This window comes from Hemitrygon akajei, chromosome 29 (assembly GCF_048418815.1).
Source record: "Hemitrygon akajei chromosome 29, sHemAka1.3, whole genome shotgun sequence".
NCBI classification, from domain to species: Eukaryota; Metazoa; Chordata; class Chondrichthyes; order Myliobatiformes; family Dasyatidae; genus Hemitrygon; species Hemitrygon akajei.
The window spans coordinates 21259359-21834501 of NC_133152.1; the positions used below are offsets into that span (position 1 = coordinate 21259359).

Here is a 575143-nt window from a genome sequence, read left to right on the forward strand (position 1 = left end):
TTTTTAAAAAAATGTTACTAATTTATCTTTGCCTTTTTCCATAACTATGCTAAACCTAATTGAATGGTGCTACTACAAAGACCTGTCCCATTGATACTCCACCAAGTACACTCAAACCAGTGAGTTTGTGCTTTATCCTTACACTAACCATATAGTCCTTTGACATATTACCCCTTCTTATAGCCTTGAATGCTTCTTGAACCTACCAACACCAGCTTTCATTTCTTCTACTGTCAGAAAAGTAACCACAACCATTCCTGTCCCTTTCAGCTGAGTATCCATAATGACTATGGTACATTTCCATGTTGACCTTTACCTTCAGCTCACTGACCTGGTGCCTTCCTTGCATTAAGCACAGGCTGAATTTTTTTAAAGAATATTTTCCAATGTTGGCTTTCTTTACCTTCCAAGCTTCCACTAGATTTTTGTCTTCCATTTACAGGTCAGTTTTCTCTCTCTGAATCTATGCTCAGTTTTCCATTCTTCTGCCAAACTATCTTGAAGCCTCTACAACAGCATCAGCAAGTCTGCCTGCAGAGATATTGGCCTTGGTTGTACTTAAAGTGCAAATTAATCATGCTGTACCCAATATCCTGTGTATAAGTCTGACAGGGATCAATTTGGTTCTAAATGTCAATCATTGGACTATCAGTTCCAATCTGCATCATGATTATAACTTTCTGTAACTGCTTTAAGATTAGAAATTTAACAAGAGAAAGTTAAAATCTTCCTGTCCACCCCCCTCAGCTCATGGATGGCGTTATGCATGTTTAGATGGGAAGGCATTTTATAGTCTGATGAGCAAGTCCAGAGAGCTCTTATTAACCTTTGACTTTTGTACAACCAAATCCAATCAATCTGAACGCTGGACTAATGTCCAATTTTAAACTGCTATTTATTCATTTCAGAATTTAAATGAGAACACATTTATTATAATTCACAAAATACAGCAATTTTCAATATGCTTCAAACAGAAGTAAAATTATAAAAATACCAAATAAAGTCAATTCACCAAAACAGCCAAGAGTTTTGACAGAAAAGCACTAGATTCCTTCAAGCAACATTGTTAAGAACAAATTGACAAAAGACTCCATTTCATGCACACTGATAATAGAAATAGCATTTGGAACCCACAATCTTCTTAAAGCCATTTGCTGAATATGCCAATAGTACAGGTGAGTTAATAAGGTAACAGAGGCAAACCACATATACCAGAATACCTGAGATTTAATTGCTCGTGTTGAGGTAACTAATCCTATATCAGGCAAGCAAGTTACTGCAATTGGTTTTGGCAGATCCCAATTGTGAACTGGAAAGAAATAACCAAGTTCCCACACATTGCTTTTCAACCACGCTTATCAAATAAAGCACTTATGAACACATCTTTGGACAAATCCTAAGCTTGTCTAACACCAGCCTTCAAAGACCTATGAAGGAGGGGCTGCGGGAGAAGGACACAATGCATTCTGAGAAGTAATTTCCAAAGCCAATTAACGGAATTCCCCAGCAGCATATCTCATCAACAAGCACTAAGATTTCACTTAGGTGGAAATGAAAGGAATAGGAGTCTCACTTTCAACATATGCTGATCTTGAAATGGATGTGATGTGGATGGCTGATTGTTCACCTCTTGTAGTGTTTTTACCATGAAACCCTGAAAACAAAATTCAAGCTTCCTTGCAAAGGTTTGACCCAGACAGTTACTCGATAGAGTACAACTGATCTACAGGCTGTTCCCTGGGGCACATACTAGTGGGAACATCAACTGTTGCTGCAAGTGAAAGATACACTGCAATTCATCTACTGCTAGAACTGGCCTAAAGTGGTCTTTAAGACACAGGAGCAGAATTAGACCATTTGGCACATCAAGTCTGCTCTACCATTCACTATTTGCCTGATTTATTTTCCTGCCTTCACCCCATAACCTTTGATGCCTTTACTAAGCAAGAATCTATCAACCTCCACTTTAAACATACCCAATCACTTAAACTCCATAACTGTGGCAATGAATTCCACAGATTAACCACCCTCTGGCTAAAGAAATGTTTCCACATCTCTGTTCTAAAGCAACATCCTTCTATTCTGTAGCTGTACCTTCTGGTCCTATGCTCTCCTACATTTGGGAACATCCTCTCCACGTCCTTCCTATTCAGGCCTTTCAACTTTCAATAGCATTCAATGAAATCCCCCCTCCCACTCTTATAAACTCCAACAGGTAAAGGCCCAGAGCCATCAAACACTACTCATCCATTAACACCATCAATCCCACGATCATTCTCATAAACCTCCACTGGATCCTCTCATCTGCCATCCTTCCTTCAACATGGGACCCAAAATTGTCACACAAATTGATCAAACATCTCATAACATTACATCCCTGCTTTTCTATTCTATTCCTCTCAAAATAAATGCTAACATTGCATTGCCTTCCTTAACACTGACTCAATCTGCAAGTTAACCTTTTGGGAATCCTGCACAAGGACTCCCAATTCCCTTTGCACCTCTGATTTCTGAATTCACTCTTTGTTTTGTAAATAGTCTATGCATTTATTCCTTCTATCGAAATGCATTACCATAAACTTCCCTACACTATATTCCATCTGCCACTTTTTTGCTCATTCTCTTAATCTGCTTAAGTCCTTCTGCAGAACCCCTGCTCGTAACACTACCTACTCCACCTATCTCTGTATCATCCACAAATTTGGCCACAACTCCATTAATTCCATTATCCACATCGTTAATGTGCTTTGTGAAAAGTAGCAAACCGCACCCCAATCCCTGCAGAACACCAGAGGTCACCAGCAGCCAACAAGAAAAGGCCCTCTTTATTCTCACTCTTTGCCTCTGCCACTCAGCCAAACTTCTATCCATGCTGGTCTCTTTCCAGTAATACTATGGGTTCCAATCTTGTTTAGCAGCCTCACAAATACAGTAACTTGACAAAGGCCTTCTAAAAATCCAAATAAACAACATCCACTGACCCAACTTAGTTGTCCTACTTCCTGTTATTTCCTCAAAGAATTCCAACGTATTTGTCAAGCAAGATCTCCCCTTTAACAAAGCCACGCTGACTTGGCCTATATATTGTGTGCCTCCAAGTACCCTGAAATCTCTTCCTTAATAATGACTCCAACATCTAACCAACCACTGAAGTCAAGCTAACAGGCCTATCATTTCCTGTCTTTTGCTTCCCTATCTTTTTAAATAGTGGAGTGACGTTTAAGATCTCCAGTCCTCTGGAATCATTCCAGAGTCTCGTGATTCTTGGAAGATCAATACTAATGTCTCTATAATCTCTTCAGCTATCCCCTTCAGAACCCTGGGGTGTAGTCCCTCTGGTCTGGGTATCTACCTTCAAACCCTTCAGCTTCCTACTCCATGGCCTTACACTTATCGCTGGAGCATCTGGGCAGTAAAGATACTTACATTACACTATTAGACTATTTATTGACGACAGCTTTACCTTCAATACTATAATTCCAAGAAAACAGATCTCCAAACTCTGAGACAAGGGACTCAACACCTCCCTCCGAAACTGGACCTTCAATTTTTTGGCCAACAGACTGCTATCAGTAAGGATAGATAACAACAATGGTACTTCACAGGTTGAGTCCACAGCCTTTCACTCAAATCTTTGTTCACTCACAACTGTGTGGCCAGATCCTGCTTTAACTATCTACAAGTTTGCCAATTATACCACCATAGTGGACCATGTCTCATATAACAATGAGTCAAAGTACAGGAAAGAGAGCTTAGTAACATGTGAGGACAACCTCCCCCACAATGTCAGGAAAATAAATGAGCTAGTCATTGACTTTGGGGAGGGGTGAGCGAGGTAAAACACATGCTCCTGTCTTCATCAACAGTGCTGAAATTGAGGTGTCAAGTTCTTCTGGGTAAATATCACCAATATCCTGGTCCAACCACATAGATGCCTGGGCAAAGAAAAATTATCAATGGCTTTTATCCTCAGGAGGCTGAAGAAATTTGATCTGTCTCCATTGACTATGACCAATTTTTATGAATGCACAACAGAAAGCATTCCATCTGGATATATCATGGCTTGGTACTGTAACTACTCTACCCATGACTGAAAGAAACTACAGAGAGTTCAGCACATCTTGGAAAGCAACCTCCCCTCCATGGACTATCTATACTATTATCCTTCCAGGTAAGGTGACGCTTGAGACCCAATGAAGACTGGGAGACCATTTTGCCGAGCACCTGCACTCCATTTGTCAGAAAAAGCGGGATTTCCCCGTGGCCACCCATTTCAATTCTACTTCCCATTCCTATTCGGACATGTCAATCCATGATCTCCTCTACTGCCCCAATGAGGCCACACTCAGGATGGAGTGTCAACACCTTATATTCTGCTTGGGTAGCATCCAGCCCAATGGCACGAACATCGATTTGACAAACTTCTGGTAATTGCCACCCCCTCACCATTCCCCCTTTCCCTCTATCATCGTATCTCTTTAACTGCTCATCACCTCTCTCTGGTGCCCCTCCTCCTTCCATTTCTTCCAAGGTCTTCCACCCGCTCCAATCAGTTGCCCCCTTCTATAGCCCTTTATCTCTTTCACCAATCAACTTCCCAGCTCTTTACTTCTCCCCCCCAACCTGGTTTCACCTATTACCTTGTACTACTTTCTCCCCTCCCCCCGACTTTCTTACTTGACCTCATCTTTTTTTTCCCAGTCCCAGGAAGAATCTCAGCCTGAAACATCAACTTTTTACTCTTTTCTGGCTTGCTGAGTTCCTTCAACATTTTGGGTGTGTTGCTTGGATCTCCAGCATCTGTAAGTTTTCTCATGTTTATCTCTACTTCTTGTTGCCTCAATAAAGCAGCCAACAGAATCAAAGGCCCCAACAACCCCAACCACTCTCTCTTCTTTTTGCCCCATCAAGCAGAGCATACAAAAGTCTGAAAGGACGTACCACAGGTTCAAGGACAACCTCTATCCAATTTGACTATTGAATGGTTCCCTAGTATGATAAAATGGACTTTTAACCTCACAATCTACCTTGTTATGATCTTGCCACTTCCTGTCTACTTTGCACTGCACTTTCTCTGTAGCTGTTGCACTTTATTCTACATTGTTATTGTTTCACCTTGTATCAGAACAATTCACTATGCAATGATGTGATCTGTAAGAATGCAGATGCAAAACAAGCTTTTCACTCCACATGGTACATGTGACGATAATAATTTTAGTTCCAAAAATTTACTGGCCTTTACAGCGTTGGGATGTCTGTAAGTGAATGCTGCTGACTGACTCACTGCAGGCTCCAGGGACACATCAAAGCTCAGAGCTGCCAATGATAAGGCTTTACAGGGAAGGACTACAATCTTGAGGTCCTGCTACCACTAGATACCGAGACTGGGGCCTGACTGTCAAACATTTGATAAGTGCACTGTTCAAAGAATCCACTTGAGTGGCATTGGTGCTTTGAACATAGAGTATACTGGTTTCACACCAAAATCATTGCATTGATTTGATGTCATGCCGAACTTAAAAATAAAGTCTGGAGAAACAAGAAAGAATGCAGATACTGGAAGTCTGGAGCAATACACAAAAATATGCTAGAGGAATTCAGCAGGTTAGGCAAAATCTATGAAGTCGATTTTTCAGGCTGAGACCCTTCAACAGGACTGGAAACAGAGCAAAAGACAGAATAAAACAGGCAGTGGGGTGGGGGGTTGTGGAGGGGAGCATGAGCTGGTAGGTGATAGGCGAATCCAAGTGACAAGGGGAAAGTAGGTAGATGGGCAAGGCGGGAAAGTGGCAATGATGTGAGGGGCTGGGGGTGGGGGGAGCAGAAACAGAGGAGAGCGGTTGAGAAGTTAAGAGAAATAAACTGCCCTAAAGTTCCGCACAAATAGCAGAACAAAACCAAATCCAAAACCTTGGAAAGAAAGATCAAAAATAAAGGGGAAACCTTAGCTTTTTTCCCACTTGAAGTACTTGGGCAAAGAAATACTTGCCAAACCAAAGGCCGTCCTGAGGCTAACACTCATTTGTAAAAGGTCGTGGTACTGCTTGGGAATATACTGACAGAGGTATTTGAAAAATGAATTTAAAAACCTGAAATGTTCCTTAAAAGGCAGCACACCAAGGATACTGTATTGTGACGAAAGGAATACATTCACCAAACTGTTAAACAAGCTCTGACCATAGATAAGTCAAAGGCACAGTAGCCTTCATCAAAGTAGATTGTACTGTATGCTAATAACCAACTAAGTGTCTGATTGTCCTCTCAGTCTTTCCTGTAGGAAAGAGAAACATCAAAGCTTGGTTCTTAAGTCACCATTAGGGTACATTAAATGTTACTTCTGTGATTATAGGGTTAATTATTTCATTTTTGAAAAATCTTAATGACTACTGCATACTTCAAGTTACACACAAAATTCTCTTTCTCTGTCCTTCAGTTTTTTTTAAATTACCAACCATATTCCACACAAAACAGTCCAGTTAATTTTACAGAACATTTAAGCCATCTGGGTTCAAGTCTAATGTTTAAGAGAAAATGCTGAAGAAGCAAGTATATATGATTTAAAGTGCTTCTTTAAAGCTATCTAAATGTCTAGATAAAAGCAAAGGCCAGGGCAGTACTTATCAAAAGGCTGTACTTTCAGTTATCAGGCTCTGAACATTAACTGATTCAACACGGAATGAATGAAAATAAATAGTAGAGGGTTGCAACCCTTGATAACCACCTGGTGAAGTCCTCAGGCATCCACGTACTTGTACATCATGCCAAGGCTGGTTTCAGTCAAACAGACTAATTTTGGATCGAAAATAATTCCTAAAGAGCCACTAATATATTTTACAAAAAAATTAATGAAAATGGACAAAGAATGAGCAAAAACAAATAAAACATAAATTATATTTTAAATAGTAATAAAATTGTACTAAATGCGTACCTCAAATTTTCTCTTGGAATTTTACAAATTAAAAGTTTGCTGGCAACTGGTTCTCAGGACTGTCTCAGTGACACGGAGACAGCTGCCAAAGAGCCTGAAAACGGAACAAGCTGAACAAATCTGTTTACTGCCTTCATAAAAATCAACAGCTATGTGCATGAGGAAATTATGTCAGAGAATAACCAAAATCACATTGAGCTTATTTCTGTAATCATTCACAAATTGCAAATTATTCAGACCAGCTGTAAGATTCTGTTCTCCCAAAGTCAAGATAACCACAACTACTAGCAGAGCGAAAATGTCTGCTATTAAATTATTACAGAATTCACACTACCTTGATGTAACATCACAACCTAATTTATCTAATGCTACCATTCCTTCAAAACAGTAGTAAAGTGAAAAGATTGTCTATAGAGAGCCTTCCCTCGTCTAAAGTAGCAAAGAGATACCATTAATTCATTGACAGTGGGCAAATGAAGTTTGACATGTACTGTCAAAGATGATGCAAATCACTGATAGAAAAATACTAGGCTTAATTAAGGTATCGGCAAAGAAAAGATAGACATGTGCATTTAATACAAACGATTTCACGTACTGCAATACTTTAGTTCATCTCAATCTGATCTTTCATGCCGCTCCAAATGACAATCTTTGTACTTCACCTCAGAGCTCAACATTCAATCCTAAACTGTAAAGGGCAAAATGCAGGATCGTACTACTCGGTATTTTCAACAACCCAAGAGGGCAGTGTGAATATTTTATTAACAAAATCCAAGAAAATGCGCTGGATTATCCACGATCAGAGCTTTCCAAAAAAACCCCCCACTAAGTGCATATATTTTGCACATGCAAAAACAAAAGCAGGATTTTTTAAAAGATCCAATGAAACTCCACCATTTCAAGTGTTGAAATCAAGCAGAGTGCACAAAATGTCTCGAATATTTTCCCTCTCCTCTGTGTAGTACATTACGATGACCAATAATTAAAATAATCTTGGCGGCCCATGCACTGCAGCCCCAGTGTCACTCATGCCCAGTCTATCCCAGGCCTGCGATACCCGCTTCACGACCAGGCCCGGGATGCTGCCTCCATTCCAGGCCACAACAATAAGTCTTCTCCCCTAACGTGGGCCTCAGGGTCTATTTTCGGCTCCGGTATCGATAATTGGTGAGAGCCAGGGCCGAGATGAGCTGGCTCGGACTCTGCTCCCCACCCCCTTCCCTCCTCTACACCCCCCCCCTCTCCCCACCCCCAACCCCTGGCGGGTGCACCCCCCGCCCCCAAAGAAGCTTGACTTGGACGCCACTCCAGACTGTCCCCAGCCGGACTCACCCTCTGCGACTCGCTTCCCTGAGAATGGCACCCCGCTGCCAGAGCTGGGGTGTTGGCCGCTGGCAGTCTTACTCCCGCTCCCACACCCGTTCCCAGTCCCGGTCCGTGTCAGCTCCAGGCTCGGCCTACACCCGGAACTATTTCGCAGGGACTTGCCACTCAATGTAGCGCTCCGCCGGCCGGGCCGCAGCACCAGCCCAGGCACTCCGAATCCCGGAAAGAGAGAGCGGACCTCGATGGATGGTCTGGTCCCCCGTCCCCCGTCCCCCCTGTAAAATCATCTGGCGCTGGTCAGAAGTTCTGTACGATCAGTGAGGAGATCATTTTCAAAACTGGTCTGGAAGGGGAAAAAAGGCAAATCGTTCTCCTGAAACTGTGATTTGATTAAAAAAAATGTAAAATCAAGGGTTAATGTTTTAAAACATCCTATTCCCCATGAACAAAATTACTTACATAACATTCCATTTTCACTACTTAAATATTCCATTTTCCCCTTGTTCACTGAATAGCAGTCATTCTAGTTCGGTGGTACTCCGTTGTCGTAAAATCCATGGGCTTTGTGCGTTAGAGAAGAGAATGGATGTAAATATTTAACGTATGCAGTTTGATCATCTGTAATTCAAAAAGTAGATTTTCAGTAGATAATTCAATAAGTAGATTTCCAGTATTTTGATGACTGCATCCTCATTATATTGAGAGTGACAGGGGTGGGGGAAGCAGTTGGTCAGGTGTACAAATGAAACACTGGTGTATTTGAAAGAATTCAGAAAGGTTACCTATAATGTGCTCAGAAAGAGGAGCACAAATTAATTTTTAATGTATACAATCCATTAAATGAACTTTCCATGCCTGTTCCAGATTGATAAAGTGCCTTGGTTAGATTCCTTTCTATTACAATCTCATTCTTGAGAGTCTTTTCCATTGCGGGAAAAGCAATCCATCTACAGAGGTTGGGAGCATGCATGCAAGTGAATGTCCACTCTTACTATCCACCAGAGAACTTTGCAATTCTCTGCAGCTCCAGTATAGACTTGGGCTTATAGTACTATATTGTATTGTAATGCACAGATTTCACATGAACAGGAAATGGCATGTGCATTGGGTCATGAAACCTCTGCCGTTCAACCAAGCCCCAACTCAATTTGCACCATGATATCCAACAAAACGTTCATGCAGTTAAGTGAAAATCTTCTCAAGGAAATACGATTTTGATGGAAAACACGTTGGTAGAGATCCACTTCAAAATAAACAAATACACTTTACTTTTAAATATTGTATTTTGTTACCCATTATCAGCTAAAGCAAGTGTTAAATCTTCAACTCATTGAGTGAACAAGATGACAGCTTCAAAATTTCCCCAAAACACTTGCAAAATGATAATAACTTTTATTTCCCTTTTTCAATAGTTGATGGTTTGGGGTAATTTGTTGGTTCCATTTTGTTCTTGTCTCTTTTCCTCAAACGTTGCTATATAAAAATAATGATCCAATTAGGTTAATGGTGATTTCTGGATTCTAGTCAGAAGGAAGCTGTGTGGATTAGAATATACTGAACATTTAGATTTTATTGTCTGTACTTTTGTCCTTGTGGGCTGCTTGAATATGTATTGCAGAGCTCATGGACCACAAATGAAAAAACACATGAAGTAATGAACTTAGAAATTGTACCTGGGGAACATCGTATTTAATTAATAATTTGGCTCCCATCTTGCAACAGTTCTAAAAGTAATCTTTTCCAAGTTGCTACTCATGTAAAATGACAAGATGTCTATTCTTAGATCCTACAGGACAAGACTGGGCTGCAGTTTTAGAATCATATTTAAGAGATTTTAATTTGCTTATAAAAAGGAATTGAAACTGGTATATGAACTACCAGTCCTCAGAACAGCTGGTATTCGTTCTCCATTCACACCCCAATAGGCCAATCGCAACATTCAATAAATAATGAATAATCAAATAATTTGAACACTTACTGGCAAATTAATCAGGGGAATAGCTGGCACCAAAGAACCTTTCTGAATGAACTGGTACCCAGTGATTTCAAGCTTTCTATCATTGCTCACATTGGTTCTGTCCAACAGACATACATTTCAATATTAAATGAGATGGTTGAAATTTGATAAGATTAGTGATAAAATCTAAAAAAAGACTAATACAATTTGTTTTGAATGTATTTAAGGGATATGCACTACAACTCCTGTACCTAATAAAGTGGCCACTGAGTGTACGTTTGTAGTCTTCTGCTGCTGTAGCCCTTCTATTTCAATTTTCAACACTTTGTTTAGTCAGAAATGCTCTTCTGCACACCACTGTTCTAATACATTGTTATTTGTGTCACGCTGCAGGATCACAGAGACTTGGAAGGGTTAACCAAAACGAGGAATTGTATTAACAAAAGAGCCAAAGTTAAACAATTAAAAAAACTTGCAAGGTCTTAGATAACTCGGCTAGAACTTCACTAGGCAGGGATCGAGACAACTGAGCAAAGGGGGGTTAGCACAGTCCTTTATTTATGTTCCAGGGTATAAAATAATCTGTGCCCAGCTATAAAACCCCAGACTAATTACAAACCAACAAGTAACTGTTCAAATAGGAAACAAAACTCCAAGGATGCATAATGGGCCACCTGCGGAGTTTCAGAATTAGTTGGAAGAAATCAAGGACAATTGCAAATTAAATGTAAACTGGAGAAGACCTAACAATAACACAAAAACCCAACAGTAGTAATACAGATAATTATAATAAAACAAAGAATACAAAGAAACCCAACAGCAAAAAAAAACTCAGTGCCCTCAGAATACCCCACTGATGACTCGAGGTTGTGACAATTTGAGTTACAGTCAGCTTGAACCAGTTGGGCCATTCTCCTCTGATCTCTCTCATCAACAAAGCATTTTTGGTGCTATTCAGTTTGTTTTATATTTTGCATCATTCTCCGTAAACCCTAGATACTGCTGTGTCTGAGAACCCCAGGAGTTCAGCAGTTTCGGAGATATCCAAACCAACCTGTTTGGCACCAACAGTCAAAGTCACTTAGATCTTATTTCTTCCCCCATTCTGATATTCAGTCTGAACAACAAATGAACTCCTTGACCACGTCTGCATGCTTTTATGCATTGAGTTGCTGCCACATGATTGGCTGATCAGATATTTGCATTAACGAGCAGGTATACCGGTGTATCTAATAAAGTGACTACTGAATGTATGTTCTTGTGGTGATTATTTTAGATTATTGATTGAAAAATGTAATCAATGCACTTCCGTTACTAATTTTTCTACCATCTGATAAAGCCACAAGGATTTTGAAGTTCACTTTTAGAAGCTGATGACATAGTAATAGAAAGATATCATTCAATTAAAAGCTGTATGGTATTGCATGCTCTGAACACAGATGAATTATTTCATTATGAATTCCAGATAACTATTCCAACACTAAAGAGAATTCTGCTGTAAAGTCCAGTGATGTAACCACTCATTAAACTCAACTCAATCTTTATTTCATTATCAACAAAGCTTGAATACTGAGCGAACCTCTCATTGATCATCCAAACTGGGATAAAAAGAATAATAATGAAAAATACTAAAATTATGAGTACAATAATACAAAATAAAACCTGCTGAAACAAAAAGAAGAGATGTGACCCCTGTAAAGGAATTTTATAAATTAATATTTTGGTGTGGACTATATTCCAGAATATATTTTTATTGGATAATGTACCCTTGAACTGTTACTTTTTTCCAAATTTCATTAAACAGTAAGGGCATTTCCACCATTTTGATCATTCTAGTTGTACAAGGAGAAGTTGGGGAAAAAAATAAGTGATAGTTGAACGTTCACATCAATATAATTGTGTTTGGTATATACTAGAACTTGATCAAAGCTGTCCGCTAATTTCAGACACCCTCATTGACAAAGATTACCGTGCATATTTTCAGCCTATGTAGTACTGTAAAGCAATTTCTCTGGATTTCCGGAATCAGGCGATTGTGTTTTAAGTTGAGCCATTTTGTGACAGTTTCTGTGGCTGCATTAATAATCATATTGGTTCTCTGCTCTGTCACTGAAATGTAAAGCAATGTCACTATAGATAATTTATATCATTCTAAGAATTCATCATTTTTCTGTTTTAAAGTCAAAGCTTATTGGTCTGCTTTAACAATGTGACTGTTGCCATGGAAATCAATGTTCACTGGTTTTTGAACAGTGTAATAATGACTCTAATGTACAGAACCATTTACACATCTGGGTAGTGGAGTAAATTTCTAAAGGTAATCTATTTATTACAAGAGTTTAACACTTAATCCAGAGAAATATTCTAGGATCTTCATGGTAGGAGTTGGCCAGCCAGTCCTTTGTCCTGTTCCACCACTCACCTGGTTCTGCCACTCAACCATTTTCTTGCCTTTTTTTTCATGTATTGGTCAAACTTTGTAATGATAATATTTTTTGTGAAAAATGCTGGAGCAATTGAGAATCCTAAAAGTCTATAAATAAAAATCCTCAATACTGCACACTCCAATGGTCCTTTGATTCACAGCTTTTTGAAGGGCTATTAAAAACTTCCACAACCCTTTGTGCATTAAAAATAGCTTTCTGGTTCATTTTCTGAATTGCCTATCTCTCCTTGGAAGATTATATCTGATCAAATTTGATTTCTCTACCATGGTGTAGTTCACAAAATGCATACTGTCTGTGCACATACCTTTAAGAATTACATGACATGACGTCTAATATGTAGTTTTAACCTTTGACGCTAGCAGAATGTTGACTGTCTCCACTGAAGGATGTTTGTTTGGTAACTCTATCTATAACTTCTCTTACCAAATAGCAACATAAAACAGCCTTCCTACACAAGGTTACACATTTTCTTGTATCAAACTTATCAAATTTTAAACTTCAAGATCAGATTATGCCTCAGTCGTCCATAGCTCCAAGGAATATCAATTCTGTAATTGTTCTTGAAATTTAACCTTTCCAGTCCCAATATCACCGCAGGACTGAGTAAAGACAATTAAAGACTTGACCTCTACAAGACTATGTTTTTTTGGTAATCTCACCAGCATCATCAAAAAATGCCTTTGCTATGAACATATGGTCAGTGTGATTCTACTTCAAAAATAGTCCATTGCAACCATATTTGCTGTCTAATATGACACATCTTTAAACTGTTTTAAATTGTTGGATGTTCCGTAATATTTAGTCACATATATTTTTGTCACTATAGACCCATACCAAATGAGAGAAGTGTTTCAAATGTAGTTCATTGAGAAGTTTAAGAACAAGAAATGTTGGACAGGTGCATGTAAATGTCTTGCAACCCATATGTTCAGTTCTTATTTTTATAACTTTCTATTTTAGTTTCCTATTTCTATTTCCTTGAAGGTAACCTTCTGGTCACATTCAGTGTAGTGAAACCAAAGCCTCCAGTTGATTGTGATAACTCAGCATCTCTGTTGTGGGAGAATGTAATAACAGACATACCAATTGGTGGGTTAATTGGTCTTTGTAAATTGTCCCATTATTGGGCTAGGATTAAATTGAGAGATTGCTGGATGGTGTGGCTTGAAGGACCTTCTCTGCACTGTATGCCAATAAATAAATAAATAAATAAATAAACAAAAGAGGCAATTTCCAAAAAATGTACAAATGGGAATATTGCAATCATTGCAAAGATGAAACCTTGTCTCCATTGTGATCTTGTAATATGAAGCGATAACTTAAAAATCTCAGAATGCCTATCTATGAAATACTGTGGGCCAAGTGCATCATCACAATCTGTAATACACAATTTGTACTTTCATCAGGATAAAAGTTCAAACCTGTTTCAGTGTGACACAGAAAGACCACATCAAGTGAAGCTATCATAAAGGACTTAATGCAAAAATCCAGAAAGGGTAACATGGTTGTTCAGCAACTAGCACTCCGTTGCCACAGATCCCAAAATCTCGGGTCCACCCTGATCTCAGATGCTGTCTGAAGAAAGTGGGTGCATCCCTGGGTAAGATGCTTTGCAAAAGTCTCCTTACAGTGAGTTCCCTATCACATACACACCAATTATAGGGCAAGCACTCGCCAGGTTTTTCAAAATGTATCTGTGACAAATTTCTAGCACATTGACTAATGCAAAAATTACCCTTGATGAAAATCCTGAGATACGTGGAGATCTAGCTGTAATTATTTTGTTCACCTTCCGTGATGGTGAGATTGAAAGTGGGAGGAATACTCTAATGACTAATGTGAAGAGCAGATAGTTTGCAGCTTCCTTTCCTTAACAACATTGTCAGAAACATTCTCAACTCATTCAGCACATTGAGCTTACACAAACTTAAAAGCAATCATTAGATGATGCATTGACCAAAACATTTTACTATCTTTAACTATGTTAACCAACCAAATGAGCACCACTAAACTGAGGAGGAAAAAATCTGAAAAGCTCATGTGCCCATGTATTTTTAGAACTTGCCTCCTTTTATCTTGGCAGTGTTTTCTTCTCCCTTCTCACCATTCCGTGTGCAGGGTCAAAAGAGGCTGCAGAGGGCTGTGGACTCATTGAAGCTCAATTATGGGCACAGCCACCCCTTGCCCCACCGTTGAGGACATCTTGTGTCTCAAGAAGGCAGCATCCATCATTAAGGACCCTCACCACGCGGGTCTTGTTACCACCCTCAGGGAAGAGGTAAACAAGCTTGAAGACCCACACTCAACATTTTAGGTACAGTTTCTTCACCTCCTCTGTCAGATTTCTGAAAGGTCCAGGAGCACCATCTCTTTATTCCTCTTTAGCATTATTTATTTACGCTTGTAACAGGGTGGTTTTTCTGCCTCGCGCCTTCCTGCAGCCACAAAACAACAAAGATCACAGCACATGTCAGAGATAATACACCTGATTCCAGTTTTGATTCTGATCATAGGCAGGTCTTCATGGCCGTCTTGGGTAGAGAATTCAAAAGATTTCATCACTCTTCTTGATGAATACATTGCTCCTCATCTCTGCTCTGGGACAGCTTTACATTGAGACCGACTCCTGATTCTGGACACTCCAGCTGGGGTAAACATCAGCCCCTAATAGGAAAGGGGAGAGTATCAAGGACAGGATGCTTAACAAATGAAAAGGAAATGAGAGAGCAGTGGCACAGGATGATGAAGAGGGGATTGAGGAGCAAAGTGTGACAGGCCAGGTGGAAAATGTAAACAGAAGTACAAAGAAAATACAGAGTTGGTAAAAACGATCAAATAAAATCTAAACTTAATGGACTTTATTTGAAGGCACATAGCATTTGCATGAGTTGACAGCACAGATGGTCTCATACGAGTATGATCTAATTGCTATTATGGAGATGTGATTGCAGGATGACTAGCAATGGGTGCTCAATATTCCAGGTTGTATAGTGTTCCAAAAGAGCAGGCCAATGGAAGAGGCAGCATGATAGCACTGTTTATCAAGAGAGATATCAGAGTGGTGTTGAATTGTGATGTAGAGATAGCTGATACTCATATAAAATGAGTTTAGGTTGAAATCACAAATAGCAGAGCAATGAACTTATGGGTGGGAGTAGTCTATGGGCCCTCAAATGGTGAGCTCTTGAAAGGGCTGAGCGTAAATAGGGAAATGTCCAGGTGCTGTTTGAAGAGAACTGCAATTGTTGTGAGAGATTTTAATCTACATATTGATCGAATGAACCAGAGTAGTAACGGTACTGTACAAGGGAGAGTGTTACAGAACCTCTGATTTTAGATGTGCTCCTGATAAATGAGGAGGGATTAATAAAAGATCTTGTGATTAAAGATACCTAGCAGGAAGTGACCATAATATGGTAGAATTATGGAAACATCACAGGATCAAAACCATAGCCTTCAACTTAAATAAGAGCAATTATAATGGTATGAAAGTAAATTTATCTAACCTGCACTGGAGAAAAAAGCTAAAGAGACAGGTCAGTAGATCAACAGTGGGAAATATTCAAACAGCTGGTGCATAACACTGAGTGGGAATTTATCACATTTAGAATGAGGGATTCCATGAGAAAGAAGCACAGTCTTTGGTTAAGAAAGGTCAAGGATAATATTATAAAATAGGGCATCTGGTAGGCCAGAGGACTGGAAAGCTTTTACGATCCAACAGTGAAGGGATAAAAAAGCTCGTAAGAAGGGAGGAAACTGATCTTGAGAGAAAACTTGTGAGTAATTTTATAGTTTTTTTTGTATCTTGTGCTGTATCGCTGCCACAAAAAAAGTCACGACATAGGTCAGTAATAATGAACCTGAGTCTGATTCTAATATCAAGACAAACAATAAGATGAATGGGAAAAAGATGGCTAAGGGAGTCAAGAGACCAATGGTGAACATGAATGGTGAATTAATAACAAGAAATAAAAAAGTGTTGAAACAATTTATCTGCATCATTCTTTATCAAGGTAGACACTTTAAGTACCTCTAAGGTACTTAAAGGAAGGAAGTACATCAAAAGGGTGACAATCATGCCAGTGGTCAAGAAGATCAGGGTGAGCTGCCTCAATGATTATCGCACAGTTGCACTCACATCTACAGGGATGAAGTGCTTTGAAAGGTTGGTCATGGCCAGATTCAGCTTTTGCCCAAGAAAGGAACTATACCCACTGCAACTTGCCCATCACCACAATAGTTCTACGATGGATGCCAGTCACTGACTCTCCACTCCGTCTTGGATCACCTGGACAACAGCAATACCTACGTCAGGCTGCTGTTCATTGACTACAGCTCAGCGTTCAACACCATCATACCCTCAGTTCGAATCAACAAACTCCAAAACCTGCGTCTCTGTATCTCTCTCTGCAACTGGATCCTTGATTTCCTCACCGGCAGACCACAGCCAGTGCGGATCAGAAATAACGTCTTCGTCTCACTAACACACCTCAAGTATGTGTGCTTAGCCACTGCTCTACTGTCACATACCCATGATTGTGTGGCTAGGCCCAGCTCAAACAACATCTACAAATTTGCTTATGACACAACTATTGTTGGCAAAATTTCAGATGGTGATGAGGAGGAGTACAGGAGCGAGATAGATCACAAACACAAGGAAGTCTGCAGATGCTGGAAATTCAAGCAACACACACAAAATGCTGGTGGAACGCAGCAGGCAGCGTCTATGGAAAAGAGTACAGTCAACGCTTCAAGTCGAGACCCTTCGTCAGGACTAACGGAAAAAAGAGATAGTAAGAGATTTGAAAGTGGGAGGGGGAGGGGGAGACTCAAAATGATAGGAGAAGACAGGAGGGGGAGGGATGAAGCTAAGAGCTGGGAAGTTGATTGGCAAAAGGGATACAAGGCTGGAGAAGGGGGAAGTATCATAGGACGGAAGGCCTTGGAAGAAAGAAAGGGGGAGGGGAGCACCAGAGGAAGATGGAGAACAGGCAAGGAGTTATTGTGAGAGGGAAAGAGAGAGAGAAAGTAGAAAAATATATATGTTATAAATAAATAGGGATGGGATAAGAAGGGGAGGAGGGGCATTAACAGAAGTTGGAGAAATCAATGTTCATGCCATCAGGTTGGAGGCTACCCAGACAGAATGTAAGGTGTTGTTCCTCCAACCTGAGTGTGGCTTCATCTCGACAGTAGAGGAGGCCATGGACTGACATATTGGAATGGGAATAAATGCCTCTTCCCATTCCCATTCCGATATGTCAATTCACGGCCTCCTTTAATGTCGAGATGAAGCCACACTCAGGTTGGAGGAACAACACCTTATATTCTGTCTGGGTAGCCTCCAACCTGATGAAATGAACATTGATTTCTCTAACTTCCGTTAATGCCCCTCTTCCCCTTCTTACCCCATCCCTATTTATATATTTGTGTGTGTGTGTGTGTGTGTGTGTGTGTGTGTGTGTGTGTGTGTGTGTGTGTGTGTGTGTGTGTGTGTGTTTCCCTCTCACAATAACTCCTTGCCTGTTCTCCATCTTACTCTGGTGCTCCCCTCCCCCTTTCTTTCTTCCAAGGCCTTCTGTCCTATGATACTCCCCCTTCTCTAGCCTTGTATCCCTTTTGCCAATCAACTTCCCTCTCCTGTCTTCTCCTATCATTTCGGGTCTCCTCCCACCCCACTTTCAAATCTCTTACTATCTCTTTTTTCCGTTAGTCCTGACGAAGGGTCTTGGCCCGAAACGTCGACTGTACTTATCCCTATAGATGCTGCCTGGCCCGCTGCGTTCCACCAGCATTTTGTGTGTGTTGCGAGATAGATTAGTTGTTTGAGTTGTATTGTAACAATAACCTTGCTCTCAACGTCAGTTAGACCAAGGAGTTGATTGTGGACTTCAGGAAAGGGAAATCGAGGGGAACACTCACCAGTCCTCAATGAGGGATCAGCAGTGGAAATGGTGAGCCGTTTCAACTTCATGGATGTCAACATCTCTGAAGATCTATCCTAGTCCCAATATATAGATACAATTACAAAGAAGGCAAGATAGCAGCTATATTTTATTAGGAATTTGAGAAGACTTGATATCTCACCAATGACACTCAAAAATTTCTGAAGGTGTTCTGTAGAGAGCATTAAGACCATAAGACATAGGAGCAGATTTAGGCCATTCAGCCCATCGAGTCTGCTCCACCATTCCATCATGGCTGATCCCAGATCCCACTCAACCCCATACACCTGTCTTCTCATCATATCCTTTGACGCCCCCCCCCCTGACCGATCAAGAAACTGTTAACTTCTGCCTTAAATATACCCATACTCTGGGATGTAGTCCATCAGGCTAGATGACTTACCCACCTTAAGACCTTTGAGTTTGCCTAGGACTTTTTCCTTTGCAATAGCAATGACACTCACTCCTGCTCCCAGATACTCACAGAGCCCTGGCACACAGCTAGTGTCTTCCACAGTGAAGACTGATGCAAAGTACTTGTTAAGTTCATCTGCCATTTCTTTGTCCTCCATTATTACCCCACCAGCATCATTTTCCATTGGGCTAACATCAACTCTCACCTATCTTTTACTCTTGATATAAACTGAAAAAACTTTTAGCATCCTGCTTTATATTGTTGGTGAGTTTGCCCTCATTTTTCATCTTTTCCTTTCTTATAGTTTTTTTTAGTTGCCTTTTGTTGGGTTTTAAAAGCTCCCCAATCATCAAACTTCCCACTCACTTTTGCCATCTTATATGCCCTTTATGCAGTCCTTAACTTCCTTTTTCAGCCACGGTTGCCTACCCCTACCATTTGAGAACTTCTTCCTCTGTGGGACATATCTATCCTGCACCTAGTGAACTATTCCCAGAAACTTCAGCCGTCTCTGCTGTGCTGTCACCCCTACCAATATCCTCCTCCAATTCACCTGGCAAGCTCCTCTCTCATGCCTCTGTAATTCCCTTTATTCCATTGTGATACTGATACACGTGACTTATGCTTCTCCCTCTCAAATTGCAGTATAAATTCAATCATATTATGATCACTGCCTTCCAAGGGCTCCTTTATATTATGCTCCCTGATAAGATCTGGGCTATTACACAACACCCAATGTAAGATAGCCTTTCCCCGAGTAGGCTCAAGCACAAGCTGCTCTAAAAAGCCATCTCAGAGGCATTCAACAAGCTCTCTCTCTTGCAATCCGATACCAACCTAATTTTCCCTATCCTCTTCCATGCTGAAGTCCTCCATTACCATTGTGACATCACCCTTATTCCATGCCTTTTCTTCACCTCCCTTTGCAATTTCAACCCCACATCTTGGCTACTATTTCAATAGATTTCAACAGGTACATTTAATATCAGAGAAATGCATACAATATACAGCCTGAAATTCTTTTTCTTCACAAACTTCCACGAAAACAGAGGAGTGCCCCAAAGAATGAACGACAGTTAAGTGTTAGAATCCCAAAGCCCCCCCAACTCCCCCCCACGCATAAGCAACAGCAAGGCAATGACCCCCCCCCCAACCAGCAAAAAAAAGCATCAGCACCCCCGAACGAGCACGCAAATGTGCAACAGATTTGCAGCATCCGAAAGACTACTTGTTCACCTGGTAATTCAACATATCACAGGCTCTCCCTCTCCCTAATGAGGGAAAAAGAGCTGCCATAATTTTTTTTTAAAAACTCTTGCAGTTTCGTAACTCCACCCACAAAGATTTAACTTTCTCTAACCCCGGTGACACCTCTTTCTAAGGATGTAATTCCTCTCTTACCAACAGAGCCACACCACCGCCTGTGCCTTCACGCCTGCCCTTGCGATACAAAGTATATCCTTTGATGTTAATCTTCTAACTGTGGCCTTCCTTCAGCCATGATTCAGTGATGCCTGCAATGTCATATCAATCAATCAGTAATTGCACTACGATTTTGTCCACCTTATTCCAAATGCTACGCACATTTAAATACAGCACCTTCAATCCTGCATTCTTTGCCCTTTTGAATTTTGCCTCTGTGGTACAATTCAACTCTTTGCTCTGTCTCCATTTGTACCCAACCATTGGCTTGTCCTTCCTTACATTCATGTTACACCCATCATCTGCTTGTAGACCTGCTGGCTCATCCTCAGCTCTATCATACTGGTTCCAATCCCACTGCCATATTAGTTTAAACCACTCCCAACAGCTCTAGTAAACCTGCCCGCAAGAACATTGGTTCCCCTCGAATCAAATGCAACCCATGCCTTTTGTACAGGCCACACCTGCCGAGAAGAGGTCGCAATTATCCAGAAATCTAAATCCCTGCCCCCTGCTCCAATTCTTCAGCCACACATTTATTTGCCACCTCATTCTATTGCTATCCTCACTGTTGCGTGGCACAGGCAATAATCCCAAGATTACTACACTTGAGGTTCTGCTTCTCGGCTGCCTTCATAATTCCTTCTATTCTTTTTTCAAGGCCTCCTCCCTTCCTCTTCCTATGTCATTGGTACCAATATGCACCACGACTTCCGGCTGCTCACCCTCCATTTTCAGGATATTGTGGATGTGTTCAGAAACTTTGCAGACGCTGGCACCTGGGAGGCAAACTACCATTCGTGTTTCCTTTTCGCACCCACTGAATCACCTATCTGTCCCCTGACTCTAGAGTACCCTATCACTGCTCCCATTCTCTTCAGTTCCTTCCGAGCCGCAGGGCCAGACTCTGTGCCAGAGGCACGGCCGCTGTTGCTTCCTCCAGGCAGGTCGTCGTCCCCCAGCAGTACTCAAAATGGAGTACTTATTGTTGAGGGGAATGGCCACAAGGGTGCTCTCCACTATCTGATATTCTCCCTTCATTCTCCTGGCATTCTAACTGGTCGCATCACCATCTGGTATGGAGGGGCCACTACACAGGAACAGAAAAGGCTAGAGAAAGTTGTAAACTCAGCCAGCTCCATCATGGACACTAGCCTCTCCAGCATTGAGGACACCTTCAGAAGCCAAAGCCTCAAGGTAGCGTCATTCATCATTAAGGACTCCCATCACCCAGAACATGCTCTCTTTTCATTGATACCATCAAGAAGGAGGTGCAGGAGTCTGAAAGCACGCACTCAACACTTCAGCTTCTTTTCCTCTGCCATGAGATTTCCGAATGGATATTCAGCCCATGAATACTACCCCACTACTTTATTGCTTTGCTCTCTTTTTGCACTGCTACCTTAATTTAATATTTACATGCATTTCTTATTATAATTTGTAGTTTAAAAATATTATGGATTGCAATGCACTGCTACCGCAAAGGAACACAATTCATGACATATACCAGCGATATTGAACCAGATTCTGAAGTTGCTACTGAGATAGTGGACACATAGGAAGAAAATTTTCAAAACTTGGTAAATTCCTGGAGGATATCAGATGATAGGAAAACAATCAATGTGACACCTGTGTTCAAAAATCGAGAAAGACCAAAGGCAGGGAATTGAACGAAAGAGCAGTTAGTTTTACATCTATTGTTGGCAAGATACTAAATTAACTAACTGAAAGGAAATAACTGATCAGTTTGGAAAGATGAATATTATCAAAGCTAGACAACGTGGTTTGATGAGAGGTAAACCAGCATCTGCAGATTTTCTCTTGTTTGTTAATGAGAGGTAAATCACGTTTGACAAATTTACTCTAATTCTTTGAGGATGCGACAAAGAGTGTTGATAGAGGGGAACCCATAGATGTAGTATACTTAGATTTGCAAGTGATTCAAAGATTGACAGATTCAAAGCACATTTATTATCAAAGAATGTTTAAATTATACACCTTGAAACTTGTCTGCTTATAGGCAGCCTCAAAGCAAGGAACTCGAAAAACCCAATTTTTAAAAAAAAACAAAATCTACTGTGCAGAGAAAAACAGAGAGGGAAAAAAATCACACTGTGCAAGCAATAGAAGCAAGCCAACTGGATCCCGAACTAGACCGAGTGCCATCTCCGCTCCCAGAGCAGACGGAGTAGGCCCAAGCCATGCCTCAGTTCCCAGTTTCCACACCAGTAAGGCAGGATCGCACAGCAGCCGGCTCAGTTGCCAGCCTCGGCACTGCGGAGAAAGGAATGGACATTCGCTGGAGAGCAAGTGAAAATAAGCCCGACCTTTGCCTCTATACCCGACATTTGGGCTCCCAGTCTGTCTGGACTGGCGTTTCAATTGTCCAAGCATCAAGTTGTGCCACATTCTAGGTCCCAAATTCAGGCACCCCAATACTCCTGGGCTGCACAGCCCGAAGCTGATACTTGACAAACGGCTACTTAAGAGGATAGCGCATAAATTAAGAGTATGTGTTAGCATAGATTGAAAACTAGCTCTCATGTGGAACACAGAAAGTTGGAATAAATGAGACCTTTTTAGGCTGGTGACATGTGGAGAACCCCGGTGATCAGTCCTAGGCACTCAGTAGTGTTGTTTTATATTAATAACCTGGAAGAGGGAATGAAATGTTAAGCTTCGAGATTTGCCAATGAAAGGGAAATAGGTGAAGGGAAAGCAGTCATGAGGATATTGTGATTTGGAAGTTAACGTGGGGAAGAATGAAGTCATACACTTTGGTAATAGGAATCAAAAGGTGGACTATTATTGAATAGCACAGAGGCAGCAAATGAGTAAAGTTCAGAGGGATCCAGATGTTCTAATAAATGTACCGGGCAAAAAAAAAAGTTACCAGGCAAGTCCAACAAGTTAAGAAGGCATGCAAAACTTTAGGATCAGAATCAGAGTCAGGTTCATTATCACCGGCGTGTGTCGTGAGATTTGTTAACCTAGCAGCAGCAGTTCAATGCAACACATAATATAGAAGAAAAAGAGTAAATAAATAAATATATTACTGTACATGTATGATGAATAGATTAAAATTCATGCAAAAACAGAAATAACTATATTAAAAATGTGAGGTAGTGTTCACGGGTTCAATGTCCATTTAGGAATCGGATGGCAGAGGGGAAGAAGCTGTTCCTGAATCGCTGAGTGTGGGCCTTCAGGCTTCTGTACCTCCTACCTGATGGTAACAGTGAGAAAAGGGCATGCCCTGGGTGCTGGGGGTCCTTAATAATGGATGCTGCCTTTCTGAGAAATTGCCCCTTGCAGATGTCCTGGGTACTTTGTAGGTTAGTACCCAAGATGGAGCTGACTAGATTTACAACCTTCTGCAGCTTCTTTCAGTTCATACCAGACAGTGATACAGCCTGTCAGAATGCTCTCCACGGTACATCAATAGAAGTTTTTAAGTGTTTTTGTTGACATACCAAATCTCTTCAAACTCCTAATGCAGTATAGTCACAGTCTTGCCTTCTTTATAACTACATCAATATATTGGGACCAGATTAGGTCCTCAGAGATCTTGACACCTAGGAACTTGAAGCTGCTCACTCTCTCCACTTCTGATCCCTCTATGAGGATTGGTTTGTGTTTCTTCGTCTTACTCTTGAAGTCCACCACCAGCTCTTTCATCTTACTGACATTGAGTGCCAGGTTGTTGCTGCGACACCACTCCACTAGTTGGAATATCTCGCTCCTGTACGCCCTCTTGTATCCATCTGGGATTCTACCAACGTTGGTTGTATCATCAGCAAATTTATAGATGGTATTTGAGCTACACCTAGCCACACAGTCATGGGTATAGTCATTTTAACCTTCATTGTGAAAAGCTTGGCATTTAATATCAGGGTGGTTCTGTTGCAGTTGTGTACGGTATTGACGAGGCCTCACCTGGAATACTGTGCATATGCTTTGGAGGCAGTCCAAAGGAGATTCCTTAGAGCTATTACTAGGATGAGGGGTTTGAAAAATCAAGGGAGGCTGGACAGTGTGGATTCCTTGTAGTTTCAAAGAACAAGGAATACCTTATTCAAACATATAAGATTGTAAAGGGTTTAACAAGATAGATGATGAGATGTTTCCACAAATGGTAAAGTCATGAACAAGGGTCATAGCTACCAAAGTTAGTGGTTGGTCGTTTAGAACTAAGGTATTTAGAAATTTATTTTCTCAAAGGGTAGAAGAAGAAGAAGAAGAAGAAGAAGAAGAAGAAGAAGAAGAAGAAGAAGAAGAAGAAGAAGAAGAAGAAGAAGAAGAAGAAGAAGAAGAAGAAGAAAGTGCTTAATTCCGAGTGGAGTCATCGGGACACCTTCATGACAGCGTTTTATTAGCAGGCTTCCTTGTTTTTACAAGGCTGCGTTGCTAGCTTAACGTTCAACCCAGCACAGGTGGAAAGCCTTCAAGGGAGCAGGCTGGATTCGAACTCGAGAGCTTTCGCTCTGAAGGCCGGTGCTGATGCCACTAAGCCACCAGCCTCAAAGGGTAGAGAATCTCTGGAACTTTCTGCCCCAAAAGTGGTAGAGGCCAAATGATTACATATATTTAAGGTGGAGATAGGTATATGCATGTGAGAGTTAAGGTGAGCTGGCAGAGTGGAAGAAATGAAACCACCTTAGTTCAGCCTTGAGCACATTGAACAGTGGGGCAGGCCCGAGAGGCACAGTGGCCACCTCCTGCTCCTTTTTTCTTGTGTTCTGCATGCACCTTGTCAATCCCTGAAGAACATTATACATTTCAATGAGGTCAGCTCTCAGTTTTCTAAAATCAGGAGGTGCACTGACCCAGCCTGTTTAATTGCTTTTCATACAACAAACCTGTCATCCAAGCATTCAATCCAGTGACTCGTCATATATCTATCCTTAGACAGAGCCGAGTGCTCAATATTCCAGACGCAGTCTCACTAAGACACTATATAACTGAACCAGGGTATCTCTGTTGTACCCCCACAAAGGCCAACATGTTTCCTTTTATAATTGCTTGCTGTACCTATATGTTAATTTTCAAGTAAGCCAGATTCCTCTGAAAGCCAACACCCCTCAATTACTCACCATTGCTATTTTTTTCAACCAAAGTGATGACCTCACACTTTCCATATTATATTTCATCTGCCATGTATCATCAATTATTACCAAGGCCCTTAGTATTATCAAGGATCCCACCCATCCATCCAGAATCCTCTTTGACTTTCTACCATCAGGCAGGAGACTCCGCTGCATAGAAACAAGAACAATCAGGATGGGAAGCAGTTTCTCCCGTCAGGCCATTAGGCTTCTGAACTCCCTGCCACATCACATTCCAAGTGTCACTAGTTAATCTGTTCTGCACCTGACAATACTTAATCTATAACACTTTACTTTGTTTATTTATGTATAATTCGTCTGTAGATTTTATCCTAACATTCTTAAGTTATTGTGTGTTGTGCGTAGTACTGTTCTTTACATCCTGGTTCAGAGAAACACCGTCTCATTTGATGGCATACATGTACATAGTTAAATGAAAATTAACTTGACTTACGGTAACTTGATTAACCTATCTAGATCTCCTTGAAGGTTCTTTGTTTACCCCTCTTAATTACATTGTTATCTAATTTTATATTGCCTCAAACTTGGAAGCATTATCTTTGATTCCCCTCAGATGAACAGATGATCCAGATTATAATATTTGGGGCTGCTGCATTTACCCCTATTCACAGTTTCCCTTGGGATCAATAAAGTAGGCCTGTCTGTCTGTCAACCCAAATGTTACATGTTTATTCTCATCTTCTGTTTTCTATTCATGAGCCAATGCTCAATCTGCACCAGCACATTTCTCCCAATAGTAAGCACGCTAATCTTATTCGATAATCTCTTCTGAGGCACTTTATTAACAGGCATATGGAAGTCCAAATACACCGCACTCACTGGTTCCTCTGATATACAGTATTCTGCTAGTTATAACAGGGTTGGCTTTCATAACTTCATGTTAACTGTGTGCAATCTTACAGTTATTTTTCTGTGCACTATTACCATTTGCAAAATGATATATCCCACAGCTAGCACAGTAGTGTAATGTACTGCACCAGCAATCACCAATCGCGGTTCAGTTCCTGCTGCTGTCTGTAAGGAGCTTGTACGTACGTTCTCCCCGTGACCACGTGGATTTACACCAAGTGCTCCAGCTTCCTCCCTCGTTCCAAAGACATATGAGTAAGGGTTGGGGTTAGTAAATTGGGGGCATCCTATGTTGGCGCTAGTAACTTGCAGCTAATTCCAGGACGTCCTCAAACTATGTTGGTCATTGATGCAAAGGTATGCAATTGATGCAATTTCACTGTATGTTTCAATGTTTCTTGTGCAAAATAAAGCTAATCTTCTTCATCTATGAGCTCCACTATTACTGATAGTTGGCAAACTGGTTTACTCCCTGTTTGCTCTCTCCCTCCTTTTATAGATAAAGTGTGGGAGCAGTTCCAGCTTTCCAATCTATAGGAGTTTTTCTAAAATCTAAGGATACAACTTTAAATTCACTGCATTTGAACTAGAAGATGTAGGTCACATGATCACAGGGATTTTAGTGTCTTTCAAACCCACTAATTTCTCCGATACTAATTCTAACACTAAAGCTCCAAAACTAATACTAACTCCACTGTCTTTGATCTTCCAGTTCATCCCAGACTGTTGGATCTCAGAGTTTTCTTGCATGATTACAAGCTCAAAGTACTTCGTTAATTTTTCTGCCATTTCCTTCATCTCCAATATAATGCCTCAAGTTTTAGTCTGCAACAGTCTCACATAGCTAAATTTTTGCATATCAAAAGAAGTTCTTACCATCCGAATTTTGTGCTTCATATTAGATTACTTTTTGCATTCTACCTACCCTTTCCTTATCAGCTTCTGTTTTCTCTTTCTTCATAGAGTCCATTAATCTCCAGCTGACATCATTAAACTTTACAGCTCTCTGACCTAACACTGAATGGGGCAGGAGTCCCTCCAAACATTAAGACTGAACCGCGAGGAAAAAGCAGCACAAGTCAATGGACGGATGACATACTAAAACCAATTTTCCCGTTTTGCCACTAAGTTGCAAAGGAATTATTCAAGACCTTGAAGCAGATGCTTGTATTAGAAGATTACGTCATATTGAAACAACTAAGAAAGCCCTACCTCAAATGGTAAGAACAGAAGGTGGTGTAGATCACAAAGTGGGTAAATTTGAGAATGATACCAGGTCTTCCTCACACAAAGCATAATTAACACATGGAATGGATTTTGCCTTTTGTCTTCATTGTTTCAAACTGCAGCTTGCAATATTCTCCTTGATGTTAAAATATCCCATTATGCTTTAAGGCCAGTGATTGAATGAACTCTGCGCTGTAATGTGAGGATACATGGAGCCCCGTTTGCAATGAGCCAAAAGTCAGAAAATCTGTTTCGAGTTCGTTGATGAATAGATGTTGGATAAGGTACTGGAAAAAAACTCCTTTGCTTCTTCTTTTGAAGAGTATAATTGGGTCTTTTATGTACACTTGGAGTTTCTCAGAGCCTTGGAATATTGCCCTCACTGAAATATTTCATCTTTGACTCTGCAGTATTTCCTCAGTATTATATCAAAGTATAGAACCAGATTACATTGTTTAGAACCTATATCCTCTTGATTCTGAAACAAAAATGGTATAAATGAACTAAAGATGAAATTAAAAGGCAGCTGGTTGTAATAATGAAGAGCAATAGGGATGTTTGTGTAATATTGTGTATTTGATATTTTCAGTTAGTCCTGACGAAGGGTCTCGGCCTGAAACGTCGACAGCGCTTCTCCCCATAGATGCTGCCTGGCCTGCTGCGTTCCACCAGCATTTTGTGTGTGTTGTTTTCAGTATCTATCTTGAATTCAAGTTCAACGAATTCAAAGCACCTTTCTGGTAATAAATGCAAAAAGATTCTGCAGATGCTGGGAATCCGGAGTAAAACACACACACACACACAAAATTCTGGAGGAGATCAGCAGGTCAGGCAGCATCTATGGAGAGGAATAAGCAGTCGACGTTTTGAGCTGAGACCCTTCGTCAGAACAGGAAAGGAAAGGGGAAGGAGCCACAATAAGAAGATGGGAGAGGGGAAGGAGTACAAACTGGCAGGTGACAGGTGAAGCCATGTGAGGAGGAAGGGGGAAGGTGGGTGGGTACGGGAGGGGAGATGGGGTGAAAAGCTGGGAAATGATAGGTGGAAAAGGCTGAAGAAGAAGGAATTTTAAAGGAGATGATGGTGTACAATGGGAGAAAAGGAACGAGAATGGTCACCAGAGGGAGATGACAGGCAGTTGAGGAGAAGAGAAGGGGTGAGAATGTGGAATGGAAAAAGACAGAAGGGGAGAGGTCTGAGAATTGATTTTTAATCTCTTCTTGCTACAATCAGAAGTTCCCACTTGCTTCAAAAGGGCAACAATCATACCAGTGCTCGAGAAGAGCAGGGTGAGCTGCCTTAATAACTATCATCCAGCAGCACTCACATCTACGGTGATGAAGTGCTTTAAGAGGTTGGTTATGGCAAGGATCAACTCCTGCCTCAGCAAGAACCTGGACCCACTTCAATTTTCCTATCGCCACAATAGGTCTCTAGTGATCTCATTGGTTCTTCATGTGGTTTTGGATCACCTGGACAATACCAATACTTACACCAGACTGCTGCTTATTGGCTATAGCTCAGTGTTTAGCATAATCATTCCTTCAGTTCTGACCAAAAGGCTCTAAAACTTGGACCTCTGTACCTGCCTCTGTAACTGGATCCTTGACATCCTCACCGGAAGACCATTGTCTGTGTGGATCTCAAGGATGTGTGCTTAGCCCACTGCTCTACTCTCTCTACACCCATGACTGTGTGGTTAGGCACAGCTCAAATGCTGTCTATAAATTTGCTGACAATACAACCATTGTGATCTGTATGAGAGGGTGTACAGGTGCAAGATACATCAGCTAGTTGAGAGGTGTTGCAACAATAACCTTGCACTCAGCATCAGCAAGGCCAAAGGGTAAGATGAGGGAACACACCGTAGCCCTCATCGACGGATCAGAAGTGGAAAGAGTGAGCAATTTCAAGTTCCTAGGTGTCAACATTTCTGAGGATCTATTCTGGACCCAATACATTGATGCAGTTTCAAAGAAGCCACAATAGTGGCTATATTTCATTAGGAGTTTGAGCAGATTTGGTATGCCACCAAAGACAATCGCAAATTTCTACATATGTACTATGGAGAGCGTTCTAACTGGCTGCATCACTGTGCGGTATGGGTGGCGGGGGGGGGGGGGGGAATCACTGCACAGGATCGAAGTAAGTTGCAGAAAGTTGTAAACTCAACCAGCTCTATTATGGGAACTAGCCTCCACAGTATCCAGGATATCTTCAAGGAGCGATGCCCCAGAAAGGCAGCATCCATCGCTAATACCCCCACCACTCAGGACATGCCCTCTTCTCATAGTTACCATCAGGGAGGGGGCTCCCAAAGCCTCAAGGTGCACACTCAGTGTTTCAGGAATAGCTCCCTCTCCTCTACCATCAGATTTCTGAATGGACATTGAGCCCATGAACGTGGCTTCGCTCCGTTTTTTTTTCTCTTTTTGCATTACTTATTTAATTTAACTTTGCAAATAAACACATTTTACTATTATATACTGTTTTATCAATTATGTATTGCAATGTATTGGAGCCACGAAACAACAAATTTCATGACATATGCCAGTGATATTAAACCAGATTCTGATTCTAGTAAATTCTTCCTTGCAATTCAGGGCCACAAGATGGCAGCATTAATCCAGCAGCGACAAAGTCCATGTACTCAGTGGTTGTCAATTGATAGTTCCAGTGTGACGTGTACTGTATCAGGAAATTGCCAAGGAACAACTGATCCCCATTCCTTCAGACTTCTTTGCAGTAGGATGCTGCTGGAAGCGCCTACTTCTTTTCGCAGAATAGCATTCCATTGGACAGACATGTTTTAAGTTTGTCATTCATCAAGTGTTATTTTAATACTGGTCTGAAATTGCTTTCCACTGATCTAGGCTGAAACTGAACAAGCTGGTAGATGTTAGGTGAGACCAGGTGAGGGCGGTGGGTGAATGGGTAGGGGAGCGAGGCATGAAATAAGAAGCTGGGAATGAATAGGTGGAAGAGCTGAAGAACACTTTTTCATTCTGGCTTCTGACCCCTTCCTTTCCATTTATGACAAAGCATCCCAGCCTGAATCATCGACTGCTTACTCCGCTCCATTGATGTCACTGTTCTATTTTGTATTATTTAACTCTTTGAATTTTATGACCATTGGGTTTCTCACCAGTTATATAGTAGAAGAAGAAGGAGAAAGCCCTTGACTCTGAGTGGAGTCATCGGGACGCCGTCGTGACTGTGTTTTTTTTAGCAGGCTTTCTTGTTTTTATGAGGCCGAGTTGCTAGTAACCCAGCACGGATGGAAAGCGTGCAAGGGAGCCGGCTGGATTCGAACTCGGGAGCCTTCGCTCCAAAGTCTGGCGCTGATGCCACCACGCCGCCAGCTGGCCAGTTATATTTTCCCAACAAAATGCAAATCTCACATCTTCCATGTTATATTCCATCTGCCATGTCATCACCTTAGCATGCCTTTATTTCCTTGTGGCCTCTCCAAGCCTCAAAGCTTGGGTATGTTATACTTGATGCCTGCTTCTAAACCACTGATAAAGATTATGGACTGCTAGTGTTCCAGCACCAATCCTGAAATCATCCAGAAATTGCACTTCTGCTTAATAACCTCTTGTGTGGCATCTTCTTAAAGTTCGAATTCTCTGCTTCCACTGGTTCCCTTATTCTACCAGTTGCAAACTCAAAAATCTTTAACATATTTGACGAACACGATTTTCATTTCCTAAATCCACTTCGACTCTGGCCATTCCTCTGCTACCACTTCCTTCGGAGCAGATTCTTCCATTTTGCCTGTTTCTGATCTGTGGTCAGGTCAGTGTCTTATTGAAGAAACCTCGGCTTTCACAGTCAAGAGCAGGGCAGTGAAACAAATCCCCTCAGTTTGTAAATACTATTAAGCACCCTTATTCGACAAATAGACAAAGAGTTGCAGTTTTAACTAACAAAATAAGTACATTTATGAAAAAGAGAGAGTTGAGATGATGAAACATTTTTTATGCAGTAAGTTTTGATGAGAATGCAGTGCTTTAAAAGTGATGGAGGGACATTCAGTACTAATTTCCAAAAGCTAATTGGATAAATACTTGATAGATAAAAATTACAAGGTGATGGAGAACGAAGTTCATAATTGGCACAAATTTGATAAATCTTTCAAAGAGCTGACACAAGCTCAATGGACCGAATGTCTGCTTTCAGACTTATTCCATGATTCCGTGTACGATCATTCCCTCAACACTAAAAGGTCAAAATAAATTTATTGTCAAAGTATGTACTGTACATGTAATCATAAATTACTTTGAGATTCATTTTCTTGCTGGAAAAAGAAGGAAATGCAGCAGTTTTTTTTTTGGAAAACTACATATAAACAAACAAAAACTGACAAGCACCAATATGCAAAGAAGACAAACTGTGCAAGTAAATATAATTCTGAGAGCCTGAGTTTAAAGAGTCTGTAAGTTTTAGAATCAGTTCAGTGTAGTGGTGATTGAAGTTATCTGCATTGATTCAGGAGCCTGATAGTTGTAGGGTAACTGCTGTTCCTGAACCTGGTGGTGTGGCACCTAAGGCTTCTATTCCTCCTTCTAGTAATGAGTCTTTGATGATGGATGCTGAATTCTTGTAGCAGTGTTTCATGTAGATGTACTCACTGTTGAGGAGGGCTTCGCCTGTGGTGGACTGGCCTGTATCTACCACGTTCCCATTTCCCATTCCTGGACCTTGGTGCTTCAGTACCAGACTATGATGAAACCAGTTAGGATACCCTCCACAGTGCATCTATATAAGTTTCTTAGAGTTTTTAGTGACTTGCTGAATCTACATAAACTTCTAAGAAACTAGAGATGCTGTGGCACCTTCTTTGTGATGACACTTACGATCTGGTCCCAGGACAGATCCTCGGATATGTTAATGCCAAGGAATTTAAAGCTATTGATCCTCTCCACCTCTGCTAAGGACTGTTTCACGGACTTCCAGCTTCTTCCTCTTGTAGTCGATAATCAGCTCTTTGGTTTTGCTGACATTGAGTGAGAGGTTGTTGTTGAGGCACCACTCAAAACAGATTTTCAAACCCCCTTCTAAATACCAATTCTTCATTAAAAACGGCATTGGAACTGTACTTAGCCACACAATTATAAGTAGAAAGTGAGCAGAGCAGGGGACTAAGCGCACAGTCTGTGGTAAACCTGTGCTGATCGTGTGTGTGGAGGAGATGCTGTTGCCAATCCGTACTAACTGGGCTCTGCAAGTGAGGAAATCGAGGATCCAGTTGCACAGGAGGTACCGAGGCTTAGTGATTAATTTCAGGGGGAGAGTAGCGTTGAATGCTGAGCTGTAGTCAATGAGGAGCATCCTGATGTATGCACCTTCATTATGTGGGTGTTTCAGAGCTGAGTGAACAGATAATGAAATGGCATCTGCTGTTGACACGTTATTGTGATAGGTGAATTGGAGCAGATCCAAGTCACTCCTCAGCCAGTTGATATGCTTATTGACTAACCTCTTGAAGACATTCACAGTGAATATCAGTCTTACTGGTCAATAATCATTGAGGTAAGCTACCACATTCTTCTTGGACCCCACAACTCTCACAATATTTGCCCGAGTGTATCATTATGCAAATATACTTAACATAGTTACCACCGTTCTGTAGACCCAGGAGTAAATAAAACAGTTTTTTTCTTGCTCTCAAAGATATTGGAGGACTTAAGCTAACAAGACAAAGGTACTTCTTATAAAACAATAACGTTGTGCAAAGGAGCATCTCTTACAGCGGCTTTAAGAGGCAAACAAGTTCTCAGAAACACAAAGGAAAAGCAGACTTTCAATAGTTCAATAGTTCCATTTAAAATCAGAGAAATGTATACAACATACATCCTGAAATTCTTTTTCTGGCAGCCTTTATTCTGAAATAATCTACCGTATGTCTTAGAGAGTAACCGATCTCATGCCAGAATTTTTAATCAGCTCTCAAACCATCATACTGATGTTACAGTGTCCATTACTGATTTTTAGCTTACTAATCAAAAATGCAATTAAAACATCTGGGTTTTCAATTAAAATGTGGCTAATGTATTGGGGAATATTTGTTCTGCTCACATCTGGGAACAATTTAACTCAGGCTTGGAGACTTTGGACCTCTTTGCTCAGTAAAACCCTATTTGTAATGTGTATTGTATGTGTATTAACTCACAGATCCAGTGACTATTTAAATCTGTGACAAATGCAATGCACAGGAATCAGTGCTTGGGTCCCTGATTGGCCAAGGAACAAAATACCATGATCAAACGGATAATAGGAAGAACAATAAAAGAGGGGTTCAAGGGGTATTGTGGAAAAATATTAAGTTATTCATCTTGGTACACAAAAGAAGAGTAATGGTGGAATATTGGAACATGTTAATACTCAAAAGCAACCGTCAGCCTTCTCCCTCAGTGCACTGGATTCTGGTTCGAAGGATCCCTGCTGTAGTGCATCTTGCACTTCAAGCTGCAGCTATCTCTGCATTCTACGGATCAAGCCAAGATTGCCTTCATCATCTCTCTCTTCACTGGGTCAGTTCTGACTTGGGCCACCAATTGGGACAATAAGGGCACCATCTGCGGTGAATATGAGGAGTTCATCGCCGAGTTGTACCAGGTTTTCGACCATCCGGGATGCGGAGAGGAGGTGGAGGCCTGCGTCAAGGCTCGCACTTGGCGCTGGATTACACCGTGGAATTCAGGACCCTCACGCCTGGGATGCGGAAGCACTGCTGGCCCATTACTATCGTGGCCTCTTGGGAGCATTTTAAAGATGAGATGCCCACCGACCTTGAAAGCCTCACCATTCTGTCCCTCCACGTTGACCAGTGTCGTATGGTCCTACCCTGCAGATCTCCAGCCGGAACCCCAGTTCCGTTCCCAGAAACATTTCAGGCTGCAGGACTCTCATCAGCAATGCGTCCAAACCCATGCAGTGAGGGAGAGCTCCCTTAAACCCCTGAGAGTGTGAGCACTGGGGGAGAAGCAACTTGTGCACCTACTGAGGAGCAGCCAATCACCCACCCAGCCAATCAAACATCCAGGTAAACAGCACCACCAGGTAGAGAGGAGGGGCCTTCTATCTGGTAAGCTCCCCACCCCAGTCCCTCATTCCAGCATCATAGCCTGACTCACTCTCTCTGTCTTCTCCACACCCTGACAGCTCTACACACACACACACACACACACGGGAGGCTTTGGTGGATTCCAGCACAGCAAGCAACTTTCTGGACCAGACTCTGAGTATGATACCTGGACTCCCTGTCGAGCCTATCTCACACCCCTTCTGCATCATGGCCATTGATGGATGTACCTTGGGGTCTGGGATGGTCAGGGCGTGGACATGAACATCGGAGAGCACCACAAGCCCATTCAACTCACCCAACCTCTCTCATCTTGGGTTACCTCGGCTCTGCAGTCACAACCCTCGCTTCGCCTGGTCATCTAGTTCACTGCTGAGTTGAGGACTCACCTGCCTGCAACCTCAGGTGACCCCACCCTGTAAATGTGTGGAAATGGAGGAAGCCCTTGACATCACCAAATTCCTGCAGGAATACCTCAACTGAGCCATCACCTTCAGTAAAAGGAGGAGGGGTCCTGTCAGACCTGCACATACAAGCAACTCCAGTCTCCACCCAGCTAACAGGAGTCACCTGCCGCTTGTTTCCAACTCATCACCTGCAGCCTATTTAAACCCAGCTCTTATCCACTGTCCTTATTCACCCATCAAACCAGCCAGCCTCATCCAGTTGCTCCTAGCCTTCAGTTACCTTGTCGTGTTAAGTATCTGTTCTCTCTTGTTGCGTGTCCCCTTGTGGCTTGTTATTTTGCAGTTTATTGTTAAAGTGATCAGTGACTGCTAAATTGTCTCCACTGCTCTTGGACCAAGCCTCCTCTGTATTTCATCTAACTGTTATAAAATGTGCATTCATATTACTAGGAATGATGACGTTATGGGGATTGCCAAATGTTATGTGGATTTTCTGGTGTAGTCTGTTTTGTCATGTGCTTTTGTGATATCATTCTGGAGGAACGTTGTCTCATTTTTTAACTGCATTGCATTTGTGGTTTCTAAATGACAATAAACTGAGTCTGAATCTGAAATAACTAAAAGCAAAAAATGTATTGATTCCGCTGCCAGGACAGCATATGCAAATTCTTACGGCCACGTGGTACCCCAGTGTGATCAGGCTGCCAATACTTCTTCAAGTTCTTTTGATGAACCAGTACAATTACAGCGAGCTGCATCAGAGTCTGAAAGGACTTCATGGGCTGAAGCGCACTCTGTGCAGGACTTAAAGGACGATGAGTTTAATTGAAAACGAGTGGCATGCATCAGGATTCTCAAGCATAGCAAGAAAAGTAACAGCAAACTTTATCATTGGCCGGAGGCATAATCCTGAAAGACACTGTCATTATCTGCTGCTTCTGGGCCCTACCCTTGGAGGGCATTTGTACATCTTTAATCAATTACCCAAATGTAAGGGTTACAATTATGTACTTATTGTATACTTGTTTTCTCAGTTGGTCGAGACTTATCAAACTCACAGAAATGATGCTTTAAATGCTACTAAATTTTTATTCTGGGAATTTATTCCCAGTTTGGAATCCATGAGATAATCTTTACAACTATATACTCACTTTACAAATATATACACGAGTTGACAAAAGCCTCACAGTGTAAGCATCAATTTGCTTACCCCTACCAGCTACAATCTACTGAGGCAACTGAAAGACAAAATGGAGTCCTGAAAAGCAGGATAGCTCAACTGTAAATGGAAGCTGGGCTAAAGTGGCCGGAGGTGCTTCCACTGGCTCTCGTGGCAATGTGTGGCACTCCAAACTGTGTAATGGGTCTATCTCCACATGAGATAGTACTTGGACGTCTCATGCACTTTCCCTCTTTTTGGTTAAACAGATGGCCATCCGTACTGTGAGTAAAAGCACGTAACAGTCACAGTCATAATTAGGTATTGTTACTGATTCAGGCAACAATAAATATATGAGTTAGGCAGGGGTTTTTACAACAAATAACATGTTTATTAAACACTGAAAAAGTAAACAAAAGTAAACAAAACACTAACGTAACCGGAAATCAGCTGCTGTGCGGCAGCTTAAACAGTTCTTAAAGTAATGAAGCTTAAACAGTTCTTAAAGCGATGTTGCAAAAACAGTTCTTCAAAGTAGTATTGCCAAAAGTTCAGAATGCTCACAGTCCATTTAAGGGAGAGACTTTTTAAGATGATTTAAATTCTCTTTCACATCGTGTTGCTTCGGTTCCCAAGATCGAACTTTTCCCACGATGAATTTACGTACCGAAACGAAACGGCTTAAAGGCACTGACCTTTCCTTTACAGAACTATTCCCAATCCTTTCTGCTATTTCTCAGGGATTAACATGAGAACAGTCAACGAATTCCTTCCGAATAAGGATCAAACGAGGTCGAACCTGTTTCACCGTCGAAATCGATTCTCCTCGATCTTTAACTCCCAAACTCCGATCTTCACTCTCCACTGAATCTCAACTAGCAGTGTTATAAAGAAACTGCTGGCAATGACCTTTTAAACTTTAGGCATTAGATAAAACTTCATCTTTCAACTAAACTGCGTCATAACATTAAATCACGCAGCGGCATGAAGTCAACATGGCAAATCCAGCCACGAACTGCCCCTCCTCATAGGGAGGGGTCCTCCTTTTATACCCTGTAAAAAAAAACCTGTCACATGACCTCTACTAGCTGGAAAATGATGTCACTCCACCATCACAAGACCATTACCTCAAGTCCAGTATAGCTTCAACCCCAGTCACGGGACAAGGGTACCACTGTCACATGTCACAGGTACGTAACAGTATGGTATAGTAAGGGGAATAGACATGGCTCTCTGCCGCAGGGATCGAGAGGCCCAAAGGCTGTGTTATTTGCCTGATGTCTGGGTTTGCAACATCTCACCTGAACTGCGGAGGAATCTGGAGTGGGAGAGGAGGGGAGGGGAGGGATCCAGTTGTCATTGTCCATGTGGGTATCAATGATGTAGAAATAATATAGAAAGTGGTTCTACTCAAGTCAAGTCAAGTCACTTTTTATTGTCATTTCAACCATAACTGCTGGTACAGTACTCAGTAAAAATGAGACAACGTTTTTCAGGACCATGGTGCTACATGAAACAGTACAAAAACTAGACTGAACTATGTGAAAACAACACAGAAAAAAAACTACACTAGATTACAGACCTACCCAGGACTGCAGAAAGTACACAAGAAAGTTCAGGCATTACAATAAATAATAAACAAGACAATAGGCACAGTAGAGGGCAGGAAGTTGCTGTCAGTCCAGGCTCTGGGTATTGAGGAGTCTGATAGCTTGGGGGAAGAAACTGTTACATAGTCTGGTCGTGAGAGCCTGAATGCTCTGGTGCTTTTTCCCAGATGGCAAGAGGGAGAAGAGTTTGTATGAGGGGTGCGTGGGGTCCTTCATTATGCTGTTTGCTTTGCGGATGCAGTGTGTAGTGTAAATGTCCATAATGGTGGGAAGAGAGACCCGGTTGATCTTCTCAGCTGATCTCACTATCCGCTGCAGGGTCTGAGTGAATTTGAGCAGCTAGGGATTAAATTACAATGCAGAACCACAAAGGTAATAATCACTGGATTGTTACCTGAGCCACATGCAAATTGGCACAGGTTTAGTAAGACCAGAGAGCTAAATATGTGGGAGAAGTGGGCTTGAATTTGTGGGACATTGGCACTAGTACTGGGGAAGAGGGTGTGGATATAATGGGATGGGCTCCACCTGAACCATGCTGGGACCAAGATCCTGGCAAATCACACAACGAGGGCTGTGGACGGGGCTTTAAACTAAATAGAAGGGAGTGGTTTGAACAGCTTGGAAAAGTATGGTTAAAAGAAAAGGGATGGATAGTGCAGGATTCGCCAGAATTAAAAATTAAGACAGAAGTTTAGAAATGAGTAAGAATTTAACTTCAAACAACATGGAGAGAAATTTAGGAAGGGGGTGGTGAAGCACTGAAGGTGTCATATTCGAATGAACGCAGTATAGGTGGTAATGTAGGTGGTTTTGGTGTAGTTAGGAATTGATAGGTTTGATCTTGCATGCATCACTGAATTGTGGCTGAAAGAAAATCATGGCTGGGAGCTTAATATCCAACAATAAACATCACATTGAAAGCACAAGCACGTAGGCAAACGGGGTGGGAAGGTTCCATTAGTAAAAAATGAAATCAAAACCTTGGAAAGAAGTGACATGGCCCAGAAGATGTAGAATTCATGAGTGTAGAGTTAAGAAACTTCGAGGGTAAAAAGACCTTGATGAGAGTTATACGGAAGCCTCCAAATAAATAGCCAGGTAAAAGTTACAATAAAGGGGGGGATGTAAGGGGAGCCCTTAACCCCTCCTGGTGGGGGTCATCAGGGTGCCATCATGACAAGCTTTTTGCACCAATCACTTTTGGTGATTGCTCATTATACGGCATTTCTTTAGCATTTTTTTTAATGAGGTCGAGTTGCTAGCTTGACACTCAACCCAGCACAGATGGAAAGTGTGCAATTGCAAAGGAGCCGGCTGGTTTCGAACTCAGGACCTCTCGCCCCGAAGTCCGGTGCTGACGCCACTACACCACCAGCCGGCCAAAGTTACATTGGGAGATAGAAAAGGCATGGAAAACGGGCAATGTTATGATGGCCATGGGGAATTTGAATATGCAGGTAGATTGGGAAAATCAGATTGGCGCTGGACATCAAGAGAAGGAATTTGTAGAATCTCTATTAGATGGTTTTTTAGAGCAGTCTGTGGTCAAGCCCACTACTGAAAAGGCAATTCTGGATTGGTTGTTATGTAATAAACCCGATTTGATTGTGTCGCTGTTACAGTAGAGTAAAGGGAACTTAAGAGGCATGATAGAGGAGCTGGCCTGCGTTGATTGGAAGTGGATGATGGTAACGAAGTAAATTTTCTGAGAGTAATTCGGAAGATGCAGGATCAATTCATCCCAATTCAGTATTAGAAAGATAGTATAGTACATTATTAAGGATAAGGTTTCAGGTACCTAGAGGCACATGATAAAATATGCCAAAGTCAGTATGGTTTCCTTACTGGAAAAACTTGTCTGACAAATCTGAAATTCTTTGAGGAAGTAACAGACAAGATACTCTTCAGAGAGTCAGTGGATTTTGTTCACTTGCTTTTTTAAATAGCTTTTGACAAGATACTGTACACGAGGCTACTGAACAAGCCCCTGGTATTACAGGAAAGGTACTAACATGGACAGAAGCGAAAAGTTAGAGTGATGCGGGGCCTATTCTGGTTGGCTGCTGGTGACTAGTGGTGTTCCGCAGGCGTCAGGATTGGGACCACTTCATTTCATGTCAATGATCTGGATGATGGAATTGATGGCATTGTGCCAAGTTTGAGTATGATATGAAGATGGGTGGAGGGGCAGGCGGTGTTGAGGAAGCAGGGAATCTACGGAAGGACCTGGACAGATTGCAAGAATGGTCAAAGAAGTGGCAGGTGCAATACAATGTAGGGAAGTGTGTGGTCATGAACTTTGGCAGAAGGAATAAAGACTGAGACTCTTTTCTAAAAGGGGAGAAAATTCAGAAATCAGAGGTGCATAGGGATTTGGGAGTCCTCATCCATAATTCCCTAAATGTTAGCTTGTGGGTTGATTTGGTAGTAAGGAAGACAAAGGCAATGTTTTCATTTATACCTGGTTAGTTACTGCCTGCCATGCTGCTGGCATTTAGGGCAGTAATGAAGGTCCTCCATCTCTGTCTGTCCTTGGCCATCTTCTCTAGTTGTGGTTCAGGGTCCTCATTTCGGCCTCTACAGTATGGCGCCAAGTTGCCTTTGGTTTCTACATTTCCTCTGCCTTTCAGGGGTCCATTGAAATGCTGTCTTGATGATGGAGTTGGCCTGTCTTCTCATCAGGTGCCCAATCCATCTCCAGTATTTCTTCATGATGATCGTGGCCATGTCTTCTTGGTGACACTGCAGGTATAGGGCATGGTTGGAGATCTTTCTTGGCCAGAGGATCTTCCGGAGTCTCATGGCGTTGAGTGATGATGGCTTGACAAGATCACTCTCTGTCATGTGCCAGCATTGTCCTGTGCAAGAGTGTGGACAGATCATGGCTCTGATGGAGCTTCACCTTGGTCTGGACTGGACTTGGTTGATCCCCATATGTTGCTCATTGATCTGAAGATGCTTCTAGCTTTGCTGGGTCCACACTGGATGTTGTCCTTGGTCCCACCATCCTGCCACATGATGCTGCCCAGGTTGGTGAATCTGCCGGTGCAGGGCAAGTGAGCACCATATGCCTTGAAGGGAGGTGGAGACTCGATACTGAAGGTTACGATCTCAGTCTTTCGCTGGTTGACTCTGAGTCCAACCTGTCCACCAAAGGTACAAATGTGCTGAGTTTTCTCTGGTATGTGTGCCGGTGTGTATGTGATAGTAATGTGAGGTCATCCTCAAAGTCAAGGTCTTCTAAAGTAGAGAATTGAGCCCACCTTATGCCCCTCTGCTTACCTTTCTTTGTTTGTCTCATAACCCAGTCAATCACCGGGTTAAACAATATTTCTGACAACACACAGCCTTGCCTGACTCCTGTCTTGACTTCAAAGATCAGATTGTAGTTCCCAGCTGTGCAGGTGAAATTAGCATAATCTCTGGACAAGTTCAACAATTTTGGAAGGGGTTCCATATGATCTGAGAATTTCCCAGAGGCTCTCCCTGTGGATGCTATCAAAAGCCTTTTCAAAGTCGACGAAATTCACATACAGTTGTCTGCCACTCTGTGCACTGTTCAATGATGCTACGTAGCATGATGACCTGGTCAACAGAGCCTGTGTTTCTCCTGATGCCAGCTTTCTCTTTCCTCAAGCACACATCGACAGTATGTGTAATCCATTGGACAGTGGCTTTGACCTGAATCTTGCTGGGCACTGACAGAAGTGTGATGTCACGCCAGTTGCTGCAATCACTTTGCACTCCTTTCTTGGTGACCCTAACAATAACCCCCTTTGTCCAGTTTTTGGGTACTCACTCCCATTCCCAAATTATAGTAACCAGTGGCTGCTGCAACTTTTGGTTCAGCTTTGAACAGTACGGTTCTGGACCTTTGCTGTTCTTTAATGATTTAATCGCACCTTTTTTTTTCGGGTGGATCTGTGTTGATGTTTAGGTCCTCTGCTGCCTCTTGTATGTCAGGTTTTTCATTTCCTGGTGGTGCATTCAGTAATTCTCTGAAATACTCTCTCCATCATGCTTCTTGCTGTTTCTCAGCTGTCAAAAGCAGACCATTCTTATCTCTCACAGGGCCACTGGATATGGTCTGGAACTTGCCACATAACAATTTTGAAATCTTCTATACATTTCCCTGATCATCTTGCTTGGCTGTTGCTTCGGCCTCCTCTGCAAGGCTTTCCGTGTAGACTCTTATCCTTTCTTACAAGTCTCCTCACTTTTTTGTTAGCTTCAGTGTATGCTAGTTGAAGTTTCACTTTAATTCATGTTGACTTTGCATCAAACACTTTCTTCTTAATTTTCCATCTTTCTTCTAAGGCTGCCCATGTTTCCTGCTGTACTCATTTTTTGTTCTTCTTTCCAACTTTCCAGGTGTCTGACCAGCAAAGACAGAAGAATCCGTTGCAGTCTGGTGGTACTATATTCAAAAGTGTTTATTAGTAAAATAAGCAAAACAATACCAATAATGCAAATATATATATATCAAGAGTTAGCAATAATAAACCTAAAAGTGTAGGAATAATAATAAGCAATAATAAACAAGCTCTATCGCTGTCTAGGGGTAAATGAATTGTCATAGAAAAGTATAAAGTTCAGTTCAGTTCATGCATGCTGAGGTAGTTATGGTTGTTGCGTTGTAATCGTAGGAGAGAGAGAGAGAGAGTGAGAGAGATGTAACAGCAACTGTTGAGGCAGGCAAACCTTTTACTCCTTTCTTAATCCGTCGTGTCGTTGTGGCCATTCAGTTATGACCCCTCTGTCATTCAGCTAGACCGTTCTTCTGTGGTGGACTCGTCACTCTGGCATGAGTGGACACACACACAAGTCCCCACCGGCCCTGCTGTAACACTGTGAGTTTAACTGACCGATCTCCTGGTTCGGTCTCTGAAGCTCCCACCTTTCCTGTGGGTTTCCAACACTCAATCAGTGTCCACTGGTGTGTCTCCTGGTGTGTCTGAAGGGTGTCTCTCCAGACCTGTCTTTTATCCCCACTCATGGGGTCTCAGCTATCCATCAACTCTGAATGACTGCGTCCATCAAATCAGGCCACTCCTGCTGTCTCCTGAGGAATGTTAACGAGCAAAATAGTAGAAGATAAATAACCCTTGTAGAAGTCATAATACAGTAAATCAACAGTCTCTCTCCCCTCTCTTATCTGTAGATAAGATGTTCTTGCATGTTTTCCATCTCTCTCTCTCATGAGCAGCATAGCAACAGTAATGGTTCGTGATTCTCGGGGGGGGATGGGTAACTCTGCACCCCATTGTCCATCAGATCTGTTCATCACTCATAACAGTATCCTACACAAGACTTGCTGCACGCCTTGAAGACTGAAGCAATCCATTTCTATAATATGCTGATCCTGTCTACTGACACATCCTCATCAAGGTCTTGCAAGGCCTGGAATCTGCTCTTAAGCTGAATGGTGAAGGCAGATCTCACACTGGTGTCCTTGAGCTTTTCAACGAGAAAACTTCTTTGTACACGTGCTCTGGTCCCAGTGCTTCCCAGCTTGAGCTTCATCACTGCTACAACAAGGTGGTGATCACTTCTTGTACCCGTTCCTCTCTTCACCTTTACATCCTGCAAGGATCGTCTCCACGTGCCATTGGTCATCAAATGGTCAAACTGTTTCTTTTCACGTCCATTGGGTGAGCATCATGTCAGTTTGTGGATTTCATGGTGTGGAAAGAAAGTCCCTCCTATAACCAGATTGTCATGGCACAGAGTTCCACCAGTCTTTCACCATTGTTATTCATTGTTCCACATCCATGTTGCCCGTGATCCTAGTGAAGTGTGTGTTGTTATTTCCCTCTTTGGCATTTAGATCTCCCGTGGCTATGATTAGGTCATGGCATGGTGTTATTTCTACCTCTGATTGCAGCTGTTCATAGCAGACATCCTTTTCTTCAATGTCACTATCGTTAGTTGGAGCAAAATACTGGATCAGACATATTCATTTGCTTCCCTTTCTGCCTGACTCTCACCAGCCTAGTGTTGAATGATTTCCACTCAAGCAAGCACTTCTCAATGCCTTTCTTCAAAATGATGCTGACCTTCTTCCCTTCCTTAGTATAAAACCGTTTAACCAGTTCCTGCCTTTAGTCTGCCAAACCCTGTCCATCTGCTTTCACTGACGCCCAATATATGTAGGTTGTAATGACACATTTCTGCAATCATCTGTGCTAGCTTGCTGGTGTTGCACATGGCTCATTTATTCCAAAAAACAACTTTGGTCTAGGTCTTAGTGGTGTTCAGGATTTCATTCATCGTGCCTGTAGCTTCCTCTCGGTTTTCACCATTGTCAGTTGTGCAAGTCCTGGGTGGAGACTCAGGAATACTCAGATGTCGAAGTGTCCTTCTGTAACAATTTTTTTTCACTAGTCAAGGTTGTTAGCCCTGAGCTGGACCCCTAAACCTGGAGGACAGGTGATTTATGTAAGAGGATTAGAAAATAAAAGTAGGAACGTAGTGCTGAGGCTTTATAGGGCATTGGTCAGACTGCACTTGGAGTATTGTGAGCTGTTTTGTGCCCCTTATCTAAGAGGAAGGTGTGCTGGCATTGGAGAGGGTCCTGAGGAGTTTCATGAGAATGATAGCGGGAATGAAAGGGTTAACATGATGTGTTTGATGGCTCGGGGCCTGTACTCATTGAAGATTAAAAGAATGAGAGGCAATTACATTGACAGGCCTAGGTGGAGTGGACATGGAGAGGATGTTTCCAACAGTGGGAGAGTCTAGGACCGGGGGTACAGCCTCACATTAGAAGGACATCTAGAATGGGGGGGGGGGCACAGCCTCACATTCAGAATAGAGATGAGGAGGAATTTCTTTAGCCAGCTTGTGGCCAATCTGTGGAATTCATTGCCAGAGGTGGCTGTGAAGGCAAGCCATTGGGTATATTTTAGATGGACGTTGATAGGTTCTTGCATGTCAAAGGTTATGGGGAGTAGGCATGAGAATGGTGTTGAGAGGGAAAATAAATCAGCCATGACTGAATGGGGCAGCAACTAACTGGCCCGAATGGCCTAATTCTGCTCCTGTGTCTAATGATTATATGGTAATTCTGGAGAACCAATCGTCCAACATGGGTGAGGAAATACAAGCAAGAAGCATTAGCAAAGACAGACCAAGTTGTTTACCTGAGCCTGGTATCATTTGTTTGCATTTGACCCATAGCCCCCTAAATGTTTTTATCCATTTGCCTGTCAAAATATATTTTAAATGTTGTAATTGTACCCATCCTCTGGCAGCTCATTCCATAACCCACCACCACCCTGCATGTGATAAGGAGGCTAAGAGACTTCAGGGAAATAAAGGCAGTCTTACTGAAGCATCAAAATTTGGCAAATGGAATACATTGTAGAAAAAAAAGTGACGTTAATCTCTGGAAGAGAATACAGAAATGCTAGGTACTTTTAAAACAAGAAAAGTTGATATTTAAACAAACTAGGCTGTCCATGTGTGCAAGTCACTGAAAACAAACAGACAGGTGCAGAAGATATTGGGGAAGGCAGATGCAACAGGATCTGAGAACAAAAATACAGATGATTTATCACCTTTATGTAAGACCTTGGTGAGTTTCACCTGGAGTATTGAGCACAATTTTGGATTTCTTACCTGACAAAATATGTACTTGTTTTAGAGGGAGTGCAGTATATACTTATCAGACTAATTCCTGAATAGCAGGTCTGTCATAAGAGATTGAGTATGTTCAGGTTTAGTAATATGAGAGATGACGTCTTTGAAATGTTTAAAATTTATAAAGGGCTTGGCAATGCGGATACAAGGAAGATGCTTCCTCTGGTCAAGGAGCCAAGAATTGTTCTCATAATAAGGGCTCAATCATTTAGAACTGAAATGCGGATAAATTCTCTTACCCAGAAGGTTGCTGCGACACTATTATTGGTTGCATTCAAAACACGGGATGATGGATTGATAGATTTCTGACTGTTAAAATAATTAAGGGTTGTGGAAATAGGGCTGGAAAATGAATTGGGTTTAATACCACTGGCATCTATCATGAAATTTGTTAACTTTACAGCAGCAGTACAATGCAATATATGATATATAGAAAAAACTGAATTACAGTAAGTATATGTATATTAAATAGTTAAGTGTAAATAAGTGGTGCAAAAACAATTTTTTTTTTAAAAAAAGTAGTGAGGTAGTGTACATGGGTTCAATGTCCATTTAGAAATTGGATGGTAAAAGGGAAGAAGCTGTTCCTGAATCGTTGAGTGTGACTTCAGACTTCTGTACCTCCTTTCTAAGCTTAACAATAAGAAGAGGGAATGACCTGGGTGGTGAGGATCTTTAATAATGGACAACACCTTCCTGAGGCACTGTTCCTTGAAGATATCTTGGATACTACGGAGACTAGTACCCATGATGGAGCTGACTAATTTTACAATTTCCTGCAACTTACTTCGATCCCGTGCAGTAGCTCCCCCAAACCAGATGGTGATGCAGCCAGTCAGAATGCTCTCCACGGTACATCTGTAAAGGTTTTTGAGTGATTTAGGTGACAAACCAAATCTCCACAAACAATGAAATATAGCTGCTGTCTTGCCTTCTTTATAGCTACATCAATGTGATGCGACCAGGTTAGGTCCTCAGAGACATTGACACCCAGGAACTTGAAATTACTCTCTCCATCTCTGATCCCTCTGAGGATTGGTTTGTGTTCCCTTGTTCTACCTTTTCTGAAGTCCACAATCAGCTCTTTGATCTTACTAACACTGAGTGCAAGGCTGTTGCTATGACACCACTCAACCAGCTGGTATATGGTGTGTAAAGTAGAAAGATCCACTAATATCTTGTGAAATGGTGTAGCAGGTATGAAGAGTCAAATTCCCCGTTACATCTTCTATGTCTTGTGTTTGTAATGAAATGAAAGATAGCAGAAAATGAATGAGGATAGAAAAGATAGTACAAGGCCAAAGTCAATGCTAATGGGATTTGAAAAAGGATTGGTTTAGAAGAGATGTAAATGCAATGTTAAATGATTACGTGGAATTGGGGAAGTCTGATTCCAGAGGATGAAGTCTTGCTCCTTAAGTATGAGAAGATCAATTGAACCAGTGTGATGCACCATCAATAACTCTGGGAGACGTGAGTCAAGGTAGGCTTTTATTAGCTGGAAGAAAGCACCGTCAGCAGCAGGAGACCATCACACAACATCCTGGAGACTGAGGGAGGAGCAGTGCCTCCAATCGCCTTTATACAGGGGTCTGTGGGAGGAGCCACAGGAGCAGTCAGCGGGGGGGAGGGGGGGGGGCATGTCCGGGCAGGTATATGTAGTTCACCACACAGTGTAAACAGCTGACATCTGAGCAAGCCATACAGTATATCCACACAGAAGCTGAATCTGAGCAAGACATTTGGCATCTCCACAGCTGTATGAAAATATAGTAAAAGCTAAAATGGACATATGACAAACGACCTACTGTTGGAACTCAGTAGATCAAGCAGTTTCTGTGGGGGCGGCAGGGTGAATGTATAGCTTGGCAGTGATTTATTTATTTATTTTGTCACTGATTTCAGGCTTCCTGCTCAGTCTGCCCTGATGCAGACATTTGGAGGTGTGCCTGAACTGCGAGGGTCATCTCAAAGACGAAACAAGCAATTGCATGGCATGTCGTATTCACAGAATCATTTCTTACAGGCAACATATTAGACTCCTCCATCACTGGGTCTGTAAATGTAGGAGATTCAATGCCCTGTATAAATTTACTTTACATGCAGTTCATCTCACCGCCTACTGCACCTATCCATGAAAACATTAGTAAGGGTAACCTTCTGAACGGGAGATCAGAATCCCGAGAGGAAGAATTTTCACTTGGGCTCACTGACAGAGTAGAAAAGGCAGCAACGTGGCAGATTTTTTGATGGAGCTCTGACCGGGGACCAATCGGGAGATCTGAAGCTTGACGGGAGGGACCTTCACTCAGGCTCGCTAACAGAGTAGAAAAAGGCAGCAACTCACGGATGATTTGACCAGCGACTGATTGGGAGGTCAGGAGCTTAAGAGGAGGGAATTTCGCTCAGGCTCGCTAACGGAGTAGAAAAAGGCAACCATATGCAGCAGTATTTTTTTGGAGCTCTGACCAACGACCTATCAGCGTTTGGGATTGATTAGCAGGAACAAATTAAAGGAAGGCGGGACAAGCGCAGCAGCCATCATTGGAGTGGGCAAAATGAAAAGCTGTAGGAGGTGTTTTCTTTCCCCTCCCTTCTTTACTTTTGCTCCGTTAGGACAGTAGAGGTGCCAGGCAGGATGGTTGACTGCTCATCTTGCAGAGTGTGGGAAGGCAGGGAGACCTCCAGCATCCCTGATGACTACAACTGAGAAATGCATCCAGCTGCAGCTTCTACAATCCGTGTTAAGGAGTTGGAGCTGGAACCGGGTGAACTCTGGATCATTCGGGAAACTGAAGGGATGATAGAGAGGACTTGTAGAGAGGTGATTATACCCAGGGTGCAGGACACAGGAAACTGGGTGACAAGCAGGAAGGGGAAAGGGGTTAAGAAGCCAGTGCAGAGTACCCCTGTGGCCATTCCCCTCAACAACAGGTATATCACTTTAGATACTTTTGGGGGTGGGGGTGGGTTGACCTAACAGAGTGGTTGGGTAGCTGGCACTGAGTCTAGCTCTGTGACTCAGAAGTGAAGTGGGGAGGAGAGGCGCGTTGTGGTGATCGGGGATTCATTAGTTAGGGAAACAGAAAGGAGGTTTGGTGGGTGAGAATGAGATTACCAGATGGCATGTTGCCTTCCAAGTGCCAGGGTTCGGGACATCTCAGATCGAGCCCTCAGCATTTTCAAGTGGCAGGGTGAGCAGCCAGAGGTCATGGTCAATGTAAGTACCAATGCCATGGTTAGGACAAGTGACGGGGTTCTGCATAGGGAGTTCGAGGAGTTGGGTGCTAAGTTAAAGGGCAGGACATCTCAGGATTGTTACCTGTGCCATGTGCTAGTGAAGCCAGAAATAGGAAGGTTATACAGTTTAGCACTAAGGAGTTGCTGTAGGAGGGAGGGCATAAGATTTTTGGATCATTGGGCTCTCTTCCAGGGAAGGTGGGACCTGTACAGGACGGTTTGCACGTGAACTGGAAATGGGCCTAATATTCTAGCTGGAAGGGTTGCTAATGCTGTACAGTGGGGTGTAAACTAGAGCTGCAGGGGGGTGGAAACCAGAGTGCCGGAACAGCTAGTGGAGAGGTTGTGGAGGCAGATGCTTGTAAGGCCTCAGACAAAGTCAAGAATCAAAAGGTTGAGCATACTGCGACTAGTGTCCTGATCTACATATACTTCAATGCAAGAAGTATCATAGGAAAGGCAGGTGAGCTCAGGGCACGGATCAACACATGGAATTATGATGTTGTAGCTGTTAGTGAGCTTGGTTGCTGAAGGGACAAGAGTAGCAGCTCAATATTCTGGGGTTCCGTTGTTTTAGACATAGCAGAGAGGGAAGGATTAAAGGAGGAGGGGTGGCGTTACTAACCAGGGAAAATGTCACGGCTGTGCTCCATCAGGACAGACTGGAGAATTCATCTGATGAGGTGCTATTGGTGAAACTGGGAAATAAGAAAGGTATGATCATGTTAGTGGGGCTATATTACAGGCCACCCAACTGTCCTAGGGATTTAGATGAACAAAGAGATCAGACTGTTGCTAGAAACACAAGGCTTTTATAACACACAAACACCAGGAAATCTGCAGATGCTGGAAACTCAAGCAACACTCGCAAAATGCTGGTGGAACGCAGCAGGCCGGGCAGCGTCTATAGGAAGAAGTACAGACGACGTTTCGGGCCGAGACCCTGCGTCAGGACTGTTCGTCAGGTTCGACAGGTTGTTATAGTAGGTGATTCTAAGTTTCCACATGTTGACTGGGGATTCCATTCTGTAAATTGACTAAATTGGTTAGATTTTGTCAGATGTGTTCAGGGAAGTTTCCTTCATCAGTGCATAGAAATCCCAACGAGAGACCGTGTGATACCAGAACTGCTGTTGGGAAATGAGACCGGGCAGGTGGCAAAAGTTTGTGTAGGGGAACACTTTGCATCTAGTAACCACAATGCCATTAGTTTCAAAGTAAATATGCAAAAATATAGGTCTGGCCTGCGGGTTGATTCTCTAAATTGGAGAAAGGCCAGTTTCGATAGTATCAGAAATTATCTGGCAAGTGTGGATTGGAACAGATTGTTTTCTGGCAAAGGTGTACTTGGTAAGTGCGAGGCCTTCAAAAGTGAAATTTTGAGAGCACAAAGCTCATACGTGCCCGTCGGAATTAAAGGTAAATGTAGCAAGTGTATGGAACCTTGGTTTTCAAGAGATATTGAGGTCCCGTTTACAAGAAAAAAGGAGAAAAAAGCAGGTAGGAACAAATGAGGTGCTTATGGACTATAAGAAATGCAAGAGAACACCTGAAAAAGAAACCAAGAGGGCTAAAAGTAGGCATGAGGTTGCCCTAGCAGACAAGGTGAAGGAGGATCCTAACGGATTCTCCAGATAGGTTCTGGTATCAGTACTACAAGGGACAAAATTGGTCCTGTGCATGACCAGAATGGTAATCCCTGTGTGGAGTCAAAACAGATGGGGGAGATCTTAAATAATATTTTTGTTTCTGTATTTACTTAGGAAATGGACATAGTCTATAGAAGTGAGACGAATTGGCATCAACATCATGGACCCTGTACAGATTACGGAGTAGGAGGGGTTTGTTATCCTGAGGCAAATCAGGGTGCATAAATCCCTCGGGCCTGACAAGGTGTTCCCTCTGACCCTACTGGAGGCAAATGCAGAAATTGCAGGGGTCCTAGCTGATGCACCATCAATAACTCTTGGAGATGTGAGGCGAGATATAGGCTTTTATTGGCTGGAAGAAAGAACAAGCAGCAATTGACCACCACACTGCATCTTGGAGACTGAGGCCGGGGCGGAGTCCCCAATCGCCTTTATACCGGGGTCCGTGGGAGGAGCCATAGGAGCAGTCAGCGGGGGGGGGGGGGGGGGGCGTGTCCAGACAGGTATATAGATAGATAGATAGATAGATAGATACTTTATTCATCCCCATGGGGAAATTCAACTTTTTTTTCAATGTCCCATACACTTGTTGTAGCAAAACTAATTACATACAATACTTAACTCAGTAAAAAATATGATATGCATCTAAATCACTATCTCAAAAAGCATTAATAATAGCTTTTAAAAAGTTCTTAAGTCCTGGCGGTAGAATTGTAAAGCCTAATGGCATTGGGGAGTATTGACCTCTTCATCCTGTCTGAGGAGCATTGCATCGATAGTAACCTGTCGCTGAAACTGCTTCTCTGTCTCTGGATGGTGCTATGTAGAGGATGTTCAGATTTATCCATAATTGACCGTAGCCTACTCAGCGCCCTTCGCTCAGCTACCGATGTTAAACTCTCCAGTACTTTGCCCACGACAGAGCCCGCCTTCCTTACCAGCTTATTAAGACGTGAGGCGTCCCTCTTCTTAATGCTTCCTCCCCAACACGCCACCACAAAGAAGAGGGCGCTCTCCACAACTGACCTATAGAACATCTTCAGCATCTCACTACAGACATTGAATGACGCCAACCTTCTTAGGAAGTACAGTCGACTCTGTGCCTTCCTGCACAAGGCATCTGTGTTGGCAGTCCAGTCTAGCTTCTCGTCTAACTGTACTCCCAGATACTTGTAGGTCTTAACCTGCTCCACACATTCTCCATTAATGATCACTGGCTCCATATGAGGCCTAGATCTCCTAAAGTCCACCACCATCTCCTTGGTCTTGGTGATATTGAGACGCAGGTAGTTTGAGTTGCACCATATCACAAAGTCCTGTATCAGTTTCCTATACTCCTCCTCCTGTCCATTCCTGACACACCCCACTATGGCCCTGTCATCAGCAAACTTCTGCACATGGCAGGACTCCGAGTTATATTGGAAGTCTGATGTGTACAGGGTGAACAGGACCGGAGAGAGTACGGTTCCCTGCGGCGCCCCTGTGCTGCTGACCACCGTGTCAGACCTACAGTCTCCCAACCGCACATACTGAGGTCTATCTGTCAAGTAGTCCACTATCCAATCCACCATGTGAGAGTCTACTCCCATCTCCGTTAGTATATATATGTAGTTCACCACACTAGCAGAGGTATTTAAATCATCCTTAGCAACAGGAGGGGTACCAAAGGATTGTAGGATAGCCAATGTTGTTCCACTGTTTAAAAATTTTGAAACATAAACCAGGAAATCAAAGTTTGGTGAGTCTGACATCAGCTGTGGGAAAGTTATTGGAAGGTATTCTAAGGGACCAGATCTGTAAGTATTTGGATAGACAGGGACTGATTAATGATAGTCAACATGGCTTTGTGCATGGTAGGTCATGTCAAACCAGTCTTATTTTTTTTTTGAGGAAGTTACCTGGAAAGTGGATGAAAACAGGGCAGTGGATATCGTCTATCTAGACTTTAGCAAGGCATTTGACAAGGTCCCGTATTGGAGGTTGGTCCGAAAGGTTCAGTCGCTCGGCATTCAAGTTGAAATGGCAAATTGTATTTGACGTTGGCTTTGTGGGAGAAGCCAGAGAGTATTAGAAGATGGTTGCCTCTCTGACTGAAGGCCTGGGATTAGTGGTGTGCCACAGGGATTGGTGCTGAGCCCTTTTTTTCCCATCATCTACAGTATATCGATGATCTGGATGATGTGGTCAGCTAGATCAGCAAATTTGCGGTTGACACCAAGATTGGGAGTGTAATGGGCACTGAGGAAGGCTATTGTGGCTTGCAGACGGATCTGCATCAGGTGGAAAAATGGGCTGAAAAATGGCAGATGAAACAATGCAGACAAATGCAAGGTTTTGCACTTCAGTAAGTGGTAGGACACTGAGGAGTGTGGTAGATCAAAGGGATTTGGGGATACAGCTCCATAATTCATTGAAAGTGGTGTCACAGGTAGATAGGGTCGTAAAGAAAGCCTTTGGCACATTTTCCTGTTTCCATCCAAGGGGTCAGTGTGGACATGGTGGAGGATTACAAATACCTGGGGATACGAATGGACAATAAACTGGACTGGTCAAAGAACACGGAGGCCGTCTACAAGAAGGGTCAGAGCCGTCTCTATTTCCTGAGGAGAATGAGGTCCTTTAACATCTGCTGCATGATGCTGAGGATGTTCTACGAGGCTGTGGTGGCCAGTGCTATCATGTTTGCTGTTGTGTGCTGGGGCAGCAGGCTGAGAGTAGCAGACACCAACAGAATCAACAAACTCATTCATAAGGCCAGTGATGTTGTGGGGGTGGAACTGGACTCTCTGACGGTGGTGTCTGAAAAGAGGATGCTGTCCAAGTTGCATGCCATCTTGGACAATGACTCTCATCCACTCCATAATGTACTGGTTAGGCACAGGAGTACATTCAGCCAGAGACTCATTCCACCGAGATGTAACACTGAGCGTCATAGGAAGTCATTCCTGCCTGTGGCCATCAAACTTTACAACTCCTCCCTCGGAGTGTCAGACACCCTGAGCCAATAGGCTGGTCCTGGACTTATTTCCACTTGGCATGAGTAACTTATTATTTAATCATTTATGGTTTTGTATTGCTATATTTCTTCACTATTCTTGGTTGGTGCAGTTGTAATGAAACCCAATTTCCCTCGGGATCAATAAAGTACATCTGTCTGTCTGTCATGAGAGTGTGGAATGAGCTGCCACACAAGTGTTGCATAGAACTCGCTCAACATTTCAGAGAAGGCCGGATAGGTACATGGATGGTAGGGGTATGGAGGTTCTGTGGTCTCTGTGCAGGTCATTGGGAATAAGCAGTTTAAACGGTTTTGGCATGGACTAGATGGGCCAAAGGGCGTTTCTGTGCTGTACTTTTCTATGACCACTATGCAGTGTGGGGAGCCAAGCTGTCCTGTAAAAAAAAACCTAAACTCAGCAATGCTGAGCAGGGTGTAACCGAGTTATTACTTGACCCACAGTCAACAGCACTTTCTATTTAAAAACACAAAGTGCTGGCAGAACTCAGCAGGGTTTCGGCCCGAAACGTCGTCACTACCTCCTCCCATAGATGCTGTCTGGCCTGCTGAGTTCTGCCAGCATTTTGTAATGTTATTCATTTCCAGCATCTGCAGATTCACTCGTGTAGCACTTTCTATTTCTTTGCTGATGACTTGAAATTGACTCTGTGTTATTTAGTTAGATTGGATTTGCTGTTTATCAACAGAAAATAATTGAGTGTCTTTTTTTTGCTAATTGGCAATTAATTTTTTATTGTTACACACGCCAAGGTTTTGTTTGCATGCCTTCTAGACAGGTCATTCCATACACGAGACCATTGAGATAAATAATACAGAACAAAAAGCAGAATGTGAAATATAATGTTACAGTTGCAGAGGAAATGCAATGCAGATAGACAAGTAAAGAGCAAGGGCCTGAAGAGGCAGACTGAGAGAGAGTTCATCTTTATCATTTAGAGATCTGTTCAAGCGTCTTATAACAGCAGGAACTGATAACTGTTTTATAACAGTCATAATAGTTTTGGACAGAAGCCAGTGTTGTACTAGAACAGCTCGGCTCGAGGGGGAGCTCTGGAGTACGTCTTCAATACTAAAGCTGGGCGTTATCTGGTGCCACGGTTTTTGTTGCAATCAACGCTCTCAGCGCTTTGTCATGTGAGTGAATCAAACTGGCCTCTGGAGGGAACAGACGGATGATGCACTGCATTTCTGCTGATAGATGATTGCAAATGGCACAGTCTTGTCATTGAGGCCTAAATCTGGTTTAAGCCGTGCCCGAACTCCATGAGGACGAGATTTCCTTGGACCTCCTTGCTTACAGTTTTTTTTAAATTGTCTGCCACAAATTCACAACTGGATATAACAGGACTGCAGAGATCTGATCTTTCTTTTATAGATTGCTTAACTTTGGCTTAAGCCGTTTATGCTGTGGAGCAAGCATCATGTCCTGCATTGTAACTTCACAATGTTGGTGCCACACATACAGTACCTGCACTTCTTATGGAACTAGCATTAGTCCCTGGATTGATAATAGTGATAGAGCAAGAACTTGTCTGCCATAGGATGATTATGTTTTGCTGAAAGTCACAGTGCCTGATGATGCCCAAATTTTGAACTACAGATCTGCCTGTGTCTATCCCAATTAGTATGAGGTTTGAGCCACACACTATGGAAGGCATCCTGGATGTAAAGTTGGGACTTCTCATGTGGGTTATGAGGTGCTCATTCCTATTAGTGTTTTGACAGACAGGTGTGCCTAATACAGGTAGTTTAAAGAGGTTAAGGTTACAGCTGTCTATTGAGATACTCTTGGTTGTGATCATTGCACCTAGAATCCATTATATTTCCTTTCTACTTTCAATGCTTCTTTTGAGTGTTCCTCAACTGGAGGAGTACAGCTTCATCAGTTGGGAGGACAGAGGGCATAATCAGGAGAGGATACTGACCCATGCTAGGTCTCATGTCATGAAATTTCGTGGAGTTTGAAAACAATGTTGATTACTTCCAGAGTCATTCTCCAAGCTGAATATCATTGCTGGATTGGTCCTGATTGTGATACAGGAATACAGCTCATTGGCTGTAGAAGCATGATTCGGTAAGTATAACTACATCAGGTTTGTCTTGCCTGTGCTACAGTTCTCCTAATTTTGACTCCAGTCTCAGGAAATTAGTGGCAATTGTTTTTCAATATCTGGAACGGACTTTACCATGTCCAAATGTGGTGCTTAGATGACGCTGGGGAAATTTGTCCAGGCTCATCTTTTTGTAGCAGATGGTTTACTAGAACAATTCAGGGAACAGTAAAGAGTCAATAATATGGGCCTAAGTCATATATAGGTCAGATGGGATAAAGGGAGGCAAATTTCCCTTCCTAAGGCATATTAGTGAACAAAAACTGTTAGATCAATTCAAATTCTCTGGTTGAAATGGGATTTGAATTTGCATTATTGGCCCAAATCTGACTGATGCTTGGTGATCTCTCCAATTACACTATTATGTTTTTTTGAGGTTGAATGGTTTCCACTGAGGATACAATTGAATAGTTTGCTAGGCCTTTTCAGACAGCAATTAAGGTTCAACCATGTGGATGTGAAATCATTTTCTTTGTTCTCTCCACATATGGTATATTTGACATACTGAGTTATTTCCAGTATTGCAAAATGTTATGATTTACAGTTTGTTAAGAATATAAGTGGAACGCAGAATTGAATTAACAAAGCGCCGACAGTTCAGGGTCACATTTTGGAGTGAATCTGCAAAATAGTCAAACAACCTTCATTTTATTTCTTCACGATAGTGTGGCCACTGAACTCCATGCCCTAAATTGGAAGAAGTCAATTGCTGCTTCGCCTGTGTCTGTTCCTGAATAGTGGGACGGGAAATGGTTAAAGTCCATTTGTCATAACTCCTGTTGTTGCATGGGAAGTGCCAAAGGGATTGTTGGTGGTTGAAGAATGAATCCAGCAGTCAATGGAACAGTCCTTTTGGAATGCTGGAAGAGGGAAGGGAAGGTTTATGGAGTGAGAGCAAGGTGGAGATTGGCAGCAAAGGTGACGACACTTCACAGTTCTTTTCAAGAATAAGAAGTAGCACTAATACACTGGTATCAAAGAACCAGAAAAAGGGACAGGGAGAGCATGAATAATAACGATACAAGAACTTTTCTATGCATCCCACAAAGTCACAGGCATAGGTTGAACCCTTGATTTGGCGGAAGTGTTTGGTTTCTTCCTATTCCAGTGACGTACAATGAAAGGTCAAGAAGCAGCCTCTCATCTTCCTCCTTGGCATGTTGCATGGCTTAGAATTCATCATCAAATTCAACAACTTCACATGGCTAGAAATGGGCAATTCTGGATGAAATATAGCACAGGGACAGGCCTTCTGTCCATCATGTACATGCTGATTTTCTATGTGAAACACCCTGGTTTCCTCGGCTGCGTAAGTCTCGGGAAGACAATCTCCGGCCCCACCAAACTTGTGAGATTGAGGCGTGAGCCCCCCCCAAACCCCCTGCTTGTGTGGATTCTGTGTAATTCGCTACCTTGTTACAAATTAGTGCCACGAAATAAGACAGTGACACCGCATAGGATTAAAAGATTATAATTTGACTAAAGGGTTAGTAAAGTAAAGAATGAAAAAGAAGGCCCGTTTTAATGACAGTCTAATGTGCACAAGTTGGAGCTCAGTTTCCCCAAGTCACTGATCCTTAATCGATTTCACCCCGGAATCACCGAATCACGATCCCACTCCGGGTCGAATCCTCTTCTCAACGGCATCTTCCCTCATCCTCTCCTCTCGAACCGAAAAACCCCAAACCCAACCTTGGTGTCCCTCATCAGAGAAAGCTCCCCTTCAACTTAACCTTCCTAATTGGATGGCACACATTTCTCCTCATCTCTCATCTTCAACGATAACCCAAACAAGCTGAAAATAAGCAGCTCTCACAGAACTGCCAAAGTGAAATACATACAGCAAAACAGTAAAGATATGACCCAGGCCATTACATATACTTATCCCATCTACCAGCACTTGATCTGTAGCTGTTTATGCCTTGATTATTTAAGAACTTGCCTAAATAACAAATATGAGAGAACCTGCACACTCTGGCAGTGTGTTCCAGATTCCAACCAACCTCTGGTTGACACAATTCTTCTTCCTCTTACCCCTTATCCTAATCCAGTGCTCTACAGCTTTATATATTCCTGCTATCTTCCCACATGTGGCACCTTTTATTTTGTATACCTCTATTAGGTCCTTTCTGAGCTTCAAGGAGAATGAGCCTGGTCTGTCCAGTCTCCTCATTAGTGAGACTTTCCATTCCAGCCAACATCCTGTTGAATCTCCACTGCACCACCTCGAAAGCAATCATATCCTTCTTCTACTGTGGTGACAAATTGTACATGGTGCTCTAGTTTAACCAGTTTTAGGTGCTGCACCATTACCTTGCTTTTATATTCTCTGCCCTGGCTAATGACATCTGATATCCTGCATACTTTCACCATCTATAAAAATCCTTGGATTTGTACACCAAGGTCCTTCTGTTCCATAATATTCCTTGTGACCTCTGCAAACTTACTAATCATAACTCCTACATTCATATCTGAATTATTAATATATATATATAGTAGCAAACAGTAAGGTTCCCAGCACCTCTCGTCACGAACAAAACTTTCACCATCACCATGTGTCTGCTATTACCTTGTCAATTTTGGATCCAATCTGTTAATTGTCTTGGATCACATGCACTCTAAATGCATGATGTCAGACATATCAAAGTCCATGTCGAATATATCAACCACTTTGCCTCTTTGAAAGTTTCAAACAATTTGGTCAAAACTAGGATGACTAACATTGATTAATCTTGTCCTTCATATTTTTTTCACCAACTATTTCCATGTCATGAATGTTAAATTCAAAGGCCTATAATTACTTGGTTTACCCTCACTGCCTATCATGAATAAAGGTTTCACATTTGCTATTCTGAATCAGGTAAATTATCGCCGGCATGTGTCGTGAAATTTGTTAACTCAACAGCAGCAGTTCAATGCAATACATGATTTAGAAGAAATAAAATAATAATAAATCAATTACAGTATAATGACAACATATAGAATTTTATTGTTCCCTTCCATAAATTCACCTGCTATAAAATTCTCTGGCTACTTGAAGAGATGTCTGATTCATTTATCAGAATCAGGTTTGGTGTCACTGACATATGCTGTGAAATTTGTTAACTTTACAACAGCAGTACAATGCAATGCCTGATAAATATATTAAAAAACTAAGTTACATTATGCATACATGTCTATTATCAAAATAGGCTGCGCAAAAAAATAGTAGTGAGGTAGTGCTCACGGGTTTGATGTTCATTCAGAAATTGGATGGCAGAGGGGAAGAAGCTGTTCCTAAATTGCTGAGTGTGCGCCTCCTTTCTAACAGTAACAGCGTGAAGAGTTTCACATATACATCAAAACAGTGAAATGCGCCATTTGCAATAACAACCAAAACAGTCTAAAGATTAATATTCATTTAAATATTTATTTTCACTTGAAAATGGCTTCATGCACAGACTACTGCTTTGGCATATAATGGGCCTCAATCATTCAGTGATTACCCTCTTATCCTTAACATACATAAAATGATCTTGTTTTCCACTAATGTTTAATGCTCTCCTCCCACTATTGTAAGTATCCTCCTACATTTTTATACTCCTGAGGGGTGTATACAAGGTCATGTTTTCAATGCCTGCAACGTGCTTGTTTTTAAATCAAACACTCAATATCTTCTGGTATCCAAGATTCTTGGAATTCACTGCACTTGCCTCTCAACTCTCAATTTTCATTTTTGAACGTTTTCCATACATTGGATGTAGACCCACCTGCTTGTACGCCTTTCCCCAATTCAGGACCTTATTTCTGGTCCACCTTCATTCCTTTCCACTCATCTTTAAAAATTATAGTGTTATGTTTTGTAACTCCAAAACTAATATATTGGGAAAAAAAACCCAGGAGCCTGGGGATAAACATGTCTACTTGGTTTTTACTTTCAGCAAGACACACACATATGATGTGGTGCAATAACATATGCTATTCAAGTATTTTTACATATAACCTGTAATGAATTATGTAAACAAAGCTTAAATATATTTGCGATACCTCTCAAATATAACTGAATTAAATTCACAACACTCCACTCTGCTTAGTTATAAACTCCAATCCTCAAGGCATCCACACGCACAATACTTATGTAATGCAATTACTATAGACATCCACAGCATAGTAAATTTTAAATTGTCCCATACACGCCTAAACATTTAAATGCTGTGGTGGCTTTGTTACTCTTGTGGGATAATGTCTTTCCTGACAAGGAGAGTCACTCTGCTTGGCAAATGAGACTTGTGGCTGTGAAACAATCTCAGGTTCTGGGGCCTCCTCCGTGGTGTTTGTAGGAGTTGACTCTGGGACCGCAGGAAGTGGTTCTGACAGCTCTGGGCACCTTCCTTAAACAAGCGACTCTGCACTTCTAATGATCAAAGTGTCATTTCCAGATGACATCAGAGCCAATCCCCACCCCCTAGAAAATTGGTCAAGTTCTGTCCTTTCGATCACCTTTAGTCCCTCACCAAGATTATTTGTTCAGGAGCGAAACAATGAACCTGCACAACACGCTGGAGGAACTCAGCAGGTCGGGCAGCATCTGTGGACACGACAGTCAATGTTTCAGGCTGAGACCCTTCGTCAGCACTGAAGTGTGAGGGGGCAGGGGCCCTATAAAGAAGGTGGAGGGAGGGTGGAAGGTGCCAGGTGAAAAACCAATAAGAGGAAAGATCAAGGGGTGGGGGAAGGGAAGCAGGGAGGGGATAGGCAGCAAAGGCGAAGAAGGAATGTAGGTGGAAAGCACTATGGGTAGTAGAAGGAGGTGGAACCAGGAGGCAGCTGGAGGAGGAGGCAGAAGGAAACTGGGATGGGGGAAGGGAGGGGAAGGGAATTACTGGAAGTTGGAGAATTCAATGTTCATGCCAAGGGGCTGGAGGCTACCCAGACGGTATATGAGGTGTTGCTCCTCCAACCCAAGTTTGGCCTCATCATGGCAGTAGAGGAGGCTATGTATGGACATATCCGAATGGGAATGCGAAGCAGAGTTGAAGTGGGTGGCAACCGGGAGATCCTGTCTGTTGTGGCGGACGGAGCGGAGGTGTTCGACGAAGCGGTTCCCCAATCTGCGTCGGGTCTCACCGATGCGGCCTCCTCTACATCGGTGAGACCCGACACAGATTGTGGGACTGCTTTGTCAAGCTTGAAACGTTGACTGTTCGTTTCCACGGATGCTGCCCGACCTGCTGAGTTCCTCCAGTGTGTTGTGCGTGTTGCTTTGACCCCAGCATCTGCAGTGTATTTTGTGAAAACAATGAACCTACTTCCTTGAGGAGCCCTTAATTTGTCTCAGCTGTTTGTCCGGCATACCCCTGGGATCAGGGTTGAGAAGATCCAAGTGTGTGTGCAAGGGTTGACCCGGTAACAGGATAGCTGGTGAGTTGTTGGTTGTGGAGCGTGCTTCATTGCGATATGCAATGAGGAAATTGGTGAGCTTCTGATTCAGTGTCAGTCTAATGTGTTTTGTTGACATCACTCACAGTGCATTCTTTAGACGCTAGACAAATTTTTTCCACCAAGCCATTTGTAGCTGCGTAGCACAATTCAGATGCAATACATCCTATTCCATTCATTACCAGGAATGACTCACTGTTCGGCAATAAACTGCTTCACTGTCACTGACAGAGTGTTGTCGGGTACCAATCCTTGAGAAGAGGATTCTCAACACAGTTTGCAAGGCAGCAAGCGATGTTTGGTGTGATAAAGAATTCACATTTGTTGCATCATGCTCTGAACCCATAATCTTAGCCTTTTAAAACAGCCTTGAGATTTTGTACAGTAGATGTTCCTTTTCATCCTTACAATACCAGATAATACTGGACTCCTGGGTAACAATACCAGATAATACTGAGCACCTGGGTAACAATACCAGATAATACTGGACACCTGCGTAACAAAACCAGATAATACTGGACACCTGCGTAACAAAACCAGATAATACTGGACACCTGGGTAACAAAACCAGATAATACTGAGCACCTGGGTAACAAAACCAGATAATACTGAGCACCTGCGCAGCCTTGCAATACCTGATCCACAGCTTTCTGCCAGAGTGCAGGTGCTATTCCAAAAACAAGCTGTTATAGTGATAAAGCCCTTTGTGAGTGTGTGTGTGTGGTGAGAAACTTTAGATTCTTCTTTCATCTCTATCTGCAGACTCACTTGACTGAGTGTTTTCCTCCAGAAAGGTTTGCAAAGAAGTCCTCTATCCCGGGCAGAGGATATTGATCTATTTTCAGTACTAGGTTGATGGTGACCTTAAAAATCACCCCAGGTCCTGACAGGCCCATTCTTCTTGGCTACTGGGACCACAGGTGTTGCCCATGGGCTCCACTCAACCTTGGAAAGAATTCCTTCAGCCTCCATGCGATCCAGCTCACCGGCTACGTTATCACGGATGGTATAAGGAACCGGATGTTTGATGCACCATCAATAACTCACTCTGAGAGGTAAGAAGTGAGATATCGGCTTTTATTGACTGGAAGAATGAACAACACTACATCCTGGAGAATGAGGCCGGGCTCAGGCCTCGATCGCCTTTATACAGGGGTCAGTGGGAGGAGCCACAGGAGCTGTCAGTGGGGGTCTGTGGGAGGAGCCACAGGAGCAGTCAGCGGGGGTCTGTGGGAGGAGCCACAGGAGCAGTCAGCAGGGGGTCTGTGGGAGGAGCCACAGGAGCAGTCAGCAGGGGTCTGTGGGAGGAGCCACAGGAGCAGTCAGCAGGGTCTGTGGGAGGAGCCACAGGAGCAGTCAGCGGGGGTCTGTGGGAGGAGCCACAGGAGCAGTCAGCAGGGGGTCTGTGGGAGGAGCCACAGGAGCAGTCAGCAGGGTCTGTGGGAGGAGCCACAGGAGCAGTCAGCGGGGGTCTGTGGGAGGAGCCACAGGAGCAGTCAGCAGGGGGTCTGTGGGAGGAGCCACAGGAGCAGTCAGCAGGGGTCAGTGGGAGGAGCCACAGGAGCAGTCAGCAGGGGTCTGTGGGAGGAGCCACAGGAGCAGTCAGCAGGGGGTCTGTGGGAGGAGCCACAGGAGCAGTCAGCAGGGGTCTGTGGGAGGAGCCACAGGAGCAGTCAGCGGGGGTCTGTGGGAGGAGCCACAGGAGCAGTCAGCAGGGTCTGTGGGAGGAGCCACAGGAGCAGTCAGCAGGGGTCTGTGGGAGGAGCCACAGGAGCAGTCAGCGGGGTTCTGTGGGAGGAGCCACAGGAGCAGTCAGCAGGGGGTCTGTGGGAGGAGCCACAGGAGCAGTCAGCAGGGGGTCTGTGGGAGGAGCCACAGGAACAGTCAGCAGGGGGTCAGTGGGAGGAGCCACAGGAGCAGTCAGCAGGGGGTCAGTGGGAGGAGCCACAGGAGCAGTCAGCAGGGGTCTGTGGGAGGAGCCACAGGAGCAGTCAGCAGGGGGTCTGTGGGAGGAGCCACAGGAGCAGTCAGCAGGGGGTCTGTGGGAGGAGCCACAGGAGCAGTCAGCAGGGGGTCTGTGGGAGGAGCCACAGGAGCAGTCAGCAGGGGGTCTGTGGGAGGAGCCACAGGAGCAGTCAGCAGGGGGTCTGTGGGAGGAGCCACAGGAGCAGTCAGCAGGGGGTCTGTGGGAGGAGCCACAGGAGCAGTCAGCAGGGGTCTGTGGGAGGAGCCACAGGAGCAGTCAGCGGGGTTCTGTGGGAGGAGCCACAGGAGCAGTCAGCAGGGGGTCTGTGGGAGGAGCCACAGGAGCAGTCAGCAGGGGGTCTGTGGGAGGAGCCACAGGAACAGTCAGCAGGGGGTCAGTGGGAGGAGCCACAGGAGCAGTCAGCAGGGGGTCAGTGGGAGGAGCCACAGGAGCAGTCAGCAGGGGTCTGTGGGAGGAGCCACAGGAGCAGTCAGCAGGGGGTCTGTGGGAGGAGCCACAGGAGCAGTCAGCAGGGGGTCTGTGGGAGGAGCCACAGGAGCAGTCAGCAGGGGGTCTGTGGGAGGAGCCACAGGAGCAGTCAGCAGGGGGTCTGTGGGAGGAGCCACAGGAGCAGTCAGCAGGGGGTCTGTGGGAGGAGCCACAGGAGCAGTCAGCAGGGGGTCTGTGGGAGGAGCCACAGGAGCAGTCAGCAGGGGTCTGTGGGAGGAGCCACAGGAGCAGTCAGCAGGGGTCTGTGGGAGGAGCCACAGGAGCAGTCAGCGGGGGGTCTGTGGGAGGAGCCACAGGAGCTGTCCAGACAGGTATATGTAGTTCACCACAATGTTCTTTGCAAAACTTTGTGGCATTTTCATTTAACGCCATTTTACCTTCGATACGTTTGAGTTTCCCAATGGCCGCAGTAAAGGATCTTCAGCGGAGCAGACCCAGGTGCTAAACTCAGAACTCGATCGTAGAAGTTAGCGGCGAGGATTTAATCGGAGAATAATACACGGAATAATCAAATTAAGAGCTCACTTACTCGGGACTTGATAACACAGAACTCGAATCCGGGACTCAGTGATGAGTACTGGTCCAGCAAGCCTTCAAGGGAAAATAAAACACAGGAAGCCCGTGGGCGTCAAAAACCAAAAACTAATCATTTTAAGTACGAGAAACATTGGGAAACTGTAGTCACATAACGAGCGTCACGAAAAAACAGTGATGGCTTAATTATTAAAGTAGTCATTAAACCACTCTGGGCCTTGACGAAACGAGAGCGAGAGAGACGGACTTGAGATAGTTGGATTTCCTCGCTCACTGCACAGTCCTGGGAGATTTCCCCAATAACCCGGGGCAGGTGACTTGGAAACGGCCGGCCTTGCACAATATAAGCCAAGCCTCTGCCTCCTGCGTCTCTCTCCAGTTCCGCTGAAACCCGGCAAGATAAAAGAGAAGACACTTTATTATTCTTAGAAATAAATTTCTATCATTAACACGCGGGAGCGCCCTTCTCCCATAAAGCCGTTGCTGATTAGGACCCTACCCGAGAGGAGGGAAATTATACAGGGCACCTCACCCACGTCCGGGGGAACGCGGGTTGTAATTCAAAGTCAAGGAGCATTGGTTTAAGAACACGCAGCGAGACTCGGGATTCTTATTGTACCGTTCCAGGCCGGCAGGCTAATACACTCTCCACGGTAGTACTGGGAACCACACTCCATCCCCGAGGAACGTGAATCTCCCGTGTCGGTTAAGTATCTCCTGGAGAAATTACTTTTGCCGTCCAAACGACCTGTCCTCGGCAGGCCAATGTCGGGCGAAGTTGTTCAATTCTCCGCTGGGTCCAGGGCTGTCTGAGTCCTACTGTAACAATCTTGAGGCGAGCCGACCTCAGTACAAAGTAAACTCAGGGCTCCATAGCAGAAACTAACGACGACGATTTATTCGGAGAATAATAGAAGGAATAATTAAACTAAGAGTTCGCTTACTCGGGACTCGAGAACACAGAACTGGAATCCAGCACTCAGCGAAGAGCGCCGGTCCAGAATAACCTTGAATAGAAAATAAAACACAGGAAACTCGTGCGGGTCAAAATCAAAACCTAATCACTTAAGAACAGGAAGCATAGATAAACCGTATTTGCATAACGAAAACAGTGGCAACTTAATGATAACAGTAATCATTAAAGAACTCTAATAAATGTTCAAGTTCGTCGAGACCTGCCGCTAACCGGTGTCCTTCGCCGGTCCGAAGGGTTCATGACAGCCGTCCCTGAACACTGCTGCAGCATTATTCAATCTTCTTCTTCTTCTTCTTCTGTTGTTTTATGGCGGTTGGCAAACCAGCTTTAAGGTGCATTACTGCCACTTACTAGACTGGCGTGTGGATCGTTTGATAAACAGGAGGAATGAAAAGAATTACATTCCCTAAATTCTATATAATAAACCAGAGTCTTTCAGATACTTCATGATATGTCTGCATTTCTCTTGAACTCCCACCTAAAATGCCTTCTATACTCACAGCAATTTTTTTGTTTATCTTAAGCGCTCCTATCATCTTCACTCTTTCTCTTTCATACTTACATTTTATCAATGCATGTTCAACTGTTTCTGGTTGATTACAGTACTCACACAACCCAGTTGGATGTTTCCCTAATTTTGTATAATGTGTAATTAAAACTTCTGTGACCAATTCTTAAACGACTGACGACCACTTCTATCTTTCTATGCCCACCTGAGATTCTTTGGTATCTGACTTGCCTTTGTATTTTGTACAGTTGTCTCCCTGTTTCACTCTCATCCCAGTGCTTCTGCCACGTCTCCTCAATACGTGTTTTTATAATGCTTTTGACTTCCGCTTTGCTTAGAGGGATCTGGACCTCCATTGTAGACGATTTGAGTGATTGTTTAGCTATAATGTCCACGTTTTCATTACCCTCCACACCACAATGAGCAGAAACCCAAAGGAAGCTTACTTCCACCCCATTTTCAGTCAGTATATACAATTTGCATAGAATCTCCAATAAAATAACCTGTTTTCTTTCTGATTTTCTTGATTTGATAGAGATTAATGCAGACAAACTGTCTGAACAAATTACAGCCTTTTTGACATTATTTTCTTCTATCCAAGATAACGCACTCAGTATTGCCATTAATTCTGTTGTATACACTGATGAATGGTTTGATGTTCTTTTCCTAATGCTAGTTTTGCACTGAGGAATGTAGACTGCAATACCTGTGTGGCCAGACCTAGGGTCTTTTGATCCATCCGTAAATAATTACTAATTTGTTTCTAAAATGCAGGTCTATATATTCTTGTTCTATCAGTTTGATTCCACATTTAGACTTTTTAAAAAGTTGTTGCAGGTTTACATCCACTGTAGGTATTGTAAAGAGCCATGGAGGAACATCAGATAATGGAACTGTGGGGCTATATTCCAGCTCGTGTAGACCATATTTTTGTGCTACTGCATCCCCCGATCCATAATATAATCTATTATAATTTGAATTATTATGTTCCCAGCAGTCTTTTGGTATAGCTTTAGCTGGATATGAATTGTTATGCCCCATGATGTCAACCAGCATTATCCAATATCTTTCTAAATTCGCTTTCAATTGATTCTGTTGCAAGGGGTGTGGCATGCAAATGGCGGACGGATCGCCAGTCAAGTTGTATTAGTCTAAGTCAATACTGGCCTCCCTGTTTTTACAACATACAAGTCTAATGTGGCTTGGTTGTTGCAGTTCACTGTTAGGAATGTCATGCCCACGGGAGTTATCTTTTCTGCAGTATAAATTCTTAGCTGGATATCTGCAGGCTTCCGTTCTGTATCTTTGATATCCCATTCAAAACTCATTTTGGGGAATGACTGAAAGAGCGGAGCCAGAATGCAATTCCATTTTAATTAATTTGCTGTTCACATGTTGCTTATCTATTGTTAGTTTTCACATTGTAAATCTCACTGCTATGCAGTCAGGTGTCGCACTCCTCATTATTAAATTAGTCACCAACAGCATGCAGATTAGTGCTCTATTTGAAACTGCAACTTGACTTTTTATCTTTTCTGTGCAGTCCATTTATTTCAGTCTGCCTGACGTGCTCTTTGTATGTGTCCTACTTTGTTGCATTTTCTGCCAGTTTCACCTTTAAACCTGCATTGTGTAGGTTTGCTCCTTTCACAATGGTAGCACAATTTGTTCCGGTTTCTGTTTAGATGTTGCAATTTTGTACACATTCATTCCTGACTGCAACTCAACTGTGCCCCTGGCTGCTGTTTTAAATGTGAGTTGTGCTTCAGTTAGGAGCCATTTTGGAATGCTTTCTTGGAAGATCCCAAAAACTAAATGATCTACCAGTGCATCGTTAAGCCCATTACTGAAATGGCAATGTTCATATGATTTCTTCAATTCAGCCACATACTCTGAAATGGACTCCCCTTCCAATGGGCAGACAAAAATAAATGGACTGCACAGAAAAGAGACAAAGATAAAAAGTGAAGTTGCAGCTTCAAATAGAACACCAATCTGCATGCTGTTGATGATTCCAATTATGAGACCTAAAATGTTTTGCAATCAGCAATGGTTTCAGTTCTCAACGTTCCTACATTACTTGCACAATATCAGCAAAGCTCATTGTGGCTGGTTTGGCTGGAGCAGTCAAGCTTCTACGCAAACTGTATGTTTTTCTACCTATTACACTCAGTAAAACTGGCATTCACTTTTCACTGGATATTTCATTTGCTTCAAAATACTACTCAATTTGCTCAGTTTACATATTCCAGTTATCTCTTTTGCAATTGTACATGTCTATCTTTCTGATGTAGCCAACCATTTCTGCTTTGTTTTTAAAAAAATTATGATTATTATCACCAGTATTCACAGTTGATGAACCTATGAATTTCATCTATTTTCTGCCTTTTAAAAACTCGACTGTGTTCCTCAGCCCCTTGCAAAGAAACAGCATGTTCTGTTTTTTTACAAACTCAAACATCATTCTGCACTTTTTTTATAAAAAAACTCTATCGTCTCGCTGCACTTCAATAGGTAGGTAGCCATCTCAGGTCAATTTTTAAACTTACTTGTCACCACTGTTATGTTTTATAATTCCAAAACTAATGGAAAGAAAAACACAGGGAGCTCAGGGATAAATGTGTCTCAATCATTTTTATTTTTTGCGAGATATGCACACATGATGTGGTGCCATAATGACATATGCCATTCATGTACTTTTGTGTCCAATCTGCAAGTAATTATGTAAACAAAGAATGTTTAATCAAGGCATTTACAATGTTACTTAAAATTACTGAAACATTAAATATAAAACATATAGCATTAGTATCTTATCTCCCAAATGCCCTCTCACTATCACTTCAACTACTACAAAAATTGTAGTGCTGCCATTTCCAATAAAGAGGAATATAATCTTGAAGAATAACATGTCATCTTCCAACTAGACACATTACAAGCTGCAGGAGTCAACAATGAATTGAACAATTTTAGATAAACTGCCTTTCCAGTTTGTGTCAGAATAGGTCCACACTTCTCTCTCCTCTGTCGTCATTTATTTCACTTGCACCTACTTCAGAAGTATTCCATACAGTCACAAGCCACCAGCCTTCTCAGCCAGCAACAAGAGTTACAGAGTCCATGTTGAACAAGACTGCCGTCTGAGCTAGTCCCATCTGCACGTGTTTGGCTCATACCTAAACCTTTTCTATCCATGTACCTATCCAAGTTCATATACGTGCCTCAGCCACTTCCTCTGGCAGCTCATTCCACTATGTGAGAAAGTTGCCCCCTCAGGTTCCCATTTCACATCTCCCCCCTCACATTAAACTTCTGCTCTTGTGAATCCCCAACCCTGGGAAAAACACTGCCTGCACTGCCCCTATCTATATCCCTCATGATTTCATACACCTTTATAAAAAGTGTATAAATTCTCCTGTGGTCCATTGGAAAAGGCCTCAACTTGCACAGTGGGTCTCAGCAGCTCTTAAATCTTCCCCTGTACTCTTCCCAACTGCATCTTTTCTATAGGATAGGGACTACACAATATCCCAAATGTGGCCTACTGATGTCCTGCATAGCTGCAACATAACATCCTAAACTCTATGCTCAGTGCCTTGACTGATGAAGGGCAGTGTGCAGAAAGCCTTCTTCACACCCCCCCCCCCCCTATCTGTGATAATACTTCCCGGGAACCATGTACTTGGATCACCATTGGTCTCCATCCTATCACAGATAGCTAATTTGTTTTTTTACCCCATTACTTACATTCTCTATTACTTAAAATATGCCTGTTTTCTTACTTCTCCAAGTTATCCTGGACCTGAAACATGAACTGTGTACAGATGCCACCTAATTTCCAACATTCCTGTTTGCACTTAAAACTCTTATTTTAAGTTCCTCCTCCTTTTCTGTAACACCCTCCAGCCTTGCAACATCTCCTTTAATCAGTCTTGACAAAGAACCCCAAACGTTAACTGTTTTTCTTTACACTCTATCGATCTCCTGTATGCTTCTTAAAAAATTCAGTGTTCCTGGGGTCATCTGCTTCTGGACTGGCTTTGCACACATCTCCTATTCCGTATTTGCAATGATTTGTTCACTTGTCCTTGTTTTAATGTCTAGAATTTATACTTGACTCCTCTCCTGAAACACTTAAAGGTCCGAGATGAAAACAGAAAACGCAGGGGATCCTCAGCAGGTCGATATCCCTTCATCAGAACGCTTCTGGTTTTAAGTTTTTAAAAAGCTACCTTTTATTGTTACTGGTGCTAATATCGTTGCTTTATTAAAAAAAACTAAAGGCAATACTTGTTTCGATGGAAGGCCAGCTAGAACAATTTTTTTTTGAAGAGGAATTGAGTTCAATTTAACGATACCTCTGCATATCTCGCACAGGTAAGTGGCGATAATTACCCCGCGTTGCCATGTTTTAACGATCCAAATCGTATGAAACACAATGACACCAACCATCAGAACAATGTCACATTTAAAAATTTGATTTAAGGTTTCTATCGGGAGAATTCGCATGCAACAAAAATAACGTTTCTACAGTGTATGTATTTAATATGCGTATCGTAAATTGTCTGAGGCTACGTCGTTATTCTGGCATATTCTACCGAATACCACATCCTTTCGTGTATCTGGTTACAGCGAGTTCTGCCCGGTTCTCAGGACTAGACGCTACATTCACTGTCTCCATACCAAACACACGCAAAATCCCTACGATCGAGCAAGGACTATTTTTCTCGTTCCAGAGAAGCGCACACCCGAGACGTCCCCGCCCACAGAGGAAGCTGCAAACACGCGAATTGTCACCCAGACGTGTCAGCGCTGATCGGAAGCCAGCAGTGAGTTGCAGACCCAGTTTAATTTTTTAAGCAGGTAGATGCATCAAAATGCGCTGTTCTTTTTTGTCGAGATCGCTAGCGCACTAAGTGACGGGTAAGACGTCGACATTCCAGTACCCTGGGTACGCATACATAGTCGCCAGTGAATGGAGGAGGGGCGCACGCTCACGAAGTGCCCAGAAACGTGAGGGTCAGTTTCTCTTTAAAGTGGTGAGGTGTGGAGGGGGGAGAGAGAAGGAAATGAAGGGAGGCTTTGATTGACATGCGCACCCCCCCCCCCCCCGGGAGGGCGCGTGCGTGAATTCTCAGGTGCCTGCACCCGTTCACGCGTGGGAGAGCGGCCGGGCGGGGGGGGGGACACGAGCGCGAGCGCCCGGCGCGTGGGGGACGATTCTACATCGCGCTTTCCAGCCGGGGGGGTGGGGGGGTGTGGAAATTCCACAGGGATGCTGGGCGCCTGCGCACTGGACGGCTGCTTCGCCCGCTGACCCACTTTCCCGCCCCCTCCCCGGCCCGGCCCGGCCGCGCCGCGCTGTCGCGCCCCGCCTCCCTCCACGGGTCGCCCAACTCACAACAAAACCGGGGCTGGAGGGAGGCAGGAGCCCGGCGCGGTCCGCGGTAACCGAGCGACCGAGGAGGCACTCGCACCACCGGAGAGAGAAAGTCGCCTAAACATTGTCGAACAAAGGAAATAACCGTTATCCGTCCCATTAAAGGGCATCGAAGGAGGGAGGGGACGACCCTTCACTTGAGGCGGTTCGAAATTTTTCTCTTTAATGTAATTGAGGGGAGAGAGTGAATAGAAACCGTTTCCTTTACTCCACCCCCATCCCCATAACCTCCACCTTTCCCTCCCCCTCCCCCTCGTCAGTTACTGCGGGTCGGGACTGACACCTACTCCCGGTTTAACGATTGCGTGTTTTTTCCCCCCTCCTCTCTCTCTCTCTCTTTCCTCCTCCCTCCCATCCCTCACTTTCACAGGCTGTCTTTTTCGCCCTGGGCGACTGAGGAGGACCGGAGCCCGCGGGCGGAGAAGTGGCGCCCGCCCCTCCGTCGCTCCATCCCAGACCGTTGCCTCAGGCTGGCTCCGCTCCTCATCAATCACCGCCTCCCACTCCCCGAACACCGTCCTCTGTTAATCTTCCCCCCTCTTCGCTCGCTCTTGGGCTGACCGTTTTGTTGTGCGAGTCATGTCCGCCCGCGTCTGGTTCGTGACAGATCGCAGGATCCTGCAGGATTACCCTCAGCAGGAGATCGAACGCGCTCTCCGCCAAAAATGCGCCGAGGAGGAGGTAGAGTTTCGCATGGTCTTGATGGACGAGATAGTCATCACCATCGAGCAAGGAGCTTTGGGTATGTGAAATCCGTGTGTACCCATTCCAAAGTAATTGATCACTAGCGTTCTTATTGTACATTCTCCGAAATTTTTATCTTTATACTTTATCTGTATCCGCAGTACACACTACAGGCGCATTTCCCCATTTCAGTTCATTGCTTTCCAACCAGACTGACACCTTTTGGCGGATCAGCTTTCTCCTTTCTGTCATTGCTGGTCTCCTGTAATTTGCACAGTTCAAACCTGATTGAAGCAAAACCAGAAAGTGCTGAAAATTCCTGCCAGGCAGCAACTGGGGTGGAATAAAGAAAGATCATTAACATTCCAGGCTTGTGACTTTAGTCAAAACTGGAAAGATAATTACATTTAGGAGTCTTTAAAAATTGGATGAAAATAGGATGGAAGAAGAGATTAAATGATAAAGAGTAATAAAACATTGAAAATTAGCCCAATATTAGGCAAATAAAGAGTAAAAGAAGTGTGCCAAAAGTCAAGTTTGCCATTTTCATCCAAAATTGTTGAATTTAGCATTGAGCATGAGATGCTCAGAAGTATCTGATTAGAAGATGAGGTGCTGATTTTTTTTAATGCTTGCTTAATTAGACAAATGTTGGTGGTCCCTGGGAGTCAGGCATAAAGTATCAGTAGTGAATCAGAATCTTTAGGTTCCATTTAAAATAGCCTATGAAAAGTGGGTGTCCAATCTCCACTTAATCATCCTCAATATAGAGTCTGCATCATGACAACAGTAATTTGACCCGTAGTGCAATGCCCAGACTTTTCCACAGATCACTTCAACAGTTATGGGGGGGGGGGGGGGAACTACTTTCAGGGAGTAGGCAAGTTACAAAAATATATTGCCAAATAGGAAGACTTTTTTGCTTTGTGTGAATATTGAAACTTTTTTGAATCTCCATGTTTTATACTGTTATAAAGATAGTTTTTGTTCATTCCTGATGGTGCTAGCTATTTACCATATTACTCTAATAAAGCACATTGCTTCCTCTGTGACACAAAATCGGGATGGAACACCCTGAAATTTTTTTGTAAAATATCAAATCTGATGAAATTACTCCATGCTATTAAAATGATTGAAAAGACTTGCAGATAATGGATTTAGTGTTTTTATTTTACAGAAATGAATTTACACCTTTTTTCAAATAGTGAATGCATATGGTTCAAAATAGAAGTTAATACAACTATTAGGTGTAATGAGGTACAGATTTTGTGAACTATGTATCGTTATTATTTTGCATAATTTTACAAATATACAAATATTTAAATTTATGTCACTACAGGTTTCAATAAATGATAAAATGAGTTTGAATTTCTTAACAAACTAGTATTAAAATGGAAAGTTGATACACATATTGTATTTCACACACAGTGCAATCTTTACGGCCTTGACTGATGCAATGACAGTAATAGGACACCTGTTGTTAGTGAGGATTTTTTTGGGGCAGAAGTTGTACAGTTTGTACACTTTGCCACTTTTCATTCTGTCTGGATTGGCCAGATGATGTAAATATCAATATAATGTCCAAACTTTAATATTGTGCCATGTGAATAGAATTATGATACTAGGGTTGGTTCTTTTTTGGGGGAAAAATAACAGCTTTTAATGGTTCTGAAGGATCAAACTGAACATTATTTAAATGATCAAGTCCATCTTCCCTGTGCTCATGGGACAGAATATTGTGCAAGTCACAAGTAGATTGATCCAGACTGGGATCCCAGCCACCTTTCCATTGGATGGTTTCGGCAGAATCCTCTTTGGAGTTAATAAGCCTTGTGTGAACAGCAATTATGCATAAAATAGCTTCACATTAATCTAGTCAGAAACTACCAAGAATAAAGGAAATGTCATCTCGTAAAAGAGGGGGTACAAAACTTGCATGTCTGACTTCAAGAAGCAATCCTTAAAAAGGTACAACATTCAGTTTAACATTCTCCTGGCTCACTTCTTACCAAAACTTTCTGGGAGCCTATGCTTAATTGATGGCGAAATAGGTAGGGATAGTAACCTACATGACCCTTGAAGGGCAGAATGCAGATGAAGCAGCCTCTTTGTAAAGCCACTCAATAGGACTGTCTGAGCTGAGCTTTATTCATAATTCTTGATGCTTTTACTGATTTGAAATCTATCTGTTTTAAACGTAATGAGGAGTTCCAAGTATGCACAGATCGCTGAGCAGATTCACCAGGATCAATTTGTGCATTAAGATGGCAGTTAGGACAGGGGTATGCTTGTCCTGCAGGGAGAACTTATGACTGTGAGGACTACTCTTGTGGTAAGTGACTAGCTGTAGCTCCTAGTAACTGTGCTATGGAGCTAGAGCTTGATACGTTAATGATTATCCAGGATGTTGAGAACATCATGTGTAAGTGTTTCAGTGAGGTGGTTGTACCTGGCTGCAGGTAGTAGTCTTTCCACTAGGAAAGGCAGAAGGGGTAGACGGAGTGCAAGATTCTCCTGTGGCCATTGCCCTTAAACGTCAGGAGAAAGCAGCAGCCAGGACTGACTCTGAGGATTAACAGAGAAGGCTGAAGGCAGAAAGGACTATAGTGATATGAGACTTAATAGAGAGACCGACAGGAGATTCTCTGACTGCAAGAGGAGCTCTAGAATGGTGTATTACTCACCTGCAAGGATGCCTGAGTGATTGCAGAACATTTTTCACGAAACAGGAGAACAGCCTGTTTGTTCTCAGCCTGTTGTAATTTGTGTTACAAATTACATAGGTTGAAAAGGGATGAGGTCCTGTGGAGTGAATGTAACATGTTAAGAAAGAAGTTATAAAGCAAGATCTCAAGGATAGTAATAATCTCCTAGTGCTAAGTGTTTGTAAGGGTAGGAATATGAGGATATTGCAGATGAATGCACAGTTGAAAAGTTGGTGCAGGGGTCAGGGATTTAAATTTGTGGACCGTTGGGATCTCATCTGGGATAGAAATGACCTGTGCAAGAGGGATGTGATGCACTTGAACAGTATATTGGCAGGCAGATTTACTAGTGCTGCTAAGGATGGCTTAAACTAGATTGGTAGGTGGGTGGGATCCAAAGCAGAAGTGAGGCTGATGGAAGGCCAGAAATGAGAAAGAATTTAATGACAGTTAGATCAGTAGACATGCCAAGCAGTAACATGGCAGGGAGTGAGGAAAGACTCTGATAAAATTATTTATTTCAATGCAAGAAGCTTGACAACTAAGATGGATGAACTCAAGGCATGCATAGCTCTATTGGTCTGCCATATTATAACATTTACAGAAACATGGATAAAGTAGAGACTGGACTGGCAGCTAAATTTATGTGGATATGAGTCCTTTAGGTGGAGTATATTTAAAGAACAGGTTGATAGGTTCTTGATTAGTAAGAGTGTTAAAGGTAATGGGGGGAGAAAGTAGGAGAATGGGGTTGAGAAGGATAATAAATCAGCAATGAAGAAATGGTGGAGCAGACTCAATGGGTCAAATAGCTTAATTCTGCTCCTAGTCTTGCATTTTATAGTGGAATAGAGGAGGAAAAAAGAGAGGAGAGGGAGTTGCATTTCTGATTGAGAACATGATAGTCCAATATAAAATTACTGAGAGATCATCAAGTGGCTTTGTGTGGAGCTGAGAAGGGGGAGACCACCTTGTTAGGGTTGTACTAGAGGCCCCTAAATAGAGATGAGAATTAGAGGAACTCACAAGAATAACACGGTTGTCAGAGTAGGGGATTTTAACTTACTTGATTATAGACTGGGACTGCCATCATGTTAAGGGCTAAGTTGGGGTGAAATTTATTAAATGAGTTTGGGAAGTTTCCTCATACAAGACTTTGACGGCCCCATGTGGGAGAGGGTAAAATTTTACCTACTTTTGGGAAATGGGGCAGGACAGGTCACTGAGGTGTCAGTGGGAAGGGACTTTAAGACCAGTGTCCATAGTTTTATTAATTTTAAATTAGTTATGGAAAGTGACAGATCTGGTCCATAACTTAAAGGTCTAAATTTGGGCAAGGCAAATATTGACAATTAGGAGTTTCAAAAATTGATTGCAGTAAGTTGTTCTGAGGCAAAGGGGCATCTGGCATTGGGAGGCTTTTAAAAGTTAAGAGTTTGAGAATTGAAAATATGGATGTTTGTTAGTGCAAGGCAAGCCTGGCAGAAGTTGGGTACTTGATAACAAGTGATATTGAGGCTTTGATCAGTTAAGGAGGAGCCATGGGTCAGGTATAAGCAGCTGAAATCAAGTGAATTTCCTATAAATCAAGTATAGGGTTACAATATTCTTAAAGCATCAGACCACAAGACCCTACAGAGGATAGCAAAAACCACCAAGAGGATCATTGGGGTTTCCCTATCCCTATTTGAGACATTTACAAGGAGCCTGAAGCATTAAGGAACCCTGCCACCCATCCCACAATCTCTTTGACCCACAACTTCCAAGAAGGAAGTACAGGAGCATCAGGACTGGACTGCCAGACTGGTAACAGTTGTGAGACTAATGAAATATCCTGCCACCATTGAGGTCTTGTCACTAGGACACTGAGCTGTTTACTGTCACCTGTGCTATGCACAACCTGCACTTTGAATTAAATTTTATTAACTTATTTGTGGTACTATTTTCCTGTGTGATATGTTTTGTGGATGTACTTGGTCTGGAGAGTACAGTCAGATGACAAACTTGAACAAAATCAGAAAGGCTAAAGGGGGCATGATAAAGCTTTAACAGACAAAATTGAGAAATCAATTAGATTTTGTGTATAAAGATAAAAAGAGAGACTATGGAGACAATAGAGCCCCATCAAAGACCAAAGTGGACATCTTTGTTAGAATCACAGGAGATGGGCAAGGACTTTACTGTGGATAGGGACATAAGGACATAACTTGATGGTTAATGGAAGTCTTGGCTGGTAATCTGCATTAAAGTAGAGAAGGTGTTGGATGTCTTAAAACTTAAAGGTAGATAAATCTCCAAAGCCTGATTAGTTACTTCCAAAAACCCTGTGAAACTACAGTGCAAATTGTGGTAGCTCTAGTTGAATGTATCATCATTAGTGATGGGAGAAATGCTGGAAGACTTGGTTAATGTGCACAGACTTTTTCACAGGCTTGGGGAATTGATAGCTGGAGGACCTAGATTTAAGGTGAGAGGAACAAGATTTAATAGGAACCTCAGGCAACTTTTTCACCTAGACTGAGCAGTCATTATATGGACTGAGATACCAGAGAAAGTGGTTCCTGCCAGTTCATTAACAACAATTAAAAGGTACTTGGACAGGTACATGGATTGGAAAGGTTTAGAAGATATGGGCCCTTACCAGTGTTATCTTTCTGCTTCAGCCTCCATCCTGGTAAACTTAATAGCTTCTGAGTAGCAGCTGTGCTAATTCAGCTGTTAAAAACTGTACTTCCTTGTTACCTTTTTCTTCACTTTGATCCCCTTGCACGCATGTCTTCAAAACATCTTTCAGATCTGACCAGAAATTTTCCAAAATTTTCTTACCACAACTCACTGGCCTGTAATAACTCAGCTATCCTTGCTGCCCTTCTCCGATACATAAACAACATAATCTATTCTGCAGTTTTGTACCTCAATGAAGATGAAAAAAATCTTCATCAGGGTACCAGCTATCCCTTCCCTTGCTTCCTGTAGCTAGTATCCTGGGATAGATCTCAACCAACCCTGGGGGTTTGTCTACACTCATGCATTCATGACATTTGATACCTCCCTTTCTTAATACTGACTTGCTACCAACCATTAACATACACTTCTTTGAAATCACTATCATCTGTGCTTTTCTCCTTTGTGAATACTGATGAGAAATATTCACTTAGGACGTTGCCCATATTACCTGGCTCTACAAATAGATTATCCATTTGGTCTCTATTGGTACCCACATTTCCTGGTTATCCACTTGCTCCGAGTATACTTATAAATATCTTGGGATTTTCCTTTTTTTTGCCAAGGTTATTTCATGGTCCTGTTGGCCTGGGGTCAACAATCTCTAAATTTTCTTGAAAACTCCAGTTTGTCAGTTCTCATTTTACCTGTAAGTATCTGCTTCTAGTCTGTTTTTTGTCAGGTTCAGGTTTGGAGCATGCCTTAGGAGAATAGGTTGAGTGAACTTGACCTTTCTCCTTGGAGCAACAGAAGATGAGAGGTGACCTGTTAGGTGTTTAAGATGATGGGAGGCATTGATCGTGTGGATAGCCAGAGTCTTTTTCCCAGGGCTGAAATGGCTAACACGAAGGGGCATAGTTTTACGGTGCTTGGAAGTAGGTACAAAGGGAATGTCAGAGAAGTTTTTCCACACAGTAGTGGGTGTGTGGAATACACTGTTAGCAATGGTGGTAGAGGCAGAATCATAGTGTTTTTAAGAGATTCTTAGATAGGTACATGGAGCTTGAAAAAATAGAGGGCTATGTGGTAGGGAAATTCTAGGCAGTTTCTAGAGTAGGTTGCATGGTTGGCACAACATTATGGGCTGAAGTGCCTGTAATGTGCTTTAGATTTCTATGTTCTCCGTCCACCCTTGCGCTATTGAAATCATCCTTCCCAGCTACCACCCCTCACCAAACTTCAAGACCTTGACTTGTAGACCAATCTTATCACTTTTCATAACAGACTGGAAATCTGCAGAATTATTGTCACTGTTCCAAAGTTCTCCTTTGTTGACACTTCCAGTACCTGCCAGTTTCATTTCTTAAGGTAGTTGAGTACTGGCCCATCTCTATTTACAAGCTATCCAGCTTGTGCATACTCCAGCTTCCCCACAACAGGTTTCCAGTGACTTAAGACATTTCCTCCACGCCATTTCTTCAGTCATATAATCATCTGCTCTTTCTTGTTGAATGCAGTAGTATGAATGCCTGGTAGTTTTGGGAACTCTATAATAAAGCCAAATACCTGTTGCAAGTGTGAATGTATATTTGTGTTTGGTTGATACTTCAGATTCGTGTAGCAGCAAAACTTGTGTGCCTGCATTCTTTAAAGTAGGAGACAATCTATTTCAGAAGCTTTCCTTCAGGGATCTTTGCAGCCTCATGACATTTCACTTCTTACTGTGTATTTACAAAAATAAAGTATGACTCAACTGGTAAAAGTGAGGAACTTTCATATATGATAAAATGTAACTTTTGCATTCACGTGGAAAGGGCATTTGGCTAGACTGGATTATAAAAAAAAAGTTAGTAGAGTGATTTCCAGTTAATTGGGACCAGTACATTTTGGCCCAATTAAGCGGCTGCCCCAGTTAGTCAGAGTTTCATGGAAATAGTTAAAAAGGTGTTTTTAAAAAAAGACAAATGGAGTAACATTATGTATTTAACTGAAATACAGAACAAATTAGAACACTACCAATACTGCTATTATACTATAAAACTGTTCAGATTAAGCACCCCTTACCCAAAAATTCAAAAGCATTTGTAATTCTTTTGAGCACTGACATGACGTCACAAATGGAAAATTCTACAAGGCATTGGGAAGATTTCCAGGTGATGCACAAGTCTCTTGCACACCACAGACAGTTCTGAGAATTGACATTGCATGCCCTGAGTGTGACCCTGTTTTCAATGTAGCTAGGCCTTCATTCATTACTCACGGTGATTGCCATGTGTTATGTGCTTATTCTCTGCTCTGTGCTATGAAGGTGTTGAGCATGTCAAAAAGGCCTGCAGTTCTCCCCAAGGGTAATAGTGAAAAGGAAGAGGAAAAACTTTGGAAAAATTTGACAGTGGTGTAAGTGTGAAGCATCTGATAAGAGTATGCTGTTGGAGCGACCACCATCTACAACCTTAAGAAACGAGAAATTCTTAAAATGCTATGTTAAAAGTAATGAGGAGTTAATGAGAGCACTGCATAAAGTGAAAAATGAAGATCTTATTGTGTATTGAAAGAGTGGATTTGTCAGTGTCAGAGTGAATGTATGCTGCTTAATGGTAAGCTGATCATGAAACAAGCACAAATCTATCATAACAAACTGAAGATTGAAGTTAATTGTGACTGCAGCAGACTAGTTGCAGAAATTTAAGAAAAGGCATGGCATTAAATTTTCAAGGATTTGTGATGATAAAGTGCTGATCACAAAGCTGCAGAGAAATTAAAGGGCTATGGTGATGTACATTCATAACAGAACAAGAAATCATATCAGTTTATAAAATCAAAGAAAGATTGCTTTGACGAAATCCCTTGTTAATGAGGCAGACGACACTGGAAGAAGCATTTTAAAAAGTTGTCCAGCACAATGCCTCATCCCAAGAGCATTCGCTTCCAGATCCTTCAACTGCTTCTGATGTTCCATCTCACAATGTCAATGATGGTGTACCTTCTCCCTTATGTTTCTCAGTCCTGATGTTCTAGTGTTTGGTGCTGCATTTAGGGTATATGTACATGCTTCAGGGTGTATGTATAAGATGTGTGTATACACACATACGTATACGAAACACTTGCAGCCCCAAACCTTTTGGATAAGGCTTGCTCAACCTGTATTAGTTCCTAAGTTATTGATGGAGTTCATGCAGTGTACGCTGCCATGTTCTTTTGACTATAAATGAACAAAATGAGCTCAGACACCTGGTGTAGATAAGGGACTGGTTTCATACAAAGCTTTCAACAATTGCATCCTCCAAATCTTCATTTTCAATGTAACATTAAAGATGATTCTCAATAGCTCGATTCTTCATAATTTCTTAATTGCTGAAGTATGAAATAGTTTGATTTTCACTCCCGGCAGTTTCTGGCATCTCCAAGCCTTAATGTTTGAAACCGCAGTGAGTAAAACAATTCTGATATTTCTCACCAACTATCAGTGACAAAAATCACTTCTTTGAACAAACACAAGCACGATGGTGTAGTGGCTAATAGCCACACAAGTGCACACGAAAGACAGTAGTTAGAAACAGTTTAACAACATTCTCCTGTCCACATAAACTAAAGGAATTCCAGCCATTTTTCATGATCAGTTTTTATTCTTTAAGAGCTGTTCCAAATAAGTGGTTGCCTCGATTAACTGATGGCCCAATTAACTGGAATCCACTATTTCCTGAAGAAAAATGCGAATGTAGAAAATGTTCATTTCTGAAACAAAATAGCATTATGTAAGGCATATATGTCAAACTCAAGGCCAGCGGGCCAAATCCGGCCCGCGGTGGAATTATCTTTGGCCCACGAGATAATATCTAATTACTATTAAAGCTGGCCCCAGTAATCGAAGCGCCTATGGCGTATGATATGGCTAATGCTGAGTTTATTCAGGTGCCAGGTTTTCAGGGTTTTTAGAGTTTATTCGGCAGTCTTGCTCGGCAGTCTTCTTCATAAGAAACGGAATTTGTAAAGTGAAACACTTTGTAGTTATAGCAGAGACTGAGACACATGAGAGTAGGCTGAAAAAACAGAGGCAACGAAAGCTGCGTTCGCACGTGTCCGACTGATCTGGCCCGCATGAAGCTGCATTTTGCTCAATCCGGCCCGTGACCTAAAATGAGTTTGACACCCCTGATGTAAGGGATTAATGAGCAATGTTTTGAACTGGCTGCAACAAATAAACTTTATTTCAGTACGTAGTTTCTGAAATAGGGCAAGGAAATTACTAACATTGTATTAATACTGGAAAAAACATACTGTAAGAATTTCCAGGTCACTAATCTTCATGGCAATACAGTGCTTTGAAATGAAAGCAGGTGGATTGAATATGTGGAACAGCAGATGCATTGGAAGTTTGTTAGCAATCAAAAGGTTCTAATTGTATATTATACTGACCTCAAATCTGAGTTCAGTCATGAAATGATGTTTCACTGGAGAAGGCAATTTGATCTGAGCGAAGGGCGCTGAGTAGGCTACGGTCAATTATGGAAAACCCTGAACATCCTCTACATAGCACCATCCAGAGACAGAGAAGCAGTTTCAGCGACAGGTTACTGTCGATGCAATGCTCCTCAGACAGGATGAAGAGGTCAATACTCCCCAATGCCATTAGGCTTTACAATTCAACTGCCAGGACTTAAGAACTTTTTTTTAAAGCTATTATTAATGCTTTTTGAGTTAGTGATTTAGATGCATATCATATTATTACTGAGTTAAGTATTGTATGTAATGAGTTTTTGCTACAACAAGTGTATGGGACATTGGAAAAAAATGTTGAATTTCCCCATGGGGATGAATAAAGTATCTATCTATCTATCTATCTATCTATCTATTTTTACCTGTGCTGGATCATTGAAGGAACCACATAGTTGATCCTGTTTCCCAATTATCTCATTTTTTTCCCCCACTGTCAAGTGCTTTGAAACACTCGAGTGGAAATCTTGTCATGACTGTCAGTATTTCAAAGTTTTTATTGAATTGTGTTTTGACAATGTAGTTGAATCTACTTTTGTTACCCTTTGAGGCAATGAATTCCAGGTCATTACCTAGTGTATAAAACATTTTCCCACGTGTTGCCACTGGTTCTTTGCCGACCATCTTTAATTCTGTGTCAACTGATTATTAAGACTCCTGTCATTGGAAGCTTGCTTCCTGCCTATTTAGACAGACCTATTACTTGCTATACTCCCATAGAAATAGAAGTACAGAATACAAACTCCAGTAAGTTGTGCTAAACCAGTGAACATTATTCCCTAAAAAGCATGCAAAATTAAAAGGAATAGGTTTGTATCAATAGATTAAGTTTCATAATTAAATGGATAGACTGGGGAAACTAGGGTTGTTCTCTTTGGAGACTAGCAAGATCTGTGTGTGTTTTTTGTTGTAAAGATTATCTAGATTAAGTAAAATAATCTGTTTGCCATAGTTAAAAGGTGATAACCAGAGAGCACAAAATTAATATGATAGGCAAAAAAATGACCAAAGGGAACATTCACAAACTACTTGGGCAGTTGGTGCTTAGGATTTGGACTGATTAAATAATTTATTTTAATGCAATTATTACTAACATGGAATTGACCCCTGGAAGGTGCAGAGGAATGTTCCCTTTGCAGCTGAATCATTGATTTCCTCACTGGCAGAGCCTAGTTAGAACAGATTGGCAAAAATATCTCCACACTCTCTCTCTGCACAGGTACAGCATAGGGCTGTGTGAACCCAGCTTTATTCACTTTATTCTTAGCATTGTGCAATTAAGTACAGCTCCAATGTTGTATTTGTTTGCTGATAACATAAAAGTAGGATTGAAAGTCTGGTTGAGTACTGCCACAACCTCCACCCAAAGTCAGCTAAACCAAAGGAAGACCAAGCTGTAGGTCCAAGCACCAGTCCAAATTAGAGAAACTTGGGTGAAGAGGGTTAGTGGTTTTAAATACCTTGGCATCAAGATATCAGTTCAAGCTTATTGTCATTCAACATGTACAGCTAAACAAAACGTTTCTCTGGGACCAAGGTGCAAAACAACTGTGCATGTATCAAATACGGCATATAAAACAATATTAATGTTAACCCAATAATATTAACAGGTAATATTCTGTACATGTAAAAGTAGATAAAGTGCATATATGACATATAGTTAAATATACAACATGTAAATATGTGACTGTGCTGTCATAATGTGTACTGGGTGGCAGCAGGGTGTTCCGCAATCTCTCACCCTGGGGGGGGGGAAGCTGTTACCAGCAGAACTGTCCTTGTTCTTGTACTGCAGTGCTTCCTTCCTGACAGTAGGAGGTCGAAGAAATTGTGGGATGGATGGGTGTGGTCCTTCACAATGCTGAGGGCTCTGCAAACTCTGCACTTCTGGTATGTGTCCTGTATGGGGGTGGTGAGAGAGACCCCAGTGATTCAGCAGTCCTCACAATTCATTGCAGGGTCTTGCGATCAGATGCCTTGGAATTTCCACATCAAACAATGATAACAGCAGGTCAGGACACTCAATGGTGCTTTGGTAGAATGGGGGTGGAGAGCTTCACTTGCCTCAATCCCCTCAGGAAGTGGAGACGCTGCAGATTTTTTCGTGACTAAAGAGGAGGTGTTGAGGGACTATGTGAGATTGTCCGTGATGTGCACTCCAATGAATTTGGTGCTTCTGACTCTCCATGGAGGAAGTGTTGATGTGCAGTAGGGAGTGGCCAGATTCCACCTTCCTGAAGTTCTCGATCATCACCTTGAGACTGAAGTCTGTTGTGTTCACACCAGCCGACAAGCCGTTCCACCTCCTTTCTGTGTGCCAACTCATCATTGTTGCTGATCTCTAACCACAGCTGTGTCATCAGTGAACTTAATGATGTTTTTAGAGCTGACTCTAGTAGTGCAGGTGTGCATCAGCAGTGTGAGCAGCAATGGCCTGGGGGTATCAGTGTGATGGAGCTAAAGATGTCAGATGTCTCTCTGGAGGATCTGTCCTTTGACCAGCTCGTAAGTATCACAAAGAAGCTTCTACTTTCTTGGAAGTTTGTGTAGATTCAACATTTCACCAAGAATGTTAATAGCTGCACATGGCAGAGTACCCTTAACTGGTTGCACCATGACTTGGATGGAAATTACCATGCTCAGGAATGGAAAAGGCCACAGAAATTGGTGGATTCAGCCCAGTCTTTCACAGACAAAGCCCTCCTCACCATTGAGTATATTTACATAGAATGCTGTCACAAAAAAGCAGCATCTATCATTAAAGACTCCCACCATCCAGGCCATGCCCTCCTCTTGCTACTACCATTAGGCAGGAGTTTCAGTAGCTTTAGGTCCCACAACATCAGGTTCAGGAACTCTTATTATTCTATAACCATTAGGCTCATGAACCAGCATGGATAACATTCACCACTGTGAACTGGTTCTGTGACCTACAGACTCTCACTTTTAAGAACTCTACAACTCATGTTCTCAATATTGGTTTCATTTGCACAGTTTTCTTCTTTTGCACATTGATTGTTTGGCAATCTTTGTTTATGTATTGTATATTGTAAAATTTTATTGTATTTTTTCTGTAAATGCCTGCAAGAAAATGAATCTTGAGGTAGTATATGGTAACATGTATGTAATTTGATAATAAATTTACTGAACTTTGCTGATGTTCTCTATTGACCAAGTCACATAATACATAGAAACGAATATGTTATATTACGAAATGAACAGTACACAGTTAGTAGTTTGTTGACTAAATATTTGGTCTGTTTGATTGGATAGTTAAAACACACAATTTACTGTATCTTGAATTCCTGGATCATATATGCTGATTGCTTCCTGTGGTTTAAAAAACTTTCAGTTATAATATTCATTTGCCCCACCCTTGAGTTTTTAAAACTAAGAACTATCATTAAGCATTTCTTTTTCATTACGGTTTGAAAATGGAAACTTTTATTTAGAATATTTTGCTATCTTGGGATGTCTTAGCAGTTTAAATTTTAACCAGAGATTCTTAAAAATTATAGCTGCTGTTGTTGAAAGCATGGCAGCTAGTTTACATACAATGAGTAGCAGGTTATAATTATATGATTTTAGTTCTAAAGAAAAATATAGGCCAAGATACTGGAATAGATTGCTTTTAGTAGGATTAGTGCCATGGGATCCTTTGCATTCATCTTGGAGAGTAGGTGGAACATCGATTTAATCTCTCGCAAAAAAGTATCATAATCAACTTGGCAGCATTCTTTCATAACTCCATTGAAATGTCAGTTTAGTTTATCCACTGAGGTCTCTGGGATGGAGGTTGTTTCCAGTGCACGAAGGGGCTGATGTAAAGAATGATGTAATATCGATCACAAGGATATTTAGGGCATATTTGCTTTGAAAATAAAATGCTTTTGATTGAAATTAAAAATTCTGACTCAATATTGAATATTGTATCCCATATTCTGTTGTGTTAGCAGTGAATCAGAAAGGTTCTTTTTTAAAAAAATATTTCAGAGAAAATGGTTATAAGCATGTGTCTTGTATAAGTTAACATGTAGAGGAATATATATAAACTTACACCCATGTTTGAAATTCAGAATCTTAACTGGAAGGAGTCTGTCATGTACAAGAATTAAATTTCTCTCAGAACTACATTTTATAATTCAATCTTAGTTTGTATGCCAAATACATGTTCACTTTAACATGTATTGAGTGTTTTAAGCATGGTACCTATTGGGTTATTTTTGCTTGCTTGTTTTCATTTTTCTAAAGAATAAAGTAAAAACTTGCATGGGGGTCTAAGTCTGAACCTGGGATTTAGCACACTGAGGAATTATGGCCAAGAATTATTTTAGTCTTATGACTAAATATGAATTCAACCAAAGACAAAATTCCACCCCAATCTTTTTCTGAAGGTGCTAAGTGGTTGCTGCATTATCAACCCTGGTTTCATTGAAGTCAATGAAACCCAACGTCGAGAGAAGAGTACAACGGGGAAGGCCAATACTCCAGCATTCCTGTAGTGCTAACGACCAGAGAGACAATTCTATGCACCAGGTATTGACTTAAATAATTAAAACCTTTTTGCTCTCTCATGATTTTGTGACTTTTGATTTAACTTTTGCTGCATTTAAGACAAAAATAGAAAAGGAAAACATTCTCAAGGCTTGAATCATGCATCGTATGTACATTAAATTCTTTCTTTGTCAATTTGTGAGTACAGCATGTTACTTCTGTTTCTGACGTGATTTCAATCTGAGTCATTGTGGTAAACAAGTTTTAGTTGTATATTTTTAATTTGTGAAAATGAACTGGGTAAAAGACAGTAAAATCCATATCTGAAATTTTAAAACTGTTTATATTGACTTCTGTTTGTTCAGTTCTTTAATTCAGGAATCTGTTCCTTCCAGGTTTAAATCATTCTGAAATTGCGTTGAATCCTCCAGCCATTTTATTTGTTGAATGGTCTTGATGTGTTTGTTGGCATTAACCAAACCTGCAGGCTGTTTTTAAATTAGCTTTGAGGTTTTTTCAGATTTGTGTAAATCTTCAGCAAGATTTTGTCTTTTCCACACCTATAAATTTAAAATTTTTTCTACTTCATGAATGTTTTGCAGTGAATTTCATAGAACAAAATAGTAGTTTGCGCTTTCAAAGCATGGTTGCATGCTGAAAGCTTGGAATTGGAATTGACATTATCAGATGTATTGAGAGACAGTAAAAAGCTTGGCTTGATCTGTTCACACAGATCAAATCATTACATAGCTTGTAGAATAAAGGGTAACAGCTAGAGAAAGTGGAGTGCAGGTTAACAAAGTTTAAGATCATAATGAGAGGGGATTGATTTTTGCTTTCTTAAAAGTATGAAGGTAAGATACTGAAATCTGAAATATAAACAATTGCTGGAAATGTACAGGAGGCAAGGCAGTGTCTGTGAAGAACAAAATCATATTTTTGCCATCATTAACCTTGGGGGGAACAGGGAAAAACCGGTGTATAGGCATGTTTTAAATGGAAAGGAAAAGGGGAAGATCTAAACAAATGCAGTTTGCAAATGGCTTGAATGGATGGAATTTGTAATAAGATGAAATTTAGTTGTGCTGTTTTCAATCTACCAAACTGCATTTGTTGGGCAGAATGCAATCATCTTGCTATTGGAGAGACAGAATGTAGATTAATTGCTTAATCAGGATGTGTGACTTGAGCTTACAAGTATCTATAACTGTAATTTTTGTGGCCCACTTTCATACAGTTGTCTTTCTCCCAACCCTGTGGCAATGAAGTTCAACATAAGGCTACAGGACAGCTTCTCTAATGTAGATTAAAGCCTATATCTTGATATTAGATTCATTGTTTTATTTTTGTGATTTTTTTTGTCTCTTTCCAATTTGCAATGCCTCTAGATGGCCCCATTGTTCATTGTCATATGTATTGTTCATTTTCACCTTGGGCTATCATTCCTGTGTTACTAGGGTGAGAATATGTTGACATACATTTCTTGTGATATTACCACTTTCCTATTTAGTCTCTTCATTTGGGCCTTGGAAGGAGAGAGTGGAAATAGTTTTTAGAGCTGTAGGAATTATTTGTACGTCCTGAGGATTGTTTTAAAACTCTGTTGCATGGAGTAAGTCATGAACTGGGTCAGATCTGTTGTAGTTGTTTAATATTTTTAACTTGTGTGATGTACTTTTTTTCTGATTATGTACCTTGGGTGTTTTATTAAGACTGACTGCAGCAATATTTTGTCTGAATTAATTGTCATGACTGAGTAAATGTATTTTTATGTTGATCTTTTACTGTGAAAAGAATGTAGATTAAACAGTTTTGGAATTAGTTACTGTGCTGTTCAGACAAAGTCCAGATGTACAATCTGAGTACTCAGTTGAAGTCAAGTGGCATGTGATTTTGATGTGTAACAGATTACTGAAGCTCAAATCAATTGTTGGGACTGCTTCAGCTCAGGAGAAATTAGTTTTGTTTCTGCACTATGATGATACAGCATTCATTGTTGTGGTCCTGCATGTCAGGAGATTATGCATTAGTTTCTAAATCGTTGTTTAACATTGGACTACGTATTGAAGAATGTTAGGAATGCTAGGAAGAGAAGTAGATTGGACAGGCATTCTTGAATGCTTCTTGTTGATAGTTGGATAGCTGTAGATGTGAGGTGAACACAGATTAGATGTCAATTGTAAATCAGTTATGGTCAAGTAGCCAAACAATCAGGGCTCTCATGAATATCTCTAAGTTATTAGGTATTAGGTTGCCACTGGTACATTTGGATCTTTGATCAGGAGAGAAATTTTCGAAATGAAGGGGACAGAATGTACAAAGGAGAAATGGTGAAACTCAAGTCACAGAATTAACCAACATGGAAATGTACTCAGTGGCTACCTGCTCATAAGGCAAATATCTAATTGGCCAATTTTGTACTAGCAACTCATGCATAAAACATGCAGACATGATCAAGAGGTTCATTTATTGTTCAGACCAAACATCAGAATGGGAAGAAATGAGATTAAGTAACTTTGTGGAATGATCACTGATGCCATACGAGGTGGTTTGAGTATCTCAGAAGCTGCTGATTTCCTGAGATTTTCATGACAAGAATCTCTAGAGTTTACAGAAAATAGTGCTAAAAATGAAAAACATCCAGTGAGTGGCAGTTCTGTGAATGAATATGCCTTGCTTATGAAAGAGATCAGAGGAGAATGGCCAGGCTGGTTCAAGCTGACAGAAGTAACAGTAACTCAAATAACCACGTGTTACAACAGTGGTGTGCAGAAATGCATTTCAACGCTCAGCACGTCAAACTGTGAAGTTGATGGGCTACAGCAGCAGAAGACCACATTGGACTCCACTCGTCAGTTAAGAACAGGAAACTCAAGTTACAGTTGGCCTAGGCTTACCAAAGCTGGACAGTTGAAGATTGGAAAAACATCACCTAGTTTGACAAATCTCTATTTCTGCTGTGACATGCAGATGGTAGGGTCAGAATTTTCGAGTCCATGGATCCATCTTACCTTGTGTCAACAGTTCAGCCTGGTGGTGTAATGGTGTTGGGAATGTTTTCTTGGCATACATTAGGCCCTTAATATTTAATTGAGCATTGTTCAAATGCCACAACTTAAGTGTTGTTGCTGACCATGTGCATCCCTTTATGGCCAGAGTCTACCAGCAAGAAATTGCTGTTTCCAGCGGGATAATGTGTCATGTCACAAAGCACCAGTCATCTTATGCTGGTTTCACAAACTTGACAATAAGATCAGTGTATTCCAATGTCACCAGATCTCAATCCAATTGAGCACCTTTGGGATGTGGTAGAACAGGAGATTCACAGCATGAATGTGCAGCCTACATATCTGAAGCAACTGTGTGATACTATCATGTCAACATGGACTAGAATTTCCAAGGAATGTTTCCAGCACCTTGTTAATTCCATGCTGCAAAGATGTCAGACTGTTCTGGAAACAATGGGAGTATCCTACCCAGTGCTAAAAAGGTGTATCTAGTAAAGTGACCACTGAGTGTAGGCCCTTTAGCTCAACAAGTTCATGCTGACCAAAATGTTAGTAGAACTTTTCAATAGTTTGCCTCCTAACAACTGTTTTTACTGCCTCACATTTGCTTGTTACTGTGGCTGATTGTTTCCCCAAATTCCCATTGTCTTAGTGGCATGAAAATAGGGGTAATTGTAAGTGTCAGCAGAAAAGATGGAGTTAATCATTTTCTTGGTTAATAATGCATCAAAGTCTGGACATTTAACTTTGAGTGCTGTTGCATCGTCGTCGACTCGTGGTGACCCTATGGATAGTGTAGCTGTCCATAGGGTTTTCGTGGCAAGGTACAGAAGTAGATTGCTCAGCCTTTCTTCCACACAGATACTGCTGTTGCCCAGGTTGGGACCCAGCCGGATTCAAACTTGGGACTATCTGTCTCAAAGAGTTCAGCGCTGATGCCACAACACCACTGGCTGGCCCTAGGTGACTTGAATTATTTTTTTCCAGAAATAAATATTAAGAAGTAATAGTGGAAGAGACGAGGAAGATGGGAAATGGTATCAAAAATGTATTCATCAATGGTGAAAATAGAAATGAATGATTATGATCTGAATGCAATAACAAGGGATGTGGATCCAAAAGTAACAAAGACTACGATTTAACAGTCGCAAGATATTTAAGATTTATAAGGGGAAAAATCAAAAAGGAGGTAGGATGGTCATTGTGAAAGTAGGAATTTTGAGGCTTTGGCTTGAGAGGCTTCAGCAAGGAGACACAGGCGAGTAGCAGGTAGGAAGAGGTAATTTTTTTGTACAGTTAAATAAAAAGATGACAAATTACAACTAACTAAATAAAGTAGGCATGCAGAATCAGGTGATGTTTTGTAGCTGCATGTTGTGGGAGCTAGTGGACCTCACTGTAGTTTGGTGACCACATCTGCAACAAATGTTGGTTTCTTGGAGAACTCTGGCAACAAGTTGATGACCTGGAATTGGAGCTTCGAACACTAATGCATCAGGGAGAGGGAAGAGTTACCTGGATACTGTTTTAGGAGGCAGCCACAGCCATTAGATTAACTACTTCAAATGTGGTCAGGGACTACTAGAGGGTGTAATTTTAAGTGGCAGGTAGGTGGATCCAAGAGGTGGTGCTGGAGAAGCCTCATCCTTTGAACTTGTCCAACAGGTCTGGGGTTCTTGTTCACTATGCAGATGAGAGTGGGGGCTGAAGGAAGCTTGAGCAACTGTGGTTCAGTAAGCCAAGATACAAGAGAGAAGAGAAATGTTGTAAGGAGGGACAACATAGTCAGAGAAATAAACACAATTCTCTTCCGCAAAGATGAAAGGCCCCAAAAATTATGTTGCCTGTCTGGTGCCTGGGTTTGGGACATCTCATCTGACCCTCAGAGAAGTTTGAATTGGAAGGGGAAAGATCCAGTTGTTGTAGTCCACGTGGTGTCAACTATGCAGGAAGAACAGCATATTTGGTAGCTAAGTACTAATTAAAATGCCCAACCAAAGAAGTAATATGTGCAAATTAGCACAGGATCATTAAGATCACAGAGTTAAATACATGGCTCAACGATTAGTGTGGGAGAAGAGTGTTTGAATTCATGGGACATTGAGGAGGGAGGGAGCTTTTGTGATGGGATGGGCTCCACCTGAATCATGCTGGGACTCGTTTTGTGGCAAACTGCATAACTGGATCTGTGGATAGGGCTTTAAACTAAATGGGAGAATGGGTCCAACAGCTTGGAAAAGAATGGATAAAGTAAAAGAAAAAAGTGCAGGAGAGGTTCCCAATGCTTTGAGATGAAAGAAAAAGGCAGAAAGTTTAGAAAAGGGTAAGAATTTAACTTGGACAATATGGAGACAAAATTGAGAAGAAATGTGAATGTAGGACTTGAGATGCTATATTTTGATTGCATGTAGTATATGAGACAAAGTAGGTGCCCTTGTGCAGCTAGAAATTGGAAGGTATTATGTTGTGAGCATCACAGAGTTGTCATTGAAAGAAGATCGCAGCTGGGAGCTAAACCTCCAAGGGTACACATCCTATTGAAAAGATAGGTGGGCAAAGGGACTGGGGTAGCTCTGTTGGTTTAAAAAATGAAATAATCCTTAGAATGAAATGACATAGGAGTAGAAAATGTAAAATTCTGTGGGTAAAGTTATGAAACTGCAGGTGAAAAAGGCCTGGTTTATAATGGGAATTATAAATAGGCCTCTGAATAAGTAGCCAGGATGTAGAGTAGAAATTTCAATGGGAGATAGAAAAGGCATGTAAAAATAATCCCCCATTACTATTGTAATATTACAGCAGTTATAGAGGTTTTCAATATGCTGGTAGATGGTGGAAAATCAGATTGGTACTGGATCCCAAGAGCAGTGAATTTATAGATTGCCTACAAGATGGCTTTTTAGTGCAGCGTGTGGTTTGAGTCAACTAGAATAAAGACATTTCTAGATTGGTTTTTGTGCAATGAACCAGATTTTATTAGGGAACTGAAGGTAAAAGAATCATTAGAATTCAATGGTCAAAAAATTATGGGATTCTCCTTGCAATTTGAGAGGGAGAAGTTAAAATTGGCTGTATCAGTATTACCATTGTGTAAAGGCAACTAGAGGCATGAAAAGTTGGCAAAAGTTGATTGGAAAGGGACAGTAACAGGGATGATGGCAGAACTGAAACAGCTAGAGTTTCTGGAAGCAATTTGGAAGGTGCAGTATAGATGAAGTATTCTAGAGGGAGGACAAGGCAACCATGGTTGACAGGGGAAGTCAGAGGACGTAAAAACAAGAGAGGGTATATAATATAGCAAATATTATGGGAAACTAGAGATTTGGGAAGCTTTTTAAAAAAAAAACCAAGCCAACTAATAAAGCAAAAAGTAGAAGAAAGATATAATATGAAGGTAAGCTAGTCAGTAATAGAAAAGAAGATACCGAAGGTGTTTTTTAGATGTATTATGAGTAAAAGAGCATCAATGGTGGACATTCGAGTGCCAGAAAATGACACTGGGGAAAAATAGTAATAGGGAACAAAGAAGTGGCAGACAAACTGAATATGTATTTTCCACCAGTCTTCACTGTGGAAGACACCAGCAACCTGCCAGAAATTTGAGTGTCAAAGGGCAGCAGTGACTGTAGTTGTTATTACTAAGGAGATAGTGCTTAGAAAGCTGATGCTCTATAGGTAAATCATCTGAACCAGATTGACTTTACCCCAGCATGCTGCAAGATGAAGAGATTTTGGAAGCATTAGTAGTGATCTTTCTAGATTGGTTCCAGAGGACTTGAAAATTGCAAATGTCACTCTGCTCTTGAAGAAAGGAGGGAGGCAAAAGACAGGAAGTTTGTAGAACTGTTAGCCTGGCTTAAGCGATTGGAAAGATGTTAGAGTCTGAGTCTAAGGAAGAGGTTTCAGGGTACTTATAGGTACATAATACAATAGGCCAAAGTCAATATGGCTTCCTTAAAGGGGAGATCTTGCCTGACAAATGGGTTGGAATTCTTTGAAGAAATAATATGCAGGATAGACGAAGGAGGGCCATTGGATGTTCTTTCCTTGGATTTTCAGAAGGCCTTTGCCAAGATGCCACACAAGGCTGCTTAATGAGATAAGAGCCCATGGTATTACAGTAAAGATACTAGCATGGATAGAAGATTGGCTGACTGGCAGAAGCAAAGAGTGGGGGAAGAAAGGGGGCCTTTTCTCTTTTGCCATTGGTGACTAGTGGTCCTTAGGGATAGTTGATAGTCTGCTACTTTTCACGAAATGTATTAATGATCTACATGATGGAATTGATTTCTTTGAGGCCAAGGTTATGGACAATACAAAGATAGGTAGAGGGCTGGTAGTGTTGAGGAAGCAAGTAGACTGCAGGAAAAACCTGGACAAAATAGGAGAACGGGCAAAGAAGTGGGTGATGGAATTTATTGTAGGGAAGTGTATGGTCATGCTTTGGTAGAAGGAATAAAGTGTGTAGACTATTTTCTGGACAGAACAAATTCAGAAATCAAAAGTGTAAAGGGACTTGAGACCTGGTGCAGTATTCCCTAAAGGTTAACTTTGCAGGTTGAATCGGTTGTAAGGAAGGCAAATGCAGTGTTAGCATTAATTTCACAAAGACTAAAATATAAAAGTAAGGATGTAATCCTGAGGCTTTATAAGGGGTTGGTCAGACTGTATTTAGAATATTGTGTGCATTTTTGGAACCTATATTTAAGGAGGTTTCAGCTGGCATTGGAGAGGATCTAGAGCAGGGGTCCCCAACCTCTCTTATGCTATGGACCAAGAGCAGATCAAGACCAAGGGATCAAACCCCAGATTGGAAACCCTTGGTCTAGAGGAATGAGGTGGTTAACATAGGAGCATTTAATTGCTCTGACCCTGTACTTGGAGTTTAGAAGAATGAAGGAGACTCTCATTGAAAACTACCAAATATTGAAAGGCCTAGATAAAAAAGACATGGAAAGGATGTTTTCAATAGTGGGGGAGTCTAGAACCAGAGGACACTGCCTTCAGAATAGAAGGATGTCCTTTTAGAAGAGATGAAGAGGAATTATTTTATTTAGTAGGTGGTTATTCTGTGGCGTTCATAGCCATTTTTGGCAGTGGAGGCCACTACATTGGGTATATTTAAAGTTGATAGGTTCTTGATTAGTAAGGGCTCAGGTGATGGGGAAAAGGCAGGGGAGTTATTTTGAGAGAAAATAAATCAGCCATGATCAAATGGCAGAACAGACATGATGGGCAGAGTCCTGATCCTTTGTCTCATGGTCTTATAGTAAAGGATAAGCTAAAGTAGAATAAGAAGCTTCTTGGGTCAGAAAACTTAAGAAGCAGAGTTGGTGTAATATCTGTGATCTGTCAGAAACTAGTTGTTTTTAAACCTGAGAAAAGCATACTATTGAGGATGTTAATATGAAGTGTTTTATTAGCTTTTGTAGTGTTGTTAAAGTGATGGGAAAATTCTATATTAATATATAATTTACAAGTATTGAATCTCCCTTTCTGAAAAGTAAATGGTACAACAAGGAAAGTGGTTTGGCTGGACCTTTCAGAGAGATTGAATTTAGTATTAGATCCACGATAAAGGCTTGGAATGTCAAAATACAACAAAGGAAGATCACGGGATTAATCTGGAAAAGATGAATAGAGTGCAGGAGCAGACTAGTGAGATACATAAGAACAAATGTTCAGAAATCTGATGGTGGAGAAGAAGAAACTGTCCTTGAAACACTGAGTGTGTTCTTCAAGCTCCTGAACCTCTTCCTTGATGGTAGCAAAGAGAAGAGGGCATGTCCTGAAGTCCACAAACAACTCCATGGTCTTATTGATGTTGAGTGCAAGGTTCTTGTGACACACTCAACTAGCTGATCTCTCTCACTGCTGTATACCTCCTCATCACCATTTGAAATTCTATCAACAACAGTTGTCATCGGCAAATTTATGGTTGGTGTTTGAGCTGTGCCTAGTCACATAGTTGTGTAGAGAGAATAGAGCAGTATCTTTAAGGTGCACTAGTGTCGATTGTCATTAAGGAGTAGATGCTATTTCCGATCTGCACTGACTGATATCCTGGTGAGGAAGTCAAAGATCCAGTGGTAGAGGGAGGTACAGATGCCCAGGTTTGGGAACTTGTTGATTAGAACCGAAGGTATGAATGTGTTGAATGTTGAGCTGCAATTAATAAGCAGCAGCCAGGTTTAAGTATTAGTACTGTCCAGGTGATCCAAGACTGAGTGGAGAGCCAGTGAGTTTGCATACACTGTAGATCTATTGTGGCAACAGGCAAATTGCAGTGGGTCCTTTCTGATGGAAAGGATGTTTTCAATAGTGGGGGAGTCTAGAACCATAACAAGGGGAGTTGAGTATAGGAGCAAAGAGGTCCTTCTGCAGTTGTACAGGGCCCTGGTGAGACCATACCTAGAGTATCGTGTTCAGTTTTGGTCTCCAAATTTGAGGAAGGACATTCTTGCTATTGAGGGAGTGCAGCATAGGTTCATGAGGTTAATTCCCGGGATGGCGGGACTGTCATATGTTGAAAGATTGGAGCGACTGGACTTGTATACACTGGAATTTAGAAGGATGAGAGGGGATCTGATTGAAACATATAAGATTATTAAGGGATTAGACACACTAGAGGCAAAAAACATGTTCCCGATGTTGGGGGAGTCCAGAACCAGAGGCCACAGTTTAAGAATAAGGGGGTAGGCCATTTACAACGGAGTTCAGGAAAAACTTTTTCACCCAGAGAGTTGTGGATCTCTGGAATGCTCTGCCTCAGAAGGCAGTGGAGGGCAATTTTCTGGATGCTTTCAAGAAAGAGTTAGATAGAGCTCTTAAAGATAGCGGAGTCAGGGGATATGGGGAGAAGGCAGGAACGGGGTACTGATGGTGGATGATCAGCCATGATCACATTGAATGGCGGTGCTGACTCGAAGGGCCGAATGGCCTACTCCTGCACCTATTGTCTATTGTCTGTTGACCTTGGGTAGAGGTTAATTCTAGCCATGACCAACCTCTCAAAGCATTTCATTACAGTAGATGTGTGGTGTGACACTGGGCGATAGTCATTGAGGCAGCTCGCCCTGCTCTTCTTGGACACCAATATGATTGTTGCCCTTTTGAAGCAGCTGGGAACCTCCTCCTGCAGCAGTGAGAGATTGAAGGCATCCTTGAACACTCCCACCTATTGGTTGACACAAGTTTTCGGAGTTCTGCCAGTTACACCATCAGGGGCTGACGCCTTGTGAGAGTTTACCTTCTTGAAAGACATACTGACATCAGCTTCAAAGACAGAGATCACAGGATGCTGCAGAGGTATGGTTGAATTCTTCCTTTCAAAGCCTGCCTAAAAGGCATTGAGCTCATCAACACAGTATTTCATATGGATTCAGGATAAGGAAGAAAGAAGTTTGCATACATCAGCTTTGCACTGAAGCTTTGAAAGACAAAGTATGGAGAGTGAAACAGGATCAGGTACTGTAGGAGTAAGTCAGAGATGAAAATAGAAAGATCAGTAAAGATTTAAAGTTAGCCATTCCTTGCAGTACTTTATTGAGTTTTTTTAAAGCAAGAAAAAAACTGCTTAAACTTTAGTTAAATTCAATGAACCAAAGAACTTGGACTACACATTTTTCCTTCACAGTATGGTCAGATAAATTTGACCATGTTTTAATTTATTGTGTCAATAATTTGATCTTACTGACTTTGTGAAGTAGTTGCTTCATTTGTTTATCCTATAGTCTGTGGAGATGCTTATCCATTGTTACTAACCTCCCTGTCATATTTCCTGGCATTTATTTTTGGTGTCTATTTTGTAAACAGAAAGACTGGTATGCATTCTTAGAGCACACAAATGGAAGCTTACTGAATAATAATGTAAAAGGCTGTGTGTTGCTAGAAAATAGGAGCTCACTAAGGAGAATGCTGTTACGAGTTTGGATCAATGAGCAAAAGAAGGTAAGTGACAGGAGATAAGCTAACTGGTTTGTCTCTGGCTACATCCACACTAGACCGGATAATTTTGAAAACGCCAGTTTCGAGTAAAAACGGTAGGCGTCCACACCAAGCGTTTTAAAAAATATCTCTGTCCACGTTGAAAGGGAGATTTCAGTGAATCTCTTCCTACTGCTCATGCGCAGGGCACATCTACTGAAAACAAGCGACATGTTTGGTGTCGAATCTTGCTGTGAAAGTGCATGTTTGTGCAGTTACAGACTATAAAAATTTAAATGACGGGCAGCTGTTGGCTTTCACGCAGGAGGACTTAACAGTAAAAAATAACTACTGGAGCGTATAAAGGCAACTGACAGGGAGTTCACGGACAGTATGAACCAGCTGATGACGAATATTGAAAAACTGACTAATTCTGTTGCATTTATAAAGCACCTTGTTAAATGTGTAAAACATGTCTGCATCAGTATTATGTTGTAGTTCTGTACAATGTTACATTAGGCTGTTACACATCTATTGTCAGAGAAGTACTTGCATAAATAGGTAAACCACCTTCATACAAGCAAGGACGGAAAACGGCAAAGTGAGTATACTTATTCAGTAAGTTAAGGGTCAAAGTATTTGGTGAGTACATTTCTAACTCTTCTGGCTTCAGTCTCGTTGCTGTCTGTTCTGAAATTGTTAGACTGTGTGGGCGGGTTGCATTCAGGAAAACAATGAAATGGTGTGCTGCTGTCTGACAGCGTTTTCAGATTTCTCTGGTTACCCCGTCCACACTGATCTGCCCAAGTGGCGTTTTCAAAATTACACACACTGGACAGCATTTCTGAAAAGCTCCAGTTTTGGGGGACGAAAACACCGTTTTAGTGTGGACGGAGGTTAAAAATGAGAAAAAGCTTTGGTTACGGATTTATCTGGTGTAGGGTGGACGTAGCCTCAATGTGAACAATTTGCTTAAGGCTGTTACTGGAGAGGAGAATGAATGAGATTGAAGAGGGAAAACTGAGAAGACTGCTGAAGAGAAATAGAAGTTGTAGATCATCTTTTAAGTAATCATACTTGATAAGTACTATGTTGTCTTTGGAACTTAAGAGTGTGATATTGAGGATTAAACCAGGAATTGGCAAGGATGACTGAGGAAGTTAATTTCAATGGGGGCTAAGGTGTTGAAGTTGGGGTTGGATGAGTATTTTGGTCATTGCAGGACTGTTGTGGCAAGTGGAGAGTCAGAAGTTAACCAGTTGGGAATTTGAAAGTTTGCCTGTAAATGAATTGGGTTCCTTTCCTATTAATATGCTCCTTTTTTAGTCAACCTCAGACCAAACTTTCTGTCATCTATACAGATCTCCCTGATTTTCCTGTCAAATCTTGTTTATCAAGGCTCCTGTGAAATGCCTCGAGTTGTTTTGCTTTTGAAGTGCCATATTATTCTAAGTTTTTTATTATTTGGTGGTTTGCTGTTTTCCTTTCTTTACCTTCACTTTCCCTTTCAGTGGTAACTTGATAGCTTAAAATGTTGCAGAATTCTTGATAAGTTTATGTTGTACAGTTACATATGCATTGCAGCACCTGAACAAAATATACAAGTTGAGCACCCCTTATCCAAAATTCTGAAATCCTAAAAAAGAAAATATTTTCTGAATGCTGACGTGACGTCACATATGGAAAATTCTACAAGGTGCAGAATGGAATGCGCAGGTCTCTGTGCGCCACAGACCATTCTGAGAAGTGACCTCACATATGTAATGGACAGAAGTTAATGGAAAATAGAAAAATGCTGCATGAGTGAAAACTGAAGATCCTGATTGTGCATTGAAAGAGTGGATTCTTCTGCATCAGAGTAAACATATGCTGCTTAATGGTATGCTGATCGTGAAGCAAGCAAAGGTCTATCACGATAAGTTGACAGTTGAAGGTAATTGTGAATATTTAGTGACTGTTCAACATGAAGCTGCAGAGAAACTCATTGAGTTTGCCAAGATTATCGCTGATGTAACACACTGAACAGCTGCATCAGTACATGTGTGTGAGCAACAAGTGTAAGACAAAGACTTCTACCAGTAGCAGATAAATTCAGGGTCAGGAATGATGGCGATGCCAAACAGCTACTTAAGTCCCACCTTGGTGGCCAAGTTAATGATAACTAACTTTTCTGATAGTTCAATGTAAGCATTACTATTTTGTGCACTAAAATATTGAAAATATTATACAAAGCTACTTTGGGGATTATATGTATAAGCTGTATCTGTAATATAAATGGATGTTGTTTAGACTTGGGTCCTATCCCGGAGGCATCTCACTATATAGACACAAAAATTCCAAAATCTGAAAAAATCCAAATTCTGAAGCACTTCCAGCCCCATGCATTTAGGATAAGGGGTGTTCAACCTGTATTGACTGCTTAGTATAAAGCTTACAGCTACTTCAGCTTTATATTAAGCTAATGTGCTTAGTATCTTAACTAAATACAAGTCCAGATTTTCCTTTGGTAATTTTCACAGTAGTTAATGCAAAAGCTTACTTGCATTGAAGTATTATCACCATAATATGAAATAACTCCTGGGATTAAGCTTTGTGTCAGTAGTGGAGTGGACTAGAAAATTAGCATTTGTGCTGCTGGAACATTGAAGTGAACACTGGGTCTACTTTTTTGGCAGGGTGTTAACAAATTTAATCTTATTTGCCAAGTGAAGAAACTTATGTTGAATTTAAATGGGACAGAATAAGGGATTTTGTCAGACCAGAGTCATTACATTTTAAGACCTAATATAAAACGTTTAAATTTGATTTTCATTTTGAATTCGGACATTTTGCATTTATGTATTTGGAAATAATGTAGTTCGATTTGATGGAGAATAATTTTGTGTGCATGCCCACCTATTTATGTGAGAAGAATCACTGTATTTTGTGTTCAGAAATGAACTAGTAACATTCTCTTTCCGTCAATTCTGCACAAGTTGAAGACGAAATTCAGCATAAGATATTGTCTACTCTAAGCTATTCATTATCTTAACAATGGATGTTTCTGGAACATAAAATGCATTGTTCTCTACTCCATGACATTAACATTTTGTATAGTGCCTTGTACTTTGCTTCAAAGCTGAATTTATCCCATGTGCTAAAGAAAATGATGTCCACTAGAACTGTTGTGATGGATAGTCCACTCATACATTTCACTTTTCCATCTTTATCGGCCTATTTCACCCTTTAACACAGTGAGTCATATCTGGTTTCTTCACTGCACTGGTTTCAGTTTCTGCTTGTAAATTCCTTCAATATCTTTCTTTGGTTCTATTTCCTATTTCTTATTTTTATGCTGCAACTTGGGGAGAGTATTTGAAAATGTATACAGTCCCTTGACCAGCATTCATCCACAACTCAATAGCTATCTTTTTGATTATTGAAGTGGGTCTTGAGTATCCTACTGATTATTCTAATGTCCACTTTTGAATGATTAACGACTTATTCCATTTAAACACCAGGCAGATAAATCTCCATCATCTGCCTGGGCATTATCTTGAGGCTAAACCTATGCATTGATAACCTCTGAGTCTCTATTATCCTCATCAGCTCTGTATAGTTGTGTATCTTTTTTCCTGCCTCAGTATGTAATACCAAAATCTTCAAATGTGCCTTTAATCCTTATAACTACGGTAGTTGAATGTTCTTACTTGTCTCTCATCCTTCCTTGTCATGTAGACTCAATTTTATCAAAATAGTTACCATAAACGAATTCCAGATGGCCAGGCCACTTAGATGAGATTTAGCAAAAAGTAAAAACTCTGAAGCTGAGTGGTGAGCTATCACCTTTAAGGGGAGGAGTGAAAAGGGTAGTGAAGCATCACAGGCTTTTCATTTAATCTAGTATAGCATCACTTTAATAACAAATATAGTAACCAGACGCACAAATAATATCATGGTTACTTTGGAATGTGGGTCTTCCTGTCAAGTAAGATGTATTGGAAGGCCTGGATTCATTAACAGACCCTTTGGAAGAAGTGGTTGAGTACGTTATTAATCTTACTGCTCTGAGAAGAACAATCCAGTTAAATAATGAGCTGCCAGAAATTAGTATGCAGTAGTAAACAAAAGTAGTATTCAATTTGAGATCTAATATATGAAATTATTTGGGTGGGGAGAAGATTGGGGAAGGAAAAAGAGAGCATGAATGGAATTAAACAAAACACAGTTACTAGTTCTTTGTGCATTTGGACTGAGTGAACTAGTATAAGAACTAAGTGTGCTTTTTTAAATATAAGAACTGGGGAAGCCAGTATCAAATGTATTGAACCATTTAATTATTTTCAGGTGCTTTGTAACCCGTGTTGCTAAGAGTGCAGATCCTGTTGGCAGAGAAGTGTATGCATGGTTACGTGAGCAGACTGTGGGGGTGGGGTCAACACTGCAGTAACTGCAGCTTGAATTAATGGATCGTTTTCTACTGACATAGGGAATTCCTACTATTGTCCTTTCATGTATACAGACAAAGGCAATTCAACTACTTGATAACTAAAATACTTTCACTGAAATCCCTGCAACGTTTATGCTTTGTATGCACCGCAATTTGTCCTGTTCTCTATCTGTGGATGACAAATAAATGTTAAACTATTGATTGCTGGATTGTAGTCAAAGATTTCAGAGAACCATTGTAGAAAGGTTTTAATGCAAGAAGATTCTTCAAAGTTAAATAATAGGTTTGAGGGAATTGTAAGCCTTTAAGTAGTATACTAAAGAATATCCTTAAATTAGTTATGTATTTTGGAAAAATACAAAAGATACATAAATATGAAATTAAAACAATGCCAGAAAGTTGCAGTAGGTCTGTCAGCATGTAGTATGACAAAATTTCAAATGGTAATTCTTTAATAATGTTTTGCATTTTTAAGCAGTTGTTTTGTGATTTATTTTCCTGCCTATTTATTGAATGACTTTGGTATATTCAGAAGTCAAAGACTTTATTTAGCCAGATCTGAAGATGTGGAGACACGCTTTGAGACTAAATTTGTGTGGTGAATTTCTTCAATAGCTTGCCTTTGATTTGGTGTAAAGCCGGTGAACTATAATTACAGTTCAGTTTTAATATACTTGTTTGGCATTTGGTAGCATAATATTTTTTGAAAATTTATGTAGGTAATTGATTACTTTTTACTTGAGTACAGCTGGCAAGCTCAGCATTTCACTGTTTTGTTATTGCCACATCTGCACTTTGGCAAATCCTGTCACTTGGCTATACTTCTATTACGGGTGTATAGGCAGAGACTGAGGACTGCAGCACCAGTGGTGAGGAATGCAACAGTATGGTCAAGATAGGCAGAGGAGCGCTTAAAGGACTGCTTTGAATTCAGATTCAGATTATTGTCATTTAGAAACCACAAATGCAATGCAGTTTAAAAAATGAGACAACGTTCCTCCAGAATGATATCACAAAAGCATATGACAAAACAGACTACACCAGAAAATCCACATAACGTTTGGCAATCCAGAGTCCGGAGAGGCTGCTGCGTATTAATATCGCGCTACCGTCTTAGCGCGTTTCCCGGAAAGGAGCTCCAATTCCACCAGACAAACAAGACCAAAAACTAAAGCTACAAGACCTGCACAAAACCACATAGTTACAACAGTGCAAACAATAGCATAATTGATTTAAAAAAAACAGACCATGGGTACAGTAAAAATAGTCCAAAGATGTTAAAGGACTATAAGTTCAAAAGAAATCACCACACAGTTTCCACAAGTCCCCAGGGTCCCGACAGACTCGCCATCCCACGCCGGTGGCAGAAGGGAATACCCCCGCTATGGACTTCCACGGTGCCGCCTGACTCAGCCTCGCAGATGCAGCACACATCGAAAGCTCCGTCGAACCCAGCCTCGCAGACGCAGCACACACCGAAAGCGACCTGACCGCAGCGGACTCCGAGTCCGTCGAACTTCTGAGCCTCCGACCATCCCCTCCGGCACAGCTTTTCCGAGCACCATTCTCTGCCGAGTGTATTAAGACGGCCCCGCCATCGGTGACGCGATCCTGAGGACTGGGGGCCTGTTCTTCCCAGCAGAGTCCCGGACCTCACAGCAGCAGCAACGAAGAAGGTCTTCCTGGAGATTTTCCGATGTTCCTCTGTGCTCCCACGTCCGTTTTCAATCGATTATGATTGCGCACGGCACCCCACTTCACAGATAACAGATAATCAGCTCTGGAGTGGCCGCTGCAAGCTGCGTCGTGCCGCCATCTTGGAAATGACCATATTGAATCTGACCATATTCAGGAGTTCATCTTCAAATCTAAATGAAAATGCCATAATTGTCAGTGAGTTCATCAAGACCTGTGTAGATGTGTATACCCAACCCAAAACTGAGATTTGCAGTCTACTGCTATATCTGTGGTTTTCAAGACTGCTAATCCAGGACTCTACAAGAAGTCCAGGTATGACCGACAGAAGTTAGTGACAGAATCAAGCACGTCAGCTATGGCAGGGTTTGCAGGCCATTTCTTCCTACAAGTCAAAACCTTAGAATCAAATAGCTGTGATGCTTCAATTGGTGATGATCTAAATTGCCTTTTTTTGTGTGCTTTGAAAAGAAGAATGAAACTATACCTGTGCAAATCCCTACAGCATCCGAAAATCCTATGATATCTGTCTCGGACTGACATCAGAGCATCTTTCAAGAAAGATGCATCAGACCCTGATGGTGTTCCTGGCAGAGCACTGAAAACCTGTGCCAACCAATTTGCTGGAGTGACAAGGACATCTTCAATCTCTCATTGCAGTGGTTGGAGTTTCCTACAGGCTGCAAAAGGACCTCCTTCAGTCATGCTGATGCTCAAGAAGAATAGGGTGAGCTGCCTCAATAACTATCGCCCAGTAGCACCCACATCTACTTTAAACTGCTTTGAGAGATTGATCGTGGCTAGAAGTAACTCCTGCCTTACCAGGCCTGAACCCACTACTATTTGCCTACCACCACAGTATTCCACCTCAGTAGGTCTACAGTGGATGTAACCTCACAGGCTCTCCACTCAGCCTTGGACCATCTGGGTAACAGAAGGACCTATGTCAGGATGCAGTTTGTTGATTACAGCTCAGTGTTTGACACCATTATCCCCTCAGTACTCATCACCAAGCTTCAAACACTGGGACTCTAGCTCCCTCTGCAATGGATCCTTGATTTCGTGATCGGAAGACCATAATCCGGATTAGAAGTCACATCTCCACGCTGACAGTCAATGCAATGCACCTCAAAGATGCGCGCTTAGCCTACTGCTCTACTCTTTCCACTAGTGACGGTGTGGCTTAAATGTCATCCACAAATTCATTGATGACACCACTATTGGAAAAATCTCAAATAGTGACAGAAAGGTGTACAGGAGTGAGATAGATCGACTGGTTAAATGGTGTCAACCACAACCTGGCACTTAGTGTTATTAAGGGAAAGAAATTGATTGTGGACTTGAAGGGGAAATCAGGAGACACATACCAGTTCTCACTGAGGGATTAGCAGTAGAGTAAGCAGCTTCGAGTTCCTGGGTGTCAACATATCTTGGCCTGGACCACAACATGTTGATGCAGTTATGAAGAAGGAACACCAGTGCCTATAATTCATTAGGAGTTTGAGGAGATTTGGTATGTCAGCAAACACTCTGGCAAATTTCTACAGATGTACCATGGGGAGCATTCTGATTAGTTGCATTGCCATCTGATACTAATGCACAGGATTGAAAAAAGCTGCATAGGGTCCAGCTCCATTATGGGCACTAGCTTCCCACTATCAAATACATCTTTAAAAGGTAATGTCTCAAGAAGGTGACATCCATCACCATCCAGATATGCCTTTTGTCTCATAACTACCATGGGGTAGGAGGCCTGAAGACTCACAGAAAGCTTTAGGAACAGCTTCTTCCCCTCCACCATCAGATTTCTGAACAGTCAGTGAACGCATGAAGATGACCTCCTGTTCTTCTTCAGCACATTTTAAATTTTTTTATATTTCCTACTGTAACTTAGTCTTTTGTGTATTGCACTGTACTGCTGCAAAGCAACACATTTCACAACATACTGTTTGTCAGTGATAATAAACCTGCTTCTGAATGGTGATAAGCTGGCTTGAATTGCTGCAGTCCTTGCTGTAATGATACTCTTGTTGGATTTTGATACTGCAATGTTGGAATAAAATAACTATATGTTTGCAAGTCTGTTTGGCATCAAGTCAAAATAAGTAGTTGGCCATTGTGATGAAGATGACAAACAATTTCTTCACCTAGTGCGTGGTAAATGTTTTGGAATTCTAGACCCAAGAAGGCCAAAAGGGTTAAGTTGCTTATTGGATCAATAGATTTTTTAAAGACATTAGGGGAATAAAAGAAAGTGGTGCCAATTTAAAAGGTCATCCTTGATTTTAGTGAATGCATATTAGGCTAAATGATCTTCCTTGGCATTTTGTCCTGTTGTTGTGCTCTTGTGTGTGGGACTTAGAAGGAACTTGCAGAAGATTGCTTTATTATTCTTGTTGGTAGAGGGTAATGGTTTAGGAGATGCTATTTTGCAGACAGTACAACTGCTGAGTCAATGAGTTAGTTTCAGAGGGTTTGAGAGCTTGTATTGAATGAGGTATCAGCCAAGAGTGCTGCTTCATCTTAAATGATTCATCCAGGTAAATGAGCATCCCATCAACTGATTTTTTTTCCCCCCACAGAATACTCAAACTCTGATCTAATCCTATAAATGCACTTTTTATATGCTTTAGATGTTTCAGAAAGGACAAGGAGGGAGGCAGAAGAGGTGAGGGTGTGGCACTGTTGATCAGAGATAGTGTCACGGCTGAAGAAAAGGAGGAAGTCATGGAGGGGCTGTCTACGGAGTCTCTGGGTGGAAGTTAGGAATAGGAAGGGGTCAATAACTACTGGGTGTTTTTATAGACCATTCAATAGTAACAGGGACATTGAGGAGCAGATAGGGAGACAGATTCTAGAAAGGAGTAATAATAAAGGAGATTTTAATTTCCCAAATATTGATTGGCATCTCCCTAGTGTGAGGGATTTAGATGAGGTGGAGTTTGTTAGGTGTGTTCAGGCAGGTTTCCTGACACAATATGTAGATAAGCCTACAAGAGGAGAGGCTGTACTTGATCTGGTATTGGGAAATGAACCTGGTCAGGTGTCAGGTCTCTCAGTGGGAGAGCATTTTGAAGATAGTGATCACAATTCTATCTCCTTTACCATAGTATTGGAGAAGGATAGAAACAGACAAGTTAGGGAAATTTTTAATTGGAGTAAGGGGAAATATGAGGCTATTGGATAGGAACTTGGAAGCATAAATTGGAAACACATGTTTTCAGGGAAACTTGGGGGAGAAATGTGGCAAATATTCAGGGGATATTTGCGTGGAGTTCTGCCTAGTTACGTTCCAATGAGACGGAAAGGATGGTAGGGTACAGGAACTGTGGTGTACAAAGGTTGATGAAAATCTAGCCAAGAAGAAAAGAAGAGCTTACTAAAGGTTAAAAAAACTAGGTAATGATAGAGATCTAGAAGATTATAAGGCTAGCAGGAAGGAGCTTAAGAAAGAAATTAGGAGAGCCAGAAGGGGCCATGAGAAGGCCTTAGCGGACAGGATTAAGGAAATCTCTGAGGCATTCTTCAAGTATGCGAAGAGCAAGAGGATAAGATGTGTGAGAGAATAGGACCAATCAAGTGTGATGGTGGACAAGTGTGTATGGAACTGGAGGAAATGGCAGAGGTACTTAGTGAATACTGAAGCAAAGTATTCATTACGGAAAAGGATCTTGGCGATTGTAGGGATGACTTACAGTGGACTGAAAAACTTGAGTATGTAGATTTTAAGAAAGAGGATGTGCTGGAGCTTTTGGAAAGCATGAAGTTGGATAAGTCACCAGGACTGAACGAGATGTACCCCAGGCTACTGTGGGAAGAAAGGGAGGAGATTGCTGAGCCTCTGGCAATGATCTTTGCATCATCAATGAGGAATGGGAGAGGTTCCAGGGTTGCAGATGTTGTTCCGTTATTCAAGAAAGGGAGTAGAGATAGCCCAGGAAATTATAGACCAGTGAGTCTTACTTCAGTGGTTGTTATGTTGATGGAGAAGATCCTGAGAGGCAGGATTTATGAACATTTGGAGAGGCATAATATGATTAGGAATAGTCAGCGTGGCTTTGTCAAAGGCAGGTCGTGCCTTATGAGCCTGATTGAACTTTTTGAGGATGTGACTAAACACATTGATGAAGGAAGAACAGTAGATGTAGTGTATATGGATTTCAGCAAGGCATTTGATAAAGTACCCCATGCAAGGCTTATTGAGAAAGTAAGGAGGCATGGGATCCAAGGGGACATTGCTTTGTGGATCCAGAACTGGCTTGCCCACAGAAGGCAAAGAGTGGGAGTAGAGGGGTCATATACTGCATGGACGCCGGTGACCAGTGGTGTGCCTCAGGGATTTACTCTGGGACCCCTACTCTTTGTGATTTTTATAAATGACCTGGATGAGGAAGTGGAGGAATGGGTTAGTAAATTTGCTGATGAAGCAAAGGTTGGGGGTGTTGTGGAAAGTGTGGAGGGTTGTCAGAGGTTACAGCGGGACATTGATCGGATGCAAAACTGGGCTGAGAAGTGGCAGATGGAGTTCAACCCAGATCGGAATGAGGCAGTTCATTTTGGTAGGTCAAATATGATGGCAGCATATAGTATTAATGGTAAGACTCTTGGCAGTGTGGAGGATCAGAGGGATTTTGGTGTTCTAGGCCATAAGACATTCAAAGCTGCTGTGCAGGTTGACTCTGTGGTTAAGAAGGCGTATGGTGTATTGGCCTTCATCAATCGTGGGGTTGAGTTTAAGAGCTGAGAGGTAATGTTGCAGCTCTATAGGACCCTGGTCAGACCCCACTTGGAGTACTGTGCTCAGTTCTGGTTGCCTCACTACAGGAAGGACGTGGAAACCATAGAAAGGGTGCAGAGGAGATTTACAAGGATGTTGCCTGGATTGGGGAGCATGCCTTATGAGAATAGGTTGAGTGAACTTGGTAATTTCTACTTAGTATGGCGGAGGATGAGGGGTGACCTGATAGAGGTGTACAAGATAATGACAGGCATTGATTGTGTGGATAGTCAGCTTTTTCCCAGGGCTGAAGTGTCTAGCACTAGATGGCATAGTTTTAAGGTGCTTGGAAGTAGGTATAGAGGAGATGTCAGAGGTACGTTCTTTACTCAGAGTGGCGAGTGCGTGGAATGGGCTTCCGGCAGCAGTGGTGGAGGTGGAAACGATAGGGTCTTTTAAGAGACTCCTGGATGGATACATGGAGCCTAGAAAAATACAGGGCTATGGGTATGCCTAGATAGTTCTAAGGTAAGGACATGTTCGGCATAGCTTTGTAGGCCGAAGGGCCTGTATTATGCTGTAGGTTTTCTATGTTTCTATATAGTTCATCTAATTGACTTTCACTTCCCAGGATATTAACAGGGATGGAATTGAGGGGACCAGAGTCTGAAGTCTTGGTTCAGAGGATTACTTGAGGCCTCTTGTAGTATTTGCAAGGTAAAGTTAGATTTCCCAAGCAATAACAGTGCTGCCCATTGTGTTTAGTCACAATTTTGGTTTTGACCTTTGAATACATACTGCAAGTTTATAGGAGGATCGGATCGAGTAAGAAGATTGGAAAAATTGAAATAGTTGATATAATATCAACAGTTTGTAATGAAATGATTTCGAGGTAGTCACTTGGTTTGATAGAAAGTTAAAGAAGTGTCTGCCATAAATACTCGTGACCAAAGAAATGGGGATGATGGAGTATCTATCAGTAGCGGATGAAGCCCATCATAAGCTGGTGAGGCAGTGGGTAAAATTTATGGAGAAAGATCATTATGGAGGGACATTTATATAAAAGTTGTTGGAGCTTGCATTTCTTAAAACTAGAATGGAAGGAAAAAGAGTTGAGGCAATAGAAGAGGCACAGGATGAAACATGCCTTTAGACAGGACAATATTGGAAAACTTGAGTTTGTACATTACATGAACATCAAACAAATGAATAAAAGTTTCTTATACCATTGACCACGGAAACCTTTTAAGTAATTGTTTTATAAATTTTGTTTCAACCAGTTTGCAATTTTCATAGTATAATTCATAATAATTTGCTTGTTACAGCAGCCATTTCTAGATGGGTATTGGCCAATGCTGGGTGTATTTAGGGAAAATACAGAACTTTGAGCATACATCTCTAGCTCTGATTTGCAAAATTCTTTGGCTGCTGTTCCAGGGGATGTTGCCTCAGAGTTGTCCAGATGTTGCATTGCCTATTCCAGAAAAAACTTCACAAATTCTTAGTGAATTTTGCTCAGTATTGGAAATCAGATAGATATTTACAGGAAGGGACAAAATCAAGCAAAATTCAAGTGAGTTCAGAGATTTCATCATATTTAATCTGAAGTCTCTGCTGATATTTCTGTAATTGTTGTACTGATTCATCATTTGTCCTTCAGAGTTTTACCTGTGGAGTTCTTCTAACATTTTTTTTTGTCCAGGTCTTTTGTCTCCATCCTTCACTTCTCTTCCTATACCCACATCAAATTCTAAGTCAAGAATATGAGAGTATGTAGTATATGGCCATTCCTGCACCTTGCTAACAATGTGCTTAAATCAAAAACTGAGGTAATCATATTGTGATATTTTTCTGCTTCCATGTTAACCTCAAGTGAGGTTGTCAGTTTTATGCTGAGGGACTTCTGCATCATGAGAAATTTGTGACTCAGTGAAAATTTGTGAATGGCCCAGATTTTATGTACCCAAATGGTAGTGGTTCTCACCTCTGAATTCAAGAAAGCTTTGAAGGATTTATCTATTAATTTTCAATTTACATACTGTAAGCAATTTTCATACTTACAGTTCCATCTCCTCTGCAGCTGTGATATGATAAAGCAAAGGAGCCAATATTTTTAAAAAATCTTGGTGTAAACAAGGAGGGGAATGGGACAACTTCCAATTTATTATACACATTTACATAACAGTAAATGAAGAAAAGAATAAACATTAACACTGAAAATCAAGTATCAAATACTTAAGAAAAATTTATTTTTAAATCTGTGTGTTACAATCCATATGAGGGATTTATTATTATTTTTGCAGCAGTGTTTGATAAGGAATAACTGTGGTTTATTACCTCATTAACAACTGCTCACCTCTACAATAAAAGAGTAACATTTTTGAGGCATTTTATAGCGTGATTAGTTTGTAAGTACTTACAAGCTCAATTACATGAGTTAACTAACTTAACTTGATGCTACCAGAGGAGTGTATAAATGGTGCAGCTGGTGGAAGAGCACACACAGATGAGCATTTATACATGGAATCAAAAGATGGGGGAGATCTTAAATGGATTTTTTTTTTTGCATCTGTATTTATAGTCTATAGAAGTGAGGCAAAACAGCCGTGAGGTCATGGACAGTATATGGATTACAGAGGAGGCAGTACTTGCTGTCTTGAGGCAAATTAGGGTGGATAAATTCCCAGGTCCTTGTTGGAGGCTGGTGCAGATATCGCAGGGGTCCTAATAGAGGTCTAGGTAGTCCCCGAGTTACGAATGTCCTACTTACGAACAGCTCGTACTTATGAACCAAGGAGGGAGAACACTGTTCGCCATTTTAAGTTGTAGCCATTGACACTGAGTGTGTAACTTTGTATTTTGTTTAAATTTTTCTTGGCAAGATTCACCCTGACCCCGCCCCCCCCCCCCCCCCTTTTCCAGTCGGCTGGTGGCGCAGTGAAATCAACGCTGGGCTCGAGAATGGAGGTTCCCGAGTTTGATCCAGTGACAGACCGCTCCTGAGCGCGCTGTCCATCCGTGCCGGGTTGATGTCGAGCTCGCAACTCAACCTCGTTTAAAAAAAACAACACTGCCACCTCTAGTTTAAATTCCCACACGGAATATTGTGGAGGATCAGATACCCCAAACCCAGCACAGCCCCCACTTGTCCCATTTAACCTGTCTCAGTGCGGTGGTCTTTAGGACCCGCTGTCCACAGTGTTTCTGTTCCGTTGACAGGAAGCAATCACGATTGAAAATAAAGTGGAAGTAATAGTGTTTGAGAAGAGGTGAAACGTCATCGGTCATTGGAAAAGTGTTCGGCTACAGTCGGTCAACGATCAGAACAATCTTAAAGGATAAAGTGAGAATAATGGAGCATGTGAAAGGCCCTGCTCCGATGAAAGCTACAATTATTACTAAGCAACGCAGTGGTTTAATTATTGGAATACATACGTTTCTTAATTGTTTTATATGCATAGAAAGGTAAAATTTATACTATATACTAGGACAAGCGTTTGACGAACTGACGCTAAATAATACCGGATGTACTTGTTCCGACTTGCGTACAAATCCGATTTAAAGATGAACTCAGGAATGGAACTCGTTTGTAACCCAGGGACTGCCTGTAATTAAAATGTCCTTAGCCACTGGTGAGGTGCTGGAGGATTGGAGGATAGCTAATATTGTTCCACTGTTTAAGAAGGGCTCTAAGAATAGGATTGGAAATTGTCAGCTGGTGAGGTTGACGTTAGTAATGGATAAGTTATAGGAAGGTACTCTAAGGAACTGGATGTGTAGGGAACTGGATAGACGGGGACTGATAGGAATAGTCAATATGGCTTTGTGCATGGTAGTTCATGTCTAACTAATCCATTTTTCAACAAGTTTACCAGTAAAGTTACCAGATGAAGGAAAAGCCATGCATGCTCAGTTAATGAGGGATCTGTGTCAAATGTTACCAAAGGTAATTAAGTAAACAGCAACATATTGGTTATAGGCAGTATTGGAGCAGAAGCCCAGTTAGATAATTGAAAGAAAGGGAAATAAATAGTGCAAAATTCAGATTCTGGGTAGAATATGTAAAATGTTGAATGGCTATCTTTTCCAGTCTATCAAGTTATAATTTTGCAAGATTGGAGGGAATTGATTTTGAATAGACTGTATGGAAATTAGCAATTTGGATATTTAATTATCTACCTATAATTTTCAGATAAACCTCTTCTTATCAAGTACATTTGCCTAATGTACACCTTATCTCTGCTTTTCAATCCCTTCTGTATTTATTAAATTTATCAGTTCTTCCACTTCACTTACCCTAGTCAGTGGTGAGTTATATTTCCTTGCATGTTGTTCATTCTAAAATTATTTAATCTGTAATGAGTGATTTATACCCTCATGTTCTTGGATTCCCAAATGAACCACATCCCAAAGAAATTGAACACCTGCATTTTGAAAGTGTCCCCTTTATCTTTTGCAGCACAGTATTTCTTGATTATTTCATTTTTTTGAGTGCAAGTAATACAAGTGTAAATCTTTCTGCGGCTAATTGTTAACTTTTCTGCACATCTATGAATATACCTAGTACTCTAAAGGATTTGCAAAAATGAAAAATTTACTCTGTTCCTGTGGCTGAAAATTTGTCACTGGTCAAGAGAAGTCTGTTTGGTTATGAAATTAAAACCCCAGCCAAGTGCCTTGAACCTGGCTTTTTTTCATATCTAGTGTAGAGGTTATTGTGATACTATTACAACTTGGGGTGTTGGAGTTTGGAATTCATTCCCAGTGTCCTCTAAGGAATTCCTTTGTCTTCCCAGTGGAATTCCTGGGTTTTCTCTGGGTCCTCTGGTTTCCTCTCACAGTTCAAAGACGTAGCGGGTAGGTTAATTGGCCATTGTATGTTGTCCGGTGATTAGGCTGGGATTAAATTAGTGCTGTTGAGGATTGCTGGGGCAGCGTGGCTCAAATGGCCTATATCACGCTATATGCCTAAATAAATAAAATAAACTTTTCAAAAGAATGTGATGCTATTATTATACTGAAATTCTCTTTAACTAAAGTTAGTGGATCTATATCTGAGAGATGGAGTACAATGCCCTTAATTTATCACACACTAAGTGCTGGAGGAACTCAACAAGTCAGGCAGCGTCTTTGGAGGAGAATAAAGAGTCAACATTTCAGACTAAGACTGTTCATCAGGAAGGTCCAGATGAAGGATTTCAGTCTGAAATGATGACTGTTTATTTCCCTTCAAAGATGGTGCTTGAGTTGCTGAGTTCCTCCAGCACTTTATGTGTGGGTGTTGCTCAGTGTTTACAGTGGCTGTAGAATCTCTGGTGTTTATGGAATGCCTTTAAGGTACCATGTAGCATTTTTTCTTTAGAATAATTTCCTAGGTACTCTGTTTTTCACTACCCTTGAATTTTTTCCCAGTTTTTCTAACTTCATACTTTTATTTAATCTTCTAATCCATTTAACTCATTGCCTTCCTGAGAATAAGTAACCCCTTGTAATCAAATTGTTACACCTTGCTAAAGGGAGTGTAAATGTATTGAAATGGAATAAAAGCCCAGGTCTACTATCCTCTCAAAGCTTAGCTTTGAATGGGATCCTACTTAAAGGTTTTGTACTTCCAGCTGTAATATTAATTTGGCATCAAGCACATTCAAAAAGCACATTATAAATATATTTACTGTAGGAATTTTGATGTCATAAGTCATTCAACATTATACATTGTGACATACCATTCATTTTTTGTTACAGTCGGCCCTTGTTATTTCTAACTTCCTTGGAGTATTTATTTATTGAGATACAATGCAGAATAGGCCCTTATGAGCTGAGCTGCTCAGCAACCCTTGATTTAACCTTTGAATAATCATGGAACAATTTACACTTACCAGTTAATTACCCTAGTAACCAGTATGTCTTTGGAATGCAGGAGGAAACTGGAGCACCAGGAGGAAACCCACACATTCCACAAAGGACATACATATTCCTTACAGATTATGTCAGAATCGAATTCTGAACTCTGCCCCAAGCTGTAAATAGTGTTGTGCTAACAGCTACACTACTTTGACACCCACATTCCATTCCAACAGAACATATTCTTGCATATGTTTCAAGCTTGAAGTTTAGTTTCAAATTAGTCTTAAATCATGTATCCTTGGCATCAAAATGTTACCGCAGTCTTGTTCTCCACAGTGTTTTATACAATGCTTTAATTCATTGATTTGCATGACTCCAAGGTACATGTATTTAAAATTAAATGCTGCCATGAGCCAAGTGTTGTTTTGGGGAAACAAGTCAATTTAAACCAGAATAAACAATTGATGAAATTTTCTGTGACCTTCAAATAGATTTTACTGTTGTGATTTAAAAAAAAAGCCATTTCAAATTAAATCTGAAATTACAATTTCAACGCTGGAAGGTTTTGACAAATGGAAGTGTTAATGTGGCAAAGAAGTGTTATTTGTGTAGGGAGTATAAGCTGTTAATCATGTTATGTAAACAGTCTTTTTGTCTTGTGATGGATCTCAAGTGCCCAGCCACCACAAACCCTACTGTATTTTTTTGTTTTCTTTTACTAACTTTGCATATTGTAGATGTCCTATTATAGTCCATAGAAAGTAAAGAACTGTTTTATTTCCAAATGGAGGTGACTTGTGTGATGGATAAAGATGCAGACAAGTAAAATAGTGAAAATGCATAATTGGACAATCATGTGTTTAAGAGGACTTACAAAGGTTAATTCCATTGTGAACATCCAGATGTTTTTGTATAGGTTTCTAATTCTGTTACAGATCAAGTCGATCTCAAGCAACTCCAGTTTGATAAAATGTAGTTTAGAATGCTTATAATTAAATTTAGTTGACAGTTGTTGTGTCCAACTGCATCCTCTGCCAATATATTGTCATAAGCAGTAATTACTAAATTAAATTGGTCCACTAGAGAAAGAAAACTCTGCATTTATACTGTGATTTTTGACAACTGATTTGTACACAAGAGTCCAATAGTTCTAATATAACAAACTTTGGCTTATCTTTTTCTTTTAAACTTGAGTCGATATTAATTAGTCCAGTGGAGTGCTCCCTAGTTCTTCCTTGAAATATTGTCTTGAGTGTCTCGCACATTCATTAGAGAGGGTGGATGAGGCCACAATTTAAAGTGTCATCCTCATGAGATCACCTGCATACAGCACTACTTCAGCAATGCACTGGCATATCAATCTAGATTCTGTGTTCAGAGTCTTGCAACCTACTGGATAGAGTGCCATACATTGACCATAACAGATGTATGATATTTGTGCATTTGAGAAGTATCCCTGGCCTGCTGGTGGCCTTGGAATTGCACTTGTACACTCAACTATTTCTTCTTTAATTGACAGAAAACTGGGACAGTTGGTATAAATTTAAGTTTTCTTGACACATATTAGAACATTGTGTTCTTTCCTAGTTTCCCCGTAGTTATTGCATGACTAGTGCAAAGAGTCACTCATTCTATCTTTCCATTAAACAAAGGATTATCAAAATAAAATGTATAACTTAATTTTTTAAAGTGTAAATCTCATTCAAGAGAGTCATGAAAATTCAAATGGCCTACTTGCTCATTATCCAGTTATCTGCTTTTCCAAATACATCAAGCAATATAAAGCATATACTATCTGTAAGTATCACTATTTGTCAGTATGACTTTAGTCTCCCCACCCCATAAAAACAAAATCATTTTCACTTGCTTTTTGTTGTCTTTTATCCTTTTGTAAGTCTCTTGCTGCCAAGTTGCATATGTGCAACTTGCAAGCATATGGCAGATAAAAGACCATTATTCTCATTCATATTTATTTTATTCATTGTATCATGCAAGTTTGTACACCACTTCCCCTACTGTTAGTACTGTAAACCTCGGTAGCACAGGATAGGAAAGTTGGATAGCTTCTGCAGATGCCAAACTCTATTCAAGGGAAAGTGATTCTTTATTATCGATAGACATACTTCCCAAATCTTGAATATGTAGAACTGCTTTTAAAATATGCCATCCAAGGGATTAAAGTACTCAAGTATGACTCATTCCTCCCTCCAAAATAATTGCACAGCAAGAGCCAATGAGATGAAACCCCAGCTAAATTAAAGGACGTAAAATAATTCTCCACTGGATTCACAGCATTTATGTTATTAATGGAGAATTAGACAGTTTTGTCAGGTGTCAGAAATTTGTTGAAGCCAGAAAGGTGAAAATGGTGCTATATTCAAGAAGGATCTCAAGGTGTTTTTTAAAAAAAACTTTCTTTGAAAGTCAATTCCTAATTTAGTTCAATCATCAACATGGTAGGAAATTGCAAGAGTATTTTTATCAGATCTTACTGAATGGTGGAGTGGCTGTGATGGACTGAATGGCCTACTTCCACCTCCTTCAGTCCACATCAAATATCACCTTTTGACAAAAAAAAGATGTGTGATAAATTATTTTTCATTCTGTAAGTGGGAAAGAGTATTGATAGATGATTTGGTACAGAGTTCTGTGCCACTGAGATTTTTAATCTCATGGGCCAATGCATATAATAAACAATTCGATTCTGTGTTGTATGCAAGAATATGAAAATAACACCATGCAATATAGGTTGTCTAGTGCTGCAGCTTCACAATACGTCAAACACAAAGTAAAAACGTGTAGCTTGGCCCCATTTAGTTGATGTGTCTTATTCATGAACATGCGCTAAATTCTACAGTGTGGCTATGTAAATATTTTCATGAGTCTCTGGACAACAGAAGTTGTTTTACTTTGCTGGTGGCCTATCCAAACCTGATATTCTACCTTCTTTCCTTCCCATTCCTTTACCCCTGTAGTTATGAAGCTTGTTCCATTTGGATTATTTTCTATGTGTTTCATTAGGTTTCATTCTGATTCAAACCCTGAAGGCAAACAAATATAATAGTAATTTCGAACTGAATGTTATACCTGTGATGACACTGTTAATGTAGATCATAGTTACTGGAGCTTCAGTTTTATGTATTTATACACTTTAGTCCATATCCATACTTAAATCTCTAAGTTTTTCTTTATTTTTAGATTAGCTCTATAATTGATTTTTTTTGTTACGTGTCACACCAATGCCACAGCAAATCCTAACATATGTAAATGCATATAGCTAATAAAGTTGATCCTTCCTTCCTTCCTCCTTACAATTCATGAGCAATCTCAACAACATTCAGGCAACAAGTGTATTTGTGTTTATATTTCTTGTGTAGTGATTGATCTTTGAATTTTCGTGGGCTGGAATTCAGTAGAAGGCTAATTATTAGAGCTTCTGCTTTATAGAAAATCTAAATTATAATACCAAGATCTTGTAGAATTTGCAGTTTGAAGATAAATTGAAGTGTATTTAACCTAGTTAGCTGTAATTTAGTGGTAGACAGAAGACTTTGGGTTGAGATTCTACTGCAGAGACTTGAGACCAAAGAATATTAAGGACTAATATAGTACTGAATTAGAATCAGGTTTATTATTGCTGATATGTTGTGAAAATTGTTTTGTGGCAGCAGTACTATATTATTATAATTTAAATATAAGTTAAAGTAAGGAGTATTTTTTTTAAAAAAATGCATAAAGAGAAAAATAGTGAGTTCGGGTTCATGAACTGATGGAGTAGAAAAACATGTTCCTGAGATATTGAGAGTGTGTCTTCAGGCTCCTGTAATGGTGAGGGTCCTTCATGATGGATGCTGCCTTCTTGAGGTGTCTCTTTTGAAGATGTCCTCTGGTGGAGAGGCTAGTGCGCATGATGGAGCTAGCTGGATGTTCACAATCCCCTGAGCTTTTTCCAATTTTATGCATTAGTGCCCCCATACCAGGTGGTGATGCAGCCAGTCAAGGCTCTCCACTGTATATCTGTAGAAATTTGCTGGTTTTTGGTGACGTACCAAATCTCCTCAAACCCTAATGAAATATAGCCGCTTCCATGCCTTTTTCATAATTGTATCCATATACGTTACTGAAGGAATGCAGCATTGTCAAAGCTTTTTCTTTTAAAATCTTTTTATTAATTTTTAAGCAAACATAAATGAAACATGAATACAGAGAGTTTGAGAGTACATAGTTAATAGTTTAAGTAGGCATTCAAATATATGATAATCTATATATATATAAAACCTCCCAAACTCATAGTATTTATGAACAAAAGAAATTTTAAAAAACACTAACCAACATGGGCCATTGCATAATGTCAAATATATACAGTAGTGCCAATAACTCCGAACCTCCATCCAAATAATTAAGGATAATAAAAGTGAGGTTTAGGAAAAGACAATTTAACATATGAAAATGTTGAATAAATGGTCTCCAAGTTTCTTCAAATTTAACTGAAGGATCAAAGACAACACTTCTAATTTTTTCTAAGCTCAAACAAGAGATAGTTTGAGAAAACCACTGAAATATAGTTGGAGGATTAATTTCTTTCCAATTCAATAAAATAGATCTTCTAGCCATTAATGTAACAATTGCAATCATTCGTCGAGATGAGGAGGATAAACGACTATTATCCGCCATTGGTAAACCGAAAATTGCAGTAATAGGATGCGGTTGGAAATTGATATTCAGAACTATTGAAATAATACTGAAAGTATCTTTCCAATAATTTTGCAAACAAGGGCAAGACCAAAACATATGGGTCAATGAAGCAACATCAGAATGACATCTGTCACAGGTTGGATTAACATAAGAATAAAATCGATCAAGTTTATCCTTAGACATATGAGCTCTATGTACAACCTTAAATTGTATTAGGGCATGTTAGGGCAAATAGAAGACGAATTGACTAATAGTAAAATTTTCTCCCACTGCTCAGTGGGTATAAGACAATGAAGTTTTTCCCATTCCTTAATTTTTTCTGATACTTCTGGCTGTATTTTCATGATCATATTATAAATGACAGCTACTAAACCCTTTTGACAAGGATTCAGAGCTAAAATTCTTTCCGTAATGTCCGATGGACATAGTTTTGGAAAAGACTGTAACTCATTATACAAAAAATTTCTAACTTGCAAATATAAAAAAAAATGAGTTTTAGGTAAATTATATTTATTAGATAGCTGTTCAAAGGACATAAAGCTATCATCCAAAAATAGATCACAAAAACATGTTATACCTTTTGTTTTCCATAAAACAAAAGCTTGATCCATAAAAGAGGGCCGAAAAAAAAAGTTAGATATTATAGGGCTTGATAAGGTGAACTTATTCAAACCAAAAAATTTACGAAATTGAAACCAAATTCGCAATGTATATTTGACTATAGGATTAGTTATTTGTTTATTCAATTTAGATAAAGAAAAAGGAAGTGAAAATCCTAAAATTGAAAACAATGAAAAGTCTTGTACAGATTTACATTCCAAATTTACCCATTGTGGGCAAGTTGCTATAGTTGATTCTTGTGTCCAAAATATTAAATATCGTATATTAACTGCCCAATAGTAAAATCTCAAGTTTGGCAAAGCCAAACCGCCCCTCCTTCTTAGGCTTCTGTAAATATTTTTTGCCTAGTCTAGGATTTTTATTCTGCCACAGATAGGAAGATATTTTGGAGTCAATAATATCAAAAAAAGATTTAGGAATAAAAATTGGTAATGCTTGAAATAAATATAAGAATTTGGGTAATACCATCATCTTAATAGCATTAATTCGACCAACCAATGACAAAGATAATGGAGACCACCTGGTAGCAAGTTGCTTAATTTGGTCAATTAAAGGTAAGAAATTAACTTTAAATAAATCTTTCATGTTTTTTGGTAATTTTAATACCCAAATAAGTAAAATAATCTGTGACAACTTTAAATGGTAAATGTTTATAAATTGGAACTTGCATATTTAATGGAAATAATTCGCTCTTATTAAAATTCAATTTATAACCAGAAAAGTTACTAAACTGAGCAAGCAAGGACGAAATAGCAGGAATAGATCTCTCAGGGTCGGATATGTTATAGTAACAAATCATCAGCATATAATGATAACTTATACGTCCCTTCCCCACGAGTAATACCCAAAATATTAGGTGATTCACGAATGGCTATAGCCAAAGGTTCCAAAACAATGTCAAATAGTAAAGGACTTAAAGGACAGCCTTGCCTTGTACCACGGAATAACTGAAAAAAAGATCTTTGATTATTGGTAAAGACCGAAGCCAAGGGTTTATAGTATATTAATTTAATCCATGATATAAATTTCAAACTAAAATTAAAATGCTGCAACGTATTAAATAAATATGGCCTTTCAACTAGCATTGTCAAAGCTATTGTACTGAGAGTGAGACATTAAGTTGAATTTTTTTTCCCAGAATGCACAAATATTCTAAATTTTCCCAGCATACGAGATTAATCAGGAAGTTAAAGGTGGCATCCAATTTAAGGAAAAATTACATAATTACATAAAGATTGATGGCAGATTGGTTTAATTGCATAGAATATAAAAGCAGTAACAAATGGTTAAATACTAATGAGTAAGGAAAATTGGAGTACGGTATAAAGCCAACCAGATGTATGAAAACAGATGGGAGTTTCTGCAAATACATTCAAAAAATATTAAGTTGCAAGTGAGTAAAGGGACATAATTGAAAACAAAGAGATAGCAGATAAATGAAACGAGAATCTTCCATCAGTTTTAAATATGGAGGAAATAAGTAATCTAACAGAAAAAGCTGTAAATTGGGATTTGAAACAATTATAATAACCTGGAATGTAATACTGAGCAAATTGTTAAATATGTAGGGTGGCAAGTCTCCAGATCCTGGTGACTTTAGCTTCAAGTCTTAAAAGTGACAAGTAAAGTAATTGATATGTTGGTTTTAACCTTCTGTGGTTCTCTCGATTAAGGGCGGGTCCAATTTGGAATGGAAAAATAGCAAATGTAACTTTATTGTAAATGTAAATTTATTCACAAAACAGAGGAAGCCAGAAAGCAGGAATCTGCTGTCAACTTAACATCTGTTATAGGTTTAAAAAATCTGTTTCTAAAAAAGGCAAATAGGATGCTTTGAAAATGTTATGGTTAAAGTGGCAAAATCAACAAAGTTTTGCAAACCTGAAGACAAGTTTGACCGATTTTTGTATTTCCTGGAAGAAGGAGTAAACATGGAGCCTGCATAGTCTTGTGCAGGAGAAATCAAGTCACATTTGACCAATTCATTGGAATTCTTTAAAGGAGTTAACATAGATTCAGAGTTGTAAAGCTGGGGGGGAGGGGCGAAAACCATTCAGCCCAGTTCGTCCATGCTAAATGAGAAACCCATCTACACTAATCATATTTGCTTGGATCCGACCAAACCTTTCCTATTCATGTACCAACATCTTTAAAACATTGTAACTATACATTTCTCTGCCACCTCCATTGGCAAGCTTGTTCCATATATGCAATGTTCTCTAGGGAGGGGGAGGAAGCTTTTTCCATTGACCCCCCCCCTTTCATCTTAAATCTATACCTCGTTTTATTCTCCTGTCATGGCAGAGTGCTCATTCTTTTGTGTAGGGGAATGTCAGTCTTGAATATCTGATCAAATTTTCAAGGCAGTAACTAAGAGAATTGGTTAAGGCAGGTTGGTAAGTACATTTTATGTGCAACTGGCCCAGTAGGTTAGGACACATGGGATCTAAGGTGTGTTGGCAACCTGGATCCAAGTTTATGAAAATCAAATAAAACTGCAGAAGGTTGTGATAGAATACAGAGAGACACAAATGAGTCACAAAGTGTAAGATATGGGACATGAAAAAGAACTAAGAGGACACGTGCAGTAAACCAAGGACCTCAGGAATGTTGATGTACAGATGGACCTTGGGGTAAGAATTAACAGCTCTCTGAAAATGATGACGCAGGTTGATAGTGTAGTGAAGAAGGCATTTGTTGGCTAAGGCATTGACTGTAAGAAATGGGATGTTGACACTGCATGGAACATTGATAAGGCTGCACTTATAGAGTATTGTGCACAGCTCTTGTTTCTGCATTATAGGAAGAGTATGGTAACATAAGAACGATTGCAGAAAAATATCACTAGGATATTGACTGGAATGGGGACTTTGCTTATAAGATATTATTTTAAGTTGGTTTTATTCTCATTGCAATGTAGTGTTCAAGCATGACCTCATAAGAGGTTCATAAAATTTAGGAAGGGCATACAGTACTGTGCAGAAGTCTTAGGCATATGTACCTGTGTGTGTGTGTCTGTCTTTCTCTACATATCTTTCTCGCTATGGTGCCTAAGCCAATTGCACAATACTGTAGTAATTTTATGTATTGCATTGTACTGCTGCCACAATAAAAAAAACAAATTTCATGACATGAATGATGATAAACTTGATTCTGGTATGGATCTCTTGCTGACTTAGTGGGAAGAGGACAGGGAACAGGGAGAGGGGAATCGTAAATGAGAAAATCTGCAGATGCTGGAAATCCAAGCAACACACACAAAATACTGGATGAACTCAGCAGTAAAAGAGTACAGTCACTGATTCAGGCTGAGAGCCTGCATCCTGCTGAAGGATTTCAGCCACAAATGTTGACTGCTGAGTTCCTCTAGGATTTTGTGTGTGTTGCAGGGAGTGGGCAATCATGGTTTGGGGGGGTGGTGGGGAGGGAGCAGGAAGCACCAGAGAGATATTCTGTAGTGATTAGTAAACCAATTGTTTGGGATCAAATGGCCTTGCCTGGTGTCTTGGGGCTAGGTGTGTCTGTACCTGCGCAACCCCCCCCCCCCCGCCCCTGATATTCCTATACCTCCTGTCCCACCCCCTCCTGTAGGATCTGCCCTCACCATTCCCAACATCCTTTGACCCTGCCAGATTTAAAAACTTACATTATGTTCCACGTTGACAAATACAGTGCTGTGCAAAAATCTTGGGTATCCTAATTATATATGTGCCTAAGACTTTTGCACAGTACTGTAGAGAGGATAGATGGCCCTTTTGCTAGGGTGGTGAGGGGAACTAGAGAGCTTAGATTTAAGGTGAAGGGTTAGATTTAAAAGGGATCTGAGGGGTATGTTTTTCCAAACAGAGGATGGTGGTTATTATTTGGAACAACATGCCAGAGGTGGAGATGTATACGATTGCAGTGTTTAAAAGGCATTCGGGCAGGTACTTGGATTGGAAAGGAGTAGAGGGATAGGGGCCTAATGTGGGCAAATGGGATTAGCATAGATTGGTGTCATGGTTGATAGAGACAAGTTGGGCCAAATAACCCATTTCTATAAACTGTACAACCTTGTGACTCTAAGTGATATGCTGCAGTTAATGGGGAACCAATGATGTGCAATGCTTAATATACAGAAGGCATTTGTTAAGGTGCAACAAAAGTTATTGTGAAAGCTTATTGTGTGGAAAGATTTTTGGTTGACAATAAATAGGGATATTTTACTCCATTTGGTAAAAATGAACGATATGCCTTGAGGATAGATGTTGGAATGTTAATGTTTTACTGTTTATTTAAATTACTTGGTGCACTAAAGGTGGTATGTAAATTGCTGATAACACGAAGGTAGGAAAGGAAGTAAGTTGTGAAGAGAGGTATATAAAGGAAGACTGGACAAAGATAGTGCTAAATGCAGGACTACGTGGGGAAAAGTGTCCATTTTAACAGGAATATTTTTTTAAAAAACTAACTTAATTTGTGAAAGATTGCAAAACTCTGACATCCAGAAAGGTTGGGTTCCTAGTGAATGATTTCAAAAAATGGTATGCAAGTGCTACACATGATGAGGAAAACTAACAATGCTATTGTTTATTTTGAGGTTGTATATTCCATTGATAAGAGCACATCTGAAATGCAGTACAGTAAAACACCATTAACCAGCATTGGTGGTAATTTGGTGTTGGTTTAGCACATTTTCAGGGCACTTCCCCCCCCCCCCCCCATTTGTTTTGTAGCAATAGTACAATAAATTTTCCAGTACGCCCAGTGAGTTTCAAGGGAGCACAAAATATACAGGCATAATGAATCTCAGCTTTAATTTCATGGACCTTGCTGTTGCAGATCCCAGTCCACACTCCAAATGCACTTCTGGCCTGCAGTCTGAAATCCCAACTCCGGTGGTATACCCCAGTTTCTCATTTTGTGGGCCAATGATTGAGCCAGATGCCTGACTATCAGGATTTGTGACAATCTGATGCTGAATTACATAACTTTGCTGTATAAAGTATTAGTTTCCATATGTAATATCTGACCTTAAAACATCAAAAATAGAAGCAGGAGTGGAATTCTACCACTAGTGACTGCACTGTACCACATCTGAAATGCTGTATATAGATCTAGTCTCCCTATCCAATGAAGGAAACACTTATGATACTGAGTGCACTGTAATTCATCAGATTCAGTCCTGGCATGATAGTTTTCATGTGCAAGTACAAACTAAGCAAATTAGCCTTTGACTCCCTAGAAGTACCAAGTGCTTGCTAATTGAAATACAGTGGATTCCATTTAATTGAATCACCCGTTAAGTAGGGCAGCCACTTATTTGGGCCAACTCTTAAAGAACAAAAAGTAATTGAGAAAATAGAACTAGAGAATTTCCTGTGGCCCTCGATCTGAAATTTGGGTTTCAGTCTAGTTTTGATGAAATATGGAAGTTTTCTCTGAGTACTCCAAGGATGCTGCATGAAAAGAGTACTAAACCAAATACAGTGGTTTCTGGTTAACTAGGACATCAGTTAATCAGGGCAGTTGCTTATTTGGACAGCTCTTAAAGAACAAAAATTAATCAAGAATATAGCCAAGATTCCCTTTGTTTATTTGGCAAACTATGCTGCATAATTGAGACAGAAGACTATTGCCAAACAGTTCCTAACTAGTGTCTGTCGCAAGCACTTGTGTGGTTGTTAGACACTACACCATACTTGGAGCAGCATTGGTTGTGTCTGTATTTTTTTTTTTAAAAAACAGTGATTTTTGTCACTGATAATTGGCAAGAAATAAGCAAACAGACAATTCAGAACTATTTTGCTCACTGTGTTTTCAAGCATTCAGGCTTGGAGATGCCAGAAACATCTAGGAGTGAAAATGAAACTATTTCACTACTTCCAAGTTAGGAATTGTGAAGATATTGACAATGGTCTTGAATGTTATGATAAAAATGAAGATTTGGCAGATGCAATCATCAAAAGCATTGTATGAAGCCAGTCCATTATCTGAACTAGGTATCTGTATTGACTTTTATTTCCATTTACATACAATCAAAAGAACGTGGCAGTGTACATTGGATTAATTCCTCAGTCAGTAACTATTAGGAACTAATACAGTTTTGTAGTATTGTGGAGGTATTGATGGTCTTCTAATTTAGTCTGTACTTCATTTAAATTAGTTACACAGTAATTTATTTTTTAAAACCCTTTTCACTATTATATATAAAATACTATATATAATATTTTGAATGTGTGTGTGTATTGTGACTGCCATTTACATTATTTAAAAACCTCCAAAACCCCAGAGGTACTTCAGTTGTGAATTTATAATCTGTTAGGTGTGTCTCTATTTATTTCAAGCTTGGTTTATAAAAGCCAAACTACTGCTTAATCAATATTAAAAATGGTGGTTTGATATTGTAAATTATTCATCCAAAATTGTGTAACAATTATGTGAATATTTTCGGATGCTAACCACTATGATTTTATCTGGACTGTTGCTGAGGGAAGAATAATGTTTATCAAAGGGTGTATTATAAAGGAATTTCTATGGAAAAAATAATTTCTATTGTCACGAGTCATAACAACGCTGATTACAGCAAACGCTTATCAGGCTGATTCAGTAATCAGCAAACTTTGCTCTTACATTCTGTCTTGTGTCGACTTCTAAAACTGTCTTATTCTGGTTGAAGGAGCCAGCCATAAAATGGGCATATTCAACTTTCTGTAAATTCTTAAAGATATAAAGCCATAAAGACCCAAGTATTTCAAATTGACTGACTGATGCTCAAATTGTCCTGGGTATAAAATCCATATCATCATCTGAAAGCATTACATATAATAGGTTTAAATTGCATTTGTTTAAGTTTTCTCATTTTCAAAGGGGAAGTAAATATTCAAAATGCCTTTGGCATGCTGGTGCAATTATTAAAGGGTGACAAGACCTTTAAGTTGATTATTTGATAGGCTGCCCTTTGTCATGGTAAATTCTCTTCATATTTATTACTTTTAGTTCAAAATTGTTTAATATCGTTTCCACTGTACAAGTGTAAAGAACAAAATTGTTACTGTGAATCAGTGCAGCAAAAAACACAATAAGATGAAGACCACAACAATTTAAAAATGCATAAAGTAACTTGTATACATTGATTGTATGTACGTAAAGTGACACTAGATACAGATGTCTGTACACAAGGGCACTGACAGGAAATGATAAAGTGGTGGTGTTGTGGGTTACTGAGGAAATATAACTACCAGTTCTGGTAGTTGTATTACAGTGGAGAAGCTAGCAGGTTAACAAAATCCACATTGTGGCATGAAAATATTCATGATGGATCCTCAAATTGCTTGCCCTGCTGTACTCACTTTATTCTTATGATTGTGTGGTTAAGTACAGCTCCAGTACTGAATTTAAGTTTGCTGATGACACCACTGTTGGCCAAATCAAAGGTGTATAGGAGGAGAATTAAAAAATCTTGTGTGATGCTACAACAACAAACTCTCACTCAGTGTCAGTAAAACCATAGAGCTGATCATGACTTCAGGAGGAAGGAATGGAAGGTCCAAGAGCCAGTATTCATTAGGTGGATGAAGGTGGAGAGGGATCAGTAGCTTTAAATTCCTTGACGTCAATACAGTTTATCAGAGAATCTGTTCTGTGACTAGCACATAAGTGTCATCACAAAGTTGGCTTCACACAGCCTTTACTTTCTCAGAAGTTTGTGTAGATTTGGCAGGCTGCTAAAAACTTTGAGAAATTTCTGTAGATACACAGTTAAGTGAATCCTGGTTGTATCACAGCCTGGTATGGAAACACTAAAGCCGGGGAACAGAAGAGGCTACAGAAAGTGGCAGCAAAGCCATCTCCACCATTTTGTACATTTACGTGAACTGTTACCTCAAGAAAGCAACATCCATCAGCAAAGACCCCCAGCATCCAGGCCATGCCCTCTTCTCGTTACTACCGTTAGGCAGGAGTTCCAGTAGCTTTAGGTCCCACACCAAATGGTTCAAGAACTGTTATTATTCTACAGCCATTATGAAGTGATTCTGTGACCTACAGATCACTTTTAAAAACACTTCAACTCAAGTTCTGTGTTTTTATTTACACGATTTGCCGCCTTTTTCACATTGGTTGTTTGTGTATAGTTTTTCCTAAAATTCTTTTGTATTTTTTCCTGTAATTATCTGCAAAAAATGAATCTCAATGTAGTATCTGGGAGTACAGTTAGACGAGAAGCTAGACTGGACTGCCAACACAGATGCCTTGTGCAGGAAGGCACAGAGTCGACTGTACTTCCTAAGAAGGTTGGCGTCATTCAATGTCTGTAGTGAGATGCTGAAGATGTTCTATAGGTCAGTTGTGGAGAGCGCCCTCTTCTTTGTGGTGGCGTGTTGGGGAGGAAGCATTAAGAAGAGGGACGCCTCACGTCTTAATAAGCTGGTAAGGAAGGCGGGCTCTGTCGTGGGCAAAGTACTGGAGAGTTTAACATTGGTAGCTGAGCGAAGGGCGCTGAGTAGGCTACGGTCAATTATGGATAACTCTGAACATCCTCTACATAGCACCATCCAGAGACAGAGAAGCAGTTTCAGCGACAGGTTACTATCGATACAATGCTCCTCAGACAGGATGAAGAGGTCAATACTCCCCAATGCCATTAGGCTTTACAATTCTACCGCCAGGACTTAAGAACTTTTTAAAAGCTATTATTAATGCTTTTTGAGATAGTGATTTAGATGCATATCATATTTTTTACTGAGTTAAGTATTGTATGTAATTAGTTTTGCTACAACAAGTGTATGGGACATTGGAAAAAAAGTTGAATTTCCCCATGGGGATGAATAAAGTATCTATCTATCTATCTATCTATCTATCTATATGGTGACATATACGTATTTTGATATAAATTTATTTTGAACTTTAAACTTTGACTCAGGAATAATTTTTCCACAGCCTTTTCAAAACCATTTTAGAAATAAATTCTCTTACAATTGTGTGCATAATCTGTGAACCATGTTGCTCCCTGACAGAGAATCAGCATTAGAGCTTTTCTCTAATGGAAAGTTATCTATATGAAAAGTAATTTGATCCTTAAAAGTAACTAGATTTTTCCTCCAAAAGATTAAGACACATGAGATCCATGGTGAATTGGCCATTTGGATTTAGAACTGGATTGCCCATGGAAGACAGAGGGTAGTGGTCAAAGAGACTTACTTGAGCTGAAGTTTTGTGATTAGTGGTGTTCTGCAGGAGTCTGTGCTGGGACCTCTGTTGTTTGTAATATATAGAAACAACCTGGATGAAAATGTAGATGGGTGCGTTAGTAAGTTTTCAGAAGATGTAAAGATTAGTAGTGTTGTGGATAGCACAGGAGACTGGCAAAAGAATATAGCAGAATATAGATCATTGGCAGTTATGGGCAGAGAAATGGCAAATGGAGCTTGACCCAGACAAATATGAAGTGTTGCACCTTGGTAGGTCAAATGTAAAGAGACAGTACACTGTTAAGGGCAAGACCCTTAACAGTATTGATGAGCAGAGGGATTTTGCAATCCAAGTTCATAGCTTCCTAAAAGTAGTTAGACAAGTTGATAAGGTGGTTAACAAGACATATGGCATACTTGCTATAATTAGTCAAGGTACTGAGTTCAAAAGTTAGGAAGTTATATTGCTGCTTTATAGAACTCAAATTAGGCCACATCTGGAGTATTGCATACAGTTTTGATTACCTCCTTACAGGAAGGATGTTAAAGCTTTGGAGAGGGTGCATAAGAGGTTTACCAGGATGCTGCCTGGATTAGAGGACATGTGCTACAAGGAGAGGTTAGACAAACTTGGTTTATATTCTCTGGAGAGGTGGAGGTTGAGGGGAGATCTGATAGGTTTATCAAATTGAGAGGCATAGATAGAGTAGACTGATAGTATCTTTTTCCCATGGTTGAAATAGCCAACATCAGAGGCATGTATCTAAGGTGAGGGGGTAATTTTGAAGGAGATGTGAGGGGCAAGATTTTTACACAGTGGTGGGTGCCTGGTATGCATGTCCTGGGGTGATGGTAGAGGCAGATACGTTAGGGACTTCTAAGAGATGTTTAGGTAAGCACGTGATATGAGGAAAATGGAAGGATATCAGCATTGTATATGCACAAGAGATTAGTTCATTTGGCCATTTGATTACTAATTTAATTGGGTCGGCAAAACATTGTGTGCTAAAGCACCTGTTCCTGTGCTGTACTGGTCTATGTGCTGTGTTCTAGATCTTTCAGTTTTGATTTGCATTTTGTTCTTTTTAATGCTGCAATAAATCTAACCAATGCCTTTCCCTTTAATTAAGTGTGGTGTTCATTTACAAAATTTTAATGAAGGGAAATTTGCAATGCAATCTGTTTATTTATCTTCCTGAAGATACTTTTGTTACAACTTAAAATAGCTGTCTTTCCTTGCTTTGTTAGTTTATCATAGAAACAGAAAACCTACAGCACAATACAGGCTCTTCGGCCCACAAAGCTGTGCTGAACATGTCCTTACCTTCGAACTACCTAGGATTACACATAGTCCTCTATTTTTCAAAGTGCCATGTACTTATCCAGAAGTCTCTTAAAAGACCCTATTGTTTCTTCCTCCACCACAGTTGCCGGCAGCCCATTCCACGCACTCACCACTCTCTGCGTTTTTTAAAAAAAAAACAACGTACCCCTGACATCTCCTTAGTACCTACTTCCAAGAACCTTAAAACTATGCCCTCTCATGCTAGCCGTTTCAGCCCTGGGAAGAGCCTCTGACTATTCACACAATCAATGTCTCATTATCTTGTATACCTCCATCAGGTCACCTCTCATCCTCTGTCACTCCAAGGAGAAAAGGCCGAGTTCACTCAACCTATTCTTATAAGACATACTCCCCAATCCAGGCAACATCTTTGTAAATCTCTGCACCCTTTCTATGGCTTCCACATCCTTCCTGTAGTGAAGCGACAGAACTGAGCACAATACTCCAAGTGGGGTCTGACCAGGGTCCTATATAGCTGCAACATTACCTCTTGGCTCTTAAACTGAGTCCCATGGTTGATGAAGGCCAATGCACCATATGCCTTCTTAACCACAGAGTCAACCTGCGTAACAGCTTTGATCAAAGTTCTTTTCTACAGAACCCATCACCTGTGAACTTTTTACTAATCTACTCCAGTTATGATGTGCTGAAATAATGAGTTGAGTGCCAGAGAGATAGCTTAGACATGAAAGCTCCTTGTACTGGGTTTCCCCAGATTACAAAACACCAGACTTGCAGAAATCTTGCAACTTGCAACTTCTTGCATAAAAATTTATATAAGACTAACAAATAATATTAAACTGCTTCATGGTCTTCGTTGACAGGATACTGTATGTGTTCAACTAATTATGGATAATGGTTAACGTAAGATGGTTGATGGAGTGAATAAACTGTAGGAAGTATATTCAAAGGTTCAAAGGTACATTTAATGTCAGAGAAACGTATACAATCTGCATCTTGAAATGCTTTTTCTTTGCAACCATCTGCAAAATCAGAGGAGTGCCCCAAAGAATGAATGACAGTTAAATGTTAGAACCCCAAAGTCCCCCCCCCGCACTTCTTCCTCCCGCGTGTAAGCGGCTGCGAGCAACAATCCCCCTCCCCCCAACGGCAAAAATAAAGCGCTCCTGCTACCAGCACTCAAGCATGAGAAAAGCGGTAGCAAAGACACGGACTTGCAGTTACCCTAAAGATTACATTGTTCACCCAATAATTTGACATGCTGCAGGCTCTCTTTCCCGTAATAAGGGAGAAAGAGGTGACTCCATTTTCCAATGAGTGGGGAGAGATAACAAACTACTTGCTGGTTTACGATGTTAAAAGTCCGTTATGTTGCTTTTTTCGAGCTCTGTGCCTGGAGATTGCAAGGATCCCAGGTCCCCAGGCACACAGCGGATATTCTGAACAATACTGGGGTTTATGGTTCATTTCTGTATTGTGGGAAAAATCAGATTATGGCCAGTTCTCAGGATTGGACAATCCTTGCATAACCCAAAGATTCTCTGTACCTATTTGCTATTAACCCTGTTTTGCAGTACCTTCTTGGAATTGATTAAGTGGTATATTTGAAAACTATATAAAATATATTCATGTTCCTGTGACAGAAACTTTCACAGTCATCTTTTAATAGAATGAAATTATACTGTAACTAAATGCTTTTGTAGTGCTATTGATGGTTATTTTCTATTGTTCTTTGCAGGACTGCGTATCAAACAGGAGCTGATAACCAGTTACCCTCAGGTGGTGGTGGTAAGAGTTCCCACTCCTTCAGTACAGAATGACAGTGATATAACATTATTGCGTCACCTTGAAAAGATGGGCTGTCGCTTGGCCAATCGACCTCAGGCCATATTGCACTGTGTTAACAAGTTCTGGACGTTCCAGGAACTAGCTGGTCATGGAATACCATTACCTGACACTTTCTCTTATGGTAGGTATAAATGTTATACCTCTAAATATAACATTTAGTTTGACTATCCTGCAAGCCTTAAAGCAGTATTTTACTTTGATTGAATTTAATAGATAAATAAACAATTAAAACTCTTTTTGGCACAGAAACACTTTCTGTAATGCAATGCTGTGACTCTAGTAATCTACAATAGATGTCACCCTTATTATTCTAAATTTAGAGGACTATAGAAACTATAAATGTGTTTTCTTGCCAAACTTAGTTACCTCCTTTTTGTTATGAAAACTGTATGCCCTACTAGACTTTAAACCAATATTCCTGCTATTTACATCTCTTTGCAAAGAATAAAAGTGGAAGCAGTTGGGACCAGAATACTGGACCTGATTGAGAAGATGGTAGGTGTTTTAGGTCAAATGAAGTAGAGCTAGCAAAAGTTTAGTATAGTTTCAATTTAAGGTGAATTTATAATTTTGTTCATCTTGAGTAAATTGAGCGAAAAGAATGGGGTGGGGAATATTCTCCTTTACACTAACAAGTGGAAAGAGAAAACTGGGGATTAATGAATGCGGTCATGTTCTTGATTGTACAATAACCCTTAATTTCTATCTATTTTTACAACAGGTGGTCATGAAAATTTTGCAAAAATGATTGATGAAGCTGAACCTTTGGGATATCCAGTAGTTGTTAAAAACACACGAGGTCATCGAGGTACATACAATTTTCATTTTGCCATTGAGTGTGTAGGCAGTAAAAACGTATGTTCAAATTTTAGTTTTACCTTTTTATTAATTACTTTCCTTAAGGACAAAAGCCAAAAGGGATGAAGGAGATTAAATATAGGAGATTGGATTTTGAGTGAAGGCTGAATTATTGAAGTGTCATATCTGCCCCAGCACATATGTATTCTGCCAAGAATCCACAACTGGATTACATCTTGGTCATTTTATAAATGCAATTTGTGTAGACTCAATTTTAGTTGGAGTAGATCACCAGCAAATAGTACAAAGTGAAATTCTACCAACTGCAAAATTGCCTAAGGTATTTGCATGTTGGGTTTATTTTAGTACAGCTGAAGATATCCCACCAAAAGGTGTACATGAAATGACGCTTTCCTTTGTACACTGCCTTTTACCAATGTAAAAGGCCTCACTCCCATAGTTAGTTTGCTGCTATTTTTGGTATTTAAAGGAACATTCAGTTTACATTGGGTAACTTTTTAACTGACTACAAACTTCTCATACACCTTCCAAAGTCCAGAATTAGCTTCAGTTAAATGTTTCCTCTGATATTTAACAATGTGGATAATGTTAGCAACACTGGAAGTAGTATTATGCTAACATAACATCGGTCTAGGATAGAGGCCTCTAAGTTAGAGGCAAGGACAAGCCCGTGGGTGAAAAGCTTCATAGGCACAATATCCAGCTTTGATCTCTGTTCATTGCCTTAAGTTTTCAAAGCTGTCATCACCTAGGGTATGTGACCACCAGGCACACTCTCATGTCTGAACTGTTCTCATGAAGGTCAGGGTCACTGAATGTCTACAGGACTTTTTAAAACAGCTGCACATTGCGTGGATTTGTATCAGGGAGGTCACCAAGATCACTTTATTCATGAAGACTTCACCTGCTTTGATTTCAAGAACAGATGGTGTCTTACAAACTAGTATTTGACAGCATTGCTGGTATTCCATGGAAATCAGAATCAGGCTTAATATCACTGGCATATACAGCTTTCTGCAACTTTTACCAATCCTGTGCAGTGGCCCCTCCATACCAGAGAGCGATGCAGCCAGTTAGAATACTCTCCGTGGTACATTGTAGAAGTTTAACGAGTGTTTTTGATGACATATCAACTTTTTAAACTCACATTGAAATATAACCGCTGTCGTGTTTTCTGTGTAAATGCATCAATGTATTAGGCCCAGGATAGATCTTCAGAGATGCTGATGTCCAGGAACTTAAAACTGCTCAACCTTTCCCTCTGTGTATATTCACTCGACTTTCCCTTCCTAAAGTCGACAATCAGTTCCTTGGTCTTGGTGATATTGAGTGCAAGGCTGTCATTGTGACACCACTCACCCAGCTGATCTATCTTATTTCTATATGCTTGCTTCGCACCATCTGAAACTCTGCCAACAGTAGTTGTGCCTAGCCACACAATCATGAGTATAGAGAGAATAGAGCAGTGGGCTAAGCACTCATCGTTCAAATGAGCTAGTGTTGATTGTCAGCATGGAGTAGATGTTATTTCCGATCTGCACTGACTGGACTCCCAGTGAGGAAATCAAGAATCCTGTTGCAGAGGGAGATATAAAGACCCAGGTTTTGGAGCTTGTTCATTACAACTGAGGGTATGATAGTGTTAAATGCTGAGATATAGTAGCCTAATATAGGTACTGTATAACTATTATCAAGGTGATGCAAGACTGAGTGGATAGCCAGTGAGATGGCATATATGTAGACCTATTGTGGCAATAGTCAAATTGCAGCTGGTCCAGGCCCTTGCTTAGGCAGGAGTTGATTCTAGCCAAGACCAACCGCTCAAACCACTTCACCACGGTAGATGTGAGTGTCACTCACTGATGAAGTTTTTCCTCATGTTCCCTTTAAACATTTTATCTTTCATCCTTAAACCATGTCCTCTAGTTCTAGTCTCACCCACCCAACCTTGGTAGAAAAAGCCTTTTACCCTATCTATACCCTTCATAAATTTTGTATATGTCTTATCAAATTTCTCCTTAATATCTGATGCTCCAGGGAATACGGTCCTAACCTATTCAACAATCCCATATAACTCTGGTTCTCAAGTTCAGCAAAATCTTTGTAAATTTTCTCTATACTCCTTTAATCTTATTGATATCTTTACTGTATGTAAGTGAGCAGAACTATGCACAATACTCAAAATTTGGCCTCACCAACTTAGCTGCAATTTGCATCCACTGTAGACTTATTGTGATAGGCAAATTGCAGCAAGTCCAGGTCTTTGCTTAGGCAGGAGTTGATTCAAGCCATCCCCAGCCTCTCAGTGTACTTCATCAGAGTAGATGTGAGTGCAACTGGGCGATTGTCATTGACCAGCTCACCCTGCTGTTGGGCATTGGTATGATTGTTGCACTTTTGAAGCAGGTGGGAACCTCCAACTGCAGCAATGAGAGATTGAAGATCTCCTTGAACATCCCCGCCAGATGGTACACCATCAGGGCCTAACACCTTGTGAAGTTCACCCTCTTGGAAGCTGATGTTAGAACATCTATGGAGACTGAGATCACAGAATCACCAGATGCTGTAGGGATTCACACAGGTGTAGCTTTATGTTCTATTTCAAAACGTGCATGCAGTCAATGACTGCACTCAAAATGCCCATAAGGGCATACATGCAAAACTCAGAACAGGAAAGTTCTTCCACTCCATTAATGTGCAGCTTATTTGGATCATGAAAATAGTTTGCTTATAGAAAATGCTAGTGCCCCTTTTTTAAAAAAAAAAAATAAAGCTTATTCTTTATGGTTCTGACAGAAATTGTGCATTGTTACATAGTGGAACAGAATGTAAACAGAGCTTTACTTGTTTGTCATTCCCTTCAGGTAAAGCAGTATTCCTGGCACGAGACAAGCATCATTTATCAGATTTATCTCACCTAATACGACATGATGCTCCATACCTTTTCCAGAAATATGTAAAGGAATCTCATGGGAAGGATATCCGTGTAGTGATGGTGGGAGGCCGAGTAATTGGTGCGATGTTGCGCTGCTCCACTGATGGAAGAATGCAAAGCAATTGTTCACTAGGTGAGATTTTGCACTTAGAAGTCTTACTTGAAAACTTGTGGCTCCTCCAGAATCTCTGTTAATAAAGTCAGTAGAGAATTATTTATACAATCTTTAATTCCCAGCTTTGATGTGAGTTAAGATGGGAAAAGTTGAGGCATATAATCACAAAATAAAAGCTGTCCACAATTAAATCTGACTTGATTTGTAATCACTGTTTTCACAGAACTAAAGTGATAGTGTGGGGGAAGGGCTGGGAGGAGAAGAGAGCAGATATTCTTGCCCTTGGCTTTTGGGTCTAGAGGCAATGGCAGAATTGGGTCTAACTCCATAGTAAATGGAAATTGCTGGGATGCAACTCATCAAACTGATTGCCCACTGTAAAAATACTACATGTTAGCAGTGACAAACAAACAAAACTCTGCAGATGATGGAAATCCAAGCAACATACACAGGTTGCTGAAAGAAGTTGGCAAGCCAGGCAACATCTGTGAAAAAGAGTAAACAGTCGCCATTTCGGGCCGAGACCCTTCGGCAGGACTGGAGAGGAAAAAAAAACTGAGGAGTAGCTTTAAAAAGATAGGGGGAGGGGGGGAAAGAGAAACAAGATCATAGGTGAAACCTGAAGGGGAGGGATGAAATAAAGAGCTGGAAAGTTGATTGGTGAAAGAGACAGAAGGCCATGGAAGAAAGAAAAGGGGGGCAGGAGCACCAGAGGGAGGTGATGGATGGGCAAGGAGATGAGGTGAGAGAGGGAAAGGGGGATGGGGATTGGTGGGGGGTGTGGGGAGAAGGTGGGTTCTCCTCCAACCTGAGTGGAGGCCACGACTGACATGTCAGAATGGGAAGTAGAATAAAACTGCATGGCCATTGGAAGATCCCACTTTTTCTGATAGACGGAGTGTAGGTGCTAGTGAAGCAGCCTCCCAATCTACGACGGGTCTCACCAATATGCAGGAGGCCACACCAGGAGCTCTGCATAGAGTAGATGACTCTAACAGACTGAGGTGAAATGTCACCTCACCTAGAAGGACTGTTTGGGGTCCTGACTGTTAGTGAGGGAAGAGGTGCAGGGGTAGGTGTAACACTTGTTCTGCTTGGAAGGATAATTGCCAGGAGGGAGATCAGTGTGGAGGGACGAATAGACAAGGGAGTTGCATAAAGGTTCTGCAGAAAGTTGGGGGCGGGGAGGAAAAGATGTGCTTGATGGTGGTCACCTGTTGGAGGTGGCAGATTCCTTCTTCTCCAGCCCTCTATCTCCTTCACCAATCGACTTCCCAGCTCTTTACTTTACTTCACCCCACCCCCCTCCCAGTTTCACCTTTCACCAACTACCTTGTATTTCTTCTGTGCCTGATCGAAGAGCTCTTCTTGATGAGACTATCTTTAGTAGGAATTCTGTCTATTAACATCTCACACCTTGTGCAAAAGCAACTTGCAAATTTACCCCTATTCCCAAACTAAAATATTTTAAAGTAACTGTAGTTTGAAGTGCACATTTGTAAAATAATAAAATCTGGATAATTTAATTTCCCTTCAAATGCATTATTTGATTTTACTGCTAGACATTTTTAATAAATTTCAACAGATTGTCTCCATTACTATTGAAAGCCAGAACTGGATCAAATGTATAACACTAAGGGACAGAGGGAAAATCATCCATTTGTTGTATTGTGAAAACAAGGAATTACAAATTGAAGATTCTAATTACGCCTACAGATGTTGCTAGTTTTCTGCTGGCAATGTTAGCTGATTCATTACTGTTCATAACAAACTCAACAGCTTCTGGTCAGGAGTAGAGTTATAAGAAGATTCCAGGTCACAATAGGATTTCATTCCTGACAAATGTTCATAATTAAAACTGTTTGGGAGTTCGAAGTGAACAAAACATGTGAAAGAGGATCACGGATGTATTTGTGACAATAAAACAGAAGGTACAGGAAGAGTAGCCGCCAGACTCAGAGTGTGCAAGTCGGTCTGTTCAGCTTGACCCTATCCCCTGATTGTTGTGGCTCAGCAAGAGAAAGCAGATTTAAAATGCCCTGTCCCTGGCGCAGTGGCCAGAAAATCCATCCCATCCTTCCTGTTGATCTCCGTAATGCTCATTTGTATGTACAAGGTGTCCAAAAGTCAGCTGTTTGTAATGCAGGGAGGGCCTGTGTTTGCATGTAGTTTGTGTTGAGTTCCATTCAGAATTCCTGTGATCAAAAAGGCTTTGGGCAAAATCAGTGGTTGCACTGTTAAGTTTTGGTGATGTCCGTATTGCAACTTCAGGATAATGACCACCTCTAGCAAGAACAGGCAAAGCCAACTTCCACTGAACTTTAAAAGCACAATCATCAATATCTTAAGGAGCATCAGTGAGCACAGTTTGATTGATCAAACATAGACTAGAAGCTATTGACTTGGTAATAAATAGCTTGCCTGGTAATCCATGAGTTTTTGTATTTAAAAGGTTCATGTGAGGTTGATGAACCCATTTGTCTGGATGGGTGTGGTCATAACAGCACTCAGCTCAACCACATCAAGGCAACAGTTAGCTTTTCTTTTGTCCCTCTTGGTAAACATGATATCCAGCTTATGCACCATCTTTTCTTGTGATCGCAAGACCCTGTTGGACATTGTTAATGTGGAATGCTGCAAATCCAATTCATCGGGGCAGACATCGGGGAACCTGCGTGGCATTGATCGCAGGAGAGAGATGTCGGAGTTGCTGCACTTCACCAGAGGTGGTGTGGCGCAGCGTGCAAGCTGGAGTCGGTCCCCAATGTTCACTCGGCAGAAGACGAGCTGTATTGTGGTCGACGCAGATTTCTGCAACATTCATGGACTCAGGGTCTTGGACTTTTTTTTTGTGTGACTGTATTTATTGATATCTTGCATGTGTTTGCTATCTTAAATGTGCCTTGTGCTGTGTGTGACTGTTGGTACTGTGTTTTGCAGCTTGGCCCTGAAGTAATGCTGTTTCATTTGGCTATATTCATGTATGGTTGAATAAAGATTAAACTTGAACTTGAAATGGCATATACAATGACAGAAATTTGGTTATATCAGCAGCCTCTCCTCTTGACATTTAAGAAGGACAAAACTGCAAAACAATGAGCTCAACATCTCCATGTTTTCATTGTAAATCTTACATTAATGCTGCCTTTGACATATATTGCCATTTAAAAAGAATATTCTGAAATTCACTGTCTTGCAGCACTGTGGGAGTAGCTGCATGAGGAGGTCAATAGTGGTTTTAGAACATGGCCCAATTTGATTTTTGTGAGGTAACCAAGAGATCAGTGATTAAATTGGCCTTCATAATGTTTCCCAATTTGAGAATGGTTTGTATTTTTGTTTGAATGGTTTGGTGAAGAAAAACCAGAGATGATAGATGCATGAATTGGCTATTTGGCTTGTAGTTGCACACCAAGCAATAAGATCATAGCCGATGTTTTACTTCAGCAACATTCTTCACCATATCTCTTAAGTCTTCAATATCCAAGAATCTATCTGTCTTTGCCTTGAGTGTCCTCCACAAATCAGATTTTACAACCTTTTTGGATAAAGAATTATAAACATTTACTAAGCTCAATGAAAAATTTCTTATTTGTCTTGAATGGGCCGCTTTTTTATCTTGATGGGTTCTTGACATTCCAACCATGAAAACTATCATCCCTGCATCTACCTAGTCCAGGCTCCATGAACTGTTTCATATTTTAATAAGTTTTTTTTGCTGACTCTACAGAATATAGGCACATTTTATTTAACCTCTCCTTTTAAGAAAAACCTTTGCCCTGGAGTCAATCTAAGAAATCTTGTGCTTGTTTTGTCACAAGTGTGAAGTTCCATGTATAGGGAGACTAGAGCTGTTTACGGTATTTCAGTATAATCATACCAGGACCACAAGTAATTGTCGTAAGGTGTCACCATGTTGTATTCAAATTGACTTGCAGCAAAAGGCAACATGATATTTGATCCCTTGTTACATTCTACCATCAAAAAATGATTTATGTAAGTGAGCACAAAATGTAAATGCTGGCATTTGGTATTAGGAATAAAGTAATGACTTTAATCCAAGATTTGCAGAATTGATATAGTGTATGCTGATTAAATTTATTATCTGAGACCCTGTGAGGCCACCGTCAAGGTCAACCATGGATGTTGCATTCTAGCTATCTAGATGTGCAAGCCTGGTCAGTATAATATGGAGAGAAAGCTTCTGCCCATGTAGCAAGCTCCCCCTCTCCATACATCTGATGAATCCAAAGGAATGGCAGAGACCGATACAGTTTGGCACCAGCAGCATTGCAGGAGTTGCCAGTCAGTGTCAAACTCAACATAAGGCTGCCTTAGGGACTCCAGCTCCAGATTTTTTCCCTCGGGGTTTATTCTCAAAGCCTTCCCCATGAGTGGGTATAGCCACAAGGCAGTGGAGCTTTGAGATCAGAGTTTTCCTTCTTGATGAACTGCCAACCATGACTGACAAGCCCCATCTGGCTGAAGTTATGGGTTTTAAGGTGCTAGTAACTCGCCTTTTCCCCTTCTCCTCTCAGTAGAATGATTCCACCGGGCTTAGTAGCTAAACCATACGTGAAGGCCAGGAACTGGGACTTGTTTGTGAGTGGCTGTTTGAGGCATATAACATTGTGAACATTTAATAGATAGTGAGAGCTTGTTCCATTACCTCCACCAGCTATATCAACCTTGAGAAACTATCTGAGACCCACACATTGCCTCTAGATAAGCTCAAATTAAAATAATCTTGGACTAGAAGTCTGAATTTTAATTTTGCAGCACAGAATCTAGTTAGAGGCTTCATGTAGAAAACAATCATTTCATGAGTAACCATGTACAAATAGTCTTTCTCTTTGTTAATACTGTTAATAATTATCATTTCTTTGAGTTCTGAACTGATGTTTTTTTTTGTTTGACAGGAGGTGTTGGTGTGCTGTACCAGTTGAGTGAGCAGGGCAAGCAGTTGGCAATCCAGGTTTCCAATATTTTGGGCATGGACATTTGCGGTATCGATCTGCTCAGAAAAGATGATGGTTCATTTGTAGTGTGTGAAGCCAATGCAAATGTAGGTTTCAAAGCCTTTGACAAAGCTTGCAATTTGGATGTAAGTTGTATCATAGCGGACTATGCCCTGTCGCTACTGCCAAGCAGACTGACCAGGAAAATGTCACTTCTTTCTGTAGTTTCTAGTGCTAGTGAAACAAGTGAGCCAGAGGTGGGGGCTCCTGCTAGCTCCGTCCCAGAGAGTGTATTCACCATGAGTGTGGGATCGAGCTCCAGCGAGAGTGACCCTGAAATAGTGGAGGTCAGGGATACTGACACTACTGTTTCCAGGTCCATGCACACTGTACTGCCTGAGCCAGGCTACAACATGAACAATCTCATAAATACTGAAATTAAAATATTGAGTGAGTGAAAAGAGGAAGCTCTACTAACAGGTATAAACAGAAGTGCTTTCCTAGCTCAGCTGGATGAAAAGGATAAAGAATTATCTAAAGGGATGTGATGTAATTTTTTTTCTTGCGTTTTAACTATTAAGTCTGAATTTGTGCATAACCCTGATTGATTACAACCATCAATCCACTCCAGGTGGGTTATCGTGTCTTGATGCCATTGGGGTTGGTGGAAGTATTTGTTAACCATGACCTTTAAACTTAAATCAGTAACACAATAGGATGATTGATTAAAAGACATTGCCTTGCAATAAGAAGGTAATTGGTTAATGTCTTAAAGACAGATACCAGTTAATGTTGTGGGGGGAAAGCCTTCATCAGTTCTAGTTAGGAAATGCATTGCCTCTACTTGACATCTCCCTATGTTGGCATGGTTGAATTTCTACATTTTGAGTCAATCTCTTACCTCTATACAATGAACTGCCCTTCTATGTTATTTTCCTTTCCTCAGATTAGGTGATTTTCATGTTCCTTGTTTTCTGTTTGCTATATTAGCAGAGCTACTTGATAAAATCTGCCTATACAGAACATTTTTCAGGAATTTTGGTGGGAACAATTCAAACTTGATGTGCTAATTAACAAATCTGACATTATACTGACAGTATACTGGAGCATGTAGTCACTTACAAACTTGTTTCAGTTGGCTTCAAAACAAATTAAGGATGTTGGGGAAAAATTACAGCACACACCAAATATAATACAAACTGCAATTTTGATTCTTCCACTCTCATTAAACAAGATTTTTAAATTGTAGGGTTAAAATATTCAGAAAATAGAATCTTGCAGAAAATTAGAGAATTTAATTGGCAGTGTGAAAAATTACATGGTTAATCATCTGATAATCTGAATAGGTTTTGGAGTTTGGAATATGATGTTGTCTGCCAGGCAAATTAATGGATAAGGGAGGTTATGTTGAGGATATGAGACTAGAAACAATGGGAAAACAAGTTGCTTGGAAGAAGTTTCCCTTTGTTTTAATGTGAGAGCATCTTAGTGGAGATTCAGTTATGAGATCAATAAATTCTTCATTTTTATCAACTCAATTGATTAATTTGTAGCTCCATACAAACAATCTTAGGCATAACATGGAAATAAATGGGTTTTGTAGTCTCATTCTTTGACAATGTCCTTTTGCTTCACGAGCAACTAAGTTGATATGTGGTATGAAGCCCGTGTTTTCAATCATTTTAATTTTGCTTCCCAATACTTATACCAGCATTACAGTTTAAACATAGTCCCATTTGAACTATTGTCTCCAATATTTTTACCCTGTTTATTATTGTGCATTATGCTGAAATGTGAAATGCCTATCTGCTGATTTAACAGGTGGTCCACAAGGTGCCATATACACACACATACATAGTATCTCAAAGCTAATAAGAATTCGAAAATCATTTTACATAATTCAAAATCGCAAATTTGATGTTTATATGCCAAAATACCACTATCTGTTAGATAGGTAATATCCACAAAATTTGTGATTATAGAGAGATGGACTGGATTATCTCAGATATATCAGAAGCCAGCTGCAAAGATGGTCATTGAGCCTCTGTTGTAAAAAGATAGTGTCTGTATTTATGAATTATAGATTCCAGTATGATTAACACATTAGCATTATATTGTGCTTTTTGAGTTTCAGAAATTAGTGAGTTTGAGTGCACATTACTGATTGTGTGTCTTTTGGAGTATAAATGTCAGCAAGCATAAAAAATTTATTTAGAAATACTCGAGATTCAAAAATAGTTCAAATATAAGCTTTTATCATCATTACTGTTGTAAATACTTAAAAGCCATCATCTTATCTAGCTATTGCATAATAAAAAATCAAGTAAAATGGCTCCATTAAGTGGCAATTAGTAGGTGGGATTAACTGCATACTAACCACATTAATGGATTAAATACATCAATTTTTAAAAAATGACAATGTAGTATTAAAAATAATTATTACGTTGGATTAAAGTAACCTGATTTGGCCATAGGATTTGTTCATGTTTGCTGAATTTTGGCCTATTGCCCAAAGAAATTGGCTTGAGATGCTGAAAAGAAACCAGATCTCTAAATGTAATAGAAGTATTTCTGTATACAGGACTCACTATGATTGCATGCTCCACAATAAGCTGCATGTGTATCTCACAAATGCTTACATATTAACGCAAACATGGTGTTAGGCACTCTGCACCATTGCTATCCAAGAAAGCTCTGAAGTAGTTTGTTGATCTGTGAGTAATTAAAGCAGTAAAAGACAGGTTCTGACTGCAGTGATAGGTACATGAAGACCATAATGATTTGTCTGCACAACAGCTATGTTTTATTTAATTAATTCCTTCTGGGAGAACTGCATTTACCCAACATATAGAGAGAAAGTGGTGAAGATGTTTGGCAGGACACACATAATCTATGGAACGAGATAAACAGAGGTACCATTTTAGATCTATTTTTCTTGCATGTAGCATTTTCTGTTTTTATTCTGATTTTCAGAAGCTAGTTCTTTTTGCAGATGTATATATAATTCAATTAACTTGAAAATTATTGCAGTTTTAAAGGAGCTGAAAGATTTGCACCAATATTTCCTTGAAGTAATTGTCTTTCAGATGGTTTGTGAATATTTACCTCTATAAAGTATATAATTTACTGCAATTTTTAAATAACATCTATTTTGGAAAATATCTCAAATTCCAGGTGTTACTTTCAAATAATAATCTGACTACTTCAACTCTTCTCCAGCTCCCGCTTTTCAATAAATATTAACAATTCTTGGAAACATTTCAGCTGCATTAAGGAATAAAAAGGGACCTACTTCATGCAGTTAAACATTAACTAAAAATCTTAAATATTTTTGCATACAATTTCTTGACAACTAAAGACATAAATGCATCACTTTGACTTTGGTGTGCCTGGACTAGAGGGACAAGGGAATTAATCTCCAGGAGGAAGTATAAACATTACCAAAAAATTAAAACAGATTTGGTTCTTATTTTCCAGTAGTGTTTGTAATATTCTGGTTTTGACTCCAAGTCATAAAGCCTACTAATGTTTGCTACTCAAACTTGCCTTTGAAATGCCTGAGAGTCACCAAGTATAACTGTCACCTAATCTTTACCGAAGTAAAAACAAAGGAGAAGATGCAATTGTTTTTTGCACTTTTCTGAATGCTTTCAACAACAAACAGAAAATTCTATGTGCAGTTAACAACATTTATTGCACAAACAATATACATTCACAATCCTCACATTTTTTTCTAACAACATGGGTTAGCCTTGATGTTTTATCTAAAGAAATTCCTTGATTTCTCTGTAAAAGTGATATTTTAAGAATGACAAGGTTTTAATCTAGATTAAATTGTAACTGGAAAAAAGAAGGCACATTTTCACATGCACTGTTAATGACTCTATCCTTTTCTCTGTGTTCTCTTTGAATTGTGCCCTTGTGAAATTATGCATCTGTACAAAGGTGGCTTTAAATTTGGAATTTTCTGTCATCTTTGTGAACATCTAAAATTTGGGTAAATGAGTGGGGGGGTGTCTTAATGTTATTGAGGGAGAGACGTAACTAATGAAGCACATACAGTTTTTATGTGAAATTGGAGAGTTCTAAACTGATAGAAAATTACATACAAGTAGAGATGGTTTGCAATTTCGGAGTATTTAAGGGGATGAAGGGCCTCTGTTTGCACAAATAAGTCCTGAAAAATTTAGTGTAATTAACTCTGGCAACTGAAGAGTGACAAAAAAATTTTTAAAAAACAGTAATTCAGCATGAAAGTGGTGATAAGGAAGCAACAGGAGTGTTTTTGATGCACTGCCCCATCTCTTTCAGTAATTTAAAATATTAAAGTTTTTACTTAGTAATACTGTGACAAGTTGCATATGCAATGGTTTGCACAGTGGAAGTATCCTGGTTAAAATAAGACATTAACACTTGAGTGAACCTGTGAGATAATTCATGACATGCAGTTAGCTGTTGAGCAAATCTAAAATTTAAATTGATTTTACTTTTATAATCTGCTAATGGTGATTTTAAACAAAAATTAAACATTGCAAGCCATACACTTGCAGAATTTTTTACAGATGTGTATTTCTTTACCTACACAATGTTCCCTTCTATGGATTGTGTTCTGAACGTAAACAACAAACAAGGGTCATGTAGTTGCTAACCCAGTGCAATGTAGTTATCAGAAATAATTGGAGGAAACTAATAAGGACACGATAATAACTTTAGTTATGAGATCCACCACTCTGTACCAAAAATACTAAAATGTTGCACAATATTTAGATGGGAGACACTGGCAGAAAATATATCCTTTCATTCTAATTTGGTTTGAGATGTGAGCACTGGAACAGAAATATTATTGCCGATCTTTAGCATTTGCAACACCTTCAGAGGATTTCTTTAACATAATCCTTGAAATTGTAAGTGGGTTTTCTAGGATCGGCATGATAGAACAGGCAGAGAAATAAAGCGGGGGAAAAAACCTGGAATTCTTGATTCCAACACCTGTCACTTTGCCCTAGCAGACTTCAGAGCAGTTCATTTTAGAGTGTGAAACTGAGACAACTATGCCAATCCTGATACTTGGGTGTGTTTCCAGATCAACTGAGGGAGAGCAGGAGAGGAAACCCTGTCCTATTCTCCGGGCATAAATAGTATGTTATGCATATTTACGTAGGTAGGAATTAAATCAACTTGTATTTAAGAGAAAAATGTATTTGAACATCTGAAAATGAGTTTATGCTTTTACAGCTTATTTCATAAAGTGTTCTTTAAACATTGGGGTAGGAATGGGAGGGAACGGTATGAAAATGTACACTGTATGAATAAGCTGTAAGTGTTCTGATGCACTGAACTGTACAGCTATGAAGTTGAATTTATTGATGGTTTTACTAACTGCTTTTCTCTGTAGAGCATTGTTTAGAGCAAAATTGTTTTTTTGTGAAAGTATGCCTGCATGCTAGACTGGGTGCCTTGCTCAAATGTGATTGATGCAGTAGTCTGAAGGCCACAAATAAGATAGGGTATAAGGCATTTGCACAACCAGGTATCCTTGACAACATTAGGAAAATAATTGAGGCAGTTTTACATATCAACTCTTGATGATTAGTGTAAATTACTTTTACTGGAGATAGTTTGGGAGATGTGCATTACATTTGTTTTCAGTCATCCTTGTTGGGATAAAGTAGCACCATTTCCATTCTGGTCAATGTATTGTGAAAAGTAACCCACTACTTGTTTCTTTTTGGGTAAACTACAGTAAGCTAAAAGGTGATGCAGTTTATTATTTTCAGAATGTATATCCTTGATTTTACATTGCACTTGCAACATGGTTTGTGATTTAGGATCTGCCAATAGTGGAATGTGCAATTACCTTGTCTTCAGGATCAAACAGCCAGGAGTTGTAAAAGTGACTGTGGCATTCAAACAGTGCAAAATAAAATTAGAGTATGCATTCTGTTCAGATAATCTATTAGACCCTTGGGCTGCAGTTCTGAATGGTGTAATAATGATTTGCACCAAAAGGACCTTGTATATAAGTTGTGAATTTTTATAAACCTAAATTTGTAGCTTTTTTTTAATCTTGTCCAACTGGCAGCTAGAATTTGAAAATTTATAAACTTGCGTAAATTTTTCATCTTTTTTCACAGAAAATGATATTTTATAAATTTAAACTTTTTAAAAAACATTTTTACTTTTTAATAAATATTGTTCTACTTGTGATTTGTCATTTGAATATGAAACTAAAGTAGAAAATGTTCCACTTGTAGACCTGGTGCTACTTTATGTGCTACTTGCGCAGCTTTGTTGTACAGCTTTTTTGTTGACATCTGAGTAACTGCAGCCCAAAGGTATAATAAAACATATTAACTCATTTTATGATTTTGATTCTGATGATATGAGTGATATCCTTTGCCATAAATGCAAACTATCCTTTTGCTTTTGCCATGAAGAAACAAACCCTTCGCTATTTTGGTCTTTTTTGGCAATCATCTATTGCAACAGTGGGTTACTAATTTTTTTTTTGCATTCCGTGTGTGTGTGTGTGTGCGCGCGTGTGTGAGAGAGAGAGAGAGTGCATATGTGTTTTTTGTGATTTGTAAGGATGTGAAGAGTGTGGTTAAATGGTAAGTGGTTGACTTGCATTATTTGAAAATTTGAAGGACTAATGAAATTGAGAATACTTGGTAGTGGGTTCATGAACATTTGAATGGGAGTAAACTGAATTCTTGAAATCAGTATTGTACTTTCCTTCCTATGTGTATGTGAATTTTTAACAATAAACCAACTGGAGTTTTATTACATTTGTAGATGGATAAATGGTTGTGATTTGAACTACACAAATGACAGAAAACATGAAAACATTTACTATCACATTCTTAGAATATTCTTGTCTTTTAAGATTCAGTTTAAAAGCAAGCACTTCAAACAATACATGATAGAATAACAGGATACCTCTATTTAGATGCAACTCTTAAAATGGAAAAAAATGTGCAGGGTATATAATTTCAGCAGAATACTAAAAGGGCCTTAAATATGTTGCTTACCCCTTCCTCCCCCATTTCACCCCTTGTGGTTTTGGCAGTAGCATGATTACATTCTGAACCACTATTACACTATGCATTTCTTTTGGCCTCTATGGAACTAAATAGCTGTGCAAGGTCCACAAGGTAGTGAATATTAAAAAAAAAATCCATATTCTTTGAGTTAAACATTAATAATAAAAACTGTAATATTATATTTGTTAAGCAACACCACACTATAGATCCAAGTTTGTGCGCTTTTTTCCCCCCAAAACATGTTAGTCATCTATCAGCCTAGACCATTTTGCAGTTATCACTTTGGAGCTTACAGAATGTTTTATGGATCTAGCAGTTTTTAAAACTCCCTCAAGTGATATTTAAATAACTAGTTGAAAAGTCACAGCTGTAGTATTAGTTACATTGATCATGATTTAAAATTTGTTTCAAATTTTCTAGAATGTAATAAAATGATTCACAGAAACTAACATTTATTAAGCTGTATGTTTTCCAACAATTGAGCCATAATTAAAGGGTTACATTGTGCACTGATGTATTATATATTCTACAGTGAAACAACCTTTTTGAAAACATATTGCTAAGAATTTGTAAAATTTCAACATTTAACCACTCATTGCACTTAGAAGTTGGTTTTGGATTTTCATTGGATTTGTACACCACAACTGCCTTCAGAACCAGTGTTCTTTGCTTTCTACTTGTAAATTTTGACAATGATTTATTGGATATCATGGGTGGGATTTTGGTCATTTTTGACCAGAAAAACCATGTGGACTAACAGAAGTGCCCAGCTCTTAGATTTGTACATCATGGCCCATCAAGTGCCCATCCTGGTACTTTATAAACTGAGAGATTCTGGCTCTCCCAGCCTCGAAGATATCAAGTTCCAGATTCCCATAAAATTTAATTCCTTTAATCATAGAGGTGGCCTTTATTTTTGGCATTTTTAAAAATGACTACCATAGCACCAAAGACAAGAAAATCTGCAAACATTGGAAATCCAAGCAACACACACAAAATGATGGAGGAACTTGGCAGACCAGGTAGCATCCATGGAAAAGTGTAAACAGCTGACATTTTGGGCTGAAACCTTCACCAGGACTGGAAAAAAGGATGAGGAATAAATAGGGCTGTTGCTTGCTTCATCCTATGAATTAATGCTGGAAAAAAAAGATGCTGTGTTCATTGAGAAACATTGTTAAAGTGAATGGCTGGAGACATGGGCATGATGACTCTAGGGGTAGAGCCAGTCTAGGAATTATTTAATAGACTGAAGGATATTGGGCACATTTGGCTATTTTATCCTCCTGATTCAAGGTCTTAATCTGTAGCCTTATAGATTACTGTTTTTAGTTTGTTCATGTAGACATTGTTTTAAACATCAAGATCTCAGCTTCCACCGTTCTTTAAGTTCCAAATCCTCTGGGGATATTACAGAGGATATTAATCCTCTGGGGATAAGTTCCAAATCCCCAGAGCTCTAGTTTTTTTTTAGTGTAACACCCCATCCCACTCCATAATCTTAAATGTATGCTCTTCATATTTGCCCTGCCTAGACCTCTCAATATTTTATCTTTTCTAAATCTGCCTTGTGCCTCCCTTGACCAAAGGAAACAAGTTGACATGGTGGGACTGGGTGGAACATAGCTCAGTGCACATCCACAACACTGATCAAGTACATTATCCTTCTAAGTGTACAAGATATTGATATGTAGTGTAGAGGTTATACTCACCTCTGTCTTTACTGTTACACAGTTGCCTTTATTGAAATATCAAATATAACAGATAACAATAGAAATAAATGTAGATTCTGTTCTGTTTCTAACAGTGCTTAGTAACTTTTATTCTGGTGTGCTTATCATTATTAAGTGTTGGTGCTACCTTTTTGATAAATCTGCACTGCCACTTTACAATGGTGGAAAATCTCTGCTGTGTTAGGTTGCTCTCCACTAGTTCATCTGCTATTTGCAGTTTTTGATTAATTTTGAGTTGGATTTCAGATTTCCAAAACTGGGGAATTATTTTGGTGTCAACCAAAATGGTTAGTCATTTTCTGTATTCCTAACCCTGTATTCCTACCCCACCACTCCCATTCATGAGGGCTTTTATGCTATACATAACACAGTTGATGTATTAACACAAAACACTGACTTGTACAGTAGTTGTGATAGCATTGTGAAACATTTGGTGTTTTATAAATACATGGCTGTGGGGTTGACTCATTTATTTGTTGTATGATACTGGCTTTTAACTGCCGCAGGTAATGCTCGCACTCTCTCATTTGCTGTAATATTTTGTTCAAGAAACACAAAGATAGTTTTCTGTTTTTATTAATATATTGCCAAAATATTGGAAAGCCTCAAGCCCCTTCCATGTGGGTGTTTAAAAATGTAACCACATCTCCATTTTGGCATTCAAAATGAATAACCTGACATAATAATATAGCAATTTTTAGCATGAGTTAGCCCAATCATAAGGGGACGGTCCCTTTCCACCAGGATATGACAGTGCTTTTTTAGCCATTGTGAGAAGATGTTGGATTGTTGCAATCTCTTTTTTGTGTACAAACATCTTGTTGTCTTCCAAAGCCAGTTCCCCATATTCGATTGCCTGCAACAAGCCACGAGACCAATAAATGAAGATACATAAATAGCCTTTGATTAACACAGAAATTTTTCTGTTCCTTATTACCCTACAGGAATCTTGTGCAAGAGGCCATACAACCTCAAATCTAAACTACAAGATCACAAAGACTTCCACCTTTCACTCCATCCTAAATCTTGATTTCAAAGCTGTATTGATCCCAGCTTTAAACACAATCCTTTCAAACAATTCAAAGAAAATCAGAATATTTCAAGTGAAGACCCCCCCCCCCCCCCATGACCTAACAGAGACACATGGGTCCAGATACTTCTTTTTCCCTGAAAGTCGCCACACAGGAAGGGTAGGATGATGAAAAAGGTACAGTAGTAGGTTTACCATCATCGTTGAGTTATTGAGTACAAGAATTGGAAAGTCATGTTATAACTTGTACAGTGCCATAGGTATTGGTGCTGAATCTGTTGGACTTGAGTTATAAGGAGAGACTGGATGGGCTGAGATGTACTTTTACTGGAGTGGATGAAGCTTGGAGGATGACCATCCAAGTATATAAATCATGAGGGGCATAAGTAAGTGGATTATCACAGTCTTATTAAAAGGTACGGAACTAGACATAATTTTAAAGTGAGAGGGGATCATTTAAAAGTGACCTGAGGGGCAATTTTTCCCATACAGAGGGTGGAATGAGCTACCAGAGGAAGTTGCAGATGAGGATACAGTTACAATATTTAAAAAGCCATTTGGACAGGTGCATAGTTTGGTAAGGCTTAGAGCAGGGGTTCCCAACCTTTTTTTAATGCCAGAGAACAATACCATTAAGTAAGGAGTACATAGATCGCAGGTTGGGGAAACCCCTGGCTTAGTGATATTTTCAAAGGTAGGCAGTTGGACAAGTTGGGATAGATAGTATGGTGGGATATAGGTGAGTTGGAACCAAGGGTCTGTTTCTGTGCTTATCCAAATAGCATTCCAGCCACCCATTCATGCATTTTTATCTGCACTCTATTCCAGCTGAAACCTAAGTATACATTAGGTAGGGCATCCAATGGGAAGTTCTTGGTTCTATCCTTTCTATAGAGTGAAAATGAAAGACCATCCTTGTAGCATTATTTCACCCAATCAATCTATTAATTTTATCTACAATTCTCACACTTTAAATCTATGTCATCTAGTTTTAGACTCTCCTTCCTTGGGGGAAAAAGACTGTGACCATCCTCTATTTCCTCACATGATTTTATGCACGTTTTTAAGATCATGCTTTAGCCTCCTGTGCTCCAGGAGAAATGTCCTAGCCTATCCTGTTTCTCCTCCTAACTCAAGCCCTCCAGTCCCAGTGACATCTCAATCTTCTCTGCACTCCATACTGCTAAGTGACACCCTCCTTACTGCTGGGTGTCCAAAATGATTTAGTCAACAATCAAGTCTATTTGCGTCAATTTCTAATGATTTGTGCATGGTAGTGAATTTTTGTCCTGAAACAGCAATGTGAAGTTTACCTTACTAAAGTCTTGGAACAGATAATAAAGCATTGCCAGGGTGTGAGCAATATTTCCAATTTTGCCGTTTTTCACAAGGAGCTCTTGGTTCCTCATGTCAAAAATCACATGTAGGATCTTGACTGCTTCTGCTTTCTGAGATGCATCTTAAATGCAGAATCAAACAATACAGAAAAAATTAAAATCTCAGAAGAAATTCTTAAAAGCTTGTATAATAACAAAAAAGCAATTATTGACATTACATCTAATCACAAAGAAGGCACACCAGTGGGTCTACTTTATTAGGAATGAGATTTGCTTTGTCATCAAAGACTTAAAAATGTCCTTAGTGGGAGAGCATTTTGATTGGTTGCAACACAGCCTGGTAGAGGCTCCAATGTGCAGGATCGCAAGGGGTGTAGAGGTTTGTAGATTCCATCATGGTCATAATCCTCTCTACAATCAAGGACATCTTCAAAGATGGTGCTTAAGGAAAGCAGCATTATTTACAAAGGACCCTCATCATCCAGGACATATCCTCTTCTCATCTGTACCATTGGAAAGGAGGTACAGGAGCTTAAAGTATGGAATGATTTAGGAAAAGCTCCCCCTCTGCTGTTAGGTTTCTGAACAGTCCCTTTTTGCACTATTATGTCATTTATAATAATAATTTGTCTCTACACTGTACTACCACAAAACATTAAATTCTATGATAAACATCACTGATAATAAACCTGATTTGCTTCTGATTCTGACATCTTAGGAAATAGTGGACTAGGATGGAACATGGTGAAGACACTATATGAGAATGATACCTAGACTCCATGCATTACATTATAAAGAGAGATGCTGTAGACTAGGATTTTATTCCCTGGAATTGAGAGAGTGAAGGAATGGTTTTACTGAAGTTTAAGGTATTTTTAAGAATGGAGAAAGTATTTCCATTGTTTAGGGATCGAGTGTACACTAAAAGAGTAAGTCATCCATTTCAGGACAAAAGTTAGGTAACGCTTCTGTTCACAATTTGGAGTTCTCTTCTACAAAGGGCAATTGAATGTATAATCGGCAACTTTTAAGTCTGATACTAATACATTTTATTAACAGTTAAGGTACAAGGGAATAGGTAGGTATGTGGTTGTTACATATCGCCTGTTATCTCAATTAATAGGAGAGGAGGCTTGAAGAAACTACATAGCTGGGTCTTGTCCATACATTTCTATGAACAGCTGGCATACATTGAGCCCCTCTCTGAGGGGCTGCATTATCCTTAACCATGGGTAGCTATGTGCTGCAAACCACCCAAAATAAGGAAATAATTGTCCAAAGAATACCTTTTGCATAATTGCATGATAAATGTGTGAACGATGAAAGATATAAGGAATATACAACAATAAAATAATCACTACTTGTGCATTAGACTTGGTTGTAAGCTGATACTACATATTAGAGAGCAATGTATCTTCAAAATGGTGGCTTTAGCACAAGTTAACTCGGAGGGTTGGTATGTGTACCATTTGATCAGCAGGTTTCAGTTACATACCTGACATTGAAATACTTTCTCTTTACCCGTTCTGTATTTCCTGACATTTAGTAACTAGTAGAGGAGGAAAACACTCCAGTGAGTAAATTCATATGATTCGTTGCTTTACCTGAGTGGCTAACTATACTGTAGGTAGATGGTTGGTATAAAATTTAGTTTATTATCCTGCCTATCAATTGGATCCAGTAACATGTTAAGCTGACCTGACATATCACTTGAAGGTATTTTCCATCTGGAACAAAAGATTTCTGGAGTACAATTAGTTTAGAGACCGAGAAAGATTAGCCACAACTCTTGTTTCTGGTTAATTAATGCTGACCTCTGCTGGAGAGACTTGTGGAATGGCAGAAGCATAAATTTAATCAATAGGATTAAAGTCTTAGCAAAAGGAATGGAGAATATGGACCAGTTAATTAGGAATTTGTACAAAGTAATAGCCAAGTCACATCACTTCAATTCTTGCTACTTCAGGGGTATTCTAATTTGCAGCCAAATAGAGACTGCACATTCACTGGAATACCAGTATCAGGCATGAGAAACTATGAATATTATAATACAAGACTATTCCCAGCAAAATAGAGATGTTTTAAGTATTTAAAATTAAGAATTTTCATCAGATTGAACACTGAAAATCAATTTCCAATTAGTCAATGAGAATAGAAACTGATTACTGAAAGATGAGGAAGAGGTTATGTTAAGATTTTATACAGTATTGTGAATATTTTGCCTCTGAAAAGTTGAGTTGAGAATACCTAATAACCGTTACAACAAATTTTTAGATTGCTCCTGACAAATCTAGCAGAGTGTTTGCTCTGCCACCACTTCTGTTGTTTTGAGACAATGGTTTGGGACTGTTTCAGTCAGCACTGTCAGACAGTCAATAACTTTATTGGTTTAGATAACATTTAAATAACATGGTAATTTTGGTGAGCTATAAATAGTTTCCCAACCTCGTGGCGCTATGCTTCATCTAGGATTGGTGACCATGATAGAGAATGAAAAAAAATTCAATTAAATAAAAACTAATTCTGTTAAGGTCAACATAATGCTTTCCTTTGTTGCACATGTATAGATCCAAGAAGTAGAGAAACATTTGACTAATATCTTGTCAGTCAGTACACGAGTACAAACCAGTACAATTATTTTTGTATAGTAAGCATGATGTTAGCATGCAAATTTATACATAGTATGCATACTTGGATTAATGATGTAAGAGCATGAGAGATTATGGCCCTAATATTCCAAATGCATGATTAGACAACTTCCAAACTCTACACTTCTTTTACCTTTTTAGATTTTTTTATTACACTAAATCCTTTCCCTATTCGCACTCTGAAGACAATCATTTATGTTAATTGTTTGACAATTAACACTCTAACTATGCCTTCTTATCACTCCTCGGCAAGTGGTTTCCAATATCATTCAGTTTAATCTGGTTCCTACATGATAACTTTGTTAAAAGTAGGGCTGTCAATTCAATATTTATTCTTGATGAGTGAGGAGAATTTTGATTTTAAGTGTTGAGAATTTGGGGAAAAAAACTTGCAGATTCTAACCTTGGAGACATTGTCCTTAATATTCTCTGGCATGACTGACTGGTTTCATTTCATGTTACTTTCACAGCTTTTTGTATAAGTACTGTACTTTAAGAAAAGAGACAATGTTGTAGGCACTAACCAAAAACATCTTCCATATCAACAAGGCTGGTGCCAGATTCTGGTGAACTGAGGCCAGCTTTCCACAGAGATTTTTGTATTTCTGTCTCAACCAGTTCAGCCAAGAAATTTTTCCAGATATCGGTCACCTGCATGAAAATATTTTGTATATTTATTCATTTGAGAACTTTTTATTCTTTACTAGACAAAAATACTGTACAAGTTAATTTATTTATATGACTCATTCTCCAACATGAATACATCCAGACCAGATGGACTTACACCCCAGAGTTCTGAAAGAGGTAGCTGAAGAGATTGTGGAGGCATTTTGCTCCTTAAGAAGGGAGGAAGGCAAAAGACACAAAATTATAGGCCAGCTTGCCCAAATTTAATGGTTGGTAAGATGTTAGAGTCCATTATTAATTATGAGGTTTTGGGGAGCTTGGAGGCAAATAGGCTGAAGTCAGTATGGTTTCTGTTTTTAAAAAAAATCTTTCCTGATAAATCTGTTGGAATTCTTTCAGAAAATAACAGGCAGGGTAGCCAAAGGAGTCAATTATGTTATTTACTTGGATTTCAGAAGGTCTTTGACAAGTTGCTGTATACAAGGCTGCTAAACAAGGTAGAAGTGCATGGTATTACAGGAGAGGTACTAGCTTGGACAGAAGATCGGGTGACTGGCAGGAGGCAAAGAATGGGAATAAAGGGTGTCTTTTTTGGTTGGCTGCTGTTGACTAGTCATGTTCCACGTGGGTCAGTGTTGGGACCACTTCATTTAATGTTATATGTTATCTGGATGATGGAATTGATGGCCAAGTTTGTGGATGATACAAAGATAGTTGGAGAGGCAGGTAGTCTGCAGAAAGATTTGGACAAGTTAGGAGAATGAGCAATTAGGTGGCAGATGGCATACAGTGTAGGGAATGTAAGGTGGCCCATTTTGGTAGAAGGAACAAAGGTGTAGACTTTTCTAAACAGGAGCGAACTCAAAAATCGGAGGTGAAAAAGGACTTCAGAGTTCTCGTGCAGGATATATTTTATACAAAATATAAAAGCAGTGAAATAATGCTGAGGCTATTGGTCAGACCACCTTAGGAGCACTGCATGCAGTTTTGGTCTGCATTTCTAAGAAAGGATGTTCTGTCAGTGGAGGAGGTTTATGAGAATGGCCTAGGAATGAAAGGGTTGACGTATGAAGAACGTTTGAATGCTCTGTGCCTGTACTCATTGGCAGGGGAAGGGATCTTATTGAACCTACTGAATATTGAAAGGCCTACATAGAATGAACATGGGGAGGATTTTTTCCAAATAATAGGACAGTCTAGGACCAGAGGGCACAGAATACAAAATCGTCCCTATAAAACTGAGATGCTGAGGAATTTCTTTAGCCAAAGAGAGGTGAATTTGTGGAATTCATTGCCACAGATGTGTTGGCCCAATCATTGTGTGTACTTGAAATGGAGGTTGACAGGTTAGTGATTAGTAAGGGCATCAAAGATTAAGGAGAGAGGTAGTAGGATAGGGGTGAGAGGGAAAACATATCAGCCATCATTGAATGGTGGAGCAGGCTGAATAGTTTAATTCTGCTCTTATGTCTTATGGTCTTAATAATGCAAACCTATGCACAAAGTCCCAAAATGCTAAATATATTCCCACACATCCCTATAATTAAATTGCAATAACCTACATAAAAATAATTATTGCCAATTTTAACTTCTTTCAGAATTTAAGATGAGATGCCTGTCCATGATATCACTTTCTTATTTCAGGCATTTTGTTTGAGCACCAGGTATTCAGGTGTGATTAGATCAAGATTAAATCTGCTCCAGTTTAAGCAAAACAAATTAATTCAATTCATCTTCCAGTCCAATTTCAGAAAGTCCCCTTCCTGCTATAATATTGCCTTTATAATTTAAAATACTCTGGTTTTATGCAGGTTACATAATTCATTCACTACTGTACACCTATCTTTCGACAGGAAATATGACTTTTGCTTGAATGTATAGAAGTTATTAGCAGTAAATTTGAAATATTAACAATGGCTAATGAATTAAATTAATGCCTCTTGGTGGCTCTGTGAGATTAATAGCACAAGAAACAAGGCATAGGTCATTTAGTCCCTTGTGTCTGCACCATCATTCAATCGGTTAAGGCTGATCTTTAATTTCAATGCCACTTTTCTGCACTATACCCATATAGATTGTTTCTCTTCATATTTTAAAAGCCAACAATCTCTTTCTTAACTATTCTCAGCAAATGAGTAACCCACCTAGGTAGAGAATGTAAAATATTTGTCATCTTCTAGGTCAGAAATTTCTCCTCCATCCACTTTGGCCAGCCCCCTATTTTAAGGCCTTACTTCCTGGTTCTAGACCAGTCAGTGAGGCAAATATTAACTGTGCACCTACCTTGTCATGCCCTTTTAAGTTTACTATATATTGAGATTACCTTTTATTCTTATGAATTCTGGACTGTTTAATCTCTTTTAATTCCATTTGTGCTCTCACTAGGACCCAACAAGATATCTCTCCTCTAGTACTCCAACCCTATATTTTTCCACATTGTCTTCTATCTGCCATGTCCTCACCTATTCATATAGCTTGTTCATATCCCCTTACACCTTCTCTGTAACTCAATCATGACCACATTGGTTACCTAACTTTTCCCAGTTATATTAGTGCTTTCTGTTAATGCATTTCATCTGCTTAGTGTTGAGAACCACAACTGGCATTAGTTCCTTTTGGCTAAGGATTATATCACAGGATATGGTACTGGGAAACCACCTAAATTTCTATTAATCATTATTGTGATTAAATTTGAGCCCCTTATCTCATAAAAGATGTGTTGGTGAGGATCCAGAGGAGATTCACAAGAATGAACCCAGGAGTGAAAGGATAAACATATGAGGATTGTTTAATGTCTTTGGGCCTGTACTTGACAGAATTCAGAAGGATGAGAGGAATCTCTTTGAAACTTAACAGATACTGAAAGACTGGATATGGAGAGGATGTTTCCATTAGTAAGAGAGTATAGAATCTGAGAGCACAGCCTCTCAGAAATAAAGGGATGCTCCTTCAAAACAGAAGAGGAGGAATTTCTTGATCAAAAAAAGCTGAATCTGGAATTTGTTGCCAGATGTCTGTGAGGCCAAGTCATTGGGTATATATAGGGCAGAGACTGATAGGTTCTTGATGGGTAAGAAAGTTAAAAGTTACAGTGGAAGGCAGAGAATTGGGTTGAAAAAAAATCAATGTTTGAATGGTTGAGGAGACTTGGGCTAAATGGCCTTATCCTGCTCCTATATCTTTTAGTATAAACTGCTGTTGGAAATCGAATTTTCATATTAAGAGAGAAGCTGAATTGTCCTGGGCTAAGACAATGTCAACAAGTATAGGAAAAGAACAGCTGTCACATCATGGGTAAAGCCTTCCTAACCATTGAGCACATCTACATGAAACATTGTCACTGGAAAGCAGCATCCATCATCAGGGACCCCCACCGTCCAGGAAATGGTGTTTTCTTGCTGCTGCCATCTGCAAGAAGGTACAAGAACCTCAGGACTCACACCACCAGGTTCAGGAACAGTTACTACCCCTCACCATCAGGCTCTTGAATCAAAGAGGATAACTTCACCTGCCCCATCATTGAAATGTTCTGGCAACCAATGGACTCACTTTCAAGGCCTCTTCATCTTATGTTCTTGATATTTATTGCTTATTTATTTAATATTATTAACTCTGTATTGCAGTTTGTTCTCTTCTGCACGCTGGTTGAATGCTCTAGTGAGCGGTCTTTCATTTATTCATTTATGGTTATTATTCTGTAATTTATTGGGTAAGCCCAAAGAAAATGAATCTCAGGACTGTATATGGTGACATATATGTACTTTGATTTACCATCAAGTAATATAACTTACTTTGAACACCTATGGAGCTGTTCCCAGTATGGGTAAATTGCCACTTAGCCTGACTAATTATGCTGGTTACACAATTCTGATGTTTACCTCTGAGTACAGTGAGTCTGCTATGTCCATTTTTTCTTGTTTGTAAAACACATTGGCCATATGGTAATACCCACCAGCTACGTGAATATCGGACACACCAAATACCCGAGTAGCATGGTAAATCTGTCAAAGGTAAATTTCTGCCATTAGTTTCTTTCAAATAGTTTTACATTCAATGACATATTTTGTTCTGTCAAGTAATGCCAGTGAACAAGCAGAATGGCTCAAATTTTAATCATAAATTCATCCATGCTATGCCCATTCCTGCTTGATATATATCAAAACATGATGCACTAAGACTGATTACCTGTGTTTCCCCCCCCCCCCACCCCCACCAAACCCTGTCCTAGTGTTTATATTATGAGGGAAATGCATGTTGGAATCTCTACAGCACACCTTTAGATTAGATTGCAAGACAGGTCTCCCTAATTGACATAGAACCCTTTGTTATTTGAAAATTTGTTTAAGTGCGAAGCAGATTACTATTATTTCCTGTAGATAAAATTTAGTTTGGTAATGAAGTACTCAGAAGGTGTGTTGAAGGAAGAAGATGACACAATGGCACTTTACTGATCCACACTTAGTCGGTTCAGTTCTGCCAGTTTGTCACGGGGGGGGGGGGGGGGGGGGGTGGAATTCATGCCCTCCTGGCTAGAGTTACTCCCTAACACTATTGTTCATCTGTCATTTTCCAGATAGAGGCACCTCACTGCTTGTTGTATTTGTGCAACTCGCTGCCTGACCACTGTATGACAATTTATAAGGAGGCTCCAGTAATGTTGCAAGAAATGAAATCAATTTCCCACTATTGTTTAAGTGAGTGAAATCCCTGCTAAGTGAAGAATCAGATTTGGGGAAAAAAAATGTCCTTAGAGCGAACATTCATTAGGAAAATGTTTGCCAAGCAGGGAAGAATGGTACAGGACTTGAGACATAGAACAAGCCATTCAGCCCAACTAGTCCACAGCAGCACTCGTGTTCCATCCCAGACCTTCTCATCTCTCCCCATCTAAATCTACCAGCATTGCCCTCTGTACCTTTCTCTCATGTATTTGCCCAGCTTCAGCTTAAATCATCAGTACTATTTTCTACAACCATTTCCAGGGGTAGCAAGTTCCACATTCTTGCTACTCTTTAGGTAAAAAGTTTCTCTTTGAATTGCTTATTGGATTTTTTTGGTCTCTATATTGATAGTCTTCAGATTTGTTTTTGCCTAGTTGAATCATTTTCACTGTATTCACCCAATCAAAATCTTGCATTGTTTAAAAAAAATCTATATATGGCATTGTGAGTGTTGAGATGTTCTTTCCTAGTACTAAAACATTCTTGTACTCATTTACACACCATTTAAAATTGTTTCCAATGTTGTTCTAATTGAAGTATCAACACTATTACCCATTTAATTTCAAGTTTGCAGCCTTTCAAAATCAGCTTTTCTCCACTTTATTAACCTGATTCTTGGCATAGTGTTATGATTTTGCAGTGCATGATGTTAAGATCAATATTGCCTCATAGTTCCTCTCCCCTACCTACTCTAGGTCATTCCTTATGCAATAGATAAACATCTTTGTTAAATATTTCAAATATTGAGCTAGGAAAGAGACCTCTACAAATTGGTGGAAACACCATTTCCACCTCCTCTTCATTTATCTCATAAACAAGTAATATTGGGATAGCTTAAATTCCCTGTGAATTTTTAAATGTTTTATGCATATTCCCTAATTGATGTGCATATATATTTCCCTTTTTTGCACTGCTATGCCCATTAGTGCAATTGCTCCTTTATTATCTTTTAGCCCATTTGTCTTCCTTATTGCAATGTTTTACCTTTCTAATGCCACTGTTTTATCCCTGATAAGTATCACTACCTTTTCTCCTTTTAATCCCCTCTCAAACATTTTAAGTACATATGCTATAACCTGGGACATTTAATTCCTTCTCCTGTAGCCATGTCTCAGTAAACCCTTGCAGGCCAGTTCTTGTCAGCACATGATTATGTTTCATTATGGTCACTGTGTGGATTGCTGGGCAAGTAGTCTAATTCATTTTTAATATGATTTATTCTCACTTCATGGTTTATATTTCAGACCCTGCTCTGAAACCTTTTCATCCTTTTAATCAGTGTCCTCCTTTATGTTTTCCTCTACTCTCTTTTGTTGTTCTATTTATATGTTGACTGTTTTTTAAAAAAATCCCTCCCCACCTCTCTCTCTCAGCGGGCTCCACCTCCCATCTCAGTTAGTTAAAGCCCTCAGTACAACTCTTTGACTCATGACCATGAAAAGAAGGATAATAATCATGCTGATAATGCTGAATATTTTGAGGATAAATATTCACTGTGCAAACAAGCCAGAAAAGGGGCTGAGGTATGGTGTACAGAGGAAAGGAAAACACTTCTTCATTTCTCTGTTCATGAGAAAGGGTGATGGATCGAGATAAGGTGACGTTATTATTCATGTCAATAGTTATGGATGAGGAGTACCTCATTACACAAAAACAAGATTTATATAGTGCTCCTTGGAGTCAATAAAGAGCATCTGAAATGTGATCATTGTTGCAATGTGGGAAATGCAGCAGTCCATTTACATACTCAGATTTGATACATGATCAGTCAGTGTGTTTTTAGTAATGTTGCCTTGGGAATAGAAATATAGAAGACCTACTGCACAATACAGGCCCTTCAGTTCACAATGTTGTGCCAAATATATGTACAAAATAAATCTGGAACAACTCCCATCTGTAGTTCACAATACTACTTCAGGCAATGGATCAGGTTCAGTTTAACATGTTGTTTGAGATGATTAATTCAGCCAGTGCAGTGCTTCTTTGGAGTATCAGCCTTGATTTTGTGTTCAAGTCTCAACAGAGGCTCCTGAACCCACTGTGTTCTACCATACATCAACACCTGAGCTAGAGTGGAAGAACCTAGAGCACAAAATAGTGCCTAAATATAGGATAAAAATGTTGCCAGGAAGCATTTGAATGATTTAGCTTAAACACTGTGGCTATCTCCATCAGTTCCTTCAGCCAGGCAGAAGCTACACTAGTGACATACTTGGTTAAGAAGACTGGGATGTATTTCTACAAACCTTATTTGTGCTTCCAGATTGGAGGGAGGGAAAAAAATGAAACAGAAAGAATATTATTAATGTTTCTCTTTGTCAACTGAGTTCTTCTCAAATACTTACATCATCAGCAAAGTACCAGAGTGCTTTGTCATATTCACATTTGGCAGTGTACAGCAGACCCAGATTTCGGTACAACTTGTATTGAATGGCATTAATACACTCCGTGGTCTTCATCATTGTCCACTGAGCTTGGGATAGATATTCTTCTGCTTCATGCAATCGGCCAAGGCCTGAGAAGAAAACGGAGAAATTTACCAACTGTGCATTAACACACAAGCCCAATAAATATAATTCATTTGACTATTGGCCCAACGCATTGATGCAATCATGAAGAAGGTGTGCCCATGGGACTTCTTCTTAGGAGTTTGAGATTTGTCTCTGGCAAATTTTATAGATATACAGTGGAGAGCATTCTGAGTGGTTGCATTACAGTCTGGCATGGAGGTGCTAATACACAGGAATGCAAAAGACTGCAGGGGTCGTAGACTTGCCCAGTTCCATCTTGGGCACAACCCTTCCCACCATCAAGTACACCTTTAAGAGGGGCTGCCTTGAGAATGCAGCATCCAAGAACCTCATCTTCTGGAACTTGTGTTACTCCCATTAGGGAAGAGGTACAGGAGCCTGAAGACCCACACTTAACATTTCAAGAGTAGCATCTTCCCCTCCACCATCAGTTTTCTAAATGGTCCATGAGCCCTATCTTACTGTTCATCTTTTGCGCAATTTGTGTTTTTGTAGCTTATACTAATTTTATGTCTTTCATAAAAAATTAATTGCTGCATAACAACAAATTTCATTACATGTGTTAGTGACATGAATCTGATTCTGGTTGGCAATGTCATTAACTATTGTAGTAAGCAATGTAAAGCAGCATGCACAGGTTGGTAGATTGAATCAATATCAAGTTCTGCTCTGATTTCTGTCCTGTTAATTACTAACTGGCTAGGTTCAAAAGTTCAACGTAAATTTATTATTGAAGTACATATATGTCACCATATACATTTCTGATATTCATTTTCTTCTGAGCATTCACAGTAAGTACTTAGAAACACCACAGAATCAATGAAAAACCCTTTCTTAACAAAACAATCACATAACCCACAAGCAAAAGTGGGAGAGCATTTTGGATGATCATAATTCTATCTCCTTTACAATAGCATTGGAGAGTGATAGGAACAGACAAGTTAGAAAAACGTTTAATTGGAGTACGGAGAATTATGACACTATCAGGCAAGAACTTGGAAGCTTAAATTGGGAACAGATGTTCTCAGGGAAAGGTACAGAAGAAATGTGGCAAATGTTCAGGGGATATTTGTGTGGAGTTCTGCAAAGGTACGTTACAATGAAACGGAAGTTATGGTAGGGTACAGGAATTGTGGTGTACAAAGGCTGTAGTAAATCTAGTCAAGAAGAAAAGAAAAGCTTACGAAAGGTTCAGAGAGTTAGGTAATGTTAGAGAGCTAGAAGATTATAAGACTAACAGGAAGGAGCTCAAAAGGGAAATTAAGAGAGCCAGAAGGGGCCATGAGAAGGCCTTGGTGGGCAGGATTAAGGAAATTCCCAAGGCATTCTACAAGTATATAAAGAGCAAGAGGATAAGATGAGAAAGTATAGGACCTATCAAGTGTGACAGTGGGAAAGTGTGTATGGAACCGGAGGAGGTACTTAAATGAATACTTTACTTAAGTATTCACTATGGAAAAGGATCTTGGTGATTGTAGTGATGACTTGCAGCAGACTGAAAAGCTTGAGCAGGTAGATATTAAGAAAGAGGATGTGTTGGAGTTTTTGGAAAGCATCAAGTTGGATAAGTCGCCGGGACTGGATGAGATGTACCCCAGGCTACTGTGGAAGGTAAGGGAGGAGATTGCTGAGCCTCTGGCAATGATCTTTGCATCATCAATGGAGGTGGGAGAGGTTCCGGAGGATTGGAGGGTTGCAGATGTTATTCCCTTATTCAAGAAAGGGAGTAGAGATAGCCCAGGAAATTATAGACCAGTGAGTCTTACTTCAGTGGTTGGTAAGGGGATGGAGAAGATAGTGAGAGGCAGGATTTATGAACATTTGGAGAGGTATAATATGAATAGGAATAGTCAGCATGGCTTTGTCAAGGGGAGGTTGTGCCTTACAAGCCTGATTGAACTTTTTGAGGATGTGACTAAACACATTGATGAAGGAAGAACAGTAGATGTAGTGTATATGGATTTCAGCAAGGCATTTGATAAAGTACCCCATGCAAGGCTTATTGAGAAAGTAAGGAGGCATGGGATCCAAGGGGACATTGCTTTGTGGATCCAGAACTGGCTTGCCCACAGAAGGCAAAGAGTGGTTGTAGACAGGTCATATTCTGCATGGAGTTTGGTGACCAGTGGTGTGCCTCGGATTTGTTCTGGGACCCTTACTCTTCATGATTTTTATAAATGACCTGGATGAGGAAGTGGAGGGATGGGTTAGTAAGTTTGCTGATAACACAAAGGTTGGGGGTGTTATGGATAGTGTAGAGGGCTGTCAGAGGTTGCAGCGGGACATTGATAGGATGCAAAACTGGGCTGAGAAGTGGCAGATGGAGTTGAACCCAGATAAGTGTGAAGTGGTTCATTTTGGTAGGTCAAATATGATGGAAGAATATAGTATTAATTGTAAGACTCTTGGCAGTGTGGAGGATCAGAGGGATTTTGGGGTCCGAGTCCATAGGACGCTCAAAGCAGCTCCGCAGGTTGACTCTGTGGTTAAGAAGGCATATGGTGTATTGGCCTTCATCAATCGTGAAATTGAATTTAGGAGCCGAGAAGTAATGTTGCAGCTATATAGGACCCTGGTCAGACCCCACTTGGAGTACTGTGCACAGTTCTGGTCGCCTCACTACAGGAAGGATGTGGAAGCCATAGAAAGAGTTCAGAGGAAATTTACAAGGATGTTGCCTGGATTGGGGAGCATGCCTTATGAAAACAGGTTGACTGAACTCAGCCTTTTCTCCTTGGAGTGACAGAGGATGAGAGTAAACACGAAATACACTGCAGATGCTGGGGTCAAAGCAACACGTACAACATGCTGGAGGAACTCAGCAGGTCGGGCAGCATCCGTGGAAACAAGCAGTCAACGTTTCGGGCCAAGACCCTTCGTCAGGACTGATATCAGGGGTAAGTTTTTTACGCAGAGAGTGGTGAGCACGTGGAATGGGCTGCCGGCAACGGTGGTGGAGGCGGATACGATAGGGTCTTTTAAGAGACTCCTGGATGGGTACATGGAGCTTAGAAAAATAGAAGGCTATGGGTAAGCCTAGTAATTTCTAAGGTAGGGACATGTTTGGCACAATGTTATGGGCTGAAGGGCCTGTCAGTTTTCTATGTTTCTACGTTTCTAAAAGACAAAAAAACTCTGTGAATACAAAATTTAAAATAAATAAATAAATAAATAAGCAATAAATTCTGAGAACATGAAATAGAAAGTCCTTGAAAGTGACTCCATAGGTTTGGGAATAGTTCAGTGTTGGGGTGAGTGAAATTGAGTGAATTTATCCTCTTTGGTTCAAGAACCTAATGTTTGGGGGTAATAACTGCTGCTGAACCTGGTGGTGTGGGTCCCGAAGCTCCTGTACTTCCTCCTGGAGACAGCAACGAGAAGAGAGCACTGCCTGGATGGTGGGGATCCTCGATGATGGATGTTGCTTTCCTGTGACACTGCTCCTTCTGGACGTGCTCAATGGTGGAGAGAGCTTTACCTGTGAAGAACTGAGCTATATCCACTACTTATTGTAGGCTTTTCCTTTAAAGGGATTTGTTCCACTCAACCAGACTTTCAGTCCCTCCTATACGCTGATTCGACACCACCTTTAATTCAGCCAATGACAGTGGTATCGTCAGCAAACCTGGAGTTGTACTTAGCCTCACAGTTATAAATATAAAGTGGGTAGAGCAGGGGGCTAAACACACAGACTTTCAATAGACATATAAGATTAACACTTGGAAAAGGCTCTCAACAAATATTGGTACCAGAGTAAAAATGCTTTATTAACACTCCAGAAATATTCCATTTTTTGCTGTCATTGTATGAGAAAATCACAGAAAAATTATTATAAAGCACTTTTCAATTAATGGGATTCTAGTTCAATGAAAGAAAGCACATCCTCCTTTTAAAATCTGTTAGTTTTCTGAAAATTAAGACCATAAGATATTGGAGCAGAACGAGGCCATTCCATCATGGCTGATCCATTTTCCCTCTCAGCCCCAGTTTTCTGCCTTCTCCCCATATCCCTTCATGCTTGGACTAATCAAGACTCTATCAACCTCTGCCTTAATATACCCAATGACTTGGCCTCCACAGCCCACCTGTGGTAGCGAATTCCATAGATTCACCACTCTCTTGCTAAAGAAATTCCTCCTCATTCCTGTTCCAATAGGACGTCCCTCTATTGAGGCTGGGACCTCTGGTCTTAGGAAACATCCTCTCCATATCCACTCTTATTGAGGCCTTTCAACATTCCATAGGTTTCATTGGTCACCCCTCATTTTTCTGAATTCCAGTTAGTAAAGGCCCAGAGCCATCGAATGCTCTTCATATGACAAGCCTTTCAATCCCAGAATCATTTTCATGAATGTCCTTTGAACCCTCTCCAATGTTAGCACATCCTTTCTTAGATAAGGGACCCAAAACTGCTCACAATACTCTTGAGTGTGGCCTCACTAGTGCTTTATAAAGCCTCAACATTACAAATTAATATACATCATAGGGATCAAATGTTCAATATTTCCACACACAATCTCCATTCTGGAGTTGACAAAGTTCCAAGAAGAGTTGCTGCCATGGCAATGCAATTTTTTTTCATGAAAGTACGCCTTAGTCACACATTTTGAAGCAAGAAGATGAAAATGGTGGGGGGAGGGGGGAACCCCACAAGCAATCAAATGAAGAAGTAATGGTTTTCTAATTGTTCCAGTCCACTCCTTTAATAAGCTGTTCAATTAAATTCCTTTGCAATCCATACTTAACTGATCACACAACTAATTTATGCTATCATCCCTCATCATTTAACCCCTTTAGTTGAGAATTATGTTGGTGAAACTGCTCTGTCCTCACTTCTTGAAGTTCAGTGCCTAGAACCACAGTACTCTAGAATTCAACCACTGTAATGCGACTTCTAGCCCTCCCACATAAAGGCAAGCAATCCACTTTTGAAAATTGTTATAGCAGTTATTCTGTAGCTCTTACAAATTTCTGTACTTGGACCCTTAAGATATTTTTTTCTGTTTCTCAGGTCCTCGTGCCATTTAGGAAACAATTGTATTTATCTTCTTAATATCAAAAATGGACAGTTTGTAATGACGTAGTTTAATGACTGGTTAGTTCCTCACAGGGGACATGGCAATCCATGTAGTACATTGAACATTCTTACCGATACTAGCTTCAGCCAGGAGTAATTGCGACGGCACTAACTCAGCGGAGAGGCTGCCGTAAACAGCAGATGCAAAGCGCATGGACTGCAAGGCTCCAGGGATAGCCTCTTCATGTTTACCCTCAAACAGAAGCTTTTGAGCCACAGTTCGTGTCAGATCAATGAGATATTTCTGTAAAAGCAAAAGCATTCGAAAGAAATATAAACCATCAGTGTTAAATATTATTAAACCTAGGAAATGCAGATGCTGGAAATTTTAAAGATAAACAGAAAATCTGGAAATACACACCAGGTCAACGAGTGTATGTGGAGAGAAGGAGAAGGTCATGTTTTAGGTGTAAGCCCAGTTGATAGAGCTGGAAAAATGGGGGAAAAACAAGTATGTTTTAAGTTGGAGAGAGTGGAAAGAACAGAGAGAACAGAAGGACATTCAAAGGTTGTCCAGGTAACAAATATCTAATTGCCAACTGTTATGGAGAGAGAAAAGAAAGCAAAGAACATGTTAGAATTACCAGAACCAGAGAACAAGAATTGCTGGAAGAGATAATACTGAAACTACGTTGCAGATCTGACATGCATCTGTGTAAAGAGAGCAAAAGTAAGTTAATCTTACAGGAGGTTGGCATTATATGAGAGCACTGACATAAACGGGAAAGGCCAGCAAACTGCAACTGCTGAATTCAACATAGGTTCCCATACATCGCAACCTGTCTAGATGGATGATGAGGTGCTGAAACACTGTAGGAGGCCAAAGAAAGAGAAGTCCATAAGACCATAAGATATAGGCGCAGGAGTAGGCCATTCAGCCCATCGAGTCTTCTCCGCCATTCAATACTGGGCTAATCCAATTCTTCCAATCAGCCCCACTCCCCTGCCTTCTCCCCATACCCTATGATGCTCTGGCTAATCAAGAACTTATCTTTGCCTTAAATGCACCCAATGACTTGGCCTCCATAGCTGCTCGTGGCAACAAATTCCACAGATTTACCACCCTCTGACTAAAGTAATGTCTCTGCATCTCTGATCTAAATGGACGTCCTTCAATCCTGAAGTTGTTCCCCCTTGTTCTAGACTCCCTTATCATGGGAAATAACTTTGCCATATCAAATCTATTCAGGCCTTTTAACATTTGGAATGTTTCTATGAGATCCCCCCCCCCCCCCATTCTCCTGAACTCCAGGGAATACAGCCCAAGAGCTGCCAGACATTCCTCATACGGTAAGTCTAAGTATTAATTAACATTAATTTTTTTTGTGTTAAGTATGTTACTTTCTACAGCAACCAATTAATATAATGACTATAATGTGCTTGGCTAAAGACATCCACTTAAGAGAATGAGTAATTTTGTAGTTCAACTTTTACTGAAAGGCTTTTCTATAGAAACAATTTAGTGGTACTCCATCAAACCTCATGCCCCAAGCTTCATGTGCTAATTGAGAAAGTGGATGTTGACAAGCTGTTCAACAATGGGAGAGCAATGTAACCACATTTGATATTCCACATATAAATGTATTTTGACAAGGATTACTATCAGTACAACAATCTGACAAGGAGCAAGAACCCTGGGTGCATTTTAAAATTTTTTATTAACGCCAGTTCAAGTAACTCACACTTCCAAGTGACAAACATAACTTAATGATCAGTTATGAATGAAGTTCAAACTGCCTTGTGAATATAGGTTGACTTTTTACTTAATACAGTATACCTAATTGACACAAATGAGCTATTGTTTCTCAGGCTTTTGTTGGGCCTCACTGGAACAGTGCAAGAAGCCACAGATAAAGAGGTCAGACTGGAATGGAATAAGGGTATTAATGCAGCACCGTCACTCCCGTGAATGGAATGCAGCTGATTTGCAAAACATTCATCCGACCTGCAGTTGTTTTCTCCAGAGTAGGGGAGATTACATTATGAACACCAAATGCACTACACTAGATTGGAATCACTGCTTCACCCGGAAAGACTTTGGGTCCCTGGGTGGCAGGGAGGGAAGAGGTGAAAGAAGAGGTATTGAATCTCCTGCTGTTGCATGGGGAAGTGACAAAACGTGGAGAAAGAATTAATTCATCTTTTTTTCATTTACAACACTAAATCTAAAATATCCAGCTTCCATTTTGGTTTCTCAACATACTGATCTAGAAAACAATCTCTTGTACACTCCAGATGTTTCTTTTCCTCTATGCTATTTAATCTGATTTGGTTTGCTCAGTATATTTTAAGACCCCATAGCTATTGTATTACTTTTTTCAGCAGGCATCTATCTATTTTTTGACTCATGCTCAAGAAAATTGACTCATTCACAGCTCATTCTTGTGCAAAAGAAATCACATGCGTGCATATGCCCCAGTAGAACTGTGTTCATTCAGTCAATCTCCTAGTAGGAGAAGGGCCTAATCACCTTATGGGTGTGGTCTGCAGTCTCCAATTGCAGAAATTGTAAAAAAAATTACAGGACATTTTTATACACAGTTAGGGTGCATAACAGTTCCACCAAAATACCAAAATTCCTTTGTTTTACCTTAAGAAATGTAAAACTACTTCTGACATTGCTTTCCCTGTGATTCATTGGAAAACTTGCCCTCTGTCAATATCCAATCATTACAAGGTTTAATCAAGCAATACATGATTATGACTCACTCTCTCCAGAGATCATTTGTATTTCCAAATCATCTTTGGTAACCTTTTGTATTGAACAGATTTGTCATCTACCTGCACTTCTGTGGTAATAAATTTCTTTGGAAACAGCGTCACTTACTTCGAGAGACCTATTATCTCTTTTCCACTTTCTTTACCACCACTGTTTTCTATTACTGACATTGTGATAATCTGTTACGTGCTGTTTGGCTGTCATGCTTGTTAGCATTATAATCCCAGTGCCTTGTTTCCATTTTAGCACTTTGGATGATCCTGGAGATATAATTCAAATGCTTTATAAAACTCATTCTTTTCTGAATTTATATTTCTGGATCTGTTCTTAGAATATTGTTTTAGATTATTTTCTTGTGATACATCTTAAGAAGAAATTACAAAATTATATTCAGAAGAATTTGAATGTTAGTCTCTTAATATTATTGATCACTTTTTCTAATGTCCATACTAAGCAGCGACACACAATTTATATGCTTAAGATGCAGTATAAGGCTCTTTTTCCAGCCCTGCATTAAATCCTTCCAACAGCTAATGAAGATTTATTTTTTCCAGTGTACCATGTGACAAATGAATGTATCCATGAAACCTTGACTGATTTAATATCACTTTCATAAACTTGGCTTGCACTAATAGTGCGGACTATTTTCTAAATGGGAAGAAGGTTCAAACATCAGAGGTGCAAAGGGATTTTGGAGTTCTTGTGCAAGATTCCCAGATGGGTAATTTACAGCAACACACACAAAATGCTGATGGAACACAGCAGGACAGGCAGCATCTAAAGGAAGAAGTACAGCTGATGTTTCGGGCCGAGACCCTTCGTTGTGTGTGTTGCTTGAATTTCCAGCATCTGCAGATTTCCTTGTGTTTGGGGTAATTTACAGGTTGACTCTGTGGTAAAGAAGGCAAATGCAATGGTGGCATTTATTTCAAGGGGAATAGAATATAAAAGCAAGAAGATAATGGTGAGGCTTTATAAGGTACTAGTTGGGCTGCACTTGGAGTATTGTCAACAGTTTTAGGGCCCATATCTCAGGAAGGATGTGTTGTCATTTGAGAGGGTCTAGAGGAGGTTCACAAGGATGATTCCAGGAATAAAGGGGTTAACATATAAGGAGCATTTGGCAGCTTTGGGCCTGTACTATTGGAATTTAGAAGAATGCAGTGGGATCTCATTGAAACCTACTGAATGTTGAAAGACTATATAAGGTAGATGTGGAGAGGATGTTTCCTATGGTGGGGATATCCAGAACTAGAGGACACAGCCTCAAAATTGAGGAGGTATTTTTTTAGCCAGAGAGTAGTGAATCTGTGGAATGCTGTGCCACAGACTGTGGTGGAGGCCAAGTCCATGGATATATTTAAGGCAGAAGTGAATAGTTTGCTGATTGATCAGGGCATCAAAGGATATGGTGAGAAGGCAGGTGTATGGGGTTGAGTGGGATCCGGGATCAGCCGTGATAGAATGGCAGAGCAGACTCAATGGGCTGAATGGCCTAATTCTGCTCCTATGTCCTTTGCTCTATTGCTGCCCATTAATGGTGTAGAACTGCACAATGAACCAAGGCTCAACTGGAGAGTCAAGGTTTACTTCAGCCTACTTCAAAGTGATGGTTGACTATATCAGGAATGTGACTAGGAGGTCCTATGCTTCCATTATCCTTCAGGTACCTTTGTTGATTTTCATCAGTGATCACGCTCTCAACTGCACTGCCTAACCTCATTCTCAGGTCTTTCCTCACTACCGCCCTCCACCTCACACTGAACCCCCACCAAAATGATTCTCCTTCCCCAGTTATCTCCCTATAGATGTATCCTTCCTGGACTATTAAGCAGGCTCCCATCCTTCAGAATCCCTGACTATTTCCTCTTTTTCTAATTGTTTCCCAATTCACCCATCATCAATCACTCTTCCCCAACTGTCTGATTGATTGTTTTTCCAAGCTCCCAATCCCCCTCTCCTCCTGCCATTCATCCCCCAGTGCAGTCATTTCTCACCACCCCTCTCCTCATATACATCTCTTTTCTCTCCTACAGGTTGCTTTGTGAATTCCACTTTCTCCATGACAGAAGCCCATATTTGTGAGCTGCAGGGCATGCACAGCTTGTTTCATTGAACAATGTGCTTTTAGCTTCATGAGCCTCGTTCGAGTGCCCCTTCAATGTGGCTTTTCAGGCTATTAAGTTGTTAACTGCCCACTTCAAGCTCAGACATGTAGATAACCAAGTCCCAAGTCTATTTTCTAGTCAGTGCTGACTCAGATGATGTTGAAAACAACGGGAGTAGGAATAGAAGTTTTACACCTCAGTAAAGGAGTAAATAAGGAAGAAGGTACAAGAGCCTCAGGACTCACACCACCATGTCCAGGAACAGGTACTACCCCTCAATCATCAAGCTCTTGAACAAAAGGGATTACCTACACTCAAGTTCACTTGCCCCGTCATTGAGATGTTCCCACAAACAATGGACTTACTTTTAACCTTACTGTTCGTCTCATATTCGCGATACTTACTGTTTATTTATTTACTACTTTTGCTTCTTCTTTTTGCATTTGCACATCTTGTTGTCATCTGCACTCTGGTTGAATGCCCTAGTTGGGTGGTCTTTCAGTGATTCTGTTATAGTTATTATTCTATAGATTTCTTGAGTAAGCCCACAAGGAAATGAATCTCAAGTTTATATATGGTGACATATATGTACTTTGATAATAAAATTTACTTCGAATTTTGAAATAAAAGACAGCCTTCCTGGTGTGAAATGCTGCTGAGGACTGTAGTGCAGATTGAAATAGATGTTTTGCCAACACCTGGCCGTTATTTTGGGAAAACTCTGCCTGCAATCACATATACAAGATGACATTTATGGTTGCTGTTAGTGGAGAGGACAAGAGAAAACTGGAGCAAGAAAAATGAACAAAGTGGATGAAAGATACTTGGTGTTTACCTGTCTCTGCACCAGCTGCTCCTTACTGTGATCTCGCTCCTTTTTAGAGCTGAAGAATGGCAGTGGCATCCGTACTGGAATCAGAAGCTGACAAATCTTCTCATGGATTCCATTCCAATCCGCCGCTTGGTGTGTTACATCACTGAGAGAAGACAATTATGGGCACTTATTGATGAGAGATCATCCATAACGAAGGAATGCACAAAAGCTGGCTCAGTCAATAAATATGTGTCGACCATATATTGAGCAAATGGTTGTTGTTGTGATGTTGCATTTTAATCATATCTCATAGAACCATTCCAGACTCAATACTATACAGTCTATACCAATCTGGCTAGTGATTTTTGTTTTGTCCAAATTGCCCCATGTCAATCCCTCCTGCAAAGAGGAGTAATGAAATGACCAATGAGGTGTTAGTTAAGTGTGAAATGTTCTCTGGGGAAAATGTTTGGTTTTCTTCAAAAGTGCCATACTTCTATCACATCCAGCATAATGACTGAAATAGGCAGACAGTCCCAGGCTTAATGTCCAATAGAGAAACTCCAGATGGCATGGCATATATATATTCAATATTTTTATTAAAACTACTTCCTAAATATAAACACAAGAGATTCTGCAGATGCTGGAAATCCAGAGTAACACACATAAGATGCTGGAGGAACTCTGCAGGTCAGGCAGCATCTATGAAAATAAGATCTGGTACAAAGCAAGCAGGTATACTGTAAAGTGGGCCACCAAGAGAAAGCAGAAGATATCAGGATGCATGGTCAAAGGATACATGAGAAATGCAGTAACTTAGAAGGGAATTCTAGACGGTTGAAAGCATACTGTCTTTGTGAACATAGCAATGAAGGAATCAAAGGAAAGAGAAAATTTCATGTTGAAGGGAAAATAAGGAGATAGTGAGGATGCAGTCAAAGAAAGACTTGAATATAAGATTGAGAATTTTAAATTTGAGGTTTGGCGAACTAGTAGTCAACGTGGGACCTGAAGATGCCAACAGATGAGTGTATGTGACTTGTGGGATTGGGAGATTTGGGAATGAAACTCAAATGCACAGTGAAGGGATGGTAACTGAAAGGAAAGAAAGATTAGAGAGTGACATTAGATAGCAAGCAAGAAAGAAACTTGGGTAGTCAACAGCATAACAGGAATGGGGTTTCGACAACAGAAAGTAGATGCCAAAAGTGATGAGTTTGCAGAGGGCACAAGGTATGGAAGTGAAAATAAGATAGGAAAATGGATCTTTGGGAAATTTTAATGGGAAATGATGGAAAGAGATTTAAATTATGATGTGGACTCAAGAAATCTACGATCTATTCACATATTGTTAACACTGGAATTGGAAGAAGATTTTAAAGATGTGTTGGATAACAGAATAATGTTAGTTTCATAGTCCACTTACACCTTATCTCAACAACTTCAGTAGACCTACGCAAACTTCCACTTCTGTAGAGCGGACTTAGAATGAATTTAACCCTAAGGCAGATTTATTTTGATCATTTCTCATTGATATTCTTTTTCAATGGAAATTTTCAATACTTTATTTTGCCCAGAAAATTAAGCCGTGGGTAAGAAAATGAACTTTTAAAAAATAAAATCTCACACTTACAAGTAAATTCAGCAACTGATCTGACTCTATTTGAGGTATTTGCATTTTCTTTTTTAAAAGAATATTGTACTTTTCAGCATTAATCCAGTACCAGATTAAAATTTCATCTTTAGTAACAAAAAACTGATTACAGTTGTTTTCACCAACGTGCTAGATGTTTTCCCATTATTATTGAAGTTGCATTTGTACAGAATTATGTCATTTTATTGGTACTTGAATATCTTATAATTGATGCCTTCATAAATCTGCTCTGTCTGAATCACAAATTAATGAAAATTGTTGTACTCTGGAAAGCTTTAACTGTCAGTACAATTTCATAGGTCTAGCGAACCCCAGATGTTCGTTGTTTTCTTTACGATTAAGTTTATTTTCTCTGTTCCTTTGTAAAATGGGTACTTTAGTTCATTCAACTATTGATAGCAACTTTAAACAAATCTGAAATGGAGTCGGAATCCTTCCCCATAGTTCTTGTTTGGTCAGCTGCCTAACTAGATTTAGCCACGGTGAAACGCAAGCCTTTACTCACCAGTAGAAAGTCACCCTGCACTGGGTGCACATAATGTGAGCGGTTTTTTGGCATATCTCACATTCCATTTTGACACCCTTGGGATTAGCAAGCGGATAAATAGAGGAACTTAGCATGTCGATATCTTGGGAGATCAATTCTTATCGGAAACCCTCTCTGCTCCTGAAGTGTAGTGTTACTAAGGACTTGGGACACGTTGCTAGGGACTTGTGACTCGTTGCTACGGACTTACACGTTGTCGAGCACTCCACAGAATCTAGAACTTGCTTCTGCTACAAAGATATCATATCACAAACCAATTTCAATTATAAACGAGAACAATCTGAATAATCGAAGTGCTGTTTAATGATGTTTGAAGTCAATGTCAGCCACCCTGGAGGGGAGAACTCCGGGCGGAAGACTGAGTGGGTGCACGGTTCGCTGCCGGTTGCTATTACAGAGGGAACCAGTTGTCATGGCGGCGGTGGTGGCTGAGGCGGAGGGCGAGTCGGAATGGACCGGGTTCTTTTCCGACTGCGTACCGCCGCCGAACGCGGACGCCTCGGCCCAGGCTATGGCCGAGTTCGCGCTACAACACGCCAGCCAAGGCCGCAGGGTGGTGCTGGTGACCTCGGGCGGCACCAAGGTGCCGCTTGAGTCGCGGACCGTCCGCTTCCTGGACAATTTCAGCAGCGGCTGGCGCGGCGCCGTGTCCGCCGAGTACTTCCTAAACCTGGGCTACGCCGTGATCTTCTTGCACCGCCACCGCTCGCTCTTCCCATTTTCCCGGCGCTACTCTGGCCTCAATATCTTGGACACGTTGAAGGCCGTACAGGACGCCTCGTCCACCTGCTGGCGGGTGGAAGCTGACCAGTCAGTGCTGCCGGACATCGTGCCGGTGTTGCAGCGTTACACCGCCGTACGAGAAGCCGGCTTGCTCCTGTCCGTGGAGTTCAACACCTTGTCTGATTACTTGTACCTGCTCAGGGCGGCGGCTCAGGCGCTTAACCCCATTGGTAGGAGAACGTTTAAAGTGTTTTTTTTGTATGTGTACAGAGTCTGTCAGGGATTTCCTACAACTTGGAAGGCTTTGTATTTTGTCCTTGCAACAAGCTGTTCTGTAGCTATTCCGTTGTAATCTCACGAGTGCAATCACATATTTATAGTGTATCTGCAGTTTAGGTTTGCTTTTATTGGATTATGTGGCGGTGCCTAACTAGTGTTTTGGCTGTCGTACTGTAACTTCCCTTTTTTAGTAAATGTTCTGCTTGCTTCCAACACTTATGCCCGTGGTGAGACCATTACTGTGTAGTTTTGGTTTCCTCATTTAAAGCAGGATTTACTTGCTATACAGTGCTGCAGAGGTTTACCATACTGGTTCTTGGGATGCAGATGTCTCATGAGGAGAGATTGAACAGGCTAAATCTTGTCTCGAAAAATGAGGTGACTTCATTGAAGTGTGCAGAATTTCTAGAGGTCGACGGAGTTGATATTTTCCCAGCTTTGTTGCGTAGTACGAGGGGTCAGTCTCAAAATAAAGGATAGGCTATTTCAGAGTGAAATAAGACATTCAACGCAGTAAACCTGGGGAGACTTGGTCAGTGATTCTCCGCCAGTACATATTAATGTAGCTGAAATCCCATGTTATTATAACACTTAGAAATTTGCTTTGCATATTTTTTTCTCTCTGTTGGTCCCTTCTATTGCTTGTGGGCACGTGACTCCCTCATCACAGTTTTCTGGGAATCTATGGCTACTATATTCATCTCAAGTCATATTGCCCCAATTGATGATACTTCCAGTAAAAACCATACCTTTCCAAACTGCAGTGTTTGTTTTGACCAATATTGTGCAATATACATCAATCCTCCCTTCCTTTATATTAGCCAGGTAGCACAAAAACAGGCTCTTCAGCCTATTGAATTCACACATGCTCGGGGTTCTGAAAAAGATGATAGATTGATAGATGCAATAGTAATGTTTTTTCAGAATTCCAAAGATACCAGAAAGAACACAGATTGCAAGGTAGCAGAGATAACCCTGCTACTATGAAAGGAGAGGAAGAAATTGAGGACCCCCCCCCCCCCCCATGCCTGTTAGCCTGACAGAGATTAATGGGAACCTGTCAGCAAAGTGGTAGTACAAGGCACTTAGAAAATCATGTTTACCAGAGTCGGCATCGTTGTACAGCATTTTGGGAGAAAGCCCAATCGATGCTTCAGGTTTATAACCTTTAATAAAAAGGTTGCCTGAGTCAGTGGTGGAGGCAGATACACTAGTGAAATTTAAGAGACTACTAGACAGGTATATGGAGGAATTTAAGGTGGAGGGTTATATGGGAGGCAGGGCTGGCACAACATTGTGGGTTGAATGGCCTATAATGTACTGTATTATTCTATGTAACTCAAAAAGGTCTTTTGACCTGAGACATTAATTCCTTTTTCTTCTCTCTCTGGATGAAGCATAATGTACGGTACTATTTTCTGTTTTGGTTTCAGATTTCTAGGATTCACCATCTAAGGAATCCTAGAAAAGGAAATTGTATTTAATGTGTGAATTTTCAGGTAGTTGGTAATAACATTTTTGAAATATCAGGCTTGTAATATTTTCATAGACTGTCATTAAATCTGGAAAGTTGCCTTTAAGGTACATAAGAGGAAAGACAGTCTAAGTCAGTTTGATATTTAAAAGGTTCAAAGATTCATTTGTATCAAAGTATACAACTTTGAAATTTTTCTTCTCCAGATAGCACAAAACCTGTTGTAATGTGAGGATTATAAAAATAAGTTAATACTAATTAGGATAATGGTAATATAGGAATATTCCCACCAGGGGAAGCTGTTTATAAAGAGAGGCTGGTCCTGGGGTTGGGGGGGGGGGGGGGGGTGTTTACTTCCGTCTTCTCTGGTGTGCATGTGTATAGCTTGCCGTCATGCCATACGGTTCAGCGAAAGCCTCTGTATGTAACTATCGGTTTTGCCATCCCAGATAAAAAAAATTTTCTTTTGGACATGAAGTTGTCGCGCGGTCCTCTTTTAAAGTAGAAGTTACTACAAAACCAAGAAAGAAAAGAACAGCAGCATGACCATCAACCCCCAAATCCCTCCTCCCCACACAAAAAAAACAAACAAAAATGGAACAGGCACATCGACCCTCTAAATCCCCCTTCCCACACACAAAAAAACCGAGAAAGATCAGGCAAGAAACATAGAATACAAAAAACCCAAAAGACTAAAAAAAAAAGTCCACATACAAAACGCAGAAAACCTGGGCAACATTCTCCCTCTTCATTGCAGAGTGATCTCACCAGCGATTTAAAAAGGCAGTCTTCCCTCTCTGGCAGCAGAGCAAATCCCCCAGCGATTTTAAAAGGCAGGCAGCTGGCGATTCAGTCTCACCAACCAATAAAAGTCTCCCCTCTCTGGCACCAGAGCAATCCCCCAGCAATTTAAAATAGCAGTCTCCCCTCTTGGGCAGCAGAGCAATCCCCCAGCGATTTAAAATAGCAGTCTCCCCTCTTGGGCAGCAGAGCAATCCCCCAGCAATTTAAAATAGCAGTCTCCCCTCTCTGGCACCAGAGCAATCCCCCAGCGATTTTAAATAGCAGTCTCCCCTCTTGGGCAGCAGAGCAATCCCCCAGCAATTTAAAATAGCAGTCTCCCCTCTTGGGCAGCAGAGCAATCCCCCAGCAATTTAAAATAGCAGTCTCCCCTCTCTGGCACCAGAGCAATCCCCCAGCAATTTAAAATAGCAGTCTCCCCTCTTGGGCAGCAGAGCAATCCCCCAGCAATTTAAAATAGCAGTCTCCCCTCTTGGGCAGCAGAGCAATGCCCCAGCAATTTAAAATAGCAGTCTCCCCTCTCTGGCACCAGAGCAATGCCCCAGCAATTTAAAATAGCAGTCTCCCCTCTCTGGCACCAGAGCAATCCCCCAGCAATTTAAAATAGCAGTCTCCCCTCTTGGGCAGCAGAGCAATGCCCAAAGGTAGCCTGTGTTTCAATTTCACCAGTGATAAGACGGTCCTCCTCCCCCCTCAACAGCAGAGGGATTTAAAAAGGCCGGCAGCCAGCGTTTTAGTCTCCCTTGTTGCTTTAGTCAGTGAAATGGAGTCGAACATCGGCTTGCAGCCTTCTTGCCATGAGGTTCCCACACGCTGCCTCTGCCTCACAGAATCCCCTCGGAGACTGCAGAGCGCCGAAATAACCAAACGATCTCCAAACTGCAAATCACAGGCTCCAACTGTTCCAGAATCACACTCAAGATGAAAACTAAACGTAAAAGGCATAAAAGAAGTGGAATACGTGGTTTCATGATCTATCCAGAAGCTGTCGACCGAAGGAGTGTTGAATGCAGACGCCATCTTGACCGTTAGATTTGATGGAGATATTTGCATTATTCAATTGAGATTTGTGTTCTTCTTTACGTAAACAAAATAATTTTCTTTGAATATGCATTACCACTGACATTGTGTATAGCTGCAGTAACAATTAAACCACTTACTTCAGATCAAACACGAGGAAATCTGCAGATGCTGGAAATTCAAGCAACAACACACACAAAATGCTGGTAGAACACAGCAGGCTAGGCAGCATCTATAGGGAGAAGCGCTGTCAACGTTTCGGGCCAAGACCCTTCATCAGGACTAACCGAAAGGAAAGATAGTAAGAGATTTGAAAATAGTGGGGGGAGGGGGAAATGCGAAATGATAGAAGACTGGAGGGGGTGGGATGAAGCTAAGAGCTGGAAAGGTGATTGGCGAAAGTGATACAGACCTGGAGAAGGGAAAGGATCATGGGACGGGAGGCCTCAGGAGAAAGAAAGGCGGGGAGCACCAGAGGGAGATGGAGAACAGGCACACAACTAAATATGTCAGGGATGGGGTAAGAAGGGGAGGAGGGGCATTAACGGAAGTTAGAGAAGTCAATGTTCATGCCATCAGGTTGGAGGCTACCCAGCCGGTATATAAGGTGTTGTTCCTCCAACCTGAGTTTGGATTCATTTTGACAATAGAGGAGGCCATGGATAGACATATCGGAATGGGAATGGGACGTGGAATTAAAATGTGTGGCCACTGGGAGATCCTGCTTTTTCTGGCAGACCAAGCGTAGGTGTTCTGCGAAATGGTCTCCCCAGTCTGCGTCGGGCCTCACCAATATATAAAAGGCCGCACTGGGAGCACCGGACACAGTATACCACACCAGCTGACTCACAGGTGAAGTGTCGCCTCACCTGGAAGGACTGTCTGGGGCCCTGAATGGTGGTGAGGGAGGAAGTGTAAGGGCAGGTGTAGCACTTGTTCCGTTTACAAGGATAAGTGCCAGGAGGGAGATCGGTGGGAAGGGATGGGGGGAACTAGTGGACAAGGGAGTCGCGTAGGGAGCGATCCCTGCGAAAAGCAGAAGGGGGGGGGAGGGAAAAATGTGTTTGGTAGTGGGATCCCGTTGGAGGTGGCAGAAGTTACGTTGAATTATATGTTGGACCTGGAGGCTGGTGGGGTGGTAGGTAAGGACAAGGGGAACCCTATCCCGAGTGGGGTGGCGGGTGGATGGGGTACTTACTCCAGATACTGAGTTCCATGAACTTTCTGAAATAGTGGTCTGGGCAGAGAACAACTGATCTATTCAGTAGAACGAAGAATCATTCTTACAGGGTTTAGAAGTCAGGAGAATCTATTGACTAACGTGGTATGCCTCTGTACATCTTTTTATAGGACCAAGAGCAATGTTCTACCTTGCAGCAGCCGTGTCGGATTTCTTCATTCCTGCATCAGAGATGCCAGAGCATAAAATTCAGTCGGGTGCTAGCCCTCTGCAGGTGATTTAAGTGTCTGACCACATCTGGAGTAGTTTTTACTATAAATGGGGAATTCCTACTTTGAAGCATTTTGGAGTAGTTTGTACAGGGAGAGCACCCCTTATCTGAAAATCCAAAATTGGAAAACCTCCGAAATCCAGTAATTGAGCGTGGTCACAAATGGAAAATTCCACAAAGTGCTGGGTAGGTTCCCAGGTGAAGCACAGATCTCTGCACATCGGTTCCGAGAAAGTGACCTCACCTAAGCAATGGACAGAAGTTAATGAAAAATAGAAAATTACTGCTTAAAGTAAAAAATAATACAAATTTCAATCATGTATTTGAAACAGATTTGTCAGCGTCAGTGAAAATAATGCCACTTAAATGGTGTACTGATAATGAAACAAGCAAGGGTCTATCATGATGAACTGAAAATTGAAGGTATTTGTGAATATTCTATAGGTTGGTTGCAGAAAATTAAGGACAGGCATGGCATTAAATTTTTAAAGTGTCTGGTGATCACAAAGCAGCAGAGAAATTTATTGATTGAAGAACATTGCTGATAAAAATCTAACACCAGAACAAGTCTACGATGCTGATTGTTTATATACCTTACAAAAACATAAGTAAAATGCAAATAGTGCACTGTAGTCTTTTAATCTAAACACGCCATCGTAGGTGGAGACTGAAAGCCTGCCATTATTTGTTGTTGTTCAACAGCTGATTCAGGTATTCTCCCGATGCTGCTTTTGTTACCTGCACACATTATATTATTAAGTTATAATGGTATGTAATTTTTACTGTTAAATACATATGTGATGATCAAGTTTAAGACAGACTGATTGCCGGTAGCACTTAAATTCAGAGTCAGAAATGATGGTGATCCCAAGCTGTCTCATTATATATTCTGAAATTCTAAACACGTTTTGGATAAGGGGTACTCAACCTGTACTAGTTTTCTTTTTCTAATTGGCTTGCCCCTTAAATGTGTTAAAGAAATTAAAACTGAAGTGCAATAAACATTCTTTAGGAAAATATTAGAATGTAGAAATCATGGTGATTTAACCATTATTTTTGTATTTTGTTTTAGTTAACTATGCAAATGGTACCCAAGATGCTTGCTCCTCTTGTGAAGGACTGGGCTCCTCATGCATTTGTCACATCCTTCAAGTTGGAGACTGACTCGTCACAGCTGGTTGCTCGAGCACGTAAAGCTTTAGCAACTTACAGACATCAGGTGGTTGTTGCCAATATTCTTGAAACGCGGAGGGTGTATGTACTCATAGTCACCGAGGATTCCCAAATTGATCTCGCACTTTCAGAGAAGGAAGCGAAGCAACACCGAGAAATTGAAGAGAAGATTGTGGAACATTTAAGTGAATGTCAAACTAATTTTATAGAAAAGAACTCAAATCCTGAGTAAGTATTGTATTGGAAATGTATAGGGAACAGTTGATAGAATGAACTATTGGAATGATGGAACAAAAGGACAATATCTTGCAAATGTGAACAAAACCAGCTGGGAGAACTGGTGTTTTGTTTAATGTTCTTTTTAAATGTACTTAATTTTTGTCTGGATAATTCTAAATCTAAGCAGCAGTCAGGTTTTAGAGCTCCTCCTTGATCCTGCTAATGCCTAATTAAAAAGCAACATGGGATCTTATTGTTAAACAGATGGAACTTCTTATAACTGAGGAGAGCACAATGTTGCTTTTTTCACTACAGAAATGCTTCATTTTCATTGGATGGGAGTAAAGCTATCAATACTGTTAATGAGATGTGAACTTCAGAATATTAATCTATCAAGTCTTCAAATATTTTATAGTTGTAGAGACTGGTGAATACAATAGATATCTTAACCCTGATATTAAATAAATCAATGATGTACCTCGTTTACTGTCTAACTTCCCTTCTTTGATGATTGTCACGACACACCAACTCGGTTGTATTAAATATGCACCGTGTACAGATTGGAATTAAAACATTCCTACTCATTACTCATTCCTACTATCTTTACTCATATTCCTTCCACTATTGCTGACAGAACAATGTGTATTAACTGATTTCAAGATGCTAGTTCCCATGGAAGAGGGCATATCTATGGTATTGAAGACAATTGGAAAAAAAAATCATCCTTGGATGCACAAATAATTTAATAGCTTGTAATTACATTATCCGCGAGTCCATTCATGGTACATCTGTTTTAGTAAATTTATAAACTGTAAAACACAAAATTCTTTACAAAACTCTAAATACTTTAGAGGCAGAGTAGCTGATACATTAATTTCCAAATTGAAGATATTTGATACAGAAGCAAGATCAATGAAGCTTGATGCTCTTCTTAACTCCAGCCCGGATACCTGACAGCTCACCGCAATATCGCTGTTCCTCTCTGCGGACCTCTCGCACCTGATAAAAGTGATGTATAAAAAGTTCCATCAATCAAGATCTCACCATTGTAAAAAGCATTCTGTGGATTTCTATGCCTTTAAATTGGGGGGGGGGGGGGGGGAGATTCTGAAAAAGTCCTATGCTGACATTCCTTTACCACTGAAGTCTAATACTTTAGGACATAGTTACAACTTAATTGCAAGCAACATATTTGGTGTAAAATTCAAAGCCATTCACAAATAATGCAGCATCACCAAAAGCTTCCATGTAGAATTCAGTGTGAAAACTAGACTACCATTTGTTCTCAATGGCAATTTATCACCTATCCCTAATTCTCCTAGGATGGTGGCAAGCTGCTGCCATCTGAAAAGGATGTCAGATGTTGGATCCTGAGACAATGAAGGAGACGAGTACTGTGTTTGATCTGGAGAATTACCAAGCGTTCCAATGTGGCTATGCCCTTGCCCTCATAAGTGGTAGAAGCTGCAGCTTGGTGTGTCAAAGACTTGGCAATTTGTTTCCTGATGCAAGTCATTTTGCATGAACTGTTTAGGCTAGTGAATGGGAGCTAATCAAGGCAGCTGCTATGAAAGTTGATTGGTGTCGTGCCTACATTCACATAGGCTTGTTTTTCCCCTTACTGTGCTGTGATGGATTCTCCCCTTAAAACAATTAGTTTTTTTCTGATTGAATATTTAAAACAGATCTGTTTAATACTACAAACCCCATTTCCAGAAAAGTTGGGATATTTTCCAAAATGCAATAAAAACAAAAATCTGATATGTTAATTCACGTGAACCTTTATTTACACTGACAAAAGTACAAAGAAAAGATTTTCAATAGTTTTACTGACCAACTTAATTGTATTTTGTAAATATACACAAATTTAGAATTTGATGGCTGCAACACACTCAACAAAAGTTGGGACAGGCATGTTTACCATTGTGTTACATCACCTTTCCTTTTAATAACACTTTTTAATCATTTTGGAACTGAGGATACTAATTGTAGTAGATTTGCAATTGGAAATTTTGTCCATTCTTGCTTGATATAAGACTTCAGCTGCTCAACAGTCCGTGGTCTCCGTTGTCCATTCTCCTCTTCATGATGCGCCATACATTTTCAATAGGAGACAGATCTGGACTGGCAGCAGGCCAGTCAAGCACACGCACTCTGTCTACAAAGCCACGCTGTTGTAGCCCGTGCAGAATGTGGTCTGGCATTGTCCTGCTGAAATAAGCATGGACGTCCCAGGAAGAGACGTTGCCTTGATGGCAACATATGTCTCTCTAAAATCCTAATATACGCCTCAGAGTCAATGGTACCTTCACATACATGCAACTCACCCATGCCGTGGGCACTGATGCACCCCCATACCATCACAGATGCTGGCTTTTGCACCTTTCGCTGATAACAATCAGGATGGTCGTTTTCATCTTTGGCACGGAGAACTCGACGCCCGTTTTTTCCTAAAACTAGCTGAAATGTGGACTCATCTGACCACAGCACATGGTTCCACAGTCTTTCGGTCCATCTGAGATAAGCTCGGGCCCAGAGAACTCGCCGGCATTTCTGCATAGAGTTGATGTATGGCTTCCTCCTTGCGTAATACAGTTTCAAGTTGCATTTCTGGATGCAGCGACGGACTGTGTTAAGTGACAATGGTTTTCTGAAGTACTCCCGAGCCCAGGTGGCTATAATTGTCACAGTAGCATGACGGTTTCTTAGGCAGTGCCGCCTGAGGGCTCGAAGATCACGCGCATTCAACAGTGGTTTCCGACCTTGCCCCTTACGCTCTGAGATGTCTCTGAATTCTCTGAATCTTTTCACAATATTATGTACTATAGATGTTGAAAGACCTAAATTCTCTGCAATCTTGCATTGAGAAATGTTCCTTTTGAACTGACTAACAATTCTGTCACGAATTTTGGCACAAAGGGGTGAGCCACGACCCATCCTTGCTTGCAAAGACTGAGCCTTTGATGGATGCTACTCTTATACCCAGTCATGATACCTCACCTGCTACCAATTAGCCTGCTTAATGTGGAGTCTTCCAAACCAGTGTTACTTGAATATTCTGTGCACTTTTCAATCTTATTTTAACTCTGTCCCAACTTTTGTTGAGTGTGTTGCAGCCATCAAATTCTAAATTTGTGTATATTTACAAAATACAATTAAGTTGGTCAATAAAACTATTGAAAATCTTTTCTTTGTACTTTTGTCAGTTAAATAAGGGTTCACGTTAACATATCACAGATTTTTGTTTTTATTGCATTTTGGAAAATATCCCAACTTTTCTGGAAATGGGGTTTGTAGATTCTGTACTATTTTAAAACATTGCACTGTATTCCTTATTGTGTTATACACATTTTGACCAATGCTCTCATGGAAATACCAAGGGAGCCATTTCTAGTATTATTCATTTAAGAATATGTGAGGTCTCCTTTTGCTGGTAATCTAACAATTGAGACACTTAAAATGTTTATTTATTTATTCAGCGATACAGCACAGAATAAGTCCTTCCTGCCTTTTGAGCCACGCTGCCCCAGCAACCCCATAACCCCGATTAACCTTAACCTAATCACAGGACAATTTACAATGACCAATTAACCTACCAAGTTAAGTCTTTAGATTGTGGGAGGAAACCGGAGCATCTGAGGAGAACCCTCGCATTCCACGGGAAGGATTGACAGAGATTCCTTACAGAACGGCACCAGAACTGAACTCCGATCTCCTGAATGCCCTGATCTGTAATAGCATTGCACTAAAAGCTACGCTACTGTGGCGCCCAACATTCTGTCTGATGTTTACAGGATATTGATAACCCTAAATCAAAAATAAAATCTTAGCAACTCTTTCACTTACCTGACCCTTCCGTCGGATTTTGGCTCGTCTGAATTTCTCTCTGTGCTTGACTCGAGGATTACGATCAATCTTCTTCCTTTTAGGTGTGAGACCCTTATTTTTGGCGATCTGTGATTGCCATGCAAAGTTTAGTGAGTAACCGGAGAAAATTATGGCGGGGTTACAATAATTGATCATTATAATTGAATATTCTGTTCGTAGAAAAAGATATCCACAACAGTCTCCAGGTAATCAAACCTCAAAATCAAGCTGAACAGATGGTCAACCTGCAGGCAGAGTGCATTCAGGATGTATGTGCGTGGGCATTCAAGGGGAAGGCAGAGAGTGTGAGGGGTATATGCCAAACTCAAACTGACACTTAATGCTTGCAGTGTTTCCAGCCTACCACTAAGGTAAGGTTTCCAATATTCTGTCAGGAGGAAGGGAAAGATGTTGGACCCTGAGACAATGAAGGAGACAAGTATGATACACTTTCAGTACAAAGAATATAGGGCAGCAATTTGAAGTTTTCCAGTCAGACTTTGAGGACTTCAGGAAAGGAAACAAATTTGACATGATTAAAAACATGATGCTGCTCAAGTCAGAGGACCTCTGATTCTAAGGGCACTGGGACCATTTCCTTCACAGAAGTGATCTGTTCAAGATGTATGAACTGCAGCTTAGTAGGTCAGGCCTGCTAGTTTGATTTACTAATGAGGCCTCGAAGAGCTTACACAACATTGGCAAGTGCACTGGGAACTAGCATGAAGCAATAGAAAAAAAATAAGATTAAAATATATGATAATACATGATTAATAATAATAATTTAAAAAGTAAGATTGCAATTAGGTCACGCTGAATATTTTAATAGGCCATCTAATGGCAACAGAAGGAAATCAAACAGCAGGTGATATTGGGATACTTCAATTACCTAATAATAACTAACAGACATGACATTAAATCAAAATATTTCCACACAGATCAGGAATATGTGGCAAGTCAAGTGGGACAACATTTTGGAAGCACTGCTCATATAACAGAAGAGCACTGGTTTATAGTAGAGCTCTTTAACTCAAAGCCCAACTTTGAAAGTATGGCCAAAGTAAAGGGAAACCAACGAACAACAGTGCTTTGTAATGGATCAGTAAGAGACATTTAAAGAGAAACTGTTTTAAGTACAAGCCAGATATGTTTCTACAAAGGGAAAGGTGTGGGAACCAAGGCCAGAGCTTGGTGAAATCAGCCCAAAACAGACAGCAATTGCAAACCAAAAAAGTGGTTGTATGATAAATATTTACGAATAATTCCAGAGCGATGCTGAAAATAGTTAACAGAAAGGGAACTTTTAACCAAATAAACAAGATAAATAATACAAGAACAGAATTGTAGTTAACAGGAAACTGAAAATTATCTGTAGATTTGTAGAGAAAGATGGGCATTAAGATCAAATTGGTTAGTAAATAATTTCGTTCATGTTGTAAATAAAAACTTAAGCAGCAATATGCATGATAGTCTCCAGACGAAAGTGATCAGTGACATTGATGAGTAGGTAAAGACAAAAGTTGATACAGAATCAATTTTATTATGCAGTTTTGATTGGAATGCATGTATACATGTGTTAGTTTGTTCATGCTGACTTGGGATTCGCCACAAACAACCTCATACATAATGATTAGCTTCCAATATCACATTATAAAACAACAAAATCCAAGCTAGTATCAACTGCACTCCTTTTTGATAAAGATTAAGGGTAATTTAAAAAAAAATGAATAGTCAACATTAATATAAACTCATGGAACATGGGAAATTCTATTAAATGAGATGGCCCCTGAATTAAAAGGTTAGAAAACTCCTCTTCATCTCATGTTCTTGATATTTAATTTTTTTCCCTTTCTTTTTGTATTTTGTTTGTTGTTCTTTCTAGCTTGGTTTTTGTCTGTCCTGTTGAGCGTGGTCTTTCACTGATTCTATTGTGTTTCCCGTTGCCCGCAAGAAAATGAATCTCAGGGCTGTATATGATGACATGTACAGTACCATACAAAAATCTTAACATATATATGACTAGGATGCCTAAGACTTTTACACAGTACTATAGTAATTTTATGTATTGTACTTACTGCTGCTACTACTGCAAAAATAACAACGAATTTCATGACAACACACACAAAATGCTGAATGAACTCAGCAGGCCAAGCAGCATCAATGGACAAGAGTAACCAGTCGACATTTCGGGCTGATTTCACGACGTATGTGAGTAATGATAAACCTATAAACCTAATTTTGATATGGTCTCTATTGTGGACTAAGAGTGGGAAGGTGGGCAGGGGAGATGGGAATCATGATTTGGAAAAAGGGGAGAGGGGAGGCAGCGGGGAAGCGCAAGAGGGATATTCAGTAATGATCAATAAAGTTGTTTGGAATCAAATGATCTTGCCTAGTGTTTCTGCTCCAGCACCTGCCTCAGCCAGATTAACGTCAGCCTCCGCTCCACATTGACAAATATCTTAGACAAAAGTCTTAGGCACCCTAGCTATATATAAGACTATTGCACAGTACTGTATGTACTTTGATAATATATTTACTTTGAACTAAAGCAGAAAATAGCAAACTATGACAAAGTTAGAAGCAATTCATATACCTGATAAGTGATCTTTCTCTTTTCATCTGCACCAAGCATTTCCTGTACCGTGGCAGTGTTTTCATTACTGAAACATAAAACCCAGTGTTAAAGCATCAGGATATAAACACGTCAGAGTGGAGCTCCACTGCTTAGAGCAGTGGTTCTCTGAGCAATGTGGCCCATATGGCCTCCCAAGGGGCCACGAGTAAGAAACAAGAAACTAAGAGCGATAGGAGTTTCTGAATGCGCCATGACAAGTTTACTGTCTTAATGAAAAATTACTAAAATACGTAAATTTAAAAAGAGAATTATCTAATTTAACTGAATAAAATGAATGGGAAAATATGCTAGATGATGCAAATGAGATAGCCTAGCCTCCCCCCAACTGCATCCACCTCCAAATCACAAACTGCAGACTGGACGGGGCTATCTATAGCAAGGCCAGTCAGCGAATATGCTGCAGGAGGCCAATTCTGTTTGCCTTCCACTGACCTGTGCGCGTTATAATATGTATAAAATGTGGCATGAAGGCTGCATTTACTGCTGTGGGGTCATCTGCTAGACACAGCCAGTTGGTTTAATTCGATTTCCCGCCTCTTATCTAGTTGAACATGGTTTCAGTCAAACTATTAAAAGCACATAATCAAAGGTAATTTTCAATTATCTTTAACCAAATTGCAATCAGATATTCAAAAACTCACTAGTTGGCCTCAGTCACAAGGATCTCACTGAAGTGACTATATTAAGTGGTTTTTCATTTGTGCTTGGAAGAATATTATATAAAGTATACTATTCAGAGCTTTCATTTTCCAAATACACTTGTAACATTATATTTAACATACAATACCTATAGCCTGTTAAAACATAAATATTGACTATATATTAGAATAATTAATACAGTTGACCAAAAAACAACTTTAGCAACTAAGGGAGGGTGGGGGCCGCAGAGGTAAAAGGAAGTCACAGGTGGGGCACAAGTAGAAAAAGGTTGAGAACCACCAGTCTACAGCTTTATTCCTTCTACCCAAGTACATAAACTTACGCTGTATTCCATCTGTCACTTATCCCGACCTGTCCAAGTCCTTCTGTAGTCCCTGCTTCCTCGATATTGTCATCCCTTCCACCTATCTTCCACTGTCCACAAACTTGGCCACAGAGCCATCAATTCTGCCATCCAGATCATTAATATATAATGTAAAAAGAAGAGATTCCAACACCAATCTCTGTGGAACACTGCTAGTCACTGGCAGCCAACTAGAAATGACCCCCTTTATTCCTTTCTGCTTCATTTCAGTTAGCCAATCATCTATCTTTCAATCTTCTACCTTCCCTGTAATACCATGGGCTCTTGCTTTGCAATCTCATGTGTGACTGCTTGTCAAAGGTCATCTGAAAACCCAAGTAAACAACATCCACTGGCTCTCCTTTGTTCATCCTGTCCACTATTTGCTCAAAGAATTCCAATTGATTGGTCAGGCAAGATTTCCCTTTAAGGAAACCCTGCTCACTTATTGCATGTTCAAAAATACTTAAGCAGGTAGCACCACAAAATAAAAGATACAGAGGCAATCATGAACAAATAAGTATAAATCAAAAAGAAACTAAATACAATTAGAAAAAGCTCACCCTCAATTTATGTTTTTTTACATTGTTACCCAATTCTTTCTCTGATATAGTGTAATTTCAACCTTACCAGAGAATCAAACTGAAGAAATGTTGAGTAATTATAACATGAACAGTTCTCTCCATTCATATAATGTTTTTTTGTTTGTTTACAACACTAAATACTACATTTTTTTAAACTATAAAGATGGCAGCCACTGTTATTCCCAGGATTACAATGCCTCCCTTTTTAGCGACATCTGTAAGTGCGGTTACCATTTCAAACTACTAACAACATGGCTGATACAAGCAGCCCAACAATGGATGTGTGAGATAGTTACTACCTAACATCCTGAGAAGCTTGCACTTCCACATTTTAAAAAATAAATACTACTAGTTATTTTAAAGTCTATACTCTTATTAAGTAATACATTTAATATCATGCATTTGTCCAACATATCCATTCCTCTGCACTTCTCTAAGTTGGTGTATCTTTTTTTGGCTGTCTGAGACTAGTGTTACGTGTACAATGTTTGCTCGTTAAATAACTTGGGGAGCTTATTCTCATCTAGTGTGCAATGTATCCCTTGACAGTCACTCTTGATTAGATTCAATCCAGGAAATATTTTAAAACCCTAAGTATTCCTTACCTGTCTTCTTCCATTTTTCTTTTCTGGGGCAGAGTGTCTTTCATATTATTATGACATAGCAGTCCTGCTTCAGCACCCATATCATATTTTAGATCCTTAGACACTTCCTCACCAGTGACCTACATTAAAACATTAATCCCATTTACTTACGAACAAATGAAAAGGCAGAACACATCCTTTCATAGCAATTCTACAGAAAATGATACACCTGTTAACATTTAACTTCACAAAACATTCAGAAAATCATTTGAAGTCTTGCAGTTCATGTTATACTTTTAAGTACTTTCCCTTTGATTTTTTAAAACATTTTAAAATCACAGGGTGTGCATATTGCTGAGAAGATCAGCATTTATGACCTTTTCCCCAAATGCTCTTGAATTAAGTTGTTTCCCAGGTCATTTCAGAGGATCTCTCTACTGCCATTATGACTCAGGAATATCGTCGCACTCAGATGTAGAAGGATTCTTCATGGCTGTTTCCGTAACAATTTTGTTTTACCAGTCAGGGTTGTTATCCATGAATAGAGTCCCCAAACCTGGAGGACCAGTGGACCGTTCTTTTAGTCTTGCCTCTACTCTGACCTGTTTGGTATGGGTGACCCTACCAAGAGCCAAAGCATAAAGCCCTGTCTCCAGCCAACATCGCTCTCCGGGTCACTGAGGCACGAAATCTCCAAAGCACAGCAGAATTTCAGAGGATGGCTAAGAATTAACTACAAGAGTCACATAAGCTAAGAAAAAATGACATATCTTTTCCTGATGAATTAGTTATTTTTTAAATCCAATGTTTACTATTCTGTACTACATATTATCAGTAATTAATTAACTGAACCCAAATGCCCTGATTCCCACAATGAGATTGGAACTGTGTCAATAGTCCAGATCTCTGAAATATCAGTCAGTAACACAATCACTTTCCCCACTGTACCTGGTATAATTACTTTTAATAACTCCCAATACTTAAATGACTAGACCATGTAGATTGTTAACTCTTTAGCTAAAACGCTAGGGGCAGGGGGAGTGAGAAAGAGATATGGCTAAAGGATGAGTGTAACTATGACAGCTTTAAGCTTATTGTCTGACTTTATACTTTCGTAAGATCTGCCTAGAGGGAAATTTTTGAAATAGTTTTGAATTCATAAATACTATAATCAATTTGACTTGCATACTACAGAGATTCAGCTCATCAGATTTTCAGCTTCCAAAACAGCGATCAACATTCTAGAACAGCTACAGCCAAAGTAGGAAATGTTCAAATTTGTAGAGAGTTTACATCTGATACCCCCCCCCCCCCCAAATGCTTCAATTAGAATTATGCCACCTCTAATTAACAGCAATCTCTTCTATACTTGCCTTTACTTTTGTTCTTTGTCCGGCTTTTGGTTGTTTACTCATTTGAGACGGCATTTTCTTCAATTTGGAGAAATGTTGATCTTTTCCACTAATCGATTTAAGATTTTTATTATTCTGCCTTAAATTCTGCTGGATATCAGATGGCAGTTTCACATCCACTACAGGCAGGTCATTGATCAGCTAGGATAAAATACATTATTGTTACCCTCTGTAAATTACCACAATTGAGGTACTATTTAACTAAAGGCCTCACGCTCCAGCAATTAGGTTCTTCAAGTAATGTAACCTGAGATGTAAATGAGACAATTCAATCAAATCCATCGAACATCTCATGAATTTGATGTGCTTGGGGATGGAGAGTGTTTGACAAGGAAAGACAGGAAAGAAAAACAGAGATGAGCATCTGCATCTAGTCTTATAAGGTGTCTAACAATTCCTTGTATGACACCAAAGGTAGAAACAAGAACGCAGATTGATCCCACGCCCTTAGTCATGGAGAGCACAATGTAAAAGATAAACAATAAACAGTAACAAATAGGTTAAAATATTAAAAGAATGACCCTGGATTAGCTTAGCTCCATAATACTCACATTTCTGTAGCTGAGCAGTCTCTCAATCACCGGATGGTTCTGAACTGGGATTCGCTTTGCCTTCAGGACCAGATAAAAACTGATGTTTGTGCAGTAGCTGTAGATCACACACTTCATTAGTAATAGTACATATGTTCTCTTTTCTATATAGTATGTCACAGTCCTAATTTATTTAATACAAAACTCAGGTACAGTACAAGAAATCCCAATTTTCCATTGTTATGACCCCAGCCCCCTCCTTTGTGAGACTCGCAAGAGCCCTAGTCAAGGGGGGGTCAAATGACCCAAGAGAGAGAGGGAGACGTGCTGAAGACCACGTTCCCCAGGGAAGCAGAATAAAGCGACTCTTTGACTATTGTCTCATGAAAACCACGTGTAAAGCCCTCGGGCAAAGTGGGCTGGTCGCTCAACAAGACAAAAGCCTCGGACATAGCCATTGGCTTGGGAGACACCTTTGTGGGATAAGGAATTGGCCTACGTGCAAAATCTCAGGGCAATGTGAGATGGGTGATGGGGGAAGGATTGCCTCGCCCCCCTACCCTGATGGACATCTACAACCCTGCCAGTCCAGATAAAAGGTGGGCTGCCGAGGCGGGGTGCCAGACGCACCAGAAGATACGCGAGAATTCCTGCGACTGCGTTTAGAGAGCGACAGCCGGTGGTGGGGTTCGTGTGCGTCCTTCCCTTGCCTGGGATTGGCGACCTCACCACAGAAGAACGGCCTAGCTACAGGGGAAGCCACGGATGAGAGTCCATTCCCCAACGAGACTTCCGACTACCTCCTACAGGTTGGAAAACCTGTCGGGTAAATGTTTCATTCTCTCTCTCTTTCTAACAAAAGTGCACCAACACGACACCACAACCGACGGCGGCTGGTGGAACTGCAGTGACCGCAAAAAGACTTTTAAATATCCAGTAAACAATATATATCTACATTACCCCTAGACAACTGTAGAGCTTATTTCTGATTGATTATTACTATACCTGTGCTTTAGATTGAGTTGTGACGACGTATATGATCTGAATGTTTTGTATTAACCATACGTTTGTGCCCCTTTATAAACAAAAACGTTTGAAAATAGTAGCATCAGGCTTCGGTGGCTCCATCTATCTTTGCTGGAAAACTACCCGGTTACTGGGGAACGTAACACCATGTTAAGAGCTCTCAACTCTATACAATAAGCGCAGGTCTTCCAGATGTGCCTACCACATGGAGCTACTATTTATGTATCCAATCATTCTCTGCTGACTCAAACACAGAAAGCCAACCAAATTGGCTGGAGGCCGCTGTGAGAAATTATACACAGAATTAAAAGGGCTAAAGCCTGACTGACTTGTTTCGCAGCTTGGCTAGTCATGCTGTGTGAATAATGCTGCAAGGTAACTAATCTGCTAACCGTGAGGCAGATGCAAGGAAGGAGTGCTTGTTGCATGAGAAAGCTGCTTTGTGTAACCACTAATCAACGATGCCTGGCAATGATCAGAGTACTATGTGATAACAAATGTTTAACAAGCAGCCCCAGACAGTGCTCGGGCTCACTTGATTACAGATTTTCAAGGCTCTATGAGTGGGGGCTCTGTAATATCAACTGAGGCGCAAGCTTGCTAATAAACTGTATGTAATCTTAAGTAAACTGTGTTTCACAATTATTCCCTTGGTCTGAACCTAAAGTCTTCTGGTAGAGAGGCAGATCATCAACTGGGCCTTGGGTAACAGAGTATAGAAGTCCTGCCCTCTGACAGCTTTGATGTAAAGCAAAGGCAGAGGCAGAGTTTTGTTGTGTCAAAGCCTGTAAACAATTTAAAAAGGATATTTGGAGAAATAAAGTTGCTGTCAATAAATTTAATAACATATTATTATTTTGGAAATAATAACATCAAAAAGTATAATCATAAGACGCTCAATGAATAATTTTAAAGCCCACTTTATCCTTTACTTCCTAATCCACAGGTCGAGAAATCCAATTGAAACTAATGGGACATCCAATTCTCTGCTAGATCTACGGGTCTGAAATTTTCATCGGAATGGTGGCTCATTATAAAAACTACCGGTCACATCCAAGAACACCTGTCCTATTGATACTGGCACTTCCATGATATAGACGGCCAATGTCATGCTCATAGATGTTCACACGAATAACTTTCCAAGAAATGCACAAAAATGTTAACATGGCATTGACACTCTTAGATCACAAGGCATTGTTTAAATTATTAGTCAAAAAATGCTTTTAGCCGCATTGGAATTTCCACTTAGCCACCTGATCAATGGCTATCAAATTGGGCTTTATTAAATTTACTTGATCTCCAAGAGTTTCATGCTCTGGAAAGGGTCATGATTCTCTAAAATTATAGCAAAGAAACTTACTTCAGATACAGATGGTACTTTGTCTGTACATACAGGACATCCTGTGAAATGAACAAAAGTTATTACAATATAATCAAGGCACACTGTACCCCTTGATCCCCACCTACCACATATTGTGTTTATGTTCTCAGCATACCTTCTCTGCTGGTATCCTACCACTCTGCACCAGTTCCATCAGAGGCTGCAGCTCTTCCTTCAATTCTACAAGCTGCAAGAAAGAAATCACAAAACTATCAGTTTGCTTTGCAGAAATTTTAAAAACAATCCTAATAAGCAAGATACAAATAGCTAAAACAGAAATACCCAACTATCTTACTTCCTAGGTAACTCACAAACAGAAATAGTTCTACATCCGCAAACTTCAGACAATGCTTTGCCTTAAAGGGAAAGAAGTCCATTTGCCTATTACATTAAACAATCACTGGAAAATTATTTTATATTTAAGAAATAACAACTGTTTAAAAGATAAAGACAGTCAACAGGATTTCATTCTAATCCAGGCTCCACTTCAGATCTCTTTTAATTCAACAGTTCTTTATTTTGTGAAGAATTATAGCCTGACCAATAATGTCAAACATGTACTTTCCCAAAAGCCAAGAGTAATCAATTTTTTAAATTTATAATCTATAATTTTTCCCAGTGAAGACAAGGAGCTACAAGTATTGGCTTTGGAGGAAAAGAACTTAAAGAGTCTGATCAGAATAATGCTAAGCTAACTAATCCCCTAATAACTAACAGTAACTGATGCCGATGTTTGAAAGAACCAAATCCTGTACTATATTCAACCTTCCATTTTCACACTTTTTCCCCTCATTTCATCTCCATTAATGTTCACAAGGTTAGGTCTTCATCTCACGCAGTGGCAAATCAGCCAAGGAACTTGTCCCCATTTGGGAATGTTAACATTCAGGTCGGATGACACCTGGAATTCAGCATGGATAGAAGGTCTAAATGCACTAGCACTATAAAATCTCTGTGAATCCTCACCAATAAAACACCGTTTGTCAATGAAATAATATTACTTGTTCTTTAGAAATGAGAATCCATTAAAATATTCTTTTTTACCTCTAGAACATTATATTGCTACTTTACTAATTTTCAACTTTTTCTGTGTGCCACCGAATATTCGGAAAACACAGTAAAACAGTTCAATGAACTCAAGCAACCAGCAAGCTTAGCCGACCTTTTCTTTGAAATCTTGGATGAGTTCCAGCAGCTCTGGTGACTCCTTCTTCAGCAGTTTCAGCTTCTCTTTCTGGGACATTTTGTTCAAATCTTTTTTAATTTTCAGATCCTTCCCAGAAGCCTTCTCTGCTTCCTGCTCTTGGGCGAATGTCTATGAAGAGAAAACTCTGTAATAATCAAATCGACTTTTTCAGCAAACCTTACTTCATTCCAGAATGCAGACGAGCAGTAACCCCATGGATGCCTCATCCTAATGCTTATCTTTATTTGTACTCAGGCTGCCAGGAAATTTTATCACCTGGATCCATATAAAAAATGCTGCAGATTCAACAGCAGTCAAAGGAAAATTACCATTAGTGATTTCCTTCCCATCAAATACAAAGCAGACCTCAGCTCAGTCTAACCTGACTGAGATTAGCTGATAGGGCCAGCAACAAAAATCAAATACAAGCAACAGGACCATTTCCTGTCAGGGATTCATGCCTTTTTTCCAGCACCAGCAGCACAAAGTTGACTGCATTTGCAGAGGACCTTACATATTCCTGTCATTTGCAGTTGAGAAAAAGGGTAGGGAGCAGGGGGTGAATGAAGATGCCTTTAGGGCAGATAGTTGAGATTCAATGAAGCTAGGTTGAGCTTTGAGCTCAAATGTAAAATAAGGATACATATATGTTTTAAGATGAAAACAGCTTTACTTCTGTAAAAAGGACCAGAATACACAACTCTTCTAATCTGGAAAAAAGTATTCAGATCCTATAGAGAAGGTTCCAGAGAATGAAAAGCCAAAATTAATACAAAGATTATGGTTCAGGTGCAGTGGCAGTTTAGAAGACCAGGCCAACTCAGGTGCACCCATGTCTCCACTTATTACCACTCAGTGTGGTTCATCACTGACCTTCTGACAGATTTCAAAAATGCATCTCTGTATAGGCGAGCCAGTAACTGGAGGAAAAGTACATCCTAAACAGGAAGAAAAAACTTCTACCTGTCGTTGAACTACCATGGTTAATCTCATTCAAAAGGTATTGAGGGTTACCTTGTTTTCACTAGGGAGGAAATCAGCGGGTGATGGGGTGGAGATATGTCTCTACCAAAGGAGGTTCAAGGCCCTTCTTTTCTCTGCTGGCCTGCAGGTCACCCTTGGGCAAGGTGTAGCACCTGCTTAGCCTCCCTGATCAGGGTCACATGAAGCCATGAGAGCAGCTGGTGCATATCACAAGTCCTGGTTATGCGACGACTGATGCCAGGCAGACAATCTCTGAAGAGTACTGATAATGGCTGGGTTACCTGTCTTGTAAAGCCACTGCCTTAAAATCTACAATGTTCTTAGCAGCCAAAAATGGATCGGATTTTTTTTCTTTTGACTGAGTTTAAAGGATCAGCAGAGGCGTGCCCCAAACACAGAATCAGGAAAATGGTGGATTCACCCTGATCCAATATAAGTTTTAAAAATGAAGAAGATACCACCAACATCTAGAAGACAGACATAGTTGAAATGATTCAGAAAGAAGTGTCACTGGCAGCCTAGGAATTGCTAGAATACTGTGCCAAAATATGCAGGAAATTGATTCCAATGACAGTTCTCACTAATTATCTTGGCACATCTAAGCTCGTGGCAAAATCTTTCACACCTCCACATGCCCGGTTAGTTACCTGAATAAGATCGAGTCCAAAGTCATCCTCAGACAGATTCTCTGCCAACCGTTTCTGAATATTTATAGCTTCTTGTTCCTCCTCCTCAGCCTCAGCCAGAGCTTCTGCTTGTTTCTTTCCACCTGCAAGTGTGTAAACAGCAAACGCTGAGATCATACCATAAAGAACTATATCTCCTTGCATACAATTATCCCACTCTCAAGATTGTCGGGTACACAATTGAGCAAGATTTGAAACTTTGTACAGTGGACTTTTATGTTAAAGGACAAATAATGAAAATTCCTAAACTTCTGCCTCCCCATATCTCCCAGGACCAGTTTATGAAGTCCAACTACATCAAAGCACAGCCAGCATGCCACCCAGAGACAAACCAGATGTCTATCAAATTAAAACAAAACACTCCTATAAATCTCAACCACCCCATAGTATCTATTGGTTCAAAGATCTCATTACAAGTCAGAGACAGTATGTTGTATTTCTGAAGTTGTGGGTCAATGTGGTTAAAATCTGCAACACATTATGGTGAGTTTGCATTGCCTCAGTTCAGATACACAACAATACGCCACAGGGGTGTTAGAAATGTAGAAGCCCATTTTCAGAGTGGTCGCCTCTTTCTGACTATGACAGTAATGACGAGGCATCTGTCTTGGGAGAAAAAAAACCATCTAAAATTGAACTGTCCTTGCAAACAGAAGGACAGAATACCCTCTGAAAATCCAGTTAACAGCTACAGAAATAAAAACAGACTAAAAAGTAGAGAAAGGTATATTAAAACACAGGACGTTTTAATGCACGCTCTCTTCTGGTACCAGTAAAAACGCAATGACAAAAACCTGCCAACTTCTGATAAATTTTAAAATAACACAACATCCAATAAATGGTAACAAATAGGTAGAACGGTTAATTATAGCTCTATACAAACTCCATCAAGTTAATAAGACGCAACTTGCCATAGTGACTGCCCCTAATTAAGCCATGGATCTCTAGGAATCCTCTTTAACAGCTTCACTGTCTAGTTTCCAGGATTATCCCATAGAACATTAGCTACTCACCAGTCCTGCAGGACCTTGCCTGTGGCTACAGATGACATGAAGATATTAATCAAGGCCCCGGCACCCTCATCTCCTAACTCTCTCAGTAACCTGCGGAATATCCCATCAGGTGCTAGGGACTTGCCCACCTTAATATTCTTTAAGAAAACAAATACTACCTCCTCCTTTATCTCGAAATACTCTTGTTATTAGCACGTTCCACACTGAAGTCCTTCTCCTTGTAAATACTGATGCAAAGCACTCATTTAGGAACTCACTTACATCCTCCACCTCCAAGCACATTCCCTCCTTTATCCTTCAGTGATCCTTCCTGCTCCCCAGTTACCCTCTTACTCTTGATGCATGTATAGAATGCCTTCAGATTCTCTTTAATGCTACTTACAAAAGACTTTTCATGACCCTTTCTGATCTTCCTAATTCCTTCGAGATCTTTTACGACTTCATCATAATCCTCAAGAACTTTGATTTTAGCTTCTTACATACATTTGTTTTCTTTACTGACTAAATTTACCACCTCTTTCGACATCCAAGGTTCTCTTATCTTGCCATTATTCTTACTAGAACGTAATTGTCCTGTACTCTATGCAGACAGTCTTTAAGCACCCTCTACATGTCAGCCCAAAAACAGCTGCTCCCAATGAATGCTCTCTAGTTCCTGCCTAATACTTTCATAATTTGCCCTGCTTCAATTTGATATACCCCTGCCAGGTGTATATTTACCCTTACCTATACCTGTCTTAAAGCTTAAGGAGTTGTGGTCTCTATTCCCTAACTGTCACCTGGCCAGGCTCATTACCCAACACCCGGTCCAGTGCAGCCCTCCCCACCTCTAGTTGGACCCTATTGAGTTACAAATCCCCTAATGGATGTACTTGACAATTTCTGTCTCATTTTGCACTGAGGTCCTAGTCTGTTTTGGGAAAGTTGAAGTCATCCATTACAACAGATCTGCTGTTTTTACCCATCTTGCTGATCTGTCTGAATATTTGTTCCTCAATGTCCTGGGGGCTATGGGGGGGGGGGGGGGTGTCTATAGTATAATGCCATCAAAGTGATTGCACCTTTCTTATTTTTGAGTTCTACCCATATAGACTCAGCGGATGAGCCCTCCATTCTGTCACCTCTGATATTGTCTCTGATTAATAGCACAACTCACTCTCCCCACCCCTTTTACCTCTTCCTCTTTTTTTCTATAATACTGAAAACCTGGAACATTAAGCATCCATTTCTGTCCCTCTCTCAACCTAGTCACTGTTATGGCCATAACATCATACTCTAAGCTCATCACCCTTGCCCATAATACACCTAGTATTAATATACAAACACTTCAAACCATCTGTCCCATTGTATCTATTACCTCACTCCTTCCTGTTCCTACTAGTCATCAAATCTACCTTCCTCTAGATCGCTCCTCTTTCTGACCTGGTGCTCTGGTTCACATGCCCTGTCAAATTAGTTTTACCCTCATTCCAGAAGCTCTAGCAAACCTCCCAGCCACCAGGTTGACTCCACTCCAGTTAAGGTGCAACCTCCATCCCTCTTGTACAAATCAACCCTACCAAGAGGTTCCAATGATCCAAGAACCCGAAACTTGATCTCCTACACCAGTTCCTCAGCCACTTATTTATCTGTTCTATCATTCTATTCCTGCCCTGACCAATACATGGCACCAGGAGTAATCCAGATAACTACTTTTGAAATCCTGCTTTTTCACCTCTTTGCCAACAGCATAGAATCACCTGTCTGTCCCCAACTCATGAGTCTCCTGTCACCACTTTTCTGCCTGACTTTACACTCTCCAGCTGAGCCTCAGAGCTAGCCACAGTGCCAATAACTCAGCAAGAGGCCAAATTCCAGTACTTACGAGGAAGCTCATCAACATAATCAGTATTATAATACGATTTCTTCTTCTGTCCCCAGGCCAATGCACTTGGGAGACCTGCAAAAGAAAAAGGTGTAGCAACAATGAATTTTACTATGAAGAAACAAATTCAGCATTTGCAGCAATATCTTCATGTATTGATTGTTATTAAGAGTAACATTTATGGATTATTTCTCCAGATCTCCGCAAAAGCTTCAGGGTGGGCTTGGGCATGGAAAGAAATTAGACATCTGATGGATTACACAAAGTTTGATAATACCCCAGACCTACACCAACCTTCTTCCAATTTGCCTTCAAGGTCACTATCCATGTCAACCTCTTCCTCGTATTCATCTTCATCATCTTCTTCCATTGCTTCTGCCTCTCCCTCATCATCATCATCTTCATCAGAATCAGCAAGGTCCAGAGGCATCACCTCTTCCTGCTTTAAAAGGACATAATATGTAGCCATATATTTGATCCAATCTGTTAGTGCTTAATAAATTAATTTCTAGTAATATATTCTTGCTGCATGACAACAGAAGGGAAATATATACTGAACAGTATCAAACACAAGAGTTTGTCGGCAATTTTCTTTTAACTCAGTGAAAGTTCAAGTACATAAAAATAGGAAAAAGGATATTCCATACAGCCTTCTGGACCAGCTCTCTCATTCAATATTATAGCTCCTTTCTCTTCACTCTCATTAACCACTGAAATGTAAAGTGGTAAAAATCTACAGATAGCACCAAATAAACGGCAGAACACTCAAGGCCCTCTGGAATGCAGAACGCCAAATCAAATGAGTTAAATAAACAAGAGGGGGCTAAGATTATTGATGTAGATGGAAGGGTTGGACAAGTTCTTAGGAGACTGCAGTATTTGTATCAGATTTAGGAGGGCCAATGAAGCCTCATATTGTCATGCACAATACATCCCAATTCAGAAACATCATGCATATATGTTAAGAGCAGTGCGTGAGTGAATAAGGTGAACAAATAAAGCCACTTTAACCAATTTCAACTAACAGTTTGCAGAAAGTTGATGAAAGTGTTTACACTTTGAGCTGGCTGTAGCAAACAAAAACAAAGTAGAATGAAGTCATACATTTTATTTGTTATTAGTTGAATAAACTGGCAATGTAAAAAACCATTAGCTGCATTACATTACAAATGACATAATTAACATCCATCACATACACTATCAGCCCGGACTGCATACAGAAATGTAACACCCACAGATCTCCAGTAAGATTCTCAACAAGTTTCATTGTCTTCTGGTCCTATCAAGACCTTTTGTTGGTGGTTTGAATAACTGACTACTTTCTTTAGTACCTTAAAGAGTGCACGACAGAGCTCCTGGGTCAAGCACTGAAACCTAGGCTAGTTTTTCAGCACAACATAAGATATATCATCTTTCAGTTGAGGTTGTTTGGCCGTTCAAATAACAGTGGAAAGCTTGTTTGAAGGCCAGTAAGAGAAACTCTCCCACATTATTATTCTTTATTTTATATAGCCATAGTCTGATTGTGAGCTGTTGCAGTAGTTCAGTGTTGCCTACATTACAACAGAGGCAAGAGTTTAAACTATTTCATCAGCAGGAACATGCTTTGGAATGCTCCACAATTCCTGTTTTCCCTCAAAGTGATGAGAAGAAAAAAAAATTCTGGATTGATTTTTAATCTACTTGTTCGGCAGGGAATTTAGACATTACTCAAAAGGCTTTCCCAGAAGCTCGACCAACAGCCCAGCAAAATTGGACATACACACCTCATCGAGTGAATCTTCACTCAAATTATCACGTGCAGGTCCATCAGCCAGCAGCTTCTGAAAAACAAAATTGCAGATTATCCACACTGCAAACAAAGAGCATCAAGGCACCTCTGGATTCCTGCTGCTAAAACTGCTTTGGGTGCTTTTTAAAAATTACCTTGTATAAAAACTGCTGTCTTCCTGCTCCTCCTTTTACAACTTTCCCCAAATACAGATTATTTTAAGGTAGTATATAGTCAATATTTCACACTGAAAAATCAGTAAAATGTACAGCAAATTTCTTGTGTGGCAATACATATGTTATCGTTATTATGTCCCAAACTACCCAATATTGCTGCTAATTATAAATATTTTAAATCTTACGCTTACATTTATGATGGCAATTGCACTGTAATTATGTCATACTTTCATATCACATTCCTTCCCACAGCAACATTGATTTTCCAGTGAGTTTCAGCTGGCGCTGTGGAATAATTTATTAAACTCCCGAATTTCTGGAACTTCTGTTAATTCCACACCAAACCCCTATTTCTACTTCACCTGTGGTTTACAAATCACATTATCTGGTTACCATAACATCACAGGAAACTAACTAACACAATTTCATCTGTGCTTATTTTTCCCCCTTTATTGTAAAGATTATAGACAAGTCAAGTCACTTTTATGTAGTATTTCACACTTACCTCAAGTTTCTTCTCGTGAAATTCATCAACATCGTCATTATAATACTCTGAGGAATTCTACAAGGAAAATGTAAGTGGTTTCAATCCAAACACAATTATCATATCCATCTCACACTTCAACATCATAATCACAAAAAAATTAACTAACTTAACCAAGCCTGCAAGGTACCCCATTGCTATTCAAAGTTCCAAGGTTTCAAAATCAGTGACTAAAAGTCTGGATCAACTTGCTCCCAATTCTTCAATGGAATGCAAATATGATCCCATAAGATTTATTGATTTCATTTAGAGATACAGTGGAGAACAGGCCCTTCTGCGCTACCCAGCAACCCATCTATTTAACCCCAGCCTAATCACAGGACAAATTACAATGAGCAACTAATCTACAAACTGGTACATCTTTGGACTATGGGAGGAAACCAGAACACCTGGAGGAAAGCCACGCTCACAAGGGAAGGAATGTACAAAGTTGCTCACAAAGGATGTCGGAACTGATCTCTGAACTCCGATGCCCCAAGCTGTAGTGGGGTCGTGCTAACAGCTACGTTACGTAGTCCTCTGAAAAAACTTACTTGCCACCTCTCCAATAACTTGGCTGTGCTGAAACCTCGTATTTTAAAATATGATTAAAGCGATATTAGCAGGGAGTTTCTATTTGTTCCCAGAATCTACTTTAATTCTTTCACACTAGCAAAGCACTGCAGGTGCTGGTAATATTAAATAACCAAAAACCTCACAGTCACTGATCCTCTGAAAGTTATTTGATATATCTAATTCCCTGACAATTTAAGCCATTAAAATGTTTATTCACTTTCCTTTTGAAAATTACAATGAGGGAGGGAGGAGAAGATGGCGGCGCGACACAGCATGCACGGCCTCTCTGGTGAATGATATCTGTTATTTGTTAAGTAGGGTACCGTGCATAATTCTGATTTGATGGAGACAGACGTGAGAGCGTGGAGGAACATCTGGAGAAACTTCTGAAATGCCCGCTTTGCTGCCGCTGCTACTGTGCAGTCCGGAATCTCCGGAGGAGAAGGCCTCTGAGGCCTCGGCTTTGCTTGTTTCGGCGGCCGGGACGAGGTCGAAGGCGCTCGGCAGAGGATGGCGCTCGGGAGGCTGTATCGGAGGCTCGAAGTTTTCGGACGGACTCAGAGTCTGCTGTGGTCCGGTGCTTCCAATGCATCAGTTGTCAGTGCCTGGAAGTTAATGGCAGGGAGAGTTTCTCCCTTTTTGCTGCCTGATATCAGGGACTATCAGAGTCGATCGGGACTTGAGACTTTTTTTTAATAGTGCCCATGGTCTGCTTTTATCAAATTATGGTATTGCTTTGCACTGCTGTAACTATGTTATAATTATGAGGTTTTGTCAGTGTGAGTCTTTGGTTTGTCCTGTTTTTTTGTTCCACTCTGGAGGAACATTGTATCATTTCTTAATGCATGCATGCATTTCTAAATGACAATAAATGAGGACTGAGTGCCCTCATAATCTAATCTAGTGGTCGCCAACCTGTCGATCGCGATCGACTAGTCGATCTTTGAGACTTTCCCAGTTGATCCCAAAAAAAAAAGGAAAAAAATAAATACTGTTGAGAGATTGTTTCCGGGTTGCGGGGTTTTAGTTTCGTTCTTTCTGTCCAGTGCGAGTGCGTGTAGCTCTCCTGCACTACGCAGTGTAATTCAGTGGTCCCCAACCACCAGGCCGCGAGGAAACGATATGAGTCAGCTGCACTTTTCCTCATTCACTGTCAGCCCACTGTTGGAACTTGAAGCCACGCAAAGTCATCAGGCGACTAAACGCAGTGATACCCTCGCGCCAGGGATCACTGGTTGGCCTTGGGCGGCCGGCGGGAAGTGCCGTCGCTACTGGCCTGGAGCGCTGCTTCTGAACCTGTTTAGCACACCGAATGTTCATGGGGAACCCGGTGCTAAAATATTCACAGACAACCTAATTCAGACTCAGCAATTCGTAAGTATCAGAGTAGCTACCGCGCTGCGATCTACTGAAACAAACATTTGTCGGCCGACAGATCCTACAAGGGGGGCGGGCGTTCTGTCACACTTCTTGCTCGGTCAGCCACACTCTCCAGACTGTGACCGCCGCGGCCCCGGAACGGGGACCTCCGGCCCTGACATTGTCCTCTCACCCCACCCATGACCAGCCGCACCTGGCCGAGGCGTCTGGCAGCAGGTGGGTGGGAGGCTGAGTTCAGGCCCGGAGGCTGTCTAATGAGGCAATGTCTCAAAACTGCTTCAGTACCCTGACTCCAAGCACCCAGCACTTAAAGATGAACCCGCTGGGTTTTCTCAGCAGAAAAAAAAACGTGAGCAAGCGGGACAGAAGCCCAGAGCCGCGAAAACTAGAATAGACTGGACATAGGGAACCTGCTTCGAGTATCGCTGTATTCAGAGCCGCGAAAACTAGAATAGACTGGACATAGGGAACCTGCTTCGAGTATCGCTGTATTCCGGTTGTGTTTAACACCTCCCCGCCCCCGTCGGCCGGTCCGCAAGGATATTATCAATATTAAACCAGTCCGCGGTGCAAAAAAAATGGTGGGTACCCCCCCCTCCCCGTGTTTGTATATTATTTCTACTTCCGGGTTGTGGGGTTTTACTTCCGGTCTTTTCTGCCCTGGTGCGCATGCGTGTAACTAATTGATGTGGGGTCAATCTTGCCTTTTCCTAAAGCTGAGGTAGGGGATCTCGGGCTTAAAAAGGTTGGTGACCACTATTCTAATCTAAATTACTAATGAAGCTGCTTTCAACACCCTTTCTTCTCCAGTGCAAATAGTTATTCCTTATACAAACTAAGCAATTCATTGTGGTTTTTAAGTGAAATCTCTTAAGCTGGACTACTACGAGAATTGTCATCTCTTCATATAATTAATTTATTTCTTCTTGGTATCCTTGACATCCTTCATTCAGTACGCTCAAAATTAAACAGTACGAGAGCTGAGACTGAACAAGCATGCTTTTTAAATACAGTTGCAAGAAAAAGTTTGAACCCTTTGCTATTACCTAGTTTTCTACATTAGTTACCCCTAAAATGTGGTCTGATCTTCATCTAAGTCACAATAATAGACAAACACAATCTGCCTCAACTAGTAACACACAAACAATTGTACTTTTCGTTAAACTGAGTACACCATCTGAACAATCACAGCCTAGGTTCAAAAAAGTATGTGAACCTCGGGGATAATGCCATCTACAATAGCTATTTGGAGTCAGGTGCTCCAGTCAATGAGATGAGATTGGATTGTCGAGGTCGGGTGCCCTGCCCTATAAAAAGGAAAGTCAGGTTACCGACATAGCCTGTTCATCTGTTTATCTGCACCATGCTTCAATCAAAACAATTTTCAGAGGACCTCAGAAGAATTGCAGAGATGCATGAAGCTGCAAAAGGCTACAAGGGCATTTCTAAAGACCTGAGTGTTTATCAGTCCACAGTAAGAGAAATTGCCTACAAAAATGGAAGAAATACAGTACTGTTGCTATTCTCTCCAGGAGTGGGTGCCCTGCAAAGATCACACCAAGAGCACAACATGGAGGGCTGCAGAAGGTGAAAAAGAACCCAAGGGTTACAGCAAGAGGCCGGCAGAAATCTCTAGAACTTGCTACAGTCTCTGTTCATGTGTCCACTATAAAAACATTGAACAAGAACAGTGTTCATGGAAGGACACCATGGAGGAAATGACTGCTCCCCAAAAATAAAATTGTTGCACATCTCAAGTTTGCAAAAGACCACCTGGATGTTCCACAATGCCTCTTGGACAATGTTCTGTGGACAGATGAGACAAAAGTCGAACTTTTTAGCAGAAATGAAAACTTTTATGTTTGGGGGGGGGGGGGGGGGGGGGGGAAGGGCACTGCACACCAACACCAAAACCTCATCCCAAATATGAAGCATGTGGAAGAAGCATCATAGCTTGGGGCTGCGTTGCTGACTCAGAGCCCAGACAGTTTGCCATCATTGAGGAAACAACCAATTCAATATTATACCAAGACATTTTACAGGAGAATGTCAGGATAGCAGTCCATCACCTGAAGCTCAACAGAAGTTGGATGACGAAACAAGACAATGATCCAAAACACAAGAGTAAATCAACAAAAGAATGGTTTAAAAAGAAAATGCATGTCTTGGAATGGCCAAGTCAGAGACCAGACCTCAACCCAATTGAAATGCTGTGGCATATCCTGAAGAGGGCCATTCATGCAAGTTATCCCAGAAATATTGATGAACTGAAACAGTTTTGTATGGAGGAATGGTCTAAAATTTCTCTTCCCCATTGTGCAAATCTGATCAGCAGCTACAGGAAACGTTTGGTGGAGGTTGTCGCTGCTAAAGGAGGTTCTACCAGTTATTAAGTACAAGGCTCCACATACTTTTTCCAGCCTGGACTGTGCACGATTAAACAATGTGATCACTAAAGAATTGAAGGTAGATTGTGTTTGTCTATTATTGTGACTTAGATGATGACAAAACCACACTTTATAAGTAATTAATGTAGGAAACCAGGTAACTGCAAAGGGTTCACAAACTTTTTCTTGCAACTATATAAAGGTTTTCCATAGCTACCATACAATGGCTGTATTAAAAAAACAAAAGCCTTTTAAAATTGCTCCAAGATTGCTGGAACCCATTAGGCCACCTTGCTTTTGGTGATTTTTTTATTACATGGTGGCTAATAGAAATTTAAAGGTATTATCAAGTGATAAGTTATCTGGACTGTTGGAGATAATAGGAAGATGACTGTTGGGAATAAACAGTGAGAAGTTTCTTGCTGTAATCAGAACCAAAGCTGTCTGGTTGTAGAGGTGCTGCTGAGTTGATTCCAAACATACTAGGCACAAAAGCGTTATTCAGCCCACCAGGACGGCACTGGCTCCTAACGAAGCAATCAGACCATCCCTTCCTATAGCTCTGCAACTTGTTCTTTCACACCCCTCAACTCAACAGGATATCTCTATTCATAGAGTCATAATATTTGGGAGCATCTATAGCTGCTCTAGCAACAGGCTTCAATTATAATAACTGATGCAAAGTAGTCCAAATGAAATGGTGCAGATGAGGATAACGGGGTCTGACAAATATAATAGATGGGTGACTTTTGATCTTTCCTATGGATGATGTGTACGTGATTTACACTCTCATGCACACGGTCATTAAACCTTTGAAACCACGGTTGAAGCAAATCGACCACTTCCACATACAAGTCCATGTCACATTAAGCCATGTAATGTAAGTAACATAAAGGATTACCACATACTCTTCTTTTTAATACTCACAATATCTGGTTTTGGTAACTTGCTGTACTTCTTGGGGTCATCGCTGTCATCGTCCTGTTGCTGCCTCTGCGGCTGCCTGGGCTTTCTTCTACTAGATGGGCAAAGCAACCAATAATTAAAAATGTAGTTATATAAAAAATACTTAGTCTACGAGTAACAAATTTAGATAACATCATGCTTTTACTTTGCACAATGATATACCCAGGCTTCAATTGCTTCCACTGTTTGCAAGAAGTTAGCACATTCTCCCAATTACCTCGTAGGCTTCCCCTGGGGGCTCTGATTTTCTCCCAAATTAGTAAATTGTGGCCATGCTAAGTTGGCACCAGAAACATGACCACAATTGTGGACTGCCCCCACACATCCTCAGACTGTATTGGTCGTTGACACAAACAGCGCATTTCACTGTGTGTTTCAATGTACGTGTTATTGGCACAGATGGTTATGTACACATATTCCTGTATATTTTTAAATGCAGTATTTAGTGTTTCTTTACACAATCGTGAGCAGGCCAGTACAGCAATGTACAAAATCAAGGTATTCTTTATACCTAATGAGCAAGTTTTATGGCACAGTCTCCAACCTGACTGAAATGTATCTACAGATGATCTTCATTATCATTATCACGTCATGCACAAAACGCTGGAGAAACTCAGCAGGCCAGGCTGCATCTATGGAAAAGAGTACAGTCGATGTTTCGGGTCCAGACCCTTTAGCAGGTCAATCAGTGAGCAGGTTAAACTTTCAAATGGATTGGTTTGAATAGGACGTTTATCAAGGTCTTAAAGGGATGAAGCACAAGTCTTAATTATGGCATTAAGCGATCTGTTTGCAGTTCTCAGCAGGCCAGGCAGCATCTATAGCAATGAATAAACAGTCGACATATTGGGCTGAGACCCTTCTTCCAAGAATGGAAAGGTAAGTGGAAAACGCCAAAATAAAAAGGTGCAGGGAGGGGAAGGAGACTAGCTAGAAGGTGATAGGTGAAGCCAAGAGGGTGGGAAAGGTAAAGGGCTGGAGAGGAAGGAATCTGATGGGAAAGAAGAGTGGACAAAGGAAAGGAGGTGAGGCATCAAATCTTCTCGACAACAGGTCTTTCTAATCACCAACTGCAATTCAACTGACAGTTCTCACACAATTTATGCAGGTTTACATCTCATTCAGATTGCATCCAAGTGAAAGATAAAGGGGAGAAATTGTTTTATATGTTGCTCCACAGTGCAACATCTGCAGCCCCCTACAACAGTTATCCGGTTGACATTACATTCAGGTTCGTGGGATCGCGCACCATGCAGTTAAATAAAGACTTGCTGGCGGTAAAGCGACTCGCGAAGCTGAAGAACACGCACAAGATGCTGGAAGAACTCAGTGCTTTAGGCGGCGTCTGCAGAGGGAAATGAACAGTCGACGTTTTGTGCTGCCTCGGCCTGAATCGTCGGCTGCTCATTTTCCGCTATTAATGCTGTCCGACCTGCTGAGTTTCTCCACTATTTGCAGAATATCTTGTGCATCGAGATGCTGAAGCGGAGAAAGGTGACGCATCTCCTCGCCGGCAATTCTCGCCTTCGGCTCCCGCGCCTCCATTACCAGGAACCCTCCCTGACTTGAACTCTTCCCCTCTGAAAACAAAACCCTTAATCTTTTCCATTCCTCCGCTTCCCCAAACAAAACTCGTTTCTCCTTCCAACAACATCCTTTCCCTTGAGCCCAGACCTGTTTCTTACCTTCGCATGGTCTCCAACAGGAAGTCGCTGGTGTTCCCATCCTTAATGTCCCCCAGCAAACACCTTCAGAAATTTATGATCGTTCTCCGTTTCAGGACAGAGACAACCCATGAAATATTAATCACTGCTTTTCCACAGATTTTAAATATGCTGATAGATGTTTATTTTTATTTATTAGATTGTTGTAGTTCGAACGTGCAGCAAATTCATTATTTATTTTGCGTTTATTTGTCAACCCGGAATTGTTTTCTACTCGGACAACTGCCGGTTAATTTCATTGCCGTCGGTAGAGGGGGTACTTAAATTAATTCACGATATATTTTGCAAGTTGCAAGATATTTAATTGACAATTAAAATCAGGAATTATTTTAATAGTTGTTCAGACTCAGAGCTTGATGGTAATGTGAGACTGGTGCGAACTGACAACATTTGGAAGACATCTGATAAATGCCCTCCCCTGGACTATTCAGGTGGGCTGTGCCAGCTGCCTGGTAACGGGGCCGCGCTGCGCTGGGAAGGTGGGGCCGCCGTGGATGTTGACACGTCTCGGGTGGAGGGACTGTCAGCGCTGCATCCAACACAGCGGGGGTCCCCTTCAATGTTTAACTCGGAAACAGCGTCGTTAAGCAGCCCTGGCCCAAATTCTCCATCCTCGCTGTTGTCGTGAACGTAGCGAGAAAGGGGCTCGGAGGCCGGCGGAGCATCAGCCGGTGTGGCGGCGGCATCATGAGGTCGGGACACGGTCTGACAGGTGCAGGAGCAGGAGTAATCGAAGGAACCTGCTGAGCGTGAAGGGTGGAAGATGGAGGGCAGTGGGGAGGTAAACATTAAAACGCAATTTCAATTCACTCTTTCAAGTGTTGTGCCCTCATGGTTCACAAAATATGGGATTCCTCGGTGCCTACAGCTCCGAATCTACACATTGGCGGGTAGTTTGACGGTAAAGGCCAACTGAACCCAATTTATTTTCACTTAGTAACCATGCATGCACGAATTGTGATAAATGAATAACGAATGGGTATTTGATTTACTTACCCCTTCCTTATAGCAGAGACATACACTCAATGACCACTTTATTAGATACCTCCTGTGCCTAATAAAGTGGCCTCTGAGTGTATGTTCGTGGTCTTCTGTTGCTGTAGCCCATCCACTTCCAGGTACGACGTGCTGTGCGTTCGAAGATGCTCATTTGCTCGCCACTGTTGTAACGCGCGGTGATTTGAATTACTGTCGCTTGCCTGTCAGCTGGAACCAGTCTGGTCAGGCTCCTCTGATCTCGCTCATTGACGAAATGTTTTTGCCCACAGAACTGCTGCTCATTGGAAGTTTTTAAATTGTTTTTTTTTCCCCACACCATTCTCTGTAAACTTTCGAGACTTGTGCTTGAAAATCCTAGGAAATTAGCAGTTTCTGAGATACTCAAACCACCTCGACTGGTTCTAGCTATCATTCTTTGTCAGGAAGCAACACACAAAATGCTGGAAGAACTCAGCAGACCAGGCAGCATCTGTGGGAAAGAGTAAACGGTGGGCATCTCAGGCTGAGACCCTACATCAGGACCCGAAAGGAAGGGGGAAGTCAGAACAAGGTGGGGCCAATTGGTGAAGGAGATAAAGGGCTGGAGAAGGGGGAATCTGATAAGAGGACAGAAGACCATGGAAGTAAGGGAAGGGGAGGAGCACCAGAGGGATGTGATGCCCCCTTTTTCACATTCACCATTCCCAATTTCTGTTTCCCTCCCACACCTCCCCTTCTTACCTACTCATCACCTCCCTCCCCTTTCTTCCATGGTCTTCTGTCTTCTCCTATCAGATTCCCCCTTCTCTTGCCCTTTATCTGTTTCACCAATCGACTCCTAGGAATCCTTCATTGAATGAATTATCTTCCAGTAGAACTTGATGCTTACCCCAGTAGGCAACCATAGAGGCAATCCTTATAATATACAGTCCTGTGTTAACTAGCTCCTTTGGATAAACTTTGATAAAGACCACTCTTTTTCTAGTATCTCTTCATTAACCCACGGTTTAGTAAGGGACAGATGACAGTCTCACCCCTGCCACAGCCAGCTTTGTGTGTAGTGTGCAATGCCTCTGGGACCTGAGCTGGACGAACTGAAAAGAATGCTTTTTGCCAGCAGCCAAAGTGTTGGTGCTTCACCAACCTGAGCTGGAGGAACTCAGCACTCAGCAAATCGGGCATCAATGGAGAACATTTAACATTTCAGTCAAGATTCTTCATCGTTCTTTTGTGTCTCCAAGGCATTGGTGCTTGTTTGAATGTTCTGTTAAAGAACCATTCTGCTAAATAACTCTCAGTCTGCTCTGGGAACCATACACGGGACCCTTATCTATTTCCTTGTAGGGTCTGTAGGACATTCTATGTAGATCATTCTGAGATCAAAGTCAGCAGAATTCGGATGAAATGGCCAAACTCATTCTTCACAACATTGGGCATAGAGACGTCAAGGCATGCTGCTAATTGAAAACAAAAAAAATGCCGGAAATGATAGTAAGGCAGCATCTGTGGAGTGAGAAGCAGAGTTAATGCTTTCAACCAATGATCTGTGCTGATAAAAGGTTCCAGTGATCTTAGAATAATGGAACATGTATGGTGTGCTGCATAACAGTTTGACTCTGTGTGACAGTGTTGGTTGAAAAAGTATTTTTCTCTTAGAAATGATTACAGCGGCAGTTGGGGCATTGGTTTTAATTTTACAACATTCCCTAAATTCAGGGAATGTTCCATTAGCATTGATTGACATTTAGAAAATGTGTTTTTCTTTCTCATTTTACCTGCCAAAATTGTACATTCCCACATTGGTTTGCATTGTATTACATTTTCTACACCTTATTATCTTACCAGCAAATTTAGCATTCATATTTCTTGTCTTGCTGTCATCCAAGTTGTTTATATACTTTGTAAAAGGTGAGAATTTAACATCAATCTTTGTGCTACACCTTTTTGCACCTTGCCATTCAGAAACAAATCTATTCATAATTACTCTGTTTCCTATTAACCAGCCAAGGTTCTATGTATTTGCAGCCTACACAGTAAACTTTTCTTTCTACAATAACTTTTGATAAGGAACCACATCAAAGCCTTCTAGAAATCTTACTGTACTTTCAGTGCAAATGTTTCTTCTTCAAAGAAATTTAATAAATTGGTCATGACCTCAAACTTTACTGAATGATCCTCAATGTTTGCTTCAAACATGTTCCCTATGTTACGAAGGATGAACAACTCTGATGGGCAGAAGGGTGCAGAGTTGCCCATGACCCCCCCCCCCCCTTTTGGAGAATCGCAAATCGCTACTATTTCGATGCTGTTATCAAGGAAGTGAGAGAGACAAAGGAAAGCTGCCAGGGCAGTTGTTATTGATAACAGCTCCTGAAAGTTAATGAGAGAGAGACACAGCTAAGGTGGAACGTCTCCTACTGACAAAAGCCATTGATTTACTGCTATTGTCTTGTGGAGAAGGATTGTTTACTTGGTACTGTTCTATTCATTGAAACCCCTCAGGGGGCAACCAGAGTGGGCTGGTTTGATGGGTTACATCATCCCAACCTGATTGACACCTGAGACCCCGTGAGTGGGGATAAAAGTGAGGTCTGGGGTAACACCCCTCAGACGCACCAGGAGAAACGCTAGTGAGCATCAGAACCCCCACAAGACAGGGTGGGAGATCGGAGACCGAACGAAGGGTCGGTAAATTTTAACTCACAGTGTTTTGTAGCGAGACCGGTGGGGGCTTGTGTGTGTGTCCACCCTTGCCTCGGTGACGAGTCCACCACGGAAGAACGGTCTAGTTAAAGGATGGAGGGGTCATACGTGAATGGCCACAACAACAACGCATCGACGGATCAAAATCGTAAAGGAAGGTTGGCAAGATAATAGCTGTTACTGTTCACCCGTTTCTCTCTCTCTCTCTCTCTCTCCCTCTCCCTCTCCCTCTCCCTCTCCCTCTCCCTCTCCCTCTCCCTCTCCCTCTCCCTCTCCCTCTCCCTCTCCCTCTCCCTCTCCCTCTCCCTCTCCCTCTCCCTCTCCCTCTCCCTCTCCCCCCTCTCCCTCTCCCCCCCCTCTCCCTCTCCCCCCCCCTCTCCCTCTCCCCCCCCTCTCCCTCTCCCCCCCTCTCCCTCTCCCCCCCTCTCCCTCTCCCCCCCCTCTCCCTCTCCCCCCCCTCTCCCTCTCCCCCCCTCTCCCTCTCCCCCCCCTCTCCCTCTCCCCCCCTCTCCCTCTCCCCCCCTCTCCCCCCCCTCTCCCTCTCCCCCTCTCCCCCTCTCTCTCTCTCTCTCTCCCCCCCCACAGCCTGCATGAACTGAACTGAACTTTCTATTTCCAACTGACAATTCATTATCCCCTAGACAACGATACAGCTTGTTTCATTAGTGATTATTATTATACCCGCACTTATAGGTTTAGTATTGCTAACGTATATTTGCATTGATATTATTTTGTATATTTTTTAAAATATATATTGTTGAAAATAAAATCACCAGACTCCAACGGACACTTCTATCTTTGCTGGTAAGACACCCAGTTACGGGGTACATAACACCTATAACAAATCTCAGCTAACTTGCTTGGAGTTTCATATTCTTATCTCCCTTTTTGAATAAGATTTACATTTGTTACTTTTCAATCAAATGGAACCTTCTCCAAATACAGTATAGGGGATGTTGGAAAATGAAAATCAAGCGCCCAACTGTCTCAGTAGCAATTTCCTGATGTCTATCAGGTCCCAGGAGCTTCAACGTTCAAAGCAAATTTTATTATCTGAGTACCTATATATCACCATATACAACACTGAGATGCATTTTCTTGTGGGGCATACTCAACAAATCTATAGAATAACTATATCAGAATCAATGAAAGATCATCCAAGTAGGGCATTCAACCACAGGGCAGAAGAGAACAAACTGTGCAAATATAAAAAGAAGAAATAATAATACATTGCAAATAAATCCTGTCACTGGGGCTCATAAACAAACTTGGCTCATTAGCTAACTCTGCTAACAGCCATGTGACTCAGCAGTGCGAAGGCCATCTTTCATTAACAATATACGTCTAGGGTCGGTCTGATTTGGGGTTCAAGCAAACAGGAAAGTTAGGATGTTCCAGTTAAGGAACATAAGTTGTAGCAAATGCTGTGTAAATACTGCCCATACACTTTTATCAGTAGCCCAGAAATGACAGATCATATACCAACATAAAATTATAAAGAAAGAATATCTAACAAATGTTCAATTTTAACATAAACACTTACAGAAAAAGAAAAGAAAAAGAAAAGGGCATGTTACAGTTTAACCAGTCCAATGTGCACATAAACATTGGATCTCATTTCTGGAGTTGTCTTTACTCACACGCTTGACCCATGGTCTATGTGAAAGCATCTGCCACATTCTGTTCTTCCCTTGAAGACCATCTTGAATGAGCTTGCTCCCTCATGAGTACAGTATTGGCCCTGCCTCCTTGGAGCGATTCATTTACACAAAGCACTTCTTGCAACAGGGACTTTCCTTCCAATGTTATTCTGCGGCATCTTCCCTTGTGCCCCACTCCGCAGCTCCCACCAAAAGACCCCAAACTAGATGACTGCCCTTCATAAATGTGATTCCCTTCAGCTCTCCTGAATCTTCCAGTGGGCAGAAAGTTACAATTGGCTGACACAACCTTCCTAAGTTGGACAACATAGCTCCTTATCTTCAGTCAACCCAAAACATTCTTATCAGCAAGATACACTGCTTTTACAGAAAACTGCCAAAATAAAATACCTCACAGCAAAGCAGTAGAACTCTTAACCAGGGTATTACATAAGCAATAAATATCATGAACATGAGATGAAGAGTCCTTGAAAGTGAGTCCATAGGTTGTGGGATTGTGGGAACATTTCACTGATGGGGCAAGTGAAGTTATGCCATTTGGTTCAAGAGAGTGATGTTTGAGGGGTAGTAACTGTTCCTAAACCTGATGGTGCAAGTCCTGAGGCTCTGTACCTTTTTCCTGATGGCAGTATTGAGAAGAGAGCATGTCTTCGGTGGTGGGGCTCCTGATAATGGATGTTGCTTTCCTGTGACAGTGTTTCATGTAAATGTGCTCAATGGTTGGGAGGGCTGTACCTGTGATGGACTGAGCCCTATCCACTACTTTTTGAAGGATTTTCCATTCACGGGCATTGGTGTTTCCATACAAGGCTGGAATGAAAGCAGTCGATATTCTCTCCACCACACATCTATAGCAGTTTGATTTTTACCAGGAACTTGGGTGGAAGGTAAAGTTAAGGAGAAGCAGAGTGGTGCTACCTCTTCCTTGTAATAAAGAACCCGAACAACAAATACGTAGTGCTGTTGATCTTGTAGTATGTCAGGCAGAACTCTTTTCTGCTTTATCTGGAGACTGTAAATGCATCTACAGAGACACAAGATGTAAATTTCTAGAGGAATGTGTGTGAGGAGGGTGTGGAATTGCACCTGATATGATTCCTGATGACTATCTTAAACTGCTCAGTAAATGAAATGGTTGATTCTTTCAACAACAACTTGACAACCATATTAAACATAGTGGCCCTACTTATGGTTTAAAAAAATTACTTAGTAAAATATCGTCATGGTTAAACAATTCTGTCTGCGAGCACAAGAGGTTATGAAGAGTAGCTGAGAGAAAATGAAAGAAATCTGAGCTAGAAATTATCCTTGAACCCAAAAAAGATAGATATTTCAATGTCATTGACCAAAGGCAATGGCATGAGGGAATTGAACTGGATATTAAACACAAGGCGGCATAAAATAATTCGAGGATGAAAGTGTTTGGATGGGCCAGTCATACACCCTCAAAGACATAACAAACTCATTGACCTCTTTCAATGTAACATGCCTTTGTGGCATAAATACATGTGCAGTTTTGTATATTGGTTGGACATCAGTGAAAGTTTCCCTATCCGCTTTGCATTAGAAACAAAACAAATTTGACTGAGGTAATTGTCTCAAAGTACTATCTTAGAGTATATGGCTAAAGCATGATGTAAACAATCGTTAAAAGAGTGCTCAATATCTAGATTGACTATTTATGAAATCCTGTGTCAACTTTTTAAAGTTCCATTCTAGAGACTGCAGCAGACAAATCTAATCTACCATTTCAGATCTTATTGCGGTATTAGTGTTTCCGTTCTTTGCATGGTAATAATGATAAAGCAGTCAGGTGCGAGGTGTTACAATACAACTAGAAATTCAACTTCCAGACCTTATAGACTGGAGGTTGACAATAGCTAGGTGACAATAGCTCACTTCTCAAGTTGCCATGGTGGGTGAAAACTGCAACAGAGAAGGAATCTATCTTGGTTTATTTTTGCCGTCAGACTTAAAGTTCCCTTCCATTAAAAACGTGGCTTTCTCTCATTAGTGTTAGAGGCTTCTTCCTTGGAGGAATACTGACTTATTTGCTGCAATGTAATTTTAAAATATTATCTCTGATCTTCAAATGACTGGTAGCTTCTGTTCAAAGTAAATTTATCATCGAAGTGCATATATGTCACCATAAACAACCCCAAGATTCATTTTCTTTTGGACATACTTAGTAAATCCAAGAACCATAATAGAATCAATGAAAGACCACACGCAGCAGGATGGACAGCCAATCTGCAAAAGACAAGCTGTGCAAACACAAAAGAAAAAGAAATAGTAAATAAAGAAGCAATAAGTATCTAGAACACGAGATGAAGAGTCTTTGAAAGTGAATCTGTAGGTTGTGGGAACAGTTCAGTGATGGGGCGAGTGAAGTTAATCCCACTAGTTCCAAGAACATGATAGTTGAGTGGTGATAATTTGCTGAACCTGGTGGTGTGAGTCCTGTACTTTCTTCCTGATGGCAGCAACGAGAAGAGAGCATGGCTTGGGTGGTGGGGGTCCTCCTGCAAGAGTGCTCTATGCAGGTGTGCTCAATGGTGGTGGGGGGCTTTACCCATGATGGACTGGGCCATATCCACTACTTTTTGTAGGATTATCCATTTAAGGACATTAGTGTTTCCACACCATGCTGTGATACAACCAGTATATTCACTCCACCACACATCTCTACGGTATGTGGATGATACGGTTCCTTTAACAAATGAATTTGGAATCTGATCTTTCTTTTTACTTTGAAGGGAATGTTCATACAATCCTTTTCTCGGGAAATTTGTAAATGTATCTTGAATCACATAAAATATTAACCCACGTTTGAGCATGCTCGTCTCATGTTCCTGTTGTATAGTATGCTAAGAAATCGATATATGCTCTTTAGCTATTTTAATTGGCATGTTCTAACTTGTCTAAGGATTTGCAACTCTTTCATGGCTGGGGTTCTGTCCTGGTGTCCCAATCAAAAAGGTGTGTCAATGTGCTTGAATACTGCAATTTGTTAGATTGTGGGGATTCTCTGTAAATGTTTTGTTGGTTTTCTGTGCTTTGCACTTTTTAAAAATTTCTTGCGGCTTCTGAGGCTCCATTTGAGTGACTTATTAGTGCTTGTGGCAGTATGATAAAGCAATTATGGTTAACAATACATTTGTTACACTTAAGATGTCAAATTGTACCCATTATTACCTCTCTAGTAGTGTACATTGTATACCAATTTTCTTTCCCCTGAAACATGTTAACTAAAGAGCCAGTAATTAAAATTCATTATTTGTGTTAATAGTAATAACCCAGCAGACCAGACTAAACAAAAGAAAATAATACAGTGGTGGGGGTGGGGGGTGTTGGGAGGGGAGAGGACATTTTCAGACAAAATGCTAGCAGGCAAAAATGGCCAGCTCTCACAAAATGCAAACTTGAGGAGCAACACCTCATCTGTTGTCTGGTCACTGCAACCTGCAGGACTCAGTATCAAACTCTCCAAATAGTTGACTAATATTTTCTTTCTGCATGTATTAGAACTGGGCATGTTTGTCTACCTTTATTTTGGCTTGACTTTTTCCTTTCTCCTTTTCCCAATTTTTTTTGTATTTTCTGATCTGCTGTGCATAACCTGTGCATAAACAACACATTATGCACAAAGATACTGATCCTGAGCTTAACTAACATTTTTAATCATCCTGTCTTATTTTATGAAATAAGCTCCCCTGTTCAACCCTTCCATTTTCTCTGTCTTTTCTGCTATTTATAATATCTTTTTTCTCACTTTCCCAACTCCGATGAAGTATCTTGGACCTTAAGTGCTAAGTGTTTCTCTTTCCATAGTTGCTGCTCCTCATGTTGAGACTTTCCCAAGGTTTTTTGTCTTTATTTAAGAATTGTACTGTTGGCTGGTTTTTAGACTTCAGGTGTAGTTTCTAGTTTCTTGATCAATTAAAAAGATTATTTGGTGATTTATCTCGAAGCCGTCTGCGGGAGCTTGTTATGTTAAAATGCTTTACTGCATTAGAGTCGATCCTTTTGTTATGGTATGTTGCTGTAATTGTTGGCAAGGCAATTGTTTATTGCCCAAACCTATTTTACACTTGGAGGAGATAGAGATGAACCAGAGCAATCCTTATGGTCTGCACTTCAGAGACACTTTAGATACAGTTTAGAACATACTGAAATTGCAAAGAAAGCAATATGTACAAGTCTTTTTGTCTTTGTTTAGTATTAATAATCTAGCTGAGGCATTGAGTCCTATATAGAGCAGGACACCACCTGGATTTAGCAGAGTAAGAGAGGAAACAATGTTCTGTAAATGGAAAAATGCAGAGGAGCCATTTTCATTTGTATGGAAGACAAAAAAAAGTCTCAGCCCAAAACCTTGACTGTTCTCTTTTCCACTGATGCTGCTTGGCCTGCCGAGTCCCTCTAGCATTTTGTGTGTGTTGCTTGGATTTCCAGCATCTGCAGATTTTCTCTTGTTTGAAACAGTGTTCGGTGTTCAGATGACTTTGGCCATCTTCGGTTAAAAGAGGAACACCAACATTTTGTTCTTGTAACACACACAAAATACTGGAGGAACTCAGAAGGCCAGGCAGCATCTATGGAAAAGAGTAAACAGACGATGTTTTCGGCCGAGAGAGTGGACCCCAAAGTTCTGAGGATGCATGGTAACATACTTAAAGTTGTAATAAGCCTAAGCTTTGTAGAGAATTATGAAATGTTGAGGAGAATACTGATCTACTCTAAAGCTGTAGTTTTTTGCAATATTTAATTGACAACTGGGATTCAGAAATCTCTTGTCCTTTGCCTCACTTTTCCATCTTTTACAACTTATTTTTAATGCTATGGAAATGCAGTCTGGTTGACAGATAGAAAGCAAAGGGTAGCGGTGAATGGGTGTTTCTCAGAATGGCAGGTGGTGACTAGTGGGGTGCCACAGGGCTCGGTATTGGGACCGCAGCTGTTTACAATTTACATCAATGATTTAGATGAAGGCATTGAGAATAACATCAGCAAGTTTGCTGATGATACTAAGCTAGGTGGCAGTGTGACATGTGATGAGGATGTTAGGAGAATTCAGGGTGACTTGGATAGGCTGAGTGAGTGGGCAGATACTTGGCAGATGACATTTAATGTGAATAAGTGTGAGGTTATCCACTTTGGGAGTAAGAACAGGAAGGCAGATTATTATCTGAACGGTGTAGAGTTAGGTAAGGGAGAAATACAAAGAGATCTAGGAGTCCTTGTTCATCAGTCACTGAAGGTGAATGAGCAAGTGCAGCAGGCAGTGAAGAAGGCTAATGGAATGTTGGCCTTTATTACAAAGGGAATTGAGTACAAGAGCAAGGAAATCCTTTTGCATTTGTACAGGGCCCTGATGAGACCACACCTGGAGTATTGTGTACAATTTTGGTCTCCAGGGTTAAGGAAGGACATCCTGGCTGTAGAGGAAGTGCAGCGTAGATTCACAAGGTTTATTCCTGGGATGTCCAGACTGTCTTACGCAGAGAGGTTAGAGAGACTGGGCTTGTACACGCTGGAATTAAGGAGATTGAGAGGGGATCTGATTGCAACATGTAAGATTATTAAGGGATTGGACAGGATAGAGGCAGGAAATATGTTCCAGATGCTGGGAGAGTCCAGTACCAGAGGGCATGGTTTGAGAATAAGGGGTAGGTCATTTAGGACAGAGTTAAGGAAAAACTACTCCCAGAGAGTTGTGGGGGTCTGGAATGCACTGCCTCTGAAGGCAGTGGAGGCCAATTCTCTGGATGCTTTCAAGAATGAGCTAGATAGGTATCTTATGGATAGGGGAATCAAGGGATATGGGGACAAGGCAGGAACCGGGTATTGATAGTAGATGATCAGCCATGATCTCAGAATGGCAGTGCAGGCTCGAAGGGCCTAATGGTCTACTTCTGCACCTGTTGTCTATTGTCTATTGTCTTTGGCTGTACAATGCAAAGTATCAACGTGATCTGGATGTAGAATGCTAGTGCTTCATTTACAGGATTTAAAACTCACTGTTCAGGAATACCCCATGCTGCTCTAACCCTGGCTTTGATGTAAGGTTAATCTGCAATTAAGTTTACTATTGTACAGGTATAGGGTTTAGAATTCAATAGTGTAGAAGAGCATGTTACTACTAGTCCAAATAGCACTCCTACCACTGCAGTGTGGGTAGAATGGAGCTACTCCATGGTAACACTCTGGGTCCATCCCAGTGTTATATTTACTGTGCCACATAGTAAGAAGTTGTAAGTGTAAGGTGCCTGATACAGTATACCTTGGATAGCTGCAGGAGCTGCACTGGAATATGGCAGTGTCATTGACCATTTCTGTAAGTATTATTCTGTGGGTTTATTCATTATAGAGTTACTTTTGGTAGTAAAGTTTGATAAAAGTAATCTGAGTCTCTTCAGATTGTATTTCTTAAAGTTTTTATGGAATAGTCAGCTCAATACCCAAATTAGAAATCTTCTAAAAGTCATTAAGCATTTAATATATGAATTCAAAAATAGACATCAAACAGACAATGGTATTAGTTACTTCCAGATGGAAGTGTTACAAGTTTTTAAGGTTAAACTGAGGGAGTGAGATGGTGTATAGAAAGAGCAATAATGCAAAGAACAAGCTGAAAGAATGAAATGCATACCCAGGGCTTGAAATTTAGGCCAAATAGTAGATATAGCGAAAAATGGATTTATGAATTAGGGTCATTATGTTAGCCTTGTCTTGTCCTGTGATTATATTACCCTATTGTCTTGTTTATTATTTATTGTGATGCCTGCACTATTTTGTGCACTTTATGCAGTCTGGGTAGGTCTGTAGTCTAGTGTAGTTTTTTTCTGTGTTGTTTTTTATGTAGTTCAGTCTAGTTTTTGTACTGTGTCATGTAACACCATGGTCCTGAAAAAACATCGTCTCATTTTTACTATGTACTGTACCAGCAGTTATGGTCGAAATGACAATAAAAGTAACTTGATTTGACTTGACTAGCAATTGAGCAGCCAATGAAGGAGAGACATCTAACAATGCTGCAAATACTTAATTATTGAGCACAGTTCTTTAGCTTTCTTTTTAATATTAAGACATCTGGGGTTAGTGTTGGAAAGTGTTGCTTGGATCAGATAATCAGCCAAGATCTTAATGAATAGTGGAATTGCTATGAGATGTTGAATAGCCTACCCCTAATTCTATTATCTATAATGTACCAAAAGGGTTCAAATTGAGGGAGTAGCTGAGAAGATTGTAATTGGACTAGGATTTCAAACTTTTTTTCTGAGACATGAACAGGATGGTTTTTGTAGATTTTAAAATGTTTCAACTTTTCCATGATCTACGTCTGTTCACAAGCTTAAGATATTTCAAAGCATATAAAAGAAAATTCAGTATTTTTAAAACATAGTGCTAATGTTTTTCAGGCTTCTTACTTGCTTATCTGACAATTATGCTGGAAATTCTGTGTAATTGCTCCTCAAATGCATCCACCCCTCTTCAACTCTACCATCCATTGCATTTCTGAACCACAAGTAATATATTTAATACTTGATACCTCAATATTGCTTCCCTTTATGCCCCCTGATTCCACATTACCATCTGACTCCACCACACACTCTAGGCCATTCCTTCTTCTCCTTGTACTCTTTCACTACTCATTATGGTTTACTATAAGGGCAGAACAAAGAAGAAGTAGAAATAGTGCCAGCTCTTCTGTCCAGTAACTTAATAGCTGATCTTTACCTTTGGACTGCTTTCCTGTATTAACAATATACCTTGATTATTTTAATATCTAAATGCCTATTGATCTTTGCCTTAAACATACTTAATAACTGAGTCTTCAGAGTGGGTTTGAGAATTCTGAAGATTCTTCTATGAAGGAGGAAATTTCATGCCGTTTTCAATGTTGAATGGCCAGCTCATTCTGAGATGGTGACACCTGGTTCAATACAACGTAAAGGAAACATCAAATCTTCACCTACCCTCTCAAGCCCCATAAGAATTTTGCTGATTCAATCTGATCATGTATCTTTTCCTAAAATCATGAAAATGCAGTTTCAATTTATTTAATTTCTATGCATTGGACAAAATCTTCATCACAGGAACTAATCTAGGGAGCCATTGCTATGCTTTCTCAGTCACAGGTAGGAAGCCCAGATCTGTACGTAATATTACAAGTCTGGTGTCAAATATTACAGAATGGTGTCTGTGCACATGTACTTCCATAGAAATATTTTGCCTTTTGGTTACTTGCAGTACTTGTATGTTACTTTACAATAATCTGTGCAAAAGACCTCTCAATACCTGACATAGGTTTGTGAATTGCTTCGTGAAACACCTTTGCTCTGTCCACTGCAACAGGCAGGATCTCCTTGTATCCAGCCATTTTTATTCCACTTCCCATTCCCACACTGACAAGTCCTCCTCCATTGTCAGATATAGATATGGAGCAACACCTCATATTTCGTCTTGGTAGTTTTTTACCTGATTGCATCAACATCAATCTCTCTAACTTCTAATAGCTAGTCCCCTTTGATTGTCCTATTAGCCTTATTTCCCTTATCCCTGTCAAAACAAGGTCAAAGAAAAGCAAAAGTAATTCTTTCCCCTTTTTGTCCCCTGCCCTCATAATCTGCCCATTATCTTCACCTTCCTCCCACTGGTTCTCCATGTCAGTTCCTTAATTCCATGATCTACTGTCCTCTCTTATCAGAGTTTGACTTCTTCACCCCTTTGCTTCCTCCACCTATCCATCTCAATTTCTCATCTCATTCTCTTCCTTCCCCACCCTACTGACTTCCCCCTAACATGTGGATCCACCAACCACCTGCCAGCTTGTGCTGCTCTCCCTTCCCCCTTTTATTCTGGCTGCTCCCTTTCTTTCCAGCCCTGCTGAAGGGTCTTGGGCTGAAATGTTGACTGTTCATTTTCTCAATAGATGCTGCTTGACTTGCTTAGTCACTTCAGCATTTTGTGAGTATTGCTCCTAATTTCCAACACCTGCAGTCTCACTTGTGTCACCGACACCTTTCCATCTCTTGGCACTGAAAGACCATAATACCTAGGTGAAGAATTAGGCTTCTCCTACTTTGTTTATCTTCTTTATGTGCTGTTCATTAATCATTCCTCATTCCACACTAGTATTACTCTTAATTCTATATGTTCTAATTTTGTTTAATTTTGTTTTGTAAGGTCCCTTACAAAATGGCTTCTGGAAGTCCAATTTCAACCCTTCAACTTCTTGTCCTTTATCTATTCTTCTAATTACAAGTTGAATAAAACTCTTAACAGATATCAAATATGAATTTATTTTTATAAGTCCATGTTGACTGTGACTAGTCTCATTATTACTGACCTCTGGTTTATTCCACCAGCTATGTAGAGGCTGCCATGTGCACAGTGTTACTTCAATGCACCATTGCTAATTGGGAGAGCCTCTAGGTAATGGTGTACATACTTTAAATGCAACATGCCTGCTTTTTGTTGCTATTGTTATAACACCGTATCCTGGCTCAGATGGTTTTAATTTTTTCTATGTAACATTACTAGATTATTTTCTTAACTCTGAGATTGTTATCTTTTTGACATATTCTGGGATTCTAGGTTATTTAGAAGAATGTTTTTATGAGAGCCATGATGGGTTTAGAAATATCGGTATTTAAGTATTTGCCCAGTGCTTTTTAAAAATCTATTTTAGAGACCAAAGCAACATTTGCAAATCCAAATACATTCAGAAGAAAGTGGTTATTAACTTATTGCTTTCTATACTTCTGAGAAATAATTAATTTGTTAACCATGTGGCGTTAGTGTTAGGGTCAGGTATAGACCTAACCAGGTAGTGATGACATGTTGTTTTCCTTAAAGGATGTTGGTGAACATTTTGGGCTTTGATCAAGTTGGCAATTCTTCTGTCCTTGGACACATGAAACAGGAGGCCTTTTTGAAGACAAGATCATATTTTGCTCAGAGTGTTTATCACTGAACTAGATAAAACTAGATGTGACTTAAATGGATGTAATTTTTTCAGTTGGCTCATAAGTTAACCTTCTCTAACTTGGAGATCCAACGAATAGTGATAGCGAACAAACTGACTTGAAGATCAAGATCCATTAACTTACTACTGAACCCAGTACCATATCATGAGATTCCTGCACTTATCTATTACTTAATTGTTCCTGAGAACTTAAGAGGGGTAAGAGATGTGCATGTAAGAGTGTAACTTCCAACTTCTTACTGATGAATTTGTTTCTAATTAGTAAATCGGTCATAATACTCCACTATTTTCTTGGTGCTCTTGGCCATTTTGTGTTGTTAACAACTCCTACCAGGTAAGTAATGTATAGACACTGCAGTTGGTAGTGTAATTCTTTCCACATTTTATTTAATAATATATAAAAGAGCAGCATTTTTGTTGGTACTTCTTGCATACAAAATTACATCAGTTTTTTAAGCATATTGGACAAAAGATTTTGAAAGATGAGGAAGTTAAAGAAGTTCTGAGGGAATGAACTGATTAACTGCAATGTTGAAGTGATAATTTGGGATCTTGTGGGTTATGGTCATTGATGCAAGGGGAAAGCCTTTAGTGAGATTTCAAAGTAAGCAACTTTAAACTTCAATTATCAGTATCTGAGCTTGGCAGGCATTGAGAAGCATACAAGGATTTCTAAATCTTGGAGAGTTGATTTGGGGAAGCTGGCAAGAAAGTTAATGCATAAATTAAAGCTTTAATTATACAAATTGATGTTGATAATGGATCAGGTATAGAGGGTTTTGTTAAATGAGAATTTGAGCAGTATATCTTCAGAGGCTGTGGTTCCAGTTCAAATAATGTAGAGTCCACAATGGTATAGACCTCTGTATCAAGATGATTCTCCTTTTCAGAGAACAACGTGTTTCAGATCTGAAGATAATGAAACTGTAGATGATGAAAACACAGTGTTGCCTTAACAGTAATGACATTCAAATGATGAGTTTCACTGTAAAGATGCATTTCTTCTTTCTGAATTATCAGTAAATTTGGCATCACTTGTTCGGGTCAAGTACTTGATGGGAAAGAACCTAGTTGTCAATATAAATAATAGAATGTGGTATTGGGACATTGGTTAAAGGCACTATGGAAGTGAAGACCCTTTACAATTTTGCATGAAGATTAACTAAGGAAATGCAATTTTATTATGAATATAGAAAGAATCACATCATATACATCTTTAAATATTGAATATATTGAATAAATAGAAAATTAGACTTTTTACTGTATAAAATAACTCTTCTCCAAAAATTAGTAAACTGCCCTTGACATGCTATTTCTTTTCAGGAGAAAGTGGAATTGGAGGATATACTAAATAGACTAAGAGAAGATGGAATTAACATTAATGCCTGCAGTGGAAATGAGTATTTGTGTCATCTCTGGCGTATATATCAGCGGTCTGAGGCCATATCGCAATCTACCAAACAGGATCTGGAAGATCTGCAAAAACAACAAGCTGCCGAGATGAAAGAGGTGATATTTGTCATCAAAATCTTATATGTGATAGGTTCCCTTGTAACAGCTTTATTCTTATCTGCAACTTTTATTGGACTTTAGAGGCCCTCCTTTGGTCAGGGTTGACAATGGATGCTGCACCCTAGCTGTCTACATAATACACAAGCCAGTATGCAAGTCTGGGCAGTATGATATGCAGAGAAAGCTGTTGTTCATACAGCAGGCTCCCCCCTCTCCACGCAGCTGATGAATCCAAATGAACGGCAGAGACTGATACAGTTTGGCACCAGAAGTGTCACAGGAGTTGCCAGTCAGTGTTGAGCTCAACATAGAACTCCAGCTCCAGATTTTTCCTTGAGGTTTAGTCCTGGAGCCTTCGCCATGAATGGGTATAGCCGCAAAGTAGAGGAAGTTTAAGTTCTGAGTTTTTCTTCTCCTAGGTGAGCTGCCAATCTTGGCTGATGAGCCCCATCTGCCCGAAGTGACTGGTTTTAAGCCAGCAGTAACCTGCCTTTGCTCCTTCTCCCATCAGTAGAAATGATACTGCCAGGCATAGTAGCTAAGCCACATGTGAAGGCCCGGAGTTGGATGGTTGTCAGAGACTATTTGAAACACATACCATTGGGAGCATTTAGTAGGCAATAGGAGCTTATCACCACTACCCCACCCCCCAACCCTGGCTATGATAACCTTAAGGAACCTTATTAGACGAAGTATATATGAGCAATTGTTTTCATGCTAACCATTGAATCTATGTTGATTGGTGTCTTTATTCCTTCTTCAAAAGTACTGGCTATATCCAGTCTGGTAATTGACTTCTCAGTTCTTTCCTCAGGTGGTGCTAACTTCTCCAGCTCAGTTTTCTTACTGTGAAAGGAAAAGTGTTTTTTTGTTGGTTGTTAAGATTTCTTCAACTATTCAGTAAATCATAGTGTTTAAAAGTTTCTACACAGTAAAACTGTATATAATGGTCCTGGGATGGTGGCCTCCGAGGACATTTAGAATTGCTTGGGAATTCTTCACCATTGTTGAAGTTGCAAGTTTTATTTGGATTATCTGAGCTCATCACTCACCATGTATAAAGTCTCAATAATCTCTTGGAATTCTAACACCACTTAATCTCTCACTGTTGCCAAAATTCCTGTTTCCTCTGTTTAAGCCTTAGTTCCTTACACCCAGTACCAATCAAAAATGCAAAGAATACAAGCAACTAAGTCATCTGGTTGCTCAGCCTGCTCCACCATTCACTGATGTTGATTTTTAGCCTCAAGTGTCCATTTTTTCCCAGTCCCCATTAGCCTTGATTCCTCAATGGTCCAAAAAACTTAGCTATCATGTATATCTGGAGTAGAGAATTACGAAGAATTACATCTTTCCCCTTCATCGCAGTCTTAAGTAAATGACTTCATCGTGACAGAAAGTTCCTCAGTTCTTTACCACAAGGGTAAACATCTTCACATCTAGACTGACTTCACTTTCCTTAAGCTGACTCAAACCTATCTGGGATGGTTCACAAAACAGTTGAACACAAAGTTCTTTCCAAGCTTCATTCTCTGTATAAACACCTGTACACTCTTCGCTTTAACACATTCTTCTCATTTAACTTGAAACATATTTACATCAGCCTTCTTTAATTCTATCTGATTTTAAACCCCACTTGCTGCGTGATCTCTCAAAAGAGTATATGGTGGATCAATTCTCTCTAAGCCTTCACTGTGAGTTGCTAAAGTTTGATCCAAATTATAAAATAAGAATCACATTTCAATTAATGCAATCTTGCCCTGTGATGCTACTATCTTTATTCCATCTCTTTCTTGCAGGTTTGTAAGTTGGTCAATACTGTGTACAAGTCTATTGTCTTTCTTGAAATGCCATTCAATTTGATGTTTGATTGTTATTGCAACAAAAATGCTTTGAGGGAAAAGTTCTGAATTTATCAGCATTTTTGAAAAGTTGGTGAGTGGGGTTTCCTCTAGTGTTGAGGTTTAATGCATTTAAAAACTTTTGCTTACATAACTAGATTTGGTGTACCCATGGTTAGTATTTATTTGTCAACTTTTAAATCGTTTTGAAAGCCAGAGCTCAAGTGTTTAGTGAAGAGACCAGTAAGTTAAATTCCACAACACATGTCGCTGACTGGTCTAAAAACTCCATTCCTTTCCTTAGGTTAATATAGCTCCTGAATTTCCTTCAGCTCATGACTTGTTTTAAAAGTTCAGTAAAAAATTAGAAGTCTCTATTGTTCCTCACATTTTTTTGAGACATGAAATTGTAGATTTGAAAACTATAGAAGGGCCCTTACAGAATCACCTGATCCAATACTGATTTATTTTGAGTTAAATACATTCCTGCTGTAGACTTGTCAACAGAATCTACTCTGTCCAGCCCCCTTGAATTCTTGTATGTCTCTTTGAGATTACCCTCTCATTTTCCTAAACCTCATTTTCTTAATTTCCCCATGAAAAGTAGGTTGAATATAACTTATCATTAAAATCGACTATTTTTCTGCTGCTTCTTCCTTAATAATAAATCCTAACATTTTCTAATCCTACAGTAATCCTACAGTTACTTGATTCTTTTTCATTTTCTATCTTAGGTAGTCATAACTAGATAGCCTAAAAGTGACATGGGAATGGTCTTCTTTCTGTAGGTGGATAGTTATGTGGAGCATATACGCAATTTATCAGTGGAACAAGAGGCAGTGATGGCCGAATATGAGCGGGAGAATGAATTACTGAAGGCAAAACTGCAACAGCTGCAGCTGGAGCAAGGTCAGAACATGGTGCCCTTTCCAATTTGACACACAGTCATTGTGCCATGGATTTGTTTGTTAGAAGCTGTGGCCTTCTAGATGAGATGTGCTCATATTTCCATTACCTCTTTCCTTACTCATATTCACTGTTATCAGTAACTTTCTTGTCTACAACTGTCTGTTAGTAATGTTTAACTATGGTTAATATATTTCAGCAAGCTGACTCATGGAATCAAAGCTTAGGTTGATCTTAATAAAGCCCTGTTGTGCCTTTATTCCTTCTATCAAAGTGCATGACCATTGTGGTGAACTACATATACCTGTCTGGACATGCCCCCCCCCCCCCCCACTTGCTGACTGCTCCTGTGGCTCCTCCCACTGACCGTGGCTCCTCCCACGGACCCCGGTATAAAGGCGATTGGAGACACCGCCCTGGACTCAGTCTCCAGGATGTAGTGTGGTGGTCAATTGCTGCTTGTTCTTTCTTCCTACCAATAAAAGCCTATATCTCGCCTCTCGTCTCCGAGAGTTATTGATGGTGCATTGATACACTTCCCTACATTATATTCCATCGATCTCTTCTTTGCCTGTTCTCCTAGTCTGTCTAAGTCCTTTTGCAGAGTTCTTGCTCCTCCACCTATCTTCATATTGTCCACAAACCTGGCCACAAAGCCATCAATACTATCATCCAAATCATTAATATATAACATGAAAAGCAGTAGACCTAATACCAGCCTCTGCAAAACACCACTAGTCACTGGTAGCCAACCAGAAAAGGCCCCTTTATTCCCACTCTTTCTCTTCTGCCAGCCAGGCAATCTTCTATCCATGCTAAAATCTTTTCTGTAATACTATGGGCTCTTATCTCATTAAGCAGCCTCATGCATGGCACCTTGTCAAAGACCTTCTGAAATTTCAAGTGAACAACATTAACTGACCCGCCTATGTCTATCCTGCTTCATATTTCTTCAAAGAATTCCAACAGATTTGTCAGGCAAGATTTCCTCTTATGGAAACCATGCTGATGTCGGCCATGTGCCTTCAGGTACCCTGAAACCTCATCCTTAATGATAGACTGCAAGATCTCTCCAACCACTTAAGTCAGGCTAACTGGCCTATAATTTTCTTTTTTTTGGCCTCCCTTCCTTCTTAAAGAGGGGAGTGACATTTGCAATCTTCTACTCCTCTGGAATCATTCCAGAATCTAGTGATTCTTGATAGGTCACTACTAATGCTTCGCTATCTATATACTACTAAAGCTCTCATGCTTTGTTTGTCTGTTTGTGACCTCCAGTTAGCGCAAAAGGTGTATTTCAGCGGCACTTTTTTTGGCTAAATCGACTTAAATGCACTAACTTACAGAATGCAGGCAAAGTTCAGGGTTATACATTTGTATAAAATTGTTCACTCGCCAAAATCAATGGCTCCTTTTTCACCCGAGAGCCGATCCACCATCATGGGGATCGGGACGCGACACCACGACGCATGCGGAAGACCAGCCTCAGCAAGGACACCAACAGGAGCAAAAGGACAGGGAGCTCTATTTCAAGCGGTCACATATCACCATCAGCATGTGCAGGATTGGGACAGATCTCACTGCCACCCATCAATAAGAGATAAATAAATCTTATCATCATGACGTGCTTCGAGACACCCATCAAACCCTTTGCTGCAGTCAAAGGACAGCGGTCACGTCCATTTAGAAGAGCGCCAACCACATCATCAAGAATAGTCAGCATCTTGGAGGCTTTGGTGTTACTGCTTCGTATCTGAGTACACTGGAAGGTTTCAATGGGATATTCAATCATGTAGAAACAGTATCATGGCAGCTGGAATCCATCGATGCTGGCTAATTATTGTTAGAAATGTAAGCAAAAAGACTCGCACACTGAGTACAAACGAAAATGATCAACAAAATTTTTTTAGCTTAGTTGAACTATTACAAAGCGTCAGCACTGTTATGCAATTAAACACATTATATTCAATGAAAGTTAATTTCTTGTTCCTCTTAATTCCTATGTGATGCAAGTAGTCTAAAATTATATTAGTGTTCATCTTCAAGCCAACTATCATAAATTACAAAAATCTGAGGGGGCACCACTTTAAAAAAAAATTGATGTTGGAACTGCAGGATAGAAATGGGTCCATGATTGAAAAGCAGATTGCAGTCAGAGCTAGGGACGAAATGTGGAAAACTGAACAGTATTTCCAAAAGTTTAAACTGGGAAATGCTCAACTTCTTCAAATATATCACGTGACAACCCGTCAACACCACCCACCCACACCAACGGAAAGGGACCATGTCTGCGTTTAGTCCGTCGCTCCCAATGAGCATTGTGGGAGCTGTAGTTCATATGGTTGAGTTGAAACCCAGGTTAGACGGTAAGTAGGGACAACTGATAGCGGTTCTACGGAGGGAGGGGGAGTTGGGGTGAGCTGTCAGCCGACTCTCCGATCCGTCAGAGGAAAACTAGAAAACTAAAAACGAGAAGTGTCCATCGTTAAACCAGGAGGAGCTATATTTGCCTTGCTATGCATCTTTCTTCTTTAATAAACTGCGGTTTTCATCTTCAATTTCCAAAACAAAGCAATACCAATAGCATTCTTGAAAATTTAATGTTCATTCTGGTCACTTCAGACTGCATTACTTTTCTCTCAAAGGGCACCCCCAATGGGTCACCCCGTTGTCTAGTTCAATATATTAGTGCTGAACTTCTCCAACAACTTTATATTCCCATCCTGTACCCATATCCCTTGATTCCTTTAGTGCCCAAGAACTCATAGTGCCAGCATACCCAAACCAGGTGATGAGCCTAGAACTGATCCTTTATCCTCAAATTTGAATTTCTTATTCTAGAATAACCAACTAGAGAAATCATTCTTTTTGTGAGCTTAACAAATTGAATGCTAAAAATTTATAGTGTTCAATGTACTCACTCCTCCTTCTCCCATTCTCCAGGAAAGAAAGGACCATTCTAATCAAACTCTGCTCATCTGCTAGCCCTTTTATATGGGCAATCAATAGTGAATCTTCCTTGCAACCCTCCGATATGTTTCCCTGCATAAAGAGTCAAAATTGGACATAGTTCTTCAAGTATCCACAAAGTCCTGTACAATTGTGACTTTTATATACCACATCACTGCAATAAAGCCTAATGTACCATTTGCTTTCTGTACCTGTTAAAAATATTCACTTATTAGTGTGCTAGAATTCCAAATGTCAGAGGACTTGACATTTCTTATTTTTATTAACACAATCAGTCACTTAAAAGCTACTCACAGCAAAGTAGCTGGAGAATGGAAACTAGTTCAGGTAAAGTTTGCATTTCTACTTTAGATTATAGTTTTGGCACCAAGCCTTCGTTTATATAGTTTCATGACTAATATGAAATATTTTTAAATGCTTAGTAATTTGCAAGTGTGGAGTCAATGTCAAGAGCTAAGTGGACATAGAACACTGACATAATTGAGTCCCATTTTGCACATATTTTATTTGAAATATTTCCATTATATATCCTTATAAGACCATAAGACATAGGAGCAGAATTAAGCCATTGGCCCATCAAGTCTGCTCCACCATTTAATCATGGCTGATCCATTTTTTCCACTCCTCAGCCCCATTTCTCGGCCTTCTCCCCATAACCTTTGATGCCATGTCCAATCAAGAACCTATCAAGCTCTGCCTTAAATACACTCAACGACTTGGCCTCCATAGCAGTCTGTGGTAATAAATTCCACAAATTCATCACCCTCTGGTTAAAGAAATTTCTCCGCATCTTTGTTTTAAATGGACACCCCTCTATCCTGAGACTCTGCCTCCTTGTCCTAGACTTGCCCACCATGGGAAACATCCTTTCGACATCTACTCTGTCTAGGCCTTTTAACATTAGAAAGGTTTCACTGAGATCCCTCCCCACCCTTACCCTTCTAAATTACAGCGAATACAGACCCAGGGCTATCAAATGCTCCTCGTGTGATAATCCTTTCATTCCTGGAATCATCCTTGTGAACTTCCTCTGGAACCTCTCCAAAGCCAGCACATCTTTTCTTAGATGAGGGGCCCAAAACTGTTCACAGTACTCAAGGTAAGTCCTTACCAGTGCCTCATAAGGCCTCAGCATCACATCCCTGCTCTTGTATTCTAGACCTCTTGAAATGAATGCTATCATTGTAATTGCCTTCCTCACCACCGACTCTACCTGCAAGTTAAGCTTTAGGTTGTTCTGCACAAGGACTTTCAAGTCCCTTTACATCTCAGATTTTTGTATTTTCTCTTTGTTTGGAAAATAATCTGCACATTTACTTCTATTACCAAAGTGCATGACCTTGCATTTTCCAACATAGTATTTCATTTGCCTCTCTCTTGCCCATTCTCCTAATCTGTCTAAGTCCGTTTTGCAGCCTACCTGTTTCCTCAATACTACCTGCCCTTCCATCAATCTTTTTTATCAGTTGCAAATTTGGCAAAAAAGCTATCTGTTCCGTCATCTAAAGAATTGATAAACAGCATAAAAGGAAGTGGTCCCAACACTGCAGAACACCACTAGTGGCTGGCAGTCAACCAGAAAAGGATCCTTTTATTCCCATTTGCTGACTCCTACCCATCAACTAATGCTCTAACTATGCCGGTAACTTTCTTCCCTGGGCTCTTAACTTCGTAAGTAGCCTCATGTGTGACACCTTGTCAAAGGCCTTCTGAAAGTCCAATTATACAACATCCACTGCATACCTTTTATCTATCCTACGTGTAATCTCCTCAAAGAATTCCAACAGGTTTGTCAGGCAAGATTTTCCCTTAAGGAAACCCTACTGACTTTGTCCTTTCTTTCCTGTGTCACCAAGTACTCCATAATCTTGACCTTAACAATTGACTCCAACATCCTCCCAACCACTGGGGTCAGGCTAACTATAATTTCCTTTCTGCTACCTTCCTCCTTTCTTAAAATGTGACATTTGTAATTTTCCAATCCTATGGCACCATGCCAGAGTCTAATGATTTTTGAAAGATCATTACTATGTTTAGATTTATATATAGTATCTATTGAGATTCCTTTTGATGCTATCGTCCTCATGTGAAGCGAAGAATGCACGTGAACATGATAGCCTAGCACCACGGAACTCAGGTAACGGAAATGATAGACTTTGTAGTTTATGAATAGATTGTGAGTACAAGGATCAGTTGGAATTAGGAGAGGATTGTGGTGGAGTAGAAGCAGTGGGAGAAGAACACTGGAGATCATTGGAAGGTGGGGTGGTTAATTGTGGGGAGGATTGAAAGACCTGCCAACTATGAATATGAAAACCTGCTTCTGCATGAATGGTCGCATATGCTCAAGTGAAAATTACTCACATTTGGCTTAGGCCATTACAGTAAATGCTATTGCATATGATAAGGTTATTTGTACATTTTATCTTGTGTATTTCATATGAAATCCCCAATTTTCAATCTCACTTCATTTTCATTGAAGTTAGATTGCAAAGTAAATAGATTCATAACATTAGGCTATACATAGAGTTATAAAGTAATATAGCACAATCAACACCAAGAAGACAGAAAGCATGGTCATCTCCAGAAAGGCAAACATCCCACAATGTGTGATCAAGATCGGAAATACAAACATCAAACAAGTCAACAAATTCAGATACCTGGGCAGCTAAATAACAAGTGATGGTAGGTGTAACACAGATATCAAATTCAGAATAGCAATGGCGAAAGAAGCTTTCCAGAAAATGAAGACCATATTAACAGACAGAAAGATGAGCATGTACACTAAAAACAGAATACTGCAGTGATACATTTATTCTGTCCTGACTTATGGAAGTGAATGCTGGACCATTTCCCCAGCAATGGAAAAGAGACTAGAAGCAGCTGTTCTACAGGAGAATTTTAAAAATACCATGGACTACACGCACATCAAATGAAGAAGTTCTCTGAAGAGCCCGAGCAGTCAGATCACTCATACCAACAGTAAGAGAACGACAGCTCAGATTCCTAGGACACATCATGCGGAAAGATGAACTAGAAAAACTCATACACTCTGGAAAGATAGAGGAAGACCTCGATTTATGTACATCAAAAGCCTAGCCAGGTGGCTACATATCGAGGAAATGGAAGTCATCCAAGGAATGAGGGATAGATCTGTATGGAAAACCGTGGTCACCAACATCCGCATTGGATATTGTACCTAGACAGACAGACATAGCATATAAACAGCTCCTTCAACACTCCATGTCTATGCTGACTATCAAGTACCTATCTATAGTAATTCCATTTCCCTGCACTTGGTCCTGTTCCTTCATTATACAAGGTTTTATAGGAAAGTGATTGAAGTGATTTAATTTAATTTTAATTTCAGTGATTTAAAAAAAATCTTATTAGTCATTATTAATTCAAATAATTTTGGATTGATGGATATGCAGAAACACAAATAAAGGAAGTGCAGGAGATGCTGCATCAGGAAGGACTTGCAGCGATCGCTCACGGTGGCTCGAGTGAGCAAGTAGCCTACCTCCTTGTGGAGCGTGCCACACTGCTGGAAAAATTGGAACTGGCAGAGAGGAAAGTGGAGAATTTTAAAGGGGATCCCCATGGGATACAATTGCAGGTAAGAAACTGTTATGCTGTCTCTATGATATGTAGTTAAAAGAAGAAAGTCTGTTCTATTCAGAAGTTATAATTTTGAATGATTTTTCAAAAGTGGAATATTCTGTTAATTTCTGTTTTCTTCCAATTGCTAACTTAAGTGGGGAAAAATACAGTTTGAGCACAAAAAGGGAAACATTAAAATAAAAATTTACGGTTATACACTTTAAAATTGATTAATATTTATCATATGTTTTTCTATCATTCACTCTATATTCTGGTTTGGCCTCTAACTGCACTTCTTTATTTTACTTTTGCTACATATTATGTTAGAATGTAGAAATGGATCAAGAAACAAAATTGCATTAAATAATATCATGGAACTTCTGTTATCTGCCTTACCAGAGGAATTACCTCTCCCACAATCCCCTCCATTAACAATGAAAATTTACAGAGAAATTGAAATTCTGGTCAATTAAATATTACTCTGCTTCATTGCTGGAATTGCTATTATTCTTTACAAAGATAAAGCACTTCCTGTGATGTTTTCTGCAGGACCTATAGAACACAACAGACAACAGAAAGACTGATTATTATTGTACTGTAGCAAAGACCAACAATTAAATTATTGGGTTTGTAAGCCAACCAAAATCGAAGCTTTGTTTGCTAATTGTGCAGTAGCTATTAAAGAAGTCAGATTGACTTCCTCATGATCTTTGCTTATGTTGGCAATGCAAATGTTACATACATGAAGCTTTTTGTCTTATAGAGAGAGCTGAACCAGATGCAGCAAACCTTTGAAGAGGAGTTGAAACAGCAGAGGGAATCCATGCAACATACCAAGGAAACTATGACAAAAGTATGTTCACCCTTTATGGAACACAGTGCCCTGATTCTCTTGTTATCCTCCATGGAACTAAGACTTTCTTTGACAGAGTAATAAAAGGGTTTTATTCATCAAATTGAAATTGAAATATTGTGCGTAAGACTGCACTTAATGAAATATCATCCATTTCCCTTTAATTGCTAAACCATGGTTTCAAACTCAGATCAAACTGAAAGGATAAAAATTATTTTCTTGTTTCGACAAGTAACAAATTTTTGCAGCAAATGGTGATTATAAGCTGCCATCATTTCTAAATTCCTATCTTACAGCTTGGCAGTGACAACATAAATAGAAAATCCACTAATTAAATTGGGAACCTCACCAATGGAAAACTAATCTGAAAAGCATATAATAAGAAAACTTAAACCTGTCATTGCAGTGGCACTTTCCCAGGTTTAGGCTTAATGTGTTGTGTTGAGGTAGAAGAAAGGAAACATTCTAAGCTGCTCATTTTCTGGAAATTATTGTTGGAAGAGGTTTAATCACAAATGAGCAAGGGAAGGACAGTGAGAAAGCAGGATTAGCAAGCATGTTTTAATTTTACTGTGGTCTATGCTGAGAGATTCATCGCAATGCAAAAAGCGTCATTACCTAATCAATCTGTCTCAGTAACATGGATTGTACAATTATAATTGTTGTAGTGAGATTGCTACATGTCGCTTATTGATAAGAAAGTTATTTTGATCTTGTCTGCAGATGAGAAATGAAGATAAATTTGTTTAATAAGAATGAAGTGATTTTATTGAGGAAAATGAATAAAATCTTCTTGGGTGTTCAAAATTATGAGAAGTATTAATAAAAATAGCTGAGAAATTTCAGGTATGAGACTTGGATAGTAGAAGGCTGAAAAGTTTAAGGATTAAGGAAAGTTTGGCAGGACTTTTTAATTATGAATTGAAAGCCTTGCGTGACTGTTTTAGTTGACATTTTACACTGTAGTTGTTTGGACTGCTGCATGTTATAAGGTCAATGATACTCTGTCCAAAGTAAGGATAATCTACATATGGCTTCAGAATTAAATTGTTATGTCTGAGATTGGTCAAGATAACTTGTAACTGAGTCATTAGGAACAAGGGCCTCAGGCTGAAAACCTGGTCTGTGCAGAATTAGGTGATCTCTTGCACAGATTCTTGGCCAACTAAGACCAGCAAAAACAAAATATTTGATTTCCACATCTGTCTGATGACTTATTGGAGAGCAATACACATGAGTGTACACACATGCTAAAGATACTGCTGATGTGCAAGTTTGCTCTTCACTTCAACTTCCCCATCCCTATCCCATCTCACCTTCCTTGGGCCACGGCTCCCCATTTGGCATAATCATGCAAGGTGCCCTGATCTCAGTTATATTTCTGGTTCAAAAACAAATCTTGGAATGACAACTTTATGACAGTTGCAGTGGTGTTTGATGGCTTGTGTAAAACTCTGTAGCAAAATTTAAAATTCACTGGGTGCTCTTTGTTTTGTCCTGATGGTGCGATACTTGAATGTTAGATATTGAGGTCCAGAGGTCTAATCCAGTGCACAGTGTTTGTAAATTGAAAATAGTAAGGAACATCATTGATGTTTATTTTCTGCATTCAGGCACTGTGTATGTAATTACAGGGCAGGCATCAAAGAGTAACAGGGAGGTGAGTGTATCCCCAAATTCCCAAACTAAGCACATGACAAAAGAAATCAGTGGAAAGCATAAACTGTAAAACTGAAAATATTAGACTTGCATTTGAATGATGGCCTTTCCATTGACTGTTTAACAACTTAGATTTATTTATAAAAGATGGTCTTCCAAGTGAAGTGCTGAGGACATTTGTGATCCACACTCTGTGGTCACTTTATTACGTAGCTCTTGTACCTAATAAAGTGGCCTCTGATTTTATGTTTATGGTCTTCTGTTGCTGTGGTCCATCCACTTCAGGGTTAGACATGTTCAAGGTTCAAAGTAAATTTATTATTAAAGGACATATGTGTCATCATATACAACCCTGAGATTTGTTTTCTTGCAGGCATACTCAGTAAATCCAAGAACCATTTTAGAATTAAGGAAAGACTGCTCCCAACAAGGCAGACAAACAACCAATGTGCAACAAACAAGAAGTTGTACAAATGCAAAAGAAAAAAGAAATGATAATAAAAATAAATAAGCAATAAATATCGAGAACATGAGATAAAGAGTCCGTGAAAGTGGATCCGTAGGTTGTGGCAACATTTCAGTGATGAGGCAAGTGAAGTTGAGTGAAGTTGTCCCTACTGGTTCAAGAGCCTGATGGCTGAGGGGTAATTACTGTTTCTGAGCCTGATGGTGTGAGTCCTGAGGTTCCTGTACCTTCTTCCGGATTGCAGCAGTGAGAAGAGAGCTTGGCTTGGGGGATGGGAGCCCCTGATGATGGATGCTGCTTTCCTCCGACAGTGCTCCATGTAGATGTGATCATTGTTTGGGAGGGCTTTATCCATGACTTGTGCATTCAGAAATGCTGTTCTGCACAGCACTGTTGTAAAGCATGGTTATTTGAGTGACTGAAGCTTTTATTTCAGCTTTGTTTCAGTCGGGCCTTTTCTCTTCTGACCTCTAATTATCAAGGTGTTTTTGCCCACCAAACCACTGCTCACTTGATGTGATTTGTTTTTTGCATCATTCTTTTTAAACTCTAGAGACTGTTGTGCGTGAAAATCCCAGAAGATCAGCAGCTTCTGAGATACGCAAATCACCACGTCTGGCATCAACAATCATTCCGTGGTCAAAGTTACTTAGATCACATTTCTTCCCCATTCTGCTATTTGATCTAAACAACAACTGAACCTCTTGACCATTTCTGTATGGTTTCATGCATTGAGTTGCTGCCACATGATTGGTTGATTAGATAATGAGCACATGTATCTAATAAAGTGGCCACTGAAAATATATACACTAGCAGTAGTAATTTGCTTTTGGGAAAGAGAAAAGAATGAAAATCTGTATTCAGGCGAGACACTAAGTCAGAGGTATCCTTAGTAAATGAGCTTTGAGACACCAGGTGAGAGTAGTTGGTTTGGGAATTATGTCGTGATCTAGCCACAACTTGGATGTAGTAATTTAGCACTAAAATGCCAACTGGCTTTTGATTTCAAGGATATCTTTAGTTTTATCTTTAATGTCTTGTCTATTATTTCATTATCATTGGAAACTATTTCTATTTTCTATGACTTTTCACTTTTAATTGTAAATTTTTACCTTATTGTTTCAAAAGGATCCTTTATCTCAACCGTTGAGCCCATGGAAGAAGCTGTTTGGGATCCGTCAGCAGACACACACTGTCTCCAGAGACATAGCTGTAGGTCTGACCTACTCTCAGCCCATAGCCAGAATGCACCTTTTATGATACTGGCTCTGTCTATTCAGAGCAAGGCAGCAAAACATACATACTCTGCATCTAAAATATTCTCTTCCTTGAAACAATACCTTCTGCCTTTATAAATTTTAATGTCTGAAAGTAAAAAGACTTGCTGGTGTCATACTTTACTTTGCTGCTCAGCACATTAAAGTAGATTAATTTCAAGTGCTGAAATGAGAAAATAGTTCTATTCATTTTGTATCTGATAGAGTGAAAACAATTGCTCGTTGGTGCTGTTGCCTTTTGTAATAAAGAATGAAGAGGTTCTTTCCATATACATGCACCCATCAACATAACCTTCATAAGTAAGCACATGTAAAACGCTGAGGTAAGAACACAGAATGTTCAGTGTACATAGTAATATGAGTATCATCTATCAAGAGAGAAACAGGGTTAATTTTTCTGGCTGAGCATCTTACATTAGGATGAGGAATGAAGATGAGAAGAATTATAAGATGCAGAGAAAAGGCAGACAACAGGTAAAGTCTGGTTACTCAGAACTCAGGATAGTGGGAGGCAAGGAGGCAAAAGGCTATATTCCGTGTTGTTTCAAAGATGCAATATAGAAATACACCTTAAATCGTTTGACATAGAATGTAGTCAATTGGTATTTGAATACTGGCAAGAAAAGTAAGAGAAATGCACTGGAGCTGTCAGTGTGATGTTCCAATGCACTACATCCTGTGTTGTGCCAGATGCCAAGTGACAGGATTTTAGTTTTTTTCTCTTATATAAGTGATGTGGGCTCACAGGCTGAGACAGCATTTAATTCCCCTTCCATAAACACCTTAGAAAAGATGGTGGTGAGCTGCCTTCAACCTTGCAATCATGAGGTTAGTGAAAATCAAAGCAACTGCAGATGCTAGAATTCTGAAATAAAATCAGAAATTGCTGGAAACATGTGACAAGTCAGGCAGCATCACATTCAGCTTTTTGGTCACTTATCCTACATGTTATGTATCAGGAAGTTAACTGAGATGCCTCCTGCCCTTTTTCCTCACTATCCTTCAAAATCTACTCCACACTCACATGCAACAGTATCTCATGTGTTAACTCATTAACCATGGAGGTTTCTTCAGTCCGTGCTTGTTTAATCAAAATGCTGAATATAATGCACAAAATAAGTTAGAGAGCGAACCCTAATGATTATTTCACCTGATGAAAAGTCATCAGCTTGAAACGTTGTTTCTCTTTCCATAGTTGCTGCCTGACCTGCTGAGTATTTACAGTGTTTTCTACTTACATTTCAAATTTACATCATCTAGATTTTTGCATTTTGAATTTCTTTCATTCCACGCCCGTCCTTCCACAAATACCGAATCTAATCAAGAGGTGAGGAATAGGAAGATAGTACAGATGAGTATGTAGCTCAAGAGCTGCTGTGGAAAGGAGAACTTTAGATACCCGGATAACCTGATAGAAATATATAAAATTATGAGAGGCATAGATAAGGTAGGTAGTCAAAGTCTTTTTCTCAGCATGAACATGTCAAATACTAGAGGCCATAGGTCTAAGGTGAGAGGGAGAAAGTTTAAAGGAGATTAGCGAGGCAAGTTTTTTTTCCCCACAATATAAGGTGCCTGAAATGCAGTGTTAGAGGAAGGGGTAGAAGCAGGTATCATAACAATGTTTAAGAGGCATTTTGACAGGCAGAGGATAATGAGACATGGAACTTGTGCAGGCAGGAGGGATTAGTGTATATTAGCGTTATGGTCAGCACAGATATGGAGATAAAAAGACCTTTCCCTTCTCTATGTTCTATGAAGCACCCAATTTCTGTCGTAGCTCTGGACAACAGAACTTAAATCAGAACTCAAACAGAAAGACTTTCAAATTCAACAGAATCTTTGTAATTTGGTAGCTGCTTGTAGGCCTTGGTCAATTAAAGTTTGTTGCATCCATTTTCCTGCCATAGCCCAACTCATTTTGGTAATTTTGATCTATTTTCATATTAAAATAGTTTTGAAGCAAGGAAAGTAGATGATATCATTGATCAGTTTTAAAGCAAAGAAGCCATAAGGCCTAAGACATAGGAGCAGAAATAGGCCATTCGGTCAACTCCACCATTCTGTCATGCCTGATTTATTATCCCTCTCAACCTCATTCTCCTCATAACCTTTGACACCCTGACTAATCAAAAACCAATCAACATTTGCTTTAAATATACTCAATGACTTGGTTTCCACAACTGTCTGTGGAATTCCACAGATCCACTACCCTCTGGCTAAAAAAAGTTCTTCCTAGCTCTGTTCTAAAAGGACATCCTTCTATTCTAAGACTGGCCCTCTAGTTCAAAGTTCCCTCATTGTTGGAAACATCTTCTCCACATTCACTCTATCTAGGTCTTTCAATATTCAGCAGGTTTCAGTGAGATCCCTCCTCATTCTTCTAAAATCATGCTTCTCATACATTAACCCGTTCATTTCCTAATCATTCTCGTGAACCTCCTCCGGACCCTCTCCAATGCCAGCACAACTTTTCTTAGATAAGGGGCCCAAAACTGCACAGAGTACTCCAAGTGTGGTTTGACCAATGCCTTATATAGTCTCAGCATTATTTCCTTGCCTTTATATCCTACTTCTCTCAAAATGAATGCTAACATTGCATTTGCCTTCCTTACCACCAACTCAGCCTGCAAGGTAACCTTCAGGGAATCCTGCACGATGACTCCCAATTTCCTTTGCACCTCTGTTTTCTGAATTTTCTCCCTCTTTAGAAAATAGTGTATGCCTTTAGTCCTTCTACCAAAGTGCATGACCATCCACTTCCCAAAACTGCATTAGATAGATAGATAGATAGATAGATAGATAGATGGATATTTTATTCATCCCCATGGGGAAATTCAACTTTTTTCCAATGTCCCATACACTTGTTGCAGCAAAACTAATAACATACAATACTTAACTCAGTAAAAAATATGATATGCATCTAAATCACTATCTCAAAAAGCATTAATAATAGCTTTTAAAAAGTTCTTAAGTCCTGGCGGTTGAATTGTAAAGCCTAATGGCATTGGGGAGAATTGACCTCTTCATCCTGTCTGAGGAGCATTGCATCGATAGTAACCTGTCGCTGAAACTGCATCTGCATCTGCATCTGAAGTTCCATCTGCAACTTCTTTCCCCGTTCCTTGAATCTGTCTATGTCCTTCTACAGATTCCCTGCTTCCTCAGCACTACCTGCCCCCCTACATAGCTTTGTATCGGCCACACACTTGGCTACAAAGCCATCAATTCCGTCATCTAAATCATTGACATATAATGTGAAAAGAAGCGGCCGCGACACTGACTCCTGCAGACCACCACTAACCACCGGCAGCCATCCAAAAAGGGCTCCCATTATTCCCACCTTGCTTCCTGCCAGTCAGTCTTCTCTCAATGCTAGTATCTTTCCTGTAAAACCATGGGCTCTTATCTTGTGTAGCAGCCTCATGTATAGCACCTTGTCAATGGACTTCTGAAAGTATACATCAGATAAATCAGCTGCAACAGGATGAGTGGCCAGCAAAGATATTGGCTAAATTTTAAGAAACAATTGAATGCTGCAGTCATGTTTCTTTGATTTCATTTTCCTAGGACACAAACCCTATTCTCAGCTCCAAGATACACTATAGTTTCTAGCCATTTTATTAAATTACAGATGTGCTCTGATGCGTAATGTTGTTTTATGGGATTCTGTAGATTTCTACTGCCTTGCTCTGTCTGAGACTCGGAATATGCTAGAACGCCAGACGTTATTGCAACACTTACCAGGTCCTAGCATGTCTTCTGCAATAACCAGAATTTGCATGTATGGAATTATCCTCTTCCTAATAATTCCTTTTCTTATCCTTATTCCCTAACAGACCAGAATGTTAGTTTAATGCCTATCTATACTGAGCAACTAAATCTGTGCAAATAGCTTGATTCTAATGTGATAGTTCTTGTAAAGTCAATAATTAATGCAATAAATGGAACTTTAGAATTAAAATGCATGTACTCTTTCTACAAATGTTAGATTTACAATTTATCTGCTATATTGAGCTCATAGAGAAGATGCTAAAAAGGAAGAGGGACTGACAACGGGTAATGCGTTGTGTTACCACAATTTCTTGAATGGAAATTATGTTTCATGCATGTTAATAAACTGCATATCTCCTTATAATGGAATAATTGAAATTAGAAACTCATTATGTGAATATAAATTCTGTCAATGCATGGCATAGAATGTTCGTGGCATTTTCTCTACATTCCATCTTCACCCTTTACTTTCACCTTGTGGAGGCTTCCTGACACTAACATTTTCTGGGCACAGTCATCTCAACCACTTATCCAAATAATCATGCAAGTCTGCACAATGGCCCTCCGTATTTCACCAGGAATTTGATATCCCAGCTGATTCCCAAGCCACTTCTAGTCAACATTCACGTTCTTGCATTTTCCAGCGAGGACCATTGGATTGTAATCAGAAATAGGACCTGAGTTGGAATGGTTCTTTACCTGAAATCGGCTACTGTACCTTACGTGGAATCTGAATCCTAGCCCAAAATGTCATTGCATTCTATTTGCCCAACACAGATCCTCATTATTTTAGCACAAAGGTTCTAATCAACAAATTTTTCAGAAATAATAACTGAGGAGATTCTAAAGGAGGAAGATCAACCTGAAAAAGTAGTGTCAGTAGTTTTGCCAGACAGCTAGTGAGATTTGGTACTCCTGGGGTTTTACAAGTTTCCTCTACTTATTTTTCAGTCTATGTTGATCACTCTTCCCATATGTCTGTGTGACTCCTGAGCATCTCAGCTGTTCATTTTTGATTGTTTGCATTGATTAACACCATAGACCCACGAAGTTGACTTAAATAAAGAGAGGAAACTACGGGAACAAGCAGAACAGGACCTGGATGAAGCAGCACGCCGGTTACAGATGGCACACGAGGAGATACGTCGACTAACGGATGAATTGGACACGGAGAAGAAAGTACACTGCAGCACTGGTGAGTGTGGGTTAAAACAAACTGACCTCACACACACAAAATCACACACAGAATGCCGGAGGATCTCAGCAAGTTAGGCAGTATCTTTGAAGGGGAATAAACACTCGACATTTCAGGTGAATATCATTCATCAACACAGAACAATTGATCAGGCAGAATCTCTTGTGTTATGCCCTCAAATCTTTCTGCTCCATCAACGTCCACAGCGCATGGGAAAATTGTCAAATTATCAGGTAAACTAAAAATTGCTGCTATACAAAGCTTTCCTAATGAAATGTCATGCTAGAGTGATCACACAGTAATCACACCAATGGGTACAGTTTTCTATGTTTGGCAACTTTGGGCACACTTGGACTGGCTCACTATTTGAAGTGTATACTCACAGTCCTCAAACAACCATATTTATATGGTCCAGATGTGAAGGATCTCATTTGTTGTCAAGCCAACCTGCCGTATCGGGATAGTAAATCTACCTCTAACGTTGGACTGCTGAGATCCCACTCTTGAATATTTGAGACTGGTTTAACCAAAATCAAAACTGCGGGCAAAACATTGATTCAAATTTGTGAAGCATTTTAATGGTTCTTAAATAGCTTTGGTTTTGAGACATTTAAAAGCTATTAAACTTGTTGAAAATTGATTTTTAAAATAAAAACATTAATTAAATCACTTCAGTGTTTACGGGTTTAATTATTTATCAGGTAAAGTGATATGGAAAGATGTAACATTCCTTGTCCCCCTCCCCTACCACCAATCAGTAGGCCTAGAACTTCCAATGAATTCAGTTGGGTCTCGGATCCTGCACTTGATTCAAACTTTCATGAGCTCTGAGTGATGAGTTATCCCAGCAAGACAGGACTCCAGCTTCAGACTCATGTACAGAACAATAATGGAGTGTAGCAATGGACAACTAATGTGTGCTAAACAAACAAACAAAAAACAGTCAAGCAGTACAGATATACATATCTGGGGACTCTGTTTGAAAACCAAAGATTCCTTTCAGAACGTGCTTCCTTTAGTTCAGTAGTAAGCTGTTTGGAAATTACCCACGGTTCAGGTAACTGAAGTAATTTTAGAATTCAGACTGCATTCTCATGCTGAATGAGTTAGTATATCAATGTAACTGATTCTGTCAGGCAAACATCTCCTTACCACATGGAGGTACTAAAAGTGTGAGTGGTTGACAGGTGGCTATGGAGTAGAAATGGAGTGACATTCTGCTGGAAGTACATGGGAGAACAGCATCAACTTGGCTCTGAAATCTTTTGTATGTCATATCTAGCTTCATTTATGAAGTATTCCATTATGCTCCTGATTAAAGATGGTGAAAAGCTTACAGACTATCAGGAGAAAAGCCATTCATTACACAATCCCCTGCATCTGACCAGTTCTTGGATCCACTGTATTTATGCAGCTGGTTCAATTGAGTAATTAATGGAGATCCCCATGAAATTGTTGAGAACTTGGCAATGGTGATGCCATTGAATGTCAAGGTTAGAAAATTAAACTCATTTTAATTAGAATTAGTCATGGCCTGGTACTTAGTTGCCTAAAATTTATGAGGGTCTTGTTACATACATTTTCAGTCTTCTTCATTTTCTGAGGAACTGCAGATAGAATTCAACTATGGGCAATTACAAGCGAACAGTCCTTCTGATCTTAGGATGAAAGAAGATCAACTACTGAAGAGGACATTGCCTTGACATCCTGGGGCTGAGATAAATTACTTCCAGTGGCAACAGCTCCCTTTTTGTGTGTGTGACATGACACCAGCCATTGGAATATTTGCCCCTTGCTGTCCATTGACTACTGTTTTAGCAGGCCTTTTGATCACATACTCCCACAAGTGATGCCTTTATTTCAAGAGTAGTCAATCTGGCCTCATTTTGGAACTCAGCTCTTTAGTGAATAGTCTTGATGAAAATCCAGCTGGGCATCTACCTGTGAGTAGGTCATCAGTACTATGTGCAGCTTGATAACTCCGCTGGCAACACTTTCCGTAATTTTGCTGATAAATGAGAGGCAATTAACCACGTTATCTTTAACATACGTTTGTATACTGGGTGACTGGTGTCACAACAACAACCTTGCACTCAACATTAAGGAGATTGATTGTGGACTTCAGGAAGGGGAAGTCGGGAAAACACACAACAGTCCTCGCTGAGCGGTCAGTAGTGACACATATTAATGTAATCACAAAAAAGCATGCCAGCAGCTATATGTCATTAAATATTAGAGAAGATTTGTTATGTCACCAAAAGCTCTAGTAAATTTCTGCAGATATCCAGTGGAGAGTATTCTGACTGGTTCTGCCTGGAATGGAGACTCTAATGCAAGAAAAAAAAACTGCAGAGAGTTGTAGCCAAATTTGTCATGGACACTAGCCTCCTCACCATCAAGGACATTTTCAAAAGGTGGTGCCCCAAGAAGGTAGCAATCATCATTAGGGACCCTTACCATCCAGGACATGCCGTCTTCTCATAACTACCAGCAGGGAGGAGATACAAGAGCCTCATCAGTGATATAAATGACCACACCACAATACTCCTGCTTCTAAACTTGATACTCTACTGCTGAAGGCCAGCATGCCAACGCCTTCTTCACTACCCTGTGAATTGTGTACTTGTACTCTCAGGTCTCTGTTCCATAACACTCATCAAAGCCCTGTCATTCACTGTACGAGTCTTATCCTGGTTTATCTATCCAAAATGCATCACCCCACACTTACCTAAGTTAAAATTCATTTGCCATTCCTCAGCTCAGCTGCCAGAATGTTCAAAATGTCTTTGCAATTCATTGTAACCTGCGTCACCATCGATAAGACCTCCTAATATGATACCATCAGCAAACTTACTAATCATGCACACAGACTTGTATCCAAATAATTTATATAAGTAAAAGAGCTCTCTGCACTGACCCCTGGGGAATCCCACTAGTCATAGTCCTCCAGTGGGGAATCAACCTTATCCCATCACCCTCTACTTCCTACCATCCTGCCAGTTTTGAATCCCATGCATTCTAACATTCCATATCAGCTTGCCACGTGCGACCTTGTCAATGGCTTTACTCAAGTCCAAACAGATAACATGAACTTCCCTACCTTCATCTATCACCTTAATTTCTTCTTTCAAAAATTCCAAAAGATTCATCAGACATGCCCTCCCATGCACAAAACCATGCTGAACAGGCCTTGATGAGCAAATATAATGGTGGATCTTGTCCCTCAGAATTCCTGCCAGTAGCTTTCCTGACTCCGTGGGCTGTAATTCCTTATCCTTACTACCCTTCTTGACCAATGGAGTCACCCAGCTGATCCCAGCTAAATCATGCCTAATGCTCTCAAAGTCAGTCCTGCTCTAGATCAAGACTTTAACCTTGGACCTGTTCTACCTTTTTCCTTAGCTATTTTTAACTAATAAAATTATAGTCACTGAAGTGCCTCCTAACTGCCACTTGTTCCTTGGCTCACCTCATTCCCTAAGAGGAAGTCCAGTTTTGCTTCCTTCTTGTGTAAGTTCCTCCAATATATTTTATGAGGAAGTTGTCTTGGACTCACCTTACAAATTCTGCCCATCTATTGGGTGGCATAGTTGTTACCAGGAAAACTGCAATCTCCCACTAGCACTACTCTATTATTCTCACAACTATGTGCAATTTCTCAACAAATCTGCTTCTCATGTTCCCACGATCTTTAATGTAACACAACCAAGGTGACAATCTCCTTCTTATTTCTAAGTTTTACCTAAATTGCCTTGTTTGACGGTCCCTCTAAAACATCTCCTCTAAGAACTGCTGTAATGTCCTTCCTTATCAAAAGGGCAACACCACCTCCACTCTTAACTATTCCCTGAAACATTGTGTTGCCATCCACACCTTCAGTTTGTCCACCTTACTTGTTAATTTGTATGGTCCTGTAACTTCTGCTATACACAATGTTCCAGGCTTTTCTTTGCTATCTTGCTAACTTATTATTCAGGAAGCTACAGATAGAAAATGTCACATTGATATCTGATTTATAATGCATTAGAGTGGTAACCTCCTATATCACTCCACAGTTGCTGTACGCAAAACAAAAGTTTACTTTAAACTGAGTTTCGCCTGCTTGTCTGCCTTCACTATGGGAATGGCATTACAAACTAGCATCAATAATTAACATGCTGCAAAAATATTCAGTGGAATTTTATGCTTTAAGTTGATAGTCTTGAAAGAAAGATATTTAGTTCCATGGTAGCTGAGTGTCTCTAGTTGGGAAGTGTACATAAAACAGTGGATTTTGGTAAAACTTTGATACACAAGCTACTGGTTGTGGATGTCATGGATGCAGCTATACAATACCAGTGGTGTGGTGCTAAGAATTTTGTGGAATTCTACAGATTCATTACATCATAAAACAGTGTCAAGAAATTCAAGGCACTCCAATTATTCATGTTATTAAAGTATTTTACAACCATCAACCTCAATCTTTGTCTATTATGTAAATAGAATTCTTTTATTGATTTGTTTTCAGTGTGCCAAGCTAATTTTAAAAATGCTGTTGTATGTTCTGATCTTATTCTTCCTGAGTCAGTAGAATTGATGGGGTCTAGCTCTTCGTGTTCAATGAATTCCACTGTAAAAATGCAAATGGCAATGAGCTCAATAAATAAATGATCAAAAAGGATGCTGTAAATGCGTTTTCACTTATATTAAAGCATGATCTCCATGGAGCACTAGCTGACTTCTAGTTAGTGTCAGATTATTTCAGTCAGAAAATGAGGGGGGGAAATGGCCAGGTTTCTCAAGACCTTTTACTAGAAAATGTGCAGCTATGGTCACTGGACCTGAACAAGATTAAGGAAAGCTCCCATTTACTCAACAAGATTTAATTAGATTTGTACACGTAGAAGCTCCAAGGTGTATGGAACAACATTACCCAACAAATCGCATTATTTTAAGGAGAGAAGGTAAGAAGAAGCATACTTTGAGTTGGACATAGTCCTAAAATGTGAGACCTACCTCATATTTGTTCATACAAGTCCGTTGAATACTTGGAGTTCTGTGCCCATACCCAAGTCAGGCTGGTAACAGTGCTTTCAGTATTATTTTATGTGGTAATAGATATCTGTTAGTTCATGGCTTTATATATTAACTCTTCTTTTGAGAAGCGGCCATAACCCATACCTGCCAAAACATTGCTACTCTTTGCTGAACTCAGCTATCCAGTACTTAAAAGACACAAGCTGAAATGTCACCAGTCTTCAGGAAAAGGAGAAAGAACACTTTTGCATCATAAAGCATGACATCACTGCTGCATGATGGCTGTGTTAATTTGTACACTAAAAGTTTTTCTTAATCTGTAGCTGTTTGCCTGTTGACGTCTCATGGCTACATGGCCAATGATAAATATAAAGCTAATTGTGTCCCAGTGATTGCCCCAAAATGTTATCCTTTCCTCTCTGATGCACTGATGTATAAATTTTGGAGCAATATGGAACTCCAAGCTAAATGCTGGATGTTTCAGACATAACAGAAGGGGATTTGTTTTATGGCACCAAAGGACCTGGTTGCAATATTTGAGAAAATGTCTGGAAAAAGGAAGAAATCTACTATAATTGAGTCACTGTTTTCTATAAAAGATAAAAAATTGTCTGAAGATGATGTGGATTGGAATAAGTATGGTGTGGATTCGAAAATATTCAGTGCAGATCAGAAAGGGTCAGGGAAAAATAAACAAGCATCTATAAGTGAGAAGCAATTACCTGCAAAAAAGAAGCAAATATTTGGGAAAAACAAACCAACCTCCACAGAAGAAAAGCAAGTACCTAATACCGGAGAGGAACCACCTGTGGATGTAGATGTGAAGGAAGTGCCTGAGGAAAAGAAAAGACCAGTTGCAGAGGAGGTGAATGAGTCTGAAGAAGGGAAGACACAGTCTGAAAGAAAATCAAGTCTCCTTGTTTTTTTCACAGATTTCATAGAACTAGACAAAGCGAAAGAAGAGAACATTCGACTGGATCAAGAAATTCAGACATTACGCCATCGTGTACAATCGTTGGACACTGAACGGAAATCTCTCTTAGAAACAGTAAGTTACTTGCACCATTGTGGGCAAACATTTTTTTTCAGTACAAATGATTATTTTAAATTTTATGTATCCAAGATTCTGAGCTGTGATCTAGAAAATCAAATTTATAGAATTATATTCTTTAGCTTTTTTTGAACAGTACACCATCCTTAAGATCAAGTTTGTCAGAAAAAGTCGAAAACTGTTGTAAATGCATTCAAGAACGTCAGTATCCTACATCTGAATAAAGCTTTTTATTGCTAAGAAACAAATTCCAGATCTCAGACCCACACTGAGACGTGTAAAAGATAAAGTAAATCAGAAACTAATGATAGGTAATAATTTTAATGATTTAAAGGAGGAAGACCTGATGGATAGGAGGAATTTCAGTTCTGAGATTGTGTGAAAGAGAATAAGTTGAGAGAGTAACAGGCCAGTAAATAAAATAAACACAAGAACATCCGCAGATATTGGAAATCCAAAGCAACACTCACAAAATGCTGGAGCAAGTTAGCAGGCCAGGTAGCATCTATGGAAAAGAGTAAACAGTCAATGTTTCTGGCTGAGACTCTTAACACAGTAAGTATGCTAAGTAGGTAAGAAAAGTGTACTTTTTAATTTGAGAAGTACTAGAAGGTTAAGAAAGGTTACAAATGAGAAAGGGAATTGAATTTTACAAATGGAAGAGGGCAGCAATAGGGTATGTGGATTATCATGTATTAATGACTATTCAGGTGATTTTTGTTCACATAGTTTGGCAGTGAGAAAAGGTACTGGCTGCTTATAGAACACATCTGATTTTATTTAAATGATAACTAGATGCATTCTTTTAAGATCAAACAAAATATTTCCTTCCACTATCAGTGAAGAAGAAAACCTACCCTTTATCTAAAGATAATTTTTTTTCATAAACAAGGAAACCATTTTCTATGTGTTGCTTTGAATTTCCAGCATCTGCAGAATCTTTTGTGTTTATAAAAACTATAATTTGATTTGTATATTTTCCTATTGCTTATTTTTGATAACAAAGAAACTATAGAAATGTACTAATTTTGGTGGGTTACACATTCAAAATGCTGGAGAATCTCAGCATGTCCATGTCAGCATGGAGGGGAATAAACAGTTGATGTTTTGGGCTGACACCTTTCATTAGGACTGGAAGAAAGGGAGGCAGTGTAGAAACCAGAATAACAAGGTCGGAGGAAGGAAAGGAGAAGGATTACAAGCTGGTAGATGATAGCTGAAATCAAGTGAGGAGGAAGGTGGATGGGGTGATGAAGTAAGAAGGTGGCAGAAAAAGAGGAATCTGGTACAAGAGGACAGTGAGCAAGGAAGAATGGAAAAGAGGTGGGGAACCAGAGCAGGGTGATGGACAAGTGAGAAGAGAAGGGTTGGGAAGGTAACCAGAATGAAGGAGGGAGGAGGGGGAAATTACCCCCTCTCTATTGTGAGAGAAATCAATATTCATGCTGTGAGGTTGGAGGCTACCCCATGGAAAATAAGGTGTTGTTCCTCCAACCTGAGTTTGCCCTCATCGTGGCAGTAGAGGGGACAAAGCAAAAGTGCTCGACAGAACGGTCTCCTGTTCTGTGCCAGGTCTCATCGATGTAGGGGAGGCTGAACCAGGAGTAATAAGTAAAATAGGTAACCTTGACAGACTCGCATGTGAAGTGTTTGTTTTTGTTTAGCGTCATCAACCTAGGAGACCCCAATGATTGAGGAATGAAACCCTCATTACATGTAGTATTGGTGTTTTAGCAAATATCATAATGCATTCTTATGATCACACTGAAGCATGTTTAGTAATATAATACTGTGAATGTAGCTATCACAATTGAATTTAAAATTGTTTTTGAATTTAATTGAAATTAAAATAAACCCTGGAATAAAAATATTTGTATATAACATCTGTTAACAATGAAGGTATTCCGAACTTATGTTTTTGGCCTGACACATAACTCTAATTTCATGCAAACATGAATGGCACTTTGGAAATGGCCTATTCTTCTGTCATATAAAACTGACAGGTACTTTGGGTAATAAACGTCATGATACTGAAAAATCAACAGATAATTTTAGAAATTCATAAATTCCACTACATACAATATTTTTCCAAATCAAACATGTAATATAAGTAAAAATTCTGTCAGAATGGAATATCATACATTCCAAAGGAATCCCTAAGATGAGATTTCTGCCCCTACTTTTCTAATGCCGTACGCTCATGATTTATTTTCAGATGATTATAGCACCTTTTTTTTGTATAGTGACATTGTCCTTCAGAATTAAAAGATGAACCCTTACAAAAGAAAACTTGAAAACTTCTGTGTTGTGTCATCCTGGTGAGTGGAGGTGCTCTGTGATGTCATTGTGATGTGGTCTCAGTGGAAATAAAAGACATATTTGCTGCATAAGTGATGCTAGTCAAATTGGTAGAATGTTTGTGGTTTTATTTGCCAATTTGACATGATTGTAGCGGAAACATTCAAAATGATCAGAGCTGGCTGATATAAGGTGCGTAAAGGTATAAAGTGATTGACTTATCTCCTGTCCAATGAGGTAGCATAAAAGGCAGATTCTTAACTTAGGGTTGTTCTTGTATATAATAGAACTGATTTTTAAAATGTCTTGGGTCTCAGCCCAAAACGTTGACCATAATTCTTCCTATAGACGCTGCCTGGCCTGCCACGTTCCACCAGCATTTTGTGTGTGTTGCTTGAAGTTCCAACATCTGCAGATTCCTTCATGTTTGCATTTTAAAATGTTAACTCTGTTTTTTGTGAAGTTGTCTGATTCTTGATGGGTTCCTGTCCCAGCCTCTGGAGTGTTTGGCTAATGAAAAGGGATGAAAACTTGTGGTTCTTTTGGAATTGATCTTTTAGAGAAATGTAAAATTAAGCTTTTCCTGAGGAAATTGGAAATATTCAGAATTATTGCATGCAGGTTGAATGCTCAAAATTGATTCTGGTTTAACCAACATTACAAGCAACAAAATCATCCAGATCATAACTACTTGCTGAATACATTCTTCACATCCTCTGTCCAAATTCTTGTTCCCCTGGTACTTTCACTGACCGCTAACGAGAACAGTTTCCTTCTATCTCCAATATCTAAACCACTCATGATCTTGTCCCTTCCTTAGGATTGTGATGGCTTGCTTCCACTCAAGGTAAGTGGGTTCTGAGGTGTCTAAAGAGATCAGTATGGGATCAGAGGACTCTGTTGTAGGTGGAGCAGGAGTCATTTGGTATGTTGAATGGGTGGAAGGTGGTGAGTTCCTTTCATGTTTTTGTTGGGTTTTCATGTTCTTTCCACACATAGTTTAGAGTTATCAATGCCATCACAATTGCATCGTGGCCACCGAATGCTCTTGGGCTAGGGATTGTGAGTTGATAAGAATATTACACTTTTGTTAAAGAGGCCTTGAAAGCATCCTTGATTCCATTCTGCCATTAATTTCTTGCCATGAGAGAGCTCTGATATCTGGCCTACCCATCCGGCCAATAGATTTAGAGAATTTTACAGAAACAATGTTTGTGGTATCTCTCCAGTGCTTTGAGGCTCATGCTGTAGGTAGTACATCCCAAAAATGATTAACTACTTTAAAGGGAGGATGAGGCAACTATGGCTGACAAGGGAAGTCAAAGAACAGCATAAAAGGAAAAGAGAGGGCATACAATATAGGAAAAAAATTGTATGAATTTAGAGGATTGGGAAGCTTTTAAAAAACAACAGAAGGCAATTAAAAAGCTATAAGGAGAGAAAACATGAAATAGGAAGGTAAGCTGCTAGCCAATAATATAAAAGAGGAGACCAAATGTATTTTTCCAGATATATAAATAGAGGGGGGTAAATGGGGACAAAGAAATGGCAGATGAACATAAGTATTTTGCATCAGTCTTCATTGTGGAAAACTGTAGCAATATGCCAGAAATTCGAGAGTATCAGGGAGCAGAAATGGGTGCAATTGCTATTACTAGGGAGAAGGGGTTTGGGAAGCTGAAAGGTCTGAAGGTTGATATGTCACCTGACTAAGTGGACTACATCTCAGAGTTCTGAAAGAGGTAGGTAAAGAGATTGTGGAGGCATTAGTAATGATCTTTCAAGAATCACTAGATTCTGGAATAGGTCCAGAGGACTGGAAAATTGCAAATGTCACTCCACTCTTTAAGAAGAGAGGGAGACAGAAGAAAGGGAGGTATAGGCCTGTTAGCTTGTCTTCAGTGACTGAGAAGATGTTGGAGTCCATTATTAAGGATGAGGCTTTGGGGTACTTGGAGGCACAGGATAAAATAGCTGAACTTTCCTTAAGGGGGTATCTTGCCTAACAAATCTGTTGCAATTTTTTGAGGACGTTACAGGCAGGAAGAGTCAGTGGATGTTGTTCACTTGAATTTTCAGGAAGCCATTGACAATGTGCTGCACATGGAGGGTGCTTAACAGGAAAGATGCTGGAATGGATATAAGATTGGCTGATTGGCTGGAAGGAAAAGGTAGGAATAAATAAAGAGGGCCTATTCTGATTTGCTGCCAGTGAATAGAGGTGTTCCATAGGGGACCTTTTCACATTATATGTCAATGATTTGGATAATGACATTGATGGGCTTTGTGGCCAATTTTGTGGCTAATACAAAGATAGGTGGAGGAGTAAATAGTGTTGAGAGGGCAGGGAGTCTGCAGAAGGACGTGGGCAGATTGGGAGAATGAGCAAACAAGTGGCAAATAGAATACAGTGTTGGGAAGTGTATGGTCATGTACTTTGGTAGAAGAAGTAAAGACATAGATTATTACTAAACAGTAAATAGTCTATGCCTTTAAGTAAAAAGGGATAAGTATAGGGTAAAATCAGAGGTACAAAGGGACCTGGGAGTCCTCATGCAGGATCCTGAAGGTCAGCTTATGGGTTGAGTGGGTGGTAAGAGAAGGCAAATGTAATGTTAACATTCATTTTGAGAGGACTAGAATATAAGAACAAAGATGTAATGCTGAGGTTCTATAAGGCATTGGTCAGACTGCACTTGAGGTATTGTGAACAGTTTTGGGACCCTTATCTAAGATAAAAATGAGCTGACATTGGAGAAAGTTCATAGAGATTATGAGAATAATTAGAAGTATGAAAGGGTTAAATATTGAGGAGTGTTTGATGGCTCTGGACCTGTACTCACTGGAGTTTAGAAGAATGGGGGGGGGGGAATCATTGAAACCTATTGAATTTTGAAAGGTCTGGATAGAGTGAATGTAAAGAAGATGTTTCCTATAGTGGGTGAGTCTAGGACCAAAGGGCATAGCCTCAGAAAAGACTGGCATGCAATGAGAAGAGATGGGGAGGAATTTCTTTCGCAGAAGGTGGTGAATCTGTGGGATTCATTGTCACGGACAGCCTCAGAGGCCAAGTCATTGAGTGTATTGAAAGCGGAGGTAGATCAGGTTCTCGATTAGTCAGGACATCAAAGGTTACCGAGAGAAGGCAGGAGAATGGGGTTGAGAGGGATAATAAATCAGCCAAGATAAAATGATGGAGCAGACTTGATGGCCAAATGTCCCAATTCTGCTCCTATTTCTTATGATCTTATGGTCTGAGGAACCTCAAACAAAAGATGTTCCAGGACAGCAAATTCCACCATACCTGTAGGAGAAGAGCTCCAAAATCATCTGATGCTAAGGTTCAAAGTAGTCATATGTTATAAATAAAAGATACTGAATGGAAAGTGTGTGGGAGGTCCACCAAATCACTGATAACCATGTAATGTGTGGACGCTTGGCTCATATGTTCAGAGGCATACCCAACTAATGAAGATAAATTAATATAAGCAGAGCAGCAATTATTATCCCCTGAAAAGAGCACTTTGAAGAACTCTCAATCGTAACTCTCTCCTTGACACAGGCATCTTTGACTCCATTGGACTGCTCGCTATGTAGTCCAAACTTGCTGCCACCTCCAGAAAAATAAGTGAAAAAGGTTTGAGAAACAAAGCCTTTAGAGAAAGTGAATCTGTTCTAAAACTTAGTAGAAAAAAAAATCAGTGTCTAACTTACAGCCTCATAACTTACATCTGGGAAGAGGAGGACATACCATAATCCTGATCACCTTCAAGAAAAGAGAAAAATCCAATTGTAGTTGCAACCGAGCAGGTTCCCCATTGTCATGGGGAACATCATACCAGGGTCTCCCTTAACTGCTTCCTTCCAATGGCATGATCCCATACACTGCCTTTAAAATCGCTTCTTCTTTTCTGCAAGGAGCAAACTAACTAGAAAGCTGAAATGCATATAGGATTATTTCTGAACTGTGACCATTGCACGCTAAAAACTACAGCCCTGGCCATTCGGTTTCAGAATCAGGGTTACTTTCGTGACATATGTTGTGAATTTTGTTGTTTGTTGACAGCAGTATAGTGCAAGACATAAGTTATTACTACAAGTTACATAAAAATTTAAATAATGCAAAAGAGAAATAGCTAAGTAGTGTTCATGGACCATTTCAGAAATCTGATGACAGAGGGGAAGAAGCTATTGCCAAAACATTTGAGTGTGAGTCTTCAGACTCTTGTATCTTCTCCCTGATGGTAGTAATGAGAAGAAGGCATGTTCTGGGTGGTGATAGCCCTTACTGATGGATGCCAGCTTTTTAACATGGGAGGCTTCAGCTGGTGATGGAGATGGCTGAACCTACAACCTTTGTAGCCCCTTTCAATCCTGTGCATTGGGGCCTCCATTCCTGGTATAATGCAGCCACTCATAAAAGCTCTGCTTTTTTTCAAAAAATTGGATGTTCATACCTTAATGTCAGAGAACAAACATTTTCTATTCCACTATGTAATACAAATTCTAAGTAGCCTGCATAAAGAGCTGAGAAAGGAAGCTAAGAGGTAAAGAAGTGGCAAAGAATGTGAAGCTAGAGAGAATAAAGATGGTGCCTCTGAAAAATCTATCATTTTTATCATTGAGTTAAGGAAAATTCCTTAGACAGATTTAAGATGGGAAGGTCTGCAGATTTTGGAAATCTAAGCAACACAAACAAAATGCTGGAGGGACTCAGCAGGCCAGGCAGCATCCATGGAAATGTACAAATGATTTTCACTTTGGACTGAGCTCCTTCTTCAGGAATGGAAAGGAAGGGTGAAGATTCCAGAATATAAAGATGGTGTGAGTGGAAGCTGAAAGGTGATAGGTGAAGCCAGGTGCACAGGAAAGGTAAAGGGCTGGAGAGGAACAAATCCAAAAGCAGAGGAGGGTGGACTAGAGGAGAAAGGGAAGGAAGATGGGCATCAGGGATAAGTGATAAAGGAGTGAGAAGATGCCAAATGAAATATAAGGTATTGCTCTTCCACCCTGAGGGTGGCCTCATCTTGGCACAGGAGGAGACAATGGACCAACATGTAATGGGAATGGGAATCAGAGTTTAAATGCTTGGCCACCGGGAAGTTCCACTTTTGGCGGATGGAGCAGAGGCGCTTGACAAACGGGTTTCCAAGTTACGTCAGGTCTCACCAGTGTAGAGGTCTTCGCATTGGGAGCACCGGACACAAGAGATGAACCCAGCAGATCCGCAAATTAAGCATTGCCTCACTTGAAAGGACTGTTTGGGCAGATGTAGCACTTTGGCTGCCTGCAGGGATAAGTGCTGGGAGGTAGAGTAGTGAGGAGGGAAGAACGAACAAAGGAATCACAGATCCCTGCAGAATGTATAGGTGGAGTGGGGGGAGAGGAGGTAAAATGTGTTTTGTGGTAGGATCCCTTTGGAGATGGTGGAAGTTTCAGAGAATGATGTGTTGGACGCAGAGGCTCAAGGGGTGCTAGGTAAGGACAGGAACTCTGTCCTTGTTAAGGTGGCAGGAAGATGGGATGACACAAATCTTCATAAAATGAAGGAGATGCAAGTGAGGACAGTATCAATGATGGAAGAATGGAAACCCCACTCATTGAAGAAGGAGTATATCTCTAATGTCCTGGAAAGGAAAGCCTCATCCTGGGAACAGATGTGGGGGAGCCGAAGCAAACAAGATAAGGGTATAGCATTTTTACAGGAGCTGGGTGAGAAGAGGTAATACACTGGACAACAAAGATTTTGGTTCCTGAATACCTTTAGGTGTATCTTAATGAATTTTGGGCTACCGGTCATGAAAATCACCATGAAATTTCCCTATCACACACCATTTTTTAATAAACATGTTTATTATTTCAATTCATAATTCAAGTCAATTAAAATGTTGCCTACAATGTAAGCTGGAAAGTTTCCTATCTTGTCCAGGCATGCTTAGATGGTGCAGCTGCTCCATGGCAGGACAGGTTTTAGTAATAATTATTGAGTTCAGGACTGTAAGGATGGAATCTGCTATCACCAGGCACAAAAATTTCTATGAAGTATTTTGATATTTGAGACAGATATTTCCCAGAATAACTGATGCCAAGATTAAGGAAAGTATTTTTGTTGGTCCACAAATCAAACAGGTCATCAATGACAGGCAATTTGAAGAATTTTGAGTGAGACCAGAGAAAATCACATGGAAGGCATTCAAGGAAGTTGTTGAAATTTTTCTCGGCATCTACAGAGCACCAAGCTACATGCAGCTGGTTGAAAGCATGCTTCAAGCATATAAAACCATGAAATGCAACATGTCACTAAAGATTCATTTTCTGCATTCCCATTTAGACTTCTTCCCTGCAAATCTTGGTGCTGTTAGTGACGAGCATAGTGAAAGGTTTCACCAGGACATTGCAGGCATGGAGAAAAGATACCAGGGCAACTGGAATCCATCAGTGCTGGTGAATTATTGTTGGACACTTAAGTGAGAAGCCTCAGACACTGAGTACAAATGAAAATCATTAACAAAATATTTTCAACTTAGTTGAACAATTGCAAAGCATTAGCACCATTATGCAATTAAAAACATTATATTCAATAAAAGTTAATCTGTTGTTTCTCCAAATTCCTACGTGATACAAGTATTCTGAAATTATATTTGTGCTTGTCTTCAAACAGTCTATTATAAACAAAAAAAAAATTCTGAGGAAGCAACACTTTTGAAAAAACTTGTTATCTTAATTATATATAATTAAAATAGCTGTAGGAATTGGTAGGTTTATAAAAAATGTTGGTCGACAGTTTATCTGCAGGGATGAGACAGAGAGATCAACAAAAGGGGAGAGAGGTGTCAGAAATAGACCAAGTGAATTAAAGGGCTGGTTGGAAGACCTCTTGTGCCAAGATGAGGCCATCCTCAGGGTGGGGAAGTAACACCTTATATTCGGTCTGGGTGGCCACAAACCTTATTGCATAATATTGTTTTCTCCTTGTGGTAAAAAAAAGTAAACAAAAATCCCATCCACTCCCCTCTTCTTCTATTTCCCATTCTGGCCATTTACCTCTTCTCACCTGCCTATCACCTCCCCCGGTGCCTTTCCTTTCTCCTTTGGTCCACTCTCCTCTATTATCAGATTTCTCCTGTTCCAGCCCTTTACTTCTCCCCCACTTGGCTTCACCTATCACTTTCCCCTACTCCCACCTTTTTATTCTGACATCTTCCCCCTTCCTTTCCTGTGCTGAAGAAGGGTGTTGGCCCGAAACGTCGATCGTTTGCTCATTTCCATGGATGCTGCCTGACTGTTGAGTTCTTCCTGCATTTTGTGTGTGTTGCTGAGGATTTCCAGCACCTGCAGAATTCTTTGTGTTTAAAATTTTATGATGTATGCCAGTGATATTAAACCTGATTCTGATATGTTCTGTCTGACTCACACTGACTCACCCTCTGCCTCAATTTTTCACCCTCTCACTCACACATTACCTCTCTCTCACATTATCATTCTGTCACATTCACACTCACCCATGTTCTTTCTCTCAAAGTTTCAACATTTAATACACTCTTTCTCAGATACTCATTCAAAATCTTTCTGTCATACACATAATCTCTCAATTGCTTCTTATTTTAGCCTCTATCTCATTCACACACATGAATATATACTCTCACTTTTTCTTTCATTCCTTTTTTTCTGTTGCTTACCTTTCCTCTTCAGCTCATATTGTCTCTGTAGTAAATGCTTACGTGTATATTTCATGTTTCTGAACAGGTAGAAAGCCTTCAAAAGTTCCAACCACTACAGACTGGACAAGGCAGTGATCCCCACCACATGGAACACATTGAACCATCTTTCAATTCTACAGACTTCAATGTAGTTGTAAGTTGTGTTGGGCTTGAAATTCTGCCCTGTGTTCGTTTAGGAAGAGAGACAACCAACACCGGAATATTACAAAACTTGGGTTTATTGCAGAATTCGTAACTGGCACAGCGAATCCACGGAGTCGCTGGAGAAGGCGCGTTCCGACTTCCCCTTACAATCTGCTCTTATTTATATCCCTTTTCCCCCCAGCACAACCCCCCGCTACATATTAGGTAATATCGGGCACTTGTGTCCATCTTATTGGCCCGATGCCATACACTCACGAGTTACCTGTTTCTTTTGTTTACTGAATCGCGTGACACTAGTAGTTTCGGTGTAGCGGAATCCCCAGTTTCGCTTCCCACCTCCCTCGCATTCCGGCCTCCTAATATTACGTGAGCCACTCCTGACCTGTAATGGCAGTCTCGAATTAACCGTAACATTAACCCTAACACTTGCCAATAAATGGATGAATGGTATACAAATTAAAATCAATTTAACTTAATATTTGGGTCAATTTTTTGTCCAATCACTCTCTGAAAGCAGTCCCTTGAATGAATGACCTACACAATCGTAATACAATTCCCCTTATTCTGCTTCTCTTGGGAGCTACAGGCACACTAGGACCTTGTCTTGAGACGTTAGTCATAGGTTCCATTATTCCTGAGATAATAAAGTCTAATGTTGCACCACCAAACTGCAGAAGAAAATTTGTCTGGAAGTCATCAGACTGTCATCCAATGGTAGCCAGCTCTGAACTGCCCACTACTAACTACTTCTTTGATCTGTAAAGAAATCTATTGACTGTTAATATATGCTTGCTGCAGGGCCCCTCATGAATTGTATTTTGTAATTTTTAGATGCAAGCAGCAGAGTTCAACTCCAAAAATCAATGAATGAAATAAACATCCTTTTTCCCCCATTTAAAGTTCAAATTTATTATCAAAATAGGTATATCAAATACAAGATCAATTATTCTTCTATTGTTCCTCACTCTTCCCTAGTGGGATCCAGGTCAAAAACTGGATATCCAAGACCAGTCTTTAATAGAAAGTCATTCACCATCTGTTCGTAAGAAAAAAAAATCCTATGAATCCTCAAATTTACTTGTTAGGGTAAGTGGTAAAGAAAACTTGCTTTCCTATTTGTTTAGTATATATAAAGTTCAAAGTCTGAAGTAAAATTTATTATCAGCTTACGTACATGTCACCATGTACAACCCTGTGATTCTTTTTCCTGTGGGCATACTTAGCAAATCTATAAAACAGTAACTGTAAACAGGATCAATGAACAACAAACTGTGAAATGCAAATATAAATAAATAGCAATAAACGGCTATTAAACGACTTTTGTAGGATTGTCTGCTCAAAGGCATTGGTGTTCCCATACCAGGCCGTAATGCAGCCAGCCAGCACACTTTCCACCGCGCATCTACAGTATGCCTAGTCTTGTATAGTAGTGAGCTGTACATATCAAGTTGCTAAATTTGGTCTTGGTAACCTTAAGCTACATTGTCTAAATGTACCATTACAGAATGGCGCCATGGGTGGGACGTGCCCTTCAAAGAGATGACTGAAATATAAGTATTTATAAGAAAGGTTATGAAAAGTAGTTACTTTCATCTGGAAAATGAATGAGCACTTGGTGCAGATTAATATACATTAATGTTCATTTGTATTGGTGATTATGTAACAATGTAGGTCTGGCAGAAACAAGGTACTTAGTTCTTTGGTTTAATATTCCTCTTCAGTTCACTCTGTATTTATGGTAGAAGCTTGCATCTTATATTCATTTCCATTTAGTTTGAAAGCCACAAAATATTCAACCATTATGCTCTGAAGAAGTGATTACTTACTCCCATCTGTGACTAGACATCCCTTATCTCTCCACTCATATGCAAGATATAGTATCAAAAGACATACACAGCACAAGGCACATTTAGCATAAATAAGCTAACGGCAAAATACAGTCACACAGAAAGTCTAAAAGCCTGATCCCTGAATGTTGCAGCAGTCTGCAGTTGAAAGCAATACAGCCTGTCTTCTGCTGAGCAAACACTGGGGGGCAGCACTGACTCCAGCATGGATGCTGGGCCACACTAGTTCCTGCACTCCCATCCCCCTTGGCGGCTCTAAACAGGCGACACCACAGCTTGAGGCCTATTCCTCTCTATGACCAAGGCCACCCAGCTCCTCCACCATCCACCCCTGCTGTTTGCCAGTAAACCAATAAATTGGACTTGCGTCATTCCACACCATTAATGTCCTACAGAGTCTTGCGATCACAACAAAAGCAACTAAGGCAATCAGTCGCTGTTAGATTGCCCACCTCCTCCACGTAACAACGTCTCGCTTTTGCAGGCAGCATCATGGTTCATACCAAGTACAACCCCTTTCTTAAACCAATAGGTTTCATCTCCACTGTTTATTGCGATTACCAGTTTCACTTTCATTGTTTATCTCTTTTACTCAGGACAACCTTAACCAAGATTTGGAACAAGCATCAACTGCCTCTGATACACCCCCTTCAATTTATGACAGTCATCATCCAAGAACAGAGCAACTCCACAGAAGGTGCATAGATCCTGTACTATAGAGATCTGGAAATAAGGAAAAAGGGATGCCAAGATAGTTCTCTCTCAGGAATGCCTTTCATGATGCTGCGAAAAGCAACAGTGTTATTTTGAAGTTAACCAGAAGTAGCTCAGTGGAGTCTCTTTGATCCAATGATTTGAGTTCATGCTATTTGCCTATAATGTCACTCTATTGAAAATAGGGTATTATTAAGTGGCTTAAAGGAAGGTATTCACTGCCTGTTTGGCATTAGATACCAATGTGCCTAATGATTCTCTTCATCATCCTGCTTTGACATTTTAAATAGTTTAATGGTTCCATTTAATTTCAGAGAATGTATACAATATACAATCTGAAATTCTAACTCTTTGCAGAGATCCTTGAAACAGAAGAAAATCCCAAAGAATGAATGACAGATTTACGTTTAGGGACTTACATATTCTCTGCCCAATATCCATAAAGCTTCTCTGTTGTTTTCTCTTTCTTAACACAGTTTAGTAAAACATATGGTTTGTAGAAAAGATATAATTAACAATGCTTCCTAACACTGCTTGATTAGCAGCTTCTGCATAAGCTACCCCTCTCCTTTGGCTGTTCTCTCAGCGAGTGCATAAAGCATCATAAATATCAAGATATGACAGTTCATACATTGTTTTCACGGGTATCTAGTTTCTGTCTTCATCCAATTTTGCAGCACATTTTTTGTTCACACCACTTTTCATTTGGCGAGGAAGGAGAAACTTATAAAATTTATAAAAATAAAGACCCCTTTTCTAACTTTTACTTCTGATTTTTTGTAGGATATCAGGTTACCTTAAAATCTCCATCTCAATGGCAGTAAAGTTGCCAAATTGCTCAAAGTCTTATCTTTTTTAACTTTTGATAGGAGCCCCACGAACTATTCAAAAATCCACTAGACATGTACAATTAAAGCAATGGAAAATGATGCCTGCAATAATCAGAATATAACAATGCAGAAACCATAATTTACCACATAATTAAAAATGTCCGTAAAGAATCTCCAGTTCTTCTTGTAACTATTCTGTGGGTAATTCTCAAAAATTATTATTTCACTGTAGCCTCCATTTGTTTCAATTTCATTTTCCTGTGTCCCTCTCTAGTTTTTTTTTGTTTAATTCTGTTTAGACTGCATTGATGGTTTGCCTATTGAGGTTGTGTTAGTATTATTAACTGTTTACCTCACTCTCTGAGGGCACCATAATGATTTTGTTAAGTGACTGTGTAAGTTTGAGATCAGTTATTCAGTGCAAATTCATCATGTAGTTCTGTAAGCAAATTGCTTCAAATTTGCATGTACACCGATACTGTTAACATGTTATGCTACATATGCCTTGCCTTGCCTCATCTGGAAAGGTTGCTACATATGTGAGTTGATGTAAACTAATCTTTAGCTCTTTTAAAGGTCTCTTTTATTGCATTGGTCCCAATATCTGAGATAAGGCCCAAGGTGTTCAGTTAATGCAACTGCAGTTTTTCTTCAGCATTTATTTTTCACTCTTCCAAATGACCATCCCAAACGAAATGACACCCATCCTCCACCTCCACTTTACCAGATTTCTTCCTTGATGCTCATTAAACCTCTGGGTTGATTTCCCCTTCTGTTAGTAAGAATTGATTACCTTTTACTGATTCATTCTGATAACAGCATCTTAAATCAAATTACCTTTAAAAAGAGCAGTCTTGGAGACAGATTGGCCTTACCTGGTGGTATAACACTTGAGAGAGAAAGGAATAGGTCAAACAGAACCATTCTTGGAAACAATCTTATAAGTTAAAGCCAAGTCATCAAAAGGCAAAATTTACGATGCAAATGATCAAAATGCTGTACATTTGATATCTACAGTTAATTTCTTGAAATTGTAAAGCTGTTATACTCCTTGCTGTGCCTTTAAACTGGAAATAGTGGTGGAGCAGTTAAGTGCCAACATTCTTTTAAACCATCTGCCCTGTTACCTACTGTGCAGGTTTAGGTCATTGATGCTTTTCCCTCAAGTAGGTTTCAAATCACTTCCCACCATGACCTGAGAGACATAACATTCACTAATGCACCACAGCTACTGATTTCAGACTGCAGCTTCAATTGAATTTTCAAGTATTGTGAACCTAGTCCCATTGTATTGAGAGGTGCTCATGAGTCAAAGATATTGGTGAGATTGAAAGTAGACTATTGTCACATAGGACATTGCCGTGTAGCTCAAAGACTGAAGCACCTGTATAAAGATAATGAAACAAGAAAGGCACAGGATGTATAATTTCACTAAAAACTTTTTCATATTTATATTACTTAGTAATTTTCTGTTCTAGCTGTTTCTGAACACTATTATTGATGAAAAATATTCACGGTTTTTGCAGATAATATGATTTCCTGTATAGAGAAGATTAGCAGTGTTGTGGCAGCCTCAGACCTTGCCACGCCTCATCTGAAAAGATTGCTAATAGAGCACTACCAATGTATAACTACTGAGAGATAGATGAATTGGATTCCTCAGTAATGAGAAGTTGGAAGAAGCACTCCCTTTTAGTTCAACCACATTCTTCATTCCAGTGCAAACCTTAACTTCAGGCATGCAAAACCCCTCAACTTTCTCAGTCCAGATAAAGGGTCTTGACCCAAGATGTCACCTGTCCCATCTCCCTCTGCAGATGTCCCCCAACCTTCTGAGTTTTGCAGTAGTTTGTATTTTGCTCCAGATTCCAATATCTGCAATCTCCTGTCTATCTTGAAATTAAAATCCTCGACTGGTCATCTCACATACCGCCAACTTCTGGTTCTATTATACTGAAGAATTATATCTCTAAAGACCTTCAAAACAAATATGATGCAATTCCATTGAATCCTTAACGTGTACATGTTTCCGCATAATATTTTGGGTATCTCAAGGATATGATTCTTAGTTCCTTTTCTGCTTCTTTTCAGTTTTCCTGTGTATTTATTAGGGCAGACTACATAGATAAAATGGGATCATTTCAGGAAGAACCACCAGAATATACCAGAGAAATTAGACAACTTAACATAAGATAGAAAAATATGTAGCTTTATATCTTGCCACATGAAGGTAAATCAGTCAATGAATGTTTCAGTTTGTGAAGCTTTCAGTGAAAAAGACTGATTCTTTAATTTAGTTCAGTTAATCACTTAATCAGAAGGTCATGATGTGAAGTCCCATGTAATTGACACATTATGGTACCGAGGAATATGGTATTATCTTAGTTAATTTTTTCCTAACCGTTCTTTTTAGTTATTTATTTGTTTGTTTGTTTGTTATTTATTGAGATACAGTGCAGAAAAGGCCCTTCGACCCTTCAAGCCACACTGCCCAGTAATCCCCCAATTTAACCCTAACCCGAACAATGACCAATTACCCTACCAACCAATATGGAAACCAGAGCACCTGGAGGAAACCCACAGTCATGGGGAGAACGTACAAACTCCTTATAGGCAGTGGTGGGAATTGAACCTGAGTCGCCAGTACTGTAAAGCGCTGTGCTAACCATTATGCTACCAGGCCGCCCATTCTAACATTCCTTCTCAAACAGCATCACCAAGAAGAATCTGTCTTTCCCAATATCACAATATATAATAAGTTAAACATTTTGAGAGGTAACAGTAAATTGTTATTAATATAATAGTTTATTGTTTTTCTTTCCTAAATGTTATTGTCTAGTTTGTTTGTTAATGAAGGCACCATTGAGTTTACCTGGTGGTAGAGTTGAGTTGAAACTCAGATTTCCTATCAAGGTCACAGTTTAGTAATCCCTGGTGCAAACTGCATTCTTGTAATGACCCATTGAGAATAAGATCAGACTTGAATACTGTCACAAGTATTCTGTTAATAACTTATTGAGGTCATCTATAAAGGGTAGAAATCCTGCTATGATGTGGATTAATAGAAAAGGAAGGATACCATCAAAAGTGAAAGAATAAATATTTTTAAATTAAAAGGCAGAACTGTGTTTGTGCTCCAGATGCCACCATGAGATTAATTGGCTTGAATCCAAGAACCATGAGTTGCAGCGCAAGTTGCATAAATATCAACAAGAGCTTGAAGAGGTGACGCTGATGAAGGAGACGCTTGAATCCACTGTGGAAAGTTACCAGAATCATTCAAAAGATGACAGGCATAGCAATGACTGTGAAAAGGAAGTACTCAAAGCCAAGGTTAGTCTGAATAGAAAATGACAATTGATCACTCTTGTGTAGATTGAAGATGATGGTGGGTTTATAATATACCTGTTTATTTTTATAGTACAATTTTTACGAAATTCAGGTCTGGATTGAAGAGACCTTATCTGATAATTTCTCTTAGTTGTGTCTAGATGAAATTCCCTCATTACGTAAACCTTTAAGAGTTGACTGACAAGAGGGGATCAACCCAAGCCTGTCCTCACCTGGCACTTACAAAATCTTTAAGGCAAATAGGGAAGTAAAATTAAAATGTTGTTTGTTCTAGAAAAATGATTCTGATGGGAATGGTAATGAAGCACACAATAGACTAAGACAAACCTCAGACAGAAAGGGCAGATATAATGACAGTACATTTTGTTTGGGAAAAAAATGAGTGGTTATAATCCATGAAAAGTAATAAGATTCTTTGAATTACCATCCTTGTGGCAGCCTGTCTCCCTGATTTTACTTTCATTACCGACAGACAATTCTACACAAATGTGATGTGTTCCAAGATAATACTGATGCTGCAAAGGACAGTGAATTTTGAGGTTGGATGGAAAAGAAATGTCAAGATTCCTGAATTAAGGGAGTGGGAAATATTTGCCCTCTGAACTTAGTGTGGAAAACTAGCTTTTCAAAACGAGCTTTTCTGTATTTTTTCAGAATGACTATGATCAGATTTCATTAATAGGTAACTGGTAGATTCTTTATTATGCTTTTTTCCCTATTTCACTTGTTTTATATGTTTGACTTTTTACAGCAGACATTTTGTTGAATTGAGCCCAAGCTGTTACGGCCTGTCACAACAACCCCTGCTTGTAAACTACTCTTATTGTTTAACAGCGTTATTGGCATCCTTTATTAACAAGTATAAGAATACCCTTCAGTCCACAAGCATGAATCTACATGGATCCCAACTGTGCCTGCCTTTTACTGGCTACATTGAACAGTCCATGTTCCAAGTCTTCCCTGGTAATGCTCTGTAACTCTTCCTCCGCTACATTGATTACTGCATTGGTGCTGCTTCATGCACCCACACTGAGTTTGTCATTTCATCAACTTTGCCCTCAGCTTCCACCCTGTCCTTAAATCCACTTGATCCATTTCTGACACCTCCTTCTCCTTTCTCGATTTCTCCGTCTCCATCTCTGGAGACAAACAGTCGACTGACATCATTTATAAACCTGCTGATTATCTTGACTATACCTCTTCCCACTGTGTCTCCTGTAAAGATCCTATTCCCTTTTCTCAGTTCCTTTGTCTCTGCAACATCTGTTCCCAGGATAAGGTTTTCCATTCCAGGATATCAGCGACGTCCTAATTCTTCAAAGAACGTGGTTTCACTTTCTCCGCCATTGATGCTGCCCTCACCCTCACGGCCTCCACTTCCCAAACATCCGTGTTCACACAATCTTCCTGCCTCTTCAACAGTAGTGGCCTCTTGTCCTTATCTACCACCAACAAGCCTACGCATCAAACGTGTCATTGTCTGCAACTTCTGCCTTCCCCAAAGGGATCCACTTCACACCAAACATCTAACTCTGTACGAGCTAATAATCTGTCAAATACGATGCAAAATTATTTTAGAGTAAGAATTGTAGCAAAAGTTGATATAATCTTGTACCTGTTTATCTTCAGGGAAAACATCCTGTAGGAACGCATCTCCACTTGTTACATGGGATTCAATGGGAAACATGGGTTCGGGCATGAACAATTGCAGATGAATGGTTTTCTAGGAAGGCAGGGAGTCATCTGTAATGGGATAGTTCAATATAACTTTGGAGTATTTTGATGAAGGGTATCACATATATTGTATGCTTCAAAGAGGACTGCTCAGTGTTGGGGTGAAGCACAGTAACCAGGCTGTCTTGTGTTGTGTTAGGTTCTGTGTCAGAAATGGAATTTGACAGCTTTTCTTAACTCACGTGTTCTATAAAAGCCTCTGGGAATGTTTTTAATCTTTTTCTGAGGGTTATTTTCTATCTATCGCTATTCACAGATCAGCACTATGGAAGCTGACTACCTAAAACTGAAGCGAAAATACAAGGACCTTAAAGCCAAAAGTCATTTTCCAGATATAAACCCAGATGTCCAGGAGGTGAGCAAGAATTTCCCCTGGACTGTGTAATGTGATTCACCTAACATAGAAAATGGTATTTGATTTATACTTGTTGGTATGTTGGGAGCAACCTAACTGAAGTGGTGTAAAGAATACTCTTCTGAATACCCCTATTCAGTGCACCAGTATGCCCCTGCATTAACAATGACCTTTTTTGATTTTCTCTCTGTTTCAAGCTGCCAGCTTTTCCCTGGCTCTGGGGTTGTTTAGATGCTGTTACATCTCCTACAAAATTCTCTTAGACTATTGGAATTATAGCAAAGGCTAAGGACATTGAAGCATATGCTAGGAGTACCTTTGATAATCACTGTTAAATGGGATCTCTCAAACCTCCAGTTGTGCCCAACAAGCAATATAAATTTTTTTTAAAAGCTGAAAGTAAACTCTATTTCTGCTATCTGTTGAAAAAGTGTCAATCTTGAAGAAATGGGCACATTTTTTAGCATCAGCACTCTGATCTAACTTACATACTTCCTGTTATGCCACTGGAGTTTAGGGCAGCAATGAAGGCCCTCCATCTCTGTCTGTATAGAAGGACTCTTCATTGCTGTTTCCATTACGATTTTGTTTTACCGGTAAAGGTTGCTAGCCCCGAACCTGAAGGACCGGTGGAACACTCTTAGTCTGGCCTCTACCCTTTGACCTGTTTGACATGGCTGACCGTACCAGGAGCCAAAGCGTGAAGCCCAGACTCCAGTCAACATTGCTCTCTGGGTCACTGAAGCATGCAATCCTCCAAACCATGACAAGGTTATGGTCCTCTTGGAGGACTCTGATCTAGAGTTGATAAAAAAGAATCAGTTTGGGATTGCGACTTAGATTTTAATGGATATTCATTTTGGACATTGTAAGAGGACAGAATTGGGCCTGGACTCATATTCTCTTACATTTACTGCCCAGGTTCCCACATAAACATTGACCGATGACTGCCTTTCAGCATCTTTGGCACTAATTTGTTAGCAGAAAAGCTTCTTTAGCAAATAGACATGAGGCATTTCTAAAAGAAGCTGTGATTGAAAGGGCATATACTGTATTTTATCAATTACCATTTAATTTGGTCTCTGTATTCCCTTCAAAAGCGTATAAAGAAGAGTCAGGAAGCACTGGAGAGCACACAGCTAAGGCTTGATGAAGAAATTAAAAAGCGGGAGCAGTTGGAATCTACACTAGCAGCTGCTGAACATTCAAAAGCACGGGAAAATGAGGTGGGACTATGTGGATATTACTTCATTTGGCATTGGATGTGGGAGCTTCATCTGTAGGATAGGAAGGTCTGCCACTATCTTTTCTATAGGGCTGTGACCTGATTATAAAGATAGTTTCGAAGATTTTAAACCCTCTTTTGGAAATTAAGGTGCAATCTGCGACCGTTCCTCCACCATTGATGCTGCCCTCACCCGCATCTTCTCCATTTCCTGGATATCTGTACCCACCCATCTTCCCGCTGCCTTTACAGGGACAGAATTCTTCTTGTCCTCACCTACCACCCCATGAGCTTCTGCATCCAACATATTCTCTGCAACATCAATCATCTCCAACAGGATCCTACCATAAAACACATTTTACCTCCACCCCAGGTCAGCTTTCTGCAGCTAACACTCCCTCTGTGTTTCCCTTGTCCATTTGTCCCTCCCCACTAATCTTTCTCCTGCCACATATCCTTGGAAATGACAGAAAAGCAATACCTGCTTTTCACCTCCTCCCTTCCCCATTCAGGACCACAAACAGTCCTTCTAGATGAGGCAACATTTCACCTTCAAATCTGTCAGTGTCATCTATTGCATGTGGCCTCCTCTACACTGGTGAGACCCAGCGTAAATTGGGGAACCGAACCACTTTGTTGAGCACTTCTATTCCATCCGCCAGAAGTGGAATTTCCTGGTGGCCAACCATTTAAATTTGCATCTCCATTTCTTTTTCAACATTATTGGTCTATGGCTTCCTCTTGCCACTCTCAAGATGGAGGAGCAATACCTTATATTCTGTCTGGGTAGCCTCCAAGCCAATGGCATAAATATCGATTTCTCTTTCCATTAATTGTTTTCCCTTCCTCTTTTCTCTGTTTCTGTTCCCCACTCTAGCCTCTTACCTCTTCTCCCCTCCTGCCTATCACCTTCCCCTGGTGCCTCCCCTTCCCTTTCTCACATGGTCCATTCTCCTCTCCTACGAGAGTCCTTTTTCTACAGCCCTTTAATTTTCCACACATCTGGCTGCACCTATCACTTTCCAGCCATTCTCCTTCTCCTCCCCCATCTTTTTACTCTGACATCTCCCCCCTCTCTTCTTTTCATGACCTGAAGAAGGGTCTTGGCCCAAAATGTCAACTGTTTATTTATTTCCATAGCTTCTGCCTGACCTGCTGAGTTCCTCCAGCATTTTGAGTGTGTTGCTCTGCATTTCCAGCATCTGCAGAATCTCTTATGTTAACAAATTTCACCACGTATGTCAGTAATAATAGAGTCACAAAATGCTAAAGAGACTCAGCAGTTCAGGCAGCATCTGTGGAGGGGCAAAACCAGTCCAAAACATCGAATGTTTATTCTCCTCCGTGGATGCTGCCTGACCTGCCGAGTTTCTCCAGCATTGTATATGTGTGTTGCTCAGGATTTACAGAGTCTGCTGAAACTCTTGTGTTTATGTCACTGATAACAAACCTGATTCTAATTCTGACCTGCTGATGCAAATTCCTAGGGGAATTTTGCTGTGCTGAAGACATTTCACAGGTACAAGTAGTTATTATAGAACTAACCTGAAATGAGTTCAAATATCTTGTAAGTACAGAAAATGCAAAAGAGACTAATCAAACGCCATCAGTCAAGAAGCAAATTAGTTGATGGTTAAGATATAATCCCTTCCTCAGATCTGAAATACTTTGCAAGTGAATAGTTTTTTAAAAAAACAGCAGGAAAAGATATCTGGTCAAAATACACAGACACAAACTCCACATCCACAAGTGAATACAAAGCTGAAAAGTACAGTGCTAGAGGATCCTAAATTACTGGAGGGCTGAATATAAATATAATATAAATATAAAATATAAATATTAAAATATAAAGCCTAAGATATAAATTTCAGGAATAAAAATCATGCAGAAGATACAGAATGTCCTCTCTTTTAAGCTCCTCTTTATCAATGGTAGTAAAACGATGAAGTCAGGTGACCAGCAATTCATTGGCCTTAAACTTTCGCGCTGTTTTTCTTCCCACAGATGTAGTCTGACCTCCTAAGGATTTCCAGCATTTGATGTTTTAATGTCAGCAATCCAAAGGCTTGGGCTGATAATCTAGAGCAGGGGTGTCAAACTCATTTTAGGTCACGGGCCGGATTGAGCAAAATGCAGCTTCATGTGGGCCGGATCAGTCGGACGCGTGCGAACGCAGCTTTCGTTGCCTCCGTTTTTTCAGCCTGCTCTCATGTGTCTCAGTCTCTGCTATAACTACAAAGTGTTTCACTTTACAAATTCCGTTTCTTATGAAGAAGACTGTCGAATAAACACTAAAAACCCTGAAAACCTGGTACCTGAATAAACTCAGCATTAGCCATATCATACGCCATAGGCGCTTTGATTACTGGGGCCAGCTTTAATAGTAATTAGATATTATCTCGCGGGCCAAAGATAATTCCACCGCGGGCCGGATTTGGCCCGCGGGCCTTGAGTTTGACATATATGATCTAGAGACTTGAATTCAAACACCACCATGGCAACTATGTAATTTAAAGTCTTGTAGTACCCACTGATCAGACTCCCATCACCTTCATTGGCCAAGGCTCTGACTGGCCAATATTCTGTGGCCCTGACTCTCTGCTGGCAGAATATCTTCTTCTCCTGGTTCTAATCTTCCAAGGATCAATCACCACTTCAACTCCTCCACACTCACCCCTCCTGCCACTAGTTTGGACCCCTCATTTCCCCACTCAAACTCCCCTAAAACTGGCCTTGGTCAGAAATGGCAACTCTTACACATATTCAGAAGGAAAATCTACTATGTTTTGCTGCATCAGTAGCCCCATAACTGCAACATGACCTACCTCCAAACAACTGTACGGTGTGCCTTCCAAACATAATAGGAAGCACCATCTGTCCCTCCTGTAAAACTCAATTATCTTCTGCCCATTGTCAAGCTGCTCTCCGTCTTTTTTCTCTCTCCTCCTGACCTAGCCATGCCCCATCACATTATCTCTTTCCCCTTCTCCAATTCCATTTGCCTATTATCGAGACACTCCTCCCATTTCCCTTCCCCACTACAGTCCTCTACTCTTCCCACCTCCCTCTCTTTATTTCATGCCCCACCTTCTATTCCTATCAAATTTCATCATCTTCAGTTCTTTGTCATTTCCTCCTATCAGCTCCCAACTTCTGGCACTATTCCCATCTGTCTATCATCTTCCTCACCAGGATCCACTTACCCCACCCCCTCCCTTCATCTTTTTATACTGGCCTTTGTCTTTCAGTCCAGATGAAACATTGACTGTCCACCTTTCTGCTGCCTGACATGCCCAAGTTCCTCCGACTTTCACGTGTAATGTTCCAGATTCTAGCACCTGCAGTTTCTTGTGTCTATAATTTCTAGACCGTACTATTTTAATGAAGTTTCCTGCTTTCTACAGGAGTTGGAAGCTTTCAAAACCCAAGTGCATCATCTAAATTTGGAGCTGAAGAATTATCATGCAGCAGCAGAGCAGAATCAAATATTAAATCAAGCTCTTGAAAGGATGAAGAAGGAAAACTGTACTCTAGAAGAGAAGGTGGAGGGATCTTACCTGACAGCAGCTAATGTGCAATATCAATGTAATATGTGGTCACTAACCCTTACTGGAGTTAGTCCCGAGATAACAACTTCATATACAATGTTATCTCCCTAACCCCCTGCTTATAGTTAGTATGTACTAAACTATAACATGCCTTTTTATAAGATGTATATTCCCTGCAATGAAATTCATTTATGATGCTCAGTTTATTTCAGTGCAAGGATAATGTATCAGGCACATTTACTTCCTGTCCCCTTCTGAGAGATGCAGTCCTATCAAAGGGGCTCCTAGGCAGGAGAACAACCTCACATACAGGATATCATTTGTTCATTTGTTATATGCTGTGTCATATGACATGGGCGATCATGGTCTTTCCATGACCGTGATTGTTCTTGGCAATTTTTTCTGCAGAAGTGGTTTTACCATTGCCTTCTTCTGGGCAGTGTCTTTACAAGACAGGTGACCCCAGCCATTATCAAGACTCTTCAGAGATTGTCTGGCGTCAGTGGTCGCATAACCAGGACTTGTGATATGCAGCAGCTGCTTATACGACCATCCACCACCTGCTCCCATGGATTAATGTGACTCTGATTGGTGGGGGGTGGGGGGGGGGTTGCTAAACAGATGCTACACCTTGCCCAAAGGTGACCTGCAGCCTAGCAGAGGGAAGGAGCACCTTAAGCCTCCTTAGGTAGAGACGTACCTTCACCACACCACCCAGTACAGGATATAAGAACAGGAATAAACCATTCAGCCTCATGGGCATATTCCACTATTCAATCTGATCATGACTAATTTACATTTACACTTTATGATCATTCATATCCTTGCCCAACGAAAATGTATCCATCATCCTAGGCTCCAGCTATTTGAGGGAGAGCATTCCAGATTACCTTTGACCTTAGGACAAAGAGCTTCCTGACAACAACCCTAAAAGGTCTAGCTCTAATAATTTCCTTTCCCTCCTAGTTCTATGTTACCTCACAAAAGAAAGGAGTTTATTTTCCATTCAGTCTGTCAACTTCTTTGATCATCAGTGTCTCAACATCTCTTTATAAGGTAGGGATATTGACTTATGAGTATATATTCTCTGGCTTCTGTAGACCCGTGTTGTTTAACAGCCACACTCTGCACCAGTAACTGTCCAAAAAGGTGGCAAGTACAATAGCAACTGAGTTTCTAGATCTCAATCACTACTGAACTAATCTTAATGTAGGGTCTTCCCTCGCTAAGATGGAGCACAAAAAGAAACTTGGTTACGGCTCATTGGGGTTTGTAGGGAGAGAGACTGGGGGTGTAGTGTCCAATATCATGTTCTAGAAGGGATCCAGAGCAAAAGTAGGCAGTGGGAATTGAAATTGGTGGGACCTGTATTAAATAGCTATTGGTGAGTGGGACAGTTGTGCTTTGTGGTTGTGTGGACAGTATGTGAGGAAAGGATTGGGGACTGGGTCAGGAGATGGGTGCATGGGTTGAGGAGGGTGGCCTGTGCTGAGGGGTAGCTGGGTAAGGGCATCAAACATGGCTTGTAAGATACTGGGATTTGTATTGTGGGGAGCGAAATGTTTGAAGTGGTAAGAAAATAACTAAAAGGAAACCCATCTGAATCTGGGTTTCCAGCACTTAGATGGGTAGGAATTGCTTTCATATTGTAGCCTCAGAGTAAGCAATGTTGTTAAAATTTAGTGGGGCGCAAGTCACCAACAAAAGATCGGCTTTGGTTCAAAATAATGTGATATCTCCCAGCAACACAATAGAAATTCTGTTGCCAAGAGAAATTAAATGCTGATACTACACAGAATGACTGCGTGCATGCTAGATGTGGAAGCAGTTCATTGGAGCCAGAGTGATTCTCAATGGGAAATGCCTAGTTAAATTTTGGGAAAACCTTGAAGACCAGGGAGATTGTGTTTATGTTGTATTCCAATCAATTTCTACATTTGTACTGTTGGAAACTGGGTGGCGGGGTGGAGATACATCTCTTTCAAAGGAGGTATAGCACCTGAGCCTCCCCACCAGGGTCATGTGATCAGGTAGTGGATGGTATTATGAGCAGCTGGTGCACATCACAAGTCCTGGTTATACGACCACTGAAACCAGGCAGACAATCTCTGAAGAATATTGATAATGGCTGGAGTCACCCGTCTTGTAAAGGCACTGCCCAGAAGAAGACAATGGCAAAGCACTTCTGTAGTAAAATTTCCCAAGAACAATCACGGTCATGGAATAAACATGATTGCCCACATCATGTGACATGAATGAACGAGTGTTGGAAAATTATGTATTATGCCATCATAGAAACATAGGAACATAGAAAATAGGTGCAGGAGTAGGCCATTCGGCCCTTTGAGCCTGCACCACCATTCAGTATGATCATGGCTGATCATCCAACTCAGAACCCTGTACCTGCTTTCTCTCCATACCCACTGATTCCTTTAGCCACAAGGGCCATATCTGACTTCCTCTTAAATATAGCCAATGAATCGGCCTCAACTGTTTCCTGTGGCAGAGAATTCCACAGATTCACCACTCTCTGTGTGAAGAAGTTTTTCGTCATCTCGGTCCTAAAAGGCTTCCCCTTTATCCTTAAACTGTGACCCCTCATTCTGGACTTCCCCAACATCGGAAACAATCTTCCTGCATCTAGCCTGTCCAACCCCTTTAGAATTTTATACGTTTCAATAAGATCCCCCCTCAATCTTCTAAATTCCAGTGAGTATAAGCCTAGTCGATCCAGTCTTTCTTCATATGAAAGTCCTGCCATCCCAGGAATCAATCTGGTGAACCTTCTCTGTACTCCCTCTATGGCAAGAATGTCTTTCCTCAGATTAGGGGACCAAAACTGCACACAATATTCTAGGTGCAGTCTCACCAAGGCCTTGTACAACTGCAGTAGAACCTCCCTGCTCCTGTACTCAAATCCTTTTGCTATGAATGTCAACATACCATTTGCCTTTATGTTTCTAAACAGAAGTCCATGGAACTTTCCTTTACAGCTTAACCATTATGCACTTCACCTCCAACAAAGTTATTTGAGTAATGAACGGATACAGAACAAAAACAGGTTCTTTGACCCGCCACATCCATGGTGACCATCAATCACCCAATTACACTAACCCTACATTAAATCTGTTTTTATTCTCTTCGTGTTCTCATCAATTTCCCCTCAGAGTCTACACCTGCTTACTTGCTAGGAGCAGTTTACACTGGTCAATTAACTTATCAACCCACACATCTTTGGATTAGAATAGTACCCAGAGGAAACATAATGTGGTCACAGGAAGAGCATGCAGACTTCACATGGACAGCACCTTGTGGTCAGCAGCTCTACTAGCTGCATCACTATGCCACCCCTGAGATATGATGCTCAGAACAGAATGTCAAACTCCAGATGGGATCCAACTAGAATTAAATTAAACAGTCATATGGTTTTCACTCCAATATGTTAGTAGTCTACATGCATATGCACTGAACACGAGTGTGAACAGAAAGCCATGAAGGATAACTGTAAAATGTTAAATATATAAAGCAAAATTAAAATTATTGACAGAATGAGATGAATGGAAAAAAAAAATTCCCCTCTTCTGGGAAAGTCCATTTGGAGTGTATAACCTTAAAATTAAAGCCAGGCCATTCAAGTACTGTTTATTTATATTAAGTGCAGTGGAAATTGTGAACTATTTTACCCACCCCTCAAAAACCATTTTTTTTTCAGGCATGGGTATTGAAAATTATGCCAAAGAGAGTAAAAAGAGTTAAAGAAGAGATGATCCATAAATCTAACTGAATGGAAGAACTGAAGGATAAAAGGAGCAGTGCTGTTCCTATATTCCAGGGATTCCCAACCCTGGGGTTCTCGGACTCCTTGCTAAATGGTATTGGTCTATGGCACAAAAAGATTGGGAACCCCAGCTATCTTATATTCCTTAACCTGTTATCAGGATTTAGCAAGCTGTTATGCATAAAAAAAGGTTCTATCAACATAATCATCTTGTCTGCTTTCAAGATCATAAAATGCTATGGGCAAAGAATCACCATAATCTCAGTGTAGAAAGAGCAATCCTCTGACGTCACATCTGTTTCTTGAACAATTCAGAGTTCCTGTCTTCATTGCTTTTTCCAGAAGTCAATTCCATGTGTTGAGCACTCTTTTTCTCTTGTATATTGTCAGTGTGCACATAGCAATACTGCATTTGAAATTCATATTTACTGCAATCCACGTTTCATTAAGGATGATTTAAACCAGGGGTTCCCAACCTTTTTTGTGCCATGGACCCCTACCATTAGTTGAGAGGTCTGTGGGCCCCAGGTTGGGAACCCTGCTCTAAACTGTATTGTCTTACGTGCGAGACAATACATGCAAGCCTGGGGTCCATGGACCCCTCAGTTAATGGTAGGAGTCCACCACATAAAAAAGGTTGGGAACCCCTGTCTTAAATAATTCATACTTACCCGAACATTAGAATCAATATCTTCTATCTTGCGCTAATAAGGAAATTAGTTGAAGGATGATCCAAGGAGCAGTGTCAACATTGTAAAGATTGTTGGTATTTTACTATGCTTTATGGGTGAATGAATTGAACTGTTGTAATTCAAAAGATAGTCCATTTACTCTTTTCTTTGTAATATATTGTAATTCAGATTCAGTAAGAATTAGTTTGACTTTACTTATTAGTTCAGCAAGGTAGTGGAGGATTACAAAGGCGTCTGCAAAAGCCAGAAGGAGGCATCAAGCAATGATTGGAAAGATATGGCAGATGGCTATCTGTGCCAGATAGCTGAATTGAAGAGCACTGTACTCAAACTCGAAGAGGCATTAAACAGGTTAGAGTGAAAAATGTTATTAACAGTAAATATTGTAACATTTGCAGTGAACACTAAAATTGAGCCATTTTTATCCAAATTATAAGATTTTATCTACAAACTTTGTTTCATTAAGAAAATGCTTGGTGTTACATCAACTGGTGTCAATCAATTAACAAGCTGTCTTGGCTTTTTGAACCTAACACAATGAAGAATTAATTACGTGTTTAGTTTTGGCTTAGTTAGTTACATTCTTATCTCAGGGATAGAAGGATGTGGCTCATATCTGATGCTGGGAGAGTCATCCAATATACAAACATCATCATGGGACCCAAAATGTCACCTTTATTTGTTTCTCTAAGATAACTACTTGACCTACTGAAATTCCGTGCCAGCTCCTGTTGTTATTACAGATATTCAATGTTGTGCATTTTAAATGAGGAAGTTCCTAGGCTCAGTTCTTGGTCTCAGAGGTAGTGCAAAGAGATAGTGCAAATGGTTTCACTGTCTTCAGACCAAACAAGGTAAAAATGAGTTGGCATTCCTGTACTTGATCCTTGTCTCTGCTATAAAGAAAGAGGCAAAATAACTTTCAGAACTTTAAAAAAAAGTGATAATAAAGATTCTGCTGAACATCCTACATTAAAAATGCCAGAATCAGACGAACATTGTATAACATGATGGACAATTGAAAATATAGCAGAATTTGCCTCAAACACACACCTGATCAAGCAGCATCAATGGAGAGAGAAAGCTTCCAAGTCACTTTAAACTGAAAAATTATTATAGATGGTGGGTTTTGAACAATTCCAAATGATGTTTAAGGTTTGAGGGCTGGTGATGGAGAGAGCAAATGAGAGAGTAGAAGTGATAAGCTAAGAGATGGGTCGATGTGCCATTGCTATAAATTTTAACAGCAGAATCATTATCAGCACAAGCTGTGGCAAAAAAAAAAAGCTGTGCTTATGGTCTGAAGTTGCAGAACTCAATTGTCCAGGCCCATAGATTCAAAAGTATGCAAGCAAAGTATGAGATGCTGTTCCTTCAGCTTCCACTGAAAGGAAGCTAATGACGCCATGCTAACTTTGTCTCCCTAACATTCAATTTCTCAGCAAGACAATGACTGACGATTCTGCAAAGAAAGTAGAATGTCTGCAGCAGCAGCTCAACACAGTGCTAAAGGAAAATCAGCAGCTAAATCAGGAGAAGATTATTTTGCAGCAGCAGTTTTGTACCAACCAGCAGGGCAGCCAGATTCTGAATCAGGAGTACGTAACCATACGGCAGCAGTTCTTCTGCTACCAGCAGGAAAACAAAATTCTAAAAGAGGAGAACTTATCAGTACGGCAACAAATGGCAAGCTGCCAACAGGAGAACCAACGCCTGACCCATGAAGTGCGTAACATACAGAAACAGCTGAATGACCTAATGCACTCCAAAGAAAAAGTGGAAGACAGCATCAATCAGGTAGATTACACTGTAAATGTTGTATTTGTCATTTTGGTCAAGGATCCTAAAGATCTTCCACATATTCAGGCCAATTGTCCCCTACTCTGGAGGAACCAAATATAGATTGAATTATTGCTTTGTGACAAAAAGTGGAGGAAGCTGATTTCAGAACTCACAATCGTTCATTGAAGAGCCAAGCAGGCTTGAGATGCAGCTCCATGCTGAGTCTTTTTTTTAGGGGGTTCACTACTGCTTTTTTGGGAAAAAAGTTGTGGGCCATGATTAATATCATTTAAGAGATAAAAACCAAATATAAAAAAATAATACAGGTTTACATAGCATCTCTGCTTCTATGTCTTATGATCTTGTCATCCTAAAGGCCAATGTGGAAGTTCATTTTCAACACAAGTTACTGTGTCAGTTAATGTATACTTTCCTGAATTTGTATTCTTGTATTAGGCACCTTTAGAAATGGAATTTAATTGATAAGAATTGTGGTGATAATGACCCATTAATTGACCCATTGTTTTGTCCCACTTTTCTAGTTCCCACTATGGCTTCTAAAATGCTCTGTAGAAACAATTCTAATGCAACATACACAATCACTTATTTCATTTTCTGGAGATTGTGCATCACACTTCACTTTGTTGATTCCCTTGGCCTATTTAAAGTGAAGTTGAACCCTCCAATTTAATCTAGTAGGGCATTTACGCCTCTTTCCTTAGCCCTCTTCATTTTGAGTTATGTAAAAATGTCAATTATCTGCCTCATTGTTTGTGGGATATTGCTGTGTTCAAAATTGTGGTCTATTTAATTTAATTTCAGATGCTTTTGCGTAGAATTCCGAGGCTTCATAATATTACATTTATAATATGGTATACCGCTACCGATGAATGAATCACCCTATGTAATGAGCACTAATGGCAGTGAAAAGCATGCACCACCTCAACGTTATTAAAGGCACCTGTAATAAAACATTCTTGCACGAGAGCACCGGAGAATCAAACTGAAGGCCACTCGCCATTCTGCGGTTACTATGCCTTTTCTGCTCAAAACAATAAGTGACTGACTTCTGTTTTAGGTGCAGCTCCAGGCTCTAAAGATGGAAGTGAGCCAGATGCAGTCTTCCCTAGAATTCGAACAGAAGAATGCTTGCCAGCAGAAACAAACCCTAGAATTACAGCTTGAGGAATCAAACAATAAGCTCAAGGTAAATGAAGCTTAAGAAGTATTCTCAAAGATTATTGCTGCTAATTCTCTGTGATAGCTTTTAGTAATTTGACAGAAGCACTTAAACTGTGCTGAAATATCAACTCGCAAAAGAATTACAGCACTACAATTCCACCTCGGTACCATATAAATGGAAAATGGAATGATCATCCTGGATTTCTTATCTAAATTTCTGCTTTATAGCTGTTGTCCAATAAAGCAGTGACAATACTAACCTTTGAAGGTTCTTATCTAGGTTTGCAATTCAGGAAAAAGGAGATAATAGCAACAGTTAATACCTTTGTAAGGTCTATGGCTGCCTAGGCTCTATCTAGTTTATTCCTTAAACCATTCTCTCTCTTTCCTTTTGTTTTTAAAGATACTTCTTAACATATATTTAATTAAATTTTTGGACATCTGGCCTTATAACTCTGTCCGTACTAAGCTGGTTGAGGAAACACCTGTGGAAACAGAAATAAGTAATGTTTCAGATTGGGAACTCTACATCAAAACTGTTAAAGAGAGAAAGCTCTTACTTTAAAAAGCAGAAAAGGTGGGCATATTTTCCCTTCTGTTCCCCATTCGCAACTTGCTGGTCCACTCTACCTCTCCCCCACCTTACTACCAGTCCCTATTGTGTGGCACTTTCCCCCTGCAGGAGATGTAACACATGTCTTTTCATCTCTTCCTATTCCACCAACAAAGGACCCAAACAAGCTTTCCTGATAAAGCTTGTGATTCACTTACACTTCTTCCAGTCTTGTGTACTGTATTTGGTGTTCACTATGTGGCCTCCGCTACTCTGTAGGAACCACCATACAGTTTAAATCACTGCTTTGTGGACCATCTGTACGAAATTAGTAAAACATTACACCAATAAAAATCTTAATTGCCTTATTAGGTCATCCATTTTTACTGTATGTTCCACCCAACCCTTCCCCATCTTCTATGCTGGCTAAACTAACTTCCTTCTCTTTTTCCGGTTCTGATGAAGCATCCCAGATGTAAACTATTAACTGTTTCTCTGTCTGACCTGCTCAGTTTTTCCTGCATTTTCTGTTTTAATTTCTAACAACTCCTAATATGGTTCAGTATCAGTGTTCAGAATATGCCTAGCAACATAAGATGACCAGAACTGAACACATGGCTTTGTGAGAGGCAGAGTGTTCATCCTAAGTCCAAATTCTTTGACAAGTGACAAAACAAATTGATGAAAGTAGAGCAATGGATATTGTGTATATGAATCTTAGGAAGGCACTTGTCAAAATACCCCATGGTAGGCTTATTGAGAAAGTCAGCAGGCATTCTGGCTGCATGGATTCAGAATTGCCTTGTCTACAGAAGACAGAGGGTGGTAGTAGATTGTGTGTATTGGTCCTGAAGTTTGGTGACCAATGTTGTTCCGTAGGAATTTGTTCTAGTACCTCTGTTCTTTCTGATTTTGATGAAGTAGTGAAAATAAATCCCTAAATATTATCTAGTCCAATTCAAAGCTGTCCTGTAAGTGCTCCTCTGACTCCACTAATCATACCTTCTTGGTCCTTGCCACTGGCGCTGTGGTCTTTTGTCTCTGCCTATACGCTGGGAGTAGAAGTATAACTAAGTGATCCGATGGGATGGCATGGGAAACATTCTTGATGGTGGTATAACAGTGGTTAAGTGTGTTGGCTCCTCTGGTTCCACAGGTGATGTTGGTGGTATTTGTTCAGAGACTTCTTCAAGCTGGCCTGGTTGAGATCTCCTGCAATGACAGGGAAGGCACTGTTTGCTTGACAGGAGTGCACTGTTTTGTGTCTGGTAGTTATGGTGTTCAGCTCCTCCAGTGCCTGCCTGATGTTGGCCTGAGGCACTACCAGGATAATGGCATAAACTTCCCTTGGCAGGTAAAAAAGAATGCCATCTGACTGCTAGATGTTTCAGGTCAGATGATCAGGTCTGAGACAAAACCACCACATCTGTGCACCATGATGAGTTAATCACAAAGCATATTCCACTTCCTCTACCTTTAAAAGACTCACCTAGCATGTGTTTACAGCGAATGCAGAAATCATTTAGCTGCAGTGCTGCGTCGGAAATGGCGCTGGTGAGTCACATTTCTGTGAAGCAAAGTACACAGCAGTCCCTGATGTTCCTCTGGAACTGCAATTTTGCTCTGAAGTCTTCATTTTAATTTTCCAGAGGCTGTACACTTGGCAGCAGGATAATCGAGTGGGGGCTCTAAAGCCACTGTGTTTCAATCATACTTGTAGAGTAGCGTGCAGTCCCTGGTTCCATTTTCTTAAAGAGGAACTGCACTTGTAACTGAGTCTACAGTCCGGGATCCACTGATTTTGAGCGTCAATAAATTTTTTAAATAGCTTAATACAATACTGCTTACTAAAATACCCATACGTGACTGTAGATCTCAGCTGTAGTAGTTCTTAACACAAATATTTGATGATTCCCATCAGAACTGCATGCGAAGCGTCACCATCCATTTGTGTATAGACAGGCACATGCATAAAAGAAAAATGGAGAGCTATGTGAGAAGAGAAGGTTAGATCAATCTTGGAGTAGAATACTGTGCTGTGTTGATCTGTTGTATTTGAAAGCATTAAAGGTATCAGTACAAATTCCAATTAATTTTAATTATGTTCATATTATTCTGGAGGCAACTAGGACCCTGGAATTCTTTGGACTACACAAACTAGAATGGTTTCAATGGACTTCTGATAAGGGTGTAAGCTCATATTTAGGCTGTAAAATCTGAATTATTAATGTTCCTGAATTTGACATTTATGCACTCTAGTGTACTGTATCTTCCTTTTATTAAAACATTTATTTAAGAAAGTAGTACTGCCCTTCATGGTAACATTTTACATTTTACTGTCTTTATTTTTTGGGTAATTTTGTAGAATAAACATCTAGTTCAGGGGCTTTTCACTTGTCAGTAATGTAGACGCCATGTAATCAGTGAAAACCTGCATACTGTATTATTATTGGGCTCAAACTAAGGGAACTCAGTAATGTCCTAGATTTAATCTTCCTGTAAGCTAAGTTTGTATTGGGATCTGGGCAATACTGGAAAGCAATTAATGTCCGTCCTTAATTGCCCTTGGGAAGGTTGTGAACTACCTTTTTGAAAATGTCCTGTCTTTGTGGTAAGAGTGCTATTCCAGGATTTGTATCCAATGTTAAGAAACAAAAACAGCAACGCTGTATATTTCCAACTCATATTGGTGTGTGCCATTTGGAGGAAAACCTGTGGGCTGTGGTGTTCACATGCATATTACATTGTGTAAATGGTATACTCTGCATTCACGGTCTACATGCGGAGGTGAGAATGAATACTTAAGGTGGGGTTAATGGGATAGTAGTTCAAATATGCTACTTTGTCCTTGGTGGTGACAAGGTGATTGGAAATTGCTAGAACTGAATTCATCCAGGTAAGGGGAGTGCATTCCAGCATGTAATTGACTTGACCCTGTAGATGGAGGAAAGACTTTAAGGTTTCAAGAGGTGAGGCACTTGCAACAGAATACTCAGCCTCTGCCCTTTTCTTCTGTTTACATGTCTGATCCATTTGAGCTTCTGGTCTATAAGATTACTGAGTCCCCAGTGTAAATATTCTCCTGATTAATGATATGGAAGACTCAAAAATGGTAGTTCAATTGAACATCAAGAGTTGGCAGTTAGATTCTCCCTTGTGGTCATTGCATGCTATTCTATGGCATGAATAAGTGGCTCAAAATCATCTTAGCTGTAACTTTTGCACATTCGGCTCCCTAGTTTCCAACATAATGAATATCCAGCTTGCATTTTATCAGTGTTAAGCTTCTGTCAGTTGCTGTATCCTCAAACACTATTTGTCCATCCACATCAGTGAATGGATACAGAACAGTAGATCTCAATGTACATATTGCCCTTGATATTATTTAGCCTGGAGAATGAAAGACAGAAGGTAGAGTTAAGTGTAAATAACATTGAAGTTCTTTTTGAAAACGGAGGCATTCTTTTTAATTTGGCAGTCTCAAGAAGCCTTGTTGGCCCGGTACGCAGAAGAGTCACGTCAGCTGCGACAGGACTTACAGAGGGTGCACAACCTGTGCAGCAGCGCTGAGAAAGAACTGAAGTACAAGAGAGAACAACTAATAGATCTGCAAAATCAAAATTCTCTACTTGGTCAGGAAAATACCAGGGTGAGCGCCACATGCAATAATGATCAAAACTAAGAATCTAAAACTTAGTGTCTTTTGAGTAAAACAAACAAGAAGAGAACGTTGATTCCTTAAGTCCTTCTGAGTTGTAGGAACTGAGTTGCTGGCAAGTATGAGTTTGATGATTGTTGCAATTAAGAAATTAGTTTCAAGATGCATCCTTGTTCAGCATGGTGACTGTTAAAACAATATAGTGTGGCTTAGAAAGTGGTGTTACAATGGGTACATTAATTGTAAATACATAACAGGCCAACATTTACTTTGCTTGAGGTATTGCAAACAGTTTAGACCTTGCACACGTGTGTTGTATAATAGAGTGGTAGAGCACTACAGTACAGAAACAGGCCCTTTGGCATATCTAGTCTATGCCAACCTAATCATCTACCTAGTCCTATCTACATGTGCCCAGGTCATATTACACCAAACCCCGCCTATCCATGTACCAATTCAAATTATTATTTAAATATTACAATTGAACCTGCATCTACCAGCTTACTCCACACCCACACCATCCTCTGAGTTAAGACGTTTTCCCTCAGGTTCCCCTTGAATACTTCACCTTTCCCCCTAAACCTATGAAATCTAGTTCTGGTCTTACCCAAGGTGAGGGGAAAAAGTCTGCATGCACTCACCCTATCTATACCCCTGGTAATTTTGTATAACTCTGCGAGGCTTCTCCCCATTTTCCTATCCTCCAGGTAATAAAGTCCTAACCTATTTAACCTTAAGACCCTCTGAGCAGTACCAGCAAACCTTCCTGCAAGGATACTGGCTCCCACTCCAGTTCAGATGCAAACTGTCCGATTTGTGCAAGTTCCAACTGCACGAAAAGAGAGTTTCATAGTCCAAAAATGTGCTGCCTTCCTCCCCCACCCCCACACATGTTCATCTGCATCATCTTCTTATCACTTGCCTCACTAGCATGTGACACCATCTGGGATCACCACCCGGGAGGTCCTGTCTCTTAACCTGGTTCCTAACTCCATGAACTCACTTTGCAGGGCTTTGACACCCTTCCTGCCTATGTCATTGGTACCAATGTAGACAATGACTTCTGGCAGCTCACCTTCGGCCTTAAGAATACTGTGGTCTCAATCCGAGACACCCCTGACCCTGGCACTTGGGAGGCAACATCATTCTCATCCACAGAGTCTCCTGTCTGTTTCCATAACCAAAGAACTCCTGTCACTACTGGATTGCTCTTTTCCCCTCTTCCCTTCTGAGCCACAGAGCCAGTCCCAGTGCCAGAGACCTCGCTGCTGCAGCTTTCCCCCAGTAGTTCATGCACCCACAAACAGTATCCAAAGCAGTATACTTGTTATGGAGGGGAATGGCCACATGGGTACTTTTTACTGGCTGCTTATTCCCCTTCCCTCTCCTAACAGTTACTCAGCTACCTATGAACTGCAACCTTTATGTGAGTGCCCCTCTGTAACTCCCATTACTCCTCATTCCTCAGTCATCCAAATCCAGCTCCAGTTCCCCAGAATGGTCTGTAAGGAGCTGCAGTCGGGTGCACTTCTTCCAGATGGAGTCATCCAGTACATTTGAGGTCTCCCTGTCTTCCCATATCCCGCAAGAGGGGCATTTACTGAACCTCACCTTGGCCTCTGTTCACTTCCACCATCTCATCATGCTGAAAGCTTCTTGGGTGTGAGACAATCTAAAGATTTTCCTTCTGAGTTTGTAAGAGAATTGATGAGCCTGGGTCCAGGTCATCGTCAGGGAAGTCAGCAACAGTAAGTCAGCTATAAGCATCTGTAGTGGGCTTACCAGCCAGCTATTCATTACAGGGAATGATATACTTTTATTGAGATACCAGGGCAGGGATGGTTTAAGATGTGATTGAAAGATCCAGTACAAAAAGCAATTGCAAAAATGAGAAGAAACATATTCATGTAGAGGTTATTGAAATGTGGAAATAGACTGCCGTGTAAATATTGAAGTAGATTGAATTGCAACATGTGAGAGTTGCAAAAGAAAGTAGATAGATCTGGTGTAGATTTAGCAACGGAACATTTGTAAAGGACATAATAAAGTGTTTAAATATCCATAATTCTTTATTCATAGATGAAAGTGGATTTAAATGCAGTGCAGTGTAGGCTATCAGATGTGGACCAACACACCATAATGCTGAAATCAGAATGTGAAATTAAACAACAGAGACTAAAAGAAATGGAACTGGAATCCAGCAAGTACTTCCACCTTGCAAAACAGTTAAAGTGCGCACAAGAAGATCTCACAGCAGAAAAGAACAGATATATGCGTGCAGAGAAAAAGGTGGGAGGTGATTCTGAGTTTACTTTGGAGAGATTATTTTGTTTTCTTTTAATTTAATCCTTAAGCATGTATCTGCTGTAAAAAGATGCTTCCTTTTGGGTGCCTTTTATCATTACACTGAGTTCCATTAAAAATCGTATCATGTTGAAACTGAAATCAATAGTTTTGCACTTTTCCTTGTGCTACAGTATCAAAGGAAGGGAGGGTGATGCAGTGAACTTGAGCTAAGGTTAGGAAAAAAATTAGGGGAGGTAACTCAAAGCAGCAAAATGACTGAGACTGGAGACTTATTCTGTAAAGCACAAGGCATTAGCGTGTGTGTGTCTGAGTGATATACAAATCAATCTAAAACTTATCTGATCTGTAACAAGAGAAAATCTCTAGATGCTGGAAATCCGAGGAACACACACAAAATGCTGGAGGAACTCAGCAGGTCAGGCAGCATCTATGGGAAAAGAGTACAGTTGACATTTTGGGCCTTTGCAGGACTGGAGATAAAAAGATGAGGAGTCAGATTTAGAAGGTGGGGAGAGAGGAGGGAGAAGCACAAGATGATAGCTGAAATCAGGGAGTGGGGGTGGAGGGGTGAGGTAAAGAATTGGGAAGTTGATTGGCGAAAAAGATACAGGGCTGGAGAAGGGGGAATCTACTAGGAGAAGACAGAAGGCCATGGAAGAAAGAAAAGGAGGAGGAGCACCAGAGGGAGGTGGTGGGCAGGCAAGGAGATAAGGTGAGAGAGGGAAAGGGGGGATGGGAAATGGTGAAGGGTGTGGGAGACCCATTACCGGAATTTGAGAAATTGGTGTTCATGCCATCAAGTTGGAGGCTACCCAGACGGAATATAAGGTGTTGTTCCTCCAACCTGAGTTGTATCTGATCTGTATCTCCTGTCCATATCCACACATTGGTCAAGATAGGATACAGCAACAATGCTATAACTGGGGTAGGACAGATACTATTAAAATAATTCTAGATTCCCAGATTTTTGGAGTTATACAGCATAGAAACAGGCAACTTTCGCCATTGTCTTGGTATAGCTGGATTCTATTGTTCTCAGTCTGGCACTCCATAAGCTTTCAGGATCTTCAGCATTTTCCCTCGGTGAATGGAGTCAAAAGCTTTGCGAAAATTGATGAAAGTAAGCATGGCTGGTAGGTTGTTCTTCCTGACTTCCTCGATGATTCTATGGAGAGCAAGTGTTTGCATTACTGTTGTGCACTTCGGCTGAAAACCATTCTGACTGAATCTTAGCTTAGGGTCAATGGTGGTGCGAATCCTGTTCAAGATCACCTGATTGTATAGCTTTGCTAAGATGCAGGTGAAGCTGATACCACGGTCGTTATCTGTCTTTGTGAGGGATCCAGACTTGGGGACTGGGATAATGTTTGAGAGTGACCACTACTCTGGTTTGTCGCCTTTTGTCAGTGCCGTATTATGTATGTCCAGCAAGATGTTGTCCAGGTCACAGTTCTTAAGGACATCTGGTGGTATCCCATCTGGTCCAGCGCTCCTGCCCTGTTTGAGTGCATATTTGGCCGCCTTCAGTTCCTCAATGGTGAATGGGCCGTCATCGATGTCAATTTGCGTTAGTATCGTGGGTATGTCCTCTTCTTCCGTGATTGTTGGAGGGCTTCCCAGCAGGTTCTTGAAGTGGGTAAACCATGTCTGGACACGATCCTCTGCTGTTTTACCACTTATTTGACCTGATGGGGACTTCTTCCGTCTGCTGATCTCATTGACTAGGCGCCATGCTTCTCCATGCTGCTTGTCTTCACTAGCAGCCTTTACCCCTCTAATCCTTTCAGCTAGTTCCTCTTCCTTCAGTCGGTCGTAGATGGCAAAGAGATTCTTCTTTGCTGTCTTGAACTTGTTTCTTAGCTCTTCTGTTTTGCTCCTTCTAAGTTCGGCACGACAAACATTGACCACACTTCTTCAGGGTAGACCACTCTTCTTGCTGTGACGACATCAGGATATTTCGAGATCCGGCTCTTTTTGATTTGCTTCACAGTAGGCAGACTCTTTGTTGCATCTGTGTGTGCATCTATGAGTTGTTGATAGTGGTCGGTGGCAGTCTCTTCTTCCTCCCTCTCCAGTGGGCCGAAGCAATTTCTCACTTCCACAGTGTACTGGGCTTGAAGAATAGGTTGTGAGGAGAATGCCTTCCAGTCTATCTTCTCCTTGGGACCTGTGGCTTTGGGTTGCTGCAGGCTCAGTCTCACTTGCATTGACACTACTCTGTGGTCAGAACTGACCGAGCTGAAGCTGCTGTAGGCATCTGTGTTGATCACACAATTACGCCATTTTGTTCTTACGAGGATGTAGTTGAGATGTTTCCTGTTGAGGGAGGCTCTGTTTACATATGTCCACAGTTTGCCAGCTCACTTCTTGAATTGTGTGTTGGCGGCAATGAGACTGTGTTCCTGGATGATATCAACTAGGTATTGTCCATTTCTGTTGGTAAAGTCGTGGTATGAGTATGGACCATCTTCCAGTTCAACCTGGGCATTAAAATCGCCAAGCATAGCCAGGAAGTTATGTGCTGGTATTGAAGTGACAGCTTTGTGAAATTCACTGTAGAAGGTCTCTACTTCCTTCTCCTCGCTGCTGTTGTGCAGGAGTAACAGACGATGACAGAGATCACTGGGTTTCCGTCGAATTCTGCAGTAAGGATTCTGTCACTGACTCAGAGCCTTCTTCAACTTGAGGTTCAGCATCAGCCCGACTCCGCCTTGTGCTGACATCATCGCCAGCTCTTTCCATGCGGAAGAGGTGATGAGGTGCATCCCCTCTAGCTCTGTGAAGCTTGTGTCTTCGTGTACATGACGGTGTACTTGGATCCCCAGGATGGAGATCTCGTACCTGCTTGCCTGTGATGCCAACTCTGTGCATCGAGGCAAGAGGTGGATGGTGTTTGCATTGAAGGTTGAGATAATCGTTTTTACCTTAGCGCAGTTTGCTTGGCCCCCTTGTCGGACTCAATCCTCCCCATAGGGTTTGAGGTTGCGTCTTCATACTGCCTGTCCAGCCCAGGGTCTGGGCGCTCTGCAGAGCTCCTGAGCACGCCCAGCTCTGGAGGTATAGGGTTTGCTGTGTTGTCTGTCATCATAATGCCTCACAAGGCACAAAACGAAAGACTGTGTGGCGTGCCACTCCTCACACAGACAGTGGGTGGCCGTTGACGCACAAGGAGTTAAACTGCCCTTTGACAGGTTTTGTTTTTAGTTCAGCTGGGTGCCTACACACGCTCCTCCCTGGTTAACTGAAGTGCACCAGGGGGTATCACCAGACGGAGAAACAGCGGTGTTCGAGCTCCTAGCTGGTGGGCTGCAAGGAGACACTCTGGCACCCTACATCTTTATTATCCTCCTTGATTATGCTCTACATCAAGCTACCAAAGGTCATGACAAGCTTGGTTTTACCATAAAACCAGGACGAACCAAAAGGGTCAGACCAGTGACACTCACAGATCTCGATTTTGCAGATGACATAGTCCTGCTCTCTGACCAGATGGAGGAAGCACAGCAGCTACTGACCAAAGTGGAAATTGAGTGCAATAAAGTTGGACTTCAACTAAACGCTAAAAAGACAGAGTACATGGTGTTCAACTGCGACGAAGATTCTCTCAAGACTGTAAAGAATGATACCATTAAGAAAGTCTGAGACTTCAAGTACCTCAGGTCAAGAATGATGAGTTTGGAGAAGGACACAAAGATACGGAAGGCACTGGCGTGCAGGGCTATGAACGCCATGAAGGAAATCTGGAGGTCGAACCTGACCAGAGGGCTCAAAAAGAGGATCTTCATAGCAGTCATAGACTCCATTCTCACGTACGGATGTGAGATGTGGACACTCACCAAGACCATGAGAAAGTCACTAGATGGTTGCTGTACACGAATGCTCCGGATGGCTCTTGACGTGAGTTGGCAACAGCACATGACGAATGTCGAGCTCTATGACGACCTACCAATGCTCACTACTAAAATCGAGGTGAGAAGACTGCAACTAGCGGGGCACTGTCTACGCCACCCTGAGCTACCTGCCAGCCTAGTCATCACATGGGAGCCCAAGCATGGGAGGATGAACCCTGGACACCCTCCCAAGACTATGGTCAACACACTCCTAGAAGATAGCGGCGTGGCTAATGTAGATGAGCTGAACACACTAATGAGGGAGAGGGAGGAGTGGAGAGTCCATCATCGTGCCCGACACTGGACCCCTAGGCCTGAGTCGACATAGTAGTAATAAACAGGCACTTGGGCTCGACGTGTCCATGCTGACTGAAATGCCTGTCTAAGAAAATGCCATTAGCCTGAGTTTGGTTCATATTCCGAAACTTTCCTATCAAGGTACCTGTCCATGTGTTTTTTAAAATATTGTACAGTAACTGTACCTGCCTCTATCACTTCCTCTGGTAGCTCTTTCTGTATATCCACCAGCTCTGTGTGGAAAGATCTTGCTTTCACTTTAAACCTATGCACTCTAGTTCTAGACTCACCACCCTGGGAAAAAGACCATGTACGTATATACTGGATATCTTCATAATTTTATAAACCTATTTGAGGTCATCCCTCAGTCTCCTAACTCCAGGTAAAATATATCCAGCATATCTAATCTGCTCCTATGACTCCAGACCCAGCAATATCCTTGAGAATCTTTTCTGTGCTCTTTCTAGCTTAAAAAAAAACATCTTTCCTAAAGTGTGGTGACCATATCTTCACACTACTGTACACTCCATGCACAGTCTAGCAAGTGTTTTGTATTGCTGCAATGTGATGTCCCAATTCCTATACTCAGTGCCACATGCAACTTATTCACATCCAATGTCTGCCATTTACAGAGGAGATTGAGCAAATGCTGGGAGGAACTCATCAAGTCAGGCAGCATCTATAGAGAGGAATAAACAGTGAATGCTTTGGGCCAAGACCCTTCATCATGACTGGAAAGGAAGTGGGCAGATACCATAATAAGCAAATGGGGTTAGGAGAAGGAGTAAAAGCTGGCAGGTGATACCGAGTGAGGGGGAAGGTGGGTGGGGAGGGGGGATGAATTACGAAGCTGGGTGGTGAAGGGGCTGAGGAAAAAGGAACCTGATAGTAGAGGACATGGACCACGGAAGAAAGGGAAGGAGGAGGGGCACCAGAGGGAAGTGATGGGCAGGAGGAGGGGTGAGAGGGGAATCAGAATGAGCAATGGAATAAGAGAGAAAGGGGAGAGGGTGAAATTACCAGAAGGTAGAGAAATCAATGTTCATGCCATCAAGATGGAAGCCACACAGGCAGAATATGAGGAGTTGCTCCTCCAGCCTGAGTTTCACCTCATCATTCTGGTAGAGGAGGCCATGTCCCTACATGTCTGAATGGGAGCAGGGAACCAAATTGAAATGGGTGGCCACCTTTGTTGCAGACTGAGCGAAGGTGCTTGACAAAATGGTCCCCCAATCTACGTTAGGTCTCACCGAGGCCACACCTGGAGCACCAAATGCAGTAGATGATGCTGACAGACTCACAGGTGAAGTGGTGCCGCAACTGGAAACACTGTGTAGGGTCCTGAATAATGGTGAGGAAAGAGGTGTAGGAGCACATATAGCTCTTGTCCTGCTTGCAGGGGTAAGTGCTACACTGGAGGTCAGTGGGGAAGGAGGAGTGGAGAAAGGAATCACGGAGAGCTGGGAGGTGAGGAGATAAGGATATGCTTAGTGGTAGGATCCTGTTGTAGATGGCTGAATTCACAGAGGATGTTGTGCTGGATACAGAGGCTCATGAAGTGGTAGGTAAGGACAACAGGAACCCTATCCCTGATAAGGTGGCAGGAGGATGAGTTGAGGGCAGGGTGAGAAATGGGGATGATACAGGTGAAGTTAGCATTGATGGTGGTGAATGCACAACCCCATTCTTTGAAGAAAGTGGACATCTCAGATGTTCCAGAGTGGAAAGCCTCATCCTGAGAACAGATGCAGTGACATTGAAGAGCTTAGAAAAGGGAATAGCATTTTTTACAAGTGACAGGTTGGGAAGAGGTATAGTCAAGTAGTTGTGAGAGTCAGTACCTTTATAAAATAGATCAATATCCAGAGATAGAGAGAGAGAGAGAGAGAGAAAGGGGAGAGAGATGTTAGAGTAAATTTGAAGGCAGGGTGGAAGTTGGAGGCAAAATTGATGAAATTGTTGAGCTTAGCGTTAGTGCAGAAAGGAACACCAGTGCAGTCATTAATGTAGCATAGAAAGAGTTGGGAAGCATTACCAGTACAGGTTTGGAGCAAGGATTGTTCCATGTAGACAACAAAAAGGCAGGCATAGCTGGGCCCATGTGGGTGCCCATGGCTACATATTGGGTGTGGAGAAAGTGGGAGGAACCAGAAGAGAAATTGTTGAGGGTGAGGAACCAGTTCTGCCAGATGGAGGAGTGTTGTGTTAAGTGGAACTGGGGGGAGGGGAGATGGGGGTGTTAGGTCTTTTGTCCAGAAAGAAGCAGAGTATTGAGGCCTTCCTGTAAGATGACAGAAGTGTACAGGGACTGGATGTACCTAGTGAAAATGAGGTGATCAGGGCCAGGGAACTTAAAGTGATTGAAGTAATCAAGCCTGCTATATGTCCTCTACACTACTAAGCCCACATTCAGGGAAAGCACTCCCCAGGGCTCTGCCATTTACTGTCTATGTCCTAGCAAAGGTTTAAGATTTATAAAATGATGGGGTAAAAGTCTTTTTAACTTCTCAAAATGCAACATGTTGCACTCACCTGAGCTAAATTCCATCTCTTATTCCTTTGCCCATTTTCCTAGTTATCAGCATGCTACTGTAATCTTGGCCAGCCTTATTCAGTGTCCACGATACCACAAATTTTTATGTCATATGTAAACTTAGAAATCATGCCACCTACATGCTCATCCAAATGATTAATTTGTATGTCATATAAACAGATGACCCAGCATTGATTCCTGTGGCACACCACTGTTCACAGGTCTCCAATCTGAAATGCAACCTTACAGCTAGCCTCTGCCTTCCCCACTGAGCTGATTCTGTATCATTTGGCCATCTCACTCTGAATAGCATGTGTTCTAACCTTACAGACCAATAAAGCTTATTCAATCTAAGCAAAGTCACGCTGTTGCTAATCAGCCCTTGCCTTTCCAAACTCAAATAAATACCTTCCAGTAACTTACCCATCACTAATGTAAGGCTCACTGGCCTATAGTTCCTGTAGTCACTGGCTTATCCTTGATGTCTTTTTTAAAATAATGGCACAATATTATCCATTCTCGTCTTCTGTTACCTCACCCATGGCTTGCAAAGATACATACAATTTCTGCCAGAGCCACAGCAATTCTTTCCTTGCTTCCCATCATGTCCTACGGTCAGGGCCAAAGGACTTTTCTACTTCTGTACACTTCATGGTTACCAACACCTTCAATGTCAGTCAGTTTGAGAATATCATTGTTCTCTTCCTGAACTCACGGGTTTATCCATGGAATGTAATGTGCTACAGTGTCTTGTCTCAGAGTGAATAGTGGTTCTGAGATGGCTCTTTTTAAAAAGGGAAAGTCACAACCAAAGTTGCAGAAATGTTATCAATTAATCCTGACATTTAATTATGAGCCATATTAATTACAACATTAAATGGTAAAGCAAAAGTAAAGTATTATAAATGGACTGATTGGAAATAATTTGATCAGAAGGTAGAATCTGTTTCACTTGTAGCAGAAGATTGTGTTTCTGCCTTTCATGATTATACTTAAAGAAAAATTTAGAGCAGTTTATAGATAGCAAATGTTGGCATTGTATCTCTCAGTATATATTTCTGTTTAATATTCCAAATGATAAAGATGGATTTTTCGTTCCAGTGGCAAAACAAAACATTCATCTTTCACCATAAGTTCCTGGTAACTCTAGGATGCAAGCTTCCTCTTCTCTAGATTGGTTAGAACATGTCTCTTCTAGAGGAGACGTGTGCCATATATGAACAGAGGTACAAAAAGAGGGACAGAACAATCAATCAGATTGAAGCTGATGGCAAATGGGAAGTGAAAAGCAGGGATATAAATTGCATTTAAGTCAATGGATGCCAGTTTTGGATTTTTCATTGATGCATGCATGTGGTTAACATTTTTCAGTCAGTTCAGATATATACTGACCGTCCTGATGAAGGGTCTCAACCTGAAATGTCAACTGTTCACTCTTTTCCATAGATGCTGCCTGGCCTTCTGAGTTCCTCCAGCATTTTGTGTGTGTTCCTTTGATTTCCAGCCTCTGCAGATTTTTGCTTGTTTCATATACACCCTTGTTGTTTTTGGATAAAATCACACCTAATGTAATTTCAGTTTAAAAAGTCTTTTTGTATTCTACCCAGTCAGATGCATTGATAAAACAGGAACTAATGTAGAACTAATGGAGAGGTGCAACTTAGCTATTAAGTTTATTATAATCACAAGAAATAATTGAATTGGATTCTGGATCTACATTTTGCATCTTTTGCAAAGTATATTAGTTAGTAAATAAAATAGCATTTTAAAAAATCTATTCATTCCAAGTGTCATTTCCAAGTCTGTTTGCCCAGATATTCATTTAAATTTTCTTTGATTAGCCTATTATTTGAGATCATCTTGTTCTGAATCAATGAACAATGTTTTATTATTCTCTTTTTGTCCTTCTCTTACTTCCACAAATAATCTATCCTGCATCTGAAGACTGCAGAGTTACAGCAGCAACTGAGCAGCATTCAGCATCAGCTATTACTGTCAGAAGCTCAAAATACGGAGAGGGTGACATTGGTAGCTGAACTTAAGAAAAGCAGAGAAACAGCAGACAAACTCAGCAACCAGCTACAAGCGGAAACTATTCAGAGGTAAACTCAGAAGAGACAAGTGCCCTGTTACTGTAATTTTGTTTATTATAAACATGAGGAAGTCTTCAGTTGCTGGAAATCTAAAGCAAAATGCACTAAATGCAGGAGGAACTCAGCAGGTCAATCAGCATTTTGGGCCGAGACCCTTCTACAGGACTGGAAAGGAAAGGGGAACACATCAGAATAAAAAGGTGGGGGGTCAGGAATTAGAAGGTGGTAGCTGAAGCCAGGTGTGTAGGAAAGGCAAATGGCTGGAGAGGAAGGATAATGGATAGGAGAGGATAATGGACCAATGGAGAAAGGGAAGGAGGAGAAGCACTGGGGGAGGTAATAGGTAGTTGATGTGAAAGTGGGGAATAGAAGAGGGGAGTGGAGAAAATTACCAGAAGGAGAATTCATATTCGTGCCATCAGGTTGGAGGCTACCCAGACAGAGTATAAGGTGTTGCTCCTCCACCTTGAGGGTAGCCCCACCGTGGCACAAGAGGAGGCCATGGACTGTCATGTTGGAATGGCAATGGGAATTGAATTAAACTGTTTGGCCACTGGGAAGTTCCACTTCTGGCAGATGGAGAGGAGGTACTCGATGAAGTGGCCCACAATTTATAGCCACTGTCACCAATGTAGAGGAGGCCACATCAGGAGCACCAGACACAATAGAGCACAGCAAATTCATAGGTTAAGTGAGGCTTCGGCACTTTGGCTGCTGGCAGGGCTAAGTGCCTGGAGGGACATTATTGCAGAGAAATTAATAGACAAGGGAGTCACGGAGGGAGTGTTTCCTGCAGAAGATGCAGGGGGGAGCAATGATATACACGGTGGTATGATCCCATTGAAGGTGGCGGAAGTAGCGGAGAATGCTGTGTTGGATGCCGAGGCTGATATATAGATCAGATAGAGTGCTGATATTAACATAGAACGAAATAGCACAGCAACAGGCCTTTGACCTACTATGTCTCTGCTGATCATGATGCTAATTTAAACTGCACATCTGCCTTGTGTGATCTATATCCCTTATTCCCTGCCTAAACACAATTGCCTAAATGTCAATTGAACACACTATCAGCATCACTTCTTACTGTGTGTAATGGGCACCTCTTGTAAAACAATAAACTAACCACATAAATTTCCTTTAAACTTCCTTCCTCTCACTTTAAAGTTGCATCCTCTAGTATTTGACATTTCTACCCTGGGAAAAAGACTAACTATGTACCTGTATATGTCTCTCATAATTTTATATATTTCCATAAGACCTTTGACCATCCAAGTTTATGCAACCTTCTTTTAGTTCACACTTGAATACAGGCAACAACCCCTTCTACACCTTCAAAGCCTCCACATCCTCCCTGTAATACAGTGATCAGAAATGCACACAATATATGGTCTAACCAAAGTTTGAAACAGATGTAACAAATTAATCTAATGCCAAAGTCCAAATTATGAACTGAATCAATGTATTCTACAGCAATATCTCTGGATACATTTTCTGGTAACCAATGCTGCAATAGCTTTGATACACCACCAACAAGCAGCTGAATAGAATTGTGCCACAGGACAGGAATTGAGTATTAAAACTCTGAGTTGGGTTAAATTGGAGATTTAGTCAGGCTGTTTCAGAGGTGCCAGGCTTCAGTTTAACCAGGCTAGTAACAGGAAATATTGATCATATCCTTTATCTTTACTTTGTTCCGCGGATCCCCTTGTTGGTAACTGGCCACTACACAGGGTGGATTTGGGTTTAGCTGTTTGCTCCCCGTGCCAAAGCTTCCAAACATTTTCTGCTGCTTCGTTAATGACCTTCCTTTATTTGTAAGGTAGGTATGTACACTGATGATGGTACAATGTTCAGCAGCATCCGACTCTTCAGATAATGAAGCAATCTGCATCCAAGTGAAGCAAAACCAGGACAATATTCAGGCCTGGGCTGATGGGTAGCAGGTAACACTTAGTCCTGTACCTGTCAGGATGCATTTCCCAAGACAAGTGGAATCAGTCCGAAAATGGATCATTACAGCATTACATATGTAGACAGAAATGTTTTCAGTTTATTACTCCTGCCCTCCCTGCTGCTGAGTCTGCTGTGCTGGGAACCTGGCACAGATCTAGCAATGAATCCTGCCCCACTGCCCAGTGTGAAGAGGGAATGCCAGTCTGAATCTGGCTGGAAGGGTGAGTGTGCACCATTGCTAGGAATTTACTGCACAGTTTCCATGTTTGTCAACACTTAGAACTGATGTTGCCAGTCCCTAGACTGACTCTTTCAGCCAGAGCCCACACTTCAACACAGTTGCTACTCCAGCCTGTGCAGGCAGCCTCTTCTTGCCCAGCCACAGGAGGTTACATGTTGAGGGACGTGCAGGGATTTGCTCAGCTTTCTGATGCTGCATTGAGCAGCTGAGTAATTTGGGATGCCGAGTAACTTTGTAAAGCGGGGTGCACACCTCCAAGTGTTTGGATTAGAAGATCAAGAGCACTGTTGTGGTGCAAACTTTTAGTGGGGATGGCTCCATGTATACTATGGCTGTCTGATCCATTTAGGAATTCTTGGAAGATGATGAAAAATCAGTGCTGTTTTTAGCTGAGCTTACTTTTGTTGAAAAGCAAGAGAATATCATTTGTGTCTTTTTTGGGACTTCATTTCTACCCTTCCTATATGTACATATTGGGGATTTCTATATTTAAACATGCTACTATTACCATAACTCTTTCCTTGTAGGAAACGTGCAGATCAGAATGTGGAAGAGCTACAGCAACAATTAAAATTAATGCAAGAAAAGGAAGGATGTTTATCACGTGGCAAATGTGATCTTCAGCTGCAAATGCATCAACAGGGGGCACGGCTGCAGGTTTTGGAAAAAGAAAAAGAGTCCATGTGTTCTGAGGTTAGCATCTGAGGGTGAAATAGAACTGAGTGAACCTCAGCTGTATTGTCCATGGGAGGTGACTTTTTGCTTTTTCCATTTTCCCTCCCGCACATCATTTGGCATGAAATTGTACCGAGACATCACTCTGTGTGCCCAGGAGTTGCATGAGCCTTTTAAGCACTCTGGGAACAGGAATGTGTCAGAGGCTGGAATACAGACAGAAACACACTTGGGAGATTATACAATGGGATGATTTCATTCGACTGCACATATAGGTGTGGTGAACTACATATACCTGTCTGGACACGCCCCCGCCCCCCCCCCCCCGCTGACTGCTCCTGTGGCTCCTCCCACGGACCCCGGTATAAAGGCGATTGGAGACACAGCCCCAGTCTCAGTCTCCAGGATGTAGTATGGTGGTCAATTGCTGCTTGTTCTTTCTTCCAGCCAATAAAAGCCTATATCTCGCCTCACATCTCCGAGAGTTATTGATGGTGCATCAGTAGGCCTGGAAATTCTTCTAATATCAGTAGTTTAACATTTATATGCATCTTTAAGTGAACTTAATTTGAACCAGTTACTAATTAAGATAAATTTTGGAATTGCTACTGGACACGTACAGTAATATCAAATATCTAGAAACTAAAATCCTTGAAGGCCTTAACCAGAGAGCCGAGGCATGGTTCAGCATTAGTTAAAAGACTTTTCCCACATCTGGTTCTCTGCCTGGTATCTATCTCTTGGCAGTTTGTTGAGTAATTGCACCCCATTCTGTTCCCTGGCCCCCACTCACCCCTCATTCTCATAGTCCCCAAGGGCCCTGATAGCTTATCCACTGATCGCAAACCCTTAATCATATATCCAACCAACTCCTCAGCTCAATAGTGTTCTTCCGACTGATCTTCCAGACCCATAATTATAGCCCTGAGATCCCCACTTCTGCTATTTTTGGCCAACCGCTTGATCTGCCAATCTTAATTTCCTTCCACACTATTTGACTTTGCTCACCAGCTCCCTCATCCTCGCCAAATTTCTGAGTCAGTGTCATGTAAAGCATACTGTATTTGCAAACAAAGTACAAAATGGCTATTCAATTGCATTAAAAATACTTTTAGTGGGGTAGAATATTCATGCTGAGAGAGAGGGAGCAGCTAAAACTGCATTGCCCCCTCCCTGCTCCCAAACACTGTTCTCTTGTGCATCTTCCAGTTGTCAGAGAATGAAGAACCCATACATTTTCTAACTGGGTCACTATATTATTTCAAATGTTTTTAATTTAAAAGATTAATTAGTATTTCTAAATTCTAATGGAACTCATTCTCCTTGTAGAATCTCTGTATTCAGAAGACTAATGATAAGTTATCAGATGATCTGTGCTCACGCCAACAAGAAATAGACAAGCTTAAGGAAGAACTGAAGAATGTTTTCCAACAATTAGATTCGCAAGTCAGGTAAGTTGATCAGGGATGGTAATACTGTGGGAAGGAACCATATTGTCTAGGCACAGCTTCTTTTTTAAACTGCATGAAGATTTAGACATTTTGGCTGTCCAAAATGCAGAACTGGAAGTGTAAGAATTGCTGATTTGTCGTAACAACTGCTCTAATGATACTGAGCTTTAAAACGAGATGTTCATTCCTTATGAAAAAAGTAAAAGGATTTTAGAGGCATGGTCATCCATGGTAGCAACTCTAACATAAATCCAAGTTCCTAAGCAATAGATGCTTAGGTTCAATATATTGCACAGGAATTGAGATTAAAAATAAAAGTGAGAGAGACCATTGCATGGAATCGGAATAGCATGCAATTGATGTTTATAGCAGGATTAGCTGATTCCTGACCTATATTGATATGATAGTGAAATAGCATCAGAAGCTTCGATGGGAGGCTTAACTTTTACCCACGTCCGTTAATATAATCAGATTCACCTGTACAGCAGTAATATATTAAACATTGTCAGCCACTGCCTCTTTTCATCTTTATAAGACTCTCTTTGAATGGTCATACCACCACCCCAGTTAGCAAATAATTTTTCTATAATGAATGCTATTTTTGTACACCAATAGGACTGAGATAACAAATATGGCAATTGTACTATAAGATGCACAGTTTGTATGTTTTCTGGTTCATGGAACTTCTATTATTTTCTTAGGTGCTGCTCCACTAGAATTTTCGATGATATCCTACTCCTTTAAAGTGTTTTCTGGTGATTATTTCATTGGTGCTGGTTGCTGTGTTAGCGCATACTAGATGAATGACTTAGTTGCATACAAAACACTTTGGGACATCTTAAGACATGAAGATTGCAAATAAATCCAAATTCTGTTTTTTTTTTCCTCGTCAGAATCTATAATGAGAAACAATTGCGACACAAACAGAAACTACGCAAAGCTAAGGAGATATTTATCCGTGAAGTGATGCTGCGGGATAGTAAAATAAAACATCTGGAAACGGAGATTAAACTGGTGAAAAACCTGATGGAGAAGGTAAATCCAAAGAGTAGCAGCTATTTTTGTAACAACAAAACAAAAAAAAAGACCTGACCTCCAGTGCTGCCTTTGTAAAGCCTACATATTGCCCCGTGGTCACATGGGACTCCCCCCATGCTCTGTGCTCTGATTTTCTCCCATATCCCCAAGACATCTGGGTTGGTAGGTTAACTGATCACTGTGAATTGCCGCCATGATAGAGCGTTAGAGTTGGTTGTAAGTAATAGGAATGCTTTTTTGCTGAAATAAGTGGGGGAGGGTCGGGTCATCGCTTTGCTGCTGCTTGTGTGTGGGAGGGGGTAGTAGGGCTTTGGGGTTCTAACCTTTCTACTGCCACATTTTTTGGGGCTCTCTTCTGTTTTCTTGGATGTCTGTGAACAAGAATTTCAGTTTGTATGTTGTATACATTCTCTGATATTAAGTTGAACTATTGAACGTTGGGAGAAAATTAGAATTTGGAAAATTTAGGTCGAGAAAATTAATGCAGAAGGCAATTGTTCTTTGACTGGCATTGGCTCAATATCTAAAATGGTCTTATATTTCATAAGGAAATTTGGAATATGTGTGGAATGTTGAGTCTGATAGGATGAAACGTGAGGACAAGGTGAACATATCTTTTTTCTTTGGCTGTTGGAGAGAGGATTAGAGCCGAATTGCGAAATTAGGGGAGATGTGGTTGAGATAGATAGATAGATAGATAGATAGATACTTTATTCATCCCCATGGGGAAATTCAACATTTTTTCCAATGTCCCATACACTTGTTGTAGCAAAAACTCATTACATACAATACTTAACTCAGTAATAATATGATATGCATCTAAATCACTAACTCAAAAAGCATTAATAATAGCTTTAAAAAAAGTTCTTAAGTCCTGGCAGTTGAATTGTAAAGCCTAATGGCATTGGGGAGTATTGACCTCTTCATCCTGTCTGAGGAGCATTGCATCGACAGTAACCTGTCGCTGAAACTGCTTCTCTGTCTCTGGATGGTGCTATGTAGAGGATGTTCAGGGTTTTCCATAATTGACCGTAGCCTACTCAGCGCCCTTCGCTCAGCTACCGATGTTAAACTCTCCAGTACTTTGCCCACGACAGAGCCCGCCTTCCTTATCAGCTTATTAAGACGTGAGGCGTCCTTCTTCTTAATGCTTCCTCCCCAACACGCCACCACAAAGAAGAGGGCGCTCTCAACAACTGACCTATAGAACATCTTCAGCATCTCACTGCAGACATTGAATGACGCCAACCTTCTAAGGAAGTACAGTCGACTCTGTGCCTTCCTGCACAAGGCATCTGTGTTGGCAGTCCAGTCTAGCTTCTCGTCCAACTGTACTCCCAGATACTTGTAGGTCTTAACCTGCTCCACACATTCTCCATTAATGATCACTGGCTCCATATGAGGCCTAGATCTCCTAAAGATGACACGAAGATTGGTGGTGTTTTGGACAGTGTAGTAGATTGTTGTAGGTTGCAATGGGAAATCGATAGGTTTTAGAGCAGGGCTGAGAAGTGACAGATGGAGTTCAGTCTGGAAAAGTGTGAAGTGATGCACTTTGGAAGGTTCAACTTGAAGACAGAGTACAGAGTGTAATGGCAGGATTCATAAGAGTGTAGTGGAACAGAGGGAACTTGGGGCTGTCACGTACCCCGTGACCGGGTTACCAAACCAGCAGGAATGGAATAATACGTCGGAGTCTGGTATTACTGTAACAAAGTGTTTATTAGTAAACTAAGTAATACAATACTATAAAATGCAAATATATATAAAACAGGTTAGCAATGATATATACAGAGGTGTGGAAATAGGAATCAAAACCACGCTCTATCGAAGTCTAGGGATAAATGAATAGTCGTATGATGGTGCAGAGTTCAGTTCAGTTTAGTTTTAGGTCGAGGTAGTTTCTGTTGTACCGTTGGAGAGAGAGAGAGAGCGAGAGGTGATGCAGTTGCAGGCAAACCTTCCATTGTCTTCTTGTCCTGTTGTGGTCACCAACTGTGACCCCTCTGTACCAGGCCAGACTGTTCTTCAGTGGTGAGCCTGTCACCCAGGCGAGGGTGGACACACACACAAGCCCCCACCTTCTCATGGGTGCACAACGCTCTTTCAGTGTCCCGTGGTGTGTCTGCCTGTGTCTTAGCAGACCTGCTTTTTTTTTATCATCACTTGCTGGGCACCAGCCGTCTATCACCTGGTCCCGCCTTGCTGTCTCAGCAAGAATCTTACAAGCAGGCAAAGAAAGTGTCCTTGGAGCAAAAGTAAATAATCAGCTATGGAGCCATAACTTTAAATCTTTGTCTCTCTCTCTCACATCAGGGCTGGGTGCCGCCCCACTTCTTCTCTCTCTGTCTCATTAGCAACACACAGTGTCCAAAAGCCAGACTCATTCTCCCAACATTTTAAAGTGGTTGTCCACGGAAAATATGAATCCTAGGGGTACCTAACAGGGCCCATGTCCATCGATCCCGAAATTGCTGTGCATGTTGAAAGGGTTGTTAAGAAATTGTACGCTCGTCTCATTATAGAAAGGATTTGGAAGCTAAAGAGAGCATGCAGAGGAGATTTGCCAGGATACTGTCCGGATTAGAGAGGATGTCTTATGAGGAGAGGTTGAGTGAGCTAGTCTTTTTTCTTTGGAGCAAATGAGAATGAGAGGTGACTTGATGGGAGGTGTATAGATAGAGTGGACAGCTAGCGCCTTTTCATCCCAGAATGGAAATGGTTAATATGAGAGGTCATAATCTTAAGGTGATTAGAGGAAAATATAGGGAATGTCAAAGGGAAGTTTTTACACAATGAGTGGTGGGTGCATGGATTGCACTACCAAGCACAGTAGTGGATGCAAATACATTAGGGATGTTAAATAGGTACATGGAAGAAAGAAAAATGAAGGGCTGTGTAGGAGGGAGAAGTTACATTAATCTTAGAGTAGATCTAAGGTCAGCACAACACTGTGGCCTGAAGTCCCTATCTTGAGCTGTACTGCTCTGTGTTCTTTGCCTGCCAACCATGGTCTGGAGAAAACCAAAGTTCAGATTAAAGGAAGGCATCTTAAAGGCACCATCGTGCAAGATCGCACCACTGGGGCAGAGACACATCAACTGGCAGAATGGAAGGGAGCACTTTCACAATGAGGACAACACCCATCTATTTCATAGCAATCTTGTCTGTAATGTCAATCAATTTTGACAAGAGATGCTTACTTTATTTTTAAAAAAGCAACTGTGTTATTGTTATTGCATTTGAGTGATTCATTGTTTTGTGTGTTTGTGTTTGTATGTTTGTGAAGGGGGTAATGTTCAGATGTCTGAGCATGTTAATTTATGGGAGAACATTTGAAGAACAGGTGAAATTGTTGGAGTTCACACATATGTCAGATCTTGATACTCTTTCCTGCATTGGTAATGCATATAGAAAGATCACACCTGGTGGAATTCTTATACCCTGTCCATCACCTCCTGCCAATTGATTCTAGATCTTGCCCCTGAAGCTCTTCCACTCCTTTCTACCACTTACCCCACACATAGCTCCTCCTTCTGGGAGTGAACTCAATATTTCAAGGTCTAGTCAATGAACTTGGGTGCATGCTCCCTAAACTCTCAGCCATTCTCTCACTGAAAATATTTGTTCATGCTCATAATATCTTTTCTCACCACCCTGCAGGAACACGCCTGGAATGTGAAGGTTACTTATGAAAACGATCTACTCCTTGTTGAAAGGAAAGATCTTCTACAGCAGTTAAGTGAGCAAGAGAATGCTATACGGAACAATTCCTGTAACATAAAGCACAGGTACACATGCTGCATGCATAATTATTCAGGTTTTAAAGGTTTGCTTTTTAATTAAGCAAGAGGGAAATTATTCAGGAGAACAGAAACCTGAGCAGACTGTGGAGGATGCTAGGTCAGTACCTGATGGTATGGCCAGATTTTTAGAATTATTTTTAAATCCTACTACTGTAGAATGAAAAAACACATTTCTTTCATAAGCCCCTTTCCTATAATAGTAATTGTCAGCTCATTTGACATAGAATCAAAAGCATGTTGCTATTATACAAAACAGACAGAAGCAGGGTCTAGTCTTGTTCAGAATAACTCTTTTGCAACTGCAAAGCACCACAGACACTGGGTTTATTTTTATATGATCGATGGATGGTAGTTATCTGCCTTACATTGTAGCAAGGTGCTTCAGTCAGCTTGACGAACCAAATGAACTTTGCCCTGTAAATTTTATTTTTATTTTTCAGGATATGTTTACAATGTATATCATTCCTTTTTATCCCCAAGCCCCTTGGTCTTTAATTGGGGTTTGTTCTATTTCTTCGATAACTTTCTCCCGCCCTTCTTATTTTAAAATGATGTGTGCATGTTGATGTGATACCTGAAGAAGGGAAGTGCAAAAGGACCCAGTTACAGACATCGGAATCGGAATCACTTTATTGGCAGTAACGTGAAGCATACCAGAATTGATTGTGGTTCGGTGCCCAGCACAAAACACAGACAACACAATAATAACCTGCAATTTACAAGACAATAATGCAAACAGCCAGAAGCAATCAACAATTGGCAGAATGGTCTAATCGGTTTAACAATCAGATAGCTACAAGCAGAGAAGCAGTCTTTCAGCACAAGAGATTCTGCAGATGTTGGAAATCCAAAGCAACACACACAAAATGCTGGAGAATCTTAGCAAATCAGGCAGCATCTATGGAGAGGAAATAGCAGTTGATGTTTCAAGACAAGATCCTGATGTAGATCCTGATTAAAGTACACCTAACTGTACTCTCAAACATTTTTATATTTTTTCCATCTCAATAATCTTTTCTAAAGTTGAGATTTTTTGTTGATGAAACCTTTGCCTTTTCAAGTGTGGTTATCACACCAAAAATTTTGTATACATGATTTTTAAATACCTTTTGGATATTAAAGAACAATACATACACCAGTTTCCCTTTATCAGCACACATTACCTCTTCAAAGAACTCTAATAAATTGGTCAAACCCAATTTCCCTTTCAGAAGTTCATATTGTTTTGTCTCATGACAGAATTTTTCTTAGTGTCTTAGAACATAGAACAGTACAGCATAGTACAGGCCCTATGGCCCATAATGTGGTGCCAACCTTTTAATCTACTTCATGATCAATCTACTTCTTCCCTGCTGCACAGCTGACCATTTTTTTCATCCATATGCCTATCATAAGAGTCTCTTTAAAGTCCATAATGTATCTTCCTCTACCAGCACCCCTGGCATCATGTTCCACGCACCTAGCACTCTCAGTGTAAAAAAAAACCTACTTCTGACATCCCTCCTATACTTGATTCACCTTAAAATTGTGCCGTCTTGTATTAGCCATTGCTAACCTCTTATCATCTTATATACCTTTATCAAGTCATCTCTCGTCCTTTTTCGCTTCAAAGAAAAAGCCTAGCTTGCTCAGACTTTCCTCATTAGACATGGCAGCATCCTAGTAAATTTCCTCTGCACCTTCTCAAAAACTTCCAAGTATTTCCTGTAAGAAGGCAAGCAGAACTGACCACGATACTCCAGGCAAGAGAAAATCTGCAGATGCTGGAAATCCGAGCAACACACACACAAAATGCTGGAGGAACCCAGCAGACCAGGCAGAGTACAGTTGATGTTTCGGGCCGAAACCCTTCAGCAGGACTCAATTGTATATACGATACTCCAAGTGTAGACTAACCAGAGTTTTATGGAGTTGCAAAATTACTTCACTGCTCTTGAAGTCAACCCCCAGCCAGTGATGGATAACACACCTTTTTAACCATCTAGCAACTTTGAGAGATCCCTCTGTTCCTTCACACTGCCAAGAATCTTACCTGTACACTTGTCTTCAAGTATGACCTTCCAAGTTGTTATCACTTCACACTTTTCATATTGAACTTCATCTACCACTTCTCAACCCAAAGATAACCTTGTTATGCTATCTTTAATAATAGCTTTCGCAAATTTCCCAGTAATAGAAAACTATTTGCCACTATTTTCCCTCTGGCTGATGACAGTTTTAAAGGAAGTCATATTATTGAACCAAATGTACAGACCTTAAACATGAGTTACATTGCAGAAGAGCTATAGCCTACTCTTGTTCTTAATTTAAATGTGCATTTATACATTTTTCATTTGATAAGTGAACAGAAGAGGTAATGGTTTGATCAGCAAAACTTATCCCAAATTTAGAAGAGATGATCAAGAAGGAAAATATTTAAAAATGTTTGACGGTGAAGTCATATGGCACCTCATCAAAGCACGATGAACTGGAAAGATATAGAAGTGATTTCCAAAGCCTAGGACCTAGAAACTGAATTCTATAAAATTTGCCAAAACAAGTCATTGCTGTTATTTAAATCACAGAAACATATTTGACTTCCTTTGCTTTAGGTTGTTCAGCAGTGTCAATAGGATAATTGTCAGTCTTACATGAATTACTTCAATTTTTGGTTATTTTAAAATTAATCAAATGTGCTTTTGAGGCCCTCCGTTGGTCAGGGTAGACTATAGATGTTGTGTCCTAGCTGCCTACGTTGTCGCTGTCAGTCAATACGTAAGCCAAGTTTGAAATCCTTCTCCTGGATGAGTTGCCAACCACAGCTGAGTTGCCACCAACCATCTGCATTGAAATTCAATGTGCTACCATCCAGTGTAAATAACTTAAGCAGATAATTAAGAAATGCTCTTTTTCACATTATAATTTTTCTTTTCCCCAATTCCCTCAGATCCACCAGCCCTGGTGCGCACACGTCGGTGTCATCAACAAAAAGTCTTAACGAGCAATCCCAAAGGAAATGCAAGAAACCAGCATCCAGGTCAGTATTTGATGTTGCTTAGCAGGTTTGGTTCTGTATTGTCCAGTTTTATTACAGGAATTGGATTAGCAAGTTAGTATCAAAATGCTATCTGTCAGTGATAGCAAATAGACTTTGAGCTTTGAAATATTCTGAACTTGAATTTTTGCTCAAACTCATCTGCCATGAGCCAACCCAATCACACCTTTTAAAGTCCATTTTTAAAAATGAAATGTTTTGAATAAATAATATATTTAAAGATACAACCAGGCAAATCTGCTCAGTAACTTACAATTCCCTGGCTCTGACCACCTCATTTTCACCATGGATGTCCAGTCCCTATACCCTTCTGGCCTCCATCAAGAAGGCCTTAAAGCTCTCCACTTCTTTCTCAATAAGAGAACCAACTAGTTCCTCTCCACCATCACCCTCCTTGGTTGGGCAGAACTGGTCCTCATCCTCATCAATTTTCCTTTGGTTTCTCCCACTTTCTCCATACTCGAGGGGTAGCCATAGGCACCTGCATGGGCTCCAGCTATGCCCGCCTTTTCGTTGGCTACATACTGAACTCAACTTTGCCTCCAACTTTTACCTGCCCTTAAATTCATGGTCCATTTCTGACACCTCCCCTTTCTCGATCTCTCTGTCTCCATTTATGGAGACAAACTATTGACCGACATCTTTTATAAGCCTACCGATTCCCACTCTATCTCCCGTAAAAATGCCATTTCCTTTTTTCAGTTCCTTCATCTCTGACGCATCTGTTCCCAGATTGAGTCTTTCCTTTCCAGGACATGTCCTCCTTCAGAGAACGGGGTTTCCATTCCTCCACCATTGATGCTGCATCTCCTCCATTTCCTCAGCGTCCACGTTCACCCCATTTTCCCACCACCTTAACAGTGATAGAGTCCCTTGTATCCTTACCTATCACCCCATGATCCTCCACATCCAACACATCGCTTTCCACAACAGATATGAAGGCACAATAAATTTGTGTAAACTGATCGAGAAAATAGTAAGTCTTTGATATCTGCTGCCCATACTGCTGAGCAGGTGCGTGGATTGTTTGATTCTGAAAGCTGTTAGTTGATCATAGCCACAGTATCTGTGGCTACATCTAGCCTCAGTTTTCCTTGGCTAAAAAAACAGTAAACATATTAGCAATTCCTGATTCTGAGTGCTGTCCAGTAAAGGCTAAAATGTAGGCACGTTAGTGAGTAGCCAATAGAAATATTTTTGTAATGCACCTGTGATAGTTTGCCAGAACTAGTAAAGCTGGTAAGGTTATGGGAGGCTGTAACTCAATACAAAATGCTGCTTAAGGAGTGGAGATGGGAAAGATAATTGGTTGAATAACAGATTGATGTAAGTATGAGTGCGTTGGTATGAAAATGTTCTAAGAAAATCTTAGAACATTTTAATACTTAAACCAAAGTGTTTAACATTTGACTGAAACATTTTTTATTCAGATTTGGGATTGAAAACACGTTAATGACTTGTAAAACAATTGTTTGCAGTACTTTAATTATTTAAGGCGCCGTATTGAAGTGTAGTCCATAACCAGGTGGCACAATGGGATTGAAATTCTTAGTAGCAGGAATAAAAAGCCCATTAGCAGACTGTGCTGCCGTCTTTATGTTGGGAGTAACACTGATGATATCATGATAGCAGTTGTTGCCTTTGTTTTGTATTATGAAGAGAAATACAGTGAAAATCTTAATATATAAAAGAGAAGAAGTTCCAAGATAATGGTTGAAATTTTGAGACAACCTGGGTGCAATAGCATGCTGTTGCAATTCGTGTCTTGGGTTGGACAGCGTTAGAAAAGGAAATATGGTTTGAGCAGACTGGTCCTTCCACAACCAGGCTGTAGCAGCCCATGTTTTGCCCTAAGGAACAGTCTCAGTGAAAGTAACAAGTTCAAGTCTAAAATTGAAGGTAGACTAGTTGTTAAGTAGAATGATTTCTTTGCATTTGAACCATCCATTTTTCTTTGCCTCTCTTTTCGTCCATTAGGATGGATGACAGAGAATCTGTGTTTTCCCTATTCTATTGTTGAATTTAAAGCTTGGAGAGGATGTTGGCTAGTGAAGCAAGCAGGTACAGATGCATAATAAATGATTTGCCTGTGACATATGTTGCTGCATATCAGAATCAGCATCAGGTTTCATATTACCAGCATATGTCATGAAATTTAACTTTGCGGTAGCAGTGCAATGCAATGCATAGTAATAGAGAAAAGAAACTATGAGTTAAAGTATATATACTAAATAGTTAAATTAAATATGTAGTGCAAAAATTGAAAAAAAATTGCAGTGAGGTAGTGTTCATGGGTTCAACATCCATTCAAAACTTGGATGGCGGAGGGGAAGAAGTTGTTCCTGAATCATTGTGTGTGTGTTTCTGTAGGTTTCTGTACTTTCTTCCTGATGGTAGCAATAAGAAGAGGGCATGTCATGGGGTTGATGGGGTTCCTTAATGATGAACATTGTCTTTTTGAGGCATTGCTCCTTAAAGATACCCATGATAGAGCTGACTAAGTATACAACTCTCTGTAGCTAATTTCAACATGTGAAGATCCCACATCTAATCTCAGTCTATGTTGTTTGTTTATGCCGGTCAGCATCTCACAGTTGAGGTCAAGATATTGGTCTCAGCACCCTTTGACTTTGGAAGAAGGGCATTAGCTAGCCTGTTCATCATTTGGTAATTCCTGCTATGTATGTGGATATTGGGTGAGAATTAAATTGTGCTAAAATGTGTTAATTATTTTTAGACATTCACCATCTAGACTTGCATGTGAAGAATAGTCAATAATAACTGTGTCCTTGAGGGTGTACTCCAGCAATATGTGACATCTTTTAACAAAAGGTGACGTTGAGGGTGAAAACTGTGGGCATAAGGAAGAAGAGAAATAAACATAATTCAGGCTACCTGCCTGACACCTGTGCAGCAGATATTGATCATCTGCCCTTTCATTTTTTAGGATTAGCTCATTAGAAGAGGAGAACAAACAACTTCAAGGAGAGACAATTAAGTTGAGTGAACGGCTTGGGTCACTGGAGAACTCTCTGAAAATGATTAAGACGGTACATGATACAGAGTAAACTGGATAGAGTTTCCTGCACTATCCAACCATTTCACATTTTTTCTTTCAATTCCAATGAGACCTGTGAATTACAAGCCATAAACTGCCTTTGTGCCTTTCCAATGTCATGGCATCAGTGCAATCTTACCCCTGTTTGAGCAGTTTGCAGAGGGAAAATCTCACAATTCGTCATGGATATCTAGGTGGTGAATGCTGAATGGTGGCTTCAGAGACAGGTTGCACAACACCAGAACCTTCTGCTACCAACCTTCTACACGTAGAAGATGACAGATAGGCTGTTGTGAATCCAAAGGCTAGTGCTTATTAGCAAATCAAACTATTATATAAATATAGATTTTGTTTCTGAGATCATGCCCCCAGAAATCAAACCTAATACTCTGACAGTGCTCGAATAAGAAAACAATATGTTGCACAATACATCATATAAAACAGAGCAACCTTACAGAAATATTTAAAATTATGAGAGGCATAGTAGATAAGATGGATGTTACCATCTTTTCCTCAAGTAGCCCTAAACTAGGGAGCATAGTCTTAGGGTTTTTAAGGGACCTGAAGAGCAACTTTTTCATGCAGAGTAGTAAGTATGTGGAATGAACTGCTTGAGAAGTTGGTTAAAGCAGCTACAATAGTATCATTTAAAAACCACTTGAATAGGTGTTTGGAGGGTGGGTCTCGGGGAGTATGGAGCCAAACACAGGAAATTGGGATTGGCTGGGTGGGTGTAGATGCATTGGGTCAAAGGGCCTGAATCCGTGCCATATAGCTCCATGGCTCTACTTGTCTGTAAGAAGTTCACAGACTATTGGATAATGTCATTAAGCTTCATGTATCAGCTTCTCTTATATGGTTCTACGAATTGAAAAGGAGTCATTATTAATAACTCGGAACTGTCAATACCATGCATGCTTATAACGTGCACGTGTCCTGTATTCACAGTTGCCATTAAATGTTATATTAACTCTGCTAAATAGACTCAACAGAAGCCAAGTGAATCATTATTACAATGTATCTCCCTGAACTACAAAAATAATTCCTTAATTTTTTTAGATATTTGCTTACAAATTCCATTAGAAACTAAATGTTTAATTATGGCTTCAATTCCCCCCCCCCCCCCCCCCACGGAAGTGGTATACTTTTACAGTTCTTTCTGGTCATATCATTCCTCTGAAAATTTGATCAATGACTTCCCATCGTATATTATAGGCATCCGTTAGTTTCGTGAGACCATGGATTTGCACCTTGGAAGGTTTCCAGGGCGCAGGCCTGGGCAGGGTTGTGTGGGAGACCGGCAGTTGCCCAACTGCAGGCCTTCCCCTCTCCACGCCACCGATGTTGTCCAAGGGAAGGGCACTAGGACCCATGCAGCTTGTCACCAGTGTTGTCACAGAGCAATGTGTTGTTAAGTGCCTTGCTCAAGGACACAACACGCTGCCTTAGCTGAGGCTCGAATCAGTGACCTTCAGATCACTAGACCGATGCCTTATCCACTAGGCCATGCGCCAACTCCATATATTATAAATTGCACCAATTATGCATTTTCCACGTCAGGTACACAATTAATGTTATTCCCCATGCAAGATGGAGGAAATGAGTCCATATTGTGATTGCACGTGTCATTGGTCAAGTTCAAACAACAAAGTTTTATTAACACTTTATTATCTTCAGCAATGTGATTTAAAGGGGTTTTCCCAGAGCAGCCCTCAGCTTGGTACTGGGAACTCAACTTGGGTAAGGCTCCTTAACTCACCCTATCTCATTATCCAGTGGTGAAAAACAACCCACCATCCCCCACCAAACCTACAATGAAGACCCTATGATTTGATCATTCCCCCCAAGACCTGAACCAAGTTGTTCCCCCCAGCCTGCTCATGAACTGTTTGTCCCGCTCCCATCAGGGAGGAGGCGACGTAGCATCCATGCCAGGATCACCAGACTCAAAAACAGTTACTTTCTCCAAGCGGTAAGGCTGATCAACACCACCGCCCACTAACCCACCGCTCCACAGCCCCACCACCACTTCCTGACACAGCCACTTTATGTACAGACACTCCTCTGCTAGCATCACTTTATGGGCATACAATCAATAGACAATAGGTGCAGGAGTAGGCCATTCGGTCCTTCTAGCCAGCACCACCATTCACTGTGATCATGGCTGATCATACACAATCAGTACCCCGTTCCTGCCCTCTCCCCATATCCCTTGACCCCGCTATCTATAAGAGCTCTATCTAACTCTCTCTTGAATGCATCCAGAGACTTGGCCTCCACTGCCTTCTGGGGCAGAGCATTCCACATATCCACCACTCTCTGGGTAAAAAAGTTTTTCTGCATCTCTGTTCTAAATGGCCTACCCCTTATTCTTAAACTGTGGCCTCTAGTTTTGGATTCACCCATCAGCGGGAACATGCTTCCTGCCTCCAGCGTGTCCAATCCCTTAATAATCTTATATGTTTCAATCAGATCCCCTCTCATCCTTCTAAATTCCAGTGAATACAAGCCCAGTCGCTCCAATCTTTCAACATATGACAGTCCCGCCATTCCGGGAATTAACCTTGTGAACCTACGCTGCACTCCCTCAATAGCAAGAATGTCCTTCCTCAAATTTGGAGACCAAAACTGCACACAATACTCCAGGTGGGGTCTCACCAGGGCCCTGTACAGCTGCAGAAGGACCTCTTTACTCCTATACTCAATTCCTCTTGTTATAAAGGCCAGCATGCTATTAGCTTTCTTCACTGCCTTCTGTACCTGCATGCTTGCTTTCATTGACAGATGTACAAGAACACCTAGATCTCGTTGTACTTCCCCTTTTCCTAACTTGACTCCATTTAGATAGTAATCTGCCTTCCTGTTCTTGCCACCAAAGTGGATAACCTCACATTTATCCACATTAAACTGCATCTGCCATACATTTGCCCACTCACCCAACCTGTCCAAGTCACCCTGCATTCTCATAACATCCTCCTGACATTTCACACTGCCACCCAGTTTTGTGTCATCAGCAAATTTGCTAACATTACTTTTAATCCCTTCATCTAAATCATTAATGTATATTGTAAACAGCTGCGGTCCCAGCACCGAACCTTGCGGTACCCCACTGGTCACAGCCTGCCATTCCGAAAGGGACCCGTTAATCGCTACTCTTTGTTTCCTGTTAGCCAGCCAATTTTCAATCCATATCAGTACACTGCCCCCAATACCATGTGTCCTAATTTTGCCCACTAAACTCCTAAGTGGGACTTTATCAAAAGCTTTCTGGAAGTCCAGGTACACTACATCCACTGGCTCTCCCTTGTCCATTTTCATAGTTACATCCTCAAAAAACTCCAGAAGATTAGTCAAGCATGATTTTCCCTTCATAAATCCTTGCTGACTCGGACTGATCCTTCTACTGCTATCCAAATGCGTCGTAATTTCCTCTTTTATAATTGACTCCAGCATCTTTCCCACCACTGACGTCAGGCTAACCGGTCTATAATTCCCTGTTTTCTCTCTCCCTCCTTTCTTGAAAAGTGGGACCACATTAGCCACCCTCCAATCAGCAGGAACTGTTCCTGAATCTATAGAACATTGGAAAATGATTACCAATGCGTCCACGATTTCTAGAGCCAATCAATATATACAATCATAGATACAATCAATCTATGTATATAACCTATCCTGTGTATTTATATTTATTGTGTGTTTTTTAATCATCTTTATCTTAATGTGTTTTTTTTAACTGCATCAGATCTGGAGTAATAATTATTTCATTCTTCTTTACACAAGTGTACTGGAAATGACATTAAACAATAATGAATCTTGAAACATATACCTCCCAACTCCCCATGGGGGGTTCACTTGAATAACTGCTCTTTTTCTTTTACACTGCAGTTGCTCAGAATGTGGAATAAAATATGTAATGGGCTAACAAAGGATGTATGTATGGCACTGGACTCATTTAAAATTGGTTTTATGTCATGCCTAGGAAATTATAGCATTGTTCTTATGAGTAAAGGGTTGAAGTATATATGCCAGTCATGGAATGCTATAATGTTTAATAGTATAGTGAGAACACCACTTCTTTGCTGCCTTCATGAGTTTTACATTTTGTCTGTACTTTCCTAATAGGATCCTGGCAAGTTACACCAACATGACAGTTTATCTGTATCCTTTGCTGACGAGCCTTGCAAGTTTCTGTACAGTGACACCTCTGTAATGAATGACAACTTCCTAACTTCATCACGGTACTATGAATAAATACAGATATTATTTTAATTGTTAGTTTCCATCCCTTCCTAATGGCTAATAGACCTATGAGCCATATGTTTAATCTGTATGATGCATTAGCATAGTATGCAAAGCATCACAACAAATCCAATCTCCTGGCATGTGTATTTTATCACAGTAATCACTGAGTAATGATCGTGAAATGGAACTTTAACTAATCTCTTTTTAAGCTATGTTGCAGTAAGATCAAGTAGTTTCTCAATAATTAATTCCCAACTTAATCCATGAACTTTGAAGTAATTATACTACAAACAAAAATGAATACATCTCTGTGCATCCATCTTCCAACAAAATAATTGGAAAGTCAAAGATGTCAAGTGGAAAATTAACTCTTTCCACAAACAAACCATGCCTACCATCCAACAGTTTGGTGTACTGATGATCACATTGACCTACAAATTTCCAAGTTTACTCCTTAATCTTTGCTAAATGAAAAGGCGGTTGACTTTGCCTCATTTCCTCTGAGCTAGAAATAGAGGTGCATGCATTGTTCCCATTGATTCAACTAATTATCTCTGAACTAATTATTTATTTTCTCCAAATCCTTGCTGTGACTTCTTCCCACACTTTCCTTTCCTATGACTTGATTTTATCTATTATTTGCTTCTCTCAGCTATATTTAACCCTCAAACAGCATCAGTGAAAACAGTTTATCTATTATTATTCCAGAAGCTTAACATGCACAAAATTCATGTGCATGTGGTTACACTTAAAAACCAATGGTTGTGAAATCCTTTGGGAAGTCTTGAGATCATAAGCAGTGCTATGTAAACGCATCTGCTCTCTTTTTATGTTGATAGCTTATCCTTTCATAATCACATGGCTTCTTGCAGCCCGAGAAGCACTTCAAGACCATCCTGTTCTTCTAACTCGGGCTTTATGCTCTAGAGTTCCCACCATAACTCACTTACTCTTCCCTTCTCTCGTAAGATCCTCTATTAAGTCCTGTAATCTTTAACTTAGCGTTTACTCACCCTTCTAACATGCTTCCATTTTTAACACATCTATAAAGTATATTAGAACTTTTTGTAACATTAAAGATAGTATATCAGTGTAAATAGTTATACTTGTTGTAATCACAATATTCTTTCATTTCTTCCAGAGAAACAACATCACCTAGTGGTATTAACAGTTTTGGTCATTCAGATCCTATCCAATATGGCAGAACAATGGAAAATTCTGATGCTGCAACATCTTCATATACTCCATCTCCACTGAGCCAGTTGGGTGTGGACTACCTTAACGTGTCAAGCCGTTCATGGTTCAAGGACCAGGATGATAGCCAAGTCTAGGCAACGATGATGTGTGGTCTGGCCATGACTGAGACAGAAGTAAATCTGAACACAGTTTAAGTGGATCCCGATTGTGCCACACAAAGAAAATTCAAAAGCTGGATGATCCACAAGGTGTTTCTATCTGGAGTTAAAATAATGCTGGTAACGGAGCCAGAGACATACTGATTCAACATGCAACAAACTGTTGTCTTTGTCACGTTGCCTAACAGGAATATTAACACATCTTTCTCTGGATGAGTAGTGATAGATTGGTTGAAGTACCTATCTTGGCGCCGGTCCAGTTTTGCACACAAGCACACAAACACTGGAATTATACCAGTAGTTGGGCAAGTGAAACACTGTGGTTCTGTGATACAAATGTCCCCAATTCCCTCCCAGTGTAAAAAATTAACTTCTGCGTTGCTATCCACTTTGAATAATGCAAAGAAAGAGTTGACTTGTATGAGCAATTGGTTATGTCAGGGTGTAATTTTATTTCAGTAAATTTCCACAGTTTAGAAAACAATAAAGCATTAGTATTAGAAAATATATCAATAATTAGATGATAAAGCTCCACATTGAGACTACCTACTCAACCTAATGCCTCTTGCTCTGCCTTTGTCCCAAATTGCTTGCTCCTGAGATTTTGAATTGAATACAGTGTATTTCTGGCCTGATTACTTGGTGGATAAAGGATAAGAGATGGTCATGTTGAAGGAAAGGATTGAAGAAGATATGAAAATAATTGCACTGGAAACGTATCCATGGACATTTAAAGTGTGTCAGGTAATCTCTAACTGAAATTCTAACACTAGAAAATTGAAAAGTACATGCAGAAATGAAGGAGAGAAACACTGATTCTTGGCTAATGTTCTTCTCTAAAATAATGTTGCATTTTTCACATTAATGGGAACTAGCGATTAAAGCTACTGAAGTGATTTAAGGAGATGGTGCAGTAGCCTACCAGTAACACAGGTAGTGAAATGCATATTAATGGCTATCCTTTGAAGTAGTTTCTTACTATAGTTGTGCCTTTGGGTGGGAGAAGACAAATAGTAGTAGTAGTAGAGTTTTGATAATTCCTTGAAGGACAGTGTCAGGGAGGAGTCACCCACGGCTGTTACTCACGTCTCTTAAGCAGGGACAAGGGTGGCACTGGCAGAGACCACAAAGTAGGTCTCCACTCAGGGACTGGTATTTGGAATGTAGGAACTTCAAACTGAAAAGGAGAGAAACATAATTTAAAATAAATGGACCAAACAATATGAGATTGGAACTCCGTTAATTTGGTAGTCGGGTACTAAAGCAACTCTCCAGCGAACTGCTGTTAATCTAGATTTCATTCACTTTTTCTCATCTTGTCCAAGCAATAATGACAAGTATATTTATTACTGATAATAGAGATCAGTTTCTACACATTGGGTTGAGGGGATCTTCCAATTTGATGTCCAGATTTCTTTGTTATATTGCTCTGGTATATTGTTTTATGAACTGCATCATCATCTGCCACAAGGATGCTGTTCTTGCTGCAGAGTTTAGAACAATGATCCTTATTATTGTGTTCTTCAAACTCACTGTACAGGCTTTGTTGTTTAGCTGATTGTTGTCTGTACTGCTGACATGGTCAAGCCAAATCACTTGCTTCTCGTACGAACATATCTGGCATGTACGTTAGTCATAGTGCTTTGGAGCTGATGATTTTGTTGGACCTTTTTTATTTCCCATTATGCTGTGGGCAGAGGAAGTCAGGAGGGCTAAAGGAGGACATGTAGATAAGTAGAGGAGAATCCTAAGATATTCAATAAATGTTTCAAGAGGAAAAGGGTATGGAGAGAATAGGGCTCCTTTACAATCAATGTGTGATCATCTGTGTGTAGAGCCAAAGGATATTTATTTATTTATTGATCTACGCGCAGAATAGGCCCTTCCGGCCCATCGAGCTGCACTGTCCAGCAGTCCCCCGATTTAACCCTAGCCTAATCAGGGGACAATGTACAATGATCAATTAACCAACCAATGGTACGTCTTTGGACTGTGGGAGGAAACCAGAGAACCTGGAGGAAACCCATGCAGTCACGGGGAGAACGTACAAACTCTTTACAGACAGCAGTGGGAAGGGGCAAGGTCTTAAATGAATATTTCTCATGGAGAAGGCTATGGAAGCTAGGAACTTGGGGAAAAGAACAATGATGTCTTGAAAAAGGCACACTATGAAAGATAAGTACTAGTGGTCTTAAAGCACATAAAGATTAATAAACCATTCAAACCTGATCAGGTGTATCCTAGAACATTGTGGAAAGCTAGGGAAGAAATTGCTGGGGTCCTGGCAGAGATATTTGTATCAATAATAGCCAAGGGAAAGGTACTGGTAGAGCGAGGGATGGGTAATGTTGTGCCTTTGAGAAACAGGATCCAACAGAATTTGGAAATGCATTGGTTGATTAGGGGGTCATCGAGATGGCTTTGTGCGTGGAAAATTTTGTCCCAGGAATTTTAAATCGAAGCAAGAGGCTGAGAGTGAATGAGTGAAGGAATCTCAGAGAAAAGTCATTTTTATTTACTGCTCGGGGAAAAGAGGCTAGACTGTGCAGGTGCATGATACAGAGCACCAAGGGTCTAAAAAAAAGACCATCATATCCAGCGGGCAGCGGAGTGAGAGGGAGCAGAGTGGGACGGCTTTGGCTCAACAGGCTTCAGCGTGAACAGGCAGAGGCGAGAGTAGGTTCCGGTAAGTTTTGTTTTGTTTGTTTAGAGTAGAGAGAATGCCAGGCAGGATGTTGGAATGCTCCTCTTGCAGGATGTGGGAAGTCAGGGAGACCTCTGGTGTCCCTGACAACACCACCTGAAAGAAGTGCATCCAGCTGCAGCTCCTAACAGACCGTGTTAGGGAACTGGAGCAGGAGCTGGATGACCTCCGGATCATTCGGGAGAATGACGAGTTAATAGATAGTAATTTCAGGGAGGTAATTATGCCAAAGGAGCAGCACACAGGTAATTGGGTTACCATCAGGTGAGGGAAGGGGAAAGGGCAGGCAGAGCAGGGCCCTGTGGCCATTCCCCTCAACAACAAGTATATCGATTTGGATACTGTTGGGGGGGATGACTTACCTGAGACAAGCTGCAGAAGCCAGATCTCTGGCACTGAGTCTGGTTCTGCAGTGCAGGAGGGAGGGTTAAAGAAGAGGAGAGCGGTAGTGATAGGGGACTCGATAGTTAGCGGTACAGACAGGAAGTTCTGTGGTCGTGACAGAGACTCCCAGATGGTTTGCTGCCTCTCGGGTGCCAGGGTCAGGTATGTCTATGATCGTGTGCACAATATTCTGAAATGGGAGGTGAGCAGCCAGATGTCATGGTACACATCGGTACCAATGACGTAGGAAGAAAGTGTGAGGAGGTCCTGAAGAGTGAGTATAGAGAGCTTGGTAGGAAGTTAAAAAGCAGGACCTCGAGGGTGGTAATCTCAGGATTGCTGCCTGTGCCACGTGCTAGTGAGGATAAGAATAGGATGCTCTGGAGGATGAACACGTGGCTGAGAAACTGGTGTAGGGGGCAGGGTTTCAGATTTCAGGATCATTGGGCCCTCTTCTTGGGCAGGTGGAACCTGTACAAGAGAGACGGGTTACATCTAAACTACAAGGGGACCAATATCCTTGCAGGGAGGTTTGTTAGTGCTATGGGGGGGGGGGGGGGGTTAAACTAGATTTGCAGAGGGATGGGAACCAGCGTGCCAGAGCAGATAGTGGAGCAGGGGTGAAAATAAATGACGTTAAAGGTTCATGCAAAGTCACAAATAGAAGGGTTGTGTGTGGTGGTAATAATCTTCTGAGGTGTGTCTATTTTAATGCGAGGAGTATTGTGGGGAAGGCTGACGAGCTGAGGGCCTGGATTGACACAGGGAATTATGACATTATAGCCATTAGTGAAACTTGGCTACAGGAGGGGCAGGACTGGCAGCTTAATGTTCCAGGGTTCCGATGTTTCAGATGTGATAGAGGGATGAAGGGTGGGGGGGGTGGGTGGCATTGCTAGTCAAGGAAAATGTTACAGCAGTGCTCAGGCAGGACAGATTAGAGGGGTTGTCTACCAAGGCCATATGGGTGGAGCTGAGAAACAGGAAAGGTATGACCACATTAATAGGGTTGTATTATAGACCACCCAATAGTCAGCGAGAATTGGAGGAGCAAATCTGTAGAGAGATAGCAGACAACTGCAGGAAACATAAAGTTGTGATAGTAGGGGATTTTAATTTTCCACATATTGATTGGGACTTCCATACTGTTAAAGGTCTAGATGGGTTAGAGTCTATAAAATGTGTTCAGGAAAGTTTTCTAAATCAATATATAGATGTACCGACTAGAGAGGATGCAATATTAGATCTCCTATTAGGAAACGAGTTAGGACAGGTGACGGAAGTGTGTGTAGGGGAACACTTTGATTCCAGTGATCATAACACCATTAGTTTCAGCTTGATCATGGATAAAGATAGATCTGGTCCTCGGGTTGAGGTTCTAAACTGGAAAAAGGCCAAATTTGAAGAAATGAGTAAGGATCTAAAAAGTGTGGATTGGGACAGGTTGTTCTCTGGCAAGGATGTGATTGGTAAGTGGGAGGTCTTCAAAGGAGAAATTTTGAGAGTGCAGAGTTTGTATGTTCCGGTCAGGATTAAAGGCAAAGTGAATAAGATTAAGGAACCTTGGTTCTCTAGGGATATTGGAACTCTGATAAAGAAGAAAAGAGAGATGTATAACATGTATAGGAAACAGGGAGCAAATAAGGTACTTGAGGAGTATAAAAAGTGCAAAAAATACTTAAGAAAGAAATCAGGAGGGCTAAAAGAAGACATGAGGTTGCTTCGTCAGTCAAGATATAGAGGATAATCCTCAGTATAGAGGATAATCCAAAGAGCTTCTGCAGGTATATTAAGAGCAAAAGGATAGTAAGGGATAAAATTGGTCCTCTTGAAGATCAGAGTGGTCGGCTATGTATGGAACCAAAAGGGATGGGGGAGATCTTGAATGGGTTTTACTAAGGAAACTGGCATGGAGGCAATGGAAATAAGGCAAACAAGTAGTGAGGTTATGGAACCTATACAGATTGAAGAGGAGAATGTGCTTGCTATCTTGAGGCAAATCAGAGTTGATAAATCCCCAGGACCTGACAGGGTATTCCCTTGCACCTTGAAGGAGACTAGAGTTGAAATTGCAGGGGCCCTGGCAGATATATTTAAAATGTCGGTATCTATGGGTGAGGTGCCGGAGGATTGGAGGATAGCTCATGGTGTTCCGTTGTTTAAAAAAGACTCTAAAAGTAATCCGAGAAATTATAGGCTGGTAAATTTGACGTTGGTAGTAGGTAAATTATTGGAAGGAGTACTAAGAGATAGGATCTACAAGTATTTGGATAGACAGGGACTTATTAGGGAGAGTCAACATGGCTTTGTGTGTGGTAGGTCATGTTTAACAAATCTATTAGAATTTTTCGAGGAGGTTACCAGGAAAGTGGTTGCCGGGTCTTGAGAAACTGAGTTACAGAGAAAGGTTGAATAGGTTAGGACTTTATTTCCTGGAGCATAGAAGAATGAGGGGAGATTTGATAGAGGTATATAAAATTATGATGGGTATGGACAGAGTGAATGCAAGCAGGCTTTTTCCACTGAGGCTAGGGGACAAAAAAAAACAGATGACATGGGTTAAGGGTGAAGGGGGGAAAGTTTAAAGGAAACCTTAAGGGGGGCTTCTTCACACAGAGTGTGGTGGGAGTGTGGAATGAGCTGCCAAATGAAGTGTAAATGCGGACTCACTTTTAACATTTAAGAAAAACTTGGACAGGTACATGGATGAGAGGTGTATGGAGGGATATGGTCCAGGTGCAGGTTAGTGGGACTAGGCAGAAAAATGGTTTGGCACAACCAAGAAGGGTCAAAAGGCCTGTTTCTGTGCTGTAATGCTCTATTCTATGGTTCTATAGAATTTGATTGTGCTTTTTGAAGTGGTCAGCAAGAGGTTGGATGAGAGCAGGCCATTAGCAAGGTATTTCACAGGATCCTGCATGGTATGCTGGTCTGGAAGGTTTGATCACATGAACTAGCCAAGAGGGCATAAAATTGGATTGGTGGAACAAGGTGGTAGTGCAGGGTTAATTTTAAAGTTGGTCTCCTGTGACTAGTGGTGTGTCGTAGGGTCAATGCTGGGTTCCTGTTGCTTTTCATATATGTTAACAATTTAGACGGGAATGTAGTTGGCAAGGTTAGTAAATGTGTGGATGATAGAAAAATTGAAGGCCTAATGTACAGTGAAGAAAGTTATCGGTGATTACAATGGGATCTAGATCAGCTGGGAAAGTGGGTCAAGGATTAGCAGATAGAATTTACCTCACACAGCGCACCGATCAGAATTTCAATCAGGGCAGGACTTGCACAGTAAAAGAAAGAGCCCTGGAGAGTGTTGTAGAATAGAGAGAGCTAGGGGGACAAGTACATTGTTCCCTAAAAGTGGCAACAAATATGGTCAGGGTGTGAAGAAGGCATTTGGCACTCTTGCCTTCATTGGACAGGGCACTGAGTACAAGATGGTGGTGGTACAATACCTAAGAGTAAGTGTGCAGTTCTGGTTGCCTAGTTGTAGGAAGGATGTCATTAAACTGGAAAGGATGCAGAAAAGATTCACAAGAATATTCCTGGGACTGGAAGGCATGACTTGTATAAAGAGAGACGGGATAGGCTTGAACTTTTGCAGGAGTAAAGGAGCCTGAGGGGTAGCCTTAAAAGAGATTATTAAATTCATGTGGGGCACAGATAGGGTGAATGGTCATAATCTTTTTAACAGGGTAGAGGAGTCTAAAGCTAGGTGGTCTTGATTTAAGGTGAGAGCAACAACATTTAAAGGGTCCTGGGGGTGGGGGGCAAACACTTGACACAGAAGGTGGTAGGTATGTGGAACAAGCTGTCAGAGGACCTGGTAGAAGCAGATGCAGTTACAGTGTTTAAAAGACACTTGGACAGATGCAGCTAGAAAACAGATGCATGGCTCCTATAAAAATTACGCCATTTGAGGAATTTTTACAAGCTAGTTACATAAACACTTGAAAATTATTTGGAAAGAAAGAGCAGGAAAATTGGGTTAGAGCACTTTGAGGGACGATTCTAAATTGTATATCTCCGTGCTTATAATATATTTATATTATCATCTTTTGGATATTTTTATACAGAAACCTTTTTTAGATGTGGTCGAGGTTCAGTTTTAATTCTGATTTAGATATAGATTCACATACTAAGATGTAAATAAACAGGAGAGAATCTATTCAGACAAAGATTGAAATTTATGTTTTAGAAGATTAATGTGCAAATAGCTAATCATTGATTTTTGTTCAATTTTTTTCTAATTAAACTATTTATAATAAAACTTCAAAAGCACTTATACAGTATTGGAATTTAAATGATGTTGTGTGATACAGTGTATGTGTGTTCCATGTATTACACAATGTAGTGTCAATTTATTTCAATGTCATCGTCCAGGTTCTCCAATTTCTCAATATTAAACTTTTTAGGGCCTCAGCTTTGTGGTGTGGATACCTAACTTGTCACACACAACCTGTATGTCTGGCACATCCACATCCACTTCTTGTGTCATTTACCTTACCTAAGTTGGCCTATTGATGTCTATCAGAAGAAGTGGATAAAGTCAGTGATTGATGACTTTGATTGTCAATAGGTACTCTGGATGGATAATAAGTATTCAGTTAAATATTCTGGATAAAAAAATGACTGCTGACATAATTGGAGCAAATCCAAAGTATTGAAACTTTATTCAGATAACACACTAATAATACTCTGAATTTATAAAACTTAAGAACACAGTTGAATAATTTTGAAAGTACTTCATTAACAGACTTGCAGCTGCTTTGCATTGAAGCATGATGAGGAAAGAAAGACCACCCCCAAGTGCCAGTCCTTTTTATTCAGTGACAGTGTTGCCATTAAGATTCATAGGTGCCTGCTACTTTGTATGTCTTGCTTTGACATTCCTGTCTTTCTCATCTGACAGGTTGGTAATTAGGCTTCTTAAAAAAATAACTTGTTTGAGATTATTTTAGAAGGTGAGATGTTATGAATCTCATTGGAGCATTGATTGGTTTGCAAGAAACAACTATGTAGAGTAACACATACAAAATGCTGCAGGAACTCAGCAAGTCAGGCAGCCTCTGTGGAGGAGAATGAACTGCTGACATTTATTCATCTGCAGCATGCAGCATTTGAAGACTCTCCTTTACTTATGATACTGTGTATATTTGGTTATGAATGTTGGAGAGGAAATTATTTTCTGTTCTGTTTAGTGAAATTGGTACTATAAGCAATGTCTTGGTTTTAAAATCGTTCTTGTTAAAGCACTCCATCAGTTCTCCGTAACTTTTCAAAACATTGGCAGACCTCCATCATTGGGAATTCTACCTTAACCTGCCAAGGTCCGAGATTCCACTGTCCCAAAGATTAGAGAGAGTTGCAAGAAGGAAGTTACCAGCAGGGCAGAGGTCCTCAAACCACCTCTGCTATTTGACATATTGGTATGTCCATAATATATCTCTTCATGCACCTGTCAAAGCTGATCAAATATGAATTCCTCTGCATTTATCAACTTCCTCATCATCTCAAAACTTCTTTGGCTCCCTACTTCTCTTTCCACCTCTGAAATGCTTCTTATAATTTACTTCATTAACTAAGTTTTGTCACTTACGTTTATATCCTCTTTATGTGGCCCATTGTCAATTCTTCTTTGATAATGATCATGAATTTGTCACCAGAATCGGGTTTCTTTTCTCCTGCCTCTCGTGCTTAACTTGGTGCTTAGAGCAAATATCCCAGTTTCTGCTGCTGCTTAAACCATCTCTGCCAAGGTCTCAAATATGTTTTATACGCAGAGTGTTCTACTGTACATAGACTGCATGTTATTTTTGGTACATTTTGATTACACTAATTCCCCATTTAATAAAACAACTATTTTCTTGGCTTGATATCGTCACTAATTGTGTAACATTGTAAAATATGTGAATCAGATGATTGTAGGAACATTAGTGTACGAGACCCTTTGCCCATCAAATTTATGCTGGGTCCTGGTAATTTTCCTCTGTGTCCTTTCTAGAAACTTACTTTTACTAAAGTGCTTCCTTCATTAACCTGCGTGCACCAAATTGAATCTGCTTTCCCTTGGGTGGGGCAGACTAGCTGAAAACATTGGCAAGCATGCAATTTACTGATCAGCATAATATCTGAATAAACCTATCAGCCACACATTGAGTTTTAACGTCAACTGAATATCAGTGGTTAATATGAATTGGCTACATTATAGTTTCTTTTTTTATTGTGATTCATTAGGTTCAGAGAGCGTGCATATGTATACTAGCCACAGTATTTCCATAACCAATTGTTGAGAAAGAAATCATGTACAAAATAACAATAATATTAGAAAAGAGTCTGCAGCGCTGGTTTCCTGTTGATCAATTATAACTTTTGAAGTTATGGAGATGGGGAAAAACTGAAATGGGGTGATGAAGTTACAATTTATATTGACTACCGACAAAAAAATTGTAACCACAAATTCTGGATTGGTTTTTCACAAAAATATCTTGTTTTGAACGAATAATTGGATTGGTTATGGTGCCTCATAAACTTCAGTATTTTATTTATTCCCCTAAACAAGAAAGGAATAGCCTGTATCTTGTGTGGTTATCTTCTGTGGTTTTGCACAGTCCAATCATTTTTTCTCAATATTTACATATTTTCCTGCAGTCTAAATTAGAATTGTTAAGTTGTTATTCCTTTCCGTGCCTTGTGCGGTAACCTGCCGTTTCTTTAGTATCTGTTTTTTACGAGGCCAAGTTGCTAGCTGGACACTTAACCCAGCACGGATGGAAAGCATGCAAGGAACTGGCTGGATTTGAACCCACTATTTGAAGCCAGCAATATTAGAAAGTAATGATCTATTTAATGATCATCATCATTTAACTGCTGCTCTTTGTTGTGTGATGAGTGTAAGAACTGAACAGGTGCACATTATTCTCTTTGATGTATCCTTCCTCTTTTTCTTTCCCTATAGCTATCTGTAGGAGGTAACTGGATTAGTTTTTAGGAGGTTTGCTCAGTGATAGATTAAAGGTTGAAGAAAATTAATATTGTCTCTAGTGGGCATCAAATATCATTCCATATTCCATGAATATGGAATGAAAAACTGTCAAAATTAAGTATCTATGATTCAAACATTTGTACCGTGTTAATTATTATTCTTTAGCAGTCCAATGGAGTTAAGAAGGACTTGTCTTTAGCCCAATTGTGTGGATTCTGAGATGACTCATGACACCAATATAGGATCTAGAATGGTCCTCAGTTGGGGATGGAGGCTCTTTGGAGGGCAGATGAGTGAGTAGTACAGGAGATGGAGTTGTTTTCACTGGGCTTCCACTTAGTCCTCACTATTTGGTTTTAGGATGTTGTTAATTTACATTTGTTGTATGAACAAAGTTGGTTCTTATAAATTATTTAGAAAATTGAGGCTGACTGAAACAAGTTTCAGGCTGACTCAAACACGAGGGAATCTGCTGCCTGGCCTGCTGTGTTCCACCAGCATTTTGTGTGTCAGGCTGACTCAGTCTATTTAATAATGTATTTGGTGTTATCAGCTGACTTGTTCTCCCTTACATGATTATGGCTTTAGGGTCCTGATCTCTTCTCAGAAGAGCATCTACATGCCTGTGATACTGCTACAAGCAAGTTTTTCATTGTAAGTGCATCCCACCATACTTCTGCACATGACTATAAAATTGATTAAAATTTCTTAACAGCCTTTCAAAAGAATAATGCAGTTGTAAGTTACCTCCGCCAAGAGTAGAGTAAAATGCTCCCACATCTGGGATTGATTTGTGCTGGTCAAGAAATTCAACCTGACTTTTTAGCAAGATTTATATTTGCTTTTCCATGGAATAAAATCTCCCCAAGAATTATGTCAACAGTAACACAACATATATAATTCATCTCCAGTGTGATTTCTGTTTTTTAACTTTAATAGTTTCAATGTTACTCATATGGGGTTGGCGGTGGGGGTAGTAAGTTTCCCAATGAAACTTTGAATTGTATTTGTTCTCATAAAGAGTTATGATCTCCTGTGATTCTTTTTTTCACACAGCCTCTTCACGTATGCATTTCAAGCAACTACTGGTGATCATTGTCAGATCTTACTGCTATTTTGGAGAAGTCACAAAAAACTTCTCCATTTGGCTCCATTCATTTACCATTTACCCTTCTCCATTTACCTAAAAGTAACTTCATCTGCTTTTATTTCATACCATAGGAGCAACTAAAGGGTTTTGGGCATTTGCTTGCATTACAGACTTACCTTACTTCAACACACAATGTGAATAGGAATTTGGCAAGCTTTGTTGGTCTAAATGCCTGTTCTTGTCAAAAACTTTATAATGGTCTAATGTTCTAATCTGTACTTATGTCATTATAGACATAGATGCTGCCTGATGCTGTGTTCCTCCAGCGTTTTGTGTGTGTGCTATTGATTAGTGCCTATATTGACCCAATTGTTAGTACAGATACTTAACAGGACAGGTACCTAAAAATAAGGGGATTGGTGAAGGAGAGAGCCCAGTTACAGCTTTGCTACCTTGCAGCCAAATAGACGCTGAGGTGAAGGCAGCAAAGAGCTGAAAGCTGCTGAGTAACCCATTGTGATGAGAACTACCAAAAGTAAAATATCTTTTTACACTCACCTGCGCGCATTAATGGACAACTGTAAATGCAATATCAAAGGGAAATGGAAGTAACTGAGAAAACAAAAAGCAATGGATTCTGCTTTCTAATGCTACCTTTGGCTGAGAAAGAAGGAACTGAATCAAATGCAGGGAATTATTTAAAATCAAGTTATTTGCATTAGTACATTATGCCGCTAATCATTTTTAAATATAAACCATATCAAAAATCTCTTTATTAACTGAGGTGTGGGTCTCATAGACAAGACATCTTATTGACCATCTGTAATTGACTGTGAGAAGATGGTGATGGACTTCCATAATGAACTGCTACAGTCCTTCAGATGGAACTACACTATGCTGTTACATGGGAGCTCCAAGATTTGAACTTGGAAACCATAAATAAAATTGATACATTTCTTCATCTGATGTATGGCTTGGAGATTATGCAGGAAGTATTTTTCCATATTTGGAACAAAGTACAAAATTTTCTAAGGATGCACAATTCCCAAGCAGAAACTATAATTTGTGGCTACCAATTCAATCTTATTAAATTTTGGTTTAACATCTATAAATTCTAACCATTTCCAATAAATTGTAAGTTTCACCTATCAGGCAAAAAGGACAATTTAATGATGTAATAATAGAAGCAGAGTATTCCAATCAGGAACTGAAATACAACAATCAAATATGTGCTTTATCTGGACCTTTCACTGGAACCTGTCCTGCAGAGTTGATGGGGCTTTTCATATCACAATGTAAATACAACTTCCATAACTCCCACTCAGCATTTTCCTACTTATACAGATAATACATTTGGGCAGAAAAATGATTTGTAAATTATAAAATCAATTTTGGCACCTGGTTTAGTCTATATTGTACATGTAAAGAACTTAATATCTGAAAATGTGATCATTTGTTCCAATTTTCATTCAATATAGTGCATTACATATTTGTATCAAAACAAATCTTATATACTAGTATTTGAAGTAAAGATAAATAATTTATTTTCCAAGTACCTGCTTAGGAAGCATTTATTTTATGTAACTAATGTATTATCTTGCTCATGTGGCCAACTCTAAAAGTTTCTCAGTTTTAAACTCTTGGTGAAAATTCTAAAATTAAAGGGGATTACAAACTTTTTTGAATGGTTCTTCCTCTCTTCCCATCTTCCTATTCCACCACCTCACTCACAAGTGCCTTCCCCGTGACCTCTTGAAAGGACAAGGTGATGGCAGGTGGATGGAGAACACTTGTTGAGAATGATGATGTGAAATTGTATCAGTATGAGGGTGAGTGTGAATTTACTTAAATGGAAATGTGTTGCTTATTGGTGACAGATGTAACTTAAATCAATGTGTAAAAAATAGGCTTCAGAGGGGACAAAAAATGTGATTGTATATCAGTGTCGATGAATATACTGTCCTTCTCATTGTTTCTTTGTTGCTTGGCTGTAGTAATTTAAGGCACATTTCAACCAAGGCAACTCTTGTAGGAGTTTCCCAGGCCAATCCTAGGCTTGGCTGCTTCATCAATGACCTTCACTCCACGATGAGGAATCAATCCCATTCACAACTTCTCAAGTTATGAAGCAGCTTCGGACCTTTTCACTTGCTTTGTCCAAACTGGATAAGGATTGAACGCCAGAGGTGAGTGACTGTCCTTGATACCAAGGTGTAGCATGGGAGAGCCCTGGTAAAACTGAAGTCAGTGACCTCAGGGAAAAGCACTTCAAAGAATGGAGTCATACCTCCTTGCACAAAGGAGATGGTCTTCGTGAAGGTCACTGATTTCAGCCCTTGGATATCCTCAGGGCTATGTTACTAATTATATTCATCTGCTTTATTGATAACCTTCCTTTCAAGTTGGAAGTGAGATGTTCTATGATACTATGCATAATCTTCAATTGCACTTGTGGCTCCTCAGCAAACAAAACAGCCAATATTCACATACACAAAGAACTAGACAACATTCAATTACAGGTGGTGAGTGGCAAACAACTTTTTGTGCCTCAAATATGCCCAGAAATGACCATCTCCAACAAAAACCAGATGGCATTAACATCTCTGACTCACCCGCCATCAACATCCTGGGGTTTTTTGACCAGAAGCTGAACTAAATCAACTATATAAGTATCAATGTTACAAGAGCCAGTCAGAGGACCAGGTATTTTATGGTAAATTACTGTTATTAAGCCTTTCCACTATGTACTCTTCCACGCTACTCTGACAGCTCCTCTCAAACTTATAACCTCTAACAGGAAAAAAAGGGCCTTTGGACATAGGAATGCAACCATGTTGATCTTGTAGCATATTACCAGTCCTTCATCATTGACACTCCTTGCTCCCCAACACTGCAGGAGCAACTTCATCAGAGAGACTGCAGTGGTTAAAGATACCATCTTCATGGAAAATAAACATTGACCTTGACAATGAGGTCCAGATCCTGAAAAATGAAGAAATATTAAAAGATTCCTCCTTAATGGAACTGTATCCAAGTAACTCCATGGACTGAATTTGTCCTTGGTTTTTGTTAGCATGGGAATGTTATTTTTGACTCACAGCATATCAGCACCTTAAAAAGAACTTAGACTTGTAAAAATTCAACCATTGTCTTGATAATTCTTCGGAGGAAGTAGGTAAATAAATTGATCTTGTGTTGGTTTTTTGGTTTTCTGAATGAATGGTTCCTTTGAATTTTTCATTGTACAATCAATTTTAAGTTTCTACCCATGATTTCTCACAGTGTGCTGGATACGAATTGTGGTTAATTGTCTTTACACTTAACCTTGATAATTTACCTTGAGTTAAATGTTGCCACTGCCAAGGGAAAATGTGAAACTCCATTCAGTTAAACACTGTCATCACCAGAGGTCGGGATCAAACCTATATTGCTGAAGCTGCTGAGGCACCCAAAGGATATTTCTATACATTATTGGTCCCATAAACTAATATGTTCATATACATCTATGTCAGCCAAATGTCAATAGCTTCTAACCTTTCTCAGTTTTTGTCCTTGGATCCAGAAATTGAATTACAAAACCTGTTTAACTAGTAGTCCTGAGCATTGTTTCTAGTCTTGCCAGAATTGACATGCCCTCTTCCAGCAGCTCCTATCATTTCACACCTTTCTTATTTGTGAATATTTATTACTTTCTTTCTTGTCTGGGTCTCCCAAATCAAATCTTGGTCTGACTGTATTAGTAACAGGTTCTTTACATGTTTTAAAGGCTCTGAACCAGCATGGAGATTGCCTCATGCTGATCCCAATCTGCCCTCCCTTTTTTTGTATTTTTACTATATAAGTCTTGAAATGCTTCCAGGTGTTTCTTTCTCCTTGAATAATCTGTCTCATGACTGCTTCAGTACCTGTAGCTTCCTTTGTGTGTGGCTTGGTATCATCCCAGGTTACTGCTGGTTGAGAAACTTGGTACCTTTGGATGGAGGGAAATGGTGAGTAAACGTACTGGTCAATTCCTTCATCTTGACTGAAAGATAAATAGGAGATAACCAATAGAAAAAGGTGGAGGGAAGGGATGGAGTAAGAAACTAGCAGGCAATAGGAGGATCTGGGTGAGGAGGATGTGATCGGCAAATGAATGGGGGAGTGGAAATGATGCCAGGAGCTGTGAGATGCAGTCCAATAGAAGTGGAAGGTGGAGTATGAAATAAAAGGAGTTGGAGATGGCAGATGGGAGTATTGAGGTTGGAGAGCCGAAGGGAGGAGTCTGTCAGGTTTATTATCACTGACGTTTCATGAAATTTGTTGGTTTTGTTTCCTGTGGAAGTCTTACAGTATAAGACATAAAAACTACTATAAGTTAAATTAAAAATATTGTAAAAGAGGAATAGTAAGGTATTGTTAATGGGTTCATAGAATGTCCAGAGCTTTGATGACAAAGGGAAAGAAACTTTCTAAAACACTGAGTGTGGATCGTCAGACTCCTGTACCACCTCCCTGATTATAGTAATGAGAAGAGTGGATGACTTGGAACATGAAGGCCCTTATGAATGGATGCCATCAAAGGAATTGCCTTTTGAGGATGTTCTCAATGGTTAGAGGCTATTGCCCATGATGGAGCTGGGTGAATCTACAACTCTCTGGAGCCTCTTTTCATTCTCTCTATTGGAACCTCCATACCAGGCAGAATGCTCTCTACCATATATCTATAGAAATTTGCTAGTCTTTGGTGACGTACCAAATCTTCTCAATTTTCTGATGTAATAAAAGTCTTTGGTGTGCCACCTTTGTGATTGCATCAAAATATTGGGCCCAGATGCTGACACCTTAGCATATGAAGCTGCTCAGCTTTTCAGACAGAGAGGATAGAGGAAAGGGAAGAGACAGAGTGATGGGAGTTGGGTAGATCAGGAGGAAAGAAAGGGACATGGGGCACAGTTTACAGCCAGAGCTGCTGCATTCTGTCTCAAAAAGAGATTCAGATCCCCACACTGCAGCAAGGGATGCTAACAGTCCTTTCATATTTCCTACATCCTAAGATCCTGCTGTTTCCCTTCATTGCGAGGGAATATAATCTTCAGTACCAGTCTCCAACCATCCATTTACCATGTGGTGTACCAGTGCTGGAGTTTTGTCATATTCCTCAGTCTTTAATGAAACTAGAAGCAGCTGCAAGACCATGGAACACCCCCACACCCCGACCTTTCTTCTCCCAAGCACCGTTCTATCTTTTTTCTCCCTTTTCAGGCTCCACAATAGAGATTAAATGGTGGATGGTTCATACTTATGTCTACAACCTGCACTTTTCCAAAGTGGGAGAAATCTAATCAAAGTTCACAAAGCAACACATTGCAATTTATTAAACCAAGTAAACACTACAATCAAAGCATGGCTGTATGCAGTACAAATTTGTAACATAAGAAACAGCACCCTACAAAATGCCATGACTAATATTATCTTTGCATTATGATTTGGTTACATGACTGAGCTGAAGAATGCAGATGAGTAATTATCATTGGGTTAGTCTTGATGGTGTTTCTATATAAACCACTCCTTTCATAGATTCCTCAGCTTGGTTTTACTTGTTTGTCATGACATACAGGGAGGAGAAATCTGTTATTTTGTGTGTGAGAAGACTGCAAGTGCCTTTACAGTGTATCTGTTCAACTACTTTGGCTGGAGTTGATTTAAGTGTATTCTTGCTGAAGTTGCAGACAGCAAATTGACAGAACTCTTGAACAATCCACTCGTTACATGCTGTGTCATATGATGTAGGCGATCATTGTCTTTCCATAACCATGATGGTTCTTGGTATACTTTTCTGCAGAAATGGTTTGCCATCGTCTTCTTCTGGGCAGTATCTGTGCAAGGCAGGTTATCTCAGCCATTACCAATACTCCTCGGTGATTGCCTGCCTGGCGTCAGTGGTTGCATAACCAGGACGTGAAATGCACCAGCTGCTCCCGTGGCTTCACGTGACCCTGATTGGGGGTGGGGGGGGGGGTGGGAGGGTTAAGCAGGTGCTACACTTTGCCCTAGGGTGACCTGCAGGATAGCAGAGGGAAGGAGTGCCTTACACCTCCTTTGGTAGAGACTTACCTCCACCCTACCACCATATTTGAACAGTAATGATATAAGTTAGAAGTCTGTTATAGAAATGAGAGAAACTTACTGTACATACTGCCTGTTACACCTACTGGTATTTATGGCAGCTATGAAGGTCCTCCATCTCTGTCTGACCTTGACCTTTGGTCTTGGCACTGTTTAGGGCTTCATTCATCATGCCAATAGTTTCTTCTCTATTTTCACTACTGTCAGTCATGCAAGTCCCAGGTGGGACTATGCCATCACACACAGATGTAATGTAGGATTCTTCACTGCTGTTTCCATAATAGTTTTGTTTTACCAGTCAGAACCCCCAAACCTGAAGGACAAGTGGACCACTCTTAGTCTGGCCTCTAGCCTTTGAACTGTTTGGCCCGACCCTACCAAGAGCCAAAGCACAAGGCCCTGACTCCAGCCAACATAGCTTTCCGGGTCATTGAGACACACAAGCCTCCGAACCACAAAGCTGTAGTACTTTATATAAATGTTAAAAGTATCTAGGGAGCCTGATTTTTCAATAGCTTTTTGAAACACATTGTGGATGGTAGGAATCCTGTGGCCACCCCTTTGTTCCTTTTAAAATCCATATTGACAAGCTCCCAATGCTATGTATGCTCTATTTGTTTCATTAGGCTCTCAGCCACCTCGAGACCATGGATGGACCAAAACTGAAAGCCAAAGTGTGCCTGTGCAGTCTGTGAAAGGACACTGAAGCCAAAATTTTAAAGAGCATTTATTTGCCAGTGTTGGGCTCCTTGGTAGCCCTCACAATCCTTGAGCCAGAGGGAAGAAAGATAATCTATTACCGTTTATGCAACTTGAGCACATAGTTTAGCTTAACGTGTAGCAAAGGTAAAATAGAGAGCAAAAGCTTGGCAAGTGCAAATTGATAAATGTCAGCAGAAAAAGGAACACAGCCTTATACAGTGGGCAGCGGAGTGAGCCAGGAGCAGAGTGAAGGCTTAAGGGCTTTGACTCAACGGGCTTAGGCGGAAACAGATGAGACAAGGTCGGTTTAGTTTTCAATTTTTCCTGTTATTTGAGGAAAGGGGGAATTATGAGCATGAGGGCAGCTTGTTGTTGTCGGTGTCAGATGTGGGGGTTCCTGGAGTCTCCTTGCCTCCCAGACGTCCACATCTGCGCCAGGTGCGCCGAGCTGCCGCTCCTAAGGGACCGTGTTAGGGAACTGGAGCTGCAGCTCGATGACCTTCGTCTAGTCAGGGAGAGTGAGGAGTTGATAGAGAGGAGTTACAGGCAGGTGGTCACACCAGGGCCACGGGAGGCAGACAAGTGGGTCACAGGTAGGAGAGGGAAGGGGAAGAGTCAGGTACTAGAGAGTACCCCAGTGGCTGTACCTCTTGACAATAAGTACTCCTGTTTTAGTACTGTTGTGGGGGACAGCCTACCTAGGGGAAGCGGCAGTGGCCATATCTCTGGCACAGAGTCTGGCCCTGTGGCTCAGAAGGGTAGGGAAAGGAGGAGGAAGGCAGTAGTAATAGGGGATTCGATAGTTAGGGGTCAGATAGGCGATTCTGTGGATGCAGTCAGCAGACCCAGATGGTAGTTTGCCTCCCTGGTGCCAGGGTCCGGGATGTTTCTGATCACGTCCAAAATATCCTGAAGTGGGAGGGTGAGGAGCCAGAGGTCATAGTACATATAGGTACCAATGACATAGGTAGGAAAAGGGAAGAGGTCCTGAAAGGAGAATATAGGGAGTTAGGAAGGCAGTTGAGAAGAAGGACCGCAAAGGTAGTAATCTCGGGATTACTGCCTGTGCCATGTGACAGTGAGAAGAGGAGGATAAATGCGTGGCTGAGGGATTGGAGCAGGGGCAGGGATTCAAGTTTCTGGATCATTGGGATCTCTTTTAGGGCAGGTGTGACCTGTACAAAAAGGACGGGTTGCACTTGAATCCTAGGGGGACCAATATCCTGGTGGGGAGATTTGCTAAGGCTACTGGGGAGACTTTAAACTAGAATGGTTGGGGGGGGTGGTGGGAATCAAGTTGAAGAGACTAGGAGAGAGGAGGTTAGTTCACAAATAGAGAAAGCTCATAGACTGTGTGTGAGGGAGGATAGGCAGGTGATAGAGAAGGGGAGCGCTCAGACCGAAGATGTAGGGGAGAAGGAAGAAAAAGATAATAAAATTGTTTACACTGTTAGGGATAAACAGAGAGAAAGAAGTGAAGGATTTCTTAAATGCATCTATTTTAATGTTAGGAGCATTATAAGAAAGATGGATGAGCATGGATTGATAACTGGAAATATGATGTTGTAGCTATTAATGAAACATGGTTGCAGGAGGGGTGTGATTGACAACTAAATATTCCTGGATTTCATTGCTTCAGGTGTGACAGAATTGGAGGGGCAAGAGGGGGAGGTGTTGCATTGCATGTCAGAGAAAATATTACAGCGGTGCTTTAGATAGATAGATAGATAGATAGATACTTTATTCATCCCCATGGGGAAATTCAACTTTTTTTCCAATGTCCCATACACTTGTTGTAGCAAAACTAATTACATACAATACTTAACTCAGTAAAAAATATGATATGCATCTAAATCACTATCTCAAAAAGCATTAATAATAGCTTTTAAAAAGTTCTTAAGTCCTGGCGGTAGAATTGTAAAGCCTAATGGCATTGGGGAGTATTGACCTCTTCATCCTGTCTGAGGAGCATTGTATCGATAGTAACCTGTCGCTGAAACTGCTTCTCTGTCTCTGGATGGTCCTGCGTCTCAATATCACCAAGACCAAGGAGATGGTGGTGGACTTTAGGAGATCTAGGCCTCATATGGAGCCAGTGATCATTAGAGGGCTCGTCTAGGAGACTAATTGGGTGGAATTGAGGAATGGGAAAGGTGTAGTAACACTTATAGGGGAGTGAGAATTGGAGGAGCAAATTTGTAAAGAGAGCAGATATTTGTAGTAAGCACAAGGTTGTGATTGTGGGAGATTTTAATCTTCCACACATAGACTGGGAAGCCCATTCTGCAAAAGGGCTGGATGGTTTGTAGTTTGTAAAATGTGTGCAGGATAGTTTCTTGCAGCAATACATAGAGGTACCAACTAGAGAAGTTGGCAGTGTTGGACCTCCTGTTAGGGAATGAGATAGGTCAGGTGACGGAGGTGTGTGTTGGGGAGCACTTTGGGTCCAGTGATCACAATCCCATTAGTTTCAATATAATTATAGAGAAGGATAGGACTGGATCCAGGGTTGAGATTTTTGATTGGAGAAAGGCTAACTTTGAGGAGATGCAAAAGGATTTAGACGGAATGGATTGGGACAATTTGTTTTATGGAAAGGATGTAATAAAGAAATGGAGGTCATTTAAAGGTGAAATTTTGAGGATACAGAATCTTTATGTTCCTGTTAGGTTGAAATGAAAGGTTAAAAGTTTGAGAGAGCCATAGTTTTCAAGGGATATTGGGAACTTGGTTCGGAAGAAGAGAGAGATCTACAGTAAATATAGGCAGCATGGAGTAAATGAGGTGCTCGAGGAATATAAAGAATGTAAAAAGAATCTTTAGAAAGAAATTAGAAAAGCTAAAAGAAGATATGAGGTAGCTTTTGCAAGTAAGGTGAAAATAAATCCAAAGGGTTTCTACAGTTATATTAATAGCAAAAGGATAGTGAGGGATAAAATTGGTCCCTTAGAGAATCAGAGTGGACAGCTATGTGTGGAGCCAAAAGAGATGGGGAGATTTTGAACAATTTATTTTCTTCAGTATTCACTAAGGAGAAGGATATTGAATTGTGTAAGGTAAGGGAAACAAGTAGGGTAGTTATTGGAAACTATGATGATTAAAGAGGAAGTACTGGCACTTTTAAAGAATATAAAAGTGGATAATTCTGCAGGTTCTGACAGGATATTCCCTAGGACCTCGAGGGAAGTTAGTGTAGAAATAACAGGGGCTTGACAGAAATATTTCAAATGTCATTAGAAACAGGGATGGTGCTGGAGGATTGGCGTATTACTCATGTGGTTCCATTGTTTAAAAAGGGTTCTAAGAGTAAACCTAGCAATTATCGGCCTGTAAGTTTGATGTCAGTGGTTGGTAAATTAATGGAAAGTATTCTTAGAGATGGTATATATAATTATCTGGATAGACAGGGTCTGATTAGGAACAATCAACATGGATTTGTGTGTGGAAGTTCATGCTTGACAAATCTTAATGAATTTTTTGAAGAGGTTACGAGGAAAGTTGATAAGGGTAAAGCAGTGGATGTTGTCTATATGGATTTCATTAAGGCCTTTGAGAAGGTTCCACACGGAAGTTAGTTAGGAAGGTTCAATCATTAGGTATTAATATCGAAGTAGTAAAATAGATTCAACTGTGGCTGGATGGGAGATGCCAGAGAGTAGTGGTGGATAACTGCAAACACGAAGAAATCTGCAGATGCTGGAAATTCAAACAACACACACAAAATGCTGGGAGAACACAGCAGGCCAGGCAGCATCTATAAGGAGAAGTGCTGTCAATGTTTCGGGCTGAGACTCTTCGTCAGGACTAACCGAAAGGAAAGATAGTAAGAGATTTGTAACTATTTGTCAGGTTGGAGGCCAGTGACTAGTGGTGTACCTCAGGGATCTGTACTGGGTCCAATGTTGTTTGTCATATACATTAATGATCTGGATGATGGGGTGGTAAATTGGATGAGTAAGTATGCAGATGATACTAAGGTAGGTGGTGTTGTGGATAATGAAGTAGGTTTTCAAAGCTTGCAGAGAGATTTAGGCCAGTTAGAACAGTGGGCTAAAAGATGGCAGATGGAGTTTAATGCTGATAGGTGTAAGGTGCTACATTTTGGTAGGACTAATCAAAATAGGACATACATGGTAAATGGTAGGGCATTGAGGAATGCAGTAGAACAGAGTGATCTAGGAATAATGGTGCATAGTTCTCTGAAGGTGGAATTGGGATATAATGGAGCTGGGATATAATGTTAAAATTGTACAAGGCCAAATTTGGAGTATTGTGTACAGTTCTGGTCACCGAATTATAGGAAAGATGTCAACAAACTAGAGAGAGTACAGAGGAGATTTACTAGAATGTTACCTGGGTTTCAGCACCTAAGTTACAGAGAAAGGTTGAACAAGTTAGGTCTTTATTCTTTGGAGCATAGAAGGTTAAGGGGGGACTTGATAGAGGTATTTAAAATTATGAGGGGGATAGAGTTGACGTGGATAGGCTTTTTCCATTGAGTAGGGGAGATTCGAGGGGTACCGGTGACGTCATCGTCGAGAATGGCAGCTTAAGTCACCAGCTCCTCCGGAAAAACGCATATTCAGCCCCGTTATCCCATCAAGTATAATATTTTTCAAAAAATATTTGAACTGAAACGAGGGGCAAGAATGGGGAGAAGAAATGGAAATAAAAAAGCGACACTGCGGAGCCTGTGTCCGAGAGGAGTGCAGCGGGCGGCTCTCCGACCCCGAGCGAGGCGGCCGCCGGGCCTCGTCCAGGCGGAGCGGCGAATGTTCTCGAAATCCTGAAGGAAATAATGGAGGTCCAGAAAGATATAAAACAGCAGCTCCGTGATATTAAGTCAGAGCTCGCCAGTGTTAATCAAAAAATAGCGGTGGCAGAGGCTCGAATTGAGAAGGTGGAAGATCGCGATCAAAACGTGGAACGGATACCGAGTAAGACGATAAAAATATTACATCACCAAGAAGGCAAACTGCTTGACCTGGAGGGAAGATCACGGCGGAAAAATATCAGAATCTACAACGTTCCCGAAGGAGCGGAGGGCTCGTCTATGATGGAGTTTGTCGGAAAGTCACTGCGGGACGCGCTGGATCTTCCCTCGGCTATGGAGCTGGAAGTCGAAAGAGCCCACCGCGCGTTAGTCCCAAAACCTACCCGGGATAGAAAGCCACGCTCGATAATAATTAAATTCCTTCGGTACAGCACCAAGGCGGAGATTCTACGAAGGGCCTGGGGTAAGAAGAGAGTGTTTTTCGACGATAAATTAATATGTTTCGACCAAGATTACCACCCCCGCGGTCCTGCAGAAACGCAAAGAATACTCTGAGGTAAAGCGAGTACTAAAGCGAAAAAAGATTAGATTTCAAACTCCGTACCCTGCTAAACTTCGAGTGTTTTATGACAACGGGACGCGGTTGTACCAGACAGTGGAAGAGGCCTGAAGGCCAGAGGGTTGCCCGTCAGCATGACCGAAATGAAGGAAAGCCTGACAGGAATTATCCCGCTCCGCTTGGGAAATAGTGCGAGAATCGAGAAGGCAGGAGACGGGAGGAGGCCGAGAGAAATATATCAGGAAGAGACCGGGAGTTTCCCAAAGACAGTCCTCACCCCCTTCAGAAGAGTCATAAGGTTTGGCTAACTTTAAAAATGTTGAGAAGCTAAACGGAAGCAAAAGTACATGGTGATATACCTATCTCGAGAAATACTTATTATAATGTGGATTTTATATTACTTAGTTGTTATTCTTTATTCACTCACTCACTCCTTTTTCCCCACCAAAATGAGAATATATGTATGTGTGTGTGTGTGTATATGTATATATAGGAGTACACAGGGAAATCTTTTCTGTATAATGGATTTGTTCACTGACTTTTATGAATACTGCAATGGGGGCCCTCAACTCACAAGTAGGAGGGGTTATCCCCCACAGCTAGACATTTCCTCTAGCTCAATGCAGGGTCATCTACTAGAGACCTCAGCCTTGGAATCACACGTTCGTTGCCATTTGTGTTATTATTTGCGTTTCTTGGTTCTTACTTGTTCAGGGAGTAGATAGATTAAGTTTTATTCTAATTTCAATGATACATTGACAGATAAATACAGATGGTAAGGACAAGGTAAAATTCATTTCTTTTAATGTCAATGGGCTATTAAATCCAATCAAATGTAAGAGAATTTTATCCAATTTGGAACAATTTGATGCATACTGGGGAAAATGGATTAACTACATAATGCCTCATAGGCCTGATTTTATTCTCACAAATAAATGAATCTGTTGTAAAAAAATAAATAAATAAAAATAAATCACTCCTTTTGGTTGTTTTTTCTTTCCACTCTTTTCTATAAGTGTGTACATCAGATAAATACTTTGTGGAGATTTGTGATATATATGATTACATCATACAATGTCTGAAATACATCCTATGGAAATGTTTGTTTGATGATGAACTTCAATAAAAAAAATTACAAAAAGTGAGTAGGGGAGATTCAAACAAGAGGACATGAGTTGAGAGCTAAGGGGCAAAAGTTTAGGGGTAACACGAGGGGGAACTTCTTTACTCAGAAATTGGTAGCTGTGTGGAATGAGCTTCCAGTAGAAGTGGTAGAGGCAGGTTCGATATTGTCATTTAAAAAAAGATTGGATAGGTATATGGACAGGAAAGGAATGGAGGGTTATGGGCTGAGTGTAGGTCAGTGGGACTAGGTGAGAGTAAGCGTTCGGCACAGACTAGAAGGGCCGAGATGGCCTGTTTCCATGCTGTAATTGTTATAATAGACAATAGAGACTAAGTGCAGGAGTAGGCCATTCGGCCCTTCTAGCCAGCACCGCCATTCACTGTGATCATGGCTGATCATACACAATCAGTACCCCGTTCCTGTCCTCTCCCCATATCCCTTGAACCCGCTATCTATAAGAGCTCTATCTAACTCTCTCTTGAATGCATCCAGAGACTTGGCTTCCACTGCTTTCTGCGGCAGAGCATTCCACATATCCACCACTCTCTGGGTGAAAAAGTTTTTCTGCATCTCTGTTCTAAATGGCCTACCCCGTATTCTTAAACTGTGGCCTCTAGTTCCGGACTCACCCATCAGCGAGAACATGCTTCCTGCCTCCAGCGTGTCCAATCCCTTAATAATCTTATATGTTTCAATCAGATCCCCTCTCATCCTTCTAAATTCCAGTGTATACAAGCCCAGTCGCTCCAATCTTTCAACATATGACAGTCCCGCCATTCCGGGAATTAACCTTGTGAACCTACGCTGCACTCCCTCAATAGCAAGAATGTCCTTCCTCGAATTTGGAGACCAAAACTGCACACAATACTTATATGGTTATATATGGCAAGGCTGAACATTTCCTAGCAGAAAAATGGAGAACCGCTGCTTCCTTATGTAACCCTCAGGCTCGCCCAGCTCACATTTGTCTAGGGGAATCAGCCTTTGACCCCGCCAAACTGGGTAATCACATTTGTGTGGATGCTGTGTAATGTACCCCCAGTTACAAACCCACAATGCAAAATATCAGACAGTACACCATATGCAATTAAATGATAGAACTTTATGAATCTTAATCTGAATACAGGTTTCCCCCACTATCCGAAAGTAGAGCGTTCCTATGAAGCCTTTCGTAAGCTGAAATGTCATAAAGCGAAGAAGCAATTACCATTAATTTATGAGAAAAATTTTTGAGTGTTCCCAGACCCAAAAAATAACCTACCAAATCATAACCAAATAGCACAAACATATAGTAAAAGCAGGAATGATATGATAAATACACAGCCTATATGAAGTAGAAATAATGCACGTACAGTGTAGTTTCACTTACCAGAATCGGGAAGATTTAGCCAAAAACTGAATTGTAGAGGAAAAAAAAGTGGGCATGTACATGCATGCGCATACACCTGCCCGTGCAAGGCTTCACGGTCATGGTAGTCTTTCTTGGGGTAAACACAAGATTACAGCGGGCGCTTTTTTTCGTAAAAGTGAAAATCCTCTTCGGATTTATTTTGGTTAGCGAAAACGGGTACTAATGTAGGTCTTTTGTAAAAGCAAAGTGGCGTAAAGCGGGGGACACCTGTATAGGGTTAGTAATGAAAATAAACAAAAACGAAAAGGGCCCAAGTCAAGTCAAAGTCACATTGGAGCTCATTCAGTAGTTATTCTTCCACCATCGGTCTCCTCTGAACATTGCCGACTTTCAGACCCTCAGATCCCAGTCCACTCCATCCGGTTGTCTACCAGCTCTCTCCACATGTGTCTTCCCTCTTCTCTCCTCGACAAAAGACCGCATAAACCCGGCTCCCAGACACACAAGAAACAACAACATTTCCTCATTGGCTAACCCCTGCATTCCAAAGCCCCGTTATCTCTAGTCATAACCCAAACATTGCTGCTACAGAGAAACCGTTACCTTAACAGAGGAACATTACAAAGAAGCCGTTACACTCAAAAAAATGTTTTCCAAAAATGCTTTGATTTGCTGAGCCACCAAACAATGTAAGTGAACAGATCAATCTCTGTGAGATTGGGGTAATTGGCAAGATCAGCACAATTGTCCCTACTGGTTGTCTGCAGAAGGAAAGGAAAAAAGAATGACAAAAATATGAGAACAAAAGGTGCAGTGTTGCAGAGAACTTCAAGAAAAGTGGATTTAAACCCATTACTGTAGTTTCTGTGATTTTAAAATTTGTTGGATTGGTAATGAAAAATGCTAGGGAGGGAAGTGTTACATCAATTTATAATGTTTCCACCCCCTGTTCTTATTTTATTTCATCCATGGTAATCTTTTCCCCAGCCATGCAATGTTAATAGCATAGTTGCTCGGATAGACAAATCCATCAACTCATCACTGGATGATTGCTTTACAGCATTTGTAGCGACCCTTGGTTCAACCATGTATGAAAAGTAAATCGGTTTTCTTAGTTAATGTGACTTTCCTATTATGACCTCATGAACTATGGTCAGGGGTTGAAGGAAGGAAAAGCTGATAGGCCCCAAATGGGGGATTAGGGTTGGTCAGCCATCAAGTAAGTGATTGAGCTGGTTTAGATTTCTGCCAGTTTTGGAAGGAGTTGGCATTGTAGGAATTGACTCTGAAAGACCATCCTCCTCCTCGGCTACAAAACTTTGTTACCAGACTGGAAATATTTTGTTTATAAATGACATTTTAAGGACGGAAGATGTGGCTAGCAGTGACTTGTGAAGTACAGTATCTTTAATACATTCTAAAGAACACTCTCTTCTCTTTGGCCAGGAGTGTAGACCACTTTGTTCAAGGATTGCTCAAAAATTGATTCAAGGAACCAAAGAGACATATACATAAGTAGATTTTTAGCATGAACACGGTGTCCTCCAAATGAATCAACAGGTCCAGAAAGTGCATTTGCCTCTCTAAACCCAGGAATGTATAGGTAGCATTTGTGAGGATCTGAGCTGTCAATCATCGGTATGAAAGACTACCACTGCTATCTTTTTTTTTTATTTTTTTTTATTAGTTTTTCAAAACATTTTACAAAATTAAAAACCCCAAATCCCAGTGAGGAGCATTAATACAGAGCAAGGTTAAGCATACAATAACAATATGCTACAAAGGAAGAGAATTTAACAAAAAAGCACCTAAATTAAAGACAAGTGAGCTTAGTGTCCTCCCCAAGCCCCACAACACAAGAAAAAAAAACAACAATTCCAGACCAACCACCACACCATATAGAGAGTATAAGTCCGGACAGTCAAACTCCCAGACTGTGAATACACTTAGCAACAGAGGATAATAATGCCTACTACCAGAAAAAAAAGGGAGCTGAAAGCAAGGGACCGAAAAGAAAAAAAACCCTAGTCAAGAGGAAGGTTATGAAAGTACTCGATAAAAGGCCCCCAGACCTTATGGAACTTTAAATCCGAATTGAGAACTGAATAATGAATTTTTTCGAGGTCCAAGCAGGCCATAATGTCGTTAAGCCATTGCGCATGAGTGGGCGGGGCAACATCTCTCCATCTAAGGAGGATCAAGCGTCTCGCCAGGAGAGAGGCAAAGGATAGTATTCGGCATTTGGTCGGACCCAGACATAAATCTGTCTCGCCCCAAAAACTGAACAGAGCAATTAAGGGGTTAGGTTCTAGGTGCTGATTCAGAATACCCGATAGTGTAGTGAAGACATCTTTCCAGAATTTCTCCAAGCTAGGACAGAGCCAGTACATATGGATGAGAGAGGCCACGCCCCTCTTGCATTTATCACAGAGCGGACTAATGCCAGGGTTGAATCGAGATAGTTTAGATTTAGACATATGGGCTCTATGAACAATCTTAAACTGTAAGAGGCAATGGCGAGCACAAAGAGAGGTTGAGTTAACCGACTTGAGAACTGAGTCCCAGCTCTCCTCGGATAAGGTGATATTTAAATCCTGCTCCCAGGCCATTTTAATTTTATCCACAGGGGCCCGTCATAAGGCTGCTAGTTTATCTTGGACAATTGAAATTAAACCTTTACCTAGTGGATTAATGGAGAGAAATAGGTCCATAGCATTTTTCGCAGGCATTTCAGGAAAGTTAGGAATTAAAGGAGCAGTGAAGTGTCGGATTTGAAGATATCTGAAAAAGTGAGCATTAGGCAGGTTGAACTTAACAGAGAGCTGTTGAAAAGAAACAAAGCGGTTATCAATGAAGAGATCTTCAAAATGTCTAATGCCCTTCCTGTACCAAACATGGAATGCTGAATCGAACATGGTAGGTAAAAAAAGGTGATTATGTGCGACAGGGCTAGAAATGGAAAACCCTTGGAAACCATAGCATTTCCTGAACTGGGCCCATATACGCAAAGTGTGTCTAACCAGAGGATTAGCTATTGATCTGGGCAGACTGCTAGGGAGTGCAGAGCCAAGAAGTGCAGATATAGATAATTCTTTAGTGGAGCTCAACTCCATTGCCACCCAGTTAGGGCACTCAGGTTGACCGTGGAAGAAAGACCAGAAGGCAGCACAACGTATATTAGCTGCCCAGTAATATAAGCGAAAGTTAGGTAAAGCCATGCCACCCTCTTTTTTAGATTTTTGGAGGTGGATTTTATTAATTCTAGAGCGCTTATTCTGCCACAGATATGACAAAATAATAGAGTCTAAGGAATCAAAAAAGGATTTAGGAATAAAAATTGGGATAGATTGAAATAAGTATAAAAATTTGGGGAGAACATACATTTTGACAACATTGATACGACCTACCAAGGACATAGATAGAGGTGACCATTGTACCAGATTCTGTTTTGTAGCATATGAAAGATTGACAAAGTTTTCACGAAAGAGATCTTTAAACTTCCTTGTGACTGTAATTCCAAGATAAGTAAATTGATTATGGACTACTTTAAAAGGGAGATCACGAAATATTAGTTCTTGTGCTTCTTTATTAATTGGGAAAAGTTCACTCTTATGTAAGTTGAGTTTGTAGCCAGAGATCTGGCTAATCTGGTCAAGAAGTGAAAACATTAGAGGTAAGGATGTAGACGGATATGAGAGAAAGAGTAGTAAGTCATCAGCATAGAGAGAGACTTTATGCTCAACACCCCCTCTCCAAATCCCGGTCAGTTCAGGACATTTTCGAAATGCTATCGCCAGAGGTTCTATAGCCAAATCAAAGAGAAAGGGACTTAAGGGGCATCCCTGACGGGTGCCACGTTTGAGATTGAATACTTGGGATTTCTGAAAGTTAGTTAGAACAGAAGCAGTAGGACACAGGTACAGCCATTGGATCCAAGAGATGAAACTTTGGCCGAGGTCAAATTTTTCTAAGACTGCAAAAAGGTAGTTCCACTCTATACGATCAAATGCTTTCTCCGCATCAAGGGAGATAACACATTCAGGAGTCCCAGTTGGAACTGAGTATAAAATATTAAATAGACGCCGAATGTTAAAAAAAGGGAGACGGTTTTTAATAAAGCCTGTTTGGTCATCAGAGATAATGGAGGGAATAAAGGTTTCTAATCTATGAGCCAACACTTTAGCTAAGATCTTTACATCAACATTGAGCAGAGAGATCGGCCTGTACGAGGAACACTCTGTTGGGTCTTTGCCCTTTTTTAAAAGAAGAATAATAGATGCCTCATTGAAAGAGGGTGGCAATTTGCCGTAGTTAAACGAGTCAGTTAATACTGAAAGTAACTGAGGAGAAAGAAGTGAGGAGAATGATTTATAAAATTCCACAGGGAACCCATCAGGTCCAGGAGATTTCCCTGAGGACAGTGCAGAAATTGCAGAAGATATTTCTTCTAGTGATATAGGCGCATTAAGTTTGGCTTTGAAATCAGATGAAAGTGAGGGGATATTCAGATTCTGTAAAAATTGATCCACAGAGATATTGTCATTCAGGGATTCAGAGGAATAAAGCCGAGAATAAAAATTTTTAAATGCGTCCTTAATTTCTAAATGATCCGATGTAAAGTCTCCATTCTCCTTCCGGATCTTTGTAATATGTTGTTTGGCTTTAGAACGCCTCAGCTGATTGGCTAGGAATTTACCAGACTTATCCCCATGAATGTAAAAGCGGCTCTTGCTTTCGAGAAGTTGGCGTTCGACAGGTTGAGTGGACAGAAGATTAAATTTAGTTTGAAGTTCAACGCACTTCTTGTATAATTCAGGGTTCTTAGTTTGGGCATATAATTGATCCACATCTTTGATCTGGTTAATGAGGTCTGCTCGATCTGCACGGGATCTTCTATTGAGATTTGCTGTGTAAGAGATTATTTGACCCCTCAAATATGCTTTCATGGCATCCCAGACAGTCTGGGATGGCACTTCAGGTGATGTATTAGTGTTAAAATAGAAGGTTATCTGGTCTTTAATAAATTTTACGAAATCATCATCCGATAATAAAGTTGAATCGAACTGCCAGTGTTTGTTCCTCTGAGGGAGACCAGGAAAGTTCAGAGAGAGGGTAATTGGGGCATGGTCAGAAATCAGTATACTCTGATAGTCACAAGTGTGGGCAAATGGGATAAGTTGGTTATCGAGTAGGAAATAGTCAATTCTAGTGAAGGTATGGTGAACATGTGAGAAAAAGGAATAATCTCTCTCCGTAGGATGGAGGAAACGCCATATATCAGAGATACCAAAATTAGAGAGAAACGACTGAATAGCTAAGGCAGATTTGGTAGGTGATCTGGTAACAGAGGACGATCGGTCCAGTTTAGGATCCAACCAACAGTTAAAGTCACCACCCAATATAAGAGAGTATGAGTTTAGGTCTGGTAGTGAGGAAAAAAACCGTTCAAAGAAGTTAACATCATCAAAGTTGGGGGCATATAGGTTTGCTAGTGCAACTTTAGTGTTATATAGTTTACCAGAAACAATAATAAAACGGCCATTTGTGTCCGATATTTTATTATGGAGTTCAAAAGGAATATTTGAGTTAATAAGAATGGAGACTCCCCTAGCTTTAGCGGCAAAGGATGAATGAAAATGCTGACCCGCCCACTTTGACAGAAGTCGGGAGTTATCAAAACAACGAAGATGAGTTTCTTGGAGGAAAGCAATGTCAGCTTTGAGTTGTTTAATATGTGAAAATACCTTCCTCCTTTTAACAGGGTGGTTCAGTCCCTTTACATTCCAGCTCACAAATTTAAGTGCACTAGCCATTATCAATTACTAATGCATAAAAGGCAGCAGGCATATAAAAAATCAAGCGGTACAATAGCAGTCTGGGAGCAGAGATGTAAACATAGATTCGTAAGGTCAAAATATAAACATGTCCTAAACAATAAAGAAATGTTGGAACTGGAAAACCCACCCCACCCACACAACCCAAAACTAGATGGCTACCAAAACAAGTAGCTAGCTCTACCAAAGAAATTAACCCAAATACAACTTCCAGATCTGTGTCATTGACAGCAGTTCCGTATAAATGCTATAACAAACAGTAACTAGTTTATGCACTAGGAAACATAACTACAGATTAGAACACCTTCTGCCGAGATATACAACTTAATACAGAGAAAATCGGAAGAAAACCAAAACTAACCTACCCGCGAAATATTATAGAAGAATAAAGTAAGAGAAGGGGGGAAAAAAAAGGTAAGAAGGAAAAAGAAAAAAGAGGAAGGGGAAAATTATAAGTTCAAGACGAGTATTTATCAACCGTTTACCGAGAAGGGAGAAAAAAAAATCAGAGAATGGAAAAAAAGGGGGTGAAGAAAAGAAAGAGATAAAATAAATAAATATTTAAAACAGGAAAAATAAATCAGCAGTTGAACTGTGAACCAACAAACAGGGAGGCCTTCACTAAAGACTTCAAACCTCCAAAACAAGTTAGATTTAGTTGTAGAACTCTGTAGGTAAAGTTATACAGAGGTAAAAATAGATTACACACACACCAAATCCCGGGAGAGATTGTCAACAGCCTTTAGAGTTTCATTGAATAATGTCTGAGTGATTCAAGTGAATTCCGAGTCCAGAGAAAGTAATTTTACTACGAGGAGTACTTATCCACCATTTTAGGAGGTCCGATCAGATTCCGAAGATGACTGGATAGCCGGAAGACTTGCCACAGATGCTTCAGCTTCCCTCGCTGATTTGAACCACTTGAATTCCCCGGTATTAAACTTGATTCTTAGGTCAGCAAGATTACAAAAGGAAGGTTTGAAACCACGATCAAAAAGCACTTTCATTGCGCCTTTATACTCAGCGCGCATCTTTAAGGTCTGGGGTGCAAAATCTTCCACAAAGCGAATGGTTGTATCCTGGAAAGAAAAAGAGCCTCTGCGACGTGCCTCCACAATCAGACTGTGTTTTACCTGGTATTGATGGAAACACAAGACTACTGGTCGTGGACGGGATCCCAGAATTCCGGGAGGGACGTAAACTCTGTGTGCCCGTTCGAGCTCGGGCGGGTTTGGAAGCAGATCCTTCCCGAATATCTCACAGAGAAACTCGGCGAAAAACTTCACGGTTGACCCCTTCTCAGTTGCCTCTGGTAATCCCAGAATTCTGATGTTGCAGCGTCTGCTGCGATTTTCGAGATCCACCATTTTGGAAAGAAGTTTATTAGATTTTTCCTCTAAGCTGGAACAGACAGTCTCCAAGTATCGAACCCGACTTTCTAAAGCTTCAGAAGTCGAATCGATGCGAGATAAGTGTTCAGCATGTTTGTCCACTTTATCGTTGATCCGATCCAGTTTCTCTTCTAACTGTTTGAAAGCGATTTTAATTTCCTTTAAGATTTCGTCTTGGAGCTTTTCAATCGCCTCCATCGTCATGTCTGACGAAGTCATAGTTTCTTTTCTCCCGGATTTAGAACTCTTGCTAGACATTGTAAGTTAGATATATTCACAGGCAAGTAAGAGATACCGAAATAATTGCTAACTAAGCTTTATAAAATGGGGACATTTAGTGCAAAGGTAGCGACAGTAACGGAACAAAAGTTCGGAGCAGCTAAGCAATCACCATCTTACCGGAAGTCCATCTACCACTGCTATCTTAACAGCTTGAAGCTATTGGTTTTGGCAAAAATCTGGTACCAATTGTGTGGGATTATTAGAATTCTCTTAAATCAATGCCACTAGTTTACTGTGAGTGTAATTTTACGTTGTGTTGGCTCCAGTGAAGCACCTGGTACTGAGTGAAATGAGTAACAATTCCCACTTCCAAGGGTGCAGTAGCAAGCTTTATGGGTGATGGTGATACCCTTGTGGGCATTAGGACAAGAGTCAGAAGAGCAGGTGATAAGATGAGCAATTGGAGTGGGTTGAGTAATTGGCGTCCTCCCTCCCTTTATTCCGTGCTCCTTCGTCCTCAGAGGACTGAAAGTCGGGGATCTTGAGGATTATTTCTCTCATGGCCTCGGGTTGGGGTTGGAGGTATTCAGAGCTTGGACTTCCCGAGTGGTGGGTGGAGGAATGGGTCATACTTTAGGTTTAAAAGGCGCACATGCCCATCCTAATGCTATGACACTCATTGTATATGTCTCTTTTCTACATAATGAATTTTGGGCAGAGGGCCCAGAGGATGACATTGTTGTGATCTTGCTATGGAAATCTATGTGTCCTAGAAGCACTCGTGGATTGGCCTGATTTATTTCCTTAGCAGTGCTCCTGGAGAACAGCTAGAGAAATACCATCTCTTGATCATCCTCTGACATGGGAATACCATTAGATCTGCAAGACATTCACACGAAGTAGTACCTGTCAAAATTTCCCGAAAGATGCCAAGATTACACTCTCAAAATTTTATCTTTGGCTGTTGCGCTGACATAATGAGCACCAGGTCTAATGATTCATTTCCCGGGTCGAGTAATGAGGAACCGAACTGCTTCGAAAATGGATCAGTGGCTTCTTTCAAGGTCATGAGAAGAGATAAGCAGAGGTTCTAAGTCAAAGTGTGGTGACCGTTTCAGCAGATCACACTTTATCAAAGCCTCAGAAAAGATCAAAATGAAAAATAAAACAATACTTTACTCCTTTTGGATACTGCAGCTGCTGATTATATCTCCATGTTCCACCACTTAAAAGTAAATGGCTTCCGACGGACATTTGTGCCACAGTGAATTTCACCAAGTTGTACATGGTAGATGGTGAAATCATCAATAAAGGTGCAATCCAGGCCAAGTGGTTCTAGTGCTGAGCGCACTGCAGATTCCAGTGGGCATTTTCCATTTATCAGTGGCCCAAAAGGCTTTGGGATGCCTACAAATTTGCCAATAACTATTATGTTCACCTGATTGGACACAAAAAGAAATCCATATTACTCAGTTGTACAACCTTTAGACACAAATGATGATTAAAAATGAGAGGTGACGACCAAAAAGACATAAATGAGTGAAAGACAGAAATCAAAGGAGAAAGATTAGAGAATGATAGATTGGACAATAATAATTGAGAATTATGCACAAGGGTTTGGAGAGTAGAGTGGACAGGAGGAGGCCACAGAATTCCCTACTCCCATCCCCCAACATAATATGCAAAACAAGTGTAATATTAGTTTATGGACACAAAGCAGTGTGTTCCCACAAAGCTTGCAAATCCAAAGATTTACTCATCCCTTGAAATATAATCCCACATTATATTTATAATTTATCGGCTCATACAAAAGTACTGAGCAAAGATCAGGCATTTCCCTGTGTAAGTAACATACTGACTACTCTTAAACAGCTTTAATCAGTTAATATGCAGATAGTGGGATTGAAGGTTCTCTTCTTGTTAGTTGTCACTTAGCATGAAGAGAAGAGACTACAGATGCTGGAATCTAGAAGGTAAAGGAATAGAACCTTGGAAGAATTCAACCTGTCAAGTAGCATCTGTGGAGGTAAAAAGTGTAAGTTGACATTTTGGATTGAGACCCTGCATCAGCACTGAGTGAGATCACTGAATTTTCCTACTTCAGGTAACCCACATCCTTGGTTGCTCTTCCTGTCACATTGGCTTTTCACCTAGTATTATTCTCCCGTTATTCATATCTCCCATCTTCCTTCCTCCATGTGGTCCCATCATCTCCTCCTCATCTAGTCCTACCTATCTCCAACCAGCTTCTATCCCACTCCCCACTCCTCCCCCTTGTACTGATATACACTGGCATTCGCTCCTGTTCCCTCTCAGTCCTGATGCAGGGTCTCGACTCAAAACATCTGCCTGTACCTTTTGCTTCCACAGATGCTGTTTGACCTGTTGAGTTCTTCCAGCGATCTGTTTTTTTTTTCACTTACCATATCTGGAAAGTAAGCTATAGCTTTTTCCAAGTAATCCGACTGATGAAACAAAACAGGAATATCAATGATATCTCCTTCATCTAATCCCAATTCCATCTTTAGCACGTCTCTGTTCCAATTAATACATTGCTGAGAGTAAAACAAAGATTTTTTTAGCAATTATCTATCAACTTCATGTAATTACACCATTATAATGTTACAGTGACTCACCTGTACAAAAGCATTCATCTCATGCAGCATTTGATCGTTCAGGATTTCATTAATTTTGACTTGCTTCACACTTTGATCTAATTTGGATAAACAAATGCAATATTTTCAGAACTAGATCTGTAATACCTTTTAGACTAAAGTCTGTAAGAATGACAGTTCCATATGAACTGTTTTCCATCTTGCGAAGCTTGCATGAGCTATCCTTGAGCTATCCATGCTTCTGTTTATCAGCTCTCAATGGAAAAACACCTTAACTCAAATTCCTGAATGTTGGCCCATCTGTGACTGCTGCCACTACATCTGAGATCCTGTGCAGTGAAAGTCCCAAACTTGTTCCTCTGCCCTTTGGGATTTCTCTATCACAACATGGTTTGATATCATCACAATGGTTTATGCTTTATTCATAATAAATAGGAATATTTTCAAAGGTTAATGCATATTTTATTGATTTGTGCATTGAAAAAGAGAAATGTCAAAATTTTGGAACAGGAGTAGAACATTTGGTCATTGGAGCCTTTTCTGCTATTAAGTGTGATCGTGGTTCATGTTCCATCTTTCTCCCCACAAGCATTGATCTCTCTGTACACTGCATGGACTTCCTGCTCCTTCTTGAATATGTTTAAAGATTTGACTTCTATGGCTTTCTGTGGCAACAAATTCCACAATTCATCACTCTCTGGGAGAAGTCTCTCATGTTGATCTAAAATGACACCACTTTCCTGGGAATGGTGATCCCCCCACCATCAGGAGCATAATTCCTGCATCTAGTCTGTCCAATCCTGTTGAACTTTGTATGAGATCCCTTCCCAAATTTCTGAATGTCAACCAATATAACCCAAATTGACTCACTCATACATCAGTCCTGCCCTTCTGGAAATCTTTCTGGTAAAACTTTGAATTCCCTCCACCAGAACATCCTTTATCAGATTAGGGCTGGGAGTCTATACCTTTCTATTTTACTTGTTTGGTCTACAGGAAGATTTGAGATTTGCATGACTATGAATGTAATGCTACAATTAGGTAGAGACTCACTTTCAAACATCTGGGCTTCTCCATAACCTTCTTCCTTGAGCTTATTAAACAGCCTGTAGCAAGAATCAGGACTGGCCAGTAGAAGCCTGAAACCCTACAAAATTGTGAAGAAAATATTAACATCCAAAGACTGCACAGAATCTTCGATTGATGACCGATATAAAGGAGCAGTTAATCAAAAAGGTAGCTGGAGTGAATTTTGATTGGGTTTCTGATTAAGGAAAAGATACTCAAAATAGAAATGGAGATGTGGTGCAAAGAGATTCATGGGGCTTTGAATACATTGGCAGGGATGATGGGTAGGTGTGATCCCTCTGGGAACCTATATTGGGGAATATCGACTTGCCAGATTTCATAGCAATGGTGCAGGTATGGATGGATATTTTAAGACCAGAACCAGTCTCAACCCTACAGGTCTTGCAACATTTTCAAACCCTGTATGTGTAGCAGAATTTTTCGCAAGTGACTTCTGTATTGATTCCTACAGCACAGGCAACAGAGCACAAAATCTGTTGGGTACTGCAAAGTGTGGCATACTTGTGGAGAAATCAGACTGGACTCCAGATGTCCGGTGCACCTAATAGAATTAATCAATAAGATTCACTCATTTAATGCCTAAAAATGTTGCATAGTGCAAAATAGTTTCTTGCCTTCAATCTCTTTCAACAGTTTGGGAAATCTTGAAAGGGGCTGGGGAGCATAGTCACAAGCTCCACCTCTTAATTAACTGAAATGTGCAAAAGTACAGAGTTCAAAGTCATTTAAGCCCCTCTTCCAGTTGCCCCAGGTCTCGTGTTACTTTTTTTCAGTGAATGTTCTTGTCTCCATTGTTTCAGTGGTGCTGGGAATGAAGTTCATCAAGTTCATTGTCATGAGCACAAGTACAGTAGGATACAGGTACAAATTGAAAAAAAAACTTGCAGCAGCATCAGACACAGATTCAGGAAACATAAAAAGTAGATTTATACATATACAAGGCAGTGAAGACTGCAAAACAATTGTACAAAAAAGAGGTAGTCTTATTCAAGAAAGGGAGTAGAGATAGCCCAGGAAATTATAGACCAGTGAGTCTTACTTCAGTGGTTGGTAAGGTGATGGAGAAGATCCTGAGAGGCAGGATTTATGAACATTTGGAGAGGCATAATATGATTAGGAACAGTCAGCATGGCTTTGTCAAGGGCAGGTCATGCCTTACGAGCCTGATAGAATTTTCTGATGATGTGACTAAACACATTGATGTAGTGTATATGGATTTTAGCAAGGTATTTGATAAGGTACCCCATGCAAGGCTTATTGACAAAGTAAGTAGGCATGGGATCCAAGGGGACATTGCTTTGTGGATCCAGAACTGGCTTGCCCACAGAAGGCAAAGAGTGGTTGTGGACAGGTCATATTCTGCATGGAGGTTGGTGACCAGTGGTGTGCTTCAGGGATCTGTTCTGGGACCCCTACTCTTTGTGATTTTTATAAATGACTTGGATGAGGAAGTGGAGGGATGGGTCTTGGCTCTTGGCAGTGTGAAGGATCAGAGGGATCTTGGGGTCCAAGTCCATAGGACACTCAAAACTGCTACGCAGGTTGACTCTGTGGTTAAGAAAGCATACGGTGCATCGGCCTTCATCAATCGTGGGATTGAGTGTAAGAGCCGAGAGGTAATGTTACAGCTATATAGGACCCTGGTCAGACCCAACTTGGAGTAAAGTACTGTGCTCATTTCTGGTTGCCTCACTACAGGAAGGACATGGAAACCACAGAAAGGTACAGGAGAGACTTACAAGGATGTTGCCTGGATTGGGGAGCATACCTTATGAGATTAGGTTGAGTGACCTTGGCCTTTTCCCCTTGGAGCGACAGAGGATGAGAGGTGACCTGATAGAGGTGTATAAGATGATGAGAGGCATTGATTGTGTGGACAGTCAGAGGGATTTTCCCATTGCTGAAATGGCTAGCAAGAGAGAGCTTAGTTTTAAGGTGCTTGGAAGTAGGTACAGGGGTAAGTTTTATTTATGCAGAGAGTGGTGAGTGCATGGAATGGGCTGCCGGTGGCGGCAGTGGAGGCAGAAACGATAAGGCCTTTAAGAGTCTCCTGGATGGATACATGGAGCTTAGAAAAATAGAGGGCCATGGGTAAGCCTAGGTAGTTCTAAGGTGAGGACATGTTCGGCACAGCTTTGTGGGCCGAAGGGCCTGTATTGTGCTGTAGGCTTTTTATGTTTCTATGTAGTGTACCATTGCTGAGGTAAGATTAGGTTCACGTGTGTGCGTGCGTGTTGGGGGGGGGGGGGGGGAGAAATGAGTAACTGTTGTTTATTACATTTAAGTTTATCAGGAAAACCTCTTCATTCCATTACCAACTCACCCCATCCAGAGTAATCTGCATTCCATTATTTAAATGATTTAAACTAACTTTATTTTGTAAAATCCATTTACAGAGTGTGGGCATTAATGTAAATTTTGGCATTTTTTGCCCATCTGGAAATGCCTTTTTAATCTAGATGGTTTGCTTGACCTGTCAAATGATAACTGAGTGTTATAGACAATAGACAATAGGTGCAGAAGTAGACCATTCGGCCCTTAGAGCCTGCACCGCCATTCTGAGATCATGGCTGATCATCTACTATCAATAACAATAACTGGGAGTACAGTTAGACGAGAAGCTAGACTGGACTGCCAACACAGATGCCTTGTGCAGGAAGGCACAGAGTCGACTGTACTTCCTAAGAAGGTTGGCGTCATTCAGTGTCTGTAGTGAGATGCTGAAGATGTTCTATTGGTCAGTTGTGGAGAGCGCCCTCTTCTTTGTGGTGGCGTGTTGGGGAGGAAGCATTAAGAAGAGGGACGCCTCACGTCTTAATAAGCTGGTAAGGAAGGCGGGCTCTGTCGTGGGCAAAGTACTCGAGAGTTTAACATCGGTAGCTGAGCGAAGGGCGCTGAGTAGGCTACGGTCAATTATGGATAACTCTGAACATCCTCTACATAGCACCATCCAGAGACAGAGAAGCAGTTTCAGCGACAGGTTACTATCGATGCAATGCTCCTCAGACAGGATGAAGAGGTCAATACTCCCCAATGCCATTAGGCTTTACAATTCTACCGCCAGGACTTAAGAACTTTTTAAAAGCTATTATTAATGCTTTTTGAGATAGTGATTTAGATGCATATCATATTTTTTACTGAGTTAAGTATTGTATGTAATTAGTTTTGCTACAACAAGTGTATGGGACATTGGAAAAAAAGTTGAATTTCCCCATGGGGATGAATAAAGTATCTATCTATCTATCTATCTAATGCCCGGTTCCTGCCTTGTCCCTATATCCCTTGATTCCCCTATCCATAAGATACCTATCTAGCTCCTTCTTGAAAGCATCCAGAGAACTGGCCAATCCCTTAATAATCTTATATGTTTCAATCAGATCCCCTCTCAATCTCCTTAATTCCAGCGTGTACAAGCCCAGTCTCTCTAACCTCTCTGCGTAAGACAGTCCGGACATCCCAGGAATTAACCTCGTGAATCTACGCTGCACTTCCTCTATAGCCAGGATGTCCTTCCTTAACCCTGGAGACCAAAACTGTACACAATACTCCAGGTGTGGTCTCACCAGGGTCCTGTACAAATGCAAGAGGATTTCCTTGCTTTTGTACTCAATTCCCTTTGTAATAAAGGCCAACATTCCATTAGCCTTCACTGCCTGCTGCACATGCTCATTCACCTTCAGTGACTGATGAACAAGTACTCCTAGATCTCTTTGTATTTCTCCCTTACCTAACTCTACACCGTTCAGATAATAATCTGCCGTCCTGTTCTTACTCCCAAAGAGGATAACCTCACAATTATTCACATTAAACGTCATCTGCCAAGTATCTGCCCACTCACTCAGCCTATCCAAGTCACCCTGAATTCTCCTAACATCCTCATCACATGTCACACTGCCACCCAGCTTAGTATCATCAGCAAACTTGCTGATGTTATTCTCAATGCCTTCATCTAAACCGTTGATGTAAATCATAAACAGCTGTGGTCCCAATACCGAGCCCTGTGGCACCCCACTAGTCACCACCTGCCATTCCGAGAAACACCCATTCACCGTTACCCTTTGCTTTCTATCTGCCAACCAGTTTTCTAACCATGTCAATATCTTCCTCCCAATGCCATGAGCTCTGATTTTACCCACCAATCTCCTATGTGGGACCTTATCAAAAGCCTTCTGAAAATCGAGGTACACTACATCCACTGGATCTCCCTTGTCTAACTTCCTGGTTACATCCTCGAAAAACTCCAATAGATTAGTCAAGCATGATTTGCCTTTGGTAAATCCATGCTAGCTCGGCCCAAGCCTATCACTGCTAACTAGATATGCCACTATTTCATCTTTAATAAAGGACTCTAGCATCTTCCCCACTACTGATGTTAGGCTGACAGGACGATAGTTCTCTGTTTTCTCCCTCTCTCCTTTCTTAAAAAGTGGGATAACATTAGCCATTCTCCAATCCTCGGGAGCTGATCCTGAATCTAAGGAACATTGGAAAATGATTACCAATGCATCCGCAATTTCCAGGGCCACCTCCTTTAGTACCCTAGGATGCAGACCATCTGGACCTGGGGATTTGTCAGCCTTCAGTCCCATCAGTCTACTCATCACCGTTTCCTTCCTAATGTCAATCTGTTTCATTTCCTCTGTTACCCTATGTCCTTGGCCCATCCATACATCTGGGAGATCGCTTGTGTCTTCCCTAGTGAAGACAGATCTAAAGTACTTATTAAATTCTTCTGCCATTTCTCTGTTTCCCATAACAATTTCATCCAATTCATTCTTCAAGGGCCCAACATTGTTCTTAACTATCTTCTTTCTCTTCACATACCTAAAAAAGCTTTTGCTATCCTCCTTTATATTCCTGGCTAGCTTGCGTTCGTACCTCATTTTTTCTCCCCATACTGCCTTTTTAGTTAAGTTCTGTTGTTCCTTAAAAATTTCCCAATCATCTGTCCTCCCACTCACCTTAGCTCTGTCATATTTCCTTTTTTTTTTAATGCTATGCAATCTCTGACTTCCTTTGTCAACCACTGTGGCCCCTTTCCCCCCTTTGAATCCTTTCTTCTCCGGGGGATGAACTGATTTTGCACCTTGTGCATTATTCCCAAGAATACCTGCCATTGCTGTTCCACTGTCTTTCCTGCTAGGATTTCCGTCCAGTTAACTTTGGCCAGCTCTTCCCTCATGGCTCCATAGTCTCCCCTGTTCAACTGCAACACTGACACCTCCGATCTGCCCTTATCCTTCTCAAATTGCAGAATTGTGTTGCTGGCATAATATGCCAGTCTGGGTAAGGAGAGCAGGCTTTCTTCCCAGGATATTAAAAGATGGCTTATTTTTTGACAAACTTGTAGTTCAATACTTGCCACTGCAAATACTTAACTTTTAAAAATTTCCTTATAGATTATTTAAGCTGTAATTTGCATTTCCTAATTCCCAATGTGGTATTTAGAAGTAGTCCAGGGCTCAGTATTGTAACCAATCTGCTATTCTTCTTTTTGGTGCATTACAAGTATGAATCCAACCCCAATCAGAGCCACGCAGTCGAATTGCATCACGTACCTTTCTGTCAGGGGCTGGAACAAAGCTCATGAACTCATCCACGTGACCGACAACCAACCAGTCAGAGTACAGCACAATAGGAGACTGCACTTCCTGAGCAATCAAAAAGTCCTGAATGGTCTTTGAGATCTTTCTCCCCTCAGAAGAACTGGAAAATAATTTTAAAATACATTTCACTTCTCACTGTACAAATTAACACCAAAACCTGTTTCTAGAAATTGGACTAATTCAGCTAGAGATCCAAGTTTGTTGAAACTTCACTATTTTGGATGAATATATTTTGTAAGTGGTAAACACTGCAGGCTCAATGTGCTGCTGGTGGAGGGGGTAGGGTGCCAATCACAAAGGTGCTTTATCTCGGGGGATGCTGAACTTTCTGAGTGTCAGGCTTGTACTCAAACTAGCACAGAATATTAGCAGTTAATTTGCTCTACTTCGTACTTAGCTGTACACTGTTTAATTGTCTGGTCAGTGGTGTCACAGAACTTGATGTAATGCTCCTTATTGTCCGGTGGAGTTGGTCAGCCTCTGTCCTGTTGAAGAGTTTCTTTGTCTGCTGCTTCTATGAAGCACACATCAGCTGCCACTTACCCACCCAAGTCTGCTTGTTGTGCAGGCTTTGCATGTGGGCTTTGCCCAAGATTGATTATTGTGCAATTGCCAGCTTATAGCTTCACTTCTGACAGACAATTTACACCTGTCTGCTCAAGTTAGTAGATCCTCAACAGCTGCCAGGATCTAGCATGTTAAGCCATTAAAAAATAGGTTACTTTGCTTCCTAAGTAGATGTTTTTATAGTCTGTTGTGGGCCAACTGCACCACATAAAGGAAGGTTTTGTTATATGCTTGACACGCCAATGCTGCAGGGTCTTTGCCTGACACGTCAGGTTACGCCACACTTCTGGGTGCAAGCAGTTTATAAGTGATTGCTTTTGAGGATTAGTGATACGAGAAAGCAGAGACAAAACAAACACTGGGGCATATTGCTTCCTCTCACTAATCCAGCCATTCCTATTGTGGTTGCACTATAACTTACGAGAGACCAGAGAAACTGCAGCTGGGGCGATTTCTCAGTGCCTTCTATGGGTTAGTTGTGTCAATCATTTGCTGTAAACACAGGACTAAAGTTCTCTGTTTTGAAAAAATTATTGAAACTTAACAACTAAGGAAAAGCTCTACGGTAAAGACAGTTAACATCCAAGAAATATGCCTTGAGAGATGGAGAAAAAACCCTTCACCTTGGCCCCCAACAAAATGAATGAAGAGGCATTACTTGGGTAAATTGCTTCCAATGATGATCCTTCCAAGTGGATACTCCTTTTCGTTCACTGTCACTGGAGGACTGACCTCTAGATTTCCAAAGCTGTTCAGACTGTTACCGTCTTCACCTGCCACGTTTATGTGTCCAAAATCTGAACCCTGAGAAGTTATACAAAAATGGCATAAATTTCAAATTTCATTGGAATTTAGGTTCTGATGAGATTTAGTGGCTGTCAAGGAGAAAAATAACACCTTTCCTCCACCATTGTGTTGCCATTAACTGATTAAGTGCACAATGACATTGTTGTCATCAGCCAGCTGGACAGCCTCGTATAGGAAACACGAAGGCTCTGTGGAGATGAAAGTCATAAATCGGTGCCGTTAAGGCAAGAAAATGTAACCTTAGCATTATGCATATGATGATCATTTACTCACTGCTGACATGATCAAGGACTCATTATCAAGTATTTGGAAGGTTCTCTCTTCCAGACCTTTCACACATCCAACCTGAAATTCCACCAACATCTCGTGCTAATTTGCTCTGAGATCTTTGGAACATTCACTTCAGTCTTCTGCCTCCCCCTTGTGATTTCTCCCTTAAAAGAAAGTTGTAAATGAAAGCTATGCCTCACGTCGAAGGATAGATAGGCAGAGAACATTTATTGAGGATGACCGAGTGTGGGGTGTCATGAGACAAGGTTCAGTGGTGGCTAGACAGCTGAGAATGGGAAAGAGTGCATGAGCACGGAGGGTGGCTGCAGGTTAGATTTGTGATGCAGTGGAATAGTTTTGGGAAAGTGGCGGTATTGTGGTGATACACAGGTCCTGCTGTCAGTGTTTAAAGCCACACTTATTCTCCAATACACAGTTGGGTTTTGCCAGGACCACTTAGCTCCAGACCATTTGACTCCAGACTTCACAGCTTCGTGCAAAACAGGGGCCAAAGAACAGATTCCAGAAGAGAAACGAGAGTGACTGCTCCTTTAGCCGTGTGTGGTATCAAGGCACAATCCTGAGGAAAACATTAAAATGAAATTGTCGCTGGAAGTCACAGATCCTCAGCACTGTATATCGAACCTGCTTCATTCATTGATAACAATGGTGAAGCACACTTTGATAATTCTTGAAAATCAACAATGAAAGGTTTGTCCACAGCTTTCAGCAGTAAAAGTGGGCAGACATCACTAAACTAAGCAGCCTTCGAGCGCGGAGTGCAGGCCTTCATCACCCGTTTGCAGGCCTTGGTACAGCGAAGGACAGACCTCTAACTCCTCCACATTCCTGTCCCTAAACCCTAATATGACCTCTAACTCCCCAACATCACTGTCCCAAAGACCTAACCTGGACCCTAGCACCCCCTTCTGTCCCCAAAGCCACTTAAAGTAAGCAACTAATTCTGAATCAGTGAAGATCACAGCTCGGCACCATCTTGACCAGAAGTGCAAAGGGGGAGTGTGCAGACAGAAGGAATACATTCTCAAGTTCCAAATATTGTTCCTCACCAGGAGACAGTTGTAGGCAAAATCCTTTAGTCCCCTGTCTCGAGGAGAATCCAACACCACGTCCAGGTACTTGGAAGGAGCCTCTGAGTAACCAAATTCAATTTCATCCTGAGGGAAAAGAATATATTCAGCATGACTACTCAACAGAAAGATGCAGACAAATGCCATACACTGTAAAAGAGCACAACGTGGATAAAAATGTGCAGACAACAACTAGATTCCTTTGAGCACAACACAAGTGAATGGGTAAATAGGATTAAGCTTGGGTAACGTTAAGATTGAGAATGGAGTGTCCTTCAGTGTTTTCCTAGCACCAACAGCATATCATCCCTTCTGCTGATATACAGTATTTCCCCACTGGACCACACTATGACATAGGCTTGTTTTACTCTCAAAGGTCTATAGTATTAAACTTGCTTATAAAACCATTATGCAACATTCAGACATTATTTGCCCCATGTTAACCTGTGCTGGCTTTCAATCATTCTATTTACTTAGCCCCAGTGAAACAGTACGTAAGAGGTAGGCTGCCCATGACCAAACTTGACATTCCTGCACTCTGGCTAGAAAACCAGTTTCATTTGATACATTTTAAAACACGAGTCCATTGGGGAGAAAATGATTTCCGAACCCTATGAGTTCTCTACCCAGACATCTTCCCATTCTGTCACCAGGGGCACAGATTCTATTCAGGGCGAGTGACCGTCAAATCGGTTGCACTGAACAGGATCAGATTTATTAGTACAGACTTGTACGATAGAGGATTGATAAGAACAGAAGACTTTTTCTACATGGACCTCAGTGAGGCTTTTGACAAAGTCCTGCATGGTAAGCTGGTTTGTAAAACTAATTCAGATGAGGTGAAGTGTGAGCTAACCACTGGATACGAAGTTAATTTGGAAGGATCCAGAAGGTGGTAGTAAAGAGTTGTTACTTGTATACAGGGATCAGTGATGGATGGGCAGCTTATCACATACATGAAGGATTTGACTGAAAATGTAAGAGGCATAATTATTAAGCTTGAAGCCAAAATTGGGGTGTGCTGGACAATGAAGAATGGGATCTAGGTTAACTGGGGAAGTGGGCCAAGGAACTAGCAGTGGGACTGTAACTCGTACAAGTGCAAACTGTTGCAGTTTGAGATGTTAAACCAGGTTAAGTTGCAGAGCAAGTGGGAGGGACCCAGAGAGTATCATAAAACAAAGATGCTTCGGGCTGCAAGTATGTAGTTTACTGAAAGAAGCATCTGGGTAGACAAGTGGCAAAATAGGCATGTTTGCCTTTATCAGATAGGGCACTGAATTCTGAAGAGGTGAAAAATCATGTTATGGCTGCATTGGCGAGATTGCAGCTGGAATATTGTATGCAGTTCAGGCTGCCAACTAATGGAAGGATCTAATTAAGCTAGAGAAAAGATTCAAGAACATTTTTCAGGGACTGGATGGCTTAAGTAATAAGGAGGCACTAGATCAGGGGTTCTCAACCTTTTTTATGGCATGGACCAAAACAATTATGCAAGGAGTCAGTGGACCCCGGATTGGGAAGCCCTGCATTGGATAGACTGGGAGTCTCTTCCTTGGAGTAAAGGAGGTTTAGATGTGACCTTCCAGTAGTAGTCAGCCGTCAATCCCAGGGTTTCATGGGTTTGCACCTCTGGTGGTCTGTGTCCTCTCTAGGGTGCAAGCTAGGGTGGGAAGATTTGAAGAACTGGCTGCTGCCCATGCAGTGGGATCCCCCTCTCCACATCACTGACGTAGTCCACGGGAAGGGCAAGTGCCGATACAGTTTGGCACCAGTGTCGTCACAGAGGCTGCCAGAGTGAAGTTGTAACCAGCATCAAACTGCCTTAGGGAATCCGGATCCGGATTTCTTCCTTAGGGTTTATTCCTGAAGCCTTTCCCATGGGTGGGTATGGCCACAAGGCAGCGGAGGTTTAAAAGCAGAATTTCCTTCTCCTAGGGTCTGCCGTCCAAGGCTGACGAGCCCCAGCTGCCCGAAGGGGTTCATAATATTGAGGTGCATAGATATGCTGGATTCTTAGTCTTTTTCCCAGGGTAGATGGGTATAAACTAGAGGGTGTAGGTCTAAGGTGAGAGGAAAGAGATTTAAAAGGGACCTGGGGGGCAAGTTTAGTATTCAGGAGGTGGTGGGTATATGGAACAAACTGCCAGAGGAAATGGCAGAGGTGGGTATAGTCGCAGCTTTTAAAAGACATTTGCACAGATCTATGAATAGGAAAGGTTTAGAGGGAAATGACAGGCCAAAGCAACTAACTTTGGTTGGCGATGACAAGTTGAGCCAAAGGGCTTGTTCCATGCTGTATAGCTCTGGCTTCTGGTCTAGTGACCTAGTCCGCTCTGAGAAAAAGCAAATCTCCTTTGTCACACTGTAAGTTTGTTTAGAGAATGCTTGGTATTCCTTGATATTAAGAATGAAGTACAGAAGCAGAAGATTAACCAGACCAGATTGAGGTGATAACAGACAGCTTGCTTCCATATTTTGCCTTATCTCCATATTGCTTGATTCATCTAATCACCAGGAAAGTGTCTCCTTCACTGGATACAGCTGACTTTTGCATTCAAGCGACTAACTTGACGCGATAAAGTAGTGTCTACGTCTGTGGAGATGAATATTACTGTTGTTTTGTAGATGTCATTGTTGGTGTAGACTGAAATTCACTGTTTTACCTGAATCCAGAGATCTGAGAGGTTCTTACTTTCAGGACAAATTGTTAGCTTGCATTGTGCCTTTTCCACGAAACCTCTGAAGTCTTCCAGGAATTTTTCATTATGTTTTACACTGTGGGGGAGAAAAATAGATTCAGAATAGTGAATCTGATAACTTAGACATTACTGAGATCTTCTAAGCTCAAAAGAATTCAGTGCAACCACTCGTGCTTTCACCTTGTCATTCAAAGTACCATTTTAATAAATCTATTCAGCAAAGTTCCCCCTCTCCAAGAGCTGCCTGCTCATAAAGACCATCTTCCAGTAAGATGGCGACATACTTGCATGCAGCAGCCTCTCGAGGAGCAACCAAAGGTGCTTTTTACTTGGTTAAATTTTTTTTTTTTTAATGATCGCAAGACAATTCTACTCCAAGAACTTCGGGTACTGCAGGGCCACTCCATCAGCGAGCTGCTCATTGATTGGAGTAGCTGGACTGGTGTTAGCTGGGCTGTTGGGAAAAGAGCCAGCCGGGATGTTGAAGGAGATGACCTGGCGGCAGACTGCCTGCTACTCAAAGGCATCGGAATTGGTGCGAGAAGGCGGCGTGTAGTATAACCACGGAAGATGGTCTCCGACATTTCTCCTGCAATCCGAAGACACTGTTGGACAGTGATAATGTAAGTTACCACAGGCCTGTTACAATGGTCTAGTGGTGTGACAGGCAACGTGGAAGCTGTGTAGCCTCTGTTGTAGCAAGGACTAGGCCTCAAGCGGTGGGCTTGCCTGCTGCTGCTGACCAGGTGAAGAAATGCTGGAGGCGGTGGAGCATAGCGTCCATGCTCGGCGGGGGACTGGCCTCTTCCATCGATGCTGCCCTCCCACGTTCGAGCGGTGGAATTACAGGCTGGATTGCACGTATCTGCACATTGCCGGTAGACTGTACCATCAATTGCGGGACATGTCGTTGAAGGTCTTGGACTACATGTATGATTTTTTTCACGTGCATATGCTTCTTTGTTTGCTATTTTGTTAGCTTTGTACCTTGGCCCCAGAAGTATGGTGTTTAGTTTTCTGTAACTATTATGGTTGAATTATAATTAAAACTTAATTTGATTTGATTTCCTCCAGAACAAGTCTGACCAACATAGCACAACTACATTCCAGCGTTCCGCAGGAACAGTTTGTTACCTATCCGCAACCTTACAGACATCGAAACATAGGGTTTTAAAAATCTCTGCTCTCCTGCTCTTCAGGACTATCGATCAGATAGCTTCACATTCTCAAACTGAACTCTGTCTCACACATTTATTCTATATAGTTTTCTATTTCTTCATCTTTAACCAAATTGGAAAATCTGAGCCCCCAGTAATAACTTTACTCCTTGTAAATATCCACTAGACTTGACTTGCACATTCTCCAATAGCAACTAAAACAATAATTTCACAACTCTTATGACATATTAACCATTTCAAACTATTGTACAAGAGCATATTAAATTAAACTTGACTCCAAGCCAGAAAGAATATCACAGCAAATGACCAAAACCATATATTTAAAACCAGATCCTTCCAAATCCCAGCAATCTTAGTTTAAGTAATTTAATAAATAGTTTTGATTTTTAAAAAAACATTTAGAATTTTTGATTTAAAATGCCATATAACTAGTTGCTTTCCTGTGATATTCATTCTAAATCTAATCTAAATCTTGCAGTGTCATTCAGTCACAGACTTCAAAACAGCCAGAAGGCATCATAAAATCAGCCAACAAAAAGCACATTTACAAGGCAGAATGATTCGGTTTCTGCTGTTGCTGTAGATTTCTTCTTTGGAAACATAACTTCTGGAAATTCAATTCAACTGAAATTCAGCTTCATATTCTGGTCTGCAATGTGACAATAATCATTTATGGGGCATTCTGCACCACTTGGAAAATTTTACTGGGCAATTTCCTCTCAATCATGCTAGCATCTTTATGTGATTTTTATTTTTCATTGGAAACCCTAACCCCCATAAGATGCTCAGTTTGGACTAAACGTGGAAACTTGGACCACATTATTCCGGGGGAACCACTGCCAAGTATTCTCAGGACAATGTGATCTTCACACCACATGTCCTTAAACCTCACGTTTTGCACTGAAATGATTCCTTCAAAACCCACTCACCCCATGAGGTGCACACCCCTCCCTCAAATTCCCCAATTTTCCAGCATCCCTAACCCCTTCTTGCTGCCAGCCTTGATTCCCAAACCGTACTGAATCCCTCTCCACTCCTCCCATTTCCCTGAGAAATGCGGACCTCTCTCTCTCTATCTCCCAACCCCCTGACCCCAGGTAATTTGCTGACACACAAATGAAAGAGGAGGAATGCTGCAATGGCAGTGGGACTTTCTGTTGAGTTGTTTAACCCAGGCTCTCGGGTTGATGTAAATAAGAAAAATCTCACTATTTCAAAAAGGCTATACACAGTCTCTTGGCAAATTTATATTCTTCAAACAATACAAATATTTTGAAAATAATTATTTATTGTATGTGGGAGTTAGCTAAGCATATACTTTCTCCAATGGGACAGACTAAACCAGTATTTTTGATTTTAAAAACTGTTTAGCATTTTTGATTAAAAATACCAGACAGCTAGTTTCTTTCCTGTATATTCATTCTAACTCTAGTCTAAATCTTGTAGAGTCATTCAGTCACGGACTTCAAAACAGCCAGAAGACATTATAAAATCAGGCTGAAGAGGTCAATACTCCCCAATGCCATTAGGCTTTACAATTCTACCGCCAGGACTTAAGAACTTTTTAAAAGCTATTATTAATGCTTTTGAGTTAGTGATTTAGATGCATATCATATTTTTTTTTACTGAGTTAAGTATTGTATGTAATTAGTTTTGCTACAACAAGTGTATGGGACATTGGAAAAAAGTTGAATTTCCCCATGGGGATGAATAAAGTATCTATCTATCTATCTAACAAAAAGCACATTTACAAGGCAGAATGATTAGATTTCTGCTGTTGCTGTAAATTTTTGTGATTAAGTGATCCCTGTGGTTAACACAGCCAGCCTGAGTAGCTGGATGGCTAGGTGAAGTAAGTACAGTGCTAGGAAAATTGATTAAGGAACATGCTCCTACCTGCACACAAATACTTCTGCAGGACACAGAGTATTAGGAGTCATAATCCATGGAGCCAAACAAAATACGACTTGTTCAGTGAAAATGGGAATGTCTTGGTAATGCTGAAGAGAAGGAAATAGTGTTAGGTAATTATTGAAACACTTTTATTGATACTTCATTATCAACATTAAATTCTGTAGCTTTGCCATTAAATTTAGAACCACTGCCTTTCAAGAGGTGAGCCCAGGATTGGCAATTGGATCAAGTAGGATCAAGTTAGGATCAGTGGATCTTTATAGACATCCGTTAGTCTCGCGAGACCATGGATTTGCGCCTTGAAGGTTTCCAGGGCACAGGGTTGTTTGTATGGGAGACCGGCAGTTGCCCAAGCTGCAAGCCTTGCCCTCTCCACGCCACCGATGTTGCCCAAGGGAAGGGCACTAGGACCCAAGCAGCTTAGCACCGGTGTCGTCGCAGAGCAATGTGTTGTTAAGTGCCTTGCTCAAGGACACAACGCACTGCCTCAGCTGAGGCTCGAACCAGTGACCTTCAGATCACTAGACCGATGCCTTATCCACTAGGCCACGGGCCAACACTATGGATCAATAGTGGCAGTAAGAGAGTAATAACACAAAGCTGAAAAATTCAAGGCTGTTGGGAATGGACAGTGTCAGGCTTCGCTAATGGGACGACCAAAACTGATGATTTCCAGCAGTAATCGCAGTTCTGATATAGATAGAGGAAGTAAGATGCACAAAGTTGTACAATTGAATATTGATACAGAAATGTCAGCTTGTTGCACTCTGCCAATGGAACTCAGGCCACCGACTTGGAATAAATTTGAAAGGAAGAGAACATGCTAATGTCACTAAATAGTTTGCTTATCAAATGTGGCCATGGATGAAATGCAAGAAAAATATTTTGTAGGAAGACTAAACGATACCAAAGATACATCTGGTAATAGAGCACTACAGCCCTTTAGCCCATCCACTCCGACAAAATATTATTCGGCCTAGTCTCATTCACCTGCACCCAGACCACAACCCTTTATCACCCCTCCCATCCATGAAAATCTAAGCTTCTCTTAAACGTTGAAATTGAACCCACATCCACCACTTCCACTGGCAGATCATTCCACACGCTCACCACCCTCTGTGTGAAGATGTTCCCCTTCATGTTCACCATAAACGTTTCACCCGTCACCCTTAACACGTGACCTCCTGTTCTAGTCTTACCCAACATCAGTGAAAAGAACCTACTGGTGTTCACCTTCTGTACACCTCTCATAATTTTGTACAGCTCTATCAAATCTCCCCTCATTCTCCTACATTCTAGGGAATAAACTCCTAACCTATTAAACCTTTCCCTATAACTCAGATCCTCAAGTCCCGGCAACAATATTGTAAATTTTCTCTGTATTCTTTCAATTTTATTGTTATTTATCCTGTAGGTGGAGGACTAGAATGCTCAATACTCCAAATTAGGCCTCACCAATGTCTCCTTTATCTTCAACAGAACATCACAACTCCTGTAGTCAACACTTCTGTTTTATGAAGTTTAATGTGTCAAAATTTTCCTTTCAACCCTATCTACCCGTGGTGTTCTTTTTATGTATTTTTGACCTTACATAATTAACATCAGGGAACTCTTCTCCCTCTTGCCATCTGGCAAAAGGTTCCGAAGCATTCGGGCTCTCACAACCAGACTGTGCAACAGTTTCTTCCCCCAAGCCATCAGACTCCTCAATACTCAGAGTCTAGACCGACATCATTTATTATTATATTGAAATTTGTCCTCTACTGTGCCTATTGTCTTGTTTATTAATTATTTATTAATTATTGTACTGCCCTGCACTGTTTTGTGCACTTTATGTAGTCCTGTGTAGGTCTGTAGTCTAGTGCAGTTTTTAATGTTGTTTTATGTAGTCTAGTGTAGCCTTGTGTTGTCTTACATAGTCTAGTGTAGTTTTGTGTTGTTTCATGTAGCACCATGGTCCTGGAGGAACGTTGTTTCATTTTTACTGTGTACTGTACCAGCAGTTTATGGTTGAAATGACAATAAAAAGCGACTTGACTTGTTAGTAAGACACAAACAGACAAATATCATGGACAGGAAAAGACTTGTTGGTCCTGTGTGGGCCAGAAGGGCCTGTTACTGTGTAGTATCACTTTATTTGGTCTTTATTTGGAGCATAGAGGGTTGAGGGGGGGACTTGACAGAGGTATTTAAAATTATTTAAAATAAATCGAGTTGACGTGGATAGGCTTTTTCCATTGAGAGTAGGGGAGATTCAAACAAGAGGACATGAGTTGAGAGTTAAGGGGCAAAAGTTTAGGGGTAACACAAGGGGTAAGTTCTTTACTCAGAGAGTGGTAGCTGTGTGGAACAAGCTTCCAGTAGAAGTGGTAGAGGCAGGTTTGATTTTGTCATTAAAAAAAAATGTAGATAGGTATATGGACAGGAAAGGAATGGAGGGTTATGGGCTGAGTGCAGGTAGGTGGGACTAGGTGAGAGAGTAAGTGTTCCGCACAGACTAGAAGGGCCAAGATGGCCTGTTTCCGTGCTGTAACTGTTATATGGTTACATTTACGTCTCCATATATAATCCTGAGATTCATTTTCCTGTGGGTCCTCCAATCCCAGCAATAAATAACCATGGTGAATCTCCTCTACAGCGTGCAACGCATCTTCCTAAAATGTAGCGACCAGATCTGCACATAGAACTCCAGGTGTTGCTTAGCCAGTATTTGGTAACTATATAATGTCATGACACTTACATTCTACACTCTAGGCTACGAAATCCAGTGTGCCAGATGCCTCCTTAAGAGTCAAGGCAGCTACAGTGATTCAACAGCCTGAACCCAGCATTGCATCATTTGCACCGGTCACAGAACATATTTTGAAGGTCAAAATGTTACCACTTTTTGCAGCAAGTCAAGGTGGATGGTCACCAATTTAGTAATCTTAACATTTGGAAACACGAGCCCTTCAGCAAAGAAATGAATTTCGTTGTTCCCTTTTGTAAATTCCACATCAGTTGACATCTCCGTTCTACCCAACACTCTCGTCATTTTTGCTGCAATAAGAAGAAATAAAAGGGGGAATAAAAACAGAACAATCAAATGACGTAACAGCCAATTCCAACCAAAACATCAGCAGCTGCCGGCAACTCCATGGATTTGTTAGACTTATGCGACACATCCTCAGCTCCAAAAATGATTGTTCCAAAGTTGACAGTGTGTATTCGATCCTTTATTAGCAATTAACAAACGTACAATCTAGAAGCGATGAAACATAAACGTACCCAGTCTAAGTTAAGCATAATTGAGCAGTCAGCGAAAGACACAACGTCCTTTGGTCCCCGGCCCCAATCTGCCCAGAACAAAGCATGAATACTTAACTTACTCCCTTTACTTTTACCACCCCCTCCACTCATGTGACCAGTTACCATAATAAATGTGAAACACAGAATACAATGCAGATCAGGAACAGGTGCATGGCTCCTACAAATGACATGCTGAACTTTTTAAAAAAACTGGAAGTGGATCACACTGAGCATTGACCTGAAGCTCAATACGTTTTGCTGTGAATAGGTTTGCTATTTTATAAATGAGAGAAGTCTAAACAAATAGTGAAAAGCTATTAGAACTAGAGTGACAACCAAGCAGAAAATGAAGCAAATTGAGAAGTAGGCATTAGATGCGGAATTTGGGGTTTAAAAGCTGGAAACTGTGATACAAACAATGCAGGGCATTCGTGGAAAGAAGCTCCTTGCGCAGAATGTCAGTCAAACGCACTCACTCATATCATGGCGGAAAATCTGCACTTTCTCTTCATCTGGAGGTGAAATGGACAGTTTCAGTTTGTACCCAGCTGGCAAACTGTTCGGCCCTTCGGTTCTTAGAATCATATGTGACATGTCTGCCAAGTCTGAAAGAAAGAAATCTCTCATTTGTTAGACCACTTCAGGCTGCAGAGTACTGTCATTGATAATGTGAACTTGATGGCGAATTATTGTCACTGTAACTGTTAAACACTTGCATATTCCATTTCCTCTCATTCACTATCCATCTGTATGAGACCGTTCTCATTTAATTTCATCCCTTTTAAGAGAAAAAAAATAAGCACTTGCTATAATCTCTCTTCACACATCCTCCTTAGACAAGTTAGGGATAATCAGCAGGGCTTTGTCAAGGGGAGGTCGTGCCTTACAAACCTGATTGAATTCTTTGAGAATGTAACAAAACACATTTATGAATTTAGGGCAGTGGATGTAGTGTATATGAATTTCAGTAAGGCATTTAATAAGGTTCCCCATGCAAATCTCATTCAGAAAGTAAAGAGGCATGAGATCCACGGAGACCTTGCTTTGTGGATCCAGAATTGGCTTGCCCACAAGAAGGCAAAGGGTGGTTGTAGATGATTTGTATTCTGCATGGAGGCCGGTGACCAGTGGTGTGCCGCAGGTATCTGTTCTGGGATCCCTCCTCTTTGTGATTTTTATAAATGACTTGGATGAAGAAGTAGAAGGGTGGGTTAGTAAGTTTGCTGATGACACAAAGATTGGGGGTGTTGTGGATAGTCTGGAGGGTCGTCAGAGGTTACAGTGGGACATCAGTAGGATGTAGAACTGGGCTGAGAAGTGGCAGATGGAGTTCAACCCAGATAAGTGTGAAGTGGTTCATTTTGGTAGGTCCAAATTTGAAGACAGAATATAATATCAATGGTAAGACTTGGCAGTATGGAGGATCTGAGAGATCTTGGGATCCATGTTGATAGGACACTCAAAGCTGCTGCGCAAGTTGACAGTGTTGTTAAGAAGGCGTATGGTGCGTTGGCTTTCATCAACTGTGGGATTGAGTTCAAAAGCTGTGAGGTAATATTACATCTATATAAGACCTTGATCAAACCCCACTTGGAGTACTGTGTTCAGTTCTGGTCACCTCACTACAGGAAGGATATAGATACTACAGAGAGGGTACAGAGGAGATTTACAAGGATGTTACCTGAATTGGAGGACGTACCTTATGAGAATAGGTTGAGTGAACTCTGCCTTTTCTCCTTGGAGTGATGGAGGATGAGAGGTGACCTGATAGAGGTGTACAAAATGATGAGGAGCACTGATCGTATGGTTTGCCAGAGGCTTTTTCCCAGGGTTGAAATGGCTAACACGAAGGAGAATAGTTTTAAGGTGCTTGGAAATAGGAACAAAGGGGATGTCAGGGGTAGGTTTTTCACACAGAGTGGTGGGTGCAGGGAATGCACTGCCGGTGGCGGTGGTGGAAGCAGATACAATAGGATCTTTTACTTTACTTTATTGTCACCAAACAATTGATACTAGAGTGTACAATCATCACAGTGATATTTGATTCTGCGCTTCGCGCTCCCTGAAGTACAAATCAAATTAAATATAATAAAAATTTAAATTATAAATCATAATTAGAAAATAGAAAAGGGAAAGTAAGGTAGTGCAAGTCAGGTCTGGATATTTGGAAGGTACGGCCCAGATCCGGGTCAGGATCTGTTCAGCAGTCTTATCACAGTTGGAAAGAAGCTGTTCCCAAATCTGGCCGTACGAATCTTCATTCTCCTGAACCTTCTCCCAGAGGGAAGAGGGACAGAAAGAATGTTGGTTGGGTGAGTTGTGTCCTTGATTATCCTGGCAGCACTGCTCCGACAGCGTGCGGTGTAAAGTGAGTCCAAGGATGGAAGATTGGTTTGTGTGATGTGCTGGACTATGTTCACAATCTTCTGCAGCTTCTTCCAGTCTTGGACAGGACAACTTCCATACCAGGTTGTGATGCACCCTAGAAGAATGCTTTCTACGGTGCACCTACAAAAATTAGTGAGGGTTTTAGGGGACAGGCCAAATTTCTTCAGCTTTCTCAGGAAGTAAAGGCACTGGTGGGCCTTCTTGGCAGTGGACTCTGCTTGGTTAGACCAAGTCAGGTCATTTGTGATATTCACCCCGAGGAACTTAAAGCTTTTGACCTGTTCCACCTGCGCACCACCGATGTAGATGGGGTCATGTGGTCTGCTACTCCTTCTGAAGTTAACAACCAATTTAAGAGCCTCTTAGATAGATATAAGGAGCTTAGAAAAATAGAGGGCTATGTGATAGGGAAATTCTAGGCAGTCTCTGGAGTAGGTTACATGGTTAACACAACATTGTGGGCTGAAGGGCCTGTAATGTGCTGTAAATTTCTATGTTCTATGTTCAAGTTTATTGTCTTTCAACCATATGCTGTACATATATCCCGCCAAATGAAACAATATCCTTGAAAGATACAATATCAGATTACCCATAAATGCTGATAATCGTTACCGCAATTACTTCTCAAACTCTCAAGCCTGCTCATCATTTCTGATTATTCATACTGTTTATCCAGCAGCCAAAACTGAATGGGCAGTAATATATTGGAACTAAATATGGGAGTAATGAACCTCTTCTCCCATTCTAAAGATTTTGAAGATTAGTTTTATTTGTCACATGTACGTTGAAACTTACAGTGAAACACATCGTTTGCATCAAATCAAATCAGCGGGGATTATGGTGGGCAGCCCACAAGTGTGGCCATGTCTATGTCACCAACATTACATGCTCACAACTCACTAACCCTAATCGTACAACGTGGGGGAAACCCATGCAGTGGCGGGGAGAGCCTACAAACCTCTTGCAGACAACGGCAGGAATCGAACCCCAATAGCTGATGGCTAGCTGGCATTTTCAAAGCGACGTGCGAACAGCTAGACTTCTGTGCTGCCCTGAGCCAGGTGAGTTCGCATTCCTAGAGCCAACGCTGAATGACACAACTGTTTGCAGAGTAGCTGAGTTTCCGTCCACAAGTCGAATATCAGTCAACTGGAAATTCCACTTCAGTGATCAAGTCCAGCTCCGTCACTTCCCGTGTTCAAATGCTGCTGAAACACTATCCAGGGCTTCTCCTAAAATAGTCTGTCCATCCAAATCTTGTACATACATTACACCCAACCTACACTGAGAATCTCTTGAACTGTACCTCAGCTTAAAAATCTTCATTTTGATTCTTGTGGTAAAAAATATTGAGAATTGGGCGTAATTTAGAATTCACCAAAAATAAAAGATTAAGAGAAGAAATGGAACATGAGTGTAAACATGTGTGGAATGTAAAAGCAGACATTAAGGATGCTACAATGTAAAAATAGGAATAAGATTAGCAAAAATAATAATTATAAATGGGAAAATCTAAATGGGTAAAAGTATTGACAGAGCAATTAGATAAATGCTTCAGTCCTGTTTCTTGGAAGAGGAAACAAAATTTCCTCGGAAATGCTGGGGAACAAAAATTCTAATGAAAATGAGGAATTAAAAGGAAATCAGTTTAAAAAAAAAATGTTTGGCAACTTAACATGACTGAAAGCTGATAAAACCCTAAGGCCCAATGATCTACACACAGGGGCTACTTTATTTGGTAGACACAGTACACTTCCTGAAAGCAAATGTCTAATCAACCAATCCTGACAGCAGCTCAATACACAAAAGCATGAAGACATGGTCAAAAGGTTCCGCTCTTTGCAGACCAAACATCAGAATGGGGAGGAAATGTGAGTAAGTGTGATAAAGATTGTTGACGGCAGATGAGTTGGTTTGTGTACCTCAGAAACTGTTGACACTTTGGGATTTTCACACATAACAGTCGAATGTTTACAGAGAATGGTGCAAAAAACAGAAGAAAAAAAATCGCGTGAGTGATGGTTCTGTGGGCAAAAATGCCTTGTTAATGAAGAGGTCAGAGAAGAATGGCCAGACTGGTTCAAGGTGACAGGAAGGCGATAGTAACTCAAATGACCATACGTTACAACCTTGGTTTGCAGAGGAACTTCTCCACAAGTGCAGTGGATGGACTACGGCAGCAGAAGACCACAACAGGTCCCACTCCCCGTACCTAATAAAGTATCCCGTGAGTATGTATTCTAGAGTACCAAAAGAGCCATCAGATAGCTGGGTTATCATTGGCCCAAATTCTAAAGATTCTAGATTGTTTGCTGCTGATTGGAAAGTGACAAAATAGCCCCACTTTTTTTAAAAAACAGAAAGAGAGAGAAAACTGGAAACTACATACTGGTTAGCCCAGTCAGGAATACTAGCATCTATTATAAGGTATGAAAGGACTGACATTCAGAAAATATCAAAGGAATTAAGCAACGTTAATGTGTATTTATGAAAGGAAAATCATCTTTGACAAATCAACAGGAAATTGCAGGACCTAACTGGAAAGATAAGAGACAACCAGTGAATGTCTTGTATCTAGATTCTCCAACTGCTTTTGATAATGTCACACAAAGGGATAATGTGCAAAGCAAAGGCATTATGAGATTTGGGGTACTGTAAGATTCTGCCATGGATTGAATAGTTTGACAAATGTTATCAAGTGAGTGGTACTCATTCAAGACTTTAGTTGCCATGTTTTTAATCACCTTCCAGAAGAAATGATCGAGTTATGATTGTTACATGTCAAATTTTCTGAACATTTCCATAGAGATATAACTTGCATCAGAGTAACCACATGCTGCCTCAGCCAGCAATACTTCATCTATGATGATCTGTATAACTTCTCACCTTCAAATACAGCAACTTTGTCATCAGAGTTGTCAGTTCCACTGGTCTCCTCCTGGTCACAGTTCACAAGAAGAATGGCTCCGTGTCCTTTGGAACCCCACTTCCAGGAACCCTGGCAAAGAAAAAAAAATTTAAATCATACTTGAATGAGCACATGTAGCTTCTTGGTGTATCAAAATTAACCACCAAGATTCAGAATCATATTTATTACCACTGACTTATATGATGCGACGTTTGTTTGTAATGCAGTACAGTGCAAAGACACAAAATTGACTATTGCAAACACAAGAAAATCTGTAGATGCTGGAGATCCAAAGCAGTACACACAAAATGCTGGAGGAACTCAGCAGGCCAGGCAGCATCCTTGGAAAAAAAGAGTACATCGTCGATGTTTCTGGCCGAGACCCTTCATCAAGACTGTTGGATATGGACATTTATTATTGGGTATGTTATACTGGTGTTGGAATGTGTGCCAACACTTATGAGCTGCTCCCAGTATATCCTAGGTTGTGATGGTTAGCACAAACATTTCACTGTCTGTTTTGGTGTGAATCTGAATAAATTACAAAGTAGATAAATAGTGCAAAAAAAAACAAAATAGCGTTCATGGGCTGTTCAGAAATCCCACTGTGGAGGAGAAAATCGTTGAATGTGTTAGGTAGGAGCAGTAATTTAAAAGATAATTAGAAAAAAAATTAAACTGCCAATAATGAAAAACTGAAATAAAACAAATGCTGGGAATTCGGCATTTATTGACATTAAGGGAAAGATATTAAATACCGCCCTTGACAGTGAAACCAACATCCTACAATATGAATATCTTGGTCAAGAAAAAAGTGGAAAAATTCACCTCAGAAGTGTATTAAAACATAAATTAAGTTTCTATTTTTAATCACCTTATTGGGATTATTCTTCTCAATGATACCATCACGATCTGCATCCACATCCAATGATACAACTGTAAGTGAAAGGTAAGAGATTAACCAAGTGGCATGGAAAAGAAGGAAGATTATCACCGTGATGTAATATTGTTCATACATTTGCGTGGCCACCACATCAATTTCAGCATCAGCATTCCCTGTGACCAGATTTCATTGTGAATGCTTACCTGTAAAAATACCGCAGACAGGTCATGACCAGGATGCCCAGGGTATAAAATAGAGTAACTTGTAGAGTCCAAGAGCTCTGCCGCACAGAAATTGACCCTTCATCCCACCTATATCAATCCTATTTGCCTGCAGTAGGTTTATATCCTTTTATAAAGTGCCCGACTCACAATTATTGCATTTTACATCACCACCTCCTCTAGGAGTGAGTTCCAGATATCAAACAATCAACCAGTCTCACCTTAACCCTGTGCCCTCCTGTTTCTGATACCCCTGCCACAGGAAGAAGATTGTGACTCTATACCCATCTATGTGTCTTAAACTTTTCTATGCCTCTATCAGGTCACACCTTGTCCTCCTTTGCTCCAGAGAAAGCAAACCAAGTTTATCCAATCTCTTACTAGAACTGAAGTCCTCTGAACCAGCAACATCATAATGGATCTCCTCCTGACTCTGTCCAGCAAAACCATATCCCTCCTATAGTGTGATGACCAGAGCTAAATGCTCCAAGTGTGGTCCAAATAGTGTTTCTGTAAAGTTGTAATACAACATCCCAACTTCTATATTCTGTGTGTCAGCTTAAGAAGGCAAGCATGCCTGGTGCATTCTTCACCATCCTATCTACCTGTGTTACCACTTTTCGTCAACTATGGGCTTGAATGCCAAAGTCCCTCTGCTCATCAACATTCCTTAGTGCCCTCCATTTCTTGCACATCTCCTGTCTCCTTTTGACTTCCCAAAATACACCACCTCATTCTTGATGGAATTGAATTCCAGTTGCAAGTGACCCATTTCCATCTGATTTATATTCTGCTGTAGCCTTGGACACTACCAACTTTTGGGTCATCTACAAACTTACTAATCACAACTCCAACGTTCTGAAAAGAGGATGCTGTCCAAGTTGCATGCCATCTTGGACAATGTCTCCCATCCACTCCATAATGTACTAGTTAGGCACAGGAGTACATTCAGCCAGAGACTCATTCCACTGAGATGTAACACTGAGCATCATAGGAAGTCATTCCTGCCTGTGGCCATCAAACTTTACAACTCCTCCCTCAGAGTGTCAGACACACTGAGCCAATAAGTCCTGGACTTATTTCCACTTGGCATGATTAACTTATTATTTAATTATTTATGGTTTTATATTGCTATATTTCTACACTATTCTTGGTTGGTGCGACTGTAACGAAACCCAATTTCCCTCGGGATCAATAAAGTATGTCTGTCTGTCTGTTAAGTTGGTAATATCATAAACAACAACTGGTCACAGACATCCAATCAGAAAAGCACCCTTCCACAACTACCTATTATCAATTAGCTAGCTTATCTTGTATCCCATGTGCCTTAAACATCTGGACCAGACTTGTGTTACTGTATCCGTCCTAGTTAGATCATTATATGTTTTGCGAAGTTTGACAGCAGCTCTTGTGTGTAAGAGAAATGGCATCCAAGTCTCACTTGCCTCCAACAGACATGACTGATCTTTTTTTTTATTTTCCTCAGCATGTAGGAGGCTATTTGGCCCTTTAAGTTTACAACAAGTAGAGGCATCTTTTAAAAATGGGAAAGACAGCATTGGAAAGAGTGCAGATAAGATCTGGGGTTGCTGAGTTATTGAGAAGGTTGAGCAGACTCCGATTTTATTTCTTGGAACATTGAAGGTAGTGGAGTGACCTTACAGAGATACAGAAAATCATCAGGGGCAATGTGAAGGCACGTCATCATTTTCCCAGAGGTGGGAAGTTAAAAACTAGAGGGCAGAGGTTTAAAGTGAGAGGTCAAAGATTTAAAAGGAGAACTTGAGGTGATGTGATGTGGAATAAGTCAGTGGTTGAGACAAATGTGATATCAACATTTACAAGACATTTGACTAAGAACATGGATAGCAATGGGACGAAATTGATGAGCACCATGGTCAACTGTATTTCTCTATGACTCTAGGAGGTGAGGATGTCCCCAGTAACAAAGTCAAGCATAATTCATTTACCATTGACATGAAAACAGATGAAATATCTGGACATGTTTCATCCGGGTGTCAATAACTTACTGATTGCCGTGAGCTCAAGGATCATCTGATCAATGGGCTTTGCCAAATCATCTTTGTAGAACATAACCGTAACCTGGAGGAAGAGTGCAGTAAAGAGTTAATGACAATGTTGGGGTTGGGAATAGGTTGGGTCTTTCTAATTTTCGGTAGTGATGCAAAACAGGGATCTTCAATCAGTCACACAATGCACATCCTCCTCCAGGTTTGTTTCTACTCAAGTCACTTGGAGAAAGGTGGAAGTCATCAAATTATAGACCACTCCATCTCTGGTTAATCTTAACAACTGTAGCAGAAATGAAGCATGAAGTTATTGAGCACTAAGATTTGATGTGAAAATTTTACTATATGACAATAGAAGGAACATAATTTCTATAGTATCTTTTAATTTTTCCACATTTGCTCTCAAAGTCACTAAACTTTTGAAGGGCCACCTAAAGAATCACTTGCAAGTCAGTAAATAGTGTGATTCATTCTATACTTTGGAAGGTTAAATAAGAAAATTCACAGCAGAAACAGCCACTCAGAGCATTTTATTAACTTCTAATTAATAGTGTATTTCCAAACCATCAAACACAATTTGACATCTGCTGAACTAGGAGATGCTAAGGAAAATGAACCAAAGCAGAAAAAAGTGCAGCTTTTGGAAAGAATTTTGAAGTAGGGAGAAGCTAGAAAGGCAAAGAAATTTAGGGAGGAAACTCTGGAGTTTGGAGCCTCGCTGTCCAAAAGGAAGGAGTGAAGACATCTTGGAGGGCTGTAGGGCTGGAGGGGACTGGGAGGAAATGAGGGAATAGGAGAGTCTACAGAGGGGAGCAGGAATAAGTTAAATAATTTCAAAATCAGGAATTATTTAACTGGGAACAAATGTAGATAAAAGGGTACAAGAGGGTGAGATGGTGCTGCAGCTGGTACAACTGAAGCTTCAGAGCTTCAGCGACCCAGGTTCAATTCTGATCTCCTGTGTCAATTTTACACTTAATACGTGAAATTCCCCTGGGTGTTCTGACTTGCTTCTGCAATTGGGTCGTTAGGTAAATTGCCTCTCATTTCTGTGTGACTGGTAGAATGTGGGGGAGTTAATGGGAAAGAGTTCTGATTGGCCTGGATGGTGGCGGGAGGGACAGGGGTCTCTGATGACAAACATTGCTGTCTTCTGGAAGCACTCCACATCAATATGATCAATGGTGGGAAGGGCTTTGTTTGCGATGGACTGGACTATATCCATAATCTTCTGTAGACGTTTCTGTTCGTTGGCAATGGTGTTTCCAAACCAGGCTATGCTGCAACCAGTTAGGCTACACACCACTGTGCCTCCGTAGAAGTTTGTCAGTGTTTTTGGAGACATGCCAAATCTGCGCAATCAGAACATGGGACAGATCTCACCGAGAGTGCCTGCAGTGGGGTTTGAATCCATCAAGGGAGGAGAACTGGGAGATAAGACATAAAATGGCTTTAATTGGACAGCAAGGCTGCTCAAGATGCGCAAAGGGGCAAATACTTAATGGGTTGTGGTGCCTGTAGAGAGGACAGAGAAGCTGAAGCTTTGACAGTTTTCCCTTTGAAAGCTAAAACTAATACCGATGATTAGTAATATATTTTAAAGAGACAGAGTCAAAATATTATATTTTAAAGAGACATTTAAATAGGAAGGAAATTACATGCAGAGAGTATTTTAAAGTAATGCTTTTGTTACCATGGTCGAACAGGAGGTATGATCTGAGAACTCAAAAGTACAGATCATGTAAACTACTTTGGAAGTGCGGATAATGGGATAAGTGGAGACAATGGGCTACTTATCCAGTAAGATGACGGCGTGCTCAGACACGAGGAAATTTGGTAGGTCACCAAAGACTCTCGCAAATTTCCGCAGGAGAGCATTCTGACCAGTTGCGGAGGGCCACTGCACAGGATCAGAAAAACTGCAGAAAGTTGTAAACTCATCCAGCTCTATCATGGGCATTTGTCTCCCCAGCATCCAGGACATCCTCAAAAGCTGATACTTCAAAAAGGCAGCATCCATAATCAAGGACACCCATCACTTAGGACATGCCATCTTCTTATGGCCACCATCAAAGAGGAGCTACAGGAGCTTGAAGACACACACTCAATGTTTCAGGAGCAGCTTCTTCCCCTCCAACATCAGATTTCTGAATAGACCACGATTCCAGGTACACTATCTCACCAATTTATTTTTGCTCTCTTTTTGCACTACATATATATATATATGTAATTTTTAGTTTTTATTAGGTACTACATGGTACTCCTCTCACAAAACAACAAATTTCATTACTTTGTCGGCCATGGCAGAATTAAAATGAAGGAAAATGTCAAACTCGAATGGGTCAAGTACAGTGGAAGTAGGCAAACCTTTGTTCTTGCCATGTGCCTGATGGAGATGGCTATTTTGTGAGTTTGTCCATGTAGACAAATCCCCCCCCAACCTCCCATTTTGTGAACTCTGAATTGATTCTTGTTCTGAGATAATCCAATCAGAGCAGTTGAACGTGGACACAAGGAGTTTCAGCTGCTGACCTAACCATTCTCAGACAAGTAGCTATTTATTATGCAAATTAGAAAAGCACTCTGTCATCTCGTTAGACTCCGCGACTGGGTCGCCTAGTCCCACTGGTCTGAACCAGTTAGAGTTGAAAGGAACAAAGGCGCAAGGTTGGGGGAGCTGAAGCCATAGAACAATTCTGGTTGTAGCTCTGGACCAGAGGCAGTAAGAATGTGACCCAGGTAGGTCAAATAACCTTGAGTCATTGAGGTGGAGATACATCAGTTAAACCAGTGAGGAACACTATAAGAGTTAGGAGCAATAGCTCTCTCCAGAGAGCCAGCATCACAAGGGAGAACCCCCACGCCAGGGACTGGGAGAAGAAGGAATTGATCATCAGGCCAACTAAGATCCTCTTCTGCTTCTGCTTGGTACTGCGCAAGCACTGCCGGACAGCTGTTATAACGCGCAGTCGCTGTGAACGGCGTGACAGTTAAATTATAAAGTGAATTTTTTTGACTAGATCCCCTAAATTGATTTGATCGAGTCTATCTTTAAAAATGTTAATGTCAGGAATACTGCGCCGGTCTGGCGGCAGAAGATTCCACTCTCCTGTTGATCTAGGGTAGAGGGAGTACTGGTAGCAAATCTTGTTGAGTGGAGGGGTTTCCAGTATGTAAGGTCCAGTTTGCTGTCGAGTTGAACTGACCCTGTGACAAATTTGGATGTTTGATGGAGTGATGTTGTGAACTTCTTTGAAAATGGAGATTAACCGTAGTTTAGTACGTCGGTTTTCAGGTGGTTCCCATTGAAGGTTAGAGAGCATGTTGGTGGCACTGGATTTCCTGCTGTAATCGTTTAGCACAAAGCGAGCAGCACGGCGTTTGATTTTTTTGATGGACTTCTTATTGTTAGCTTGATGGGGATCCCATATGGCCATGCAATATCAAGCCTTGGATGGACAAGTGTCTCGTATGGCATGACCTTGACGGATTTACTACGAGTGGAGGTTTCTTTGCAGGATACCCAGCATTTTGTTTGCTTGGGCTGTAATCTGATTGATGTGGCATGCCACACCTCTATTTTGGTGTTATAAATTGGGAAAGTGGTCCGAGTAGGAATCAGTAGAATTCATGCTCTAAGTTGTTGCCCTGGGGTCAACATAGCTACTTTGTTGTTTGTCCAGACAATAAAGCACAAGCTTCGATTGATTACGAGTTGTGTATTGAGTTTCCTATCCTACTTCTGTTAATGAGTGGTCAACATACTGTACACCGGTTACATTAAACTGGATTCTGAGATGTTGCCTGACCTGCTAAGTTCCTGCAGCACTGTGTGTGCAGTTTTCTCGATTTCCAGTATCTGCAGAATCTCTTATGTCGATTACTGCAATATTTTTCCCTGTAAAGCACTGAGCCAATCAATGAAATATTTTGAATATTAATAATGATTCTTTCTTTCTTAGTCCCCCGACCCTTTGCTGCCTAATAAAAGCTTTTCCATATTACTTCTTGCAATTCTTCTGGGCCTTCTGGTTTTTGATATTCCAACCGTAATTTCTCTATCAGATTTTGACTATCTATTCATTTCCATAGCTGTTGCCTGACCGGCTGAGTTCCTCCAGCATTTTGTGTGTGTAGTTTCTCTATCAGATTGCCTTCTTTTTGAAAGGAAAACAACCTCAGCTTCTCCAGCCTATCCATGTAACAGAAGTCCTTTATTTGCATCAAATCATTCTAATAAATCTCTTCTGCATCTTTCTATTGCTTTCATCTTAGAATGTGTTCCCTGTTTTCTCTAAAGTGTGGTGTGCAGAAATGGACCCATAACCTAGATGTGGCTAAATCACAAGCATGAAAAAATCTGCAGACGCTGGAAATCCAAGCCCCACACACAAAATGCTGGAGGAACTCAGCAGGCCAGACAGCATCTACGGAAAAAAGCACGGTCGATGTTTCGTGACGAAACTCTTCAGCAGGAATGGGGGGGAGGGGGGGGAGAGAAAAGCTGAGGAGTAGATTTGAAAGGTGGTGGAAGGGGAGAGAGAAACACCAGGCAGTAGGTGAAACTTGGAGGGATGAAGCAAAGAGCTAGGATGTTGATTGGTGAAAGAGACAGAAGGCCATGGAAGAAAGGAAAAAGGGGGGAGGTTGGGGGAGGAGCAGCAGAGGGAGGCGATGGGCAGGCAAGGAGATAACATGAGAGGGACAAGGGGATGAGGAATGGTGAAGGTGGTGGGGGGGTGGCATGACTGGAAGTTGAGAAATCAATGTTCATGCCATCAGGTTGGAGGCTACCCAAACGGATTACAATGTGTTGTTCCTCCAAGCTAAGTGTGGCCTCATCATGACAGTGGAAGAGGTCATGGATGGACATATAGGAAGGGAATGGGAAGTGAAATTAAAATGGCTGGCCACTGGGAGATCCCACTGTTTCTGGTGGACAGATTGAAGGTGCTCACCGAAGTGGTCTCCCAATCTACATTGGGTCTCACCGACATACAGGAGGCTATACCGGCTGAATCAGTGTTTTAAAGTATGTCATATCTGAAATACATCTTATGGAAATGTTTGTTTGATGAACTTCAATAAAAAAATAAATTAAAGTACGTTGTAGATTTGAAAAGAAAACTGCAGATGATAAAAGGTAATTAACCTGAAATACATTTCTCTCTGTACAGTTGCATCCGTTGCTAAAGCGTATTTTCAGCAATTTTTGCTTTTTCTACATCTTAACTTCATTGTTTTTGTTTTAAAAAATGAAGTACAGATTCACACAAGTTTTCTCAGCCTGTTCCGCCACTTATAGATTTAAGCTAAAAATCTTTTCAAAGGTCACTCTCCTGCTCCTCTGATTTAAATTGCTTTTGGTTTTTCTTACTAAATTCAAAGTAAATTTATTATCAAAGTACATACATGTCACCACATAGGTCACCTTGAGATACGTTTTCTTACAGGCTTACGTTGTCTGATACGCTTCTGACATTTAGGGCAGCGATGAAGGACCATCTCTGGCGGTATTCAGGGCTTCCTTCGTCATGTCAGTAGCTTCCTCTCAGTTTTCACTACTCAGTCGTTCCTGGGTGGAGACTCAGGAATACTGTCGCACTCAGATGTAGAAGGATTCTTCATTGCTTTTTTCCCGTAACAATTTTGTGTTATTAGTCACGGTTATTTGCCCTGAGCTGAAACCTCAAATCTGGTGGGCTGCCCTTAGTCTGCACTCTACCCTTTGACCTGTTTGGCATGGGCGACCCGACCAAGGGCCAGAGCATGAAGTCCTGACACCGAGTCATTGAGGCACAAAGGTTGAGGTTTTCGGCAGGCACTTACAAGAAAATGAAGAAATACAATGGAATTTATGAAAACAGAGACTGACAACCAATGTTCAAATAGTGAAAACATACTATAAATAAATAATAACTGAGTTGTAGAATCCTTGAAAGTGAGTCTATAGGTTGTGAAGCTGAGATACTAACCTGCTAGTTTCCTAAAAATTAGCTGTTTTAATTCTTTCCCGCACCCAGGCTTTCCGTGTTTCATCAATATTCCAGTTCTTTTGTTACACCTTTAACGATATCAGATGTTAACAGCAGCAAGTCTATCTTGCTGCCTTGCTCTGTTCTTGTCAGAAAGCAGGAATGATGTGGGATGGGTGTTCTAGTACATTGGGGAGTGGAGAGATTTGCTGTCGGCAAATGACTTGCCCTTTATAAACAAAGCACTTTGTTAAGCTTTTCTTTCCTTCCATTTTCTCTGGACATGTTTGCCACCTGTTTTCCATCAAAGATGACTATTATGTTTCCCATTATAGCCTTTCTTGGTATATGTTTCTTTTCCACTAGTAATTTTTATATTTCACAAGAAGATTCAATTTAAATGTAATTCTGCTTTACCAAGTACCATATTATTAATAAGACATTAAGCAGTAGCACTACAATATTACCTTTTTATCATTGGGAGTATGGCTTACTTGGTCCACCCTGATCTGAAGTAACATCTCTTTACTGAGAGTCCAGCGATTTGCAGATTGAGCAGCAATATTTGAATTCTTTTGATCTGAGATGGAACAAATAGCACCAGGACTTGAGGTGACTTCAAAGGTCTGACATAATGGAGGAGATGGCCTGGAGCAAGAGAAAGTGTTTGTCAAATTCATTTGTTGCTTCATACATATATGAAACCTAAAACAGCTTGTTGCAGTGGCTGTAAGTGATATGCAACGTATTGTCTCAAGCAGGCTTAATCCAATTCCTAACAAATATAGCCCATAATTTTAAAAAGTCCCAGTTCAGAACCAAAGACATGTCTTCAAATGTATTGAGCCTCAATTGTAGCAAACTCTGCACGTGGAAAAATAACATTAAACTGTATTCCCAGACATTATTAATAATTGCTCACAGTTACAGAATCCTAAAATTCATAGAGTGATTCATAAAAGTAAGAATAGGAAGAAACTATTCAAACAATCAAGTCCACATCAGTTCACTGCAGGGCTAGTCAAAGTCCTCAGCTATTTCACTGTGGCCTTTCTTTTTGTGCTCATTTAACTGAAGATAATTGAATCTGCTTCCACTCTCAGCAATTTCAATTAAGAAAATGTTAGGTTATCGCTGGCTCATTGTTTCTGTAACGTCCTGCTACCACCTCCACATAGATTTTTGTTTCTCTCTGAGATTCAGTTACTTCATCTAATTTACTAGAGCTTATGATGAAAAGCTGATGCCACAGTTTTGACACTGGATGTAGCTTGCTAATTTATGTATATTCCCTTTTTAGTCACTGTCTAATTACGGTACTTCATTGGAAAGGCATGTCATTGCCGAGAATTAATTGAGTTGCATTCTGTATTGATTCCAGTTTGAACCAAGGTTGATCTCTCAACACAAGGATATGAGTTTACAACCTGAGCTTACACATTGTAAATTCATAGCTGGGGACACTGGCCTAGGAAGGGACACTGATGTTGGTTCATTTCCAGTGATCACCAAGATCAGATTCCTAAAGTGCTATTCTAGACTCTGTCACAAGAAAAGATGGCCAGGTGAATTTTACAATAAGATTGGTGACTTACTTGTAAATATCAACATTAATTACAGTTCCAATGACATAAAGTACTTGGGTAGATTTCCCACACTCCACGTACACCGTTCTTTGCTTGGACATGGTGAATTCTGCAGTGTTCTGAAATACAAGAAAGTGTATTAGCACACTCTAGAGCTTGTCCATAAAGATTATTCTGGTCACAGGAGTAACCATTCTTTCTCTGTTGGAAATCCTATGAAGAGCAAAACAGTTAATCTTCCTAAAGAAGATAAACGTTCCGGAAGGCTCCTTGCGTTCAAACATCGCAGTCCTGTTGTTGGTTCAATAGGGAGCAAGAGCCCTTTACCACATCCTGAACTTCAGCACTTGCAACCTGCTGTGTGGACCAACTCATCTGACCATCTGCTCTGCTGTTACATTCAGTATTGAATCCAGGGGCAAGCTCATCGGGGCATTCGCTTGAGAACCGGTTCCTCCCCTTAATACTGGCGATGTACATTCGCTGGAATAGTGGCGGCACAGTTAGCACATTGCTTTACAGTGCCAGTGTTCAACATTTCGGGTTCAGTTCCCACCACTTACTGTGATACACTTCTGTGTTCTCCCCATGACAGAATGGGTCTCTTCCGGGAGCTCCGGTTAGACGTGGGTCAGTGAGCTGTGCGTAGAACCGTAGCGACACACGCAGTCTGTCCAACACAATCCTTACAGATTTGACTCGACGCAAATAATGCATTTTAGTCTAGATTTCGACATACACGTGACAGGAAAGAAAATCTTCACATCTTAAGGCGTGACCAGGACGGGAAATTAAGTTGCTAAGTTATTTTCTTTTTGCTCCTAATAATTAAGGGTTTTAATTTACACATTCTGAGAAAATAAAAGTTTACAGTTGATGGAAATGAAAACAGAACACTGGAAGAAGTTACTTGTAGAAAAGTTACCCTCTTCTCTCAATTCCCCCACCTCCGCTGCAACTGCTTTTCATTCTACAACGAAGGAGATGCCCCCCTCCTTCAAAGAACGGGGCTTCCCTTCCTCCGCCATCAACGCTGACCTCAACCGCAGCCCTTCCATTTCACACATGTCTGCTCTTACCCCACCAGGGATAGGGTTCCCCTTGTCCTCACCTACCACCCCACCATTCTTCGCGTCCAGCACATGATTCTCCGTAACTTCCGCCACCTCCAACTGGATTCTCCACCAAGCATATCTCTCCCTCCCCCCAACTTGCTGTTTTCCCCTGTCCTTTCGTCCCTCCCGACACTTATCCTTGAAAGCGGAACAAGTGTTACACCTGCCCCTCCCTACCATTCAGGGCCCGAAACAGTCCTCCCAGGTGAGGCGACACTTCACCCGTGAGCCTGTTGGGGTCAACAATCCGGTGCGCCAGAGTAGCCTCTTGTATATCGGTTCGACCCGGCGCACATTGGGAGACTGCCCCGCCCGCCAGAACAAGCGGGATCTCCCGGTGACCATCCATTTTAATTCCCATTCCGGTATGCCTGTCCATGTCGTAATGAGGCCACACTCAGACTGGAGGAACAGCACCTTATATTCCATTTGGATAGCCTCCAACCCGATGGCATGAACATCGATTTCTCAAACTTCCGGTAATGCCCGCTGTCTGCTGCCCCTGCCAATCCCCATCCCCTTTCCCCCCCCCCTCACCTTGCCCTCCCTCCTTGCCCGGCTGTCGCCTCCCTCTGGTCTCTTTCACCAATCAACTTCCCAGCTCTTTACTTCATTCCTCCCCCTTCAGGTTTCACCTGTCACCTTGTGATTCTCCCTCCCCCCACCTTTTAAATTCTACTCCTCAGTTATTTCCCAGTCCTGCTGAAGGGTCTCAGCCTGAAACGTCTGCTGTTAACTCTTTTCCACAGATGCTGCCGGACCTGCTGAGTTCCTCCTGCATTCTGTGAGTGTTGCTTGGATTTTCAGCATCTACAAATTTTCTCTTGTCACTGGAAGAATTCGGTGAGTCCGTGGATGTCATGGAGGGATTGTCTATGGAGTCTCTGTGGGTGGAGGTTAGGACCAGGAAGTGGGTCAATAACTTAGTGGGTGTTTTTCATAGGCCGCCCAATAGTAACAGGGATATCGAGGAGCGGATACGGAAACAGATCCTGGGAAACAGATCCTGGAAAGGTGTAATAATAACAGAGTTGTCATGATGGGAGATTTAAATTGCGCAAATATTGATTGGCATCTCCCTAGAGCAAGGGGTTTAGATGGGGTGGAGTTTGTTAGGTGTGTTCAGGAAGGTTTCTTGACACAGTATGTAGAAAATCCTACAAGAGGAGAGGCTGTACTTGATCTGGTATTGGGAAATGAACCTGGTCAGGTGTCAGGTCTCTCAGTGGGAGAGCATTTTGGAGATAATGATCACAATTCTATCTCCTTTACCATAGCATTGGGGAGGGATAGGAACAGACAATTTAGAAAAGCATTTAATTGGAGTAAGAGGAACTATGAAGCTATCAGGAAGGAAATTGGAAGCTTAAATTGGGAACAGATGTTCTCAGGGAAAAGTACGGAAGAAATGTGGCAAATGTTCAGGTGGATAATTGAGTGGAGTTCTACATAGGTACTTTCCAATGAGACAGGGAAGTTATGATAGGGTAGAGGAACCATGGTGTACAAAAACTATAATAAATCTAGACAAGAAGAAAAGAAAAGCTTACAAAAGGTTCAGAGAGCTAGGTAATGTTAGAGATCCAGAAGATTATAAGGCTAACAGGAAGGAGCCATGAGAAGGCCTTGGCGGGCAGGATTAAGGAAAACTCTAAGGCATTCTACAATTATGTGAAGAGCAAGAGGATAAGACGTGAAAGAATAGGACCTATCAAGTGTGACAGTGGGAAAGTGTGTATGGAACCGGAGGAGGTACTTAATGAATACTTTACTTCAGTATTCATTATGGAAAAGGATCTTGGTGATTGTAGTCTGACTTGCAGCGGACTGAAAAGCTTGAGCATATAGATATTAAGAAAGAGAATGTGCTGGAGATTTGGAAAGCATCAAGTTGGATAAGTCACTGCGACCAGAAGAGATATACCCCAGGCTACTGTGGGAGGCGAGGAAGGAGATTGCTGAGCCTCTGGTGATGATCTTTGAATCATCAATAGGGACGGGAGAGGTTCCGGAGGATTGGAGGGTTGCAGGTGTTGTTCCTTTATTCAAGAAAGGGAGCAGAGATAGCCCAGGAAATTATAGACCAGTGAGTCTTACTTCAGTGGTTGGTAAGTTAAAGGAGAAGATCCTGAGAGGCAGGATTTATGAACATTTGGAGAGGTATAATATGATTAGGAATAGTCAGTGTGGCTTTGTCAAAAGCAGGTCATGCCTTACGAGCCTGATTGAATTTTTTGAGGGTGTCACTAAACACATGATGAATGTAGAGCAGTAGATGTAGTGGTTATGGATTTCAGCAAGGCATTTGATAAGGTACCCCATGCAAGGCTTATTGAGAAAGTAAGGAGGCATGGGATCTAAGGGGACATTGCTTTGTGGATCCAGAAATGGCTTGCCCACAGAAGGCAAAGAGTGGTTGTAGATGGGTCATATTCTGCATGGAGATCAGTGACCAGTGGTGTGTTTCAGGGATCTGTTCTGGGACCCTTACTCTTCATGATTTTTATAAATGACCTGGATGAGGAAGTGGAGGGATGGGTTAGTAAGTTTGCTGATGACACAAAAGTTGGAAGTGTTGTGGATAGTGTGGAGGGCTGTCAGAGGTTACAGTGGGATATTGGTAGGATGCAAAATTGGGCTGAGAAGTGGCAGATGGCGTTCGACCCAGATAAGTGTGAGGTGGTTCATTTTGGTAGGTCAAATATGATGGCAGAATATAGTATTAATGGTAAGACTCTTGGCAGTGTGGAGGATCAGAGGGATTTTGGGGTCCAAGTCCATAGGACGCTCAAAGCAGCTGTGCAGGTTGACTCTCTGGTTAAGGAGGCATACAGTGTACTGGCCTTCATTAATCGTGGAATTGAATTTAGGAACAGAGAGGTAATGTTGCAGCTAGTGCCCAGTTCTGGTCGCCTCACTACAGGGAGAATGTGGAAGCCATAGAAAGGGTGCAGAGGAGATTTACAAGGATGTTGCCTGGATTGGGGAGCATGCCTTATGAGAATAGGTTGAGTGAACTCCACCTTTTCCCCTTGGAGCAACAGAGGATGAGAGGTGACCCGATAGAGGTGTATAAGATGATGAGAGGCATTGGTTGTGTGGATAGTCAGAGGCTTTTTCCCAGGGCTGAAATAGTTTCCACAAGAAGACACAGGTTGAAGGTGCTGGGGAGTAGGTATAGAGGAGATGTCGGGGGTAAGACTTTTACTCAGAGAGTGGTGAGTGCGTGAAATGGGCTGCCGGCAACGGTGGTGGAGGCAGATATGATAGGGTCTTTTAAGAGACTTTTGGATAGGTACATGGAGCTTAGAAAAATAGAGGGCTATGGGTAAACCTGGTAATTTCTAAGGTAGGGACATGTTCGGCACAACTTTGTGGGCCGAAGAGTTTTCTATGTTTCTAAGCAGCATCTGTAGAAGCAAAAGGTGCAAGTTTTTGGTTGTGTTCCTGCATCAGGACGCTGAGGGAAAGGGAAGAAGTACAGACAGACAGACATACTTTATTGATCCCGAGGGAAATTGGATTTCGTTACAGCCGCACCAACCAAGAATAGTGAAGAAATATAGCAATATAAAACCATAAATAATTAAATAACAATAAGTTAATCATGCCAAGTGGAAATAAGTCCAAGACCAGCCTATTGGCTCAGGGTGTCTGACACTCCGAGGGAGGAATTGTGAAGTTTGATGGCCACAGGCAGGAATGACTTCCTATGGCGCTCAGTGTTACATCTCGGTGGAATGAGTCTCTGGCTGATTGTACTCCTGTGCCTAACCAATACATCATGGAGTGGATGGGAGACATTGTCCAAAATGGCATGCAACTTGGACAGTATCCTCTAGAAGTGGTGGGTGGGAGGGGAGAATAGATAAAGGCTGATGGTGGGCATACATCACCAGGAGGGGAGGAAAGGTGATGGGAAAGGTGGGAAAAGGGAGAAGAATCTTAGGTGGATGGGTGTGTGCGGGAGAACAACGCCGGGTAACCTGAAACTGGAAAATTCAATGTTCATACCACTGGGTTGTTAGCTACCCAAGCAGAATTTGAGTTGTAGTTCTTCCAATTTGCATTTGGCCTCGCCGTAGCAACAGAGAAGGCCAAGGACAGACCGGTCCGTGTAGGAGTGTACTGGTCCGTGTACTGTTAGATTAACATGCAACATGTTCAAGATGGCTGTGGGGGGCAGAGCACTGGCGCTGGGCAAAACGGCTGCCTGGTCTGTGTTTGGAGTCCCCACTGTGAATTCTGGGTGCCAGAAACCCAGGTTGACAGGGGTGCCTCCCTAGAAATGTTTCTTTTTGTATTAAATGTGTGCTTAAATAAAATCATTGTCAAATAGGGTTTTTTTTTTGCTATTTATGCCTAGTTCGAATGTCTATTCTTATCTCTGACATTGAGACATTTAAAAAGACCTTTGACATGCTCTCAACAGCCTTGAGGATCAGTCTTCATGTTTCTCTATCTGAGGGGGCAGGAGGATAGGGAAGCTCACAAGCATCTCCCCTCTATGGGACAGCAGAGCAACATGATTCAGGTGACAGGGCCACAAGAGTTAGTATTGCTTATGGGATTACCTGGGAAATGCATGTGAGGGTTAAAAAACAGCCTGGGCTATTAACTGTTTCTTTTTCCACGGACACAGAGTATTTCCGTCATTATTGCAGATTTTCAGCACGTGCCACACTTCGCTTTTGCAGTTTCTCTTCACTTTTTGTGAGTAAGAAAATACGGTGCATTTCATATAAATACATGATATTATAAATAAATTTAAATGCACAAGTATAAAGGAAAGTAAATTAACTGAGCCTGACATTATTAATGAGGGTTAGCGATCAAATCAAATGAATGGAGTCGTCTGTAGATGGGTCATGGATGGAATAAAGCCGAGGAGTCTGATGTGAAGTCCACCTGATGCTTAGCATGGTCAGAATTACGGTATATAAAAACATCGAAAACCTACAGCACATTACAGGCCCTTTGGCCCACAATGTTGTGTTGACCATGTAACCTACTCTAGAAGCTGCCCAGAATAATTACTCTAGATTTAACAGTACAGCAGGGTGGTGGGTCAAGTGCACATGCTTCTGATCTCTTGTCTGCCCCTGACCTCCATGCTGTGGTGCAGAGGGTGGCTGTCTTCTGCAACTTGAACCACCGTACACGTTACAAGCCACGCCAGCCTATTAATACAGTTAGAGCATGTCATTTAGCCCATCGTCAGAATGCAGAACCTATTCCTGGAATACTTGCATTGCATCATTACCCCTATCCTCACCGCATTCTACAGAGGTTGTATCGAGAACATCCTGAGCAGCTGCATCACTGCCTGGTTCAGAAATTGCACCATCTCAGATCGCAAGACCCTACAGTGGATAGTGAGGTCAGCTGAGAAGATCATCGGGGTCTCTCTTCCCGCCATTACAGACATTTACACCACACGCTGCATCCACAAAGCAAACAGCATTGTGAAGGACCCCACGCACCCCTCACATAAACTCTTCTCCCTCCTGCCATCTGGGAAAAGGCACCGAAGCATTCGGGCTCTCATGACCAGACTGTTTCTTCCCCCAAGCTATCAGACACCTCAATACCCAGAGTCTGGACTGACAGCAACTTCCTGCCCTCTACTGTGCCTATTGTCTTGTTTATTATTTATTGTAATGCCTGCACTGTTTTGTGCACTTTATGCAGTTCTGGGTAGGTTTGTAGTCTAGTGTAGTTTTTGTGTTGTTTTACGTAGCACCATGGTCCTGAAAAATGTTGTCTCGTTTTTACTGTGTACTGTACCAGCAGTTATGGTTGAAATGACAATAAAAGTGACTTGACTTAACTTGATTTGGTATCTATCAGTGTGGTAAACTATGTATACCTGTCTGGACACACCTCTCTGCTGACTGCTCCTGTGGCTCCTCCCACAGACTCCTGTATAAGGGCGATTGGGGCACTGCTCCTCCCTCAGTCTTCGAGATGTTGTGCTCCCTTTTGCTGTTAATAAAAGCCTATCGTTCACTTCCTGTCTCTGAGAGTTATTGATGGTGCATCAATCAGAGTACAAAAAGATCCCGTATTGAAGAAATTCCACTACTGTTCCCTTACTTGCCATGAGTGGGTTCTCCAAAACTATTAAGATCAATCAATCTGCTTTAGGAAAAATATTACATCAGTCCTCCTGGAATTGGTACTTCTCTTTAACAAACTTGAATAAGTTCCCATTTTCCTTTCCTGTGCTCAACACAAATTATCTAAGCAATGACAGTACTGGCATTAATATCCTGTTTCATCTCATGAGACCTGAGAACCCTGCCTGAGCTTATTCAAAAATTTGAATGAAGACTAAAGGAAAACAGTGAGTCATCTTTTACAGCTTTATGCACTACCTATCTTTCTGTCCTTTTTCTCTCACAGAAACAATATATCTTGCTTACAATTGTTATACCCGCAGCTCCCTCCTTTGTGAGAATTGCAAGAGCACTATTGGGTTGGGTCAGGGGACCCAGGAAATGAAAGAGAGACGTGCAAAAATGCCTCGTTCCCCGGCGATGTAAAGTCACGAGACATATCCATTGTCTCTTGGAGACACATTTGTGGATTGCGATCCTTTGCTACGTGACTGCCTTCGGGTAAAGTGGGCTGGGTGAAGGGGAGAGATTGCATCATCCCCCAACCTGATTGACATCTACAACCCTGCAAGTCAGGATAAAAGAGGGGCTGTAGGAACAGCCCCCTGAGACGCACCAGAAGACACGCTAGCGATCCCGGAATAGCGGGAAGCCATTTGAAGGAAGTCACGTGCGTTCAGTTCCCTTGCCTGGGATCTGGTGGCTGATACCACAGAAAAAGACTTTGAACTAACAACGGGGAACCAACTCCCCCAACTCAACGGATTGACATCATAAAAGACCCGGGCAAGTTTAAAACCGTCTCTCTTAAACCCAAAGGCTGCAGCCTGCATGAACTGAGTGAACTTTATATTTCCATCGGACAATACATTGTCCCCTAGACAACGATAGAGCTTATTTCTTATTGATTATTATTATTATACCCGCACTTTTAGATTGAGTATTGACGACGTATATTATCTGAATGTTTGTATTGATCTAATTTTTGTGCCCCTTTATAAATAAAGACTTTTAAAAATAGTACCATCAGACTCCAATGGACCTCTCTATCTTTGCTGGTAAGTGACCCAGTTACGGGGTACGTAACACAATTAATGCGCAGCCCCAATGCTTTTAAGTTTGATGTAATTTTAACTCTTTTTATTAATAGTGATGGTGGGTCTTTCCTTTGGAAATTCCCTTTCACATGAGAATATATCTTTTTTTTACATATTCTAAAAGATCCTTTTAAATATCTGTAAATTACTCATCAATGGCCACTCCCTTGACCTGATTTACCTTTAGCTAATGCAGGATTCATGCCCTAACAACACACATATTTGAGTTAAGTATGTCTTGGACCTGCTCCTCACTCTCTCTTCCAACTTTAACGTAAAATAAATCAAAAGTACTGCTGCTCTCATGGCAAGGACATTAACTAATCCCATCTCATGTGACAACGCCAGGTTCATTATAATCTGCTGTCTGTCTGGCTCCTAGTTATAAGAAACTGTCCTGAACAAGTAGACAAGTTCTGAAAATCTTTGCCCTCTGATACACACCCTGTTCATTTGCCTGGAAAGCAGATCATTCACAGCTGTACTGTATCTCTCAGTGTCATAGCTGGAGGATCAATGTTACCCTGAATAGGTCACAACTGCAACTATTCTTCCGTAGCTTTGGCTGTGAACATCTGTCCAGGACCCATGCTTATGTGTCTGGTAGATACTCAACAATGCAATGGTGATTTTGATAATTGCACAGTGGTATGTTCCCTCAGAAATGTGACTGGAAGCCTCCATTGGAACAATTGAAGTGCTCCTCAGGAGACATTCCTCCAAGAGGACCACAACCTTGTCGTAGGGTTTGGAAGCTTGCGTGCTTCAATGACCCGGAGAGCTATCTTGGCTGGAGTTATGCCTGAGATCTTGGTAGGGTCACCCTGCAGTTCGAAGGGTAGAGCCCAGGATAATAGTAGTTCACAGGTCCTCTAGGTCTGGGCATTCAGCTCAGGGCTAACAACCCTGACTGATCAAAAAAAATGTTACAGGAACAGAAATGAAGAATCCTTCTATATCTGAGTGCGATGGTATCCCTGAGTCCAGCTGATAGTAGTGAAAACTGAGAGGAAACCACTGGCACAATGAAGGAAGCCCCGAACACTGCCAAAACCAAGACCAAAATTGTTGTTTGGAATGAAGGACCCATGTACAACACTGGCACACATAACTGCATTGTTACAACCTACATATACTGGGCATCAGTGAAAACAGATGGAGAGGATCTGGCTAAATGCAGCACTGGAGAAACGGTTTTATACACAAGAAGGGGAGATAGTCAGCATCATGATGGTGTAGCTGTCATTTTGAAGAAAGGCATTGAGAATTGCTTGCTTGAGCGGAAACCATTTGGCACTAGGCTGAAAGGGAAGCAAGTGAACACAACTGTGATCCAGTGCTATGCTCCAACTAACGATAGTGACATTGCAAAACAGGAAGTGTTCTATGAACAGCTAAAATAACAGGCAGAGTTAACACCACGCTGTGACATAATCATAATGACAAAGTGGGAAATAACATCCAGGGTCATGGGCATGTATGGATGTGGAATGATGAATAATAATGGTGAAAGACTGGTGGAACCAGATTGATAATTTAATAATCAGTGATGCATAGAGACAATTCTTGCTGGAGGTTGTTAGGGTTAATGTTAGGGTTAATTCGAGTCTGCCATTACAGGTCAGGAGTGGCTCACGTAATGAGAGGGAGGGGGGAGCGAAACTGGGGACCCCGCTACACCGAAACTAAGTGTCACGCGATTCAGTAAACAAAAGAAACAGGTAACTCGTGAGCATATGGCTGCGGGCCAATAAGATGGACACAAGTGCCCGATATTACCTAATACATAGTGGGGGGTTGTGCTGGGGGGAAAAGGGATATAAATAAGAGCAGATTGTAAGGGGAGGTCGGAACGCGCCTTCTCCAGCGACTCCGTCGATTCGCTGTGCCAGTTACGATTCACCATTAAAGCCAAGTTTTGTAATATTCCGGTGTTGGTTGTCTCTCTTCCTAAACGAACACAGGGCAGAATTTCAAGCCCAACAAGGTAAAGATGAAGAGAGAAGCAGATAGAGGAAGTGATCACCATCTTGCTGTAGCAGTGATGAAACTTAACCGGATGAACATTGGGACCTGAATACATGTACAAAGACGTTTTCATGTTGAAAAGCTCAAGGACTCCAGTGTAAGATCTGCCTTCACCAATCAGAACAGATTAAAGGCCTTGCAACATCTTGACAGGATGTGTCAGTAGATAAGATTGACACAATGTAGAAACGAATTGCCTCATTCTTCAAGGAGAGAAGCGAGCTTTATCTAGGACAGCGGTCCCCAATCTCCAGGCCGTGGACCGATACCGGGCCGCAGCGGTAGCCAGAACGCACCCAGCACATCTTTAAGAAAAAAGCCGAAATAAACAAGCTAATTAATTAGGTGCCACTCGGCACGTAAATGTCGGTCCAGATCAGAGGAGACTGCTGATTGAATCGCAGTGGCACCTAATTAAGAACTGGAAAGTACAAAGGATGGACCCAGCACGAAACATGGAAGATTAAAAAGAAAGTCAACATGAATTAAGGTGAAACTTCATTCACTGAAGTGAAGAGAATTGTAAGAAAGGATAAGAGAGTCTACATGGAAGACCTTGCAGTGGAGGCCGAAGCAGGATCCAGTGGTTCCATGAGAAATATGAACGGTCTGCTTTTGACAACTGAGAAAGAGTTAGGTAGAGCTCTTAAGATAGCGGAGTCAAGGGATATGGAGAGAAGGCAGGAACGGGGTACTGATTGTGGATGATCAGCCATGATCACATTGAATGGCGGTGCTGGCTCGAAGGGCCAAATGGCCTACTCCTGCACCTATTGTCTGTTGAGAAAGAGCAGAAAGCCCAATGGACAGTGTTTCAGGGAATTACAGAATAGACCACCACCAGAGGAAGAATCTGATGTACAAGAGGCAGCAGAAGAGCTTGATATCAACACAGATCCAAGCTTTTGTGTGTGTGTTACCTTCAAAGCAGAATATCTCCACAAGCTCAGGTTTACTGAGGGTTGCTTCACTGAAATCTGTGATATTCTATGGGCAGACCTATGGCCATGTATATACTTTCCATCTAGGCTGCACTAAATGTAGTGGACAAGGTTATGGTCACCCTAAACTTCCAGACAGCTGTGGCTAATCAGTGCCACTCCTCACAGTCTTCCCCTCACTATTAGAAAGATCACTGAACTTTTGCTTTATTAGTTTTTTTTATACATTTTCTACATAGCTACAGATTTAAAAAACCCCAGATCAAAATGAACATTGATACAGTGCAAAAATAAACATACAATAATAATATGATACAAAGAAAGATAATTGAGAAAGCACCCAAATTGAAGACATGTAAAATTACCGTAGATTCCGGACTACAGAGCGCACCTGATTTTTAGCCGCTGGCACTAATTTTAGAAATAAAATCATTTTTTTAAATGTAAAGGCCGCACCGGATTTTAGGCCGCACCGGATTTTCGGCCGCAGGTGTCCCACGTTGTAATATGAGATATTTACACAGAAAGATATTACACGTGAGGATTTTTTTAACTTTTAATTAAATCCATATGGTAACAAAAACAAATACATATTGCAAATGCTTTTTTTCGAACCGTGCCCGTACGCGGCTACTTTTAAATATACGTTGCGTATACTTCTTTACTGAACAACATTCCAATATTTCCTAACGACTGGTAAAAAATATATATACTGCAGCCTACCAGGAAAAGTTATTGATACCTTTAACTTAAAAGCAGAGTTCGCTCGGATCCAAAGCCGCTCGCGGAATCCGCTCCCCCCCTCCTTTCCGTTTCATCGCAAACGGCATTTAAAAGCAGATTTCGCTCAGATCCAAAGCCGCTCCGCCGCTCGACCCCCTCCTTTCCGTTTCATCGCAAACGGCATTTAAAAGCAGATTTCGCTCAGATCCAAAGCCGCTCCGCCGCTCGACCCCCTCCTTTCCGTTTCATCGCAAACGGCATTTTCCCACAAGACGCCGCGAAACCGGGTGTGTCGTCATAGCATCCCGCGATGTAGTACAGAAAACAAATATAGTTTAAACTAAGAGGGTAGGTAGCACAATGCTTCGAGTGTTTTCCATGTTGATGAGGGTGAGTACAAATGACTGATTTACAATAATTTAATTGTGAAAGTGCGCTTGATTTATCGTACAATTTCATTGGACCTCTGTGAACTACTCATCAATTTTATTGGTCTACTGTTACGAGGCAAAATGTTTACGAGGCGGCATGAAAAAAAAAATGCATTAGCCGCTCCGGATTATTGGCCGCAAAGTTCAAAGCTGTTCAAAATGTGGGAAAAAAGTAGCGGCTTAAAATCCGGAATCTACGGTAGTATCCTCCCCAAGCCCCGCAACAAAAAAAACTCCAGACCAACCACAAAACAATATAGAGAATATAAATCAGGACAATCAAACCCCCAAAATTGTAAATACACTTAGCAACAGAAGATATTAATGCCTACTACCAACAAAAAAAAAGGAGCTGAAAGCAAGGGACCGAAAAAAACCTTAGTCAAGAGGAAGGTTATGAAAGTACTCAATAAAAGGTCCCCAGACCCTATGGAAGTTTAAATCCAAATTAAGAACTGAATAATGATTTTTTTCAAGGTCTAAGCAGGCCATAATATCGTTAAGCCATTGAGCATGCGTGGGCGGGGCAACATCTCTCCATCTAAGGAGGATTACACGTCTAGCCAGGAGAGAGGCAAAAGATAATATTCGACACTTAGTCAAACTCAGACGTAAATCTGTCTCACCCCAGAAACAGAACAAAGCAATTAAAGGGTTAGGTTCTAGGTGGTGATTCAGAATATGCGATAACGTTATGAAGACATCTTTCCAAAATTTCTCCAAGCTAGGACAAAGCCAGTACATATGAATGAGAGAGGCCTCGCCCCTTTTGCATTTATCACAAAGCGGACTAATGTTAGGGTAAAATCGAGATAATTTAGATTTAGACATATGGGCTCTATGAACAATCTTAAACTGTAAAAGGCAATGGCGAGCACAAAGAGAGGTTGAATTAACCGATTTGAGAATCGAGTCCCAAGTCTCATCAGATAAGGAGGTATTTAAATCATGCTCCCATGCCATTTTAATTTTATCCACAGGGGCACGTCGTAAGGCTGCTAATGTATCACGAATAAATGATATTAAACCTTTACCTAGTGGATTAATAGAAAGAAATAAGTCCATAACATTTTTCTCAGGCATTTCAGGGAAGTTAGGAATTAAAGGAGTAATAAAGTGTCTAATTTGGAGATATCTAAAAAAATGAGCATTGGGCAGATTGAACTTAGCAGAGAGCTGTTGAAAAGAAGCGAAGCGATTATCAATAAAAAGATCTTCAAAATGTCTAATGCCCTTCCTACACCAATCATGGAATGCTGAGTCATACATAGTAGGTAAAAAAAGGTGATTATGTAAGATAGGGCTAGAAAAGGAAAAACCATGGGAACCATAAAATTTCCTAAACTGAGCCCATATACGCAGAGTGTGTCTAACAAGAGGATTAACTATTAATCTGGACAAACTACTAGGGAGTACAGAGCCAAGAAGTGCAGAGATAGATAATTCTTTAGTGGAGCTCAACTCCATTGCCACCCAATTAGGGCACTCGGGTTGGCCATGAAAAAAAGACCAAAAGGTAGCACAACGTATATTGGCTGCCCAATAATATAAACAAAAGTTAGGTAAAGCCATGCCACCCTCCTTTTTAGATTTTTGGAGATAACCTTTATTAATTCTAGAGCGCTTATTCTTCCACAGATATGACAAAATAATAGAGTCTAAGGAATCAAAAAAAGATTTAGGAATAAAAATTGGGATTGATTGAAATAAATATAAAAGTTTAGGGAGAACAGACATTTTAACAACATTAATACGACCTACCAAAGACATAGAAAGAGGTGACCATTGTAACAGACTCTGTTTAATAGTATATGAAAGATTGGCAACATTTTCACAAAAGAGATCTTTAAACTTCCTTGTGACTGTAATCCAAGATAAGTAAATTGATTATGAACTACTTTAAAAGGGAGATCACGAAATGTTAATTCTTGTGCTTCTTTATTAATTGGGAAAAGTTCGCTCTTATGTAAATTAAGTTTATATCCAGAGAGCTGGCTAAACTGGTCAAGTGAAAACATTGGAGGTAAGGATGTAGATGGATTTGAAAGAAAAAGTAATAAGTCATCGGCATAAAGAGAAACTTTATGCTCAACACCCCCTCTCCAAATCCTGGTCAGTTCAGGACAATTTCGAAATGCTATCGCCAAGGGTTCTATAGCCAAATCAAAGAGAAAGGGACTTAAAGGGCATCCCTGACAGGTGCCACATTTGAGGTTAAATAACTGGGATTTCTGAAAATTAGTTAAAATGGAGGCAGTAGGACACAAATACAGCAATTTGATCCAAGAGATAAAACTTTGACCGAAGTCAAATTTTTCTAAAACTGCAAAAAGGTAGTTTCACTCTATACGATCAAATGCTTTCTCCGCATTGAGGGAAATAACACATTCAGGAATCCCAGTTGGAGGTGAATATAAAATGTTAAATAAGTGTCGCATGTTAAAAAAAGGGAGACGGTTTTTAATAAAACCAGTTTGATCATCGGAACTGATGAAGAGGGAATAACAGTTTCTAATCTATAAGCCAAGACTTTGGCCAAGATTTTAACATCAACATTAAGCAAAGAAATCGGCCTATGCGAGGAACACTCTGTTGGGTCTTTACCCTTTTTTAATAAAAGAATAATAGATGCCTCATTAAAGGAGGGTGGCAATTGGCCACACCTAAACGAGTCAGATAATACTGAGAGTAACTGAGGAGAGAGAAGTGAAGAGAATGATTTATAAAATTCTACGGGGAACCCATCAGGTCCAGGAGATTTCCCTGAAGACAATGCAGAAATTGCAAAAGATATTTCTTCTGATGATATAGGCGCATTAAGTTTGGCTTTAAAATCAGATGAAAGCGAAGGAATATTCAGATTATTTAAAAAATGGTCAACAGAGATATTGTCATTCAAAGATTCAGAGGAATAAAGTCAAGAGTAGAAATTTTAAAATGCGTCATTGATTTCTAGGTGATCCAATGTAAGGTCACCATTCTCCTTCCGGATCTTTGTAATATGTTGTTTGGCTTTGGAACGCCTCAACTGATTGGCTAGAAATTTACCAGATTTGTCGCCATGGATATAAAAGCGACTCTTACTTTCAAGAAGTTGGCGTTCAACAGGTTGAGTAGACAGGAGGTTAAATTTAGCTTGAAGTTCTACACGCTTCTTGTATAGTTCAGGGTTCTTAGTTTGAGCATACAGTTGATCCAAATCTTTAATCTGATTAATGAGGTCTAATCGATCTGCACAGGACTTCCTATTAAGATTTGCTGTATAGGAGATTATTTGGCCGCTCAAGTATGCTTTCATGGCATCCCAGACAATCTGGGATGACACTTCAGGTGATGTATTGGTGTTAAAATAAAAGGTTATCTGATCCTTAATAAATTTTAGAAAATCATCATCCGATGATAAAGTCGAATCAAACCGCCAGTGTTTATTCCTCTGAGGGAGACCAGGAAAATTTAAAGACAGAGTAATTGGGGCATGGTCAGAAATCAGTATACTCTGATAATTACAAGAATAGACAAATGGAATGAGTTGATTATCGAGTAAGAAGTAGTCAATTCTAGTAAAGGTATGGTGAACATGTGAAAAAAACAGAATAATCTCTCTCAGTAGGATGAAGGAAACGCCATATATCAGAGATACCATAATTAGAGAGAAACGATTGAATAGCTAAGGCAGATTTAGTAGGTGGTCTAGTAACAGAGGACGATCGATCCAAATTAGGATCTAACCAACAATTGAAATCACCACCCAGTACAAGACAGTATGAGTTTAAGTCTGGTAGTGAGGAGAAAAAACGTTTAAAAAAAATTAACATCATCGAAATTGGGGGCATACAGGTTTGCTAGTACAACTTTAGTATTATATAGTTTACCAGAAACAATAATAAAATGGCCATTTGTATCAGATATCTTATTATGGAGTTCAAAAGGAATATTTGAATTAATAAGGATGGAGACCCCCCCCTAGCTTTGGCGGCAACAGCAGCAGTTCAATGCAATACATAATCTAGCAGAGAAAGAAAAAATAAATAAAACAATAATAATTAAACAAGTAAATCAATTATGTATATTGAATAGATTATTCAAAAATGTACAAAAACAGAAATACTGTATATTAAAAAAGTGAGGTAGTGTCCAAAGCTTCAATGTCCATTTAGGAATCAGATGGCAGAGAGGAAGAAGCTGTTCCTGAATCACTGAGTGTGTGCCTTCAGGCTTCTGTACCTCCTACCTGATGGTAACAGTAAGAAAAGGGCATGCCCTGTGTACTGGAGGTCCTCAATAATGGACGCTGCCTTTCTGAGACACCACTCCTCGAAGATGTCCTGGGTACTTTGTAGGCTAGTGCCCAAGATGGAGCTGACTAGATTTACAACCTTCTGCAGCTTCTTTCGATCCTGTGCAGTAGCCCCTCCATACCAGACAGTGACGCAGCCTGTCGGAATGCTCTTCACGGTACAACTATAGAAGTTTTTGAGTGTATTTGTTGACATGCCAAATCTCTTCAAACTCCTAATAAAGTATAGCCACTGTCTTGCCTTCTTTATAACTACATTGATATGTTGGGACCAGGTTAGATCCTCAAAGATCTTGACACCCAGGAACTTGAAGCTACTCACTCTTTAATGATTTTCTGGTGGTTCTGCTATTACCCACTTTATAGTGGTTTTAGCATTTCCCCATAGCCACTGTTAAGCTAATTAGCATGTCCTTCCCTTCTTTCTAACTCCCTCCTTTCTTGAATAGTGGTGTTACAATTGAAGTTTTATAGTCCTCCACAGAATCTCTCCAGGATCCAGGGAATTTTGGTAGCTTATATGAATATGTTCACTACTCAGCAGCCATCAGGTCAATGGATATGTCAGTCTTGAGAGATTATTTTGTTCCTCTCTTGCTAAGGCTCCTTGACTATTAATATTAGTGCAGGTTCTCAAATCAGAATCAGGCTTCATATCACTAGTTAACTTAGCGGCAGCAGTACAATGTAATACAGATATTAAAGTAAAATATATATTAAAAAGTTAAATTTAAAATAGTGCAAAAACAGAAATAATATATATTTTTTTAAAAGTGAGGTAGTGTTCATGGGTTCAAGGTCCATTTAGGAATGGGATGGCAGAGGGGAAGAAGCTGTTCCTGAACCACTGAGTGTGTGTCTTCGGGCTTCTCTTCTCGTTGTTACCATCAGGAAGAAGGTAGAGGGCATTTGAAAGGTGCCTTGGTTACTACAGAAGCTGGTACCAGTGATAGAGCTGACTAATTTTTACAAATTTCTATAGCTTCTTTCGATCCTGTACACAGACCCCACCCATACTGGACAGTGACGCAGCCTGTCAGAATGCTCTCCATGGTACATCTGTATAAGTTTTCGAGTGTTTTAGATTACAAACCAAATCTCCTCAAACTCCTAATGTTGCAAAGAACGGGTGAACCCAAACGCAGGACACTGGCATTCCCATCCCCCATCAGGAAGGCCTTAAAGTTCTCTGCTTCTTTCTGGGGAACAGGCTCAATCTGTTTCCCTCCACCACCGCTCTCCTTCATCTGGCAGAACCAGTCCTCACCCTCAATAATTTCTCCTTCGGCTCCTTCCACTTCCCTCAAGCCAAAGGTGCAGCCAAGGGCACTCCCATGGGTCCCAGCTCTGCCTGCCTTTATATTGGCTATGTGGAACAGTTCATGTTCCAAGCCTACACTGGCATCGCTCACCAACTCTTCCAACGCTACATCATTTGTGCTGCTTCCTGTACCCGTGCTGAACTCGACACAGGTGCCCCTCAGGGCTGTGTACTAAGCCCCCTCCTTTACTCCCTGTATACCCATGACTGTGTCGCCACCCACAGCTCCAATCTGCCAATTAAATTTGCTGATGAAACTACACTGATTGGCCTAATCTCAAATAATAATGAGGCAGCCTACAGAGAAGAAGTCATCACCCTGACACAGTGCCGTCAAGAAAACAACCTCTCCCTCAATGTTGCAAAAACAAAGGAGCTGGTTGTGGACTACAGGAGGAATGGTGACGGGCTAACCCCTTTTGACATTAATGGATCAGGGCTGAGAGGGTGAATAGATTTAAATTCCTCAGCATAAACATCACTGAGGATCTCACGTGGTCTGTACATAACGGCTGTGTGGTGAAAAAGGCACAATAGCGCCTCTTTCACCTCAGACGGTTAAAGAAATTTGTTATGACCACTTGGTCAAACACCTTTGTTCCGTACGCCAAAAAAGAGTGGGATTTCCCGGTGACCTCCCAGTCCAATTCTACTTCCCACTCCTATTCCGACATCCCACGATGAGGCCACACTCCGGTAGGAGGATAAACATTTATATTCCATCTGGGTAGCCTCCAACCTGATGGCATGAACATTGATTTCTTGAACTTCCAGTAATTGCCCCCCACCCCCTTCACCAGTCCCCAGTCCTGCTTCCCCCTCTCACTTTTATCTCCTTACCTGCCCATCACCCCCTTCCCTTTCTTCCATGGTCTTCTATCACCAGTCAACTTCCCAGCTCTTTACTTCATCCCTCCCTTTCCTCCACCTTCTTAGTCTGACTCCCTCACCCTTCCTTTCCCATCCCAATGAAGGGTCTCAGCCTGAAACGTCAACTGTTTACTCTTTTCCATGAATGCTGCCTGACTTGCTTGAGCTTCTCCAACGTTTTGTGTGTGTTGCCAAGTATTTCAATACTCCTCACAGTGAAATACTGTGCTCGTTCCCTGCCTGTCTCCCTTCATTTCACCCTCAATGCCTGTTGCTTTTACCCGGCTGCCATTAGGAACATGTCACTCTCCGGCAGCTGATTGAAACTCGCAGGTGAAGCCCTGAAGCTGAGAGCCCTGAGAACTGGCTTTTTCCAAAACCTCGCTTCTGGAAAGCACTAAAGGGCTAAAACATAAACCACATCATCTTAAAAGTTTCTTCACCTAGCAGTTAAATCTGATCAATCACTCTATTTAGCCCCTTCACCAGCCCCCTCGCTCTGTTACCCTTCACTATACAAGTCAAGTCACTCTTATTGTCATTTCGACCATAACTGCTGGTACAGTACACAGTAAAAACGAGACAATGTTTTTTCAGGACCATGGTGTTACATGACACAGTACAAAAACTAGACTGAACTACGTTAAAAAAAAACACAGAAAACTACACTAGACCACAGACCTACCCAGGACTACATAAAGTGCACAAAACAGTGCAGGCATTACAATAAATAATAAACAAGACAATAGGGCAGTAAGGTGTCAGTCCAGGCTCTGGGTATTGAGGAGTCTGAGAGCTTGGGGGAAGAAACTGTTACGTAGTCTGGTCGTGAAAGCCCGAATGCTTCGGTGCCTTTTCCCAGATGGCAGGAGGGAGAAGAGTTTGTATGAGGGGTGCATGGGTCCTTCATAATGCTGTTTGCTTTGTGGATGCAGTGTGTAGTGTAAATGTCCGTGATGGCAGGAAGAAAGACCCCAATGATCTTCTCAGCTGATCTTACTATCCGCTGCAGGGTCTTGCGATCCGAGATGGTACAATTTCCGAACCAGGCAGTGATGCAGCTGCTCAGGATGCTCTCAATACAACCCCTGTAGAATGTGATGAGGATGGGGGGTGGGAGATGGACTTTCCTCAGCCTTCGCAGAAAGTAGAGACGCTGCTGGGCTTTCTTGGCAATGGAGCTGGTGTTGAGGGACCAGGTGAGATTCACCGCCAGGTGAACACCAAGAAATTTGGTGCTCGTAAGATCTCTACCGAGGAGCCGTCGATGTTCAGTGGGGCGTGGTCGCTCCGTGCTCTCCTGAAGTCAACAACCATGTATCTACACTGCACTGTAGATACTTCAAATCACTTTTTACAATGTAAATACATGCTGGTGTTATTCATTTATGCACATTTTATTCCATATCTGTCCTTTAGTTTCAGTTATTTATACACAATTCTTTATTTTTATAGAATTCCTTATAAATTGTTCGGTGTTTTTTTTGCATGTCGTGCCCTGACCAACACTCCATAACAAATTCCTAACACATGTAAATGTATATGGTGAATAAAGTTGATCCTTTTTGTGCCTTGATTGTTCTAATTGTATGGTACGGTTGTGCTGTAATATCACTTTTTAAACCATTGACCTAAATCACAATGTTTTGACTCTCCAGTAGTGGAGGTGATGATTTTCTCGAGACAAATGTGATTGTTTCAGGTTTGCAGATTTCTGTTTATCAGTTTCTTTCATTTTCTCTTCTTAAGCTGCCCCTTAGGGTTAAAAGTTTCACTTTAAATCTCACGCCTGGCTTTTGATGTCTTTTACTGTGACAGCCCACAGCTCACATTCGCCTTTGCAGAGCAAGTTCTTGGTCCGATACCGAGGAGTTCGGAAAGGACGACAAACCAGTTGTGGAAGAGCAGGCAGAGCGCGCGCGCGCGCACACACACACACAAACACACACACACACACACACACACACACACACACACACACACACACACACACACACACACACACACACACACACACACACACACACACACACACACACACACACACACACACACACACACACCTACCTCTCAATGTTCCCTCCTTCCCTTGGCCCACTCCTTCCAGCTGAACATGTAGTTGTTGGAGTGTTTTTATCCCAACCCGAGCGTTTCACTGCGGGAGTTGTTGAAGTCAGACCAGCATCCTCGGCTGCTTTGCCAATGACGTTCTTTCAATCTCTTTGTCAAAGTGGGGAAGTTTGCCAACGATATGCAATATATAATCAAGTTTTCAGTTCCTTGGATAAGCAAGGCAAAGGTGTCATTGGATAATTTGTACTGTTCCCTGCAATATTTAATTTATGCCCGCTGCTTCATTTATCTATGCATAATTCACTTTTAGATTTAATTCTTACTGTCTAAAGTTATTGCGTGTTATATGTGTGTTATGGGTACTACTGTGCTTTACACCCTGGTCCGGAGAAATGTAGCCTTGCTTGGCAGTAAAAGTGTTTATAGTAAAATTACTATAAACTTGACCTGACTTAACTTGATATTTACGTTTTACAGCCACACCTTTGGCGGAAAATGATTGTCTTCACGTTAGGGATTCTAACCTTTGATATCCAATTGCATTACTATTGCTAAATTCCCCGACTATCAACATCCTGGGGAGGGTGGGGAGTCACCATTCACCAGAAAGTCAGTTGGATCAATCACGTAAAAACCAAGGCAATAGGAGCTGGCTATCCATTGAAGAGTAACTAACTCAGTTTAAGAGAGCATTTCCAAGACACTTTTGTAGTTGCTCTGGAAATATCTGAGTTTGGCCAGACTGCACAGCAGCGCCCCCTTCCTGTAGATAAATAAAACTACAGCTCTTCGGAAATTTTGTTCATAATTAGCTGTATGTACCTGGTATGGAAGTTGACTGACAGTTTAATTCAATAATTCTCATTTCTATGCAAAAGGTAGCTTCAACAAATGCATTTGGTGTGGATGTTTTCTGAATGTCGAAGTTGTGCACCCTAAAGAGGGTGAACTGTTTAAAGATCAAAAAGACTCTGCTCCCTTACAAATGTGTTGGTCTTTAACCCATCAGCAATATTTATTGATTTACTTATTGCGGTATCACGTGGAGTAGCCCTTCTGACCCTTTGAGCCACGCCGCACAGCAATTTGCCAATTTAATCCACAATTCACAATGACCTAAGATGATGAGAGGCATTGATCGTGTAGATAGTCAGAGGCTTTTTCCCAGGGCTGAAATGGTTGCCACAAGAGGACACAGGTTTAAGGTGTTGGGGAGTAGGTACAGAGGAGATGTCAGGGGTAAGTTTTTTTACTCAGAGAGTGGGGAGTGTGTGAAATGGGCTGCTGGCAACGGTGGTGGAGGTGGATATGATAGGGTCTTTTAAAAGACTTTTCGATAGGTACATGGCGTTTAGAAAAATAGAGGGCTATGGGTAAGCCTAGTAACTTCTAAGGTAGGGATATGTTCGGCACAACTTTGTGGTCACAAGTCCTAGTTATGCAACCACTGACGCCAGGCAGACAATCTCTGAAGAGTATTGATAATGGCTGGGTTCACCTGTCTTGTAAAGACACTGCCCAGAAGGCAATGGCAAACCACTTCTGTAGAAAAATTTGACAAGAACAATCATGGTCATGGATTAGACTATGGTCGCCCACGTCATTAGGCATAGCACATAATGATGACGGTGACTTTGCTTTAGTGCAAGTTAATACATATTCTAGTATAGCTCATCAGGCATCAGAAATGCTTCAATTTAGATTTTAGCATTTATTTAAGCTACATCTAACAAAATCCCTACCACAAAAGAAAGGCATTTTTTGGTAATCTCTTCAAACTGTTTCTACAACAATATAGCATAAGAAGGCCCTCAATATTGTATCAAATTAATTAAATTAGCAATCAATTCCTCAGCTAAATGAATCCCTTCTGCCTACACAATACCCATATCTGTGCACTTCTTGCACATTAATATGCAAGGGCAGAGGCAGTGCATTCCAGGTACCCTGTGCTACTCTATGCACAAAACCAACCCCACACTTCCCCTTTAAACTTGCTCCTCGTACTTTAAATGCATACCCTCTGGCATTAGACACTCCAACCCTGGGAAAACTGGCTCTCTACTCTATCTATGCCTCTCATAATCTTATAAACTTACATCAGCTCTCCCCTCTGGCTCTGCCGCTCCGAAGAAAACAACCCAAGTTGTCCAACATCTCTAATCCAGGCAGAATCCTGGTGAATCTCTTCTACATCCTCTCTAACTTCCTTATTCTTGAGGTCAGTTCCTTGACTATGCCTTATGCCTTCATTACCAGCCACTTTTGTAGCCTCTTTCAGAGAGCTATGAAGTTGGATCACAAAGTCTGTCCGCACATCAACAGTTCTAGGTCTTGTTATTTACAGTGCATTGTCTCTTCACTTTTGATTTCCCAGAACGCAGCAATTCACATTTGGCTGGGTTAAACTCCATTTGCCATTTTTTCGCTCATACCTCCAACTAATCTATATCCTGCTACATCCTTTACCTGTCTCTATGCAAATCAGAACACTACCAAATCTTCATATCATCTGCAAACTTGCTACCTTATCTATGTTTTCATTTATATATATCACAAACAGGTAATTCATATATAACATCACTAACCATAGACCAGAGTAAGTCCATCGACCACTACCACCTGTCTTCTATGGACAAGCCAATTCTGAATCTAAACTGCCAATTTATCATGCATCCCATACATCCTAATCTTCTGGTTGAACTTCCTAGAGGGACCTAGTAAAGCGCCTTACTAAAATAATTTAGACAACACCCACAGCTGAACCTTCACCGCCTCCTTGAAAATCTCAAATTAAGTTAGTAAGGCACAACTTACCCAAAAGCTATGCTGACTGTCCCTAGTTAGGCCATGATTTTCCAGTTGCTTATAAATTCCATCCATAAGAATCAAGTCAAGTCACTTTTTATTGTCATTTTGACCGTAACTGCTTGTACAGTACACAGTAAAAACGAGAAGTTTTTCAGGACCATGGTGCTACATGAACAGTACAAAAACTACACTGAACTATGTAAAACGACACAAAAACTACACTCGACTACAGCCCTACCCAGGACTGCATAAAGTACACAGAACAGTGCAGGCATTGCAATAAATAATAAACAAGACAATAGGCACAGCAGAGGGCAGTAGGTTGGTAGTCCGATGGCTTGGGGGAAAATCTGTTACATAAATAAACAGCTTATAAATAAACAATCCTCTCCAGTAACTTCCCCACCACTGACTAGACAGTCACCAGTCTATAGTTTTCAAGATTCTCGCTATTTTCCTGTTTGAATAAAGGAACGTTAGGTCCTCACCCATCCTCTGGGACCTCATCTGTGGCTAGAGAGTACATAAAGATACTAGCCCAGGTCCTGGCAATCTCATCTCTTTCCTCACTCAATAAGCTGTGTATATCTCATTAAGCTCCAGGGACTTACCTGCCTTAATATTTGTTAAGAGATCCAACACTATTTCCTTCTTGATCTTCAAATGCCCTAGCAAATTAACACTCCGACATTGCCGAATCCATTCTTTCAGTACACGATTGAGATCTTCATGTTTCTCTTTATGCAGTGTTTATCTATTTTTCACTAACTCTGTTCGTCACCTATGTGAGGTCACTTCTCAGAACTGTCTGTGAAACACAAACCCTACTCATCACCTGGGAACCTTTCCACTGCCTTGTGAAATTCTCCATTTGTAACATCATGTCAGTACTTTAAAAAAATTGGATTTCGGAGGTTTTTGGAATTTGTGATTTCAGATAAGGGGTACTCAACCTGTAATACCCATTACCGTATTGTTCCACTTCCCATGTTTATTTCATCCCAAGGGATTTTGTGCTGTTTGTATGTATCCAGTTTCTCAAGTCTCCTATATCTGGTCTAGAAATTTACCATTTTAATCTCAACCACTTCTAGCTCCCTTATTATGGCATTAGTACTTGACTGAATAGAACGGCAGCAAATTCCCAAACTTGGCGCACTTCTGTCATCATAATTCCATAGCCATGACAAATGTTTATTAGTGTCCATGAGGGCTTAGTTGTTTCTGCATCATGTGGTCATTTCTGTAATCTCTCATTTAAATGCTGTATTTAATATGAGGATGCTGAGGTTCACAATGTTGGGAACAGTGGACATAAAATTTTTCCAATGCTCCTTTACAAACATTTTACCTCTGTTGTCAAGTAAGAGTAAGTAAGAGTGTCAATCTTCACTGCAAATTTCTTTCTTTTTAAATCTATTTATTAATTTTTTAAACAAACATAAATGAAACATGAATACAAAGTGTTTGAGAGTACATAATTAATAGTTTAAGTAGACATTCAAATATATAATAATCAATATATATAGCCTCCCAAACTCATAGTATTTATGAACAAAATAAACAAAAAGAAAATAAAACCCCAAAAAAGAGAAAAAAAAACACTAACCAACATGGGCCATTGCATAATGTTAAATACATACAGTAGTGCCAATAACTCCGAACCTCCATCCAAATAATTAAGGATAATCAAAGTGAGGTTTAGGAAAAGACAATTTAACATATGAAAATGTTGAATAAATGGTCTCCAAGTTTCTTCAAATTTAACTGAAGGATCAAAAACAACACTTCTAATTTTTTCTAAGCTCAAACAAGAGATAGTTTGAGAAAACCACTAAAATATAGTTGGAGGATTAATTTATTTCCAATTCAAAATAGATCTTCTAGCCATTAATGTAACAAATGCAATCATTCGTCGAGATGAAGAGGATAAATGACTATTATCCACCATTGGTAAACCAAAAATTGCAGTAAAAGGATGCGGTTGGAAATTGATATTCAGAACTCTTGAAATAATACTGAAAATATCTTTCCAATTCACTGCGAATTTATCGTGTATTTCCAAAGCATATTGCCTCACTCACAACCTGTTACGTTTGGATACTTGTAGCAGGCCACATGCATCATCTGATGTCCGCATCCTTGGCTTCTTGAAAATGGATGGTTTCTACTTAAGACTTTCTGAGGTTCTGCAGCTTCCACTCAAACATTGCCCCTGATGTCCGATGGGATGGGTTACTGTGGTGAACTACATTTACCTGTCTGGACACGCCCCCCTGCTGACTGCTCCTGTGGCTCCTCCCACGGACCCCGGTATAAAGGCGATTGGAGCCACAGACCCTTCCTCAGTCTCCAGGATGTTGTGTAATGGTTACTTGCTGCTTGTGCTTTCTTCCAACCAATAAAAGCCTACCTTAACCCACGTCTCAGAGTTATTGATGGTGCATCAGTTACGACATGCCATTTTCACACCAGAATGTTTTAACACTCTTGATTCAGAAGGAAGAGTCTGATATCCAGATCACTAATAGAGGAAAGAATTCGTCTATTCCAGTTAAAGGGTGAAAGATTATCTTATAGCTCATCTTCGAAGGGCAAAAAACATAGTTATACGTACATAAGGAAATTCTTCTTAATTTGAATTAAGACTTCATTTTTATTTTAGTCACCGCATTTAAATGAAAACAGCTATTTCTCAATATTAGTTGCTTAGAAATAACACAACATAGTTAAGTGGCATAAATGAAAACCGACTTACTCTGGAGAAAATGCAGATAGTTTTTTTTACATTATTTTGGAAACATAATAATAGACAACAGGTGCAGAAGCCACATGCCAACAGATTTCTGGACACAGCTCAGCACATCACAGAAATCAGCGTCTATGGATTCTGTCTAGACTTCTTGCTGCTTCAGTAAAGCAGCCAGCATAATCGAAGAGCCCTTCTACCCCAAAGATTCTCTATTCTCCCCTCTCCTATCGGTCAGAGATACAAAATCCTGAAAGCATTTACCACTATGTTCAAGGACAGCTTTACTATTAATGATTCATCTCATAAATTGTTACGATCTTGCACTTTATCCGTAGCTGTTAGACTTCATTCGGCATTGTTATCGTTTTACCTTGAACTATCTCAATGTACTGCATAATGAATTGATCTGAATGAACAGTATCGCAAGACAAGCATTTCGTTGTGCCTCTGAACCGATTCCCCATCATATCATCACCCATTAAAGCATTCTTTGAACCAGTGCCAATGGAAAGAAATTTTTAAAAATATCTCCCAATTTTGATAAAAAAAAAGTCCTGGAGCTGTTTCTCCTTGGTTTTGGTTTATGATTTTCACATATACCGAGATCCAAGAGTCCTGTACGTCCAGACAGATCATCTCATACATAATTAATTTGAGGTAGTAACTGGCTATTTTTCAGTATGCAACACTGCTGGCAGAACTCAGGACTGAAGAAGGGTCTCAGCCTGAACCGTCGACTGTTCACTCTTTTCCATCGATGCTGCCCGGACTGCTGAGTTCCTCCAGCATTTTGTGTGTGTTGCTTTGAATTTCCAGCATCTGCAGATATTCTCGTGTTTGTGATTTTCCCGTGCGTATTTAAGAGTCGTCTTACTTTAGAGTTTTGCACCAGAGCCGTTAAAAAGGGCTCAAAAATCACCCAAAGAACTGAGGTGCGCAAGCATTACATAACTCGCGTCAGCAGCCCCTGACAACTAAATCCTTCCGGGGCGGCTCCACACAGCATCCCGTTGGGCTTTGACCGATATCTGAGGCAGTTTAGCCCGGTTTCGTTGGGTTTTTACCGATAATTGAGGCAGCCACCGAGCTTTATCTAATATCCCGGACGGTCTGTGTTTCCGGCGCTGCCCTAATTTCCTCTTAAAGATGGCGGCGCTGTGTCGGGGACGGAGCGGTGTCTGGTCGTGGTGGCGTTCGGCTTGTGTGCAGGTGAGACCGGGCTCTCTGGGCTGGGACCTCGCCGTGATATTTTATGAGGTGGCTGTTGCGGTTGCTCGAACGGTATCCAGGCTGAGTGGCCGCTCTCCTGGGTCCGGCCGGAGTCCCGGACCGACAGCCGGCCTACAGGCTACTCGGTGCCGCAGTGTGAAGGTCACGGAGATGGGGAGGCAGAGGCTGTTTAACTCCGTGAGCAGCCGATATATTTTCATCAGGATTGAAATGTCTAATACTAGAGGGCAGGTATTTAAGGTGAGATGAGGTAAATTCAAGAGAAATGTGCAGGGAAAGTTTCTTTTGTCTCACAGTAAAAGACGTCAGAGACGCATTGTCAGGGTTGTTGATGGAGGCAAATGTGATAGTGGTGTTATGCAGGAACTGGAGAGATATGGACATTATGTATGCAAAATAGATTGTTCAATTAGGCATTTAATTACTAAAAGACTACTGTTCTAAGAGATTATGTTGCTGTTGTTTATGTACCATAATGCCTTAGGATGCCAGACTGGTACCATAGTGCCACAAAGCATTATAGTGATAATATTTTGCTCCTAAAGGAACATTGTGGTGTATTCTTGTATGTTCATGGCACGTGAGTGTTGTTAGATAGGGTTGGCAGTTCCCAATGGCCTCTGAGCTGAGCTGAGGAGTCAGAAAGTTAATCACAGTGGTGAATATGCATGAGGTAAGGGTGGTAAGTTTTCTTCCCTGAAGAACATTAATGAACTGGATGGGTTTTTAGTTAAATCTTGTAGTTCAAAGACTATGCTTCTTAAATTCCAGATTTACTTGAATACCTTTTAAATTCTCAAGTTTTTCGGTTAGGATTGGAGCTTGTCTTTCTGGATTGTCAGGCCAGGATGTGGTATCAATATATTAAATTAATTACTGAGTTTTGGAGAGTTATGTGGACTTTGGATATGATAAATGATCCCAAGAAGGCTTGAATCAGGTTTGATATTACCAGCTTAAGTCATGAAATCTGTTAACTATGAGGTAGCAGTACAATGCAATACATGATAATAGAGAAAAATGAAAACTGATTTATTATATACTATATATAATAGTTATATAAGTAGTACAAAAAATAGGAGATTTTTTAAAAAAGTAGTGAGGTAGTATTCATGAGTTCAATGTCAATTCTGAAACTAGAAGGAGAAGCTGCTTCTGAATAGTTGAGTGTGTGCATCCATCTTGATGGTAACAATGAGAAGTGGGCATGATCTGGGTGATTGGGGTCCTTAATGATGGAGCTGATTAATCTTACTTTGATCCTATGTGGTAGCACCCCCCCCCACCCCATACCAGATGGTGATGCAGCCAGTTAGAATGTTCTGCACAATACATCTGAAGAAATTTGCGAGTGTTTTCGATGCCATACCAAATCTCCTCAACCTCCTAGTGAAATATAGCCACTGTCTTGCTTTCGTTATAGCAACATCGATATATTGGGTCCAGGTTAGGTCCTCAGAGATATTGACTCCCAGGAACTTGAAATTGTTCACCTTTTCCACTTCTGATCCCTCTATGATGACCGGTGTGTGTTCTCTCGTTTTATGACTTTCTGAAGTCTACAATCAGTTCTTTGGTCTTACTGACATTGAGTGCAAGGTTGATGCTGCAACACCACTCCACTAGCTGGTATATCTCACTCCTGTACATCCTCTCATCTCCATCTGAGATTCTGCCAATGATGGTTGTATCATAAGCAAATTTATAGACGGCATTTGAGCTGTAGCCACACAGTCATGGGTGTAGAGAGAGTAGAACAGTGGGCTATACACACATCCCTGAGGTGTGCCAGTGTTGATTGTCAGTGAGGTGGAGATGTTATTTCCAATCCGCACCAATAATGATCTTCTGGTTTGGAAGTTGAGAGTCCAGTTGCAGAGGAAGGTACAGGAGCTTTTCAATCAGAATTGTAGGAATGATTGTGTTAAAAACTGAGCTGTAATCAATAAACGGCATCCAGGCGTAGGTATTTGTGTTGTCCAGGTGATCCAAGGCAGCGTGGAGAGCCAGTGAGATCGCGTCTGCCATAGGCCTATTTTAGCTATAGTCAAATGTAGGCAGGGGATGCTTCTAGCCATAACCAAACTCTAAGCACTTCATCACTATAGATGTGATTGCTACTGGATAATGTTGGTAAGGCAGCTGACACTACTCTTCTTGGGTACTGGTATAATTGTTGCCTTTGACAATGTAATGCCACAGCCAGTGAACCAAAACAAAGCCCAATGGTCTGATCAGATTCAGGTTTATTATCACTATTTTACAGTACAGTCCCAAGATACAAGCGTACTATAAATTTCAAAATAAAATGTGCAAAAAGAAGGAATAATGAGGTGGTGTTCCTCAGTTTGTGAACGATCGTGGGCAACTCAGAGGAACTGAGCAGTAGAGAGTTAGGATTCAAAGTGTACCTGGGAGAGTTTTCTGTATAGTAACAAACCATACATAGTTTACCCACCAATATTTTTGCTAGTTTCAGGTTCTCTGGTCTGCTCCAAGAGATAAATACAATAGATTCTGGTTAATTGGGACATTGGGGACAGAACATTTTGACCCAATTAAGTGGTTGTCCCAACTAGCTAAGTTTCATGGAAATAGTTGTAAAGGTATTTAAAAAAAGACAATGTAATTATGTAAATTAGAACACTACCAAAATCACTATAGTACTATAAAACTGTATTAGTTCTTAATAGTTATTGATGGAGAAATTCATTCAGTGCACACTAATGTGTTATTTTGATTGACTAAATGAACAAAATCAGCGCAGACACCTAGTGCAGATAGCGGACTGCCTTCAAAAAGTGCTTTCGATTGTTGCATCTTCCAAATCTTAGTTGTAACATTCAAGATGGTTGTCAATACTTTCAAGTTCTTCGTAGTTCCTAAATTGTTGAAGTAGTGAAATCATTTCATTTTTCATTCCCAGCCACTTCTGGCGTCTTCAAGCCTGAATGCTTGAAACCAGAGTGAGCAAAATTGTTTTGAACTGTTTTACTGTTTATTACTCGCCAACTGTCAGTAACAAAAATCCCTGCTTTTTAAACACAGACACGCAAGTGTAGCTATGTAAAAACTGTTTGTACTAAGCATGTGGTGTCTAATGGCCACATGATGTGCACGTGACTGATGTTAGTTAGAAAATGTTCAGCGACAGTCTCTTGCCCCAGTTAAGCAGCATAGTGTCCCAAGTAATTAAGGGAATTCTGCCTGTTTTTTAGATTTTTATTTCTTCTTTATGAGTTGTCCCAAATAAGCGGTGGTCCCGATTAACAGTTAGCCCAATTAACTGGAATCTACTGTATTCAGCATGCATATGTGCTGAAAGATTTCCTTCCTTGCTGTTTAAATAATTGGCTTCCCCCTTTCTCCTAATGGATGCCATCACCACCATTTCACCTGCACAGTATTCTGAGTCTAACAACTCCACTTTTCCAAGGTGAGCTAATCTGAAATAGATCTTTATAGCTTTGCTTGTTTGAAAGCTTGGGAGAAGCCACTGCATGAGTTCTAGGAAGTCTATAAAAAGGGTGTGCAATGACTTCCCTTATCCTATTTTAAATAGAGGGCATTCTTTGTAACGGAACTGTTGATAACTCTGCCCCCTGTGGATCTTTTAAACAGTTTCATGACAGGAAAGAATGAAAGCATCTTGAGTTCATCTTGTAAAGTTTTAAAATGGTCTGATTATAACCTACTGGCTTAACTTGGTCTTGTGTCAAACTCCCAATACACCAAGGCATCTGTGCTCATGTATGCAGTTTCATATTTGAATTTAATGTGACCAGCGGCTTCCTTTATTTGACCATGATATGATTTCTCTCCTGTCACTGCAGATTGTGGTGATTGATCATATCCTTTCCCACAGTCCTCTCCGTTGACTGGCCCAAGTACTAGGAACCAGAAAGAGCATGCGTTATCAGTACTTGGTAGCACAGATCTGGCAACTCCTCCAAATTAGTCATCCGTATAGTATTTGTTGAAGTGTGTTAAGCTTCCCCACCCCGCTCTTTATCCCCTTCCCGAGTCTTTGTGATTGTGGGATATCACGGGAGGAAATTGTTCTAGAGTATGCTCTCTTATTGTTTAAACACACCTGTCAATCACCTGAACTTCAGGAGGTTATACAAACTTTTTCATAATTTAGCCCCTTTAGGTCATAGTGTGAGTTTGGTGTGATTTATTTTCAAAGCTAGAGCAGCAGTTTTGATTGGATCTGATCAAGCCAGTAACCAATCTGGCAGAAAGGTGAAAATGAAGCATATTATCAACAGTTTGAGTTTAGTAGTTCATGATTCATAAAAGCTTCTATATTGATATAGCAAATAATTGGGAAAGTTATTGTTAAAATTGAATACAAAAAAGGGGCAGTTTTGCTTCAGGTATTGTGTATGGGGCATTGACAAAACCCTATCTGGTATATTCTATACATTATTGGTCTCTTTACTTAAAAGCAGTTAGTGTATTAAAAATGATCCAGAAAGGTTACTAGATTTCCTGAAATATACAGTTTGTCCTATGAGGATGATTTGGGCAGGCTAGGCTTGTATTTAGAAGAATGAGAGAGGATATGATTGAAACACAGAAAATTCCGAAGGATGGATTTGGATGATTCCCATTTTGGGAAAGCCTGGATCTATTTAAAAATAAGGTATTGTATATTTAATAATACAAGTCAAGGTTTTTTTCCTGAGAGTTGTGGATGTTAGAAGCACTACTCCCATTGATTTTTGAAGAAAAATCCTTGGATATTTTTTAAGGCAGAAGCAAATATATCTTTGCTAAGCTCAAAGTCCAGGGTTACCACAGGTAAACAAGAATGCAGAGATGAGATTAAATTTAAATCGGTCATTATCTTATTAAACAGCAGAGCAGGCTTGATGGGCTGAATGTCTGTTCCCATTTTGCACATGTGTTTGTATGTACAGGTGGAGTATTACTTCCTGGCCCCTCATATTAATTCATTGAAATAGAGGTAAAAATTCTTGCAATCCTCTAATTATTTGCACCATTTAGAAATCCTTCAATGATGGTGTTAAATGTGACAACATGGCGTTTCACCACACACGTTCTGATGATGCTCAGCTCTGTTTCTTTGCTGCCGCAAAGTTGTGTAGGTGGGGGAACAGTGGCTCATGAAGACCGTAAGACATAGCAAAACCCATTGCACTTGGCCCATTGAAGCCAATTCACCATGGCTAATCTATTTCCCTCCCAACACTTCTGCTTTCTTCCTGTAACCTTTCACGTCCTGACTAATTAAGAACCTATCAATTTCCACCTTAAATACACCCATTGACCTGGCTCTACAGTTGCCTGTAGCAATGAATTCCACAGATTTACCACCCTCTGGCTAAAGAAATTTCTCCTCATATCTGTTCTAAATGGACACCCCTCTAATCTGGGCCTGTGCCCTCTGATTCTAAACTCCCCCACCAAAGATCCTCAGCACATCCACTCTATCTAGTCCTTTCAACATTCAATAGGTTTCATTGAGATCCCCCTCATTCTAAATTTCAGCTACAGGCCCAGAGCCATCAGTTGCTCCTCATATGATAAGCCTTTCATTCCTGGAATCATTCTCGTGAGCCTCCTCTGGACACTCCAATGTCAGCACATCCTTTCTTAAATAAGGGGCTCAACTGCTCACAGTACTCCCAAGTGAGGCCTCATTAGTGACTTATAAAGCCTTAGCATTACATCCTTGCCTTCCTCACCACTGACTCAACCTGCTAATTAAACTTTAAGGAATCTTGCATAAGGACTCCCAAGTCCCTTTGTACCTTGGAGTTTTGAATTCTCTGCCAGTATAGAAAATAGTCTATTCTTTTTATTCCTTTTACCCAAATGTATGACTGTATACTTCCCAACACTTTATTCCATGTGCCATTTCTTTGACCATTGTCTTAATCTATCCAGGTCCTTTTGCAGCCTTCCTGCTTCCTCAGTGCTACCTGTCCCTTCACCTATCTTCGTATTGTCTGCAAACTTCGCCACAAAACATCAGTCATTCAAATCATTGGCAGGTTTTACATTGTATGTCAATCAGCTAATGTTCTATCCATGTAATACCATAGGCTCTTATCTTATTAAGCAGCCTTTTGTTCAGGACCTTGTCAAAGGCCTTCTGAATGTCCAGGTACACAATATCCAGTGACTGATTTTCCTTGGTCTATCCTGCTTGTTAATTCCTTAAAGAATTCCAGCAGGTTTGTCAGGCAAGGTTTTCCCTGAAGGAAAGAAACCATGCTGACTTTGGTCTTTTCTTCTGCCTCCCTCCATCTTTGAAGAGTGGAATGATTTTATAATTTTCCAGTCCTCCAGAACCATGCCAGAATCCACTGATTTTGAAAGATCATTGCTAATGCCTCCACACTCTCTTCCGCAACCTCTTTCAGAATCCTGGGGTATGGTCCATCTGGTCCAGGTAATCTTATCTACCTTCAGACCTTTCAGTTTCCCAAGAACTTCCTCTCTAATAATAGCAACTGCACTCTCTTCTACCCACCTGAACTCTTGAACTTCAGGCATATTACTAGTGTATGCCAAATACTTATTCAGTTTGCCATTTCCCTGTGCCCCATTTCTACCTCTCTAGCATCATTTTCCAGTGGTCCAGTATCTACTCTTGTCTCTCTTTTGCTCTTTGTATAGCTGAAAATTTTTTTGGTATCCTTTATTGATATTATTGGCCAGTTTACCTTCATATTTCATCACCCCCCCCCCCAGCCCACCTTCATGGCTTTTTACTTGCCTTCTGTTGGTTTTTAAAAGTTTTCCAGTCCCCTATAACTTCCTACTAATCTTTACTGTCTTGTTTTTATGTTGGCTTTGACTTCCATTGTCAGCCATGGTTGTGTCATCCTGCCTTTGAAATACTACTTCTGTGGGTTATATCTATCCTGCACCTTACGAATTGCTCCCAGAAGCTCCAGCCATTGCTGCTCTGCTGTCATCCCTGCTAGTGTCCCCTTCCATCAAACTTTGGCCAGCTCCTCTCTCATGCCTGTTGTTACGTATTCAGGCAACAATAAATATATATGAGTTAGGCAAGGGTTTTTATAACAAATAACACGTTTCTTAAACACTGAAAACAAACCCCCCAAAAGTAAACAAACATTAGCTTAACCGGAATTCAGCTGCTGTGCGGCAGGTTCACAGTTCTTAATAGCGTTGCAGTTCAAACAGTTCTTAAAGCGGTATGGAAAAAAAACAGTTCTTTAGATAGATAGATAGATACTTTATTCATCCCCATGGGGAAATTCAACATTTTTTTCCAATGTCCCATACACTTGTTGTAGCAAAAACTCATTACATACAATACTTAACTCAGTAATAATATGATATGCATCTAAATCACTAACTCAAAAAGCATTAATAATAGCTTTAAAAAAAGTTCTTAAGTCCTGGCAGTTGAATTGTAAAGCCTAATGGCATTGGGGAGTATTGACCTCTTCATCCTGTCTGAGGAGCATTGCATCGACAGTAACCTGTCGCTGAAACTGCTTCTCTGTCTCTGGATGGTGCTATGTAGAGGATGTTCAGGGTTTTCCATAATTGACCGTAGCCTACTCAGCGCCCTTCGCTCAGCTACCGATGTTAAACTCTCCAGTACTTTGCCCACGACAGAGCCCGCCTTCCTTACCAGCTTATTAAGACGTGAGGCGTCCTTCTTCTTAATGCTTCCTCCCCAACATGCCACCACAAAGAAGAGGGCGCTCTCCACAACTGACCTATAGAACATCTTCAGCATCTCACTGCAGACATTGAATGACGCCAACCTTCTAAGGAAGTACAGTCGACTCTGTGCCTTCTTGCACAAGGCATCTGTGTTGGCAGTCCAGTCTAGCTTCTCGTCTAACTGTACTCCCAGATACTTGTAGGTCTTAACCTGCTCCACACATTCTCCATTAATGATCACTGGCTCCATATGAGGCCTAGATCTCCTAAAGTCCACCACCATCTCCTTGGTATGCCGAAAGTTCAAAAGCTCACAGTCCTTTTAAAAGGAGAGACTTTTTAAAAGGCGATTTAAATTCTTCTCCACGACGTTGTCCTTCGATTCCCGGCGTCGAACTTTCCCACAAAGAATTTTATGAAATATAACGGCTTAAAGGCACTGACCTTTCTTCCACACTATTCTCAATCTCCCACTATCCCAGCGGAGATTAACACGAGAACAGTCAACGAAATCCTTCCGAATGAGGATCAAATAAGGTCGAAACCAATCCACCGTCGAAAATCGATTCTCCTCGATTTTTAACTTCCAAATTCTTATCTTCACTCTCCACAGTAAAGAAACTGTTGGCAATGACCTTTTAAACTTTAGGCATTATATAAAACTTCATTTTTCAACTAAACTGCGTCATAGCATTAAATCACGCAGGGACATGAAGTCAGCTTGGCAAATCCCGCCACGAACTGCCCCACCTGACAGGGTGGGTCTTCCTTTTATACCCTGTGTAAAAAAAAACCTGTCACATGACCTCTACTGGCGGGAAAATGACATCACTCCAGCATCACAAGACCATTACCTCAAGTCCAGTATAACTTCAACCCCAGTCACGTGACAAGGGTACCACTGTCACGTGTCACGGGTACGTAACACCTCCCTCCAAAAAAAACATTTTTGATCTTACAAGAACAAAAATTTTAACAATTACTTACAAGAAAACAAAGGTATAAATTATATAACATACACAATATACAATACAGTAGGAGTGTTACCAAAAAAAATTACATTGTACATTCAACATCGAGATAGACAATCAGCAACCACATTATCTTTACCTTTAATATGAGTTATCACAATATTGAACTCTTGTAACATCAAACTCCAATTTAATAATCTTCTGTTTTTGTTTTTCATCTTACTCAGAAAATCTAACGGATTATGATCAGTGTAAACAATAAGTGGTTTTTGAGTTGTACCAACATATACCTCAAAATATTCCAAAGCTAAAACAAGAGATAACAATTCTTTCTCTATTGTTGAATAGTTTCTTTGATGCTTATTAAATTTCTTAGAAAAGTATGCTACTGGATGATCAACCTCATCACCCTCATTCCTTTGCATCAATACTGCTCCCGCAGCTTCATCACTAGCATCTACAGCTAATGAAAAAGGTTTTTCAAAGTCAGGTGCCTTAAGCACAGGTTGTTGACATATCATTGTTTTCAATTTTTCAAATGCTTCCTGACAAGGCACTGTCCACACAAACTTCACATTCTTCTGCAAAAGGTTAGTTAATGGAAGGGCAACATTAGCAAAATTCTTACAAAATTTTCGATAATATCCTACCATTCCCAAAAATCTTCTGAGAGTTTTTTTCCCCGTCGGAGTGGGAATCTCTAAAATTGCCTGAACTTTTGCCTGAACAGGAGCTACCTTACCTTGACCTACAACATAACCAAGGTAAGTCACAGTGGCATGTCCAAATTCACTCTTGGCTAAATTAATAGTTAAGTTAGCTTTTGAAAGCCTTTCAAACAATTTCTCCACCGCAATTATGTGTGCTTCCCAAGTATCATTTCCTGTCACTAAATCATCAATATAAGCATCAGTATCTTTCAATCCCCGAATCACAGAGTTAATCATCCTCTGGAAAGTACCTGGGGCATTCTTCATCCCAAATGGAAGAACATTATACTCATATAACCCAGATGGGAGTTACAAATGCAGAAATCTCTCTACCTCTGTCCGTTAATGGAACACACCAATACCCTTTCAATAAATCAATCTTTGTAAGGAACTTTGCTTTTCCAACCTTATCTACACAATCATCTACTCTAGGAATTGGATATGCATCTGTTTTTGTTACAGCATTCACCTTCCTATAGTCCGTACAAAACCTAATACTACCATCAGGTTTTGGCACCATAACACATGGCGAACTCCAATTCGAGTTAGAATGTCTAATAATATCATTCTCTAACATGTATTCAATTTCTTTCTCAGCAAGTTCACATTTTTCCATGTTCATCCTATATGGATGTTGTTTAATAGGTTTGGCATCTCCAACATCTACATCATGTAAAGCTATAGTAGTCCTTCTCGGAACATCTGGAAACAAATCCTTATATTTAAAAATCAATTCCTTCATCTGTTGTTTCTGCTCTAGCTGTAAATGTGCTAATTTCTCATCCATATTTTCCAAAATGGTCGAATTAGGTAACCTAACAGAAACAATGTTAGATTTAGAATGAAAGTCAGATGAATCATCTATCATGTTCCCAGTTAAATCAAACTCATTCTCACTAACCACAACAGTCACAGTATCGATTGTTTCCCAAAATATGGTTTAATCATATTTATATGGCAAAGTTGTGTTGACCTTCTACTATCTGGAGTTTTTATTACATAATCCACATCATTGATTCTAGACACAATTTCATAAGGACCATGAAATCTAGCTTGTAAAGGATTTGTCTGCACTGGGAAAAGAACCAACACCTTATCTCCAGGCTTAAACATCCTCATCCTAGCTTCTTTATCATACCAAGTTTTCATTTTCTCCTGAGCCAACTTTAAATTTTCCCTGGCTAAGCTACAAGCTTTATGTAACCTGTCCTTAAATTTCAAAACGTAGTCCAACAAATTAGTGTGTACTTCCTTACTAATCCACTGTTCCTTCAATAAAGCTAAAGGTCCTCTAACTCTATGCCCAAACACAAGTTCAAATGGACTAAAACCTAAAGATTCCTGTACCGATTCCCTTACTGCAAATAAAAGTAAGTTTATACTCTCATCCCAGTCACCTTCATTTTCCACACAATATGTCCTAATCATATTCTTGAGGGTAGAATGAAACCTCTCCAAGGCACCTTGCGATTCTGGATGATATGCGGACGAAGTGATTTGCTTAGCTCCCAATTTATAAACTATCTGTTGAAACAATCCAGACATAAAATTACTGCCTTGATCAGTTTGTATTTCCTTAGGCAATCCAAAATAAGTAAAGAATTTTATAAGAGCCTTCGTCACAGTTTTAGCTTTTATATTCCTAAGTGGTACTGCCTCTGGAAACCTAGACGAAGTACACATGATAGTCAACAAATACTGATAACCAGTTTTTGTCTTTGGTAATGGACCAACACAATCTACAATAACTTTAGAAAACAGTTCACCAAATGCTGGAATAGGTTGTAATGGAGCTACTGGTGTAACCTGATTTGGTTTACCCACAATTTGACAAGTATGGCACGTCTTACAAAACATCGCCACATCTTTTCTTAGACCAGGCCAGTAAAAATGTTTTAAAATCTTGTCCACAGTTTTCCTTACCCCTTGATGTCCACCTAAAGGCACACTATGAGCTAAAGTCAAAATCTCATTTCAATAAACTTTAGGAACAACTACCTGGTAAACAACATTCCATTCCTCACTTGCAGGAATTGTAGGCGACCTCCACTTCCTCATCAACACTCCTTTTTCCAAGTAATATCCTACTGACACCTTCTCAATTTCACTACCTAGTAAAGCTTGTTCCCTTAATTTTATAATCTCAGGATCTCTATTCTGCTCTGCTATCATCTCCTTCCGAGACAGAGATGAATCTTCATAGTCAGACTTACTCCCAGAATCTTGTTCAAACAACGAAGGTAAGAAAGTCTCTGACACATCCTCAAAACTCGAATCCTGAGTTGAACAGTCATGAGTAACAACCTCATTCTGCACATCAATTTTTTTAGCCATAGCTCTAGTCACAACACAGGAAGAATCTGTGTTAGAATTCACCTCTGGTTCCTCTGACTCCATTGTCAAATGCACTTCAGGAAAAACTTGTCCACCTGCCAAGTCATTACCTAACAATAAAGAAATACCCTTCACAGGTAAGCTATGCTGTAATCTTACTTTAACAAATCCTGTAACTAACCCTGACTTTAAATTTACTTTATGTAAATGTACAGGCATAAAATCACTTCCAACACCTCTTATGTAATTTACCTCTCCAGTATCACTCTCTTCATTAAACTTCAACACACTATCTAACATCAGTGATTGAGAAGCTCCAGTATCCCTAAGGATTTTTATTGGCACCAGAGTAGATCCTTCTTTCAAGGATACAAACCCTTCAGTTATAAAATGATCATATCCCTTTCTAACTTGGTCAGACTCTAACAAATCCTCATTTGTGTTTACCAAACCCTGTAACTTTACAGGTGCTTCAGTATGTTGCACACAAGCATCTGGAACTGCTTCCTTCTCTTTCTTTTTCAATTTGAAACAGTTAGCTATTACATGACCAGGCTTCTTACAATAGTTACAAATAAGACCAAACTGTCTTTCCTTCACAGGTCTTCCTTCCTCCTTACCTCTCTCATTAACCTCTGATTTAATTTCTGATTTACCTTGAGTCTCCATATTATTTTTCCTCTTAAAAATTCTACCCTGAGGAAATTTATTCTTATGGATTAAAACATACTCATCAGCTAATCTAGCACAGTCCTGCAATTTATCAGTATCCCTCTCATTTAAGTAGGTCCTTACTTCAACAGGAATGCTTCTTTTAAATTCCTCCATTAAAATCAGCTCTTTCAATGTATCATAGTCCTCATTTACATTTTTAGAAGAAACCCATCTCTCAAAACACATAGCTTTATCATAGGCAAATTCCACATAAGTCTTTTCCACAGACTTTTTCAAACTCCTGAATCTTTCCCTATATGCTTCTGGGAATAATTCATATGCTTTGAGAATATTCGTTTTCACAATATCATAATCTAATGCTTGCGCAGCAGTTAAAGCTGTGTAAACTTGCTGTGCTTTGCCTTTAATCACACTCTGTAACAACAATGACCATTTATCTTTCGGCCAGTCTGACATCCGAGCAATAGTTTCAAAATGTTGAAAATATCTTTCCACTTCTGTTTCACTAAATGGAGGGACCAATTTAATTTCTTGACTAGCAACAAACGGTTTTTTAGAATCAGAAGACTGATTCCCAGACCTTAATTTCGCCATTGCATATTCAAAATCTCTCTGCTTCTGTTCAGCTTCCAATTTACACCTCTCTAACATCATTTGTTCGATTTGCAACTGCATCTCCAGATTACTTATTGGAAACGATTCTAAAATCGATTCATCAAAATCACCCGAAGCCACAAAATGTGATGCGATTTTTCTCTGTATTACAGCTTTTGATGTAGTCTTCAAAATACCTTTAAGTTGCAATCTATTAGCAATCTCAGATACATCAGTTTTTTTCGCCTTCGCTAACAAATCCGTGTCGGGCGAATCCAGAAACTCATCAATATTCATCGTTGCCGAATACCACTCACAAGCCAATCAAACAAAAGAATCGAGTATTCCCCATTACCAAAACACCGATTCAAAAGTTAACAAGCATTTAAACCAAATGATCCCATCCCGGATGAGCCCCCATATTTATGTTACGTATTCAGGCAACAATAAATATATATGAGTTAGGCAAGGGTTTTTATAACAAATAACACGTTTCTTAAACACTAAAAACAAACCCCCCAAAAGTAAACAGACATTAGCTTAACCGGAATTCAGCTGCTGTGCGGCAGGTTCACAGTTCTTAATAGCGTTGCAGTTCAAACAGTTCTTAAAGCGGTATGGAAAAAAAACAGTTCTTTAAAGCGGTATGCCGAAAGTTCAAAAGCTCACAGTCCTTTTAAAAGGAGAGACTTTTTAAAAGGCGATTTAAATTCTTCTCCACGACGTTGTCCTTCGATTCCCGGCGTCGAACTTTCCCACAAAGAATTTTATGAAATATAACGGCTTAAAGGCACTGACCTTTCTTCCACACTATTTTCAATCTCCCACTATCCCAGCGGAGATTAACACGAGAACAGTCAACGAAATCCTTCCGAATGAGGATCAAATAAGGTCGAAACCAATCCACCGTCGAAAATCGATTCTCCTCGATTTTTAACTTCCAAATTCTTATCTTCACTCTCCACAGTAAAGAAACTGTTGGCAATGACCTTTTAAACTTTAGGCATTATATAAAACTTCATTTTTCAACTAAACTGCGTCATAACATTAAATCACGCAGGGACATGAAGTCAGCTTGGCAAATCCCGCCACGAACTGCCCCACCTGACAGGGTGGGTCTTCCTTTTATACCCTGTAAAAAAAACCTGTCACATGACCTCTACCGGCGGGAAAATGACGACACTCCACCATCACAAGACCATTACCTCAAGTCCAGTATAACTTCAACCCCAGTCACGTGTCACGGGTACGTAACACTGTATAATTCCCATTCTCCATTGTAATACTGATGCATCTGACTTTGGTTTTGCCCTCTCGAATGGCACGGTGAATTTTATCGTATTATGATTACTGTATCCTAAGGGCTCCTTTACGTTAAGCTCCCTAATCAATTTCAGTTCATTACACAACACCCAGTCCAGAATTGCCTTTCCCCTAGTGGGCTCAACCACAAGATGCCCTAAAACATCTCATAGGCATTCTACAAATTCTCTTTCTTGGTATCTGGCGTCAGTCTGATTTTCCCAATCTACTTCCATATTGAAATCCAACATAACTATTGTAACATTGCCCTTTTGACAACCCTTTTCTTTCTCCTGTTCCAAGTGTAACCTTTCCCTTTTGTACAGGTCATGCCTTCCCCAGAAGAGATACCAAAGATCCAGAAATCTGAAACCCTGCTGCCTGCTCCAGTTCCTCAGCCACACATTCATCTCCCAAATCATCCTTTTCTTGCCCTCGTTGGTGCATGGCGCAGGTGGCAAATCAGAGATTGCTACCCCAGCAGTCCAGCTTTTCAGCTTTCTACCTAGCTCCCTAAATTCTCTCTTTTGGACCTCCTTGCTTTTCCTACCCATGTCATTCATGCCACTACGTAACAAGACTTCTGGCTGCTCATCCTCCACCGTTAGAATGTCATGGACCTGATCCAAGACGTCCCTGACCCTCGCACCTGGGAGGCAACATATTATCTGGATGTCTCTATCACATCCACAGGATCTCTGGTCTACTCCCTTAACTATGGAATTCTCTATCACCACTGCAGTCCTCTTCTTCCCCCCGTGCCACAACACTAGACTCATGTAAGAGACCTGGTCACTGCAGCTCCCTCTTGTTCGGTTGGCCCCCTTAACAGTATCCAAAATGACATGCCTATTATTGAGGGGAATGGCCACAGGGATACTCTGTACCGGCTGCCTATTTCCCTTCTGTATACTGATAATCACCCATTTACCTGCCTTCTGCAAGTTAGAGGTGACTACCTCCCTGGAGCCCTTATCTATTACCACCTCAGTTTCTGTATGAGCTGAAAGTCATGGAGTTGCAGATCCAGTTCCTTAGCATGTTCTCTGAAATGCCCCAGTATAAGTCTTGCTGGCCCGTTGTTGCTCTAATTAAATACAGCCATTGTGCTTGTTTTCCTTCTCTCCAGCCCACAATATTTATACCTTTACCGTTGACTCCACCCCTCTCCCCTTTGCAGTCTGGTTTACAGAACTGGAGAAATAATTAGTCTAGAGATAATTACAGAAGGCTATCTGTTAATTTTAGGGAAGCATATAATACAGCACATTCAGCTCATTGTAACTGTGTTAGCATTTTGAAACAATCTAGGATAAAAATACAAAATGTGGAAACACAACATACAATTAATTGAGCAGCACATGGAAATAGAAATGGTGTTTCAGGTCAAAGACCCTTCAGAGCTTTTGGATCCATCCAGTTAATCTGATTCCCTGTTTCACACAATAGCCCTATAGCTGTGTTGTACCAGGCTACATAGCATCTGTACCAGGACCACCCAAACTCAGAAACAGTTATTTCCCCAAGCAGAAACATTTCTACCCACGTTCCCCCACTGCTTTATTTCATGCCAGTCACCTTATCTACAGCCTAGCATCACTTATGGACATACTGTCAATCTGTATATATAAGCTGTCTTGTGTACAGTATTTATATTTATTGTGTTTTTAATCATTATTATGTCCTTTCTTGTGTGGATTTTTTTTTGTGCTGTATTGGATCCGAAGGAACAAGTTTATTTTGTTCTCCTTTATACTTGTATACAGGAAATGACATTAAAATAAATTTATAAAATTTTTTTTCAATTATTTGGTTATTTCTGCTTTGAAATGCACTTTTTTATACAGTGCATTTCATAGCAACAACCCGGCGTACCGAAAGTGCTTCCTTGTGTTGCCTCTGGTTCCTTGCTTTTACTTTAGATCCATATCTTCCATTTATTGACCTATCTGCCACTGAAAATTTTGAATACCTTAGCAGATCTCTTAATTTTATGCGATAACTTTTTGAGCAGAAGTATAACGGTTAGAATATTGTATTAACCAACGGATTATATTGTATTTCAGTCAACCCGCAGTGCACAGACAGCAGCGGCAGCTGCACCTGCCACAACATCTCGCATAAAGAAATTTGCCATTTACAGATGGAATCCCGATAAACCAGGAGACAAGCCTCGTATGCAAACCTATGAGATTGATCTAAATGCGTAAGTTTCAAGATATTCTACAAGATTCACATCAGAATGCATTGAACATTTTTATCCCCACTGATTATTTCTATTTTAATGTGATGGGGCCCTGCTCTTTTTTGAGCTGGAATGGAGATTTTCATTGATTTTTCAGCAAGTTGGGAGAGTCATGTAGTGAGGGAAATGGAAGAAAAAGATAATCTAACATGCAAAGTTTTACCTGCTTGTGTCATCTTGGGGGTGAGTTCAATAGCTAGTGCTAAACAGATTTCTCAGGGAAAAAAAAACACTGGGACTTCTGAATTCATACTTGTTTACCAAAAACAGAAGTAAAATTATTCTATATTCTGCACCCAACATGTGTATTGCTACGTAAGTGTTTTGTATAGCGGGGATAGAGGCACTTCTGTGTAGCTGGCCCATGTTGACCAAGGTACCTCATCTATGTTTGGTAATAACGTTCTAAACCATTGTAATCCATTTACCTGTCAACTGTCTTTTAAAAGTTGTTTTTGTATCTACGTCAATCACTTCCTTTAGCAGTTGAGTTCTGATTCTGCGTAGCAAACATCCTTGTTGTTTTAATAAAAATGTTGCCCCTCAAGTTCCTGTTAAATCTTTCCCCCTCTCCTTAATTTGTTTTGTAGTTCTTGGTTCAACAGCTCTAAAGGGAAAAAGACAGAGTGCACTAACTCTATCTATGCCCCTCATGAACTTGTACACCTCTATAACATCAACTCTCAGTCTCCTGTGCTCTAATGAATATAGTCTTTGTTTGTCCAACCTCTCCCTATAACTTTAAGTCCTGGCAGCATCCTTTGCTTCATTCTTTCCAGTTTACTAATATCTTTCCTATAGCAGTATGACCAAAACTAAACATAATACTTCAAGTGTAACCTCACTAACATCCTGTACAACTACACTGTAAACTCTCAAACTCTCCACTCGGTGCCCTGACCTTGGAAGACCAATGTCCAAAGGCTTTCTTTGCCATCCTGTGTACCTATGATTCCACTTACAGTGAGCCATACACTTGGACTCCAAGTACTTTTACAATTCCCTGCCTCCTGCCATTCACTATAAAGGAAGTTATCACAAACTTATCACAAATCTTACCTGGATTTGCCTTAACATTTCACATTCATTTGAATTAAACTCCATTTGCTAAGCATTGGCCCACTTACTAGGCTGATCAAGATCTTCCTTTAGTTTGTGATAACTTTCTTTCCACTACCATCAATTTTCATGGTTAAACTTAACTAACCATGCCTTGTACAGTCTATGCATTGCTGATACAGGTGACAAACAACAATGGGCCCCAGTAGCACCCCTGAGGTGTGAGAAACAACTTCAAACCATCACTCTGCATTCTGCCACCAAGTCAGTTTTATATCCAGTTCACTAGGTCTCCCTGGATTACACGTGATATAGCCTTCCACACCAACGTACCATGTTGACAAAGAGATGTGGAACATCTAGTCAAGAGGATCAAAGAGGTATGCTTAATGTTTAGAAAACAAGGATCAGACAGGGTTCTTGAGACTCAGAGGCCAGAAAGGAGCTTTAGAATGGATTTAGGAGAGCTAGAACAGACATGAGAAGGCTTGGTGAGCAGGATTAAGGAAAATTCCAAGGCATTCTACAAATACGTTAAGAACAGGAGGATGACTAGAGGGAATGTAGGACCAATCAGGGATAATAGAGGAAACATGCCTGGAGTCAGAGGAGATAGGGGAAGTTCTTATGAATTCTGGGCTTCAGTATTCACCAGTGAGAGAGACCTTGATGAATATGAGGTCAGCATAGAGGAGGCTGATATGCTGGCACACGTCGATGTCAAGAAAGTGGATGTGCTGGAACTTGATAGGATATACCTCCTTTGTTCTGAGTGAGGATAATCCTGGGAATAATAGAACAGGGAGTCTTATGTAACACTTACCCAAAAGGCTGGTATATGTCCAGGGGAAAAGGAGATCCAGCCACTCACCAACCCCGCCTCCCGTACACGCAGGTGCTGTGATAATCGCGTTTATGCCTCGCGCCCGCCAACTGTATCAAACCCACAACAAATACCGGTAGGAAATACACTTTAAAGAGTTTACTAAAATTAAAAGAGTATTAGGCAATACTATATAAGAAAAAAAAAGGCGCCAGCTTATCAAAGTTCAGTCAGTTTAGTGCACTCGTTGGAGCTCAACCAGCGAACCAGTCGACTCCTCGGCGCTTGCCCTCCCGACTTCCACGTCTCCCACCTCGGACTCCCCGGTGGTCTTCCAAGCGCACGTCCTCCTTCCTCGGTGTCTCCCTCCCAACTTCTTCACTCCCAAGCCCGCGCAGCCCCTCCCCCAAGTTCCCAGCCTCACAGAACACAATAACATTCCCCATTGATTAACAAATGAATACAATTACCATATCAGCCATTCTAAAGCGAAACAACGGCGAGAGAAACATTTAACAGACAAAGAAGCATTCCTACTCGTAACAAACCAAAGAAGCCCTTTTTAGTAACATACACAGGACATTGTACACTTAAATCAGTGGTGGGCAAAGCATTGGAGAGGATTCTTAGAGACAGGTTTTATAAGCATTTGAAGAAGCATAGTCTGATTAGGAAACACAAAGTACACTGCAGATGCTGTGGTCAAATCAATACGTACAAAAGCTGGATGAACAGCAGGTTGGGCAGCATCCGTTGAAATGAGCAGTCAATGTTTCAGGCCGAGACCCATCCAGCTTTTGGACATGTTGATAGTCTGATTAGGGATAGTTAACATGGCTTATGAGCCTGATTGAATTCTTTGAGGAAGTGACAAGACCTATTAAAGACGGAGCAGTGAATGTGTTGTATATGGATTTTAGTAAGGCTTTTGGCATGGTTTCTCACTGCAAGCTCATTCAGAAATTCGGGAGGCAAGGGATCTTGGGGAAACTTCGCTGTGTGGATTCAGAATTCGTTTGCGCACAGAAGACAGAGAGTCGGCATAGATGGAGCGTATTCTGCCTGGACATTGGTGTCCAGTGGTGTTCCACAGGGATTTGTTCTAGGACCTCTGCTGTGTGTGATTTTTATAAATGACTCGGATGAGGAAGTGGAAGAGTGTGTTAGTAAGTTTTTAAAGGACATGAAGGTTGGTGGTATTGTGGATAGTGTAGAAGGTTGCCATTGGTAACAAAAAGACATTTATAGAATATGGATTTGGGTTGCTTGAGTTTCAATCTGGAAAAGTGAAGTGATTCACTTTGGAGGTCAAACTAGAATACAGGAGTAATGGCAGGATTCGTAATAGTGTGGAGGAACAGTGAGATCTTGGGGTTCAAATCCATAGATCCCTCAAAGTTGCAGTGCAAGTTGATAGGGTGGTTAAGAAGGCATATGGTATGTTGGCCTTCATTTGTCAGGGGATCCAGTTCAAAAGCCGTGTGATAATGTAGCAGCTCTAAAACTCATAGTGAGACCACACTTGGAGTATTCTGAAGAGTTCTGTTCACCTCATTATAGGGAGGATGTAAAAGCTTTAGGAAGGTGCGAAGGAGATTTGCCAGGATGCTGCCTGGATTAGAGAGCATGTCTATGAGGAAAGATTGTGTGTGCTAGGGCTTTTCTGTTTGGAGAGAAAGAGGATGAGAGGTGACTTTGATAGAGGTGTACAAGATGATAATAGGCAAAGATGGAATGGATTGTCAGAGACCTTTTCCAGGGTGGAAACGGCTAATACAAGGGGGCAGAATTTTATTAGGGAAGAAAGTTTAGGGGATGTTTGAGGTAGTTTTTTTTTCACAGAATGGTAGTTGCATGGAACGTGCTGCCAGGATTGGTGGTAGAGACATATATTAGCACCATTTAGGAGGCTTTTGGATAGGAACATGGATGAAAGAAAAATGGAAGGCTACGTGAAAGGGATGGGTTAGATTGATCTTGGAGTAGGTTGAATGATTGGCATAACATGGGCCAAGGACCTTGCTGTTCTTCTGTATGTGGAACCTTATGAAAAGGTCTTATCAAATGACTTTAAAGAAATGCTATTGAACTTCCAGCTGTAGTATCTCTTAGTCCTCATCTGGGTTAGTTTCTTAACTGTTATTGTAAAAAGGAACAATGTTTTTTGATTGAGTTGCCTGTTTCTGTAATTTTCTTAACCACACAACTCTGTCAAATTTGCATTTCCTCAACTGCAGGCACTTGTACTTCCCGCACTTCCTTCACAATGTCCTTGATTCAGATGTTTTACCCTCAGAATTCTTCTGTTTCTCCTCTAACTCACACTTTTTTAAAATTTTGATTGAATTTGGCTCTTTGAAGTAATAGTAACCTTCTTGTCACTGTGCTGTAGTTCTTTGACTCTGTGACTCCTGGTACTTTAGTTTGTTGTCAAATTTTAACTAATTACTAACTTAAGACATGATGCTTAACATAATGTACAAGTGCTTGTTGTTTCATCTTAAGTTTTAACTCTTAACGTGCTGTAACTCTACAGATGTGGTCCAATGGTACTAGATGCTCTTATCAAGATCAAGAATGAGATGGACTCTACACTAACTTTCCGCAGGTCTTGCAGAGAGGGTAAGTATGTGGCGTGTGTCGGTGAGTGGGATCAGGAGAGGAAGTGAAATTAATGTGTGGCACTTCAGTATATTTCAGATTATTTTGTGTAGTGTATTAATGAATTATGAAAAGTACCAGAAATTTAGAGTGTGCATGTTCTGCAACATCGATGTAGAGTCCCATTTTTGAACACTCATTTTGGCCTAAACATACCTCCTTCAATGTTGTATAAACAATTTACTTTCCTCATAGAAAATAGGTCTTTGCTGCCAATGGCTTGGAAGCACAGACTCTAAACCTCTTCAAGACGTTATGTCCAATGGCTGTTGTTTTGTTTTTAAAAGAAAAAGGGATTAATCCCTAAATCCTTTGTTGTAATCTTTTTGTTATTGAAGTGAGACGTGGGCAGACCTGAAACAAAATGCTATGGAGAGAAATTTACTGCCCATTACCTCTGGTATGTAGGATAGCAATAAAGGTCCTCCATCTCTGGTGGTGTTCAGGGCTTCCTTCATTACGTCAGTAGCTTCCTCTCAATTTTCAGTATTGTCAGTCATGCAAATCCCGGGTGGAGACGCAGTAATACTATTTCACTCAGATGTAGAAGGATTCTTCAATGTGGTTTCCGTAACAATTCTGTAACAACCAGTCAGGGTTGTTGGCCTTGAGCTGAACCCCCAAATCTGGGTCTGGTGGTCCACTGAGTCTGGCCTCTACCCTTTGACCTGTTTGGCATGGGTGACCCTACCAAAAGCCAAGGCGTAAGGCCCTGACTCCAGCCAGCGGCCAGCATAGCTCTGCAGGTCATTGAGGCATGCAAGCTTCCAAGCCACAATAAGCTTGTGGTCCCTTTGGAGGTATGGCGAGAAAGGCAAAAGTGTGTGTGAGAGGCAGATTGCTGCAAGTTTGTACAGTTGTGGAGGTGCCACTGCCTTTTCAGCTGATAAGTGTTCCAAGCCCTGGGAAATCAGTGTTGAATTCAAAATAAATTGATATTAAATACACAGACCCTTGTTGAAAAGTTGTAATTACTAACCTGCCTCTCTGGAGAGAATAATCAGTTCAATCCCAAAGCTATCTTTGTTAATCCGAATGTATCTGTAATTTATGGTAAGCTGAAAGCTAGATTGCTTTTATTTTAGCAAATTCCAGTTTAAGATGGCATTGGTGAAGCGCAGTTATGACTTGCCGGTAACAAACAAGACTATAAATTACTGTATTAATCACACACTTTTTCTCAGATATGATCATTACAATCAATAGTCTGTAACTTCCCTTTTGGAGTTGAGCTTTTAAAACGCCTGTATGACCTGGCATTTTTTTGTGGAATGGACTGAAGTCTTGGCACAGGATGGGTGTGGTGTGTATGCGCCAGATTGAGGCAGCAGGGCCTGTGCTTGGGAGCGGAGAAGGAGCCAATGTTCGGCCATTGCTGAAACAGACTTGGAGGCGACTTGATGCCACAGAACAGAGGCGAGGTAGAATCTAGGTGTTTGGGTCTGGGCCTGAGAGCGTATTGAAGTGCAGTAGCATGGAGTCTGAGAGTGAGGAATGACCTGAGGTTCAGATGACTTAAGCACTGGGCCAGATTGAAAAGATCAGCGTGCTGGGGTTAGGGGCAAGGGACGGGCCAATTCTGCTCGCTGCTTGGTGATGTTCACATGTCGCATGCTAAACTAGGCCGTGGCTTGCAACTGATGGGCCCCTGAATCCGCTGCAGTGACTCCTGGCTTCGTGGCTGTGGACTCACTTCCATGAACTTCAGTTCTGAATGTTATTTGCTTACTTTTATTGTTTGCATGATTTTTTTTCCTGCACATTGAGTGTTTGAGGATCTTTTTTAATGGGTTCGATCGGGTTTCTTTGTTTTGTGGCTGCCTCTAAGGAGACAAATTTCAAGGTTGCGTATAGTATGGATACTTCAATAATAATTTCCTGGAGGAGAGCAACTAAAATTCCTTCTTGGGTGTTTGTGATGTAGAACTTGTTCAAATATTTCCTGTTTATAAGGCACACACATTATGCCGATGAAATATGATCTCTAATGGTTTCTGTTTGATCTTCATATTGTTAATTTAAGGGTGACTTTTGTTTTGTAGTTTTTATTTAAGCACTATTGTACAGTGCAGGTTTGAGCTCGTTCTTTGGCGCTTTAGTTTAATAGTTCAGCAAGTATGATCAGTTTAACAAAGGTTTCTCTTCTCAGGAATTTGTGGCTCCTGTGCTATGAATATCAATGGAGGGAACACTTTGGCATGCATCTGCAAAATTGACACCAACCTCGACAAAGTATCAAAGATCTACCCCCTACCTCATATGTATGTAGTAAAGGATCTTGTTCCGGTGAGTTTTTATTCTCTACCCTTTTGCTTGCTCATTGTCTTTACAATTTCTGCATTGATTAGAAGAATTCTTAATTCTTTTCTGTGCTGCTGTCCACTGGAAGTTGGTGATTTGACATGGATAGTCTCCAGCCAGTTTCAAGTAGTATGCTAGCAGTCAGTAGTACTATTTAATTATTTAATAGTACCATGAAACTAGAACAGGAATCCATTTTGTTGCTCTCCCTCAAAGTGATTATCCTAATCATTTTATTAAAGCTAAAATTACTTAATACTAAATTACTTGTTGCACATGACCGTTTTATTTCATGGCTTCCAATGTTTGTTTTTGGTTTTACTTTCTTTAAACACTTTCCAAAATGATCTGTTTTACTCTGAAATATAGTTATACAAGGGGTGATCTGATAAGTTCGTGGCCTAAGGTAGAAGGAGTCAATTTTAGAAAACCTAGCACATTTATCTTTCCTACAATTACACTCTTAGTCCAGCGGTCGTGGAACGTACCGATCATTTCTTTGTAGAAGTCGGCATCTTGGACCTCCAGAAGTGGTCCACAACAGGGGTGATTCATAAGTTCGTGGCCTAAGGTAGAAGGAGATGAGTTATTAACTTCAAACTTTCTGCATGATCACTCAGAGTTGAACTGCACGTGCATGTAACGAGAGCTGTATAACTCATCTCCTTCTACCCTAGGCCATGAACTTCTCAATCACCCCTGCTGTGGACCACTCCTGGAGGTCCAAGATGCCGACTTCTACAAAGAAGGATCCGTATGCTCCACGACCGCTAGACTAAGTGTGTAAATGTAGGAGGGGACTATGTTGAAAAATAAATGCGCTAGGTTTTCTAAAAGCGACTCCTCCTACCCTGGGCCACAAACTTATCAATCACCCCTCATATATTTTAAAGGTCATTTAGTTCTACTGCATCATCCAGCAACGTAGACTGGAATAATGGTCTTAAGTTTATGTACTATAATGATTTCCGCTTTGCTGTCAATATATTGTTTTGCCAATTATATTCAGATTGCCTTTGATGGTCTTCTCTTTTCCTCTAGGACCTCAGTAACTTCTACGCTCAGTACAAGTCAATAAAACCTTACCTGCAGAAGAAGGATGAATCTCAGGCAGGCAAGGACCAGTACCTGCAGTCAATTGAGGACAGACAAAAACTGGTAAGGCAGCAAAAGGGTGCATGCAAGAAGATTATATTTTCACTAGTCACAACCAGCAGATTTCTTTCTTTGCCCAGATTCAAGGTTTTGTTTTTGGTGAAAGTCAATATCCTCAATTCAATGCACTGTATTTATCTGAAATGTAAAAAATTAGATATTCTCACTCATCAAACAAACTGAATCAAATCTATGAAGATCACAACTTCATTCTAATCCAGAGTCCATCAGGAATCAGAATTGGGTTTAATATCACTGGCATGTGTTGTGAAATCTGGTTTGTATCAGCAGTGCATAATAATAAGAAACTAAATTATAATAAGAAATGTATTTTTAAAAAGTAAATTAGTAGTGCAAACAGGGCAAAAAAAAGTTGAGGTAGCGTACATGGGTTAATCTGATGGTGGAAAGGAAGAAGCTGTTCCTAAAGCATTGAATGTGTGTCCTCCTGTACCTTCTTGATGGTAGAAATGAGAAGAGGGCACATCCTGGGTGACGGGAGTCCTGAATGATGGGTGATAAATAGTCTTTCAGGAAAACTATTCATTTAGAAATTCACAGCCTTGCTTCACTGAGGTTATTTTTTTTGTACCAGTCTCTATCAGACCTGATTGAAACAGGCAAAAGTTGGGGATAGTTTGCAGGGCCAGCATTTATTACTTATCCCGGAATTAAACAATTTTCTTTATTTCACAGCTCTTACTGCAATGATTAATCTGAAAGAGCTGTTAGGTACTCGCTCATTTTGCTTCTCTAAGTAGAGGTGGATTTAGTAAGAGCCTTTGGAGACACTTAACAAATTGTTGCATTACATGGTATTATGGGGGTGATGCAGAAAGTGGAAGTTTGTTTTTTTGTTTAAGTGGTGTGGGCTTTTCATGCTGAGTGAGCCAACATGTATTTGCCCATCCCGAACTGCCCATTAGCAGCCTTCTTGAACTGCTGCTGTCCTTGAGTGTGGACTGTTGTTACCCACAATGTTGTTACAAAAGGAGTTATGGGATTTTGGCCTAGCAGTGATGAAGGAGCTTTGATATATTTTCAAGTTGGGGTGCTGTGTGGTTTGGAAGGCAGCTTAGTGCTGCCAGTTCTCACGTATTCCCACTTCCAAATTTGTGGTATTACTTATATCATTGATGATTTAGCTAAAGATTGTTTTAGCTAAGAAACTGTAAAAATCCCGTTTCCAGAACTGGGGTAGGTTTTAACAATCATAACTATTTCCTTTGTCAGCTATGACTTCAGCCAGCTGCAAGATTTGTCTCTTGAAACCCATTCATCTTAAATTTCTGTGATTTGATATTCCACTTGGTCAAATAATATCCAAAGTTATGGAACTTGTAATTTACTCTTGGAATTGTGATAAAGATTGATAACCAAAGTGAAACCCAAATTGAGAATCTGTGAGCAGATTAGTGAGAAAATATTTAATAGCATTGATAAAAAAAATCACTTCCGCTTTCCACTAAATAACTGATAGACAAGGGTAGTAACTGACCAGATTTTATGTATCCTGCCTTTTTTGAGCAGGAGGAACTGGGGCGTTTTTCACTTTATCAGGTAGATTTTTTTTTTGTCTTCAGCGTGCTTCAGTAGCTTTGGAGTTCTGTAGTGCCAGTTTTAAGCACTGTACCCAAGCTGTAATTAGGAATGCTTAGCTGTTCACATCACATGTCTGAAGATTAATATCACTGATAATAGGACATTGGAGGTCTGGATAAGCCATCCACTCAGAGCCTACTGGCCTTGCTTTGTGTGTTTGGCTGTTATGGTGGTAAATTTATAAAGCCTCCCACACTTGTCAGATTAACTTATTAACATTTTCGTTGTCCTGACTTGTAACTTTTCAGATTGAACCTAGGTTTTATGTACTTGCTGATGCTGGTTCTGACATGCACTTTAAATAGGGTTATTTACAGTGACGAATATCTCAGGCTTTCACCTTGCAGATGCTGGTGGAATATAATTCTCATCCAGAAGATCCAAAGCACCCTGGTAGACCAGCTTTGAATTCCAAGATCCGCCCACAATCTCAACCATTTTGATAACCATCATAACATTTATATAATGAAGATTGGCCGTGGAGTTAACATGAGACTTGTTTGCACAAGAATTGTGGAGATCATTCCAACTAGTAACGATTTAGCTGCTGAGAATATGGTAACCATGAGATCTTGGGTCTTCCATCCCTCCTGCCATAGGCTCCATCTATCATATCATGCATGACATTTTACTAGTCTATCATCTTGTCACTGGCAGAGTAGCAGAACCACTAATGGTTGATAATATTTACGCAGGATATAATCTGTGCCCCTGTCTCCCTTAGTACTATTAAACAGTGTTTGACACGGACGAGTACAGGTTCCTCAGCTGAGGGCACATATAGGTTGAGCACCCCTTATCCAAAAGTTTCCAAAATTTGAATTTTTTTTTAGCACTGACATGATCTCACAAATGGAAAATGCTGATCACAAAGAAGCAGAGAAATGCATTGAGTTTGCTAAGATTGTCGCTGATGAAAATCTTAACACCAAAACAAGTCTATAAAGATGATTGGTTTTTATACCTTACATAAAACCTCTTTTTTTTAAAAATAGTAAAATACCAAAAGTGTACTGTAACCCTTTCATCAAAACATGACATTGTAGATGGAGACTGAAAAGCTACCTTTGTTGTTTTACAGCTGATTCAGGTATTCTGATGCTGTTTTTGTTACCCTGCACACCTTGTATTTTCATTAATGTACATAACTATAAAAAACTATTACTATTAATGTGTGATGAACAAGTGTAAGACACTGCTTACTTGTAGCACATAAATTGAGTTGGAAATGATGGTAATCCCAAGCTATCTCATTATATATTCAGAAATCTGAAACACTTCTGCACCAAGCACTTCGGTAAGGAGTACTTGACCCGTAGATACTAGGAAGTCAACAGGGAATAACTTGATGTGGTAAGGTTAGTGTACACCAGCAGTACCCTCAGTGGACACTTTGAGATACAGGAGTGGAAACCAGTGTGGTCTTTTACTGCTGTAGCCCATCCACTTCAAGATTCAATGTGTTGTGTGTTCAGAGATGCTCTTCTGTACACCACTGTTGTAACACGTGGTTATTTGAGTTACTGTCGCCTTCCTGTCAGCTTGAACCAGTCTGGCCATTCTCCTCTGACCTCACTCATTAACAAGGTGATTTTGCCCACAAAACTGCTGCTCACTGGATGTTTTATTGTGTTTTCCACACCATTCTTTGTAAACGCTAGAATCTATTATGCATGAAAACCCCGGGAAATCAGCAATTTCAGAGATACTCAATGCCCCCCCCACCCCACTTCTGACAACAATAATCATTACATGGTCTTAGTTAGATCACATTTCTTCCCCATTCTGCCGTTTGTTCTGAATCTTGACCATATCTGTGTGCTTTTATACATTGAGTTGCTGCCACGATTGGCTGATAAGATATTTGCATTAATGAGGTCTACCTAATAAAGTGGCCACTGAGTGTATTTTGCTCCTTGTCGAACAATGGTGCTGAAGGGATCCAGGTTCTTTGAACATACCCGTGTCAGACTATTGTGCAGCTTCAGTGGTTTGAAGGGTATTGACTAGGTGTGTCATTCATTTTCAGTGAGAACAGTGATTCGGTCAATGTTGGTTGGTCAATATGGTTTTTATTGCTTTTATTGTGATACTGATACAACTAAATGTCTTGCAGGTTCATTTCAGAGACAATTCAGAGTGAACCCAATTGAAAACTTCAGTATGTAAACGGAGTTGAAAGCAGGATAAAATTACCAAATAGTGAATTCTGAAACTTGCCAGTTACAAGCTTTGATAATATTCTTCATGATACAATATTCTGAAACTTTGCCATTAAAAACTAGAAAATACTTTACTTTGCTATTTGATTATATATTATTATTTACTGTTTGATTAGTTACCCGGTTACTCCATCTTTGACTGAAATCCTTGTGTTGCACTAGCTGATCTCACTGATTTAACAGGACAGTTTATAAACTAGTTGCTGCTGCACTGCTGAAGAGTTGTTTCCAAGACTTGGTTCTCTCATTGCAGCCACAATCCTATACTTAGAAGATGTGTGATAAATTGCCTTAGCGTTCAGAATGTTGCTATTTGCATTACTTTGAGCTGTATAAAAAAAAAATTAGCTTTTTTCTTTAACCTGCGTGTGGTGCATCTTCAATATTCTGTATTTTGCACTATATTTTTATTGTGAAGTAAAATTGGCTTGTTCTCTCTGCCAGGATGGTCTATATGAGTGTATCCTTTGTGCCTGTTGCAGTACCAGCTGCCCTAGTTATTGGTGGAATGGAGATAAGTACTTGGGTCCTGCAGTACTTATGCAGGTAAATCTATATTTACTGCTTAATGGAAACAAACATACACTTTGAATGTTCTTTAGTGAATATTGAGGTCTGATATTCCTAGTTTGTCTGTCTTTAAAATTTTGGATTTTAAATCAAATTAAGATATAAGAAATAGGAGTATGACGTATCTAGGTAAGCCTCTGCCATCTCAATATCACAACTGACTTTGTGCCTTTCTCCAATCGTCATAAATATTGCTCCCTTTCTGAGCCTTAAAGTTGATCACAAAATTATCTCTACATCAAGACTGTGAATGAGGAAAGATTGATAACCTTAAGTAAATATTTTTCTGCGTATTTGAAAGGCTGACTCTTTGGGCTAATACAGTGCCCCTTAGCTCTAGGCTTCCCAGCTACATGGAACAATCTCTTGCTGTTTGTGCATTCTCACGAGATAACCTCGCACACTTTTCAATGCCTGTGAGCATAGCACAACCCTTATTTCTGTAATCAATCAAGTGAAATTATACTGCTGTAACTCCCAGATATTTCTCTTGCTGTAGAGATCAAACCCCTCACACCTTGTTGTTACTGTAGTCACTTGATTTTAGGGCATTTGACAATATTCTGCACCATCATTGAGCCTTTTGTTTGTGTTTCTGTTTCAGGCATATCGATGGATGATTGACTCCAGGGATGATTTCACAGAGGAGCGCCTAGCTCAGCTACAAGATCCTTTCTCCCTCTATCGTTGCCACACTATAATGAATTGCACAAGGACCTGTCCAAAGGTATATAATTATGCAACCACAAGCTAGGTAGTTTGGATGACTAGACATCACTGCAGATGTTTGGAATATAATAAAGAATTTCTTAATTTGATTTAAATTTGGAGATCGAGCATCGTAACAGGTCCTTCCAGTGCAATGAACCCCAGTTTCACCCATGTGACAAATTAACCTACCAACCTGTACATTTTTTGGAATGAAGAGGAAGCCCACGCAGTCATGGGGAGAACGTACAAACTCCTTACACACAGTGGTGGGAATTGAACCGGGCTTGCAGATGCTGTAAAGCATTTTGCTAGCTCCTATGCTGTCCATTATTTCTTCAGAAACAATTTGGTATCTAAAGTTAAATTTTAATTCTATGCTCTAACACATTTTTGAGGGTTTTTTTGGAAGAAAGGCACAGTCTGAGATCTAGATGACTGGCAGAGTAAAGAATGTGGGTATGAAGTGCCAAATTCTCTAACATTTGAAAGTGTTGGGGTTGGATGTAATGAGAATGTTAATCAAATTGATATCAGGACTGGAATCCAGCTGAGGTCTACAAGCACTTGACTGTTACATTTCAGTATAAATAACACAAGTTTGAAGGTACTTAAGAAGTTCATGGAATCAGCCAGAGTTGATTTTAAATTAAATTAACAGCATAGATGAGAGTTCAAGCAACTTTGGAAGATGAGTTGAATGATTAAGATGCAATAAGTTGCTAAGAAGGAACACAGTTCACACGAAGATGTACATATTATTCCAAAATTATGAGCAAACCTTAATACTGAATTATCAGAATTTAGAAAGCAAAAAAAAAGCTACTGATTTGAAATGGAAAATGTTTGAAATACTCAAGTTTGGCAGCTTCTAATAGAGAAAATTAATTGATATTTCAGCTAGACAATATTTCATCAGAACTATACATGGTTAGAAACCAAGCCTATTTTAACTTGTAGAAAAAAAACACAAAAGAAATGTCAGTTATCAGAGGGAGACTGAGAATAATTGAATGATGGATAAAGGATTGTTAGTTACATCTGATCTGATGGAGATAATAAAAGGGACATTTTCAGTTTTTAACAGGAAGGTAGGTTTGTCTTTACCACCTTTTGTACACATTGATTCCCTTATAACTTCATCATTATGAAACATGAACTTCCTTTTTATTTGAGTTGAATAAATACTTCTTTCCTTTCATTCAGGGTCTGAATCCTGGCCTAGCAATTGCTGAGATAAAGAAGATGATGGCATCATATAAAGCAAAAGCTTCAGCAGCATAGGAAAGTGTATGTGAAGTTGTCTATATGCTGTAATTATTTGTAAATCTGAAGTGTCAAATAAATCAATAGTGATTTTAACAGTAGGTGATAATTGCTTATCTATAAACTCTCTATTAGACTTAGACAAACTTCCACCTTTCCTAGTTTTCGTTGTGTTAAACCATTGCTAGTGAAATTACATGATCTCAATCTTAGTATGGTTAGAGATTTGCACAAGTGTAGGTTGTTCAGTATACTGTACACAGCAGTGAAAGTGGGCAATGGCTATTTTAGGAATTTGCAGTGATGGGATGAAAAGCATGGAAGAGTGCAGTTGTGATTTTCAATGACATAGCTGAAGCACAGAAATAAAATCTTTATATGCTCTACAGTCAAACATTTCCATGACATTTTGTAAAAGTGGCACAGTAAAATGTAACAGCACTTGTTCTGTAAACTGTACATAATGTCCATGTTATAAAAATCAATACAAAATTAGATTTACAATTTAAAAATATTCTACACAAATTAGCCTAGATAAAATATGAAGTAGATAAAAACTGTTCTCAAAAAAAGTACGTTTTAAAATCAGACACTTACGCACACCATCCGGTCCTAACTGGGCTGCATTAAAAAGGACAAATTAACACATATACCAGATTTGAAAGAACACAAGGTGCTGAAGGAACTTTGCAAGTCAGGTAGCAGCTATGGAGGGAGATAAATAGTTGTCATTTTGGGCTGTGACCCTTTATCAAGACTGAAATGTTGACTGTTTATTGCCCACCACTGAAACTGCTGACTTACTGAATTTCTCCAGCATTGTATATTTCTCAAGCTTTCCCCAGTATATGAAGAATCTCGTGTTCAGATTTGGAATTAACTGATCCAATTTTTTCAGTTGAATAGTCAATTCTCTTATGAATACAGTGGCGAGGAAAGGAAGATACCAAACTGCTCTTCTGCTTCATAAAGAATTGCAACTTCCAGCAATCATGATCAATTTCATGGAAAGGGAATTTTTAAATTCATGGATAATGATTGAAAAATGAATTATGGCAATCGCTCATATCTTGGCAAATTGAAACATAAGATATAAATTTCAGCTTTATTTGGACCAATTTGCAGCAATCATAAGCACAGCTTAAGGCTGTTTTCAGCACTATACACTTTCTCTAAGCAAAAAGCACATTGCCTTTTGCAGAAGGCATCATTCATCCTCAGAGATCAGGAACCAAATATTAGCCAGACCAAGGTTCAATCTCTGGCAATGGTGGTAAACCTAATTGGCCTTAGTAAACTGGGCTATAAGAGGAAAAATATTACACATTGTTCCAATTCATTTAAAAGTGCACAATGGATTAAGTAGACAAAAGCCAGGTTAAAATGCGATCCAGCCTGCTTTCTTCTGTGGATCCATAAACATAGCCTCATTTAACTGTTCAGCACAAGGGCTACCAGCACCCATGGAAATAAAGTTATAGGTAAAAGGAATTATCTTCCTAAACCTTTTAAAACATGCAAAGACAAATTGATGAAATCCCAGATTGACCTAGACTTAGATTCATCAATGTAACTTTGCAGATTTTCAAAGGACAATAAAAGTGTTCACTGCTTCTCCTCTCTCTCTCTCTCTCTCTACATATACGCACATACATTGATCCCAAGTTAAAGTTCTCTACCGGGCTTCAATTAAAAAATCTTTGGAAAATGTAGTGTTCAATAAATAATAACATGTTACTAGAAAAAAAGTTAAGAATTTCCTCCAACCAGGAAACCAAGAATGATTTTCTTCAGTAACAGAACATTTGATTTCATTGACAACAAACTCATGTATGAGTTGGCAGAGTATACCTTAATCTTATGCAAAAGGAGACACGGTAATGGTCAAAGGGCAAATTCTAATCTGCTTATAACTTTACAAATATTGTCCCCAAGTTTTTTTTGGGGGGGGATGGAGAGTTTGTGGTGAAGATTTATATCCAGCTGCATATTCTTGCATCATCGGATGCACATGCAAAGTTCTTAGCATCCCTGGTGGATTTCAGGTAGTATATTTTTGGTTTTAAAACTGGCCTTTATCCCGTTGCCCATTTCCATGCAGGTGTCATTCAAGATCAATGATATTCCTTGATTCAGCATATATAAATTCATTAAGAGGAGGCCATGCTAAATTGTAGCAAAGTTCTTTCTCAAGCTTTTTATACAACTTTTTGGATGATTTCTTCTTGCACAATGGCCTTTTGCACATGTTAAGAAATCCATTATCTATAGCCATCTGAAAAAGTAGAAAAAGGATACAGATAAATGATAGAATCTGTAGTTGGGATTTGTACTCATCTTCAATCGATCATTAAAAAAGCTCAAAAAAGATAGCTATAGAGTGTACCAACAATATTACAATATGCAACTATTAGTAATGATCTACCCTCAGTTACTATCTGCAGAAAAAGTATGCACATAAAAAGACTAGCTATATCCCCAAGAAGAGTGGAGTGGGCTCGAGTTGTCTTGGTCAGATGAAAAATATGACGACTTATTAGACACCTAGAAGTGTGTAGTTTACTGAAAGCAGCATCACAGGGAGATAGGGTGGTGAAGGTGTTTGGCATGCTGGCCTTCATTAGTAAGGGCAATGAGTATAGTTAAGTTGCAGTTACATAAGATATTGGTGAGGCCACACTTGGGAATATTGTGTACAGTTTGGTCACTTATTTAGAAAGAGTGCAAAAAAGATTTACTAGTACTTGGGGGCCTAAGTTAAAAGCAGAGGTTACATAGACTAGGACTTTATTCCCTGGAGTGCAAGAGATTGGTGACCGGATAGAGGTATGCAAAAGCTTGAGGGGCACAGACAGGGTGAAAGCACAGTCTTTTTCCAGTGAGGAGATGCTATAAATAAGAGGGCATATGCTGAAGATAAAGGAGTGCGATATTTACAAGTGACACCAGGGCAGCTTCTTGACACAAAGGGTGGTGTGTACTTGGAACAAGCTTCCAGAAATGGTGGTGTATGTTGCTAAAGCAGAAGAATAAGAGGTTGTATCTTCTGCAGGTTATATTCAGCTAAGATTTCTCAACTTCTATCTAGACTAGTGAATTCAACATAAACAGTTACAATGTGAAGCATTTTGAGTTATTTCTTACCTCAAATAGAAAGGAGAGGAAGAATTGCAATGCCACCAACCCCAGCAACAGCAATTTAAATTTTATATCACTGATGAACATCAGTTGCAGAATTTTTCGGATGAACTGAAGTGGGTAAACTGTCAAAAATATCATTATTGTGTAGAGCACAACCAATGCAATCAGGAACAGTACTGAAAAAGAAACAGAATCCAGTCAAACATCCTTTGAAAACAGCACTCTGTACTTCCAAGGACTACAGCAATTGAAATACAATCATTTTAGCTGGTGTGAATGTGAGGGTCTGAGTAGTAAAATTCTTAAACCAAGCATTGCAACTCAAACTCCACATGGGGAGAAAAATTCATGAGGAGACTCAACTAAAATTGAGTTAGTTTTATGTTAACATTAAGTGTATCACAGCTCAATTTAAATCCTGCCCCTTGTGCTAAATATTTGCCACAGAATCAACAATCCTAATCATGTCATGTAGTATTAATTCCTTTGGGGGGAGGGGGGGGGAGGCTACAAACTGCTTTGTGCAACAAAATTGAACCTTACAGATCCATTGGAAATGACATAGACTTTTCAGTCAGATGCCACGTACCATTTGTACCACAATCAAAGGAAAAACTTAACTATAATTCAGCATTTTTAAACATGAAGATCATAAACTGCGAACATTATAAGGCTAACATTGCAGATATAGGGCAAAGGGAAGGAAGCATTTGTGATAAATAATAGTGTGTACCAACCATAAAATTTCTAGCAATTGGATAAAATCTGTTCTTCTTGTAAAGTCCAACTCATTTGGAAATTCTACTCTCCATATAAACCATTTAAATCCCTCAAGTCCAGAAAGAATGAGAATCACCTCAGTTTGAATTTTGAAGTAGCAAGTGAGAGAGCGACTTCTTGCAGGGCAGGAGCCATTTGACAACTGCAAGTCTTGTTGGAAGACTCATTGTTTGAAGTAGCAAGTGAGAGAGCGACTTCTTGTAGAGCCATTGCGAATGAGTCTTATATGAGCCAATTAAAAAGAAGAGGTGCAAGCGGTATGGTACTGTTGGGAGTGGGCCAGTGTTATGGTATTCTGGCTTTGGCTTAACAGTTACAGGTAAGCACAGACACTGGCTCTAAGTTTTTTTTTCTTTGTTAGTACATAGCTGGGGTGTATGGGGTGTCTAGGGAGGGGTAGCACCTCTGATGGGGGCACCTGCCATGCCCTTTTTCAGGGCGGCTCGTCCACCTTTGACCCACCTGGCGCTCAGCTCTCACCTGTGACTCCAAGTAGGTGTAACACATGCAGCGGCCACACCCCGGTAAACCGTCTCGGCAGGCGGGCCAAACCAGGTGAGGGTAGCCGACGGGTCTTCGACCCTCGGTGAGGTAGGGGATCTGTCTGTCCCTGACGGATTGAGCGGAGGAGACCGATTAATGGTCCAACTGTCAAGAAGGCAGGCCAGTAGGCGTTTGTGGAGCGCTAAGAGCACGACAAGGCACTTAGACATCCTGGTCATCCACTACAAAAGGTGGTGATCTCTGTAAACTCACCTGGCAGAAGGCAAAGGCAAACCACCGCTGTAACCTGCCTGGTACAATATCCCAATATGTCAGAGCAGCGTGGCGGGAAATTGTCCGCCAACTGGAAATTCCAGATGCGATCTAACGATGAGTACATAGCTGGTGCACTGAGAATGGGCCTACATTTTGTGGTAAGTTCCTTGAATGAGATTTGGGAACTTTGGGAGACCTCCAGTCTCTCTGATAACTATGTCTGCATGAAGTGCACCAAGCTGCAGCTCCTTGGAGACCACGTTAAGAATGGTCTGGCTCTGTGGCTCAGAAAAGAAGAGGGAGAAGAGGTGACACACAAAATGCTGGAGGAACTCGGCAGGCCAGGCAGCAAGCATCTATGGAAAAAAGTACAGTCGATGTTTCGGGCCGAAACCCTTCAGCAGGACGATCCTGCCGAGTTCCACCAGCATTTTATGTGTGTTGCTCGGATTTTCTCTTGTTTGGGAGAAGAGGTGAGCTGTAGTGATAGGGGATTGTTGGTTAGGGTTCTGTGGACGAGAATGAGATTTCCAGATGGCTTGTTGCCTCCTGGAACCAGGAGTTATGCACATCTCAAATTGAACCCACAGCATTCTTAAGTGGGAGAGTGAGCAGCCAGAAGTTGTGGCCCACTTTGGTACCAATAACATGGGTAGGATGGGTGATTAGGTACTGCAAAGTGATTTCAGGGAGTTAGGTGCTAAGTTAAAGGACAGGACCTCCAGGGTTGTGATCTTAAGACAGCCACCTGTGCCACGTACTACTGAGGGCAGAAATAGAAAGATTATAAAGTTTATCACATGGGTAACGTATTGGTGCAGGAGGGAGAGCTTTGGACTTTTGGACCATTAGGCTCTCTTCCAGGGAAGGGATGGTTTGCACCTGACTTGAGGGGGACTGATATCCAAGCGGATATTCAGTTTGCTAGTACTGAATGGGGGGGGGGGGGGGGGGGGCTTAAACTAGAGTTACAGAGGAATGGGAACCAGAGCGCCAGAACAGATAGTGGAGTGGTTGTGGAGACAGATGTTGTTAAGCCAACATACAAAGTCACGAATCAAAAGGTTGAGCATGGTGGGTTTAATGTTCAAGCTGCACATATTTCAGTGTAAGGAGTATTGTAGGAAAGGCCGATGAGCTTAGGGCATGGATCAATACGGGGTATTATGACATTGTAGCTATTATTGAGACTTGGTTGCAAGAAGGGCAGGACTGGCACCTCAATATTCCGGGGTGGTCCATTGTTTTAGACCTGATAGAGTGGGAGGGATTAAAGGAGGAGGGGTGGCATTACTAGTCAGGGAAAACGTCAAGGCAGTACTGAGACTAATCAGGACAGACTGGAGAGCTCATCTAGTGAGGCTTTATAGGTAGAACTGAGGAATAAAGTTATGAACACGTTCATGGGATTATATTATAGGCTAGCCATCAAACTTCCCTGGATCCCATGCCATCTGACTACCATGTGGAACCTTGTCAAATGCCTTACTAAAATCCATGTAGATCACATTCACTGCACTACCCTCATCTATATGCCTGGTCACCTCCTCAAAGAACTCCATCAGGCTTGTTAGGCACGATCTGCCCTTCACAGATGAGTAAAATTTGTAGGATTGCAGACTGTTGCAAGAAACATAAGGTTGTGATAGTAGGTGATTTTAACTTTCCACATATTGACTGGGACTCTGTAAAAATCCTGGATGGGAAAGAGTTTGTCAAATGTGTTCAGGAAAATTGCCTTAATCAGTAAATAGAAGTCCCAACTAGTGAGAGTGTGCGATACTTGACCTGCTATTAGGGCAGGTGACAGTAGGGAAACACTTTGTACCTCCTGATCATAATGCTATTAATTTCAACATAATAATGGAAAAGGATAGGTCCTGTGGATTGGGATGGGTTGTTTTCTGGCAAATGTGCACATGTTAAGTGAAATTTTGAGAGTACAAAGCTTGTATGCTCCTGACAGAATAAAAGGATAGGATAACAGGTCTAAGGAACCTTGGTTGGAGAGATATTGAGGCCCTGGTTAAGAAAAAGAAAGAGGTGCATAACAGGTACAGGCAGGTAGGAACAAGTGAGGTACTTGAGTATAAGAAATGCAAGAGAACATTTAAGGAAATCAGGAGGCCTATAAGAAGTCATGAGGTTGTTCTAGCAGACAAGGTGAAGGAGAATCCTAAGGACTTATACAGATATATTAAGAGCAAAAAGATATCAAGGGACAAAATTGGTCGTCTGGAAGACCAGAGTGGTAATCTAAGCAGGGAGCTAAAAGAGATGGAGGAGATCTTAAATGGATTTCTTACATCTGTATTTACTCAGGTTCAGCATCTGGGGGACAGTGATCACCGCTCCCTGACCTTTTGCATTATCATGGAAAAAGATAGAATCAGAGCGGACAGGAAAATTTTTAATTGGGGAAGGGCAAATTATGAGGCTAAAAGGCTAGAACTTGCAGGTGTGAATTGGGATGATGTTTTTGCAGGGAAATGTACTATGGACATGTGGTCGATGTTTAGGGATATCTTGCAGGATGTTAGGGATAAATTTGTCCCGGTGAGGAAGATAAAGAATGGTAGGGTGAAGGAACCATGGGTGACAAGTGAAGTGGAAAATCTAGTCAGGTGGAAGAAGGCAGCATACATGAGGTTTAGGAAGCAAGGATCAGATGGGTCTATTGAGGAATATAGGGTAGCAAGAAAGGAGCTTAAGAAGGGGCTGAGAAGAGCAAGAAGGGGGCATGAGAAGGCCCTGGCGAGTAGGGTAAAGGAAAACCCCAAGGCATTCTTCAATTATGTGAAGAACAAAAGGATGACAGGAGTGAAGGTAGGACCGATTAGAGATAAAAGTGGGAAGATGTGCCTGGAGGCTGTGGAAGTGAACGAGGTCGTTGTTCTGGAGCATATTGATATTAAGGGAGAGGAGGTGTTGGAGTTGTTAAAATACATTAGGATGGATAAGTCCCCGGGGCCTGACGGAATATTCCCCAGGCTGCTCCACGAGGCAAGGGAAGAGACTGCTGAACCTCTGGCTAGGATCTTTATGTCCTCGTTGACCATGGGAATGGTACCGGAGGATTGGAGGGAGGCAAATGTTGTCTCCTTGTTCAAAAAAGGTAGTAGGGATGGTCCAGGTAATTATAGACCAGTCAGCCTCACGTCTGTGGTGGGAAAGCTGTTGGAAAAGATTCTTAGAAATAGGATCTATGGGCATTTAGAGAATCATGGTCTGATCAGGGACAGTCAGCATGGCTTTGTGAAGGGCAGATCGTGCCTAAGAGGTAATCAGGCATATAGATGAGGGTAGTGCAGTGAATGTGATCTACATGGATTTTAGTAAGGCATTTGACAAGGTTCCACATGGTAGGCTTATTCAGAAAGTCAGAAGGCATGGGATCCAGAGAAGTTTGGCCAGGTGGATTCAGAATTGGCTTGCCTGCAGAAGGCAGAGGGTCGTGGTGGAGGGAGTACATTCAGATTGGAGGGTTGTGACTAGTGGTGTCCCACAAGGATCTGTTCTGGGACCTCTACTTTTTGTGATTTTTATTAACGACCTGAATGTGGGGGTAGAAGGGTGGGTTGGCAAGTTTGCAGACGACACAAAGGTTGGTGGTGGTGTAGATAGTGTAGAGGATTGTCGAAGATTACAGAGAGACATTAATAGGATGCAGAAGTGGGCTGAGAAGTGGCAGATGGAGTTTAACCCGGAGAAGTGTGAGGTGGTACACTTTGGAAGGACAAACTCCAAGGCAGAGTACAAAGTAAATGGTAGGATACTTGGTAGTGTGGAGGAGCAGAGAGATCTGTGAGTACATGTCCACAGATCCCTGAAAGTTGCCTCACAGGTAGAAAGGGTAGTTAAGAAAGCTTATGGGGTGTTAGCTTTCATAAGTTGAGGGACAGAGTTTAAGAGACGCAATGTAATGATGCAGCTCTATAAAACTCTAGTTAGGCCACACTTGGAGTACTGTGTCCAGTTCTGGTCACCTCACTATAGGAAGGATGTGGAAGCATTGGAAAGGGTACAGAGGAGATTTACCAGGATGCTGTCTGGTTTAGAGAGTATAAATTATGATCAGAGATTAAGGGAGCTAGGGCTTTATTCTTTGGAGAGAAGGAGGATGAGAGGAGACATGATAGAGGTGTACAAGATATTAAGAGGAATAGACAGAGTGGACAACCAGCGCCTCTTCTCCAGGGCACCACTGCTCAGTACAAGAGGAAGACCTGACGAAGGGTCTCGGCCTGAAATGTTGACAGCGCTTCTCCCTATAGATGCTGCCTAGCCTGCTGTGTTCTACCAGCATTTTGTGTGTGTTGTTGTCAGTACAAGAAGACATGGCGTTAAGGTAAGGGGAGGGAAGTTCAAGGGGGATATGAGAGGAAGGTTTATCACTCAGAGAGTGGTTGGTGCGTGGAATGCACTGCCTGAGTCAGTGGTGGAGGCAGATACACTAGTGAAGTTTAAGAGACTACTAGACAGGTACATGGAAGAATTTAAGGTGGGGGGGTTATATGGGAGGCAGGGTTTGAGGGTCGGCACAACATTGTGGGCCGAAGGGCCTGTAATGTGCTGTACTATTCTATGTTCAGACAGTCTATAGAAGTGAGGCAAAGCAGTAATGAGGTCATGGACCATATACAAATTACAAGAGGAGGGGGTGTTTGCTGGCTTGAGGCAAATTAGGGTGGCTAAATCCCCAGGGCCTGACAAAATGTTCCCTAAGACACAGTGGGAGGCTACTGCAAAAATTACAGGGGCCCTAGCAGAGATACTTAAAACATTCTTAGCCATGGGTGGGGTGACGGATAGCTAATGCTGGTGAGCCTGTAATTGGTCACGAGTAAATTATTGGAAGGTATTCTAAGAAACATGATATACTGGACCAGATATAGAAGTATTCGGATAGACAGGGACTGATCAGGGATAGTCGACATGGCTTTGGTGTGGTAAGTCATGTCGAACCAATCTTTTAGAGATTTTCAAGGAAGTTACCAGGAAAGTTGATTGAGGCAAGGCAGTGGATGCTGTATACGTGGACTTTGCAAGGGCCCTCGACAAAGTTCCACATGGGAGGTTGGTCACGAAGGTTCAGTCACTTGACATTCAAGATGAGATAGTAAACTGGAGTTGACACAGTGTATCCAGAGATACCGGCCACGTGACAGATGCACTGCCACCTGGCTGGTCGGAGGACACACCACATGCCAATCAACATTTGGTCCCTCCCAACTAATCAATGCACACCTAAATTATTGGTCACCTTAATTGGATTATCTCGCCCAGCCCCATGCTATAAAAGGTGAGACTTGTCCCTGGCTCGGTCTCTCTTACAGACCACCTCATTGAAGGTAAGTGCATTGATTTATGTTTGGGAAGGTCTATCGTTTGTCCTGGTAAGGGAGCCGCAGCTATCCAAGGTCAAGGGGGATAGCTGTTGTAGTGCTTTTCCCTTGTTCTTTGTTTGTGTAACCGTACCCTGTCCCCACACCGCTTCCTGTGTATTGTAGTTGCTTGTGTTGACCTGACTTCCCCTTTAATAATAAATTCCTTATTATTAAAACTGTGTGTGTCCAGGCCTCTACTGTTGAGACTCAAAGAACCAGTTATTTCCATCACAACACACTGGCTCTGCGGAACAAATCAGAGAGTGGCTGTAGATGGTTGCCTTTCTGACTGAAGACCTGTGACTAGTGGAGTGCCACAAAGATCGGAGTTGGGTCCCCTGTTGTTTGTCATCTAGGTCAACGATCTGGATGAAAATGTGGTTAACTAGATCAATAAACTTGTGGATAACACCAAGATGGGGTGTAGTGGATAGTGAGGAAGGCTATCAAAGCTTGCAGTGGGATCTGGACCAGCTGGAAAAATGGCAGGTGGAATTTTAATGTACACAAGTGTGAAGTGCTGCACTTTGGGAGTACCAACCAGTGTAGGTCTTATACCGTGAATGGTAGGGTACTGAGAAGTGTGGTACAACGGAGGAATCTGGGCGTACAGATTCATAATTCCTTGAAAATAGTGCACAGGTCAAAATAAGGTCACAAAGAAAGTTTTTGGCACATTGGCCTTCATAAATCAATGTACTGAGTACAAGATTAGGATGATATGTTGAAATTGTATGAAACGTTGGTAAGGCTTAATTTGGAGCATTGTGTGCAATTTTAGTCACCAACCTACAGGGAAGATGTAAATGAGAAAAAATTGACAAGAATGTTGTCAGGCCTTGAGGACCTGAGTTATAGGGAAAGGTTGAATAGGCTAGGACTTTCTTCCCTAGAACGTAGAAGGCTGAGGGGAGATTTGATAGAGGTATATAAAATTATAAGGAATATAGATAAAGTAAATGCAAGCAGGCTTTTTCCACTGAGGTTGAGTGAAACTATAACTAGACGTCATGGGTTAAGGATGAAAGGTGAAATGTTTATTGGGAACATGAGAGGGACTTCACTCAAGAGGGTGGTGATAGTGTGGAACGACTGGCAGCACAGGTGGTGGATGCAGGGTCAATTTCAACATTCAAGAGAAATTTGGATGGGCACATAAATGAGAGAGGAATGAAGGGCTACAGTCCGGGTGCAGATCAATGAACTCAGAAAGATTAATGGTTTGGCACAGACTAGATGGGCCAAAGGGCCTGTGTCTGTGCTGTAGTGGTCTATGACTCTATTGCTTGGTGTCTCAGTGGATGACATCTACAATCATACCCACCTGGCCATTCAGTATTTGCAAGATTTCTGGCCTCAACTATAACTAACTCCTGAGAGAGTTTCAAGTAATCCTTGTAACATATAATAATGATTTATCATAAATAGATGCTATTCCCATTGGAGTAAAATTCCTGTAGCATGTACAGTCTATCCTGAGGCACAGCCAACAACAGAGATAGAATTAAAATAGAAGTAAATCCATCTACCTTCCTTTCTACTGACAACCATTATTAGCTCTCATAAATTGTCATTGGGCTTAGATGGAGAATGAGACAGCATTGCATCAGAATCTAAAGTGACTCAGCTGGGAAAAATTGCCTTCCAGCAGAAATTATTGGATAGCATTGGGAGCCGAAGTCTTAGATAGTTTCTTCACAATGTAGTTGATGAAACTCTTAGCGGACGATTGCTGAAATGGTTAGGTTAACTATACAACAGATTTAACCAAGGATCCTCAATTCAAATGGCTTGCTGTGGCTGGCAGCAAGTAAGCCAGACTTGTTGGGGGAGACAGAAATACAAACATTTGTAATCCATTACAGCAGAGCAAATAGGAGAGTTAGAACTGAGACCGAATTTCTTTGTGGCTGAATTTCACAATGTTAATAAGTTAACTATAGTAGGTATTGCCATGAAAGGAAAATACTATCTATCACAAAGCTTATAAATCTTATGACAGGAAAATGCCTCACAGAGGTACTGCAATATAATATAGGAAAGAACAGTTCATGAAAAAGTGCTGAATGTAAAATGTTCTTCTTGTAATCTTTGCAGAACATAACATACATAAGGGATACATAGCACACATGTCTCTATTAAATATAGTAAAATATAAGGTACCATTCGAATACAGCGGCATGCGAAAAGGTTGACCCTTGGACAATACTGTTGCCAGGATGAGATACTGGAATCCAGACACACAGAATAAAGCAGTGTTTTCATAGTTTGGTAGTTTGTTGACAGAGGAACTGGTGTTTGCAGGAACAAACCTTCAAAAACAGAAATCTGAAGCTGTTCACAGTGATAAGAGAAAGGCAATTAGCAACCTCCCTGACGTCTCTGCACCAATAAACAACCACAAAGGGTTAACATCTGAATTTTATTAATTCAACCCTAACCACTGGAAATTAGAATATGGACCCTCGCTACCATTCAGGGCCACAAACAGTCCTTCCAGGTGAGGCGACACCTCACCTGTGAGTCTGCTGGGGTCATCTCCTGTATCCGGTGCTCCAGGTGTGGCCTCCTGTAAATCAGTGAGACCCGACGTAGATTGGGAGACTGCTTCGCTGAACACCTATGCTCTTTCCGCCAGAAAAAGCAGGATCTCCTGGCCGCTCATTTCTATTCTATTTCCCATTTCAACATATCAGTCCATGGCCTCCTCTACTGCCACAATGAGGCCACACTTAGGTTGGAGGAGCAACACGTTATATTCCATCTGGGTAGCCTCCAACTTGATGGCATGAACATTCATTTCTTAAACTTACAGTAACTGATCCCTATCTACTTCACCAATCCCCATTCCCATTTCCCTTTCTCACTTATCTCCTTATTTGCCCTTCACTTCCCCATGGTGCTGCTCCCACTTCCCTTCCTTCCATGATCTTCTGTCCTCTCCCATCAGATTCCCCCTTCTCCAGCCCTTTCATCTCTTTCACCAATTGTCTTCCCAGTTCTTTGCTTCACCCCCCTCCCCCAGTTTCTCCATCACCTCCTACCCTGTACTTCTGCCTCCCCTCCCTCACCTTCTTACACTGAATTATTTCCAGTCCTGACGAAGGGTCTCGGCCCAAAAAGTTGACTATTTACTCTTTCTCATAGACGCTGTCTGGCCTGCTGATTTCCTCCAGCATTTTATGTGCATTAACTTGATTTCCAGCATCTGCAATTTCTCTCGTTTGTGATATGGACCACAGATTTTGATACACATGGTAACCACTCCAGGAGCACAAAACTTGTGATAAGGTGAAATACAAATGGCCACGAGTTTTGGCTATGTGAAGTCCTTTTACCTCCAGGAGTACAACTTAAACATTGAAAGTAACTATGTTATTGAATCTGCTGCATTTGATTTTTCTCTTTGTACTGAAGGCTGACCGACATGCAAGATAGATATAAGAAACAAGCCATTTGGCCAGGACTCTGATCTACCCCAGTCCCATTTGTGTGCACTTGGGTCATAACCATCTAAACCTTTCCTTATACTTGTCCAAACGTTTTCTTAAATGTTGCAACTGTACCTCCTGCTACCACTTCCACTGGCAGCTTTCCATGTACCCACCACTTCGTGTGTGGAAAAGTTGCCCCTCGGATCTCTTTAAAATGTTTCCATTCAAACCTAGTTTTAAGTTCCTGTACCCTAAGAAAATAACGATGACAGTCGAACCTCACAAATTTATAAATTTCTATAAAGTCAGCTCTCAGCATTCTTCACTCCAGGGGCAACAGGCCCAGCTTATCCAGTCTGTCCTTAAAACTCAAGACCTCAAGCCAGGAAACACCTTTGTGAATATTTTCTGCACCTTCCCGAGCTTACTATCGTGTAGTAACCAGAATGACATAAATTATCTCTGTGAAGTCTATCCTTTGGTTTGTATTATGAATTCCCAGCTCTTGCACTTAGTGCCATGGCCCGTGAAGTCAAGCAAGCCATGTTTTCGTATGTCTATGTTGTTGCTTTCAGTGAACTATGTACCTATACTCCAACATCTCAATACCATTCCTTGAACTTTTCAATTCACTGCGTATGTATTTGTCCAAGTTAAATTCCATCTGCTGATCCTTTTCCCACTTTCCCGGTTGATCAATTAGCCTTCTTCACTGTTCATATAGTGCCAATTTTTGTGTCATCTTCTAACTTACTAATTACGCCATCTATATTCTTATACAAATAACTATTACACATGATATCAGGTGACCCAACAGCACATCACTGGTCACAGGCCTCCAATTAGACCATCAACCCTCTACATCCACCCACTGCCTCCTGCCACCAAGCTAATATAAGAAAAGGGGGCAAGTTAAGCAGTCAGATACAATGCAAGTTAGCTTTCCTGATCAGCCTACCTTGTCCCTGTACACATCTACCACCCTGCTCTGCTTAGGTCTCTTGCTCACTTCAAAAAAGCTATCATTTTTGTGAGACATTGTATCCCACACACAAACAGGCCTTTACAAATGCAAATAACTCCTGTCTCTCATAATCACTGCCCCGCCACCCTCTCCCCCCACACAGTCACACAGCCAGCCTTTCAACTTCACTCGCACTAGTAACATGCTGGCTCTGAACTTTTCCTATCTCACTTTTAATAGCCTCACAAAGATTTTACAACATTATACAGTGCCCATACATGACGCTACCTCCATCATACTTCACAGTAGGGATGGTATTACCTGGCTGATGCACAGAATTAGATTTACATGACGTATACTGCTTAGTGTTGAGGCCAAAAGTTGCATTTTGGTCTCATCCAACCACAAGATGAGATTCTTTCTACCACATCTTTACAGCATCTTCTAAGTGATGCTTTGCAAAGTCTTTACTGGAAAGGATATTTTAAAAGCAGTACCCATGGGTAAATCTTCTGGGGATGCTTTTCAGCAGCAGAGACTGGAAGTCTGGTCAGCAATGATGGAGAAGATGAATGCTACTAAATATAGAGAGATCAGGAATAACCTGCTAGCCTCTGCCAGGAAACTTAAACTGGGGGAGGAAGTTTGTCTTTCAGCAGAACAACGACCCAAAGCACACTGCCAGAGCAACCATGAAGTGGCTTCAAAAGAAGAAAACTGATGTCCTTGAGTGCTGACCTTAACCCATTTGAACTTCTCTGGCAAGGCCTCAAGATTACCGTCCACCATCATTCCCCAACTAACCAGGTGCAGCTTTAGCAAATTTGCAATGACGATTGGGCAAATTTTTCTCCATTGTATTGTGCAAAGCTAATAGAGAATTATCCAGAAAGACTACTGGCTGTACTAGCTGTGAGACGTGGTTCAACTAAGTACTGAGCAAAGAGGGAACTGCTGATATTTCAATTTGAGTTTTTAGTTTCTCATGCTTTACAATTTTCTCTGATTTTTGGACTCCACTGTGGGGAATAAAAAGGAGCATGTGATTCAGAAATAAAAATTTTCAGTTAAATTGATGAAAATCCCTGGTTGTAATACTCATTTGTGTGAACAAAGGGTTGAGGGCTGAATACTTTTTCCAAGGCACTGTACATATTTCAATGGTCAGATAGACAGATCAACTTAGGAGAAGAAAATCCTTTTCCCCCTTTGTTTCCCAGTTTTCTTCCTTCAAACCCAAAAGCTCGTTAAGGTTTCAATTTTCTTGCTATCACAGTAAATGCAGAATCCTTAATATACAAGTTAAAACTGTCAATGATAGCAAACTGCTAAGTTGGGGAAAGTCATGGGAAAGTCTGTCCCAGTTCTCTCCCAATATCTTGCAAACCCTCTAGTAGTTTTATAATCACCAGTGTCGCAATTGAGGATGACTTGTTTCTACTCGGGGTTGAGGTAGCTGCTGAGAACAACGTGGAAAACGCAGATGGGGGAAAGCTGTCCAAACTTTCTCCAACCAGCTTCTAACCTACTGTGAAAAGACTACTGAATGGACTCTTGAACGATAAGGTGGAATCTACTTTGTCAATGCCTTACACCATATAGTCTGCCTCTCCTGCACTTTCTAAAACTGTAAAAAGTCTGAATTCTGTTGTTGCTCATTGCTTGTACCACCCTGATGTAATTATCTGTGAGCTTGGCATGCAAAACAATGTTTTTCACTGTACTTTGATAATAAACCAATTTGCCAATTGAAATTTACCAATTTATCTTATTATTTTCCTACCAATATACCAAGAATAGCTATGGAAGACAACATACAGACGTAAAACTTGAAGAATTCAGATGGTTATGGTTCAATCTATATATTGTTTTAAAGCAATTACTTTCTTTCATCCAGTAATTGTACAACTTGGGATGATGCGACGTGCTTACCAGCTCTGAGTAGTAGTGACTGTGTAGGTGAGGATCTGAATCAATATAACCAGTGTGGTTTGTAGAAGCAGACTGCCCAGGATTGTAATGTTGATAAGACTCCCCACAGGTCGCTGAGCCACAAGCTCTTTTGCAGGCCCCGTTCGCCCCATGAGTATGGCCACAGTTGTAGTAATAACCAGGTCAAAGTACAGATATTGCCAGTCTCCCAAGTTTGAGTTGATCTGCATCAAAAAGCATTTTAGAACAGTGAGGTATCTGTACTAATGAACTTCTAATTAGGTTGATAGGAGAAGGCTGGGAGACATTAAACGGAGTTTAAAAATAATCAATAAAGAATAAAATTAAGCTACCTGGTCTCTGCCCTACCCTGAACTACATCGATCAGCATTTGAAATACCAAGTCAAGCGGCATCCACAAGAAGCACTGCCTCAAAGTGGGAACATCCATCATCAGGGATGCTCACCATATGGGTTGTGTCCTCTTCCTGATGCTACTATGGAGCAGAAGGTTCAGAAATCTGAAGTCCTGCACCATCAGGAAGAGCTACTTTCCTACAAGTATCAGATTCTGGAACTGACTTGCACAACTCGAACCCTAACTCAGTAACTGAACACTATGGATCACTTCTTGCACTACCATGGAATTGTCTCTGATTTTATTTTTTCCCCACAAATGTCTTTGCACAGTCCTTTTGTTCTCTTCACTTTCTTGAATAAATTATGCTCATAAAGAGTCGAGACAAAATTATTTGGTCTAAGATTGCATCCATGTGCACCCACAAAATGCATAAGAACATAAGAAACAGGAGCAGGAGTAGGCCATCCGGCCCATCGAGCCTGCCCTGTCATTCAATAAGATCATGGCTGATCTGTCCATAAACTCTGCTCCATCTACCTGCCTTTTCCCCATAACCCTTAATTCCCTTACTATGTAAAAACCTATCTAACTGCTTCTTAAATATATTTAGTGAGGAAGCCTCAACTGCTTCCCTGGGCAGAGAATTCCACAGATTCACCACTCTCTGGGAAAAACAGTTTCTCCTCATCTCCATTCTAAATCTTCTCCCCTGAATCTTGAGGCAATGTCCCCTAGCTCTAGTCTCACCTACCTATGGAAACAACTTTCCTACTTCCAGCTTACCTAACCCTTTCAAAATTTTGTATGTTTCTATAAGATCCCCTCTCATTCTTCTGAACTCCAGAGAGTATAGTCCCTGGCGAATCAATGTCTCCTCATAGGTTAATCCCCTTCATCCCTGGAATCAACCTAGTGAACCTCCTTTGCACAGCCTCAGTATATCCTTCCTCAAGTATGGAGACCAGAACTGCACACAATACTCCAGGTGCGGCCTCACCAGTACCCTGTATAGTTGCAGCGTAACCTCCCTGCTCTTGAATTCAATCCCTCTAGCAATGAAGGCCAACGTTCTGTTTGCCTTCTTAATAACCTGTTCTACCTGCAAACCAACTTTTTGTGATTCATGAACAAGCACTCCCAAGTCCCTCTGCACAACAGCATGCTGCAATCTTTCACCACTTAAATAATAATCTGCTCTTCTATTATTCCTTCCAAAGTGGATGATCTCGCATTTACCAACATTGTATTCCATCTGCCAGACCTTGGCCCACTCACTTAACCTAACTATATCCCTCTGCAGACTCTCCACATCCTTTGTACAATTTGCTTTTCCACTCAGTTTAGTGTCATCGGCAAATTTTGCCCGCTACACTCAGTCCCCTCTTCCAAATCATCAATGTAAATGGTAAACAGCTGTGGGCCCAGCACCAACCCCTGCGGCACCCCACTCACCACTGACTGCCAACCGAAGAAACACCCATTTATACCAACTCTCTGTCTGCTATTGGTTAACCAATCCACTACCCATGCTAATACACTTCCTCTGACTCCATGCATCTGTATCTTATTTACAAGTCTCTTGTGTGGCACCTCATCGAATGCCTTTTGGAAATCCAGGTATATGACATCCACCTGTTCCCCTCTATCCACTACACTCATTACGTCCTCAAAGAACTCCAGTAAGATTGTCAAACAAGACCTGCCCTTTCTGAATCCATGCTGCGTCTGTCTAATAGAACCACTCCTTACTAAATGCATGAACTTACTGTGTACAATATTAGCACCGAGACGAACTGGATCATGCTGTACATGGCCATATATTTGAAAACTCCAAAGGATGTGATAAGAGAGGCTCGACCTTCCCTATAAAGAATGGAATATTTCTGTATTAAACTACAATTTAAAGAAGACCTTCAAAATGAATAGTCAGAAGAATACCCAAACAGAAAGAATGCAGGCAGTTATTTTACTCAACAGTACAGCTAAAGTGAAAGTCGTACAATTAACTTTAGTACTAAGTTATAGTCGCTAGTGCAATAATTATGTCTATGGCAACATCTCGCAATCTTCGTGACAGTTCCTATTCCCAAAAAACCTTCCATCACAATGAGCATCAAAGAACTCACCGAATTATCATCGGGACACACTTAATGTTATCTATCTTTGAGGTGAAGGGAGATGCTACCGAAGCCTCGGTCTCAGAGAGAGAGATTCCTGCATCTGCAGCTTTCAAAGCCCCACAGTCATTAGCTCCATCTCCGCACATTCCTACAGTGTACCTGAAGAAGGGTGAACACTAAATATTAATGTACAGCAGTTTTACATCCATCCAGCACACTAAAAAAAAACAAAGAAATGGGCCTTGATTGTGAATGCAACCACCTTGAATAATAGTGTTCAAGAAAGTTTAACCTGAACAAGATAACTGCTATAAAGCCAATACTTTGTGTATCACACATTATATATTCAAATACACTTCCAGAGAGTATGAATAGCACAACATCCTAGAGCCATTAATGCCACTGTTTAGTGTTAGCTCACAAGTAATAAGAATGTCAGCTTACTCCAATTTCTGAAAGCTTTCCACCAGTTGTGTCTTTTGATTAGGAGCCATTCGAGCATAAACTGTGCCCCGAAGCAAGATCTGAAGAGGCAATTAAAATATGAAGTGGATTAAGATATGCCCTAATTAACCTGCTGTTCAAAGCTGAACTAGTACTTTTCCTACTAGTCTGAAACGTATGGAGACTTAGTACTGTCAATATGAGATTGTGTCCATTTTCAAAGAGTATAGCTATTTCACATACTTTCTAATAATGAATCAGAGCTGTACCTGCTCTATTTAAAACAAAAAGTTTCCATTAATATTACATAGGTTTTGTGTTATTCATCCAATCCTATTTAAAGTCATACCAACCTCTGTTACAAAGCTTTGTACCCACCATGCCAACACAGCTATTTTCCCCTAACCTACCTCTCAATCTACAAGTTGGCAGAATTACAGATTTGAGACACAGTAAGGCATGTAATTCTTCAACCTAAACAAGCAATTGACAGGCAGTCAAAGATCAGGCTTGAACTCTTACCTTTTGTAGCAGATCTGGGAAATAATCATAAATCACTGCAAAAGATTTTCCATTTATTGCAAAGTGATAATAAGACTGCTCCAAAGAGTGGTTCCCCATTTCTTGCTGCGGCTGTTAAAATATAACAATGCATGGGTATATTTGAACTACAAGCACAACACAGATACATGCATAGTAGAGCCCATCCATTCCTTTCCACACCAGACCCTTACCAACTCCCAAAGGATCTTGTTCGCATGTATTTTGTGTGTATTAGAAAGCAATAAAGACACTGGAAATCAGAAACACCAACAGAAAAGGCTGAAAGTACTCGGCAGATCTGGAAGCATCTGTGCCAGAGAAACTGAGGTGCTGTTTCAGATTGGCAAACTTTCACCAGAACTGCTGCACCTCTTCAAACATCTCAGCTCTTATATTTCTATCATTAAGTTCCAAGCATACCGCCCTATCTGTTCCTTCTCCTCGCCCCATGTTACTTGTTTACCTTGGTATCTCCTATCTGATTTTTTTTTTTACCTTCCCTTTCCTCCATGGTCTTCTACCCTGTCCTATCAGATTCCCCCTTCTCCAGCCCTCTCTCTCTGTCCCCAATCAACTTCCCAGCTCTTTACTTTACCCCCTCTCCCACTTTCACCTATCACCTACCACCTTGTTCCTCCGCTCCCCCACCCCAACCTTCTTAGTCTGACTTCTTCCCACTATCTTCCCAGTCCTGAGGAAGGACATCGGCCTGAAATGTCAATGGTTTATTCTTTTCCATCGATGCTGCCTGGACTGCTGAGTTCCTCCAGCATTTTATGTGTGTTGCTTTTGATTTTTATCAAGTACACAGAAACTCTAAAGATCTTACCTTTTATCCTTGATTTTGCCTTCTACAGTATAGCTAACACCATCTTAGAATTCAGCTAGTCTTCCTTTTCGTTTTTCCTTAGCACTCTACCTTGAATATTCAGCAATAAAAGGTGGTCTGTTCCTATACTGTGCTGTTCTACGTTCTAAAAGAATGAACAACTTGTTTCAACAACTCTTCTTACCAATTACCAGGTGATTTATTTTGCAGCTTGCTTCAAAGACCAATGGTGCGACGTTGTTAAGTACTCTACATTTTGATAATAATCGAACAGAATGCTCCAGAAACAGATCTGTTCTCTCATCCTAACATAGTTACTTACCTCAGTCACAGTCAGGTCCAGTTCTTGGTCTGACGGCTGGAACATCACGCAAGCAGGTTTACCAAATGAGGGTGGGAAGGCATTAGCAAAGATGACTTTGTCTAACAAACCCACCATTCCACAATTCCTGGCAACATTCAGCGCTGTCAGCATGTTATCTCCTGGAAGAAAAATCCTTTGATTAGCCCGTTTCTTTCCCCTCTGCTTTCAGTTCTTGAGCCCAAAAAACTAATGCATTTTTTAAGCATTTACTAAATTAGCGATTGAGCTGTAATCTAGAATATTCTGTGGCCTCATGTAATGCTATTTTGTTGATACTAGAGCAGCTTTGTAAATGAATAGTGAAAAGTCCCTCGGTGCAGGACTGAACTAGTGAACAGCTGACAATTCCAGTCTGGGCCTCTCGTCAAACAAAAATATTACCATCCACGTTGAAATCAATATTTTTACAAAATAAATGAGAACTCTACATCTACAACTACCTTGATCATGTTGGCGAGCTTTGTGGAGGAAGAAGAATTAATAAGTCGAACGAACAGTTTAGTACCAAAGGATTCAAGAACCAGAGATGCTATGACTTATTTCTTTGGTATCCAATCATATCATCAAACTAGAGCAGCAGGGACTGTACAGAACAGGGGACTAAACTTAAGGCCATGTTCATGTTCTTTCAGACAAAGACCTGTAAAGATTTTGCAAGAAAAGGGCCACCATAATGTTCTAATTTCTGGGTGACTATGAAGTTGCTGTTCCATCTCTGAGTTATGGCTTGCTTAAGTTATTAAACCTAAAATATTGGAAGCCAGGATTTCATGATCTAAGAAGGGGTTCCTGCCTCCTGTGGAACAGAACCACATTTAGAAGCATTAGAGTAAATTATTAGTGAATGCACAGGAAACAAGGCTGAATGTTATATACAAACAAAATCCCGATTCAGATCATGAGCATAAAGTACTTCCAGCAAACACCACACGATGGCAGTCTATATTCAATGTAAACCTACCTAGGTAATACTGCTCAGCCAAAAGGGTCAGAGTATCCTGAAACACCGCCACACAGTTGACATTTCATAATTTTGTCATCACTTACACAGCCAATGCCTCTTACCTGTCACCATTACAGTCCGAAAATTAGCTCTAATCAGGTTGTCAATGACAGGCTTTGTTTCTGGTTTCAAAATGTTCCTCATGACCAGGAATCCCAGGAATGTCATCTCACTCTCCACGGAATTCCTGTCAGTACAAAAGCATACAGTTGCATTGGCAAGGATGTTTTCAATCAGCAGTCAGACTTCCCCAAACATGACACTCTTGCATTTACTGTATGTATTTAACTGCTCCATGATGTACCATGGAGAGCATTCTGACAGGCCACATCACTGTCTGGTATGGGGGGGGGTTCTGCAAAGGACCAAAAGAAGTTGCAGAGGGTCGTGAATTTAACTGGCTTCATCTTGGGTACTAGTCTACAAAGTACCCAGGACATCTTCAAGGAGTGGTGTCTCAGAAAGGCAGCGTCCATTATTAAGGACCTCCAGCACCCAGAGGCTTTTCTCATTGTTACCATCAGGTAGGAGGTACAGAAGTCTGAAGGCACACACTCACTGGTTCACAAACAGCTTCTTCCCCTCTGCCATCCAATTCCTAAATGGACATTGAGCCTATGAACACTACCTTTTTTTTTAATATACATTATTTGTCTTTGCACAAATTTTAATCCATTCAATATACATATACTGTAATTTATTTATTTACTTATCTATCTTCTATATTATGTATTGTAATTGAACTGCTACTGTTAAGTTAACAAATTTCACAACACATGCTGGTGATAATAAACCGGACTCTGATTCTGATCCTGACACGTGGAATAAGGAACATGTGTTTAAGGAATTGTTTAGATCAATAAGGAATAAGGAATTGTTTAGATCAAAGGTCCTTCATCATAACTTGGAGAGAAAACAAACTATTTTAAATTACCACTGAGCTAGTGACTGTATGATTTAATTTAGTTTACCACCTTGGCACCCCTGGGCACACTCTATCAGAGATATTCCCTTAGTCCAATCTATTCCTTCCTACCATTCTCTGTAACTTAAAACTAGCTTACTTTTTTCTCCCCTTTTCCCAGTTATGACAAAGGGCCATTGATGAAACTTTAATGCAATCTCCCTTCCACAGATGCTGCCTGGACTGCTGGGTGCATCCATCATTTTCTGCTTTCAGAGCAGACAAATTATTTAACCATCTCTTGCGTCTTACTAGATTTAACAAACTGAGAAACCAGGACAAGCCAGAGAGCAAATAACACGAGACCAGCAAGAAAGATACAATTAACAGAGCTTGGATTTTACAATCAATTAACAAAGAGAGGAAGGTCATCCAATGTTGAGGTCCGTGAAAGAATTAATGAATGAATGCAGAGCATTTCCGTATAAAAGAAAGGTGGATGTGAGAAGAGAAGAGTTTGTTGAACTGGGTCTTAGAATTACAAATATAACAGCATTAAAATCAAAAAAGTACCATTCATAGTATCAGCTACATACCTCTCCAACGTGTGTACTTCCTCAAAGGTAATATCATGACTTAGTGTTTTGAATGCAAGTCCCAGAACCCTATACCCATCATTGGCATAGTTTCTTAATACTTCAGAGAAATCAGCAGGAACTGGAAGGAAAAACAGGCATTATGTATTGGATGCAAACATAGTCAAAGCAGGAGAAATATCACCTCTCATTTCAATTGAAACATGATCAAACACTGACTGTTCACTCTAATTGAGCAGTCCTACCTAGACTTAATCCCTTTGATTTCACTGGTATTTATTAAAAACCTCCAGCTTTCAAAGCTATCTGGAATTCTTCCCACCAACCCACCTTGTAATGGTTGAAGTTTCTCACTGATCACTTTACCTCACGAGGTCATCTTCATATTCTATGGAGGGAAATGGACAATTGACATTTGGGATGTCAATACAAAACGTTGACTGCCCATTTCCCTCTGGAGATGCTGTCTCCTCCAGTGCCTTTACTTTGCTCCAGATTTCAGCATCTGCAGTCTTTTGTGTCTCCATTTTCATATTGTTTCTTCTGGATGTGAAGGTCCCCTCAACCAGATTCAACTCTTTCCCTTCGGATCTCATTCACTCCAGATCACACACAGCCATTACAGAGATACTAGTGGCTTAACCTTAAATAGACTCCACATTTAACAGACTATACTTTGCCATTTCCACCACCTGTACAATGTTCTCACCCTCACTAATTTCTGATATGACAATTTCCTGTTTAACTTTCACCAGCCTTATTATTTCTTATCTATGTAAGAGCACAAGATTTAACATCTGTTATTCCAAACCACCCACACAGTGTCCAAACATTCTTTCCAAGTGAGGATATACTTATATTTCTTTTGGCCAGGCATATGGATTCTGCTACATGTCTTCCACATTGAAGACCAAATAAAGACCAATTAATCACTTTGACAAAACACAGGCTAAACTGTGATCACAAGCTCTCTATTACTTGCCATCTCTTTTCTCCACCCTACTCTCTGCCTGCTCTGTTCTAATGAAGGTCAGTAGAAGTTTGGGAATCATTATCGATATTGCCATTTGTGGTTCTTTTAATATTGTGCGAAGTAACTTCAGACCAGTGAGATATATCGATCCATCACTTGGTAAACTCGACAAACATTTGTATATATTGTGCAGAACTATAACTGGTTCAGTCTGTGTCCTTTGTGTTAAGCTTTTCTTTTTTACTTATGTTATGATCCCAGCCCCCTCCTTTGTGAGAATCGCCAGAGCCCTAGTGAAGGGGGGGTCAATGACCCAAGAGAAGAGAGAGATACGTGCGGTGTCCCACGTTTCACGGCGAGGCAAAGCTGGCGACTGTGGTCATTGTCTCCTGGAGACACCTTTGTGAATTGGGAACTGTACTACGTGTATACCCTCAGGGCAACGTGGGTGGAGAGATGGAGAGAGATTGCATCATCCCAACCTGATTGACATCTGAGACCCCGTGAGTTCAGATAAAAGAGGGGTTGTAAAGACGGCCCCCCAGACGCACCAGAAGACACGCTGGAAATCCTGCGACAGCGTTTAAGAGCGACAGCCGGTGGTGGGGTTCGTGGGCGTCTTTTCCTTGCCTGGGATTGGCGACCTCACCATGAAAGAACGGCTTAGCTACAGGGGAGGCCACAAGTGAGCGTCCATTCCCCAATGAGGCTTCGGCGAATCGAACTCCTAAAGGTTGGAAAAAAACCCCGCCGGGTAACTGTTTCATTTAATCTCTATCTCTCGCTCTTTAACAAAGTGCACCAACATGACACCACCAAAAGACGGCAGCTGGTGGAACTGCAGTGACCGCAAGAGACTTTCAGATATACAGCGGACAATATATACATTACCCCTAGACAACGATAGAGTTTATTTCTTATTGGTTATTACTATACCTGCGCTTTAGATTGAGTATTGATGACTTATGGTATCTGAATGTTTGTATTAACCTTACTTTGGTGCCCCTTTATAAATAAAAACGTTTGAAAATGGTACCATCAGACTTCAGCGGACCTCTCTATCTTTGCTGGTAAGTGATCCAGTTACGGGATACGTAACAACGTGGGGCCTCGTCTCGAGATTTGAAACCAAAATTGGGAGGGCAGTGAATTGGGTTTGTAAGTCAAAAAAAAAAAAAAAAAAAATTTGGATCTGGTACGGGTAGCCAGACGGGAAACCAGCAAAGATGGACGTGGATGAAATTATGAAAAACCCGACTGTAGAGGCGCTAGAGGCGGCCACCAAATCAGACTTGTTAAATTTGGTGAAGGGATTGGACCTCACAGAAGTGAGGTCGTCCATGAAAAAGCGGGAGGTGCGAGGGGCCATAACTCGGTATTACATTGGGAAGAAAGTGTTCGAAGCTGGGGTCTTGGAAAATATCCCTGAAAAAGTACCAGCGAGTGGAATGGATCAGCTAGAGTTGGAGAAATTAAGGTTGGAACATGAATTTAAAATGAAGCAGCTGGAAGCGGCTGAGAGAGAGAAAGAACGGGCTGAGAGAGAGAAAGAAAGGGCTGAGAAAGAGAAAGAAAGGGCTGAGAAAGAGAAAGAAAGGGAGCAGGCGTTCCACATAAAGGAGTTAGAGGTGAAACGGGACCAGGAGCTCCAACTAAAGGCGTTAGAGGTGGGAAAAGAGCGGGACCAAGCTGAAAAGCAAAGACAGCATGAAATTCAGCTAAAAGAGCTAGAAGTAGCCGAGAACGAGAGGGAACGAGCTGAAAAGCAAAGAGAGTATGAGGAGAGACGAGAACAGAGGGAACATGACTTGGAGATGGAGAAGTTAAAGAAAGAGCGAAGAGATCTAGGGTTAGATCGAGAGGAGAGGTTTAATGTTAGTCGGGAGTTGAGGGTAGTACCTCCATTCGAAGAGTCGGATGTTGATAGTTATTTCTTGCTTTTTGAAAAGGTGGCAGTAAATCAAAAGTGGCCCAAAGAGCAGTGGGTTGCGTTGTTACAAAGTGTGTTAAAGGGGAAGGCACAACGAGCATATGCGGCCTTGGCCGTCGAGGAAGGGGAAGCGGAGAATTATGCCAAAGTAAAAGAGGCCATTCTCAGGAGTTACAAGCTAGTACCTGAAGCGTATAGACAGAGGTTCAGAAATTTACGGATAGGGTGGAATCAAATGTATACCGAGCTAACCTATGAAAAGGGTGTGCTCTTGGACCGTTGGTGCACCGCGGAACAGGTGGACGGGGATTATGGGCGTATCAGGGAGTTATTTCTGATTGAGGAATTAAAAGGGTGTGTTCCGGAGGAGATCCTGATGTATTTGAATGAGAAGGCGAATAAGTCCATCTCAGAAATTGCTAGGTTCGCAGATGAATATGCCCTAACCCACAGGATAAAGATTTCCTCGCCAAAAGGTTACCCGAGAGACCGTCGGAACGGTAGGGAAAGTCCGCCAGCTGAGGCAGAGGTCCCGCCGGGAGCTAGTGGTAAGGTTGAGGGGGAAAGGCCAGGCGGCCCGAGATTTCCGGGCTTGACCTGTTTTAATTGTGGAAAGGGAGGACATATTGCCTCTAGGTGCTTTGCTCCGAGAAAGGAGCCAGAAAAAGGGAGAGCAGCGGTCCCTATCGGGTGTGCCGTGGTAATCAGTAAATCGACGAGAGAGCCCAGGTAGACAGAGTACGAGAAGGGTCAGAGACTTGGCTGTCACCCGGAACCGTGTCCGTGAAGGGGGGAGACCCACCCATTCCCATCTGAATCTGGCGAGACACCGGGGCGGAGCTGTCGTTGATCCGCTGTGAGATACTAGATTTCGGTCAGAGAAGGGGAATGGTCGCCGTGAAGGGGATAGGTACAAGAATAGAAATGGTGCCCCTACATCAGGTAATTATGGATTGTGAGCTGGTATCTGGACCAGTCGAAATAGGGGTGCCATCAGAATTCCCGAGAACTGACGCAGACGTCCTCCTCGGAAATGATTTAGCCGGGGGGGGAGCAGGTTTGGACACGACTCAAACAGCCTGTGAGGATTGCAGCCCCGCCCCTCGCATCTCCAGTCTGTACCACAGGTGCGAGCATTCGCAGCCTGTCGAGAAAGGCCGCTGAGAAAGCGAGCAGTTTAAATCTGGCCAGTATTGATTTGGCCGAGACGGTCCTACTGACCCTGTACCACGAGGGTTCTGAGGGTGGTAAACCGAAGAGTAGTAAAGTGAAAGGGGTTAAGGGAGAGGAGCGAGATCTGCCCTTAGCGAAGAGAAAGGTCCTAGAGGTAGGAAATAAAGAGGAGAAACGGAACCAACTGTTAAAAGGTCCAGAGTTGGACATGGATGATCTGTCGGGGGTGGCAGCCCTGTTTGAAGAAGTTGAGAGTTATCAAGGTGTTCCCGAGAATGAGATGAAGGCAGTCCTAGATGAAAAGGATGCCATTACCTGGGAGAGGTCTGCTGGGTTGGCAGACGAGGTTGTTTCAGCCCGCGGGGTTGAGTTTATTCCGGAAGGGAGTTGCCCAGAGAGGAACTGGGAGGATCAGGGGAAGTTAGAATTTGAAAAGGGTACGGGTATTGAAAGCCTGGAAGAGGCAGATGTCCCGTTTGAGTGTGTCCAAGATGTGGATGCACGTGGTACTGAACCTAGTAATGGAGCTCAGAAAAAGTCTGAGGTATTTGATTCAGTTGAAAAGGAATGCAGTCCCTGTGGGTCAGATGGACTGGGTTCAGTGAAGACAGGGTTAACCCTGGTAATTGGGGGAAGGGAGGGTTCCCAGGTGTTGGTACACGAAGGGGTGGTGAACCTTAAAGTGGAACTCGACCATGGGGGGATAAACATTATTATTGAAGGGAACGGGAAGTTTGTAGTTCCCAAATCGAGTGAAGAAAATTTAAAGTTTAGATTGGTGTCAGAAGAAGCAACCAAGCTACGGAAACGAGGGCTTGGTAACGCGGTGCCTGCGCATCGATTACAGGTGGATCTGGAATGTAAAGGTGCCCCACACGCTGTTGTTATTCAAGAGAGCGCTGTGAAAAGGCCGAAATTTAAATGCGGCCTGAGGGAAAGGTTCGAACTGAAATCCATCAGCCTGCATGGTCTTGACGAAAGGGTTAGCTACCTGTGTAACATTAAAGATTTGGGTGGAAATTCCCATGATGATTTAAGTTTGGGACACGGTGTTGAGAGAATAACCCTTATGGAACGGAAAGGCGGGAGAGTACCTCGCCAAATTACCCAGGTCCCCCACGTAGGAACTCACCAGAAAAGAGGTGACGGCTAATGGGGGCGCCATTTTTAAATAGGAAAACCGGCTGTACGGGATTTTGACAAAGCATGTGAATAACAAAGACAACCCCCTTGGACCCCTGCCTGTTGAAATCTGATGCTACCAGCCTTTAGTCAGGGACAAGATGTTACCATATTAAAGGAAGTGACACTGTAATCGTTAACTGTTTAGACGCTGAAAAATGTATGACGGTACAGCTCTGTAGGTAAAAGAAAAGCTTTTGTACTATGTTAAATCCTAAAACTCTGTAAGACTCTGTACCACTCCGTTTTAACCGCTGGTAAAAACGTTTTTAAGAGGGGAGGTGTTATGATCCCAGCCCCCTCCTTTGTGAGAATCGCCAGAGCCCTAGTGAAGGGGGGGTCAATGACCCAAGAGAAGAGAGAGATACGTGTGGTGTCCCACGTTTCACGGCGAGGCAAAGCTGGCGACTGTGGTCATTGTCTTGTGGAGACACCTTTGTGATTGACATCTGAGACCCCGTGAGTTCAGATAAAAGAGGGGTTGTAAAGACGGCCCCCCAGACGCACCAGAAGACACGCTGGAAATCCTGTGACAGCGTTTAAGAGCGACAGCCGGTGGTGGGGTTCGTGTGCGTCTTTTCCTTGCCTGGGATTAGCGACCTCACCATGAAAGAACGGCTTAGCTACAGGGGAGGCCACAAGTGAGCGTCCATTCCCCAACGAGGCTTCGACGAATCGAACTCCTAAAGGTTGGAAAAAAACCCCGCCGGGTAACTGTTTCATTTAATCTCTATCTCTCTCTCTCTCTTTAACAAAGTGCACCAACGCGACACCACAACAGACGGCAGCTGGTAGAACTGCAGTGGCCGCAAGAGACTTTCAGATATACGGCGGACAATATATACATTACCCCTAGACAACGATAGAGTTTATTTCTTATTGGTTATTACTATACCTGCGCTTTAGATTGAGTATTGACGACTTATGGTATCTGAATGTTTGTATTAACCTTACTTTGGTGCCCCTTTATAAATAAAAACGTTTGAAAATGGTACCATCAGACTTCAGCGGACCTCTCTATCTTTGCTGGTAAGTGATCCAGTTACGGGATACATAACACTTAGCATCCAAGTTGATGAAGCCTAGGTCACCATTCTCCCATTTCATCTCACTTGTGCCCAGTTCAGTCACGCTGAAGCCCCTACCCCTTCTCAAACACACATAATTTCAGTCTTAGAAATTTGTCTCATACCTTAGATCAGGGGTTCCTGACCTTATTTATGCCATGGACCCTGCCATTAAACCAAGGGCTCTGTGGACCCCAGTTTGGGAACCCCTGCCTTAGATTATTGCAATTTCATCTATCTAAACTTATTCAGCCTGCTACACAGGCATCTGATAATCTATGACTTTCCAGGCACCTACATATTAAATACTATCTAATGTAGCTCCTTCTAATTGTGCACCAAAATATCACTGTTAAGTAACATTAATATTGATAACATTATCACACCTTATCACAGCAGCCAAGTTGGAAAGAAAATATCATATTCAAATATGAAAATATCTTGTTAATATAAATGCCATCATGTCAGGACTCCAACAAATTCCATATATTCACTGTTTGAACAACCAGTGATGAATTTTTAAATAAATCCAATTTTAAGAAATATAGACCCAGTTTTTATAATAGTCGAAGTTCTTCAATGTCTTAAAAATCAGCATCTATTATTCCAACTTATTCCCAATTTCTCTAAGGTAGTTTTCTCTAGCCCTGTCACAGTTGTTCTTTCAATAACTCTGTATGAAGAAATTATCTGTAATTTTCCCTCACCAACCCTTAACCCATGTGAAGTAGCATTTCCATACATTCAGTTGACATAACACCCATTGTCTGAGCTAGTTGCCCAATCCAGGACCTGCTAAAATACCTTCTATGTTCAGAGCTTTTACTGTCCAATCACCCTAACCTTTTCTCTCTCTTTACTACCTAGTATGCAAAAATGAGAGACCACCATGAATCTAAATAATAGAGTTTAGAAATTAAATAGTGTCTATGGTTGATGTTCCCCTAATTTTGTAAAGTTTTTAACCCTAACTAATCTATTACTGTCTACAGTTTTACTCTTTAAACACTGAAAAATCACTTAAACCAATAACCAGAAGTAATGCAAATTTGAAGTTTATGAGTCAAGGTCAGTTACCTGTTTCCTTTGCACAGAGGCTGACAACCATTTCAGGTGCCCCTTTCATGTATGCCTCAAGTGGCGAATTGTCTGGTTTCTTTGTGATCACACTCATTCTTTGTAATGTTGAAGAAAATGGAAAACGACGAAGAATTCCCAACATCATTTCTTGTTTCTAGTTTTGAGAAAAAGAACGGATATGTGGCAAGAATTATAAATCAACCCCTTAACACCCACTGTCAGGTGCAATGCCTTCACATGACCATTCTTTAACACAAAAGACTATCCCACCATCAAGGAGTCAATAGTACAAGCAAAGTGGTCTTTCAACCCACTGGATCCGTGCTGACCATGAAACACCCATTTATATTAATCCCACACTCACCCATTTTATTCCAACCATAACCCAGTTAACTGCTCCCAATTCTAACACTCACTAAGGGCAATTCAGAGTGAGCAATTGATTTACCAAAAGGCATATCCCTTCGGGATATGGAATGAAAACAGAGGACCCAGGGTAAAGTGCAGCATCACATATGGAAAAAATGCAAACTCCACACAGACAACACAAGTGGTCCGGACTTATTTCAAACTGCTGGTGTGGTGAGGAAGCAACTCTTTCAGCTGTGATACATCTCAGCAGTGACCTACCAGTACCACGATACTGCCAACAGCTCACTCTACCCTCACTATTCTCCAATAGTTGATGTATGATACAGGGTACTATGTTTAAAAAAAAATTGCTCAGCTTTTACCTTTTGAATCCCTTCATTTTTTCTGAAGCTGATTCCAATTCTAGCTAGAATCCAATGAAATGGTCACTGCTTATATCTTCTACTGCTTCAACCACCATATTTGTACTCCTAACCCGTGAATATTTATAAATGAATTTTATACCTCAGCCTAACCTTATATTTTATTTCCAAGGATGTGACAAGTAGTCAGGCTGTGTCACCGTTTCCCCACATCAGTTGTAATCAAGATTCTTATTAGAGAACAGCCACATTTTATCGCACCTTTCTCAAAGTGATGCAAGACTAACTGAAGACATTATCCACTAATTTTACTAATTTAACTTGCCAATTATGTAGTTTGCCAATAATGGAAGAATCAGGTAAATGCACAGGATACCGCTATATTAGCTGTGCTAAATCAAACCAGTAAGGAACACGTACTACTAGCCTTGAACAAGACGCCGAATCGATCTGCGTCAACATAGTAGTGAAGAGAATGAACCATTGCAGATTTTCCACAAATTTATCAAATGTATCTGATTAGTTTTGATCATCTGGGTAAAGGCCAATTTAATTAATGCTTTTCATATAAAATAAACCTTTGTTATTTTCTACTCAAAGATGGCTCAAACAATAGATAGCAAGTGCTAGCAAGCTATTCACAGTGGGAACATCTCATAACCGTCCCATGTTAATCTTAATCCGCAGGACTTCGATATCAGGCAAATTTATCATTGCCCAATAGATAGTTCTTTGCCCAGCACGATATTTCTTTTACTTCTAGTATATCTGTGCCCTATACAGGTAAACAAATGAAACAGGGATACTGTTGGTCTGAATGCTTCAGTACCACACTGAACAGTGCAATTACCATCGCAACATTTCTAGTTACTCCTCACAGATATCATTAATAGGAAATTCCGTATCGGCCCAGTTCAAAAGAGAGATTAGAATGGAACATTGGAACATAGCCAATTCTGCCCCAGAATCAATTATTAAACAAGAACACTCAACGCTTCCAGACGGCTGTTCTTCCAGCTGCGGAGGCTTCATGACAGCCAGAACTTTCATTCCAAATGTTCTGTTCACATCCAAGACCGTAGTCTCATCTTTCAGAATCTGAAAATGGAGCACATGTTCACTGATGTAAATACAAATAATTTATGGACAAACTAACAACAGAGCAAATACCACCACCACATAGAACAACCACACTGAACTGCAAACTATCACCTGCTTTCATTTATATTCTTGTATTTTGATGCTCCAAATGTCACATGAAATGAGGAAAGGGGTTCATGACCATGACAAATGCAGCGTCATGAAGTTATTCAAGTGAAAGGGGAATGGAATTTGGAAGCCAGATGATCACCAAGATGCTAATGAATATATTTCACAGGCAAATGCCCTCTGACCCCTCTCCACCATGTGGAGATCTTGCGAGAGGAAAGGCAGCTCGCAAAACAAAACTTTTAAATGATTCATTTTAAATTGTGATTTGGACTTAGCTGTTCAGTCATGCAATGTAAGAAAATCCTAGGCAGCATATCAAACCCTTCCACTGATGTATTCAACTGATCAGGTTTTGGCATTTAGAAAAAATCTCAATTCTACTAAAAGAAGTCTCTGAAGTTCTCCAGATACACCTGGCAGATAGTCAACTTAAGAACACCAACACCTGTAATTGTTGTTCCTTTTCATGCCTTGTGGCTAATACCTGGAATTAATTAACTGCTTATTTACCTCAGTGCTGTTTGTAGTATGTTGCCAGGACTGAATAGAATTATGAAAATCACTAAGTTTACAGCACAGGTGGAAATCTTTTAATCCACTGCATCCACACAGGCTAGACAGCCTAGTTCTTCTCTTCTCTTAGTCTTGTAGGTTATGGTTCATCAAGTGCTTGTCTAAATACTTTTCTGTCTCCTCCACCCTTTTAGGCAGTGAGTTCCCAACTCCCATTACCTTCTGGGTGAAAGGAGTTCCTCCACTCCTGTAACTACATTCACCATTTAGAGAATGGAGAGATGAGATTTTGCAAAACTAAACTTTAATCAATTGCAGATGTAAACCCTGCAAATTCTGCATACTCTACAATTTTTTGAACGAAACCAAATATTGTCGCCTTCTCCTTTTAGTGAGAGCACATTGGAAAAGCTAGTCCAGTTATTGACTTACCCAACCAGTTGACTCAATCATCTTCAGGTCAAGTGGGTCACCAATTGGTTGACTATTCAGCAGTGTGACGCTATGACAGGTGGCCAGTGCGTGCAGAATTTGACTGTTATCCAGGTGCCGAGTGTCACGAATAATCGGGCTGAAGTTCTTGCCTGCCACCAATACAACTCCCCAGAAGTCCAAGCCTTCCTCTGTAAGTGTCCCTGTCTGAGAAGGAAAGGAATTAGCTTGAGAATGGTTGGTGAAAATTTACACTTGCAAGTCTAAACCAGAGTCCTTTGCTGATTGGACATCTACCTTATCAAAGCAGATGAGTTTCAGTTTGCCACAGATGTTGATGCGTGGGGGACTAATACAGAATATCCCATATTTTTTCAATCTGTCTTGAGCATAGATTGTCCCAACAGTCATGGCAGCAGGGAGAGCAGGTGGAATAATGATCGTGATCAAATCAAGGATACGGGTCAACAGTCGGCCCACTGACACCTACAAACGTGAAGGAAAGAAAGACTCACTATAGGGAAGACCAGGTTACTTCAAAACCACAACATATTAACAACAAAAAGGAAAGACGACGGTGAAAGCAGAAACTGAATTCTGATGAAAACTGATGATCTTTACACGCTACTTAACAATGAGCACCCTTTGTTCACTGGACCGAGCTGTACTTCTCGGAATTACGTGGCACAATTTTAGAATTCCCCAAATGGATACCAAAACCTCAGAAGCAAACTAAATGAAGGTAGGGCAGTAGTACAGCTAGTAGAGCCAATGTCTCATGACACCAAAGACCTAGGTTCAATCCTAACTTTGGGTCCTATTTGTTAATTTTGCAATCAACAAACAGGACCCTATTTTATTTATCTATTTATTTATTTTTATTGAGATACATCACAGAATAGGCTCTTCTGGCCCTTTGCACCGCGCCACCCAACAATCCCGATTTAATCCTAATCATGGGACAATTTGCAATGACCTATTAACCTACCAACTGGTATATCTTTGGACTGTGGGGGGGAAACTGGAGCACACAGTGGAAACTCACGCAGTCACAGACAGAACGTACAAACTCCTTACAGGCAGCAGCAGGAATTCAACACGGGTTGCTGGTATTGTACAGTATTATGCTAACCACTATGCACCTTTTAACTGAAAAGGTTTCCTCCTACAAAGGACTGATAGATTAATAGACCACTGTAATATAAGATCAGAATCAGATTTATTATCACTGACACGTGCCATAAAAATTGCTGTTCTGCGGGAGCAGTACGGAGCAAGACAGAACAAAATACTACTGGTTACAGTAACAATGAACAAATAGTGCAAAAGAAGAATAACAAGGTAGTGTTCATGGGTTCATACACTCTGTGGTCACTTTATTAGGTACAGGAGTGGACCCCGGTGTGGTTTTCTGTTGCTGTAGCTCAACCACTTCAAGGTTTGACAAGTTGCGCATTCAGAGATCCTCTTCTGCACACCACCGTTGTAAGACGTGGTTATTTGAGTTAATGTCATCTTCTTGTCAGCTTGAAGCAGTCTAGCCATTCTCTTCTAACCTCTCATTAACAAGGCGTCACCACCCATAGAACTGTTAGTTTCTCGCCCCATTCTCTGTGAACGCCAGAGACTGTTGTGCATGAGCATCCCAAGTGATCAGCACTTCCTGAGATACTCAAAAACCATTCCGCCTGGCACCAACAATCACTCCTCGGTCAAAGCCATTCAGATCATATTTTCTCTCCATTTCAATGTTTGGTCTAAACAACTGAACCTTTTGACCACGTCTGCATGCTTTTATGCATTGAGTTTGCTGCCACATGATTGACTGATTAGATATTTGCATTAATGAGCAAATGCACATACAGTAATAAAGTGAATGTGCAGATGCACCTGGAAGGCTTGGGACAGTTGATGAGAATTTGGGGGGAAAAAATGGGATTAATGTAAAACAACCTAAATGGGTGGTTGATGGCTAGTGCAATCCTGATGGGCTGAAGAGCCTACTTCCATGGTGTATCCTTCAATGATTCAATGAAATAATATAGCTTATACCTTCTATTGCAATTTAAAACTCATGATTTTTTGAAATATATGGGAGGTCTGTCAATTTTGCTGATATTTTTCTATATACAAGAGCCCGGTCCCCATTCAAAAAGTTTCCCCGAAGAGAACTCAGAAAGGGAGCTGCATCCTTCACTCTCCCACACCACTATATATTATACAACCCTTCCGGCTCTCAGGATTTGCAAAATGCTATCTGTGATACAAAGAAAAAGTCTCTTCGCGGTCTGAAACTGCTAATTAAAGACCAGTGAGTCACTTGCCTTCTGTTTTTCTAGAATCACAATGCTGTATATGTCCCCAATCAAAGCTGTAAAGAAAAATCACAAAGTCAGTCATCAATCAAACCTGATAATAATTTAATACCATATGTTATAGTCTCTGTGGTAACCAGGAATTTGGTAATTGCAACATCTAGTTTCCTTCCTAACTGCCTGTTATATTTTTCTCTGGCTTGTCATAAGATATTGAAAAATGCTAATACTTTGCCAAGTGAGGTGCTTGAGCGATGTCTGGGTAAGGTCAGTATCACAACAAACCTGATTTTTCTTCTTCTGAGGTCCATACGTGTTTATAAGCAAGAACCCAGGGCAGGAATCTTTAGTCATTTCTGGTGTTTAGTTCCCAAACTGAAAGCATAGCATTTATAGATGGTTTCTTTGCATTTACGCTATTAAATATGATGCCCAGTATCTCAAGATTAATTTATTCCACTGCCAGAATAAGGAAGCTAAATGTGATAAATTCACCGATACCAGCTTTGTGGAATCTGTGTTCTTAAAATATAATTTTTTAATTTTATTAATGAGGGCAATTCATTCTGAAATGTATAGCAGGTGAGGCAACATTTGCATTAAGAGTAACTGAACAACTATTATAGAACTGAAGGGTCACTGATCTGAAATACTGATTGCTTCTTTCTCCAGAGATGCTGCCACACCTGCTCAGTACCTTGCTTTCATTTCAAAATCTCAGCACCTAGTTTTGACTTCAATAAGTTAATTGGAGATACAGCCCTTCACTTTCCATCTGGTACTTAACAAGGGCAAGTCGATACTACTTGTTTTCTTACAGAAGAAAAGGGAGTGCCATAATTATAGACAAAGGCAAAATGATTCCTCACAAATAAAAAAAAATACACTTACCAAGTATTCCAAGAAAGAAGATAAACTTCATCGCATCTTTGTAGAATTTAAATCCCAGAGGTTTAGGATACAGAATAGAACTGATCAGTTCTCCTTTACTTGTGCAAAAGCCTTCAGAGAAAGAAGTGCAAGGAATTAACTGTCTACACTCTTAAAGAAAAACTGCACCAAGCTGACAATAGAGCACAATGCCTCAATGGCACTGGCTTACAGAATCCAGTTGCTCAAGTTGAAAGCCATTCTTCACATATGCCAATTCTGGAGTCACAGCTGAACAACCATCTTTTCTACCTTTTCTCATTATCGGCAAAAATTTTTAATGCAATTTGAGAAAGCAATAACTCATGTTGCCTGTTCCTACCTCTGAAAAGAAATCCAAACACAAGTTGGCCTGGTAAGGCAATAAGTATGTCTCGTGCTGCAGATAAAACAAATGGAAGCTGCCTCGGCTGGCAGGGAGCATTATAAGTATTAGAGCCACCAACCCTGATCCTTCCTGTGGTTCTTTGACAGGTCCCCCCCACTCCCCAACTACTTTGGAATATCTTTCAATATCCTCACTGGAGGCAGAATCAGCTCTTTTTAGAAATCATTCTAGGATATATCAACATTACTTCCATGAGATTTAATCCTTATAAATGGCTTTTCTGAGAAATAAAACACATTAAAAAAAATTACAGGTATTCACCCACTCTTTATCTGAGAGGCTCAATGTTATATGATTCCTGCCTGAAAAAAATACATAAGGAAATATTACCCAAGCCTTTGCCTTCTACCTTCCCTTCAGCCTATCACAGATTTTTGCTTTCATTTGCTCATTACTGACTTTACCACTTGCTTTCCCCCAAGGCATATCTATAGCATTATTACATTTCTAACTTCCTCCAGCTTTGATGAACTGCCACAATTTTAAACATCAGCCCATATCTCTCCTGGTAATAGCTGCTTGAGCTGCTAATCATTTCACACAGAGATGTGGTGTGATTCATACACTTTCCGTTATTTATCCGTCCTCTACTTTGAGGTCAGAAATTTCAGAGGGAAGTCCTGTATTATCAAATTCCAGGCTACTTAAAGTCACCTTTTAGAGGAAGACCCCTGATCATATTGTTTTTTGATTAGACAACAAATTTGATGGTGCAATATGTTTTTGTCACCCAAGCACAATCTGGGGGTAGCATGGCAGATTCCTGCTACACAGTTAACCACCAGATTAAAATCTCTTGCTGAACATTGTCTAATACCAATGCACTCTTATTCTGGGTTTAGCAGATCCCTGGTTCTATCCAATCAGTACCTGTTCTCACTACCACAGCCAAAACTTGCTGATCCATGCTGTAGCTCTTTGACTGTACAACCTGAGTTCCACAGAAAAGTGTGTGCCGCTTGTGTTCTTCAGAAGAATAGGCCACATCTTGAACAGGTAGAGGAGTCTTCATCACAGGTACGCTCTCGCCTGGTAAAATATCACACAGTGGTAATAATTATTTTTGTTGCATTCGTTTCTGAAACATTCCCACAGCACACAATTCCTTTCTCTATCTATGTACAGTACTGTGCAAAAGTCTTGAGCACATGTAAAACAGAATTCTGTAAAGTGAAGATGTTTTCAAAACTAATGAAATGTTTCTAAATATCAAAAAATACTATAAAGAGCAGTAAACTGCAAAAAACAAGATCAAATCAATAGTTGGTGTGACCATCCTTTGTCTTTAAAACTGCATCAATTCTCTTAGGTACATTGTTGTGCAGTTTTATAAGAAGAAAAAAAAACGGCTGGTAGGTTCTTCCAAGCATCTAGGAGAACTTGAGGTTCTTTTGAAGACATTAGTTGTCTCGCATGCTTCTGTCTTTCCAGGTAATCCTGGACAGCCACAATGATGTTGAGATCAGGGCTCGGTGGCGGCCAAAACATCTGTTGCAGAACTTCCTGCTCTTCTTTTCGTTGAAGCTAGTTCTTTACGACCCTGGCTATGTCATTGTCCTGCTGCATAATGAAGTTGGGACCAATCAGATGCCTCTCTGATGGTGTTATGTGCTGGATGAAAATCTGCTTGTACTTATCGGCATTGAGCATTTCATTAATTCTGACAGGATCACCAACTCAATTTGCAAAAATGCATCCCCATACCTTCAGGAAACCTCTGCCGTGCTTCATTCCCGGCTGCACACACTCATCCACATAGCATGCTCCAGCTCTTCTATGGACAAACTGCTTCGTGCTTGAACCAAACATTTCAAATTTTGATTCGTCAGTCCAGATTACTCGCTGCCACTGTTTACCACTCCAGTCCTTGGGTTTTTGTGCGTGGGTGAGTCTCTTGGCTTTGCTTCCACTTTGGAGGAATGGCTTTTTGGCAGCAAGTCTTCCATGAAGACCACCTCTTACAAGACTTCTCTGGACTGCGGAGGGCTGTATTTGGGTTCCAGTGGTTTCTATGAGTTCAGAGCTGATAGCTGTGCTGGATGTCTTCCAGTTCAGAAGGAATGTCACTTTGATATATCTGTCTGCTGCACTCAGTTTCCACAGCCCACCACTGTATTTCTGGTCCTCCACCTTCCCAGTTTCTTTGTGCTTCTTCAAAACAACTTGAACAGCACATCTTGAAACTTCTGTCTGCTGTGAAATTTCTGCTTGGGAGAGACCTTGCTGATGAAAGATGACCACCTTGTGTCTTATTGCTGAGCTCACTATTGCCATGGTGTAAGAATTGATGATTTGAAGGTTAAACTATCACATCTGCCTCACCTTTTAATTTGGTTGTCCTTTGCCCAGTCTGATTCCTTCCACACTCATTTCTATTTCAGTTAATCAGTTTAGCACATACAACTTATGGCATTAATCATTAGCATCCTGTTTGATGTCTTTGTTTAATCATGTGCTGGGTTATATACCTACAAAGTAATCAAGTTTTATTTGAAAAGTGGTCTTTCACTTAATACGTTACTTTCTTTAATGAAATACAAAAATTTCTCAGTAACATTTAATTTTTTTTGGAAAATGGAAGTTTGGAAATCTAAAATTTGCTCTTTTCTGACAACCTAATGTAGAACACAAAAAATAAACAGCTGAATCAAAATTTATATTAAAAAATTTAGGGTGCCTAAGACTTTTGCAAGGTACTTTACGTGATCATAATCAGAGGCAGTGAGGAGGCCAACCAGCTCCTCGAATCTAAACTGTCATTCAATAAGAGTATGGGTAATCCTGTCTCTCAATACAATTTTCCTGTCGATCTACACAGCCCCAATTCCCGCAGTGACCAAAAATGCACTGATATTATCTTTAAATATACTCTATGGCGGAGGACTTCCAGAAAGAATCAACACAAGAACGTAAGAAATAGGAGTAGACTACCCAACTCTTGATCTAATGGCCACAAGCATTCCCCATTCAGCCTCAGTACTGTTAGATTAGATCGAAGATCCGCAATTCTGAAATGTTGAGTCATGAATGGAAGTAGACAACTAACAGATGGTATCTGTGGAATCAGTAACAGAGATTATGGTTCATGTCAAAACCAGATGTCAGAAATATCTTATTATTTTTCTCTTTTCACAGATACTGCCTGACAGTTTCTTCTTTATTTCAGATTTCCAGCATCTGCAGCTTTTTCTCCTGTTTTCTGTTCATTGATACCAAGATTTCTATTTTTGTTCTATTGATTAAACCAAACAGCCATATCACCATCCAGTAATGGTGCCAGTATTCCTTGAACCTAATCCAAGGTCACAAAGCTGACCGTTTAATCTTTCATTAGGATGAAAATAATCATTCAATTACAGTAATTTACTTGGTTGGTCCTACTTAATATTGGTTTCCTGGAGATAACAGGCCTCTTTTTTTCCCTGAAATTCTCTTCCAATTCAGTTCCCCATGCATTTTCTCTCAAAGGCCCATTTAAAAAAACTATTTTCTAATCTTTCTTCTAGCTTTCACCCGCCCAACTTTTCCGCCAGGTTTCCTTCCAGAAGTTCTACTGATGTGCCTGATGTTGATAAACCTCATTCCTGAAATCCATCATATTGAATTGGCATTGCCCTTTCTCAATAACAGATGCCACAGTGGAAGAAAAACAATTAACAAGTTGCAAGGACTCCAAATGAGTGAAATGATGGGACTGAAGGGCATGAAAAAGAATTAGAAACTGATAATAGGTATTAACACAGATTTCATCTTCTTTTATGCATTTTGCACAAACACAAAGGGCAGTAGAATTAAAAATGAGAAAATAAATCATACCACTTGAATTAGTGAAGGGTGATGATGTACTATCAAACCCAGCAACTTTCTTCTTGGCAAAAATACAGAAGGAAAAAAAAAATCAACCTCAAACCATGGTACTTGTCTGCCAATATTGCTAGGTAATTGCTTTTAAAAGCCCTGGGGATTATCAAAGCACAAACAGAATTCACCAGCTCCATTTGGCTTTTATTAGGTTGGTAGATTGAAGAATGTGGATTCAGCTAGTCACAATGCACTATCAAATAAGAGGAAATCTGCAGATGCTGGAAATCCAAGCAACACACACAAAATGCTGGCAGAACTCAGAAGGCCAGGCAGCACCTATGGAAAAGAGTAAACAGTCGATGTTTCAGGCCAAGACCCTTCATCAGGACTGCCAGTTTCAGCCCAGGACTTGCATCAGTCTCTTTGGGTTTTCACCCAGTACACATATTGCCTTTGTAGAATGCCCCTCCTACTTTCTGCAACTCAAAAAAAAAACTTACTTTATAACTTCGTGAGTTCTGATGAAAAATTATCAATGGAAATATCAAGTCGTTAACTCTTTCCATAGATGCTGCCTCGCTTGTCACAAAGCTCTAGCATTTTTCGTGTTGGGGTAAATTGGATTTAATTAGATGTCAGGACAGTGTCACTTGCAAATGACACCAAGAATGGGGGCATGGTGGACAGACAGGAAGGCAATCAAAGCATCAGCATGATCTGGACTGGCTGGGAGAATGAGCTGAAAACTGCAGATGGACTTTAATGCAGACATTTGTGTGGTGTTGCATTTTGGGAGGATCAACCAGGGTAGAGCTTCCACAGTGTATGGCGGGGCACTGAGGTCTGCTGTAGGACAATAGGACCTGGGAATACAGATCTTTAATTGCTTTAAAGTGGCTTGAAAGGTAGATAGGGTCATAAAGAGAGCATTTGGCACAATAGCCATAAATCAGAGCACTGAGTATAGGAGTTGGGATGTTGAAGTTGTACAAGAGGTTGGAGAGGCTGAATTTAGACCATAAAACATTGGAGCAGAATCAGGTCATCAGGCCTACGAGTCTGCTCCACCGTTCGATCATGGCTGATCCTCCAGTTATGGCTCCTCTTTAACCCCAGTTCCCAGACTCCTCCCTGTAACCTTTGATGCCATGTCCAATCAAAAACCTATCAATCTCTGCCTTAAATACACCTAACAACCTGGCCTCCACAGCTGCACTTGTATAAAGAAATTTCTGATTCAAAAGGACGCTCCTCTATCCTGAGGCTGTACCCTCTTGTCCGAGACTCTCCTACCATGGGAAATATCCGTTCCACATCTACTCTGTCTAGGCTTCTCAACATTCGAAACATTTCAACGAGATCCCCCTTCATCCTTCTGAATTCCAGTAAGTAGACCCATACGTTCCTCGTATGACAACCCTATCATTCCTGGAATCATCCCTGTGAACCCTCTCCAAAGCCAGCACATCTGTTTGAAGATGAGGGGCCCAGAACTGCTCACCATACTCAAGTTGAGGCCTCACCAATGCCTTATAAAGCCTCAGCATCACATCCTTGCTCTTGTGTTCTAGACCTCTTGAAATGAATGCTAACATGGCATTGGCCTTCCTCATCACTGACTCAACTTGCAAGTTAATCTTAAGGGTGTACTGCACAAGAACTCCCAAGTCCCTTTACATCTCATATTTTTAGATTTTCTCCCCATTTAGAAAATCCACATATTTATTTCTACTACCAAAGTATATTATCATGCATTTTCCAACTTTGTATTTCATTTGCCACTTTCTTGCCCATTCTCCTAATCTGTCCAAGTCCTTTTGCATTCTACCCATTTCCTCCGCACTACCTGCCCCTCCACCAATCTTCATATCATCTGCAAACTTGGCAACAAAGCCATCTATTCCGTCATCTAAATCATTTATATACAGCATAAAACAAAGTGGTCCCAACACTGATCCCTGCAAAACACCACTAGTCACTGGCAGCCAACCAGAAAAGGATCCTTTTATTCCCACTCGCTGCCTCCTACCAATCAGCCAATGTTCTAACCATGTTAGTTACTTTCCTGTAATGCCATGGACTCTTAACTTGGTAAGTAGCCTCATGTGTGGCACCTTGCCAAAGGCCTTCTGAAAGTACAAATATAAAACATTCACTGCATCCCCTTTATCTATCCTACTTGGAATCTCCTCAAACAATTCCAACAGGTTTGTCAGGCAGGATTTTCCCTGAAGGAAACCATGCTGACTTTGTACTATCTTGTCCTGTGTCACCAAGTACTCCATCACCTCATCCTTAACAACTGACTCTAACATCTTCCCAACCACTGAGGTCAGGCTAACTGGTCTATATTTCCTTTCTGCTGCCGACCTCCTTTCTTAAAGAGTGGAGAGACAGTTGCAATTTTCCAGTCCTCTGGCACCATGCCAGAGTCCAATGATTTCTGAAAGATCATTTCTCATGCCATCAAAATCTCTAACACTACCTCTTTCAGAACCCTAGAGTGCAGCTCATCTGGTCCAGGTGGCTTATATACCTTTAGATTTCTTAGCTTTTTGAGCACATTCTCTCTTGTAATAGTAACTGCACCTACTTCTCTTCCTTCACACACTATAACATCAGGCACACTGTTAGTGCCCTCCACAGTGAAGCCTGATGCAAAATACTCATTTAATTCATCAGCCATCTCCTTGTCCCCTGTTATTATTCCTCCTATCTCATTTTCTAGCAGTCCTATGTCCATTCTCATTTCTCTTTTATTTTTAACATACTTGAAAAAACTTTTACTATCCACTTTGATATTATTTGCTAGCTTGCTTTCATATTTCATCTTTTCCCTTCTAATGAATTTTTTAGTTGCTCTCTGTAGGTATTTCAAAACTTCCCAATGCTCTATCTTCCCACTAATTTTTGCTTTGTTGTATGCTCCTCCTTTTGCTTTTACAATAGCTTTGACTTCTCTTGTCAGCCACAGTTGTACTACTTTACCATTTGAGTATTTCTTCATTTTTGGAATACACATGTATTCCTTCCTCATTTTTCTCAGAAACGCAGGCCATTGCTGCTCTGCTGACATTCCTGCCAACAGCTCCTTCCAATCTCTTTGGCCAACTCCTCTCTCATGCCACTGTAATTTCCCTTACTCCACTGAAATACTGCTACATCAGACTTTACTTTCTCACTTCCAAATTTCAAGCTGAACTCAATTATATTGTGATCACTAATTCCCAAGGGTTCTTTTACCTTATTGAAGTTGGAGTACTGTGTGCAGTGTGGTCATCTAGAGAGCCATCAATAAGTTTGAATGAGTGCAGCGAATATTTACAAGGATGTTTGCTGGGATTTGTGGACCTGAGTTTTAGAGAAAAGTTGAATAGACCTATGGTCCAGGTGCAGATAGAAGGGAATAGGCAGAAAAGAAACAGGTCAGCACATACTAAACGGGCCAAAGGGCTTGATCCTGGACTTGAGCATTTTATGACTATGATCGTTGATCTTAAAACATAGGTTTTAATTCAACCAAGGTAGGTGGGAAAGTTAAATTCACACAATTGAATTAGTTTGGAGTTAATCATTAATGGTGACCATGAAGGTGCTGATTTGTTATAAATCTCATCCTATTCAAGTATGTCTTACAGGGATGGATATTATTGAAAGTAGTGCCACATTTTGAAATAAAAGATTAGGAGAAACCTTGCTTAAGTATTAAGGATGGTAATAGGCAAGACTTTTAAGAGATGAGCTGGGTGTCCACAGACTCAACCAGCTACTTCAGCAGTGTGGGGGAGAAAAAAGAACTGTTTCTGTTTGGTTCTCACCTGTAAGCATGCTCTCATTGACCATACACTCTCCAGTTAGAAGTGCTGCATCACAAGGAACCTGAATTCCATCTTCAGGGATCACAATACAGTCACCAGGGACTAAATCCTGAGAATTCACCATTTGCTCTTCTGTAAAGAAAAAGAACAGTAAACTAATTACCAGAGTAATTAGTTACAAACCAGTAAGAACCAATACAAAGTTCAAGGATGATACCAATGGCTACCCACCGAGTCAAAAGCTGACTTAACATACAACCACACATACAAAACACAAGGTTATCACACTGATTAATGTTGCTGATATAAACTAACTTTACAGTTGTCATACAAATATATAATATGCTAATTTCAAAATTCCATTGTATGCTAAAGTGGTTTGAACAGCACTGGAATGACTATCAGGGAATTAGAGACTGCACATAAACAATTATACCAAATGCTGTTGATAATTTCAATCTAATAAATATCTAATAAAATTGCAAAAACACAAAGCAAAAATGAAAGTGCATAATGAAGATTTCAGAATCCAAATCATGTTTATTAACACTGACATATGTTGTGAAGTTTGCTGTTATTGTGGCAAGACATAAACGTTGTGATAAACAGCGACAAAAATAAAATAAATTGTGCAAAAGACAAATACTAAGATTGTGTTCAAAGACCGTCCAAAAATCTGATGGCACAGGACACAACCTCACCATACTTCTTTTGCACTATTTATAAATATCAGTAATAACCTCAAACCAATATCAACTATTATTCTTATTCCTAACTTCCATTCCATTTACAGGCAACATAGGAAAGGATAAACGGTTTGTGCTCCAACTCTGAAAACAGCTCACAATTTGGCAAATCAGAACAGGAAAACCAGTAAGAGAACTACTTACATTGTAACATTAACAGAGCAGAAAATTCATCAGATATTTCACTGGAGTGTTAACAAACAGAACAAACTCAGCTCTGAGACATATAAGGAGATAGTAAAGATGATAGTCTTTAAGGTCGTGTTTAAGGACTATCTAAAAGCAAAAGTTGTGAAGAGGTTTAGGGAACGAACTCCTAGCTTCAGACTTTGGCAGCAGAATCAAGATGGTACACCTCTGAACACAATGACAGACATTTTGGAGGGGTTCAGGGTTGGAGATGGTTATAGGTATAGGGAAAGGTGGAATCATGAAGGACTTAAGACAATTTTCATTCTTTTTTTAAACCAATGTAACTGAAAAGATGCCACACTTCGATGAACAAAGAAATCATGGGTTAACAGGACTTTGGTTGAATGAGAAATCAGAATAATCTCATTAAATGAAGGAGGACGGCAAGGAGCACTTTGGAATAACGAATCCAGTGGTATGCATAAATGCTGCAGCACCACTTGAGCTGAGGCAGAGGAGAGAGATAACTTCAGTAAATAATTAGGCAGGAGGTTCAATTCAAAAGTAACAGCAAGATCATGACAACTTGATTCAGTTTTGGAGCAAAGCCAAAGTATGGGAGGGATGAAGCCAAGGAAGAAGGGATGCAGTTTGTGAACAAGATTGAAGACAAAGACTTCAGAGCAGATGCATGTGCAAATACATTCTTGAAAATAATCAGTTGGTGACAGCTGCTAAGGACTGGGTCAATTATTCTTTCTACAGAAGACAAGCTCTCTGCCATTTAATAACAGATTTGGTTGTCACGCTTGTTATTTACCCTCTCAACTTCTACAGCTGCTGTCTTTTACTGAGATTTAAAATTCACAAATGTTTTCACAACCCTTCAATAACCCTTCAATTGGCTCAGAGCCAATTTTGCCCCAATAATTACTGGCAGGTTGCTCAATCAAGGAGGATAATATCATTGGTTCTATTTTCACTATATTTAAACTGTACAAAATTTTCAGCAGCTGTTTTGTGATATCTCAAGGTTATAGAAGGTGTTCTACAAATGACTTACAAAATATATTGACTGGCTGTGGTCTAATTAAAATCAGAGGTTAAACATTGTTTGCATCCATCTTACACTCCAACTGATACTGGAGCAGTTAAAGGAGTAGAGGAGTAGAACTTAAAGGAGTAGAACTCCTTTCTTTCTAAAGTTCAATGTTAAATTGTACAGCATCTTATCCAGTAAGTCACTGTGATAGAACGCCCACTAATTGCCTCAACTTCACTTGCTGTTTCATGAAAAGCACTTTTACACAATTACAAATTATGCAAATAGTCCATACTGTTCTATTTGATAATAAGAAAATTAGTATCAACCACTTACCTCCAGTATCTCTATGGACACGTACATTAAGAGTCAACTTTACCATATTCCGTAATGTTACACTTTGCTGTATACAAAGAAAGCAGATACAAATCAGTGTTCTGTCATGAAATTCTTCACTTTCACAGCTTAATAACCACATTAAAGAATCACAATGTACAATACATCTACACCAGAACCAAATCTACTACTGATTAGTAAATTAGAAATATAATAGTCATCATTATTGGACAATCATCTCAGCACTCAACCACACCATGGGAACATATGCACTTTAAACTTTTTTTAAAGCATCTACTCAGTTATGCATAGATGTTTTATGATGATAATGAGGTTTTTTTATTACTGAGTAGAAGCAAGATGTTTACCTAGGGAATGTGTATATACATTGAATTACCTAAGTCCTTCAAAAATGGCTCATGTGACTAAAGCACTATTATAGCTAGTCTTGTTTTGAATGACTACTGTGAAAGTTTAATGGTTTCATGAAATAGGATGTAGGTGATAACCAGGGAGGGAGGAACCTTTAACCAACAATCCCAAATAAAAACGAGTTGACTCTGATGTTGTAAAATGAATTACTGTCTTATGTCATGTGATTTCCAAATCAGTAATTAATATACTCCAGTTTTTAACATAAAATTTAAGAGAATATTCACTGACTTCTACAATTGCAAAAATCTGCTGATCACCATTGTTTTTACTGGGATTTCATATCTGACGATCAAATTTTGTACCAGAAAAAGAAGATTGATATTTAACATCCAAGGCTCACAGGGCTGTAGTTATCCTTTATTAATTAAAATAACATTAACTCTCCTCCAATCCTCTGGCACCTCATCTATTGCTGATAAAGATGTAAAAATGAATCTCCTCCTTTGTTTCCCATAGCAATCTTTGAAGTAGCAAGTGAGAGCGGCACCATTACAGGGTGGGTGCCATTGAAAAGAACAAGTCTTGTCGAGAGTGAGTTTTTTTTGAGTCAATAAAAAGGGAGGTGTAAGAGGAGGGGCCATTGTGGGAGAGGCTCAGGGAAAGGCTAACTTTGAGGAGATGCGAAGGGATTTAGAGAGAGTGGATTGGGTCAAGTTGTTTTATGGGAAGGATGTAATAGAGAAATGGAGGTCATTTAAGGGTGAAATTATGAGGGTACAGAATCTTTATGTTCCTGTTAGGTTGAAAGGAAAGGTTAAAGGTTTGAAAGCGCCATGGTTTTCAAGGGATATTAGAAACTTGGTTCGGAAAAAGAGGGATGTCTACAATAGATATAGGCAGCATGGAGTAAAGGAATTGCTCGAGGAATATAAAGAATGTAAAAGGAATCTTAAGAAAGAGATTAGAAAAGCTAAAAGAAGATACGAGTTTGGTTTGGCAAATAAGGTGGAAGTAAATCCGAAAGGTTTCTACAGTTATATTAAAAGCAAGAGGATAATGAGGGATAAAATTGGTCCCTTAGAGAATCAGGGTGGTCAGCTATGTGTGGAGCCGAGGGAGATGGGAGAGATTTTGAAACATTTCTTCTCTTCGGTATTCACTAAGGAGAAGGATATTGAATTGTGTAAGGTGTGGGAAACAAGTAAGGAAGTTATGGAACCTATGACAATTAAAGAGGTGGAAGTACTGGCACTTTTAAGAAATTTAAAAGTGGATAAATCTCCGGATCCTGACAGGATATTCCCCAGGACCTTGAGGGAAGTTTGTGTAGAGATAGCAGGAGCTCTGACGGAGATCTTTCAGATGTCATTAGAAACGGGGATTGTGCCGGAGGATTGGCGTATTGCTCATGTGGTTCCATTGTTTAAAAAGGGTTCTAGAAGTAAGCCTAGCAATTATAGACCTGTCAGTTTGACATCAGTGGTGGGTAAATTAATGGAAAGTATTCTTAGAGATAGTATTTATAATTATCTGGATAGACAGGATCTGATTAGGAGTAGCCAGCATGGATTTGTGCGTGGAAGGTCATGTTTGACAAACCTTATTGAATTTTTTGAAGAAGTTACGAGGAATATTGACGAGGGTAAGGCAGTGGATGTAGTCTATATGGACTTCAGCAAGGCCTTTGACAAAGTTCCACATGGAAAGTTAGTTAAGAAGGTTCAGTCGTTAGGTATTAATGCTGGAGTAATAAAATGGATTCAACAGTGGCTAGATGGGAGATGCCAGAGAGTAGTGGTGGATAATTGTTTATCGGGATGGAGGCCGGTGACTAGCGGAGTGCCTCAGGGATCTGTTTTGGGCCCAATGTTGTTTGTAATATACATAAATGATCTGGATGATGGGGTGGTAAATTGGATTAGTAAGTATGCCGATGATACTAAGGTAGGAGGTGTTGTGGATAATGAGGTGGGTTTTCAAAGCTTGCAGGGAGATTTATGCTGGTTAGAAGAATGGGCTGAACGTTGGCAGATGGAGTTTAATGCTGAGAAGTGTGAGGTTCTACATTTTGGCAGGAATAATCCAAATAGAACATACAGGGTAAATGGTAGGGCATTGAGGAATGCAGTGGAACAGAGAGATCTAGGAATAACAGTGCATAGTTCCCTGAAGGTGGAGTCTCATGTAGATAGGGTGGTGAAGAAGGCTTTTGGAACGCTGGCCTTTATAAATCAGAGCATTGAGTACAGAAGTTGGGATGTAATGTTAAAATTGTACAAGGCATTGGTAAGGCCAAATTTGGAATATTGTGTACAGTTCTGGTCACCAAATTATAGGAAAGATATCAATAAATTAGAGAGAGTGCAGAGACGATTTACTAGGATGTTACCTGGGTTTCAGCACTTAAGTTACAGAGAAAGGGTGAACAAGTTAGGTTCTATTCATTGGAGCGTAGAAGGTTGAGGGGGGATTTGATCGAGGTATTTAAAATTTTGAGAGGGATAGATAGAGTTGACGTGAATAGGCTGTTTCCATTGAGAGTAGGGGAGATTCAAACGAGAGGACATGATTTGAGAGTTAGGGGGCAAAAGTTTAAGGGAAACACGAGGGGGTATTTCTTTACTCAGAGAGTGATAGCTGTGTGGAATGAGCTTCCTGTAGACGTAGTAGAGGCAAGTTCAGTTGTGTCATTTAAGGTAAAATTGGATAGGTATATGGACAGAAAAGGAGTGGAGGGTTATGGGCTGAGTGCGGGTAGGTGGGACTAGGTGAGATTAAGAGTTCGGCACGGACTAGGAGGGCCGAGATGGCCTGTTTCCGTGCTGTGATTGTTGTTATATGGTTAAGAGTAGTCAGACTTTGGTCAACAGGCTTCATCGAAAACAGGCAGAGATTAAGGGTACTAAGTCATTTGTTTTGATTGTGGAACTTGAACTTGAGAAGTTGGAACTAAAGGTACAACAAGTTCACAAGAAGAGGCTGAGTAAGTGACGTAGGTGGGTGTGAAACTCAAAGAATTCAGAGAGAGGGCACAGGCAAGAACAGGTGAGTGTTTTTAAAATTGTCTGTAAATCCTTAGTCTTAGTTCAGTGTAGGCACGATGGCTAATGCATTGGAATGCTCCTCCTGTGAGATGTGGGATTTCAGGGTATCTGACCGTATCCCTGATGACTACAGCTGCAGGAGAGCACCCAACTTCAAACCCCAACTGACAAGGTCAGTGAACTGGAGCTGGAAGTACTCAGGACCATTTGGGATACTGAAAACCTCAAGATAGAACTCTTACTGAGGTGGTCAAACTCAAAGCACAGGCTTCAGATAGTAGATGCGTGACCACCAGGAGTAGTACGGGGAGTAAGCAGTCAGTACACGGTTCCGCCGTGGCATTCCCTCAGTAACAAGTATACCACTTTTGATACTGCTGGGTGAGGGGGGCACACTGGAAATGACCTATCAGGGCACAGCAGCAGCAACAAAGCCTGGGGCACTGTGGCTGGCTCTGAGGCACAGCGATAATGATGGGGCACTCTATAGGGTGATGGACAGGAGTTTCTGTGGTCGAGAAAGAGATGCTAGGGTGGTGTGTTGCCTCCCAGAGTGGCAGGTGCCTGGGGTGGTGGGAGGGGCAGAAACATTACAGACTTTTGAGACATTTAGGTAGGTATATGAATGAGGAAAATAGAAGGATATGGACACTGTGTAGGAAAGAAGGGATTAGTTTAGTTGACCATGTGATTACTAATACATTTGGTTCTGCACAACATTGTGGGCTGAAGGGACTGTTCCTGTGCTGTACTGTTCTATGTTCTACGTACCCTGGGATAAATCTTAGCTGGTCTCGCGGGTTTATCAAACCTTATCTATCGCATGACATTTAACATCTCCTCCTCGTGCTTCAGATTATCCATTTAACTCACCATCTTCTGTTGCAGATGAGAAATCCTCACTCCAGACGTCACACCCATCTTCCTCTAATTCCCACTACTCGTTGGCAGCCCTATAGTATGACCCAGCAATATGATTGGCCTCTCTCTTATTCCTAAATTCTATCTATATGGTCTCATTGTATGATGCTACCAGTTCATCCTCTTGAAGTATTGTCATAATTTTCTCCCTAATCAGTGCTGCGACTCTCCCCTCTTATTTTGCATTCCCCTTTTCGAATGCTTGTGCGTTCTTGGGATTCCAAAGAACACACTTGGGCAATCCACAAGCTTAATAGAAATTTATTTGGATGTTATTAATTGGTAAAGGATATCATATGACATTCATACACTCCCATGATCATCACCAAGTAGTGATAAAAAAGGCACTCTGGCATATTTCCCTTCCCTGCCCCAAATGTGATAGCTGACTAACTTCAGCCAGTTCCACACAGGCTGGGGCTATCTCCTAGAAGCACTTATAGGGTATACTCTGTTCATTGCATTCATTGCACCACTAATTAATAGTAACAGCTGACTCAAGAAAATGCAACTGCAATAAAGATTTAGTACAATATCAAAACCCTCAATCTCTTGGATTACTTTAAACAGTTGATTTCATTTATAACCACATAACCACATCCATATTTCTGTGGACGTTTCAACAAGCTAGGAAACATCACCTAATGCTTTTAACCTGGAATTGTGATTAAAGGGAGATGGTCCAGAATTATTTAATATACAGTGTAGACTACAATGTGGCAGAGGCATCTTATTGCTATCCCACTCCCATTTTCTACATGTTTCAAGGCGATTTATTCTAATTACTGTTGAAGGAGAACAGAAAGATTGAATTTCCTTCCCTAAATTTATTCTTTACCTGCTCTATGCAAGCAGTTTGCATTTAGTTGCTTTTAATACAAGTCCAATTCTTACCCTAAATTGACTCAAAACATCTGACTGCATAAGGAAACAACATGCTGACAGTATTTTGCAATTTGTGGAACTTGGAATCTAAGAACCAGGTATATTTTTCCTTTCACTGCACACAATACAAACTTGTACATTTACCATGTATAATTCACCTGCAAATAGTAAACACTTCATTTTCATGCACAATACCTCACAAAATGCACAAGTAAGTTAATTAATTTGGATTAATGGACTGCAAAAAATACTCAAAATATTTGATAATTTGGTTGAAATTCACAAGATGTTATTTGCCAGTGTAACAATTTTTTTTTGTTTCAAGTTTAAAACAACATGTAGACTTCCAGCAACAGAGCTTTAGGTCCTCCATACTATGGCAACTTGTTATTTGCTCTTTAATGATGTACCTTGTGCGTCTGGTAGAGGGATATACTAATGGATATAACAGAGATAAATAGGATACACGCTGCATAGTAATAATACTCCTCAGTAATCCAGAGTACAATACTGAAAATCTGAAAAATGTAGAAAGGATTCAGGACCTGGAAGAGAAAACAAAAGTTCATCATCAAATTTAGAACTGAAAACCACATCACAATTAGAAATAGAGAACAAAATTGCATCACTCTGATAGGTTGATAGGGCTGAGCTCCCATTCACCATCACTTTTATCTCTGCTCATTATTTTCCCCCTTACTTCCACCACTCAAAATGCCAAATTAGAGTGCATTTTATTTACTCTCAAGTACCTACACCATATGGTTTATCGGGACTGTTAAGTATCTGCTGGGTCATTTACTGAGACACCTGCATTCAACCTCTTCTTGGTACGTCCATATACAAGCAACCACAGAATGTACAGGGAGAATGACCAAATGTAGCAATACTGTGCTTTCTCTATTGCAAGAGTATCAAAGGTCATTTAGTTGACCTAGTGTCATACAAATCAAGATCATATAACACAACACCGATTAGGACTCTTCCTGTTCATTCTCAGGTACAGTCTGTATGACACTCAAGTATTATTCATGTATTTGGCCCAAGCTATATGGATGAAAGAAACCATAGTTTCTCACATTAAAATGAAGCACTTACCTTTGAGTGTGCATTTTCACTTCTCCGCTGAACGTTTTTGTCTCCCCATTTAATGGGAAAGAATACCTAACAGTAGGAGGTTACTTCTCTCTTTACAACCAACAACTAACTTCTACAATAGTGGAAACTTGGCTGTTTTTACTGCTCCTCTGTTGTGCAAAATCATCATCTGAATATAGTTACAACTGCAAGAATGCACTCTGGATCACTCATCTCCTGACATTCAGTCAGTCTTTGAACTCTAATTTCATACATCAGCACACCACAGCACAGTGATCAAGATAATACACACAAAATACAGCACCTATGGAAAAGAGTAAACAGCCGACATTTCAGGCAGAGACCCTTCATCAGGATGCTGCCTGGCCTGCTGAGTTCCCCCAACATTTTGTGTGTGTTACTTTGATTTCCAGCACCTGCAGATATTCTGTCAATGATTAAGATGTTCATTTTAAATTCATTTTCATTTCAATTCATTTTCATCTAAAAACAAAACCACCTACTGCAATGGAAAGAAAAACAGGACCACATCAACTCACCTCTTCAACTAATAATGTGAAGTATGATTTTACAAGCACCTCAATCACGTTTGGTCCATACACCTGCCTTCTGCAAGTAAAACAAATAAATTATAGCAATCCAAAAGAGCCCAACTTTTGTCAAGGCAGCTTTTTGGAGCAATGGTCCTCTCAAGTATTTAGACTACCTGCAAGTCTGAATACTGAACATCCAAGAAGCACATCATATTCAAGTCTAACCTGTTCTCGTCCTTTACTGACACATATCAAGCTCAAGTTCAGTTGTCATTCAACCATACGTGTATACTGGCAAATGAAACAATGTTCCTCTGGACCAAGGTGCACAACACAGTGCATATAACTCACATACGTGACACATAAAGTGATATTATCACAGGTAAATTAACAAAAAATAAGGTGCATTTATGACACAAGTTTAAAAAGTAAACAGCATAACGCTGATGACACTTCATACTTGACAAGACCTGGGTGGTGTCAGGAGGTTCAGTAGTCTTATGGCCTGGGGTAAGAATCTGTTTTCCATTATAATAGTTATTAACCTCTTGCCTGATGAAAGGGCGTCAGAGATTGTTGGACAGATAGAAGGGATCATTGACGATGCTAAGGGCCCTGTTTACACAGCGCTCCTGATAAAAATCTCTGATGAGTAAAAGAGTGACCCCGATGATTCTCTCAGCAGTCCTTACAATCCTTTGTCGGGGCTTGTGGTCAGATGCCTGGAAATTCCCAAACCAGATGGTGATGCAGCTGGTCAGGAAAATCTCGATCTTGCTCCTGTAAAAATTGGTTAGAATGGGGGTGGGTGGGGAGGCGGGAGGTGGGAGCCTCACTCACCTCAATCCCCTCAGGAAGTGGAGATGCTGCTGAGCTTTCTTGAACAAAGAGGTGGTGTTGAGGGTGGTCCCAGAACTCCCAGAAACTTGGTGCTACTAACTCTCTAGATGGAGAAGCTGCATATGTGGAGTGAGGACTGGTCAGCTTGAACTTTCCTAAAGTTCACAATCATCTCTTTGGTCTTGTCCATGTTGAAGCTCAAGTTATTGCCCTCACACCATTCTACCAGATGCTCCACCTCCTCTCTGTATGCTGTCTCATCACCTTTGTCAATGAGGCATATAACTCACTGTTGTATCATCAGCAAACTTGATGATTCTGTTTGAACTAGATTGAGTAGTGCAGTCATGCATTAGCAGTGTGAACAGCAGCAGGCTGAGCACGCAGCCCTAGGGAGCACCAGTACTCAGCCTGATAGAGCTAGAGATGTTTTTGCCAACACACACTGACTGTGGTCTTTCCATCTAGAAGTCGGGGATCCAGTTACAGGGAGAAGTGTTGAGACCCAACGAGGGCAGTTTACCCACCAGCTTCTGAAGGATGATCCAAGTTAAATGCTGAGCTGGTCAATAAACAGCACCCTGGCATATGAGGCACCATTTTCCAGGTGGGACATGATGGAAGAGTGCAATTTGAGCAATAAGCAAACTGGAAAGGGTCCAATGTGGCAAGAAGATGGGAATTAATGCAATCCAGAACCAGCCACTCAAAACACTTCATTATTGTTGCGGTCAGTGCCACTGGACAGTGTCGTTGAGGCTGGTTGCTTTCTTGGACACCGGGATGATGGTGGCCACCTTGAAGCCTGAGGGGACAGTGGACAATTCCAGAGAGATGTTGAAGATGGTTGTTAGGACCTCCATTATTTGGGCTGGAGAGTCCCCCAGCACCTGACCAAGAACATTATCAAGCCCCATAACTTTACATGGCTTGACCCCTAGCTAGAATCTTCCTCACATCAGCTACAACCAGAGTTCCTACTCCTCAGGGGGGAGGGGGTGGAGAGGGAAGGAGGGCCTTCCTTGCCGGCATATCATTCCATGCATCAAACCAGTGTAAAAGACATTCAGCCTTTCAGGAAGAGAAGCATCACTGTCATTGGCACATAGGGTGAACATGTAGTCTGTTATTGTCTGAATATGCTGCCAAATGCGCCTCATATCTCTGGTTTTACAGAAGTGGCTGTATATTCTCTGAATAATCCAGTTTTGCCTTCTTAATGACGCAGGAAAGCACAGCTCTTGCTGACCTGAGAGCCGTCTTATCTTCCAATCTGAAGGCAGCATCCTGATCATTCAGTTGTGTCCGGACCTCTTGCTGTCAGCCACAAATTCTGATTTGCCTTCACATCAATGTGTTTAATAATGGTGACGTCCTCAATGCATTTCTCAATCCAGTCACAGATCTCACATATTCATCTATGTTAACGTGATGGTCGTAGTCAGCTGTCTCCCTGAACACGTTCCAGTCCGCGTTTTCAAAACAGGTCACATTACTGAGGTTGCTCCTTCCGGCCCGGCCTTTATCTCCCGTTCAGCTGGTGTAATTCATTTAACCAGTGGCAGCATGCAGGAATTAACAGAGAATCCAAGGTGAGGGTAGGAAGCAGCTTCGTATGCACCAGAGATAATGGCACAAACCAGGTCTAATGTGTTCTCCGGTAGGAAAGTTAACATTCTGATACAATTTAGGCAGGACCAATTTTATGTTAGCGTGGTTGAAGCTGTTAGCAACAATAAAGAAACCATCAAGGTGTGTGATTTGTAAGTCACTGATAGTGCTGTAGAGCTCATGTAGCACTTCCTCAGCATTAGGACAGTGGGGGAAACGAATACAGCCACAATCACGATAGCAATGAAAATCGCTCAGTGAAGCCCATTAAGAACTCTACCATAGGTGAACAGTGGGTCATCACTACCAAAGCATTTACGCACCAGTTCTTGTCAACATACTGTAGATACATATACCTCCAACGCAAGTCCTGCCAGAGATATCAGAAATTCTGACAGCCTGAAAAGAGATTAAATACTCTAAGCTGGATGGCTGGTTTAGGGGCAGTACCCTGGAGCTATATTTCTGTCATGTTGAGGGTACAGCTATGCTTCATCTCATGCTGATTTGGTTTATCTAGTTTATTTTCTAGCAATCAAATGTTTGAAAGCAGAATTGAGGGCACAACTGGCCTGCAAGGCTTTGCCTTTAGTCTCACATGAATACCAGTGCACTTTCTTTGCTTCTGCTTCCTTGTGCATCTCTTCTGACCACGTCTCTTCTGGGTAGCTGTAGCAGGCGACGACATAAGCTCATGCCGTGGAGCTCATTTGCTATTGACAAGTCGCTAGTGAGGTAGACTTGCTGTTCTTAATATCTAACTGGGACTTGCAATTATAAGAAAGACGTAAAGGATGAACAATTACACCATTAGTGGGATTGGCCACTGAAACTGGATGCACTACCATTTGAAGTGAAAGAGGTCATGTCATATATTTTCAAGCTGAGTGTGTTAAGCAATGACTATGTATTGGAATCCTGGCTTATTTACTGTGCTATAGTACAGGGAAGAAATCAAATGCAGTACTTCAAAGAATCAAATGGAATTTTCATAGCTGAGTTAGATTAATTTCAGTTGGGTAATGTATCAAAGGATGTGCAGAACAAGCAGGCAATTGTAGTTGAAAAAGAACAAGTATGGAATTATAGCATAATAGAATTAATTTGGCTTATTCCAAGTTACTTAATACTAGATGATGATTGAGCAATTGATCTTTTGGAAATGTATCTTCCACCCTTTGCAAAGACTGCTGAAAATCACAAAACAGTAATGTTAGCATTCCTTGATGCTTATGGTTCAGTACATGAAATACAAGAAGGAAGCATAAAATGAATGATAGGACTTTAGGAGCACTGATGTACAGAGGCAAATTGGGTGCAATCCCATTACAGGAAGGATATAGAGGCTTTGGGGAAGGTGCAGAAAAGGTTCAGCAGTGTTGCATAGTTAATATTTTGGTAATATGAGTAATATTGTAAATATGTTGTTTGATTATGTACTCATTATTTAAGTAATACATTACTGGCTATATGGAAAAGTACATGAATGGCATACATCATTACACCACCATGTCCATAAGTGTACACCTCACTTAAAGTAAAAATTAAATGAAGACACAAATTCCTAGCTCCACATTTTCTTTCAATTAGTTTTATGTTTTGGAGTTACAAAACATAACAGTGGCAATGAGGAAGTTTTAAACAAACCTGAGATGACCACCTACCTGTGGAAGAGCAGCTAGACATTAGTTTTTTTTTTTAAAAAGCACAGCAAAATGTTCCAGCTTTTTTAAAAAAATTGGTGCACTTTTTTTTCTTCGCAAGAAGAGAAAGACATTTGTTCACAAAAGGCAGAAAATGGAAAAATTCACAAGTACATAACCAGTAAGTACTGGGTAATACTAATTATAAATACATTTTTAAAAGAACAGAAGTGGCTAGCTACTTTAGAAAGATAGATGTGTTTGATTACACAGAAGATAACTGGATATTGTATACTGAACAAATTGAACAGTATTTTGAAGCAAATAAAATAGCCAATGAAAAGCAAGTGCCAGTTTTGCTGCATGTATTGGGTGAAAAAGCATACCGTTTGCTTGTAGTTTAATTGTTCCAACCAAATCAGCCAAAATGAGCTTTGTTGCTGTCATTAAAGTCACGTGGGAACATTAAAAACCAAAACCATTGTTGAAATAAGAGCAGTTTAGGTTTCATAAGCAGAATCAAAAGGAAGAGGAGACAATATCAGCGTACGTGGCTGAATTGAAGTAATTATCTGAGCACTGTGAGTGCAGTGGTGGGCTTAGAGATCATTTAGTTTATGGAATCTTACAAGAAAATATTCAAAAACTGCTCTTAACTAAACCGCAACTCACATTTAAAAGAGCAATTGAAATTGCTGTATTAATGGAAACAGTAGAGACACAATTAGGAGTGAGACTGAATGTTAGCAAAATTGAAGCGCCTAAGCAGAAAGCGGCCTGAGGAAACAAATTGTATTACCATTGTGGGAGGGACTCTCATACACCAGACCAATGCAAATTTAAATGTGAAACTTGCAAAAAATTCAACAAAGTAGGACACATACAAGGAACATGTTGGTGTATCCAGAGATACCGGCCACGTGACAGACGCACCGCCACCTGGCTGGTCGGAGGACACACCACATGCCAATCAACATTTGGTCCCTCCCAACTAATCAATGCACACCTAAATTATTGGTCATCTTAACTGGATCATCTCGCCGAGCCCCATGCTATAAAAGGTGAGACATGTGCCTGGCTCGGTCTCACTTACAGACCACCTCATTGAAGTTAAGTGCATTGATTTATGTTTGGGAAGGTTTATCGTTTGTCCTGGTAAGGGAGCCGCAGCTATCCAAGGTCAAGGGGGATAGCTGTCGTAGTGCTTTCCCCTTGTTCTTTGCATGTGTAACTGTACCCTGTCCCCACACTTCTTTCTGTGTATTGTACAACCGACCCGACCTTCCCCTCGTGTTAACCCTAAATGTTTTTTTGTTAGAACATTGTAGTTGCTTGTGTTGACCCGACTTCCCCTTGTAAATAAATTCCTTATTATTAAAACTGTGTGTGTCCAGGCCTCTACTGTTGAGACTCAAAGAACCAGTTCTTTTCCATCACAACAGTTGGGCAGACAAAAATAAATGGACAGCACAAGGAAGAGAAAAAGATAAAAAGTCAAGTTGCAGTTTCAAACAGATCATCAATCTGCATGTGAAAAAAGCGATGAAAAACCGGATAGTGATGAGAATGACACAGGGTAATCTTGAGATTTACAATGTGAAAACTAACAACAGACAAACAATATGGCTTAGGGCAGAAGCGAATGACAAATTAATTAAAATGGAATCGGGCCCTGGCTCAACTGCTTCAGTCATTCCACAAAATGAGTTTGAATCACATTTCAAAGACACTGAACTGAAGCCTGCAGATATCAAAGAACGAACTTATACTGGAGAAAAGATCACTCCTGCGGGAATGACATTAGTACCCTTGAAATAGAGCAACCAGCTAGCCAAATTGTGCTTGTATATGGGAAAAACAGGAGAGCCAGCATTGTGGGAAGGCAAGTGTCTGAGATACAACTCGTTTGGCGATTCATCCACTACTTGCATGCCACATACCCTGCAATAGTCAATTGAAAACAAATTAAGGGGCTGGATGTTGCCACGGCAGTGCTCAGGAACGGCACTGGAAAACTCAAATATATCAAGGGTAAAATAATGTTAAAAAAAATGCTATAGCCAAGTTTTACAAAACCCATCTGGTTCCTTATGCCATCCGTGATAAAGTAACCAGTGAGCTAGATCTTTTGGAGGCAAAAGGAATTCTTTCCAAGGTTGATTGGAGCCTATGGGCAATGCCAATGGTCCCAGTAGGAAAGAAGAATGGCTCTGTCAGGATCTGTGGTGATTCTACGGTCGCCATTAACCCAGAACTGAAAGTAGATCAATAGCCTCTGCCCAGGATAGAGGATGTCTTTGCCAACCTCTCTGAAGAGAAACACTTAAACAAAGTGGACTTAGTTGAGGCCTACCTATTGATGAAGATCCATATGGTTTATACCATAAACAGTCACAAAGGGTTTTATCGCTATAATGGCCTTATTTTTGGAGTAGCATCTGCACCTGCACTCTGGCAGAAAGCTATGGAACAAGGGCTGCAAGGTTGCCCAGGCACTCAGTGTTATCTGGATGGCATCATCGTTACCGATGAGGATGACAAGGAATGCCTACTGTACTAAGTCACAAGACAGTGTTAAAAAGATTACAGGATGATGGGCTCAGAGCATGATGCAACAAGTGTGAATTCCTTAAACCAAACAACACTTGCTGTAGTCACATCATTGATGCACAAGTGTGCGGGAAAAATTCAAGGAGTGATGGATGCTCCAAGCCAAATGATATGTTACAGTTGCAGTCCTTTTTTACTATCTGTCAATTATTATAAGAGATTCTTGCCAAATCTGGCTACTGTGCTCCACCCCTAGAACGCATTACCTACAGATCAGGAAGAAATGGCAATGAACAAAGCAATGTGAGTTGGTTTTCAAAAAGGTAAAGAAAATAATGACGTCAGTATCCATATCATCCAGTGAAGCTTGCCTGTAATACCCTTGCCTTATGGGTATAAGTGCAGTCATGTCACATGTTATGACTGATGGAAGTGATTGCCCCAAAAGCCTTTGTATTGCATTCCCGTATCAGTGCACAGAAAAATTATGCACATTTTGACAGAGAGGCCTTGAGTCTGGTTTGGAGTATAAAACATTTCAAATTCTGGTTGACACTCTCATTACTTATCATCAACCACTAGTGTCCATCTTCCAATCCACAGAAGGGTGTTCCACTAACAGCATCAGCGCAAATGCAGAGATGGGCTCTGTTTCTTGCAGGACATAAGTACATGATAGAATTTAAGAGGACAACTAATCGAGATAATACTGATGGATTGTCCTGTTTACCCATGGAAAAGGAAACGTCTGAAAATTTACAAAAGAGGACAACCCTCTTGATGCATTCTCCCTCATACAAATCAAAAGTCTCCCTATTGCGCCAGAGATGTTTCAAAGAGAAACCAGAAAAGAACCCACATTGTGTCAGGTAAAATGGCTGGAATGTGCAGCAGAAACTCCAGTTTTACCAGTGCCGAGATGAACTTGCCATGGACGGAGGCTGCCTTATGTGGAGATTGAGAATTGTACAATCCAAGCTGAGAACTAAAGTGTTGGAGGAGTTAAATGCCTGTCATCAAAGCATGGTCAAAATGAAAGCATTCGCAGGCCTGCGAATAAATTAGCAGATCAAGCAGAATGCCAAACACTGTTCAGGATGCCAGCATATCAAGAAGATACCAAGAGAACGCCTTTCCATCCTTAAAAGTGGCATACATTGCTCTGGCAGAGGATTCATGAGGATTTTGCTGGACCATTCATAGGCACAAATTTCTTAGTAGTAGTGGATGCAGCTACCACTGGCCAGAAGTGTTTCCAATGGCCTCCACTACACCCTCACCACTGCTGATATGTTGGGTAGCCTCCTCTCAAGGACTGGTGATCCAGAGCACTTAGTCAGTGACAATGAACCAGATTTTTGCAGAACAATTTCAGTCACTCCTGAAAATTAATGGAATAAGATATATTACATAAGCACAATACCACCCAACTACAAACAGATTTGTGGGAAGGTTTGACCAGCGTCCAAAGAACAAACTGCAAGCAATGTCAGCAAAACCCACTACACTGACACTAAATCAGAAGCTCGCTAATTTTCTCCTTGAAAATCACCAGCTATGCCGTTTCTGCGACTTCCCTTTCGTGCATGCTTGGATTTCCTCAAACACAATCTCAGGAGGAGCATGCAGGACAAACGAACAGCTGTGACAAATAGAGTGCTCCTCATAAAAGGAGGTTTGATGTTTCACTCCTGGACAAATAGTCCTGGTGAGGGATCACAGAATTGATCAAAAGTGGGTACTGGGATATGATCTTGGTGGATGAATTGGAGCCTTCTCCTTCACAGTGGAAATTGTATCTGATGCTGTCTGGAGACGACACATTGATCAGTTGAGGAGAGAAGAGTCAATTGTTAGAGAGGAAAGCTGCCACTTCTTGCAGGCTGTGGATGTCTGTTTAGTAGTTACGTGTGGTTGTAGTTGTATATGTATGTGTGCATATGCGCGCGCATATATACATACACGCACATATATACACACACACACACACACAAAGTTGAAGTGCATTCTATATTGAGTTGGAGTTTATAGCTAAGCAGGGAGAAGTGTGTATTTAATATCTCAGTAATATTTAAGTAATATTGTAAATATATTGTTTGATTAAGCATTCTTTGTTGTTTAAGCAATTCATTATGGGTTATATGTAAAAGTACTGTATGTCAAAGGGATAAGTCATTACATCACCACTTCATATGTGCTTGCCGCGCTAAAAGTAAAAAGGAAACGTACACAATTTATCCCCAGCTCTGTGTTTTCTTTCAATTAGTTTTATGTTTAGGAGTTACAAAACACAACAATCAGGATATAGCCTGGAGTGAATACTAGCTACAAGAAAAGCTTGGATTGTTTATTCTGGAATGTCGGAGGCTGAGAGGGTGACCTGACAGAAGAATATAAAATTAGGAGAGCCATAAATAGGGTAGATAGTCAGAATTTTTTCCTCTAAGTAGAAATGTCAAATACTAGAGGGCATCACTTTGATGAATTTAAAAGAGGTTTACAAGGCAAGATTTTTTTTACATAGAGTGGAAAGTGCTTCGAACATGCTGCTGGGGAAGCGGTGGAAGCAGATAAAATAGCAACATTTAAGAGGCACTTAAACAGATAATGACAGGCATGAATGAAGGGATTCAGATCACGTGCAGGCAGAGAGGATTACTTTAAGTTGGTAGCATGCTTGAAATAGGCTGCAAGGGCCAAAGGCGTTGTAGAAATTTAGCTTGCAAAGACATCTTTTGTATAACTTGCAAGATACCCCTTAATCTGCAACAAAATCCTTTGTTACTAAGCTTGAACTCAAGGTTATGCACCTCCTTGGAGATTTACCAACTGCTTATTTCCAATAATATTTTAGCAAAACATCACCTATTAGAAACCCAGAATTTCTATTTTCAGCCAAGGACTTACTTCGAATTTTGGCAGTGTCCGCTGAGTCCTTTCTGTTGTTTATGGATGTCTTCACACGTCAGTTCATCAAGATCACTGAAATAAGAAAAACTCACCATGTTACAAACCACACACAGGGCAAAAACTTGCATTTGTACAAAAAAAATTAACATAGGAAAATGGATACAGACTATGTGAGGGGAATTTAATAAGAACATAAAATTTCAAATGTTGGTGCACCATCAAGCAATGGGGGTCAAGCAAGGAAGGGGATCTTGAATAAGTGGAACAGTGAGGCATAGGATTTCAGCAGGTTCAAAATAAATTTATTATCAAAGTATGAAAATGTCACCATATACTATGCAGAGGTTCATTCTCTTGCAGGCATTCAAAGTAGAACAGAGAAATACAACAAAATAAATGAAAAACTACAAAGACTGGCACAGCTGCCAATGAGCATAAGACAACAAACTGTAAATAAGTAAAATAATACTGAGAACGAGTTGCAGAGTGCTCGAAAATTAGTCTATATGTTGAGGAATCAGTTCAGAGTTGAGGTGAGTGAAGTTATCCAAGCTGATTCAGGAGCCTGATGGTTGAAAGGTAATGGCTGTTCCTGAACCTGGTGATACAGTACCCAAGGTTCCTGTACCCACTCCCCAATGGCAGCAGTGAAAAGAGAGGATGGCCTGTATGGTGAGGGTTGTTGATGAAGATGTTGCTTTCTTGTGGCAGCGTTCCTCGTAGATGTAAAAGTTACTAACACTTTCCACCTCCAGCCCCTAATTAAACAGGCACATGGATCTTTTTTTCTTCCTCCTGTAGTCAATAATCAGTTCTTTGGTTTGGTTGGCAGTGAATGAGACATTGTTGTTGAGGCATCATTAAACCAGATTTTCAATCTCCCTTCTATTTGCTGATTCATCACCATCTTAGATTTGGCCAACAACAGTGGTGTTGTCAGCAAACTCAAATATGTTATTGGAGCTGTACTTGGAAAGAAATTGGGTAGGCATGGTTGATAATCAACCATAATACCAGTTGAAAGTTACATACAGCATATTAAATACACTTTAATGAAAGATAAAGTAATGGTGTAAATGGCAGACATTGGAAATAGAAGTAATTAGTTTTCACAGTGCAGAACACTTGGTAACACAGTTCAGCAACCCAATTTGACTCTTGAGCTTAGCTCAGTCTGCATGGAGTGTACATGTTCTCCCCACGTAAGTTTCCTCACGCATTAAAATGACAGGCAAGCCACACAAAAATATGGAAATGAGAAAACTTAGTTCAAGATCAAAAAGAGTGGTAATTATGCAAACAGCCTGAAATACTGATTAGGCAAAGGATGTAATCAGCAGCAAGAGTACACAATTTACAGCCTGGCATATAAACAACAGCTTTAGCCTTCATGCTTTATTGAAGAATTTTGCATTCTACCTATTAGATAAGCAAAGGGATAGTATATGGCCCAGGGAGAGATAAAGAACTCAAGCTAATTCTGAAGCTGACCCCACATGTGGATGCAAACAGCCAACAGCAGAACAAGATGGAGATGAGAAAATGAGAGGAGATCCTTGAAGAATGCTGAAAGTTTATAAATGGGCAGAGGGAAAAACCATGGCTGGAGGTTTCCTTGCCATGCTTCTTTTAGACTAGATTCTACTGTACAATATATTTTTATATATACCTTCATGCATGATCTTATATTATTATTATAATCTATAGCACTACCAATAAACCAATATGCTTTTTTACTATTTATATTCATGCATTGTCACACAAATTCAATTTTATATCATCTGCAAACTAGAACTAAGCCCTGTGAAATCCCACTGCAAATGCATTCCTACTCATTAAAACACCAGGTGATAATTGTCTCTTTCTTCCTGCTGCTGAAGCAAGTTTGAATTTTAATTGTTCAAGTAGTTTAACATGCATAATTTTATCAAGTCCAGAGATTCAATATTTGTCAAATGTGGTATGTTCAGAACTTCTCATTGTCTCTTCACTCAACCCTGGAACAGCTGGACGGTAAGGTGCATACATCAGGGTGCTCATTATCGACTACGGCTTGGCATTCAATTCCATCATCCTCTCAAAACTAATCATTAAGCTTCGACATCTTGGTCTCAATACCTCTGTGTAATTAGATCCCCAATTTCCTCACTTGCAGTCCAACTCAGTTCGATTTTGCAACAACATTTCCTCCATGATCTTCATCAGAGCAGGTGCACAACAAGGTTATGTGCTTAGTCCCCGCTCTAATCACTTTACACTTATGATTGTGTAGCTAAGCACAACTCCAACGCCATATTCAATGCCAGTGGTGACGACACCACTGTCAGAGGCTGAATTAAAGATGGTGACAAAATTAGCATATAGAAGACAGAGTGCCATTAACAACTTCTTACTCAATGTCAGCAAGACCAAGAAGCTGATTATTGACTTCAGGAGGAAACTAGAAGGTCCATGAACTCATCGGAAGATCGGAGGGGTCAGCAAATTTTAATTCTTCAGTGTTATTATTTCGGAGAACCTGTCCTGGGCCCAACACAAAAGTGCAATTATGAAGAAAGCATGGAGTTTGCAAAGATTCTGCATGACATCTAAAACATTGACAAACTTCTATAGATATGTAGTGGAGAGTATATTGACTGGCTGCACTACAGCCTGGTATGGAAACACCAATGCATTCGAACAGAAAATGCCACAAAAAAAAAGTGGATATGGCACAGATAAAGCCCTCTCCACCACAGAACACATCTACATGAAACACTATTGAAGGAAAACAGCATCCATCATCAAGGACCCCCATCAACCAGGATATGCTCTCTTCTTGCTGCTGCCATCAGGAAGGTGGTACAGCATCATCAAGACTCACACCACCAAGCTCAGGAACAATTATTACCCCTCAACCATCAGACTCTTGCACCAAAGAGGACAACTTCACTCAATTTAACTTGCCCCATCCTTGAAGTGTTCCCATAAACTATGGACTCACTCTTCATCTCATGTTCTCGATGTTTATTATTTACTTTTTATATTATTTCTTTCTTTTTTATTTGCAAATTCATTGCCTTTTGCACACTGGCTGAATGCCCATTAAGTGTGATTTTTCATTGATTCTATTATGGTAATTACTCTATTATGGATTTATTGAGTATGCTTACAAGAAAATGAATCTCAGGACTGCATATGGTGACATACAGTAAATGCAATTTGATAAATTTACTTCGAATTTTCTCTCAATAGATTCATTTCTTAACCTGACACAACCTTCTCTGACCATCACAATGCTGACCATCTTTAATCCAGCTTTCAAAATGATTTACATTGTTTCACAAGAGTCTTTGCAATGATTTTTCTATCCCAAGCATGATATCAGTCTGACAGATCTGTTGTCACTCAGTCCAATGCTTTTCAAATAACAGTAACGTAGTGGTCAGTGTTACAGTGGATGCTATTGTGGCTGGGGCATCACAGTTAAGAGTTCAATTCCAGGGTCCTCTGTAAGAAGGTTGTACAGCTTTCCAGTGAGCGAGTTGGTTTCCTCTGGGGGTTCCGGCTCCTCCCACATTCCAAAGATGAACTGGCTAGTAGGCTAACTGGTCAGTGTAAATTGTCCTGTGATTAGGCTAGGGTTAAATCAGTGGGTTGAAGGCCAGTGAAGCTCAATGGACCAGAACAGCCTGTTCCACACTGTATCTCTAAATAAATAGACAGAGGAACGCCGGGTGTTCCTAAGACAAGTTCACTCACCTGAGCTTGCAGAATCTTCCTTTTTTATCGATCCAAATGTAACGTAAACCCTCAAATGTGTAGTATCGAATCACACTTTTCTTTTAAGGAAAACATAATTTGTGTAGATTAGAACATGACATTGGCTCAAACTATAAGCAACCCTGATCACAACAATACCATGCTATCCAAATGAGGCTACTTACTGGGAGCTGAGTGAGTGTTGGCACTGGATGGGAAAGGATGCCCATTGTTGTTTTAACTTCCACAACAGCTGTTTATTGGGATCAATAAAATTTAATTTTGAAATGCATCAAAAAAGTGGCTTAGAAAACACAATTCCACTCTCTAGATGTATCAAAGTTCAAAACCACCTCAATCGTGTGAATCTTTCAAATTCACATGAATTGCAATCATGTCAGCTCCCTTCAAACTTTTTTAATTAGACTTAAGTTAAGAAAGGAAGCGAAGTGGACAACTTTGGCCCTTCTTTTAAAAATATACTTTATACTTCGAATGCTTGTAGAGCTGTTCAGTGTTTTTTCTAAAAAAAAAGTTAACATGGTTTTAATTCATATGTTTAAAACAATAGAATACCAATATTCTTGAGTATTCCAATAGAAAACTTTTGGCCTTTATAAAATATAATGATGCAACTTTGAAATTGTCATCCTGTTCAATTCAGTCAACAGAGTTGCATCTACCAGCTACCCACTCAACTTCTTCCAATCCTATATCATCAGATGTCTGCATATCTTCTGAACACTCCAAATTAATTTTGCATCACCACTGACAATCCTGTGGTTCATTATCAAGGGGTTTAGTATACTTCCTACTAAGTTTACACTCCCTAGGTAGACGGAATAGCAATTGTAATCAAGTTAGAGAATGGCTCTAATTCAGCAATTTATTAACAATGAATGGGAAATGAGAAAATAATTATGCTGGCTTCCAGAGCTGAGAGTCCAGGTCTAGTTTATTCATTATGAGGATATGCCCATTGCAGACAATGTTGGTATTTGCTATTGTTTAAATCTATTTGGCTTCAAATTTAAAACAATAGTGTTTTCTTTGCATCAGATACTGTAGGAGCTCAGAGGAAGAACAAACGTGCCAGAGGAGAGTAATGAGAAGCATGGATAAACCAGTCCAAAGCTGACTGCCTCTCACTCCACAACTCAGACCCTCAATGAAATCTAAACCTCAGTTAAAACAATTTTCTACACACTCAGTCCCTGGGACCTAGGGAATCATTGAATATAGTCAGGAATCAGAGTACTGACTGCTGAATCCAGCATAGAGGATAAGAAGTAAGTTGTATTTTGCCAATAATGTGCACGCGTATTGTATTGACGTTAATTTTTCTTTGTACTATCTGCTGTGATAATTGTTGGCCCTAATATTTGGATGTATTATAGACATATTACACTATCTGCTTTTTAGACAACCTTTTGAGATTGAGGCTTCCACTATGTGGGTTCTTAGATGGTGAGTTAGCCAGTAGAGGAATTGCAGGCTCTTCCACAGATGGAAAGGGCGACAGAAATTACCCATCCATCCAGTCAACCAAACTGCAGTTTACTTGCTCCGCAAAAGGAATGAAATCACAAGTTGGTTCTGTTATCTGGGAACCTCATAGTTGGAAGCATCGATGGTGTTTCATAGATGACTATAATTATTCCAACATCGGCATTTATCGGCAATGCTAAGCACTTCCAGTGAAGATAAAGTGATATTTATAGTTGAGGGCATTCCATTCAACAATATTCAACTGCAATGATCTTGGTATAATCACTGGCCAAATTATTCACATTAATACTTTAGCAACAAAAGCCGGTCAGAAGCTGAGCATTCTGTAAAGAATCATCACCTCAATTCCCCACAGTCTTCACAAAGCACAAATCTAGGGTAAAAGAAGATACCTTCCACCTGCCTGGATGAATGTAATGCCCCGCAACATTCACCATTCAGAACACATCAGTGGTCTTGAATAACAGACCATGCAAGTCTTTAAACATTTACTCTGCACCACCAGTGTGTCACAGCTAAAGGGTGTACCATCAACAGTGCAACACGACAACTCAACAGGATTTTTACAACAGTAACCATCAAAACCACAATTTCCACCACCTGCAAAGATGGGCAGAAATGCACTCTTTTCAACAGATGCTTCCTGGCCTGCTGAGTTCCTCCAGCATTTTGTGTGTGTTGCTCAGATTTGCAGCATCTGCAGATTTTCTCGTTTGTTAACGTCACTACCCTTTAAAGTCCCCCAAGATTAATCAGACATTATTTGCTGTTCCTTGCTCACTACCATTGTCCTCTCAGAGAGAGCTAGATCTAAGCAACAAAAGCTAGCTTTGGTTTCAATGATCATATTCTCAGAATTAGCAAATCAGGGAACAAAATCACCTGAAATCTCAAATCCATAACACTGGGAGATACAAGTAGGCCATCTGGCTCTTTCAGCCCAGTTGGCAGATTTCCTTTATCCCTTAAAGTCCAGAAATTTATCAATCTGCTTTATACAACTCAGTGGCTAAGCCTCAGTAGACAAAAGATGCACTGCCCACTGATGGCAAAAATTTGACCTTATTCATGATTCTAGACTGCTTGGGCAGGGGAACAATCCTCTCAGCACGTACACTGTCAAGCCCTTGTACCAAGTCTGTAAATTCAATATCACCTCTCATTTGTGTAGTCAATCTCTGCTGAGCTGCCTGCCCAGAAAGCAGTCTAATGAATCTTAAGCAGAAGCCTTTTATGGTGTGCAACCTTTTTGTTTAAGTAATGACACTAAAACTGTTCAGTATTCATGGTGCAGTCTCACTATGTCATTTATAACTACAGCATATTATCTTTACTCAAAGCCTCATGGAACTAAGATCAATATGCCATTTATCTTTAAAACTGTTAGCTTTCAGTGACTTGTGTGCAAGGATACACAGGTCCCTTTGAACGCCAACATTTCCCAACTTATCATCATTAAAAAAAAAACTCGCCTTTTATATTTTGTGCAGGTGTCCGAAATCACATATGCCACATTACATTCTGTCTGCTATGTTCTTATCAAGTCATTCAGCTTTTTATACTCTATCAAGTCTTTCGACATCTCCCTTCCTTCTCACAATGCCATCCAACAAACTTGTACGTATTTTGACAAACAGTTGCCTAGACCTAACACTCAATATAGATTGTGAATGGCTGGGACTGAAGCTCTGAAACCAGCAGTACTCCACTAGTCAATTCGCCCATCTGAAAGAGTCCTACTTACTTACAGTCCTCATTCTACTGATTCTCAATCTATGCTAATATACAATTCCTACTATAACTACCTTCCTATGTAGATCTGATCAAAAGCTTTCCAAAAATCTAAATGCACCACATCTACTGAATTTCCCTTATCTGTTCCACAAGTGATTCAAAGAACTCCAACAGAATCAAACATGATTTCCCTCATATAACTCTAATACTTAAGTGTTCTGTTGTGAGATCTTTTCCCTACTACTGATATTAGGTTAACAGATCAGATAGTTCCATTTTATTTTCTTTTAATAGTGGAATGACATTCACTACTTATAGGAACAGCCTCAAAACGTTGAAAGATGAAACACAATACCTCCACTATCTTGACAGTTACCTCTTTCAAAGACTTGTGATGTAGATTATTTGGTCCTTTGGGGCTATCACCTTTGGTGTCAATAACTTTACTAGTTTTTTTTGCTAATTTCATTCAAATCTTTATTGACAGTTCTCTAGACACCTGGTTTTCTAGTATTACTGCCAATTATTTGTCTCTTCCATGGAAATGGATGCAAAGTATTTTTCCCACTGTTCTGCAAGTTCCCTTCTTTTAAAAAAACTTTAACCCATTACTGTCTGTAAGAGAGCTGTATTTTCCTTTGTAGCTTTTTTATACACCTACACAGAAGCTCTTACCGTCCATTTTTGTTTCTCTCCAGTCCTCACTTCTCTTTATCAGGTGTAATGTTTTTTTCCTATTTCTCATCTTCCCTGAATGCTGAATTAGAGGCTGAATTAGTTAGAACCAGTTTATTGGGAACAGTACTGCTAACTGGCAAATGCACTTTGACTATATGGTTAATAACATACCACAGTAAATGATCTCTTACCTCCTCCTGCTTGTGTAGTTGAACTGTCTCTCTCCAATCATCTTCAAGCAATCCTATGGCCATAGTAACTTGATTATCATCTTCACTAGCTTCAATTGATTGGGGAAAACTACAAAATAGAGGCACAGGAAACCAAAGTGTGAGTGTAAGGTGGTACATGTCCAAAAAATTCATTCAACCTGAAATTGACAAGTGTTTAGTTTTTAATACTTTATTTACAAATTTCAGTTTTACAAAGACAAAACATATTGAAGATGTACAAAACAATGCAAAGGAAATGCAGCTCCAAGTGGAGCACAGGCAAAACAAACCAAAAACAAAAAGGCTGCCAGACAATTTACAAAATTGCATAAATAGACTTTCAAAAAAAAGAGTTGACACAATAGTGGTATCACGGAAGCAATGTAAAATAAAATGAATAAAGGAATCCGGTTAGGCACCACATCCACTCATGAGACTAGACAGGTCAAAATCACTATGTATGTGAGGTAATATGACACTGAGTCAAGAAAGGTCCCCATATTCTCTCAAATATATTCTGTGTATTGGGTTTGTGCAGACGCAGTCTTTCCATTTGTACAACAGAAAACATCTCCTTGAGCCAGTGTGCAAAGGTAGGTGGAGTAGTAGACTTCCAGGTCAGAAGAATCTTAGCTGCCACCATTCCTAGATGCAGAGCAACCTGCATGTCGTGCGGCAACTCAAGAGTCACTGCAGAACATCCAAAGATGGCGAGGTCGTGATTGGGCTGAATGTCTCTAGAATAGGCTTTTGAGAGCCACTCAAAAATTGCAGTCCAAAAGTTGTATAACGTAGGGCAAAACCAGAAAAGATGTGCTAGTGAGCCCTCAGCAGAGCGGCACCTGTCGCAATCAGGAGACACAGATGGGAAGATGCGATTCAGTTTTGTTTTTGAATAATGCAATCTATGCATCACCTTGTACTGGATTAACCTGTAGCGTGAATCAATAGAACAACAGTGAACCCGGGGCATTGCCTCCTCCCAAAGTCCCGCTGATATCTCTGAGTTCAAATCCCTAGCCCAGGTTTCCATAATAAGATCTGTAGAAACCAAAGGAGTAAAGCAATTCATAAATTTTGATATTAACTGTTTGGAGTCTGGAGGAAGCAAGAGGTTTTCAAGAAAAGGATGGGTGGTGGAAATAGGCTCGAAGTGTGGGCACTTTTCCTTAACGTAGTGTTTAACTTGGAGATAGCAAAAAAATGTGTATTTGGAAGGTTAAACTTGGTGCTTAATTGTGTGAATGACGCAAATTGTCCATCAATGTACAGATCTAATAAAGTTTTGATACCCCTCTCTCTCCAGACTGCAAACACCCCATCTAATTGTCCAGGCTTAAATGAGTGATTTTGACAAATGGGAGCATGTATGGAAACACTGGGAATTTGGTGAGCCGCTTTTATCTGATTTAATATTCGTAAAGAATTCTTTAAGGTAAAGTTTTGTTGGATTAGCCTGTCTGTTGAGGCATAAGTGGAAAGCAGAAGAGCAGGAAGTGAAGAATATTTAACAACAGAGGCTTCCAGTATGTAGGAGTCCTGGAGTTAGCTGCCCAATAGTAATGTTTGAAAATTGCCAGACCAAGACCACCCTTCTTAAGAGGTTTGTGTAGGTGAGCCTTAGATATCCTGTGTGATTTATAGCCCCAGACAAAGGGCAATATGATAGAGTCGTTTCTTAAAAAAGAATGCATTTAAGTATATAGGTAGGTTTTGAAAAAGATATAGAAACCTGGGTAGGTTCACCATTTTGATCACATTTACCCGTCCAATCATGGATAAGGGCAGTATCCTCCAGGACTCGATATTTGTTGAGTTTTTCTAAGGATTCTGTAAAGTTAAATTTGAAAAGATGCTTTGGGTTCTTAGTCAGTTTAATCCCCAGATAGGTGAAACAGTCCTTCTCCAATCTAAAAAGCAACTTTTTCAGGAAGTCTTCAGTAAATTGATCCACTAAGGGCATGAATTCACTCTTTCCCCAATTTATGGTATAGCCAGAAGTACTCCCGAAGGAATTTATATATTCCAGTAGGAAGGCAATAGAGACTGCTGGGTCGGCTAGACAAATAAGGAGGTCGTCCGCGTATAGGGTCACACAGGAGTCAAAATTGCCCAACTTAATACCTTTAATGTGTGGGTGGCCCCTAATGCCAATTGCCAGGGGCTCCAGCGCTATGTTAAACAGCAGGGGGGACAATGGGTCCCCTTGGCGAACGCCACATTGCAGAGAGAACGGATTGGATTTATCCCCATTTGTGAAAATGGAGGATTTTGGATTAGTAAATAATATTTTAACCCATTCTATAAAAGTGTCGCCGAATCCAAACTTCTTGAGTGTTGCAGTTAGATAGGGCCACTCTATCATATCGAATGCCTTGTGGGCATCTAGAGACAGTATAGCAGCTCTATCATCTTTCCCAAAATCGGCATACAAAATATTGAGAATTTTGCGGACATTACAAAAGGAGTACCTGCCCGGGATAAATCACGTTTGGTCAGGGTGAATGATATTTGCTATATGCTTACTGAGCCGATTTGCTAACACTTTGTAATATTTTCAGATCATAATTTAGTAGTGCAATGGGCCTATAGCTTTCAGGGTCCGTTTCGTCTTTATCTCTTTTTAATAAAACACAGATATTTGCTTCACTGAGAGAGGGTGGGAGCCACTTGTTTTTAAAGGTATCCCGAACCATTCTCAGCAAAGTTGGTGTAAGGACATCTCGGAAGGCTTTGTAGAACTCTGGCCCGAACCCGTCTGGTCCAGCTGCCTTACCGGTGGGAAATGCTTTGATAGCATCCTGTAACTCAGATAGTGAAAAATCCAAATCCTCCCTGAAAGCTGCATCTAATTGTGGGAAGTAAAGTGGATCAAAAAACATATCAAAATCTTCCTGTGCAGCTGTTGATTTGGAGGTGTTAAATTTCTGAATAGAACTCACTAAATTGTTTGTTAATATCCTTTAAGTCCGTAAGCATCAGGCCAGATTTGGATTTTACTTTGTAAATGGCTCGTTTTGCTTGTTCTCCTCTTAACTGCCTTGCCAATAACTTCTGTGGTTTGTCACCAAACTGAAAATGTCGCTGTTTAAGTTTAAGTAGTATGTTGTCAATTTGTTCCCCTAGAATGGAGTTGTATTCGTAATTTAATTTGAGAATGTTATTATAATCTGACTGGAGCAAAGAGTTTTTGTAAGCCTGTTCAGCCACTAGTAATTCTTTCTCAATCACTTCCAACCTACCTCCCTTAGCCCTTTTCAGTGTTGCTTCATAAGAAATAATTTGTCCTCTGATATACACTTTAAGTGTTTCCCAGAGTGTTGAGTCATTCACCTCGCCATTGCCATTGATCTCAAGGAACTGCAAGATGTGCTTCATAATATATTCTTTAAATGCCTGATCCTTGAGCAAAAAGGGATTAAAGCACCAGTTATAGGCTTGCTTAGGGAGGGACAATTGAAGATTGAGATTGACAGGACTATGATCAGATATTATTATGCTGTGATATTTGGTGTGGTCAATATTAGAGATTAATCTAGAGTCAACTAAAAAATAATCAATCTGTGTACATGAGAATAAAAAGAATAATCACGGTCAGATGGGTGTTGTAGTCTCCAAGTATCCACCACCTTCTTCGACTTCATCAAATTGTTAAGAGTTTGCACAGCAAGAATATTGGGTGGGGGGGCAGAGGAGAGCCTATCTAAATACGGGTCCAGGTCGCAATTAAAGTCACCCCCAATCAATACGTGGCTTGAATCGTTATCTGGGATCAGGTCAAACACCTTACGGAAAAAACCTGGATCATCCGAGTTCGGCCCATAAATGTTTACCAGTGTAATGGGAAGTGAATTGATACGCCCAGTTAAAATTATAAACCTACCATTTGGATCAATTATGGATGAGTGAAAACAAAAAGGCACAGTCTTACGGAAGAGAATGGCAACGCCTCTGGCTTTGGAAGTGAAAGGTGCCTGATAGACCTGTGAAATCCAATTAGCCCTGAGTTCCCTATGCTGAGTGGCTTTAACATGAGTTTCTTGTAAGAATATAATGTCAGATTTCAGTGACTTCAAATGCGTGAAAACTTTACTTCACTTTATTGGGTGACCTAAACCACGCACATTCCAAGAGACCAAGGATATGGAGTCAAGAGTATTATTAATTTGTGGTACCTTTTGCATTATAATGAAACACAACTTAACATTCAGTCTGGCAGCCAGCAAAAACCAACAAAAAATAACGTGAACAGTTAACAAATATATATGAACAAAATCCCCACCCACTGCTTCCCCAAATGAAGCAGAGTTGCCCTCATCCTAATCTGGGACCGCCGGACAAAAGCAGAGAAAAACACCTCCAACTAACAGCCCCTCATTAGCACACATAGTAAAGAACATAGAAAACAGAACTGCCATAATTAAAGTCTGCTCGGAGCACATTTAGACACTCTTCATTTATGTTGTGAAAAATAGCCTTTCAAAGTTTTTGGTCTATGAAAGTCTTGGCTTCAACTGGGTTGCTGAATACTTTTACTTGCCCTTGGTGAGGAACATGGAGCCTGGCCGGGAAACGTAGCAAATGCCAGACCTGCCTCTCTCAGCAGTTGCAGCACCTCACAGAAACTCCGCCGTTGCTCCATAACCTCCGCAGTGTAGTCAGGGTAGATTAAGATTCGATGACCTCCGTAATCCATCAAGTGTTGCCTCCCGAGTCGCAGAATCTTTTCTTTCTCCTGTGCGAAATGCACCCGTGCAATTATCGTGCGGGGCCTTGAGCCTTCCAGTGGTTTGGGCTGTTGTAAGCGGTGTGCTCTATCGATAACGACCGGCTTAGTGAAGTTATCATCCTCCAGCAGCTTAGGGATCAGGTTAGCGACAAATTCAGTCGGCCTCCCTTTCTCCTCACCATCTGGGACACCAACAATCTTTATGTTATTGCATCTGGATCTCCCTTCCAGATATGAAAGCTTGGCCCGCTGCCTTTTATTTTCTTGCTACAGCTCCACGACTGAAGTTTCCACCACGTGGATTCGCTGCTCATGGTTGGCGGTCTGATTTTTGGTGTTCGACAGTCTCTCAGTGAGTGCTTGCTGGGCGGACAACAGACTCGGGAAACTGTGCTCAAACTTGTCAAAGCGCTCATTGAAGGACTGCAAGAGCTTGTTTAACATTTTCTGCCAAGTAAGAGGAAGCTCGTCTTCCTCTTCGGCTGACGACATTTCTGGAGGGTTCTTACCAGCTTGGTCCTGGCTAACATTAGCTGCAGCATCAGCTAGCGGGCGAGCAGCTCCCTTCCTGCCTCGTGCTGTTTTACTGGACATGTTCATGTTACACTTTTTGGTGGCGTAAAAGAGAAACAAACAATGGAGATCTTGCAATGAAAACTGAGAGTCAAGCGTTCAAAAAGGCAGTTTTAACTCGTAAAGTTTGGTATGCCATGAGGAGCTCGGAAAAACACGTCTATACTGCACTCATCTCACTAGTGCCCCCTTGACAAGTGTTTAGTGCCATAGACATTGATATTGACAGCTGGAACACAGATTTCTGCCGTAGTATTCAAACCCTGTAACCCATGAATTTATAGTGTATATCTTACTAATAAGAATGGAAGTGGGCTAACAATATTTCTTTTGAATTCATCAGTGGAACTTATCAGAGGAATAATGATAACTTGTGCAATAACAACAATTTTCACAAATCAATTCCTGAAAGCCACCTGACGAAGATTCATAAAGAACACTTCTGAAGGCTCTCCACACTAATGGCAGAAGGCACAGTGCAAAGTAGCTCCAAGTCAGTACATCGCAACCAGAGTGAAGTGGGGAGAGTTACATTCAGCCATGCATACATGCCGAGTGGTCGAAAACAAACCACAGTCTTGGTGAAAAGCCAAGTAATGAAAGGACAGAAACTGGCTCAGCACATTAATGTGTAGTTAATATGCAACTCCGAATATGACTGACTCATAAATCACACACCAACTTTTCCAATATGATTTATGGTACTGTGCCCAAGGCTTAGGTATGACATACGTGAGTGATGATAAACTGGATTCTGGTATGGGTCTCATGGTTGGGGAGAAGGGAATCATGGTTGTAAAAAGGGGAAAGGGAGGGGGAGGGAGCCAGAAGCAATAGAGAGACATTCTGTAATGATTAATAAACCATGACCTTGCCTGGTGTCTCAGGGCTGGGTGTGCCTGCACCCGTGTCACCCTCTACCCCTGGCACTCCTCCTCTGCCACCTATCTCGCATCCCTCCAGCAGCGTTCTACCCTCACCATTCCCAACATCCTCTGCTCCCTGCATATTTACAAACTCCCTCTTTACTCCACATTGACAAATACAGTATTGCACAAAAATCAAAAAGAGCTCTGACCAGTGATCAATCCAAACATTGGACGTTTTGAGAGGGGAATTCACTCAGGTCCTCTGCCTGAGTAGAAAAGGCAGCAGTGGGATGCTACAGCAATAAAGAGCTTTGGCTAATGACCAATTGGTGCTTGGGATTGATTAGCAAGAGCAAATTAAAGGAAGCACAATGATTGTGGTCTGAGTGGACAGTCAAAGTGGTGACCATGAGGCCTCCCCAAAGAGAGGCTTGAGTCAGAGAAAGCAAAGGAAAGAAAAGTACTGGCTTAAGTATTTTTCCCTTCCTTTTTTTATATCTGCTCAGCTAGGAATGCCGGGGAGAACAGTGGACCATTCCTCTTGCATGATGTAGGAATCCACATTAGAGAGCTGGAGCTGGAATTGGAACTGGATGAACTCCAGATCATTCGGGAGGCTGAGGGGGTGATAGATAGGACATATAGAGAGGTAGTTACACAACAAGGTGCAGGACACAGGAAACTGGGTGACGGTCAACAAGGGGAGAGGGGTGAAGAACTCAGTGCCAATGCAGAGTACCTTTGTGGCCATCCCCCTCAACAACAGGTATATCAATTTAAATACTGTTGGGGGTGGGGGGGTGGGGGGGGGGGGGGGGGGAGTAGACCTAACAGAGGAAAGTCACAGTAGTCAAGTCTCTGACACTGTCGGGCTGTGACTCGGGAGGGAAGGGGGAAGAAAAGGCATGCTGTGATGATAAAGGGCTCATTAATTAGAAGAACGTACAGGAGGTTTTTTGGACGAGAACGACATTCCCAGATGGTACGTTGCCTTCTAGGAGTGGGGGTGAATATGTTTATAGGCACTCTAAGTTGCAATCAAATTATTTTACTGTGGAAGACTTCAAATCAAAGGCATTTTTATCCTTTCCTGCGGTCCATGCTTCCGAACAAGGCCAAGCAATAACACTCAAGAATACTGACTAACAGTTCCTCATTGCAACCAAAAGAACTAATATGAATTGCAGTACTTCTAATGTTATCCTGACGAGTTCAGAAGGAAGCAAACATTTGTAATGAATTCAATGATCTACTGAACATCAAATTAAAGCTGAAACTATCCATGGCAGTTACTCTGCCCCCTATGGCACAGACATACTAGAAACACAGCAATTCTAATATAAAGCAACTAACCAGTCATCTTCAACCTCCTCCGTGTAGACTCTAGCTATGAACTGCTGGTTAAATGAATCCTACAAGAAAACAAACAAAATATTAGTGCTTTTTGTTTGATCCTTACAACATCTTTGGTAAAATTTATTTACAATTAATAATTAAAGCTAAGAAATTTTGAAAATATTTTGCAGGAACATAAAGTATATAATCCTGAAACATTTAAAAGAAAAAATCTGGATAAAATAAAAAAACTCCATCAGTTGTATATTACTCAATTCTAGAAGTCATCTCAGCAATAAGAATTGCATCCTGAAAATTATATCACTTCCTCAGATGAGCAAAATTATATTCAATTATGTGATTATAGCAAAATTACTCATTGCCAAAGTTAGTTACATGTTTATTGTTATATCTGATGTCACAGAACATGTTGATTCCTTAAGGTTGTTGCAGCTGGGGGTGATAGTGGAGATAAGCTCCCACTACGTATTAAATGGTCACAATGGCATACGTCTCAAATAGCCTCTGACAACCAAGTCCAGCACCTGGCCTTCACATGTGGCTTAGCTACACGTGAATCTGTTTCTACTGACAGGAGAAGGGGCAGAGGCGGATTACTGGAACCTTAAAAACAGTTGTTTTGAGCAGATGGGACTTATCGGCTGTGGCTGGCAGCTCATCTAGGAGGAGGAAAACTCTGATCTCAAACCTCCACTGCTTTGCAGCTACACCCACTCACGGGGAAGGCTTCAGGAGTAAACCCTGAGGAAAGGTCTCCCTGGACTCCCTCAGGGAGTTCAACTCATGTAGAGTTCAACAATGAGTGGCATGAAGCAATGCTTACCTTTTTAAAAAAATAGGCTACTGTATGCAACAACTATGTACAGACAAAAAATTGCACTGTTTTTTCCTCTGTGTGTTATATGTACTAGTGTGCTTTATATCCTGGTCCAGAGAAATGTCATCTCATTTGGCGGTATACATGTATATAGCTAATTGACAATAAACTTGACTTCACTTCTACTTTTCCCAACAGTATTTTTTTACTGAATTGAATTGACTTTACTAGTCACATTCTTCATATATGAGTATAAATCTTTACATTACATCTCCATCTAAACGTGCAATGTGCAATTTATAGTAATTTGTAATAAATAGTATGTACAACAGGACAGTCAATATAACACAGAAATACAATTGTATCAGTGTGATGGCCTGGTAGAAGAAGTTGACCCGGAGCCTGTTGGTCCTGGCTTTTATGCTGCGATACCGTTTCCCAGATGGAAGCAGCTGGAATAGTTTGTGGTTGGGGTGACTTGGGTCCCCAGTGATCCTTCAGGTCCTTTTTACACACCTGTCTTTATAAATGTCCTGAATAGTGGGAAGTTCACATCGACAGATGCGCTGGGCTGTCCGCACCACTCTCTGCAGAGACCTGTGAAGTACAGTTCCCATACCAGGCAGTGATGCAGCCAGGGATGCTCTCAATTGTGCCACTGCAGTAAGTTCTTAGGATTTGGGACCCCATACCAAACTTCTTCAACTGAGGTGAAAGAGGCAGTTTCTCCAGATATTATAAAGTTTATGTCTGAAATTAAAATAGCCTATCCCTCCACCTAGTTATCAATAAGATCACAAGACAGAATTAGGCCATTCAACCCATCAAGTCTGCTCCGCCATTCCATCATGGCTGATTTATTTTCCCTCTCAACTCCCATTCTCCTGCCTTCTCCCTTGCAATCTTTGAAGCTTTACTAATCAAGAACCTATCAACCTCTGCTTTAAATATACCCAATGTAATACCATTCTTTTCTGTAATACCATGGGCTCTTGAACAATTAAGGCTTTCTCAGTATTGATGAATGATAGGGGTGGTGGGGATTGCCAAAGAACAGGTAATGATGGGCAGAGGGAGTCAGATAAAAGGGATGGAAGTATTGAGACAGAGGCTGGCAGGTAATAGGCAGAATCAGGTAAGTGAGGGATTGAAGGGCAAATGAAACCAAATAGGGGAGGGTGGTGAGTGTAGGTATCAAAGGGATGAGGGATAGAAAAGTGAACAAAGAGAGAGAGAACCCAGGTGGGTGGGTGGGGGCAGGAAAGGAACACAGGATGGTCCCTGTCTACATGCATTTCTCCCCCCTTGCTTCACATCCCCCATCTCATTCTAGCTGCCTATATTTTTCTTCCTTTTCTTATGTTTACATCTATCACCAACCGGTCTCTGTCATAACACTCTCTCTCACTTTTACATAATAGCTATTAACTCCGAACACTCTCAGTCCTGATGCATGCCCTCAATCCAAAGCCATCAGCCATCCCTTTGCCTTCTCAGATGCACACACACCAAGTGTGTTCTTCCAGCAGTTTATTGTTTGTTCCATTGCTGCATTCAGAATTTAATTTAATACAGCTGCATTGCAAACTGATTGCATTATAAACTGATTGAGCATCATTAACGCTATTATATCCCATGTGTGGGCTGTGTTTTCTTACCTTGATTACAACCCAATCAGACTGACTCAGATGACAGGGATGGCATTTAAAAAGTACTTCCAGAACTGGTTTCCAATAAAAAATAAGCCATAGTATTCCTACTGTTAGGACAGTAAGAATATAGTAGAGAATTTTTCGCCATTGCACTTCCTTGTATCCTGTCACCTCCTGCACAGAAAATACATCAGTATTACAATCACAAAGAACCTGAGAATCCCTTTAATAATTGCACCACGCGTTGTTGAACAGGTCGCCGCAAAATTATCCATGCCCAAAATCTAATGCATTTCTAAACCCCAGAGCAATAATGAAATTAAGTAGTCCTGCTGAAGAGTCTCAGCCCGAAACAGTCTATGGAAAGACTGTACTCTTTTCCATAGATGCTGCCTGGCCTGCTGAGTTCCTCCAGCATTTTGTGTGTTTGCTTGGACTTCCAGCATCTGCAGATTTTCTCGTTTGTGATGAAATTAAGCAGAACACTCTGGATCTGTATTCTTTAAAACTCTGTTGCTTATAAAACTTGGATAAAAGCAAAGCAGCAGAATACTTTGTCGTAACGAATATTTGTCCCTACATGGTCATATGGACCAAATTACTGGAGTTCACTGCCACATTGAAAGCTTTCATATGAAACCTTACTTCACCCACTTAGGTGCTCCGATTACAGAGAGTAATGATGTGCAGCCTGGACCTGGTCTGTCTACTGCAGAATTGATGAACCCCTGGATAAACAGGTGGAGGAAGGAAACAAATTGTCTTAAGTTTCCAATGTATATCTCCACAGATCGCTTGGTAATTATTAAGGACCAAGTTTAAATAGCCTTATGTCACAGACCAAGGTCACATGCAAGCTGCATTGGCTAAATCCAAAGGTGGCAAAGAAGAGAATATAAAAGCATACAGGTGAGCCCCATGTCAGAGTGGTTGCTCTCCTAGAAAACCATCCGTAACACAATTTTCTGTAACACAGAACCCCTTTTCCCATTGAATCCCAGGTTCCCTTAGAATGTCCTTCTCTCATGTTAAGCCAATATAATGACCCATTGCTGAGGTCAACATTAGACTGGTATGATGGGACTAACACAGGCAAAAGCAGCAACAGATTTTGTTAATTTTAGTTGTAGCCGCTCAATATTTTATTCCATTTCTCATATTTTTGGGTAGAGTTTCTGGGTGAATTTCCGTAACCAGATGGCTGTAACATGGGGTTTGCCTGAACATATTTTCAAGAAGAGAATTAAATATTCAACATTCATAAACTTCCACCAAACCTGATCGTCATCAAAATTTCCTAATGTCTACATAATACTTACTGTGGATACATTAGTCCCAGTGTACTGGACCGTGCCATAATCTGACTGGTTCTTCAGCAGCTTGCTGCTATCTATGAAAGCACAGAGAATTATTTTGGTATACTGAAGGACAAAAGCTAATATACTCTAGATCCTGATAAACTGAAATACAAAATTCAAGTTGTAGACTTTTCATCAGAGCTAATTGGTTCAATTCTACAATCTACTTCAGCATGAGCGAGTATGGGATCATTTCAGTGTCATAACTGTAGAACAGCCATAAAAATAACACTTCACACAAGAAAACAGATGACAAAATGAGAAAAGTATTTAGAGTTACCAAGGCTTTGGGCAAAGATAAAGTTTTGAATAACTGTCTTAAAAAGTGATGGAGAATGTGCAGGATTAAACTATCAAGACAGTATAATTACAACACTTGACAGCATGAGCACTTGTAGTCAGTGAAACAAGGAAAGGATGTATAGAGACCAAAAGCACAGGAACAAGCAGATGAATAGCTGAGACAGTGACAAAGAACTCCCTCCTTACCCATGTCATACAGCAAAAGAAAACAGGACTGGAGGAGGCAATCGCTATCCCTATCTGCTTTTGTCAGAGAGTTTTGTAGATTAGAACAGTCAATGTGTACTAAGCTTACACTTCTGTGGTTTGAGATCGTGAGGCCATGCCTAGACGTGATGAACAGGAGACACAATGTTTTGCAAAAGACATTAAAATAATAGGGCCTTTGTGCCACAGTTCACACAGACTACTTGCAAAGAATAAATTTTACCGCAATACAGATTCCAAGTTTCCCTCAAGTATTTTGTTCTAGTGACCACCTTCCCAAACCACTTTAATTTAATGCCTTGTTCTCTGCATTATGTTGGTGATTGCCTTCTAATATTCACAAAACTCATTTTTAAAGGAACATGCTTAAATGGACCTCGCCCAATATGTCTGGAGAAATATTTATACAAAAAACAATCACATTCAGACTTCCCATCACTTAATAACAATGTCTGGTAGCAGTATAACCACTCTCCATACAGATAGCATTCAAGATGGTTTAATGTCATTTTTAGTATACATGTAAAGGAGAACAAAATAATTGTTACTCCAACTCTGATACAGCACAAAAAACACAATTAATGTAAAGAACACAAAGAAAAGAAACTCTGCTCCCACAACCTATGGACTCACTTTCAAGGACTCATCTCATGCTTTCGATATTTATTGCATATTTATTTTTTTCTCTTTCTTACTGCAGAATCTGTTGTCCTTTGCAAATTGGCTGTTTCTCCTGTTGAGTATGGTCTTTCATTTATTCTATTATAATTCTTGGATTTACAATCAACAATGCGTCTTTTAAGAGCCTCTTAGATACGTACATGGAGCTTAGAAAAAAGAGGGCGATGCGCTAGGGAAATTCTAGGCAGTTTCTAGAGTAGGTTACATGGTCAGCACAACATTGTGGGCCGAAGGGCCTGTAATGTGCTATGGATTTCTATGTTCTATGTTCAACTGCGATGCCCTGGAGACAGTTAATGAAGCTACTTATTTTACTTCTTCGTCCTTCAAGTACGATTCTGCTACTAAGCTGCATGTGATTGGAACCTGTGATTTACATTTTGATGGTGTACTTGTGGGCTGATTGTGCGATCTGGAGTTTGACTGTCTCTGAGAGAGCTTGGTGAGGCTTACAGCGGCCTGGAAACCCATAATCGACTCTATTGCTTCTCTCTGATTGAGGCGTCAATGAGGTTGAAAGCAGAGGGTAGGCAGGTATTCAGTGCCACCTGCCTGCATTTGACCAGTCTTCCTGCCCCTCTCGCAAGAGTTGTAGGAGGAAAGTGCAGGAGTTTTAGGATCCATGTTGGAAGGATTGATTGGCGAGGATGTGAATTATTTTGGGGTATTTTGAGGTTCATATTGCATGTGCTTTCAGATTCTGGTTACTTTTTTTTTGCTGTTTTTGAGCAAATTGATCAGGGTGATCAATGCGGACTGGGGCGCTTCAGCAAAGAACTGCGGTGGCCTGCAGTGGGATAGCGCAGTGATGCAGCAGGTTAGGATGTTCTCTACTGTGCATCTGTAGAAGGACACGAATATAAATGTACACAATCTAGCTCTCTTCAGCCTCCTCAGAAAGTAGAGGCATGGATGAGCTTTCCTAACTGTGTATAGTGCGTTCTGGGACCATGAGAGGATACACTAGATGTGCACTCCCAGGAGTTTGAAACTGCTGTGCCACTGACTCACTCAAGGCTCAAGTTTACTCATACAACTCTAGACACCGAGTGAGTCAATTATCTGAGCTTTCACTGAAAGATTTTGACCACAAGAAAGTACTGAGATTCAGGAAAGCAAAATTAGCTAAATTTAAAAAAAAGAGTATGCTCTGAGGGTTATCCAATAGCAAACCAAGGCAAAGATGTGAAGTGAATCAGCAGAATTTAGCCCTTGAGCTAAACTTGGTTCTCAAATAAACCAATTGGCAAATAATGAAAGCAAATTAAATTTTCATACAGGCAGAAGTATTTGCTCTGCAAAAAGTCAACTGAGATTTGTCATCTAAAATGCAATTCCGACTTTGTAATATTATTTATGCACAAGTTTCAACCCAATAAAGGAAAGTAAATAAACCAGAGAACTAGAAGCACAGATACTGCCAAAAATGAGAAATAAAGAATGCCAACATAGTTATTCAGCCTGAGGGCTTGGCTGGGTGTTCCTGAAGCACACTGGAATTTTTTTTTCAAGATTACAAGGAATTGATTTTTTCAAGATTACAAGTCTTTCTCCTGCTCTTCTCTATCCCTATATCTGCTTCAAATGAAATAGCCTAAATCAACATCGAACAGAATATACGGAGAATGCCCATGCTGACAAATAAAAACAAAAAAAAACATTTGTAGGAGTTAAATACTGGATAATGGCATCTTAATGTTATTAAGATGTTAGTAAATGTTGAGCAAATCATCAAAATACTGGAGGAAAGCAAAATAAATAATTTGTTAAATTTCTACACCCAGTGCTGTAATTATTGTTGAGGTTTTTCCTACAAAAAAAATCAAGATCAATAAAATGATAATTATTATTTTTCCTCAAACAATGGGGGGGGGGGAGTAAGAGAACATCAAGTTTTACAAGTAAGAGATACTGCTTTTAACAAGAGACCTCCTAAATCAATTAAAAAATGATTAAGCCGGCAAACAGTTGCTACATACAGTAGGTCACTGGCACAGAAACAATTTTTCAAAGTATAGCTGAAACAAGTCACGAGAGTTTAGAACATTCTCTGATGACAATCACTGCAGTTCTGCATTTTCAAGCAGGGGTTGCAAAAGTGAGAATGCCTGACTTATTCTTCCTCTGCCTACATACTAAAATTCTCTTGTTTTTAAAGCTCTTAATGGCCTGGGACTGGAGTACATTACAGAATCACTTTTCATTTTATCATCCTGCTCACGCTCTCAGAACTTCCGTTGGTCTCTTATGTTTAAACAATCTCCCTCAAAAGATAATTAGCAGATCAGCTTTTCTGAACCACACCGTGGAACTCAATATCTAAAACTATAAGGGATGCAGACTTAGTTGCCACTTTTAAATAACAGCTCAGACCCTATTTACTTAACCTGGCTTTTAACTAACATAGTCTTGTTTGTTTTACTTTCATGTTTGTGCTTTTATCCCACTGTAAAGCACTTTGAACTACATCACTCGTATGAAAATTAATCTATAAAGTTATTATTACTACTACTACAAACATGGAGAGCAAACAGTGGATCCACTGCTCAGACAGAAATCAGCAACCTACTGATTCAGCCCCACCCTAGAATTACAAAGCCATGGGACTGCTGTGAATTGATCAATTTTCCACCAGCCTGTCTCCCACATCATTTCTTAGATTATATACTCTCATGCATGTGTACGATTCTCACTCAATTCTGCTCAGTTGCTCTTATAAATGAACATAAAGTGCATTCCAATCCCAAAAGCTTCAAATAAATAACTCACCCGACTGGTATGCACTAATAGTTTAAAAAATAAATGGTTTAATGCTTTAATTAATGCTGATGAGATTATAGTACTGTGCAAAGGTCTTGGGCACATGCAAAAAAAATTCTGTAAAGCAAAGATGTTTTCAAAAATAATGAAATGAAAAGTTTCTAAATATCAAAAATACGAAAAGCAAAAAGCAGTAAAAAAAAAATTAAATCATGTCAATACTTGATTTAAAACTGCATCAGTTCTCTTAGGTACGCTGTTGTACAGTTTTATAAGAAAATCAGATGGTAAGTTGTTTCAATCATTTTGGACAAGTTGTTCCGCAGAATTTGGTACTCTCGTTTGCTTCTGTCTCTCCAGGTAATCCCAGACAGCCTCTGTTGTTGAGATCAGGGCTCAGTGGAGGCCATACCATCTGCTGCAAAAATTCCTGTTCTTTTTGCTGAAGATATTTCTTTATGACCTTGTCTGTGTGTTTGGGGTCATTGTCCTGCTGCAGAATGAAGTTCGGACCGATCAGATGCTTCCCTGATGGTATTGCATGATGGACAAGAATCTGCTTGTACTTCTCAGCATTGAGGGTTCCATTAATTCCGACTGTTGATGTGTGAATGAAGTCACCGGAGAAGAACAGTGGTAGGTACGAAGCAGCCTCTTCATTCAACAAAACAAGATATAGCAGGCATCATATTAAGACCCTTCCAATGGAAAAGTTTGCTTGGCCCAACTCTACACAACACTTTATATGCTAAATATCAAAGAAAAATTCAGGATAATTCAAACAAATCCGTATTTACAATGTTTCCTTGGAACTACGCACCGCTACCACACCTCCCTCCTTCGTACCCGTGCCACTGACACCCAAATAATGAATTTAAATCAGCGTTGTCTACCCATTTTTCAGAGTTGCATTTTAGATTTAATCTTCAATGCATATTCATATCGGAAGGTTGCTCCCTGAACCCAATATTCACTTTATGTCCTAACCACAAAAATACTCAGCCCCTCTTCTTGGCCCTCCGGGACAAGAATAAATTTGTACCAGGAAAGGACAACCTTGAGGAGGATCTACTCAAATAGAACAACAGAAATGCCCTGCTTTGAAACCTTCCCAATTACTCTACGTGCATCTACGTCTACCCTACCATCCCTAATGACTACCTACAAAACATTAAGCAGAGATTGTTCCAGAAATTTGAACAAAAGTGTTTTGAAATGCCGCTTCATTTGTATGCCTGTTGCTCTTTCCCTACTGGCTAATTGCAGCGTAAACACATTCCTCGTCTTAACTCCTTGATCCTCTAGTAGCTAAAATGCTCTTTCCAGGAGCACCAGCAAGACTCAGAGGGCCTCTCATCAATGTATAAGAAGGGGTTGGGGTTGTCTCTATTTGAATGACTGCAAGGACCTCTCCCTGGTGGCACCCCCTTCCAAAATGTCCAGTTAATCACTGGCCCGACCAGCTTATTTGCATTCACTCCCCATTCAGGCTGGGGGTGTTTACTCCGGAGGCTGTGTGCAATGCTTTCTATTCTATGTCTTGATTACAGAGTACTGTTACCATTACACTTTAGCATGCTTATGGTTTATGGTTTCTGTCATGCTCTCAGTGTCTCTGCCTTTGCATTTGCTGTGGGTCTGTTTCCATCAACTGTGGTCAGGTCTGGTGTGGCCGGCTAGGGTTTATCTCTTAGGTTCTCTGTAATTGCACAGTTATTGGGTACACTTGATCCCCTGCTCTGTCTGTGGGGGCAACAGGGTGAGTCATACGGTTTAACCTGAGTCCTGTGTTTCCGCTGGCTGCCTCGCTGAGTCTGCACACAGACACAAGTGTCCCTTGTTAAAAGTACCATCTTGATCCCATCTATGTGGGAGCAAACCCTGTCCTTTCAGGCAGCACCCTCACCATGACTTGATCACCCGGTTGTGGGAGGACCATCTCCTTTCCTCTGGCTCTCTGTTGTTGTTCTGCTCGGTCCTTCAACACGAATATGCTTACAAAGGTCTTTCACATACTGGGTCATTCTACCCGTGTAAGTCCCAGGCTCACCGCAACCCATAATTACCCCAGAAGGGAGTTGCATTGCTTGTCCCATTAGTAATTTATAGAGACTGAGACCCAGCATTCAGTTTGGGGTTGCTCACAATCTCATCAGAATTCTCAGCAATGGGGGGACGTCACGTGATGACGTAGGATCGAGACGCTGGAACCCAGCCCTCCCGTAAAAAAACAATAAATCAATGTTTAAATGAAGAAAAATTAGCCAATGCTTTCATAAGGTTACTTATAAACTACTCCGGATTGTTTTAAGCTATGCCTCATAAACAGAGGACGAAGAAAAATACTACCGCGAAGATAGTTCAAGTTCGAAAAGAATCAAGGCCTACTTCTACCGAAGAACCGCGGACTCATGTACAACACATCACTGGCGAAACAGAACAGGAAACTGCAGCAACATCGGCCATTTCTAAAGGAAAAGATCAACGAGAATTGCGCAAGCGTAAAGGAGCGAGCATGCGCAAACGAGAGTAACCAGAACTACAAATCCCAACAGCGACTTCAACTGAAAGTGACAGCGATTCTGAGAGAGAATCAGACTCTCTGGATAAATCAGACGAAGATGGAGATGAGAATTCCTCTGAAAATATAAAAAAGACTTTGAGGCAAATAATGCATAAATTAAATGCATTAAAAGTAATTAAAAGTAACCAAAAAGTAATTAAAGAAAAAATAATGAATATGGAGGCTATGTTTGATAAAATGACAAAGAAACAAGAAAAAATGGAAAAGAAAATTACAGATTTGGAAATTAAAATGGAAGACATGGATGGAAGAATGAAGGAAATGGAAGTTGATAATAATGCCTGGACATCAGAAAGAAAACAACTTGTGGAAAAAATTGATAAGCTTGAAAATTTTAGTAGACGTAACAATATTAAAATTGTTGGACTTAAAGAAGGTACCGAAGGAGAAGACCCAATAAATTTTTTTCAAAAATGGATCCCTGAAAAATTGGAAATGGGGGAAGAAATTTCAATTGAGATTGAAAGGGTACACAGAGCTTTAAGACCAAGATCTCAAGATGAGCAAAATCCGCGATCAATTTTGATAAGATGTTTAAGATACCAGGATAAAGAAAAGATTTTGAGGGCGGCTGCCCAAGGTGCCAAAAGAAGAAAGGGTCCATTGATGATAGCAGAGAAACCAGTTCTTTTTTATCCTGATATAAGTTATAACCTTTTGAAGAGAAAGAAAGAATTTAATTCAGCAAAAAAAGTCTTATGGGAAAAAGGTTAAAAAATTTTAATGCGCCACCCAGCAACATTGATAATTTTTTTGGAAGAGGGAAAAAGATTTTTTCCCGATTATCGAGACGCGGAGGTGTTCGCACAAAAACTTCCATTTATTCGCTAATTAAACGTAGAGACTTATAAACGTAATGGTTAAAGACGAAGACAGAGACAGCGAATGGAACTGATGGACATTTAAGGATGATACAAGGGAGAAAAGTAAAATTTTAGAAATGTTAATTGAGAATAATATGTTTTTTTTTCCTTTTCTTATATATATACTTTTTACGTTGCGGGGGGGATGGGGAGCTTTGAATCGGTTACTACGGGATTCACGTGTGTAATCAAGGCGATTGCCATGACCCGTACAACAGAGGGGGGTAATGTTGTGTTTTTTTTCTTTCACAACATTAGTAGGGGGGTATTTTGTTTTTTTCCTTATACTCTATTTTTCTTTTATTTTTTTGCCTGGATGATTGGTGGGGACACACATAGCAACATGGAGACTTCTAAAAAGATTTCCCAGGATACCACGAAAGTTGAAAGATTAGGTATTATTATAGATTGGAGTAACATAATTAAAAATAATGACTAATTTATTGAATTTTTTAAGTTTTAATGTTAATGGGCTTAATGGACCAGTAAAAAGAAAAAGAATTTTAACATATATTAAAAAAATGAAAATAGATATAGCTTTCCTACAAGAAACTCATTTAACAGACATAGAACATCAGAAATTAAAAAGAGACTGGGTTGGAAATGTTATTGCAGCTTCATTTAACTCAAAGGCGAGAGGAGTTGCAATTTTGGTTAATAAAAATTTACCAATTAAAATACAAAATGTATTAATTGACTCGGCAGGAAAATATTTAATTATACATTGTCAAATTTTTTCAGAACTATGGACTCTTATGAATATTTATGCACCAAACGAAAATGATGTAAAATTTATACAGGAGGTCTTTTTGAATTTGGCTAACGCACATGATAAAATATTAATAGGTGGAGATTTTAATTTTTGTCTAGATCCAGTTTTAGATAGATCAATAAAGGCTATTACAAAATCAAAAGTAGTAAAACTAACTCTATCATTGATGAAAGACCTAAATTTGATTGATATATGGAGAAGAATCAATCCAAAAGAAAGAGATTACCGTAGATGTTGGATTATAAGCCGCTACTTTTTTCCCACATTTTGAACAGCTTTGAACACTGCGGCCTTTACTACGGTGCGGCTAATGCATGATTTTTTTTCATGCCGCCAAAAACATTTTGCCTCATAACAGTAGACCAATAAAATTGATGAGTAGTTCACAGAGGTCCAATGAAATTGTACGATAAATCAAGCGCACTTTCACAATTAAATTATTGTAAATCAGTCATTTGTACTCACCCTCATCAACATGGAAAACACTCGAAGAAAAGCATTGTGCTGCCTTTATGGCAGTTATTTCGTTTATAATATTTTCGCTTAGTAATTCATTTTCTAGTTAAAGTTAGAAGTGTTTTAACTATATTTGTTTTCTGTACTACATCGCGGGATGCTATGACGTCACACCCGGTTTCGCCGCGTCTTGTGGGAAATACCGGTTTGCGATAAATGGGAAGGTGGGGGCGAGCGGCATTAGATCTGAGCGAACGCTGCTTTTAAGTTAAAGGCGATCAATAACTTTTCCTGGTAGGCTGCAGTATATATATTTTTTTACCAGTCGTTAGGAGATATTGGAATGTTGTTCAGTAAAAAAGTATACGCAACGTAATTTGTGTTACCGATACGTATGTATATTTAAAAGTAGCCGCGTTACAGGCACGGTTCGAAAAAAAGCATTTGCAATATGTATTTGTTTATGTTACCATATGGATTTAATTAAAAGTTAAAAAATCCTCACGTGTAATATCTTTCTGTGTAAATATCTCATATTACAACGTGGGACACCTGCGGCCGAAAATCCGGTGCGGCCTGTACAAGTACAAAATTGATTTTCTTTCTAAAATTAGAGCCAGCGGCTTTTAATCAGGTGCGCTCTGTAGTGCGAAATCTACGGTATTCATTTTATTCAAATAGACATAAAACATACTCAAGGGTAGATTTTTTCTTATTATCAACGAATATTCAAGATAGAGTGAAAAATGTGGAATACAAAGCAAGAATATTGTCTGATCACTCTCCTTTAATAATGACAATGATAATGATAGATAAAGAGGAATCAATTTATAGATGGAGATTTAACTCAATTTTACTAAAACGTCAGGATTTTTGTGATTTTATGAAAAAACAGATTCAGTTCTTTTTAGATACAAATTTACATTCAGTTGATGATAAATTTATATTGTGGGAAGCAATGAAGGCATATTTGAGAGGTCAGATAATAAGTTATACTTCTAAAATTAAGAAGGAATATATGATAGAAATAGATCAATTGGGAAAAGTGATTATAAAATTAGAAAAAGAATCTCAAAGAAATATGACAGAAGAAAAACGAAGACAACTTATCAATAAGAAGTTAAAATATAATACACTCCAGACATATCGAACAGAAAAAGCAATTATGAGAACTAAACAGAGATATTATGAACTAGGTGAAAGATCACATAAGGTCCTTGCATGGCAGTTAAAAACAGATCAGATTTCTAAAACAATAAATGCAATCCAAACAAAAGTGAATAAAGTTACTTATAAGCCTCTAGAAATTAATGAGGCTTTTAAGAACTTTTATTCTGAGTTGTATAAATCAGAATCAAAAAATGATGATGTTAAGATAGAAAGATTTTTAGCACAAATAACTCTTCCAAAATTAGATATGGAAGAACAGAAGGGATTAGGTATGCCTTTTACAGTGAAGGAGGTTGAAGAAGCTCTAGGATCACTTCAAAGTAATAAATCCCCAGGAGAAGATGGTTTTCCGCCTGAATTTTATAAAAAGTTTAAAGATTTATTAATTTCTCCCTTTATGGAATTAATACATCAAGCGGAAAGAACGCATAGACTTCCAGAATCTTTTTCAACAGCTATTTTAATAGTATTGCCAAAAAAAGATAGAGACCTTTTAAAACCAGCATCATATAGACCTATTTCTTTATTAAATACTGATTATAAAATAATAGCAAAAATCTTATCTAATAGATTATCTAAATGCTTACCAAAATTAGTGCATATGGATCAAACAGGATTTATCAAAAATAGACAATTGGCAGATAATGTAACCCGGTTAATTAGTATAATCCATTTAGCGCAAAAGAGGGAGGAAATGAGTGTGGCAGTTGCTTTAGATGCAGAAAAAGCATTTGATAGATTGGAATGGGATTTTTTATTTAAGGTATTGGAAAAATATGGATTAGGAACATCATTTATAAAATGGATTAAAACCTTAAATACTAATCCCAAAGCTGAAGTAGTGACAAATGGTCAAATTTCGACACCATTTCAGTTAACAAGATCAACTAGGCAAGGTTGTCCATTATCACCTGCTTTGTTTGTGTTGGCAATAGAGCCATTAGCTGAATTAATTAGAATGGACCCAGATATTAAGGGTTTCAGAGTTAATCAGGAAGAATACAAGATTAATTTATTTGCTGATGATGTTCTACTTTATTTAACAGATCCATTACATTCATTATGTAAATTATCTTATAGATTAGAAGAATATGGGAAAATATCAGGTTATAAAGTAAATTGGGATAAAAGTGAAATTTTACCTCTTACTAATGGAGACTATAGTCAATGTCGATTAATAACTCAATTTAGATGGCCGGCAAATGGTATAAAATATTTAGGTATAAGAGTTGATAATGACATAAAAAACTTATACAAATTATTCACCACTTTTGAAAAAAATTCAGGAAGATCTTGATAAATGGATGGCATTACCAATAACATTAGTAGGTAGAGTAAATACTATAAAAATGAATATATTCCCTAGACTACAATATTTATTTCAATCATTACCAATACAATTACCCCAGAAGTTTTTTCAAGAGATAAACAAATATGTGAGGAAGTTTCTCTGGAAAGGTAAGATGTCAAGAATATCGTTGGAAAAATTGACATGGAAATTTGATCTAGGAGGGTTACAACTTACAAATTTCAAGAATTATTATAAAGCAAATCAACTTAGATTTATTGTATCTTTTTTTGAGAAAGATAAACCGGCATGGATTAGAATAGAACTAGATAAAATAGGAGAAAATGTACCAGAAGATTTTATATATAAATGGGAATCTAAATGGATACGGGAAAAGAAAGAATCTCCTATATTAAAACATTTGATTGATTTATGGAATAAGATAAATGTTGATGATGAGACAAAAAAATCTTTATTAGCAAAGAGATCTTTAATTCAAAATAGACTTATTCCTTTTACAATGGACAATCAACTTTTATATAATTGGTTTCAAAAAGGGATTAAATACATAGGAGATTGTTTTGAAGGAGGTATATTAATGTCATTCGAGCAATTAAAGAATAAATATAAAGTATCAAAAAACACTTTATTTTGTTACCGTAGATGTCGGATTATAAGCCGCTACTTTTTTCCCACATTTTGAACAGCTTTGAACTCTGCGGCCTTTAATACGGTGCGGCTAATGCATGATTTTTTTCATGCCGCCAAAAACATTTTGCCTCATAACAGTAGACCAATAAAATTGATGAGTAGTTCACAGAGGTCCAATGAAATTGTACGATAAATCAAGCGCACTTTCACAATTAAATTATTGTAAATCAGTCATTTGTACTCACCCTCATCAACATGGAAAACACTCGAAGAAAAGCATTGTGCTGCCTTTATGGCAGTTATTTCGTTTATAATATTTTCGCTTAGTAATTCATTTTCTAGTTAAAGTTAGAAGTGTTTTAACTATATTTGTTTTCTGTACTACATCGCGGGATGCTATGACATCACACCCGGTTTCGCCGCGTCTTGTGGGAAAAATGCCAGTTTGCGATAAACGGGAAGGAGGGGGGCGAGCGGCATTGGATCTGAGCGAACGCTGCTTTTAAGTTAAAGGCGATCAATAACTTTTCCTGGTAGGCTGCAGTATATATATTTTTTACCAGTCGTTAGGAGATATTGGAATGTTGTTCAGTAAAAAAGTATACGCAACGTAATTTGTGTTACCGATACGTATGTATATTTAAAAGTAGCCGCGTTACAGGCACGGTTCGAAAAAAAGCATTTGCAATATGTATTTGTTTATGTTACCATATGGATTTAATTAAAAGTTAAAAAATCCTCACGTGTAATATCTTTCTGTGTAAATATCTCATATTACAACGTGGGACACCTGCGGCCGAAAATCCGGTGCGGCCTAAAATCCGGTGCGGCCTGTACAAGTAAAAAATTGATTTTCTTTCTAAAATTAGAGCCAGCGGCTTTTAATCAGGTGCGCTCTGTAGTCCGGAATCTACGGTACTTTCAACTAAGAGCTTACATAAGAGAAAAACTAGGTCAAACAATGTTATTGCCAAAATCTAATGAAATAGAAATTTTAATTCAAAAAGGAAATATTAAAAAATTTATATCTTGTATGTATAATTTGATTCAAAAACAAGCAATTAAACAAGGAGTCCATAAGTCAAGACAAAAATGGGAAAGTGATTTGAATATTAAAATTGAAGAAACAAATTGGTCAAGACTATGTCTTGATAGTATGACAAATACAATAAATGTTCGGTTAAGATTAGTGCAATATAACTTTTTACATCAATTATATATTACACCACAAAAAATAAATAAATTAAATCCAAGTTTATCTGATCAGTGTTTCCGATGTAACCAAGAAACTGGTACATTTTTACATTCTACATGGTCTTGTTCTAAAATTCAACCTTTTTGGACAAATTTAAGACTTTTATTGGAACAAATTACGGGAATACAACTTCCTCATAATCCAATATTACTTTTACTAGGTGATATTGAAGGGATAAAACCGAAACTCAAACTAAATAAATATCAGAAAGAATTCATAAAAATTGCACTGGCTGTAGCCAAAAAGGCTATTGCAATTACTTGGAAATCAGATACATATTTAAGTATAGATTGTTGGAAAAAAGAAATCTATGGCTGTATTCCATTAGAAAAAATTACTTATAATTTAAGAGATAAATATGAAACATTTTTGAAAATTTGGTGCCCTTATTTACAAAAGACAGGATTAAATCAGGTGCTCTGAAGATGAAATAATTGGTTACTTGGGGAAAGAAATAAATATATATACTAAAGTTATTAAGAACTCCATGGAGCATGTGGAGACCTTCCAACAACCAGGCACTCTTTCTTTCTTTTTTTTTCTTTCTTAATTTTTCTTTTTTTATATAGGGAAGTTAGGGGGGAGGGGTTAAGGGGAGGGGGGAAGGGATATATACTTTTTTTTTCCACACTTGTAATCACTTAAAAATGCAATTAAATAAAAATTTTTTAAAAAGAATTCTCAGCAATACATCTTTCCCATCTCAAGTTATAGCTTTAACTAAGGCATTCTTGATTGTTCGCTTCATTCTATCATTCCTGAACTCTGATAGTGCTAGGGTTCGTGGAATTGTTATCAAATCCCTAACAGTCAGCACACTTCTTTCATCCCTTTCCCTGTGAAATGTGCTCCCTGATCTGAATCTGCCTGGACTGGGATTTCCCACCGTGGGAGGATATCCTGAACTAGAATTTGTGCAGCCGCGCTAGCAGTGCAGTCCCTTGTTGGGAAAGCCTCCACCCACTGGGTGAAGTGGTCCATACTAGACTGTAGCTTTTCCCCCTGCTTTTTAGCAGGAGCCCCATGAAATCCAACTGGATGTTTTCCCAGGGTCCCCTCGGCCATGGCTGTAACTTTATGCCCTTACCAGGGATATGCTGGGACAAATAATACAACAGCAGCAGAAGCATTGCCCCATGATATAACTTCTGTAGTATCTGCCTAATACATGGTGGGACCATTGTGACACCTTCCTCCCCGTGGGTCCATCCCCTGGCTTGATGTACCCTCATTATGCGTACAGGCCCAGAAATACATCAGCGGAGTGCAGCTTCCAATCATAAATATTAATCATGCAGAAAGGGAGCAGGGCTTGAATTGCACATCACTTTTAAGATTGAATCCTATGTGTGCTTTACTTAATGTGCAGTTCTTGGCAAATTGAGTTTGCATGGGAGAAAAATCCCTATTGTTCATCCCCATCTTTCAGATGGGGGGGGGGGGAGAGAGGGAAAAAAAATTGGCCACCTGTCTCAGACAAGAGAAAATCTACAGATGCTGGAAATTTGAGCAACGCACACAAAATGCTGGAGGAACCTCAGCAGGCCAGGTAGCGTCTGTGGAAGAGTACAGTTGACGCTTCAGGCTGAAACCCTTTCAATCGTGCATCCTGTCTGACCCATATACACTGCTCCACATTCACAGTGATTCTCATAATTGCCTGCCGTCCTGATTCCCAGGACCCACATAAGCTTGTTTTCTTGCAGGTTTGTTGATGGTATTAATCTGGTATTTCTTTAGGATGCTGGCAATCCTTCCAGAAACCATGGAAATACAAGGAAAACAGGCAGCAGCAACAGGTTCCTCCTTGGTGTAAGGTTTCCTGGTTTTTCCGTCAGCCCTTTTAAGGGCCCAATTGATTTCCTTCACCTTGTAGCTATTCTATAGGAATATTGTGCAAAATCGTCTTATTTCTTCGTAGAGGGATGAATGACAGGAGTATAAATACCACTGGACTAGACACGTCCAGGCATTATCCCTGATGAAGCTGGCAGGGTTTGTCATCAAAACATCAGCTAAAATTGATTTCTGTACCCAGTTGGAAGCCTGAGAAGAGTTTATTTGCCATATATGCCGGGAAAGCACGAGATCCTTTTTCAAAAAAATTCTTTGAAAATCAAAACTCTACTAAACTGAGAAATCTGAAATAAAAACCATCCATTCTAGAGAGACTCAGCAGGACATCTGCATGTGTGTATGGAGGCACAGAATTAACATTTTCAGTCAATAATTATGCATCAGAACTGTTTATAAATACCTGAAATATTAGCTGATTTTCTCTACACAACTGATTCTTTACAAATACTCAAGTTTTTAACAGATGCATGGATATCTAAAAGCAAGATGACAAAAGTTGTACTTTTTTTTAAATTGATTTTTACTTGAATGTGCAACACCTTATCTTTAGTTTCCATCCTCTTGCAGTCATCAACACTTATCAGGGTAAGGTAGCAGAATCAGAAGAAAAAATTCCAACTGCAGTGAAGCACATAGCCAATTGATCAAAGTCATCGTTGTAGTGCTCCATGCATTTTCTGACATTCCTGCTTGTCATTTTAAAATATCCTCTAGACTTCCTCTCAACTTTCACCCTTAGGACAATTTCTTTTAATCTTCTCTCCACCACTGCTTCCCCACCAGCATTGGGGAGCTATGTACACAAATTTAGTATTTGCAAATTGATATGGGATTAATCTGACGGATTATAGCAGGGTTTCTCAACCGGGGTTCTGCGGAGTTCCACGAGAGGCCATTAGGGGTTCTGTGACAGATCGTGATTTTAAAAAAATAAACATTTTTTGAACTTCGTACTATGCTAACATTCACAGTGATGGGCAGTGACTGAGCAGCCCCATTAGCAACCACTTTCAAGTTCTCTCAAGCCCAATATGGCAGTGCACAATCAGAATGTGTTTATTCTCAGTTCCTGACACAAGATGGGGGAGGCCGCTGATAATTGATGAGTGTTGTATTGCACAGAGGGGAGGACAGTAGGGTGATAATTGATGAATGTTGTATAGCACAGAGGGGAGGACGGGAGGGTGATAATTGATGAGTGTTGTACTGCACAGAGGGGAGGACGGTAGGGTGATAACTGATGAGTGTTGTATTGCACAGAGGGGAGGACGGTAGGGTGATAATTGATGAGTGTTGTATTGCACAGAGGGGAGGATGGTAGGGTGATAATTGATGAGTGTTGTATTGCACAGGGGGAGGACAGTAGGGTGATAATTGATGAGTGTTGTATTGCACAGAGGGGAGGACAGTAGGGTGATAATTGATGAGTGTTGTATTGTACGGAGGGGAGGATGGTAGGGTGATAATTGATGAGTGTTGTATTGTACGGAGGGGAGGACGGTAGGGTGATAACTGATGAGTGTTGTATTGCACATAGGGGAGGAGGGTAGGGTGATAATTGATGAGTGTTGTATTGCACAGAGTGGAGGAGGGTAGGGTGATAATTGATGAGTGTTGTATTACACAGAGGGGAGGACAGTAGGGTGATAATTGGTGAGTGTTGTATTACACAGAGGGGAGGACAGTAGGGTGATAATTGGTGAGTGTTGTATTACACAGAGGGGAGGACGGTAGGGTGATAATTGGTGAGTGTTGTATTACACAGAGGAGGGGATGGTAGGGTGATAATTGGTGAGTGTTGTATTACACAGAGGGGAGGACAGTAGGGTGATAATTGGTGAGTGTTGTATTACACAGAGGGGAGGACAGTAGGGTGATAAGGAGCATGAAGCATGCTTTCCATACATTGAATGGACTCACACAACTCGAGCTGTGACAACAGCCTCTCCCTCCCGAATTACCTTCTACAATTTCCCCTTACGCACTGCTAACATTATGGGAGCTAACAAACTTTACCAGTGTAGTAGAAAATTGGAGGGAAATTATTATTCTAAAGATTATATATTTTCTTTTAGACACAGCGACCCAGCTTCTGGCCTGCAGCTTTGCCATTGCTCTAAACGTTGCAAAAGGTGGACTGTGTACATTAGAAATGAATTGTATTGTGAAGTTTTTGGTTTTTAGTTACTTTATTATTCAACATTGTCAATAAATTTTCATGTTGTAAGTAGCATTAAGTCAACTTACAACCTTTATTAAAATTAAATCTACTAAGCCTACCTTTAGAAAAATTAAATCCTGTTTTGGATTAAGCCAGTTATATTACAGTAACTTATGTTTGCCTTATGAGTTTTGAAAATTTATGAAAGGGAAAGAAAGATTAATTTCAAGGAAGATAGGCTAAGCTTAATGACCTTTTATTCCAAGAAAGGTCGGCTAAAAATCTCTACTCAAAAGAGCATTGACAATTATTTTTGGATTATTATATGTACAACTTACTGATCACACTAATGTACCGTGAGCTCCAGATATAATCATTTTTATGCAGGGGTTCCCTGAGACCTGAAAATTATTTCAAGGATTCCTCCAGTGCAAAAAAGGTTGCGAAAGGCTGGAATATATATTTTTTTAAACTGCAGAGACACTGGCATTTTTTTAAATATACAGTCCTGCTTCATAATTTTTTTAACCATGTCACACCCACAAACAATAAAACAATAGGGTGTCAGCGGGTCAAGAATCAACGATAACTTTAGTCACCAAATACATTTGCATGTATTAGGAAATTGCCGTGGAGTGTGGAGCTACATCCAGCAAAAAACATTAATTATACAGAATAATGATTAGAAGTACAGATATATATTCTATACATAAACACTAGTATGTATTTAAAATGTAAACAGCATTATAACATATGGTTTAAAGCAGGGGTGTCAAACTCATTTTAGGTCACGGGCCGGATTGAGCAAAATGCAGCTTCATGCGGGCCGGATCAGTCGGACGCGTGCGAACGCAGCTTTCGTTGCCTCCATTTTTTCAGCCTGCTCTCATGTGTCTCAGTCTCTGCTATAACTACAAAGTGTTTCACTTTACAAATTCCGTTTCTTATGAAGAAGACTGCCGAGCAAGACTGCCGAATAAACACTAAAAACCCTGGAAACCTGGTACCTGAATAAACTCAGCATTAGCCATATCATACGCCATAGGCGCTTCGATTACTGGGGCCAGCTTTAATAGTAATTAGATATTATCTCGCGGGCCAAAGATAATTCCACCGCGGGCCGGATTTGGCCCGCGGGCCTTGAGTTTGACATATATGGTTTAAAGTGTTTACAGTGTAGTGCAGTGACTGTGGTAGTGGATAGAGGGGGAAAGGGGGCTAGTTAGAACTTTTAAAATGGTATGAAGGTTTTGTTTTAGTAGCCCTATAGCACTTTCCAGAAGGGAACTTCTGGAAAAGGCAGTTTGCAGGGTGGGTTACATCACCTATAAAATTTCCTAGCCATTTTGTCCTAATCACATACAATGATGGTAGTCTGCAGCCAATGACCTTACAGTCTTTGACATTGTTATGTTTAAACTCAATCAGCTCAAACTTACAATAATACCCGGAATTTGGATTGTGCACCGCAGCAGCTTGATGATGAAAACCCCCTGTATAATTTCATAATACAAAATGAAAGTTGGTGCAAGACAAACAAGCTATAAAAGTCATGAATTACAGATGAGTCATACACAATAGACCTACTATTGACAGGATTTGTTCATTTACAATGCAAACACGATCATGGTCAAATCCCATCACTGTTAGCCTATGTACAACGCATCCTGCAAACTGAGTAAACTTAATCACCTTGTCTGATATTACTGGCAAGTTACCAAACACTGAACACTTAACAGAAAAGGAAGCTATTGAGGATATCTGTAAAGTTACTTTACAGATTTACCAGATTTTTTGAATATTAATGTCTCAGAGCACAGAGTACTGACAATTGAAAAATGTTTCCTCTCCTAAAATTTTCTTGGGAAAAACAAAATGGAACAGGAAAGATAAGAAAGATTCCATTACTCCTGAGGCCCTGTGATGAAGGTTAAAGGTGAGACAGTTGGGGCGTCATGGTAGCGTAGTGGTTCGAGTGACACTATTACAGCTCAGGGCATTCCAGAGTTCTATTCTGGAGCCATCTGTAGATTGTACTTTCTCCCTGAGAACTGCATGGGTTTCCTCTGGGTACTCCGGTTTCTTCCCGTAGTTTGAAGACGCACAGAATGGTGGGTTAATTCTAAATTGTAAATTGGTCATTGTAAATTGTCCTGTGATTAGACTATGGTTAAATAGGTGGGTTGATGGGCGGTGTGGCTCATTGGGCCAGAAGGGCCTGTTCTGTGCTGTATCAAACCAGACACCATCATCCCTGCACCACAGAACTCTACACCTTCAGAAGTAATCATCTACCACCGGTGGCACTAACGCCAATCATCATGAAGTGCTTTGAACGGCTGATAATATCAAAAACTCCATTCCTGCCACATTGGATACTCACCAATATGCTTACAAAGAGAAACACTCTATGACAGATGCCATAGCACCTGGCCCTGACACATTGAGAAAACAAGGACACTCATGCCAGAATGCTGCTTCAGCATTCAACACTATTGTCCCATAGACCTTGGTGAACAAACTCCTACACCGTGATCTAAATATGCCACTGTGCAACTGGGCACTAGACTTACAAGCAAACAGACCTCAGACAGTTAGGATGCACAACCACTCCTCCCTATCCCCCATCCCCCCAAGCCTGTGTGTTGAGCACAATGCTGTACCCTAGGCACGGTCAATCACACCGTTAAGTTTGCCAATGACAATGGCGCAGCTTGTCACTAACAACGATGAGACAGCTGACAGGATCGAAGAACCTGAGAACTGGTGCCAGGCAAATAACCTCTTCCTCAATGTCAACAAGACAAAAAGAGATCGTTATCGACTTCAGGACTTGCACCTCTCAGACCTCTCCTTCAGATCGGTGGTACAGCAGTGGAAACTGCAAGCAGTTTCAAACTTCTGGGAGAACATATCATGCATAACTTCCCATAGTCCCAGAACACATCCGATATGGTCAAGAAAGCTCACACCACCTCTGCAGATGCACAGTAGAGAGCAGCCTGACAAGCTTGCATCACTGATACCAGCCTACTCACCAATGAGGACATATATACAAAAGGTTGGCAAGAAAGGGCAAGTAACATCATGAAGGATCGCACCCACCCTGCTCATGGACCTATTGTCCCATTCCCATCAGGGAGGAGGCTACGTAGCATCCACACCAGGACCACGAAACTCAAAACCAGTTACTTTCCCCGAGCAGCAAGATTGATCAACACCTTCACCCACCAGCTCCAACACTACATTATTATTCCCTGTCAGTCACCTTATGTACAATCTCGTGTCACTTTATAGACATATAATCGATGTATACAAGTTATCATATATGTATACAAGATGGTTCAAGATGTCACTACTGAAGAAATTCAACTAAATCCTCTATTAATCTTACATGGAAATTTGCGGAAAGAGGCAAGGGAAGGCGAAGTGCGAGACAGAGTTGGAGTGAGGTTGAGGCATGTTCCAGGAGAGGCTGGAGAGAAGTGGAGAAGTTGGAAGTTCGGAAACTAAGTTGGAGCAGTCAGAGTAGAGAAAAGTTGAAGTGGAGTTGTTTCAGAACCCATCCACCTAAACTGGAAGCAAGGTTTGATCCATCTAAGTGCCACACCGGTTGGAAAGGTGGAGTACAGGTCTGGAAGAAGACAAAAGTGTATCGCTGCAGCGAGCCCTAGGTCTGAGTGTGGGGTTTGACCAGATTCTTGGACAATTTACTTGCCAGGTGGACTGAAAAGGCAGGGTGTCGTGGAGGAGAGGGTCAAGCTGGTTCTGCTCCATGACGTTTAATTCCACTCTCCTTGGAGCTGAGGCTGAGGCAGTGAGACTGCTCCAACTACTGTGCACTTCCAGTCTGCGAGCTTCACTGCGATCTGACCCGCTATATGATGAACTGAGACCAAGGCTATGGGACCTACTTCACCTGCTCCACAGATGCGAGTACATGGACTCAATTTGTTTTCGGAATGCTGGTGATCGCTTTTATCGTTTGCATGATGTGTGTTTTTTTCCTCTTTCTCTGCACATAGGGTGTTGGTTTTTTTTATTGGGTTCTTTCGGGTTTCTTGCTTTGTGGTTCCCTGTAAGCAGATGGATCTAAAGGTTGTATAATTTACATATAGTTTGACAATAAATATACTTTGAAAATTGAACTTCTTATCTATTGTTTATAATTGTATTCTTATCTTTTGTAGTTTTTTGCTCTGCATCAATTCTAGAGTAACAATTATTTCTTTCTCCCTTACACTTGTGTACAGGAAATGACATTAAACAATCTTAAATCTCAATAAATAAAATCAACTACGCAACATAAGAACCCAGCTATTTTCATAGTGCTGCAACTGAATTGGTGTCAAAACAATTTAAGATGCACAAATGCCAAAATGGGTGTGCTTTCCAATTCAATGACACTTTAAATTTACACAGCCTTTCACCTGGGAAATATCCCAATACACTTCACAGAAGCATTTTATAAAATGTATTATTGCGATATTATGACAGATGATCAAAAATTTAACCAGGGTAGATCTTATAATTTACTTAGAAGATGAAACAAAGTTACACCACTGGTCACAAGCTTCCAATTTGGAACTCCTCCTCTTCCAATCACCTCTCCTCTAAAACCCTTTGACTCCTACCAAGTATCTTGTATCCAACTGGCTGGCTGACTCACCCTGGTTCCCATGTAGGCCCTGTAACAACCAAGGGCACTCCATTGGAGAGTTTAAGAACAAAATTCAAGAGTTTAGGATCCAGACTGAATAGGTGAAGACACGTTTCAAGTGATTAAAATAGGGACACTCAAAACAACAGATTTGGAAGGGTGTAGGAAATGATAAAATAACTTTCAAAGCACATGGGAGAACAATTTATTGAAAAGATCCATGGATTTACAGTACGTTTACACATCTGCTGCAAGCAGAAGACTTGTATTTAACAGACTCCAGATGCTCACTTTTGAGAATTGCTGACTTCATCATTGTGAAGAGTTTGTATCTGAGACAACACCCAAGGAATCCCCAGTTCTGATTCCCCCAGACTCTACATATAATGACTTCAGTTTACTCAAGCAACAATCAGTAGTTTGGTTGTGGACCCAGATATGCACCTTTAATTTCTCTCTCGCTGGCTCAGAGTTAATTGTCTAAAAGATAAAAGAAACCTGAATATGCTGATAATTTCTGTATAAATTGTTCTGGTTAAAAGATTTGATGTTTTGTTTCTATGGAAGGCAATTTAAAAGAGAAACAGAAAAGTGTTAGTCTTTCACACTACACTCAGACCCCGTTTAATGCTGAGGATGCGTTCCCAGGAGGTGAACCCCTATGCGGGGTCATTATAATATTATGCATATGGACATGTGTGCCTGATTTAAAAAATCAAACCTGAAATATATGATATACTATTTTATGTATTCAAAGTCATTCGTGGAGTAACAACACCCACATAAGCTTAACCTGTACATCAGTGGAGCAGCAACACATCACAGCAGCAGAGGGAAGCGGGTAGTGGTTACATTTTTTGTGGTGAGGTTTCTTGATGGCATTTCCTCTTCTCCATCCCTGTCCTCAGATTCACCCAGGATGCGTTCCTCTGCCAATGCTTGAAGCTCTTCGTTATTAAGGTTCTCACCATGAGAATGCAGTAATTCTTCAACATCAAGCTGACGCCTAACAGCTTCCAAACGCTTAATCACTTGCAGTTTCAAACCCATGCTAATCCTAGACATCTTAGATGTACTACCCTCCATTGGAAGTTGCAGGCTGTTTTCCAGACGTTATGGGTGAAAAAAAATTCAATAAGTTGGCGAGGAAGCAAGAACATTTACACACGCAGGGGAGGCAGAGTGTGAACTAATACGTGATTGACTGAGAGTGGCTCAGAGCATACGTAAAGTGTTCTCATTGGCTGATTTAATGTTTCGTTGTAATGGCAGCAGCTCTTGAGAAGTTTTAAGTGTTGTTTAGAATGAATTTTTGCCATTTAAAAAAATTTAAATAAAAAATTGAATGGCCATGTAATGAATCAGCTATGCCAGGTAGTGTTGTGCAGGTCTGAGTACTTTCAAAGGCATCTCAAAGCACTTTACAGCCATTGACATATTTTTAAAATGTTGTTACAGCAATAATGTAAGAAAAATTGTGATGTTAGCTGAGACATAAACGTTAAGGAGATTGTAGGTAACATTTGATTCCTAGGTGGACATTGAACCCTTGAACATTACCTCACATTTTTATTATAGTATTTGTTTTTTTGAATGATTTTTAATCTATTCAATATACATATACTGTATTAAGTATACTGAATAAGATTTACTTATTTATTATTATTATTCTTTTTTTTTTCTTCTGTATGATGTATTGAACTGACGCTACTAAGTTAACACATTTCACAACACATGCCAGTGATAATAAACCTGATTCTGATTCTGGTCCCAGCTCTTTTTGGAACTGGTACTGTATTTTTAAGTCTTCTAAGTGAGATGCCACGGTTTGACATAAAATCTGAAGGGCAGGATTTCTAATTGTGCAGTACAGTCTCTGTAGGTAAATGACAAATCAGCTAATGCTTTTTAGTGCTCACATTTCTGGAGTAAGACTCGAATTTGACACTTGCATGTCAACACAAGTGCACTACCAACCAAACCATGACTTCCACTCAGAGTTATACAGCAGGAAACAGGCTCAACATATCCATGCTGACCAAAGTGCCTTCCTGAGCTGGTCCTGATTTCCTACATTTGGCAAACCTTTACTGTCATGAATGTGACCGAATACATTTGAAGTGTTGTAATTGCACCTCACTCTACCAATTCCACTGACAGCTTGATCCATCCTCTCACCTTAAACTTATGCCTTATATTTTCAGACACCCCAAACCTGGCCAAAAAAAAAACTATCTGCCTAACACAAAAATTGCTGGAGGAACTCAGCAAGTCAGGCAGCATCTATGGAAATAAAAACAGCCAACGTTTTGGGCTGAGACCCTTCTTCAGAACTGGAAAGGAAGGAGGAAAAGCCAGAATAAGGAGGGGGTGGAGGGGAAGAAGTACAAAGTGATGGGTAACAAAGTGGGAGGAGGAGGGAGGATGTCTTAAGAAGCTGAGAGATGATAAGTGGGAAAGGTAAAGGGATAGAGAAGAAGGAATCTGATGGGAGACAGTGGACCAAGGGAGAAAGGGAAGGAGGAGGGGTATCAGTGGGAGGTTATAGGCAGGTGAGGAGAAGAGGTAAGAGGGGAGCCAGAGTGGGGAATGGAAGAGGAAAGCAGGAGAGGGGAAATTACCGGGTTAGAGAAATCAAGGCAAACCAGATGGAATTCGAGGTGTTGCTCCTCCAACCTGTACGTGGCCTCATCAAGGCAGTAGAGGAGACCATGGACCAACATGTCAAAATGGAAATGGGGATCGGAATTAAAATAGTTGGCCAGTGGGAAATCCTGCTTTTTGAGATGAAGTGAAGGTGCTTGACATAGTGGCTCCTCAATCTACGTCAGGTCTCACCCACGTAGAGGAGGCTATGTTGGGAGCACTGGATACAGCAAACAACCCTGAAGATTTGCAAGTGAACTGTTGCCTCACCTAGAAGAAATGTTTGGGGCCCTAAATGGTGGCAAGGAAGAAGGTGAATGGGCAGGTGTAGCACTTCTTCTGCATACAAGGATGTGCCAAGGAGATTAGTGGGGAGGGATGAATGGACAAGGGAGGCACAGAGGAAGTAATCTCTGTGGAAAGTGGAGAGTGAGAGAGAAGTAAAGATGCGTTTGGAGTAGGATCATGTTGAAGATGGTGGAAGTTGCAGAGAGTTTTATGCTGCATGTGGAGGCTCATGGGGTGGTAGGTGAAGGCAGGAGGAACTCTTATCCCGTTAAGGCGTTGGGAAGATAGCGTGAGGGCTGATATCAGGGAAAAGGAGGAGATGTGGGTGCGGGAAGCATTAATGGTGGAAAAAGGGAAACCTTGTTCTTTGAAGGTGGACAACTCTGATGTTCTGGAAAAGAAAGCCTCACCCTTGAGACCAATATGGTAGAGACAAAGGAAATAAGAAAAGGGAATGGCATTTTTACAAGAGACAGGATGGGAAAGCAGTAGAGTCAAGATAGATGTGGGAGTTAGTAGGTTTATAAAACACCACCTATCCATGTCTTGCCTATACCCTACACGATTTTGTAAGCTCCTAAATGATCTCAGTCTCTTTTGCTCCTTGGAAAACAGACCTGACCTATCCAGCCCCTCCTCATAACTCCATAACTCTCAGCCCTCCAGTCCCTGTGAATCTTTTCTCCATATACTCTAGCTTAGTCCCATCCTTCTAGACTAGAGCTCCACACAATATTCTAGAGGTGGTCTCAATGTTCTTTACAGCTTTAATACAACATCCCAACTCTTGTACTCACTGGCCTGTGCATCGAGGGCAAGCATGCCATACACTAGCCTCGCCACCATGTGTAGTGACTTTCATTGAACAGTGTACTAGGTCCCTCTGTTCTACAACACTCCTCAGGTTGCTGTCATTTGCTCTGCAAACCTTGCCCTTGTTTAACTTCCCTAGATGCATCACTTTGCACTTACCTGGGTTAAATTCCATCTACCAGTCCTTTGCCCACTTTCCCAGATGATCGAGATTCCGTTGTTGCCTCAGATAATCTTCTTCACAGTCCCCCACACCACCTATTTTGGTGTCAACTGCAAACTTATTAATCATATCATCCATATTCTCATCCAAATTGTTTACATGTCAAACAGCAGAGGACTCAGCACTTTTCGCCTAGAGCCACTACTGGTCACAGGTTTGTAATCTGGAAAACTAACTCTTCACTACCACCCTTTGAATGCTGCCAACAGGCCAATTTATATCCAACTGGCAGGCTCCCTGGATCCCATATAGACCCCGTAACAACCTGGGGCAATCCAAAGGAGAGTTTCAAGTAGAAAATTCACACTAACATCACATTGAGAAAATTAGGGCAGATGACCTGGGTTTGGTCAGAGTGGGGCTTTAAAGAACGTCTTTAAGGAGGAAACTGAGGCAGCTGCTTACCGCCAGGATTCTTAAGGTGTTAACTGAAGGCATAACCACTGACGTTGCAGCAATAAGTGTAGAGATGTTCAAGAGGATAGTTGAGTGAGCATAGGATTAATCTGAGATAACACATATGCAAGTCTTGATTTCAATTCACAAATCAAAGTTAAAAAATTCAAAGTAAATTTATTATCAAAGCAACCATATACTACCCCAAGATTCAGTTTTTCTGTGAGTGCTTGCAAGAAAATGAATCCATGAGAAATATGAACGCAGTGAAAAATCTGATAAACATATGCAAAAATGGGAACTTGATTTGGTTTGCTTTACAGTTTCAAGTTTCAGCTAGTGTGGTTTGGAAGGTCAGCTGGCTCACGCTGAGGGGAGCCACACCCCCATCTACACTGAGAAACAAACTGCTATGACGTTTGCAGATACAAATATGTGTTTGTGGCAAACGTGCTGGCATATCCTTCCATAAACAAATGACTGCTGCTGGATGCATACAAAAACTGCACCCGTCACACTGGGTATTCAAATTAATTTCTATGTAATTATCAGTTAGTAACCAAACTATCAAATATGTATGAAAATCTTGTTCAAGATTCAATTCAGAAGCAAACATATGCTAGATTTTCTTTAACTTTCCATCATAAAAGTTAGGTCCATGCCAAAGACCAGATCTCAGAAAATTTATTTATATAAAAAAATTATATTTTGTGTAACAGCTCCGATATTGAAATGTGAGAGAATGCTCAAAGTTCATAGTAAATTTTATTATCAAAGTACGTATATGTCACCATATACAACCCCTAGATTGATGTTCTTGTGGACATACTCAAACCTGTGAAGTAGTAACTACAGTCAGCCCTCCTTATCCACGGGGGATTGGTTCCAGGACCCCCAACAGATACCAAAAAACGCGGATGCTCAAGCCCCTTATTTAACCTGTCTCAGTGCGGTGGTCTTTAGGACCCAGCGGAACCCCGGACCTTATTTAACATGTATCAGTGCGGTGGACATGAGGACCTGGCGCAGCTCTGAATCTGCAGCGTTTCTATTCACGAAAATAATCACGATCACGATTGAAAATAAAGTGGAAGTAATAAAGCGATCGGGAAGAGGTGAAACGCCATCGGTCATTGGAAAAGCATTAGGCTACAGTTGGCCAAAGATCAGAACAATTTTAATGGAGCATATGAAAAGCCCCCTGCCCTGATGAAAGCTACATTACTAAGTAACACAGTGGTTTAATTATTGAAATACATACGTTTCTTAAGGGTTTTATATGCACAGAAAGGTAAAATATATACTATATAATAAAACAAACGTTTGACTAACTGATGCTAAATAATACCGGATGTACCTGTTCCAACTTCAAATCTGACTTAAAGACAGACTCAGGAACAGAACTCGTTCATAACCTTGGGACTGCCTGTACTTTTAAATCATCTCTAGATTGCTTATAATACCTAATACAATGTAAATGCTATGTAAAAAGTTGCTATACTACATTGTTTTAGGAATAATGACAAGAAAAAAAGTCTGTACATGTTCAAATGACAAGTGCTGTAGAGAGAACTTTCCGGTTTTCCCGATCCGCAGTTGGTTGAATCCGCACATGTGGAACCAGCAGATAAGGAGGGGCCAACTGTATAACAGAATCAATAAATGAGCACCAAACTAGGGTTTTCGATGAGAATGCAGAAGTTAAACTGTGCAAATAATATAAATAAATAAGCAATAAATGTCCAGAACATGAGATGAACAGTCCTTGAAAGTGAGTCCATTGGTTGCGGGAACATCTCAATGATGGGGCAAGTGAAGTTATCCCCTTTGTTCAAGAGCCAGATGGTTGAGGGGTAGTACCTGTCCCTAAACCTGGTAGAGCGAGACCTATCTTGTACCTTCTTCCTGATGGCAGCAGTGAGAAGACAGCATGTCCTGGGTGGTGGGAGTCCCTGATGATGGACGCTGCTTTCATAAAAACAGCATTTCATGTACACCCTATCCTCGTTATATGCGTCTGCAGACAATGCAGATTCACAGTTACGTGAGGAACCTATTTCTATCAACGTCTCTTTATATGCGTCCAAAACTCAGTTTTGTGAGGAGCACCACTTTCCCACCAATACAAGTCACGTGCGCATGCCTCACAGTCTCACTGTTGGGACGAGAAGCACCGCTTTCCCGCCAATACAAGTCAGGTTTGCGTGCCTCACAATCTCACTCCCGTCAGTCTCACATTGATTTTGGCAAGGTGTGGATGTGTGATCTTGCGCTCTTAAACTTTTGTTGGTTTTACCTATGGTGCAGTGATTTTGTGCTTAAAATATTTAACTATGCCTTCTAAACATTCGATGTCATGTCCTGGGCCATCAGCCGAGCGGCAGAGAACTGCTTTAACACTTGAAAAAAAGTTAGAAATTATAAACAGCGTGGCATCAGGTGAAGGTAACACAGCTCTGGGACGCTACTGCCGGGAACAGAATCTTGCCTTTAAAGTTCTTTTGTTGCTTGACAATGCGCTAGCCCATCCTAAACATTTGGACAGCATTCATCCTAACATAACAGTGAGTTTCCTGCCACCTAACACAACATCGCTGATTCAGCCACTCAACCAAGGTGTGATCCACATTCAAGGCGTATTTTTTTTTTACGGTGAACTATCTCTCAGATGCTGCAAGCAACAGAAGATTTTGAAAATCCTGGGAGTTTACCAATGGTGAGGGAATGGTGGAAGTCGGAACACTTGGCGCAAATGACGATGGACACGGACCCAAGTTTAGAACGGAGTCAGCATTTCAGTTGTTCCCTGCCGTCAACCCTTCTTCCCTACAAGCAAATTTATGCTGAAAATCAAAATGCTGCCAAGCAAACAACCCTCACCACTTTCTTCAAACTGGTGTCATCTCCTGCTGCCGGCAGTTCTAAGAGTTCTGTGAGTCTTCCTTCACCCCTTGCTGTGTTTGATATGATCCTGATGACCACAACCATCCACCTTATCCATGTAAAGCTGCCCGACACCACAACAACCAGTCATCTCTCGGAGCGAACACACCTGCTACTGTTGGTGAGTACAAGTTTTTTGGTGGGAGCTGTGAAGTGGGATGGAAGGGAAGATGCCACAGAAAGCCGATGGAAGGAGAGTTCCATTTTGCACGAAGTGTTTCGCACAGATAAATGTCTCCAAGGAGGAAGGGCCAATACTCCTAAGAGATAGCCAGTTTCTTACTAATCTCTTACTATCTTTTTTTTCAGTTAGTCCTGACGAAGGGTCTCGGCCCGAAACGTCGACTGTGCTTCTTCCTATAGATGGTGCCTGGCCTGCTGCGTTCCACCAGCATTTTGTGCGAGATAGCCAGTTTGTTCAAGTTGGACTTCGAGGGAAGTTCAGAATGTGGAGTGTGCTTTCATGCAGACCCTGGGTCTAGCGAGCAAGTAAATGACAACTTCAGGATGAGCTCTAATGGTCATGTGCACATTGGACTGGTTTAACTGTAATGGGCCCTTTTATTTTCATTTCCCGATTAACTGTTTGATAAAGCCGAAATCTGTAAATATACTTCCTCCATAATTTTATGCGATGAATGACTTGCTACTTCTGGCCAACTGTCAATTCTGTATGGGTGGCATTTACACAGCATTCACTCAAGGTTTGTTTAATCAGAACATCACGATGCTCCTGTTTGGTTGAACTCCAAATCATAGAGACCCTAGACGTAGATTATTTTGAAAGGTGGTCCTCTCACCATTAAGTCCCATGGCTGTGAGTGGAGCTAGCTGGCAAGCCAAGTTTGTGTACGAGCCCAGTGAGAGGGTTACACCGAGCAACACTAAGATGGCAGATAGCTAAATTTTTCACACAGGAAACAGCAAACAGCGACAAGACATGGTCATATGTCAAAATTCCCAGCTTTTGTGAGAATGAGGCTGAGAGACATAAAAAGAAAAATCGACACTGATAAACAGCGTTTCTGCTTAAATCCTTTGTTAGTTTTCTTCCTGTATAAGGTTTATGAATATTAAAACAGGCCTTGCAATTAAAAAAACTAGAATGGCAGCTTGCCAAAAGGTGTGTGCATGGCTGGCAGGATTTTAAAGCCTGATTCTCCAGATAATTGCCAGAGAATCTGAATATTACCATAACATTCTGCCACGAGGGCTCACAGCTGAGCATTTAATTTTATATTGACTATTTCACATTGAGTTAAGAGTCAGATCCAGTCTCCCATTGCCAAGAAATACACAATGCATCGAGTTCAGGCTCTGTTGCTAAGAGATGTTCTTCTGTATGCCCCAATATGCTCAACACCAAAGCCCTTCTTGTTAAAATCTTACTGGCAATTTCCAGTTTTTGCATCTTACTCTGAAAATTCAAATGGCTGCATTCTGCTTGCAGCTGGAGTACAACAGTAGGTGCAACAACAGATAGTCTGGCCTTTGAAAACTACCATAAAGGCACCAATAAATTAAGCAAATGTGACAGTAGAAAAAAGGCACGGATTCCAAGACAAGTGGAGTGGAACCAGGTTAATGAAGGCGTGGGCTACTCCAGAGTGGCCAAGGTTCCGTTACACTGAATGTCCGGTAACCAGACCAGCAAACACAAGAGGGATAACTTTCCCAAAGGCTTCACCATTCTCCACAAAGACCGAACAGCTCAGTAATCTGCTGAGACAGATAGTCACAGAAAAAATTCAGCATAGAAACAGGAACTTTGGCCCATTTGGTCAATGACAAATCATTTAAACTGCCTAATCCCATAGACCAGCACCTAGTCTCTGTATACCTCTATCACATCTCCCCTCAATCTTCTACAACCTATGGGAAATAATTCTAGGAAACCTATTTAATCTTTCTCTTTAACTCAGGTCCTCTTCGAGTTCTGGCAACATCCTTGTAATTTTTTTTCTGTATTCTTTCAACCTTATTTACACCTTTACTGTAGATAGGTGACCAAAACTGCACAAAATACTCCAAATTAAGCCTCACAAATATCATAAACAACTTCAACATAACATCCCATCCTTTGATTTATGAAAGCTAATGTGCTAAAAGCTCACTTTGCAACCCCATCAACCTGTGCCACCACTTTCAATGAATTACGGAACTTGCAACTGGATCCTCGACTTCCTCACTGACAGACCACAGTCTGCATATCTGAAATAGAATCTCCTCTTCTCTAACAACAATGGTGTACCTCAAGGTGTGCGTTTAGCCCACTGCTCTACTCTCTCTACACCCACAATTGCGTGGCAAGGCACAGCTCAAATACCATCTATAAATTTCACAGCTTTTGCTGGTAGAGTTTCAGGTAATGACGTGGAGCCGTACAGGAGCAAGTAAATCAGCTGGTTAAGTGGTGTTGTAGTAAAAACCTTGCACTCAACATCAGTAAAACTAAGGAATTGGTTGTGGATTTCAGGAAGGGGAAGTCAAGGGAACACATACCACTCCTCTTCGAGGGATCAGAAGCGGAAAAGGTGAACAGTTTCAAGTTCCTGGATATCAACATCTCTGAGGATCTATCCTGGGCCCAATATATTGATGTAGTAACAAAGAAGGCACAACTGTAGCTACATTTCATTTGGAGTTTGAAGAGATTTGGTATGTCACCAAAGACACTCACAAATTTCTACGGATGTACCATGGAGAGGATTCCAACTGGTTGCATCACTGTCCAATATGAAGGGGCTACTGCACAGAACCAGAAAAGGCTACAGGAAGTTGTAAACTCAGCCAGCTCCATCATGGACACTAGCCTCTCCAGCATCCAGGACACCTTCAAAAGAAGCTGCCTCAAAAAGTGGCATCCATCATTAATGTATAGTTTTTATGTATCGCAATATAGTGCTGCAGCTAAACAACAAATTTCATGACATATACCGGTGATGTTAAACTTGATTCTGATTAAGGAGAAAGTCGTGGCTCAGATTATTGCAGCAAGAATAACTGCAAGGCCATTAATGCTCACTATTACCATGGACAGTAAATTCCAGTGTCTGTGCGTTATATGTGGAAACAGTAAAACTAGTCTCAGCTTCACCTTGCTCTTCTGTGAATTGGTCTCCAAGAGTAAACTAATTTGGTTTATAATTGTCAATGTACTGAGGCACACTGGAAAAACTTGTGTGCCATCCTTAGATTATTTCATCACATCAATACAAGGAGGTAGTACAAGGGAAAAGTAATGCAGAATATAGTGTTACAATTACAGATAAAATGCTGTGAAGACAGAATTAAAGTGCAAGGCCATGGTGAGATGGTGAGAGTCCATCTTGTCGTACAAGAGGGCTGTTCAATAGTCTTATAAAAGTGCGAAAGAAGTTGTCATTAAGCCTGGCGGTAGGTGCTTTCAGGGTTTAGTTTCTTCTGCCGGATGGGATGGGAGGGGAGGGGGGTGAAAGAGAGACTGGGATTACATTGACTGTTTGGCCGGGAGAGTACACTGAGGGGAAACTGGCTTCTATGACGTACTGAGCTGTTTCCACAGCTCTGTGCAGTTTCTTACTGCCTCGAGCAGAGCAGTTACCATACCAAGTCATGATGCATCTGGATAGGATGCTCTGGTGCATCTATAAAAATCAGAATCAGAATCAGGTTTATTATCACCGGCATGTGACATGAAAGTTGTTAACTTAGCAGCAGCAGTTCAATGCAATACATAATCTAGAGAGAGAGAAAAAAATAACAAATAAATAAAATAAAACATAATAATAAACAAGTAAATCAATTACATATATTGAATAGATTTTTTTTAATGTGCAAAAACAGAAATTCTGTATATTAAAGAAAGTGAAGTAGTGTCCAAAGCTTCAATCTCCATTTAGGAATCGGATGGCAGAGGGGAAGAAGCTGTTCCTGCATCGCTGAGTGTGTCCTTTCAGTCTTCTATATCTCCTTCCTGATGGTAACAGTGAGAAAAGGGCTTGCCCTGGGTGCTGGACGTCCTAATAATGGACGCTGCCTTTCTGAGACACCACTCCCTAAAGATGTCCTGTGTACTCTGTAGGCTAGTGCCCAAGATGGAGCTGACTAGATGTACAACCTTCTGCAGCTTCTTTCGGTCCTGTGCAGTAGCCCCTCCATACTAGACAGTAATGCAGCCTATCAGAATGCTCTCCACGGTACAACTACAGAAGTTTTTGAGTGTATTTGTTGACATGCCAAATCTCTTCAGACTCCTAATAAAGTATAGCCGCTGTCTTGCCTTCTTTATGACTACATCGATATGTTGGGACCAGGTTAGATCCTCAGAGATTCTTGACACCCAGGAACTTGAAACTGCTCACTCTCTCCACTTCTGATCCCTCAATGAGGATTGGTATGTGTTCCTCCATCTTACCCTTCCTGAAGTCCACAATCAGCTCCTTTAGCTTACTGACGTTCAGTGCCAGGTTGTTGCTGTGGCACCATTCCATTAGTTGGCTTATCTCACTCCTGTACACCCTCTCATCACCACATGAGATTCTACCAATAATGGTTGTATCGTCAGCAAATTTGTAGATGATATTTGAGCTATGCCTAGCCACACAGTCATGTATATACAGAGAGTAGAGCAGTGGGCTAAGCACACACCCCTGAGGTGTGTCAGTGTTGAATGCCAGCAAGGAGGATATGTTATCAACAATCTGCACAGACTGTGGTCTTCCGGTTAGGAAGTCGAGGACTTGGTGAAGATCAACGAGGAAATGCAGAATTTCTTAGCTTCTGAGGAAGCAGGGGTCTGATGTGCAAACGGATTTCAATGTTACATCTACACAAGGTTTTGGAGCCTGTTGTTTTTTTCAATATCACCACTTCACCACAAAACAGTGCAAGAATGACATGAGGTCACAATAAAGACAGGAAAAAGACTATTATAGAACACCTTTCACAACTTAGGACTTCACAAGCTACCAAGCAGATCACAGTTTTAATGCAAATAATGCAGCAGCCAAGCTGGGTAAAGTTGCAAAAAAACAGAAAAGTGTTAACAAGACATTTGCCTTGGAGATGTTTGTTCAGTATAATCATCGGCTAAGACACATTCATGTCACTCCTCTTAAAACGGTGCTCAAAACCATTTCTATCCATGGGTCCATGATTTAACATTGCAACAATAAACATTAGTTAATAGAAGAGGGTAACAGTTTTTATCTTTTAAAAGAATGGAGTATGAAGCCCAAGTCAGAGCTGTCAGTGCCACATGCTGAAACACAGCTGTCAAAGGGAACAGTTACAGTACTTCTCCGTTTTGTGTGGTAACCCTGTTTCCCTTTACATTTCAGTCTAGACATAGATGGAACAATATAGATACCTTCTATACTTTTGGTATAAATGTGAAGTGGTCGCTCCTGAATTCTATTCTACAACAGTTTAAAATAGATCTTGAGGGTTCTTTTTAAAGCTAATTCAAGGGTAGTCACATAGAAACTGTTAGTTACAACAATATTATTGCAGATTACTACACAGTCAATATATAGAACATTGTTCAATGCTTCAGGTTTTGCAATAATCTGAATTGGAACAACTTCTGGACAAGGCACAGCTGGGTGTGCTTTTCTAACTACAAAAATAAATTTCAAGTTAGTCAAGATGAATATTCAGTGTTTCAGGAAAGAGACAAATTTAGATGCAGTATCACCATTAACAATTCACTGACCTGATAAACCACAAGCTCTGTCTATACTGCCTGACAAAGCACCCCTAATCCAAAACAACCCACCTAAGAATGTCTGCAGTTCAGGAGTTAGAAAATGTGACTGCACTAATAAACTTCCTGGTGCTCATTAGGCCCTGAACATGTAGATTTACAATTATGCTGTTAAAACAGGGATCACTTTTCCCAAAGTCTGAACAACTGATGTTCCTAAAGGTAGATTTATCATCTTGGAGCCACATCTCTGTTGTGGGCTTTGTAAAATATAAGCAGTTGGTCAGCTTCAACGAATACTCAAACTGGCCCAATGAAGTAAGTCCATGAATGGAGTAGAAAATCTTTTGAATATGATCAAAAGCATCTTTGGGTGGATTACAATAAACCATATCACTAAGGTATGAAAATGGGGTTAATAATAAACATTCTCAAAATAATTACCACTCCCAACTCCTCCCATCAACATACTCAATATTACATAAATCTTATTAAACACAGTCAACATCTGTTGCTGTACAATTGTCAAAGCTCCAAGCACCTTGCTTTTTAAAGAAAAGCAAAGTTTGGGAAATACACTTGAATGTCACATGGCTTCTTTAACTCACTGCAAACTATTCACCAAGAGACAGGCTCGAAAACAACAGAGTTTCAATTATCCTGCAATAGCGGCTTCACTTTAAAAATAATTTTGCTAAGTTTCACAACAGGAAGCAAGTAGAACCTGGCATCCAGATAATATGATTCTGCACTAGAAAAGTGGGGACGGTAAGTTGCTAAACATACGCAATTTCATTTCACCCTGCTCCCAAACATACTCTTTAAACAAATAATACAGTATAGAACTGAAGCTCTGCCAACTTGACAGAGGCTTAGCACCACCAGAAGATTGTACCACACAAACAGGGGTACAGAATAAGAAAAAAAATGTGAAAATAGGTAGCATTTATGGAGATAAATAGAGATACTTTATTGATCCCAAAGGACTGCCAATACAGCACTCTAAAGAAGAGGGGACAGAAATGCAGATGGGGTGAATGGGGCAGAGATCGTGTAAAGAGAAAATTTGTTTAGTACACGATGTGGACATTTTACCCACAAGAACAGACTACAGACCGATTAGACAACTTGCTCTCGAAATAAGATTCTATGTATTGCTAAGTCAAGAAATCTTTTTGAAAAATAGTGAAGCAAAGGCAATTTTAAAGAAAAATAAGGATTTGAAAGTTTGGGAGTGGGTCTCTCTAGGATTTTTGACACTTTGAGTCAAGATATACACATCCAGTCTCCAATATTAGTCTAGAAATAATTTGCATTCAATTTTACACATTAGGGTAATGCACCCAAACAACTATTTGTTAGAAGGCACACTCGCTTCTTAACCCTTACATACTGTTCGGGTCAAATTTGACCCGTTTTGACATATTGACAGCAGTAGAAACACCCTAAATGCCATTTTTTTTAGCCAAAATTTTATGACATTTCCTAAAGTGACCTAAAATGTGCAAAAATGAAAATATTTAAAAATTTTATACTTTTGTACAAGTGCTACAAATTTTTGTACATTGAGACCGTTCCTGTTCAAATTTGACCCGTATGGATTTTAGATCTCTGAAACATCAAGGATTAATCACCCATTTATTAATGTCAGATAGGCTATTTATACATTCTAAATAGATCAGTGGTTCAAAATTTGGTATAGACACTTGTTATGAGGGGATTCTTGGGCAGGGTCAAAACTGACCCAGACCATACTGTGAAGATATAGAATATGAACAGTATGTGAGGGTTAAAAATCCCATGAACAATTTTTAGTCACGTCAAATTCCCTTCCCTGCCGGTCCAAACCCTTGAGGATGCGTTGCTATAAAAGCAGCTTTCAACTTCCTGACTTTGCAATTCATTGATTCAATTTGCTAAGTAATAGTCGGTTCCTCGCTATATAATTAGTACTCCTTGTACTAATGGGGAGAGGAACAGCCAGCTCAGACTGTGTCCCAACGAGAGGGCGCCCCGGGGGGGGTTGTGTCAACCCTCACTGACGCGACCCCTCGCCTGACGGGACTCTGGATTGGGGCCCAAAGTAGTAGCGGAAAAACACGAACGACGCGGGCGTCAGCCGCCGACTAAAGCGCCGCCGGCCTCGGGGCCCTTACCTGCACTCATCCTCGACCCACCGCCCTCTCATCGCGTCTGCCGGCCCGGCCCGGCCCCCGCGCTGCGTGCCGCGTCATTACGCAGGACCGCGCCCTCCCCCTTCCCACTCACCGCGCATGCGCCGGGAAGTTTCTCACCAACTCCACACCGCAGTCCTTACCAAACTTTGGGGGAGCTCAGCAGGCTGGGCAGCATGATGGGAAAAAAAGAGCACAGTCAACGTTTCGGGTCGAAACCCTTCGCCAGGACTGGAGAAATGAAAGCTGAGGAGTAGATTTCAAAAGTGAAACTTGGAGGTGGGGGAGATGAAGCAAAGAGCTGGGATGTGGATTGGTGAAAGAGACAGAAGGCCATGGAAGAAAGACAAAAAAGGGGTGGGGGGGGGAGCACCAGAGGGAGGCCATGGGCGGGCAAGAAGAAAACACGAGAGAGGGAAAAAGGGATGGGAAATAGTGGAGGGGGGGCATTACTGGAAGTTTGAGATATCAGTGTTCATGCCATCAGTTGGAGGGTCCTTTGCCCCAAGGAGTTCAGGTTCCCTGGCTGCCATCATCTTATTTTTACTATGGATGTCCACACCCTAATCACCCACCAGGAAGGCCTCAAAGCTCCCCAGTTCTTTCTGGACACCAGACCCAACCAGTTCCCCTCCACCACCACTCTCCTCTGGAGGAGCTAGTCCTCACTCTCAATAATATCTCCTTTGGCTCCTCCCACTTCCTTCAAACAAAAGGGGTAGCCATGGGCACTTGCAGGGGTCCCTGCCTGTTTGTCGGCTACCTGGAACAGTCTTATGTTCCAAACCTACGCTGCTGAGTTCCTCCAGCATGTTGTGTGTGAGGCTCAGATCTCCAGCACCTGCAGATTTTCTCTGTGATCGGAATTCACGCTCCAGTTGGCGGCGGTAATGCACCGTTAAGATGGCCTGCCAACCGCCATTACTAGTCAGAAGAAGAAGCGCCCACCGATATTGTGATGCTTCAGGCGAATCCCTTCTGCGCTCTGAAGCACACAAGCCGGGGCATTTTAGCCTAGACTTTGAAGAGCACCCGTCCATTCCAGATTCTGTGCACTGTTTCCACACGTAAGGAGAGCAAAACTGTACACGGTGCTCCAGAGCAGGCTGTACGTCACAGAAACAGCACCTGCCTCCACAACAGGAAGCACGAAGAACCTTCAAAGTGCTTCAGTTCCACAACCAACAAAACCACAAGTTTATAATATTCAGAAGGTAGATCAGTGAAGCGACAGGCAGGACTCTCTCTGCCAATAATATTGGTTCAGTCTTGATCTCCTGTGTTGCATAGTCTGAGAGCATGTTTTCCATGTGGACTGTACCTGGGTGTTTCCTGGTTCATCCTAAAGTTGGGGAGGTGTATTGCTCCTCGACTTTTCATGGACAGCTAAATCCAGGGAAAATTAATGATAATGCTGGGATTAAAAAAAGATTATAGGGGGAAATTACTGAGGGAATGGGATTGCAGTATAAACCAGCAATCTCAGTGGCCTAAATTACCTCCAATGGCATAAGAATATACAGTAAAGCGCTTCTAATGTCCGGACTCAACCTGCCCATCAAATCAGTCTCAATTTCCAAGAGTCTATTCACTATGAACCTTGACCCTGCTCCTCAGATTTCCCTTCCTGCATGTCATGTTGGCTGATGTCAGTGGTTCTCTGTCCTCTGACACAATTCTCCTCCATCAAACCTGCTGGCATCAGAGCTCCTAAAGGACCAACCCTGACCCCCTTCACCATCAGACCTGGCTATTCCTTTCCCCATTAGTAAAAGGAATGTGTTGGCACGTGGCCAAGTGGTTAAGGCGTTCGTCTAGTTATCTGAAGGTCGCTAGTTCGAACCTTGGCTGAGGCTGCGTGTGTGTCCTTGAGCAAGGCACTTAACCACACATTGCTCTGCGATGACACCAGTGCCGAGCTGTATGGGTCCTAATGCCCTTCCCTTGGACCACATCGGTGGCGTGGAGAGGGGAGACTTGCAGCTTGGGCAACTGCCGGTTTTCCATTTTAAAAAAAACCTTGCCCAGGCCTGCGCCCTGGAAACTTTCCAAGACACAAATCCATGGTCTATTGAGACTAACGGAGGCCTACACTATACAGTATAAAGAATACTAATTACATAGTGAAGGCACCACTTCAGTGGAAAACCCGACTATTACTTACCAAACTAAAGCAATGAATTGCAAAGTGGGTAAGTTGAAAGTCCCAATGCATCATCCCAAAAGCACACAACTTTACACATTAGGGTAAAAAACCCAGATGATTATTTGTTAGAAACTAAACCACAAAGGTGTAGTCCCTTCTTAAAAATCCCATGAACGGTTTTCAGCCACGTCAAATTCCCTTCCCCTTACAGTCCCTCTCCTTCCATTGCCCATTTGTTTCATGAACCAACCAGCAAAGGATTAGTGGCTCTACTCACATTGACCACCTTGCACTAAAGTGGACTTTTGATTGTGTTTTCTTGCTGTTTTTCTGATGTCGGGTACCAGTGCTGCTGCTCCAAGCAAGATTTTCATTGCGCCGCTGCATACGAGTACTCGTGGCATATGACGATGAACTTGCCTTTGACCTTGTGAAATGTTACAGCCTCTCGAGTATTACCCAGAAATCCCTCTTGATCATTTCGTCTGCCTTGACACAATACCGAAATGGCTCAAACCAAGGACACTATTATGACACACAGTATGAATGTGACAGAGCAGATCTATTCCAGTGGTCCCCAACCACCAGGCCACAGACTGGTACCGGGCCGCAAAGCATGTGCTACCAGGCCACGAGGAAACAACATGAGTCAACTGCATCTTTCCTCATCCCCTGTCACGCACTGATGAACTTGAAATAACCTACCAAATAACACATAAAACTTAAAATAACACGAACATATAGTAAAAGCAAGAATGATATGATAAATACATAAGTAGAAATAAGTAAAAATATATAAAGTAGAAATGATGTATGTACAGTGTAGTTTCACTTAACAGAATCAGGAAGATTAAGGCAAAACTGATTTGTAGAGAAAAAAATCGGCACGTACATGCATGCACACGTCATGTATGCATACACAGGTGCCCGCGCAAGGCATCATGGTCATGGTAGTCTTTCTCAAGGTAAACACAAGTGTCCCGTATTTGACTGCTACTTTTGTCCCTTATTTGGGAGTGAGAAAGTTGGCAACCCTACTTGAACACCAACCCCACCCGCCCCGTCGGCCGGTCCGCAAGAATATTGTCAATACTAAACCGGTCCGTGGTGCAAAAAAGGTTGGGGACCCCTGATCTATTCCATACCCCTCCCACACCCTTTCTTCTTTCCTTTGACCATAATCCTCCAACTCCCAGCCAGCTGGATGGGACTGTACTCACTATTGTTAACCATCCAGTCATTGCCTTAGTTAAGACCATCACCTCCACCGGGGCATGGGCCACCAGCAGACGCTCACCACAGTACTCTGTCTTGTCCCCGAGTGTAGTCCTTCTTCTAGGCGAACGTATCTTCTCTCCCAGGAATGAGGTCCTTGGAGTCTCTGTTGGTGTTTCTGTAGGGTTTTTACAGGATGCGACTGCCAGCCCCAGGCCCAACCTCCTTCCTTTCGTAGCTGGGTTTGGGACCATCCGTGGCAGAGTTAGTTACAGCCATAGAATCACTGCTAATAAATTGACTTCTCACATCCATAACCTTTGACGCCCTTCAAGATTCTTCCCTTGACCCCATCCTTTTTCTAATCCACGTGCAGAACTTAAACAAAGTCATCCAAAACACATGATCAGGTTTCACATGTACACAATCTCTGAATGAAGTATTAATCAGCATCTGGTACTAGATGACTGAAGCATTCCCTATAGGCAAACGTCAGAAAACCAAAATCCATGACATTTGGCCCCATAACAAACTGCCTTCCCATTCACTAACCCTCAACTGTCTGAAACTTGAACCAGCCTATAGACAATCTTGTTTGGCCCTCATATCCTATCAGACAGCAGCATCAACTATGAGCCCTTTTGTCATAACTTTTGCAATATCAGAATAGCTAAAAGCGCTTCACTTTTGAAATGTTGATTTTGCTGTGGTCTATTTGCCCCATCAAGGTCATGTAATCAGCTTTTTGATAAATGACTGGGTAGTCTGCTTCACTGAAGGAGGATGATTTCCTAGGATCAGAACTTAGCAACTTAGCTTCAAGCAGCACAATTTCGGTGGTTTCAGATTCACTTTTCACATTTCCTAATGATAGAGACTGCAGCCATTCAGCCCATTTTGATAATGCCACACACAGACCAATCCCATTCTCTCACTAATGTTCCCTCTAGATAGATAGATAGATAGATAGATAGATACTTTATTCATCCCCATGGGGAAATTCAACTTTTTTTCCAATGTCCCATACACTTGTTGTAGCAAAACTAATTACATACAATACTTAACTCAGTAAAAAATATGATATGCATCTAAATCACTATCTCAAAAAGCATTAATAATAGCTTTTAAAAAGTTCTTAAGTCCTGGTGGTAGAATTGTAAAGCCTAATGGCATTGGGGAGTATTGACCTCTTCATCCTGTCTGAGGAGCATTGCATCGATAGTAACCTGTCGCTGAAACTGCTTCTCTGTCTCTGGATGGTGCTATGTAGAGGATGTTCAGAGTTATCCATAATTGACCGTAGCCTACTCAGCGCCCTTCGCTCAGCTACCGATGTTAAACTCTCCAGTACTTTGCCCACGACAGAGCCCGCCTTCCTTACCAGCTTATTAAGACTATTCTCCCCACATCCCCATCAATTTTACCAATACAGTATGGACAAATTACCTACCAGCCTAAATGTCTTTACGATGTAGGAAGAACCAGAGTACCTGGAGGAAACCCGCAGTCATAGGTGCGGTGTATTTAATATTTGCATAATATTATCAACATATTGTTTGATTAGGCATTCTGTGCTGTTTACATAGTGCATTATATGAAAAAGTATGTAAATGGCTTACGTCATCACACCACCACAAGATACATACACAGCTCGCTCAAAGTACGAAGTCAGACTCGCATTTTGGACTCCTGTCTTTTCTTTTTGGTTAGTTTTTATGTTTTGGAGTTACAACGTATAACAACAGGGAGAACAGGCAAACTCCAAACTGGAAGAGCACTACAGTCAGGGTTGAACTTGAGCAGGGTGGATGAACGTGTTAATGCCTTATCCAAAGTTCACCCCCCCCCCCCCCCCCACCCGGTCAAACAAGTGATGCACACTCCTTCATTTCTGCACTGAAGTGAGAGGTAAGGTTTGTGTTTAAATCTTGGGATTTATAACCTTCCTCTTGACTAGGGTTTTTTTTTTCTTTTTTTCTTCTTCTTTTCGGTCCCTTGCTTTCAGCTCCCTTTTTTTTTCTGGTAGTAGGCATTATTATCCTCTGTTGCTAAGTGTATTCACAGTCTGGGAGTTTGACTGTCCTGACCCATACTCTTTATATTGTGTTGTGGTCGGTCTGGAATTGTTGCTTTTTTTTCTTGTGTTGTGGGGCTTAGCCTTAATGCAGTTCACCGGCAGTGTGCAACTGAATCACATTTAATCTGGAGGTAATAATATCAGCTGCCCTATCAGCCAGATTTGTTTCTGAGGCTGCCATGGGAGTCAACTTAAACCAGCAACAGGTGACCAATATTTGCAACGTTCAAAGTAATTTTATTACCAAAGTACACATTCACTCACCTGCACATCTGCTTAATAATGCAAATATCTAGTCAGCCAAACCTGTGGCAGGAACTTAATACATAAAGGCATGCAGACGTGGTCAAGAGGTTTTGTTGTCATTCAGAATGGGGATGAAATGTGATCTAAGTGACTTTGTGGAATGATTGTTGGTGCCAGACAGGGTGGTTTGAGTATTTCAGAATCTGCAGATCTCCTGATTTCACGCACAACAGTCTCCAGAGTTAACAAAGAATGGTGTGGAAAACCCCGGTGAGCATCAGTTCTGTGGGTGAAAATGCCTTGTCAATGAGAGAGGTCAGACGAGAACGGTTCAAGCTGACGGGAAGGCGACAGTCACCGAAATAACCACGTCACAACAGAGGTTCACTGAATGCACAGCACGTTGACCCATGAGCTGGCTGGACGCGTTACAGCAACAGAAGGCCGCACAGGAGTCCACTCCTGCACCTACTAAAGTGGGCGCTGAGTTTGTTACCATACGCTAGCTACCCTGAGATTCATTTTCTTGGAGGTGTTCTCAGTAGAACAAAGAAATACAATAGAATCCGTGAAAAGCTCCAAGACGTGACAACTAAATATTATGACAGCTTTCTATATGCCCTTTGTAAGTTGAGCTACTGTCACACACAGCATTTCTTCAGGTACAAATGTCTGAAAGGGCAGACCAAATGGTTAAAACAAGCATTCCGGAAAACCCTATTAACCATATAACAATTACAGCACGGAAACAGGCCATCTCGGCCCTTCTAGTCCGTGCCGAATGCTTACTCTCACCTAGTCCCACTGGCCTGCACTCAGCCCATAACCCTCCATTCCTTTCCTGTCCATATACCAATCTAAATTTTTTTTAATGACAAAATCAAACCTGCCTCTACCACTTCTACTGGAAGCTCGTTCCACACAGCTACCACTCTCTGAGTAAAGAAGTTCCCCCTCGTGTTACCCCTAAACTTTTGCCCTTTAACTCTCAACTCATGTCCTCTTGTTTGAATCTCCCCTACTCTCAATGGAAAAAGCCTATCCACATCAACTCTATCTATCCCCCTCATAATTTTAAATACCTCTATCAAGTCCCCCCTCAACCTTCTATGCTCCAAAGAATAAAGACCTAACTTGTTCAACCTTTCTCTGTAACTTAGGTGCTGAAACCCAGGTAATGTTCTAGTAAATCTCCTCTGTACTCTCTCTAATTTGTTGACATCTTTCCTATAATTCGGTGATCAGAACTGTACACAGTACTCCAAATTTGACCTCACCAATGCCTTATGCAATTTTAACATTACATCCCAACTCCTATACTCAATGCTCTGATTTATAAAAGCCAACATACCAAAAGCTTTCTTCACCACCCTATCCACATGAGATTCTTCAACAAATTCAGTATGCACTTCATATGTAAATCTGCAAAGAGGTAGAAAATTTAATTTTAGACAGATTTATTTTCCAAAGTCCAGTAAGTTTCCTCTTCTAGGCCCTGCTCCTCAACCACAGAGAAATGTCCCAAAGCTCCTCATAGAGTCACACAACAAAGAAACAGGCCCTTTGGCCCATCAAATCCATGCTGACAAGAAGGCACTCATGTACACTGATTCCATTTTTCACTCAAATGAGATAGGAATCCAGGTTGTATAAGAAGGTATCAGGACCTAAAGAGCTGGTTTATCAGAGGAGAAAGGTCACCAA

The 575143-nt window shown here is 40.6% G+C and overlaps 9 protein-coding genes across 20 annotated transcripts in view; 4 read left to right on the top strand and 5 right to left on the bottom strand.

Moving 5' to 3' along the window:
* foxj3 (forkhead box J3) overlaps positions 1-8391 on the bottom strand; it is a 144728-nt gene extending 136337 nt beyond the window's left edge. Inside the window, 1 exon segment of the mRNA XM_073031797.1 lies at positions 8261-8391. The gene's annotated coding sequence lies outside the window, so the exon portion shown is untranslated.
* A 61376-nt stretch (positions 8392-69767) lies between these two features.
* Positions 69768-146835, top strand: rimkla (ribosomal modification protein rimK-like family member A). Of its 5 annotated transcripts, XM_073031804.1 has the most exons (7): positions 69768-69857; positions 70217-70343; positions 71291-71662; positions 131111-131341; positions 131942-132028; positions 134904-135107; positions 140009-146835. In XM_073031804.1, the coding sequence occupies exons 3-7, from the start codon at positions 71500-71502 to the stop codon at positions 140503-140505; spliced, it is 1182 nt and encodes a 393-aa protein (XP_072887905.1). In that variant the 5' UTR covers positions 69768-69857; positions 70217-70343; positions 71291-71499; the 3' UTR covers positions 140506-146835. The 5 variants fall into 5 exon arrangements, with proteins under 5 accessions (XP_072887905.1, XP_072887904.1, XP_072887906.1 ...); XM_073031803.1 differs by lacking the exon at positions 69768-69857 and having other exon boundaries at positions 70156-70343; XM_073031805.1 differs by lacking the exon at positions 69768-69857 and having other exon boundaries at positions 70156-70309.
* Positions 146823-174753, bottom strand: zmynd12 (zinc finger, MYND-type containing 12). Of its 2 annotated transcripts, XM_073031807.1 has the most exons (8): positions 174595-174753; positions 172457-172598; positions 166867-167038; positions 161532-161701; positions 158344-158466; positions 154363-154489; positions 151167-151312; positions 146823-149679 (listed from the first exon to the last, which is right to left on the bottom strand). In XM_073031807.1, the coding sequence occupies exons 1-8, from the start codon at positions 174708-174710 to the stop codon at positions 149521-149523; spliced, it is 1155 nt and encodes a 384-aa protein (XP_072887908.1). In that variant the 5' UTR covers positions 174711-174753; the 3' UTR covers positions 146823-149520. The 2 variants fall into 2 exon arrangements, with proteins under 2 accessions (XP_072887908.1, XP_072887909.1); XM_073031808.1 differs by lacking the exon at positions 158344-158466.
* An 86-nt stretch (positions 174754-174839) lies between these two features.
* On the top strand, positions 174840-182258 carry ppcs (phosphopantothenoylcysteine synthetase). Its single transcript, XM_073031809.1, has 3 exons — positions 174840-175589; positions 180284-180387; positions 181457-182258. Exons 1-3 carry the CDS (start codon positions 174956-174958, stop codon positions 181787-181789), a joined length of 1071 nt encoding a protein of 356 aa, XP_072887910.1. The 5' UTR covers positions 174840-174955; the 3' UTR covers positions 181790-182258.
* Positions 182259-182501: 243 nt separating this feature from the next.
* On the bottom strand, positions 182502-210032 carry utp3 (UTP3 small subunit processome component). 3 transcript variants are annotated; one of them, XM_073031799.1, is made up of 16 exons: positions 209999-210032; positions 208275-208365; positions 202987-203043; positions 202301-202357; positions 200829-200973; positions 200535-200609; positions 197619-197740; positions 195964-196116; positions 194917-194988; positions 194781-194821; positions 192416-192512; positions 191826-192005; positions 190474-190592; positions 188240-188306; positions 185623-185730; positions 182502-182775 (listed from the first exon to the last, which is right to left on the bottom strand). In XM_073031799.1, the coding sequence occupies exons 1-16, from the start codon at positions 210004-210006 to the stop codon at positions 182686-182688; spliced, it is 1482 nt and encodes a 493-aa protein (XP_072887900.1). In that variant the 5' UTR covers positions 210007-210032; the 3' UTR covers positions 182502-182685. The 3 variants fall into 3 exon arrangements, with proteins under 3 accessions (XP_072887900.1, XP_072887899.1, XP_072887901.1); XM_073031798.1 differs by having other exon boundaries at positions 200829-200976; XM_073031800.1 differs by having other exon boundaries at positions 200829-200976; positions 208275-208362; positions 209999-210030.
* A 464-nt stretch (positions 210033-210496) lies between these two features.
* Positions 210497-322528, top strand: ccdc30 (coiled-coil domain containing 30). 3 transcript variants are annotated; one of them, XM_073031810.1, is made up of 29 exons: positions 210497-210818; positions 226694-226879; positions 229512-229632; positions 236034-236218; positions 236966-237055; positions 240309-240392; positions 245273-245426; positions 251375-251490; positions 261538-261645; positions 262632-262742; positions 264100-264200; positions 268188-268380; positions 270389-270487; positions 271588-271713; positions 275117-275254; positions 279933-280081; positions 281173-281527; positions 282591-282719; positions 286726-286896; positions 288985-289194; positions 297877-298034; positions 300750-300915; positions 302227-302348; positions 303242-303383; positions 307050-307177; positions 310119-310208; positions 313174-313276; positions 317407-317522; positions 318668-322528. In XM_073031810.1, the coding sequence occupies exons 1-29, from the start codon at positions 210801-210803 to the stop codon at positions 318855-318857; spliced, it is 4059 nt and encodes a 1352-aa protein (XP_072887911.1). In that variant the 5' UTR covers positions 210497-210800; the 3' UTR covers positions 318858-322528. The 3 variants fall into 3 exon arrangements, with proteins under 3 accessions (XP_072887911.1, XP_072887914.1, XP_072887912.1); XM_073031813.1 differs by lacking the exon at positions 262632-262742; XM_073031811.1 differs by lacking the exon at positions 240309-240392.
* A 28941-nt stretch (positions 322529-351469) lies between these two features.
* Positions 351470-410361, bottom strand: padi2 (peptidyl arginine deiminase, type II). 2 transcript variants are annotated; one of them, XM_073031815.1, is made up of 18 exons: positions 410239-410361; positions 389239-389348; positions 388111-388291; positions 381669-381741; positions 379409-379470; positions 378513-378624; positions 373715-373843; positions 372832-372989; positions 369933-370036; positions 366823-366934; positions 364136-364243; positions 362647-362792; positions 361374-361521; positions 355780-355873; positions 354748-354824; positions 354535-354666; positions 353291-353549; positions 352121-352139 (listed from the first exon to the last, which is right to left on the bottom strand). In XM_073031815.1, the coding sequence occupies exons 2-17, from the start codon at positions 389328-389330 to the stop codon at positions 353316-353318; spliced, it is 1962 nt and encodes a 653-aa protein (XP_072887916.1). In that variant the 5' UTR covers positions 389331-389348; positions 410239-410361; the 3' UTR covers positions 352121-352139; positions 353291-353315. The 2 variants fall into 2 exon arrangements, with proteins under 2 accessions (XP_072887915.1, XP_072887916.1); XM_073031814.1 differs by having other exon boundaries at positions 351470-353549.
* Positions 410362-416549: 6188 nt separating this feature from the next.
* sdhb (succinate dehydrogenase complex, subunit B, iron sulfur (Ip)) lies at positions 416550-448008 on the top strand. Its single transcript, XM_073031818.1, has 8 exons — positions 416550-417016; positions 433367-433506; positions 437964-438049; positions 440238-440374; positions 441431-441547; positions 445813-445914; positions 446543-446665; positions 447853-448008. Exons 1-8 carry the CDS (start codon positions 416954-416956, stop codon positions 447928-447930), a joined length of 846 nt encoding a protein of 281 aa, XP_072887919.1. The 5' UTR covers positions 416550-416953; the 3' UTR covers positions 447931-448008.
* Positions 448009-448270: 262 nt separating this feature from the next.
* Positions 448271-567794, bottom strand: atp13a2 (ATPase cation transporting 13A2). Of its 2 annotated transcripts, none has more exons than XM_073031816.1 (29): positions 567738-567794; positions 530880-530950; positions 529567-529734; positions 527089-527147; positions 519544-519652; positions 515432-515511; positions 511688-511762; positions 502143-502212; positions 500916-501050; positions 495281-495347; positions 493025-493156; positions 486273-486431; positions 484976-485086; positions 484094-484140; positions 482067-482255; positions 481770-481976; positions 480606-480710; positions 478876-479032; positions 471474-471594; positions 470036-470160; positions 468929-469089; positions 467757-467867; positions 467235-467314; positions 466797-466949; positions 466437-466533; positions 464310-464533; positions 460143-460291; positions 451057-451229; positions 448271-450187 (listed from the first exon to the last, which is right to left on the bottom strand). In XM_073031816.1, exons 1-29 carry the CDS (start codon positions 567745-567747, stop codon positions 450017-450019), a joined length of 3516 nt encoding a protein of 1171 aa, XP_072887917.1. In that variant the 5' UTR covers positions 567748-567794; the 3' UTR covers positions 448271-450016. The 2 variants fall into 2 exon arrangements, with proteins under 2 accessions (XP_072887917.1, XP_072887918.1); XM_073031817.1 differs by lacking the exon at positions 567738-567794 and adding an exon at positions 531408-531448.
* Between the last annotated feature and the right edge of the window lie 7349 nt (positions 567795-575143).

Bases quoted from the DNA above. Each gene is read 5' to 3' on its own strand.
- ccdc30 (XM_073031810.1), top strand. The intron at 226,880-229,511 runs GTGATATTTGTC...TTCTTTCTGTAG, and splicing joins AAGCTGCCGAGATGAAAGAG to GTGGATAGTTATGTGGAGCA. The intron at 282,720-286,725 runs GTAAATGAAGCT...TTAATTTGGCAG, and splicing joins AATCAAACAATAAGCTCAAG to TCTCAAGAAGCCTTGTTGGC.
- sdhb (XM_073031818.1), top strand. From the start codon at position 416,954: ATGGCGGCGCTGTGTCGGGGACGGAGCGGTGTCTGGTCGTGGTGGCGT. The intron at 417,017-433,366 runs GTGAGACCGGGC...ATTGTATTTCAG, and splicing joins GGCGTTCGGCTTGTGTGCAG to TCAACCCGCAGTGCACAGAC. The intron at 441,548-445,812 runs GTAAGGCAGCAA...TCTCTCTGCCAG, and splicing joins TTGAGGACAGACAAAAACTG to GATGGTCTATATGAGTGTAT.
- padi2 (XM_073031814.1), bottom strand. From the start codon at position 389,330: ATGTCCAAGCAAAGAACGGTGTACGTGGAGTGTGGGAAATCTACCCAA. The intron at 381,742-388,110 runs GTAATATTGTAG...CTCTTCCTCCAG, and splicing joins ATACTCCCAATGATAAAAAG to GTTACGGTTATGTTCTACAA. The intron at 373,844-378,512 runs GTGAGAAGTTAT...TCTTTCTTTCAG, and splicing joins CAAAGTTGCTGTATTTGAAG to ACTTGGCAGACATGTCACAT.
- utp3 (XM_073031798.1), bottom strand. The intron at 200,977-202,300 runs GTGTGTATGTCC...GTCCTTTTAAAG, and splicing joins GTGAAGATTCACTCGATGAG to CAGGAAGAGGTGATGCCTCT. The intron at 196,117-197,618 runs GTAACTAACCGG...TTCTCTTCATAG, and splicing joins TTGGACTCGATCTTATTCAG to ACATTCGCCCAAGAGCAGGA.
- rimkla (XM_073031804.1), top strand. From the start codon at position 71,500: ATGTCCGCCCGCGTCTGGTTCGTGACAGATCGCAGGATCCTGCAGGAT. The intron at 131,342-131,941 runs GTAGGTATAAAT...TTTTTACAACAG, and splicing joins ACCTGACACTTTCTCTTATG to GTGGTCATGAAAATTTTGCA. The intron at 135,108-140,008 runs GTGAGATTTTGC...TTTGTTTGACAG, and splicing joins GCAAAGCAATTGTTCACTAG to GAGGTGTTGGTGTGCTGTAC.
- zmynd12 (XM_073031807.1), bottom strand. From the start codon at position 174,710: ATGCTAAGTTCCTCTATTTATCCGCTTGCTAATCCCAAGGGTGTCAAA. The intron at 172,599-174,594 runs GTGAGTAAAGGC...GTCTTCTCTCAG, and splicing joins TGCAGGGTGACTTTCTACTG to TGATGTAACACACCAAGCGG. The intron at 154,490-158,343 runs GTAAACATCAGA...ATTTTCATGCAG, and splicing joins CAGACTCACTGTACTCAGAG to GTGACCGATATCTGGAAAAA.
- ppcs (XM_073031809.1), top strand. From the start codon at position 174,956: ATGTCAGCCACCCTGGAGGGGAGAACTCCGGGCGGAAGACTGAGTGGG. The intron at 175,590-180,283 runs GTAGGAGAACGT...ATCTTTTTATAG, and splicing joins TCAGGCGCTTAACCCCATTG to GACCAAGAGCAATGTTCTAC. The intron at 180,388-181,456 runs GTGATTTAAGTG...ATTTTGTTTTAG, and splicing joins CGGGTGCTAGCCCTCTGCAG to TTAACTATGCAAATGGTACC.
- atp13a2 (XM_073031816.1), bottom strand. The intron at 482,256-484,093 runs GCAAGTGACTCA...TCACGTTTGTAG, and splicing joins TGATTCTAGAAAAACAGAAG to GTGTCAGTGGGCCGACTGTT. The intron at 466,950-467,234 runs GTAAGCTGACAT...ACCCTTCTTCAG, and splicing joins GAAAGCTTTCAGAAATTGGA to GTACACTGTAGGAATGTGCG.